We start from the raw sequence: 545,000 nt of genomic DNA, 5'->3' as shown, positions 1-545,000 counted from the left end.
GAAACTGCGGGTGCTACCCCCATCTAATACTAATAGGCACCTGTCTACTTGGCTTTGCGTTGGTTCAAGGTGCATCTATCCAAATGGTAGCTGTCTGCAGTAATACTGTACTATTGTCAGAGTTGCTTGCTACACTACTAACTGCATCTGCAACACTGTGGTGGTCAGCCTGTCTGTCGTTGCCGTGGTCGGCGCGTCTATCATATGCGCTGTATACATGAGTATTGACTGGCTGTTTGATTGCAAACTGTTTTGTGGTGTCTGCGCCCGCAGCCCGCACTCTTCACAGTGAATGCCCTGCGTTCTACAATTACGCGCGACATGCCTGCCTACCAGACATAGACAGCAACAAAACAGCACCTGCCCAATTGTTTCCTCGGTAGTGTTTCTCTTCTTAGAGCGCTCTCTTGATTCTCTCTCTAGGGGGTCATGCGTTCCTTGCGTAAGATTGGCCGTTCTCTCACGGCTCTCCACTTCTTTTTGTACAAATGAGGTTTCTTACACTGAACGTATATTGTTCTTTCCATCACCATCCTCATCACCGCCAGTTTGACGAGTGAACCCTAATGTGATTTCCTCCGGTATCATTTTCATGAGAATTGGGCACAATACGTTTCCATACGTGTCGGATACAACTCCCATTGAATCTAGGCTTCTTGTCTAGTGCAGGCATGGTTCCCAAACGTTTTGAAATCACATTGCATTTTCATTTTCAAATTGTATACATACGCCAATTCCAAAATGAAAATGCATTGTGATTTGCTTTTGCTTCAACTCCAAGTGTGCTCATTCTATGACCAAAGGAAAAACCAAAGGCAAATCACATTGCATTTTCATTTTCAAAGCTACACATGCCAATTTGAAAATGAAAAAAAGGTTGAAGGTTAAAAAGCATATCACTTATTTCATTTGAATTTTCGAAATTGCATTTTCATTTTAACAATGTCCACTAATTAGTGGGGCATTTTTGAAAATCAATTGATCTTTTATTAATAATTTTAATTGTGTCATAGAATGAGCACATCTGTATTTTAATGTAAATGCTATTGCATTTTAGATTTATTTTTGTCTCAAGAAATGCGTTAATGATTTGTAAATGAAAAGGAATTTCTCTTATTTCAATTAACTTTTCGTATTTGCCATATCATTTGAATTTTGGCAGCTTTATGCTTCCATAGTGGATCTGCTACTTTATGAAAAAACACAAAAAGTTGGAGATAAGAGGTTTCTGCCCGACAATAACAATTAGTTGGCTTACTGGTTCAGTTGACCACATACACACAGTAGTGTGTTCTTATCAGCTAGACCTTCAAAGCAACATGTGACAGTTCACAGAATGTAAGTCACAGTATTACACCCTGTTTCGCTTTATATACCATGAAATAATTGCTATTTATGTATGCCCTATATTAGCAGTGGTTAAAAGTAACTATAAGTACTGTACTTTACTTGAGTATTTCCAATTTCCAATACTTTTACTTCTACTTGATCTACTCCACTACGAATTCATGATCTCAGTGGCAAATATTGTACATTTACTCCACAAATTTATTTGAAACTATAGTTACTAACTTACAATTAGATAGTTATTACAAAACCACTGTCTGTCTGTCTGTCTGTCTGTCTGTCTGTCTGTCTGTCTGTCTGTCTGTCTGTCTGGCTGTCTGCCTGCCTGCCTGCCTGCCTGCCTGCCTGCCTGCCTGCCTGCCTGCCTGCCTGTGCAGTATATGGACAGTGGATAATCACATAACCCCCACGTCAGCCCTCTCTGTGGGTCCTCTGTCTCTTTTAACTTTGATTTGAATCACAAGTTCTGCCGTTAACTCTCATGACTTCTTTATTGAGTTAAACTGTTGCTGGCTCAGAGCCACTACTCCATGGGACTCTGTTCAACAAAGATCTGACTACCTTTCAACAGCTACAGTAGAAGTCATCATGAAATATGAAACCATTGTCTGGATGCTGCTGGCTGGCTTTGCCATCGCCTGTAAGTTAATTCAATCAACTTGTCAGTTCCCGTTTTCGTCTTAGTCTTTGTAGATTTTAGCAGTTCATAGTACAGTAACTTTTTTTAAACATTTGTTTTGGGGCTTTATTGATAGGCCAGTAGACTGACAGGAAATGGGGAGAGAGAAGGGGAGTGACGCGCAGCAAAGGTCGTTGGGATCAGGATTTGAATCCGCAACACGCTGTCAGACGTCAGGCAGGCAAGTCTGGCATTGCTGCCTGGGGTGCCCGGACCCCCAGGCCGGTGGCCTGGCCTTGTAGTACAGTAACTTGATTATGGAGTTACACTGTTACAGTATGTTTTTCTTTCTTATCAGACAAAATATTTTTCTAATAATTTCGAGACGTCAAGAGTAGACTTTTCCTGTAGAGTTTTGATGAGTGTGAATTCCACATTTCATCATATGATCATGTTTTTGCTGTTAGATTGGAGAGGGTTTGTGTAACTGTATTGTGCTGCTTTGTGGTTTCATGTTGTGTTCATCCTGTTCACTCGTCCACATTTCCCTTTCACCGTGTGGCCCAATATGTTAGATCTACAACTTCAACAGTATTGTTTTTCCAATTATTTTCAAAAAGGTTCAAAATCTTTCACATTTCTTCAAACGTTTTCTTTTTTTTCCAGAATGTTTTCACAATAGCAGACCAGACCTATACAAGCTTGTATGCCATTACATATAATAGCCAAAGTATAAAATAGGGCTTCATAAGAAATATTTAGCCAATACACACACAAAGGGCCAGTACAGTACAATACATCCCTTTTTAAAGTGCACTGTTGCACACTGATTTGTTGTTTTCAAATCAGTGTGTTCCTGTTTGTGTTCTGTAATCTGTATAGGCTCCTCTTCAGGCTCCTCCAGCCTGCACTTGCCGTAGCACTTGCCAACCTTGCAGGCTGATGCAAAGGCTAACATGTCATTTCGATAGCATGTGATAGAGTCATCTGTCTATCAAATAGACAGGTGAATAGTTAATTTGCTGACCTAACATCCTATGGTTTATAGAGTTTCAATGTACTGATTTTCTTTTTTTTAGTGGTGCAACCACTCCAAGGAACAGCAATGTCCATGCACGTTCACCTATGTATGTGACGTTCACCTATCATGTATCATGTTCATGTATCTATGAGCACCAGTATAATGAGTACCAGTAGGGGCGCTGTTTGCCAGAAACAGAGATAGGGATAGTGCTGCCTGATAGTGCTGCCTGCTAATGAGAGAGAGAGAGAGAGGTGTTTTTATGTATTTCTATGCATTTCTTGTATTACCATGTGTTTATAAATCACTCTGGATTAAGAGCATCTGCTAAATGCCTAAATTGTAGTTGCAAATTGTGTGCAGGTGATGTGGGCATGGCGGCTGACCTCACACCGTTTCCATGGGGATGTGTCAACTACAACAACGGTATATGTCGAGACATATGCCTCCCCCTTGAGCTTCAGTTCGGACCCTTTGGCTGCCTCAAATCATATGTGTATGTTTATATAATTTATTCTGTTTTCATTTCAAGGACCCCCAGTTTGATATACAATAGGCAGGCCACAGGTTTTATCACAGGAACCCCAATCTACTCTCAGAGTTACAGACCCAAAAGCCAAAAGGGTCCCCTGGGGTCCCTAGACACAATGTTGAGAAGCAGTGCTTCATACCAGTTGATTAGCTCAATGTGCAACATTGTTTTCTCACTCAACAGTAAAGAAACCAACATGCGAATTTCTAAAGATACGACTTAAGCACTTTTAACTTGTTTTAAAATATTGCAATACCGCTAAAATACTAAATAAAATAAAAAGTCAAAAGTAATGAACAATCTATACTATAAAAACATTGGCCAAATTGTCGAATATTAACTAAGAATGAGGCAAGAATTGTGAAAATACTGCTCACAATGCCTAACAACACAATATTCTTCTGTGGAACCGTGAGTCAAACTATGTAATGCCTACAATTTCAAGTGCTTGTAAGTGCTTGTACTGGTGTCTCCAGTTCAAATATGATTATTTTGGGAGGTCAGGGCCTGAAAAGTTTGAGAATCAATGCTTTATACCACAGCATAATATCAAATATAATGTGATGTAGGCCTAAGTGCTCACATGAAAGCTGGTTTGACCGTAGGGGTAGGGTGAGATGGGAGAGATTATCTTTGTTATTGTTGACCGCATTTTGTTCACTGCTGTTTGCACATATTTTTTTTTACATATTTAGGCCTGTTGGAAATTGTATATTTTCTTTTGTACTTTTTGATCAAAGTAGATACAGTAGCTAATGGAAATCAAGACACATATATGAGTTGTACTTTTGTTTGACTATATTTATTGTGAACAGTAACAATATAATAATAACAACAAGAACAACAACAACAACAACTTGTATTTGTATTGTGACAAGTCACACATCATCAGCAAATAATATTTTAACCCATGCAGTTGATTTTCTCAGTTAATATTCTATAAATGTTTTATCTCTCCTGCAGATGCTGTGTCCCTCACAAACTGTGAGACTGTGTCCTCAAGTTGATCCACCTCTGCCTCTCTAATCAGTCTGCGCACTGTTATTTTGAAGAAAAACTGATACACAATAAACAGCTGTTGCAACTGATGTGTTGTTCTGTGTTAACAGACAGACAGACAGACAGACAGACAGACAGACAGACAGACAGACAGACAGACAGACAGACAGACAGACAGACAGACGGTGTCACACAAAAATAGCTAATCTATAAGCACACCGAGTATGGTTTTTGAGTGATGCAACCACTCCAGACAGCTATGTGTCCCTGGGTCTGTCTGTCTGTCCAAGCACGAAAATAGTACAGTACAGTACAGTACAGTACAGTACAGTACAGTACAGTACAGTACAGTACAGTACAGTACAGTACAGTACAGTACAGTACAGTACAGTACAGTACAGCTATCCTTACACCTGGGAAAAACTGAATCCATCCTCTTCGGATCAAATAGTAATCTCAGCAAGGCAGATGGCTTCTTGGTTAGAGTGGGTGACACACGAAAAGATCAAATTACCTACCTGGGTTCCATCCTGGAGGCCAATCTTTCCGGTGATAAAATGGCCACCAACGTAATCAAAAAAGTCAATCAAAGAACAAGATTCCTTTACAGGATCTCCTCACTGGTCAGCAAAAACACCTTGAAGACCTTAACAGGAGCCCTCGTACAAGGTTTCTTTGACTATGCATCCACCTCTTGGTACCACAGCACCTCAAAGGCCCTTAAAACAAGGCTCCAGACCTCCCAAAACAAACTGGTCAGGCTCCTACTTGGCCTCACCCCCCGAACCCACCTCACCCCTGCCCACTTTGACAGGCTGGGATGGCTTAGGGTCGACGACAGAGTACAGCATCTTGCAATGGGTCTGGTCCACAAGATTCGATACACCACCAAGATACCCATGTACCTAAGTCTAAATACTTCCTTAATGTAAACGAAGTCCACACCCACAACACCAGAGGGAGTGCAACAAACCATGTACAACCCAGATTCGGCACAAACAAGGGACTAAATTCTTTTCGCTCCTATGCCACCAAAATGTGGAACGCCCTACCAACAGTCATTAAGACATGTGAATCCCTTGACTCCTTCAAAACCGCTCTCAAAGGGCACCTACGGATGGCTGCAATTCGAAACTGGCCTCTGTAAAATCTGAATCCCCCACCCCCATTTCCCCTCACTGTATAATGTATCTTTTCCCTTTTTTGCTTCCTATATGATGAATTCCTGTTCTGTTCTTTAGCTACATAGAAATGTCTATTTGTATGTCTCTAAATGTTTGTATGTCTCTAAATGTTTTGATGAATTGAACAATGTGGACCCTGTTGTAAACAAGTGTAATGCTTAATTGGGTCGTCCACTCACAGTTAACAGTCTTTGTATTGAGTTTGTGCTTAAAATGTACTGTTAATAAATATTTCAATCAATCAATCAATCAATCAAAACAGTACAGTACAGTACAGTACAGTACAGTACAGTACAGTACAGTACAGTACAGTACAGTACAGTACAGTACAGTACAGTACAGTACAGTACAGTACAGTACCACTCACTTCAGACAGGTCTGATTTTGAAAAGTTTTGAAATGTATATTTACACAATATGCAAACAAAACAATAGTGAATTTATTTATTTTGTGCCATTTTGTGATTTATGTTAAAAAACAAAACTAATTCATTTTGATATGCAAAGAAATTCTACAAGATCACAGCTTGTAGATCTGCTATTTGTGAATATATATATATAATATATATATATATATATATATATATATATATATATATATATATATATATATATATATATATTTTTTTTTAAACCAATATATAAAAATACACGTCTTACACAAGACAAAAGTAGCAGATCTACTAAATGTCGACTTTTTTTATTACGTTGGTGGCCATTTTATCACGGAAAGATTTGCCTCCAGGATGGGACCTAGGTAGGTAATTTCATCTTTTCATGTGATAATATTGTCACCCACTCTAACAAAGAAGCCATCTGCCTTGCTGAGATTATTATTTGATCCAAAGAGAATGGATTCAGTTTTTCCCAGGTGTAAAGATAGTTTGTTATCAGCGAGCCAGGTGCAGATTCTACCGAGTTCAGAGCTGAGGGCCCTTTTCAACATGCTTGTTTGTTCCTGTCCGAGACCAGCAGTGCCGAGTCATCTGCGAACAGGAACAATTTGCAGTCACGAGCTGATGTCATGTCGTTTACATTAGGAACAGTAAAGGCCCTAGTATGCTTGTGGAAGTTACACCACAGCTCACTGGTACATATGATGTTTCCAATTCCACTACTCATAATATACTTACAATCTTTTTGATTGATTGATTGATTGATTGATTAACAGTTTGCAGAATTACAGTACAAGTACAACTCAATACAAAAACTGTTAACTTTGATATAAATTCATTACAAATTAATAGCATATTCAACTCATGATGCACATATCAGTCACTATCAGTCACATAACTATCTTTACACCTAGGAAAAACAGAATCCATTCTATTTGGATCAAATATAATCTCAGCAAGGCAGATGGCTTCTTGGTTAGAGTGGGTGACAATATTATCACACGAAAAGATGAAATTACCATAGGTTCCATCCTGGAGGCAAATCTTTCCGGTGATAAAATGGCCACCAACGTTATCAAAAAGGTCAACCGAAGAACAAGATTCCTATACAGGATCACCTCACTGGTCAACAAAAACACCTTGAAGACCCTAACAGGAGCCCTCGTACAAGGTTTCTTCGACTACACTTGCACCTCCTGGTACCACAGCACCTCTAAGGCCCTTAAAACAAGGCTCCCGAGGGGGCACGCACAGTTGGTAGTGCTGTCGCCTCACAGCTAGAAGGTCCTGGGTTCGATTCCCACTCGGGACACTGTGGGTGCTGGCGGCGTGTTTCCTCCTCCGCGTCATCAGTGCCCACACCCGAAGGCGGGGTTGGCGAAAGGGCCTTTCTGTGTGGAGTTTGCATGTTCTCCCCGTGTCCCCTAGGGTAGGTAGTGGTACCCTCACAAAAAACATGCAGTAATCCTGGTCACTAAACTGCCTCCCCCTGGCCAGCCGGGGCGCCTGATGGAGGGGAAAGGAACTGGTTGGAATAACGTGTTCCCTCCACGTGCTACGTCCAACCAGAGAAACTCTCCCCCTGTCAGGTGTAAAGGAGCAACTTGGACACTCAGGCATGAAGGAAGCATGAGTTCAAGTCCGTTGCTCTCCCCTTGTCCCCCATATATGGGGACTAGGTTGGTGGAGGGTGTGTAGAGCCCAGGATCACATTAGATGATAGACACAGGGGTGAAAAATGGGTTACAAAATCCTGGGATAAAAAATATATAAAAAAAAAAAACAAGGCTCCAGACTTCCCAAAAAAAAACTGGTCAGGCTACTACTTGGCCTCACTCCCTGAACGCAACTCACCCCTGCCCACTTTGACAGGCTGGAATGGCTTAGGGTTGACCGAGGTTCCTGGCTGTTTGGACAGACGTTAACTATCTCCGTAGACAACGCCCTGGTAACGTCTGTCCAAACAGCCAGGAACCTCGGTGTTGTCCTGGACAGTCAGCTCTCGTTCAAAGCTCACATCACAGCTGTCACTCGATCCTGTAGGTTCACACTCTATAATATACGACGAATTAGACCGTTCCTCACCCAGGAATCAGCCCAGCTCCTAATCCAGACAACAGTCTTGTCAAAACTCGACTATTGTAACTCCCTCCTTACTGGCCTACCAGCATGTGCACTTAAGCCTCTCCAGCTGATCCAAAATGCCGCAGCTCGCTTGGTCTTCAACCAGCCAAAATTCTCACATGTCTCCCCCCTGCTCCGCTCCCTCCACTGGCTCCCGGTCGCTGCCCGCACAGAATACAAAACTCTGATGCTGGCATTCAAGGCAACCAAAGGTATGGCTCCCCCATATCTTGCAAGTATATGATTGAACCCTACAAACCCTCCCGCGCACTCAGATCAGCCAACGCAGGGAAGCTGGAAGTACCCTCACTAAAAACGCCGGGACAACGCTCCACACGTCCCAAACTCTTCTCCCTTCTGGCTCCAAAACTGTGGAATGCACTTCCCATTGCAGTCAGAACTGCAGCATCACTCCCAATCTTCCGCCGTAGTCTGAAAACCCACCTTTTTAGACTCCATCATGGCCCATAGCACTTACCCTACCCCCTTAGATAGCATTTCTATAGACTTAGATAGCATCTGATACAGACTTATAGCATGTTATGTAGACGGCATTATAATTGCATTGTATAATAGTCATAGCACGCCATAGTACATATGTACTGTATAGCATAGTAGTATATATATATAGCTTATATGTATAGTCTCATAATATAGATATTCCACTGTTACTTTCTTAGCTTACGCATGTTTTATGATAAATGCTTTTGTGATGTATTCCCATGCTTTTGTTCCTGATTATTGTAAGTCGCTCTGGATTAAGAGCGTCTGCTAAATGCCTAAATTGTAAATTGTAAATTGTAAATTGTTGACGACAGCGTACAGCACTGCAGGTCCAACACTGCAGGTTAAACAATATATTTATTGCATTTTTCCTTTTTTAACAAACAGACAATACAACAAAACAATACATAATACATCAGACAATACAATACAATTACTTAAAAATGAAAAACAAACAAAAAACAAAACAAGAACATACAGTACATACATATATAAATACAGTATAATAAAATAAGGGCACTTAGAAGACTAAATTAATTTTGCTCCTATGCCACAAAAATGTGGAACGCCCTACCAACAGTCATTAAGACATGCACATCTCTTGACTCCTTCAAAACTGCTCTTAAAGGGCACCTACGGACAGCTGCAATTCGAAACTGGCCCCCGTAAAATCTGAATCCCCCACCCACCCCTGTTCCCCCTCACTGTTTATGTTTCTTTTCCCTATGATTTCCTTTTGACTATAGTTGTGTAGCCTATATTCGTAGTCTCTAAATGTTTTGATGAATTGAAAATGGTGGGCTCTATTGTAAACAAGTGTAGGTGTCGTCCACTCACTGTCTTTGTATTGAGTTGTACTTGAAATGTACTGTAATTCTGCAAAATGTTAATAAATCAATCAATCAATCAAGTCATATGCCTACCTACTTTTACTCACAAATGTATATAATTATAAACACATAGTATACAGCTATCTTGATTGTATGTGCAGGCAGTCTGGCAGTGCACTGCAGCCAAATAGCCAGAACTGACGGGTATTGGAATAATTGTTTGATACAGAGCTATAATAAACTAAGGTTTAATCATCATGTTATTGAACCATAAAGTATTTCGTAGCGGTAGCGTGCAGCACCGCCCAGTCCAGATGTGAGCTTCTTCAACCGAGCGCACCTCATCACTTGTTTCCAAAGAATGGTCGACGAGGTGCGCTGGTTTCAAATCCACCGGGCCTGCCGACACCACGCAGCGGGGCGGCGATGGAAGCCGCTGCAGTGACCGGGCGGGGCTTGATGTTTTCAAATTCAGAGAGTATAGAAAAAAGATGGCGACTGGCGGCGGGTTCATCTGACTGATAAACAGAGACCCAAACACAGCAACGCCATGTCCGCTCCCGAGCCGCTCAGACCCGGCTCTACCCCGCGCTCGCAGCCGGTGTCTCCGCCGGAGGAGGACCGGAGGAGGAGAACCAGGGCCCCTGCGGCCTGCTCGGAGGAACCTCCAGCAGAGGATCGGAGCGCAGGGTCCGGTGGTGGCAGTTGCGACCGCTGCTCCTCTTCCTGTCCGCGGTGTCTCCAGCGGGCGGGCCCCGGCGGGGCCCCGCCGGACAGCGCCGGGCCCCGGTGTTGTTGTTGTTGCTGTTGTCCCTTGTCCCTGTCCCGGCTCCGGGGCTCGGCATCGGGCTGGGCTCCCCTCCTCAGACGAGGAGGAGAGGCCCCGGGTCCGGCCGGCGGGGACACCGAGCGGCGGAGGAGAAGCTGCCCAGAGCGGAGAGAGGCAGACACCGGTAGAGGTTTGCTTTGATTTCCGTTTGTGCGCTTTGTGGATGTTTACAACGGCGGAAAATAAATAAATAACAATATTTTTTTTATTTCAATAGAGAAATGAATGAAATGTTATTAATATAGATATTGTACTTTTATTTGTTTACAAACTGACTTCAAGTCTTGAAATAAACAGGCCTGTTTAGACTATAGTTCTAGACTGTTCATAGCCATGGTTCAACTTCACATGACGCTCATGTTCCAGGGCTAATGAGTTACAAAACCTGCTTTAGAATCCGAGGTGGAAAGCCTGTTTATCTTTCGAACAGTTCTGGTGTGTGTGTTGTTTTTAAATGGTGGAACGGGGGTCCACAATTAAACTCCAGGTCTACGCTTAGGTTAACTTTGTGCCACTAGGTGGCGCTCTGGCCCCACAATATTGTCACTTGTTGACATCGCACGTTACTACTATTTTCTAGTTTAGACCTGACATGTTCAGACATGTTCTCTCTCGCTCTCTCTAATTCTGTATGTGTGTTGGGCGGGGTAATCATTACTGAGGAAGTGAGTGATTGAGATAATATACATAAGGATATTGCAGTAAGGGGTGAGTAGATGTTGAGATGAATGGATCCAGCTGTGCTGATGACACAGGACAGCTGTGAATGTCATTTTGAATGTCATAATAAAGTAAGGATTAGTAAAGGTCTCACATTTGAAACAGTTGTATCTGACAGACAGTGTTTATCCCTGTAAGACAGAGACAGGGTTGTGTTTCTGTAGGACAGACTGGCAGATGGACAGACAGACAGCTTTAGTGGTCTCTGTACGTGATTCTTATATTAGTACTAACTAGGTATTCTAAGTCTAAGAGCATAGTAGCTGTATAGATCAGACAGACAGATTGTGTAACATTAGTCTTGTGTTTTGCTCAGACATGTTCCTATGGCCGTCTCAGATCTCCAAGCCCACTGAGCTTCAGTGTGAACAACACAAGGTGAGAATCACTCTGTCTTAACACGCATGAAGGTTCTTCATCCCACATCCCATCTGCAACAAACCACTTCATACAGGACATGTCATACAACAACATCCTTAACCAATAAAGACCTGTACAGTACAGTATTTGGCCACGGACCCTGATCTGAAAATGTTTTGTTCCAGGGACCCCCTAGAAGAGATTTGTGTTAAAAAATTGTTTATTTATGAGTTAATAAACAAGCTATTCAACAATGTTTTTTACTATTGTCAGACTTGCAACTTAAAAAGTGTGTGTGTGTGTGTGTGTGTGTGTGTGTGTGTGTGTGTGTGTGTGTGTGTGTGTGTGTGTGTGTGTGTGTGTGTGTGTGTGTGTGTGTGTGTGTGTGTGTGTGTGTGTGTGTGTGTGTGTGGCAGAGTGGTGGTGTGTTGTCAGATTCTGAAAACGAAGAGCCTGTTGGGAAGAAGACAAGGATGGTTTCTGCCTTCATCAGAAGAAACGCCAAATCCGCCAAAGAGTATGTCTCCTCTCCTGTGTGATCCCTTTTCAGGGTTCCCACAGCCATGAAATTCCTGGAATTATTTTGAAAATAGGGGGGGAAATAAAGAAATATCCAGCCCTGGAAAATATTTGGATGTGCATTGTTTTGGGCTATTGATTTGATTACAGCCTAATGTGTACCGGACATGACAAAATGAACAGATCTACAAGCCCACAACGTGCTTGCTGCAGCGTGATCCTATGTCCTAAGATAGGTGTCGGTGTAGCAAAAACTTTGGCACAAAGTTTGGAATGGAATTATACCATACTATAGTCTATGCTTTATTTTTGCAACACTGCCTGTCTTTGGGCATAGGAGTAAGAGACTCATTGTGCTGAATGATTGTTATATACCGGTAGTTAACGCCACCGACTGTGGCGTTTTCTTTAACGTGGCAGATGTTACTAACAAACTGGTCTGGTTGTCTGTCTGTGAGAATGCTCAGTAATGTTACAAAGTAATCTAAATTTAACTCTACGAGGATACAGATGGAACCAAATGGACCTGTATTTGTACCACCCGCTCATATTGATCACAATTCCTAAGTTTGGTAAATCATTTATGAACAGCAAATCAGTTTGTGTGCCTCAGCCTCTGCAAGGAAGGGCTTGTGTGTGTTGTCGTTGCTGCTTGTTCTTGGTCAGTGTTGGAGGTGGATCTGTGTGTGTATGAGTTGTCAAGTGGCCGTCCTCTTCGTGTTGGTTGCGTCGACCAACATTTTAATTGTGTAGATTTTCATTTGTTTTGACCATTTTTGATAAATAAAAAAAATCTTGCTTTCTTGGTTGTCAATGCAAATGTGCGACCTCAACAACACCTTCCCTGGGGCTCGCGACCCATAGATTGAGAACCACTGCTGTAGAGTGATAGGTTCTTGGTTTACCTTAAATTACCTATGACCCTAGATTACTATGTCTATGCATTTGACGTATCGCCTTGTGTTTATCTTGTCACTGTCAGCCGCTATGGATTAAGAGCATCTGCTAAATGCCAACATTGTACATTGTAATGGATAATAAAGTCTTCTCTATCTTTATCTGTGACCTTTGGTTTGTGGTGTGTTTGTTTTCCTCCTCAGTGTGTCCCAGAGGACAGTCCAGAGGAGCCAGAGCTGTACAGACTCGGTAGAAGGAAAAGGGAAAGTGCGTCTCGTCTCTCATCCGTCCAGCTTGGATAAGGTAAGAAATTACACGTTCCATTCTGCTTGTTTATAAAGCCTTAATATGCCAGTAATATTGTTAGCTTCTCAATGTAAGCGGCCCTGACACACACACACACAGACTCTCTCCCCATGCGTGTGTGTCTCTGTATGCCACTTATTGACTTGAAATACAACACTACTCATCACACAAGCTAAGCAAATTAGTAACCACAAAGTAACGGTAAACAACAATGAATCTACAAGTGTGTGTGTGTGTGTGTGTGTGCAGATATGCGTCAGTCACAGCGACACGGCCGGCATCCTGCTGTCATCTGAGAACAGCCTGGGTCTTCGCTCTCTCTCCGCGCCCGTCGCCGCCGACAGAAGACCCGTTGCCTGGAGCACACTGATGACGTCACCGCCCTCGTTGTGCCCCGCCACGTCCTCCCAGCAGCCCCGGGTTTCGAGTAGGCCTGTCACAATTATTACATAATCGTCTAATCGCAATTATTTGACATAATCGAAATTATTCTTGCATAATCGTCAATTGTTACCATGTTGAAAAATGTCCATACGTTTCAAATTGTTTTTCCAAAAATAGCAGAAATGTGATTACAAAGCCTAAAAGTCTAACAGAATTTTTTTATTCTATTCAGAATGTTCCAATGTTAGATGCAAAAAGAAAACACAATTACATCGTTAATCGCAATTATTCATGTGACAATTAATCGTCATCTTAAATTTGTAATGGTGACAGCCCTATGTTGGAGCGCCACGCTGCAGCCCCAGCAGCAGCAGCGCGAGCGCTCGGCCAGTCCAGAGAGCAGCAGCGACAGTATCTCGGAGGAGCTCAACCACTTCAAGCCCATTGTGTCGTCTCCGTGCACGCCCCCCAAGCGCCTGGCTGACGGCCGCCTGCTGCAGCCCTCCATCGTCAAGTCCACGCCCCGGAACCTGACCCACGGCCTCCAGAGTGCCAACACGGCCACCAGCTATGAGGTAACGTACAGTAGCACAGAAGTTCTCACTCAGTCTCACTCACTTCTCACTCAGACTACAAGCTACAGTAGGCCTGATAGAATTAACCAAAAAACTAGAAGAAGTGCTCCTCGGAGCACAGGTCGTGGAGGTTATTGAGGCCTCCTTGTGGCACTATAATAGACCTGTTTCTTCCTCAATAATTGACATCCCTTGACGTGGTCTAACAAAAGTTTTCAGCTGTGATATTTTGTTTTTGCTTTCATCCCTGGAGGTGGGACCAGCCCTGCTGCAGAAGTGGCGACAGATCGAGTTGGACCGTAACCGTAACCGAGACCCATCCTTTGTGGTGGCCTCCAAGGCGACCCTGACCAGCCCCGCCGTGGACAGAGAAGCCACGGTTTGGCCCACGGACGACGCAGGCGCAGAGCAGGGTGGCTGCGGGACTGTGGATGAGGTCAAAGGGCGCATCAGGGTCGACGCCATGAAGGGGTCGGGAGACAGAGACACCATTTTCACCATCCACAGGAGGGCGCTCTTCCAGCAGACGGAGGAGACAGACACAGCCAGCCGGCAGAAACAGCTGGTACGGGTTTTTGTCCCGGCGCGTCGTCTCAGTGGCAGTCTGGACCCCCACCAGACAGGGTCAGCAGCACCTAGCTCGCGTACAGAAACTCCGCTATGTAAAAAACAGACGTTTTCACCGCCGAGCGACAGGAACTCCCGCTCGGTCCGGTCCGGTAAAACGGAATCGCTGAAAGACTCACACAGGAAGGTATCTTCGGACGGTGGTGGTCGCTCCTCCAGGAGAGGCCGGAAGAGGAGCCACAAGAGCAGACACTTGGAGGAGGGAGCGCCGGGGTCGGAGGTCAGGCGAGGAAGTCAGGAGATCGTGGTGGAGGAGGAGGAGGAAGAGGAGCACTGTGACGAAGAGGAGCGCTGCCTCCAAGACGGAGCGCTGGCTCTGAGGCTCCAGAGACACTTTGATCTGGAGCGGGATGACCCCGTCCCCGACAAGTACTTCCTGAGGTCGTGGTCGTCCAAGCAGAACCGGAGGAGGTCGAGACGAATTGCCAAACAACATTCATGAGGAGAGAGACAGTTGTTAAAAGGTGTTAAAAGGAGAATTCCGCCAAATAAACAGTTTTACATTTATGTTGCAAATATAGACAACCCAGTGAAAACTTAACCTGCTTCACTGAGGCATACTGCTGGAAAATGTAGGTTTATAATCATTAAAGGGGGTGGCATTAATATATTTCTGTTAAAACAAAAGGTTTTTGTTAAAAAGTTAAAGCTCTATTTCAATAGTAATCATTGCTTATTTGCTAGGGTGTTTGTTTCGTAGCAGGGGTGTCCCTGTCTCCAGTTCTTCAATAAGAAACAACAAACATTTTCAGGCCCAAAGAATATCATCCGTCAGCTTTACTTGTCTGTGAACCTTTTTGTGTCATTACTTCCTATTTATCTTGTTGTAGCCTGTGTGAGTTCTCTCTCCTGATTGGATGAAATTGGTATCCCAATCCCAAAGTTTACTAAAGATCTGGAGAGACAAAGGGGACCCCTGCTATGGAAACAAACTCAGAATATAGAGCTATTTAACCTATCCTTTTTTACACCTTTAATATTGTTGTTAAGAGTGATTTCAAATCAAACCAAAAATGGACAATGGACTATCCTACTTCTATTAGTGCTTAGATCATGAACATGTAACAAACAGACCGTTCCACTGAAGGCTGGGAGGGGAAAGAATGATGGATCATGTTTCATTTAATTTGTATTGCTCTAATTCATAATAATGAATAAGCACATACTGTATGCACTGATGAGAGTTTTTGGACATTATTGTCAAACCACTTAAACCCTCTAAAACAGTGGTTCCCAAAGTTTGTGAGCTTGTAGATCAGCTAATGTGGATACTGAGATTTAAGTGGTTAACGTCATCCAACCTCACATCCCTATTTATAGGTGTGTAATTGTAAGTGAAAATGCTCAAACAATCAATCATTTTCAGAAACTGTGAAAATTGCTGATCTAATTCATTAGATCAACTGTCGTGCGGCTATTTTGGCTGTGGCCGCCGTGACCTGTACGAAAGATATATAGTGATTAATTGGTTCAATAATTACTCCTATATTTAAGACTTAAGTGTAACATGATCACATCCTTTTATTTCCCCTAGAAATAACTATAGATTTCACATTCATCACATTCAAAACAAACAAATTTAAATATATTTGAAAATATATTTTTGGACACTGGAGCCTGGAGGTACATTTGAACCATCAAAATTGATTTGATGGTTCATATAATTGTGGCCATATAACTTATGGCCACTTATAATATTAAAAGTTCATATTGGTTTTGGTTGATCAAAAACGGTTTTAAGTGGTCAAAATCTATCGGAAATATATTTCATTGTCAACAGTATATTTTCTCATATATTTTGGTCAATTTTTGTATATTTATATTAAAACATGTTGAATATATATGAAATGTATTTTTTAAAAGGCATTCTGTTCAATTCAAAGGAGTCCTGTGGATGTGATGTCATTCTTGTTGTCCTTTATGCAGGGGTTTTCAACCTGTGGCTCGGGACCCCCAGGAGGGTCCCCGCCAGGACCAGCAAGCCGGAACCACACTTTTTTTGCTTTTTCGTATCCGTGGCCCGCCTAGACCGGGTTCATACGGGCCAGTTTGGAACGAATACCAGGCTTTCCTCCGAGGTGGTAACTTTGGTGACACTATTTAAAAAATGCTGTATAGTGGGAATAGACAATCAAACTGAATCACTACCTGCCCCTTATACAGACCACCCTCGGAGGTAGCCTCTTCGACCTGGGACCAGAGACACAACACAGAGTTGGACCTCTGTTGACGTTACACGAAAGAAGAGCTGAGTTTGTAGATCGGTTATTTCCACTTGAAAATATATGAAGAATTTTCAACGTGGACATGATTATGACAATGATGCAATAATAATTGCAATTATCTCAAATAATTCAGATTCAGTGATTATGTAATATTTGTGACAGTCCTATGGAAGCAGATCAATGCTCAAGGTCGTTGCTGCTTTTTCACCCTCTGTACAATTGCAATTGGATAATATCAAAAGTTAAATTATGGTATACAATCAACAAAAGTAGAACTTTCATGATTTGTCACTACTTTTAGAATAATGTGTGTAGTGACCTTTTGTCCTTGTGGTGGTTGATTGAGAGTACCTTTTTCCACTGACTGGCTTTGTGCAGCAAACATGACCAAAAAAGGGAAATGAGGAATGTCCAGACCGAAAGTTAAAGTTGAACTCAAAAAGTGTTTATTCCATCCATGTTGAAAACAAAAAAAGATTTTTAGTATAGAAATTGTAACTTAGAATAGAAGGAGGTATAGAGGCAACAAAAAAATAGACAGAAATCTGTGAATCTCCAATCAACTACACCTGCCCTCTTATGTCCTCTCTTCCATGTCTGTAGACTAGGGTGACAAAGTACACTGACAGGGATATTAGACATGGCACATACATGATATGATGGCCTATTGTAAATCGGCTCCTACAATGTGGCTTTCAAGTAGTTCAGAATATTGTTACATTTCAGTAGCACATCAAGATAAAAGGGCACAACAGGTGCATTTTGACTTTTGAGTGCATTTCATCCATCATATGGCATTCACTTTTGAATGGCTGTGGTCCATACACCAAAGAAAGAATTCTCCTGTACTGGGACACTGGCTGGGGAGACCAGCCAGTGTCCCCTCAGCCAGCCAGTGTATCCCCAGTGTCCCCCCAGCCAGTGACCCCCAGTGTCCCCCCTCTCATGTTATGCCTGACCGTAACCTTTACTTACTAACAAATAAACGTGATTGCTTTAAGTCTGAATAATAATAATGATAATAATAATAATAAACTTTATTTATATAGCACCTTTCAAAAGCAAGTGGGCACGAGGTCGGAAATATATATATATATAAAGGTCATTCCATTATAATTCCAAATTAAAATCTGTTCAAAAAGCCACAGGTAGCCAATGGAGTGAGGCCAGAACCGGGTTAATATGGTTGTCTTTTCTGGTTCTCATAAGAACCCTAGCTGCAGTATTTTGGACAAGTTGGAGATGAATTATTGCGGTTTGAGGAAGGCCTGAAAATAGGGAATTGCAATAATTGCAGTGATTGCATGTTGTTACATTATCATATGCATAATATATACTGATTAACCACAATAAACATGCTAGAATCTTACACTGCAAAATTAGTTTACATTAAATACACAGGTCAAGCATCTAAGATAGCCCACAGTAAAAAGAAAAATGGGTACAATGTTTAGTTTATTCTCCAATCAGTTTAGCTTTTCAATTAAACACATTTTAATATTAGTTTATAAAAATGAATCTGATGCACATGCAAGTTAATATTGCACAAAGTATTGCACATTACCAATACATTTAAAGAATGACCTCGTTTGCATAATTTATCTTCTAATCTCACCGTAAACCCTTATTTCACATACATATATATTATATCTGCTTTGATGTATTGTTCATCAAAAGAACAATTCATGCATTACCAATACATTTAAAGAATGACCTCGTTTGCATAATTGATCTTCTAATCTCACCTTAAAACCTTATTTAATTGAAACCCAGATACTCTTTTTTGAACTCCCTGGATTTACCAGTCCTTACTGATCCACAAAATGTAAATTTGATAAAACCAATCACAAGCAAAGAAGTGGACTCAGCCATTTCCAGGCTAAAAGCAGGGAAGTCTCCGGGTTCAGATGGTTTTAACACTGAGTGGTATAAAATGTTGAGAGCGGAGTTGTCACCATTGCTGCTCAATACTTTCAATGGGATCCTGCGGGGAGGCGATGCCTCGCCCTCGTGGAAGGAGGCCATTATCTCAGTCATTCCAAAAGAGGGGGAAAAAAACTAGAATGTGACAATTATCGACCGATAAGTGTTTTAAATTTAGACTATAAACTTTTCACCTCTATTATGGCCCGGAGGCTGGAGGACACTTTGTCCTCCATCATAAGTTTGGACCAAGCAGGGTTTTTGTGCGGCCGGCAAACCTCAGACAATATTAGGAGGTCACTACACATCTTAAGTCAAACTACTGAGGACAAATCCAAAGCAATCCTAGTAGCCCTGGATTCCCGCAAAGCCTTCGATTCTGTAAGGTGGACCTTCCTTTACAAAGTAATTGCAAAATTTGGTTTTCATGAAAAATTTATAAAGGTTATCCAGGCCCTATACGACAAACCTACAGCTCGTATTAAGATTAATGGAGATTTATCTGATGCTTTCGTTTTGAAACGTGGTTCGAGGCAGGGGTGCGCAATCTCACCTCTCCTCTTCGATTTATTTATTGAGCCCCTAGGCCAATTAATAAGACAGAGTGAAGCCGTCAAAGGCATAAGTATGGGGGGTATTGAACACATGTTCGCAGATGATGTCCTTGTGTACTTAGGTGGGGACCCTGAGAGGTCATTTAACGAACTGATGTCACTACTATCAGGTTATGGTGAACTATCCGGTTATAAGCTCAATACCTCTAAAACACAGGTCATGGCTCTAAACTTTAATGCCCCAAGGGGACTGAGGGACAAATATGATTTGAAATGGGACAATGAAGAAATCAAATATTTGGGAATAAATGTGACGAAAGATCCTTCAAAGTTAAGGCAAGCTAATTATGGTCTCATATCGATGAAAATAAAATCTGATTCACATAGATGGAACCTAATCCCCTTCCTAAACCTAAACTCAAGAATAAGTTCAGTCAAGATGAACATTCTTCCCCGTTTACTTTACATCTTTAGAAATCTCCCAGTAGAAGTGGACGATAAATAATTCAGAGAATGTGATAAATGGATTTCTAGGTTCATATGGCAAGGGAAGAAACCAATAATTAAATATAGCACCCTACAATTGAGAAAGGACAAAGGGGGCATGGCTCTTCCCTGTTTAAGAAACTACTATTATGCAGCGCAGATAACTCCTCTGCTATACTGGAGTAACAGGGGGTATAAAGCGAGATGGAAGGAGTTGGAGCTTGGTCTCGTTGCTGACTTCCCTCTGCAGGCTGTAATAGGTGACAAGGGTTTGGCGGACCGATTAGAGAGGATCAATAATCCATGGATAAACCATACGTTAACTGTGGCAAAAGGTTGTGAGATCATGTGGTTTAAAGAAAATGTTGAAACTGATGGTGTGCCTTCGATACAGATTTTGCCCCAAATAGAGGTGACATTAGATTTAAGTCATGGATAGAGAAAGGTGTCACAACTTATATGTCATTTATACAAAGAAGTGAAGTCGATAGTTTCAGATCAATACAAGTCAAACATGGTTTCGAACAGGCTGACTTTTACAGATATCTCCAGGTGCGGCACTATATCAATCAAGAATGTAAACTCAAAGAGTTTTCTGCAGTTGAATCAGAGTTCTTTTCCATATTGAAGTCAGCTCTCACAGTGGAGCCAAGTAAATCCATCTCTGAGTTATATGGCGCCATTTCAGATGCTAAAAATGAAAGCACGTTGTACATCAAAGAGAGATGGGAGAGGGATGCAGGAATTGAACTCTGAAGTGTGGGAAGGGATCTGGGAGTTCCAGTCTACCTCAACTTGTTCTATGGACTGGAGAGAGCACTGTTGGAAAAATATTATTAGATATTTTAAGACCCCGTATCAGGAAAAATACAAAGGGGATGATAGGCCGTACTGGAGGCAGTGTGGGGCAAAGAAAGCCAACCACTTCCACATTTTCTGGGGGTGCCCCAAGTTGGGGGTGTTTTGGAACAATATTCACAAATCACTGTGCTCAGTATTTAATACTCCAATACCTTTTAACTTCACAACCTTGTACCTGGGCCACATTGAATGTCTTAACCAGTCGAGATACACAAAGCTACTGCAGGTGCTCTTGGCAGCCAGCAAAAAGTCAATAACAAGAAGATGGCTAACCCCAATCACACCCACAATGGACGATTGGCATGGAATAGTCATGGATATTTTCAAAATGGAAAAATGAACATACATGCTAAGAACTAGATTAGACAATTTCTACCAAATTTGGAACAACTGGATAGTGCACATTGCCCCTCTGAGAGCGGACTTTGTGTGATCTCACTGGTCCATTGCCTGCTTTACGATTGTAGAAAATGTTTAAGACACCTTTCCTTCTCTCATGGTCGAAGACCAAAGCTGTATTGTTTTCCCTCAGCAATGATTTATATACTTTCGTTTTGTTGTTGTTGTTATTGTTGTTGTTTTTTGTCTGTCTTTTTCTGCCCAATCTTTTCTTTTTGTCCTCCTGAAATGTACAATCCGAAGTGATATTGCCCTGTTTGTCCCTGTTTAAGTGTGGACTTGATGTCATATGTAGCTCTTCTAAAAGAAAAATAACTATACAGAGACATTGGAGTTGGAGCCACATGGAGGGGGGATGAGGGAAAAAAAATCTTGGGAATTGCTCTTGTGTCATATGTGAAAATGCTATCTGGAATGTATTGCTTTTTCCAAATAAAACAAATATTATACAAAAATAAAAATAAAACTTATTTCACATAAATGTGAATATTGTGTGCCCTAAAGATATTACTATGTCAACCTATTGCCATATTATACATACATACATGTATTTATTAAATCTTTATTTCAGCTAATATGCAAATTATCATTATCATTAACTATACACGATACAAAAATGTCCCAAGCAGAATTAGATTCTACGTAAAAAATCATATTAGAAACAACTGAGAAAAGTTTGGCACACCCGTCATCCGGTAATCAGGTTGTTATAGCCTTTGCCCTGTCTATATTATGTGCAATGCATTTCATTCACACACCAACAACAGAGGAAACAACATCTGGCACCAACTTCCTCACCAGGAGCAGTTAGAGGTTAGAGGTCAACACTAACCCAAGGAGCAGCCGGGGATCCAACGGGGAACCTTCCAATTAAGCCACTCTACTTCCAGAGACACTGCCGCCCCAATTAGCCAACATCTACTCCATATCATCCATAAACATTTCATTTTAATCCACCAGCTTTCATAATAAATGATGAAGTTTAGTGTGTGTGTGTGTGTGTGTGTGTGTGTGTGTGTGTGTGTGTGTGTGTGTGTAGACAGCACTATAATTGTATTGTATGTAGTCATAGCACGCCATAGTACATATGTATAGCATAGTAGTAAATATGTATAGTTTATATGTATAGTGTATGTATAGTTTCATTATATAGATATTCCACTGTTACTTCTTAGCTTACGCATGTTTCATGATAAATACTTTTATGTGATGTATTCCCATGCTTTTGTTCTTGCTTAAATGTAAGTCGCTCTGGATTAAGAGCGTCTGCTAAATGCCTAAATTGTAAATTGTGTGTGTGTGTGTGTGTGTGTGTATGCGTGTGCGTGTGTGTTTGAAATATCCCTTTAAAGCCTACCGGTATTCTGTTTAATAATCATTGCTTTTGCTATAGCATGTTTGGAGAAAATCACCAACATGGTGGTGAGTAATGCCTGGAAAAGCCACTAGCCTACAATGAGTAACTGACGATGAGATAAGAAACAGAGAATTTAAACTAGAAAAAGTGCCCCTCAGGGCACAGGTCTCCACCAGGGCAGATCAGGTTGTGGCCTCCTGGTGGCGCTATAATAGGCCAATGTGATTTGTGAACTTGCCTTGGATGTGAACTTGCCTTGGATGGCAATTGCATGATTTGAGGCATTTTGTTCCAAAAATGTGTTTTGCAAAATTCCACCTGTTGGTGGCGCTATAACAGGCCAATGTGAAAAGGGTGGGATATATTCCTCAGCCTAGTAGGAACGTCTGTGAAAGATTTCACGTAAATTGCACCCTGCCTTCATGATTTGAGGCTTTTTGTTCAAAACGGGCCAATCCTGCAAATTTTGAAAGCCAATAGAGCACCGAAGTCCTGACGTAACTCGCTCATCCCGACCATTCCCCTGGTTCGCGGAAGTGATTTCTCTATGGAGAATAACATGGGGTGATCTTAATATCGTCTACTATAAGCGTTGTGGTCCAAACATAAACAAGCTGTCTCGGCGTTATTGTCAGGGAGGTGTCTCTGTATCGTTTGCAACAGTCAGTCACTCATATATGATACAGTCTGCTTCTAGCGAAAATGTAACTAATTCAGTAGCAGTAACATTAGCGTTTTCTCTCAGTCAGTTGATTCTTCATATCCATATGAGTGAAGCGGCCGGGGTGACATGTTTATTTTTCAAACACAGTTGTTATATGAGGCGATGTCAAATCGCCTCAATGGGGATTACAATGCAACTAAACAAATACATGAACCTGGGGACTGACGCCCTCTACTGAAAGTGACGTCAGACTTCGGTGCTCTATGTTAGCCAATCAGGATGGAATATGAATTATCGGACAGATCTGTCTTGAGCACATGACTATACTGTGTAACGATTTGCAGGATTTTTGGACAAAATATGGAGGAGTAATACAAAATGTGTTTTACAAAAGTCGGCCTCCTGGTGGCGCTATAAGTTAGTTCTGGAAAATTTGGGGCAGAGGTTCATTGTTGGCATCTAGGGATTGTGTGTGCAAAGTTTGGCATTGACCGGATTAAAGGCTCATACATAGTCTGGATTTTCGGTGGTTAGGCGACCACCGAACTACAACATGACGTCACGAGCCGCTGTGAAGAGCAAACCACCGCCACCGCTCCAGCCCTTCTCTCTGTTTTTACTCACCACCGCTCAACGTTATTTCAGCTCCGGTGGTCAGCCGGAGCGGTGGTCACCTCACCACCAAAAATCCAGTCTATGAATAGGCCTTAACGGTGCCGGAGATTAGCTGTTGGACGCCGGACGGACCGGGACACACACACACACACACACACACACACACACACACACACACACACACAACGTACCCGCAGTCTACCTTTTATTGTGATGTTCAGGAAGTGTTGACATGCTGGCCCTTTAATTTGACATGGGTCTAGTTAAGAATAATTGGTGATTGGAACCCAGGTAGCTCAGCTGTGGAGGTGGGGACTGTCCTCCATGGTTAAGCCTCAGAGACACAAGGGAAAACTTTGGCTGAGTAGCCTATAAGGTTGGAAAGAATGGCCAAGGGAAAGGCGATGGAATGTACAAACAAAGGAGAAGTGAGTTATCTTATGATAGTTCTAATAGTTAATTGTAAAAATGCAGATCTACAAAGCATTCGGTGTAATATGCTCTAATCATAATGTATATTTCAGTTGGAACAAACCGGCATGGACACACTGACTCAACAATTAGCACCCAGCTGGAAAGGGGATAAGGTGAAAATATTTGTATTGGTTATGGTCCGATGGTCTTGTGTTACATTCTTTGAGGTTTATTGTTTTCATATTGTATTTGATATCTGCACTGTATGGATTTTATTGGTTATGTAAATATGGTTTAAGTGAACAGCTTGTACTTATATATGTTGTGTTCATTGATTGTTTGATTTATGATGCATATTATGTTTTTTCTTTATTTTAGTTCTACGTTGATTCACTAATAAAGCAACTTAAAATCATCAGTCAGTCTTCAACCTTATTGGCCAAAAAGAGAGCTGGAATAAGAAATGGTAAAGTTGAACAAAAATATAAACAAGAAGCAAGAGAAGAAATACATTATTGCCAGTGCCACGTACTCCTAGTATAGATTGGTTTCTGTTATCATCACTGGTGGAGCTGCAGCGGGTGCAGCAGTTGGACTTGTGTTCGGCCCACTTGGTACCTATTCGGGTTTAGCAGTAGTCAACAACCATGGTAGTACAGCGGCTAACAGCCATATTGTGAGAGAACCTTTCACTTGGTGATACAAGCGTGAAATTTGGCATGAACATGCCTCTGGGTCACCTCTTTAACTTTTTTAACCGAGCCAGCGAAAAATCCAATATGGCGGTCATTTTTCAAGATGGCCGCCAAATAAAAAAGGCCTTTTGTTGCGGTTCTGGACAACCATGGGTGCGGCCGACTCGAGACCGGGCACTGCACTCCCTGTAGGTGTGTCGAATTTGAAGTCGGTGGGGCGAACGGTTCTCGGGGTATGTGGATTACAGATGTACACACGCACACAACATTCGTGCAATATAGCAGATCATTGGAACGGTTGTTTGCTTGGTGATACAAGCAAACAACTCTGGGTCACCTCTTTAACTTTTTTAACCGAGCCATCCAAGAATCCAATATGGCGGTGCTATTTCAAGATGGCCGCCACATCTAAATGTTAGCCTATGTCTACATTTCTTACAAATTTTAGGAAAAAATTCACTATTATAGATTTTTTAATTTAATTTAATTTATATATTTTTTTTATTCTTTATAGGCCTATTTATTTTTATTTTTAGTTTTCATACTGAAAATGGTAGCATGCTAATGCTAACTTAATGCTAACATGGTAGCATGCTAATGCTAACATAATAATGCTAACATGGTAATATGCTAGCATGCTAACATAGCATGCTAACATGATAATGCTAACATGCTAGTGCTAACATGCTAGTGCTAACATGCTAGTGCTAACATGTTAACATGATAATGCCAACATGCATCATGCTAACATGGCTCGGTTAAAAAAGTTAAAGAGGTGACCCAGAGGCATGTTCATGCCAAATTTCACGCTTGTATCACCAAGTGAAAGATCGTTCCTATTATCTGCTGTACTATGTGGGGAGTCGTAAAATAACTGGAGACGGCAAAGAAAACCAAAGAACGCCTAAACAGCAGATCTACAAGCTAACAGCGGGTCGTGTCCGCGATGCGCTGTGAGCTTGTAGATCTGCTGTTGTCAGGCTCTTCCGCAAGTGCGTAACGTTCACGTTGCTCTTAGAGTATATATGAAGACGTTGCTACGTCCCGCACGGCGTGCAAGCCAGTTGGATCGTTAAAAACGGGGCGCCGACCAATCTCAGCGCGCCATGTCATATTGGGGCACTAACGGTTTCCGCCTTCCGGAAGCCGAGGAAAGGGAAAAATGGCAGCGAGAAACGGAAAGAGTGGACTTCTGGAGAAAGTAAGAATAAAAACCTTACCGTTTCGGATTGAATAACAATGTTGCGGTTATTTGTTTTTATTATTTTAACTGTTTTTCCATCTGTGAGCGTCAGTTATTTGACGTGTAACGTCAGAAGAACGACTCAATGCACACTCAGTAGCTTGAAGCTAAAGCTAAACTGAAATAGCCCTTTCATTGAGTTGCAACGTATAGGAAATAAGATGGATGCAGGTAAAACTAAAAAAGGGCTCCCCAGTGTTTTACATTTATTTTAGATATATATAAAAAATATGTCTATTTTGTTAGATAAAGTTACTACGCTATTTTTACACTAATAACTATACTATTGTCTTTGCAAAGTTTTGCCCACTACTGTATGGAACATATGGTAACCTATATGAAATTAGCATACCCGGTAAAGCACAATACAATACAGCATTAATCTAGTATCTGATAACTTGCATTTTAATTTTATTATTTTAACTCGTTGGTTTTCTGTCACATGTTGATAAATATGTACGTTTTGTTTGGAGTAAGTAAGATGTTTCTGCAGAACAATACAACTTTATGTGGAAGTGTTTTTTTCTTCTTTTTTTGCAAGCTGGAGAGTTTTGCACATCTGCTTTTGCTTCCTATGTCAAACCGGAAGTGTTTTCTAATTTCCTTTTTCCTTATTTATCAAATGTTGATTGTTTATTTAATATTTTTGTCTTTTATTGACTACTTTTAAGTTAAGTTTTAATACTATTTTATGAGGAAGTCTGGAGTGACCCATGTTAGAGCGGTGCAGGGCATGTGGGAGACTTCAAAGATAGTGGGCCTGGGAGCTGTGCTATGGGCGTGACAGGAGTTCAAGGTGGAAGTGGGTCTTCAATTCTTCAGCACTAAAGCCCAGGCTACATATACTCAATCTTTAATAAAACGGATATTTTCGTACTCCGTTGTCGTATGGGCCCCTGCCCATACGACAAAGATATGTGTCCACACATACAACCCAAAACGATCATTTTTTTACTCCAACAAGCATCCCAGGCTAGTAGGTGGCGATAAGAAATATGTAACGCAATAGAAAAATGTTCTGAGCATGCGCGGTGAGCTGGTTTCCCAATAAATCCCCCCACGTAACCCGGTAGTACTAAAAACAAAACAAACAAGGCGTGCAGACAGGGCTCCGTCTAGTGAGCAAATTTAGAACTCACCTTCTAATATAAACACAAACCCCATTCTTTCAGCTGCCTTGCTAGCCTAGTGGACTAATACGCCGACTTGTAATATATGCTTTGTTGGTTCGCGCCTCACTGCCGCAACTTATTTTTTACACAGAAACACAATGTGTGTCTGATAGCATCATTTAAATGCTTAATTTGTAGTTTTAATGTGCAAATGAAAATCTAACCTAAACATAACCGCAAGCAGGGGAGCAACGCATCCTTCACCAACCTTAATCCAGTCTTTTTAATGCAACCTTAATCCAAAAACTATTAAAAAGTCTGCGGTTGTCAGTGGGGCGCGAACCAGCGAAGCATATCATTATAAGTCAGCGTAGTAGCCCACTAGGCTAGCGAGGCAGTTGAAAGAATGGGGTTGGTGTTTATCTTAGAAGGTGAGGTTCCACCCCCGCGGGTGGCTCTAGCTGCCATCGTGTTTGTTGTCGTTTCTATGGTAACCTCGCTTTCACCTCGGAAGTTGTTCGTTTTTCAATCAATGAACTGATGCGCATGCTCAGTGTTAAAAGCAACAACGAACATGCGCGACTAGGGAGGTGACGTCATCCTTCCTCAAAAACTCCGTTTTGCAAGACTACACAGCTCCACCATCCGGATTTTTTCGAAAATCTCCACTTATTTATCCGTTTCATTAAACCTCCGTTTGAGTGTCCGAAAACGCCGTTTGCATGTGGCGGAAAGGCCCAAACGCACATAGAAATGTGCGTTTGAATAAAAACCTAGAGACGTGTAGCCTACGCCTAAGACCCTGACCTTCTTGTTCGCTATGGTGATGGACAGCCTGACAGATGAGGTTAGACAGGAATCCCCCAGGACCATGATGTTTGCAGATAACATTGTGATCTGTAAGTGAGAGCAGTGAGCTGGTACAGGAAAATCTAGTGGGTGGAGATTAGCTCTGGTCCATAGCCTTCTACTGCTTCTACGATTCTGCCCTGCGCAGTAAGGCTATGGGACTTTCAGTTTTAAATCTCAAATCGAATCAGACCAGCCTCTCCTCTTTGGCGTAAATAAAAATAACGTTTTTGCTACTCGCCAAAACAAAGGCTGGTTGTGTTTTTAGAAAGCCTACTTTCCTTAGTGGACGCACTCTGAGCCCCCCACCACACGTATAAACGGTACTTTTTGGCAAGCAAGGGAAGGGATTTTTTTTCACCGGAGGAAAAATATTCTCTATGAGGCAGTTCTCTGGGAAATATCAGTAGAGGGCACAGCGGAGTAACTAAAAATATTTTCCGGTGGAAACAAAATCCCCTTTTGGTCAAAAAGTACAGTTAACGCCGGGCCTCCACCGGGCGCGTCGTGTCACGCGTGCGTGCGTCAAAAAACGAACCGGGGCAATTGTAATGGTGACAGACGCGACGCAACGCGGGCAGTGGAGTCACCCTTCATTGATTAAAAAGGGAACATTCTGTGACGGTGACGCGCCCGGTGGAGCCCTGGCGTTATACGTGTGGTGGGGGGCTCAAGAGTGCGTCCACTAAGGAAAGTAATGACACAACTCGCCTTTGTTTTGGTGAGTAGCAAAAACATTCTTTTTATTTACGCCAAAGAGTAGAGGCTGGTCTGCGTTCATGCGAGCGGCGGAAGTTGATAGTAACATAGCTCTAAATGAAACGCATTAGAGCTATAGACCAGAGCTAGGTGGAGATATGCCCGGGAAAGGAGAGGAATGATGGTTAGCCGCAGCAAGAGGGAGTAGAGGTAATGATGGTGGAGGGTGGACTTAGGATCAACATTCCAGAGCAATGGCGAGTGTCTGAAAGAGGTGAAGAAGCAAGTGCAAGAAGGTTGGAACGGGTGGAGAGACCACCCGTGTCGGGTGTGAAAGACCTAGTGAAATTTTAGGTTTTGGAGTTAAAGCCAGAGAGGCCAGACTGAGATAGTTTGGACATCGCAGAGGAGGGATCGTGAGTATATAGGTAGATTGCTGATGTTAGGCAGGAGGCCTCTTTGGTTTTTGGATGTAGTGAAAGATGAGAGGACATGAAGATAGTTGGTATGAAAGAAGAGGATGGGTGAGATGCAGGCAGATGATTTGCTGTGGCGAACCCTGAAGGGAACAGAAAGGAAAATAAGTTATTAATTACCTAGCTTTGTTAATTTCCAAGAGTTTTTATGTATTTTGCAAGGGTGTTTTTCATAAGCGCTATTATTAGCGTGGTGATTGATCATGGTGGATATGCTTTATGTTTCCAGTGGAGAATCGACGAGAAGCCAGTGAAGATTGATAAATGGGACGGAGCCGCTGTTAAGAACTCACTCGACGATGCTGCTAAGAAGGTTACTGAATACTACTTTAATCCAGGGGTCTTCAACGTTTCACAGGCTAAGGACCCCTTAACTGAGAGAGAGATGAAGCAGGGATCCCCCACTTCATATTGTATAAAATTGTATTGCAGATGAAACTTTTTGTATACCGGTAGCTTTCATACATGGCTTCATAGACTTGTTTGACATCACTATTGGAATGTGTATTTTAGACATTTAATCACATAAATTATCAATATACGTATATATACCGGTAAATCTTTTCCCCTCTACAACGAACCTCTTTGCCGAACATAGTTGATCTAAATTTTAGATCAACTATGTTCGGCAAAGAACAATATTTGCAGTGCGAGGCGTTGTGACCTTTTAGATTCTAAAAGGTCACATTCGCACTGCAAATATTGCTGATATATAAAGTTCTCCTCAGAATAGCGATGCTAGAGTTCAAGTGGTTGATGTAGAGTAGTAACTCTTAGGACCCTCTAGGGGTTTCAGACCACTGCTTTAATATATTATTATTCTGTTACTGAACACTTTAATATTGATCTTTTATAATTGTTTTATGTTATTTGTTCCTTACCTTTTTCTTTGCTTTCTACTTTTTATGACTTCTCTCCTCTCCTGCAGGTCTTGTTGGAGAAGTATTGCTATTTGGAGAACTTCAATCTAGTAGACGGTCGTCTGTTGATCTGCACAGTGTCATGTGTGTTTGCCATGGTGGCTCTGGTCTGGGACTTCCTGCATCCCTTCCCAGAGTCCAAACCTGTCCTGGCATGCTGCGTTATCTCATATCCTTACACATCAAGAGGGGGGGGGGGCGACAATATCCCACACACACTAAAGGCTCATACATAGTCTGTGGTGGGGTGACCACCGAACTACAACATGACGTCACGAGCCGCGGTGAAGAGCAAACCACCGCCACCGCTCCAGCCCTTCTCTCTGTTTTTACTCACCACCGCTCAATGTTATTTCAGCTCCGGTGGTCAGCTCACCACCGGAGCGGTGGTCACCTCATCACCGAAAATCCAGACTATGAATAGGCCTTTAAACATTGTGCTATTGATTGTGCTCTGCACTGACCTAGTTGTTCTTCCTTAACCGCTCTGTACTTATTTCATAATGATGGGCATCCTGACTCTGTACACATCATACAAAGAGAAGAGCATCTTCCTGGTGGCAGTGCAGAAAGACCCTGCAGGCATGGACCCTGACCATGAGTGGCAGCTCTCCTCCAGTCTGAAAAGGTGACATTTAGATGCTGCATATATACAATGCACCATTTAGCATTATGTATTTCAGTTTAAATTCAGTCTAGATACTGTATGTATGTTTCTCCAACATTCAACAATTTGCAATGTACACCCATTCACACACGGATGATGGAGGAGAAAACTATGCCCACCAAGGACACTTCGATAAGCAGCCAGGAAAAGGCACGGATCGAGCCTTCCTCCTGAGCCCTGAGGGTGTAGATTTGACATAATTTAAACTCTTGTGTGTATGTTTGTTTACCATAGGTTTGACGACCAGTACACACTCAGGGTGTGTTTCACGGACGGTAAAACCAACTCGTACCGGGAGGACGACTTCACCAAGTCTGTGGCCTATTTCTTCGACGACAGCGGTACGCTGGTGATGGACCAGTTTGAGAAGTGCATCTCCAAACTCCACGACACGCTGGCCACAGAGAAGAAGACCAAATAAAAAAAATGACAATCCTAATGTTTTCATCAGGTTTTTGATAGTATATGTTTCCATGCCAGCAAGAACAGATGGTCCTGAACAGTGCTGGACGTGGCGTTTAATCACTTAAACCAACTGTTTCTCAACGTTTGGTCGGGCAACCATCAGGCCAAAATGGAGGCTTACAGGTCTGTAACTATGAGAGTTCACAAATGGAATTTGTACATCTGCGATTACACATGGATTAAAGTTCTCACGACTGATTTGGGGCATTTCAATTTCTATAGAATCAGAAATGGGCGATCTACAAGCACTCAATTGTAGATTGGCTATTTTCGGATATTTTAAGATTAGAACATTGGTCAACCTAGCAATATGTTAAGAAGCATCTTTCCTTACACCCTAATGTCTGAAATATTTCATAAAATCAAAGGTTAAAGCCTAAATCTGTGATTTATTCACCTGGTTAGCAGATTTTTTACTTATTGTGCTAATGATTTAGGAAAGGGCACTCTACTTTAGGGTCACCTTTCATGCTGTTTCACAAATCGCACATTAGAACTCGTACTGATTTATTTTGCTTCAATCCATGAGTACGTTGTACACAGTTACAGACCAATAAGGGGGGTTCCATTTGGACCATCTGGTTTGACCTGACGTTGAGTAACGGTGACCATCTATTCTGGGGGGTGGGTGGGGACGCAAAAATAACAACTCTATAAGATCGCAACGCATTGTCAGCTTGTAGAGTGGCTGTTTTGGATTTGGTGTAGAGCAAAGGTTCTGAAATGCTTCAGGCTGCTTCCCCCCCCCAAAAAATAATCATATTTGAACAACCCACACACACGCACCATAACAAGCACTTGGTGTGTGTTTAGTTTGACTCGGTTCCATGGATAATATTGTGAAAATAGGCAAAGTATATAGGCAATGCCTGTTATGAGCTTGTAGTTCAGCTATTTTGTTTGCCACCTCCTAATATTTGGCCAATTTGGTATTAAAAGTAATTAAATTGTACCCCCCCCCCCCCCCCCCACACACACACACACAATAATTTGTGGCCTCCCTGCGGGTCCCAACTCCCAGTTGGTGCACGACTGGTGTAGAAGGGGTAAAAAAAAAAGAGCAGACCTTTTATAGACCCCGCTCAATCCCATGTTTAGACCCCATATCCATCCATTGTTCTTTTCAGCTGGTCTTATATTTCGAAAAAGAAAAAAAAAACACTTACAAAACTATACTTTTCATCTGTTAACATCATTTCTAGGGTTTAGTTTTCATATGAATAAATAATTCTTGCCATAAATGTTACAATGATACAACTGTACTTTCGGTATAAAAGTATGTTTTAAGTGGAAGGGGAGACAGTGTTCGTCTCAGTGTTAAAGAGGGTTTGTTTGTAATGACGCATAAAATCTGCACTCAGAAATCCTTGTGTCGTTACTTATTAACCCACTCCCACTTTATATTATAATGCAATTTCATTTGCCCACGTTTTGTACTTTTGAAGAAGACTTGAGTTGAAATCATAAGTGAGAGACTGCTGCTTTTTCTTTTTTGGGAGAAATAAAACATCAATATTGCAAACAAAAGTGGATGAGAACGAAGTTACTTAAATTTGACACGCATTGTGTTATTGGATAATGGTTTTGTTCTGGTCATCTCCCTGTGGCCGACAATAAAACAAACCAAAGAAATTGTTGTACTGGTCAGCTCCCAGTGACCAATAATTGTACTGTAGGATGTCTGCTCAGCATCAACTCCACAAGTGACCAATAGTATACTGTAATTGTACTGGTCAGCTCCTGGCTTGTCGTTGGTCAAGTTGATGCCAAAGTTTACACCGACTATATAAAATAGGCTACAATGGTGACTGAAAAATATAGTTATTAAAGTTAGGCCTATTATAGGGCTCAGTGTGAATGGCAAATTTATCATCGTGTTACCTTGTAGGCTTAAATGTTCTTTCTTTTTGGCAAGCGTTTAAGACGTTCTGTAGCTGAAAGATGCGTTGGTTTAGTTATGATAGAAACAAAACAGACACATGCACAGTTTAGTGTTGGTTAGCCAGGGGCGCCCTCTATTGTCCAACAATAAGATTGTACAGTGTATCGGCTAATTAGTGTGGTTGCCCGAATGGGCAACCAGACTCTTGTAACTGTGACACTTTATTATTTCACTGGAGTAGTCTTTATTTTGACGCTTTATACCTCCCACACTGTACGCTGTACGCACTTGAGCCATATGTCAAATTGACCTGTATTTTGTTAAGAGAAATGTTGTATAGTTTAATTGATATGAATTTATTAGTGAATTAAATTTCCCCATTGACATGAATGGGAAAAGGCAAAAATTCACATTCAAGTATTTGTTCCTCGGAGACTGTAATCACTATAGTTACAAAACTTTTAGGGATAATTCCACATTATCCCTAAAATTATTTAACCTTAAAATTTTATCGGTCGGCCTCATGGTGGCGCTATAACAGCCCACTTTACCTTTTGGCTTATAACTCTTAAGTCCTACATAATATATACACTTAGTCGCACAACAATGTTCAATTGTAAAAATGGCTGATCTACAAACTCACAACACAGCATTGTGAGGCTGTTTTTGAACATTTGTAAAGGATAATTTCACATGTTTCAAGTGATTAAAGGATGGATGGCTTTGCTGGCATTTAATGTGAATCACCACCAGCCCAGGTGAAATGTATGCATAGTTCTTGTGAGGCTGGAATCTATTTTACAGTATGGCTCTAGATGCGGAACATAGAAATGTTATGTCAGATTTTCACATTCAGAACCGTGTTAATCAGACCAGTGTGTGTCCATGTGGAAACCTCGTATGAATCTGATCTCAGGTCAGAATGGGTTAATCAGACCAGTGTGTGTCCATGTGGAAACCTCGTATGAATCTGATCTCAGGTCAGAATGGGTTAAATAGCCTACTACTGAAGTTTCACTTGTAAGTTTGGGTAAGAAACTGTTTTTTTTTTTTGCAGAGACTTTTTGTCTAATCACGTGGTCTGGTTCTTTATTTTCTTTACTTTATACGATAAAGCGTCCAGTACAGGAGTTATGTACAATTTGTCAATTTGCAGGTATTTAGAACAAAATTATAGACTCAAACTCTATACATGCTGCAAGTGCTCCGTCTTCCAATAAATAAGGTTTAAGTAGAAATACATGTTTGGTTATGGTGACATACATTTTGTGCGTTGTACATTTACATGACATTGGCAGTTATAAATAAAATTGATATAAATTAACATGTTTTGAGTAGCCTACTGAGTTATTTCACCGAGCTGGTCAGTTCAGGTGAAGAAGTTTAAATGGTTTAATGTTTGAAATTATGTTAATTAATTTATTATTAGCCAAATTTGTTTGATACATATCAAGTAGTGTCTAATGGGGGTCTAATGGGGGCTCAACAAATGTGGATTTGGGAACAACTGCAGACTGCAGTACAGTATTACGTTATTAACAGATCCCTGATTGATCTAAAACGAATCCACAAATCACCAACAACACAGCAATAAGGCATTAAAACGTTTCCTTTGGAAAGTCAGAAAGTGACGTGCAAAATAAAAAATAAAATCTGCCAATTTATACACACTATGTTACACGTATACCGACGGTAGGATACCGTGTCTTTTAGGGGCGTTTCTGTGGTCAAGATAGGGCTTTTTTTTTGTACTGTAGCCTACCTGTCAGTTCTGCTGCTGGAGTCGGGTCTTCATGTAGGCTATAGCCTATGTGGTCTTCAATGTATAGCCTATGTGGCGTGAACACTAAATCCAGGCTAAAATCGCGAGATAGTCAGCAAGTCATTAATTACAGAAGTATTTCACACACCTTTGATTCGCTGTAATAAAGGAACTAAAAGGTGATCATGAAGCAGAGGGAAACACAAAAGTCAGTTGGCAGCGCCACAGCCCAGCGACACCCACGTTGTGGCCAGAAATGTCACTCCGTTTGTAAGCTAAAGGATCCCACATAATGTAGGTTTGTAATAATGTTGTTTTTTGATGAATTGAACAATGTGGACTTTTGATGAATTGAACAATGTGGACCCTCTAAAACAAGTGTAATGCTTAATTGGGTCGTCCACTCACAGTTAAAAGTCTTTGTATTGAGTTTGTGCTTGAAATGTACTGTAATTCTACAAACTATTAATAAAATATTTAAATCAATCAATCAAACCAGAGCTAGACTACACCATGATATATTATTAGGAGTAGGATAACTTTGCATTGTGAATAAAAAGGTATAGCCACAGTGGGGTTGCAGTGTAATGTAATGCTGAAGGTTTAATCACAGGGCTGTCTGCTTTATGTACTATGATTAAACGTGCATTCTGGTATTGTGAATCAATGATTGAGAAAAACATCAGAGGGGTTTGAACCCGTGAAGTTATATAAAGTTTAATTCAAAGTCGGGTGTCTAAACCGCTAGACCACTGAGGACGCTGCCAGGAAGGGGACTCATGTCTGTATTGACTATTTATAAGCCGTGACGTAACCCGCTTCCGGGTCTTACTCAAGAAAGCTCCACGTCCTCGCGGGCGTGGCCTCACGTCATACCCGGAAGGAAGTGCCGCCCCCCCTCAAATCAAGAAAGCTCCACGTCCTCGCGGGCGTGGCCTCACGTCATACCCGGAAAGAAGTGCCGCCCCCCTTCAAATCAAGAAAGCTCCACGTCCTCGCGGGCGTGGCCTCACGTCATACCCGGAAGGAAGTGCCGCCCCCCCTCAAATCAAGAAAGCTCCACGTCCTCGCGGGCGTGGCCTCACGTCATACCCGGAAGGAAGTGCCGCCCCCCCTCAAATCAAGAAAGCTCCACGTCCTCGCGGGCGTGGCCTCACGTCATACCCGGAAGGAAGTGCCGCCCCCCCTCAAATACGGAAGAGACGCGTGGAGGGGGTTTTGCTCAGTGTTGTTTTGCCACGTCACCATGTCGGTCGTCGTCGTGTCCGCAGCAAGCAGGTACGTTCAATGTTATTTAATACTTAACGTTGTTGTTGTTCAAACATCTGTGATCACTTTATATGTTAACTTGTTGTGATGTTTATATATTATGTTCGTGCCACTCTGTAAAACCGTGTTCCAGTAGCCCAATCGTTACTCTCGGCGCCTAGTAGACAACAGGGCCCGGGTTCGAGTCCCCATCGAGGACTGAGAGTTAGCTTCATTCTTACCAAACTAGCACAATTGTTTTAGCTTTTCTCGTCGAGGTCCATTATTCATTCAGTATTTGAGCCTAAAAATGGTGGTCCCGTGGCTCAGATACGGAATGAATAAAGGACATCGACTTGATGCAAACAAACAGTGTTGTGTTTGTTAAGAAGAAAATAAACTCGGTCATCGACTGGGAAGTGAACCCGGGCCCGGATGTTCACATACCATCGGCTTAACCCTTCGGCTACTGGATCATGGTTTTATAAAGTAGTAGTAGTAACATATATGAACACAACACAGTAGGAACAAAGCATTCTGGGATGCACGCTAGTTCGTTAGCTAGCTAGCGTGCTGCCGTCGTGAACGTGCACAATGATAGTCAACGGACCAGCGCGTTCATGTGTTTGGGGCCAGGCTGCAATACCTTCATTCGGCCACTATGTCCATTTCGCCTCAGGGTTTCCTCTGGGTGCCTTCTCTATTCATTATACTCTATGCTCACAATGGTGGTCCGTGGCTGAATAAATAATCGACTAGAGGTGAACAGAGTAGTGTTTAGATGGTTCTGTTATGACTGCATGCTGTAGTGTTTAGATGGTTCTGTTATGACTGAATGTTGTAGTATTTAGATGGTTCTGTTATGACTTCCCCTCTGCATGTTGTAGTGTTTAGATGGTTCTGTTATGACTTCTCCTCTGCATGCTGTAGTGTTTAGATGGTTCTGTTATGACTGCATGTCGTAGTATTACTATTTAGATGGTTCTGTTATGACTTCCCCTCTGCATGTTGTAGTATTTAGATGGTTCTGTTATGACTTCTCCTCTGCATGCTGTAGTATTTAGATGGTTCTGTTATGACTTCTCCTCTGCATGCTGTAGTATTTAGATGGTTCTGTTATGACTGCATGCTGTAGTGTTTAGATGGTTCTGGTATGACTGAATGTTGTAGTATTTAGATGGTTCTGTTATGACTTCCCCTCTGCATGTTGTAGTGTTTAGATGGTTCTGTTATGACTTCTCCTCTGCATGCTGTAGTGTTTAGATGGTTCTGTTATGACTGCATGTCGTAGTATTTAGATGGTTCTGTTATGACTTCCCCTCTGCATGTTGTAGTGTTTAGATGGTTCTGTTATGACTTCTCCTCTGCATGCTGTAGTATTTAGATGGTTCTGTTATGACTTCTCCTCTGCATGCTGTAGTATTTAGATGGTTCTGTTATGACTTCCCCTCTGCATGCTGTAGTGTTTAGATGGTTCTGTTATGACTTCTCCTCTGCATGCTGTAGTATTTAGATGGTTCTGCTATGACTTCTCCTCTGCATGTTGTAGTGTTTAGATGGTTCTGTTATGACTTCTCCTCTGCATGCTGTAGTGTTTAGATGGTTCTGTTATGACTTCTCCTCTGCATGCTGTAGTGTTTAGATGGTTCTGTTATGACTTCTCCTCTGCATGTTGTAGTGTTTAGATGGTTCTGTTATGACTTCTCCTCTGCATGTTGTAGTGTTTAGATGGTTCTGTTATGACTTCTCCTCTGCATGCTGTAGTGTTTAGATGGTTCTGTTATGACTTCTCCTCTGCATGTTGTAGTGTTTAGAATGGGGGTGGGCAACTTTGACGATAGAGACTATATTTCCACAGTCCACTATATTTCCACTCTCACTCCAGAGGGCCACGTTGCATATTACTGTTGTAGCAAAAATAGCCGATGTACAAGCTCAAAACGCGTCGCAGTGCAACGCGTTTGGGGCTTATTGATCAGCTATTTTTTCCCCAAGACGGTGGATTGTGGCCCATGCCTTCCTGCTGTTATTTGTCATGTTGGTGTTCTCTATATCTTTTCGTCCTGGGCATGACGTTAAACTGTTCCGTTCGAGAGGACCGGCGACCCTCGAATGTAAACAGCCACGAAAGGAAACTATGTGTGTGTGAGGTGTTCTCTATCATTTCATTCCAGTACTACTACTTTGGGTAGTGGCTGGACGTTTGTGTAGATATTGAAAAGGAGGGGGCGAGCAGGCTACCTTGTGGTAGGCCGTTCTTTTGGGCTTTCCATTTACTCCTCTGGTCATTTAACTGGACATAGAAGCGCCTGTTGTTGAGGAGGCTTTTCCTGACCATTGTGCGGTGTTGGACAGTGTCGTAGGCAGCAGAGAGATCTCTGAATGCTGCTCCAGTTATTTGTTTTCCCTCAAACCCATCCTCAATGTGTTGGTTGAGGTTGAGCTCTGTCCAGCACAGGAGCGGCCAGGACGGAAACCACCTTGGTCTTTAGTCAGCTTGGTGTCTATGAGTGGCAAGAGGCGTTGGAGTAGCAGCCTCTCTTCTAGGTGATGCAGAGGAGGGAAATGGGTCGGTAGCTCTTTGTGGATAATGGGTCTTTGCCAGGTTTAAGGATTGCAACCACTTTGGCCTTTTCCCAGACAGAAGGGATGGTTTTCTGTGCTATGCATGTGTTCAGCATCCCCACAAGCCAGGTCTTTGCGTTGGGTCCCAGGTGCTGTAACATTTCTGCCAGTAGGTCATCAATCCCTGCTGCTTTTCCGGGTTTCAACTTTCCCATTGCAGTTTCAAGTTCTTCTAGGTCGAAGGGTTTGGTTTGAGGGCTGGCTGATTGTGCTTGGTCTGATACCACTGCGCAATGGTATTCTCCTGTGGGTCGGTGGCGGTCTTGGTCACAACTGGTGGCCAACAGTTGTAACCAACACCGCCACCGACTCACATAGAATACCATCGCACAGTGGTATCAGACCAACCACAATCAGCCAGCCCTCAAACCAAACCCTTCGACTTAGAAGAACGTGAAACTGCAATGGGAAAGTTGAAACCCGGAAAAGCAGCAGGGATTGATGGCATACTGGCAGAAATGATACAGCACCTGGGACCTAACGCAAGGACCTGGCTTGTGGGGATGCTGAACACATGCATAGCACAGAAAACCATCCCTTCTGTTTGGAAAAAGGCCGAAGTGGTTGCAATCCCTAAACCTGGCAAAGACCCATTATCCCCGAAGAGCTACCGACCCATTTCCCTCCTGCATCACCTACAAGCTCTATGAGAGGCACTAACATTTCTGAACAGACTATATTTACATCAATATGTCTGGGTCCCCACCTACTCACTCAGGGTTGACGTGTCACACCTGCAGTGATGGGAGGGGTACCAAAATGTGGTGTTTTGATTGGTTGATGGGGGCACTCCCTTAGTATAAAAGTGTATGTTTTGTGTACACATGACCTGATGAAGATCAAATAGATCGAAACGTTGTCAGTATTTCAATACAGAACGTTTTTTTTATACCTGTGAAGTGCGGGCTCCATCCAATACCTACACCAGTTGTGATGCAACAGAGTTTGCTGTGACCGTTGTGAATTATGGGTGGTGTGGTTTTTGCCAAGACGGTGGATTGTGGCTCATGCCTTCCTGCTGTTATTTGTCATGTTGGTGTTCTCTATATCTTTTCGTCCTGGGCATGACGTTAAACTGTTCCGTTCGAGAGTACCAGCGACCCTCGAATGTAAACGTCCACGAAAGGAAATTATGTGTGTGTGAGGTGTTCTCTATGGGTTGGGTTTCAGGTGGTTGTATTGTAGTAGCTTGACATTTCTTGGAGGGCACTTTCAAGGACAGACTCAATCTTCTGGAAGTCTGCTTGTTGGGTCGTAATGCAGAGGTTGTCGGCGTAGATGAAATGCTGGCATTAGGCATTGGGTAGTGGCTGGTCGTTTGTGTAGATATTGAAAAGGAGGGGGGCGAGCACACTACCTTGTGGGAGGCCGTTCTTTTGGGCTTTCCATTTACTCCTCTGGTCATTTAACTGGACATAGAAGCGCCTGTTGTTGAGGAGGCTTTTCCTGACCATTGTGCGGTGTTGGACAGTGTCGTAGGCAGCAGAGAGATCTCTGAATGCTGCTCCAGTTATTTGTTTCCCCTCAAACCCATCCTCAATGTGTTGGGTGAGGTTGAGCTCTGTCCAGCACAGGAGCGGCTGGGACGGAAACCAGCTTGGTCTTTAGTCAGCTTGGTATCTATGAGTGGCAACGAGGCGTTGGAGTAGCAGCTTCTCATATAGCCTTGTAGGTGATGCAGAGGGAAATGGGTCGGTAGCTCTTTGTGGATAATGGGTCTTTGCCAGGTTTAAGGATTGCAACCACTTTGGCCTTTTCCCAGACAGAAGGGATGGTTTTCTGTGCTATGCATGTGTTCAGCATCCCCACAAGCCAGGTCTTTGTGTTGGGTCCCAGGTGCTGTAACATTTCTGCCAGTAGGTCATCAATCTCTGCTGCTTTTCCGGGTTTCAACTTTCCCATTGCAGTTTCAAGTTCTTCTAGGTCGAAGGGTTTGGTTTGAGGGCTGGCTGATTGTGCTTGGTCTGATACCACTGTGCAATGGTATTCTCCTGTGGGTCGGTGGCGGTCTTGGTCACAACTGGTGGCCAACAGTTGTAACCAACACCGCCACCGACTCACATAGAATACCATCGCACAGTGGTATCAGACCAACCACAATCAGCCAGCCCTCAAACCAAACCCTTCGACTTAGAAGAACGTGAAACTGCAATGGGAAAGTTGAAACCCGGAAAAGCAGCAGGGATTGATGGCATACTGGCAGAAATGATACAGCACCTGGGACCTAACGCAAGGACCTGGCTTGTGGGGATGCTGAACACATGCATAGCACAGAAAACCATCCCTTCTGTTTGGAAAAAGGCTGAAGTGGTTGCAATCCCTAAACCTGGCAAAGACCCATTATCCCCGAAGAGCTACCGACCCATTTCCCTCCTGCATCACCTACAAGCTCTATGAGAGGCACTAACATTTCTGAACAGACTATATTTACATCAATATGTCTGGGTCCCCACCTACTCACTCAGGGTTGACGTGTCACACCTGCAGTGATGGGAGGGGCACCAAAATGTGGTGTTTTGATTGGTTGATGGGGGCACTCCCTTAGTATAAAAGTGTATGTTTTGTGTACACATGACCTGATGAAGATCAAATAGATCGAAACGTTGTCAGTATTTCAATACAGAACGTTTTTTTTTTATACCTGTGAAGTGCGGTCTCCATCCAATACCTACACCAGTTGTGATGCAACAGAGTTTGCTGTGACCGTTGTGAATTATGGGTGGTGTGGTTTTTGCCAAGACGGTGGATTGGGGCTCATGCCTTCCTGCTGTTATTTGTCATGTTGGTGTTCTCTATATCTTTTCGTCCTGGGCATGACGTTAAACTGTTCCGTTCGAGAGTACCAGCGACCCTCGAATGTAAACAGCCACGAAAGGAAATTATGTGTGTGTGAGGTGTTCTCTATGGGTTGGGTTTCAGGTGGTTGTATTGTAGTAGCTTGACATTTCTTGGAGGGCACTTTCAAGGACAGACTCAATCTTCTGGAAGTCTGCTTGTTGGGTCGTAATGCAGAGGTTGTCGGCGTAGATGAAATGCTGGCATTAGGCATTGGGTAGTGGCTGGTTGTTTGTGTAGATATTGAAAAGGAGGGGGGCGAGCACGCTACCTTGTGGGAGGCCGTTCTTTTGGGCTTTCCATTTACTCCTCTGGTCATTTAACTGGACATAGAAGCGCCTGTTGTTGAGGAGGCTTTTCCTGACCATTGTGCGGTGTTGGACAGTGTCGTAGGCAGCAGAGAGATCTCTGAATGCTGCTCCAGTTATTTGTTTCCCCTCAAACCCATCCTCAATGTGTTGGGTGAGGTTGAGCTCTGTCCAGCACAGGAGCGGCTGGGACGGAAACCAGCTTGGTCTTTAGTCAGCTTGGTATCTATGAGTGGCAACGAGGCGTTGGAGTAGCAGCTTCTCATATAGCCTTGTAGGTGATGCAGAGGGAAATGGGTCGGTAGCTCTTTGTGGATAATGGGTCTTTGCCAGGTTTAAGGATTGCAACCACTTTGGCCTTTTCCCAGACAGAAGGGATGGTTTTCTGTGCTATGCATGTGTTCAGCATCCCCACAAGCCAGGTCTTTGTGTTGGGTCCCAGGTGCTGTAACATTTCTGCCAGTAGGTCATCAATCTCTGCTGCTTTTCCGGGTTTCAACTTTCCCATTGCAGTTTCAAGTTCTTCTAGGTCGAAGGGTTTGGTTTGAGGGCTGGCTGATTGTGCTTGGTCTGATACCACTGTGCAATGGTATTCTCCTGTGGGTCGGTGGCGGTCTTGGTCACAACTGGTGGCCAACAGTTGTAACCAACACCGCCACCGACTCACATAGAATACCATCGCACAGTGGTATCAGACCAACCACAATCAGCCAGCCCTCAAACCAAACCCTTCGACTTAGAAGAACGTGAAACTGCAATGGGAAAGTTGAAACCCGGAAAAGCAGCAGGGATTGATGGCATACTGGCAGAAATGATACAGCACCTGGGACCTAACGCAAGGACCTGGCTTGTGGGGATACTGAACACATGCATAGCACAGAAAACCATCCCTTCTGTTTGGAAAAAGGCCGAAGTGGTTGCAATCCCTAAACCTGGCAAAGACCCATTATCCCCGAAGAGCTACCGACCCATTTCCCTCCTGCATCACCTACAAGCTCTATGAGAGGCACTAACATTTCTGAACAGACTATATTTACATCAATATGTCTGGGTCCCCACCTACTCACTCAGGGTTGACGTGTCACACCTGCAGTGATGGGAGGGGCACCAAAATGTGGTGTTTTGATTGGTTGATGGGGGCACTCCCTTAGTATAAAAGTGTATGTTTTGTGTACACATGACCTGATGAAGATCAAATAGATCGAAACGTTGTCAGTATTTCAATACAGAACGTTTTTTTTTATACCTGTGATGTGCGGGCTCCATCCAATACCTACACCAGTTGTGATGCAACAGAGTTTGCTGTGACCGTTGTGAATTATGGGTGGTGTGGTCTTTGCCAAGACGGTGGATTGTGGCTCATGCCTTCCTGCTGTTATTTGTCATGTTGGTGTTCTCTATATCTTTTCGTCCTGGACATGACGTTAAACTGTTCCGTTCGAGAGGACCGGCGACCCTCGAATGTAAACAGGAGTAGCAGCCTCTCTTGTAGGTGATGCAGAGGAGGGAAATGGGTCGGTAGCTCTTTGAGGATGATGGGTCTTTGCCAGGTTTGGGGATTGCAACCACTTTGGCCTTTCTCCAGACAGAAGGGATGGTTTTCTGTGCCATGCATGTATTCAGCATCCTCACGAGCCAGGTCTTTGCGTTAGGTTCCAGGTGCTGTATAATTTCTGCCAGTATGTCATCAATCTCTGCTGCTTTTCCGGGTTTCAACTTTCCCATTGCAGTTTCGAGTTCTTCTAGGTCGAAGGGTTTGGTTTGAGGGCTGGCTGATTGTGGTTGGTCTGATACCACTGTGCGATGGTATTCTCCTGTGGGTCGGCGGCGGTGTTGGTTACGACTGTTGGCCACCAGTTGTGATGCAACAGAGTTCGCTGTGACCGTTGTGAATTATGGGTGGCTCCCTGAGGTCCTTGATCGCCATTGGGTCCAACAGTGGTCATTGAAGCGTGCGCACACATGCACCTACACACGCACAGGCGCACATGCGTATGCACACCTGGACCTTTAAATGAACAACAACACAAAAACTAAGGCACTGGTGTCGGACTTCTGGTTTACCGGAACGGGGTTCAACTCCCTGCAGTGCCCTGCTCAATGTGTTGTATTTCATTCATTGGTCCATGGTCTCAGAGGTCATTGAGCGGCGCGCTATAGTGCGCGATTCTTCATCATTGTTGAGGATTTAAAAAAAAGGTGAAAATCAAGGAAAAGCAAAAGGCTATAGTCCATGGTCACGGACCACATACTGGTCAAGGTCATTTATACTGGTGAAGATCATTTACTAGTCTTATGAAGGTCATTTATACTGGTCAAGGTCATTTACTAGTCTCATGAAGGTAATTTATAATGCCTTCCTGCTGTTATTTGTCATGTTGGTGTTCTCTATATCTTTTCGTCCTGGGCATGACGTTAAACTGTTCCGTTCGAGAGGACCGGCGACCCTCGAATGTAAACAGCCACGAAAGGAAACTATGTGTGTGTGAGGTGTTCTCTATCATTTCATTCCAGTACTACTACTTTGGGTAGTGGCTGGACGTTTGTGTAGATATTGAAAAGGAGGGGGCGAGCAGGCTACCTTGTGGTAGGCCGTTCTTTTGGGCTTTCCATTTACTCCTCTGGTCATTTAACTGGACATAGAAGCGCCTGTTGTTGAGGAGGCTTTTCCTGACCATTGTGCGGTGTTGGACAGTGTCGTAGGCAGCAGAGAGATCTCTGAATGCTGCTCCAGTTATTTGTTTTCCCTCAAACCCATCCTCAATGTGTTGGGTGAGGTTGAGCTCTGTCCAGCACAGGAGCGGCCAGGACGGAAACCAGCTTGGTCTTTAGTCAGCTTGGTGTCTATGAGTGGCAACGAGGCGTTGGAGTAGCAGCTTCTCATATAGCCTTGTAGGTGATGCAGAGGGAAATGGGTTGGTAGCTCTTTGTGGATAATGGGTCTTTGCCAGGTTTAAGGATTGCAACCACTTTGGCCTTTTCCCAGACAGAAGGGATGGTTTTCTGTGCTATGCATGTGTTCAGCATCCCCACAAGCCAGGTCTTTGCGTTGGGTCCCAGGTGCTGTAACATTTCTGCCAGTAGGTCATCAATCCCTGCTGCTTTTCCGGGTTTCAACTTTCCCATTGCAGTTTCAAGTTCTTCTAGGTCGAAGGGTTTGGTTTGAGGGCTGGCTGATTGTGGTTGGTCTGATACCACTGTGCGATGGTATTCTCCTGTGGGTCGGTGGCGGTCTTGGTCACAACTGGTAGCCACAAAAGGAAACTATGTGTGTGTGAGGTGTTCTCTATCATTTAATTCCAGACTTTCCTTCGTTCATTCCCAACTTCACTGTCTATCTCCTGTGTTCTCCATTCATCTTGAGTGATACACAGTCGTCTGATGTGCGGGGGGAGGTGCCGGCTAGCGCATAAAGGCACGGGACAGGTGTTGTCTTGACGCATCCCGTGTTGATGCGACAGGTGTCATTTAGGGCTGTGTCGACCAATTTGGTGTGACGTGATCGGCTCCAGCTTGAGCAGGCATACTCTGCTGTAGAGAAAGACAGGGCCATGGCAGTTGCACAGATTGTTTGTGGGTCTGCGCCCCTCTTGGATTTCACTAGTTTTCACAGGATGTTATTGTGGGTGTTGACCGTGGCTTTTGTGTTCTCCAGGTGTTTTTTGAAGAAGAGTGTCCTGTCCAGTGTAACTCCAAGATACATGGGGTGGGTATGGTTGGAGAGTTTGTGACCATCCCAAGTGACGCTCAGTTCTTTTTTCGCGTCTCGGTTCCTCAGGTGGAAGCTGCATAGTTGGGTTTGTGTGTCTTTCTTTTTCTGTCTTTCTTTCTTAGGACGGAGATCAAGGTAGACGCCGTTGGAAGGCTCAACACAAGCCGGTGCCCCTAGAGATCCATCCCAAAGCTTCCCTCAGGGAGCCCAGCATGCCAGCTAGCCAGCAAGCCTGCCCAGTCAGCGAACGCAGCCAGTCAGCTCCGCCAGTCAGCCAGTGTAGATAGTCAGGCTGCCAAGCCAGAGCATATCAGCCCTTGCAGTCAGCCACTGCAGCCATGCCAGCCTTGCTCAGTCAGCTCAGCCAGGCCTCTCTCGAGGCCTGGCTCTCTGTCTGCCTGGCCCGGTCTGCCCCGCCCTGCCTTGCAGCAACAGAACCAGCCTTTCTGGCAAGCCAGCCAGCTCAGAATGCGAGCTGAGCAAGCCAGTGCAGCAACAAGCCCAGACTAGGTTACTGCAGCCTTACTGTGCAGCCACAGCCACTCAGCGGAGATCAGCAGGAGCTGGCCAGGCTCCAACCCTTGCAGCGCAGCCTTAGGCCGGATAGTCCCCCTGCCTGCACTTTGTTGCCTTCCTGGCCTGTCTGCCTGCCTAGGCGCCTCGGTCTTCCTGTCTGTCTGCCTTGGCCTGCCTGTCTGAAACTGGTTAAGACTAACTGCGTGCTTGCCAGCTGCGCTGGCTTGCTGAGCTCGTATTCTGAGCTGGCTGGCTTGCTAGCAAGGCTGGTTCTGTTGCTGCAAGGCAGGGCAGGGCAGACCGGGCCAGGCAGACAGAGAGCCAGGCCTCGAGAGAGGCCTGGCTGAGCTGACTGAGCAAGGCTGGTATGGCTGCAATGGCGGACTGCAAGGGCTGATATGCTCTGGCTTGTCAGCCTGACTTTCTACACTGGCTGACTGGCGGAGCTGGCTGGCTGCGTTGGCTGACTGGGCGGGCTTGCTGGCTAGCTGGCTTGCTGGACTCCCTGAGGGAAGCTTTGGGATGGATCTCTAGGGGCATCGGCTTGTGTTGAGCCTTCCAACGGCGTCTACCTTGATCTTCATCCTAAGAAAGACAGACAGAAAAAGAAAGACACACACAAAGTCAACTATGCAGCTTCCACATGAGGAAGGCAGGCAGGAAGGCAGGCACGCAGGCACAAGCTGCCTGCGTGCTTGCTTCGCCCTCCAGTTGCTGCTCCAGTTATTTGTTTTCTCTCAAACCCATCCTCAATGTGTTGGGTGAGGTTGAGCTCTGTCCAGCACAGGAGCGGCCTGGACGGAAACCACCTTGGTCTTTAGTCAGCTTGGTGTCTATGAGTGGTATGAGGCGTTGGAGTAGCAGCCTCTCTTGTAGGTGATGCAGAGGAGGGAAATGGGTCGGTAGCTCTTTGAGGATGATGGGTCTTTGCCAGGTTTGGGGATTGCAACCACTTTGGCCTTTCTCCAGACAGAAGGGATGGTTTTCTGTGCCATGCATGTGTTCAGCATCCCCACGAGCCAGGTCTTTGCGTTAGGTTCCAGGTGCTGTATCATTTCTGCCAGTATGTCATCAATCCCTGCTGCTTTTCCGGGTTTCAACTTTCCCATTGCAGTTTCGAGTTCTTCTAGGTCGAAGGGTTTGGTTTGAGAGCTGGCTGATTGTGGTTGGTCTGATACCACTGTGCGATTGTATTCTCCTTTGGGTCGGCGGCGGTGTTGGTTACGACTGTTGGCCACCAGTTGTGATGCAACAGAGTTCGCTGTGACCGTTGTGAATTATGGGTGGCTCCCTGAGGTCCTTGATCCCCATGGGGTCCAACAGTGGTGAAGCGTGCACACACACATGCACACATGCACCTACACACGCACAGGCGCACATGCGTATGCACACCTGGACCTTTAAATGAACAACAACACAAAAACTAAGGCACTGGTGTCGGACTTCTGGTTTACCGGAACGGGGTTCAACTCCCTGCAGTGCCCTGCTCAAATGTGTTGTATTTCATTCATTGGTCCATGGTCTCAGGTCATTGAGCGGCGCGCTATTGTGCGCGATTCTTCATCATTGTTGAGGATTTTTTAAAGGTGAAAATCAAGGAAAAGCAAAAGGCTATAGTCCATGGTCACGGACCGCATACTGGTCAAGGTCATTTGTACTGGGGAAGATCATTTACTAGTCTTGTAAAGGTCATTTACACTGGTCAAGGTCATTTACTAGTCTCATGAAGGTAATTTATACTGGTCACAGTCATATACTGGTCACGGTCATTTCTACTGGTGAAGGTCATTTATACTGGTCAAGGTCATTTGTACTTGTCAAGGTCATTTATACTGGTCAAGGTCATTTACTAGCCTTATTGAAGGTAATTTATACTGCTCAAGGTCATTGATATTGGTCAAGGTCATTAAGTGGCACGCTATAGTGCGCGATTCTTCATCATTGTTGAGGATTTGAAAAAAGGTTAAATCGCAGAAAAGCGAAAGGCTAAAGTCCATGGTCACGGAGGGCATACTATAGTATGTTGTTTTTCATTTTTTGGTGGTGTGCGGGCTCCATCCAATAACTACACCAGTTGTGATGCAATAGAGTTTGCTGTGACCGTTGTGAATTATGGGTGGTGTGGTCTTTGCCAAGACGGTGGATTGTGGCCCATGCCTTCCTGCTGTTATTTGTCATGTTGGTGTTCTCTATATCTTTTCGTCCTGGGCATGACGTTAAACTGTTCCGTTCGAGAGGACCGGCGACCCTCGAATGTAAACAGCCACAAAAGGAAACTATGTGTGTGTGAGGTGTTCTCTATCATTTCATTCCAGACTTTCCTTCGTTCATTCCCAACTTCACTGTCTATCTCCTGTGTTCTCCATTCATCTTGAGCGATACACAGTCGTCTGATGTGCGGGGGGAGGTGCCGGCTAGCGCATAAAGGCACGGGACAGGTGTTGTCTTGACGCATCCCGTGTTGATGCGACAGGTGTCATTTAGGGCTGTGTCGACCAATTTGGTGTGACGTGATCGGCTCCAGCTTGAGCAGGCATACTCTGCTGTAGAGAAAGACAGGGCCATGGCAGTTGCACAGATTGTTTGTGGGTCTGCGCCCCTCTTGGAGTTCACTAGTTTTCACAGGATGTTATTGTGGGTGTTGACCGTGGCTTTTGTGTTCTCCAGGTGTTTTTTGAAGAAGAGTGTCCTGTCCAGTGTAACTCCAAGATACATGGGGTGGGTATGGTTGGAGAGTTTGTGACCATCCCAAGTGACGCTCAGTTCTTTTTTCGCGTCTCGGTTCCTCAGGTGGAAGCTGCATAGTTGGGTTTGTGTGTGTCTTTCTTTTTCTGTCTTTCTTTCTTAGGACGGAGATCAAGGTAGACGCCGTTGGAAGGCTCAACACAAGCCGATGCCCCTAGAGATCCATCCCAAAGCTTCCCTCAGGGAGCCCAGCAAGCCAGCTAGCCAGCAAGCCTGCCCAGTCAGCGAACGCAGCCAGTCAGCTCCGCCAGTCAGCCAGTGTAGAAAGTCAGGCTGCCAAGCCAGAGCATATCAGCCCTTGCAGTCAGCCACTGCAGCCATGCCAGCCTTGCTCAGTCAGCTCAGCCAGGCCTCTCTCGAGGCCTGGCTCTCTGTCTGCCTGGCCCGGTCTGCCCCGCCCTGCCTTGCAGCAACAGAACCAGCCTTTCTGGCAAGCCAGCCAGCTCAGAATGCGAGCTGAGCAAGCCAGTGCAGCAACAAGCCCAGACTAGGTTACTGCAGCCTTACTGTGCAGCCACAGCCACTCAGCGGAGATCAGCAGGAGCTGGCCAGGCTCCAACCCTTGCAGCGCAGCCTTAGGCCGGATAGTCCCCCTGCCTGCACTTTGTTGCCTTCCTGGCCTGTCTGCCTGCCTAGGCGCCTCGGTCTTCCTGTCTGTCTGCCTTGGCCTGCCTGTCTGAAACTGGTTAAGACTAACTGCGTGCTTGCCAGCTGCGCTGGCTTGCTGAGCTCGTATTCTGAGCTGGCTGGCTTGCTAGCAAGGCTGGTTCTGTTGCTGCAAGGCAGGGCAGGGCAGACCGGGCCAGGCAGACAGAGAGCCAGGCCTCGAGAGAGGCCTGGCTGAGCTGACTGAGCAAGGCTGGTATGGCTGCAATGGCGGACTGCAAGGGCTGATATGCTCTGGCTTGTCAGCCTGACTTTCTACACTGGCTGACTGGCTGACTGGCGGAGCTGGCTGGCTGCGTTGGCTGACTGGGCGGGCTTGCTGGCTAGCTGGCTTGCTGGACTCCCTGAGGGAAGCTTTGGGATGGATCTCTAGGGGCATCGGCTTGTGTTGAGCCTTCCAACGGCGTCTACCTTGATCTTCATCCTAAGAAAGACAGACAGAAAAAGAAAGACACACACAAAGTCAACTATGCAGCTTCCACATGAGGCACGCAGGCACAAGCTGCCTGCGTGCTTGCTTCGCCCTCCAGTTGCTGCTCCAGTTATTTGTTTTCCCTCAAACCCATCCTCAATGTGTTGGGTGAGGTTGAGCTCTGTCCAGCACAGGACGGGACGGAAACCACCTTGGTCTTTAGTCAGCTTGGTGTCTATGAGTGGTATGAGGCGTTGGAGTAGCAGCCTCTCTTGTAGGTGATGCAGAGGAGGGAAATGGGTCGGTAGCTCTTTGAGGATGATGGGTCTTTGCCAGGTTTGGGGATTGCAACCACTTTGACCTTTCTCCAGACAGAAGGGATGGTTTTCTGTGCCATGCATGTGTTCAGCATCCCCACGAGCCAGGTCTTTGCGTTAGGTTCCAGGTGCTGTATAATTTTTGCCAGTATGTCATCAATCCCTGCTGCTTTTCCGGGTTTCGAGTTCTTCTAGGTCGAATGGTTTGGTTTGAGGGCTGGCTGATTGTGGTTGGTCTGATACCACTGTGCGATGGTATTCTCCTGTGGGTCGGCGGCGGTGTTGGTTACGACTGTTGGCCACCAGTTGTGATGCAACAGAGTTTGCTGTGACCGTTGTGAATTATGGGTGGCTCCCTGAGGTCCTTGATCGCCATTGGGTCCAACAGTGGTCATTGAAGCGTGCACACACACATGCACACATGCACCTACACACGCACAGGCGCACATGCGTATGCACACCTGGACCTTTAAATGAACAACAACACAAAAACTAAGGCACTGGTGTCGGACTTCTGGTTTACCGGAACGGGGTTCAACTCCCTGCAGTGCCCTGCTCAATGTGTTGTATTTCATTCATTGGTCCATGGTCTCAGGTCATTGATCGGCGCGCTATAGTGCGCGATTCTTCATCATTGTTGAGGATTTTTTAAAGGTGAAAATCAAGGAAAAGCAAAAGGCTATAGTCCATGGTCACGGACCGCATACTGGTCAAGGTAATTTATACTGGTGAAGATCATTTACTAGTCTTATAAAGGTCATTTATACTGGTCAAGGTCATTTACTAGTCTCATGAAGGTCATGTATACTGGTCACAGTCATATACTGGTCACGGTAATTTCTACTGGTGAAGGTCATTTATACTGGTCAAGGTCATTTGTACTTGTCAAGGTCATTTATACTGGTCAAGGTCATTTACTAGTCTTATTGAAGGTAATTTATACTGCTCAAGGTCATTGATATTGGTCAAGGTCATTAAGTGGCACGCTATAGTGCACGATTCTTCATCATTGTTGAGGATTTGAAAAAAGGTTAAATCGCAGAAAAGCGAAAGGCTAAAGTCCATGGTCACGGAGGGCATACTATAGTATGTTGTTTTTCTTTTTTTGGTGGTGTGCGGGCTCCATCCAATAACTACACCAGTTGTGATGCAATAGAGTTTGCTGTGACCGTTGTGAATTATGGGTGGTGTGGTCTTTGCCAAGACGGTGGATTGTGGCCCATGCCTTCCTGCTGTTATTAGTGTGGTTGCCCGAATGGGCAACCAGACTCTAGTAATTGTAACACTTTATTATTAGTGTGGTTGCCTGAAGGCAACCATACTATTGTTTTAGTGACCTTTTATTCTTTTTATAGATAAACTTTATTTTGTCGCGTTATACCTCCCACGAGCCATATGTCAAAACGACGGGCTACATCGGGAATCGTGTGCGTGTATTTTGCTAAGACATTTGTTGAATAGTTTAATTGATATGAATTAATTCGTGCATTAAATTGCCCCATAGACATGAATGGGAAAATGCAAAGACTCACTTTCAAGTATTTTTTCCTCTGAGACCGTAAGGGCTATACTTACAAGACTTGGAGGAGAGATTCATAATAATTACTAAAATTAATTACCTTAGAAGTATATCGGTCGGCCTCATGGTGGCGCTATAACAGCCAACTTTACCTTTTGGGGTATAACTCTTGAACCGTAGGTCGTAAAATAAAAAATATTTTTTCCCTGGATTCCTTGGGTCATGACACATCTCCCCATACAGGCCACGCCCATTTGCGTCTAGATAGATTTCCCGCCATTTTGAATTTTGTTCAAAACACACTTTTTGCTCCTCCTCCTACATATTTTGACCAAATCTCACACAAATCAGTACACATGATCTCGGGACCTATCCCATTAAAACAGCACAGACAGAATTTAGATCTTCTGTATCGTTCGGCCGTAATCGTCTTCCAAAGTTAGTGGGAGGGGCCTATTTTACAAAAAACGCCACAATTCACGCACAGAATGTCCGATCCATCCCAAATTTGAATCACAGGTCGAGGGTGGTTTCATCAACGCAGAGACAAAAGCGATTCCATTTTCGACGGGTGCGATGTGGGCAACCACACTTTGCAATTTCCCAGAATTGCCTCTTTCTAGTTCAAGTCATGATAATGGTTTTGTATACAAAACCATCACCGGCATCACGTTTGTCACATAATAGTTTCCAATGTAAAATAAATCGTATAGGCTTTAGGCCTAATCCCAAAGTAAAGTTAAACTCATTTAGGCACCGCCTAGCTAAAATGGTATTTAAAACATCCTATTTCCGTTTGTCATGTGGACAGTACGTGGATTACATTTTTGAAGTAGAATTTCTACAAAATAATTATAAATAAAATATTGTGTTTCCATTGCAGACACACACAGACTAGGTATAGTGAGTGGATTTCTGAACAAAACGCACGCACCACTTCGCACCCACGGCGCGCGCATCACCGCACGCACCGCGCGAGCCAGGGAAGGAAGAACAGAACGGAGCGCGAGAAGGCTAATGTGCGCCGCCGCCGCGTGCTTTGTATTTTTATTTGATTCTAAATAATTATTACTAATATCATCATTATTTCTTCAAAAGAAACAAGCCAAAGTGACTCCGTCCAAAAAGGAGAGGTTGCGTGCAGGGATGTCTGCCCTGATGGCAGCCTGTTCCCTCAACAACGCCCAGGTCACTAACTCCATCATTATGGTGAGTCAATCTGCGGGGGGTCCGCGGCCAAATATGGCCATATAGCGGATATTGATAGGCTATAGTATAGCCTATCAATTTGGGCGCCTTGGACACAAAAAGTTTGAGAACTATATATGGTTTAGACTTAGATTTGTAGGCTATCCTTAGACCTCAGGTCTTTGGTTACACGGTGCTAATTAAATTAACCAAAAATTGTCCCAATTGGACTTTATGGTAACGCGTTTATTTATAAACGTCTAGAATTCTGTTTTTCTAATAGAATTAGGTTGGCTTCGGTCGTCTGGGATATACGTGTTTTTGTTCCCATGGAACGTTTGTTTTCTAGTATTACTACCTTTTTAAAATTCAGAGGAACGTTAATTGTCTTATAAAAATGTTTTAATTGCCTGTTTTTTTTAGAAGTTTGATTGGTTGATTGATTGATTGAATACTTTATTAGTCAGAAATGTAAACAGCACGTGCAGTCACAGTGACATGCAGGCTAAAAGGATCACACAAATACAGTCCATGGAGACTTGTTTCAATTGTGGTCATATGTATTCAATTCGTCAACATACAAAAATGTATGTCAAAATGTCTGTAAAAAAAGAAAATCCTGCAGTCATATTAAAATCAACGTGCTTGTAGGCTACATGGTTTAGAAGGACTGGCAGTGATGTGATCTGCAGGCAGGCAGACAGACAGAAATGCAGACAGGTGTCTGGGTGGCTATAGACATTTATTTTAAATGTTGGTCGAAAAAACACATTATGGTTAGCCTACTTTCAGTCTGACTGTTCTGGGGTCAGGAGGTGAGGCTGGCTGTTTTTCATTCTGACCATATAAGCTGTTGACCGACAGTTACCTCCCCACCGTCCCGGTATAGAAACGGATTAACGAGCTGCTTCTTACCGGCATGGCCAGCCCAGAGCCGTCAGACTGCACTGCCACATGCAGTCACACGTACTGTACAGTGCTAGGCTACCGCACGTTTTATAATGTCAACACGCTCCATATGGATGCCATGCATGCACAGCACAGGAACAGGCAGGCTAGGCCTATATCAGTGGTTAAAAGTTGCCCGGCCAAAGGCCGGTCGAACTCTAGTGGTGCCATGCCACGCCATCCAGTCGGCCAGTTGTCTCTAGTGGTGCCATGCCATGCCAGTTGTCTCTAGTGGTGCCATGCCATGCCAGTTGTCTCTAGTGGTGCCATTCCATGCCAGTTGTCTCTAGTGGTGCCATGCCACACCATCCAGTCGGCCAGTTGTCTCTAGTGGTGCCATGCCATGCCAGTTGTCTCTAGTGGTGCCATGCCACGCCATCCAGTCGGCCAGTTGTCTCTAGTGGTGCCATGCCATGCCAGTTGTCTCTAGTGGTGCAATGCCACACCATCCAGTCGGCCAGTTGTCTCTAGTGGTGCCATGCCATGCCAGTTGTCTCTAGTGGTGCCATGCCATGCCAGTTGTCTCTAGTGGTGCCATGCCATACCAGTTGTCTCTAGTGGTGCCATGCCATGCCAGTTGTCTCTAGTGGTGCCATGCCATGCCAGTTGTCTCTAGTGGTGCCATGCCATGCCAGTTGTCTCTAGTGGTGCCATGCCACGCCATCCAGTCGGCCAGTTGTCCGGTGTGCCGTACTCTAATAGAAGAGTTGCGATAGAGGGGGCAGAAAACAGCCTGGTCACATGGTTCAGAATCATACTCACTCAAGCCCATAGACTCCAATGCATTCCGTAAACTTCCGGTTGTCCCTATGTGGAGCCTTCAATTAGGGACAAACCAATAGAAGTCTATGTACTGTAGAAGAGCCGCCATTGGACTGGCCCCATGAAGTGAACAGAGTTTGCGTAACTCGGTCTATACTCTATGGCTCTGGCCGTACTGTAGTGTACCGTACTGTAGTGTACTGTACCATATACTGTACTGTACCGTATTGTACCATACGTTACTTTACCATACTGTACCGTACTGTACCGTACTGTACTTTACTGTGCTGTACTGTACTGTACTGTACTGTACTGTACTGTGCTGTACTGTGCTGTACTGTACTGTACTGTACTGTGTACTATGTAAACTCTCAATTTTATAAATTGTGTTTATAAATGTTCTGATTTCTAAATGGAGAGCTTGTTGTAGGCTAGTAAGGCTACTACCAAATTAATTTGAACTTGGAGTTGAATTCTCAAATTTAATGTAAGCTTTCCACTGAAATCCACTGAGTTTAGCCACTGAAACCATCTTCTGTATATGTTTGCATATTAAAGGAATAGTTCACCGAAGAAATGTCATATTTTCTGTCAATTACACACCCCATGAAACCTTGAATTTGTGGATTATTTTGTGCATGCCTAAGCAAAAATAATTTGATGGCCAGGTCATAAGAAGGCTCAGTATGAGAGAATCAGAATCTATATGATTGTCACATCACTGGTGTAAAGAAGTGGATAGCAAAAGTAGCAGATCTCGAGCTCTGTGTTTCAAGCTTGTGGATCTGTTACTTTTTATGGTTTTGTGTGACGTAGTATTATATGATCATGTCGTATAGGGCATTAGTTTACGAGAAAAAGTTAACACAACAAGTTAGAAGGTTTCTGACCGACCACAACGATATGAAGGGTCAAATCAGATGAATATGTGGCTGGGGAGATGTGTGAGAGCAGCTTGTGTTTGTTCTACAGGTGTTTAGTTACAGCAGTAAGTGGAAGGTGTTTAAATCCCTTTCACTTGTATAACGTTACACAAAAGCATTCTACTGCACTGCTTGATCCTTATTCCATCATTGTACATCTAAACTAAAACATGCTGAACTCCCTAACCTAACGAAGACCTGACCCTAAACCAAACCAAGCCAGGCCAAACCAAATCGAAACAAACCGAACTGAACCAAACCAAACCGAAATCAACTAATCTAAAGGCTCTTATCGACTACAAGACCTAAGCAAACCGTGCAGGTTCTGGATTTGTTTCCATTTGCTACGGCTTGGTTTCACATAAGGGTTTCAAAATCTAATTTAGGCCCTGCTCAGGAGTTTCTACTACTAAAGTTGTACTAACTTGGAGTTCTGGGAACCTATAGATCTCAGAAATTATACTTTAACCAGCATCCATGTTATGGGGAAAGCTTTCGCAGAAAATAGCAAATCGACAAGCTCACAACGCGACGGCAATTTTCAGCTAAAGCTTTAACCCACAATAACAGAAAAGATACTACTATAGAGCCTTGAGGGACTCCGGCCAACTATATAGGGCAGTGTTTTAATATCAAGGTCCATTAGTTTATGGGCATTTGAGGCATGGACCACCATTTGATGAGATTTAGCTTTTCAGACCCAAAACTGGGTCGTAGGATAAGATTGTTCCAAGCTGCATTGATGTGGATAGATAATGACATTGTGATAACATAACATTATCTAATTGTGTAGACTTCTTGTTAATTAAGTAATGCAGATGTTTAACAATCATTTAACTCTTGAGAGCGTAAAATGAAGCCAAATGTACCTGTAATGGTCCATTTGGTTTCATTTTACGCTCTCAAGAGTTAGATATATAAGGGTCCATTTGGTTACCAACTCTCCATCATTTAGCTGGGGACCACCTGGAACCCCCTCAAGGATCACTGGTGGTCCCCGGACCACAGGTTGAAAACCACTGATATAGGGTTTAAGTGGTTAATTCTTTTCTTTCTAAAGTTGAGAAAATAGCCGAGCTATGTGAGCATGTAGTTGGTTATTTTAATGTATTTTCTTTATAATACCTCCCCTTTCAGATGAGATTCTGGTTATAATGGAAACCTGAACAAAGCTAGAGATGGATCCAGACATTACTGATCTACAAATGTCTCTCTCCTCCAACCACCCAGAACTCCAACGGCCCACCGGACCTGATGCTGGACCCCCGGTCGGTGTGTGTGAGCATTGATGAGGAGGTGATGTCATCGCGTGCAGGGGGTGGAGGTGCTGCTGCTGGAGGTGTTGGTGGCGACGGGGGGGTGCAGCAGACCACCCCGCTCCTCCTGCACCACTACCCCCCCGCCCCCCCAACTCTGAAGAAGGTGGACAACACCCTGACGGAGGCGCAGCGCTTCTCCTCGTTGCCGCGCCGGCCGGCGGTGAACTTGGAGTTCCGCGACGTGTCGTTCTCCATCCCTGAGGGACCGTGGTGGAGGAAGAGAGGTCTGTGTTCTCCATTAAATCTACTTAAAGAACATGAAATATCGTTTCCCCCTCAGCCACTTGCAGTGCAACATAAACCATCTAAAAGACCAATAACAAACACACACACAAAAAACAACATATGTTTGAATGATGTGCCAACATCATTGTTTTGAAAATAGCAGATCTACAACCTCACAATGTTGCGCAAATAGCCTATGTATAATAGGGTTAAAGTGGTTGAACTGATTCTGATGCTACCTAATAGTTGTGAAACAAACTCGTTGCCCCCACCCTAGGGACTTACGGTAAAAAAAAAAACATGCTTAAGACCCACCTTTTCACTGTAGAGGACTCCTAGGTGCACTTGTTGTTTTGTGGGTTGTGTTTGTGTATTTAGTTTCTACTCCCTCCTGTTATGACCGACTAACAGTGTGACTGAGTTCTTGTTGTCCTAGTCTAGTCTTGTTTTTCTCTTTTCCTTGTTCTCTCTTTTTCCGGACTGTGCTTCCGGGCCAAAGTAATAACTTGGTGAGGGGCACACAGAGCCAACGCTAGCCGGGTGGATGCACATCAACAGCATGTGTGATCTTTTTTTTTTATATTATTTATTTTACCAATAGCAGCAGTCTGTCTATCATTCCCTCCTGATACACACCACTGACCACTTTCTTAAAGTATGTTAATACAATATAACAATTGGGGTGATTTTGTCTCCCTGCTCTTCTATTGAGAAAATGTGATCGTGTCAAACGTCATGTCTCTGGTGTGTCAATGGCCTAGCCATAGTGGTTAAGGTGCAGCCAGGGAGGCACAGGCCCAAAATTGGACAGGACCTGTGATGTCATGCCGTACTTTTTATTTGTGTTTTTTCTATTCATTTGGTCATTAAGGTCCACAGAATGAGAGGCCTGCTCTGCCGGAAAGTGTTTTTCGTGCAAAACAAATGCTTGGAATGGATTCAGAATCATGAAAACCCCCTAGTTTGACATGTCACAATTGTCACATGCTACTTAATTAAAGCATGATGAAATTTGGGAAATCTTGCCTTATATTAGTTGTCTATGGTGTGGTATACAAAATTGGCCATAACTTTCTTTTGCAATGTTTTCGGCAGAGCAGGCCTCTCATTCTGTGGACCTTAACACAATCGGTGCCGGGATGCCTTCAAAATAGGAGCTCTGCTTTGGTCCTTGTGGATAGGGGGAGGGCTGTCTTACTGAGACAACATGTAGTCCATATAGCCCACATAAAAACCCCAGGAAAGTGTTTCTTGTCTCCCAAACATCCATTAAAATAAGATCTGGTTGCAAAAGAGGTGAAGTGGCCCTTTAAGCGGTGCCTATGGTTCATGTAGATGCAGGTAGGATGATGGTCTCCTTTGGTCATGGAGATCCTGATCCAGCGCTCGTCCTTGTCCCTGATGGCCGTCCATGACGTAGCGGATCTCATCATCCAGGTGGAGGTGCTCCTCAAAGAACACATTCAGCTAGGGAGAAATAAATACTGTATACATACAGGGAAGAGCCAGTGAGTCAATGGCGTTTGCGAGTGCAAGCGTTTAGGGCAGGCGTCTTCAGCGTCTTTCAGTCCAAGGACCCCTTATCTGAGAGAGATGACAGCACTATTATCAGTATATAATTGTGTAAAATAGTGTTGTTTAACCACTTAAACCTTCAATACTTACTAAACTTGACATTTTGGCTCTATACTTGATCTGATCTTTTGTCCTACACCAAACCTCTTTGACGAAAAAGCTCTTCAACGGCTCACAGCATAAGGAGTTGTGAGATTGTAGATATGCCATTTCCGGCTATAATGTTCCCCTCAGAATTAGGGCTGAAAAAAGTTCATATCGCACAAAGATTTGGCGTACACATTTATAGTTAGATAAGATAGATGGCATGACATACTGTATAAGGCATAGCCTACTGTATGTGTTGGCCTGGAGGCATAACCCAGGCAACACAATAGCATTGACAAGATCAATAAAAGCTGCAATTGTGACAGGTGGCTGACTCAGTCACAATAAACTATTAAATAAAGTGCACAGTTTGAAAGTGCGGGTGCATATTCACTGTGAACTCAATAAACATTGTAGCCAACTACGCCACCCTTTGATTAAAACAACAGAGTAAAGGGAACTCTGACACTCGTCATTCAAGGTCAACACAGGTTCGAGTTTAAAACCAGGTAAAAGAGCATAAAATAGCTAAAACACAGGGAAGGACTGAATACTGAAACAGGATGTTGGGGGGTTACAAAAAGGATAAGGAACTTTATTGCGCCAATACAGGGGGCACATAGAATAATACAGTTATGCTAAAAACGCCCTAAGCCTAAAATCCCTATAAAATCCTAAATAACTAACTAAACAAAATTATAAAAATAAACACTTTAAAATATGGTTTCTCACAATGTGCAAATCTGCAATTGTGCAACAAAAGCAAGGAGCAGCGGGGACAGTCAAAGGTCTGTTTCTTCTACTCTTCTGGTCACTGAAACACAAGAGCACTGGGCCCAGTTCATCCGTTTCACAATGTCCTAATGATGGAAGTACAGGTCGGTCTACACGTCGGCAACACTACAAATCGGGTACTTACAGACAAGCCCAGGTGTTAACCTGAGCCCTTCTGATTATGGCATGGTAGTGCTGCGGCCCATCTGCTGCCTTCCATATCTCGTCTCTGGGCAGCCCCTCCACGGCAAGGGCGCACACTGGGGGTCATGGTCGTGGCATTTATAGTGTAGAGGACATGGCTACCACTGGCCCCCGGCTGCGTCCTGGCTCCCAGCCGTGGTGGCTGCCCCTTGTCTGTCTCTCCACTTCTTCTCCCAAACACTCTGCTCAGTCTTTCTCTTTTTTGTGCCAGCCCAAATATATAGGCCTCTTGATTATCGGCCCCACCCACGCCCAGGTGCAGGTCATTAGTCACTCGGTCCTTGATGCACTCAGTGGGTTAGGGAGTCAGTGGAAAGATAAGTTTACAAAATCATGAAACCCTCAAACACAAATAAATAAGCAAAACAATAAAGTAAAAATAACTCAACAATAATCTCACTCTACAGCATGCAAAATTATAAAACACAGCAAAGCTCACACAATCAACTGGCTTTATGTACTCTCTCGACGGAGAGGTGATTGCAACTGTAAACTAAGGACCCCGAGATTAATATGCATTCGTCCGCAGACCCTCATCTGAAATTATGCTGTGCTAGGAATCGAAAATTATTATTATTATTATTATTATTATTGAATGGTTTAGGTCAGTAATGTATAGTGTCTCTCACCGCAGCACTGGGCCATGAGAGCAGCTGATGGCTCTGAGCTGACAATCCAATTAAAGCAGTCTCCGCGGCAACAAACAAGCTTATGGTTATGTCAGCATGGTTAGATAAATAATGGAGAGGTTACTTCAGGTCAGGAGCAGCTCCATCTCAGATCTCTCTCCTCCTGGTGTCACTAGTTTAGTTTAGACCATTCTCAACCTTTTTCATTTCAACCTGTCATTCTCAAGTCAACCTGTTTTAATTTGGGCCAGTCATTCTCAACCTGTTTCATTTCAACCTGTCATTCTCAAGTCAACCTGTTTTAATCTGGGCCAGTCATTCTCAACCTGTTTCATTTCAACCTGTCATTCTCAAATCAACCTGTTTTAATCTGGGCCAGTCATTCTCAACCTGTTTCATTTCAACCTGTCATTCTCAAGTCAACCTGTTTTAATCTGGGCCAGTCATTCTCAACCTGTTTCATTTCAACCTGTCATTCTCAAGTCAACCTGTTTTAATCTGGGCCAGTCATTCTCAACCTGTTTCATTTCAACCTGTCATTCTCAAATCAACCTGTTTTAATCTGGGCCAGACAACAACAAAACAAAAAACAGCAACTGGTCACTTGACGTACAGGGCAAATGCCCAGTGGGCTGCCCAATGAATGACCTGAGAGCCTCCTCGTCTTGCATTTTGTTCTCGCCCTAGATCAGGAGTGCAGAGTCTTCCACAAACAAGAACATTTGCAGTCACAGGCAGCTTTCATGTCGTTAATCTAAAGGAGAACAGTCCAAGTATGCTTCCTTGGGGAACCCCACAGTTCACTGGGAGGGACGAGGACATGGTTCCATTGATGTCAACCACTTGTTCTCTTCCCTCTAGGTAGGATTTCATCCAGTTTATTGATGTGCTATCAAAACCGATCGCCTTCAGTTTGTTTAGTAGTATTTACATTACAGTCTACCTTACGTTTGATGTAGTCGTTCAAATACAGTAGGCATGTGTGAGTGGAGTGAGATGTTCTGAAGCCAGATTGGAATTCAAACAGCAGCTTTTGCTCGGCGAGGTAGCTGTTGATTTGTTCTTGAATTAATCTCTCAATAACCTTTGAGATGGAACAAATGATGGATCAGGGCGGTAGTTGCCAGGTTCTTATATAGAGGGATTACTCGAGCCAATTTGAAGTCTTGTGGGACGTGACACTGACTGATGGATACATTTGTAATGTGGGTTACTATGGGACCAATAGAGACAGCTGTGTCTGAGGAATCTGGTGGGGATGTTGTCATGGCCTGTGGCCTTGTTTGGCTGAAGGGCGATGAGATTTTTCAGCACATCTTCTGTTTTAACATGTTTGAAATGAGAATGCATCTTTTTAAGCACCTAGTTTCTCATAGTGAGTTTGGATGTGGTCAGAGCCGCATGTGGGGGAAGTTTGCTGACAGCAATGGAGGGATGGTGGTGAAAAAACTGTTAAAACTGTTCGTCACAACCAGCTTGTCACTTTTGTCAGTGGTGAGCGTCGCGAGCCATCTGAAATGACACTGAAACTTGTAGATTTGGTCTGAATGTTTTGCTACTGCCTAATTGATTAATTGCCTCCCAGAGTTTAGTTCAACTATAATCTACATTGACACGTTGTGAGCTTGTAGATTGGCTATTTGAACTATTTTAGTTTTTTTTTAATAGTAAAAAATGGTAAATAAGTTTAGGGATAAGGGTTAAGGGGTGGTGCAAGATATAGCCCTTAAGTCTAAAGACCATTTTTAACCATAAAAACATAAATTTCTCTTATGAGGACAGGTCCTCACAATGGTCCTGATTCTTCAACGCGTTTACGTTGATATAATGACGTGACGCTAGCGGAAAGGCATTTACGTGGATTTCCCACATTAATTTGGAATTCATGGAAATGGCCGTGAACTTGACGCTCACGTGGGTTGGTCGGAAACTCCGTCAAATCCTACGGGACGTCTTTAGGTGGCGGAGAAATTTGCGGAAGCATACACTTGCGTATAGATTTATTCAGAAGGCTTTAGTCTTCATGCTGAATCAATAAATAGTTCCCAAATCTCAGATAAAATATGTAGGCATGTGTCCCTATAACATTGTTCAGCACATAAAAAAATGATAGCATATAAAAGCCGAGTGCACTTGTATGCCTAAATGCATGCATTCTAGAGGCAAGTTAGCCTATAGAGTCCCATAAGGAAACTGCCCCTGCAAGCCCCGACACCTTTTTATTTATTTATTAGGATATTTCTATAGCATGCCATGCGCGATTGCGCTGCTCACTTGACAGCCTTCTCTAGGCTACTCGCAGTGCAACGCGTTGTGAGCTTGTAGATCGGCTCTCGCGGACTGCATGTTAAAAAACAAACTCACAATTATAATAAGAACATAGGCCTACACTTATCTGCATTTTGCACTGTACTGTTAGTGTGTGTTACAGTGTTAGTGTATTGTTTAGTGAGTCAGTTCTCTTGACTGTCGGTGTGTGTGTGTGTGTGTGTGGGGGGGGGGGGAATTAAAAAACTTCAGTGCACTGTGCACAATGCAAGGAATAAATGCATGAATCGCCATGTATCCGAAGGAAGTCTGATCCAATCATTTTTAGATTTCTCCAGTTTAATCCTGAGTTTAAGTTTTGTTGTGTTCAAGATCTGATTTTAGGCATGTTTAAGCCTCCAGGAAAATCCGTGTTGAGGTTCTTAATCCACTGTTTTTCATTAAAACGTCTTTGTCCTACTGTCCAGTTGGGATTGTGTTGAAGTCCAGCGCATTTTAGAGCTTCAATGCCGTGAGCCATGAAATGTTGCACAAACCTTGTGGTTGTCTTTTTTCCATTGTTAATATTGTATCTGTGTTGTCCCAGCCTTGTACCTATTGTTTTACCCGTTTCTCCGACATATTGTAAACCACATTTTTCACATGTGATTAAGTAAATGCAGTTGCTGGTTCTGGTTGTTATTTGTTGTTTAATCTCTAACACGCGTTTTGTAGTTCTATTTTTTACTAATTGTTTGGCTTTGAAGTATTCTGGTCCCTGGCGTGCTGGTGTGTTGATTTCTTTTAGCTTGCTGTGTACTAGATAATCTTTAAGGTTTTTGTTTTTTCTGTGGGCCGATAGCAAGCAAACAGCGCGAGTTATATGTATATAATTATAAACGAAACTTGCCAACTTGGAACGCATTGCTTCACTCCTTGTTGTCAGAACGTTAATAAGTTAACTGATGTTATAGTTACTTTCACATAATGAGAAAGAAGTTAATTTGTACTGTTCACCACACGACCAAATGCTATATTACAACTCGGTAATGATAAAAGCCCTTACTGATGAATGCACTGCAGGGTTATAAAAAAAAGAAAGGCACACTCGCCTGCAGAAGTAAAGAGATATCCGACTTTTTTTTAATCAGAGCTGCATTGATTCATTCGGGGAGTAGATTAATATCATCTCACTGTCATCTGTCTGAATGCATATGTGGAGAATGGATTTGTTCTGAGCATGGACATGTAGGCATAGCTATTTAGAATTTCAACCATATACAGCGAGTAGCCTATATCCTCTTTGTCAGATGTAAGTGCATGGTTCATTTCATGATGTCGTCATATTAAAATGATTTGCGGGAGTCGGGACACTTGGCAAACTTGATTGATCTCATGATGAGATCAATGTAGTAGCCTACAGCCTACACAGCTACAACGTTGCCCATATTATAATTAATTAAGGTGAGCTGGCTTAAAACTGACTGGCCAAATTGCACACGCTGATGCCATAATGTGGATTTATAGGGCTAATTAGCCCTCGTGACTGCTGTCTGTCTGTCAGACCGGCAAGTCCACCATATAGAATGCCAGTCGGGCCGGGCCGTGTTCTGTCCTGGCCGGGCTCACCGCGCCGTTATATTAATTTGCAAAATTAAAAAAATGCTACGGAGCCCCTTAGGGGACATTGCTAGGTAGATTATTTAAGAGCTGGTGGTTTATGTTTTCTGGTATGGAAAAACATTTTAGATGTTGGCAGAAAAAAAGAAGGCTATAACATTTTTCACATATAAGAGAAATGACAGAGTTAACATTTGGGGGTCCCTGGGGGTCCCCGAACCTTGAGACCCCCAAAGACGCCCCCAGCGGGGCGACACGATTCAAATGAGCCCACCCCCGTCCAAAACGGTAGAGGAATGACAGAGTTACCATTTGGGGGTCCCTGGGGGTCCCTGAACCTTGAGACCCCCAAAGACGCCCCCAGGGGGGCGACACGATTCAAATGAGCCCACCCCCGTCCAAAACGGTAGAGGAATGACAGAGTTACCATTTGGGGGTCCCTGGGGGTCCCCGAACCTTGAGACCCCCAAAGACGCCCCCAGGGGGGCGACACGATTCAAATGAGCCCACCCCTGTCCAAAACGGTAGAGGAATGACAGAGTTACCATTTGGGGGTCCCTGGGGGTCCCTGAACCTTGAGACCTCCAAAGACCTCCAAAGACACGATTCAAATGAGCCCACCCCCGTCCAAAACTTTAGAGAAGTGACAGAGTTACCATTTGGGGGTCCCTGGGGGTCCCTGGTGGTCCCCAAACCTTGAGACCCCCAAAGACGCCCCCAGGGGGGCGACACGATTCAAATGAGCCCACCCCCGTCCAAAACGGTAGAGGAATGACAGAGTTACCATTTGGGGGTCCCTGGGGGTCCCGAACCTTGAGACCCCCAAAGACCCCCCAGGGGGGCGACACGATTCAAATGAGCCCACCCTCGTCCAAAACGGTAGAGAAATGACAGAGTTACCATTTGGGGGTCCCTGGGGGTCCCCAAACCTTGAGACCCCCAAAGACACCCCCCAGGCGGGCGACACGATTCAAATGAGCCCACCCCCGTCCAAAACGGTAGAGGAATGACAGAGTTACCATTTGGGGGTCCCTGGGGGTCCCCGAACCTTGAGACCCCCAAAGACGCCCCCAGGGGGGGCGACACGATTCAAATGAGCCCACCCCTGTCCAAAAAGGTAGAGGAATAACAGAGTTACCATTTGGGGGTCCCTGGGGGTCCCCGAACCTTGAGACCCCCAAAGACGCCCCCCAGGGGGGCGACACGATTCAAATGAGCCCACCCCCGTCCAAAACGGTAGAGGAATGACAGAGTTACCATTTGGGGTTCCCTGGGGGTCCCCGAACCTTGAAACCCCCAAAGACGCCCCCAGGGGGGCGACACGATTCAAATGAGCCCACCCCCGTCCAAAACGGTAGAGGAATGACAGAGTTACCATTTGGGGGTCCCTGGTTACGCATGACAAGTAGCCATGTGCTTTTGTTTGGTTCACACACACACACACACACACACACACACACACACACACACACACATGCAGTGTTTGGGTGTGATTGTGATGTCATCATATTCCAGGTAGAAGATTTCAAACAAAACAAAAACACACAACTTTTAACCTGCTCTGTTTCAGGTTACAAGACGCTGCTAAAAGGGATTTCTGGGAAATTCGCCAGTGGAGAACTAGTCGCCATCATGGGACCGTCTGGAGCTGGCAAATCAACACTGATGAATATACTGGCTGGATACAGGTACTGGCTCTTAATATTATTGTTATGTCAGCTAATTCTCATCAGGGTCGCCACAGCAGATCATCTGTCTCCATCTGCTCCTGTTCTTTGCATCTTCCTCTGTCACTCCAACCAACTGCATGTCATCTCTCATCACATCCTCTTTGGCCTTCCTCTTCTCCTCTTACCTGCCAGTTCCATCTTAAGCATCCTTCTCCCAGTGTACCCCTCATCTCTCCTCAGCACATTTCGTACTGTAAATTGCTCTGGATTAAGAGTGTTTCAATCATATGGATATGAAGAATCAACTGACTGAGAGAAAACGCCAATGTCACTGCTGCTGAATTAGTTAAATTTTCGCTAGAAACAGACTATATCAAATTTGAGTGACTGACTGTCTTAAACTATACAGAATGATGATGATGATGATGATGATGATGATGATGACTGTGTGTTGCCAGGGAGACGGGGATGAAGGGTGAGATCATCATTAATGGACAGCCCAGAGACCTGCGCTCCTTCAGGAAGGTGTCATGTTACATCATGCAGGACGACATGCTTCTCCCACATCTGACTGTACAGGAAGCCATGATGGTAACACAGGCCACGGCCACACTTACTAGTGCGGTTGCCCGAAAGCACAACACACTATAGTATTTGAGTGACTTTATTTATTTAATCCGTGTAGATAAACTTTATTTTGCCACGCTACTCCTCCACTGTTTGTGCGGCATTGCGGCACACACAGAACTTTAAGTCCTCTACCTTCTTTATGTCCCGCAACTTCCAAGGTGTCAGCCACACTGAAGCTGCAGGAGAAAGCAGACGGTTGCAGAGAGATGGTGAGTTGGAGATGCTAACACGTTCAGCTATTGTGTACATAGGCCTACTGTATACCAGTATACTAAACGTATGTATGAGAAGAACTAAGATAAGATAAGAAGAACTAAATAAGATATCGAAATAACATTCTGTGTTTGAAACTATAGGATACCAGGTCAACAATATCAGGTCAACAATGAACCTAGCGTTCATTGGCATCTAAATAACTGAGAATGAGTGACCAATGTGTGTGTGTGTGTGTGTGTGTGTGTGTGTGTGTGTGTGTGTGTGTGTGTGTGTGTGTGTGTGTGCGTGTGTGCGTGCGTGCGTGCATGCGTGCGTGCGTGTAGGTCAGGGAGATCCTCACAGCTCTGGGTCTATCAGAGTGCCTTAAAACCAGGACGTTGCATCTGTCAGGAGGCCAGAGGAAACGGCTGGCCATCGCCCAGGAGCTCGTTAACAACCCGCCCGTTATGTTCTTTGATGAACCCACCAGGTAGCACGTGGGCACGCACACACACACACACACACATGCACGCACGCACACTCGCTCGCTCACTCACTCACTCACTCACTCACTCACTAACTGACAGTACATACCGTCTCATCTGTTCAATTAATTTATGAAAACACAAAAGACAAAAAGTTAGGATATGGAGATAAGAGGTTTTAGTTTACAAAAAGGACATGAAACAGTGAAAGTAATCAAGACACTATGACAACAATTCACAATGACAAAGAAAAACACTGTAAGGAGATAAGAGATTCTGCCTGACAAATGACAATATTTTTGTCGTATCACTTCAGATCCCAGTAGATCAGCCTATCTCTCTCTCTCTCTCTCTCTCTCTCTCTGTGTGTGTGTGTGTGTGTGTGCGTGCGTGCGTGCGTGCGTGCGTGCGTGCGTGCGTGCGTGCGTGCGTGTGTTCAGTGGTTTGGACAGCTCGTCATGTTTTCAGGTGGTGTCGTTATTAAAAGCTCTGGCTCAAGGAGGAAGAACTGTGATCTGCACCATCCACCAACCCAGTGCCAAGCTCTTTGAACTGTTTGACAAGGTCCCACACGCACACACACACACACACACACACACACACACACACACACGCACGCACGCACGCACGCATGCACGCATGCACGCTATCTCTCTCTCTCTCTCTCTGTGTGTGTGTGTGTGTGTGTGCGTGCGTGCGTGCGTGCGTGCGTGCGTGCGTGCGCGTGTGTGTGTGTGTGTGTGTGTTTGCGTGCGTGCGTGTGTCTGTGTGTATGAGAATGGGTAAATGGGTATTTACCCTAAGCAAACATTTTGTATTGATTTGTTTTGGTGTGTGTGTGTGCGTGTGTGTGCATGTGTGTGTGCGTGCGTGCGTGTAGTTGTATGTGTTGAGCCAGGGTCAGTGTGTCTACAAAGGAAAAGTATCCAACCTTGTCCCTTACCTCAGAGAGCTGGACCTCAACTGTCCCACCTACCACAACCCTGCTGACTTTGGTATCTATCTGTCTGTCTGTCTGTCTGTCTGTCTGTCTATTGCTGATTATTTCATTCACCTTGCATCAAGCACATGATAATTTAATTTTGACTTAATTGGTTAGATTGTGAACTATTTTAAAAGTGAGTGAATCAGGAGACCTGTTCATTGAATACAGATGTATATGTGCATGTGTGCACGTGGGATGTGTCCATGTGGTGTGTGTGTGTGTGTGTGTGTGTGTGTGTGTGTGTGTGTGTGTGTGTGTGTGTGTGTGTGTGTGTGTGTGTGTGTGTGTGTGTGTGTGTGTGTGTGTGTGTGTGTGTGTGTGTGTGTGTCTGTGTGTATCCAGTAATGGAGGTGGCCTCGGGGGAGTACGGGGAGCAGACGGAGAGACTGGTGAAGGCTGTGCATGAGAATAAGTTTGAGAAAGACAACGGCACGGTGGTCAACGGAGACACACACCACCACAACCCTCTCATCTGGCAACGCACCGGGGACGTAGGAAACAACTATGTTTTTCTGCCCAATTAATTCCTCCCCATACACATTTCTGTGCTGTCACTGTTGTTGTATCCTACTGACTCACCTGCCAGTGAGGAGCCCCCACACTGAGGCATATAGAGCCTTGACAAATACTTTGTCGGGGTAGATATTATCGCTGGTGACCCACGGGTCAACGCCTGTTGACTACCACTGCCGTATAATTACATGCAGTGACAGCCTCCCCCCGGCTTCCCTCCCCCGAACATGGACCAATTGTGTTCATATAGACACTTGACAAACCAGATGCAGTGCAGTGGATTCACACCCACAACCTGTGACAGTGGTGGGCAGATACTTTGATCCATGATCCAGGAGCCAGGATATTATTAGAGCAAAGTACAGTTTGTAGAGTAGATTGATGTTAAAGGGACTTTTCACCACTGGAAGAAACTCCAGTCACTCGACTCACTCAATGTTAATAGTATTTGTAGTAACAGTAGCACAATTTGAAATTTGCAACTCTATATGGCCCGAAAAAATTATGTAGTCTGTGTGTTTTTTTGTAGGCTTTGTGTACAGGCCTACACCATTTTGCCTCTAGTGGCACCAATGAAGTTCGCCCATCTTTATAAATAAATAATCTTTGCCAGTGTCTGTGACATCACAGACTATTTGAACTACACACATATCTAAAAACACTATATTACCCAGATAAAAACCCCCAGGACAGTGTTTCTTGTCTCCCAAACATCATTAAAATAAGATCTGTTTGCAAAAGGGGTGATGTGAAGTATATTGACAATGAATATACAATTTTACGTCATAGTGTCTGAGCAAATCGACTTGTTACGTCATGATGGTGTACGATGATTAGAGCACCCCTCAGCCCTCCATCACTTCACACAGGTGTGATTTTTTTGTCTGTCTGTCTCTTTCTTCCCTCTCTCTCAGGGGCTGACTACATCAGAAAGTTGTCATAGTTTCTCAGCCAGCTGTATGACACAGTTCTTCATCTTGTTCAAGAGAACATTGCTGTCCATCATCAGAGACACAGTAAGCGGAGACACACTGACCCCTCCTGGACGACCTATGTACTGCACATACAAGCACATTTGCTTGTCACCTTTGTCACATAAATCACAATCATTACATTCAACCAATAGTAAGGTGTACAAGCAGTGCACATTTATTTAAACAGAATCATTTGAAAATAGAATACCCTAAATTTAAATATGTCTGAAGTGGTTAATGTATGATTTGTAACACAAATCTAATTGTACAAATAATGGTCAAATAATTAAGTAAAAGTGCATTATTTGCCTCTGAGATGTAGTGGAGTAGAACTAGAATTATTCAAAATTGGAAATACTCCAGTAAATATAAGTACCTAACTAAGTCTTTGGTCAGGATCCAGGCTACCTATAGGCTAAGTACAGTACTTGAGAACATGTACTTAGTTACTTTTCACCACTGCAATCAACCAAACGCAAGACGTTCAAGGATCAGTTGTTTGTGTCCAGGTGTTGACTCACTTGAGGATCTCGTCGCACATTGGGATCGGCGTTCTGATTGGCTTGCTCTACCTGGGCATTGGGAACGAGGCCAAGAAGGTGCTCAGTAACTCTGGCTTCCTGTTCTTCTCCATGTTGTTCCTCATGTTCGCTGCTCTGATGCCAACCGTCCTCACATGTAAGTAACTTTATTCTTTATTATTATTAACTCAACTTTATTTGTTATATTTAACCTGTTCTCTCTATCTCTCTCCCTTTGCTCTCTCTGTACCTCCATCCTCTCTCTTCTCACAGGATACTACAAAATAAGTGTGCACAGGAAAAAATAATAAAAAGGAATTTACCCTACTGCATTACACCTAAAAACAATAATAAAAAGGGAAATTCAAAACAATAACCTTGAATCAGAACCAGTTCAGCTGCGACCGTACTATACATTATTTCAGAGCTCTGTACTTTACACAATAACATTTATGTTATTGTCCGGGTTGATACAAACACCAAACACCCTCCCCTGTCCGGGTTGATACAAACACCAAACACCCTCCCCTGTCCGGGTTGATACAAACAACAAACACCCTCCCCTGTCCGGGTTGATACAAACACCAAACAACCAGCTAAACCTAAAAGTGGCAACACAATTAAAGTACATATCTATCCATCAATAAAAAATGAAAAACATAACAAGTTTATCCATAAGACTTTGAGAATCCATAAGGCACCAACTGCCGGTATCAGAGTATTTTAGTCTATGTTACAAAGTATAATATATCCAACATTATAAAAATTTCTTCAAAAACAGAAGACTTGCAGTGCTGCACATTGTGAGCTTTATCTGCTATTTTTGAATAGCCAACATTTTAAATATGGATAAAGCGGTTAAAATGATTGCTAAGGACCCTCTGGAACACCACAAGGACCCCTGGGGGTCCCCGGACCCCACTTTGAGAACCACTATCCATCTATCCATTATCCTTCTGAAGGTCAAAGCAGCAAAATATATACGTATAAACTAAGGATGCACTGATATAATGGCTGTATTGGCCAATATTTGCCTCGTTGACTGCCATTTGCATATCTTCCAAAAAGTTGACATTCATTGATGGCAGTGGCCGATTGTGATGCATCAATTTTGTGCTGGCTCTGTTGGTGTGTTCAGTGGCCTTGTGTGGACTTGTACGTCAACTGCCTCACGCTCCTGCCCTATGGGCCGCAAGGCACTTACTTACTTATGTTAGTATGTTGGTTAAATGCAGCGTGTCAAAATGCAGATTTGGGGCCCAGGCCGTAGCGTAACGGTCTGGGCACCGGACTGGTAATCCAGTCGCAGTGTGCCGCGGGTTCGACTCCCGGACCCGACACGGCCTTTACTGCATGTCATCCCCCCATCTCTCTCCCGTTTCCTGTCAGCCTACTGTCTGTCCCTTCAAAAATCAATAAAAGGCGTAAGCCGCAAAAAAAATATCTTAAAAAAAAAAAAAAGAAAAAATGCAGATTTGGAACAGTTATGTTTTATAATGAAGATATTGTTTCCCTAGGCTGGCACAAAGGGGGGTTATAAATAACAAACAATGCGGCCCAGAATGTCCACATCGGTGCATCCCTTGAATAATCATTGAGTCTGTGTCATTTTGTTTAGTTCCCCTGGAGATGGGCGTGTTTCTACGAGAGCATCTGAACTACTGGTACAGCGTGAAGGCGTACTACCTGGCCAAGACCATGGCTGACATCCCATTCCAGGTCTCTGAACATGGATGGATGGATGGATGGATGTTTTGTGGTGTTTACTGCAGGTCATCCTCCCGGTGGTGTACTGTAGTATTGTTTACTGGATGTGTTGTTGTTGTTTACTGCAGGTCATCTTCCCGGTGGTGTACTGTAGTATTGTTTACTGGATGTGTTGTTGTTGTTTACTGCAGGTCATCTTCCCGGTGGTGTACTGTAGTATTGTTTACTGGATGACGGCTCAGCCACCAGATGCCGCACGCTTCTTCCTCTTCCTGGCTCTGGGGGTCATGACCTCCCTGGTGGCCCAATCACTGGGCCTGCTGATAGGAGCTGCCTCCACCTCCCTGCAGGTCAGCCCTGACACGACACGACACGACACGACACGACACGACACGACATGACATGAAATGGCATGACACAACATGAAACGACACGACACGACACGACGCGACACCTGCCACAACACAACGTAATGGGGGCTTCCAGATGACAGTGAAGTGACAACTTTGAAGGCCTTAAACTATACTACCAACAAACTATACAAAATTATATGAACTGACCCATACATTGACCAAATTGGTCGATATAAGATAAATAATATAAGAAATAATATATATTTTTATAGCTGATCTACAAGCTCACAACGCCTAGCAATGTAAAATCAGCTTTTCACAATGTTTGGAAGCGAGTCAAACTAAATTGTATGCCTCAACTCCTACGTTCCAGGTTCAAATATGATTATTTTGGTGGGTCACGCCCATAGACTGTAAAGAATATGGACAAAGCGTTCCCCGGGTCTAACATGAACGTGAAATGAAGCCTGTCAGTCCTTGAATTGTAAATCGCCATCTTTCTAGATCCGTTTTGGCCCAGCTGGCCATTGGCTGGCCCAGACAACGAGGCGGGACTTCCCCCCTTCTTCTTAGTTGGTTTTTATTTTGACTCGAGTCGGTGGGGAATCCCGATCATAGACTGTAACGGTAGCCACGCCCCTCAGAACATACGCGACTTTATGGTCATTTTTTAAATAAATGGGACCATAATTTTCCAAAAAGAATATTATGACATTAGAAATGAGACTTTAAACTAGTGACTGGAAGCAGAAAGTATTCATGACCATGTTTATTAACTGTCTGACTGCCCCCCTGGTCACGCCTGAAAAGGTTGAGAATGTCTGCATTCCCACAGGCCCCATTGGGTGACTGTTGTGTTTCTCTGTTTTCCCTCTAGGTGGCGACATTCGCTGGGCCAGTGACAGCCATCCCTGTGCTGCTGTTCTCTGGGTTCTTTGTGAGCTTCGACACTATTCCGTGGTACCTGCAGTGGCTCTCCTACTTATCCTATGTCAGGTACAGACTCCTATGTATGTGCGTACGTAATACGTGTATATATATATATATATATATATATATATATAATCCGATGTCAGGTACAGACTTGAGGTTGATTCTAAAAATGCCGTCTAAATCAGTAGTTCTCATAAAAAATAGCAGATATACAAGCTTGTCCATCTGCTATTTTTGAGAACCACTGTTCTAAACAACTGTATGTTCCTATGACACAGATGCTTTCTCGGTTTTAATGTGGTTGTTCTCATAACCAGCCAACCAGCTAATGCTCACTGGTAGGCTATATCGATCAGTTCTGATTGATCTATTGTTATAACCTTGCTAAATGCATTCTCTTATTTTATTAATGCAAATTATTAATAGGGATGCACCGATCCGGCTTTTTGGCATTCGATACCGATTTCGATACATGGGGGTCCAGTATCTGCCGATACAGAGTACCGATCCGATACCCCCCACAAAGAAACGTAATAACCTATTAAGCTGTATGCCTCACTGTGTGGAGTCTGGAATCATTATTTTGTGTAAGGCAACATCAAGGCTTGACTTAAACATTACTTTCCCAACTTTGTAAAACAAAATGTAACAAACAGATATAAATGCACTGAATTATTTATTAAATAACTGTGCAACAATTAGACCAGGTTAATGTGTGCGCAGGCTAGCCTGGCTGCATTCCACATGTTATACTGTCAATACTACACTGCTGTGTCACAGAGGAGGTAGAGTTGTTTTCATACTGTAATTACACATAATTATTGGATCGGATCGGATAATGGATCGGCCACCGATCCGATACCCGATCTAGAATTTTAGCCTGGATCGGCGCCGATCTCCGATACGAGTATCGGATCGGTGCATCCCTAATTATTAATGCAAATTAATTCTCCTCTCCTCTCCTCTCCTCTCCTCTCCTCTCCTCTCCTCTCCTCTCCTCTCCTCTCCTCTCCTCTCCTCTCCTCTCCTCTCCTCTCCTCTCCTCTCCTCTCCTCTCCTCTCCTCTCCTCTCCTCTCCTCTCCTCTCCTCTCCTCTCCTCTCCTCTCCTCTCCTCTCCTCTCCTCTCCTCTCCTCCATTCTCCTGTCCTGTAGGTATGGTTTTGAAGGGGTCATCCTCTCCATCTATGGTTTGGACCGAGAGGACCTGTACTGTGAGCCAAATGACACGTGTCACTTCCAGAAGTCGTCAGCCATCTTGAAGGAGCTGGACATGACGGACGCCAAACTGTACATGGACTTCATCATCCTCGGAATCTTCTTCTTTTCCCTACGCATCCTTGCTTACTTCGTCCTGCGCTACAAGATCAACGCTGAGAGGTAGACAGGAAGGCTAGAAGAGGAGGATGAGAACAGGGCAAAGATAAGAAGAGATTAGAGCGACGCGAGTTGAAGGAGAATAAGGACATATTGGCAGAGCTTCAGGACTCTGAGGTACAGGAGATTCTGGGTTCTGGAACTGGAAAAAACAACAAAGAACCTTAGGTGAAAGATCAGCGAGTAGCTGTAAGGTCTACTACAAATGATGAATGATCATGAAGAATATAAAATATATACACAAGATGAAGACAGGTTGACTTCTAACATTTAGCTTGGAGTTGAAGCTGAAGACTCGTGAGCTTGAGTAGATTAGCTTGCTGTTGTGTCTTCTCCCGGTAGAGATAGACCAGATGAAGCTGCAGGTCAGAGCTGGTCTCCTGGGTCCTGTTTTATTCTCCAGTGTCGCACTGGCACACAGACACACAGTAAGGTAAATGGTGCATTTGTATAGCGCCTTTATCCAAGGCGCTTTACACACACACACACACACACACACACACACACACACACATTCATACACCGATGGGCGATGGCGGCGAAAACCATGCAAGGCCAGGGATCAATTAGGGGTTCAGTATCTTGTTCAAGGACACTTCGACACTAACTCTGGGGGAGCCTGGGTTCGAACTGGCAACCTTGTGGTTACTATCCAGCCACTCTACCCCTGAGCCACCACCGTCCCACTGTCACACAGACACATTGTCACACAGACACACTGTCACACAGACACACTGTCACAGACACACTGTCACACAGACACACTGTCACACAGACACACTGTCACAGTCACAGACACACTGGCACAGTCACAGAACACTGTCACACAGACACACTGTCACACAGACACACTGGCACAGTCACAGACACACTGTCACACAGACACACTGTCACAGTCACACTGTCACAGTCACAGACACACTGTCACACAGACACACTGTCACAGTCACAGACACACTGGCACAGACACACTGGCACAGTCACAGACACACTGTCACACAGACACACTGTCACACAGACACACTGACACATTGTCACACAGACATACTGTCACACAGACACACTGTCACACAGACATACTGTCACACAGACACACTGTCACACAGACATACTGTCACACAGACACACTGTCACACAGACACACTGTCACAGACACACTGTCACAGACACACTGTCACAAACACACTGTCACAAACACACTGGCAGACACACTGGCACAAACACACTGGCAGACACACTGGCACACTTTGGACCAAACCAATTTTTGTCATCTTCTAAAGAGACTATGGATCAAAACACATTTCAGTCTAATGCAAAGGGCTGTAAACGGACTAACTCTAATATAGATTCTTGTTTTTGTTTCATTTATTACACAGCCCTGCATTTGTTTGTTGAGGTGGTTTGTGCTGCGTTCTGAAGTTACAATGAAAAGGGTATCAACAAAAAAACACATTGCTATCTTTAATTAGTTTAGCCTCTGTGATGTCACCACAATCAGACGTGCACAACGCATGCACAATACGTGTCACATGACAGGAGGATCATCCACACATGGTTGTTATACTAGAATATTATTTCTACATATTTTACATACTGTATCAGTGCTGTCGATCAGAAACCTCCTACCTCTATATTTCAAATTAGTCTTTGTTTGTTTGTTTTTTTGTTTGTTTGTTTTTTCGTATACCTACAAAAGTTTTGAAGTCTATTTTTGCTATTTTTGAATATATATATTTTTACGTTAAGGTCATTTTAACACCCCAGTAAGTTTTTAAGTTGCTTGATTCAGTATTTAGATATTTGATATAAATTGTATCAGACTTCCACTAGAAACCCACTGTAACCCCAAACTACATTTTAACTTTAAAACGTTTTCATTCATCGAAAACACAAAGCCTGAGTAGATGTTGAAATGACCCCAAACATGTTTGAAAGTGAAATATTCCTTTAAGTCTGTACTCTCGCAGGTTTTAAAAACATTTATTAACCAATAAAACGTATTAACAAGACAAGAGCTTGTGGCTGGATCAATTTGGATTTCTTTCCTCCTTTTCCTCAAAAGTAGCCTATAACAGTTTTGGACAAAGGCTACAAGGTTTCCACCGACAGAGACGATATACTTTTTTCTTTAAACGAAGAAATTGATACCTATAGCAAGTTGTTCAGACTCAGATATATAATTTTGTATATACTGTATATACTGTACAGTATGTTCCATGTTTCAAATGTTCATCACAATAATTGAAGAAAAACAACAGTATGACTGTGGCTCTTTTTAACTGGGTTTCTTTATTTTTTGACAATGACCGTAAACTTCTTGAGATTGGAGCGGTAGTGGGTCATCAGAAGGTCACTGGTTCGCCACTGGTCACTGGTCACTGGTTCGCCTTAATCCTAATAGCTCCCCCAAGCACTCATCAACCATCTGAGCATCCATCAGCTACATAAAGTTGAAAAGGTAATTCCCCAATAGGATGGATGGATGGATGGATAAAATAAATAAATTAATAAATGGACCATACTGGAAACTGAAAAGTAGACAAAATATGTTTTTTTATAATGTCTTTTTTTACACATTTCCACTGCAGACTGACAGAGAACATTGTGCAAGACATCTTAAGAAAATGAGTACAAACTATATATCCTCTCAACGTCATATGTACAAATATTTTACTTTTCAATTTCAAAAGTAGCTGATCTAAAAACTGAAAATGTGTCACTCGCTTCACGCCATATTTCAAGGTTGTGGATCTGCTACTTTGGATGTTTTCATGTGATGTTAGTTGTAGTATTATCAGGTATGGGCATTGCAAAACGTTAGAATAAGGAGATAAGATGTTTCTGGCCCACAGCGATAATATGTTATTAGTATGTTATTATTACTACTACTCACATCTGCTCAGTTGTTATTCTATTTTAACTTTTCTTTTTGGTACATTGGTTCTGTGACTCTGTCACAGTATTTACATCATGTTGTGTTCAATACATCTGTATGTTAAACTATTCCTATTAAATTACATAACAGATGGACTGTTTGTCATTTATTTGACATTTGTGGCTCCCAACTTCCTGCTGCCTATAAAACCAATCTGACTAGGGGAACATATAGAAAAATCCCCATTGATGCCCATGTTAAACAGTGGTTTAAACATGTTTACTTGTCAAATGTCCATTTTCCACACAAAAGGTTCAGAACAGTCCACAATCAACCAGAAACTGTGTTGGATGCAGTACAGATACAGAGCTTGTGGGGCAAAATAATAATAATAAAATCTTAACCCTTAGTGCCATTTCTGTATATGATGTTTACAGTATGGCAATGCACTCGGTTTTTATGTTCATAACCTACTGATCAGTGTTCTGATCAGTTTTAGCACAGGTTCATGACGGGTGGGAGCTTTTGGCCCTTAAATGGTCTGTGACTGAGAAGTTTAAGGACTATTTGAGAGGGGCTAAAGTCACTATACGGATAATGGCTATAATAGGTGCTGTGGAACGGCGGTGGGCTGCCCAACTGGCATCTTTCATGTTTTACATAATGTATCGACCAGGCAAGAATAATGTGAATGCTGATGGCAATAGAACTCGTGCCGGAGATGCAAGGAGCGAATGGCAAGAATATCCAGGTAGTAATGTGGTGCGTACTGAGCAGGCAATATCCCACGTTGGAGGAGAGGAGGAGCTGGTCTTGGGAAGCTCAACAAATGATACGGCAGTGGTCGAGGTTGCAAGTAAAAGACAATGTATTGTACCAGAGTGTGACTGGCCAACACATACACAGGAGGAGTATCTACAGGTATGTGTCCGAAGGCCCGATGAGAGGAAGCATGGAGAGGGATCCATCTGTCTACAGGCCATACGGAACCAGAGAGGACGCTGACCCAGCTACGCCGCCGGTTCTATTGGCCTGGCATGGAGGAGGAGGCCAAGCTTACCTGACCCGTTTGTTTTGGGATGTCTGGAATGGAGCCTTGTTTTTAAGGCCTAAATTTAATTACTGTGGTAACCTCAATATCATGTTGCTTAGAAGTCTGAATGGAAGTCCTAAACACATGTATTGTCAATGTGAGTGTGTACTCGTGCTACTGCTGTTTGCCTGCACTGTGTGTGTAGTATTAGTGTTACTACTATGTAGTAGGAATATTGGCATGTAAAACACAGAGGTGGTGATGAATGATGATGATCAGCATGGATGTTGTGATGAGTCAGGCACACACTGGACAGCTAAACTGAGAGCACAAGGTACTTTTATACCTTAAAAGCTATTTGCATAACAGCATTTCCTGTTATACAAATAATAGTTAGTATCCAATACATGCAGATGCATGGTTTATCGCAAACATATGAAATTATCATTGTTATATCATATCATTATTATTGTTATGATGATGATGATGATGATGATGATGATGATGATGATGCTGCTGCTGCAGTGCTGCTGCTGCTGATGATGATTAGTATTATTCACAATAATAGTGATATAATACATGTTGCAACACCCAATGTTAAATAAATAAATATAGTGCTTCCAAGGTTGTAAGGTACGACTGACGACACCCCTCCAAGTTTAAACTGCTGATGCCATCAGTACGGGGACTGAGGGGAGATGCCTGTCAAATATAATTCAAGGTAAAAGTGTCCCCGCTGCAGCGTGTGGACAGCAGCACATCGTGTGGAACATGGCGGACTACGACAACTACGATGACCGGGACCGGGCTTATGGCAGCTTCGGTGGGGGAAGAGGGTGAGTGGAGCACGGCACAGCACACAACCGGAGGAAAACGCGTCCGTGCGGGTATAACCGCAAAAAACCGTTCGTGCAGCGGGTTTGGGCGTCGCAGGGCCCGGCCGGCTCTCACCGGGCAGAGCCTGGGTGCCGCGGCCCGGCCGAGGTGAATGGGAGGGCGGCCGGGGAGCGCTGGGAAACACCGTGGACCTGGCGCCGCACTAGCCGGGGCCTGCTAACCTAGCATCATATACAACGCTGCTGCACACTCCAGTATGCCAAACCCCATGAGGTTTAACACAACACCATTTAGCTTTTATTTAAAAACACATCGCTAAAAAAGGGTTTCCGTCCACCGCCTCCTGGGTTTGCTGAGGATCTGGTCCGCGGACCACCACGGTCTGGACCAGGTCTGCAGCAGGAGGAGGACCCCTTGGGAGAGCTGAAGTGCAAACCACATGGTTTGACTGGTGTCAGACTGGACGGTCACGGTGTGTGGAATGGCGGACCTGCTGCAGTTCGCTGGCCGCTGCCTGCGTCTGCACTCTGCACAGGTGAATCCACCTGTCAGTATGTGGGGTACACAGGGGGGTTGGGGGGGTACTCTGTGAAGCAGGCTGCATGCATGTGGAAAAACATCGTTAAGAAGCATGTTTACAACCATGAAGGGGGCTAACATGCTAACTGCAGCACCCTGCAGGTCGGGCCTCTCGGCCGTCCCTCCATTAAACATCCCTGCTGGGACTGTTTGGGGTGGTGGTGGAGCGTGGTCGTGGGGGCGTCCCCCAGGAATATAGGTTGTCCGACACATCATGGCAGGCTGGTTATGATATGGTATCCGATTATTGATTATGATGTCATAACTGGTTATTGTTTACTTAAGTTTACCGAGTAATGCATGGCCCAAGGCGCCTAGGGGTGTGCACCACCAACCAACCTTAGTTTGACACAAAACAGGTTTACAGGTATGAATTGTGAAAGAGTGAGGGAAATGTCTTCTTTGTCACAAGTTCCTGTCATTTGTAGTTAAATGTGTAAAGAATGTAGAAAGAAAGAAACAAGTCAGACATGTCACATAATTGACTCATATTATGATTACTGTAGATGTCATAATACAAGCAATGTCATTATATACGTGCTCAAAATCTGCAAATGAGAAGCAATGTTATAATAATGCACACACATAAGAGCAACTACGTGTGTGTGTGTGTGTGTGTGTGTTGGGGGGGGGGGGATGTGGGCATTTTCATAACTCCTGTGCTGGTGGTTATACTCTAAAAGTCTTGTTGCCTGGCTGGTTAAAATAATAATAATTGAAATGTGGGGGTTAAAATTATCATTGTAGTCCTTGTGCATTCAGACGGTTTCTGCATTGTTTCCGCGGCCACCCTTGGAGGAACGCCAAAGATCATAAGGGAAGGGGGGCATGGGAGTCAGACTTGGGGACCTTAAAAATATGTAGCACAAAAATCATCGCTTGCTTTCATCCACTGTCTGCCTCCCTGTATGTTTGTAATGTGATGTTAATACAACTTGTCATACAGTCTCTTATTATCCTGCAACTTTAACTTCAACATAGCTAACTCCTTTTAGTGCAGTAATAACATTGAAAAAAAAGAGAGAAAAGTAACCCTAACTCCTTTAAACCTGGCATTTGGGGTATGTCATATTTTGAAAATGTGTGGGGATTCTGGGAAAGAGTGAACATTGCACATCTGCAAACATACACAACATGTCACATTCCGACATGTTGTGAATTTGTAGATCTGCTATTTTGATGTAAATAATGATGTGATGTATGGTAAGCGACACAACTGCAGGCAGCTAATACGACTAATAATGTAGATTTGTCAATGTGCATTGATCGTTGACTCTTATTTTTTTTTATACCAAAGTGGTCTTGCGGTTAGAGTGTCTGGCCTGTGGTTACTTGGGATGTCAGGGGTTCAATTCCCAGCAAAGTCATAAGCAGAGACTATAAAAATGGTACCCGATGCTCGGCACTCGGCATCAAGGGTCCGATTGGTATGTCCCTGCGACATGCTAGCCATGTCCAGGGGGTGTACTTGTACATCATGCTAAAGAACAGGAGATATGCAATTATGCACCACATAAGGCTCCTTACTTTTTACTTGGTAACTATGTTGGCAAGTTGGCACACCTATGGGTGCACCCAATTCTAACACAGCCAGTATTGTGTTGCTTACTGACCTGCTTTTTATCTGCTTTATGAAAACGAGCATTATTAAACCAGCCTAGGCTTCATGCCACTTTAAAGACCAGCTGCAAATCCTGCAATGGCTTTTCTCAACCAATATTGTGGAGTATTTCCTGGTTAAACAGGAAGCTGTGCTTCTCAGCCAATCACAGCGATGGTGGGATTGTGTCATTCACTGATGTAATCACTCAGTCGAGCTGAACACATTCAGCTGATGGTCCCATCCCCTCAGGCAATGGGATTTAAAAACTTTGCTCGCACACTGCGGCACTGCCACAGATATTGCTGAATAGAGTTTAGCTTACTGACCGTCAGGCAAGTACAGGTCATGTTCTACTTGCCCAAATGTCATGCCCACTTGCCCGAAAAGTAAATTGTCCATTATAAAATTCTAGGTAGAATTTGAATAGCTGTGCAATAAAACAATGTCACACCTCAATGTTTATGCAAAATACCTCCTATGAATATGGGTTCACACTTGTTATTATATTTGTGTGGCAACAGTGAAAACGGCACATTATAGGTCTGGCCACGTTCAGGTGTTTAGACAGATATCTTGTGTTGTTTATAGACTGTTACCCCTCTGAAACGAGGGGTAACAGTCCACTGATAAATGTTTGCATCATTCTTACATAATATTTGACAATTTGGTGTTATGAAGGTCTTAAGTCATACAATTTTAACTTAAAATGTGCAGATACCCAAAAGAATACATAAATAAATAATAATAATAATTTGGGGACCCACAGTTGGGAACCAAATTTTTTTCTTACATTTTTATCCCACGATTTTGCAACCCATTTTATTCACCCAGTGTCATGTAATCCTGGGCGCTACACTTCCTCTGCCAACCTGGGGGGGACTGACCTCATGCTTCCTTCTGTGCATGAGGAGTCCAAACTGCTTCTTTTCACCTGACAGGGGAGAGTTTCCCCGGTAGGACATAGCGCGTGGAAGGAACACCAGTTCCTTTCCCCTCCATCAGGCGCCCCGGCTGGCCAGGGGGAGGCAGTTTAGAGACCAGGATTACTGCATGTTTTTTGTGAGGGTACCCACCACTGGCCTATTTAATGTTGATTGTTGTTGATGCCTTGCTCTAGGAGCACACAATACCATATGGTACCAACAACAAGTTGGTTGAATTTGAAACAATTAAGCCCTAATCAGCTGATCAGATTCTGAAGGACCTTTGGGAGTTAGTTACCGGTTTAAACTTGTATACCTTGTCTTAGTTAAATGGCTAAAATAGCTGATCTGCAAGGCATTGTGAGCTGTGTGGAGCTAATATTTTCAGCAATTGGTTGCCAATTATATTATGTCATGCCCATAATAGTGAATATTAGTGATGCTGGGGTTGAAGTGCTTTGCTCTAAAGCATTTCGACAGTAGTTGATGGAGAGAAGGGTTAATAATAATAATAGCAATAATACATACATTTTAATTTATACATCACTTTTCTTGGGAGTTTACTCAAAGTTGACTGGGAAAGCATCTGTTATTTTAGATTCAGATTTGTGCCGTGCTGTGAACTTGTACATCCTGAATGTGTTTAAAAAAATGGGTCCGCGGTCAAATACATATCAATGTGTAGGTCCTTGGCACGAAAAATAAAACTAGTGATTTAGATGGCATTTGCAGAATCGGCCTCAGGTCTTAACTGGCTAGATGCCGTGCCAGAGATGACGTAATAAACTTACCTTTGCAGAGGTAGCCATGCCGGCAAGAGCGACATTTGATAAATTGTGGTTTAATCCAGTTGGAGAAAAGAATATATAGCTTTTTTTAGCTAACGACCATTCTTGGCATGTTTTCGTGTGTTAGGCCCCGTGGAGGTGGGGGTCCTGGCGCCCCCAGGAAGCAGAAGGAGCTTCCTGAAGATCCACCATTCACAGCGTACGTGGGCAACCTGCCCTTCAACACTGTCCAGGGGGACATCGACGCAATCTTCAAAGACCTCAACGTTCGTAGTGTCCGCCTGGTCCGAGACAAAGAGACGGACAAGTTCAAAGGTCAGGAAGGATGCATGGAGTTCATGATGTGTCGCAATTATTAACGTTTTGCCTTTAATAACAATGAATACATACAGTAGACCTCAACAAAAACATACAGTGTTTGATGTTTGTTGCTTTCTTTAACTGATGAAGTTTCTTTGTTTTCCAGGCTTCTGTTATGTAGAATTTGATGAGCTGGAGTCTTTAAAAGAAGCTCTGACATATGACGGCGCTGTGAGTACTTTGTGTGTGTGTGTATAATCAGTGCAGTCAGGCCTAAATCTCCATATTTCGTCCCTTTATGATGGTACAATAAATAAATTACCTAGGTAATTCATTTATTGTACGAACATAAATGGACTGATATGTCTAAATGCGTGAGGGGGCCGTTACCTTTTCCTTATAAATAACATTTAGAAGACCCAAAGACAAACAATTCTTTGTTCTGTCATATGGCTTAGTTTGAAATAGGTCCTTTTTCAAAGTCCCTAGAACCAGGCACATGTGTTTTCATTGATTCTAACAGAATTAACATGTTGAATGGTCTTATATAGGATGTGGGCGTATATCAAATATCTACCTATTGAATTTAGTCACTAGATAAATCCTGAGTCGGGGACAATCCATTTGGCATTGTAAACTAAACTAAATAATGGCAGACTGCTTAATTTAAATTACAAAAATCTTTGTCCATACAGTTCTAAGCACAATGCTAAATGGTATCAAAGAGCTATGTTGCACATCCAGTAGTCGCTGGTGCAAGGCAAAAATAAATAATAAGGGAAAAGACTGAAATGTTGTGTACCTGATAATTGCACTGTCAACTTTTTATCAGAGCTAAGCTTTTGGTGGATGTCTCTATTTACCGCAGAAGTACTTCAGCCAGCATGAGATAATTTACCACTCAACTAATTCTGCAGACGTTCAGAGTTTAACACAGTTCAAACTCAGTTGAAGTGAACAACTCAAATTGTTTAAAGGACAACTTCAGTTCTTTTCAACCAAGGTTCATGTTTTAGGCTGTTATTAGAGAAAGTAAAAGGTGAGTAATTTGTTTTTAATTTGCTGCTTTCGTTCGTTTTAGGGATTTTAGCTGGGCATTTGAGCATGGGGCTAAATATGTATTTCTTTACACAATTTTATAGTGATTTTATTTTTTATTTTTTTACTATAGTCCTAGACTGTGTCAAACTGACATTGAGCCTATGACACACAGTGTGGCTTCCCCCCAGTAGGCTACCTTCACATTCAGTAGATCCTGTGATCTTTTGTGGCCAGATGTAATTTCTTGGGGTCTAGTAGGACTATAGTAAATAATAAATACAAAAATCACTAAGATTTTGTAAAAGAAATACATATTTAGCCCCACGCTCGAATGCCCCCGCCCCCTGTCGAAAAAATAATTAACACTCATCCTTTACTCTAATAACGACCTAAAACGTGAACCGTGGTTGAAAAAAACTAAAGTTGTCCTTTAAGTTACAGGAGCATCGTTTTCATGTCATAAATATGAATTTTAGCCTAAATCTTTAATCCACATCAGTTTGTACTTGCATCTGAACAGCGTTATAGTAGCTTGGCTGCAAGTTGCAACAGAATAATTATTTCCTCTCAAAACGGCGGATTTCAAAATAAGAACCTCATAATATGATCAGTCAACTGGTTTTATTAAGTCTACTTTCAGGAAGTAGTCGATATAGTAAATTAAAAGTACATGACGCACCCAAGCTAGTAACTGACACTATAAAAGGCAGAATTGACCAGGAAAAACACAGAAGGCTCGTATCAAATAATTTGCGTCGACTGAGGGTGTCTTCAACTGATTATTGAATTGTTGACTTTCAGGGAACAGGCCTACAGTAGTGTGCACACTACTGAGTAGACTTTAAAATGACAACAGAATTATTTTAAACTGAAATACACCTTCAAGGCTAGGGCTATTCTGACCGATCTGTATGGTAGAGTACGTTCAACTATTAACACAACTGCAGTGGTTGGTCTCCCTGCTCTTTTATTTAGACCTTTAGATCCAGTGGTCGGGTGAGATCACTACTGGTTGACAAGTGGTATTGCGGCAAGTTAAAAAGGGTAATATCTCACCTTCCCAAACAGGCTTTCTGTTATAGCTCATTAAATGCAGTCTTGCACGGTCGGGTACCGGGGTTCAAATTTGTATAGGACTTGAATCTTTAGGACTGGAGCTTTAAAACACTGGGCAATAGTGGTTCATTGAATTATATTCCTGTCTATTGGCCATAATAAAGTTAACATGAACTTTGTTGACCTCTGACCACCAGTTGCTAGGCGAGCGATCTCTCAGGGTGGACATCGCCGAAGGACGAAGACAGGAGCGAGGAGCAGGAGGCTTTGGATTCCGCAAGGATGGAGGGGGTGACAACACGGGTAATATATGAACTCTTACATCTAAATTCACTTTAAAAAGGCTATGGTTTACACCTAAATGATTTACTATAAAAAATAGCTATGATTTACTCACGCTATTAAGTTTGTAATTGGAAATTCTGTAACAAATTGAAATGCCTTAGATATTTTCTTTTACTTTTTAAATCTTTTTATTAATGTTATCTGTTTTTCTTTTCTTTTTTTTCTTTTACTTTGAACAATGATGGAGCTGGGCTGTGGCATAGCCTGTTCCGGTTTAGCCTGGCATGAATCTGTGTGAACCCTGCATTTCCACAGTAGGGCAAATTAAATAAATGCCTCTGGTGAGAAACCCACCACATATTTGCATACGTTACTGGCTGGGCAGTGGGCACTGATTGGTGCCCCAGGGAAAGGGAAATCAGATTTGTCTGATTTCTGTTCCAGTTCAGTTTCCCACAAGTTTGCTTGATTGGCACGACAGCAGGTTAGAACTGGAAATGCATTAGCGCGTGTTTTCCAATCAAATAATGCTATGGGAAACTGAACTGGAACAGGAAACGTGTCTGCCACTTCCTGGGACTCCAGGCATGCTCAGAGCTTACTCCTGACCCGTTTTCTCAGCAGCATGCCAAACAAAAACAGCAATTTATAAAATTCTAAATGACTGTTCAGTCTAATGTAATGTTACTGTGTTCATTCTAATATAACTTCTAATATAACGTTAACTGTGTTCAGTCTAATATAACTTAACTGTTACGTGACGTCTAATATAACAACTGTGTTCAGTCTAATATAACGTTAACTGTGTTCAGTCTAATATAAAGTTAACTGTGTTCAGTCTAATATAACTTCTAATATAACGTTAACTGTGTTCAGTCTAATATAAAGTTAACTGTGTTCAGTCTAATATAACTTCTAATATAACGTTAACTGTGTTCAGTCTAATATAACTTAACTGTGTTAAGTCTAATATATCTTCTAATATAACACAACTGTGTTCAGTCTAATATAACACAACTGTGTTCAGTCTAATATAACACAACTGTGTTCAGTCTAATATAACATCAACTGTGTTCATTCTAATATAACATCAACTGTGTTCAGTCTAATATAACACAACTATGTTCAGTCTAATATAACATCAACTGTGTTCAGTCTAATATAACACAACTGTGTTCAGTCTAATATAACATCAACTGTGTTCATTCTAATATAACATCAACTGTGTTCAGTCTAATATAACACAACTATGTTCAGTCTAATATAACATCAACTGTGTTCAGTCTAATATAACACAACTGTGTTCAGTCTAATATAACATCAACTGTGTTCAGTCTAATATAACACAACTGTGTTCAGTCTAATATAACATCAACTGTGTTCAGTCTAATATAACATCAACTGTGTTCAGTCTAATATAACATTGAGTGTTCAGGCTAATATAACATAACTGTGCTCAGTCTAGGGCTGGGACTGCATGGATTTGTTCTCACCGTGGTGAACAAGCAATGTGTCCAGACAGTCGGTGATGATAAACAAACAATGATTATTGTGTTTATGGTGTGCTCACATTTCATATCACACACTATGTGCACTCCTACAACACCACCGGCAACACCACCACCTAAACAAAAAAAAACTCAGGAAAAACAAACCCAGCCCTAGTTAAGTCTAATAGAACGTGTTCCTGTAACCCGAATGTTTACTCTCTCCTCCGAGTCACTTTATGACGTCACCGTGGTGTGAAAAAAAGCAGAAAAACATCTGATTTGCTTAAGAGCAACACAAAGTACATTGACATTCTCCATCAGGATCGGTTGCTACTCACAGATATGGGGTCTTGTGAATCCCTTTTATTCATGTTTTTCTTTTTTTTCTTCACTTTGAACCCCTTGACTCCTCGGTGCTGGCCAAGCACTTGGCCCCTGTGCCATACAGGCATCTCTGTGAACACATTATATACCTTATAAACATCCATTAATTTGTCGCATCCAGTCATTGTTTTTTTTTTTTTAGGTTATAATTATAATGTATTACAAAGCTGGTCTTTTATGGTGTGGTGGAAATCTTAGAGGAAGGAAGGACATAACCTGAGCTTCTTCATCACAGACTTCAGCACCGACTTGGAGGAGAGTCGCTTATCCTAACCTGCATACATTTCTCCCTGTCTCTGCACTGCAGTGGTTCTCAAAGTGGGATTGGACTAAGTAGTCCCTAAGGGTAGCGCACTTTTAGCCTTGTAGATCTGCAATTTTCAACAAAAATACAGATCTTCTATGGGGTGGGACTCCCTGGCACAAAATCTTTTTCAGATGGGGGTCCCCAGCCAAATACAAACGCATAATTTGGAGCCCCTTGACGTGAAACAGTTTGAGAACCATTGTTGTAGTGAGAGCAATATTACTAATCCTGATCCCTCTCTACAGCCTGTCTGCTTGGCATCAGATGATCGGACACTAACAGCTTTGCTTCCTATTTCTCTTCAGGTTCTGTCCCTTCCTCCTCCTAATTCTCTCCTCCTCTATTGGTTGATTTTACTTTTTAGTCTAGCTGTTCTAGGATTGGAACATTATTCTACTGTTTCACTAAACCTTGGTAATGTAGCTTTGTGTTGTCAATTATTATCATAACAATTCCATAATAACCTCCATGTTTTCAGTGTTTGCTTGTTGGAATTAGTCGCTAAAAGTTTAATCTTAATCACGCAAATGTACTGCTTGATTACATGATATTTTAAGGTTAGGGTCAGGCATAGTTTTGTGAGGTGGTTAGATTTAGGTATATAATCACGCCCATCGGGTAGAAGGGTCCGGGAAAGAGGTAGTCCTGTAATTACATAAGCAAGCCCGTATGAATAATTATTAATCATGATTTAATTCATAATTTCACATTCCTCCACTTACACCTGATTTTCCTGACACTCTTGAACTGCTACGTTCTTTATCCAACTCAAAACATTTGAGGTGAGAAATAGGCAATGCAGTAACATAAAGGTCCCTCACTGCTATTCTCTCTCTCTCCCTGCACAACAAGACACAAACCACTGCGTCTGTAGTTCCCATCGATGCCAAAGCCAAGGGTGCAGGACAGTCGGCTGAGACTGATTGAGTTTGGAATGAGAAATTCTCAATTTGACCGTGTTAATAGAGTACAGAAGTCCGGACGTCAGTCATTCATCCCCTGGCTCATTTGTTTATTTTTGTTATATGACGCAATATTAAACGTCTATTGGAAATCAAAATTTGGGGGAGGGGTGACCCAGGTAATAATAATACATAATAATTTTGACATAGAACCTTTTTAAGACTTGTTTCAGTCTGTGACGAATTCAGTCCATTCATGTGCCGAGGAAAGGAAAAAAATAGGGCTTAACCGGATGTTTGCTCATGTATAAGCAATCTTAGTATCTATCTAGTATGTACATGTCGCTATAGGCCTTATTTTGTGAACAACTGCTTTCAATAGCCTACTGACAAACTACATGGGATCAATGTGTATTTGTTTTCCTCCTAAAAGTAGACATTTAGGGCTTTCATTCAGTGTGTAGTATGTATATCAGGGGTAACCAACCAGGGGTTCGCGAGCTACCAGTAGCTCGCGGGAACCTTTCAAGTCAATCCCGAAGTGTCAGACTGACGGGCAGCCAATACACTGCCAATACACAGCAGAATGTCGTTCGCAAAAAAGAGCAGATCTACAAGCTAACAACGTGTAGAGGCTCGATGCATTTTAGCTTGAAGATCTGTTCCCCTTGCTTCCACCGCACCGCCCTCGGCCCTCCCCCTTTTAGCACTCTGTGCTCATGTGCTGTGTCCTGTGTGTCACTGTCTGTTGTTCCCGGCTCGCAGGCAGCACACTAGCACAGAGCGTCAGAGTGAACGCAGCATGATAGCGTCCACGACACGTTGAATACTAAACTTATTTGTGAAGTTCGAACGCCAACTTTTAACTTAACCAAACGTGGGAGAAACACTGTGCACGACTGCACGCACAAATAAAGAGTGCACTCGGCACTCGCGCACGCACATGACGGATTATTATCGATCAAAACAATCCTTAGCGTCGCTTACAAAAGCATGTGTTGCACAGCATGAATGATAAGTAATCACCGACCTGGCTGGATAAATATCACTATGACAAAGTGTCAAAATGTTTAGTGCCGCTGTCAAAACATGACAGTGAGAGTTGAAGATTCTAACTATTGGAACAAGAAAGCCACAGTTTTGAAGGAAGTGGGTCCTAGACAGGGCTTGACGCTTAGCTCATGGATGCATGGATGATAGACAGACTATCCGTTTTTATCCTGCTGTTCTATCATGGGATATTCGATGCAGGGCAAGATGCTCGATTGTGAATTAAATTGTAACATTCTCCTTGGCTTTGACTACTTCAGACAGAACATCTGACACACAGCTACAGTAGACTATTAATTTACTATTAGCTTTTAACTTACTCGGCTGCCTACCGTTGCTCGTTAAGGTCACACAATGGATATGGACCACTGATATTTATCCAGCCAGGTCGGTGATTGCGAACGCAGTGAGCCACTTACTATGAGACCCTGCTGATCATGTCTGTGTGTGTGTCTGTCTGTCCCGCTGTGACACCACCCACCCGCCACCAGAGGGTGCAGCTGTAGCACACACACACACACACACAGGGCGCAGCTGTAGCACACACACACACACACACACAACCACACACACACGAGCTGCGTTCGCTTCCCGCGTTTGCGCGTCTTACTTGTTACTTATCATTCATGCTGTGCAACACATGCTTTTGTAAGCGACGCTAAGGATTGTTTTGATCGATAATAGTCCGTCATGTGCGTGCGCGAGTGCACTCTTTATTTGTGCGTGCAGCCGTGCACAGTGTTTCTCCCACGTTTGGTTAAAAGTTGGCGTTCGTCACAGCAGTCTCATTAAAGGTGGGCTGACCCTGAGAGTATGTCACCATATCTGTGCAAATATATATGGTCATGTTATGCCTATGTCATTTGAACATCTGCCAATGTGAATATTCATTGAAATAAGAAACAAAATATTGTGCAATTCATGTCCTTTGCATTTTGTTTTATTTAAAAAAAACTCAACAAAGAAGTTTTTGTATTTTTGTCCTAATATTTTTTATTTCTAATACATTTGTCTTAATTTTATTTGACATTGATAATATAACTTACTATAAGTTTTTATTCTAATTTAAGCTTTAGTCTTTGTGTGGATGTGTGCACATGCATTGAGCCTGTCAGAAATAGCAAAAAAACAAGTGTTTTTTCTAACACGTTTTAGTGGTAGATCTTGGCTTACAATTGGGAATAAAATGGGCTCTTGGGCTTGAAAAGGTTGGTTACCACTGATGTATATGATAATAATTTATTTATGTTTATTTTTATATCTGCCTGTCAATCTCTGTGACTTTAAACCTTTATAACTCGCTATGATGATAACTTCCATGATGATGATGATTATGCGCACATATCTGATCATTGTCTCAATCGCAGTAACAGCTGGGGGCAACAAAAGTCTTGATCAGTGTAGGCTACCTTCCACCGATCGTTTCAGAACGATAGTATAACGGTGAGACGCGTTACTGGATCGGTGAGTTTAGTGGTTGACATGTTTGGGCAAAGAAGCATATAGGAGCGATCAGTGATGGAAAAGAGCTTCATCCACGGTATCGAGGGAGACGCTAAGGCCGGCTGTGATATCGAGAAAATGACAACTCTGGCTTCCGCAGTTTAGGATGAGACCTGTGTATTCGTTATACATTACAAACGGGTCGATGACGTCCTAGACGCCTTCATTACTTCAATCTTATCGCGGGAGGGTCACGGACCACCCGATTCATGAATTAATTTACTGCGACTAGCGATGCGTCACTGGCCGTCTATAAAGCTTGTTTTGATTCGAATCGGAATCTGGAATTAGATTCAGAGATAAAAGGGTGGGAAGATTTCGGCTAATGTTGCTTAACTATTTAAAATCAAACAATCATAATCACCAAGAACAATTACAGCAATGTAAATGACTTCAGACTTCGGTGCGCTATTGTCTGTAGAAGACTAGTTAATGTTTGTCTCGGTAGGACAGACAGAGTACTCAGACTATACTTTACTTTCTACAGGATGTCCCTCCTCTTCCTCTCTTTGTCCTCCAGGAGAGGTCCTCTTCTTCCTCTCCTGTGCACCTCTGGTGTTAACCTGACATTGTTACCTGCAGGTAGAGGTTCACGTGGAATGGGTGGCCGCGGAGGTCGAGAATCCAGAGATGACTTCTACGACAACTCAGGAGGTGTGATCATGATGATGCTGATAGTATAACAGCCAATCACATGCGCTCTCAATCGGTCATTGGTTTGTTGGACTGTACAGAGTTAAAAGACAACTGAACACAACAGAATTAAAAGACAACTGAACACAACAGTTAAAAGACAACTGAACACAACAGTTAAAAGACAACTGAACACAACATAGTTAAAAGACAACTGAACACAACAGAGTTAAAAGACAACTGAACACAACAGAGTTAAAAGACAACTGAACACAACAGTTAAAAGACAACTGAACACAACAGAGTTAAAAGACAACTGAACACAACAGAGTTAAAAGACAACTGAACACAACAGAGTTAAAAGACAACTGAACACAACAGAGTTTTAAATGACAACTGAACACAACAGTGTTTTATGACAATGGGTTGTTACATGACAACTGAACATAACGGGGCACTAAATGACAACAGCAGGGGAGCAACTGTAATTATCTGATCTGTGAGTCTCTGTTAAAATTGTGTTTATTCTGGGTGCCTGCCATGCAATGGCAGAAACACAGCAATTAATGTACACTGTGTGCAATGTGCAATGTGCGGCAGTCAGTCAGAGTCACAGGCAGAAACACGTGTGGCTCGGCCGGGAATGGTGTGCTTGTGCTTTTCTTTCCGTTTCGGGTTACCGTGCCGACGTAATTCGCAATAAACGACGCGAAAAATGCCCCATGCAAAGTCAACGGGGAAACACGGGTAAAAACAGAAAACGACACATTACTTTGGAGCCACATTGCTCTGGCATACTGTTACGTAGAAACACGATTTAAACCTCAAACAGCACACGAGGCCATCGACTTTGTTGTGGTTCAGACGGAATTCGAATACGTTGCACGGTTTGCCCGCTATCGCAGTTCAAAGTGTGTGTGGTCTGAGCAAAAATCTCGACTCAGTGTCGCACGCCCAGAGAGAGCGGGTCAGAGGGAGAAGCCAATGTGAAGACTGTAGCGAAATTCTCTGAACAAATCGTCCTCACGGCCAAAATATTAACTTTACACTCATGGGTTTCGGTAATTTTGTAGCCACACTCGTCCTCTTTCACCCAATGTCACAACCACAGCCCAGATTCATACGGTACGTGAACTACAGCCCTGAAAGTGACAGGTATACCATCATAATGTGTCATCAAACTTCATGTTAACTGCCTGAATGAGTCAGCAATTTTTTCATCACAAACACAATTTCTTAACTCGCTCTCATAACTACGTTTTTTATCGTACCAATACCACGATCGCACACGGCGTACCTCATTGTCTCGTGTCACTCACGGCGAAAACAAAAATCGCATTCGACTTTTACTTTTTGCGCTAGAGCAATTTGTTCGGACATACGTTCTCTCACTGAGTCAGTATGCTTTTAACTTTCAATAGTGGTTGCATTTGCATAGAATAGCCCAGGTGAAATTGATACTTTGTTAATGATTCAAGGTGAAGTTGACCACCTCTCACACATGCGCACACACGAACGCACATGCACGCACATGCACAAATGTGCACGCACCCACACACATTGAAAGTCAATGGAGAAAATCGGGGAAACACGTAACTCTGTCATTTCTCAACCGTTTCAGACGCGGGGCGGCTCGCCGGAACCGGGCCGCCCTCCTGAATGAAACCAAATGGACCCTTACAGCTCAGACATCTTAGCATTAGCATGTTAGCATTAGCATGTTAGCATATTAGCATGTTAGCATATTAGCATGTTAGCATTAGCATGTTAGCATATTAGCATGTTAGCGTTAGCATGTTAGCATTAGCATGATAGCGTTAGCATGTTAGCATTAGCATGATAGCATTAGCATGTTAGCATTAGCATGTTAGCAGCATGTTAGCATTTTAGCATGTTAGCATTAACATGTTAGCATTAGCATGTTAGCATTAAAATGTTAGCATGTTAGTATTAGCATGTTAGCATTAGAATGTTGGCAACGTAATAAACGCAATAAACTAAGACAAAATACCCCATTGAAAGTCAATGGGGAGACCTGGCTCACATGTAACCAAATGGACCCTTCTGAGAGGCTAAATGTCATCAAATGGTGGTCCGTGGCTCAAACGCTGCACAGACTTGGCGAGCTTCAGGCACCCAGAAAAACTTCTTGAAATTTTGTTTCTAGTGTTGGTTATTATGTACTAACGTCAATTTCTGCTTTGAGCGACAAGTGTCTCAGTCACAACATGTCCCGCTGCGTGTCTCACCACGTTATGGTTTTTGAGCGATCATGCTCTTTGACTCGCTGACAGTGACTGTCACCACTACAAAATGTAAACAAAGTGACTAGTCTTGTGCATCTTTTGTTTTTCCAGGCATAGGAAGTAGTGCAAAGGTTGTCCACGAAGAAAATGACATTTTTATGACACTTTTCGTTGTTCTACATGCATAAATTGACCTCAACCGTAGCATGGTAACCATAGCGGCATAATGACTACAGAGCCTCCAATGAAGCCAGTGAAGGTCTGCCTGTGGTCTCCCATAATGCATTTCATCTTTCATTAATGACCCAGTTCCAGGTGGATCATCTCTAGTCTAAGCTCCCTGTTCTCACTCTGTGTTCTCTTGACCTCTAACCTCAACTTGTCTCTAACCACTGCGGCCTCTGTTTCATGTCCGTCTGTCAGGGGGCTCAGGAGGGGGTTTTAGAGGAGGTGATGACTACGGGCGAGGTCGAGGTGGCAGTCGCTCAGATGACAGGAGGGGAGGAGGAGGCGCTCCAATGGGGGGTCGCTATAGAGACGGCGGACCCCCACCTCGCGGAGGAGGAGAGGAGGACTTCCGAGAACCTTCTGCTGGTGACAACTTCTTACAAATAATAATACTGTACATCTGTATCAGTGATCATATATTTGGGGGTCCTACATGCCAAGGACCACCAAATTGTGTGTATTTTGCTGCGGACCTTTATTAATTTATTTTTTTGTGGTCTCTCTGCCTTTATTTGATAGTACTGTGGATATTGACATGACATGACATGATTAGACTAAGTAGTTAAATATATTTTTAAATATATATATATATATATATATACAGGTCCATCCCAACGAATTAGAATACCGTAATCTGAAAAGGTTCATTATTTGCCTTTTATTGTTTTACTATTGATGATTATGGAGTACAGCTCATGAAAATCTAAAAATCCCATCTCAATGAATTAGAATATTTTACGAGACCACTAAAAAAATGATTTTCTAAAGGAGAAATGTCGACCTTCTGAAAAGTATATTAATGTATGCAGTTAATACTTGGTCTGGGCTACTTTTGAACAAATTATTTCATCAATTGGGCATGGCATGGAGGTGATCAGCCTGTGGCACTGTTGAGGTGTTATGGAAGCCCAGGTTTGCTTTGATAACAGTCGTAAATTAATTTGTATTGTTCAGTCTTATGTCTCACACCTTCCTCTTGACAATACAACCAAGATTCTCTGTGGGGTGCAGGTCAGGCCAGTTGGCTGGTCAGTTAAGCACAGTAATATCATGGTCAGTACACCAGTTACTAGTAGTTTTGGCTCTGTGGGCAGGTGCCAAATCAAGCTGGAAAGGAAAATTAGCATCTCCATGAAGCTTGTCAACATACTGAAGCACTAATGTACTCTAAAAATATGACATTTTCACTGTCACTGGTGCAACACCAGCAGATAACATGGCCTAAACTAAATCATCACAGTGTTTTGTCATGTCCAGACTCCAGAGTCTCAACACAACCATCTATTATGTTATTTTACAGCACTGTGTGCCTCCGTACATTGACGAGCTTGATGTTGAATGCTGATCTTCCTTTTCCAGCAGCGTCTGGACATGACAAAACAGTGATGATTTAGTAGGGTTTAGGCCATGTTATCTCCTATGGTGTTGATCCACTGACAGTTGAAACTTAACAATGGTTTCAACACAGCCATCTTTTTAGAGTACATTGTGCTTCATGGAGATGCTAATTTTCCTTTCCAGCTCGATTTAGCACCTGCCCACAGAGCCAAAACTACTAGTAACTGGTGTACTTACCATGGTATTACTGTGCGTAACTGACCAGCCAACTGGCCTGACCTGAACCCCACAGAGTATCTAGGTTGTATTGTCAAGAGGAAGGTGTGAGACATAAGACTGAACAATACGAATTCATTTACGACTGTTATCAAAGCAAACCTTGGCTTCCATAACACCAACAGTGCCACAGTCTGATCACCTCCATGCCACGCCCCATTGATGAAATAATTTGTTCAAAAGTAGCCCAGACCAAGTACATTAATATACTTTTTGTGGTCTCATAAAATATTCTAATTAATTGAGATAGTATTTTAGAATTTTCACGAGCTGTACACCATAATCATCAATATTAAAACAATAAAAGGCTTGAATTATTTCAGTTGTGTACTGAATCTAAAATATATGAAAGTTTATTTATTTTTATTACATTATGGCAAATAATGAACTTTTTCAGATTATTCTAATTCATACATTTGTATGGGGGGGTGTGTATATATATATATATATATATATACATACATGTTGGGATTAATAAAGTGACCATTATCCAAATTAATTCCTTATTATATATATATATATATATATTTTTTTAAATACATTTTGGAGAAAAAAAATTGCTCATATGCAATGTGAAATGCCACCTAAATCTTAATCCTTTTCCTTATTATGGGCCAACTTGTGAAAGCTGCATGCTTTTATTGTGAAGGGTCTCAGTTCTCACAGCCTGCATATTTCCACGTGCTAAACATAGCTGATCGACAAGCTCACAACGCGTTGCGTCCGCAACGCGTTGTGAGCTTGTCGATCAGCCATTTTCAGCATGCAAGCATAACATGTGTACGACGAAGAATAAATCAGGCATCACTGCGCTTCTGTGGAGGGAGGGAGATATATTTTGTTGGCCGAACGAGGCGATCATGTTTTGACATCTATGGACAGCTATTTTTCGTGGCAGCTATTTTTCGTGGCACATTATGTTTAATCACAACAACGTCACGTTTACTTTAGCTCCTCAGTGTTTGGGTCGGGACATGTATGTGTCTGCTGTCTACGTGCATATGCGCTCTGCGAATGCATCAAGCATTAACATTTCAATGGCCGAGGGTCGTTAGAGTCTATTGTTCCGTGTTGTTGTTATCGCACGTCTAATGGTTAGACGTGTGACAACAACGACGCAACAATAGGAAGCCTGCAGCCCAGTAGCTATAATGTTGCTTTCGGGGGAGGGATAGTGTTACGTTAGGTAAAATCAGGCGGAACACTTGGACACGTCAAACGGAGCACCAAAGCTCCGCGACACACAGGTTGGGAAACACTGCTCTATAGGGGAACCTTTTCTAATAGACATGCCTTTGTCTGCTGTTTCAACGACCTCAGATTGGTTGTCGGTTTGACACTGGTTTCGAGGTCATTCCACTGCGTGTACTCCTATGTATGTAAAATGTTAGTTCCTGTAAAATATTGAATCTTAACGCATTTATACCTGGAAAGCCTATACCATGTTATACCTTTCAATCCAGGAAAACATATATCGTCACTGTCGGGCAGTAAATGAAATCCCTACTTTATCATACAAGTATGATAAATGATTTTCCATCCATCCATCTTCAACCGCTTATCCGTAGTCGGGTCGCGGGGGCAACAGCTCCACCAGAGTGTTCCAGACTTCCCTCTCTAGAGCAACATTAGTGACTTCCTCCTGGGGGATCCCGAGACGTTCCAAGGCCAGTGAGTCGATGTGTTTCCTCCAACTGCACCTTGGTCTGCCACGGGGTCTCCTCCCAGTGGGACCTGCCTCGAGGACCTTGTTGCACAAAACTGAAAATAGCAGATCTCAATACCTCGCGTTGGAACGTTATTCTTTCTTTTCTTTAAAAAAAGATCTCCCTCGGGTCTAAATGGTTAATATATGAATGTAATGTTCTGTTGTTGTGTTGCAGAGGAACGTGCTCAGAGGCCGCGGCTGCAGCTCAAACCCCGCACGGTAGGGGCTCCGCTCAACCAGGTGGCCAATCCCAACTCCGCCATATTCGGGGGCGCCAAGCCCCGGGAGGATAAGGAGAAGGAGGAGAAGAAAGAATAGAGACTTGCTTGACCCTTCCTGCTGGGGCGGCAGGGTAGTGGGGGGAGGTGGAGTGGGTGGTGGCAGTGATGATGATGATGAGGAGGAGGGGGGGACTGGTTCATGTGTGTTGGATTATAGATAGAGGACTTAAAAAAAGAAGAGAAAAAAAAACACAAAACAATTAAAAATAAAATGATGCCAACGGGAAGGAAGGCATTGGCTCCGCCTCCTTCTAAACCGCTGATTAGATGACACAACAACTCTCCTTGTTCTTCTACTACTAATACAAATACCACTTCCTGTTTTTTGTTTTTTCTTTTTAGTTTGAGCAAAAATATTTATTCTTAAGAAGGAATAGAAACAAAACAATCACACACATACAAACACGTACATAATACAGTACACACATACAGTTACATACAAACGTAAACACACACACATATATATATATATAGATTACACACAAACACACATGCATGTCCAAACTGTACCTGGGTTATGTGTGTGTGCAAGCGTGTGTGTGTGTGTATATGCGCGTGTGCGTGCATGATGCCTCTAGTTTGTGCCAGACTAGACCTAATGTCTCCATCTGTTGAGGTTTGTTCGGTCCGGTGTGGTTGATGTGGTGAGGCACGGTACACAGATGAACAGGGCTTCCGTTCAGCCTCCACCAGGTGGCGCTCTTATTTTGGTTGGTAAACTGGTAGAAGCGGTGGCTAGTTCCGTTTCAGTGTGGCTGAATAGTTTGTGTATAGAGACATTCACAACACCACCTCTTAGCTCTTAACCAATCCTAGCGTCCCTATTCTTGGGATTCGTAAAAAGAAAGACAAAGGCAGATCTACAGTTCAAGCTCATTGGCTATTTCGGGCTGAGATAATTTAGCGTAGAACGAAAACAGGAGGGGGCCTAGTATAGAGCCCTGGGGGACTCCGGTCAACTAAGTATTGGGTTTAAGTTTATCGAGGAAGGATTGTCTTTAAATGTCACTGCATGTCAGATTTTTTTCTTCATTTTATATATATATCTACCTGAATCACCATATGGGTGGAGCTGATCCATTCAGGTCCACTGAGATTGTGGCAGACCGTTATTAACTTGGAATATAGCGGCCGTATATCTATACCGGTTGATATTTGCCTCATTGACTCAACTGTCTATATTCAGAAGATCGACAATAAGTTGGCTATCATGGTACCGATGGCTGTTGTGGATGTTTATCTGTTGACGCATACATTTTTCACTGGCTCTTTTGGTGTGTTTGATATCTACAGCTTACCAAGCTTCAGATTCAAAACAGATTCACCACTTTTATAATGAAGATTTATTTGATTCCCTGGCACAAATGGGGATTAAATGACAATATAAACATCGGTATCAGCTATTGGCCACATTGTTATTTTTGAAACGTCGATATGGGTATTGGCCTGGGATTTCCATATCTGTGCATCCCTATTAACCACTTGAACCATAGCATCCCTATGCAAACATTAGGCCGAAATGGATGGCACAAATTGATGGTTGACCAAAAGTGGGTGAACATTCGGCAAACATGCATTGACAGCAAATGTAGGCAGTGCAGATGGCAGATATACAAGCTCTCAGCATGTCACAAGCTTGTAGATAAGCCATTTTCATAATTCGTCATAATACGAATGGACGGTTCAAGTAGTTAAGTATAGAACAGTATATTGAAATACCTTTTAGATTGCTCAACGGTCGTTTTTTCTGTCACTCATCCTGGCCTGTGTGGTTGGCTCCTCCCACCTCAAAACAATCCATTACAAGAAGGATCTGAAAGTAGGGCTGGGCGAAAAATCAGTATCACCATTATTTCCAACTACTGCCATCGGTTAATGATTAATATATTTTTAATCGTGAAAATAGCAGATCTTCAAGCTCACTATGTGACTTTTAGATGGGCTTTTTCCACTATTTTTGCACATCACCATTGCACAACTAAGTATGATTCAGGTTGAAGTAGTTAAATCAGACTAATCGATTTAGTCAATCATTTAAATAAATCTAGTCGGTTCTTTCATGTAGGCTTACTAGGGTATAAGACTTGCTTCTGAAATTATTCGATTAAAGGGATAGTTCAGCCAAAAAAATGTTTTTCTTCTATTTATTACACACCCCATGGAGACTTGAATTCAAGGATATTTTTTGGTTTTTGTCGCTTTTCTAAAATTATAATTTGATTACCAGCAGTGGTTTCGTATGGAGACACAAATCAAATTATTGGCTTAGGAATGTGACACAAACACAACAATCTTTAGGGGGTGAGTAATCGATAGAAAGTCATTTTGGGGGCTTTAACCTACATGAGTAATATTGTCGGTTGTTGGTTCTAAATATCGGTTTCAATATATTTTCTATGAATTGCCCAGCCCTATTTGAAGGTTTGGTTTGATCCGGTCTATATGTTGGCCTGTATGGTGTAAGAGTACACATCTTTGTTTATCTTGAATATTCTTAACAAGACTTTGGTCTTTGATCATTTACTTTTATTCGACCAGAGATGTGGGGGAGGGACTTATGCAAATGTATCACATTTGCTCCTCCCCTTGGATGCATTCACTTTGAGTAAGCATGCTAGCTGTGTTGGCTACATGCTAGTTGTGATGGTTACATGCTAGTAGTTGTGTTGGCTGTATCATGCTAGCCGTGTTCGCTACATGCTAGCAATGTTAGCCACATCCTAGCTTGTGTTGGTGTTTGCTAAATTGACGCTCTTGATTTATCTGTGAAACACTGATAATGTCCACTGTTTTCTGATTCTGGAACCCAGTTTATTTGATTTTATATGTTTTTATTGGAAAGAATTTGATCTTTCTGTAATACGAATGAATCGGAAAATGAAAAATAAACACAAGGCTCTGTTGTACTACACTCCTGTGACATCCTGTCTCCTAGCTAGCTCACACATGATGAAGCCCCATTATGCTTAATTCACATGACGGCGTCACACCAAATATTGCATATCTACAACTTAAGCCCACAATGCGTCATGGATGAGACGTTGCAGGCTTGTAGATCTGTTGTCGATGCATGACATTGTGCGATGGAGCATAATATTAAGCACGAATCTACACACCACACAACTGAACCATGTGTCCCTGTTGTTGGCTTCAAGGCTCATTCATGCTTCATCTTATGACATTCAGTTGAAAATACATACCGGTAGTTCTTTTTTTTTTTTTGGCCAAGGGTCATAGGATGAAGTATAAATTAAGCCTTATTACTCTCTGCAGCCAGTCTCTCCAGAGAGCTTTTTTGTTTGTTTTGTTTCATTTTAGTTTTTTTCTGCAGCAAAACCATTTTTTTTATCTGGCTTTTTACTGGATATGAAATTGAGAATGTGGAAAGAAAAAACAGAAAAAAGAAAAAAAAACGGAAAAAAAACCTTGACTGTACGATTGAAAGACCACCTGTTTTTACTCTCTTTTTTTTTGTTTTTGTTCATAAGTTTCCTACACTGTTTATGGCAATAATAAAAAATGTATCATCTTACATGATAAAATATTGTGTTTAAATGGTGGGAGGGAGGGGATGGGCTGAGTTGAGTTTTTTCTTTTTTTTTCAATCAGTTGAAACAGAATAAAATAAAGTTTGCTCTGTACATCGGCCACATGTAACAGTGAGTCTGTTACTCTGTTAAGATAGATTTGACAATTGTTTATTTGTGTTATTGCACTCCCGCACTTGACCCCCACCTTTAATACCAAGCAATCATTTATTATGTTTTATACTTATTTCAATTGCATTATATTCATCTCAACTGAAATGCACGCACATTTTGGGGCAATTGATCCCTCTCTTGGCTCTTTAAAGAATACATTTTTAGTTTAGGAAAATACATTTTCTGACCAAAGATCAAACCATCTTTTATTCGATGCAGTTTTTGAACATATTCTTTTTAGTCCGGCAGCCGACAGGCTTCTTTTGTTTAAAGTGGGACATTTTGTATTCCTTTGTTTTATTTTATTGGCCTAAGATATTGTCTATATAGTTTTTAGATTTATGAATCCACTTGCTGACCAGCTGTCAGTATTGAGCAATTTCTTTTTAATAGGGGTTTCTTGTGACCCTACCATTAACATCCAATGGCAGGCAGAATTGTACTAACTAGGGCGGTTTCATGATTCTGAATCTATTCCAAACTGTTTTGCACAAAAAACACTCCTTGGGCTAAAAACGGCCATATAGACTTCATGACACGTTTTGAATTGAGTGTATGGGAACCGAAAGTCTTTCTTCTGTGCTATCCTTTTGGTCCATTTGTGCTTGACTGTACCCCTGTACTGTAATCAATTATCAATCAATCAAAAGACAAATGTGATGAGGTCAGCACATTTTGGGCTAGTGGCTATGGCTGTTTTTAGCTCAAGGAGAGTATTTTGTGCAGAACTAATGCTTGGAATGGATTCAGAATCATGAAAACCCCCTAGTTTGACATGTCACATTACATACTACTTAAAGCAAAATGAAAGTAGGACATTTTTGTCTGCCATAGGATGTTAATGGTAAGGGTCATAAGAAACCCCTATAAAACATTGCTCAATACTGACAGCTTATGTATATCGGCAATATTTTAGGCCAATAAAAAGACTACCACATACCAAATTTCCCACCCATTCACCTCGGCTGCCGGACTATTTGTGTTGCACGAACAAACATCTCAGGATCCAGCCTGGCCAGGTCTCTGCTGGGGAGAAACGTGTGTGTTGGTGTACACACAGTATAGGCCAGGGGTCTGCAACCCAAGATGTTGAAATGTATGATGTATCTGGAGCCGCAAAGAAAATTACGCATTATAATGCAGCTTGCCAAGCTTTATCTCCCGGGTGGGTTGCAACGAAACTAGCAGAATTTAGCATGCTTTCCCTGGAAATGTCGTTCAACATTACTTTTTTTGTTGTTTGATAGCTTCTCACTGCAGATTAAACATACAGGCAGTCAATCTGCATTGGCTGTGAAGGCAAAAGCCTCTGTCCACGAACTGTTAAATCCTGTGTTTTTCGTCGGCTATCTTAAAGGTATATTCAGTGATTTCACTTAATTCAAATATCACTTATTTTTTTGTTTTGTTGTGATAATCCTCCCTACTATAGAGTGTGCTGGCCATATAAGGAGTTCCTCCCTGTCCCCAGTTAACCCCTGGGGGTCAAAAAACCTTAGGTTTCGTTTTTGACTCTCTATCCTGATTGGACGAAAGGCTGGGTCCCACAGCCAAAAACGAAACCTAAGGTTTTTTGAGTGAAATCACTGAATATACCTTTAATTTCTCTCCCTGTAGAAGCCATAGCGTAGCAGGCAGCAGCCTCACACACCCATCGGTTTGTTTATAATAGACACCTGGCTGGCACGGCACTGAGTGTGTCGCATGCTATGACGCAAATTTTAGTTTAGTTAAGTTTTCCAATTTTGTAAAAATGTGTAGAATAAATATTAAGAATGCTTGTCACGTTTGGCCTCCTACAGAAACCATAAATGAAAAATAATTTATTGCTACTTTTAATGCTACAGGGAGCCACTAGGGGTGTGCTCTAGAGCCGCCTGTTGCAGACCCCTGGTATAGGCTATAGCGCATTTATTCAACTTCAAGGCGCTTTTGTGCATTCCATTCACACACACGTTCATACACCGATGCCGGAGGAAACCATAGGCAAGGTACCAACCTGCACATCGGGATCAATTAGGGATTCAGTGTCTTGCTCAAGGACACTTCGACACTATTAAACTCTGGGGGAGCCTGGGTTCGAACTGGCAACCATCCAGCCACTCTACCCCTGATCCGTGTGTGTGTGTGAGAAACTGGCCCCTGTAATAAAAATCCCATCCTTTCTCCCCCCCATACTGTACATGTTTTTCCCTTTTTTACTTTCTTTATATGATGATTTCCTGTTTTTGAGGGGTGCTAGCCTCTCCTATACACAGGTTTAATGTTTGTCTTACTTCAATGTTTTTTGTAAACGCCATTGACAATGAAGGGAAAATGTACGTCATAGGCCTATTGTCTCTTTATTGTTAATGGCGTTTAATGACAACTTTGCACCGTTTGTTTACATCACCTAATCAACATGAGTTAGCGCCCCTCACTTCACATGGGTGTGATCTTTTTTCATATAGGCCCGCCTAAGTGTATATTTGTACATATTTTTATTTTTGTTATGATGAATTGAAACTGGTGGACCAGTCTTGTGCTTTGGTTTCGTCCACAAAGTTGCAGTTTTTGTATTGACTTGTGCTTTCGTTTGAAATGTACCCATTCTACATACTGTCTGTGAAATAAAAATGTCAATCAATAACTCAAAACAGTAGGAGGCAGCAATACGCTGAAGGGCATCCATAGTTGGCCGGAAGCTCGTCGGGAGAAGAAGACGAAGACCTGTGTGCGTGCGTGTAAGCCTGGTGACGCGAGGTTAGCGTGCGTGTGTGGAGTAACATGATTCTACATGTCACCAATACCCGTGTGACACCTGTTCCGCAGGGCACCCTCAACTCTTCCTGGTTTGTTTTGTTTATCCAAGTTAGCTAACACAGCCCCAGAGGCTCAACAACAAAGTCTACTATCCTTCTGTTCAAAGTTGACCCGACGATGAATTACGGACATTTAAACCCGTAACCCATGACAAACTACACGGAAAGTATCACTACGGATACAAAGAGCAGTTAAACTGGTCTTACTGGTCGGAGTTTGGGTCGAAGAAGGAACCAGACAGATAGAGGTAAGATAAGTTTAGAAAATAAATAAATATTTGACTTGTATTACTTGTTTTTGTAACGTTTCCCATTCAGACTGTTTCAACGTGTGTGTAGATGTGTGTGTGTATGTAATATTGACACGATGTGAGAAATGTTAAACTGTATAACTGTTACAAGTTTATTTATTTTTTTACAACTTCAGCAACTGTGCTAACACTGTTAGCATAACCTGTTGTTAGCATGTGTGATCAAGTTGGTGCAGCTATAGTTCATTAATCCGTGTTTGTTGTGGTTAAATAATATTATTAATGATACTATTCCCAGTCAAAGCTCTCTGATAGTAGAGGAGAGGTTTGTACAGTTAATGTGTAGATATTTCCTGAAGTAAGTAAATAAGTGAGTTAAAGGTACCTGTTGTAACTTAAAATCAATTAAAGTTGTATTTTAAAAATATAAACTAAAGTTACCTGTGGTATAGTTTAATATGATTAATTAAAGTAACCTTTGTAATTCAACAAGATAAATTAAAATGATCAAGTTAGTCTCACACACCAGTATTCTGTCTGGACAATAATAATTTAATAAATAATAATCACCCTTTTAAAGTTGAATTTACAGTGTTTATTTTGTAAAGTTAGCCTGTGTTTTAAATCTTGTGCTAATATAATGTTTTAACCCCTCAAGTATCTGGTTGTCAATATTATGCAAAAACAATTGAGGTGGGAGACCACTGTACAATGCAAAATAATAGTTTTAATGCCTTCTTCAAACAGCTATTTTTGCAGCTTTTGTTTAGGCTTCAAAGCTATCAGACTACTCAAAGGCTTTGCTGAGTAGTCTGTAAGATATTAAGACAATTTGAAGGCATTCAGTTTGCCTCCTTGGGAACCCTGGGACTCTTCCACTATTTGTGTGTGGCCACTGGCTAGTGCATATTATCAATATTAACCACATGAACCCAAAGTGTCCTAAATTCCGAGCATGACTGTCATAATAGCCCATTTAGACCTGAGGCTGATTCTACAAATGCCTTCTATTAGTTCACACTTTCAAGATTTTTCAAAAGATGTACAAGCTTGATCAGGCAACCCTGATCAACTGGGTATATAGGGCTTAACTTTATAAGTTGTTAATAACTTGTGATTGTGTATAAGGGGGGAAGCAAATTGACTAAACAAATACCAGCTGTTCCCAATGTAGCACGGCAGTCCTGACCTGCACACAAATGGAAATGGATACAATGGATTACTGTACTCGGACTGGTTCTCAAACGTTTGAGGTAGAACCCCCAAATTAAATGACCACGTCACCCATTTTTACCCAATCTTCACGTAATTGGTCCTCATTATAACACGGCACCATTTCTATCTATTCTGTCTGTGTCTCAGAGGAGGGCTAGTGGACAATACAGAAACCCGCCTACCAATGACATCATCGGTAGGCAGGTTTGGTACTCTCTAGCATATTATTAATGGCAGAACAATGGCTACTGTTTCTGTTTCTCAACTGTCCATAGACCACCAATGAGACGCAAAGGGAGTGCTTATTACAAATATTTAGTGACGACTAATTACAGTATATGAGCAATTTATTGAACATGCAGTTTAAAAGTGCCCTTTAATATTTATTTGGCCATGGACCCCCATCTGAATACCAAGATATTTGAATGTCAAATAAAAATATCTGAATGCCAAATATTTTCCACATACCTGATGCTGAATCTGCACTTGATTTTTATATCACTTCTTTTAACTCTTTGGCTGATAAACATGCCTCATTAAAAAAAATTAGAGTAAAAGACAGGTCGGATGAACTATCTTCATTACTTCAGTCACGAAATAGTTGACCCCTCTCACTGGCTGGCTTTTAGGCAGCTACGAAACAAATGTACTGCGCTGGTGACTAAAGCCAAATCAAACTATGTACATCTACTTGGAAATAATTCTACTCACCCTAACCCCAAAAAGTTTTGGAATATAATAAGTTCCACTAGAAAACAAAATACAAAAAAATGTTTTGTTGCAAGGAGTTGCATTGTTGCGGAAGGGCGGACACTCTTAACCACAAGGCCACTTAGCCGGTATTCGCCTGAGTGACATAATGAGCCTTAATGTCGCCAGCTCCGTTTTTGCTCTTGAGATAATTCTGTAGAAAACATCCACTGAAAATCCATTAAGCTCAGCACGACAGCAGTTGGAATGCGGACCAAACGTTGAACTTTGAATGAACATGAATGCTTTGAAGCTAGGCTACTGTGAGGCTACTGTAGGAAATAATATGAGGCACAATAAGAATAGCAGCAATAAATATAATTTCTGGCAAATGTAACTGGCCCTTTTAAATTATTAAAATATTTTTTTCAATATCTGTGAAAGAAAATCTGTGAGTCATTGACTAAATATGTTTTTTCCCCCCCCTTTTGAATACTTCAAGGTATATTCAGTGATTTCACTTAATTTAAATATCACTTCTTTTTTTTGTTTTGTTGTGATAATCCTCCCTACAATAGACGAATCCAGGAACGGGTCTCATGGTCGCAGCTTACGTATTTCCTGTAGGTGGACTCGACGTAGCTGCGGGGTTTAAACCCTCACCAGGCACACCTCTTCTACTATAGTGAACGGCAGAGTAACTGATGTTAGTCTGCCTCAAACGTTACTCTTTTACCTGCTTTTTTTTCCTGTTTTATGAACACAAGGCTGCTGTACTTTATACCTCATACTTTAAATGCTTAGTATGAGGTATAAAATACAGCAGCAATTGTGTTCATAAAACACTGAAAGATTGGGTATTGGGTAAGACTGACGTTATGTATCTTTCAGGACCTTTCACTGCTTCGTCTTAACCATTACTCAATGGCTCTGGTCTCAGCCACCGCGGTGGATATTTTGACATTCCGTTTATATTTTGTGTAATGTTGCCACTACTGTTGGAGCAGCCATAAACTACACAGGTTCATCCCGATGTTCTGGGCATCTTTGTAATGTTAGTGTTTAGTAAAAAGCAGGTAAAAGAGTAACGTTTGAGGCAGATACTCTCAGTTACTCTGCCGTTCACTATAGTAGAAGAGGTGCGCCTGGTGAGGGTTTAAACCCTGCAGCTATGTCGAGTCCGCCTACAGGAAATACGTAAGCTGTGACCATGAGACCCGCTCCTGGATTCGTCTATAGAGTGAGCTGACCATAAGGAGTTCCTCCCAGTCCCCAGTTAACCCCTGGGGGCCAAAAAACCATAGGTTTCGTTTTTGGCTAGGTGGCCCAGCCTTCATCCAATCGGGATAGAGAGGGGCCTTCCGGCAATCATGATCGAGCGGGGGCGGGCCGTGGTGTGTGTGCTGTTGGCCTGTCTCGTGTCCCACTGTAGTGCGTGCATGTGCACAACACTGCACATCTTGGACCGGGGTTTTTTCCAAATCACCCAAATCACTGAATGCTCCATTCAGCATTCCAAAGCTGCATCTAAAAATATGAAAGAGAAACATATTATACAAAATAAATAAATATTGCTTAGTGGCACGTGAGCCCTCCTGGTGAAGCTAAACATTAGGTGCCTCCGCTCCCGTTCAAAACAAAACGAACATAACAATAATATCGATACATTCTTGTTGCTGTGTAGCTTTCTCAGTTAAATAAAAGTTGTTCAAGTGATATAATCTTTCTGTGTTCACCGAAAGATTATATCACTTGAATCTATGGCTGGATATCTAGTATCTACACAAATCACAAACGGTAAAATAAATTGTCCAGCATAGCTATTTGGAACCACTGAGTGCGGATTTTATTGTCTTATACGTTTTCTGTGAATCTACACCTAGCACAAGCCTGAAAAGACTGTCTGAGTTGAGAGTGCCTTTCCCCTGAAGTGAACTGAAGTGAATAATAGCTACCGCTCCAATGCCACACTGCCCAATGCCACACTGCCCCTTTTGGTTGTGGTGATGTCATGACGATTTTATTTATAAACCATTGTGAAACCTCTCTAAACAATATTAAAAACATATTTTATGTGTGAATGTCAGCCTCCCCTATCCGACAACATAAGGGTGCAGAGTTTGAGTGTCTGGAGTATAACACTAAATAAAACATACCTGTGTGTGTGTGTGTGTGTGTGTGTGTGTGTGTGTGTGTGTGTGTGTGTGTGTGTGTGTGTGTGTGTGTGTGTGTGTGTGTGTGTGTGTGTGTGTGTGTGTCCTAGCTGTGTGTATTATGTTGTCATCGTGCTGTTCGTGGTTCTGCCTGGACGCCTCTACTGTGGTCGAACACGAAGCAAACAGCACCAACGCTCCCCAACCCCCCCAGCAGGGGGCCTACGTCAACTCTGGCTACAGCCCCTCCCCCCCACAACCTGAGCACTCCTGTAAGGCCTGTGGCGGGCGTTTTGACACCCCCGCCAGGAAGGTAACCCCCGCCCCCATTTCTCATTTTGTATGTTTTAGCAGTGGTTCTGAAACGTTTTAATTTCAAGGACCCCCATTACTCAATGGAAAGAAATGGACCCCTTAAGTTAGGGTAGGGTTCTTCAATGTTTCTTCAATGTTTTTCGCACCAAGGACCCCTTAGTTGAGAGAGAGAAGCAGGGACCCCCCCACTACATAATGTTGACAAATTGTGTTGCAGATTAAACGTTTTCATAGATTTCATAGATTTGTTTGACAACACTATCATTGTGTAGTGTTGTGTTCGATTCATGTTAATGTGTATTTTCAGACTGTTAGTGTTAACCACTTTATCCCCCCCCCCCCACACACACACCTGAAAATAGCAGATCTACAAGCTCACAACGCTGCATAGTGACCTTGTAGATCTGCTATTTTCAGCTAATGTTCCCCTCAGAATAGAGCGCCGCAGTCCCTCCCCCTTTCAGAAAAACGAGTGGCCCAGGAAATGAAAACCCAATCCCATCGGCACTTCTTATTTAATTTATTTAAAGACGGTTACGCCAGTTAAGCCGACAAAGCCAACTCGGATCGTGACAATGAACACAATGTTTTGGGCCGATCAAATAATTTATAAGACGAAACAAAACAAAGTGTTGTCTCCTGACTTTTCTTCTTTCTAATGATTTGATCGGCCCAAAACATTGTGTTCATTGTCATGATTTGTCACGATCCGAGTTGGCTTTGTCCGCGGCGTAACCGTCTTTAAATAAATTAAATAAGAAGTGCCGATGGGAGAATGCATTGGGTTTTCATTTCCTGGGCCACTCGTTTTTCTAAAAGGGGGAGGGACTGCGGCGCTCTTATTGGGATGCTATAGAGCGTAACAGTCCCGCCCCCTTTCATGACGACGCCAGGCCCAGGAAATAGTTCCCAATGCATTTTTCCCATAGACATTTCGAAACGTAGACCTTTTAAGCGTCGTACAAAGCCAACTCTTGTCGTGACAAATCATGACAACAAACACAATATTTTGGACCAAACAAATAATTACAAAGAAGAAAAACAACAAAAAAAGTGTTTTAACTTTTAACCTGCCGTTTTTATTTACTTTCTAATTCTTTGTTTGGCCCAAAACATTGTGTTTATTGTCATTTGTCACGACAACAGTTGGCTTTGTTGGCGTAAACGTTTTTAAATAAATACTTTCCGAAAAGTCTATGAGGAAAATGAACGGGGATTTCTTTTCCGGGTCTCTCGAGGGGGCGGGACTGCGACGTTCTATAGGGGGAGGGCATAGTGACGCGTTTGGTAGGATTTTGGCTTATTTGGGCACCATCTTGCCTACATGTAGGCTAGTAGGTTGCCAGGCTACTTGGCTGCCAGTCTGTAGTTTGAAAGTTTGCTTGTCAGTGACGCTGGTGTGTATACTGTCACTGCAGTACACCATCTTCCATCTCTCTACTATCTTTGACTTGTCACAACTCTTCTACTCCATGGCTCTGGGTTGACGGTGGTAATAGGTATTATTATTATTCGTTGTTAGAAAATCTTCGGGTGTTCTGATCTGATAGCCGCCTCCCCTCCCCTCACGTCAAAACTGTTCTTAATCAATTCTGGGCGGGAACCCCTATTGGTATCTTACCCCCTCAGGCCAGGAACCCATATTTGGGTTCTGTACAGTATGTACAGTATTCAAAAATGTAATTTTATCATAACCTTCAGCAACATTCCCAAACACATGCATGCTCTTCTCTCTACCTGTCCTCAAAAGAGCATGACAGTGTATTTGTAATCAAAATCATAATGGTCAGATCGCATACAGACACATTATTTATTTACTGCGGAGAGAACACTCATTGACTGATCACTCTCGTGGTGTTTTTCCCCTCTCCCTGGTTCCATAAGGATATGTCCACATGTCCTCTCAAGTAATGATGTAAACATTAAGAACTGTTTTGACGTGAGGGGAGGCAGCTATCAGATCACCGAACATTTTCTAATGACGAATAATAATAATACCACCATCGATCCAGAGCCATAGAGTAGAAGAGTTGTGACAAGTCAAAGATAGTAGAGAGATGGAAGATGGTGTACTGCAGTGACAGTATACACACCAGCGTCACAGCCTAGCATCCTACTAGCCTACATGTAGGCAGGAAGATGGCACCCAAATAAGCCAAAATCCTACCAAACGCATCACTACGCTCTCCCCCTATAGGCTTCAAGTGGTTAATGAATCCTATCACACAAAGATTTGGTGGCCCCACTGTAGTAGCCCTGTGAGGACCGGACCCCCTGTTGAAGACCCCTGCTTTAGAGGTCCATTTGGTTCCATTTGTACAGCTCACCTCTTCAGACCCCACCTTAGCCTGTAGCACTTGACCTAGTTATTAACTTTCCACCAAAGAAACGCTTTTCCAACTCCAACAGAGTGCAACAGACTAGCATGGATGGAACACTGTTTTTGTGCATGCAGCGCTGGTCTGCAGTGTTGCCAGGCCTGTCTATTATGCGACTGAGCGACTTTACAGGAAAAGCGACTTTGGGCTTTTCCTGTAAAGTTTCTTAAATGTTCATAGTTGTGGGTTGTTTTTTTGGGTCCATTAACTAGCTGGTCCAGTGAACAGCCCGTGCTTGTGTCTCCACCCTGCTTTGCTATGACAGACTGGTTGCATGGCATTGTGGCAAAAATAGACGTGTCACAATGTATTCACTTTTAGCAGGTCTTAGAGGGCTGTTGCCATCATGAGTCATGGCATTTTAGCAGATGGTTAATTGTCATACAAATAATTGTGATTATGTCGATTATGTAATAATTGTGACAGGCCTACTTGGTCTCTACAGCTAAATACCGTATTAACTGTCTGTCTTTGTGTGTGTGTCTCTTCAGCTGAAAACCTCTGTCTCTACAGTTGAACATCTGTCTTTTTGTTTCTACAGCCTAACACCTGTCTCTCTCTATATGTCTGTTTCTCTACAGCATGTGTGTGTGGACTGTAAAAAGAACTACTGCGGACATTGTTCCGCCCAGCTGGAGCCGAGGCCCCGCCTCTGCCACACCTGTCAGCGTTTCTACGGCAACCTGATTGAGAGGCCGGAGCTTATGAAGCTGAAGGTGAAGGACCTGCGGGACTACCTCCACCTGCACGAGGTCCCCACCCAGATGTGTCGCGAAAAGGTACTGAGCTGCGCTACTGAATCTATCTGTCCTGTTAAGGCCAGCGGATTCGTCCGTTATCACTGTATTAAATATACTAAATCAACTGTACGTTGGAATGTGGCCAATATGGCATACTGGCATACTAGACATTGTGGTGTTTGGCTGTGTTCACCCATACTGCACGCATGCATGGTGGTGCAGACATAGCCTGGTCAAGGACTCCCCCTGCTGAACGTGTCATTTCCAACTCTATTGTCGGGGCATGGAAACTAGGGGATACTAATATTTACTCTGCCTATCGGGCGAAGGCCACCAGACCCGAGTCTGGTGGCCTTCGCAACGCTCTGCTCGGTGGTGCCTCGATTGGCGGTGCCTCACGTGGCTCAAGGCCACCAGACACGCTGCGCTTCCGCCATTGACACAAAAAGCAAACGCTCCCATAGTTTCCGTTCCGGATTTCCCAGTGTGTTGATTATTACATACTGGGGGTATTTCTAAGGTGCCGATTACGAACATTATTTTGATTATCGTGTGATAATATCCGAAACGGGTGCAGCGGCAGCTCCAGACAGCGCAGACGGTCAGCTGTTGGCCAGTTTGAAAGCGCCGGGAGCTTGTCGGCAGGAGACTTCTCACGACAAGCTGCCGTCGATATCAGCTTCCCGACACGTCAGAACCCGTTGATGAAGAACCGAGCATGTTCAGTCGGTTGCCGACCTCTGGAGCCGACGCTATCCGTGTTGTAGTGATGAAGGGGTAAATACTCCACCGTAGAGTGGACATCTAGTCTGCTCGTCATGTTTCAGGGCTGACTACTGGTGTAGTGTGAACTAGATACCATATTCTCAATCTCAACTCCAAAGCAAAGCTAGCGAAAAAATACTGTGTTTAGGTGCAGATGCATAAGCTCCGGTGTTACCAGATTCTGTGAGTGAAACAAGCGACCAGGTCTATGAAAACAAAACCAAAAGAATAATAATAATAATCTTTATTGTCCCGAAGGATATTCATCTTCACAGGTCTGTTCAACACCAACAACAAAAGCAGCACATAGTACAGAAAAACATTACACCAAGACAATATACAAAAACATTCTGTACACAGTTCCCCACTGTGTACAGAAACCCTCCTATCGGTGGGGCAGTTTGTTTAATGCCGCGATGGCTGAGGGGACAACTCCTACTGAAACGAACCTTTTTCCAGGGTAAGGTTCTGTATCTTTGTCCTGATGGCATGAGGTTGAAGGCTGAAGGCAACCAGTTTTCTTCACTTGAGCCCTATTACATCAGCTATGTTCAAAAAGAATCGTGAAAGCAATCCCAAATAAGCAACTATACGAGCCCAAACTAAAGCAACGCGCAACTATGACTAATTTCACTATTACGCTATTTTACAGGAAAACTAGCCCAAAGTCGCTTATAATAAGCAGAACTGTCAACACTGCAAATGAATGTTTCATCGGTGTTGTGCTGATTAAAAATGCTAGTCTTGCAGTTTTAAGTAGTCTTTGACTAGTCTGAACAAGACTGTTTGGTGTGGAGTCACCTTTATCCACATTCTATTGGGTGGTAGTCTCAGCCTGGCTCCAGCCTCTGAATCGCTAGCAGATCACTAGCCTCACATTCAGGGTCTGATGAAGCTGTAGAAGCCGGGGTTTTCTCGGTTGAGAAAAGAGGGCATTCAGATTGAATAATGGAGTGAAACGAAATGAAATTTCAGGCTGTGTCACTGTCTGGCAAATTGGGTGGCGCCCCCAGAAGCAAATTCAAGGAAACAAACAGCAGAGGGCTCTCTTTTCTTTTTTGTAGAAGGGTTCCCAGATTTGGGATTAAGTGGTTAATAGCTGTTCATTGCTGTTTTTCTCTCGGTAGACTTAACTTCTTCTTCTTGGTTTTGTTTTAGGAGGAGTTGGTAGACCTGGTTCTGGGTCAGCAGACTCCGTCGTCGGACAGCTACGACCCCCCCTCAGACCCCCCCTCCTCCCAGAGCCTTCCAGACGACCCCCCCGTCCCCACAGTGACCCACCAGTCCACAGACTCCATAAACATCACCAGCATCACCACCAATGTCAGCACAGATCCGCCCGACACCACCGCGTCATCCACCCCACCCTCCACCTCCACCTCTACAGAGTCTGTACCCCCACCCAGCACACAGGATGACAGCCAGGTAATGCACACTACACCACTGGTTCCCAAACAGTGGGTTGGGACTTGGGACCCTTTCTGTGGTATTTTACTCAAGTAAAAATCTAATTTTCTTTTCCTACATTTAAAGATTAAATTAAATTATTTCAACATGTTTTTGTTTTGTTTTTTAAATACAAAAATAACAATTTTATACATTTTAAATCTAACATCTAAGAAATACCATGAATAAAAATAATTAAGTAGTTAAAATAGCTGGTCTACAAGCTCGCAACTTGACACGAAGCGATGCGTTGTGCTCTTGTAGATCTGCTATTTTCACTAGTTTGGGTCCTGGCCAAATGTCTAATCTTTGTTCTGGGTCTCTAACTGAAATGTTTGGGATCCACTGTACTACACTATGCACCTCAAGCAGACTGTAACAACCAAACTCAACTATTTAATTAAATGGTTGCTTCTGGTCTTATTCCATTTCAAGTGTGCATTCGTTTCAAGTGTGCAGTTGTGCGTTCCACTAATACAAGCCATGTACGTAGTATGCTCTGTGCAAATAAAAAAATAAAAAAAGTGGAAGTGGAACGTCTGCTAACCATCCCAGCTAGTGTTTCTGTACACGCAGGAGGGAAGCTAGATTCACTTAAATGTTCTGTTAGAACTAGGGATGGGTCCGATTAATCGATTAATCGATTATCGTTGATAGGACCCGAAATCGATTATGAAAATTAATAATCGATAATCGTTGTTTTTTGTTGTTTTTTTTGTTTTTTTTGTTTTTTTTTAAAATGAAAATCTGTTGGAAAGGCAATATTGTCATCCAAACAGGACAGGGCTATAGGCCTACCAAAGTGTGCCTGGGATGTGTCTGTGTAGCTGCATGAGAGGAGTGTGAGTGGAGATTGATTCCAATCAATATACAGGTTTGGAGGATTTAGCAGGTGTTGGGAATTTACCTAATCAGGCCTAGGCTGGGGTTGCTATGGTGATCAATTGGATCAACAGTGGTCCAGGGACCACCAGTGGTCCCATTTAAAAGATGGAGTTAGTAACCAAATGGACCCTTATTAACTCTCAAGAGTTACAATTATTGTTAATCAACTACATCAGGGGCTCCCAAACTTTTTTGACTTAGGTACCCCTTGGGGGGAAGATTTTTTTTATTTGTAGGGTTCATTAAAAAAAAAAAAAAAAAAAAAAAGTAAACCCCCCCCCCCCCCCAAAACGATTAATCGATTAATCGTTAATATTGAATTATACAAATCGATTTTCATTTTGGACACATTTACACATCCCTAGTTAGAACGTCACCGTAACGCATTGTAAGAGGACTCATTCAGTCATAAACACCTTCTATGTTCTGTATACGACGGAATAAGAAGCCATTAACACCTGTCTAACTCCACTCTCAACAAGAGAACTAATGTAACATGATACATTACCCCAGTCTAACAATGTGCACTGCATGCAGACTTTGTTTGTTTTAGGATTAATGCATTCCGTATGATGACAGTGCGCCATCAGTATGCCAAGCCTGTTAGAGCGTTGCAGTTCCGCCCTAGCCTGGTTAATAAACCAGACCGAATCAGCCGTTGGTAACCAGGCTAGTTCCGCCCCCCTTTCAGAACGACGAGGACCCATTAATTTTCCCCATAGATGTTTCAAAAAGTATTTATTTAAAGACGTTTACGCCGCGGACAAAGCCAACTCTTGTTGTGACAAAACATGACAAACACAATGTTTTGGTGGAGTGTTGTACCCTGCCTTTTTTTCTTCTCTCATTATTTGATCTGCCCAAATCATTGTTTATTGTCATGATTTATCACAAGAATAGTTGGCTTTGTCCGCGGCGTAAACGTGTTAGGTCTAATTATTATTGTTATAGTTTGTTGTATAGAAAGTTAATATATTTATTTATATTGTGAGTTAATAATAATTATTATTATTATTACTGTGCGTGGTAATCAGTGTACCCTGTGAAAAAAGCAGCCTACACCACTGCAAGGTGTGCATGTTATTCTTCTTTGAGCACTACCTGGAGCAGTGGTGTGAGAGACGGTGTAACAGAGTGTCAGCAGCACACAATTATAAGCAATTTTACTGTAACATTCTATTCAAACCCTCTGAACACTGTATTGTGTGATGCTCCATCTTCAGTTCAGCCTAGCCTCTCTCGGAACCCCCTGGGTCAGCTCATTCTATCGTGGACCCATGGGGTCCCTGTTCACAAGTTTGTTTCCTTATGCAAATGATGGAACGCAGACATAAATACCGTTGTCAACGTCATTGCTGCGGTTTCCTCGTGCGGGTCCGATGGCCCAAAAGAAGCATATAAGAGCTATAGGATACAACGGAAACCGCTGCAAAATTTCCTTTGCCGCAGAAGCCGTTAAATATTTTTAATCTGTGTTTGACCGATTGGTAGCTCTGATTCATCTCTTCCTTCCTTGTTTATTGACATCCCATTGTACCGCCTCCAGCTGCGGGGTTGGCTAGCTGCCTCTGCCTCTGATCTGCTCTGTCTTAGCTATAGCCACTAGCTAGCCAGCTAGGCGGTACAATGGGATGTCAATAAAGGAAGGAAGAGAGCATTTCAGAGCTGGCAATCGGTCAAACACAGATTAAAAATACTTAACGGCTTCTGCGGCAAAGGAAAATTCGCAGCGGTTTCCGTTGTATCCTATATATATATGCTTCTTCCGCACGAGGAAACCGCAGCAATGACGTTGACAACGGTATGTTCGTCTGTCTACCAATTATACGCTATATAGCTGGGACCGGACCCTATGGGTAAAGTTATCCAAATGTCCGAAACTTTACGTACCATTGGGTTCTTGCTCGCGGGGCTATAAGTTCAGCCTAGCGTGAGCCGTGTTGTAACAGTTGCGACAATAACAATTGAAGAACCAATTATAGCAAAATGAGGGAGGTGGTGGGTAAGTTTAGAATAAAAATCACTAAGAGAATCAGTAATATGTTTAACTGCAATTTAATAAATCAAAAGCAAAATTATGTTTAATGACAAAATGTTTACTTAATCGGATCAACAAAAAAAAAGTTTACTGTAAATCCCAACTATCCCTGGCACTGTCCAAAAACTACACTCAAGTGTCTCAAAATAAATCCTAATCCAACATTCAATGCTGTGAGTAGTGGTAGGCTACTCCTCTTACCGCCATTTAAAGTCCGTCCTTGGAAATCCAACGCTCCAGGAAATAATCCACGAAAGGAAATAAAGGTCTCTATATCCAATAAGATCCAAATAGAATAATATAGCAAGACTTGGGAAATATTCCTCTTGCTTCCCAGCAGACTGACTCTCTCTCCCTGTTCACCTCCACTCTGGACTGACTCAAACTCTCCAGGTGGCCCAAACATACTGATTGCCCATCACTCAATCAGGCTAGGTGAGCCTTGGGTGGGGCTTCCCATGTGTTGCCATAGCAACACATGCATCTCACTGGCTTCTTGTAGCATATAGTCCAGCAGATAAATAGACAAATCCCATAGACCAGCAGATTGGTAGAAAATAATATAGTACATCATAATTGAAACATTGCAAACAAAAAATACATAAACAATGTGACTCTGGGCACAGAGGTTAGTGTGATATGTCATATAGTCTAGACTCTACACTGCTTCAATTCATACAATTCAGTAATTTTATAAATGACTAAATACCACCACCTAGTGGCGGCATAACATCAACAAGCCTAGTTCAGCTACTTTTTGTTGTTGTTGGACATTTTGACTATGAATATATCATTAGTAAATATATCAGTCTCATATCTGCCCAGTGCAATTGTTGTTTACATAGCCAAAAAGCCAATCAAGAAATGTAATTTTTATTTATACTATATTCCAACTTTCAATCTGGAAAATAAACACTAAAATCATCTATCATCAATTTGTATGTCAATTTATCCTTGCGTAAAATCATCATGATGGTGACATACAGCCCTAATTGGCTTCTATGTTTCCCTGCAGGTATCGGATCCTGAGGAGCTTGTGGTCACAGGGAGGAGAGCCTCCATGTCAGACATCTCCTGCCTGGAGGACATTGAGTCTCTGAGCGTCCGGCAGCTCAAGGAGATCCTGGCCAGGAACTTTGTGGACTATAAAGGCTGCTGTGAAAAGTGGGAGTTGATGGAGAGGGTTACCAGACTGTACCACGACCACCAAGACCGAAATAATATAGGTGATGTCTTAAGAACCCAGAATCTAATGTCTGAATATGAGTTAGCCGCAATTTTCAACTCGTTGCAATACCCTCCATTGACTCCCCATTCATCCAATTTGCTTTTGCGATCTGCTTGTATTAAACGACGTTAAACTCACCAACATTGCAGCTCTAGGCCAAGCTTGAATTGTCCTCTGCAAAGCTTTTGTTTCATAAAAATCCACCGTAGACATGTTATGAGCTACTTTGTCAAGAAATTCTGTGCAGGTGATTCTTTTTCTAAGTGTTGGAGTTTGGAAGCACTTGTCGAAGAAACTGAACGGCCCTGCAGGTACCACCTGTTTCAAAATGTCACATAATGGAGGCAGCAGCACAACCCGTTAATAAAAACGAGTGCTTCCAAACTCCAAACACAACAAAAATATCACAGAATGGAATTTCTTGACATACTGTAAAGTAGGTTATAACAAAATGTAGGTTATGAAACAAAAGCTTAGCAGATTGAAAGAGGATAATTCAAGCTTAGCCTATACAGCTTCAATGTTGTTAGTTTAACGTTGTTTAATACAAGCAGATCGCAAAAGAAAATTGGATAAATGGGGAGTCAATGGAGGGTATTGCAACTCTAAATTCATCATTATAAAACAAATAGGTAGTAGTTGTGGTTAAATTGACGGGATAATAAATGGATAGATCATAGACTTGACAGGACGTGATGTAATTATCTTTATGCTAAAATGTTTCCTGTGTTTTCATTCCAGCAAACGTCACTGCAGACGATACAGGTGACTGCTCTTCCTTTATGTCTACTTTATTTGTCATTTAGTTGTTTTTACACTTTACATTATGAAAAAAACAAAACCTACTGAATACTGATACCAGAGAGATCACTTGATAAAAATTAAAACCAATGAATATTTCTATGACTATTAGTTATACAAATATTAATTGGTTTTAGTTTTTATCAAGTTTCATTGTGGTCCTATATATTCAATTACTCAACATAGCATAATTAATTAACACAATAATACATGTCATCAACAAATACAAAACTATATGTGCAAAGGATAGAGGAAAATGGCGGTGGTCTCTTGATTTTTCAGACCAATTTTAAAAGAAACCAGTGATTTACATCTTTTAATGGATTGTGTCAGGGCATTCCACATTTTGTGGCAGAGTAGTAGGATGAATTGTGTTCTGAATAACTATACCGGTATCATCAAATGAATAATAGCTGATATATCGGCCAAAGCAAGTGTTTTAGAACTCAATCCCTGGTGGTGTTCTCTCTGTGCTCCAGACCCGACAGCCACCGTGGGAGGCCTCCAGGAGGACAGCCTGTGTCGTATCTGCATGGACTCTCCTATTGACTGTGTCTTGCTGGAGTGTGGCCACATGGTCACCTGCTCCCGCTGTGGCAAGAGGATGAACGAGTGTCCCATCTGTAGGCAGTATGTGGTCCGGGCTGTACACGTGTTCCGCTCATAAGAGGTACGGTAGAGGGTGGATGAGTGTATAACGGTTGCAACAATATTTACTGTACAGCCAATTATAGCAAATTATAGAGGGAGGTGTTGGATCAGTTTAGAATACAAATCACTAAAATAATCAGTAAATAAGTTTGACTGCAGTTTCAAAATAACAAAATATTCACTTAATATTCACTTAATAGCTTGCTGGGGCAAGCTTTTCCGGGAATCTGGCCGACATGGCAATCTACCGCGTGGGTGGAGCTTCATTTCCATCCATCAGCCGTCTAAAAAAACGGAAATGACGTAAAACACAGCTTCTTCTGTCCGTGCATAGAATCTAAAGTGTGATCAGACCCATTGCGTGACACTGTTGTGCGACATAGCATAAAATGACACTTAACACCCTTTTGGTGTTAGCATCATGTTATGCTTTAGCTATTGAAAAATAGCAGATCTACAAGCTCAGATCTACGAGCTTGTAGGTCTGCTATTTTTTAAAGATCGATGAACGACTGACAGCTTTTTCAGAAAACTGTCAGGATGTAGAAGACATTTTTAGAATCTGATCTCGGGTCAGTGGTTAATCAATTTGTGATATGTAAAAACATTGACAATTTAAAATACTTTTGAAAACGTGCTTGATTATGCAAAAGCGTAATTGATAGCATAATCGCTATGCAAATAATGGCTAGTTGCAACCGTAATAACAACTACATGCAGACAGAAGACGGGAACAGTGGAAAGTAACTCACTGTTGTTTTGTGTGTTGTCAGGAACCAATGTCTCCTCCAGAGACATTACCAGAAGGAACAGAACTCCCAGCAGCAGTTAAGGGGCCATTCACACTGAGACACAGCTGTCTCCTCTGTGTGTCCTGTCTCTTCTGTGTGTCTCACAGCTCGCAATGCATTTCCAATGGGAGTCACGTGGTTTGATGACACAACCTTGTTTCCCATTGGAAATGCATTGCGAGCTGTGCGACACACAGAAGAGACAGGACACACCGAGGAGACAGCTGTGTCTCAGGTGTGAATGGCCCCTAACAACACTGTAAGAAGACCTCACCAAAGGACCAGCAGTGCCGTTCTGGTCAGGAGATTCCAAACTTCTCAGGTTCTTCACACAAAGCCTTCCACCACCCTGAAGCCTTAGCAGCAGATCCCCCAAAACCACCGCAAACCTTCCAACCTCAAGTCTATAAGCTTACCTCAGTTCTGTTTTAATTTAGGAGAAATTGGGAGAAGAGCATGTTAGAAGATAACCATATTTTATGGATATACCAGATGGTGTGCATAGTAGATGTTATGCATACTAGATACCAGATGTAATTTATAGAAGATGTTATGGGTACCAGGTGTTGTGCAAACTACAGGCTACAGTATGGATACCAGCTGTTTTCATTTAGAATTACAATAAACTTCAGATCAGGACCAATCAGGGTTTTAAGGGTGAAGCTAATCTCTGAAATGAACAAGTCAGATTGTGATGAAGTAGTTAAATTTGGACTGACCTCAACATCCCAGACTAAAATGGACCTTAATGCATGAAACCCACCAGGCGGCGCAAGCACAAGTGCTTTTCTTCCGCTCCATGTTATTGAATGCAACCGTTCTCACTACTGGCCGCTCAGACACTGGATTCCACTCACGTACATGAAGTTTTTGTTTCCAAAATAACTTTGTGTGCGCACATTCTCATTGAAATGCATTGTATATGACCAGAAGTCCCGCTGTGGCCATGTTTGACGAGAACAGTTGCACAACAAAGCGCCGTGTGCAACGTTTTTGGTGGGTTCGGTGCAACAGTTTGTTGTGTGGCGTCAAATCCCACAAGCACCTTCCCTCCTGCGTCCAGTTCTAGCTGTCCTAGTCTACTGACTGTCTCTCTACACCGTCTCCCTCTAGGCTGTCCTACTGTCTGTCTCTGCTCCATTTTTGTCCCAGCTTTATTAGCGCCTATCTCTCATACACTGTCAGACATAGATTATCTGCTCTGTATGTCATGGCCACGCCTTAAACCCGGGGTCTTCAACAGGGAGTGGGAGAATATGTAGTGGGGGTCCCTGCTTCCCCTCAGCTAAGGGTCGTTGGCTAGAAAAACGTTGAAGACCCCTGCCTTAAACTATCCCTTTATATGAAAACCAGCTGTAGTAGAGGCCCTGATAGGATAGAAGACCAGTAGTACTAGAGGTCCTGGTAGAATAGAAAACCAGCAGTACTAAAAGTCCTGGTAGGATAGTGTACCAGATTGCTGACCACTGCTGTAGAAAAGGCTTTGAGATGACCAATAGGAAACTGTACAAGCTTAGCTTTTCTCTAACCATCTATGATTGGTCCTACAAACTGTGAGTCATCTAAGCTGGAAAAGTAAATCACAACTCCCCACTGTAGATTGTACAAAACAAATAAACAATAACTGTATTTTCTACAGTACAGTTAATTTGATCCATTATCTTCCACCATAACGGTTACTAGATGCTAATCTTCCTGGATGTGATTTTGTTATTAAACAAAATGTTTATTTTTCTTTGAGACAAACTGATATTTTGTTGTCACATTCCTTCACTGGGAGCATAATAGAAGAAGCTGGTGTTTTACAGATGATCAGATCAAATCCAACCTGGAAGAAAGACACTCCTCTGTGACATTTAAATATTTTTGTGTTCACTTTGTTATGGTTTTGAAACTGCCAACTGAATGAAGTGTTCTGGGTTAAGATGTAGTAAACATTGTTAAATGGACCCCGATCATGGGTCTCCAATGGCTGTTTTCATCTACGTACAAAGGTAACCTAGAATCATACAGAACCTGAAACCTTAATGTTTTTTCCCTTTCCATTATAACCAGAGTTTATCAGTTTGATTGTGGCTGAAGATTGTATGTACTTTAACATTAACCCTGGCATCTCTATTTTGGGCATGCCCTTTCAGATAATTCTCAAGACATTTTCTATTTTTGAAAGTATAAAATAAAAGTTAGAAATGGTGGTGGTGTTGTCTACGTCTGGTCCCAGCTTGACCAGTCCAGAGCAACAGCACCTGCTCGCTCCCTCCCCATGGGTTCCCCAGAACTCAGGGTTCCTGAGACGGGCCCAATTTAGGTTCTGAGAACCTTTAATTGAAAATGAGCTGTAGCGCATATGGAACCAAACCATGAACCTGTGAAATACATTAAGCCTTAATCTATTGCTTCATCGCCGAGAACGGACGACAAAGTACAAACCGGGCTTCCCACAGCACGGGGCACAGTTTGTTGGCTTAGTTTTTGCGGTCGGAAAGAGCAACAACAAACGGGCAGTTGGGAGACCACAGAGCGTTACTCTGAACTGTAACCTGCTGACGTGCGTTTGAAGCTGCATGTACAATCTCTAGTTTTCTACTTGTGTTGTTGTGTGTTGTAACAATGTGTTGATTGCACTACCCTCCTGTGAAGAAGAAATGGGGGCTTTTTATTATTATGCTTTTATCCATCTTAGCATTTGATTGTTTTCATTTTCCTTTAGGACAAAGTAAAGAAAACAACCTTATTTTCTTACAACAAAGAAGACGTTTTATCTATTTTACTTTTAATGTTTATTTTTCTTGGACCGGTTTTCTCAAAGATTAAATAATTTGATTTTGTGAAATGGCTGGATTGAGTGTTGTTACTGCAGGAACATGTTGGCTTTCTATTTCTAACAGTCACTGCTAGCAGTAGCCTATGCAACGGTTCCCAAACCTGCATGTAGGCATTACATTTCGTTTGACTCTGTTCCACAGATAAATATTGTGAAAATAGCAGAACAAGATCTGATGTTTTCACAATGTTTGCCTCTTATGTAATGTTTTAGAATTTGGTATTAAAATGGGTTAAGTCATTCAATTGTAACTTTAGAAATGTGCATATACAATAAATGCACTTAACTGTATGTAGGTTTGTTTAATGTTGAGAGAAAATAAACTTGCACAAACTTGGAACCCAGGGCCTAGATGTTGCTGGACAGTTCATATGATAGGTCAGGGATTCTAAACCCTTTTCATGTAATTGTCTGTTTGATATAGGCCATACAGACCCATTTTTAAGAACATTTTCTTTATATCTGACACTGCAAATCTTCAATCTCCATTGAGACCTAAGACCAGATTCTACAAACATCTTCTAAATCATGACCGTTTTCTGAAAAACCTGTTTCTATATCAGTGGTTCTCAAACTATTTCATGTCAAGGACCCCCAGAATTGTATTTGGCCACAGACCCATCTGAAAATGTTGTTCCAGGGACCCCCCAGAAGCTAATATTTGAGTTAAAAACGTTTGCTGGGAAAGGATATTTATTAAAAGAATTGCACACATTTATGATTTTTCAAAAATGGCTACAAGTTATACAAGAGTGTGACGATCTGCTATTTTTCAACAGCTAAAAGTGGTTAAAAACTAAGGTGAAACAGATGCGTCCTCAGGTATGGGTTAAAAGACCATCAGTTACGCAAACCCAATGTTAAAAAACAGCACTGCAAAAAGGTTATTTTATATAAGAACATTTGATTTTTAATGAAAATGTACAAATATGAATGATTGCATTGAACATTCTGAAAACAAACTCAATAAAACGAATACAAGATAAAGTCAAGAAATATATTTACATGTATGCCTTAATTTAAGGGTTAGTAAAACAAATATGACAATCTGTACTTTGTGTAGTACATTTAAGAGCACATTGAACATACATAGCCTACAAATATTAATGATTGCATTGAACATACTGAAAACTCAGTAAAATGAATACAAGATAAAGTCAAGAAATATATTTACATGTAGTACCCCTTAATTTAAGGGTTAGTAAAACAATTATGACAATCTGTACTTTGTGTAGTACATTTAAGAGCACATAAAGTCTTAAGATGTTTTAGGCACATCTTACCACTGTGCCACCGAGCGTAGTGGCATAATATATTTGACGTTGACGTCCTCCCAGCCCGGAGGCCATGCTGCTCCTGGACATCAGAAGCTGCTGGTAGTATCTGGATCTCTCCAAAGTGCTGTAGCGGTTGTCAGCATGGGTGTTGGGGACCATGTCCTTCCGTGATGCTGGCTTGTGCACTGAGCTTACAGTGGGAGCAGGAACAGGCATGGTGTAGGGGACCTCCTTCCGCTGGATGGGTGCCATGCGACGTACAGCAGGACTGTCAGACTCGTAACCCTGACCGTGATGGCCGAGCCCAGGGGAAATGCTGCTCCTCCTGGCGTGGTAGCGGTTGTTGTCAGTAGGTGGAACATGCGGATTGAACATGCTGCTCCTCCTGAGTATGTCGTAGAGTTTATATTCAGCACGAGTGGTGCTGTAGGCTAACGGGGGCTCAGGCTTTGACGCTAGCTGCATGGGTACAAAGTCTTTGTCGTTGTTGGTGGTGTCGTCGCTGGAGGGGACCACATCCATCCGCTGGATAGGTGCCGAAAGTACGGTAGTAGGAGGAATGGGAGGCGAGCACACTCTACTATTCAAGGTTCCATCGGCTCTGTCAATAGTGCCATAACCCTCGTCCATAGAGTGGTGGTGCAGGTCGTCTACTGATGCCCGTTGGATGGTGGCTACTGATGCCCGTTGGATGGTGGCTTCAAACCCAGCGTCCTGGCTGAGCGCCGCTGCTGTAGACAGCTTGGTTTGGGTGGAGCGGTGGGGTCTGGGTGGGGGCACGGGTCGTCGTTGTGAGCCGTTGCTCTTCTTGGCAGGCTCTATGCAGGGCTGTGCCGTCTTGAAGGCCCCATAGGTCATCACCACGACGGGCTCCGTTGAACAGTCAGCGACTGCTCCTCCAGCACCAGCCAATGAATGCTGCTGAGGAGGGACCTTTACAAGGCTTGGAGGAGGCACCAGAGCCTTGACAGGATCAACCTGAACAAAGGGCAGTGGGGCTTCTCCGGTCCTCTGGATGAGCTGTGGATCAGGACGTCTTCCATAACACTGACCCATGGTGACAGTTAACTGGCTTGTAGTGCTAACTAACTGCTAACTCACTGACTGCTACACTCTTGTCTGGTTTCAGTGGTTTGGGAAACAAGGCTGGATCTGCAGCAGTAGATAGCTTGGTTCAGTTGGTTGGTTGTTCTAGTAGTAAACGGTTAGTGATGATCACAGGAAGGTGAACTCTCCGTTGGATCGACTCTTCTATTCCGTTAAGAATATCAGAATGAAGCTCAACGGCTCGCCCCGGCCTTTTTATTCGAACGATGCCACGTCACACCACGACGCTTAAGCCAATCCGCGGCGTCGAGACGTTATGTGTCGGGCCAATCAGAATCGGTCTCGTCACTTGATGACTTTTCAAATGTCGCGCAGCGGTTGCCATGGTAATCAATAAACCTGGATGCGACTTTTTTTTAAGTCGCGCTGCACGGTAACTAACCATAATTATATAACCATGGTTGGTCCACGGTTGATTTATCAACAAACAACCTGACGTTGACTTTTTTTTAAGTCGACGCTACGGTAACCATGGTAATCAAAAACCTGGATGACTGCGAAAAGGTGGCGGGGGAGTTTACTTTAATTTTACAGGAGGGATAATACATTGAAGATTTGTGTTTAGTTGTTTTAAGGGTTGGGCGACTTCCAGGCATATTTGGGAATTGGGGTTATGCCTACATAGAATGTGTTCATCATATTCTTATAACGTGTTTAAATTGAAAGGTCGCAAAACGGTGTGAAGCCAAATTCATGTTCCGTTGTATGGTGGTGTTGGGGCGAAAATATCAGATTTACAGCTGTGTCTGCTACCCTCGGCTACTCTGCTGTGATCTTGTAAATCTGTTATTTTCGGCTTTGCTGACCCCGGAAGAGGAGGAATGTGGCGGTTACCTTGCCCAGGAAGTGAAAGTTTTGTTGTGTTTACAGAAATCCGGTCAGTCAGAGGGGAGAATAACGTGCATACATTGTTTACATACTAACTGCTGTTTTATGCTCTATTACTTTGTTTATTGTTTACTCGTGGTCGTCATGGCGACGGGAGGCGGCGCGGCTCAAATGCATGTGGGTGATGTAGAAGAGGACACTTCACAGCTACTGTTTCCTAAAAGTAACGTTACGTTACTTGAATGTTTTCCTAGTCTATAGTTTAGCCATGGTTCATGACTCGTATTTCATGCCATAATCATGATGGCAGTCATGTTTCAGGGCTAAGTCTAGTTATACCTTACATCCATGGACTATTTTGAGATGATTACAATTCCAAATTGTATTCTTATAATATTCGAATTGTACAAGAGAATTATTACAGACAGACACAGTTGGTAAAACTGTTCAGAAGCAATCTCTTACCTAATGTTCTCGGGTAATACATAAAAGCAAAGAAGGTTGGCCGTTAAAGCCTCTAATATGCTGTATGTGTGGAGATATGCATAGGAACCACAGCCTGTGTATGTAGATTGTAGAACACCAAGTTGCTGTCTAGAAAACATAGAAAGACACAGTTGATCGCGGTCATTGAGGTGTGAGAGGCAATCTCCAGCAGCAAATACACAATCGGAACGGCTAGACCAGGCCAATCATCGAATAATACCCCCCCCCCCCGATCATACTTAACCATCATTCTACTTATTGTTTAGGAAACATCACTAGTTGTGTTTCACAAATATAATATTGAGACAGCCTAACAAAAATGTTAATGTTATAGTTTCCCAAAGCTGTGATTCATAACCTCTTTTAATCTCAATAACCACCTGCTTTTTTTTAAATCACCTGTTGTAAAATCCAGTCACAGGCTGGTACTGTATTAAATAGTGTTTTGTTTCAAAATACAATCATTGCACACACATATCAACATAGCATATCAATCGGTACTTTCACCTAAATAAATGAATACGGCCCTTATATTATAGTTGTAACAGCTTATTTTCACAATGTAGCATTCCTACTTAAGTTAAACAACTTGAGTTCTTCTTCCACCGCTGTTGTTGATCATGTTTCCTGTGCCATTAGTTCTCAAAGTGGGGTCCTGACTAGAGACCCTCAGGGGTCCTCGAGGGGTTTCCAGGGGGTCCTTAGCAAAATGTGTTATAGCATCACAATCATTTGTGATGGGGTCCGTGACTCTGTGGCCAATTTGGGGGTCTTTGACATGAAAAGGTTTGAGAACCAGTGTTTCTCAACCTTTTCAGACCGTGACCCCGCAGAATAATCATATTTGAACTGGGGTGACAAGCACTTCTTGTAATGTAGTTAAATACATTTTTGTTTGACTCCACACCGTCTTATATTTTTTGATAATTTGGCCAATGTTTGACTGTTACACTGTCATCTGGGGACCCCCCAAAAATAATTTGAGAACCAGTGTCCTGACCTATACAACTGATGGCCGCCCACCCTAGAGCCTGGGACGTTTCTTCCAGTTAAAGCTGCCACTCAGACTGTAGCAAAAATAGCTTATTTAGCAAATAATATGTGGCACTCTAATAAAATGCAATTGAATTGCGTTGCAGAGTTTGAGAGAGTGCAGAGACGCTGCTGAACTCAGAGGTTTACATGCCGCTGGAAGATCGTAAACAGCAGAACGAGAGCGCCGAGGATGAACAGGAGCTGTCTGAAGCTGCTTCAAGAACAGAGAGACCATCGCTAGTGTCCGCAGGTGAGACACACAAACACACTGTCACATTATATTAATCATAACCGAATTCAAACGTTTGTTTGTATTTTAGGAGAGCAACACATTGCCATTTTGACAGTAACTTGTGTGACTGAACTGCGTGAAGCATAAATCTGTTTGTTAATTTTAAACCCTTGCCTTTAATGAATGCATTCTACTTCTCACTATTTTTGGAGTGAACAGAATGGTGTGAGTGATACAAAGACTGAATGCCACCACACTCTGTTTAGCACATATTTGGCCATTCACACCTGTGTTAATGGCATCCAGTCGGAACCATTGGAAGATTTTAAATAACAAAAGGCAGCTAAAAACAGCTAAATGAGCTAATGACTGTTGCCCCATTCTGTCGTAGCTGCATTTACAGTACAAAGATAGGAGAGTCATTCATTACTTTCCCTGGACAGCCTTTAACATCGAGCCCTGGGTGCTCATATCAGTGGGTGCCATTTGGCTTACTATTGTGACTGTGTGTGTGTGTGTGTGTGTGTGTGTGTGTGTGTGTGTGTGTGTGTGTGTGTGTGTGTGTGTGTGTGTGTGTGTGTGTGTGTGTGTGTGTGTGTGTGCATGCGTGCTGTACAGACAGATAGCAGTGTGTGATAGCAGGTATACATTGTACATACATAGTTAGAACATTGGCATCATATCGTCTGTCGGGTGGAAACCTCATATGTACAAAACTTTTACTTTTCAGGATTCAAATTTAAAAAATAACTAAAGTAGGAGATCAACCAGGTCAAAACGCATTTGTGATACTGTGCTATGATGAAGTAGGACATTCATTTATGGGGGAAAGATGAAATGACAAATGAGGTTTCTGCTCAACAGAAACACATTGTTGCTGTCGGGTTACGGTATACTTTTCTTTCTTCCCACAAGCAAAAATCTTGTTGATCTGCTGCTTTTGCTATTTTTGAATTTGAATCCTGAAAAGTACAAGTCTTGGACATATGGGGTTTCCACCTGATTGGGGTTTTCTCGGTTTATAAAAGATGGCATTCAGATTGAATAATGGCGTGAAACGAAATGAAATTTCAGGCTGTGTCACTGTCAGGCAAATTGGGTGGCGCCCCCAGAGGCAAATTCAAGGAAACAAACAGCAGAGGGCTCTCTTTTCTTTTTTGTAGAAGGGTTCCCAGATTTGGGATTAAGTGGTTAATAGCTGTTCATTGCTGTTTTTCTCTCGGTAGACTTAACTTCTTCTTGGTTTTGTTTTAGGAGGAGTTGGTAGACCTGGTTCTGGGTCAGCAGACTCCGTCATAGGACAGCTACGACCCCCCCCTCAGACCCCCCCTCCTCCCAGAGCCTTCCAGACGACCCCCCCGGCCCCACAGTGACCTACCAGTCCACAGACTCCATCAACGTCACCAGCATCACCAATCTCCAATCAAATAATTAGTAAGAAGAAAAGCAAAACAAAGTCTTGTACACTGCCTTTTTTTTCTTCTCATTATTTGATCTGCACAAAACATTGTGTTTATTGTCATGATTTATCACAACAAGAGTTGGCTTTGTCCGCAGAGTAAACGTCTTAGGTCTAATTATTATTGTTATAGTTTGTTGTATAGAGAATTAAAATGTATGTATTTATATTGTGAGTTAATAATTATTAGAGGTACAGGTTATTTCATTCAACGAAAGCGAGTGTACATGTGAGACTGAGGTCGCATTCATACCAGAGAGCTTTGCTGCGATTAAAACGAATCCTGCTGCGCATTGTCAGAAAGTGCGCTTCGTTTGGCAGGTGTGAAGGCTCATTCGAATCCTAATGCGCAGCAAATAACCGCATTTTACTCCGCCAAAAAACGTGGGTTTCGCTTCGCTTCGAATCGCACTTGACTACGATTCGGTGCAGGTGTGAATGCAATCCGCAGTAAATAAAGGAAATGAAGCAAACATAATGTGGCGGGTGAGGAGCTGAACACAGTTGGAGACGGTTAAGGCATATTTTACGCAGCGCAAAGATGTCCCGTTACTGTGGATAGACGTGGTCGAATAAGGAGACTGAAGCCCTGATCGAAATGAGGACGTGTAGGCTACATTAATCAATTGCTTAAGAAAACACATAAAAACACTGCAGTGTATTATAGCCTACATAATATTCTGTCTGTCTGTGCGTGCCGTAAACATGGAGTGCTGTCACTGTGTGCCGTGGGACTGGGGAGTTATATCAGTGCGCTCATGCAGCGCTGTGCCTCCATGCCCAAAAGAACAGTGTGTGGCGGCTGCGTGCGTAGAGAGAGAGAGAGAGAGAGAGAGGGGTGGGGGGGTCCCAGACGGCACGACACATGCACGTTATGAGTGTAATTTTATCACCATAGATTTCACTGTGTAGGCTATAGTTTATGAACGGAACACATTGATAAAGGTCCCCCCTGCTGCGTTTCCAATTGCTGCGAATGACAGTGTGAAGGCAAACCGCAGCCAATTAAATATGCAATAATTCCCTTTCCCCGCCCATACGGATCTGAGTCTACCGAAGTATTAGGTGAGAATGTGACCTGAGGCCCAATCCCAATTGCCTCCCTCAAGCCCTGAGCCCTGAACCCTCATTGACTTTAGTGACGTCAGCTGTAAGTGCTTGAGGGTGAGAGGCTGCAAGGGCTTCAAATTGTTGTGAAAGAAATGGGACAGCACTTTGAAGATGAGTCCGCCATTCATGACACTTGCATCACTTATACAAACTGTCCTCATTCACAGCCAGTGCCTACCTACATGCTTAGCCTATTTATACATGTCTATCATGTCTATTTTAGTATTTAAGATGATCGTTTTATTATTAGTTTAATAAATACACTTTCCTGTGTGATATGAGTTGTAATATTCATATATAATAATGTGTATTATACATTTCATTTCCATATTATTTTACTTTGCTCATTAGTCATTTCTCATCATGTTTCCCTTAATATTATTATTGTTATTAAATATATAGCCTATATCCTGCACTCCGTCTCCTTTTGAGAACAGTAAGAAAGCACTATTGTGTTTGTTGACATTCTAATCGCGATACATAACTAATTTGCATACCTAAATTATTGACGTTCGGAGGATCCCCCTCATTCCACTGGTAACGCTATGAACTGTGGGTAATTTATTTGCCAAAGTCAGCCTAAAGTCAGCATCAACGCTGACTTTGGCAAAGGGCACATAAAGGGGCGGGGCTGAGCCCTCACTGACTTACCGATTTCAAATGGGACATCCCTCAAGCCCTCGCAGACTTCACATGAACGCGCAGCTAAGTCAGTGAGGGCTCATTGAGTCAGCAAGGGAGTGGATTGGGATTGGGCCTGAGTGTTCGTGTGTGGTAATAATCAGTGTACCCTGTGAAAAAAGCAGCCTACACCACTGCAAGGTGTGCATGTTATTCTTCTTTGAGCACTACCTGGAGCAGTGGTGTGAGAGACAGTGTAACAGAGTGTCAGCAGCACACAATTATAAGCAATTTTACTGTAACATTCTATTCAAACCCTCTGAACACTGTATTGTGTGATGCTCCATCTTCAGTTCAGCCTAGCGTGAGCCGTGTTATAACGGTTGCGACAATAACAATTGAAGAACCAATTATAGCAAAATGAGGGAGGTGGTGGGTAAGTTTAGAATAACATTCACTAAGAGAATCAGTAATACGTTTAACCGCAATTTAATAAATCAAAAGCAAAATAAAGTTTAATGACAAAATGTTTACTTAATCAGATCAAAATAAATTAAAAAAAAAGCCTCAAAAGGCATACTGTAAATCCCAACTGTCCCTGGCACTGTCCAAAATCTACACTCAAGTGTCTCACATTAAATCCAAATCCAACAGTCAATGCTGTGAGTAGTGGTAGGCCTCCTCTTACCACCATTTAAACTCGCAACGCAAAGTCCGTCCTTGGAAACCCAACGCTCCAGGAAATAATCCACGAAATATCCAATAAGATCCAAATAGAATAATATAGTAAGACTTGTGAAATATTACTCTTGCTTCCCAGCAGACTGACTCTCTCTCCCTGTTCACCTCCACTCTGACTCAAAGGCCCAATCCCAATCCACTCCCTTGCTGACTCTCACTGAGCCCTCACTGACTTAGCTGCGCGTTCATGTGAAGTCTGCGAGGGCTTGAGGGCTATATATTTAATAACAATAATAATAATAAGGGAAACATGATGAGAAATGACTAATGAGCAAAGTAAAATAATATGGAAATGAAATGTATAATGAATATTATTATATATGAATATTACAACTCATATCACACAGGAAAGTGTATTTATTAAACTAATAATAAAACGATCAGCTTAAATACTAAAATAGACATGATAGACATGTATAAATAGGCCAAGCATGTAGGTAGGCACTGGCTGTGAATAAGGACAGTTTGTATAAAATGATGCAAAGCGTCATGAATGGCGGACTCATCTTCAAAGTGCTGTCCCATTTCTTTCACAACAATTTGGAGCCCTTGCAGCCTCTCACCCTCAAGCACTTACAGCTGACGTCATTAAAGTCAACGAGGGTCCAGGGCTCAGGGCTTGAGGGAGGCAATTGGGATTGGGCCAAACTCTCCAGGTGGCCCAAACATACTGATTGCCCATCACTCAATCAGGCTAAGTGAGCCTAGGGTGGGGCATCTCACTGGCTTCTTGTATCATATAGTCCAGCAGATAAATAGACAAATCCCATAGACCAGCACATTGGTAGAAAATATTAAAGTACATCATAATTGAAACATTGCAAACAAAAAATACATAAACAATGTGACTCTGGGCACAGAGGTTAGTAGGTTACAGTGTGATATGTCATATAGTCTACACTGCTTCAATTCTTACAATTCAGTAATTTTATAAATGACTAAATACCACCACCTAGTGGCGGCATCACATAATAAAGCCAATAATTGAAAGCCTAGTTCAGCTACTTTTTGTTGTTGGACATTTTGACTGAATATATATGAATATATCATTAGTAAATATATCAGTCTCATATCTGCCAAGTGCAATTCTTGTTTACATAGCCAAAAAGCCAATCAAGAAATGTAAATTTTATTGATACTATATTCTAACGTTCAATCTGGAAAAAAAACACTAAAATCATTAATCGCATATTATTTGTATGACAATTTATCCTTGCGTAAAATCATCATGATGGTGACACACAGCCCTAATTGGCTTCTATGTTTCCCTGCAGGTATCGGATCCTGAGGAGCTTGTGGTCACAGGGAGGAGAGCCTCCATGTCAGACATCTCCTGCCTGGAGGACATTGAGTCTCTGAGCGTCCGGCAGCTCAAGGAGATCCTGGCCAGGAACTTTGTGGACTATAAAGGCTGCTGTGAAAAGTGGGAGTTGATGGAGAGGGTTACCAGACTGTACCACGACCACCAAGACCGAAATAATATAGGTGATGTCTTAAGAACCCAGAATCTAGTGTCTGAATATGAGTTAGCCGCAATTTGCAACTCTAGATTATTTTTTTAATGGGATGAATCTAGAGTTGCAATACCCCATTCATCCAATTGCTTTTGCGATCTGCTTGTATTAAACAACGTTAAACTCGCCAACATTGCAGCTCTAGGCCAAGCTTGAATTGTCCTCTGCAAAGCTTTTGTTTCATAAAAATCCACGTAGACATGTTATGAGCTACTTTGTCAAGAAATTCTGTGCAGGTGATTATTTTTCTAAGTGTTGGAGTTTGGAAGCGCTTGTCGAAGAAACAACGGCCCTGCAGGTACCACCTGTTCACATAATGGAGGAGGCAGCAGCACAACCCGTTAATAAAAACGAGTGCTTCCAAACTCTTAGAAAAAATATCACATTTGATTGTTTTAATTTTCCTTTAGGACAAAGTAAAGAAAACATGTTTATTTTTCTTGGACCTGTTGTTTTCTCAAGACATTTTCTATTTTTGAAAGTATAAAATAAAAGTTAGAAATGGTGGTGGTGTTGTCTACGTCTGGTCCCAGCTTGACCAGTCCAGAGCAACAGCACCTGCTCGCTCCCTCCCCATGGGTTCCCCAGAACTCAGGGTTCCTGAGACGGGCCCAATTTAGGTTCTGAGAACCTTTAATTGAAAATGAGCTGTAGCGCATATGGAACCAAACCATGAACCTGTGAAATACATTAAGCCTTAATCTATTGCTTCATCGCCGAGAACGGACGACAAAGTACAAACCGGGCTTCCCACAGCACGGGGCACAGTTTGTTGGCTTAGTTTTTGCGGTCGGAAAGAGCAACAACAAACGGGCAGTTGGGAGACCACAGAGCGTTACTCTGAACTGTAACCTGCTGACGTGCGTTTGAAGCTGCATGTACAATCTCTAGTTTTCTACTTGTGTTGTTGTGTGTTGTAACAATGTGTTGATTGCACTACCCTCCTGTGAAGAAGAAATGGGGGCTTTTTATTATTATGCTTTTATCCATCTTAGCATTTGATTGTTTTCATTTTCCTTTAGGACAAAGTAAAGAAAACAACCTTATTTTCTTACAACAAAGAAGACGTTTTATCTATTTTACTTTTAATGTTTATTTTTCTTGGACCGGTTTTCTCAAAGATTAAATAATTTGATTTTGTGAAATGGCTGGATTGAGTGTTGTTACTGCAGGAATTATTCAACAGTCACTGCTAGCAGTAGCTTATGCAACGGTTCCCAAACCTGACATGCACTTAGTATTGTAGGCATTACATTTCGTTCGACTAAATATTGTGAAAATAGCCGAACAAGATTGGATGTTTTCACAATGTTTGCCTCTTTCTTATGTAATGTTTTAGAATTTGGTATTACAATGGGTTAAGTCATTCAATTGTAACTTTAGAAATGGGCATATACAATAAATACACTTAACTGTATGTAGGTTTGTTTACTGTTGAGAGAGAAAATAAACTTGCACATAAACTTGGAGCCCAGGGCCTAGATGTTGCTGGACAGTTCATAATGATATAGGTCAGGGATTCTAAACCCTTTTCATGTAATTCTGTTTGATATAGTCCATACAGACCCCCATTTTTATTATTACACTGTAAATCTTCAATCTCCATTGAGACAGACCTAAGACCAGATTCTACAAACATCTTCTAAATCATGACAGTTTTCTGAAAAACCTGTTTCTATATCAGTGGTTCTCAAACTATTTAAGGACCCCCAGAATTATCTGTATTTGGCCACAGACCCCAATCTGAAAATGTTGTTCCAGGGACCCCCAGAAGCTAAAAGTGGTTAAAAACTAACTAACTAAGAGTCCTCAGGTATGGGTTAAAAGACCATCGGTTACACAAATAACCCAATGTTTAAAAACAGCACTGCAAAAAGGTTATTTTATATAAGAACATTTGATTTTATTGAAAATTTACAAATGGTACTTTGTGTAGTACATTTTAAGACTAAGAGCACATTGAACATTGCATTGAACATACAAATATTAATGATTGCATTGAACATACTGAAAACAAACTCAATAAAATGAATACAAGATAAAGTCAAGAAATATATTTACATGTATCACCCCTTAATTTAAGGGTTAGTAAAAGAATAATGAAAATCTGTACTTTGTGTAGTACATTTAAGAGCACAAAGTCTTAAGATGTTTTAGGCACATTTACCACTGTGCCACCGAGCGCCTCCCTAGTGGGTTGATTGTAGATGTTGGCTGCCACCCGTATTGGGAACTGCAGCTCAAGTGTCCATTCTGAAAGTAAGGCTCCAGCTGGGAGGCCTGGTGGAGGCCTCTTTGTGAGAACTGCCGTGCCATGAACATGTCGCTGTCATACGGGACGTCCTTCCGCCGGTTCATTTTTACCATGCGTCCAGTAGGAGGAACATTCACTGTGCCATATTCTGGTATAGCAGCCATGGACTGGACTCTGGTCGTAGTGCCATAATACATTTGACCTTGATGTCCTCCTAGCCCGGAGGCCATGCTGCTCCTGGACCTGGACATCAGAAGCTGCTGGTAGGATCTGGATCTCTCCAAAGTGCGGTAGCGGTTGTCAGCATGGGTGTTGGGGACCATGTCCTTCCGTGATGCTGGGTTGTGCACTGAGCTTACAGTGAGAACAGGCATGGTGTAGGGGACCTCCTTCCGCTGGATGGGTGCCGTGCGACGTACAGCAGGACTGTCAGACTCGTAACCCTGACGTTGATGTCCTCCTAGCCCGGAGGCAATGCTGCTCCTGGACCTGGACATCAGAAGCTGCTGGTAGGATCTGGATCTCTCCAAAGTGCGGTAGCGGTTGTCAGCATGGGTGTTGGGGACCATGTCCTTCCGCGATGCTGGGTTGTGCACTGAGCTTACAGTGGGAGCAGGCATGGTGTAGGGGACCTCCTTCCGCTGGATGGGTGCCGTGCGACGTACAGCAGGACTGTCAGACTCGTAACCCTGACCCCGATGGCCGAGCCCAGGGGAAATGCTGCTCCCGCTGAGTTTGTCGTAGAGTATATATTCAGCACGAGTGGTGCTGTAGGCTAACGGGGGCTCAGGCTTTAACCCAGAGGACACTGCGCTGTTGTAGGCTATCTGAGGCTTTGACACAACTGTCCTGTAGGCTATCTGGGACTCGGGCTTTGCCACTAGCTGCATGGGTACAAAGTATTTGTCCTTGTTGGTGGTGTCGTCGCTGGAGGGGACCACATCCATCCGCTGGATAGGTGCTGATCGTACGGTAGGAGGAATGGAAGGTGAGCACACTCTACTATTCAAGGTTCCATCGGCTCTGTCAATAGTGCCATAACCCTCGTCCATAGAGTGGTGGTGCAGGTTGTCTACTGATGCCTGGTGGATGGTGGCTTCAACCCCAGCGTCCTGGCTGAGCGCCGCTGCTGTAGACAGCTTGGTTTGGGTGGAGCGGTGGGGTTTGGGTGGGGGCACGGGTCGTCGTTGTGAGCCGTTGCTCTTCTTGGCAGGCTCTATGCAGGGCTGTGCCGTCTTGAAGGCCCCATAGGTCATCACCACGACGGGCTCCGTTGAACAGCCAGCGACTGCTCCTCCAGCACCAGCCAATGAATGCTGCTGAGGAGGGACCTTTACAAGGCTTGGAGGAGGCAACAGAGCCTTGACAGGATCAACCTGAACAAAGGGCAGTGGGGCTTCTCCGGTCCTCTGGATGAGCTGTGGATCAGGTTTTCCATAACACTGACCCATGGTGACAGTTAACTGGCTTCTAGTGTTAACTAACTGTGCTAACTCACTGACTGCTACACTCTTCTCTGGGTTGAGAAACAAGGCTGGATCTGCAGCAGTAGATAGCTTGGTTCAGTTGGTTGGTTGTTCTAGTAGTGAACGGTTGGTTGATGATCACAGCAAGGTGAATTCTCCGTTGGATCGACTCTGCTACTCCGTGAAGAATATCAGAATGAAGCTCAACGGCTCGCCCCGGCCTTTTTATTCGAACGATGCCACGTCACACCACGACGCTTAAGCCAATCCGCGGCGTCGAGACGTTGTGTGTCGGGCCAATCAGAATCGGGCACGCGTGACGTCACTTGATGACTTTTCAAATGTCGCGCAGCGGTTATCATCAGTGTTGCCAACTTAGCGGATTTGTCGCCATATTTAGCTTATTTCCAGACCCCCCTAGCGACTTAATTAGTGAAAAGCTTCTGGCGAGAAATTTAGCTACTTTTTCTGGTGAATTGGGGATAAATCGTGTTGACAGTCGCCAGAGATAAAAACCCTCATTTTTATTAATTTTCCTTCTCAGCCTAAAAAAAAAGAAAAAAAAACTCGGCGCGTCTGGCTCAGTGGTTTCCTCGTCTCGGCTCGGTTATGTGCACATAGAGCCGAGTCGAGGAAGCCACTGAGCTCTGCTGTGACAGCAGAGTAATCTAGTAAGAGAGAGTAATGACACTCCCGTAGTCCCGTTGACTCACATTGTAACAATGGAATGAATGCGATCATCATCATCATGGTGTGCTTACACCCAGAGCAAGAAAGGAGGAAGCAAAGCACTGGCAGTGGCAGCTCACTTTAGTCTGCTAGTAAAAATAAAATACACACGCAAATGCATAAAGTATTAACCTTCTAACTCCTGTATGGATCAGAACAAAATAGCGTTCTAAACGTTAGTTGAATTGAGGTATGTTTTTTTTTAATTACAATGCGTTTAAACGAGCAGCAAATTTTCCGAGTTCAGACAGCACAGAGGGCTCTGACTGAAACTAAACTAACGCTGTCGCTGGCGTGTCGAAAAACCCCTACTAACCCTTAACAAAATACAAATTTTGTTTTGATGTCAGTTTGATGTGAAGTTTCATGGTGATATCCAACTTTGTCACGTCACGTATCAGCAAGAGATGATACAAAGTGCACATAAATGACAAATGTTTTTCTGGGCTGGCTACATATTTTCGTTGCTAGGGTCGTCTAAAAGTCGCTAGGGACGCTAAAAAGTCGCTAGGGGCGGCGCGCGCTACGCGCGCGCAAGGGCGCGCGCTGCGCGCGCGCATATCCCACCTCTAGCTACTTTTAGCTACTTTTCGAGGAGCCACTAGCTATTTCCGTTACTGGGGAGTTGGCAACACTGTTATCATGGTAATACATAAAACCTGGATGCTACTTTTTTTTAAAGTCGCGCTGCGGACGGTAACTAACCATAATTATATAACCATGGTTGGTCCACATTATCATTATCAACAACAACCTGAGTTAACGTTTTTTCAAAGTCGCCGCTACGGTAACCATGGTAATCAACTAACCTGGATGGACTGCGAAAAAGTGGCGGAGGGGAGGGTGTTTACTTTAATTTTACAGGAGGGATAATAATCATAAATTGAAAAAGTGTGTTTAGTTGTTTTAAGGGTTGGGGTCGACTTCAAGGCATATTTGGGAATTGGGGTTATGCCTACATAGAATTGGTTCATCGTATTCTATGACCGTTTTATAACGTGTTTAAATTGAAAGGTCTGTCACCCTAAAGACGGTGTGAAGCCAAATTCATGTTCCGTTGTATGGTGGTGTAACTTGCGATGAAAATATCAGATTTACACAGCTGTGTCTGCTACTCTGCTGTGAGCTTGTAAATCTGCTATTTTCGGCTTTAGTTTGCTGACCCCGGAAGAGGAGGAATGTGGCGGACTGGCGGTTACCTTGCCCCGGAAGTGAAAGTTTTGTTGTGTTTACAGAAATCCGATCAGTCAGATGGGAGAAGTCGAGAAGAGCCTGCATACATTGTTGATTTATTAGTGTTTACATACTAACTGCTTCTGTGTTTTATGCTCTATTACTTTGTTTATTGTTTTAAGTGTTTATTGTTTACTCGTGGTCGTCATGGCGACGGGAGGCGGCGCGGCTCAAACGCATGTGGGTGATGTAGAAGAGGACGCTTCACAGCTACTGTTTCCTAAAGGTATCGTTACGTTACTTGAATGTTTTCCTAGTCTAGTCTACTATACCTTACTTCATGGACTATTTTGAGATGATTACAATTCCCAATTGTTTTCTTATAATATTTGAATTGTATAAGAGAATTATTACAGACAGACACAGTTGGTCAAGAAACAGAAGCAATCTCTAAGGTTTGGCCGTTAAAGCCTCAAATATGCTATAATTCTCCAACTAGTTGGCTCTATGTACTAGATTGTAGAACACCAAGTTGATCAGCGATCGTGTTGCTGTATATTGTGTATTAGCTTGTCTGGCACAGTTGATCGCTGTAGCCAGTAAACATAACGGTCATTGAGGTGTGAGAGGCAATCTCCAGCATCAAATACACAATCGGCTAGACCAGGCCAATCACCCACCCTTCCCTCCCGCCTCCAAGATCATAGAACCATCATTCTACTTATTGTTTAGGAAACAGCACTAGTTGTGTTTCACAAATCTAAGATTGAGACAGCCTAACAAAAATGTTAATGTTACAGTTTCCCAAAGCTGTGATTCATAACCTATTTTAATCTCAATAACCACCTGCTTTTTTCAAATCTCTGGGACCCCTGACTCAACGCTGTAAAATCCAGTCATTGATCATTTAAAGGCTGGGACTGTAATAGTTTTGTTTCAAAATACAATCATTGCACACACATATTAACATTGATAATCATAATAACAATGATTGTATTTAATCATATTAATTGTATTCAATCAATCAGTACTTTCACAGAAATAAATGAATACGGCCCTTATATTATAGTTGTAACATCTTATTTTCATAATGTAGCATTCCTACTTAAGTTAAACATCTTGAGTTCTTCTTCCACCGCTGTTGTTGATCATGTTTCCTGTGCCATTATTCTCAAAGTGGGGTCCTGACTAGAGCCCCTCAGGGGCCCTCGAGGGGTTTCCAGGGGGTCCCTAGCAAAATGTGTTAAATAAAATGTAGTTTGACTCCACACCGTCTTATATTTGTTCATAATTTGGCCAATGTTTGACTGTTACACTGTCATCTGGGGACCCCCCACAAATAATTTGAGAACCAGTGTCCTGACCTATACAACTGATGGCCGCCCATCGACGTTTCTTCCAGTTAAAGCTGCCACTCAGACTGTAGCAAAAATACTAAATAGCTTATTCAGGGTGGGACAATGTGGCTGCTGGCTGGGGTCTCTGCTCTTGAGTCAACTTGTTCTGTTGTGATGTGGCACTCTAATAAAATGTAATTGAATTGTGTTGCAGAGTTTGAGAGTGCAGAGACGCTGCTGAACTCAGAGGTTCACATGCTGCTGGAACATCGGAAACAGCAGAACGAGAGCGCTGAGGATGAACAGGAGCTGTCCGAAGTGTTCATGAAAACACTCAACTACACCGGACGCTTTAGCCGCTTCAAGAACAGAGAGACCATCGCTAGTGTCCGCAGGTGAGACACACAAACACACTGTCACATTATATTAATCATAATCGAATTCAAACGTTTGAAATCATCACAATATCGCCCAGCGCTTCTCTGTGCATAATGTGTAGTCTCAGGTCTCCCGATGGTGACAGGGCTTGACATGAACATTTTGAGACACTTTGATCTGAATCCAAATTCTAGCTATTCGTTGATATGGTTTGACGACTGGAGCAATTACTTAGTAATAGTTAACACACACGATGACACGCAAGCCGCGTCATCATCATACTTTACTCACGTCCTCATTTGGATATACTGGGTTCCAGTTGCGATTGTTGGAATACACTCCAGTGAGTCAGAATGGGTTAATTTTAAACCCTTGCCTTTAATGAATGCATTCTACTTCTCACTATTTTTGGATTGAACAGAATGGTGTGAGTGATACAAAGACTGAATGCACTGTCACCACACTCTGTTTAGCACATATTTGTCCATTCACACCTGTGTTAATGGCATCGAGTCGGAACCATTGGAAGATTTTAAATAACAAAAGGAAAGGACAGCTAAATGAGCCAATGACTGCCACCTACCCCCATTCTGTCGTAGCTGCATTTACAGCACAAAGAGCGTCATTCATTACATTCCCTGGACAGCCCTTAATATCGAGCGCTGGGTGGCACATCCGTTTTCCTGTTCTGGTTCAGGAAAACAGTACATACAGTAACAAAGGTGTAATATGTATGTGTCTCTACTCTCTGGTTCAAATCTGCTGCCAAGACAATCAAATGAAGCCATGGTAAAAAATGAAATGGATCATTCTACCGGGTTTCCTTCTGTAAAGTTGAAACCTGGGACTACAAGTTATGCACAGATCTTATGCTGTCATAAATAGAGCCTGACTAAAATCGGTTTAGCGTGTGTGTGCGTGCATGCGTGTAACATGTGCTGTACTGTTGTCTCTTCCAGTCTTCTACTACAAAAGAAGCTTCATAAGTTTGAGCTGGCTAGTCTGGCCAACCTGTGTCCTGAGGCAGCCGAGGAGGGCAAGGCTCTCATCCCCAGGTTTGTTTGTGTGTGTGTGTGTGTGTGTGTGTGTGTGTGTGTGTGTGTGTGTGTGTGTGTGTGTGTGTGTGTGTGTGTGTGTGTGTGTGTGTGTGTGTGTGTGTGTGTGTGTGTGTGTGTGTGTGTGTGTGTGTGTGTGTGACCTCATATGTACAAAACAGTTACTTTTCAGGATTAAAATAAAAAAAAGTAGGAGATCAACAAGGCCAAAACACATTTGTGATACTGTGCTATGATGAAGTAGGACATTCATTTATGGGAGAAAGATGAAATGACAAATGAGGTTTCTGCTCAAAAGAAACAGATCGTTGCTGTCGGGTTACGGTAGACATTTTTCTTCCCACAAGCAAAAATCTTGTTGATCTGCTGCTTTTGCCATTTTTTAATTTGAATCCTGAAAAGTACAAGTCTTGGACATATGGGGTTTCCACCTGATGGACGAAATGCAGGTGAGGTGTGTACTGTGTACACTATGTTATTAAAGTGCTCCTCCTCCTCATCCCTACCAGTGAGTAATCCAGTATTCTTCATGTGCTCCTCAGTTTAGAGGGACGCTTCGAGGACGAGGAACTGCAGCAGATCCTGGATGACATCCAGACCAAGAGAAGTTTCCAGTATTGATGACCTTCGATACCTGAGGTCCTCCTTCTGAACCCCTGCCGTCTTCATTCCAACCCATAACCGACACAATTACAACTACTTCCTCTCTAGTTGTAACGAAAAGGTTAACGCACCTGGAGAAACTAAACGCGTGTGTTGCACTGTGTTCATGAGTGTGCGTGCGATGTGAAAAACTAATCTTTACACAAATATACAACTTCAACAGTTTTCCTTTTTTTGTGTTTTGCAAATAAATGAGACATTTTTGTAGTTGTTGCTGTTTTATTCAAACAGATGTCTTGCCTTGGCTTCGCTATTAACAGCACATGCTGAAAATAGCGGACCTGAAAGCTCATTTTTGAGCTATTTTTGATCACACAACCACTTTTCATCCTTATTTTGGGTGTGCCATTATTGTGATTAAGATGTCGTACAATTTTTGAAATTCTTTCAAAAATAGCTGATCTACAAGCTCACAATGTGTTGCGTTTTGAGCTTGGCGATGTTTGGTACTTCTGTATGACACTGTAATAGTGTCATGACAGGTTGTGTAAGTGATATTGTTTGTGTTAAATAGCTCTATATTCTGACCAGTAATTGAGTATCATTGTAAAATCAAGTATGGTATACAATCTTCAGTGTATAGATGTGGTTCAAATCTGATTCACAAAAATCACTTTTTTTGGTTTTCTTTTTCTGCTGTTCACACTTGGGATTCAACCAATCTGATTCCAATCTGAATAGCCAAAAATCTGGTTTGGGCTGCCAGTCTGAAACTACCTGAGAGGCTGAGATTGATACATTGTGGAGCATCATAAGAATGAGAATGCCCTTTTATTGTCATTGTATGCAAGTATTCAATTGCATTTCAACATAAACACAAGAGTGACAAGACAGATACACCATTAAAACTATAGTATAGACTAGAGTCCATAGAAGACCATGGTCTATACTATTATATAGGCCATGGTCTTCTGGAAGAGGCAGCTCAGACGGTGCCACCTAATGTCAAACGAAAGAAAATGAGGTAAACATCTTGTGTTACAGTATTTCATCCACAGTAATGCTACTGTGAAGGTAAATGCAAGACTGAAAATCACAATGTACTACAACCTGTGCATGAAGAAAATAGTAATACAGTAAGACTTTCATGTCATGAAAGCAGGGAATCGGCTTCAAAATTACATTTGTTCAGTTTTTAGAGATTTGGCTTATAGAGTAATGTATTGCAGAAATCAGCGAGTTGAGAAAACGGTTCACTTCTGTGGACTAATATTACACCTAACATGTTTAAGCATGTATTACATATTGACATGTCAATTTCAGCTCTGACATTTATTTAAGACATGCTCTAGTATGTGAAGAGTTATAATAAGTGCTATTAACTCATTTTGGATAAAAAGAAAAAACAGTTTTCTCTACTGAACAGTTAGTCTTGGCACCATGACTGTATAAAAAAAGAGTCACATATGTGTAACATGACATGATGCATGTTCATTCTACATGTCATCCAGGACTACACAATATCAGCAGCAGTATTCAGCTATCAGCGAGAACAAGACATTTGTGACCTGCCCAAAGCCAACAATTCATTCCATCAGGTAGCATTTAGTCAGACAGTATATGTGTTGATGTCAGGTGTTCAGACAGTATGCATCAGTGTCTGGGTTGTGGTGTTGAACCTCTGGTAGGACTCCAGAGGGTGTCTTCACCATCCTGACAGTGTTCCTACCAAACAGTTTGATCTCATAGTCTATTAGCTGTCTCCAGAAGCCGGCATTGGGACGCACAAAGGGACGCTTGTCTATCATCACGTCACACGCCTGACACAGCCTCATGTTCTCATACCTGCCAGTCAAACAGAGAGGGGAGAGGCAGGAACGAAGGACATTAAAGTCAAAGTATTTTAGTTTAGTTTATTTGAAAAGTAGTACTGTCTCGCAAGCACGGAAGCTCTGAAAATGATCAGGATAAAGCAGATATGACAGTGACACCACCTCCCCGCTTCCGTTTTGTCAAAAAATTGTCAAAATAATCAGAGCATAATAGCTTGCTGCTTATCAGAAATGGAAATTCTAAAATAAAATGTAAAGATATTTTGAAATGCGGCCTGCAAGAAAATCATCTTGCAGGCCGCATTGGACCTCTCCCTGGGCCAAATGCAGCCCACGGATCACACAGTTTAACACCCCTCACCACCACACACTATCTCAGATAGTTAGCAGTAGTTGTAGTAGCTGTAGTAGTAGTAGTGTAGTAAACAGCTGTAATAGAAGTAGTATTGCATTACTTCATCAGGTAGGCCATGACCAGTGCAGGAGATCGACTGCGTCCCTGCGTACAGTGAACCAACGTGCTACCCGATTGGTTGCTGTGGATCTTGTCAGCCACGGTGTCAAGGTACGGAGCCAGTGGTTGGTGGGGTCGATCCTCAATGGGCACATGGAGGATCTCTACATTTCCTGGGTGTGGGTAGGATACCTAAACAAATACACCCAATAACAGAACACAACTTAACTTAATATCTGGACATTAAAATATACACTTTCAGGGGCAACTCCTGGTTTTGACTTAGTCATAAAATGTCGTCTTTTCCCGATACCAACTGATACATAGTACCGATCCAATACCAGTGTGCAGGAATAATAATAAGGAATCCAAAGTGCAGCTACAAGTAAAATAATAATGTAAATAGTTCAGTAAGACTATAATACGGTTGTGCAACATCGGCGGATTAAAAATATTACTACAAATGAAATATGTGATAAATTACGTGGTATCAGATTGTCATAGCACACTCACCGATACCAGCATTTTAGGCAGTATCGGCAGCCTTTTCTGATGCTGGAATGGGAACAACTCTACTAGGAACTAGTAGAGTTAATGTGGTCAATACTCACCTGTAGGTCGCTGGCGTTGATGATGAGAGTAATGTTCCTGTTGGAGATCAACATCTGGTTGAGGGCTGCGTCCAGGCCGCTCACATACAAACAGGAAGTGATCTGTGATGCAGTCATGTTGTCTCCATCTGAAACGCAGAATAGGAATTTACAAGTTTAGTGTTTTGACCAGGCCTTGGGTTTGACAAATTTGTAATACAATGTTATAGGATGATGTAAGACTGGACACTAATTATCTGGCTGATCCTCCTCGTATACCAAACCCCATGATTACCGTACAATACATCAAACTCCAAGATTACATTTTCAGTAAATACAATTATGGTTCAAGAAAAATGCTACAGTAAAAAAGACTAAAACTCTGGTTTATATCTTGAAATGTTAGAATGTTGGGTTTTTGAGACTTACATTCTGACCAGGTAGGACCACAGCAAATGAACAGAAACAGCAATAATATTGAACACCACTTTACCATAAAACAAACAAAAATATTTGTTGTCCATATAATTCCCATTCGCTTGAAAATGATTAAACAACGCCATCTATTGGCATTAAGTCTCGTTTGGACTGTTTTCATGAAAAAAGATTTCCACTGTCCTATCCAGTCCAGTATAGTCTTATGTTCAATAATAATATAATATAATAATAATACATAAAAACAAAACATTATTCTTGTATTTCCAATTCTTGTTTTTGTTTTTGTGTACAATAGGCTATGTAGATCAGGTGGTCAGGGACTCGGGTTAACGTGACGTGTTTGTCATCTGACATGCAGTGTTGACTCATGTTATTTGTAATGATTCATTTTCTGTTTCCATTTCTCCAACAGAACAGCTCACTGTACCATTACACACACAGAGAGGCCGGGGATTGAAGCAGCTACAGCAGGTAAAATCCAACAAATAACAAACTATATTCTCTCGCACAGGATTGATTAATAGCCTATATCAAATAAATACTAAACACTGTCCAGTGACAGACTGCTAACAACAAGTCAAGAACGCATCGTCATAGTTTATAGATAGCCTACTGTTCTTGTCGGTACGATAGAGTATAATAATTCAATTGAACCAAAACAGATTAAGTTTTGTTGGGAAGACATCACGACCTCCATGTGTCCGACTCATATGAATCTATTTAAAACTAGATTTAAAAACGCGGTGCAGTCTCACCTGTATCTAATCCATAGTAATGAATTAATATTAAATATAGTCTCTCGATCCTTCCTTGACCAAAACACGGAAAACGTCGCGTCCCAGGCGTTACGCTGAATGTGGTGACCTATCGAATTCTGGCTCGACTGACCGTCTCGTTTTATTAATAGATTAAAAGGTCACCATGTGACCAGATAATAGATAGGTCACCACTTAAGTTTCGAACTACTGTCGTGACTCGTGTGTTGTGTAAATGTATACATTTATCGATTGAAAATGTCAGAATAGATCAATATATAGCCTACCACGAGAGTTTAAATTTGAGGTTAGTCGACGTGCCACTGATGTACCGGGATGTCTGTGTCCCCCCAGTGTATTTTGCCCTCTCAGAAATAGGCCTCATCTGTGCATTCCTTCTTAGAGTATATACTCTATGGTGCATTCCAGTCAACAATACATGAGCCTGACATACTAGTATTCTATTCATGGTCCACAACCACAAGCTATCCTCCACTTAATTGTCCCGCACCTGTTTGAATGTGTCTTCTAAATCAGTGGTTCTCAAACTCTGTAGTGTCTTTTTTACTTTCTTTATTACATTAATTTTAAATGTTCTGATTTATTGAAAATGGTTGACCCTGATGTGAACAAGTCCTGTGCTTTTCATGGTTTCGTCCACAAAGTAACAGACAGTTTTTGTATTGACTTGTGCTTTTGTTTGAAATGTACCCACTCTACATACTGATTTCAATCAATCAATCTATCAATCAATCAATCAATCAGTCAAGGACTCCCAAAATATGTGTGTGTGTGTGTGTGTGTGTGTGTGTGTGTGTGTGTGTGTGTGTGTGTGTGTGTGTGTGTGTGTGTGCAGGTATGTATGACTTGTTGTACTCAAAATCTGGGGGGCCCACCTGCAATTCTCTTGTGGCCCACATGTTGGGAATTGCTTATATTACATTGATTAGATGATATATATATTATTTTATTTTTGCTAAATCTGTTAATGCATGGTTTGCTTAAATTGAATACTTCATTAGCAGTTTGCAAAAAAAAGCACAGGAAAATACAGTTCAATTCAAAGTCTGCTAAGAGGATTTTAAACCCAAGAAAGAAGCCTATGGCTTGTTTCCATTGGGGTCCTGTAGTCACTCAGAAGGACACACAGTAATAACCTGACATTCTGTCTTTCATTGTCAGGTATTCCAGCATGCCAGTGGCAGTAGAGAACAATGGACCTGACAGGAAGTCAACACACAATTCTGCTCCCAGTAGAGTCCCTGTGACGACAAGAGGTGGAGCCAAGCAGAACCTGGTACCTGCTAACATTTGGTACCACCCCAGCATCACCTTACAGACAGGATCCAAGCAGAACCTGGTACCTGCTAACATTTTGTGCCACCCCAGCATCTCCTCACAGGCAGGATCCAAGCAGAACCTGGTGCCTGCTAACATTTGGTACCACCCCAGCATCACCTCACAGACAGGCGCTGCTGCTGCCCCATACCAGCCACAAACTGGGACAAAAACCACACACAGAGGACGTCAAGGAAAGAACATATCTGACACGGAGAAGACCACACCACCTAATGTTGCACTGATTCCAAATCAGAGGAGTCACAGCTCTGACAGAAAGAAGAACACAACACCTAATGTTACACTAAGCTCTGACAGGTAGGCTGAGAGGCCTGTAACAATTATTACATAATCGCCTGATCGCAATTAGATGAGCTATTAATCAGATTATTTGAGCTAATAATTTTATCTGCATGAAAACATCTGGTTGAAATTAACAGAAATGTCAAACCCTAAATCGTTATTTCCAGCTCATTGTCCATGCCCTTTTAACCGATTTCAACCTGTCCTTATTTGGGGCATTTAGGGACAGAATTTTCAAAGAATTTGAATTAAATTAAAGTATAACATCATTAGTCATAGTACATCATTTATTTGATTTATTTATTTGTATATTGAAGTTATTTGTCATATCGGCCCTGTGCAGTTTTTCTTCACAAAGCCTTGGGTAAGAGACCCTTACACTGTCTTTGTTTGCTCTATAAAGAAACACATTTTATTTTACTTGCAACGTGTCGGTCAAAGACCTCCCTCAGGCATCTGAGGAACATGTCTATTTTACATATCTGTTTGCCTAAAAGCCAAAAAGACATGTCATCTTTATTTATACATGTACTGTATGTTCCAATGATCATTGTCAAAAAACCCAATTAAATCACTAATCGCATTTCGTTGCTGTCGGGCAGAAACCTCTAATCTGCATATTTGGTTGCTTTTTAGTTGTTGTTTTTATAAATTTGAATGTCCTACTTGATCATACAACAGCATCACACAAAAGCATCAAAAGTAGCAGATCCCCAAGCTCAAAACTTGGCATGTTTGAGCTTGTAGATCTGCTACCTTTGATGCTTTTCAATTTGAATCTAGAAAAGTAACAGTTTTGGACATGAGGTTTCTTTCTGACGGAGACAATTAATAGCAGTCTATGATTAGTAGTCAACTTACATGTCCTGAATGTTGGCAGCCCTACCATCAGGAGGAGGTGTAACGACAGAGATGCTGCTCCTCCCAGCCCAGAGGAGGTGCCAGTGGGTGTGGGGGTGCAGGTGGAGTGCAGGGTGGTGAAACAGGTGGAGGCTCTGACCCGCGGCCAGAGGGAGAACCCCGCCTGGTTCTCCTGGAGGAAGAACCGCATCACGGCCTCCGTCGCTCACCGCATCGCCCACTGTCGCTTCGTCCAAGACCCCGCCCGCCACAACCCCCCCGCCTCCTACCTCAACTCTATCACAGGTACACAAACTGTTTGACAAACTGTTTCACCCCAAAGCTGTCTATCTAGCTGTCTTAATAATGTCTTAATAACGACACGTTATGGGTTAAACCCATAACGTGTTGTGGATGTAACGTGTTGTGGGCTTGTATCATCATGACACAATTAAAAATTGAGTCTGATGAGGTGAAGTCTGAAGAGGTGAGTGCTAGGGGGTGAGGTGGAGTCTGAACAGGTGAGTGCTAGGGGGTGACCCGGGTGAGGTGGAGTCTGAAGAGGTGAGTGCTAGGCGGTGAGGTGGAGTCTGAAGAGGTGAGTGCTAGGGGGTGAGGTGTCTGAAGTCTAAAGAGGTGAGTCTTCAGATTATATAGGGCAGACAATTTGGAGTGAGTCTGAAGTTCTGACTGCAATGGGGATTTTGTTAGCCAAGAGAGAGATGAGTCTACTCGGCGGGCATGTGAAGCGTTCTTCTGGGTGTAATAAACTCATGTACAATAAACGCTTAATGACATAATCTTCTGCAGTGTTCCTATATTTCATTTTCAGCTGCATGTTCAGACCATATTTTCAGCTACAACGACTATAATGTGTTAGTGAAGCTGTGAGAGGAAGCAGTGTTCTGTGCGTTCTTGTTTTCATGTCATGTTTCACCCCGTCAGGGGAGGGACCACATGTTCAGACCCGAGCCATGAGGTGGGGAGTAGAGAGGGAGAAAGTGGCTGTTCGCAAGTATCAGGTAATGTCTTGTTGGATTTGTGGGGGTGATGGGTAGGAAATCATCTTGCAATAAATAAAATAATTTCATATGCAGCATATGTTTGTTTCCAGGGTCTAAAGAGCAGGGCTCTTGGTCGAGATGTGACTGTGCAGGAGTGCGGCTTATTCATCGACCCTCAGCGCTCCTGGTTGGCTGCCAGCCCTGACGGCATTGTGACGGACAGACAAACCGGCCAATGGCTGCTGTGTCTGGAGGTGAAGTGTCCGTACAAGCACAGAGAGAGGACGGTGGAGGAGGCCTGTGTGCAGGACACAGGCTTCTGTCTGAAGATGGACCACAGAGACGCACAGAGACCCATGAAGGTAGCGCTCCTCTGACAACACTAGGACAGTATTGTCTGTTTAAACACCCACTCTAAATAGAAGATGTACGCTCACTGAAAACTGGTTTGACTCACGGCACACTAACGCCACGTTTACACACCAAATCAGTCAATCAGCAACGTGGGACAGACACAGACCAGGTGTTTAATTGTAATAGCTGAGATTCAAACCTCAGTCTCCCGCATGGAAATCCAACATTTTATCCACTAAAATGGAGCCTAAAGGAGAATTCCCCAATGCGATGTAAATCAAAATTTATATTAAACTTTTTTGTAATCTTGAAAAGTTTAGAAAAAGTTTAAATAGCAAACATTGTAGCACATCACCGCTTATGAGAGTCCCTGGCACAAAATCTTTCCAAATGGTGGTCTGCGGCCAAAACCTTGAAACATTTGTTTGAGTGCCACTGCCTTAACAACTTAATCCCCTAGCCTTGTTGGGCAGGGGTTTGTACTGGTCTCACTGCGACGCCCTGTAGGCTTCTAGATCTGCTATTATTATTATCCCTCAGAATATGAACGCTGGTGTGTAAGTGAGTAACTAATGTTTCCGTTCCGTTCCGTGTTGCCCATGCAGCCTCCGGTCTACCATGTGAAGGAGGAGCACAGCTACTACAGTCAGATTCAGGTGCAGCTGGCTGTGACGGGGCTGACCCAGGCCGACCTGGTGGTCTACACCCTCAGAGAGACCGCCATCGTCCCCGTCACCTTTGACCCCGAGTGGTGGGTGGAGACCGTGTCCAAACTGGAGACCTTCTACCAAGACGCACTGCTGCCCCACCTGTGGAACAAACACCTGGCGACAACTGTAGAGGAATGATGATGATAATAATACAATTATTAATTTGTATAGCAACTGGAAGTGTCTGCAACTACACCTACCAAGTTCAAATAGACACAGGCACATTTTCTGACTGTCTATGTGTTTGTGTAAAACTATAGTTTTTTGTATTTTGACAAAGACATCTCAAAGACATCTCCACACTGGTCTGGAGAGAGCCTCTGTCATGACAGCATCTACATGTGCTTTGGCTTGTATCATCTGGCACTCTCTCTATAATAATGTGGTTCCACCCATCTACTTGCTCTGAGTCCCTGGTGGTTGCAGGAGGTAGAGCGGCCGCTTGGGAACCAGAAGTTTCCTAGTTCAATCCTGGGGCCCCCCAGAGTTGGTGTCGAAGTGTCCCTGAGCAAGACACTGAACCCCTAATTGCTCCTTGCATGGTTTGCTCCACCGTCGGTGTATGAATATATGTGTGGGCTGACTGCTTCACCAAACCATGTAAGATGGTCAAATTGGTATCACTGGTAGTGGTAACATTTTGCTGTGCCAACTTGGAGAAATCTCACTTCACAATCACCTACACTCTGCCAGAGGAGGGTGCTGTTGTCTCACAAGATGTTTGCTAGGAAAATATAAACATTATTTGTTTAAACAGTAAATTCACACATGCATGCATATGCGTGCACCCACACCCACACACCAGGCAGTGGTGTCACACACAACTCTCCATAAATCTGACATCATTCTGACATCGGGCATAAAAGGGACACAGACATTATCTGGGTGGGGCATGCATTTCCAACTTGCATCATTCCATGTAGGCCAGTGCCCAACGGGCACCTCCGTAGAGGCCCCACGGTGTGAATAAATCAAAATGTCTGATTCACGCTAGATGTAGATTGGTTAACTACCCACTGAATTTAAACTGCCCTAAAAATAAGTGTTTTTATTGCCTTATTGTGCCCAGAATGGGGAAAACTTCCTCAAGTCTGAGGTAGTTCATTTAAAGGGATATTTCACTTTTGCTGTCATTTTCTACTTTATACTTTGGCTTGTGTGTGTACCCGAGACAGTTTGTTTTTGTTTTTCATCAACACCATCAGTAGTTCAATACAATAAAAGCATAAGACACATTACAGTCAGACAGTTTTTAAGTTGCTTGATTCAGCGTCAGATATTTGATGTTAATTGTTAATCAGACACGTATTGTAACTCAAACTCCATTTGAAGTAGTTCTTGTAGTTTCACTATCTTTGAAACCTTTATAATAACATTCTTAAGCAGCCTTCTTAAAGTCCCTAAGTGGACTATATGGTCCCTATTTCCTCCGAGGAAAAATGAAAAAGGAAGGGATGTCCGCACACTGAATTGTAGCTCCCAGGAAAATTCTTTATTTGTTACAACATTTCGACCACTGTGGGTCTTCGTCAGGTATGTGTCCACATAGCAAAGAAGGGATATTATTACGCAAACACAGCAGAGTTTTTCCAGTCCGAGTGCACCAGGAAACCAGTGAAAGTGCTGTCTGTCTTACTGCTGGAGTAGAAGCCGGCGTACTCGCCCATAGCCATCTGCACCCACACCTGGTCCCCGGGGATCAGGTGGAGCAGCGAGCCGCCGGACAGCGAGGCCGGCTTGGGCCAGTTGCCGTAGAACTGGAAGTAGGAGGCCACCACATTTCCATTCTTCATGATGTCAAACTGCAGACTGGAGCGGTAGACCGTGGCGTGGACGGCAAAGTAGTACGTCCCGGGCACCCTGCAGGTGAAGCGTCCCGTCTCCGCGTTGTAGTCGCCCTGTTCGTTCAGCGAGATGCCGTCGAAGCGGACCGCGTCGCTGGTGCTGGCCACAGGCACGGGCATGGTGCGGGCCTCCGACAGCTTGGCACTGAAGGCCGATTTGGGGGCGACGGCGCACTCGCCCGCCACCCCCTTGTCGCCCTTGTGTCCCGCGTCACCGTGGTCTCCTGTGAGGCCTCGGTCTCCTGTCTCGCCTGCAACACAGTACAATCCATAGTGTTAACAATCCCCACCGGGATTAATTAATTATTTTAAAGCCTATTGCCAAGGTTTTCCCCCTTGCAACCCTTATTTTGAAGAGCCAAATATCCGTAACGGGATGTTACGATGACATAATGGTGTGTGTGTTGACTCGACCGGATGTTGATCTCTCACTGGGCGCAGAAAAAAACCTGACCACGAAAATCACAGTGCCGGCTATCGGCCGTTGAATAACACTTGTTACACAGAAACGCCATTCATGGTACCGATTTGGAGATAAAAGCCATTGAAAGCAGCACACAATGCACGTAGATGCGCGCGCAAATTAAGATTGTGTGGTCCAGTGTCACACTAGCATGCTAACGGGACTCGGCTGTCGACTCTTAAACATCGATTTATGTGATAGAATGTATTTACGTTGTTGGCGGGTGGCCAGACTAAAGCTAATTTACGTGGTTTACAGTTTTGGTAAGGCTTTCCAGTGTTAATTAAATATTTTATTTGTTTTTACATAAATCTTCTCTTCTGAGGATCCCTAGCACAAGACATTTTCAGTTTGGGGGTCCTTGAGTTGAAAAGGTTTGAGAACCACTGATTTTGACCCCTGACCCTAACGTTGAGATTCAGTGGCCAATCATATCTGGCAAACACACAGATACTGTAACATGAATCACCTCTCTCTCCTCTGTCGCCCATGTCTCCTTTCTCCCCAGGGGCAGCATCCCGCCCGTCGCGCCCGTCTCTACCTGGCTGACCAGGACTGCCGTGGACCCCCGGGGAGCCCGGGATGCCAGGATGCCCCGTGCACAGGCTGGGAGGGATCTTGTTGTCGTCTAATTGGTTGGAAAAGTCGACGCGTAGAATGAGGAGGAAGTAGTGGAACAGAGGCAGGAGTCTGAGGGAAATCATGGCAACAGCGCTGTTGATGGAGATACACACATGATAGGATGGGCTTGGAATAGTTTTTTTTTTAATGGAAATATTAATGTTTACAACTGTAAACTGTAAACATTAATACTGGACTAATGGATTTGGATGTAATTTTATTAGTCAACTACTACGACACAATTATAGTTTCTGAAAAACACAGATCACAGGTAGGCCTACATATAACAGTTGACAGTTTAGGCATTTAGCAGACGATCTTATCCAGAGCGACTTACAAGATTGAAATAAGACATTGAAATAAGCAGAGTAAGCATGGACTCTGGTCAATAAACAACACGGTAAATAGTCACAGAAGTATCCAAGTCCAGCACCCACTTTATAAAACTGGCTGCCCAGTTCACCTCTATGCTATTTGATTAGTAAAATGCATTTTACTGAACCTTTACAGAACCTTCCTATGGAAACATTTTGTGGGGAGATTTCAGAATATCTGTGTTGATGTTAGTACAGGTGCAGAGTTTCATTCAGCTCCAAGCATGTGACTCACTTTCCTGTAGCAGTGATTTTCAAAGTGGGACGGGTCTTTCAGATTTTTCATATTCCATCCTAATTGTCTAAGATTGTCTTCCAACCCACAATGACCTGTATGTGACATGGTGGAGACCTGTGCTCTGAGGAGCACTTTTTCGAGTATTGCATGTAACAGTGTGCAGGATTTTATTGTTGAACTTCGTCCCTCTCCTATACAGTCTACTCCTGACAGAACAAATATATGTGTTAAGGGTTTTGTTTGTTCAGACGTGTTTCAGCAACACAAAGAAGAGACAAACAGGAGGTATCATGGGTTTTCTATAAACACAGTGGTAAATAAATATAGTTATGCGAGAGACTAACGGAGCATAAAAGTGCTTCAGTTAATCCTTTTGATTCAGCCTGCATGCAGCACAAAATGCATGTACTCTCATGAATGCTTCTAAACACATAAAGACCATTGTAAGTTTATAAATGTACAATACTTTCATAAAATCATCTTTGCCTATAGAAGAGGAAGACTCCATTCTTCATTGTTGTAGCATATACTGCCAACATTTCCAAAAAGAGAGAATATTCAACACAGGATGGACAGAAGGAGTGTGACAGACAGACAGACAGACAGACAGACAGACAGACAGACAGACAGAAATGCTGTGTGTGTCAGCAGTATAAGCAGAAGAGGAGTGCAGACAGGACAAACACTGCAGAGACTAAAGCCAGATTTACATTTAGTTGTCCATCAGTGTCACACACCAAAAAAGCCAATCCACACGCTCACAACGCTGATCATAAACAGGCATGTTTCCAGTGTGAATGTTTATGGAACACATGCCTTTCTGAGCTACCATGTGTAGCTTGTACTAGCTACCTCCACATATCTGACACACGTTGACCTGTGACACTGTGGAGGAATTATGGTACGATTATTACAACTTATATGTTGTTCACCTTTGTCCTTCCTTACAGTAGATGTTTTGCCCTCTGAATAAGTCAAGATGTGAGGATGTTATTTTGTCCTTCACCTTGCAAAATGTCCAAGTCTGCATAATTCCAACACACTATTGTCTTCTGGCTTGATATCGTATTTATAACTTTATATATTATGTATTTATAACTAAGTGTCTCCAACTCCGTTCTGCCTCAACAACAGTGATTGATACAGTAGGAATAGTTCCTCGACACAGACATATAACTTCTTGTATTTGTTTTGGAAGGAGTAATATGTCCAGCAAGTATGATGACCAGCAGGGGTTTTCCTTGTAAAGCTATCCATACCACATTTGTCTTATTTCTCCCAAATCGAATGCTGCCTCTGTATTCTTTTTTTATTTGTCCATTTTGAATTGCACACCAAAGCAATTAAGCAGGGTGCATTTCAATCAGCTCTGATTTTAGCAGTATGCATGTCAGTCACATTTGACTTCACAAGTTACCCATCCAGTTATGTTTCCATGCAAAGTCCTGTAAATTCAGATTTGGATAAAAGACATAAATAATAACAACAACAATAACAATGAGTATACTGCACTTCTTCATACGACAACTATGATCCAAAATAAGGATGCCAGGATCCATACTTAAATATATAATTAAATTGTTAAATTGTGATATTAAAAAACATAAATATTAAACATACCAGACAGTCTATTTCCCAAAAGTATATACAGTATTCATTCCAGAAATAAAATCTGAAATTACTCATCCCGTCCTGTAAACACAGGTACTGTAGCATATCTCTTTGCATATTCATACTCAGACAGGTAGCATCCCTTAGATATGACACCTGATAGTTTGTATAGGCAGTTTAAAGAAACACTCCAGAAGTAACTCACCAGATGTTGTCCTGACGCACCTCTGGAGCAGCAGTTTGCTTTCTGTGTTGAAAAAGCAGTGAAAGTCCTTCCTCCCCAGACCAGAGACAGTCTGGCTGCTGGGGAAAAACTGAGGAGCCCAACTATTCTGAGGAAACGGTAATGAGAACCAATTAGAAAGCAGGGAGGGTGGGACTGAGGGGGAGAGAGAGGGGGGGGGGATGACAGAAAAGAGGAGGAATAAGGGAAAGACATTTTTGATGTTCTTCCAGCATAAATAACAGATAAAAGCACCTCAAGCACACTGGGACAGGGAGTGAAAATAAAGGGAAATTAGACAAATACCAGAGGTAATGAATGGTGAAAACTATGTAGAGAGTTACATAAGTTCGACTCCAGAGGATTTCTCCAAATCATTCTCCTCAGAGTAGAGATCAGAGGGGTTGTGGTCAGGAATGATGTCACCACCACTAATGCACCATGGGTACAGGGCTGCCTCACTGTTCTGAATATTCACATAAGAGACTGTGCACAGACAGACAGACAGACAGACAGACAGACAGACAGACAGACAGACGAAAAAGAGCATAATACACAAGACAAAGACAAAATACTATTTTGATTTACATTGTTTTGTTTAGACTTTCTCTGTGATCTTATAGTTTACAGTTGCTCTGAGTGTCTACTAAATGCCTAAATTGTAAATTTTACACGCACGCACACAGAGTCAGAGAGACAGACAGACAGATAGACACACACACTGCGCACACACACACACACACACACACACACACACACACACACACACACACACACACACACACACACACACACACACACACACACACACACACACAGTCACACCACTCAAAGCGAGTCGAGTCAACTATACATATAAAGTACATGTATACAATACCAGTAAGACGCCTGAGGGAGAAGCGCCCTTGCGTGCACGCATCCACCTGGGTGACAGCAGACTGCTGGGTGAGCGCTGCTAGCGCTTTGGAATAGGGGGTCAGATCAACATATCCGCCTGGGTGACAGCAGACTGCTAAGCGAGCGCTGGTGGTTTGGCATGGGGGGTCAGATCAACATATCTGCCTGGGTGACACAGCAGAATGCTGGGAAAGCACTGGCGCTTTGGCATGGGAGGTCAGATCAACATATGGAATGAATTCTGTACTGGTCATATATGGAGCATGTCTTGAGTGTACAGGGTTTGATGAGGTCAGTCAGATCAACATGGAATGTCAGAACAGGTCAGCTCCATATATGGAGATCTAAGGGTGGCAGCGGGGGCAGTGTCGAGTGTCCAGGGTTTGATGATGGCCCAGGTAGGACCGGGCCTTAATTTTCGGGCCTGTTGATAACTAGTGTTCACTGGCTGCCGGTCACCGGTCAAAAGGGAGACATCCAAGAGGAAGGATGGATGGGGAAGGATCAACATATGGAATGTCAGAACAGGTCAGCTCCATATATGGAGATCTAATGCTGCATTCACATGGAATCAGGCAAGCAGTAGACGGCAAACCGGAAAACTTAATTTTAGTAGACGGGAACAGGACGGTAAACGGAACAGGACGGCACGGCAGCCCGGCAGCCAGAACAGTAGTACAGAACGGTAGTAGTAACGTCAGACGGCATCAATGTTAAAATATTTAATCTTTTTACCGTCCTGTGCCGTCCAGCAGGTTTTGCCGCTTGCCATCTACCTGCCTGTTTCCATGTGAATGCAACATAAGGGTTTGAGGTTTGAGGTGAGATGTGCAGGCTTAGAGTTGCTGGCCAATATTGATGACATCAGGGATCTCCATATGGGCTTAATATTGATGACGTCATAACATGATGATGGGGTGACCAACCAACCAAACAACTGACGGGAAATGCACAATTTCAAGTTCTGTGACCTGCAGTCGTAACAACACAATGTATACACTATACATTGGAGGAAAACTCAATAGCAGGGCTATATTTACACAGAAAAGGAGTAGTGGTAGTGGTGAAGGGGCCTATCGTGCAAATTATGATGCTGTTATTTGTTTGGCCTGTTCTATTGTCAACACCACAGACACAGTGTCCCTTAGGGGTCCATTTGGTTTCATTTTGGTTTCATACACTCTTGAGTTACAGACCTCTAGGGAACCCAGAGAGGGTCCCTGGCTGGACCCCACTTTAAGTTTGAGAACCACTGCCATAGAACCAGGCTGTGTAGTTCAGTTCAAGTTTAAAAACATGACCTTGGCTTATTGTACACCATGATGTAAGATAACACAGCTGCAGTTAATGAAATTAATAATTGGTGTGTTAGATATGTATATGCCAACAATGTAGACTAAACATAAACTCACACCTGTCTAGTCTACTGAGGCTCAGGATGTGCCGCATGTGTTCCTAGATTTTGATTGATTGAGTACCAGTTTGCACCACAGGAAAGCTACAGTGCAATAAGGTCTAATAAGACGATTTAACCCAAGAAAGGAAGCCTAGCTATTGGCTTGTTTAAGCTATTTCCATTGGTGTCCTTCATACTCTATTCATTGCTCTACAGCAAACCTCATCTAACGCACCCATTATTGCTCTGCGGTGCCTATATCGAACACACAGTGCCACACTCCTCCCGACCCATAGGGGCGCGTAGTTGAAAGCCAATGGCCGAAAAACAGCTTGCATAGAAATGCTTTTTATTAAACAACGCGGGATGCAGCAATGCTAATCGCTGTCCCAGCAAATTATCGAGGCACATGTGGCGAGTACTTTATATTTGGAATCTGAATGTTTATGTACACGTTTACAATGTAAATGTAGCCATCGCGTAAAACAGGCGGAAGTTCATGAGCGTCATGTGAACCATGGCTACACCTAACATAACAAGAATTATCACACTTCACACACAACTCTTCGAACAGAAGTTTATTTTTATTTTTTTAATTTTTTTACAGGTCTGTACTGTAGGCTACATTTTATCAGTCCGTTTTCTATTACGCTTAAGCAGTGCTGCACATACTATTGCACAACGTTGCAACGTATTTCACAATTTTAAATCAGCCAGGCCCAATCAGTACCAGCTGTGATTGGCAACTTTGGCAAGGCAACGAACAATGTCATGAGAGAGAGAGCATGGTGCTACAGTAGGTGTATTTTATAATTATACTTATTTATACAGTTTAAATAGTTTACTGTTTCAGTGCACTATCACTTTGTACTAATGTAGTTGCAGTGCATTGTTAAACTGTACAATGTCTTGCGTCAAATTAAAGTCAATTGTGTATTTATGCTTTCTCGGACAACAAACTGGAAGTGTTGATTTATTTCACTGTTTTCAAAAAACATTCTTGAGAGCAATCAAAATGACATTGTGTTTGTAAACTTCATGGCTGCCATGTTGGATATGGCAAAACTCAAGCAGTCGCCAGTCAGAGGCTGCAGATTATCCGTTTGCAGTCTTTGTTTAGATAAGGGTCTGTCATTGAGTTCATTCAGAAATATGATTGACTAATCATAATCAAGCACTCAACCATCCATCCATCCATCTTCAACCGCTTATCCGTAGCCGGGTCGCGGGGGCAACAGCTCCACCAGAGTGCTCCAGACTTCCCTCTCCAGAGCAACATAAGTAAATTAGGACCTCCCTAAGGAGGCGTCCGACAGGGATCCTAACCAGATGCCCGAGCCACCTCAGCTTGCTCCTTTCCAGGCGAAGGAGCAGCGGTTCTACTCAGAGTCTCTCTCGTGTGACTGAACTTCTCACCCTTTCTAAGGGAGATGCCAGCCACCCGTCGAAGAAAACTCATTTCGGCCGTTTATATTCGCGACCTTATTCACACTCAACCAAGCTGTGTAATAATGCAGGGTAGGATTATTATTACATTACATATCATTATGCTACCAGTAATATATACCGGTAGACAAATATTCTAGCATGTTAACCACTTTCCACCTGGCACCCCCATTTTGGGCATGTCATCTTGGGCTTAAAGGTAGGTAGGTAGGCTATAGCCTACAGTACGTAAGTAATATGGGTAAAAAAGTGTTTATTTTCTTTTTTTTAATTTATTGTTAAAACGTCAAAGCATTAGATGTCTTTATTATCCACAAGGGACATTTGTTTTGTATGTAGCAATGATTCTGATGTAATCATTGCTACATAGGCCTACTGTAGAACAAGTGAGTTCTCAACTGAAAATTGGTTCATTATTCAATCGAATAATCTGAATCAATCTGAATCGCCAGAACATATTTTCTTAATGGGTGTGGCTAGTGATTCAGGGCTGGAGTCAGGCTAAAAGAAATGGTATCCCGACCTGAAAATGTGTTTTCTCACTTTTCTGTTCACCAAAAAGCTGGAGAGACATGGACTCCTGTTAACACTATTGCAACAAGTACTACTATCAGAGCTATTTCTATCACTTATTACCCTATGGTCCTACCTTTCAAATTTCTTAAATATTTAAACATTTCTTTAAAGATAGCTGATCAACCTGATCAATTCAATAGTGGTTAAAACAAATACATTGACAACCAGAAACCGGACAGCTTACATATCAGGCAACTACTAACTTCGAGAGACCAAATTTGGCATGATTTTAAGAGGTTAAGGTTGGGAATAAGTTTAGTGTTGGACATCAATGTACATCAAAGCATGCAGGAGGTGAAACCTTCACAATTGTACACATGACATGAGTCTGCTTAATAGCGTTTTAACACTAAAACCCTGTTTTTATGGGTAACGTGAAAGTACAGGGGGCCTCTTTGAAACTAGACTCTTTGACTTTACTTTCCATTTGAGTCGCTCAGCCATGAGGGACTTCATAAGACTCCTGTTGAGGCAATGGACTATAACTGAAACTTGCTGAAGCAGTGCCGACATGGTTCCAATTAGGATCACAATGTGAATCAGCACTTTCCGGGTCTGGTGCAATAAACAGCCTGTTGTAATTGAAAAGCCACTGCTTAAGAATTTACGGTAAATGTGGACCATTTGACAAACTGCGTGCTGTGGGGACTACAGCTGGGCTCAATAATCCTGGTGTGTGACTAATAGGAAGTGTTGGCGTTAGTGGTTGAGTGATTCTCAACATGTTGGTCAAGGACCTCAAATTGATATACAGTATTTGGCCACAAACCCCCATCTGAAAATGTTTTGTGCCAGTGAGCCCTGGGCCGGAAGAGAAGATTTGTGTTAAAAACATTCTAAATTATTCAAAAGTTTCAAACATAGCAGATGTGCAAGCATAGCTGCCTGGTAGATATGCTATTTTTGAATAGCCTACATATAAATGGATGAATTGGTTACAATGATTCTGATGCTACATTAACTACTTTTTCTGGGGACCCCCTGGAACCCTTCCAAGGACCCCACGGTGTTCCCAGACCCCACTGTGAGAACCAATGGTTAAGCCATATGTTTTCAAAGTGGGGGGTGCAAGGGAGCGCCAGTTGAAAAGAAAAGAGAAAAAAAAAAATCTAATGGTGATAATAATTAATAATATAGAACATACACACCATTCAAAGTAATATGGGTGACATGCGGCCTGCGTCCATTGAGTTCAATGGAGATGTGGCACCATGCCACCATGTTATATTCGGTTCCACTTACTATGTAGAATTTAAATTCTATTCATTCATAATTAAATTCAAACTTTATTCCAGACACACAGGTGGTCTGGAATAAACATATACAAATCATCAATATCACATAAGACTAATAATGATATAATCATAAGACTAATGTACCAGTTTAACCCCTTTCAAACTGGCATTCATATTTTAGGCATATAGTCAGACATTTTCCAAAATAGTCAGTGGCTGTCTATTTGGGGTCCTTTGGAACGCATTTGGAACCCCTGGGGTTTTTATAGACAAGACAGACAAGGCATAACATAATCATTTTCTTTGTGCAAAATGCTTAAATTCACTTTAGGCTTCTTCTACAGATTGAATACTTGTCCAGCTCAAAAAACTGGTCACTGGCCTTTTTCTGGCCTGTTCCCGTCCATAATGTACTTTGTGTGCAAAATGTATTGTACCTGGTTATTGTTAGTGTACCATTTTGGAGTATTGTTGTATATATTGTATAGGTTTCTGGAGGTATTGTCATTGATTTATTATTGATTACACTTTAAAGTGTAATTATGCATCTGCCGCTTGGCCAGTTCCCACTTGAAAAAGAGACGCAGTCTCAATGTGTTTTACTGGTTAAATAAAGGTTAAAAGAAATGAAAATCACCAGGCTATAATGCATAATGAGTAACAGACCTATCATGATATTAGAATAAATACAAACATTGAAAATACAGTTTCAGGCATTACCAACCCCTGTTTCAGGCATTATATCATTCAATGAATTGGTCAAATTAAAAACATAGGTATAATGTTGTACAGTTAATACTGAAACAGAAACTATAACATATATTTTTGAGTGGTGCAAACCACTCCTACAACCAGCTTGCAATGTCCTTGTACTTGTTTGTTTGTTTGTGTGTGTGTCTGTCTGTCTGTGTGAGCATGAGTATGTGACTTAATAATAGCAGTAGGGGGCGCCAGAAACAGTGAGAGGGGTAGTGACTCTAATGAGAGAGAGTGAGAGAGGGAGAGAGAGAGAGAGAGAGAGAGGGGGGGGGGGGGGGGAATTGCACCACTCAGTTCACACGTGTGTGATTTTTAACATATCAGCAGCTGCACACAATTGAGTTGGCGAGAGTGACTGGACAGACTGAAGAGGACATGATGGATGCCTTCATAGAGCAGACATCAGAGGAGTTGGAGAAATGCCAACAGAAGCTTCTGGCCTCCGAGGACGCCTTGAGAGAGACAGAGGAGAAACTGAAGAGTCGTGAGGAAGAGTTGAGAGCATCTGAGGAGGTTCATGGCGACATGAAGGTACCGATGAAACACCAGTGAGGTTTAGCATACTATTCGTCTTCAACGTTTCTCAGGCTGAGGACCCCATTCACACTGATTAAACCTTTTCATAAACTTCAGACTTGTTTGACAGCACTGTCATCAGTGTCTAATTGCTCCCGATGTGCAGGTTGGTGACTTGCATGGTTTCCTCCACCATTGGTATGTGAATTTTGGTGGATGTAATGCAAATCTATGTAAAGTGCTTTGGATAAAAGCTCTAAATAAATGCACCAATTATCATTCTATTTATTTAGTGTTGTGTAAACTTGTTTGTTTACACTATCTTTTCTATTAATATGTTGGGTACATTTTAATGTGTATTCTCAGATGTTTAACTACTTAAACCATGAATGTGTACATTTTACCTTTGTCTCTGTACTACATTTTTAGCTAAATGTATCCCCCAGAATAGGGATGCTATGGTTAGCCAATGAATAAACGGATAAAGTGGTTAAAACGATTGTGATACTATGTTAACTACTGTTGCTGTAGGACCCCACTTTGAGAACCAATGCGGTTAGGCTGTGAAAATAGCCTACATGCTTTCATGTTCTGAAATATGAGGAATATCACATACATTTTGTATTCTCTCAGGACACATTGAGGGAGAGCGAGGAGGAGCTGAGATCCTCCCAGGAGGCATTGGGTGACATGAAGGTGCAGATGAGGGAGACCAGTGAGGCCCTGGAGGAGACCCTGACCACAGTGAGCCACCTGGAGACGGAGCTGACCAGACTGAGAGGTGTGCTGAGGTCAACCTGGCAGGAAGGGGACCAGATTGCGGCCCATCTCGCAGAGAGACGCCTGCGATCTGAAGACGACACAAGCCGGACGCAGCAGAAGACGGAGCTCAGCTCTTTTAAGGTGTCGTAGAATTCTGGATCAATCAGTAATTGATGAAGAAATAGGAGTCTGAGACAATATTCTATGTGGTGATGGCTATGCTTTATGTACATGATATCATAGGACGAAGTACAATCACACTCAGGTTGGTGGTAGTTCTGCCAACAACCACAGGGATCAGACAATAGTTATACTAGCTGCTACAAGGACATGCTGAACCATACCAGATGGGCTGTAACAAACGATAGCTATAAGCAGGCCTTAAAGTTCTCAATCCTGGGGACTGATTTCAGTCCTGAGGATTTCATAGGGGTCATTTAATGGCATCAGTGTAGATTTGCAAAAAAACATTTTCAGTCTTGGGATTCTTTTTGGCTTTAATCCCTGTATAAGGCCTAGCTTGGCTGCTACAGGCAGCTATAAGTGATGGTAAAATATAAAGGTTAGTTATAAACAACCATGCTAACGATTTAGTATAATGTTAAATTCTTCTACAATTTCCTCCTTGAAGGAGTTTGCCAGAAAACTCCAGCAGGATCACGCCACCCTAGCAGAGGAGCTGAAGGAGGAACGGGCCGTCGTGTGCTCCCTGTCGGCGCTGCTGCAGCAGGGGAAGTCTGAGTCCGCCGAGCGCATGAGGGACTTTGAGGACGAGATGGAGGAGGTGCTGGGGGAGCTGGCGGCCATGCAGGGGCAGGAGCAGAGGTGGCGAGACACACTGGCGGAGCACCATGCGGCGCTGCTGAGCCTCGGGCGCGACCACGCACAGATGGAGACGGAGTTGAAAGAAACCAGGGCCCTGCTTGACTGTAAGAGAAGATGTGAGATGAACCACCACTCGATGGCCTTGGAGAGCCTTCAGGAGGAGCACACTTAACTCGCAGCACGTGAGAGGAATGCACCAAGCAAGCTGTGGGACCAGCAGAGGACAGGAGGACCACAGCACTAGAGGACATGCTAAAGATCCTTACACACCATGAGGGAGTGTTTATTTCATGTGATTAATTAGTTTTAACTGCTGCTTGAGTCGTGAGTACAGTACATCCATCTACATCCATCTATATAGAATGAGTATTACGTGGCTATACAGTATAGTGAATTATTTATTTTTCAAAACAAGGTAAATTTAACAGTTAGCGGTTTGATATTAAATATCTTCTGGTGCATTTCCATGTTGTTTATTCTTCACGCTCCTGGTGTGTGTAAGGAGTCTAAGGACCTTAAGGGATGAAACTTCATCTCGAAGGCGAGGTTGTCCGCCCGCTGAGTCTCCTCAGACAACTTAATGTGGAGCTCCAGGATCCGTCTCTAGCTGTGGCGTTGGCCTTGCTCAGCTCCTCCTCCCAGTTGGCCGTGTTGTGCATGTAGGTCATGTTCCCCTCTTCCAGGAGCTTCACCTGCATTCTCAGGTTGCCCAAATCCTCCAGGTTTCATATGTATATTTCCACCGAAGTTTCCAGTTTCACCGCCCGGTCTGTACAGCTCTGCCAGGCTGGTGAGTTTGTCATTTTTTTAATCCTTTATTTACCCAGGGTAGTAGCTGAGCACAAGTGCTCATTTTCAGCAACACCCTGCACATTGAGACACACACACACACACATTAAAGGGACTTCTACTGTTGGCCACTACTGGAGCAGTTGGGGGTTCAGTGCCTTGCTCAAGGGCGCTTCAGCGTTGTTGGGTGATGACAATCACTTCCTTACCCAGATTTCTCCTGCCCGTCCGGGGAATCGTACCGGCAATAAGGGCGCTCCTCTAACCCTTAGGCCACCGCTGCCCCAAATTGCGTCATTGCGGTGCTGAACCTCGATCAACTCCTCTATCGCTTCACAATGGATGTGTAGTCATCCTTAGCAGGTTATCTTCCTGCACTCCCTCCAGTTGTAGCTGTTGGCTGTTTCCTTCCTCAGGGCGTGCTTGGGTCATCGAATGAGTCCAGCTGATTGGCGTGGCCTGTTAAAACATTGTTCCTCTTGGACACTCAGGACAGTGACCTGAACATCTAGCTCCTGACAGTGCTGTAGCAGCAATTCCTTTTCTGATCAAAATTCATGTCTGTAAGTTCCTCTAGTGCCTTTTTCAGCTGCAGCTCCACCCCAAACTGGGCCATGCTCTCGTTACTCATGAGCACTTGAATGGCCGTTATGACAACATGCTGCACTGACTCCTTCAGGGTCATAATGATCTGGATGTATTCTTGTTTGCATTCACATCTCACGGCACAGCCCAGTATGAGCTGTAGCAGTCTGCCCAGCTCCACCGGGAGTGCTCTGCCACCTTGGCCAAGTCTTGCATGCATACGTCTGTGGTCTGCTTTGCAAGGACCTCATTATAATCGAAAATCATCTGCAGGATCTTCTTCAGGTCGTTCATCTTCAGTCTCCAATTGTCCCCTGTATCTGCTTTGATAGGGCTCGGCCATGCGTCACTGAACCATGCATGCTGGGTCTATCTGATGCAGTGCCTGTGACATTGCTGCTCCAGTGATCAGTTGCTCTGCTGCTGTTCAGGGTCTTGGACTCTGGAGCTATATCCTAAGCACCTTGTGACCATGTCTAGAAATGTGCTATATCATATTACAAGACTGTCACACAGGCATAGGAAGGTGGAAAAGGCCTATTTAATATTATCCATCCATTCATAGTCTTATAGCACCCCCTGCCTGTGTGACACCCCATCCCATTGAGTTGTAATTATCATCCAACTTCCCTCAAACCTACACTTGTAAAATAACAATTCATGGTAGATGTTGCAGTAATGAATGTTCTTGTCATTATCACTTTCTACAATAAAATGTCATGTTAATTACAACCAAAGGAGGATTGAGGTGGTCGGGGAGCCATGAGAGCATCCAAAATAAAACATTTGGAGTGTCTAGTGGTCAGACTTTCACAAGCACATCAGTACAATTACATTCTTAAAGATATTTCACTTTCAAATAAATAAACATTTATTTTTTAAAGTAATGGAAGAATTACGGCCCCTCATGCATTAATTAGGACATTCTAATGCTTCATTTACTTTTTTGTTTATTTTATTTGAGAGTAAAATATCCCTTTAATGTACATTGAATGTTTTTCCCTGTCCATTTCAGTCACAACCTTGATGTAAGTTTGATTATCAATTAACTATCACAATTCACAATATAGAGCTTTTTAACGCTTATTTTGACCAAAGCCAACTTACCCTTACTCTACAATGAAGATTTACTGTGTAGAAATGATCATACAGTAGTTGGTTTGACTTTTTCTTAATTCATGGTGTACTTTTATGTGACAGTCATTCTACAGTGTCACACAAGAGCAGAACATTTTGACCCCAGACTGTTATTTGAACATATGAGGTTTCCACCAGACGGCAACGATGCCATGTATGTGCGTAGATGTTCCTTATTACAAGTGGTTTAGAGTAGTACTTCATTTTTAGAGTAGTTCCCCTGAACACACAGTTTGTCCAAATATGAGACCTCATGGATGCTGTAGGGTGTGAAGGGTGTTACGACCATGAGTGTAATGGTGATGCCATTTGGTGTCCGACAGTGCTCCATTTAGCATGTGTGCAGTTTTTTTAGTGATCTAATGTACATTGTGTAGCTCACACAAGCTTCTCTTTCTTGACAAATGATAATGACTGAGTTCAACGATGTAATATCCCCAATAAACATCCCCAGGTTTTTTGCAAGAGGTGGGCACTCTTCAAAATAGTTAATGAAAGAATGTCACCCAGTTAAGGTCTAACATTAAAACATTGGCCCGGGCAGATGGCGTAGCTGTCAGGGCACCTTGGCTGGTAATCCAGTCTCTCAGTGTGCCTTTACTGCGTGTCACCCCCCATCTCTCCCCATTTCCTGTCAGCCTACTTTCATCTATCCTATCAATAAAATAAATCACACTTGTGTGAAGTGAGGGGTGCCCACTGTGTGGCTGCCACATTCATTGCAGATTCACTGCCACTACAGTATATACGTTACGAGACATGAATGCAGTGTGTTATTGACATTGTATAATAAAACAAAATCTGTCACAAGATTGGCCACATGACGTCTCATGTATATTTAACTCCTACTTTTTTTTATTGGCCTAAAATATTGTCTATATACATACATTCATGAATCCACTTGCTGACAGGCTGTCGGTATTGGGACATTTATTTTATAGGCGTTTCTTGTGACCCTACCATTAACATCTAATGGCTTTAGATAAAACTTTCCTTTTGCTTTAAGTAGCATGCGACTGACATGTCAAACTTTTCATGATTCTGAATCCATTCCAAGCATTAGTTTTGCACAAAATACACTCCTTTGGCTAAAAGCCATAGCTGTCATGACAAAATGTGATGGTCAGCACATTTTGGGCAAGTGGCTATGGCTGTTTTTAGCCCAAGGAGTGTTTTTTGTGAAAAACTAATGCTTGGAATGAATTTAGAATCATGAAAACCCCCTAGTTTGACATGTCGCATGCTACAAAAGAAAAGTTTGACATTTTTGCCTGCCATAGGATGTTAACGGGAGGGTCACAAGAAACGAGAACAAATTGCCCAATATTAACAGCCGGGCAGCAAGTGGATTCATGAATATATGTATATAGACAATATTTTAGGCCAATAAAAGACTATATACCAAATTTCCCACTTTAAACAAAAGCATGTCAGCTGCTGGACTATAAACAAACATTAAGATCTTTTGAAAATGGCATATACAAGCACAAAGCCCATAATCACTTCACATCTGTGTGAAGTGAGGGGCGCTCTTATCATTATACATCATCATGAATCCCTGTCTACAATACATATGACATACATTTTCCCTTCATTGTCAATGGCATTTAATGTTTGTTACCACAAATGTAACACAAAGTGTATGGTTTAACTAAGTGTAAGTTATTAACAGTGACATCACTTGTAGGCTGTCATGCCAGTAGGCAAGTTTAATTGTTTTTTTCTTCTTTTGTCCAGCAGATGTCACTCATGTTACTTTACTGATAGGGGCATAAGATGCAACAGCCAAAATGTAGATTGTATGTAAAAGCACTTAAGCTCTTTTCTGTATGTGCGACGTGTTGTGAGCTCTCAGCTTGTAGAATGTAGATCAACTTCTACTTTCCCCATTTAGTTTTTTAAATGTTCACTTATAATGACCTGCTCAACAATCAACATACCATTGCCATGCCAGGTTGAAGGTGGTTCAATTTATGGGTGCATAGAGTATGTTAAATCTAATCTGCATCTCTAATGCTTGTATCGTACAGTACTTTGTAGCTTTGTGATACGAAGTTTTAGCAAATATTAGTAGCCTTGCTGAGCCATGTGGAGCCTATCTCCTGTCTCTGTAGTGTGAGGCAGCTTGATGTGCAAGTACTGTACACCCTGTGGACATGACAAAATTATTAAAAATAACAATTACAGTGCAAAAGAGAAAACATATTTTCTTTTTGAGGGTGTCCAGCTTTGAGTGTTTGTGTAAACACAAGCATTGAAGACAAAAGTGTGTAAACACAAACATTGAAGACAAAGGTGAGGGGACGCAAATTTTTACACAAAGAGTGTCACTTCACATCGGTGTGATTTTTTTGTTTCGTTTTTTAAGAGTGGCAACAGATGTTCCAGACAAGTGGTGCATAAAAACTAAATGAGGCTTCCCCACGTTTGGTTTTTGGGACAGAAAGCAGACCTTTCCCAGATGACCTGAGAGATATGGATGGTTCATGATATATCACACAAGATCAGAATTTTATTTTGGTCAAATTTGGCCTAGAGTAGCAGAGCATTCAAAGCTTTATAGACCAAGAGTCTTCTTCTTTTGGATGTGCCCTTCAGGGGTCGCCACGGAAAATCATTGTTTTTCTAGACCAAGAGTCGTATTTTGAAATAAATTGTTTGTACACGGAGCCAGTGTACGGATTTAAGAACTGGAGTGTAGATTGATGCTGTTGTGTCATGGGGCAGTCCGTGCCCTATACACGGATTTAAGAACTGGAGTGTAGATTGATGCTGTTGTGTCATGGGGCAGTCCGTGCCCTATATACTGATTTAAGAACTGGTGTGTAGATTGATGCTGTTGTGTCATGGGGCAGTCCGTGCCCTATATACTGATTTAAGAACTGGTGTGTAGATTGATGCTGTTGTGTCATGGGGCAGTCCGTGCCCTATATACTGATTTAAGAACTGGTGTGTAGATTGATGCTGTTGTGTCATGGGGCAGTCCGTGCCCTATATACTGATTTAAGAACTGGTGTGTAGATTGATGCTGTTGTGTCATGGGGCAGTCCGTGCCCTATATACTGATTTAAGAACTGGTGTGTAGATTGATGCTGTTGTGTCATGGGGCAGTCCGTGCCCTATATACTGATTTAAGAACTGGTGTGTAGATTGATGCTGTTGTGTCATGGGGCAGTCCGTGCCCTATACACTGATTTAAGAACTGGTGTGTAGATTGATGCTGTTGTGTCATGGGGCAGTCCGTGCCCTATACACTGATTTAAGAACTGGTGTGTAGATTGATGCTGTTCTGTCATGGGGCAGTCTGTGCCCTATATACTGATTTAAGAACTGGAGTGTAGATTGATGCTGTTGTGTCATGGGGCACTCCGTGCCCTATACACTGATTTAAGAACTGGAATGTAGATTGATGCTGTTGTGTCATGGGGCAGTCCGTGCCCTATATACTGGACGATGTACACAGCAGCTTCAATTTGACTACATCTGCGTATTTCCCAATGCATTTTAATGTGTGATGGTGTTCTGTTTATTCTATTGATTGGTCACCTCACCTCATCAATGCCTCTCTAAATTGGAGGTTGCCAAATATTGTAGAGGAGGAGGGAGGGGTGTGTTGTCTGTCTGTACTTAAGAGCAATATTTTAGTAGTCTGTTGAATGTAATGTTGAGTGAGTAATGTAACTTATATTATGTTGTACAACCTTTAAAGGTGAGATTAGTCATAGGCTATGAGAATGTATAGCTGGGTTAATGCAGGGGCATTCAGTTAGTTAGGCTTGGAGGAGCACCCAGGGGAGAGCTGCCAGGGCCCTTGTCTTGTAAGGGTGTCACCTGTTTAACAGTATCTTAAGTTCCTAGGTTGTTGTCTCCACCAGGCCGAAGGCATGTGGGGAGAGTATGTTTTGCACTCCGTCCGTCCGTGTGTCCGTGTGTGTGTCCGTGAACAGCTAATCTCGGCCACCGTTAACCCGGTCGATGCCATATTTTGCACACACACTCCCTGGATGCCAACGATGAACCTCTGCCCCAAACTTTCCAGAACGGCCTGTTATAGCGCCACCAGGAGGCCGCTTTGTGCAAAACGGCCACCGTTAACCCGGTCGATGCCATATTTTGCACACACACTCCCTGGATGCCAACGATGAACCTCTGCCCCAAACTTTCCAGAACGGCCTGTTATAGCGCCACCAGGAGGCCGCTTTGTGCAAAACAAGTTTTTGCACAGTACACCTACAGATTTTGTCCAAACATCACGCAAATTGGTACACAGTCTCTCTAGAGCCATTCAACGAAACGGGTCTTTCACATTTATCAGACTCCATCCTGATTGGTTAAGATTGGCTTCCAAAGTTCACAGGAGTGCTCAGTTTCAAACAAAATGCTGCAAATCATGAACACATCGCGTGATTTCCGTGAAATTGTGCACCCACATTCCCACTAGGCCCAGGACAAAATGCCACATGAACAATTTCAACTCAGCCTCAAGGTGGCGCTATAACTGGCCGAAAAGTGTTTTTACCTCTAACTGCACGGATCTGTGGATAACCTGGTGGAGACCTGTGCCCGGAAGGGCACTTTTTCTAGTTTTCTTTAGTTTAGTTTGCTGTCAAGTATTAGTTTCATTTTTGGGAAAGTCTTAATTAGATTTGTTATTTAAGGCCTTCACTATTTATACTGCACTGTAATTGTTGTTGAAGGATTCGTTTGGGAGAAAATAAAACACCCCAAACTTTGCATATCTGGACATATTTTTGAAACCTTGACCAATCGGCCAACTTCACATGTTTATGACATTATGTGTAACTTTCTTAACATCCCATCACTTTTTCGAAACGTGACAGTGGAAACAATGGACAACAAAGGCTCACATTCTTCTGGTTTCCAAACGGTAAAATCCCCAGTGTGACAGTGTCATTAACTATAAACAAACCCATCTTTAACTCTGAGATTGATTTAATGAATAGTACTATTAACAGTTTGCAAAATGTACAGTTATACAAAACTGCTAAAGTCCACAAAAAGCCATGAGGGCTTATTTCCATTGTGGGACTCCTGACTCAATTCATCAAGACAGAGGGAAAAGATGGACGCATGTTTACTGTCTCAGAGGTAGATCAACAGCTGATGGTTGTACTGTGTACTGGCATATGTAGGCAGACGCCATGGAAACAATGCCCCCCCACACCACCACCATGCGTCAGGATGCTGCGTCTTTTATTCACTGCATTGCCCCCCTGCTCCCTGCGATGACCTCTGACCTCTGTGTTAGCCTACACAAAAGGAGTCAGACAACTCCCTCATTCAAACCTGCATGCGTGCACGGCTGGCTGGCTGCACAGTGCACACGCTCACACACGCACATGCATATACTTTGTGTGCTCTGAATATGCAGGGTACACTAGACAGACACAATGTAAGAGAGGGGATGGGAGTCAGAGAGAGGGGGGCGGTCAGACAGAGAGAGTTACTGTAGTGTACAGAGAGAGAGAGAGAGAGAGCAGGTGCTGGAACAGAGGGAGAGATGACTATAGGTATAGTAGGCTACAGCTAGCTGGGCATGCTGAGATAAATGTATTGTTAGTGAGAGAGATTAGTTTACTTTTAACAACAATGGTTTAATTCTAGCCTGTAATTATTGTAATACACTGTAGCCTACACTAAATGGAGCCCAATTGTTGTGCACAGGTGTCAATCAGTAGTTACCAGGCAGCGGAACAAAGCAACCCTCTGGGGAGTTTTTTTTTTAAGTCAGCCTCTCTCCCTGGCAGTCCCTGCAAGCATATGAGTCAGTCACCAGGTCACCTGCAACTGCGACAATAAAGGACCAACCTACTTTCACTCACATGCTAGACAGGTTCATTCTAACTCCACTCATCAGCTGTGTGCGACAGACAGGACAGGTGGCATAGTTTATTACAGCTCCAGTTTTATTATGGGTCACTTGTAAGATTTTTTCTTTATACTATTTTAAAATAAGTATTCAGTATTCAAAGGGGGTTTTGTTTGAAGTTATAATAATGGATCGACTGGACGAATGGGGTTTTAAATCGAAGAAGATGGAGCTCGAGGAAGACTTCTACTTGGATTTCGGTGCGGAGGAAATAGCGGATTATCACCGCCGGGACCCCGACGAACTTTTAGCTGCCTTCAAACAAAAGGAGGAAGAGGTGCTTCTGGCGGCGCAGCTGGGGAACGCGTTGCTCCTGGAGAACCGCCAGCTGAAGGAACAATGCGACAAGCTCCATGAACAGTACCAAGACAAGCTGGAGGTAAGAAAGAAAGTTGATTATTTGCGCGTAAAATACGCACGAAAAAGCCTAACTGATATTAAATGTATAAAATCTAAAATGTCACCTGCACGTAAGGGTCCGTTTGGTACATTTATACATTCTCAGAGTCACAAATGTATACAATTTCTAGGATTTTTAAATGCGTACAGTTGAGTTTCCGAGATTCCGACAGATTGCCTATGATTATGTAGCCCCTAAACGTCTTATTTTATGATAAAAGTATGTCATAGGCCTACATGTAGGAAAGGCTACTGTTCCATAATGTTACTATACCACTGTCGCCGACTGTGAAGTGAAGTGACATTCGATCCGTTAGGCTACAATGCTGGCTCATCATTATGGTTAATTCCATATTCCTTATAAGAATGTAGGTAGGCTATGATGTCATTTACACTAATGATGCAGACAGATAGCTTAAAGTATAGACCTTTGTAATGTGCTATCTGATGTGCTCATGTTATCAGTAGCTGGGTTAATGTCCACAGAGTTGTACCTATGTAGCCTACAAGTTATCAAATATTGATATCGTCTGTGTATTTTATGATAACAATTTGAATACCGGTACTTTTGAAGATACCAAATGAGTTGACCTATTAACTAATTATTTTAAAGTCATGGCTTTGGTAGCTTAATATTATTATGACAAATACTGCCATCAGTGGTTCTCAAAGTGGGGTCCAGGGCCAGGCACACTCTGGGTTGCTTGAGCCGTTGAGCGGGTTCCAAAATGGACAGGTCAGTAACTTTGAGAGTGTAACAAAAGTTTGAGAGCTACTGCCATATAGGCTACCTTATTTTTCAGTGTGCATTGCATATAGGGATCCCTTGTGCACAGCAATATGTTTTGTATTGTCACAACAATGACAAATAACCATAACCATGAAAATGGGGCACCCTGCTGTTGAGGGGGTACGATATGCAACATGCAAATGAGATAAACCTGTTTTTACACAGGTTTCACCACAACCAGGTCAGCCTGGGTGGGTACCCACTCATTGGTTCCAGACAGTGACCCCAGTATCATCCCCCCCTCCCCCCAAAATATCTATCTATCTCTTTCCAACTTTCCAGCTGTATGAAGAAAAAAAAAGTTTCACCCACTGTGATAATAAAGTTTAATTGAAATGTATACTATAGTGAATACTGAATAGTGATAGAAGTTTACGTTAGTATATTGAGTTCTGAATCCTTGACACAGGTATTGATGATGGGTTGTCTGTCTGGTCGTATGATGCATTTCTATTCCAATGCCTATATCCAAGCCGAGATGCACTAAATTGCAAATTAATAAAACATTTATTAAACCCAAAATGAGCAGGCTACACCACACTTAACTTTTTTTTAAAAGAATGGCTATTTTGCATATCCCGTCTAAAAGATGAGCAGTAGGTCTATTATTTTGTATTTTCCTATACACATACATACACGTTTATTGCTACTAATGTTGATGATGTCTGTATATTATTGTATATGCCTCTTGATGAATTGAATATAGAATTTGCTATTTTTATTTTTCAAAAATCTTGAGAGTAGGCATTTAGGCATCCCAACCTCCCTTTGCTTACATTTCTTTTATAGTTCTTAACCTTTTTAACTTGTTTTAAAGGTAGTGTAATGTAGTGTAATTAGTGTTATAAATCTTATGAATCCTTTTTTGCGTCCCCCCCGTACCCCAACCCCACAGGAGCTGGAGCAGGGCCGGCATGAACTGCGTGTGAAGCTGGAGGGCCGGCAGTCCCAGTGGGAGAGCCAGGTGGGAGACCTGGAGCAGGACGTGAGGGAGCTGAGCTCCCAGGTGGAGCTTCTCACCCAGGCCCTGAGTGATGCCCAGAGGGACAAGAGACGCGCTCAGCAGGAGCACAGTGAACACAGCCAGCATCTCCGAGAGCAGATCAGCACCGTGAGTCCTCCTCATATCTGGAAAAATAAATGTGAAAAAATGCCAGGCAGGGTGAATGGACAGCAGTTGGTATTTTGACCTAATATTAAAGGCTACTAATTACTATAGGGCCATATCTCAAGGTGTGGCACCTTATTCCTCATCCCTAATCTTCTTAGGCATTTTTGATACTTTGAAAGACATTTTAAAATAGTGAAAATAGCTGATCTACATCTGCACATTGTGAGCTTGTAGAAAGGTTACTTTCACATTTTGTTTTGTTTGTGCAAAAAATGCCTAATATACCTAGATTTTTTAATGGTTTCCTATAATGACATGCCCAAAATAGTTTACTTGTAGTATATCAGAAGTAATCACCCCTGCAAAATAGGTTTATAAAATTACTTTCAGCTTTGTTTGGCATTTGGCTTTCCACTACAACACTAGTTGAAGAATGCAGTGCAATAATGGACATCAGGATGCAAAGCCAGGTAAACTCAGTCTTGGTACAAACAAACACTAGTTCAGGCTCCAGCACTGGTTCCCGAGCCAAGCCTGATAAGACGGGAGGTGTTATCCAATCCACATGCTGAGACTCTGTGTACTTTCCCAGGTATCAGTCTGTCACAGTCTCTAATCTTCTCCAGAGCGAGGCCAAAACACATGCTGTAGCCAGGCTGTGGGCAAAACCCAGAGCAAGGCCATGATGCATCGTTTACAAATGGAAGCAATGGAACTTAGATAAGCATTCCTCTTAGATTAAGACGCCACCACCTGTGCAAGAGAGAATGGGGTGGAGCCGGTCACTGTTACATAAATAAATCATTGGAGTTGACGATGGCCTCTGGGGAAATGACCAGGTCCTAAACTGGGAGAAAATGAAACCACACATCAATAAATAAGCTGAGCTCTGATGTCATTCCAGTTTAGATACTGGATACTAGAATAGCATACATTGTTTTCACTTCATAGACAGAATGTCATTTGATTTCATATAGCACATTTGTACTAAATGTAGTACTTTTAGTACACCTTTCCGATCCAGCAGGCTTTTGAATTAGCCTTCTCTAAAAGACAGTTGAGGTTTCTCTCATTTCCAATGTTCCCAGGCATTTTAAGACAAGAAAAAGAACACAATCAGTTCAGTAAAAAAGGTTACAACTTGACAAGCAGTGGCTTGAAATCAAAGGCATGAACTCTGCCAGAGAGTGAGGAACCATAACCATATACTGTATATTATACTTTGTTGACCAGAGTCCCTCATATGGGCTCTTTGTAGGCCCACTCCTTCTCTCCCATTACACCAAATCTCTTGTCAGAAATAGCCAATACAAATCTACAAGCTCACAACGAGCCGTGATTTGTTGTGCTCAAGTGCTGGAGAAAATGAGCTAGAGGCGTATAGAAGAAATGACGAATGCAAGCTCTGACTGGGACTGTAAGAACTAGGCAGTCAACAAGGTTGTATTGTAACTCGGATTTACATGGCTTGTTGCTTTCCTTTACAAAATAAGTGCATTTGTTGCAAAGTGATTGTGAATTGAGATGCTTGAGTCTCCAGTGACAGGAAGTGGAGAAGCAGATGACTCAATCTGTTCCATTCAAGGTGTTCTGCGACTCAGCTGTTCCTGACCTTTTGATCTCTGATTATCGTCATGTCTTATCAGTTAAAGCTACAGTCCATAACTTTCAAGTAGGCTATGTTGATTGTGGAGAGAGGGAATAGCAATGATGTATTCACTTGGAATGATTAATTGACTGACTGACAACAATGCATACACATGCACTGTCATGTCTGTATAAAACACAAAAAAGTGTGAGAGCTGACAGTATTTCCATTGTGGTTTTGTATAGCTACAATATAGATCATGACTCACCTAGTGTTTATTGTATTAACATACTCTACCATACAGATTTACTACCGGTAGTTATATTGTATTAACATACTTTACAGTAGTTATATCTAACTATAAATGCACCAAGTCTCTGTACGTACATACGTCTGTAATCCACGTAACTCTAGAACCGTTCACCCCACCGACTTCAAATTCGACACACACGTTCCACAACCTCGCATGGAGTGCAGTGTCCGGTGTCGAGTCGGTCGGACTCACAGTTGTCCAGAACCGCCACAAAAGGCCTCTGCCTGGCCTCTGGACAGGGCCCCTGGGCATACACGGGAACACAGACATAATATCTGGGTGGGGCATGCATTTCCAACTTGCATCATTCCAAGTAGGCCAGTGCACTGTGACCTTATCTCCATTGTGTATTATGGGGTGGTTGGTGGTGTAGGTGGAAGAGGGTGAGCAAGCTATTTGTGTATATGTATTTGTTTGTATCTGTGTACTGTATGTTTTGTGTATTTGTGTACAGTATGCTTTTCTGTATTTTGTTTGTTTATGGGTCCCTCTTGTAAATGAGATGCTGCATCTCAAGGGGCTGTCCCTTCAATACAAATCTGAAAGAAATCTGCTCAACAGTGATGCGCCATCCTGTGAGAGGGTTATCTAATAGTCCAATAATCAGGCTGTACACTTAAAATGATGGATTCACAAGATCTGGCATTTATTGATTGCCCACAATTATTCCAAATAGAATGGTCATGTGATATACATATGAACAGCAAAGACATATATGAAAGCAAATACGACCTGTTACATCACAAATTCAGATTCGATCATATCAGTCCGCAGATCGGTGGGGCCCCCTCGAAGCGCAGGCCAGAGGGTTAGTCTGTCCTGGAGAATTCTGACGTGTCACTCTTTTTACCAGCCACTATATAGAAATAAAGGGTCTACTTTCCCCCATCACAGGCAATGCTGTAGAGGCAACAACAGGCACCGATCTATAGTTACCTACTCTATATGTACTAGTTAAATAGTTATATTGTATTAACATACTCTACCACAGAGATGTACTAGTTACACTGTATTAACATACTCTACCATGTACTTGTTATATTTATTTTTAACCTACTCTACCAGTACTAGTTCTACTGTATTGACGTACTCTACCAACCATACAGACAGTATTAGTTATTGTATTAAAGCTGTAACTTTCCTCTTCTACCCCGGATTTGAACCTGGTTTCCTGCACAAGTGCTGAAACCTTTACCATTGAGCTAATAGAGCCTGCCTGCTTGTGCAGGGGATAAATTGAATCTTGACCGTCAGGTGAAAATCTGTGTTAGATCCTGTGTCTAGGTCTGATACATGACCTTTGACATGATCGTATGTTATATTGTATATGAATTAACATACTAAATAATTACATTTTATGAATAAAAACAAGTACCATAGTGCGACTTTGACTTTACCATATACTGTAGATGTACTAGTTATAAAATGTACAAAGGTAATCAGTAATGTAGTGTCGTGTGTGTGTATATATGTATGCATTGTGATGTGGAGGATGCAAAAACACAGCAAAACAATCAAATAAAATGCAGGTGGCCATGCGGCTGCATGGTGGCTGTGGAAACTAAACTCTGCCAGAGCAGCCCCTTTAGCTTTAAACCGGTGGAGCCGATTGTAAGCATGTCGGTAGCTGGCTAGAGGAGCGCATTGTTCTGCTAATGATTATACTGTAGTCACGATGTTGCATAACGAACGCGACCTCCAGTAGCTTCAGTGCCCTGTGTTGTTGTTAACAGTGGAATGAAATGAATAGATAACCCACGCCTTGCAGATATAAAAAATGAAGCCAAAAAAATATACACGCCTCCTTTTGACTCTCAAGGTCCTCCTCAGAATTGAGGAAATGTGAATGTTATTCCAACCCTGAGGCCAGACTAAAATAGTACTGAGCAGTGCACAGCTACTGTAGTTACAATACAGTACACACGTGACGTTACAGTCTTGTCAGAGGTGCAGGAAAATGTCAATTTAGAAGATCAAAGGGGTAGAAAATTGCCTCTTTGACGAAGGGAGCAGCGGAAACATTGGTTTGTTTGTCTGGCTTCTCTCTGGTGGACGGCCCTGGCCTCTGGCCCTGTACATGGAATGGCTGGAACAACGGTGTGAACAGCAGGGCAGGCAGCCTCTCTCTCTGGCTTCCTCGTGAATAGTAGCGCTACTCCTGGTAGCGTGCTGTGGTGTGGTCAGGTGTGCTCCACTGCCTGGCACGGTGAGTGTGAGTGTGTGTGTGGATTTGTATATGTTAGATTGTCTTCATGAGCTAGAGCTGTGCTCTTTATCTTGTATATCGTTGGTGTCGGGCAGAAACCTCTTATTTCCAAATTATTTTTGTGCATATTAACGCCCGTCGCCCTACTTGATCGATACTACAGCATTACACACACAAAAGTAGCAAATCCATCTGCTACTTTTTCTACTTTTGAATTTGAAAAGTAACAGTTTTGGACATATGAGTTTATTATGATTCTGTACCAGGCTTTTACCACTAAAACCCTATATACTAAGTTGACTGTGGTCCCATATTCAACAAGTCTGTTACCAGTACAAAAAATGAACTGAAATGTAACTCAGCGTTACAGACATTAAAGTAAAAAGAATACTAAGTATAATCATATACAAACAAATGGGTATAGTTCCATCAGTACTTCTATTATCATCTAGCTGAATAATACACTTCACACAATGGAAGGCAAAATCCAAATTTAAGTTAGAAATTTTCATCTGCAAATCAAACTACTAATACTACTAATATAAATATGTAAGATTATGTTATATTATGGTAAAATTACTATATGTTAAAAAACAAATCACACCCGTGTGAACTGTGAAGTGAGGGGCGCTCTTTTCATCATACATCATCTCATTTCAGCCAATCACAATTTGCGTCCTTACCTTCGTCTGTGTTTACACAATGTTTATGTTTACACAAACACTCAAAACTGACCATTCATTGTCAATGGCATTCAATGTTTGTGTTACACAATGTTTGTGTGCACAAAAGCTCAAAGCTTGACATACGAGTGAGAAATCCAGTTTTGGTCTTTAACAGTGCCGGAGATTAGCTGGTAACAGACGGACGGAATGGATGGACGGACGGACGGACGGACGGACGGACGCACACACACATACGGACAGAGTGCAAAACATACTCTCTCCCCATGCCTTCGGCCTGGTGAAGACAAATAATAAATGTATGGTTTAGCCGTCCCAACATGTTCATTGACAGTGAGACCAGTGGTTTAACGTAATTAAGTACTGTACTTAAGTACAGTTTTCAGTATTTACAATTTTCAATACTTTTACTTCTACTCCACTACATCTCAGAGGCAAATATGTTTTTATTCATTTTTTTACTCCACTACAATTATTTTAAAACTATGTTTTATACATTTGAAATCTTGTGAAATGATGGTGACACCTGTCTCACGCTGATCGTCCTGTAAACGGAGACGCCCGGTGAGACAAGCCCTTTGTGACCTTTGCCCTCTTAGAAGAGCATCATGTAGCTCTCAAGCACAAGAGAAAGGACAGATATATGAACCATGCACATTATAAATCTTTCATTTGAATCCTTTGAAGTTTCCCTCACGCCCCAAACACAGCAAACATCCCTGGGGGAACAACTGTGCTTTGTCCCATTCTCTGATCGCTCCCCAGAGGACTGTCCCGTGGCTTGGGGAGTCAGCTGTTCCACAGCGTTCCCGCTTTATAGGGAAAGCCCATGCAAGGGTGAGTGTGTGGGGGTGGGGGAGGGGGCTGCCGCTCCACAGTAAAATCCTGAGTGTTAATTAAACTTGAGGTTGGAACTGGAGGCCAAAGAGGAGATGTAGTGAAAGAGGACATGAAGTTAGCTGGTGTGAGAGAAGAGGAGGCAGAGGACAGGGTCTGATGATTCACTATGGCGACGTCTGAAGGGTACAGACGAAAGGAAAAGCAGACTCTTTGTTGTATTACAAATGTGATGTGATGTGAAACGTTTTGATGTCTAATTTGACTAAGAGTTAAATTAACGGGATTTTGTGTGGGGTGGGATGATATATCATTTTTGGTTTAGTGCCCCTACACTATAGAATTCCGTTGAGGGGTCAATTTGTACACTTTCAGTGTTTCTCTGTTGTGGATGAGAGGGTTTATTTATGTTGACAAGTCGGAGGCGGAGAGCTGTAGGGCTGGATGGGACTCCAGTGTCTCTAAACAAAACACTACACACCCACACACACACACGCACACGCACACGCACGCGCACACACACACACACACACACACACACACACACACACACACACACACACACACACACACACACGTTGTTGTACCCCCTGCTGCTACTGTGTTGTTGTCAAACGTAGCGGGATGATGATGTCACTGCCAAGTCCAAGAGGTCCTCTCTGCTCCGTCTGTTGGAGAGGGGGGCGGGGGGGTCTTTCATCTTGTATTGTGTGGCTCTGATGTGAGCTGACAGGGGACCGCCAAACTGCTGAGTAAGGGGAACCAATGGTCCTCCTGGCTGGGGGGAACCGGGATGGGATGGTCCACTATAGGTTCAGAACTCAAACCAATGGTCCTCCTGGCTGGGGGGAACCGGGATGGGATGGTCCACTATAGGTACAGAACTCAAACCAATGGTCCTCCTGGCTGGGGGGAACCGGGATGGGATGGTCCACTATAGGTTCAGAACTCAAACCAATGGTCCTCCTGGCTGGGGGGAACCGGGATGGGATGGTCCACTATAGGTACAGAACTCCTGACCCAGTCATGTCAAGGACCCCTAGTGCCAGGGACTCCCAGAAGCAATACGATTTGTGTTCATATTAAAACAATTGCAAACATGTTGCAAACAACACTGATGAGTCATGTTAATTAACTCATGGTACACAGAGCATGGTTGTTATTGCAAAAGAAGGTGGCAGTTCTGTTAACTATGGGATCGTGCATTTCCTCTCAGTGTGTTGGTCGGGCACCATCAGTGTGTTGGGCACCAAATATGGTGCCCAGGTCTCGTGACATCATGTGACATCATCAGGGATGTGGAGACCCTGATGTCATAGTAAATGCGACCTGCTGTCGCAGTTAAGCCCATTATGGAGATCCCTGATGTCATCAATATTGGCCAGCAACTCTACATCTGACCTCAAACCTCAAATCCTTAGATCTCCATATATGGATATATGCCAGAACCTGTTCTGACATTGTGTGTGTGTGTGTGTGTGTGTGTGTGTGCGCTGCTACCTCGGCAGGCTATGGAGGTTCAAAGGGCCATGTCCGCTGAGCTGCAGACCCTTAAAGAGGAGCTGCGACAGAGAGGCAACCACAGCAGACCCCAGGACGAGGAGCTCATCAGTGCCATGAGGGAGCAGGTACTGAAAATGTTTTGAGCGTCTGTAATTCAACTAGAACCTGCCGCAGGCACGTCTTGTTTGTGTTTGTGTCGCAGTGCGATATGAGTGAGACACACACACACATTGCCCACTGACTGTGGGTTTTCCGTCAGGTTTTGTTGTTGTTCCGTGTTGTTTCTCTGTGAATAGCATGTGTACGCTGCCGTGTTTTTTTCCCATCCTGGGCAGGTAGTGTTGTTGTTGTTGTTCTCCGTAAATGTTGTGTGTCCGATGTCCGTGTAGATTCTCTGGCCATCGCATCACAGAAAGGGAAACCGTTTTCACCACAGTTGTGAGAAAAGCCCCGCAGTGTGCGGGGTGACGCGTTGTTATGGAGGACACTTTCACTTTCAACACGGAGTGGCAGCACACCTACCCAGCTGGGTTGAAGACGCAGAGATAACGTTAATATCACGGCCAGAAAGCACAGGCGTGAACGGCACTTCTGCAAACTCTGCATATGTCACGGTCTATGACTTGGTCACCGGAACTGGCGCACAGTTCCGCTGCGCTTTTGGGGGCGTGGAATTTCAATCAAATTTCAATATGTTTTATTTGAATGAAAGATACAAGATTTTGGCGATTAGACTCCATTAACATTTAATGTATAAGATTAGCCTTTCAATAGGGAGAACATGGATTCCATAGGGATTGCATAGAGTCTAGAGGCTTTGAGACATGGTGAAGTTTGCTTGCTGCATGCTGAAAAGTGAAAAGTGTCAGAGGCAGTGATATTGAAAGGCGGAGTCCAATCACTTGATTGGCTGAAGTGCTCACCTCTCAAACTGACAATGAGATCTTCCTTATTGAATTCACACTGAGAGCTACATTTGAGTTGTTATTGCCAATGTATTCCTCCCCACACACATTTCTGTGTGTTGTCAGTTGTCACTGCTGTTTTTTTATTGATTGATATACTTTATTAGTCCAATGTAAACAGCACATGGTACATGTACAGTAAGGCCAAGAGGATAACACAAAAGGGCCTGGGAACTTTTCCATTGTGGTCCTATGTATTCAATTCATCAGCATACAAAATGAACACAATAATACATGTCATCAACAAATACAAACACTATTTTGTAGTTTCCTACCCTTGTGGTTCTACTGGCTCACCTGCCAGTGAGGAGCCCCCACTGGGACGACATAGAGACTCCTCCCACCCAACACTCTCTGCTGACAGGTGCCACCCCCCAGCCTGTAAGATTACATGCAGTAATCAATTATCACCCTCCTCCCAAGTCCCCGCCCAGCTTCAGTCTCCCAAACACGGGCCAATTATGTTTATATAGACACAGGACAAAGCCGGATGCACCGCGGGGGATTCGAACCCCCAGCCTACGAAGTGTCCCTGCTACTGGGGTTCCTCGTTTTATTCAGAAAAAGCACCACATGTGGAGTTCTTAAAGCCCCCCTTTTGGCCACACTCCTACAATATACAAATTATTGAAATTTGTGAATGAATGACACAAAACTGAGTACTGTACACTGTACTTACGGTAAATGTTTTGAGCCGTTATACCAATTTAGTCGTTATACCAATTCATTCTTCTAGCCAGATGCACCGCGGTGTATTCAAACCACCGGCATACGCAGTGTCCACCACTGCTACTGGGGTTCCGGTTCCCATGGAGTAGTCATGACAACGGCATTTCATATAGGATTTTTTTATTTTAAATAAAGCCCTAATGGGGCTGGGGCAGCTTAGCGGTCCAGGCACCTTGGCTGGTAAGCCAGCATGACAGTGTGTCACGGGTTCGAGTCCCGATCCAGACGAACTTTACTGTGTGTCTTCCCCTCACCACTCTCCCCGTATCCTGTCTACTATATATCTATCAATGAAAGCAAAAAAGCCTCAAAAATATCTTTGAAATGAAAGCCTTAAATTTAACCCATTGTGTGTGTGTGTGTGTGTGTGTGTGTGTGTGTGTGTGTGTGTGTGTGTGTGTGTGTGTGCGTGTGTGTGTGTGTGTGTGTGTGTGTGTGTGTGTGTGTGTGTGTGTGTGTGTGTGTGTGTGCAGGTGGTGCGTCTCACCCAGAAGGAGCAGGTGTTGGAGGAGAGGCTACAGACTGTGAGTCAGGAGAACATGGAGCTGAGGGAGAGCCTGACCGCCCTGCACAGCACTCTGGATCTGACCACCCACAGCAGCCAGAAGCACAGCACACAGGTACACACATGTCCCAAGCACTGCGTCCACTATGACGGTTTAACCCACAACTTTCCAAAACCTCTAACTTTCCTGAAACCACCTTACCTTTCCATTATAACTACAACTGAGGAGGTACCTTATAAAATCAAATAAAAACTGACTGCCCCCCAAAACATTATGTGAGATTGGAGAGCTGTTATTTTTATATTATTTGCGAGTACGGTATTACATATTTCCCCCTGGAACAACTGGAAGATTTTATCTCAAACAGAACAGCCGGCAGCCACTATTTTATTTTCTCGTTTATACAGGGATCTCCTTGTGGAGCAACATGCTTATTAAACAGAGCAAACCATTTTTTGTCAGTGCTGAGAGGCAGTTTGGTTGAATCATGGAAGTGGGTGTTGCAAATGGGTTTACTTTGTGATTGAATTGTTTTCATCTGATACTGCTTTTAAATTAGTCATAAAATCAAAACATGCGCACGCACGCAGCCCCTCCCCCCCACCCACACACACACACACACACACACACACACGCACTCCATCACCCTCTCTAGATAAGATGTTTCCCTCCTCTCCCTATCTCTCTCTTTCCCTCCATAATGGCTTCAGTCACATTTTATTGGAAAAGCACTGCTCTCAGAAACGTGTGTATTGCAGTAGTAACCAAACTGAATGGTCTAGCTGTAGTAATGAACTGCAGTAGTAACCAAACTGCATGGTCTAGCTGTAGTAATGAACTGCAGTAGTAACCAAACTGAATGGTGTAGTAGCTGCAGGAATGAATGAGCTTCGACAACAGAGAGCTTTTCCACTCCCAGTCTGGCTGACTGGGTTTCGGTGGGATTTTGCAGAACATTGCTAAATAATCACCTCATCCACTGTCTTTGTGCATTGTGAATGCCACACGTTCTGCCGGGGGACTTTGATGTTTTGCTGCTAGCTGGAATCCAGCATGTCAGGATTATTTAGCGGTCACTGAATGTTACCGAGGTGTTGTCCCACGAGTTGACATTAGTTGCTTAGTGGTGGAACAAGTACTCAGATCTTAGAAGTAGAAATGTATGATGAATTGAGTATGAAGGACCCCAAATCAAACAAGCCATAGGCTTTGTTGGGTTTACATCTTCTTAGCATTGTATTGAACTGTACTTTCCTGTGCTTTTTTATACACTCTATTTATAGCAACAATGTATTTTGTGAGGGTAGCTACCCTAGGGGACACGGGGAGAACATGCAAACTCCACACAGAAAGGCCCTTTCGCCAACCCCACCTCAGGTATGGGCACTGATGACGCAGAGGAGAGAACATGCCCCCAGCGCACACAGCTACCGAATGTGCCACCGTGCCCCCCCTTCCTTATGATTCTTAATGACTATTTTTTAGATGGGACGAGTGACACCCTCCTAGCCCTGGTCCAGAGTGTTAGTGAGTTCTCTCTAACGCCCTGCAGGGCGCTCCTCTGCTGCACATGGGCCGTGCATGGGCTCCATGCTTACTTTAGTAAAAGTAAACAAAACTACTCCACTACTCACTTTTTCGTGTTGTGCTCAAAGGCTGTTTTGTGTTGTTGAAAGTCTATTCTCCAGGGTGGGGATCCTCTCAAGATCCCAACTTCTATAGTACAGTATAATAGGCTTTTTGGGTTAAGGTTAGGTTTAACATGGTTTTACTGAGGTCAGGGTTAGGGTTGAGGTTAGGTTTAGGTATAGTTTTACTGAGGTTAATTTATGATTTTAAATGCTCATTTGTTAATTGTATGGTCTTCTTTCTTTCAACTTATTCAACGTGTTCTATATGTGTCTATGGCTTATTGTGTGTATTGCATATAATTATTTTCTATTGCTTGGCCCCTGTTATCGCTGCTTGCAGCTATACTTTTTATTGTGATACGGTACCAATAAATAGGATTTAATATCCAATTTATTTGTAAACAGCTACTAATAGAGTTTATTATATGAATGTCTGTGGAATGTTCTTTACAATGGAGACACACTGAAATGGAATGAACCAGTAATCGCATATCTTGAATGTACTTTTATTATGGAGACCATTAGTACAAGTCAGCAGGTTGAATGAGACTATCCCCTCATTTTGCAGACAGAAGGAAGACTGTTAAGAGAACAGAGAACGTCAGCCCATTTATTTCCTGCACTTATAACATTGCCGTTGTTGTCAACCTGACAGTTTGTACACACACAGTTATGATGGTTATTGATATTTGGGTGCCCGTAAGCCCACGCTGTGAGGTTCACTTTGGAGCCATCGGACCACATCCACCATTCCTCCAAGTCAAAGTCATGCAGTCCAATCCATATGGCTCTCTGCTCTGGGTCAGAGCTCTTGATGAGAGCTGTGACGAAGTTTTGCTCATCAGCGCTGTGGATGGACACCAGATTAGCATCTTCAGACACACAGTTCCGCTCCGCTCTGACCCAGGTCATAGGTGAAGAGATGTACTTGCAGTGACCATTGAAGCCGTTCCAGGACAGTGGACAGGATAAATCCCCCCCCCCCTGGCCCTGTTCATCCTAGCCGAGGGATTCAGGGTGATCAGATCAGCATTCAGCGAGGGATCAGCATTCAACATACATTTACCCCTGTGACTCTGTACCTAGTGCCAGGCCCAGCAAGCATAGGAGTTGAGGAACCAGCAGCAGCATCATCATGTCAGCCTGAGGTGGTCTCTGTGTCAGTGGAGCTTGGATTGTGGAGCAGATCTTTTTATCTTCGTCTTAATAGCTGCCATCATTTTGATTGGTCAATGGCCACCCACACACACAGTCACACATATTTGCCTGATGAAATTACCCCCCCCCCCCCCCCCCCAACACACACATGTTCTCCCTTCCTAGAAATGTAGTGACTCAAAAGTACAGTGTCATGCAATATTTGAATTTGAAATGCAGTGGTCAAGTGAAAGTCACAATTATCCAAAAATACAAATACTCAAATAAAGTAATTTGTGTGTGTTGAATATATGACTCTGTTGATTTCACCAAGCCCACTCCAGTCTATCTTTGTGTGTGTGTGTGTGTGTGTGTGTGTGTGTGTGTGTGTGTGTGTGTTAAGGCTGTACCCTAGCCCTGTTTTTAGGACTCGAACTTCGGCAGGAATCTTTGAGCGAACATCCAGACCATTTGTTTCTATGGGCATTTGTTTCATCATTGAGCAGTGCAGTGAATGGCAACGACAGCTGTACATAAACTTCATTGACCTTCAGAAGGCTTTTGACAGCATTGTGATAGTCTCTGGAAGATCATGAGAAGCTATGACCTATAAGTCAAAAGGGAGACATCGAAGTGGAAGGATGGATGGGGAAGGATCAACATAATGGAATGTCAGAAAAGGTTCTGACATATATCCATGTGTGTGTGTGTGTGTGTGTGTGTGTGTGTGTGTGTGTGTTTTGGTGCGCTCGTGTCGTGTGCGTGTATCCAGCTAGCGGAGGCGTGGCAGGAGGTGGAGGCTGCACGTGAACACTCCCGGCAGCTGCAGCAGCAGGTGGAGGAGCTGCAGGAGGAGGCGGCCAGGAGCCACGCAGACACCTCCCTGCTGTCAGAGCTGGAGAGCAGCCTGGATGGAAACTCTCTGACCCACAGCTCACCGCAGGTACACATTGACCCATTAAGACCTGAGACCCAATCCATTCTACAGTCTAACAGTTTCCTGAAAAACGCATGTTGCTATGAATCAGTGATTTTCAAACGTTTTCATGTTCAATGAAAAACGTTTTACATTTGAAGCGGCAGCTATCTTGACAAATGGCCGCCATCTTGGATTTTCAGGTGGCTAACAGGTGTTTCTGAAAAAGTAGGTCCACTGCGGTTTTGCGAATCCGAACGTAAGCCTGTCACCAACACCCTACTAAACCCCACTAGACAGCTGCTGGAAAACAGATAATCTAACATAAAAGGGTTGATTTGAGGTTGATTAATTATTTTGTATTTTTTACGTCCAGCAAAATTTCCTCTGATATTCGGCCCGGGAATAAACGCACCATAAGTGTTATAAAGTGCTGTGACACGTAGAGCCCGTAACTCTGATGTTTTCTGTCTGTGAATTCAATAGCTTGTTGAGTAACAGGAATTAGTGGCATCAAAATGCTTTTTCGTCACATTCATTGACGATAGTATGCATCAGAGAGTTAAAAGATTGATGATCTAAAAATTGTTGCCAAAACAAAGTCACAGTCATTATATCAGATGTGTAAAATTGGTGTAATCCAAAACAAATCTTCCTACTCCTGGGAGTACCCAAATTGTACTCAAACAATACAGCACGCCTCATATCAAGTACACTGTTCTTAGATTATGAGGCCATGTGACGATATGAAGATGACCAGGACAAACAAAAACACTAGACGACCTGTTTCAAACACATGATCTTGGTACTGTGTTTCACACATTCTTCTTCTTATTTAGGCTTGTTTTTTCTTGATAACAAAGAGATTAAAACAGAATGCAAAACGACACCCACTGTCCCTTTCCACACTCAATCGGGCAAAATAAAGAAAACCTCCCAATAAAAATAAAAAACCCTAACTTCCATGATAGTTTGAGTAGTGGAACACAACACACTACTACTCATAAGTAAATGAGTATGAATGAGTGTGAATGTTCAGCTTTTGTAGTGAAGAACCCGAGGAACATTATTCGTCACAGCCAATTCTGTGGGCTGCTGTGAAAAAGAAATCAAAGAACAACATTTTTTTCGGCTGTCTGTTAAAGCGCCAGTTACACTTCGGGAGCATAGGGCACCAGTGCCGCACACCGGAAATAGTCGATCTACAAGCCCACACCGTGTCTGTCCTGCGACTTGGTGTGGGCTTGTAGATTTGCCATTTCTGGTTGTGCGATTCTGTTGGTGTTCCAGGCAGGAAGGTGTGATGTATTAACTGCACTCATGAGTCATTCAATACATTTCCTGTTTGTCTTATCCCACATTGTTAGAATATTTCCTCGTTGTGCCTGTTGTTGCTGCTGTCGGTATGCTTGATTTTATTTTTCACGTGAATTGCTGTCGCTTGTTGAGGGAGAGAACAGCACACAGCTGGTGAAATCATTTGGGACACATTAAATGCACTCTGTTTAAATCCCTTTGTTCTCTGATCATAAGATCAGTAGTGTTGATGGGGTATATATGTATATTTGACTACAGGAAGTTAAATAAAGTGCAGTCTGTACGCACAACACAAACCTATCTAATGTCATTCTGGAACCGGGTGGAAGAAGTTCTCAGATTTTTATTTTTATATAACAATAAGTTTAGCAATAGGGCAGAGCAGTGGCATGGTTTTCTGGTTCCACTAAAAGAATCGCCTATTAATTTTTCCCATAGAGATTTACAAAAATATTTAGCCCTCCATCATCGCTTCCAGTCATCCCGGTTCTCTATGTTCATCTGGCCAGCTTGTTGGTGCTTTGTGCTCCTGCGCCGTTCTTGAATACATCCACATTTGTTAATGTCGGACGTCCTCGTGACCAGTGCCCGCGTGTCGGTTCCCACAGCACTAGTTTGCTGGCTGGCAGCTCTTGGTGTCTTTGGTAGTCCTTGCTAGTCTCATTTTCCTGGCTGCTATTTTCTGGCTCACCCTTGGCATTCCATCATACAGATTCTTGTGACATGGGTTAGGGTTAGGGTTAACATGTGTACTCTTGCTGATGTTAAGTACTGCACGCAACATTCTGGCATAGCACCCATCTAGAGACTTCTGCAGGGTTGGCTTCAGGGTCCAGCATTCACTGCCGTATAGGAGAATTGCTCCAGTAAAAGTCCTACATAAAAGGTTGTACATTAGGAAAAGTACAAAAGAAAAAAATATATAATTTATATTTATATATATTAACTTATTAACTTGAACTTCTACACCTGCTATTTTAGAATAGCTGAAGAATGAAATTATTTGATTTGATTAAAATAATAACTAAAGTTTTCAAATTTTATCCGAGTAAAAAGTACAATCTTTGCCTCTGAGATGTAGTGGAGTACAAGTATCGGAAAACGTGAACAGCCAAGTAAAGTAATGCTGCGTATCCACATACAGTAGCAGCATCGCACTGCACCGTATGGCCTCACACAGCCTCGCACTCCAGCTATCGGTACGAACCAAATGTAGTGTAAGAACCAAAATAGATGTTTATTAAAAACAAATGCAAACAAATCACAGTACATTGAGTACATTGAAAAGTGTTGTCCTTGCTTACTGTAAATCGCTCTAGATTAAGTTATTGTAATTGTAATTTGTAAAGAACAGAAAATCCAGTGAAAAATATATTATACAAATAAAAACAAATACCGCAGCAAACTAGATACATGTTCTTAAATACAGTCCTCACTTTTGTCTGACTGAAACATCATGACCGATGGCCCATCAGTAGCAAGCAGCGCTACACGTCATTGGTTTGGCCCCGTTCGGCCTGCCTCAGGGAGTAGGGCCACAATCGGCCCCGTTGAGGCGAGCCCACTCTGGCCCGGGTCCTTGTATATGGATAGGACGACACAAGCAGCCTGTGCAGGGAGAGTAAATGTACTTCCAATACTTTCCACCACTGTTCGTGAAGTGTTGAGTTTCCAGAGAAAGTGTTGTAAGTTGAGAGGGGAAGGGGACTGACTGTCCTCCTGACCCATTTCCTCAGGAATGGTTTGAAAAGCTTGGCGAGAAGAGAGTGAAACTCTAGCTGTCACAAACATCTTGTGTGTGCACTGTGTACTGAAGTGTATTCAGTACATTGAGTACAACATGGTGCATTATTGTGCACAGCCAGAATGTATGTCATCGCTGTTGGGCTGAAACCTTGTACAGTACAGTATATCGTTGTTGTCGGGCAGAAACTTCTTATCTCCATATTTTTGCATTTTATTTTTACAAATGAACGCCCTACTTGATCATACTACTCAGTAGCATCAGCAGCACGGATGTCCCAGAATGTAATGTTGGTTCGTGCCTTGATACGTCTAAGCCAGGTTGAAAACCTAGCTCTACACTGAGTATTTTTTGTAACCCTTCTATAGGTTATTGTACATACCGGTACTCAAATGCTGTTATTAGTTTTTTCAAACTGTTTTTGATTTTGAATTGTTGTCTGTTGTTTTTAACCTTGCTCTGTTCAGCATTTTGGAATCTTGTTTATAAAGGTGCTATATAAATAAAATGAATTATCATTATCAGCAGGTGTACTGTATTTACAGCTGCAGGGGTGGGGGCCGGTGGCAGCTAGAGGATGCTAGTACCATAGTGTTAAAGGAGTTTAATGTAGCTCACTTGTATTTTGAGGTCACCCAATAATAATAAGCGTTGGATATGCTCTCCTCTATTACTTTAGATGACAGAAGACGTGCGCTGCGTCCTCCAGTTGCTCCGTCCCCTGGCCCAGGAGGAAGCCAGCGGCCCCGAGGGTTCAGAGGTGGTGGACCAACAGGGAGACCTGGCGACTGAACATGAAGACCTGGCAGCCATGGTGCAGCGGCTAAAGGGAGTGGCTCAACACCTGGCCCAGGCACGCTGCTGTCCTGCTCAGGTGAGAGTTTGGCACAGAAACCCAATCGAAGTAGGTGAGAAGCAAATGCTTTCACAACATTCTGACCTAGTTTATATAGAAATGGTCTGTATTGTGTGGCTGTCTTTGCCGCAGGCTTGCCGTTTTGACTCATAGCGTGCGTGGGTGTGCGCACATGTCTGTGTCCGTGTCAAACCATGACGTGTCCCTGGATTCAGTGTCTTTCTCAAGGACACTGCGACACGAACTCTGGGGAGCCCTGGCTCGACCTACATAGGAACTAGGAACCCCCTGGAGTGGTTCCCACTTCCCAAGTGGCCACTCTACCTCCTGAGCCACTACAGCCCAGTTTACCAACTGCAGGAGCAGGTTCAGGCATCATTTTATCTCTCCTCTCATTTTATCTCTACTTGTTACTCTCCTCCATCATTTTATCATTTTATCTTGCCAATTTCTATCTATCAAAATTCAAAATGTTATTTGTATTTATTTTGCTTATAAGTTAAAATATTTTCAAATAGTAACTTTAATCAAACTGTGCGCTTTTTGGCACAATATCAGTCAAAAACATTGGTAACTAATCGGTGGTCTGACTATGACTCTCCAAAATCGGGATGGGACCCAAAACTCTGCCACCGTTTCAGGCTCTATAGAACAAACAACTTTCTACATATTTCTGATACACAGACAATGCTGTTGTGCTAAGATTTCCTGCATAGAAATGCATGCCTCCTGGCTTATACCAGGCCATGAGTGAGCATAGACAAATGGGAATTGTCTGACGGTGGCTTGTGGCATTTACAGTCCATTTAGATTTAGCAACCCGAGTTTATCAATGTAACTAAACCCGCTCATGTATGCCTCTCCTCCCCCACCAAGCCCCATTCAAACAGGCCACAACAACACAGAAGCTCTTCATTTGGTGTAAATCTCTGTGGTACGCAGGGCTGACACCCGATCATCCTGCTAACGTCTGTATCCTAGGAGCTGAATCGGGGCCTTTGTTGACAGGGGGGGTGAGCTGTGTGGGAATGTGCATGGTACAGAAGTGTAGAGATCAGGTAGCCCAGTAATGACAGGCTCCACTGCGGTATCAAAGTCCAAACATCTTGCTTCCACATTTACCCAGAATCATTGTGCATCCTAAATGCTTCGCTGGTTGCTTAGAGTACTTGACCACATGCACTTTAATTTGTCACCACATGAATCCGAGTGTGCCTATGTCACATTTGTAAAGCACTTTACAATTGTCACAAATCTCAGTGATTTAAAAACATTGGCATAAAACAACAACGGCATAAAAAACAGCATAAGACCCAAATATTTATATTAGATATAAATATAAGCCTTGGAAGTCTTGGAAGAACACGGAGTAGGCAGAGCAGAAGGCCATCATGACACCCATAGAAAACCTCTTGTAGCCTGTTGCTTTGTAGTGTGACATGATGAGAATGAGATCGGTATCAGCTTGGTTCGCACCCTTTCTTCTGTACTCGTTAATTGAGTCGGTTGTGCTGCTTGGTGGTTACACAAAGAGTGTTCCTGTGACATGACAAAATAAAAGAGTAGTGCCTGCAAAGTCGTTGCCAAGGCCACTCATGACGCATCTATCCAAGTCCCACTGAGTTACTTTAAAACTGAACTATGTAACCTTCCTTTTCTACCCCGAATTTGAACCCAGTTTCCTGCAGAAGTGCCGAAATTGTTATCATTGAGCTAATAGAGCCGGCCTGCTTGCTCAGGGGATAAATTGAATCTTGACCATCTGGTCATATCCCATGTAAATCTATGAGTTATATTATTATTAACATACTATCTAGCATACGGATTTGACAAAATTACAAAACAAGATGAGTCTTATAATGGCGTGTCTTCAACCTGGATACTGGACACCATGTGGCCAGTCTATGATGTCAGTCATCTAAATGATGTCAGTACTGTGACATCAGCCATCTCCATAATATTGGCCATATTTTGGTCAGCTAATCAAAACTGTTTGCAACTTCCCTTGAGAACTACATGCAGACGGTTTGCCTGCTGCGTAGCGCAGGTAATCTGAGTCGACTAAATGCCAATGGAACAGACTTCCAAGCAACAGCACTGTCGTAGACAAAACAGTTTAAACATTTAGATCGGATCTTATTCTCATCATATGAACAGTTATTCAACCGTCCCCCAGGCAGAACTGGTGTCTAGGAGCAGTCAGGGGGGGTTCATTAACTATGGCCCGTGTAAGTGTGCTAGCACTGAGACTACTGGTCACATGCATACTGCTGATACTGCTGAGAACAACACAGCTTACAGTCACTGCGCACAGCCACCCCCACGGCCTCAACCATGTTCACGATGAAAAGGGTGGTGGCGATGGAAGCTCTGACGGGTCTCAGGTGCAGATGCACCATTGGCCCAGCAAATGGAGCGCTGAGGCCCACCTGCCCCCATTCGAGAAGAAGCACGCTCATCACGAGGACGTTTTGCGCGTGCACAAGGAGGAGACTGATCACGGACACTCCCATGAAGGGCAGAGGACGAAGAGAGAAGCAGAGGGAGAGAAGAGAACCCTGCTGGAGCTCTGGGTGCAGGCTTTAGGGGCCACCCTTCTGATCAGCGCCGTTCCCTTCCTCATCCTCTTCCTCATCCCGGTCCAGTCCAACTCGCACCGGCACCAGAAAAACCTCCTCAAAGTGCTGCTGAGCTTTGCGTCCGGAGGCCTCCTGGGAGACGCCTTCCTCCACCTGATCCCCCACGCCCTGGTGTCCCACCCGCACCACGCCGGTTCACCTGGCCATGAACACTCCCACGGCATGGCCCACCACCACCACGTGATGTCAGTGGGCTTGTGGGTTCTGGGTGGGATCGTGGCTTTCCTGGCCTTGGAGAAGTTTGTTCGCCTGCTGAAAGGCGACCACGGACACTCCCACTCCCATTCACACACCGTTCTCAAGGCCAAAGACAGCGACACAGAAGAAGAGAAGGGGGAGAAAGAAGAGAAGAGGAGCACAGACTTCAAGGTGTCGGGTTACCTGAACCTGGCGGCTGATTTCACACACAACTTCACGGACGGTCTGGCCATCGGAGCGTCGTTCCTGGTGGGGCCATCGGTGGGCGCCGTCACCACCCTTACCATCCTGCTGCATGAGGTTCCTCACGAGATTGGAGACTTTGCCATCCTGGTGCAGTCGGGATGCACCAAGAGAAAGGCCATGGGTCTACAGCTGCTGACCGCTCTGGGGGCTTTGGCCGGCACGACTTGCTCCCTATTGGCCGGGGAGAGCCTGGGAGCCGTGGCAAACACATGGATTCTGCCGTTCACGGCCGGCGGGTTTGTCTACATTGCCATGGTAACCGTGCTTCCAGAAGTGCTGGCGGGACGCTCCAGCTTTGGCCAATCGCTGATGGAGATGCTGGCCCTACTGTTGGGTGTGGGCATGATGGTGCTGATCACCAGGTTGGAGCACAAGTGAGATGGCAGGAAGCGAGAGGAATTGATGCTAGGGAGGAAGGGTAGAAGGAAAAGGGGAGAGAGGATAAATGGTGCATTTATATAACACTTTCATCCAAAGCGCTTTACATTGTGCATTACATTTGACACTAACTCTGGGGGAGCCTGGGATTGAACTGGGAACCTCACGGTTCACATCCAGCTGTTCCATCAGAGACTCTACCCCTGAGCCACTACAGATGAGATGGATATGGTTCTGACTAATAAAGTATTCATTCAATTGATTAAAACTGTTGGTCCTTGAAAGGGATACTAAACCATGGTGTGTAACCTTCATCTCATGTTCCTTCACCCATCCACAAGGCCCATGTCCTGGAGCAGAATGCCCAGCTCAGACAGCAGTTGAAGGAGGTGACACAGGGCCAGACTGAAGTGACCCAACAGGCCATCAAAGACAGAGATGAGGCCATTGCAAAGTGAGGTTATTTTTTATTTGTCTTTCATGCATACACAGCATAACTGATATTATTCATGTGCCAATTTAGTTATATCAAAAGACAATTCAAGTCGTATGTATGTGGTGGAACGGTGGACCCCTGCCCGGTGATTGCTGTTTTTGGGGTGTCTCCAATCGAGGAACGGCTCACGGGTCTTCAGGCAAACGCTGTGGCATTCACAACGCTTTTGGCTCGTAGATTGATACTTCGACAATGGAAGTCGGGGAAACCTCCCTCGTTCAAACAGTGGGTCAAAGAGGTTCTCTCCATGATTCCCCTAGAGAAACTAAGGTACAACCGTAGTGGTTCTAAAGATAGATACATTATGACTTGGACCCCTTTCATAGAGTTTGTAGAAAGTATACCTTTCACTTAAACCCATATTCCCTTGTACAATCTGATACCTCACACTAAACCTGACATTGGGCGACCTCTGGTTGGAGGCCCTCAGTAAGTAGACAGTTGGATATAGAGCAATTTACTATCTAAACTGAAAGATGGATACAATGTATGTAACCTAGATACCATACCCTGATGGAAAATGCTGTTTATTATTTTTTTTCTTCTTACTATGTTCATTAGTACTTTCAAAACTAGTTTACTAATTACTTTTACTGTCTTGTACTGTCTGTCTTTGTTTTATTTGTCTTGTTCTGACCTTGATTGGGGGGGGAGGGGGGGATATTTACATGTCGGATACAACAAAATGTACACTTATGTTTTTTCATTTATTCATCAATAAAAATAAAAATAAAGTGTAAAAAAAAGAAAAAGACAATTCAAAACAATAAGTGCTTTATGAATCAGAATCCAACTATTGTCACATACAGTGTTTTTGTGAAAGTTCCATCTGGGAAATTAAGGTTCTCAACTTTCACACTGGCTTTTCATAGATATAAAGTATCACTACTTTTGTATGTGTGTGTGCGTGCGTGCGTGCGTGCAGAGTGGTGCTGTATTGTGCTTGAACAACTTGTCATTGTCATCCCCATGACAGGAAGAACCTGATGGAAGCGGAGTTGGTGCGCAGTAAAAACGACATGATGTGTCTGAACAACCAGCTGCTGGAGGCCATCCAACGCAAACTGGAGCTGTCCCAGGAGCTGGAAGCCTGGCAGGTGAGTTGTTGTTATTCTCGGTTCAGTCCATCCTGCCCTCCTCGCGATAGGAATCATATATTCCACTCTTTGTTTGTCCCTCGTACACTCTTGTATTGTGTCTGTTATTCAATGCAGTTCAAAAAGGCAGTGAGGAGATAAAGGGGGAAGTTAGACACTAGTTTGACAGGCACAAAAAATAATTAACCCTAACCAAAAATGTTATAAAGTCCACTCCAATGACCTTGCGCTTGACCGTTTATTCTTCACAACACGTTAAAGTTCCCAGCTGTTCCCAGCCAACTTTTATAACTGTCTCTGTCGGGTGGAAAGCTGATATGTCCAAAACAGGTAGTTCAGGTAGTTCATTTACGAACAAAAAAACATACAAATTTTGAATATGGAAATAAGAGGTTACGGCATCACCAGACTTTCCATATAAGAGGGCTCCTGCACTCCTGTACTCCATTGTCTACTCTACAAGCTCATACTGCATTATGATGCCGTTCCTTGTGAGCTTGTACATCTTTGCTATTCTTTGTACAATGACATGTAGCCTATGTTTTTGGATCGTGTTAAAACTACACTATTGATTGACACAACGCTCTCTCTCTCTCTCTCTCTCTCTCAAAACATTAATAATAATAATAAAACAATAAAATAAGAAAGCATAAACAGTCATGGCTCATGCCATGATTATTGTATTATCAATCAAACTTGTTATATATCATACTATTTGTATGGCACATATTTCAGTCATGAATATGTCCTCAGTCAGACAGACACTACTTCAGTCTCAAGGCCATTTGCTTGGACACCACTGACCTCTAGTGGTTGGATATAGACAATGACTATGCAATATGTTTGCATTATGTTTATAAAGTTGGTCTGGTTTCACAAATCAGATTCTCTGATGTAATCTTTCACAGATTATTTAAATAATAATAATAATAATAATAATAATAGTGTACCCTTTTGTGGCATTTGGGGTATTTGCCAAGGGTGTTTTTGCTGACGGTTTGCCTATTATGTCTGTTTGCCTATTTTTTCTAAAGTTCATGCCTAGAACAGGGTTATGGTGGTTAATTTTATTTATTTGTTTGAGAACACTGCATATTTATAAACAATACATATCAATGTAATGCAAATACACTGGATTTAGCAAAGATGCTAATTCACATTTGCAGTCCCCACAAAAACAAACATAAAAACAAGCAGTCAATAGAATAGCCTACAGTACAAAAGTTGCAAAATACAGTATATCTATTTAAGTGGTTTATGATTCATGTTAAAAAAGAACATGTTATTTCACCCAGGATGACATCCAGATCATCCTCAACCAGCAGCTGAGGTCCCAGCAGCAGTCAGAGCAGCTCCAGAGGAAGGCCACCTCCTCATCCTCCTCCAGTGCCATCTCCTTCTTCCGCAGGCCCAGCGCCGTCCCGTCTGCCTGGACCCACCAGCACGCCACCCTGACCCCCTGTGCCTCGGACGCAGACAAGGACAAAGCCCAGTCCCCCTGGAGGGAATGGCTCCGACGGGGCAAGGGGGCACAGCAGGGCAAATAATAATGTAGACATGTCAGTGGAGCTGTAGAACTTGGTCATGCTCCTGCTGCTCTCTTGCCAGCTGGCTGTGGAAGGATGAGACAGGCAGACAGACTTAAACCCAGCGTTCGTAGATGCCAGGAGAACAGCCTTGAGAGGAAGTGTTGGTGGTGTGTAGAGAGTTCACATTCTGTTCAGTGGTGAAGGGAGGAGAACAGAATAAATAGACGGCAACACACCAGCACCAGCACCACGCCACTAGCTTTGGGTGCAGATTACACTCTGAGAATCTGCTCCAATTTCAGAGCACTTTTAATTTTACCACCTTTTCTCCCCAATTCAGTCATTTGCCAATTGATTCCTCCCCATTTTTGTGTGCATCCTACTGGCTCACCTGCCCCACCGGGAGGACGGTAGCTTCTCCGTACCTTCTCCTCCCACCCAACACTCCCTTCTAAAAGGTGCCACCTGTCAGCAACAGATCTATACTGGGGTCCCTGGCACAACACATTTTCAGATCGGGGTCCACAGCAAAATGCATATCATTTTGGGGGTCCACATGAAAAGTTTGAGAACCCCTGGTTTAGAGTTCAAAACAATAACTTTCTCCTCCGTTGTTCTGACGTTCGGGACAACCCCGCTTTTCACTCTGAGCTGTGTGTCACTCTAGTCTAACCGCTCTTAAGCACGGATTCCAAGAATCCGATTTTCTAAGTTTTCTTTGGAAACGAGTACAGAGCCATAACGGTCAAACATTAACAGTCACTCATTCGCTGATATTTCACCAAGAGGCTGAGCCCTCTAAAATCACTACTGTAACAAGCACCATAGCACTTCCTCTGAATTAGGACAGGTATGCTTCAGACTGTAACGTTCCCACTTTTTTATTAATTGTATTATTGTTGAAGCCCTTTTAAATCTCAGGCTCAGAATGTACAGTATAATAGTAGAATCACTGTGTTTGTATAAACAAAGTATTTGTTAAAATTGTTTATTTTAACCACTTAATCCTAATTCACACTTTGGCTATTCAAAAATAGCAAAGTAAAGCTCACAATGTTTTTTTTATAACAAAAGCATTGTCACAAGACACTGTGAAAGTTGTCACCTTCGAAGTTCCAAGGACCCGTTTTTTTTTTTTAATGGATGGAGAGGAACTTAATCAAAATAATGTCTCATCTTTGGTAATGGTGCTGAGTTTTTTTTTTATTATTATTATTTTAAGGAAACATCTGCATTACATACAAATGTGAAAATTATGTTTGTATTAAACATCAAAATATTACATATATACATACATACATACATACATACATACATTGTGAATAAAATAAAATATGGCTACTGTTTCTAGTAGGCATTTAACATTACATTTTAATGTTTATATGTTGTGCTAAGCAAACAAACCAGTTTGTATCTTGTATGTGGGACAAAGTACTGTGGAATAATTTCTACTGTTCAAAAAGTGGTTGGCATATTATGCACCACTAAAACCCGAAGAATGGTCTTTAATTTTCAACTCACTATGTGTACAGTACTTTTGAAAGTATGCATTGTTGTCATGATGTACAGTACATGAAGTAAATCATTTGTTCACTTGTTTTTCCACATGTTCATTTCAAATGAGACAGATGATTATAAGATGGAATGTTGACAGAAGCTTTTACACTTACACCGGTAGCTATATTCCAGGCTAGGTCTGACAGGCAAATTGCTAAATGTGTGGAACAGAAGGACTTAACTGTTCACTCATTTGATGTTTTGTTTTTCACATAATGCATGGATAATATGCAAATTAGCCATGGATTTGTTGTTCTTCTCATATTGTCAAATAAGTATATTAAACTCATAATTCAACTCAGTAAACTTTATTCTCTTAGAAGCATGTATGACCAGTTAATGAGGTTAGAACTATTATAATATAATACATGATAATATTAACATACAGGAGTTTTGTGTTGGTTAGAAAGAATTGTGTGTGTGTGTGTGTGTGTTAGGGTGACCAGATGTCCCCCTTTGCGTGGGACAGTCCCTCATTGCCAGGACTTTTCAGGCGTCCCACAAATTGAGACCATGTCCCACATTGTGACTAGCAGTGTTCAAATGCCCTATAGTCCCCTAATAGTTGGCTCTCTGTTGTAAAGCTCTCATTGCCTCTTTCCTGCAAAATGTAGACTACTATTAGTCTGTTAAAATAACATGAGAAATATCCCCTAGGCTACGGTACCAAGTCAGCCATACTACCCATGACCAAAATTTGCATTTAAAACCAAATGTGAGATCAGAGGGGTTTAATAATAAAATGATAGGCATTATTAGGCCTATGGCCATATCACATATCAACGCATTTGAGTATTGCTAATGCCGCCCCGTCCCCTGGTTCCACACAAATACTTCTGTTCCTCAAATTAACAGTTTGGATTTGATTCTGGTCATCCTAAAAGGGCATCAGAAGCTACAGAACAACAACAGGTAAGTGCTTGTCTATGAAGTCTATGTAATAGTGGCTCTGTGGCTCTGCAGTGCAGGGTGACCTTTGAACTGCATTGCCAGGAGCTTGAAACAGAACTTGTATTATCAGTTGAGATTCTGGTTAGTCAGTAGTCAGGCTGCATTCAGGTGTTAATGGAAATACCAAAATAAGTGGGAAGTCCATGAGCCAGCTTCAAACTTGGGCTCCACTGAGCATTATATGAAAATATGCCAGAATTAGCATATTTTCCAGAATCAAAATTGGAAGAGGTAACCAGCTTCCTATTTAATTTTGTTTACATGTTAGAATCAAAGGTTTTAAGTAATAAATTGCTACCCCGCCCCCGTCCCGTCCCACACAATTTGATTGATTGAAATATTTATTAACAGTTTGCAGAATTACAGTAGGCCTACATTTCAAGCACAAACTCATACAAAGACTGTGAGTGGACGACCCAATTAAGCATTACACTTGACTTGTGACATAATTGTTTAAAAGAGGGTCCAACCGTCCAAGCTTGTTCAATTCATCAAAACATTTAGAGACTACAAATAGACACTTCTATATAGTCAAAGAACAGAACAGGAATTCATCATAAAGGATATCAAAAAGGGAAAAGAAACGTACACAGTGATACTTCTGTCCCTCAAATGAACACTTTGGATATAGTCACCCAGTGTGTGTGTGTGTGTGTGTGTGTGTGTGTGAGTGAGAGAGAGAATAGTGGGCGCGCGCGCGTGTTTGATTGAATTTTGTATTTACGGTAGTTTATTTGACATACAAAATAATATAACCTACAAATCTAGCTCGACTTCTATGCAACAAAAAATCATATAAGCCTACGTATACGTATACAGATCTATACAGCTTGAACAGCTGTTCTCTTTAATGGTAAAGCGGGGGGACATGTCAATCATAGATTGGGTGTTGGGGACAAAGCGGGGGGACATGTCAATCATAGATTGGGTGTTGGGGACAAAGCGGGGGGACATGTCAACAGTCAATCATAGAGTTGGGTGTTGCTTTGGGGACAATCGGGACAATCCGCCTTAGAGGATAAGCAATCCGCCTCTCTGCAATTCGCACGCGGGTGTTTCCCCGTCGCACGTCGATGACGACGGTATCTGATAACGACGTAATATTTACTCAGTGGAGCTGCCATAGCTTCCAATCCGCAGGAGGAGAGCTAGCAGTGAATCATCTGTCAAAACAACACATTTCCAGCCTTCACACAGGTATGACAGCACCACACCACGTTACGTGTAGACGTTGTACATTCACAGCACTGACTAATAATAAACGTGTCCTTGTATATAGCAGCTTGGAGAACAGTAGGGTTGTAGAAAATACATGACAGCTTGACCCCACGATGACAGCTTTTAGCTTGTTTTAGCTCTTAGCCCAGCCAGGCTAGCTTAAAGTAATCGTATATGTGAAGTGAAACACTATTACACCATCATGGACATTGATTGTGTTGACGTGTTGCACGCCTGTACAGCTCCTCTGCTCAAAACACCTACTTTGGTACTGACATCTGTTATAACACAACCAATGATCAGGTTATAGCAACAACACCCGTTTATACCGTTGCTTTAATTGTGCTTTGATTGATGGCTGTCCTGTCAGTAGACTGTAAATACATACTGTACCGGTACATGATTATTACATAAAATGGGATATGCCTTTGCAGATGATAATAATAGCTGACCGTGTACGAAGAAGGGAGCTGCAGGGATCTCATGATGAGGGCAATGTTGTTTATATATTGTATGCACAGCCTTGCAGTGTTGACTTTAATCTGCCATGGTTCACAGAATCACATGGGTTCTATGATATACTTGCTTAGCTGGGGAGGAATGTGTAGAGAAAATCCTGATTGGCGACTACAATACGGATATGCTTCGTAAGGAAGCACCTGTGTTTAAGTCATTTAGTCGGTTTTGTGATCTGCATGGTGTCAGTCAGCTAATTACCCAACCCACAAGAGTGTGTGATTCTACTCAAACTGTCATTGATCTCATTCTGACCTCGGACAAATCCAGAATCTCCAAGAAAGGGGTTATTGTATGTGGGCTCAGTGATCATTTTATAATTTTCTGTACCCGCAAAATACAAAAACTAAAGTTTGACTGTCACAAAACAGTCATATCTAGGGACCTCAAAACCTACTCTAGTGAGGCCTTTAACCTTGAACTGGAGAGTCTGGATTGGTCCGATGTGCTCAGGAGCTCACTAGTCGAAGAAGCATGGCTTGGCTTTAAAACCAAATTTACATCAGTACTAAACATCATGGCTCCTTTGAGAACCGTCAGGGTCAAAACCCGCTCGGAGCCATGGATGAATTCGGACATACTGACTGCAATGAAAGCCAGAGACAACAAATGCTCTGAACTTCTTAAATGCAAGTCCAAGCTAGCCAAGCGCTTCGACAGTAATCTCCAAACCAAACTGTGAAACCTAAAAACCCAGTGTAACAAGCTAAGAAACGGTGTAATTGCCATGACCAAATCTGCCAAATGTAACTTTATCAATGATAAAGCCGAGGAAACCAAAAACAATCCTCGGGAGCTCTGGAAGTTACTAAACAACCAACTAGGCTGTGGTCAGAAACTAAAAACCAGGTTTACTAACATAAACATCAAATCGAATAACACCCTCATCACTGACAAGCTTGATGTAGCCAACCACCTGAACATCTTCTTTACAAACATTGCAACAAAGCTGGTTAGCAAACTGCCCTCCCACTCTGGGCGTTTTGGTGTAGAGCACATCAAAGCCTTCTACAAAAACCTTGGTGTTTGTAAAGATGATTTCAAAATGGCAATGGTAACAACCTCCAACCCCACAAGGCCACTGGCCATGACAATATCCCCTCCAAATTTCTCAGAGACTCAGCCTTTTCCATAGCTCCAGTCATCACCCACATAGTTAACCTCTCCATCAAACAGGGACAGGTCCCCCAAGATTTTAAACTGGCCAAAGTAACCCCCTTGTACAAAAAAGGGAGTAAATTAGAACCCGGCAACTACCGCCCTATTTCTATTCTAAGCTCCATCTCGAAAGTGATGGGAAAAATAGTCTATGAACAGGTTGAAAAGTATCTTGCCACTAATAAATTGCTGTACGAGTTCCAATCTGGTTTCAGAACATCCCACTCCACTGACACATGCCTCCTCTATTTGAGCGACCACATCAAACACGAGGTGGACGCTGGAAAATACTGCGGCATGGTCATGCTGGACCTCCAAAAGGCTTTTGACACCGTGAACCACTCCATACTGGTTAACAAGCTTAAAGCTATTGGTTTTGATAGCACATCAGTGAGCTGGATGCAATCCTACCTGGAGGGGAGAGAACAGATGGTGGAGGTGAACGGAACACTGTCCCCTCCCCTCCCCTCCCAGTGAGCTGTGGCGTCCCACAAGGAAGCATACTAGGGCCCTTACTGTTCCTAATATATGTTAACGACATGACTTCAGCTTGTGACTGCAACTTGTTCCTGTTCGCAGATGACTCAGCACTGCTGGTCTCGGACAGGAACAAACTGCAGGTTGAAAAGACCCTCAGCTCTGAACTCGGTAGAATCTGCACCTGGCTCGCTGATAACAAACTATCCTTACACCTGGGAAAAACTGAATCCATCCTCTTCGGATCAAATAGTAATCTCAGCAAGGCAGATGGCTTCTTGGTTAGAGTGGGTGACAATATTATCACACGAAAAGATCAAATTACCTACCTAGGTTCCATCCTGGAGGCCAATCCTTCCGGTGATAAAATGGCCACCAACGTAATCAAAAAAGTCAATCAAAGAACAAGATTCCTTTACAGGATCTCCTCACTGGTCAGCAAAAACACCTTGAAGACCTTAACAGGAGCCTTCGTACAAGGTTTCTTTGACTATGCATCCACCTCTTGGTACCACAGCACCTCAAAGGCCCTTAAAACAAGGCTCCAGACCTCCCAAAACAAACTGGTCAGGCTCCTACTTGGCCTCACCCCCCGAACCCACCTCACCCCTGCCCACTTTGACAGGCTGGGATGGCTTAGGGTCGACGACAGAGTACAGCATCTTTCAATGGGTCTGGTCCACAAGATTCGATACACCACCAAGATACCCATGTACCTGTCTAAATACTTCCTTAATGTAAACGAAGTCCACACCCACAACACCAGAGGGAGTGCAACAAACCATGTACAACCCAGATTCGGCACAAACAAGGGACTAAATTCTTTTCGCTCCTATGCCACCAAAATGTGGAACGCCCTACCAACAGTCATTAAGACATGTGAATCCCTTGACTCCTTCAAAACCGCTCTCAAAGGGCACCTACGGATGGCTGCAATTCGAAACTGGCCTCTGTAAAATCTGAATCCCCCCCACCCCCGCCCCATTTCCCCTCACTGTATATGTCTCTTTTCCCTTTTGCTTCCTATATGATGAATTCCTGTTCTGTTCTTTAGCTACATAGAAGTGTCTATTTGTATGTCTCTAAATGTTTTGATGAATTGAACAATGTGGACCCTGTTGTAAACAAGTGTAATGCTTAATTGGATCCCCATTAGCTACTACCACAGGCGTTGACACTAATGGTTGCCCACCTGTCCTGCGGGTAAATAAAACCTCCGGGCAGGTGGAGTTTGCTAATTTGCTTTCAGGTTGTCAGACCGGTCAAGTGCTCGTTTTTAAAATCTGATTTACTTTACTTAAAATCTGATTGCCCGTTTGAGTTGTGATGGAAGACCATTCAGCTCTCTGAATGCGTTACCCTATACATTACTGACACTGTGTTTTCATTTGGGGAAACGTAAAGAGGCCTTGTGATGAATAACGTGTCACTCTCCCCACCAGCCAGGGCCACTCTCTTGGCCTGCTTGCAGAAGGTCACAGCCCTAGTGAGATGACTGACCAGGGCAACAACAACCAGAACATCTCATGCAACCCCTTCGCTGCCCTCTTCAGCTCGCTGGCGGACGCCAAGCAGTTCGCATCAGGCCAGAAACCCCAGGAGCTGTGTGCTGAAGCGCCGTGTGAGTGTGTGAGAGTAATGTGACGTCATCATCACTCACAAGCCTGTACTTACTGTCACAGCCTAGTGCTTATATTACAGTGTCTGGTTCAGAGGTTACGTAGATGCATGCATGTGCCATCTCTACGGATATACAAGTGTCAACAAAAACTACAGTAATTACTGCTGGGGTGAAACCTTGTAAGTCCAAAGCTGTCTTTCTTTGGATCTTAATTTTCAACCAAACGTAAAAAGTTGAAATATAGAGATACAAGGTTTTACTGAAATTAAGATATTCCGGGTTTTTTTAAATGCCGGATTTAACTACTGGTCGGAACTACCTGCTGCATAATTGTACATCATGTTCAGGGGGGTGTACTTGTACATCAAGCCACCTCACACTGCAGAAACGGGAGATAGGCACTTCTGTATGGGCCACATGGCTCACTAAGGCTTACTTAATACAGTGGGTTAGTGCATGAAATTAAAGCACTTTACTGCAATCCGGCCTTTAAAACAACACATAATAATGCCATATCACGATATTACGATATAAGAAATCCCAGATGATACATATGATATACGTCTGATATCACAATATGGATAATATAATATCCTTATCGTCGTCTCTGTCGGGTGGAAACCTATACATGATCTGTCCAAAACTGTTACTTTTCAGGATTCAAATTCAAAAGTAGCAGGTCTACAAACTCGAACGCATCGCTTGTATATCCGTTACTTTTTATACTTTTGAGTGACGCTGTAGTATGATCAAGTAGGGCTTAAATTACAGGGGTAAACCCCCCCCCCCAAAAGAAAACCCCACAAAAAGTTAAAATATGGAGATGAGAGGTTTCTGCCCGACAGCAAAGATATATTGTCCCAGCAGCCCGACTTGTAATCAAACCATCATGGCTCAATAAGAATACTCAGTGTGTCCTGCGTTGTGCTGCAGTGGAGGACTCGGGGGAGAGCCAGTCGGAGTCGGAGAACTCTGTGTCTGACAGCATCGAGGACAATGACGACTCGGTGGCAGAGATCAGCCGTTCCTTCCGCTCTCGCCAGGAGCTGTGTGAACAGCTCAACGTCAACCACATGATCCAGAGGATCTACCTCATCACACTGGACAACAGTGAGTTCAACAACACTTAAATAAGCCCGGTCGTCCACTAAAGCAGTGGTTCTCAAACCTTTTCATGTCAAAGGACCCCCAAACTGAGTGGGTGACCTAAAACATTTTTGTGCCAGGGACCCCCAGAAGAGAAGATTTGATGTTAACAAAGTGCTACGGGCTAAGATGGAGTCTGAAGAGGTGGGTTTTCAGACTACGGCGGAATATTGGGAGTGAGTCTGCAGCTCTGATTGCAATGGGATTTGCATTCTTTAGTTTTGGAGCCAGAAGGGTGAAGAGTTTGGGACGTGTGGAGCGTTGTCCCGGTGTTTTTAGCAAAGGTACTTCCAGCTGATCTGAGCGAGTGGGAGGGTTTGTAGGGTCCGATCAGACTTGCAAGATATGGGGGACGGGGGTTCCTTCCTTTGGTTGCTTTGAAGGCTAGCATCATCAGAGACGTGAGAATTTTGGCTGGTTGAAGACCAAGCGATCAAATGGATCAATTGGAGAGGTCCATGCCGGTAGGCCAGTAAGAAGGAAGTTAAACCTATTAAAACCGGGAAAGCATCTGTGTCATTTTAGATTTGTGCTGAAAAGCATTATTTTACTCTATACTATAAAAAAAATAGCAGCTATACAAGCTCATAGAAAATCTTAGTTTCAATATATATATTCTTTTAAAGCGAAAATGTTTAACTCAAATCTTTGCTTCTGGAGCTCCCTGGAACAAAATATGTTGGGATGAGGGTCGGTGGCCAAATTCATTCCTTATTACAGGTCCTTGACATCAATAGTTTGAGCACATTTTTCAGAAAACATTTGTAGAATCAGCCTCAGGTCTTAATTGGTTATTCCAAGTTTTTAGCCAAAACAGTTATTGCCGATATAACCACGAAAACTATTGTGACTCACTCACTCTACTGTAACACAACAGCCACTGAACTCTGTCTTAAGCAAGTTCCCCTCTCTCCAGTAGAGGTCACCATTGGCCACACTCTGTTTCTAGAAGTTGAATTAATTTACTGCATAGAGGTTGACAGAATCTTAATCTTGAATCTTAAATAAAGAGTTTTAAGCCTGGAATCAAGCCAACCAACTATGACATTTTATTCTATTCTATTCTATTATTGTCTCCACCCAGGCCGAAGGCATGGGGGGAGAGTATGTTTTGCACTCCGTCCGTCCGTGTGTCCGTCCGTCCGTCCGTGTGTGTGTCCGTCCGTGTGTCCGTGAGCAGCTAATCTCGGCCACCGTTAACCCGGTCGATGCCAAATTTTGCACACACACTCCCTGGATGCCAACGATGAACCTCTGCCCCAAACTTTCCAGAACGGCCTGTTATAGCGCCACCAGGAGGCCGCTTTGTGCAAAATAAGTTTTTGCACAGTACACCTACAGATTTTGTCCAAACATCACGCAAATTGGTACACAGTCTCTCTAGAGCCATTCAACGAAACCGGTCTTTCAGATTTCTCAGACTCCATCCTGATTGGTTAAGATTGGCTTCCAAAGTTCACAGGAGTGCTCAGTTTCAAACAAAATGCTGCAAATCATGAACACATCGCGTGATTTCCTTGAAATTGTGCACCCACATTCCCACTAGGCCGAGGACGAAATGCCACATGAACAATTTCAACTCAGCCTCAAGGTGGCGCTATAACTGGCCGAAAAGTGTTTTTACCTCTAACTGCACAGATCTGTGGATAACTTTGTATGCCAACTCCCTATAGGCCAAGGAAAAACCTTTGCCTGGAATTTTTCACATCTGCTCTTTATAGCGCCACCAGGAGGCCGACATATGTAAAACACATTTTCTATTATTACTCCTTCAGATTTTATCCAAATTTCACGCAAATCGGTACACATGATCTCCATAGTCATGTGATCAAGACATGTTTGTTTGATTTATCATATTCCATCCTGATTGGCCACGATTGGCTCCTACAATTTTGCAGGAGTAGCCCGCTTTGTACAAATCGCCACAACTCCTCAACGCAGCGTCCGATTGCGATGAAACTGCACGCATATTCCCACTAGGCTGAGGAAGAAATCCTGGTGGAGACCTGTGCCCAGAAGGGCACTTTTTCTAGTTATTATTATTATTATTATTTTAATAAAATAAAGTATAAACCATTTATGAAAAAGGTAATTGAAAAAACACATCCCCCTCATGCATTAAAGACAATAATATCAGTCACCAGAATAAGGAGGACATGTTTTGAATGAATGTAACATGGAGTTTGAAGTAAGTTACAGCAAGGGAGAGTGACTGTGAGTGTCTGATAAAGACATTATGCTTTGAAAATGCTTGTGTATTGGCTGTCGTGTTAAGTGGTCAGATTTAGTGGTCAGATGGGTGGGCCGCGAACAACACTTTTGAGATTTTCAAGTTGGCCCCGATCCAGAGAAGGTTGAGAACCATTGGTGTAGCTGTAAGTATCTCTGTTGGTCTTTAGTTCAGAAGAGATAGAATCTCTCTCCTGCTGCTCTGTGGTGTGTGCATCTGCTACCCCTCATAAAGTATTTATGAGTCCCTCGTAAAGTCATTCCAATAAGTCACAAATGACTCACCTCCCTTTTAGACCATGTTGACGGCTCGCAGACACTGAGCTGTCTGTATCTGTCCACCCTTGGGACGACTTAAAGATGAGTCATAATGATCTGGAAATGGAGAGTGAAAACCCCTTTCTGTGTTCAGTCCTCTGTTCAATACCCTGATGCTGTCAGGCTATCTGAGATAAACCTCTGTACAATACCCTGAAAGGAGATGTAGTTTTCACACCGGTCTTGAGCTCCACATTTTTATTTCATGGTGAACGATACAACGTTTCGACCCCTTCGGGTTTTCATCAGGAATGATGATGAATTGAAATTGAATCTGAAATAAACCCTTAGCTAAGTACATAAATGGTGCTGGTAATTTGCCTTTTACATAACCCCTGACTTATACTTAATAAGTCACCGGTAATGTGCCGGTGGGGTTCAATTCCCCTGACCAAAGACTATAAACATGAGACTCAATGCCTCACTGCTTGGCATTCAGCATCAAGGGCTGGATTGGGGACAAGTCTCTGCGACGTACTAGCGTCATGTCCAGGGGGTGTACTTGTACATCATGTGACATACCGCCGGTACTATTGTCATGCCCAGGGCTGTACTGTACTTGTACATCATATAAATCTGTTATTCTTATCAAGACAATTTGGGTAAAAATGATGAACAAAATGTAATGGTAATGTCTTTTTTCATTGTTCTGTCCAGGTGACCCCAGTCTGAGAGGTGGAAATGGGATCCCTCCTCGCTGTGTCTACCTGGAGGAAATGGCAGCAGACCTGGACGGACAGGACTGGCTGGACATGGACAACATTGAACAGGTACAATGTTAAATCCATCATAATGCCATGTCCCTTTCCCTCTGTCTCTGCTTTGCTTTTGTCTGTAAGAGAACAACTGATGTCAAGGTTTTGTCTGGTGGTGACCTTGTCATTAGTGAGTTTGGTGAGTGGCGCATACTAAGCAGTTTTATTTTTCCTAAGTGGGGGGGGGGGATGTTCTTAATTTCCAAAAGTACTTTGTGATTTCGTACTTTTGAATTCTTATGTATTCCTTCTCCACCACTGCCCATTTTATGGACGTCTTATACTTCAATTGGAATTGTGTTTGTCTGTCTTTCAGGCTCTGTTCAACCGCCTGCTGGTTCCGGAGCCAGGAAACCACCTCATTTCCATGACGTCCTGCAGTGCCATCAACCTGTCGGCTGACCGCGATGCGGGAGAGAAGCGCTGCATCCCCTACCTGTACGCATGCTACCAGAGGTCCAAGGAGGAGGTAGGACACCTGCAACGTTCAAAGCGATTATCAACCATTGCTGTGCTCAATTGTCCTGATCTATGTTATTACTATTAGCACAAATAGCGTAGGAATAAAAATAAATGCCAAAGTGCAGCTACAAGTTACAAAAATAATAAAATAATTATGTAAATAGTACGGTAATAGTATAAAGCAGCATTCAAAATGTACAAAATAATTGATTGCTGTAAATGATCATGTTATAAATTACGTGGTATCGGAATGGCATAGACTGGCATACTCGTCGATACCAGTGGTATCGGCAGCTTTTTCAATACTCTTATTGGAACAACAAATGCTGGGTGCGGGCACTGAGAAGAGGAGCTGTCTTTACCATAGAAATACACGAAAGACTGACTTTACCATAGAAATACATTGGAAGACTGTCTTTACCATAGAAATACATTGGAAGACTGTCTTTACCATAGAAATACATTGGAAGACTGTCTTTACCATAGAAATACATGGAAGACTGTCTTTACCATAGAAATACATTGGAAGACTGTCTTTACCATAGAAATACATGGAAGACTGTCTTTACCATAGAAATACAGTACATGGAAGACTGGTGCTGCCAACTCAAGGTGTTCTCTGTGGGACTGCCCCTTACTGACTATCTCTTCTCACAATAATATATAGAGTGAGTGAGTGCTGTATACTTGAGGTCAGCACCCCTGGGTTTAGAAAACAGTATTCTGCTTTTGAGGAGTGCCATCTTGCATGAATAAATTGATGCACTTGTTAATCTGTATGCCAGGTGACAAAAGTCCCAGAGAAGCTGTTGTCCTTTGCTGTGCGCTGTAAGAACCTGACGGTGGCCAACACCCGCACGGTGCTGCTCACCCCAGAGATCTACATCAGCCAGAACGTCTACGAACAGCTTCTGGATCTGCTGTTGGACGGAGTCAATGGAACACGTACGTTCTGGATGGATGGGGCAAGACTTTGCTTTGACTTTTCAGGCTTTTGTGCCTTTTAGTGGAGAGTGACATGAAACAGTTAGAGACTTAGAGAGACGGGGAAGTGGCACGCAGAAAATGTAGTCGGGCATGTGTGGTATGTGCCTTAAAGGACAACTTTAGTTTTTTTCAACCAGGGTTCATGTTTTAGGTTGTTATTAGAGAAACTAAAAGGTGAGTGTTAATTTTCTTTCATTTGCTGCTTTCTTTTGTTTTGGGGATTTTAGCAGTTTTTGACAGGGGGGCGGGGGCATTCGAGCATGGGGCTAAATATGTAATTTTTTACAAAATATTATGGCGATTTATTTTTTTATTATTTACTATAGTCCTAATAAACCCCAAGAAATTACATCTGGCCAGAAAAGATCACAGGATCTATTGAATGTGACAAACTGACATATTGAGCCTATACACACAGTATAAGCCTTCCCCCAGTAGGCTACCTTCACATTCAGTAGATCCTGTGATCTTCTGTGGCCAGATGTAATTTCCTGGGGTTTATTAGGACTATAGTAAATAATAAATAAATAAATCACCATCAAATTTGGTAAAAGAATACGTATTTAGCCCCATGCTCGAATGCCCCCGCCCCCTGTCAAAAAGAGCTAAAATCCCTAAAACGAAAGAAAGCAGCAAATGAAAGAAAATGAACACTCACCTTTTAGTTTCTCTAATAACAACCTAAAACATGAACCTTGGTTGAAAAAAACTAAAGTTGTCCTTTAACCACTAGGGTAGGCCAATGGCCACCACAGCCAAATATCACCCTCCCTGCCCGGCTTCCATCCCCCCGAACACGGGCCAATTGTGTTCATTTAGACCAGGGGTGCCCACACCTTTTTGACTTGAGAGCTACAAGATCTACCCACCAAAAAAAGATATCCCATTGCTTAAAATAGCTAACATATTGTGGTGCATCCACAAGCGTCTATATTATAGACGCTTGGCAAAACCGGATGCACCACGGTGGATTGGGCAGTGGTGGGCAGCTACTTTACCACTGTGCCACCTGGGGGCTGTTATTATACTTATGCTTGATTTATTATATACCTGTACTTGGTAGTGCGTCTGTGTCGCATACTGAATTAGCCAATCTACAAGCTCACAACGATCGATGTGATACTGAGTGTGTAGTTTGGTTATAAAAATGATTTATGTCCACTATTATTCAGTGTGAGACACAATGTGCAATCAAGACAAGTATCGGGCATTAATTCCTTGTGCCCCTCCTGTCTACTTTATTGTGTCTCGTTTTCTTCTACAGTATATATTGTACCTACTACTAGCCTGTTTGATTTATATAAAGTTGTAATTCCCTTCCCTCTCGTTTCAGAACCAGAGGAGCTGGTGGAGTTTTTAGAGGAGGTCATCGCTGGCCTGCTCGCGGACCAGGAAGTGCGTACGTTTTCAGAGGTTATTGTACCCGTGCTGGACATCTTCCATGGGCGCGTCAAAGACTTGGACCTGTGCCAGCCTCTCCTCTATTCATATCTAGATGTCCTCCTCTTCTTCAGCCACCAGAAAGACATCGCTAAGGTCAGGACACTGACACAGATATATTTCCATTATCTTTTATTACACTACAAACAAACAAAAAGGTTAGGCAGCTTTCTTAAAAAATGAATTCTGTACCATACAAAAGATATTAGATTTTTGACATTTGTGAATCGATTTAAGATATTTCTTTGTAGCAGAATATTGAATCTGTACTGGCCTGACCGTAGTACTATCAATCATTGGTACTAGCAAACCGACTGTACTTCTCCATGCGTATAATATGTTTAAGTTTATAATAAGATGACCAGCCCTTCTGGGTGCCTACTGGCAAGTGGGAACGAACCCAGAGTTCCCGGCATGGAATTGTTTGATACATCATTTGAAGTTTGATTAATTTATTTGACAGCCCTTATTATCCTCCACTCCTCCTAAAAGGTGTTGGTGGAGCACACCCAGCCCAAAGACCCAGCTAATGGCCTGCAGTACCAGAAGACCCTGCTGGGGGCGGTGCTGAGTATCTCGTGCCTGCTGAAGACTCCAGGGGTGGTGGAGGGTCACGGTTACTTCCTGAACCCTTCTCGCTCCAGTACCCAGGAGACAAAGGTCCAGGAGGCCAACATACACCAGGTTAGGAACCTATCTTCAGTCTGTTGTCCTGGTCCAGTACCCAGGAGACAAAGGTCCAGGAGGCCAACATACACCAGGTTAGGAACCTATCTTCAGTCTGTTGTCTGATGGTCCAGCAGTGACAGCTTTGCATTCGGTGACCCTGAAATTATATGGATTTTGCCGTGGACCCCCATCTCAAAAATATTTTGTACCAGGGACCCCCTGAAGCAAAGATTTTAGTTAAAAATGTTTGTTTTAAAATACATATATTCAAAGATTTGCAAAAATTATGATTGTTAAACAATTGCAGATCTACATTCTACAAGCTCTTTGTTCCACGCTATGAGCTTGTATATCTGCTATTTGAATTTGAATAGCCAAAGTATCAAATAATGGTTCAAGTGGTTAAAATGATTGTGATCATACTATATTAACAAAGATTACACAGATACTTTCCCAGTTTGAATGGGTTGAATACAAAACCAGAGTCTGCACACTGGATCATGCTCCCATAGTCATTCAATGAATCAAGAATCAAGAGGCCACTCATTTCATCACGCATATCTCTAGCATCTCGTTCAAATCTAATTGTATTACCTACCCATACAAACAGACCTTTCCCTCTGCCTGTGGTCCATTCCTTGGGCCAGTTCCATGACCTTTCGCTCTGTGCCTGTGGTTCAGTTCATGGGTCAGTTCCACGACAAGCTGCACCAGCTCCTGAAGAACCTGCTGCAGCGCTCCAACGAGACGCGCCACCTGCTCCTCTCCTGGCTGGGCGGCTGTCTACAGGCCAACTCCGGACGCACCAAGATCTGGGCCAATCAGATGCCGGAGATGTACGTGCTGATGTACGCCTCGGACGCCTTCTTCCTGAACCTGGGCGCCGCCCTGCTGAAGCTGTGCCAGCCGTTCTGCCGGCCACGCTCGCCCAAGTTGCTGACCTTCAACCCCTCCTACTGCGCCCTCAAGGAGCTCAGCGAGGAGGAGAGGCGCAGTCGCAATGTGCACGCTAGAGGTCAGTGTGGAGTCATCTTTCGCCAAGATTCGGCATTTCGAATCAGAAAGAAATCGCCTACTTGATTCCTGCAGATCTGATTATTTTTGGTGAGAGAACTACTCAAAGAAAATCGGGAGCAGTTAGGCCTTAGGGTCTCAGTGTCTTGCTCAAGGACACTTAGATAGTAAACACAGGGCGAGCCCGGGATGGAACTGGGAACCTTCCGATTCCCAAACATCGTGCACAGTGAAGCAGATGCAGCTAGAGCCGGTCGTAATGGCACAGACTGGAGGGGGAAATTGGGGTTAAAGGGACAAGAGCGTACGTTTGCATTCTCTGCCACAAAGAAATAATCTATGCAAAGAAGAGCAGCCTTGTGTTGCTGGCTCACTGCAACAGCTGACATGTATGATCTCATAATGAGTCATTGTGTAGTCAGCAGACTTCTAGCCAGACTGATGCATCCTTCCTGCCTTCACTTAAACCAGTTTTGTCCAAACCTTTTTCAAAGGGGGAAATTAGAAAACATGTAAACACTCTGTTGAGTTTCACAGCTGTCTTAGCGTGTTGTACCAGAAATATAAAGTGAAGAAATATAGACGGAGGAAATAAATAAGACAAGTAGGCAGCAGTGTCAGTTCTCATCATCCACTCGTCAGCTTCATGTTGACACACAACATAACACACTGACGAGAGGCGTTTATTTAGCCAATATATACACTCATGTTAATGAGCACTTCCGGGTAGCACTCCGGGCACTTCAGAATAAAAGGTTATACACACAATATAGATCATATTCCAACACACCCAACTACGTCTCCTACCTATCATAATGTACTTTCGGACCAAATTAAAGTCACATACAAATGCATTTCAACAATTTTATTTCATCAATATCAAATATCAATGGTCTTTTGTCAGGTGTGCTGTGAACAATACACAAATAAATCATCAAATGTAATCAGATGTGCAAGGTCTGTCAGTTTATCTACATTGATGATTGATACAGTATAGTTACAGTACTACAGTAGCTACAGTACATCTCTCTATCATTTTCATTACAATGACAGTCATTTATGACTGGCCTGCGGGCCAGACTTTGGACACCCCTGACTTAAACCCTCTAGCCTTTCAACCACTTTTCCACCATGACAATAAATAGCCGACAACATTAAGCTTGCACTGCATCGCCTTGTGAGCTTTTAGATTGGATATTTTTGGCTAACCTCCAAGTGGTTAACCTGCTAACCACAGTTTGCATGTCTGTAAATCAATGTCTCTAAGTAGGGCTGCAACCATCCATTATCTTCTTCTCCATTATTCTGTAAATAGATTAGTACGATGAACGAGCTCACAATGTGACTTGTTAGCTTGTATATCTGCTGTTTCTGAAAATGTGTTATTGATTGATGATTAATGATTTGTATACTGTGTGTGTGTGTGTGTGTGTGTGTGTGTGTGTGTGTGTGTGTGTGTGTGTGTGTGTGTGTCAAGCTTTCAAGCTTGACACACACAGTTTCAAGCTTGTGGATCTGCTACTGTTGATGCTCTTGTATGATCAAGTAGGGCCTTAACGAAAAAACACAAAAAGTTATAAGCTGTGTCCTATGCACCACAAGGTCTGGATAAGGAGACGTGTCTGATCCCTCCATCCCCTCATCAACCTGTGGAGTACGCCCAGTCTTACAGCCTGCTGACCGAAAACCTCATCCTTGCACAACTCACCCTGCACCTGGGCTTCCACAGGTACACACACACACACACACACACACACACACACTCGCCCACATACAGTAGACCTGTCAAAATTATTACATAATCGCAATTAGTTCAATTAATTCAGACATTTCCAAACATTTTCCAAAGATAGCGGAAATGGCGAGCTCTACACGCTCACAATGCAGCACTATGTGACCTAACGTCTAAACGTCTGACCCTAACCCAGTCGTTTCAGATGGGAAGCGAGTGACACAGGCGTTCTTGTCTGGACCAGCGACGCGTCTGCACATGAGGGCCGCGGGCCGCGTAGCGTGAGAAACAAAGTTGACCACAATCCAGCTCACAAAATGAGCATGCGCGTGACAATTTCACAGGACTGCGCCCACTTTCCTCAACTACTCCACGGGAGTCCACGCACAAAATAATCACCCGCCTCTCATTGAAAATGAATTACCAAGGCGCATCAGTTGCTTCCCATCTGAAACGACCTTAACTCCACAGATAATTTTCAGCCATAGAAACTACAATTTTTCTGATGTATACTACTCAAAATTCTACTATAACTGTGATTGATCTTTGGCCTGCAATTTAAAATATAGTCGAACACTGATATGTTTTGGTCATATGTTAGTATTTATTTATGTTTGCCGCTTTCTCGTGTGTGTGTGTGTGTGTGTGTGTGTGTATGTGTTCTCTCGTTCGCGTGCGCAATCCACGATCCACGGTAGACTCCACGAGCAGATGGTGAAGATGAACCAGTCTCTCCACCGGCTCCAGGGCACGTGGCAGGACGCCCAGCGCTCGGGCAGCCCCATGTCGGAGCAGCTCCTGGAGCAGTTTGAGCGTCTGATGATCGTCTACCTTTCCACCAAGGCGGCGGCCACGCAGCCCGTCATGCTGCAGTGCTACCTCAACCTGCAGGCCTCCTCCGCCGCCCTGCTGGTGCAGATGGGCCTGGGCAACCAGGGCCCCGAACACTTACCTCTCTGCCTGCCACTGCTGCCCCTGCAGAACAGCATGCTCTGCTATGTGCCAGGTAGGTAGGCAGGTTATAGGCCTTTCATTTCTGTCTCTGTGGACAGTCGGTCCTATCGAGATCAGATTGGCCAAACGGTGGAAATGGTTAAACCAGTGGTTCTCAAATGTTTTCATGTTTTCGGAACTTTAATATTTCACCAAAACCAGAGCAGAACTCCCACCACGGAACTCAGGCAATCAATTCATACAGTTGCCACTTGCAAGCACTATATTATTGGCAACTATTTCATACAGCTTAAAGGACAACTTTAGTTTTTTTCAACCAAGGTTCATGTTTTAGGTTGTTATTAGAGAAACTAAAAGGTGAGAGTTAATTTTCTTTCATTTGCTGCTTTCTTTCGTTTTAGGGATTTTAGCAGTTTTTGACAGGGGGGCGGGGGCATTCGAGCATGGGGCTAAATATGTATTTTTTAACACAATTTTATGGTGATTTATTTTTTTATGGTTTACTATAGTCCTAATAAACCCCAGGAAATTACATCTGGCCACAAAAGATCACGGGATCTATTGAATGTGACAAACTGACATATTGAGCCTATGACACACAGTATAAGCCTTCCCCCAGTAGGCTACCTTCACATTCAGTAGATCCTGTGATCTTTTGTGGCCAGATGTAATTTCCTGGGGTTTATTAGGACTATAGTAAACCATAAAAAAATAAATTACCATAAAATTGTGTTAAAAAATGCATATTTAGCCCCATGCTCGAATGCCCCCGCCCCCCTGTCAAAAACAGCTGAAATCCCTAAAACGAAAGAAAGCAGCAAATGAAAAAAAAAGAACACCCCTCTTTTACTTTCTCTAATAACAACCTAAAACATGAACCTTGGTTGAAAAAAACTAAAGTTGTCCTTTAAGTAAAAAATAATCTGAACTATCTCTTTAATGTTAAAAAATTATTAAAATTACCGTTATTATACATTCCCCAGACCCCACTTTGAAACCAATGAGATAGGCCACCTCAGCACACAGGACTTTATTCATTTATTTCAAGATAGATAGAGCTGCACAGTGCGTGCGTGCATGCATGCTTGCCCATACATAACTCAAAGTCTTCAAATAGCTTCAATCAATTGAAAATCCTTGAAAATGTTTGATATACGGTAATTCGTTTTTTTCTGTATTTTCAGAGTTCTTTGCGGAGAACATTGGAGATTTCATCATCTTCCTTCGTCGGTTTGCTGATGATGTTCTGGAGTCTTCTGCTGAAAGCATAGAACAGATCCTCAACTTCGTCACTGTCTTCATGGGCAACGTGGACAGGTACCAGACACACATTATGCTAGGATGTAAGGACATTATCACATAGGATCCAGAGTGGACAGGTACCAGACACACATTATGCTAGGATGTAAGGACATTATCACATAGGATCCAGAGTGGACAGGTACCAGACACACAAATGTTCACGGACCGGCGGGGGGGATAGGCTAAATAGGCTACCCGCTGCTATAGGCCTATTATTGTTATATGTCATTGACCTAAATGGCGTTATATCATTATCAACAATGATAGTATGATTTTTTTTAAGGGTTAGGCTTATGTCTTTTTCATAAATTGCTTTGGACATGTGGAAAACTTAGTTAAACATGCAGAGTGACACATTAGGCATTAGGCCACTACTTTACCTGGATAACATCATCTTTTCGTTTTGACATGAAATAATCCTGTACAGTCACCGTGTAGCGTTTGGTTTCATTAGCGCGATCTTGACAAAATAGCCTACAGCTGCTGCTGCCCGCAGAGCATACATGAACGGTAAAGATACCAAGGATTGGACAGTGCTACGCAACATGGAAGTAACACTGACTCGAAGCCGTTTATAAATCACAGTCAGTGAACGGACAAGTCAACTTTTTACCGCCGTTTGGTGTGTCGTCGTCCCCGTCGTCCGTCTGCCCCCCGCCACCCCCGCGCAATCAGAAGCGTTTTCAAAGAGACGAGTAGGATACAAAGGAAGCCTGAAAGGCAAGCATTTGCATTCCAATGGGTGATTGAGCGTCGTGCTCTACGCGCAACGGCCATCAGGTCTGGTGTTTGTCCTCTCTCTTTTCTCAGTGTTTTCAAATAGATTTTTATACGACGGGAAAACTTGAAATTCCCCCCTCGCGTACCAGTGGCAGGTGTCCCGCGGACCGGCACCGGGAACCTCTGTTCTAAACAATTAACACAATAATGTAAAATGACAATGTTTTCTCAAAATGTTGCCAAGAGAAAGAGCTGCTGGACTGGTCGTGGTGACTGAGAACTTTGATCCATGAGACCATTTATGTCTAATATAATGCACACTGCAGGATGAAGAACCCTCATTTGCGGGCAAAGCTGGCGGAAGTTCTGGAGGCGGTGATGCCTCACATGGAACCTGTGGCTCCCGGCGCTGTTCAGCCAATCATGTTCCAGCGAGAGAGAGTCTTCTGCTCCTACCGCCATGCTGCCTCCCTGGCCGAGGCCCTCATCTCTGTGTTTGTAGACATCGAGTTCACTGGTGAGGCTCACTGTCGTGTGTGTGTGTCTGTGTGTGTGTGTGGAGCTGGGAATCGATTGATTGATTGTTTGTTTGATTGATTAACACAGGGGCTCGCGACCCCTCTGGGTTTTTTTGTGCAACTTCAGTTTGTATTGGGGGTGGGGAGTCACGAGACATGGCCAAAGCATTTCCGGGGGTCCCCAGCCAAAAACGCTGAGAACCCCTGGATTAACTGTACACACATGCATGGACGATTTTGAGATTTTTAAGACATTTATCTTTGCTCAGGAAGCTCTTAGAAGGTTCCACTTCCATGACTTTTCCAGAGTGATTATTCAATCCAAATAATCAAGTTTTTGTCACATTAATGAATATTCATCGTATTATTGGTTGTATTTCGTCTGAGCAATGTGTCTGTGTGCTGCTGCAAACAGCTCCGCCTGCATTGCATGCCTCAAAATGAAGCACAGTGCGTACAGGCATATACTTTCAACACATTGCTGTCAATTTGTAAACTTTGTGCGGGCAACAAATTTCATCCAACCGCAATGTATTCAACTCTCTCTCTCTCTCTCTCTCTCTCTCTCTCTCTCTCTCTCTCTCACACACACTGCATGCAGTAAAATCCTTAGTGTTGTATCCAAGTAATAAATAGTCTGATGTATGCGGTAGCCTCTTAAACCTGTGTAGGCTATAGGTCTATTTGTGGTGACGACTATGGTTTAGGAACCTGTGTAGTTTAATTCCAGCCAGGGCTCGAAATAGCGACCATTTTGGTCGCAAATGCGCCTGCATCTTTGAATGAGAGAGAGAGGGAGGGAGAGAGAATAGCAGACTTGTAAGTGTTTCTACATAGCATAGCAGCAGTATTGATACTTTTACTTAAGTAAAACATTAGAGTAATTTTTCCACCACTGATTAGAAGTATAGGCATATAGCTATAAATACCATGTTTTACATCTAAATTATTTTATATTATAAATTCTAATTATATGATCTAAATGGGCTATGAAGGTGAAAAACACAAAACAAAGAAAAAGAAAACAGGTGATGTGACTTGCCGGAATCAGTGTAGACTAGAGGGTTCTCATCTGGAGATGTTTGATGCCTCAGTCTCTTTGAAGAGATGGATGGAAGAGGGACAGAAAGTCTGGACACTACATTTTAAATTCTGGCATGCATTTTTATACTTTAGTCATTTTATGTTATTTGTAAACCACACGTTCTAATGTTTTTATGAATGTAAAAAATCAATTACATATTGGTGCTCCTTAGATTTTGGTGGGTGCTCCTAATTTTTTTCTGGTGCTCCTTCATTTTGAAATTGGTAGCACAAGCGCTACCAAGTAAAAAAGTTAATTTCGAGCCCTGCCAGCTCCAAGCTACATCGATCACATTGTTTCATAAGTTTTTGTCATCGGATGTCTTTAGTTACAATTCCCAATGGAGCACACTTTCCCTTTATTATGTTATCTATAGGTGAACCAATAGGGAGCCAGCATCGGTTTCCAGTGCTTGTTAGAATCCGCAACTTATAGTCCTTGGAAAGGGCTGCGCAGACGAAAATGAAATTCTGGGTATCGAGGCTAATTAACCTGTAACCTAACCAGTAAGACGCCTGAGGGCATGCACGATTGCACGCATCTGCCTGGTGGACGGCAGACTGCTGGGCGAGTGCTGGCGCGTAACCTAATCAGTGCCCCAAATCAAATTCACTGTACAGTGAATCACTACCTAATGAAATAGTGACTGGTTTAAGACACAATCAATGGCATCATTACATCTGGCATGCTGGCAATGCATGCAAAACATATTAAAGGCTGTTTAACAAGATAATAAACAAGAAAATAATTGAACTGCTATCAAGCTGACAATGTCTTGCAAATTCGCAATGTGATTCATTGTGAGTTTATAGATCGACAATTTTTGCCTCATTTTGTCTGTTCGTCTTTTGTAAGTTAGCCTATTATGACATGCCCAGAATAGGGATGCGAGTCATGTGGTTAACATGTTAGATGTTATTTATGTACATGCACCTGTAAATACTATTCCCTTGATAGACCCCACACACTCCAAACCCCTGTGCTTGTGCATGACTGCACGTGTCTAATTAACATAAAGAAATGCCCCAAATGTATCACATGCAATGACAAATTTCCCACCTTTTTTCCTCTTTTTCTGATGAACTGTTTAGCTGATACAGAAATGTAACTTTTGTTTTTTGAGGTCTATGCACACCACCAACATACATGTTGACAACGCTACCTTTGTAGATTAATTAACAAGCTGGAAATTATTGTCTGGTAGCAAGTAGGACATTTCATAAAAGAAACATTTTGACCTGACAACATTGATAAAGATACCTAGCAGGGGAGGGGAGGGTTCTCTCTGTTCTAAAATTAAGCAATAGGTCAAGCCACAAGAGTCCATGGTTTACCTTGGATTTTAGAACGCATGGATTAAAGATCTCAGTCGCCACAACTGATTTTAGTCATTTGGATGAAATCAACACTTTTAGCTCACAATGTTAGAAGAAAAAAGTCCTTATGCACACCTACAAGGGCAGGTGTGTCGGATAAATGAACTGGAATAGTATGAAAAATACTGGAATAACCCCTTGAGATGAACCATCACGTTTTCAAGGGGGTCCACATATGACAAGATACAGAATTAATACATTCAGACAAAATATTTAACAGACAGTTCAATCAACCAAACAAAGAAGACATACATAAAAACAACAAGAATACACAGAGCACGTAAATTAATAATTGCTTAATAGATTTATTATCGTCTCTGTCAGTTATTTTTGATACTTTTGTGTGATCCTGTACTTTGATCAAGTAGGGCATTGATTTACGAAAAGAAGTTGAAATATGGAGATAAGAGGTTTCTGCCCAACGGCAACGTTATAATGATGATTTAGTCAAAACATCAACAGGTAATCTCAAGATGAGAGGACAGCGCCGTTTTAAACGGCTGAAAAGATGACCAAATATGAACAGGTAGATTATGTAGCTGTAACAATACTTAAATTAGCAAACTATTAATTAACCTTTTGTCCTTTGTTTTCACGAAAAGCAAGGACATAATAGCAATATAAATCTTTAATAATGTCACAAACATATTTCTACAAGACCGTAGTGCCTGTGATTGCCTGTACAAACACGGAAGTTACTGAACACTACACGTCACGGTATCTTTAAAGTGATGTGTAATAGCAACAATCTGTTTTAGAACAGCAGATTGACAAACATTGGCTTGGTTTAATATAGATCAGTGCGCATGTTGATGATGGTGACATGGGTTTGATTTTCCTTCTCCACTCAGGTGACCCCCACCAGTTTGAGCAAAAGTTTAACTACAGAAGGCCCATGTATCCTATACTCAAATACATGTGGGGGAAAGACAGCTACAGAGAGAGCATCAAGGTAAACAAGACCTGTTATGCTTACTCTATCTTCACAAGGAATGCAATGGCATAAACATTTAGCTCTGTCTTCCCGCTTGTTGGTAAGACTAGCCCTTACCCGTTGTGAGATATTTCCCCCCCCCCCTTGTGGCCGTGGGGGGTACTGCGCCCGGGTGCGTTTGTAATTGACTAATCAATTCATTAATAATCATTAATGTGTCAAATCGAAAAAAAGGGCTTCGTTACGTGTGATAAGTGGGAGTGATTGGTGCAGGCAGTAAGGAGTTACGGCAGTGTTTCTGACAGACACACACACACACACACACACAGACACACACTCAGACATTGTTAGAATTATAGTATGATGATGATTATAGGAAGGAAGGAAGGAAATATCGTTAAGACTTTATATTAATGTCTGGTCTATAATGCATTATAACCACACTTATAATTGTAATGCACTTACAAGGCACTTATGAATGTTTATAATATATATAACTTATAATAATATAATTCATAAGTGCTGGTCCTAATGTGTCAGCACATTATACTAGGTTAGACATACAAACAGTCATTAGTCAGACAAACCCATGCTGCGGGTTAGAAATCACCCGTGCTGCGGGTTAACATTCACTGACCTTTAAGTAGAGTGTTAACAAAATATCTCTAAATGTGAGGGTGTTAAATGGTCTTGTTTTCAGCATCTGGCTGACTATGCCTCTGTGAACCTGGAGGCCATGAATCCACCTCTATTCCTGAGGTACCTCAACCTGCTGATGAATGACGCCATCTTCCTCCTGGATGAGGCCATTCAGGTGAGACAGACTGAGCCTCCCTCTGATCGGCTATTTGTTTGGTTTTGGTGAATGGGTTCAGTTTATTTTCCAGTTAATGGGAGGCGTTTGCCCACTGATACATTAAGTGACATCTAGCAGCCCTTCATGTTGTAGTCTCAGAAGCCAGAACATCTCTCTTCCATGGTATTCGAATGTTACACATTCTGAAATTCTGGCATGTAAAAGTTGAGAACAGGAAGCATGTGTCATTTGCTCTTCGGTAGGGTATTCAACCAATCACAATGTGGAGTTCACAAACATAACGTCTCTTTTGGATGGAAACCTCATATGTCCAAACTGTTACTTTTCAGGATTCAAATTCAATTATAGCAAAACTAGCAGATCTACAACTAGCAGATCGAGCTTGCAGATCTGCGAGTTTTTATGTTTTTGAGTGACGCTGTAGTATGATCAAGTAGGGTGTTAATTTACATAAAAAACACAAAGTTAGAAACTGGAGATAAGAGGTTTCTGCTCAACAGCAACAATATATTCTATTCTAAAAGATCTTATATCTTATATATTATTTTTCGATTTCTATTTCTGCTGAATAGCTAGCTACTGTACCTAGCAAGGCTTCAACTCATTTGGTTTCCATATTCTCTACCCATTTTCTGAAATATGAAATAATAATAATAGTGTGAACCCACAGTCATATTCCTAGCTATATAGGTGTTTAGCATAACAATTGAGATATGACATTTCTTTATCGCACCGCCCCAGAAAGTAACAAAATTAATGTTAAATTGAACAGTAATTACAATTTTACCTATCATTTTATAAGAGACTATTTACTTTTCGGGCAAGTGGACATGACCTGTACGTAAGTGCCCCTGAGACCTTATAGTGTCAAGTGTCAACCCCTGTAGCTCAGCATTGAATGTTGACGTCAAGGTGTATTGGTCCGGGGAGATCTCAGATCTGCTGGCTACGAAAGACAATTCAATGATAGTGATTTTTCCCTCTTTTCTCTTTATGAACTCCCCCGTCCTCCTGTAGTACTTGAGTAAGATCAAGCTCCTGCAACTGGAGCGTGATCGAGGGGAGTGGGAGGGCCTGGCCCCCGACACACGCAGAGAGAAGGAGTCCAGCCTGCAGATGTTCGGACAGCTGGGACGCTTCCACAACATCATGTCCAACGAGACCATCGGCACACTGGCCTTCCTTACCTCAGGTCAGGCAGGAGCAGGGGTCATCAACATGCTGGCTTGTGATGGACAACTACATTTTTGCCACAGAGATACAAAATGAGTGGTCAATAATATTACCATAAATACTAATATACTAGTCCAGTAGACACCATGGACGTGGTGTTTTTTAAAGAGGGAGGGTGGTTAGTCCTCATCCTTTGTAATTTATTTTATTTTATTAAAAGTGTCATTATATAATTACATTCCAAAGATATTTCTCATCAAAATATTTTAAAGATAAGTACAACAATACATGGGAATTTGAGGTACCCTTCTTTATTATTTCTACAAAAATTACAAAAACAGATATCACGGTGGCACAAAATTGGTGAAAGATGTGGGTATTGTTTTACTAATATATTAAAAAAATAAAAATGAATAAATAATGGAGCTGGGCATTTCTCCTTGGGTCCACCCATTCCTGGGACCATGTGAGAATGGTCCAGTGCCTGCATCATTCATGAACTGTTGTGCTCAGACTAAATGGTTATTGTTGTTAACAAGATTTGGAAAAAGAAACCCTGCCTAACGATGATGTCACTGGTAGGCAGGTTTCTGAACTGTCCACAGCCCTCCTATGAGTGAACCATTTTATCATGAGCTTTAGTGAGGACTGAACTGTCCACAACTATCTCACAACTCAAGTCCTTCTACTTTAACACTGTCCCTCCTTGACCTTGCCGCTGCCTGCCTGTGTCATTGTAGAAATCAAAGGCATTTTTGTGCACCCGTTCTTGGCTGAGAGGATCATCTCCATGCTCAACTACTTCCTGCAGCACCTGGTGGGACCTAAGATGGGTGCCCTGAAAGTCAAGGACTTCACTGAGTTTGACTTTAAGCCCCAGCAGCTGGTGTCTGACATCTGCACCATCTACCTGAACCTGGGGTACGTTCAGAAGACCTCCACTGTCTAGCAAACTGAACAAGATACAAGGCTGTAAAAAATAATGGCCCGTTTGCCCTGGTACTTTTACTTTCAAAAAAGTTTCGCAAAAATTGAATTTGTTTCATAGATCATATATTGAAGTTTCTTCTAATTGTCGTCTGTAATTGTAACTGTTATGTATGCTTGACACGCTATGTTTGTTTCCCATTTAATCTGGTTTATTATGTTGTAATTTCTTCATTATCGTGTAACTTATTTTTTTTACATTGTTTCATGGGTGCAGCAGTCAACCACATGAACCCTGGCATCCCTTTTCTGAGCATGTCATAGCAAAAAACAAGCAAACATTCGCTGAAAAAGGCTGTAGATCAGCTATTTTCGACAAAGAGATTTGTTGTAGAGGGAAAGAAAGAAAGTGACCAAGTACAGACCCCTGGGGATTCCTGGTCAACAAAGTATGTGTAGGGTTTACGCAGTTAATCAAACTGATTTAATCAATTATAATTTTGATTATAATTTATTGTAAATTAAAACGAATTTTTAATTAACCAACCAGGTTAAATAAAGGCAAAAAAAACCATTATATTTTATTTTTTGAAGATCACCGTGCTGGTTGCCTGGATGTTAAATTATGCATCTTTGTCTTGGGCAGTGATGAGGAGAATTTTTGTGCCACGGTGCCCAAAGATGGACGCTCCTACTCCCCCACCCTGTTCTCCCAGACGGTCCGCGTCCTCAAGAAGATCAACAAGCCTGGAGACATGATTGTGGGCTTTGGGCTGATTGCTGACAAAATCAAGGTGGGATTGAAACTTTTATCATCTTCTAATGTGTAAACTTTATACAGTGTGTATGATGGAACGCCTAATCAAACGCCTAATCAAAACATAAAAATCAGCTGTGCTGAGTCTCGCTGCTCTCCCAGAGCGGGTTGCTAGGCTAGCGATTTCTAGGGACATCTTTGGTCGTAGTGGCTACATCTGTCATTAAAAAATGGACGGACAGAGGTTTTCTTACATTTATTGTTTATTCAAAGGAAAACACATATTTTCTCTTATTATTGCCAATGGGTTGCCAGATTGAAATGATTGTGATGCTGTAGTGTATTAATACATTTTGCTCGGGAACCCGCCGCCCCCAAGGTTAAAGCATTTCCGGATTAACCATTTTCTTACCTTAATCTGATGTTATTATATCCAATAACGAGTGGTACAGGTGAACAATTACATAACTTCATCCAGAGCACACTGCAGCTTTGATGTGCTGGGTCATACGGTATAGATTGCGTGGCTTAATATGATCGCTTGAGAATTATATTTTTTTTCTACACATGCACACTGTTTTGTCCCAAAAGGCTTTTTTTTTCTTTTTGCTTCTACCACTGGTTGTTGGATATAATGACATCAGATTGCGGTAAGAAAATCGCTGGTCCGGAATGATCCTACAAAGACACACGCGTAGTTCTATCTGCTCCCCCTGTGTGTCCCATATACTGCAGTCCCACACTGACCTACGTGTGTGTCTGTGTCCTATGTGTGTCCCATATAGTCCCATGCTGACCGGCAGCTGCAGGACGAGGAGACCTACTCGGACGCCCCAGATGAGTTCCTGGACCCCATCATGTCCACCCTGATGCTAGACCCAGTGCTGCTGCCCTCCTCCAATGTCACAGTGGACCGCTCAACCATAGCACGGCATCTACTCAGGTCAGTACACCTTATCAGTGGTGGAAGAAGTACTCACATGTTTTTACTTGAGTAAAAGTATCAATACCACAATGTAGAAATAGTAATTACATGTACAGTACAAGTAAATGTTTGGTATTTAAAGTTTACTCAAGGCGTCAAGGTATGCTTAAAGTACCCAAAGTGAACGTACTCATTATGCAGAATGTCCCATTTCACAAGTTTCCAAATATAATATACTAGAACTTTGCCGCCCTTCGGGTGGCTCACTTCTAGTGGCACGCGTTGCGAATGGGAAGAAGGGATTTCACAGCCTCCACTTCCTGTTTCAGCTTTGTTTTAAAACCCTTTATTCTGCCCTTCACATTAGCGGATGGCCGCACATGGTAGACACACGCACACCCAGGGTAATAGTATGTTGTTTACTATACTGTAGTTTATGTAACAGGGTATCTGTATGTTTAGGCAAGTCAGATGTATCTGAGTTCCCAGTGCCACCATACTCGTTCACTTTAAGAGTCTGAGTTTGACCGCCCCCCACACACACTCACTACACACACTTTAGTATCATTGGCACAAGCACATTGTTTACCTTTCGTCAGAAGCGTTTACATGGCGGGAGCGACACAGTACACAAGGCACAAATTAAATCCAAATTTTGAATGGCTGAAGATCCACCAAGGACAGCTCTCCTGGATTCCGACTTATGGAGGTTTGAGGTTTCGCTAGCATCCTTTAGTTGCGTGTCTGTATATACAGTATACGGACTTAGCAGAAAAATAATTAATAGTGTGAGCTTGTATATCTGTGGAAGCCGCAGGTAGTGTTGGCAAGTGTGGTCATTCTAAAGTGTTTTTAGGAACTTTTGATTTTGGACTTGTTTGCTTGTAGACTGGTGGTTACTTTAGTTATTTTAACGAAAGGGGTATGATGTGTGCAATTGATTTAACCCATTCTGAACGGGCACCCATTTTGGTGTTGGCATCATGTTGTGCTTTAGCTATTGAAAAATAGCAGATCTACAAGCTCATATCGCGCCACCGAGTGGCGCGATACAAGCTTGTAGGTCTGCTATTTTTGAAAAATCGAAGACACTTTTAGAATCTGATCTCAGGTCAGAATGGGTTAATAATGAAACTGTCAGGATGTAATAGACATTTTTAGAATCTGATCTCAGGTCAGAATGGGTTAAAGGTGACCAGTGGTCAAACCATGAACTGATTGCATGGATTCAAGTTCTCAGTCGCCACGACTGATTTCAGTCATGCTTCCATAGAAGCCAGCATGTCTTATTGTCTTCTATGGAAGCATGTTGTGCACCAAAAATGGTTACACACCGCCATTCAGAAACACCGCCATTCAGAAACACCGCCATTCAGAACCCTAACCCTAACCCTAAACCTAACCCTAACCCTAACCCTAACCGGGTTTCTGAATGGCGGTGTTTCTGAATGGCGGTGTTTCGGAATGGGGGTCTGTCACCACCAAAAGGCGAATCTTCAAGCTCACAACATGTCACACTGTGACGTTTTGTGAGCTTGTAGATCATCTATTTCCGGTTATTAAGATTACATTTAAATTAAATTAAATTAAGGTGGTCAAACTAGCAATTGAACGAGGAGTGTTTGAAGTGGTCAAAGTAGCAGAATAGAATACATGTTCAGAAGCATCGCGGATATTTCATAAAAGCAAAGGTTAAAGCCTCGCGTCTGATTTTTAACTGATTTATGTAGAACAGAAAGAACATAGGCTTACGATAATACCTAAACATAATTCTAATAAACATAATGTTTATTAGAGCTTTGAGCTTTTATTTAGCTTTCTGTGTTATTGCCTTTCCCTTTTTAGTGACCAGACGGATCCGTTCAACCGCAGTCCTCTCACCATGGACCAGATCAGGCCAAACGAGGAGCTCAAGCAGCAGATCTTACAGTTCCTGGACAAGCACAAGCAGGAGAGGTTGCAGATGGGACCTAGCGGCTAACCTTTAGTTACCTCCTCTGTGATGAACAATTAAAATGCTTCCTATCCTTTTTCATTGCTACTTTTTCCCGCTAATCCATGATGCGCTTTAACCTCCGTGGATTTCCTCAGACTCTTCCACGTTGTCACCAGCCGTTCGTTCACGCAGCTTTCATGTCCAATGGAAACGTCCCTGGTCGTGACAGCAGGCCAGGGCAAAGCCGTGACACCACAAGAGTAATCATGACCGATCTACTAGCCTGAACACGGCCCCATCCGTCAGGACTTTGACCATTGTACTCTGTTCACTCTCACCTCCGTTCTGCCAAAAGAAGATTTTCTACTGAAGAGTAAGTATTTTTGAGAACTCAAGAGATGGCAGAACATGAAATCTTGTCTGATTTGGATTTGGAGTAGGCAGTACTCCTCTAGGAACTCACACACTTACCAGATCAATTCATTTAACCTAGTTATAGGATTTTAAAGAGAATTGATTTATGTGATGCAAGCATAACATCTTTGCCCGTGTACACTTATACACTTGTGGGCAAACAGTTCTTAGTTTGGTGGAATCTGTGCCTAAAACCAAGAGCCTTGCAGTAATGTCAATGAATGAAGATCTTAGGCTTATTTCATACTGTAAGACAAGTTATTAACTAATGCTTTGAGGCATATGGGACACTATGGGGTGAATATAGTTGGTTAGTCAAGTCAGATGGCTAAAAACATTTGTAAAAAAAGGAGAAAAAGAAGTGCTGTTTTGTGTTATTTGAGTAACATTTTGGATTCAAGATTTTAAAATGCAAGAAAGTCATGTGATTGTTGTATAAACAAATGTTGAGGGAGAGTATGTATTTGTTGGCATGCATTCATACAGTATGTTGAATATCTACCAATCGAATGATTACTTGGGGTAAATTATAATAATTTGCAATATTTTTATGTTTTATTTGTCATGATTTTTTGGATGTACAGTATGAACAAGAAATAAAAAAAGCTATTGCGTGTTATATAACAAATGTTACGGTGTTATTCAGTAATCACAAGCCTTTAAAAAAAAGTCTTTTTCTGCCTTTATTGATAGTATTGAATGTAGATGGGGAGTGACACTCCCAAAGGTCGTCGGGAACAGGATTCGAACCCGTGACTTGCTGTCAGGCTGCATTGCAGTCTGGGTGTATGCCGGACCGCTATGCCAGCAGCCCAGGCCAGTAATCACAAACCTGTTACTCAAAGGGGCACTGCACTGGCATACTAGAATGTGTGCCTAAAACCAAGACTCCTCTGTCACCTACTGGGTTCTCAACCCGTGGGTCTGTCACCTACTGCAGGGGTTCTCAACCCGTGGGTCTGTCACCTACTGCAGGGGTTCTCAACCCGTGGGTCTGTCACCTACTGCAGGGGTTCTCAACCCGTGGGTTGCCAAATTATTTTGGGGGGGTCCCCAGATTATCCCCCCAGATTATCTTTTTTTAACTGGAAAATGCAAATTAAGAGTTTACGTAGTACATGCATAAGCTTTCCTTAATGATTATATCTGGTTTCAGAATTTATTTATGATGTATTTTCTCTGTTATTGGTTATTGTAGCGGTCCATTTGTATTGGGGGTGGGGAGGGGGTGTGGGGCGGGGGTCGCGAGACATGGCCAAAGCATTTCCAGGCCAAAAACGTTGAGAACCCCTGACCTACTGTATGTACGCTCAAATGTGTAATTACCAGTGATGGAAAAAGTACTTGCATATTTTACTTAAAGTACAAACTTATCTGCATCAAAATATACTTATCGTACCAAAAGTAAAAGTAGGCCTATACTTAAAGTCCCATTTCACAGGTTCAAAATCTTCAAAACATCTTTTCAAAATAGCCGATCTGACATATTGGGAGCTTGTAGATCTGCTCATTTCAGCAGGACAGCTGAGAGGAAAGCAGTAGCTCAAGTGGCCGGTTCCCAGTTCAATCCCGGACTCTACCTGTGTTGGTGTCGAAGGAAGACGATCCCCTAATTGCTCCAGATGGACAGGTTGGTTTGCCTTGCATGGTTTCCTCCGACATGTGTGAATGTGAAAGAACATCTCAGTATACCATTTCAGCCTCCTGGTCCAGGCCTCACATGTCCTAACTGTGGTATATGGATATGTGGTTCCAGAATCGGCTTCATAGTCATCTACAGTGGCATTGTCGACAGCAAAGATAACCGCTGACAAACTTTTTTTTTGTATTTTGTTGGTATCCAAACAGACCTACCACCAATCCTCTCCCGATGATTTCTCTGTCTGTATGTATGTCACTAATGCTGCATTCACATGGGATCAGGCAAGCGGTAAACGGCAAACTAGAAGTCATTTTAGTGGACGGGAGCAGGATGGTAAACGGAACAGGACGGCACGGCAGCCAGAACCGGCGACGGTAACGGCAGATGGCAGACAGCATCAATGTTAAAATATGTAATATTTTTACCATTCTGTGCCGTCCAGCAGGTTTTGCCGTTTGCCGTCTACCGTCTACCGCTTGCCTGATTCCATGTGAATGCAGTATAACTGCTATAGACACCATATCACAGGACTGGCCTCTACCCACACTCTTCCAAACAGAACCGGTTCCCAGTCGTCAGATCGTTCTGTGTTTCTCTTCTGTTTCTCTTTCACACGTGTCACCTCTCTGTTGCTCTCAGACAGAGCGAGGTTTGTGTGTGCTGTGTTTGGGTCCAGTGTGAGTTCGCACACATCTGAAGAGGGCGACTGGTCTGTCCACTTGTTCTCTTCTTGAACATCTGCCATCTTCTCTTGACAGGTTGTCTCAAAACAGTGCTTTTCAACCAGGGGGCGCCATGCAGGCCAATTGGAATATTTTCAATCAATTTAAAACTGTAGGAGAAACTTTCACACACTTTGGATAGGATACACTAGGCCAGTGGACATCAAAGAAAGCAATAGGATACACCCGCACACTGTGGATTTGGATAGGATACACTAGGCCAGTGGACATCAATGAAAGCAATAGAATACACCCGCACACTGTATTTGCTCGGTACATCAGTATTTTTTAATGTCCCTTTTTAATGTCCCTCCGGACCTTCCTCAGGCATCAATTTAAAAGAAATGTTGAAAAGATAGCAGATCTACAACCTCTGAATACATCAGATCATGACACATCATGACCCATTTCGCAATGGGGCAGAGTCAGAGGCTATTTGAGGGTCCTTCGCATGGAAAATATTAGGTACCACAACTCATTTGGAATTCGAATTAAAAGTTTTAGTCTAATTACAATCTGAAGCCATCTATTTTGATGATACATTTTGGAATCCTTTTTAGCAGTTTTCAGGGATGAATGCATTTTTTAGAAATAATTCAAAGTATCTCTCTTAAAGATGGAGTGCCCCCGCCTAAAACGATTTTTCTTTATTTTTTAAGTGTACAGAAAGTATACCTGGTTTTCACCTTAGCACCACCCACCTGAACTTGGTACCCCGCTGGTACCTGGTAGAATGCCTAGTAGATACAGAACCAACTGGAACCCCTGGGAATTGCATTTATCAGGAGGGTTGATATAGGTCCCCAACTCCAACAGAGGTTGACACTATAAAGGTCTCAGAGGCACTTGCCCATCGGGCAAGTACAGGTCATGTTCTACTTGCCCTCAGGTCATGGCCACTTGCCCCTCAAAAATATAAATAACTCATTTTAACTTGTATATATAAAAAAAAAACAAAAAAAAACACTAATATAACACTATATATATAGTGTTTCTCTTTTTTATGAATAAAAACAGCACTACCGGTATAACATGAAAGTAGCCTTACAAATGCATGGTAGGGAAACTTTTTCATGGCAAGGACCCCAACATGTACACGTATTAGCCCACAGACCCCCATTTGAAAAGATATGATCATTTCAACGACCCCCAGTTTGACATGCACCACAGAGATTATGGACAGTCGCTCCCAAATATATCTTTTAAATAGCACAGATTACATTTCAGTTGCATTTGCGACCAAATTGATCGCAATTTTGAGCCCTGGCTTGAGAAAACACATGGCTTTTGCAACATGGCTGCCACTCTGTTTGTTTAAAGACCTTGGCTGCCACTCTGTTTGTTTAACATAAAAAAAAAAGTCATATAGCCATATGACATACTGGTAATTTCCAAAGCCAGACGTTGGAGGAGCTAGCGCCCCTCAAAAAGGGGAAAATGGATGTATTGTATGCATGATGCATGTCACATTCTCAAAGGGCTGATTCTATAATCCCCAGCTGCTAATGATAGGGAGCTTCTGATGCAGTTGTGGACAGCAACCTGGTGCTGAAAGTCATTGGGAATTCAAATCTGGTGGAGTGTTGCTGGTGCTGAATATAAGTAAACAGCAATGGGTGCTGAAAACAATTAAGCTCATATACTCATGCATGATTATTGTTCTCAATCTCAGAGGGGTCCAGGAACCCCAGGGATCCTCAAATGTGTTAATATAGCGTCAAAATCAGTTTAACCACTTTAACCCTATCGGCTACCGTATATACCGTATATGAAAATAGCAGATCTACAAGCTCACAATGTGTTGTGATGCAACATGTTGATAAATGTTAAAAGTATAACAATGTACAAAGTAATAACAATGATGCCTAATTTAATATAATGTGGCGGAACTGATTTAACTAACAATGTGTCACATTTGTATAAATTAGTAAGAATTATATTAATAATGATGATATAATAATAATTATTATTATATTATAATAATTATATTATAATTAGTATTATTATTATTAATAAGTATTATTATAATTACAAATAAATAAACGGAGTATTACTGTAATTATTAATAAATTAAGTAATTCAAGGGTGTATAAATTAACATAACAGTCTCTGCCCTGACCCTTTACACATTTCAACCATGCAGCTCTTTCCCGGGCTAAAGCCCCTGAACGTGTGTAGGGCTCGGGCCGTACAGGAGCCTGCATGGGAGCTGTCAACCTCAATGCATTGTCGGGGCTGCTCCGTCTCCATCCCCGGAACGTGCATAACGCCACATCCGCCGCTGCTCCGGCGGAGCTTGTTTATGTGTAGTGCTGGTTTTGGGGGTTCCGCCCACACCGAGGAGGGAGGAGGGAGGGACGGAGGAGGAACAGCACGCACAGACAGACGACAGACAGAAAGACAGACAGACAGGCAGAGTGTTAAAATGGCGCACAGCTGTCGGTGGCGGTTCCCCGCTCGGCCCGGAGGGAGCAGCAACTCCGGTACCGGGAGGAGAGCGGGCCGGATCAGGGTCACCGCCTCTCTCCGGAGCGGTGGTGGAGGAGGAAGCCACCCCAGTAATAATAATAATAATAGTACTACTACTAACGGCAGCGCGACCACCGGAGGTACCACCAGCAGCAGCAACGGCAGCGGTCTCGGACCCGGGTTCGACGCTGCACTACAGGTCTCCTCCGCCATCAGTTGCAACCTGCGGAGATTCCGGGATGTTTTGGGGGCATCGAGTGACTCGAGCAGCGGGGAGGTAAGAGAGCTCAGGTCGGACCCCGCCAGGGATGATAATGATGAGGAAGGAAGGAAGGATGATGGTTGGTGAGGTGGTGATGAGGGTGGTGATGATGTTGTGCCGGAGGTCCGGAGCAGGCAGCAGCACCGGACCGGAGGACGAGATGGAGGAGTGGATTTCAAAGTCCGGGACCCCCGGTTCTCTTTTTGATCCGCTCTCGGACCCGTGACCGGGACTAGGCAGAAGTGTTGGGAGTGTGTAAAACTTGTCATTGACGAGATGCTCGGTGGAACTTTTAAGCTTCGTTCTTTTTTGGGTGGCTCTTGATTCTTGAACCCCCCCTCTCACAACAGCCTCCCCCAAAAAGTACAGATCTACAGCTAACAACGCGTTGTTAGTTTGTAAATCTGTACTTTTTTGGGGGGTGAGTGGGTATAGCAAGTACTATACTACTAACTACTACTACGGTCCGGAGTACGTAAAGTATCTATAGTTTCCTCCCAGCCCCCTGGCCTTCCTTCCTAACTGGACCTCAAAGCACATAGAAGCATTCAAATCAACGCCCGTATTCTTTTGGGGATTTAGTGGACATCATGAGTTCAGTTATCTTAAAACGGGAGTAATTAATATACCGTAGTCATAGTGTTCAGCTTTTGAGGGGGCTCAAGATCATGATGATAGCAGCACCTCTCGTCTAGTCTGTCTAGACCAGTCCCAGTCTGGTGGTGGTTACCTTTCTGGCCACTTCGTAATAAAGCAGGAATAACAATGTATTAAGGCTTATTGTATTCAATAACGTAGTCACGACTGTTGTTGTTGTTGTTTTTGTCATGGCTACAACAATTACAAATACGACATACTGTCCAAACCAGAAGGGTAGTGTAACGACTAAGTTTATAAATGCAGCATTGGTGTATTTAGTTGCTGTTTTGTATAATTAGTGTAATTAGTATCGATATTAAATGGGAGTTGGTGTTCTGACCAGTCAGACAGAACTGTAATATTGTGGTTCTTCTGAACGTTGAAGCTATCGTTAGCCATGATTGAGTAGTGCATGCAGACACTGTTATGTTAGTTTGTGTTCTTCTTTCAACTCATAAACACACATATTACACACTGTCCTTTTATACGATGGTATTATTGGATCACAGTTGATCAGATTTGGTGTGTAAATAACCGTACCAGAAGACACAGGAGCGTATTGCTTCCCCGACGTGTTTGAAAACAAACCATGTCAACTTGAAGGGGACAAGACGTCATTGTGTGTTCTAGTCTCATTGCAAACAGCGAACTGTCACATTAAACCCTGGATAACATTAACCCGGGACAACATTAACTCGCGTCGTCAGCTAACGGGCTAATTAAACATTTATTTCATATTCTGTTCCGCCTCCGACGATCGGTGTCAACCCTTGAGCTAGCTAACCCCCAAGCTAGCATGCTACATATGTAACTACGATGCTATAGCTGTGTACTGAGAGTCCCAGTCAGTCAGCCAGCCAGCAGGGCTTTATTTTTGCCACAAAGTGGACCGTTCTGCTTCGGATGGTTGCTGTGTTTACACCCGGGCCTTGGCTGTGGGACCAGAATCATTTTCCAGTTTGTTTTAGCTAAAGGATGCTAACCATTGCTAACGCACTACGCACCACGCTAGCCACACTGATGCTAATGCTGATGCATAGGAAAATGGGAGGACATGTTTTCACCCCTCTCTAGTACACATACATACGCGGTGCGTAGCTAGGAGGACCAAAATATTGTAGCTGTTGGTGGCTAATGCTAAAAAGAATTTATGTAATCCCTATGTGAATATCGGGAATCGAGTTGGGTTGAGCTCTTATGTTTATATAGCAGTAGTCAGTAGATGCTAGTATGTTATTGTATATTATGTACACGGTGACCCACTCGATGCTACAATAACAAGCCATGGCTTCTGCTAGTTCTCATGGACCTTATGTGATGTGATGTTGGGGGTGTGTTCCCTGAACTACCATCTTCCTCCTTCATGATGAGCAGCAGCATGCTGCCGCACATTGCAGTGGGAGGAGAGGAGAGACTATGGTGGATTACTGGATATTTATCACCAGCAGTAGTAGTCCAGTTTTAAACATAGTATTGTATGCTGTAGTATAGTGGCTATATTTACCACTAACTATGCTCCTCCTCCAGTTTTAAATAATAGTATAGTGGTTCTCAACCTATTCAGCCCCCCCCCCCCCCCCCCCCCCAATAATCATATTTTAACTGGGGACCCCCACCATGACAGGCATTACATTTACTTTGATTCAGTTCCCACAAAATAGTAGCTCTTGTGAGCTTATAATATAATAATATAGTATACTGTAACTGTAGTTTAGTAGCTATTTATTTTCCACTAGTTGTGCTGCTCCAGTTTGTATATGGTAAGGTAATATAGTGACTATTTCTTATTTACCACTAGTTCTGCTACTGGTCAACTCCAGTTTGAAATATAGGATTGTTGTTTTTGCAACATAAGTGCAACATTTTCTAATCAAAAAAATGTAAACTTATATCTTTATAATGTTTATATTTGAGAACATTTACATTTTTTTTTTTTTTTTTTTTTAGATATTTTTTTGCGGCTTACGCCTTTATTGATTTTTTAAGGGATAGAAAGTAGGCTGACAGGAAACGAGATGGGGGGATGACATGCGGTAAAGGCTGTGTCGGGTCCGGGAGTCGAACCCGCGGCACACCGCGACTGGATCACCAGTCCGGTGCCCAGACCGTTACGCTACGGCCTGGGCCAACATTTACATTTTTGACACAAACATTTATTCACAAATTTAACTTTATTCTGTTTAACCACTATCTATGGACACAATCTGTCTACTGAAATGTTATATTGAAATATGAAATAATGAACTAGTACTAGTGCAAGTTGTAGAAAATACTTTGTGGGCCTACAATTTCTGTATTGTTGAAGGGACTATAGATGCACCCCCCCCCCCCCCCCCCCCTCAGCCCCAGCCAAAAGGAGACACAAAGGGTGAACATTTAGCAGTATCTGGGATGCGAAGAGACAGACGGCATCATTAAATAAATCCCTATGGATGTTGCGGACACAGCATGGTGATTCCATTGATAAAAGGATGTAGTAGTGCCCGCCTGGCCAGACCGGGGCAGGATTGTTCTGGCTCACTGCAGCCTGCTGAGCCCACAGGGCAGTCCCAATGAACAGCGTGCCAGCTTGGACACTCGGACACCCCTCCTCAGACAGGGCAGGCATACCCAAATCCACTTCAACACACAGGATTCCGTCTGAGAGAGCAGAGCAACTTTTCTTCTGACAGCTGCCACTTTGGAATAGATTACTATAAGCCTATTGGTCTGGTCTCAAAGAGAGGCTTGTAGCCTGTTGTTGCCCAAATAGAGGCATTTGTTAGCTTTTGTGTGAGTACGTTGAAAATTGATTTTCCTCCGTCCCACAAGTTGCAACAAATTTGGGATTGATTGTTTTAATGCTAAGCAGTGTCAGTGTTGACGTTTTTTGGGGGATAGGTGTGACCATCCAAACTCTGTGAAGCACTTACGCCCTTTTTATATTTTATCTTTATTTATTGCATTTTAGTTTTTTTGATTATTACATTTATTTACTAATTTTTTTACATATGCCATGCGTCATGTGCTTATAGATCTGCTAGTTTCTAAGATTTTTTTATTTTTAAATGTTTCACCAATAATAATAATAATTATTATTATAATAATAATGACATGCCCAAAATAGGGACACCAAGTTGGAAAATGTTTAATCAGACTTTGTATCACCCCTCCCCCCTTTATTTTATCTGTCAAATTATACCATGTCTGGTGGAGGTGCTGTGCTCTGTATCCATGATCCCACTTGTAGATTAAGACCAAATGTTTAATCACTCGTACAAAAAGTGCAGCTGAGCAGACATTGACAAACCAAACGTCTCCTTCTTGGCCCACTGGTTCTACAGAACTGGTGTGTTTGAGTGGAAGGCAGACATTTCAGTCCAGCAGGTGTTTGCCCTATTTAAATGGCAGAAGCCCCCCTCATGTCTCCCCCCCCACACACAGACACACACACATCCAGAGACAGCGTGTGGATTGGAGCAGGAAGCTTTGTGTCTGCTTGCTTTTATTCTAGCCCTCACAAAGTGCACGGCGGGCTGAAAAAGCCCAGGCAGGGATATCAAAGGGTGTGGGGCGACCCCCTCCTCCACACGGGACGACACTGGGAGGAGAATTAGTCACAGACCCTCCCATCCATGGCTTTATTCTGCTGCAGCAGGCGGCCGAGGGGCTTTCACCTCTACTTTAGGAGTTGCCCTGACTGAGAGAAAGGGTGTGTGTGTGTGTGTGTGTGTGTGTGTGTGTGTGTGTGTGTGTGTGTGTGTGTGTGCAACTTTATGTGCCATATTGCACTTTGTGGGTGGGGTGTAGCCTATTCGGTCATTGTTTTGATTAGAGCTCCAATTCACGCCGCTGCTGCCTGCCTGCCTGCTGGCAACATGTGTTTGTCAGTTTGTTTGTTTGTTTTTGCGCCTGCCTGCCTGTGTTCCTGATCCTGACGATCCCAGGCTCTGACACATGATCTTACACATTTCCCGAAAGGCGTTTGTTCAGTGTCTATTCTTCATCAATAGCAAATTGGACGGAGAGAAACGAATACCAACCTTTTGTTGTAGTACTGGTGAGTGAACTTACAAAGCCTGTGTGTAAGCCAAGTAGAGATCAACATGCACACTCTCACAAATGGTTGTTGTGGCGGGGAGTAAATCCCCTTAGGTAAGCACTTTTAACCACTTAAACCCACCATATACACTTAGTCGGTCGGAGTCCCCAGACCCCCGGGGGTCTACACACTCTAAGGCTAAAATAGACAATCTACAATCTCACAACGTTTGTTTGTATTTTTTGCAGAATGTTAGCCCCAGATGCTAGGAGGGTTCATGTGGTTAAAATAAATAAATAATAATAATCCGGCATGCTCCAGTCTCCGGTGTCCCACGCACACTTTCCTCTGCTTTATTTGTCTACGTTTTTGGTCAGACAATGACCTTCATTAGGACATTTGAAGTTAAATGAGTATATAATAGAGTATATTTTACACCTAAACCAATTAACTGTCTTTTTCTGCTCAAGATTCAAAACGGTGATTTTAATCAGATAGGGACGTTGAACTTTTATCACCTCTAGTGCTGTGTCCTCCTCGGCAAGCTGTACATGTCTTGTCATTGACCACCACCAGAGTAATTCCTGGAATTCTTCTGTGGCCTCTTGGAAGGAATGTGTCATTCAGTAGGGCATATAGTAAGCACATGAGCTCATTGCCAATTGAAATTCCAGGAAGGGATGAGGCACTGTGTCCATATAGTAAATCATGAGAGGAGGGCTTCCTAGAATGTGTCTAGGAAGTGTTTGTCTAGGCAGGGGGGAGGAATGGCTGCTTACATGAGTGGATAACTACTCCTGGTTGGTGTTTTGTTATATCCACTTTCTTATTGAGTGCTTGAATGATCCCCCTCGTGCTTTTTAACCACATGAACCCCAATCTGAGAATCCCATCGGCAAATAAAGGAAAAACAGAGACTACCAGTACATGAACCCTACTGTCCCTACTCCTTACTATGGACATGTCTTAGTAGGCGAACATTCACCGAAATGTGGTGAACATTTGACGAAAACAGCAAATGAACAAGCTCAAGCGGGAAGAGAAAATGCTGCTTTGCACGTCTTTTCTCACAGAACGTAGCCACTTGATAAACTTATCTCCAAATCAATGTTCATTTTCTTCTCCTCACCTGTCAAAAAGCCATTGAATAAAAGTTGTCAAGCTTAGTGGCTGGTTCACTCACACAGGATCCACTGGATACGGTCCTTAGAAATGAAGTAGTTGTAAGAAAGTAAATTGTGTTTTTGAGAAAGAGATTTTCAGAAAGAGAGAAGAAAAGAATGGGGGGACATGCATGTCCCATATGGGACAGGGGGAGTAAAGAGAAACATCTTGGAAGCAATATGGTCTATGACTATGAAGTATATAGGGTTGGTTAATATCAAAAACATGGCTACATCGATAAAGTTCTCTCTGCAGCAGGTTTATTTCAGGAAGAGTGGAGGATTACGTCAGAGCTGTCTGAGCGTTGTGTCTCTATTTGTAATTACAGGGAACGCTGAGTCTCTCTAGACATATGGATTCACTGGATGTTTGAAATGAATTAAGTCCTCTTCTACAGTATCAACTATCCCAGGGGCTCGGAGTTAATGATCAGTTACTCCACTTGAAGTGGTAGAGAACTGTGTGGGGCTGCGCGTGTGTGCGTGCGTGCGTGAGGCACGTGTGTGAATGCATTTACCGTAGACTTTTTTTGTAGGTCTGTGTCTTCGTTCAATGCTTGAGTGTGTGTGGGAGGTATTGGCAAGTATAGCTATAGGTGGAGTTGATTTAGCTGATTCCTTCCCCACTGTTTTGGACTGAGTGATGGTTAGCAAGGAAGTCCCCTTTGAGGTCTGCAGCCTGTGTGTCTGTCACGTTAGTGTTGTAATGCCACCCACGCTTCTTCACAGTGATGCAGAACTCAAACCAATTCTGCATCCTTTTGATGCTAGCTTGGGACAGGCCCCACACAGCAGCAGATATTATACTGTCGTTTCCACAATGACTCAGATTGGTCTCACTTGCTCAGGTTTTCGGCACGTCTCATGCACCGATCAACTGGGCAAAGCTTCAGTTTTACTTAGTTATTTGCCGGTGTTGTGCTTTCTAAATGAACAGCAGATCTAGCTGCTACTTAAGGCATGCAACACCAGCGTACAAGCAAGTAAATCAGGGTTCTAAGTAAGTCACAGTGCCGTAGCAGAAAGGAACAACAATAGATGCTCATACAGTATGAGCATCTATTGTTGTTCCTTTCTACTGCGGCACAAATTGTGTCATACTATACACAATTTGACTGGTCTCTGCAATTAATATCCTGATTTTTAACCACTTTCAACCTGACGCCCTATTTTGGGCATGACATTAACCATTATTATACAACAGGTAGTTTTGAGGAAGCAATCCGATTGGTTGAAACAACTTTTAGCCGTTGAAATAATCACGCTCGTGGCTAGGCTAGCTAGTTTCTTGGGACATTTGTGGTCGTAGTGACTACATCTGTCGTTGAAGAATTATACATTTTCAGCGATTCTCTTAGTTTTAAGTGTAACTGTTTTTTTTGCAATATTTCACTCGAGGGTGTTCTTTAACGTCATTAATGCACGCCTGCAGGGCGAGTTCCGAAAGGTATTGCAGAAGTGAAGAACACCCTCTCGTGTAATATTGCTTAATTAGGCAAAACAAGTTTTCAAAAGTAGCCTGCCAGTCTACCTGCACAAGCTTGCGATGGGTTAATTGTGAGCATGCATATCAGCTATTTCTCTTGAACTTTCTTTTCTATCCAAAAGTTATTTTATTTTTGTATTTCTTTCCCTTTTCCTACGTCAAATAGAAAGTTTAATCAAATCAGCATTTGTCAAATTGATTTGAAAAGTTTGCACTTGATATCGGTCTAAAGTAACATCGGTGGTCTCTAGGCCCACATCACCGATGTGACCTATAGTCCTAGAGTAGACTAGGACTCTTCAAAATCAGCTCTAGGAACAACACCCAGGCTTAGGTACAGTTTGATCCCATATGTCATGTGGCGGGCACACAACGGTTAACATCCTCCAGGTCTACTACAACTACACCAGCGTTTGTTTACTTCTTGCAGTTGCTTACCCAGCAGCCTGCTGCCTGCCTGGCCTACTATTGAGCTCATAGTGAGCTTCGTGTTTCACACGCTCCGTGCTCGGCAGCCAGTGGGCGGGGAGGGAAGGATTGCGTGTGTTTCAGCGCATGGCTACATTAGGAGTGTGTGGGAGGCCTGTTTAGATGGGGATTTAGCTACTGTAGCTTCTGTGCGAGCGTGTTCAAACCCAAGCCTCCTTTCATCCTTAGTGCTCCCAGGGGATGCTATAGTAGCTCCAGCTCCCTCTGTTGCTGATGCGAGCATGTGGTCAAGATGCTACTTGCTCCTCTCTCTCTCCCTCTCTCTCTCCTGTCCTCCTCACCCCTCCTCCTCCTGCTGCTGCTCTCTTCCTTCGCACACAATCTCTTGCTATAGCGAGCCCCTCCCCCACATTCTGCTGTATGTTTGCTTGTTTACATCTTTCGCTGTGCAGTTTCACGCACAGGGGGTGTGTTTGTGTGTCACACTAGAAAAGGGTGTGTGTGTGTGTGTGTGCGTAGCTGACGCAGAAAGGGGGAGGTGCGTCTGTCTCTGCATGTACTGTATGTGCCTGCCTCGGGCGTGTTGGTATGACTCCAATGCGTGACTGCGTGCACGCTCGTGTGTGTGTGTGTGTGTGTGTGTGTGCGTGTGCGCGTGTGCGTTCATGCGTGCGTGTCATGATGTCATTGAGCACTGCGAGTCATAAGTGTCCATTGGCACTCCACAACAACACCTAGCAGCAGAACTGGTGGAGAGGAGAGGAACAGAGCAGAGGACAGGAGGAGAGCATAGAAACGGGGGAGAGAAATGGAGGAGAGGATGCTGTGAGAGGGAGAGGGAGGGAGAGAGAGAGAGGTCAACTTTACACTGCAGTGAAGTATTCTTGAGAAACATTTTAACCTGGCATCCCTATTTCTTCGTCTACTCAGTCTCAGACTTTTGGGAGCACCGCAGAGTCGCAGACTGCTCGATTCAGTATTTTAGATATTTGATCAGACACCCCCCTCACTATACAAACCTATTGTAACTTCAGTTCAAACTCTAGTATAACCATGTTAGATTCATCGAAAACTCCCGTCCTTGGTTCTGCTGACTCATACTGCCCTCCTAGTCCTAATTTTCTTTTTCGATTACTTTTTTCATTTTCTTTTTGCATTTCTTTTTAAAATCTTCCCCGCAAAATATTAGAAATTAATGGAAAAGGTCATTGGAAAAAACTAGGAGGATAGTGTGTTTCCTATGAATCTATCATGGTTAGAATGGAGATTCTGATAAAATGAAGTAAATACTGAATTAAGCAACTTAAAAACTGTGCAGAGGTGTTCCTGAGTAGATGATAAAAAAAATAATTAAGTGTTTTTTATTTAAGTGGTTAACTTTTGCCTAATTTAGCATAGTAGAGAGACTGGGAAACTCAAAGCTGAGAGACACAGGGATGGACATGCAACGCATCATGTCATTGAACCTGGGACGTTTTGACTATGTGGTCTAGGGACACTGACTGTACGCCCGGGCACCTTCCGGGCAAGCCCCCACATTTACATTTTACACAGCGGCAAAGTTAACCCCAGTTTATCACAGGATGACATTTCATAATCCCCTTAACACTCCGGGAGGTTGCCATCAGTTGTGTGTGAGAGAGTGTAATGTACACACACAGTATACACACTTGTATGTGCACGTGTTTGTCTATAATATGTATATGTGTGTGCGTGCACGTGTGCATTTGTGTGTGTGTGCGCCATGCATGCGGTCGCACTTGTGTGAAAGAGCTCTTGGATAGCAGCTGCTCTATAAACTGGGCCGAAGAAGACATCTCGACTGCAGCGCCACATACTGCTATAAATACACATGATGAAAGACATAGGCCACCTCCTCTCTCAAACACATGCACAATACATATAGTACATGCGTGTGCGGTGCGCACACACACTCACACACGTGCGCTATGCTCGACTGACACAAAAGATTGGCAGAGGATCTTTGACATTGTCTCTGTCGGGTGGAAAACTTGATTCAAATAAAAAAAAGCAAAAGTAGCAGATCTACAAGACTGTTGTCATGTCTTACTCTATATAACTATTCCGAAGCTCCCTCAGGTAAATTTCTTTTTAAACAAATTTCAGCAATGGGATCATACATTTATTTTGGTGGGTAGATCTCTTTGAGCTGGTCATTTTGACAGTGGCTCTCAAGTCAAAAAAGTGTGGGCACCCCTGCTACAGTATATTACAATAATAATATTGTGTGGGTGTCACAAAATCCCAAGTCGAATTTGGGAACCACTGACGGTGTGTGTGTGTTTGATGACGAGACGGCGGCTCTCCCTCACTCACTTGTCTCACTCTTAGGTTGTAAGTAGGGTTGGGAATCATCCTATCCTTTGGGATTGTAACGATTCCTACATAACTAATTTAATTTAACGGTTCCCATTAACATTATAGGAGAGTATAGGGGGTTCCAAATGAGTGTGTAAAATAAATTAAGGGTCCTTTAACTCCATTTGGTTCGATTTGTACACTCGTAGTTATGATGATCCTTGAAATGTAAAAGTTAATAACTACCGGTATTGTAATTGTATAGCAGACGTGAGTGAGGTCTACATACCAGCTCTGACAGTGTGATAAAACCGGGTTACAGAAACGGTTCCAAATGTGATGGAACCGATCCCGGCGGTTCCTCAATGTTTCCTCCGATTCCGGATCCCAACCCTAGTTGTAATCTAGTTGATACAGCAGTCCTGCCCCAGCCCAGCAGCCTGGGCTCATTCAGGTTGACGTTGACTATGTGCACACGGTGATTACTGGAGCTAACAAACAAAACAAGATTAAATCTGATCTCATCTAGGCCGAACTGTCAAAAGGTTTTTTTCTATTGAAGTGCTGCTGCTCAGTCCTGGATAGTTTAGTGTTAATCAGGGATTTGTTGATCAAGGATTAATTTTAATTCGAGTTGTGTTGCACCACTTAATTTTAAGCATTGCTTAACAGATCTGTGATTAAATCCTTAACCTGTGATTAAAATCCATTAAACTGTGATTAAAACTTTAAACTGTGATTAATTCATGGATTAAACTTTGTTGTGTGTCCGCCATCTTGGTTTTGCGCTTGGTGCAAACGACCCTAAATCTTTGTTTGGTTAAGCTGCTTCAAGCGAGTGAGAAAGCAAAATGGACAGTGTCAGTCTTCCTTCTTATCCCTGTAGAAGTTCAGACAGCAGCAGCCCCATCATAGTCCTCTGCACCTGCCTCTCTGCCAGTCAGCACTCAGCAGCACATGGTGGCCTGAGTGGATAAAGATCTGGGCTGTTTTGTCATATAGCGCGTCTCTCTTTGCTGCCATGACTACCTGACTGTGTGGCAACTAATAGTTTCACACTGGTGTTGTGCACAGAAAGGCTCACGTGTCACAGTGTGCGGCTCAACCAAGTATAACTCATGCTTTAGAGCAGTGTTCTCAAACGTTTGGCACATTATTCTGCAAGTCTAGTCTCTGTGTTTGATTTACTAGAAATTGTTCATGCACAGTTCTTCTAGTTCTTCTAGTTCTTTGCAGTTTTTGTACATGTACTAAGGACTAAGTACAAAAGTACTTTCCTGGGTGCCTTGCATAGACCAGATGCTCCTATAGTGAGCCTGGCGAGGACCTGTGTTCGATTCCGACCTGTAGTTGTCTCTTGGTTATCTGTCTCTCTATGACTGACATATATCTGAAATACAGCATAGAAATGCCAAAAATGTATACTTTAAAAGAACAACAAAATCATTAAGTTATATTGTCCTCCCCATGGAGAAATCATTGCCTTGGGTACAGAAGTATGTATCTCTAACATGCATATCTTTAGGTGTGAGCCCACATGAACACATGAACACGGTGAAAACTCCTCACAGAGTTAGAACCCAGGACCTTAATGCTCTGCTAACCACTGATTATGAACAACCACATTAGCATATCATCAACCGGGGTTTTTGTACCAATTCCTTGTGTGAGTTTCATAATGAAAATGACTGTTGTAACGGTCGCAACGGCCTCATTCCCGAAAGCAAGAGAAGCATAGAGTCCCTACAGTGGATCAGCAAAGCAAATGTCAGATGAAGTGCATCATTATTGTCAAGAAGCTGTGGTCCTCATCTGAGTCATTCGATTTGCTAGCTCTGTTTGGAACCTCACTCTACAGTCTTAGCTCTGAGAAGAGGTTCTGTGTCAGGATATTATTGCACGGACGTCCAAAAACAGTGGCGAAAACCCTTTTCGTAGTATCGTTTCCAAAAAGTAAAGGTATTTCTGCCTAGCTACAGATAAACTTAGGACATCGACAGGCACGTAATCGACCGTGGGTGAAACAACCGCAATACAAAGCTTATGAAGTCAGCCAGTACCATGTTTTCCCAATGCAATCTTACGGAAGCAGTACTGCGTATGCGGACAGGGGTTGACTGGCCACAGGCTGACTAAATATGCAATTTAAGCCTGATTTAAGCAGTTGTTTCGCCCCTGTCTAAAAAAGTTATGTTCCTGTCCTAAGTTTATCATCTGTAGCTAGTAGCCAGAAATATCTTTTTGGAAACAATACTGCGAAAATGGTTATTCACCACTGTTTTTGGACGGCTCAACTCCCGTTATACCGATGCAGGGATATCCTGAGCTAAGTGCATAGAGTCACTAGAGTGAGGTTCCAAACGGAGCTATCAATTTGCAAGAGATGACAAAAGTTGTAACGATTTGTGTTGTGAGTGACTCACAGTTGTAACGATTTGTGTTGTGACTCACAGTTGTAACGAGTTGTGTTGTGACTCACAGTTGTAACGAGTTGTGTTGTGACTCACAGTTGTAACGAGTTGTGTTGTGACTCACAGTTGTAACGAGTTGTGTTGTGACTCACAGTTGTAACGAGTTGTGTTGTGACTCACAGTTGTAACGAGTTGTGTTGTGACTCACAGTTGTAACGAGTTGTGTTGTGACTCACAGTTGTAACGAGTTGTGTTGTGACTCACAGTTGTAACGAGTTGTGTTGTGACTCACAGTGAGGGGTGCCAGCTAGTTTTCATTTGACAAAAATGTACTAAAGTCAAATGCCACATACTGTAAATAAGTAAGTAATTAAGCCTTGCAGAGCCATGTGTCTCTCCTGTTTCTGTAGTATGAGGCAGCTTTATGTACAAACTACACCACCTGGACATGACACTAGATTTATCACAGGGACCCAAATCCAACCCTTGATGCTGAGTGCCAAGCAGGGAGGCTTTGGGACGGGTCCCATTTTGTTATAGTCTTGACTAGTCTAGGAATATATGAATTATATTCCTAATTCTAGGTCCCACTCCCACATCATGTTCTCCACAAGGTACACATACTATAACCAGGGCTGGACTGTTACAAAAATCCATTTCATTCATTAAATTCAATTCATGTAATACCTTGAACAACAACAGCCCACTTATGATGTGGAAAAGTGGCTCACCTAACGTTATTTTCATTCCCAGTGCTCATCACATTTCATTTCAGCATCAGTTAATTCATTAACAAGCTTAACAGACTCTCAACGAAGCCTCTCTTTACACAGCTGATATAGTCCAAGGTTATCACAGCTTGCCTGTCAAATCCTGTCAAAAAAGTAGTTGCAAAGTAGCAAGTACTTGCTTAAAAAAAAGGGAAAAAAATGGCCTTGACAGCCCATATACATACAAACAGACAAGTCCTATCTAATTTAAATTATGTTAAATAACGTTAAACTCACTTTGGCACTCACTTTGCCACTCAATTAGCCACTCGATTTGACACTCACTTTATGCATACCCTTATAAATTGACACTCCGGTGAATAGAAGACAGTTATTTCCTTGTTGCAGACAGGCAGACCAACACTGCACCAGGACCCAATGAAACAACAATTCATAATTGGAGGCTGTGAAAGTGCAATGCTATGCTAATCGTCACAATGTTAGCTCTTTGTTTATCTTTTTATGGTTTTGTTATAGAGTTAAAACTCGTCAGGACTTTGGCGCTCTATTATTAATGTATTATAATTGACTATGCTGCTGAATTGTTTGAAGGAAGCCGAACAAATACGTTTACTCTGTTGTACCTGTCTTGAACACAGGATGTAACAATAGATTCTGAGTCTGCACACTGGTGATGCTGAAAAAGATCCTCTGAAGTTTTATTGCTCGTCAACGTTTCAATCTTATTCGATCTTCAGCTTTTTCAGCATCACCAGTGTGCATACTCCATTAATCTTTTTTGATATCTATGCTTGTCTTGCACCTAGGCCACGGATGTGCGTGCACTACCTTCTTCAAAACCATTTTCAGACCCTTTTCTCTTTTCTGTACTTTGCAGGATGAAGTATTTACAGGATTTGGACCAATCACTGAGCACAAAAGAATACAGAGCCCGACAAGGACCTCTGCAGGTGAACTTTCTTATACATCTCACTTGTCACACTAATCACAGAAGGAAAACCTTTACTATCTTTTTGTTTCCAATGCAGAGGTGAGACTGATAGTAGCTTGCAACATTAAGGCTGTCTGGAAAATGCAAGGCATTGTCACTGCAGCAATAATGAAAAAGTTAAAACTAAATTCCACAAACCAGGATGGTGTGTATTTTTTATATCGGACTCTGGTCTAAATGGGCTAAATAAGTACAAAAGCAATACCATTCCCAAATTATAGTCATGAAAGCAATGATGTTAATGTTTGAAAACGTGCATGACATGCAGTATTAGTGTTAGCAGCTTTGGTTTGATTTCAACCAGTATTTTACCTTTTCATTAAATATTTTGACAGAACTTGACTGTGTTGTGTGTGTGGTTCCGGTCAGGTCCCCACATACAGGAGAAGAAGCCCCGTGGCCGCCCCCCACGTACCCTGACTGCCCAGAAAGCCACTGCAGGTGTCCTTCCTCCCTCCTCCCCCGCCTCCCCCTCCCAGGGGAACCTAGAGGTCGCCGAGCGGCCGGCCGAAAAAGTCAAACGACTGCCTGGGAGACCGCCCGGCTCCGGCGAGAAGAGGAGAGGTCGCCCCCCGGCCTCGAGCAGCCAGAGGGCCTGGCAAGTGGGTAACCATGCGGCGGGGGAGGACAGCAGGCAGCCGGCGCCTGAGAGCGGCATGGACACCGAGGAGGAGAGGGACAGGAAGGGCGCCAAGAGGACGTCGTCGGGCTCCGCTCAGCAGCAGGACGCTGAGGCCAAGCCTGCCAAAGGCGGGCGGGGGGATTCCAAAGTTACCAAGTTGAAACGGCTGAGGGAAGTCAAACTCAGCCCGCTCAAGTCACGCCTCAAAGCCTTGCCCGGTGTGCCCCGACGCAGACGCGGCCGACCGCCGTCTGCCGAACGGCTCAAAGCGGAGGCGGCCGCTATGGCGGCCGCTGCCCAGCTGTCCGCCTCTTGTGAGTCTGGGGATGGGAAACACAAGGCCTTCAGGGTCAGAGGAGACAGAGACACAGACCCACATGCTTCCCAGCAACCCAAGCTTAGGGACATGGACGGCTCTGACCTCCAGGACTCGTCCAGTCCGCCCGCCTCCCCGTCCCCTTCCAAGCTAAACAGGCCACTGGGTCTGCGGCAGAGCCCCCGCCACGTAAAACCTGCCAGGATGGTTCCCCCTGCCAAACGCACTGACGCCGCCATCGCTAAGCAGCTGCTACAGCGTGCAAAGAAGGGAGCCCAGAAGAAGAAGCTCCTGGAGAAGGAAGCGGTGGCCATCGGGGGTCCAGGCGGGGCAGGAGGCATAGAGGTGGGCAACAGGAGGAGGAGGCGGACCCAGCTGAAGAGCATCAGGCAGTTCATCATGCCTGTGGTCAGCACCGTCTCCCTGCGCATCATCAAAACCCCCAAGCGCTTCATCGAAGACGAGGGGAGCTTCGGGGTCCCGCCGCCCCACATGAAGATGGCTCGCATAGAGTCTGCACCTTCATCTATCCCCGTGCCAGCCCAGTCCGCCTCCTCCGCCTCTCCCTCACCTGCCCTGGCATCCTCCACAGCCTCCACTACCACCATAGGGGCCGCTGCTCCTGTGGACTCCAATCCTCCTCCTAAGCCCCCGGCTCCCAGCCCCAGCGCACCCTCTGCACCGGCTGCCAGCCTGCTCAACAACAGCACCAATAACGCTGCCAACAACGCCACCAATGGGCGATTCAGCAGCAGCGCGGCCTCCTGCGGTTCCAGTGCCCTCTCGCAGCACTCCTCGCAGCTCTCATCCGCCGAGTCCTCCAGATCCAGCAGCCCGAGCCTGGACGACTCCTCGTGCGACTCCCAGGCGTCGGAGGGCACCCAGGCCCTGTCGGAGCCGGAGGACCACTCGCCTTCCTCCCCGGGAGAGAGAGAGGCTAATCTGTTGCACGACTCGCGTCCGCCCTCTCCTCCGTCGGAGCCCGAACCGGAGCACGTGGTGTTGGTGGAGAGGGGCAGACGGGGGCGGAGAGGCCAGAGTGTGGCGAGGGGAAGTCTGGGCCAGAGAGGACGAGGCGCGCTGACCACGGCGTCCAAGAAGCCCATCATCAGCCCGGCCACGGGGGTGCTGATGTCCTCCTCCGCCCTCGGTGGCACTCAGCAAGCGTCTTCCACGGCCTCGTCCTCTTCCTCTCCCCCGCCTCCCCCTCTCCTCAGCCCTCCACAACCCCCCCAGTCGGCTTCCACCAGCGCAGCTCCGATCAGCGAGCACCACTCGCAGTCGCCTTGGATTATGCCTCACCCCATCACCCCCTTCCTCTCCGGGCCCTCCGTGCATTCCAGCTTGCAGGACAAGAGGAGCCGTTCCATCCTGAGGGAGCCCACCTTCCGCTGGACGTCTCTGTCCCGCGCCGAGCATCAGTGCTTTTCCAACGCTAAATATGCCAAGGAAGGCCTTATTCGCAAGCCTATATTTGACAACTTCCGTCCTCCCCCCCTCACAGCTGAAGACGTGGGGTTGATGCCCCAAGGTGCCAGCGGGGCGGGGGGAGCCGCTCCCGGTGCGTTCCCAGCTCCAGGCAGTGGAGCAGGGTCAGGCGCCCGCCTGTTCTCCCCTCTGCACCACCACCACCACCAGCACCCCGCCTCGTCACGATTCGAGTCGCCGATACAGAAGCGCAGCCCACTGCTGCGTGCCCCGCGCTTCACGCCCAGCGAGGCCCACTCCCGGATCTTCGAGTCCGTCACCCTGCATTCGTCGTCCGGGAGCAGCCCCGGCTCACTTTCCCCTCTCCAGTCGTCCTCCGGCTCTGGCAGGGCATCCTCCCGGTACGGGAAGGGGGGGCGGTCCATGGGCACCCATGGGCGCCATCCGCGGTCGCCCTCGCACTCCATGACGAGGCGCAGTAGCCAACCGGGAAGCCAGATGTCTGTGGGGAAAGGCTCCTCTGAACTGTCCGTGTTGACGGCCTCCGTCTCGAGCAGCAACTCCAGCACCTTACCCGGGGTGTCAGCCAGTCCGCTCGCCACTAGTGCCTTAATCCCTGCATCTTTCAGCACCTTCTCTACTGGCCCGCCGGACCTGGCCTCACACGGGACTCCTGACAGCAGGAGAGCAGCAGCCAGCAACACGGCGTCTCCTTCCACATCCACATCCTCCTCCACCTCCCAGCTCTTTCCCCTCTTCCCCTCCGGCTCCCAGGAGACGGGGCGGGGCGCCGGGAAAGGCGGCAGGGAGAGAGGTGTGTCCGCCGCCGCCCAGGAATCTGCACCCAAGGAGAAGGAGAGGGACTCTGAGAAAAGCCGAGAGAGGGAGAAAGAGAATAAGAGAGAAGGGAGGAAGGAGTGGGAGAAGAGGGGGAAGGCTTCCACGCCGGACACCTCTCCCAACGCAGCCTCCGGCCTCTTTGCCGTGGATGGAAGGGATGCGGACGACCATCCGGTGCCCCTCGCTCCCCCGAAAAAGACTCCTGGGAGAAAGAAGCAGACGCCGGTCGACTCCATTTCTGAAGCTCCTCCTCCCCCTCCTCCTCCCCCCGCCGACAGGGGCGGGCCGCACTCCGCCGTTCCCCTCTCTTTCGCCAAGGGCCGCCTGCAGAAGAAGTGCAGACCCTCGGAAAAGGGAGCGGAGGCGGAGGACGGAGAGAAGGAGAGAGAGAAACCAAGTGCCCCCCAGCAGAGCCAGCAGCAGCAGGGCCTTCCTGCCGGGCAGCCCTGCAGGCAGCAGCCCCCCGCCCACTCTCTGGGCTCCATGCTGGCCCATGCCGAGAAGCAGCCGGTGACAGACAAGCGCGTCGTGGGCCTGCTGAAGAAGGCCAAAGCCCAGCTGTTCAAGATAGAGAAGAGCAAGTCGCTGAAGTCTCCGGACCAGCCTAAAGTCCAGGTTCACTTCTGTTTTACAATATATTATTAAAACTATGTTCCGGTCCTTAGACCTTCATGAGGACAAACATGATTATCCTGAATTAAGGTCTAGGGACCGAAGTCCTAGACAGTGGGCATCTGTCCTTTTTTCAATGTCGAACATATTATGAAAAATCTCTAATGTAATGATTCTCAAAGTGGGATCCAGGGACCCCCAGGGGTCCTTGAGGGGGTTCCTGGGCATCCCCAGCCAAATGTGTTAAAACCCATTAAAATGATTTGGCCAACGTTTGACCAGTTTTTATAGTATTACTACTCTTACTTTGTTGATTACTTTTGATACACTAATAATTAAAAAACGTATTAAAAAGGCATTGAAAGTCTTTAAATTGTCACTTCACTGTCATCTGGGACCCCCAAAATAATCACCCACAGTTTGAGAACCACTGGTCTAATACACCTGTTGACCTTGTTGTTTATGTGAGCAGGGTCAGGAGAGTGACTCATCAGAGACATCGGTTCGTGGGCCACGCATCAAGCATGTGTGTCGGCGCGCCGCTGTGGCCCTGGGCCGCAACCGGGCAGTGTTCCCCGATGACATGCCCACACTCAGTGCCTTGCCCTGGGAGGAGAGAGAGAAGATCCTGTCTTCCATGGGGAACGATGGTGAGTAGTTCTCCAGTCTTACACCCACCAGGTTTGACCGTTATTGTGTCATCTTTCCTTTGTAAAAGCAAAAAAATGCAACAATAAGGCTGCAGGCTTCTGATCAGTACAGGCTGTTGTTGTGACTATATCGATGTACACATCACAATTTGTTATGAGATGAGTTCTTCTGCTTCCTTTTGCAGACAAATCATCAGTGGCGGGTTCTGAGGAGGCGGAGCCCCAGTCCCCTCCCCTAAAGCCCCGGGAGACACGGAATAAGACCCTCCAGGAAGTCCCTCCCAAGAAGGGCCGCCGCTCGCGGCGCTGCGGCCAGTGTTCAGGTTGCCAGGTTCCAGAGGACTGCGGGGTCTGCACCAACTGTCTGGACAAGCCCAAGTTTGGGGGACGTAACATCAAGAAGCAGTGCTGCAAGTCAGTACTTCCTTCAGAGCTTTATTTGCACTGTATAGCACTCTTCCTTCAGAGCTTTATTTGCACTGTATAGCACTCTTCCTTCAGAGCTTTATTTGCACTGTATAGCACTCTTCCTTCAGAGCTTTATTTGCACTGTATAGCACTCTTCCTTCACAGCTTTTTTGCAGCTTATAGCACTTTGTAACACAGTTACAAAGCACTTCACACGGCATGAAGATAAAAACATTAAAGTGTTTTAGATATAAAAGAGAATAAAAGCATACAAGTGTGATAAAGAAAAATAATCAATTATTATTGTAGTGTGTACCTTAAACAATAAAAGAGCATACATCCAACCTGAGGCTAGTTTCCCCAGTTTTGAGCTTCAGCTTTTCGACATAAGTTTGTCTTCTCCAGATCTATGTGCACTGGCTTATCGCCCGCCAAAATACAATTAGCACTTTATCAATGATTTTGGAGGCTTTCTATCAGGAATCATGGAAAATGCTGTCATATGGCATAACTGTCTCGTTAAATGTTGTTTTCCCCCATCCCCATCATATACATTACTACCTCAATTCCCTGTCATGTAAATACATTTGGTCCTCTCTTTCGCTCCCTGAGCCGTGGTTAAACCACTCAACCTGTGCTCTCAGGCGCACTGAGAGGAAATGGCAAAGAGCCGGCTTGAAATCCCCCTGGACATTCTACGTTCCAGTCTTTGTATTGACAAACATGTTTTATCGAAAATGTTGACTATCTCAGGTCAATACAGAATTATACTGTCCCAGATCCAGCCACATCCAACCGCCCTGTATATTTCTCCCAGTTTTAACCCATATCTCTCTCCTCACTCTACACTTGCGACCCACAAATTGCCCCTCAGACAACATCCCCTCCCGGCTCCTTTTTTAGGTTTTTGGTGTGGTCGGTTTTACTACTGATTAATACATGTCTCACCTCAGGATGTCCCTGCTGCATTCAAACACACAGTTGTACACCCACTACTGTGCTGCCCCTATGCTCTGGAACAGTCTGCCCTTCCATATTAGATCTGCCCACTGCCCAGTCCATCAATGTTTTTAAGTCTCTGCTGAAGACTGATATATTTTTCTTTTAATCTCATCTGTGCTCATCCAATGTTTGTTCTCTATAAATAAAGTTTGATTTGAATTGATAAAAAGAGAACACAAAAACATACAGATAGTAAAAGAACTTAAGAAGTGTGTATATAGAAGTTATTTTAAAGAACACAGAACCGGACTTGAGGAGGTCATTCCAAAGCCTTTAATCTTCAGTCTAGTTTTAAGAACGGCCAAAAGGGCTCTGTCTGAGGATTTCAGTCTCCTGCTTATAGGTCTGTGATGTAGGAAGTGTCTAATTATAGTTTTACTGAATGATTTTGTATGACATTTAACATGTTTGTTTGATTTTCAGGGTCCGCAAGTGTCAGAACCTTCAGTGGATGCCCTCTAAGATGATCCTTCAGAAGCAGGGCAAAGGCAAGAAGGACAAGAAGAAGAACAAGGTGTCTGAGAAGAAGGAGGGCCTTCATCTGGTCAAGATCCCTGGCTCAGAGCCCGCCGTGAAATCTGCCCCTGCGGTTCTAGTGAAGGAGGAGGCTCCCCGCAAGAAGAGCGAAACACCCCCTCCCCCAAAGCTCGGAGAGGAGAAGTCGAGATCATCTCAGCAGTCCTCTCCGGCCCTTACGCCCTCCCTTTCCCCAAAAGATGACCTTACACAGACCCACAGTGTAGTGCCAGTCCAGGCCCAGTCTTCAGCCTCGACACCGGACCCCAAACAGCCCTCTGCCCTTAGTGGTGTGAGCAGGAAGGGACACAAGCCCCAGCAGCCTGTACCTCCTGCGTCCTCTTCCTCCTCCTCTTCTTCCTCTTCATCCTCTTCGGGCTCCTCGTCTTCTGCGTCCTCCTCTTCCTCCAACTCCTCTTCGGCCCAGAACTCCCCTGCCCCAGCTACACAGACTCAGCAGCCTCCGCAGCAGCATCAGCAACAGACGCCGCCGGCTGGTCAGCCACCTCCCAAAAGAGACGCCATTCCACCATGTGACCCCAAAAAGAAGCCTCAGCCACAACTGTCGCAACAGCAGGGTCAGGTCACAGGTACGTGCATCTGTTCTGATTACAGGCTAATAATGCCTAACTTATACTCTGTGACTGTCACACCGTGGTGTCGCTTTTTTTTGGCAAGCGACACTGTCCTTTGACGCGAGTAAGTGAATTGAGCCGTATTTAACCACATGAACCCTAGCGTCCTTATTCTGAAGCGAGCATCTAACGTTTAAGTGGGTTTAAGTGGTTAAGTGGCCATGCGTGTATTATTTACACACGTATGGTCATTGCAAGTTATACTGTATCTTTATGTATCCCTTTTGATTTCCCAGCACTTGAATTGAAACAGCAGAAGAAGCTTACTCCACGCTCTCTTCCACCAACTCCTAAACAGAGACCAAAAGACAAGGTAAGAACTCTTTTAACTCACGATGATTACTGTCTGTTGACATGATAGTAATTTTTTTTTTTTTTTCACTGTTTTGTTTATTCAAGACTCAGGGTATACAGTAAATCAAACAAAATGTCAGTATATGTGACACACCCATACGGAACATATCAAAGAAATAACATGTACATATATAAATGTTGTGAGCACCATACACAAAATATTGTGGCAGCATCAAATAAAATAAAATAAAAAGTTGCATAGTCCTATGCTAACATGGAAGCGACATTGATAACCACATAACCTGAACCAAGTTTTAAAACAAAAACAAGACAAACATACGACAAGACAAGACAAGACAACATGGCATGGTCATTGGTCACCCTTTCAAAACACAATGGACGTGGCAGTGCATCCACACATGGCTCCTAATAATAAATATACTGAACAACCCAGCTTCGTTGGGAATCTAGCATGCTCAAATCCAGGATTAAACTCATTCAATCTGGAATATCTTGAAACTGCAAGTCATTTACTAGTGCGAGGAAGGGGCCCCATGTGTCCTCAAATTTGGATACCGAGCCTCTCAGGGTACATCTAATTTTTTCTAATTTAATAAAGTGGAGTACGTCTCTAATCCAGTGGAGATGGGTTGGGGGAGCAGAGGACTTCCATTTCATCAGAATTAGACGCCTAGCTAAGAGAGTGGTAAAGGCCACCAAGTGAGCTTCGTATTTTGACAGGAACAGATCAGGGGAAGAGATTCCGAAAATAGCTGTCATTACATTTGGTTCAAATGGTACCCCAACACTACTCGACATAGTGTCAAAGATCTTAGTCCAATACCTACGTAAAGAAGGGCATGACCAAAACATGTATATACGTGGCAGGGGCCGAACGACACCTATCACACAGGGGATCAATATCACCATATATTTTGGATAACCTAACTTTAGTGAAATGCACACGATGGATGATTTTGCATTGGATTAGCCCATGCCTCGCACAAATGGAAGAAGAGTGGACAAGACGTAAAATATCTTCCCAATCACCATCTGAGATTTCTTCTCCGAAATCCTCTTCCCATCTGTTCTTAATATTTTCTATTGAAGTAGGCCGCAAAGAGAAAATACAATTGTACATACCGATATTAGGCCCTTTGTGCTCGACAATGGAGTTAAGAAGGAATCAACCACAGTGGCCTCTAGAAGGTTTGGAAATACAGGGTTAAGGCTACGCACAAAACTGCGAATCTGAAGATATCGAAAGAAGTGTTGATTTGAAAGGGAATATTTCCCAGACAGCTGTTGAAAGGAGGCAAATACCTTGTCAATATACAGATCACTGAGCTTTGTAATACCAAGTGATGACCATAAAGAGAAGGTATTATCACTCAAAGATGGATGGAATAAAGGGTTTGCTGTTATACATGATAGTAAATTTTGTAAAGTTCAAAGCCTTGGGTGGGAACCAACGCTTCTCGAGCCATGGGGCCCAGAGGGCAGGAGCCTATCTCCTATTTCCGTAGCGTGAGGCAGCTTGATGTACAAGTACACCCCCTGGACATGATGTACAAGTACACCCCCTGGACATGATGTACAAGTACTCCCTGGACATGATGTACAAGTACACCCTCCGGATATGACGCTAGTAATGTCACAGGGACTTACCCCAAATCCAACTCTGGATGCTGAGTGCCACACAGAGTGTACCAGGGGGGAACTCTAGACACAGACCACTGAACTGGTGTTGACATGTAGACACTAGACAGAGCCATTATCATTTATGATAGCTGGTTATTTATGACCCAGATAACCCTTACCTACATGGTGACATGCTGAAACATGCCTGACAAATAATAAGACGCCTTTTAAAAACATTTATATGACCGGGCGGGAGCCGTCCGATTCACAAGCGGCCTCTCTGACCTCCTGAGCCACTGCCGCCCCATCAATATAGTGCAGTGGTTCTCAAACGTTTTGGTGCCAAGGACCCCCAAATTTATATATATATTTGGCTGCGACCACCATCTGAAAATGTTTTGTGCCAGGGACCCTCAGAAGAGAAGATTTTTAACGTATAAACGGATAAAGTGGTAAATAATATTGTGATGCTGTATTAACACATTTGTTGGAGGTCCTCCTGAACATAAAACAGCATTGTCCACAATGCACAAACAAACTCCCTGGTGTTCTTCCAGTCCGTCATGTTGGATGTTCACGCTGCGTTCAAACTGTGACTCATCTCTTTGCATTTCCTCTCCTTCCATCTGTCCACTTTTTTTAAGCAGGAGAAGCCGCTGGCCACTAAAACCCCTGGCAGCAGTACTTTAAACTGGCTGAGCACTCCCTCGACTGGGGGCCAGCAGGCCAAGCCCAGAGCGCCCTGCGACGGAGTGCATCGTATCCGAGTGGATTTCAAGAGGGACCATGACGTGGAGAAGGTGTGGGAAGCAGGCGGCCTCAGCCTGCTCACATCCGTGCCTGTCACACCCAGGGTGCTGTGCTTCCTGTGTGCCAGCAGCGGAAACGTGGAGGTGAGAACAACAACAAGCACACAGAATCAGAGGAAGAGTAGCAAGGCCACACAAGTCATTCCTTGTTCTCTGTTCTCTTTCTGTCAATCGACATGAACAATGAGAATAGATTTGTATAATGTACTAAATTGATTAGCCACTTTAAAGGTAAGGTAAGTGATATTTATTTGTTAAAGGGATTGTGACCTACATACATTTTCTGAGCTTAATTGCACCCAAAACATATATATTTTTAAACATATCGAAAAATAATGACACTATTAACTGTCTATTTATCCTACTGCATTCAAAATAGTTAAATTCTTTTTTCATAAGAATCGATTATGTTTTATAATTGACTAGTTCGATTAACTGTTGCAACCCTAGTGGTGATTTTTCTGTGGCGTTGGTTTTGTACACACTCACTGTGAGCTTTTGTCCTTTCTCTTCCTCTCAATTTATAGAATACTATAAAGTGAGGAATGAATATTAAGTGAAGCCTGGGTAAACAAACTGCCCATCTGCATTGACACTAAATGCTTTCAAGCCACGTGCTAACCCCTCAAGTTCCCATTTAACCAGACAATTAGCGTTAAGCACTCCAGAGATCTATGGTAATGTAGTTATGTGTACACTGAGCTCTCGTAAAAAAAACAACAACAACCTAATTGTCTCTTTTTCCCCCCTCCTTCTTCCTCTGTCTTCTCTAGTTTGTCTTCTGCCAGGTGTGCTGCGAGCCATTCCATCTCTTCTGCTTGGGGGAGACTGAGCGCCCCCTTCGGGAACAGTGGGAGAACTGGTGCTGCCGACGATGCCGCTTCTGCCAGGCATGCGGGCGCCAGCACCAGAAAACTAAAGTAAGTACCACCACTGCTTCGTACTTAAAGGACCATTTTCAACCTTGTCTTCATGTAATTGGTCCTTGCTCATTATAATATGGCACAGTTTTATTTGTCTACTGGACCCTTTTCCACCTAAAAAACTTTGAACCAGTGCCGTTCAAGATTCTTGGAACCACGGTGCTTTCTAGTGAATCGGACGTGAACCGGCCTGTGTTTCCAACAGATGTAACCTGAGCTATTTTGCTCCGGTTCAGTTGGTGGGGCTAATGTAGCTAAACACCAAAAGTTGAAAAGAAGAATGATACGTCATACACACGAGTGTCACAGATCATATCATATCATATGGCTCTGTGGTGTTCATCGTTAAGCATTGAACTTCCAATACCAGTACCTTGGTAGTTGGTAACACTGTGGGATCGAATGCCCCTCCCCCTTTTTTAATCTAAAATGCGTTGCAAATTATTTCGTTAGGTTTAGGGATAGTTTTTGTCAACCCCCAGCGAGGCGGACCACTCGGCCCACTTGGTGAGAACAGGAAGTAGTGACAGCTCCCAGTTTACACAATGGTTTTGGTTGGATCATTTCATTTTTGCTTTGGCAATGTAAATGTATGGTTTTTCATGCTTATAGTTATAAAGCTATTTGGGTTTAATTAAGATGGCGGATCGTTTGGATTACCAATGAGCGTTCATGCTGTTATTGCACATGTCATTGTTTGTTTTGGGAGAATGTTCCCCCAGAATAGTTATGCTGCGTTATAAAGTATAAAGTCATTTTCAATCTGTGCTAAAGGTAATCGGATATTCTCTCAAACTTTCCTTGTGACATTCTGTATCTTAAGGGGGAAAGATTTACATATTTACGTACAGACGTTATGAACTTATGACATAATAATAATAATATTTATTGTCCCGAATGATATTCATCTCCACAGTCTGTTCAATCAATCACTCACATGAGGTCCCCAGTGTATACAGAACCATCCTATCGGCGGGGCAGTTTGTTTAATGCCACGATGGCTGAGGGAACAAAACACCTACTGAAACAGACCTATTTCCATGGCAATTGGTTCTGTATCTTTGTCCAGGCAAGAGGTTAAAAAAGCGATACAGGGGATGATCAGTGTCACTTGATATTGAAAGTGCTAGCCATATGATGGCCTTGTTGTTCTTATCAGAAAGTGTGGGTGTAGGAAGTCTGAGAAGCCGAGAATCTTAGAAGCAATGCGGGTAATACTGAAAAGTTCGTTTCTGTTGGGCATGGACAGTATGGTAAAATGAAGTTGCTGTAAATTCGCAAGTTCGACTCACTTACAAGATGTGGAGCCATAAAGACTTGCTTTATTTCTCATGTGGCTTTCATTTGAGTTTAACTGTTAACATAAAATGTAAGGACGGATCGTTAGTGGCAAAGACTACTGGGTTGTCTTCATAGATCATAACTTCTATTGATTTGTTCCCACTCTCTGGAACACGCACTCCACTCAAATCTGTAAAACAAAATCCTTACTTTCACACATTCAGTGGACAGGAAATGATGATTAATTTCCTAACACATACTTGAGAGAAGTCTAGCATGAACCGCGTTTGAACTGCTTATTCGTAGCTCTAGTCTCTTTTATGACAAAGTATAAAATAGGGCATTCATTTATGGAAACCACACCGTGTGAACTGAGCAGTGCAGGCTGCTCAACAATACCGCTGCTTGGCAGCAGTTATAGTTCAGTGCTCAGTGTGAATGGCCCTTTAGGCTGCTCAACAGTGCCACTTGAAGGTACTGTAGGTCACCCAGTGGTATTGCATCTGTTGAGGCTGTACTACAAACTTACACATAGAGAGAGAGAGGGGGGGGGTGGCTTAAAGCAGACATTTTAAGTCCATAGACGTCATGCTCAAAAAGGGTGAATAAGACAAACATAAAAAGTCCATTGCCTTGGCTGCCACATGACGTCATGTCTGAAAGCCAGACATAAAAATATGAAATATGGAGATACCCTACAACCCCTCCCACTCCCTCAGATCAGCTAACACGGGGAAGCTGTCAGAACCTTCCCTAAACATCTGGGACAACGAGGACAGCATCTATGTGAACTAATGTGACTTTTTAAATGATCTTAACCTTTAACCTCACACCTTAATTGTCTCTTCCCTGTAGCAGCAGCTGCTAGAGTGTGATAAGTGCCGTAACAGCTATCATCCAGAGTGCCTGGGTCCCAACCATCCCACCAGACCCACCAAGAAGAAGAGAGTCTGGGTATGGATGCCTCCTCCTCTGTTCCACAACCTTCTTCCATTCACCACACATAGTTCTCACAGGACGCTAGCCTAAAGCAATGGTTCTCAGACGGTTTCATGTCAAGGACCCCCAAAATTATATGTATTTTATGCCAGGGGCCTCCAGAAGCAACGATTGTTGTTAGAAATGTTCGTTTTAAATCTGGTAGCATCATCACACTACAGGATACTCTTATGATATTATCTCATCAGATTATTTTAAACATGCACAGACTACACCATTTTAAAACAATGAGACACACTACAGGATTCTATTCAGATTCTCTGTGTTGACCGAATGCAGCACCATGTCATCACATACGGAAGCTGCAGCAGTAGCTCACTGGCAGATGGTAAACAATGAATGGAGCCGGTTTATTTGCAGTGGTGACAAACGGTTGTTATAAATTATGTCTGAGAAGACACGTTTATAGACTGTGTTCTTCCCACGTATCTACAAGCCTCAGCTGTCCCAACACACCACAGGTTGTTTGGAGCGGTCTCCCTGTCTACAGTTCAGTCATTCACTTCACGTCTGTGTGCTTGTAGTCTGTCGCGACTTGTCAGGGTGGGGGTCCCCTGTTCAAAAAAATTAGATTAATTTGGGGGGGGGGGGGGGCTCTCTGTCAGTTTGAGAACCCTTGTTATAGATTGTCACCTTCACACCAGTGTCACTTTGTACATACAGCTGTCTGCAAAGTGTCACAGTTGCTGACATTTATTTTGTCTGCTGTGTTCTTACACACTGCCCAGGTCTGCACCAAGTGTGTGCGATGTAAGAGTTGCGGAGCCACCAAACCAGGGAAGTCCTGGGACGCCCAGTGGTCACATGACTTCTCCATGTGTCATGACTGTGCCAAACTCTTTGCTAAAGGTGAGCGCTCAACATCTGTCATGACTGTGCATTGATTGATTGATTGAAGTATGTATTAACAGTTTGCATAATTACAGAAGGTGTACTCTGCAGGCCAAAGAGTACACCTTCATGATGTCACTGATCACATGACCTCCATGTCTAGCTAAACAGAACGGGGGGACTTTTTATTATTTCCACACAACAACTCTAAGGTATATTAATGACACAGTTCAATGTTGAAAATGAGTGGTATTCCCCTTTAGCTTGGAAAAGGATCAGCATACTTAACGGAAAAGGATCTGCATACTTGCACTTGTAAGCAGCACCCACTACTAGCTGTAGCGCTATGCACACCTCGTTGTGAAAAGTACTTTGCAAATACAATTATCATCAGTAGTTGTTGTTGAAATGTTCATTGTTAATCTGAAAACTCACCTCTTCAGATTCCACCTTAGTCTGTAGCACTGTTGCCCTAGCCTTGACGACCATGCAGTCTTATGCAAAGGTTAAATGTTAATTAGACAGATGCCAAGTTAATTTGTTGAACTATAGTTTGTATAGTTTCAATTATACAGATTATGTTTAGAACATTTGATATTATACTGCTTAGACTAATGATAGATTCTTTGTTTTACGTACAGTATGATCCTAGATTACTATGTCTAATTGTCTATGCATTTGATGCATTACCTCGTGTTTACCTGCTTACTGTAAATCGCTCTGGAATAAGATCGCCTGCCAAATGCCTAAATTGTTGATAGTAATGCCGGTGGTCTAAGTTTGTCAATGTTGAATCTCTCAGGGAACTTCTGCCCACTGTGTGATAAGTGCTACGATGACGACGACTACGATAGCAAGATGATGCAGTGTGGTCGCTGTGACCACTGGGTCCACGCCAGGTGTGAGAACCTCACAGGTCAGTAGCAGCGTCCATCCATCCTCCACATGATTTATGACACATCCTATAATACTAAGGGGACCATCACTACTACTAAGAGTCGCTAGAAACCCTTTGCCAGCAGAAAAAAACATTGTACTGTAGTACAGTACAGTACTGTAGGTCGCAGTGACTTATTGTCTGTATCGGCCGAGAACATGGATGTCTAACCCCTTTTCAATGTGCTGTACCCCTTGGGAGATGGATTGCTGAGGTGGAATGCAACACCTACCAACTCCCTACACTTAGTGCACGTCTTAGTTACTCAAGCCATGGTACCAACTGAGCTAGTACCCCGTGCTAGTACAGTAGCATTGTTTGATAAGTACATTTACAGGTATTTCGCTTATTTAGTATGATTTCTGTTTTCACCAGTGAGGGGACAAATGATTAAATAGTGACAGGCCATCTTATGCGTGCTCTCTGTGGGTGAGACATTGAAGGATGTTGGACCTGACAGCGGGTTTGTGACTTGTCCTTCCTAGATGAGATGTATGAGCTGCTGTCCAAGCTGCCAGAGAGCGTGGCCTACACCTGCACCAACTGTACGGAGCAGCAGCCGGCCGAGTGGAGGACGGCCCTGGAGAAGGAGCTGAAGGGCTGCGTCCGACACATCCTCACTGCACTACTCAACTCACGCACCTCCACACACCTGCTGCGCTACAGACAGGTGACACAACAACGCACAGCAGCATTTTTGTTTGGTCCCCCACCACTGAAAAACTAAGCTTCAGACTTCCCACAACTAGAAGCTCGACCAAAAAGAAGGATGTGACACAGAAACCTGTGGCCTGTAGAATGATGTCACCATAGGTGTGCGTCTCTGTTTGATGACGTTGCGTAGAGTGGTCCTAATGGGCAAAAGAGGTGGCTGAAATGTGCTTGAGTTTTAAATTAACTGTACACTATGTGAAGACCTTGAGGGCGGAATAATAATAATAATAATAAGCAGAGTACTTAGCAGAATAGAAAGTGTGGAGGCAAGTGGAGTGCTGGTAAGCTCGGCCCTAGCAAAAACTACCCCAAATGGACAACACCCCTCCACATTCTGTTGTTGACAATAGTGATTATATCATCTGTAATGTATTACAAATACAAATTGTTAATGCAACCATCCTTTGACATTGTTCCTCCTGGCAATTGAGTATTCGAACGATGCAGTTTCAGCCATAAGTTGGGTCCAGTCTGTGAGCTCTGGTGTTACTGTAGCTGGGCTCTTCCAATTTCTCAGTATCGCACGCGCGCGCACACACACACACACACACACACACACACACACACACACACACACACACACACACACACACACACACACACACACACACACACGTCTGAATGCCATGCCAGCATGCACCACCAATCCACATGCAACCCATTGCACTTGAGGGTAAAATGTGCTATTGTGTCAGGCGGTGAAGCCTCCAGAGCTGAACCCAGAGACGGAGGAGAGTCTGCCATCCCGTCGCTCTCCAGAAGGACCCGATCCTCCCGTCCTGACCGAGGTCACCCCCCCGGCCCCCAGCGACGCCCCTCCTGACCTGGAGTCTGTAGAGAAGAAGATGGATCTGGGCCACTATAAATCAGTGGTGAGTTTGTTTCCTTTTTTCTGCAGCCTTTGACTCACACAAGGACTCATATGTAACCACTTTAACCCTGGTGTAGCAGTAGTGGCACATAATTAGTGCAATTTCAAAATAAATTTGATTTCTTGTGCCGTTCGGTGTTAAAGCTCCACTCTGAAACTTTTTCTTTGTTAATTAAAATGTTAATGACCAATATGTAGGGCGGAGTATGTTAATACAATATAACTAACACAACTGCGGTGGTTGTATTTGGCAGCCCTGCTGACATTTCGATCATGTGGTAGAACGTGTATGACTAATGCTGGTTCACAGGTGGTATCGCATGAAGGTTAAATTGTATTTGTCCCCTGGCTGAGCAAGCAGTGGTGCATGATCTATTGCCTCAGTGGTGAACATTTCAGCATTTGACACTTGAAACTAAAAGACTATACTGGCGTCCTATTTGTAATTGTTTTTCCTCATTAATGTCTTGTCTCGCAGTACTCGAAGGAGAACTCACCTGAGTAATTGTGTCCATTTGGGCCACAGACAGTGTAAAGGTCATTTCAAGCGGGCAGCGATTAACGTGCCTAGTAATTAATTTTCGATGAGACCTGTGTTTTTTTTTTTTTTGTACATGCGGAGAAGTCGAGGGCCGACAACGCAAGCGTATTTACGTGAGCCTGTGAAATTGTCGCGTGCATGCTCATGGCACGAAGGTGCACACGCCCGCGACTGACTAGACCTGGATTCTATTGAGCTTTTTTTACGCTTGCGTTGTCATGCACGTCATGACCAGACATGGAGAAGACCTGTCGTTGATCCAGGCGACAACACCTGCGTTAATCGATGCCCGTCTGAAAGGGGCTTTAGACTTTAGACAATATGCATGTTAAAAGGCAATGATAACATAACTATAATATACATAACATAACTAATTATTTGAGTGTTTTCTCAGGGGACATGTCAAATCTCTTCCAAGTTGGTTTGGTTTAATTTCGTACTGAAATTAACCGAATGCATTTTCAAAAACAAACCACAGTACCGCATGTTCTAAGAAAGCTTCAGGCCTGCTGGTTCAGCACCATGGACAGGGTCAGCAGTCAGTGAACTTCAGCACAGCTATGGAGCAATGTGCATACCTCAGCAAGATAAAAAGGCATTCTGTCTGTTCTACTAAGACTTGCAATTTATAATTTAGGCATTTTTAGCAGACACTCTTATCCCAGAGTTACTTACATTAAGCAAGGTAAACGCATAAATCAAATGCAGAGAGACAGTTTAGTGCAGGGGTATTCAACTAGATTTGGCAGGGGGCCACAAGTGTAAGATTACTTAAAGTTGGGGGCCACAAGACAACAAAAACAAAGGTAACAATTTACTGTTTTACCGGAAACAAAAGTTGCATACTTTTTCAACATAAAAGAGCATAACATGAGTTTAGAGTGCATTTCGTCCATCACATGCCATCTCCCTCCATTTGTAGTTACCTATTTCTTATTTTTAGGGGATTTTTTCCATCACACAAAATAAACAATTCTCCATCTGATCCATTAACTTTTACACACACCAAACACTTCAACATGTCAGCCTGCCCCAATACTCTTCACACCAAGACCAAGACACCAAGACACTGGGGCACAAACAAAGTCTAAATGACTGATGTTGCAATGAGACATTGTGCGTGTCAGAATGTCAATATCCGGCATGTTGTGCTTTCAAGATAACAAGCACTTAGATGCATCACATTTGTCTTCAGATTCCAAGTCTAATACCAGTTTTAAAAAAAAGAATTGTAGTTGTTGATCATTTCTTGATATTGTCTCTGTCGGGTGCAAACCTCATATCTCCAAAACTGTAAAAACGGAAAAACTAGCATATCGTGCTTGTAGATCTGCTACATTTTTATGCTTTTGTGTGACGCTGTAGCATGATCAAGTAGGACGTTAATTTGCGGAAAAAAACACAAAATGTCTGAATATGGAAATAAGAGGTTTCAGCGATGTATTCCATTGTGGTGTCCTTAACAGCGTTTCGTCAGTATTGCCTCCGTATTGCATGATCAAGGGTGTAGATTTTCAAACACCTGGGCAGAGACATGCCTGCCTGGGGACAGACTGAGTACTTACCATAAAAGTTCAGCAGAAGTTCACTTTAGCAGAATGGCAGAAGAGAGGGGCTGAGAAAGCATGCTGAAGACAGAGACACAAGGGCTTTTCGACACAGGTTCGCGAGGTAGATTTCTCCCTGTGAATAAAAGCAGTATGAATTGAAGTATTTTGTTTCTGTCAGACATATACTATTCGATCTCCATATTTTTGCTCAATGAATGCCCTACCTGATCATACTACAGCGTCACACAAAAGTAGCAGATCCACAAGCTCGAAATGCGGCTCGAAACACAGTTTGACCTTGTAGATCTGCCACTTTTGAATTTGAATCCTGAAAAGTTTTGGACATAATGAGGCTTCTACCCGACAGACGATAACCAAATTCATATGGTGGCAATTCCGGTGGAAGATGTAAGGACGCCACAATGGAATATATATATCTCAACTTACTGCATCATCAACTTATGTATTAGTACAACGTGTTTCGCCGTGAGCTTCGTCAGGTGCTATGTTGTCCGTCTTTGTTCCCTGGAGTGTGCAGTCCCTTCGTTTATCTCTATAATAATAATAATAATAATAATAATAATAATAATAAATATATATATATATATATATATATAACTATTCCTTATTTATTTTACTTGACTTGGAATCTGAAGACAAAGACAATGCCGATGTAGATATGTTAATGCTTGTTATCTTGATAGTCCATTGGGCTGTACTGTACATTGACACTCGTATGCGCAATAACCGAATCGCAACATCTGAAAGGGTGCTTTGTTTATACTTGGTTGCGGGCCGGTGTCGTGCACCGAACATGGCAGATCTACAAGCATAAAATAGCATATGATTGTTTTGTTTATTTATTTTCGTGTCATGCACACCTTGTGCCCAACCCTCATGGGTTTATAAGACACCATTTCACATTTGCAATTACAGCATGTTTTACATTACATAATTTATGCATTTTACAGCATGTTTACATTACATAATTCATTATATTACACCTCAGATGTATACAGAGTACTCTGTCTTCTTTCCCAAGCTTGACAAATAAAATCTGCTACAACGAAAGTCCCTTTGGCAAAACATATCTCCATTTTTACATAGTCATTTAAATCTAGGAAATCCCCACATATAGAAGACATCTTATCAACCAAAATATCCTCATCTATATTAACAAGTGAGAAGTTGTCACGTGGCGCAAAAGATGTTCTGTCACGTGGCGCAAAAGATGTGGCACTAGCCAATGAAAAGATGTGCCCATAGCCAATGAAAAGATGTGCCCCCCATACCAACATCTGCGCAGCCGTCACTAGCCGTCACTTTCGGAACGTGCCCTGCGGGCGAGTTCCCACGGTACCGCAGGCGTGCATTGATGACATAAAGAACACCCTCTCATGTAATATTGCTTAAGTATACTATAGTTAGTAACACAAACCGTGTGTGTGTCTTTGTGTCTGTGTAGCTGGAGTTCAGTGATGACATCGTGCGGATCGTCCAGACGGCTATGAACAGTGATGGAGGGCAGCCGGAGAGCCGCAAGGCCAACAGCATGGTCAAGTCCTTCTTCATCCGGGTGAGAGAGAGAGAGAGAGCGACCACGTGCTAATACTGGAACCTTTATATCAGTGGTTCTCAAAGTGGGAGTGGATCCCCAGGGGTCCTTGAAGGGGTTCCATGGGGTCCCCAAAGAAATTAGGAACAGATAATTCCACTATTATTTCACTGGCTAAAAGTGAACCCAATGAAAGAAAGGATAACAATGACTATTCAGATGATAGGTTTCACCCCACTCACAGTATATACAGTTGACTACTAGACAGTTATAGAATTCTGCACTAAATTTAATCCAACAACTAAAATATGAGGGGTTTCTGGCACATCTTTCAAATGGGGGTCCACTGCTTATCCATACTTCCATTTGGGGGTACTTTACATGACATGTTTCAGAACCACTATTTTATATATTTTATAACAAACTTCACAATGACTCACATATTGCCACAATCACAGTAATAAACCAGACTTCAGTCCCATGTGCAGCATATGAGTCAATTAGCATGGGATTCACATAGGTTACTCATGCCATATGATATTGCTGCTGTCGGGAAGCAACCCTATATAACCATATTTCACTTTTTTATGTTGTTTCAGAAATAAATGTCCTAGTACAGTAGTTAATTTTGTTGTGTGACAGCGCAAAGGTAGAGAAAATTGCAAATCACGCTGCATTGTAGATTGGCACTTTGAAAAGTAGGTAGTGAGTGTGTCTGTGGGGTTTATCAACAATGAAAAGCATTAACAAGAATTTGTGACTAATTAATAACTACATTGGATCCACTAGAGCACAGGTTTTGCATTAGAAAAAAACACAAAGTTAAAATATGGAGATAAGAGGTTTCTTCCGGACAGCAACGATATACATACTAGCATTATGTTTGTATGATAATGTCGCTCATGTGGTCGTTTGTGTTTTCCCAGCAAATGGAGCGGCTCTTCCCATGGTTCAAAGTCAAAGAGTCCAGGTTCTGGGAAGCACAGAAAGTCTCTGCCAAGTAAGCATCAACACTAACAGTCACACAGTTATTACCAAGTGGTCGTACCAGGTGCACAATGAAGCTGCTATTCACAAAGTGTACGGGAGCCAACTATTGTGTAATGCTAGGAATCTGTTTTAATGCAAGTGTAGTCTACAGGATCCCTGCAGTAACTTAACCCCATGATTATTCTAGTGTTTTTTTCAACCTGTAGGCCGGGGTCCACTGTGAGGATACTGCAAGTGGGCCCCCAAATAATTGGGATTTTATTAAATGAATGTAAAAAGAAACAAAATCATGGGTATTTGTGATACCGATAAATAATTAAGAACTTAAAGTATGTTTAGTTCCATTGATCCAAGCCGGAACACAATCGATTGATTGATCATTATAATAAACATGCCTAGTGGTCAGATGGGTGGGCCGTGAGCACTTTTATGATTTAAAATGCCTAGTGGTCAGATGGGTGGGCTGTGAGCACTTTTATGATTTTCAAGTGGGCCCTGATCCAGAAAAGCTTGAGAAGCACTGCGTTAAAGCAACTCCATGCAGTAACTTAGTCTGTTGTTTGTGCAACGATTATTCTGATTTTGGGTCCCTGGCTGGGTCCGTCCGAGCACGGAAATAGCGTTTTTTCACCACCAAGTGTCACTGTTGCGCAGCCTAACACACACACACACACACACACACACACACACACACACGTACAGTACAGGTACAGTGCAAGAATTGTACAGCACCACTCAGTTCAGGCGGGTCTGATTCTTTTTAGCTGTTTACTTTTCATTATGACAGTTGAATAACTTACATAACTTCTATCATAACACATAATAATATAATAAGACATCACATCGCTTAAAAAAAGAAGACTGGAACATACACAAGAAAAGTTCCTTACTATGAAATATTACACACACACACACACACACACACACAGTAGAGAGAAAGAGAGATGTTATTTTAATAATTGTACTAATAACGTACAATACATATTGGTGGTATTAGTATGTGTATCTCATAGTTTGCTGCGTCCCCGTAATGGAAAAGGTGTCTCCACCAGACTTCCACAATGAACAGGTCAGCTCTGCATTTGGAAGACAAGAGCAGCCCCATGTGTCCCAATAACCCTGGTCACCAACAGCATTTAAAAGGCCTCATTAACATCAAAGGAAAAAGGCTTGTCAGCTTGGAGTAAAATCCCTGTCCCTATGCACAGGACCTCAATTAAGCACTGGGGTTTTTGACACCGACACCCTGGGGATCTGGTCAGAAATTATGACCACAGCTTAATGCATACCGGTAGGCTTTAAAGGCCAGTCCACACTAATGCAACTCATTGTAACATGCAACTACTTGCAACCATTCTCCCCAATGGCAGTTGAAAGGAGTTGCATTGGTGTGGGCTGGCCTTAAAACTGTTTTGTTGCAAGGAGTTGCGACGAGTTGCATTGGTGAGGTCTGGCCTTAGAGCAATTTTAAAAGCGTAACTTTTATACTCCATGAGCTAATTTACACCATTAATTAACGCCTTACTTGGTCATACTACTGTAGTCTCTGTAGCTAAGACCATGGCTTATAGATTATAGAGAACTATGAAAACTACATTGGGCACACATGCTCAGCTAACTCTCATTGAAGTTGCATTCGGCTATCAGCTTTCCTAGGCCATGTATTGGCCCTACCTTCTGGCACCGAGAGAGGATCACATTGCACTTCTGAGCTCTGTGGAAAACGTCTGTGGTTGAATTGTGGGAGACTCACTCATCTACTAATTTAATTGAAATATTTAGTCACCCCCCCCCCCTCCCCTCCCCTCCCCTCCCCTCCCCTCTTCTCAGTCTTCTCCAATGATGTGGTAACTTGTACACCAGGTTGTTATTCATCTGGGCCATACAAACATGATTAGCTTAAAATGTTTGTTGGCAATTAAACTTTACTTTTGAGTAGAGCCTCGACCACAGATTTTTCCAATGTTTCGACTGATATTTTGTTTTATATATATATACAGTACTATATATATATATATATATATATATACCGGTGTGTGTGTGTATATATATATATACAATAGATTTTATTAAAGTTTTCTCTTTGTCTCCAGCAGTGGTCTGCTCCCCAACGCGGTGCTGCCCCCATCGTTGGACCACAACTACGCCCAGTGGCAGGAGAGGGAGGAGCAGTCCCGCTCTGAACAGCCTCACCTCATGAAGAAGATCATCCCGGCGCCGCGGCCCAAGACCCCCGGAGAACCAGACTCCCCGACGTCGTCCCCAGCACCGCCCCAGCTCCCTCCGTCTCTCCCCCCGCCGCCCCCACTGCTGCCCGGTAATGATCATCAGCGCGACCCATTTTGAGCTTGCAGATCTTCTATGTTCGACGAGTGTTTCCCTCCCAGAGGAGGCGTGCTGAGGTTCAAGTGGTTCAATCTCTTGGCCATAGTTGCTCTGTTCCTAACTAAGCCCCTAACTGTTCTTCTAACGTTTTTCTCAGATCGTGAAGACAGTCCAGAGCTTCCCCCACCGCCTGGTGTGAGTGACAACAGACAGTGTGTTCTGTGTCTGAAGTACGGAGACGAGAACACAAACGTAAGTCGTGTGTCGACGGTCACTTCCACATTTACAATGCTGAATCCTGAAGCCATTCTGTTCTAAGCTCTAAAGTACAATAGCAGTGGGTTTAATCGGCAACACACTTTAGCCTCAATTATTAAATATGAAATGCCCTTTTCTGATATCAAAATACCTTTTAATCTTCTGTCAAAATACCTCTTAAAGGAAATGGCAGCAACTTCTCATAAACATATGTATATTGTATATATTATTATGTTTGGATAAACATCATGAATTAGTTACAGTCTGTTTGTAGGTGTACAACTCCTAAGTGTGTGTGTGTGTGTGTGTGTGTGTGTGTGTGCGTGTGCGTGTGCGTGTGTGCGTGTGCGTGTTACAGGAGGGTGGCAGGCTTCTCTACATCGGTCAGAACGAGTGGACCCATGTGAACTGTGCCCTGTGGTCAGCTGAGGTGTTTGAGGATGATGACGGAGCTCTGAAGAATGTCCACATGGCTGTTCAGAGAGGGAAACGCCTGGTAGGATGTGACTCTTCTTTATACACCGCTGTGGAATTCTGGATCAATCAGTAATTGATGAGGCAAAAGATTATTATGCTTTAAATGTACATGATATCATGGGGAGAAGTACATTCTGATCGGTGGTGGTACGGTAGTTCTGCCAACAAGCACAGGGATCAGGCAATAGTTGCTACAAGGACATGCTGAACCATAACAGATGGGCTGTAACATAAACAGCTATAAGGCCTAGCTGAGACATCTTGGCTGCTACAGGCTGCCAAATAATACGATATAAATCTGTATTTTTACGTTTTTACGTCGTGTAGCCACACACACACACACACACAGATACATATACCGGTAGATAGATTTTGAACGTTTTCAGAGAACCTTCGTTTAGGTTTTAGAAGGCGTTTTTAGAATCGGCCTCAGGTCTAAATGGGATATACATAAGTACTATAAGTGATGGTACATTATGGTTGGACATAAACAACCACAGTAGCATAACATAATTTCTTCCTCACATACACATGGAATGCTTCCTGTACACAGTTAAAGTGTGTTTATGAAATCCATGCGTTTATGCCTCTCTCTCTCTCCCACTCAGCGCTGTGAGAAGTGCCAACGGCTCGGAGCCACGGTGGGCTGCTGCCTGACCTCTTGCACCAGTAACTACCACTTCATGTGTGCCCGCCAGTGCCACTGCGTCTTCCTCGAGGACAAGAAGGTCTACTGTCCCAGGCACAGGGACCTCATCAAGGGAGAAGTGAGAGTCTTCAACTCAACCACAACCGCGTTCATTTAGCAGCGTCACCGGCTGTAGAACATAAAGAGCAATTCTTCCTCAAGGAACCCTGTAGAATATCAAACATAATGCAACACAACAACATACGAGTAATACACAATAAGAAATTAAAACAGGTAATAATACAGGATGCCATAGAAATAAGGTAGAGACTGGCAGAACGGCAGTATGATAAACCTCAACACTTTGAGGGCTTTATATTAATAATATATGACATATACCGAGGCTGCCGGGATTGTTTAATTACCTTTGGAGCATACGCCGAAGTATTTGCGCCTTTGATCCAAGAAAATCCGCTTGAAAACACTCCAATGATTTCTTATTGAGCCGACAAAAAAGCCACTTCCGTGATCCGGGTCATAGGCAAAGAGAGCTACAACCTCGTTCACGTTGAATTGGACTCAGTTTCCCAGAAGCCCTTGCAAGCCAGCGGTTGGTTGATTTCCCGTTACGTCATCATAACGTGTCCGCCTCGTCACCAGGTCCGCGACAAATCCGCTATTTCTTTCAAATTATTACAAAACGGTGAATTAAACACATAAAACAAATAGCGGGTTTAGCATATTACGGAGGGGGAGAACATGGATTAAATAGCGTGGTACACGGGTTATGCAGTTAAACTGTTGAGACAGGTACACTATCTTTTAGCAAGAGTTTCAATATACTTTGTCCTCATAATGCTATGTTGTATGTCAAGTAGTCGGAAATAACCAATGCTGCATGTTTACCTACTGTTATGGCATGCCCAAAAGCTAAAATGTGGTTCATGTGGTTGGCAAGTGAAGTCATTTCTGTAGAGTCCAAGGCTAACGTGTTTTCTGTGTGTGTTGTAGGTGGTGTCTGGGTTCGAGGTGACACGCAGGATTCTGGTGGACCTGGAGGGGATCAGTCTGAAGAGGAAGTGGCTGATTGGACTGGAGGCTGAGAATGTCCACATGAAGATAGGTAGGTCTGAAGATGTCCATTTGAAGATATGAAGGTCTGATGTGCTGAAATGGTTAGATTGTCTTGTTTTATTGAGATAACATAGGAACAAAGGTTTTTATGTAAACAGTCAATAAATAGTGTCATGTTTCGAGACACATTTCTTAACCCTCCAAGAATAGATTTCAACCTTACTACTACTTTCTACTACTAGGACTAAGACTAAAAAATATGTTAAAACTTAAAAAAGTTTGATGAAAGATTTATAATAATTATATAATAATGATATAATATAATAAATTAATAATTTACATTTGGGGGATATCTTTCACAATAATGAATAAAACATGTTCTAGACATTCTAATGATCACAAAAAAACATATATTACAATTATTGTACCTACTTTTATTAGGGTAAAGGTCAAAAGTCTTAGGTTAAAAAATGTTCAAAATAGCACAGAGTCCAGACATTTTTAATTTGTGTGAATTTCAGCCTCTGTGGGGCGTATTTATATGCAAATATCATGACCAATGGCATTGAAATGGCATTGCAATGAACATCACTGATGACGTTTAGGTGAAAAAATAACAGAAAAAAATAAAATAGTAATTAATTAAAATAAAATTGTTGCTAAAAAGCAACGCTGGGTCTTAGAGGGTTAAGGGTGCCACGGTCGATTGAATTAATAGATTTAATCCGTTATAAATAATATGCAATATCAATATATCAATAAGATGTGTCGACGACGACACATCTTGCCTGCCCAAAATTGTATTCCTGGAAACTGTTTCACGACCTTCACAACGATCACTAGTTTCACTAGATGACTGACTCCACAGACTGGCCTCATGAAGTCCCAGAACCACATTGGAGGGTTCATTCCCATGTGGATCCACATGATACATGTTTGAAATGTACATCCTGTGATGTCCAAGTAACGTTGACTTGCCTTGAGGATTTAAACACACACACACACACTGTTATTTCAGGCTCCATGTCTATCGACTGTTTGGGCATACTGACGGAGCTGTCGGACTGCAATCGCAAACTCTTCCCCATTGGTTACCAGTGAGTATCACTTCATGCTATTGTTTTTAGCACGTTGCTGTTGTGGATCTTTACATTTCCAACACATTGACCTTCAGGAGATAGAGATAGTGATTCATAAAGATGATAATTAATAAACTGCATTTGTGTTGTTTCTCTCTCTCTCTCTCCAGGTGTTCTAGGGTGTACTGGAGTACCCTTGATGCTCGTAAGCGCTGTGTGTACACGTGCAGGATCCTTGTTTGTCGCCCCCCAGTGGTGGAGTCTGACCTGAAGAGCATGATGGCCCCTGAGGAGAATCGCACCATTGCACACAGCCCCCCTCCTGTAACAGGTACAACTTTGAACTGAATAGACACTGTTTCTGTTCCGTTTTACATATAGTTGGCATGAGAGCGAAACTTGTGATGTTTATCTAATGTTTATCTAAATTCCAAACCCTTTTGTTTTTCTAGATAAAGACTTTCCAGATCCATTCGACTCGCCGAGGCGTTCTGATGCCCTTTCCCCTGCCAACACCCCCAAGCTGAGGGTCTATACGAGGAATCGGCATCCCAGCTACCCCCCTTGTTCACCAGGCCCCAGACCCATGCCTTCTCCAGGTACAAACACATGCACGCACATATTTAACATCTTAATTATTTTGTTTTAATACAATAAGCTATTTAATTACACAATTATACATTTCAATTCAAAGCAAAGATCTCAAAGTACATTCACAGTAGACTAGACAAACTTAAATTGACTGACCTGATCTTGTCTTTCCAGGAGGCTCCGCCCTGCCCCAAAGCCACGAAATAGTGACTGTGGGAGACCCCCTGCTGAACCCGGGCATGAGGAGCATCGGTGCACGCCGCCACAGCACTCCGTCTCTCTCCTCTCCTCCCCATCAGACCAACAGACAGAGAGGCATGACCTCCCCGCCTCACGCCCCGCCGTCACGACCGCTCACCTCGCCCCCGCCCCTCATCCCCTCGCCCGCCAGGGACCCGGAGAAAGCTCGGCACTCAGGCCGAGACACGGGCCAGAGGGAGGGCGAGAGGGGTCGACTAGCCTCGTCGGACAGGGGGAGGGCACCGCCGTCCAGGGACCAGGGCCTTAGGGACACAGACAAGGGAAGAACATCCAACAGAGACCAAGCATTGAAGGACTCGGAGAAGAACAGAACGCCAAGAGAGGTTGATCAGAAGGACTTGGACAAGGGGAGGATGCCTTCCAAAGAGCCAGAAAAGGACAGACCACTGAGTAGAGACTCAGGGCTGAAAGAGACTGAGAGGGGAAGACCATCCAGTAGAGAGTCCACCTTTAGGAATTCAGAGAAGGGGAGACAGGCAAGCAGGGACAAGCTGTCCTCTAGAGAGCCAAACTACAAGGACCCTGAGAAAGGGAGGCCGCCCAGTAGAGATGCAGGGATCAGAGAGTCTGATAAGCATAGACAGTACAGCAAGGATGCGGACAGAGGGAAAGACGCAGGTCCAGACAAAGGCAGGCCTTCTAGCAGGGAGTCGGACAGGGTCAGACCGCCTTCCAGAGACTCTGGCTTCAGAAACGCAGAGAGGAACAGAGACTCTGGCTTGGGGAAAGACGGCAGCGCCGTCTCCTCCAAACAGGCCGGAGGAGAGAGCAAGAGCTCCAGACTGGCGCCTGCAGGCTCGGGACAGTCCTCCCCTCTCATGGGCACCGCCGTCCTCACCGGGCACCAGCGAGGCGGCAGCTCCAAGGCTAGCGACAAGCAGGGTGGAAAACAGGGTGGCAGAGATGTGGACGCCTCGGCCGCGCTCACTCTGTTGCCTCGCCACCGATCCAGCTCTACTTCCAACACCACGCACCCTAAGGACAAAGCCAACCCAGGGAAGGAGAGTGGAGGCGGGGCTGGGACTTCCATTCCAACCCCTCTCCATAAGGACTCTGTCGTAGGGAAAACTGGCTCCCCTCAGCCGTTATTCCAGAGGGCCGGTACAAGGAAGTCACATGACTACTCGTCGGGGCCCGCCCCTGCCGCTGCCATGAAACCACTCTGGTCATCATCTAGGGCCCAGGCTGAAGATGACATGGTCAAACGAGGCTCCGCCCACCAGGCCTCCCCGGCTGTTGCCCCAGCTCCCAAAGACAAGCACTCCAAAGTCAAAACAGCAGGCAGCAGAGATGTGTCCAAAGACAGAGGGAAGACCATCCACAACAGCAGCAACAAGACCCCCCTGCTCAACAATAACACTAAAGCTACCGGTGGGTCCAATGCGTATGCCCACATCTCCTCCTCTGCACACAACAGCAGCAACAGCAAAGCTCCCACACTGGGGAACAGCACCAAAGTCCACACAAAGTCTGAGGTGGACAAGCCGGAGAACCAGGCAGGCGACAAGTCCTCCTCCAAAGCCAGGGAGAGTTTCTCCCCCGGCCCTGACAGGAAGAACAGCTCCAGTCTGGAGAACGTAGCAGCACCCGAACGGGGTGTGAAGACCTCCCAGTCTCACACTACTAAACCAACGCCCAACCAGCTCCCACCATCCAGGGACAAAAAGAGACCCATCAAACCGCCTCCTTTGACTCAGATCAAGACGGAATTCAAAACGGACCCCAACGGGACCAGCACTCAGAGCACTGTCAGCAGTTCCTCGCCGTGCTCCTCCAGCACCACCAACGCCACCTCCACAGTTTCTCCCGCGGGCCACCAAGGGACTCGCCGCTCCGCCCTCTTCTCCTCCCCGTCCGCCAGCAGCAGTGACAGCTCAGAGTCCGACACCCAGGCGGCCCGCCCCAAGGGAGGCGGCGCAGAGCGCCTCCGCTGCGACCACCACTCCGGCACCGGCCTCCTCCTTACACACTCCACCGAGGACGAGGGGGACGGCCCCGAAGACGACGACCGCGACCGGGGCATCATGGACGACAAGCACCACCAGGAGGACGACAGCGACGGCTCGGGCTCGGCCAAGCGACGCTACCCGCGGCGCAGCGCCCGCGCACGCTCCAACATGTTCTTCGGCCTCACGCCGTTCTACGGCGTGCGATCGTACGGCGAGGAGGACCTGCCGTTCTACGGGAGCGGGGACGCGGCCGGAGGAGGTGGAGGGGTGACCAAAAAGAGGGCCAGCGGAGGCAGCAGGAGGTCGGCCGAGGGCCAGGTGGACGGAGCGGACGACATGAGCACCTCGTCGTCCTCCGGGGACAGCGGCGAGGACGAGGAGGGCGGTATGATGAAGCACAGGGACAAAGACCCGTACTACTACAACTTCACCCGGACCATCATCAACCCCGGCGGGGGGCTGCCCTCCATCGAGGGCATCGACCAATGTCTGGGGAGGGGCTCCCAGCTGCAGCGCTTCCTCAAAGACGAAGAGGAGCAGCAGCAGCAGGCGCAAGTGACTGATGGAGATGACCTCCTGACTAACATGTAAGTCAAATTACACATTCATTCATCACTGAAAATGGAATGTGTAATTCTGCCCGACAGTAACAATGCTGTCCGGCAGAAACAAACCTCTGCTCTCCATATTTTTACTTTTCGTAAAATAATTTCATTAATCATACATACTAGTCACACAAAAGCATAAAAATAGCACATTTACAAACGATCTGCTACTTTTTCTGTTTTTGAATTTGAATCGTGAAAAGTAACAGTTTTGGACATGAGATTTCCAACCGACAGAGACGATATGCTCATAGTACCTTAATAACAGTATTCATAGGGATTAGAATAGATTGTCCAAAGTAGTTATTTTTTAGTAATTCTTCACATTATGTTTTATTAATTTTTTGTAATGGAAGTTACTCAAGTTAGTCGGATCGGGCTGAAAAATATACGTTATAGATAATGTCATAGACTGCACGGCCAGTCTGGTGTAGATACAAGAAGTTGAATGTTATTTTAGACATTGATTCATGTCTTTAGGGACACATTTATTTGTGTCCTGTTACTCTCAATTCCTGATGAAGATCAAAATGTTGGAATAGCAATAAACGTGGAGCTGAGTGAGAACCGGTGTTGCGGACTATATTATTTTTCTACAGTTGATTGTTTGTCCAGCACCTGGGTGAAAGATTTCCTTTGCTATTGCTTTCAACACTCAACCCTTAGCAAAACCATACATTTGCTTAACTGTAACATTCTCTGGTAGTATGACATTGTCAATTCACATTTTGTAAACATTTGACAGGAACTTGGTCAAGCAACAGATCGGCCAGTTAGATGGAGTCGACGACGGCTCAGAGAGCGATGCCAGCGCCTGCACCACCAGTACCACCACCACCACCACGGCCACCTCCTCCTCCACCGCCTCCTCCCACAAGAACACCGGCAAGCGGCGGGCCAGAGAGAGGCACACCGCCGACAAACTGGAGTCTTCTGGGAAGGAGGCTGACGGCGCCGGCGCAGGAGGAGCCGCGGGCACCGGCGGAACGAGCAGCAACAGCAACAGAGAGAGCAGGAAGAATCAGAAAGATAACTGCCTCCCTCTCTCCGGGGGAGGAGGCAGCGGGAGAGAGGGAGGCAGCGGGGGAGCTAAGTCTCAGTCTCAGGGGTCTCAGGACCCTCTCGCTCAGCTGTCTCTGAGCACGGACCTGCTCAAGTCCGACTCGGACAACAACAACAGCGACGACTGTGGCAACATCCTCCCGTCGGACATCATGGAGTTCGTCCTCAACACCCCGTCCATGCAGGGAATGTCGGGACAGCAGCCCGAGCCATCCTCCTCAGAGCTCCTGCTGGACGAGGGCTACGTCGGGGTGGACGTGAACCGGCGCAAGGACATCCTATTTGAGGACTTCCCACAGCCGCTGGCCAGCACAGAAAACTCGGGGGTCGGGGAGAGCGGCGTGAGCAGCACCATAGAGCAGCCGTATGGTCTTCCTTTGGAGCTGCCCTCTGACCTCTCTGTGCTGACAACACGCAGCCCCTCTGTCAGCAGCAGTCAGAACCAGAACCACACCGCCGGAAGTCTCATCTCTGACACCTCTGAGCGCACAATGCTGGGTTTAACCACGGATCCCGAAACCATCGGCGGGGAGAAAGCTGGAGACCAGAAGAGGACAGGGCCCGGAGTGTCGCCGTCTGAGAGCCAGCACGAGGGCACAGCTGGTTCAGAAGGTCACATGACTCCTGAACAGTTCATCCCCAGCCCTGCGGTCGGACAGGGGGTGGAACCTGCGGTCAACCAGGATGTAACACAGAATTCTGGGACACCTGGCCTGCCCAGCTCCCCCTCTCTGCCCCATCAGGGCCAGAAGTACCTCCCAGCCTCGGCTGCAGCTTCAGGCAGCCCTGGCCCAGGTGCAGGTCCTGGGCCGCCCCAGGCTCAGGTCGCCAGCCCTGCGGTCATCAAAACTGGCCCTGAGAAGCTTATCGTGGTCAACCAGCAGTTCCAGCCCCTCTACGTCCTCCAGACCCTCCCCAATGGAGTGACCCAGAAGATCAGTGCCACAGGAGTGATGGACACCAGTTCTCCGGCGGTGTTGAGCTCTATGACTCTCACCACGGGCCTTACTAGTGCTCTTTCCACAGCACAGCCCATCTTCCCCGCCGGAGGCAAGGTCCTGGGCACCATGTCCCACCACCCTCAGATCCACACGTTCACAGGAACCACCCAGACGGGCTTCCAGACTGGCATCCCCAGCACCTCCTCGGGGCTCCTCATCGGAGTGCCCCACGACCAGTCTCAGATTCTTGTCTCAGAGGCCGGTCGGCCGCATAGCGTGGCCATCGTTTCCAGCCCCTCCACCATGGGCTCCTCGCCGGCCGTGCTGGCCTCCGCTCACGGCAAGAAGAGGCCCATTTCTCGCCTCCAGCCGAGGAAGACCAAAAAGCTAGCCCGCTCTCGTAGCCAGCCCACTCTGGCCCCTTCTGAGGTGGGACCGCCTCCCAACATGACCCTCATCAACCTGTCGTCACCTCAGATCACCACCGGCATCCCCGGTCAGACAGGCACCCTCACCACCTCCCAACGCAAGGTCCCAAACATCATCAAGAGACCTAAATCAGGTGGCGTGATGTACTTTGAGCCGGTACTCCAGCAGAGGATGGCCATGCCTGCCGCTGGCCAGCCGGGCATCCTGAGCCACGACTCCTCGACTCACCTTCTCCCCTGCACGGTCTCCGGCCTCAACCCCAACCAGTCGGTGTTGAGCGTGGTCTCCATGGCCCCTAGCGGTGCTGCGGGCCTTCTCGCTCCGGGGTCCGTCTCCCTGTCCACGCCCGTCCTCAGCTCCGCCGAGATCACCGGGCCGATCAGCAACCTCCTCTTCAAGGCCAGCGGTCCTATGATGTCCCAGCTCGGCTCCCCTGTCCAGACGTCCATCGCCGGCGGCATCTGTGTCCTGCCCTCCCAGCAGACCATCAGCATTGCCGTCAGCCAACAAGGGGACACGGAAGGCACCAGCGTCCATCTCCAGTCCGTTAGCAGAGCTCACAGCCTGGACTCCAGCGGTCCAAACGCAGCGTCTTGTGTGACGTTAGCTCCCGGTCCAGCCGTGACACTGAGCTCCGCCAAGGCACACGTTGTCGGGGTCTTCACCCAAACCCAGAGCTGCAGGACCACCCCTTTGTCCCGGTCCTCAGCGGAACACAAGCAGTCCAGCTCCTCCTCCGCCACAGGAAGCGTGTCAGGGACGGAAAAGGGCAAGCAAAAAGCCAAGAGGAACCGGCAGAGTCTGGACAAGACCAACAGCAAGAAGCTGAAGGCCTGGCAGGGAGAGGAGCCTCACAGAGGAAGAGTCTTCTCTTCAAACCCTGGGTGAGCTTCATACACATGCTACCATTGATCCTTTTTAATTTGAATCCTGAAAAGTAACAGTCTTTTGGACATATGAAAAGCTTTTTGAGATTAACTGTAATGTCTATTCAAGTAGGTGTATTAATCTCAACAAGTAAATTAGAGATTAGAAGAGAACGAGAATTGATTGGTCCACACAGGACAGGAAATTAGCATTCACCCAGCAGATGGCTGCTCAGACGGATCAGAGGAGCTGTTACTAGTGGTTAAGTGGCTCTACCAACGCGTATATAGTGAACCCTCTTGATTTCCAGATGGCCTCACTACCCACTCAGCTACGGCCGTCCCTTCATAGTTATAATTCTATTTTATTTTATTTGTTTGTGTCCATGGACATAACTAGAAAACAGACATACATGTAAAAGAAAAGACTAGCTCATTACATACATACAAACCAAACACACATAAACCAAGTACACATCAGAGATATAATAATAATAATAATAATGAATTTTATTTATATTGCACTTTTCATTCACAAGGAATCTCAGAGTGCTACAAGGTTAAAAACATATGATCTATCATAAAAGGTTAAAAACAGGGTTAACAAAACAGTGCAAAACAGTGCAAAGTGACAGTTCATGGAGTAGTAGTTTGTTTGCAGATCTGAGGGTGTGGGTGGAGGATGTTTTTGGAGGGGTGATTAGTTCCTGTAGGTAAGGTGGGGCATGTCCGTTTATGCAGTTGAATGTTATCAGCAGAACCTTGTAATCGATCCTGGCTGTAACGGGGAGCCAGTGTAGTGTGAAGAGGATGGGTGTGTCTCTCTATTTTTTTTAATCTTGTGTGTTTTTGTGTGCAGGTCAGAGCCGATGGACACTGGCAGACCCACCGACAAAGGAACCAACAAGAGGTGGGCTTCTCATCAAACATCTCTGTACCAACGTACCGAATGCGATTTTATTTTGCTATAATCTATTATTTAATTCTGATACTTACGTATGTCTTTCTATTTTCCAGTGTCTTTGGCACCAAGGCTACTGAGTCACCCATTCCAACGGGGAAAGTGGTCTTGGAGAAGGCCATGGACTGTAGTGGGCCAGCGGGGGACCACCCCACCGGGTCTCTCCTTGTAGCCTCTCCCCCAGACCAGGAGGGCGGCGGTAGGGACTTGGCCCTGGATGCTAAGCCCAAGAAGGGCCTGATCTTTGAAATCTGCAGCGAGGATGGTTTCCATATCCGCTGTGAGAGCATTGAAGGTGAGGGAAAAGAGACAATTGACAACAATTGTCAAGTATTGTTCCATGTGTGTTATAACATCACACATTCAGACATATGTGCTGCGATGCTCCAAAGGCAGCTTGAGGTTCTGGTGGACTGATATGCGCATGCTGTTATCAAATCTATTTTTGGAAATTAGAATAGCTTGGATTTTATTGACGAGGTTCCAAAAGACAACAGCAGTGAGAGCCAAACATCACCACACTGTTGAATTGACTCTTCATTTCCTTCTTCTAGGCTTATTATAATATCCATTGCTATAGAAAAGAAGAAAAAAAATACATATATTGTTTTGGTGTGAACTATTTTAAAGCCTCTTATCATGGACAGGGATGTATAGGATACGTGTGTGAAGTACTCACCCTGTCTTCTTGTTCTTGTACAGAGGCTTGGAAATCTTTGACGGATAAGGTGCAGGAGGCTCGTTCCAACGCTAGGCTCAAAGAGCTCTCCTTTGAAGGTGAGGGAACACATTCAGATCATTGTAAATGTTATTGTTATCCATTTTTAATCCAAATGATTTTGAATCCAAGTGGATTTTTAATCCAAAGGATAAAAAATTGGAGAATGTAACATTTAACCCAAGTTAGTATCTTCTTGGGCAGTGGTTCTCAAACGTAGTAATTTCAAGGACCCCCCCATGATTCTGAGAGTTAGAGACATGTACAGGTCCATTTGGATACCCACTCAAAGAACCCCCTGAGGGTCCCTCCCTGGACCGCACTCGTCCCCGTTTTTACTACCCTGTTTCGCACTAGTGAGGGGAGGGAGGGGCTAGCCCACACCGTGCCGGCCGCAGTCGGCGCACACAGTGGTCAAGGCAGACGGCTGTGGAAGGTGATGCACAACGGACCTGCGCTTATGACTGAAACAACACAATACACAAATAAAAACATAAGCCCAACACGAGGATAAAGGAAACATTCAGTCCAAATGTCCAGTTTGCTAATTCACAACTACTACTACTAGGCCTACTACTTTTGTGTTGAAACTTCAAATTTCTCTAACTATTATAAACTTTCACGACAGTAGCCTACAAATAAAATGTATGCAACGGCTATACCAAATTATATTAATTGGTCAGTATAAGTAAAATAATATAGCCTTTCCATAGGAGTATCGTTTTATATTTTTCCAAGAAGAATACAGTCAGTAACATATTAAGTAAAACATTATAGTGGCTATAGGCTATTATGGGAAATGTACACCAACTCATTTACCTCAGAGAATGTTTTCATCCTGGATAAAACCATAAAATGGTCTAATCTCATGGAATAAATGGATGACGATAACTAACTGTAACTAGGGCCGTCGCCTTGCCCCCCGCCCCTCCCTCCTCTTACTAATGCGAAACGGGGTACTTTTAGAACCACTGTCCTAGGGAAGGGGGGAGGGACAGAATGGACACCTACCAATTCTCAGGCGGTCTCTCTACGCGCTCTGCTACGGCCGTACCATGTATGCATGGATTAAAGATGTTAGTCACCATGACTGATTTTAGTCATTTGGATTCCAAAGAAACTAACAAGACTTCTATGGATGCATGTTGCACCTGAAAATAGCATATCTACTGTATAAGCCGTGAGCTATGAGCATATAGATGGGCTATTTGCGGTTATTACGATAGTTATTTTAAGTTTAGCCTATTTTAAGTGGAATTTGAAGCATCATCCATTAAACTCTAATGGTCTTGGATATTTCATAAAAGCAAAGGTTAAAGCCTTTCTCAATGTACGGTATGTATGTAGAACAGCAGGAACACTATTACCAAAATATCATAACTACATAGGGCGGGTGGAGGGGGGGGGGTGTACAGACAGATGTAAGGATTCTGCATACTGAGATTTGGAAGCCTGGGCCATGTACATGGCTGTAGGTAATTTGTGGATTCAAATAAGGAATTAAAATGTGTGTGCTCCCTCCAGGTGTGAACGCACTGAGGATGCTGGGCGTGGTCCATGAGGCTGTGGTGTTCCTGCTGGAGCAGCTGTATGGCTCCAGACACTGTCGGAGCTACCGTTTCTGTTTCCACAAGCCTGAGGAGACAGACCAACTTCCCATCAACCCCCATGGCTCAGCCCGCGCTGAGATGCACCAAAGGTACTGGAGGCAGTTATATCTCCTATTCTATAAAGCTGCGCTGTCGGGCAGAAACCTCGTACAGGTATATATTGTTGTTTTGGTAAAATGAAATCTTGATCAATACTTTAGGGCTTTCACTTCTAGTGATGTTTACTAGTTGACTGGTTGCCTAGTTTACCAGTCGACTAGTTGTTTAACTACCTATTAACACCGCACAGGACGGAGTTCCCCGCCCTATCAATTAGTAACACTCAGTGCTCAAGACAGAGATCGATCAAAAGGACGGAGATTATTGATATCAAAACAGCTCCACAGGCTGGGAGCGTCTGTTGTGCAACACTCAATGTTATTTTCCGGTGGGACGTCATCGAAAATGTTCACCCCCATTTTAGCCGATGAGATCGAAAATCTTAAAACGTTAATAACTCTTGATCTAAATCATTTCTGAGTTGTGTTCTGGTCTTTTTATGTGGCTTCTTTCAGGAGGTCTGCGTTTGACATGTTCAACTTCCTGGCGTCCAAACATCGTCAGCCTCCTGAGTACAGGCCTCAGGAGGAGGGCGAGGACGAAGGGCAGATCAGGACCGCCAGGTCAGACATTGATTGATTAATTGAATACTTTATTTGTTTGCAAAACGTACAGTACAGGTACAGTTACAAATATTGACATACAGTACAATACTACACAAGACATCATTAATACTAGGAGCAGTAAACGTATATTTACAGAAAAACAGTTAATTAACAGGTAATTTCTCTTGACTTGCAAATTGCAAAGGTGCTCCTTTATGGCCGTTTTGAAGGAGGGTGGGGAGTCACACTATTTGATGGCTGGTGGCATAATAGTAGAATTAGTTCATCCCCATGTTTGTGCCGTTTAATTGTGGAGCCAGGATGTCGTTGTAAGCACGTGGCGTAACATTTCTCATCTGTGTTACTGTTTCAGGCGTGCCTCCATGGAGCTTCCGTTGGCTGTGAGATTCAAACAGCTGAAAAGTACCTCAAAGGAGACCGTAGGAGTCTACAGGTTAGCGAGGACCAGAGTGTAGAGTAGGAGAGTAGTGATACGCTTTGATCTCGCCGCAAAGTGGGTGCCTGTGGGCTATAGTTCCAAACATTGCTCCATGGCTGGAACTATCCCATTGAGATAGAATGAGCACTTCCGCATTCCATTGTTACAATGGGAGTCAACGCTAGTGTCGCCACTCTCTTACTAGATTACTCTGGTGATGTCTGGGATTGTACTGCATAGACACTTCTATCATGAAAATGTACTTGGACCAGAATTGTAGTTGTAGCCATCATGAAATCTGACACTTTGCATCTCTTTGCTTTGACTATCGTGTGTAAGTAGACTATATTCCTCACTTGGTAAGGGAAATGAAACTCTACTGAGCTGTAACAACCATGTCCTGCTGCATCAGAGTGTGAGGAGAGTAATCCACAACAACTCAACTAGTAGTTGAATAGACTGTTAACGAGCCCATCAGTGACAACATTCCGCACCTGGGCGGAGACAAAGCCGTCTACAGCAGGGCCATTAGCGGGCCACCTCTCCCTGGGCCACATGCGGCCCACGGATCACCAGTTTGACACCCCTGCTCTATTGTATACTATGATCAGGTAGGGCATTCATTTAAAAAGATATATAAGTTTAAAATATGGAGATAAGAGGTTTGTGCCCAACATCACACGCCTGAACACGTTTGTAGATCAGGTATTACATTTTTGGCAAGCGACATTTGTCTTTACTTTATTAGGACTAATGTCTATCCCCCTGCAGGTCTCCCATCCACGGTCGAGGCTTGTTCTGCAAGAGAGCCATGGACGCGGGGGAGATGGTGATCGAGTATTCTGGCAATGTCATTCGCTCTGTGCTCACTGACAAACGGGAGAAGTATTACGATGGCAAGGTGAGTGCACTGTACATGAGGCCTGGTTTTCATAGCAATTCAAAGCAAAAGTTTGTAACCACTTAAACCCCATATGGTTGAGCGGAGTCCCTCAAGGCTCTATGCTAGTATCTTATCTGTTTTCTGTTATAGTGGGGCAATGTGGCTAATGCCAATGTGCCAATGTTTTAATTATGCTATGTCACAAAATCTACCAGCTGGATTGCCATGGACTGTTCTGTGCACCTTCACTTAACCCAGACAATGGCACCTACTACTGATCTTGGGGACACCATGGCCTGCTTTGCTCTAGTACCACCCTCAGGCTAAACTTTCCACTTTGAATGGCTACATTTCCATGAAACTTGCGGAGTGCGTTCATACACCCTGGACCATATTACAATTTGAGCAACACCATGTCCTGCTGTATCTTCTAGCTCCACCGTTACATCACCTGCTGATTCAGTCTGTATGTCACTAACTGCCTTCGGATGCAGTGAGGACTTTTATTTTGAAGACCCCAAAATTAACCGGAAGCAAAATCGCCTAAAGCAAAAAAATATTTCATCAAACGCCTCAATCTGAGCTTCAATTCTGAGAAAAAGGGCCGGCACTCTGACGGGAAAAAAACAAATTGGAAAAATAAATCTTAACAGCGTTCCCATTCTCTTCTTCTCTCCCAACAAAGGGGATCGGATGTTACATGTTCCGCATCGACGACTATGAGGTGGTGGACGCCACTGTGCACGGCAACGCGGCACGCTTCATCAACCACTCCTGTGAGCCCAACTGTCACTCGCGCGTCCTCACCGTGGACGGCCAAAAGCACATCGTCATCTTTGCGTCGCGCCGCATCTACTGCGGCGAGGAGCTCACCTACGACTACAAGTTCCCCATGGAGGACGCCAGCAACAAGCTGCCCTGCAACTGCAGCGCCAAAAAGTGTCGCAAGTTCCTCAACTAAAAAAAGCCAGACCATTATCGACTGATGAATATGTGTTTGTTCTTTTGTTGGGGGACGTTCTGTATTGCTCTGTCACAGGGGCTGTGTGACTATTATCTCTTTGCCTCTTGCCTATATAGGGCCACAAGTGCAGTGGGATGCTAGCCGTTAGAGCCTGACTGACGTCTGTGTCCGATCAATCTCCTTCCCGAATCTTCCTAAAACCACCGATTCCCGATATAAAAAACAAACAAATTTAAATACTTTTTAGATCATTTAACTTAATGAGCAAAGAAATACATGCAAATATAATTTTAACTGATGCAAAATAAACATAAGCGCTATTTTATTTGCCTTAAACTCTATTGAACATGTTCTGAAAACTATTGAAGATGTTCACCTACGTATAATATTGATATGCACAAATATAGTCGCCGATTCGGATCTCGTCAAAAAAAGAGATTCAAGTGAGCGATATACATCGGCCAGGCGAATAGCTCAGTCGGGCTCTATCTCAGTGGTTCTCAAAGTGGGGTTCAGGAACTCTCAGGGTCCCTTTAGGGGGCTTCTAAATTGACCCTTAAAAGTCTGTAACTCTGACAGTAAACAAATGGAACCAAATGGACCCATTTATACACTGTCAGAGTAATGGGGGGGGGGGGGGGGTCCTTGAAATTTAAAAGTTTGAGAACCACTGCTCTATAACTGGCAGCAATTCTGGCTCTGCTGCTAAGGCGTGCAGAATGCTGCGCAGACAGAGGACACGTGCAGACCAGTAGTGGGTTATACTGTATATGCAGGTCTTCTTCTCTCCGGAGGGGCCATTTTCAGAAAGAAAAATATTGTGCCTCCTTTAGTTTTGTTTACCTTTTTGGGTGGATAGTTTCTGCTTCAGATGGGATGAGCTATGGAAGGGTTTGAAAGAACTTTTTAGCAGAATTTGAATTTTACCTATATTTGGATGATTATTATTATTAATAGTTCCATGAATATTTACATTGGCCAACCCTTCATTTTCTTACGATTTGTCATTCCTTTGAATATATTATGATACACCATCGTTGTTCAGAGGTAACAGAAGAGAGAAGTTAAAAGAAGACAAAAAACAGAACTTGTAGAGAAGTTCAATTTTACACCAAAGTGCAATTTGCTGAAGGGACTAATTTTAGAGTAATTTTAGCAAGAAAGCCAGAAAATGAGACACCTCACTCATGATCAGAGAACCTGGATTACACAAGTAAATTCAGGTTTTTCCACACTTTTGAGTGTTCTGATAATACAAGATACCCTTCCCCCTAGGCAGAAAGAGTTCTGATAGTACCAGAACCCTTCACCCTAGGCAGGAAGACCCTGTATATAGGAGGTAGTCTCGGATTCCAGTCCAGAGCAGCCACATTGGAGCTGTACAGGTGGCAAACACTACGGAGAGCTGTGGCCACAGAAAGGAAGAGAACGCAAGGTTCAAGTAAAGAAAATGTAGATTTGTTTAAATGATGACATGTTTGTTTGTTTTTGTTAAGGGTGATAACTTTTAGCCCGACAGCGAGGTAGATAAATATTAGATGTTAACAAGTTTCTGGCCTTGAGGATGCAAAGGCAGCTTGAGGTTCTGGTGGACTGACAGCCAAGGGACTGGATAACTTTAACTTTTGTGCTTTACTATTAGTCACATTGTTTTATCATTGGTTATCTTTGTGTAAAGGGTTATTGATCACAAAAGAGCCATTGATTCTTTCTTTTATTTTGTTTTTGTGCTGTAGGAAACATACAGACAATACTGTAGGTTTGTGCATGCTCAAACCTATTTTTGGGAAATTAGAATTGCTTGTATTTCTTTTTGACCATGTTCCAAAAGACAACAGCAGTGAGAACCAAACATCACGACAACCTTGAATTCACTTTCCAGAGAGTTAATCTTCTTATTGGCTTATTATAATATCCATTGCTATAGAAAACAAAAAAGATTATGTTTTTGTTTTGTTAAGTTTTTTATTTGTGTGGTATCAACTATTTTAAAGTGTTTGTCTTTTATCTGTCTCTTCTTATCATGGACAGGGAATTATGCTTGCTTTTAAAAAGAACTGTAAATAATATTGTATATTTTTTTACACAAAAGACTAAAAAAGCACTCACTAGTGAATAGCACTTAATGATGGTATTTATATTTTTAAGAAAATCGTATTTATTTTATTGGCATTTTTGTAGGAAATAGAGAGGTTTACAAACACTAATGCTCGGTCTCTATGTTTCTTTTTTTTAAATTCTGCTGCCTTTTCAACATTGTGTTGTTTGTATTTGTCTTTTTTTATTTTCATTGTAGCCTGAATGTTTTCTTTGATTCCAAAGATAGACGCTGGGTCTGTGTCTTGGTCCCCACTGAGTTCAGTCCACCAGTAGCTCTGTAATCCTAGAGGTCAAGACTGATGGCTTTTCAATGTTCCACTTCTAGCTTAGCAGCAGCATGGGGGTTGTAATTCATTTGAATTATTATTATTATGCACTCAAAAGAGAGTTTAGCTGAATAATTAGCATCAATTCCCTCTCTGCCGCCTTAATGTCAATACGTCATCTTAACTGAGAGTCAAGTCTATACTTAAAGCTGCAATCGGTAACTTTTCATGTCCTGAGATGTCCGGGATTTGATCATCTGAACCCAGCTCAAGCGTTGCAGTTTCTGCTGCCGAGTTACTTATTGGAAGCCTGTTTGGGCTGCAGAGAATGATCTGCAGCCCAATCTATGAATCTATGATTAGGCATAGAGTAATAAAAGGATAGAGGTCGAAGGAGGGGCTTAAGGCAGTGGTTCTCAAACTTCCATGTCTCATGTCTCATTTCAGGTCTGCGGACACCCGTCTGAAAATATTTTGTGCCAGGGACCCTCAGAAGATAAGATTTATGAAAGAAAAAGAAAAGAAAATTATTCAAATTGTGGTAAAAAAAAGCTCGCTAGCTAGTACAAGCTTGCTGCGCGAGATGATCGCAATTATCTTGAATTGTCTTTACAATCGTAAAAACAAAAATGTTTTCAAACATTTTCCAAAAATAGCTATACAAACTATTTAAACGTTTTGAAAGTAAAAAAAGAAAGAAGAATATGTCAGTATATATGTCAGTCTTTGTATATTTCAGTTATTTGTAATTTCTGACCTGTGTAACTTGATTAAGAAGCCTAAAAGGCAAACAGGAATTACATTTTTTTAATTCATATTATGTTATTCCAATGTTCAATACCGGCAAAAACACAATTAAATTGTTAATCGCAATTATTTGTATGACAATTAATCAACTTATATTTAGTATTTGTGACAGCCCTATTTCAAATGTGCCCTGATCCAGAACTACTGGTTTAGAGCTTCATGCAAGACAACCAGCATTGCTCCCACCTGCCCACAGGATCTACATTTCTCAGTAGAAGAGCAGGTAGATTGTATTAGCTGAACGTGGGCTGAATCAGTGGTCCTTGCCAACACAGGCCTGTAGACTCTCAGATTTAAATTGAAAGAATATTGAGAATCACTGCTACCTCCATACAGTTTGGTTAAAAAATTGTATTATTGTATTCACTTAAAAATTAACATTTTATAGATTGCAGCTTTAAGGATTGTTCATGTCACTGACAAGTGGATGGTTCAATGGACTAAAAGGTCAACTCAGCAGCTTTTCCCACATCAGTTCTTAGTGTTCCGAATGGATTGTTGTCTCCAGGCTACAGGCTTGGTCTATATAATGAAGAGGTGCCTTCATCTTAATGCTACAAAGAGCATTCATCAGTTCTCCATTCAGATAATCTGTAGACGATGTTTCGTTTTGAATCGAGGACACGTTAACGTGTGAGATTGGCTTCTCTTAAAGAGACTTTTGTAACCAATGCTCACAAGACCGCCTGCAAATAATCTGCTTTTGTTCGTTTTCCTTTAGTGTTTTCTTAGTTATAATTCAGCACAAATCTTATATTTTTGCTAGTTAGTATTTATCCTGGTGTTAGTAGGAAATACACCGTCTGACTCAACAGACAGCTTCATCAAGCAGAGGCCAATTAAGTATTAGTTGCTCTTATCTGTATTGTATAATTTTTTGTTGATCATGATGTCACCTAAAGGCCATTAGTTGTTGCTCCCACCCGGCCCCTTATTGCCACTTCGACTGTGACACAGGCACTGATTAACACGCATAGGAAACCAACCAGCTTAGCTTCATCTAATTCTAATTATTTGGAAACTTCAAGCACAGTTATTTATTCAGAGGACATGTAGTTTGTTTTGCCAAGCAAGCAGCAGGTCTCATGCATGCAATGCACAGAGACCTCTGTTTTAAATCTAGGATTTAGTCTTGATGACCCATGAAGGTGGCATCATTGAGGCCCTAGTAAAAAGTGCGCTTGACTTTTTTGAGCTAACTGCGAAAGTAGAGACCACTACGGTCCTTCCTCCTCGTGCAGTGCTTAACAGCTTTGGGTTTTTGTTGATCTACTTTGGACCTCAGTCCAGTTTGAGTTTGGTCAGGTAGAAGCTCAGGTCAGGTAGACTGTGCTCCTCTTCCATGCTGACTGACAGGCAGGCCAGTCCTGATTGTGATGCTGTATCTACATTATCGGGCTTGCTGGGTTCTGCTGCTAAGGTCTATACAATGAATGTATCATTCTTCTACACAAACACCTGAATTGTGATGTTGTTGACGATATTTCAATGCTCTGTCAGCTACATTTAGTTTTTTATTGTTTGTTAAGTTATGTATACAACAAATGATGGACAGGGATGACGCTTAGAAATATATGACCTCATATAGGAAGACACACAAGTTGTTTTTTGTTTTTTGGTTCATTTTAATTTCAGCACCGGTGAACAGACCCAAGTTGAACAAAGACAGCATTTCAGGCTATATGGTGAAACAAACAGGTCACATCTAGTTAATTGAACTATTCATGTTGCTAAGATGATGCCAAGGGCTCTGTCTGGACGGTCTCTTCTTTACGTCTACACTTTGCAGTTTCTGTGTGGGAGGTTTTAGTAGCCGGTGAACAAGCACTAGCATTTGTTGGATTTGTTGGATGGTGGATATACAGTGAATAGCCTCTTGTTTGGGGGCTTTTGGGACTCAATTGAACCACACCACATCAGTGGCCCTTCTCCATACTCATCTGTAATTATCCTATATATACATAAACAATATTATACGGAAAACATGCATAGTAGTTTCTTGTACTTAGATATCTATACAATATACGGAATGGACAAACAAACTTAGTTACAGTAGCAACTCAGCAGATTTATAATGGTTAATAACAATCTTTCAATGTACTCTATAATGGTTTTGTGTTACAGTACTACTATCGGCTTAAATAGAAAACTAACGTGCATCATTCTTTTTTGTATATTGATATCCAGTACCAATTTTTCTGTGCCTGTGATTGTTCCTTTGACACAAATGGGGCTTTGCGGTTGCTTTTTTCTTTCTTTCTTTTTTTTTTTTTTACTTTCTGGAAAGGAACAGTATTTATGTAATTGAAAAATGTAATTGTATTAATGTGGTTGTGAACTTCTTGAAGTCAGCCATTGTTTTGTTTTTGTTTCCTGATTGTTTTGTTGTTTGTAAATTTTTAACAGGGACTTTTAGACTGCTTACTTGATGTGGTATAAATTGAGTCTGGTTTGTGGAGACTGACCAGGAAATATGTGATCCCACCAAAATGTGGTTTTAATTTTGGATGCTCTCATGTCTCCCTGACCACCTCTCCTTCGAAGCTTTTGTTGTACTGTTTTTTTTGTTTGTTTTTTGTAGAAAGTGATAATGATAATGATGATGACAAGAACATTTAATTTATTTATTACGTTTTACCAACCTTGACTTTTTACAAGTCAAGGTTTCGGGCGAAGTTGGATGAGTACTTAACATATATTTTTATTTTCTAACTTCTTGTGTATAGAACTCTATATCAGCCTACTGTAAGATGAGATGTGGTGTCAAACAGGCAGGGGGAGCTATAGGTCTCTGAATGGAGATGCGGGTGATGATGATGGATGATATGAAACAGGCTTTTTTTTCTTATGCCTTGAATAAACCTTTGTCTTATCATCTTCCTCCTGCTCTTCATAATAACAGTACTCATGATCGTGATGGTCGTATTATTCTCCTGTTTATCAGTGTTTTCTCGATACACACATCAGATAAATGAAGGACACCACAAACAGTAACAAAAACAAAACAAACCACAAACTGCTTAAGGTTGAATGTATAATTAGGAAACAAAGTTGTACATAGATGTAAAAAGAAAAGTTTCTAATCATGTTTATTTTCTATGCACTTTTTTTATTTAAGTGATAGTTTCAATAATAAACATGTCTCCTTTACTCTTTACTATGACTTGTGTAGGATTATTTATTTTTATTTTACTCCTTCAATTCACTTTCATCTTTATATCTAGGCAAGTGTCAAAGTTAGACAACCAGTACATTAGCTTGGAAGTACAAAACAAAAGTTTTTGGTTTTTGTTTTTTTTGGCAGGGGGGTCTTCTGTTTTCTGTATGGTCAGTAGCACTATTGTTATCAGTGTAGTATTATTTATGTTATTTGACTCCCTCAATTCACTTTCACCTTTATATCTAGCAAGTGTCAAAGTTAGAGGGTACAAACGCAACGAGTATATTAGCTTAGAAGTAGATTTCATTTTTATTTATTTATTTTTTGGGGGGTCTCCTGTTTTCTATAATGTCAGTAGCACTATTTTTATCAGTTATAGAGGGTATGCGCATGCAATGCATAAAGTGAATGGCAGATCGAGTGGCAAATCGAGTGGCAAAGTGAGTGACAAAGTGAATTTAATGTTGTTTAAAGTCATTTAATGCAATTAAATAGGACTTTTCTGTTTGGATGTACTGTATGGGCTGTCAAGGCCAGAAAGTAGTTTTTTGCCACTCAGTAGGCGTTCCCGCATAACTTCCAGCCTCCAGGTATGATGATGATGTCACGTGCATACCCTCTATTGCTTAAGTCCATGGGCTGGACTGAGGTGGTCATACTTAAGAAGCTTGTAAATGAACTGTGTTCTTACTTGATCAAGTGCTTGACCTTGTATTTGTAGACTTTGATTGATTTGATTGATTGAATACTTTATTAACAGTTTCAGTTTGCAGAAAAAAGCACAGGAAAGTACAGTTCAATTAAGAGGATTTAAACCCAAAACATTTAATGACATACAAATAGACAGTATAATTATGCAAAAACATCATATAAACTGTTAGAAATACTTTTTTCCCCCTGTAGTCTGGGGCCAGTTTCGTATTGCAGCCACCTGTAAGTGCTCTTTTAAAGTGGTTTTGAAGGAGAGTAACGACGTTGGCATTTAGGAAGTAATTTGACAGGTACATGGGTGTCTTTGTGGTGTAGCGTATCTTGTAGACCAGGCCCACTGCAAGTTGTTGTACCTTGAGCCATCCCAACCTATCAAAATGAGTAGGGGTAAGGTAAAGTGAATTGTAGGAGTAAGGCCAATTAGTAGCCTGACCAGTTTGTTTTGGGATGTCTGGAGCCTTGTTTTTAGGACCTATATGGTGCTGTGGTACCACGAGGTGCGTGTGTGACCGGTGTCAAAAACAGGTTTCTCTTTTTGTTTTTTCTTATTTGTTTTTTGCATTAATACCCTGTATTATATATCCGATCAGTGACTTATTATTATTATTATTATTATTATTATTATTATTATTATTATTATTATTATTATTATTATTATTATTATTATTATTATTATTATTATAAATACGTAACGCTGTTGATTGGATGTATGATCCTGGATGTGCAGTGAGTTCCGTTTCCGCTGGACTTTGGTGTGACGTCAGAGTCAGGCGTGGGAGCGGAAGAGGTGGAATTCTCTATTATGAACATGACTTTTGCCAGTATAAAGAGGCAGAGAGGACGTATAGGGCCTTAGTCCTACTCCTCCTCCCAGCCCAAATCACACCTTGGAAAGCATGAGTGTCTATTTCAAACAAAGTGTTTTTTGACTGGGGGGTCATATTTTGACAGCAGGAATTGCCTGTCATAATTTGACCCCCCGTATCAGGATGTATGATATTCATTCATCAGCCAACACTCCCCACTCACAGGTAGTAACTGAAGCTAAAAATAAGAATGACAAAAGAGTTTCCGTTGCTCTTTATTTAATCAACGGATGGCGTAGTCCCAGGGCTGTCTACTTTATCAGGGTTTACAACATTGATAACTCCCGCACTTTAAACAATGCAACTAAAATAATTAATGGTTGTATGTCTTCTAAAGTAATAACGATAAAGAATATTCTAGTGCCAAAGTACTGCGTGACTGATTCGGCCTTGGTCACATAGTCGAAGAAAACTTAAGAGTGCTCCTGTTAGAGTCCTCAATGTATTCTCACTGACCAGTGAGGAGATCCTGTACAACAATCTTGTTCTTTGGTTGCCATTTTATCACTGGAAAGACTTGTCTCTATGATGGAACCCAGGTAGGTAATTTCATCTTTTCTTGTGATAACATTGTCACCCACTTTAACTGTGAAGCCTTCGGCCTTGATGAGGTTTCTATTTGAAAAGAGAATGGATTCAGGTTTACCCAGTTTTACCCAGGTGTAATGATAGTTTGTTATCAGCGAGCCAGGTGTAGATTCTACCAAGTTCAGACTAGACTATAGAAGTGTAAAACTCTCTCTCTCTCTCTCTCTCTCTCTCTCTCTCTCTCTCTCTCTCTCTCTCTCTCTCTCTCTCTCTCTATTCAGCAAGACTTTACTGTGAGGGAAACATTGGCAAGTGTGAAATAAAAACATTTGTAAATGTAATCTATATAGGTAAAAGAAATGTGTATAAAGACCTGCAGTGTAACATTGCAACTTTAAGTAGTACAAAACTTGAACAGTAAACACAAATTTAAAAGTTTAGATTTTTCTATTGGGGAAAAATTACTAAAGATAGATAGATAGATAGATAGATAGATAGATAGATAGATAGATAGATAGATAGATAGATAGATAGATAGATAGATAGATAGATAGATAGATAGATAGATAGATAAAATATATAGGTAAACACTTCAGCAGACAGTAGGCAATAGTGCAGAAAAGAGCAAGCAATATACACATAAGCTAAATAGATACAGCCATACAGTATGTATATGTACATTAGTCAAAGTAACAGTGTGAGCACAAGGGGATATTTACAGATAGAATGTTTTTGTTTTGTTGCTTTTCGGGTTGCTATTGAAAATAAAGTGAGGGCAGAAAAGTGAGGACACAAATTGTGATTGGCCAGAGTGAGATGATATATGAGGATGGATGATGATAAGAGTGCCCCTCACTTCACACAGGTGTGATTTTTTATTAGTGTGGTTGCAGTAGGCAAACAGAGGCAGACTATTGCCTGATCAAGTTTATTTATTCTGTATACACTTTATCTAAACCTGTGACATGTGGGTAATACATCATCATCATCCTATAGCGAGCAGCTTGAGGGAAAAGTATTTCCCATAATTGTGAATATTCTAGTTTTCATTGTATTGTATTATCCTAAGCTTTGTGACACCTCAGACGTTGTCCGTTGGTTACAAACAATCGATTACAGGGGTGGTGCATGTTCTTCAGAATCCCTCTTGCCCTCCTTGCTCAAGCACCTGCTATTGGAAGTAGTGTCCTGCAGACTCAGAGATGGTAGGGTGCGGCCCGTGGCGTGTTTGGCTGACCGCACATCCTTCCTTAGGGCTCATTTGGGGTGCTTGTCGTAAACTTGCTACAGGTAGTTAGAAAGTGCAGCTTAGTCTCTCTGTTCTTTCATCAGTCGCTTCGTGCCTCATGCATTATTGTCTTGTCTAGGTCTTGTATATTGTTTGTTTCCTGGTTTAGTTCTATGCTCCTGTCTTTCCCCCGGCTGTATCTTCTGATTTGTAATTACCCCTCCTCCATATATCAGCCTTGTTCGTCGGTCAGTAGGCAGAAGAGGCAGAAGACTGGTGTAAATTATGCCATCAGTGACTCTGATGACATCACTGAAACTCACCTGACCATATGTCATGTCATCACAGGTGAGGTGTCAGTCTAGCCCCGCCCAGAAAAACTGCTTTATATGATACACTAACAATTATCTTTTCAACAAAAAAGTGGCTGATCATAACAACAAAAAAGTAAGAATGTGATGCAGGTTGGTAAGGTTTGCTCAAACGGTGTACATGTTCTTGGTGTTGGATCCATTCTTGCTGGAGGTGTCGTCATGTGACTGGTAGCCAAGCAAGGCTTTGCCAGAGAGGCTCAGACGCTCTTTGTAATGTTGCCCTATTGTCATGATGGCTTCCCTGTTTTGGCAGTTGCTGGTCCAGATGGCGATTTTATCAGCTTTGTGTCGAACGTTAACCACAGCTCCGCACACGTCATCGCTCGCCTCGTCAAACGACTCTCCGACCAAACACAGCAGTGTCTCCATCCAGTAGCGGTCGAGGTCGTTTATTCTCTGCTGTTTGCCGAGGGTCATCAGCCATCGACCTCCCAGCTTGTTCCTGTCGTCCTCCCACATGGGTTTGATCCCGTCCTTAAATAAGCAATAGTCGCAGCCAAATCCCAGTTTGCTGGGGCCCTGAATGTGGTTGTACAATGCCCAGAAGTCCTCAACTGTGTCAAACTCGGAGATGAGACGCAGGTTCTCTGTCCAGCCTTTAGCCTTGTCATTCTTGAAGTACCACAGGGCCCATTTGTTTTGCAAAGGGTGTTTGACATACTGCTCGGAGCCTTGGGCCACCACCACACAGGTTTCCACTTGGGGTTCCTCAATGTTGGCTGCTTTAGTCTCCAATGTCGCCATCTTGACAGCCAAAAAGTCTTTGTGATCTCACTGACTTATAGGAATTTGGGAAAACCGTTTCTCAGTATCAATAAATTGAAGGATGTAAGACTTGGAACCTTTTGCTGTAGTTACCTCACGTGTTAATACATGTGTCTGGGGATGAGAATCGACGCCACGTGCATATCTCTATCCCGGAATCTCTGACATCATTGATATGACAGCATTAAATCCAAATATGGAGCAAATTATTCCATATTTGGGCAAGACTATAATGCCCATGACTTCGGATGACATCACATCTCTCTGTATTACATGCCTCTATGTATTACTTATATACGGTAGCTCATTGTGTTTATTGTGTATACCTTTTTTGAGGGGCGTGTTAGCCCCTCCTAGATTTAAGTCCTAACACAAACATTAATATTCCCATTGACAATGAATGGAGAATTTACATCACGTGTCCGAACAGATCGGTATTGTCTAACACAAACAATGAAATGCCATTGACAATTAATGGAGAATTTACGTCATATATGTTAACAAGCAAATTGGTATTTTGTTAAATTTCCATTGACATTTTGGATCAATTGGAGAGGCTTAAATGCCGGTAGACCAGTAATGGTGAGTTCACACGGGCAGACGAAACGATGCAAAGATGTACTGTGAGTTGATTTGGAGCAGCTACATGCATCATTCCGTCTTTGCCACGTCATGTCGCTGGCTTCCATTGACAATGAATGGTAGACTTAGACTGCATCGTTTAATCTGTGAACGCAACATAAGGAGGGAGTTACAATAGTCAAGTTTTGACATGGGCTGACTCCTGGATGAGGAAGGGTCTAATTTGTCGAATGTTATAGAATGTAAACCTAAACCTACAGGATCGATTCTGTTATATACAGAGCAACAAACTTTAATTCAATTACATTTTGAAATGAAATACTACTGTCAACTTTCAAAAGTAGCCTATAAAGCTAACTATAAATCAAGAAATATAGTAGGCTACAGCTACAGGTACGACGGCTCGCGGCTCGCCCCAAGCCGTGGATATACACGGCTTGAGATATACACAGCGTGGATATCTCGCCCCAAAGCACGGATATCTCGCCCCATGTTTATTTCATGTTTATTTTACCTTATTTCTCATATTAGAACATTTAGAATAAATGTTGTTTGTCAAAGGAGAACATTTAGAACCAGTTTTATATGGATGTATAACTAACATTTCTGTTGAACTCTGTAATTTCACAGAGTTCAACAGAAATGTTTAAAAGTATTTTCTTGTGATTTTACATTGAAAGAAAAAGGATGGTTGTGATATGTGCTATGATTTATAACAGCCACTAGATGGCAATGATGATGACTGCACCCTGACCCACGTGCCCTCCCAATAAGTGCTAAAACTTCCGGGTGGACTGTGCATTTTGTAAACATGGTTGTTGGTTGGCAATGGCTGGTGCAACCTAGTGCAACAAACTGAACTACTGGAATCGACTGGGATACTTAGATAATACTACCTTATGTCTATGGATGCAACAAGTAACAGCAGCACACCAGAAGTGAAGAAGAAACGAACGTCTCTGCTGCCAGAATGAAGAGAGGTTTAAGGACCATTCGTGCACTGAAGTCTCTAGGGTGGGTGATGTTTGTCAGTGCTGTTTCAGTCATTGTTGTTACAGGGGTAGCCCTAACCCTCCAAGCAGGACCCAATGCTACTGAAGTTTCTGACTTTTTGACGACACAGAGCATGGGGTCCTGTTCCAGCAGTACCATGCTACCTGGTACGCAGACATAAAACATAAACAACGTGTTTATGGCCTGTCTGCTCTCTTTGACGAATTTTTTTCGTGTGAGGGTTTCTGAATATGTGAAGTATAAGTACCCATACATACCGCTGCGAATATCTCCTGTGGCGCGGAAGCCGTTAAGTATTTTTAATCTATGTTTGACCGATTTGGAAGCTTGGATTATTCTCTTCCTTCCTTGTTTATTGACACCTCATTGTACCGCCTATCTGGCTAGCTAGTGGCGCTATAGCTATGACAGAGCAGATCAGAGGCAGGGACGTAGCCGCACAAGCCAACCGCACACCGGGAGGCGGTACAATAAACGGTAAACAAACAAGAAGAATAAAAGCGACCAAATAGGTCAAACATAGATTAAAAAATACTTAACGGCTTCCGCGCCACAGGAGATATTCGCAGCGGGATGTATAGGTACTTAAAGTTCACGAATTCAGAATAACTCAAACAAAAAAAGGCCGTCAAACGCCGCAGATACTATCTTAGAGAGAATATTTATTGTCCGCGTTCCAGAATTCCCATACGAAAATATAGTTATGAGCAGGGACCCTACATAAAACTCATCCAAATTTCAGAAAAGCTTTATGGAGGGTCCCGAAAGGGGCTAGGGTAGCCCTACAAGCAGAACCCAATGCTACTGAAGTTTCTGACATTTTTGAGACCCAGAGCATGGGGTCCTAATCCACCTCACCCTGCCACGGGTACGCAGTACGCACACATAAATAAACGTAAATACCTTCGGATACGTCCTTCTGCGCTCTTTGACGGATTTTCTTTTTCGTTTGAGGGCTTCTGAATGTGTGAACTTTAAGTACCTATAAATACCGCTTTGTTTGACCGATTTGGTTGCTTTGATTCTTCTTTTCCTTCCTTGTTTATTGACACCTCATTGTACCGCCTATCTGGCTAGCTAGTGGCGCTATAGCTATGACAGAGCAGATCAGAGGCAGGAACGTAGCCGGGTACAATAAACGGTAAATAAACAAGAAGAATCCAAGCTTCCAAATTGGTCAAACAAAGAAAAAAATACTTAACGGCTTCCGCGACACAAGAGAATTCGCAGCGGTATGTATAGGTACTTATAGTTCACAAATTCAGAATAACTCAAACTAAAAGAAGCCGTCAAACGGCGCAGACATGACGTTAACGACGATATTTATGTCCGCGTTCTATCATTTCAATACGAAAATATAGATACGCACAGGGACCCTACGCAAAGTGACATCCAAATTTCAGAAAAGCTTTGAGAGGGGCTATCACAGGGGTAGCTCAAAATGCCTTCAACAGCAACAAATGGCATTTCTATGGACCAGAGCTATAGCAGAAGAGTCTGTTTTGGTTGTGGTATTAAATCTCTAACCAATATTTGGTCCTCTTTTATAAATCCTTAAAATGTTGGATCAGAGTAGCCAAACATTTAGACTCTCGTAGAGTTTTTCGTTAGAATCGAAAAAAACTAAACGAGAGTCTAAATGTTGGGCTAGGATGAGAGCTGGATCTGATCTGATTTAATCTTCCATAAACATTAGTACATGACTGGTCTGGTCTCACCGTCTCAGAATTTAGAAATGTCATAAAAGCAAACTGTTAAAGCCTCAATCTATGATTTCTTCAACTGGTTGGCTGTAGAGTAGACACAACAGCAGCAACATAGGTTTAGAATTAGCCCTTGGCTTAGATCAAGACTCGTAGATTTTTTATCGATATTGACATTTGTACATAAACACAATAAAATAATATGATCTAACTTCTAAGGCTAATTTAGAATGATAAGCTATGTTTTTTGTGGGGTGTTTTTTTATTATAAACTGAACACTTATTTTTGTCTTGCTTTTGTATACAGTATAATAATGTATTATTGTTTTCTTCAGGTACCAGAATAGTGCTTGTGTCAGAGAATGCAACTGTGATGAGCTGCCCTGTCCACTGCTCACCTGGTTGGTGACAGAGCTGTGGGCTGCCTGTCCTGAACTACAAGGTGAGACAAGCGGTGACATTTCATTCATTATTTATATACATGTACAACATAGGCTACATTATTCTACATGGTCCCTGCATAGCTTAAGTTAAAAGCCTTTCATCTCCACTACACTACCAGCAACCTATAAACTCACTCACTCACTCACTCACTCACTCACTCACTCACTCACTCAAATTATTTAATAGGTGTCAAAACACAAAATATTTGCATTATGTAGAGAGAATATGGGTAAATTATATATAATTTGTAAATGTATAATTTGTGTTTTTGTGTTTTGTAAATGTAATCCCGTAAATACAAGTATCAAAATATTACATAGACTACATAACTACTGTAAAAAGTTATACTAGGTCATCTAACTGTCGCAAATGTGTCGTTTTTTCACCTTGGGTAAATGTTTGCTATTGTACATAATTTGCTGTGACTCTCCTGGGGTGTGTCTTTAGGCAGGAGAGGTGACGTTGTGCTGATGGGAGAGCTGAGGGATTCGTTAGAGAAGCTGTTCTGTCCTGTCACTCTGCTGAGCGCAGACGTCCCGGGGCCTGTCCTTTTCAACCAAGTATCTGGTGAGTAAGCAGTACTGGCAGTAAAACGTTGTCCCATAGTACAACATTGTTCAATGCTATTACTGTTTATTTGATTTTATTATTTTTATGTAGTTTTATGGGGGGAAAAAAACTATTCTGGCACAGTTTAGGCCATGTTTTGAGAACAGTTTAACAGGGGTTTAGTACAACATTTTAAAAGATTGGCCTTGGCAAAACAAAATTAAAAAAATACCGGTTTAGGACCGGAACGGTATTAAAAACCTGATCGATACCATCCCTACTACTGCAAGACATTCTTTTTTCTTTTTTGAATTTAAAAAATGATGTAGTATAAATAAATAGTACAAAAAAGGTCATGGGACGTACGGTACCAATAACAGAAACATGTTTACAGGATTAACGGTTGGCCTCTCTATCGTCTGTCGTTCAGGAAATGGATCCAATTCATACTTAAAAATATTTAAAAAATATATGAATTCTGGAGATACACGGTATCTATATTGCTTTGATAACACAATATAAATGAAATATAGCATAGTTTCCTGAAATAATTGCATTATTATATATATTTATTTTAGAGTTCCTTGTATCTGAGTTGCAAGCAGCACACATACTCAGATATAAGGCGCTAAACCCCGAGGATCAGACCGTTAAAGGAGAGGCTAAAAAAGATCAAAGGGTGCAGGAGCCTTATGATGACCGCACTGAGGAAGAGGATGGTGATGATGAAGACACATCTTCTACAAGGAAGGAGCAGACTCAGGCAGAAGTAACAATGTTGATTGAAGACCTGCACCTGGACACTGCTTCTCAGTTCACAGATATCATCCATGAGGTGAGGTTTAATTTAGTTCGGTCACAGTGTTCAACCCTTATTCATCCAAAACACTGCGACCGGAATCGGATGTTGACTGAATGCTGTGTGTTGTCGCATTAGGTGTTGATCTCTCACTAGCTGATGAGAAGTACAGGCTGGCGCCATTACAGCGACCGCTATGCTCTGTTCAATAAGCGTGGTTTTGACAAGAAATGGGACGGGGAATTGGAGATATAAGCGATGGTTAGCTACAAATGCTAAAGAAATCTTTCTTTTTACGCTGGATTAACGCCAATTAATCAAATCTCGTTCCTTTGGGCATGGCTACCTGTGCAAAGGTAAATTTATCTCGTTCTCGGTGCCCCCTGCACATTACATAGGCGTAGGGGGATTGTATCCCCTCCACATAATATAAAGAACAGTAACTAATATAACTTATAAGAGAGTGGTAATTCATATAAATAATACATTTATGTACTATAAAGTTGCAAAATTATAGCATGAAATTGAGAAACTAATGTAGCCACATTGGAAAACAGGTGGAATCCAAGCTGAGTCTTTTACCGTGTGGGGATATGGCAGAGCCCCTTCTGCAAAGCAATCTCAACTCAACGCAGTGGGTATGTATGTTGTTGTCAGGAAACACAGCGTTTGGTTCATCATGTGCATTTCTAAATCGATTTCTTATCCCTTTCTTTAGAGGCAGATTAAGAAATTAAACCAAGCTCTGTTAGAGGATTATCAGTGTCGGCGGCAGATGATGATCAAACGTTTTGAAGTTACACTGCATTCCTTTGCATGGGGAGAGAATCAGAAGGTAGGCATCTCACTCTGTTTCGAATTAAGACTGAACAGCTAACCTTAAAGAGATGATTTGTTTCAGGCGCTCTGGTGGCGCAATGATGAAGTGCCTGCCCGCCACCATGGAGGTCTATAAGAAAAACACAATCAGAATCGCCCTGTGTTCGGGAAGCCGGGCAGGGGAGAGTGATAATTGTCACTGCATGTAATCCTATGGGCTGGGGCGGCACCTGTCAACAGGGAGTGTCCGGTGGGAGGAGTAGGACAAAGGATAAAGACTCTATTGCCCATTTTCCACCCAAATAATTATTGGAACCACATGGTGCTTTCCAGTTTCGAGCGAACCGTCCACGAACCGATGTTTTCAACAGATTTAACTGGAGATATTGTGCTCCGGTTCAGTTGTCAGTGCTCCTGTTGTCCGGTAATAAATCTATCTGGACAAGTGCATTAAACCTTTCTTCGTCCGTTGGACAAGTGACTCTTGGTTTCACTTTCCTAGCAGCCAACAATATTGTCTGGCATTATTGTCTACTAATAATCACCTCCCCATATATTGTTAATAGCTCTAGAACAGTGGGTTTCAACCCTATTCATATCGGGGCCCATTATTTATTCAGCATTTGAGCCACGGACCACCATTTGATGACATTTAGACCCTAAGAGCCAAGACTTTGTTGTTGTTGGATACATTTTGGTCCACAATTCGATGCTGTATTGATGTGGTACCATTAGGAGAGACAACAGGCCACAAATGTTCACAAAAATAACAATTCTTCAATATACACTCTCTATAGTTGTTTAATTTCAAGGACCCCCAGTTTGACATGCATTAGGCTACGGACCCCCATTTTTTTTGATCAAAGTTTTTTTATTAATGTTCACACGAAAATATTATACAACATTTTTCGAACTTTTTTTCCCCCTTTTTTCCCTCCCCTCCCCCCAGAGTTCCCCCTCTGAAAGAGCCACAACCCCGGTATCTTGTACCATATGAAATAAAAGGCACATACAAATATACATAGACATACTAGAAGACTAATAGAAGTATGCAAACAAATAATAATAATAATAACAAGTAAGACGCGCAAACGCGGGAAGCGAACGCAGCTCGTAAATTGCAATAACAACAATTAGAATAAATTACGTACTTTTTTTTTCTTTTTAGTTAGTAATTTTTTTAAGTTTTCTACTGTGTGTGTGTGTGTGTGGTTGTTTGTGTGTGTGTGTGTGTGTGTGTGCTACAGCTGCGCCCTCTGGTGGCGGGCGGGTGGTGTCACAGCGGGACAGACAGACAGACACACAGACAGACACGATCTGCAGGGTCTCATAGTTAGTGCTCAGTGCGTTCGCAATCACTGCGTTCGCAATAAATTATATGTATAAAAAATAAATTAAAAAAAAGACAATAATAATAATTACGGACCCCCATTTAATGGAATTTCTATCTCTGGGACCCCAATTTATATTGTAAAATCAATGTTAATGTAACTCTGAGAGTGTACAAATAGTTACAGACCCAGGGTCCATAATTGGTTCCTAACTATCATTTAGCTGGGGACCCCCTGGAACTCCCTCAAGGTCTTTGGGAACCACTGGTGTAGACTTTGTGTAAAATAAGTAATTCAGATGGTTAACAATAATTTAAATCTTAAGAGCGTAAAATAAAACCAAATGGACCTGTACAGGTCCATTTGGTTTCATTTTACACTCAAGAGTTAAAGATAAGCGTCCATTTGGTTACCAACTCGCCATCATTTAGCTGGGGACCACCTGGTGTGTGTGTGTGTGTGTGTGTGTGTGTGTGTGTGTGTGTGTGTGTGTGTGTGTGTGTGTGTGTGTGTGTGTGTGTGTGTGTGTGTGTGTGTGTGTGTGTGTGTGTGTGTGTGTGTGTGTGTGTGTGTGTGTGTGTGTGTGTGTGTGTGTGTGTGTGTGTCATTTTGCTGGTATACATGGAATCCCCAAAAGATAGCCAAGTTGTAATGTAAATGGCATATTTGGTGGTATGTTTAGCACACATTGTCATTCATCCATAGGAACGCAGTGACGCACTTGCATCAGTGCCTCCCATCACATCCCTGTGTCTCTCCTCACGAGTCTCCCTGCCTCTCCTCCTGGCAGCCAGAGAGGACCAGTCTTGTATTCTGCCAGTGAAGGCTGGACCAAGCACTGCAGTCCACAAGGTATAGTCCTTAAAACACACATGCACACAAAAAAAAATGTTTTTCAAAAGTCGGCCTCCTGATGGCGCAGGCCGTTCTGGACACTTTGGGGCAGAGGTTCATCGTTGGCATCCAAGGAGTGTGTGTGCAAAATTCGACCGGGTTAACGGTGCCGGAGATTAGTACACAGACGGATGGAGTGCAAAACATACCTTACTCTCTCCCCATGCCTTTGGCCTGGTGGAGACAAAAATGCATGAGCACAAAAAACACGGAGTGACCGTCTCAGTCCAAAACTAGCCAGGTGAGCCGCCCCCCTTCCTACGCATTTTTATATTTTGTTGGCTCCATGGATTCAGTCTGTGACAAATTGAGAGCTTGTAGATTGTCTAGTAACTAAAATAAATGAATAAATTAACTAGTATAATAAATTAACTCTAGTTAATTTATTCATATATTTTTATGATTAGAGCAATTTAAGTGCTCAAACTAGCACTATACAAGCATTGTCCATAAACCCCCAATGGCCTTGGATATTTCATGAAAGCAAACGTTAACACGTCATTCTGTGATTTCTTCACCTGTTGGCAGTATGTAGAACGGTTACTAAAACATCATAAATATTACTATTGTTTAGAAAACAGCTCTAGTGTGGGGGAATTCCTCCCCACGTTTCACAAATTTCATAATAAGTAGGCTTGGCCATACACATTTTTCGTCGTGGGGTTTTATTTTGGAACCCTGTGTGCAGGTGTTGATGGGCAGTGTCCCAGACAGGGGGGGACGTCCTGGGGAGATGGAGCCACCCATGCCAGTCTGGGAAGGTCGCAGAAAAGGAACACAATCAGCAAGAGGAGGCGGACGGAATCAGCAACAACAAAGAAAGAAAGAGAGAACGAGGAAAGGCAGAAGAGAGTCTAAATCTCCAGAGTGATTACACAAAAATGTAGAATTCTAATTGGGGTGTATAGTCTTTAGTTAATATACAATATGTTATACATGCCAATTTGTTTTGTTTTTTATTGAATTCAATTAACATTTCAAAATAAATTGTTCTATTCTAAAAATCTATTTTAGACTGGCCAAAACTATATCAGAATACTGAGTGTTGTTATTTTTGTGGAATTTATGGGAAAATGTAATTATGAAAGCTTTACGAATATTATTACATTTAGAAAATGTTGACTATCAGGTTGAAAGTGGTATATAATTAATTTTCTTTTTCGGGTATATAATTTGCCTCTGTATTTGGGAAATGAGTAGGCACTAAGTAATGATATAGTACATTAAAAAAAAATTACATTACTGTTTGTATTATTATATAAATTATTTTGTTGTGATGAATTACCCCACACCAATCACAACATACATGTTAGTTCATTTCAGTGCCCCATATGTTTGTGCCCTGTGCACCCGTCCGTCCGTCCATCCGTCCGTGTGTAGCTTGTGGAGATATTTTACTATTAAAACACATTTTCTGCCAGAACTATGAAACTATAGGACAATATCGGACTCCCAAGTTGCAGGAATTCATTATTAGGTTACTTTAAAGGCTACTTTAAACGCCGCCCAGGTCAGTCTGCTACCCTGGCTGGATAAGAGCTATCAATGGCTGTGTATTTGGAATTCTTGAAATATAAATGTAATATCACAGCCATTCCAGGGCTGTGAAATCATTAGAAATCTGGCGAAGGAACGAATCTTCTGGGGGTTTAGGACTACAAACGGGAGGACTACAAACTGCCGTACCGGAAGTTGTCCATGAAACTAATGACGCAACGCGCAGAATGTTCCGGATTAAGCGAAGGTCGTAACCAAACGCAGGTTGGTGTGAGGAGTAGGACTGTCAGAAGACAGTAAATATTGATCATTTCTCTATAACTTTACATTAATAAACTATCTAAAAGATGCCCAGAGGAAGCAGAAGCCGCTCTTCCAGAATGCCCCCTCCGGCAGCTATGAGGTAACATTGCTAATACTGTCCTCTTACTTTACTTACTGAATATAATGTGTGTGGCTAGCATTGGCGCTATAGCTAACTAGCACGTACGTTACTTTATGAACTCAATTAAATTATGTAACGTCATGGGTTGCCTTTTTAGAAGATATATAGTAACAACACGAAGGACTATAAACGTATCAGTGTGCCTCCCTGAAATGTAGTTGAATAATCATTGAAGTTAGTGAATGTTACTTATTGCAACCATAGAGTATAAAGAAGGAGGTTGCAACACATTAGAGCTATGGATCAGAGCTATCTGCTGATGAAACAACAGATCACGATCTGACATGAGTCCATCAGTCCAAGTGAGATAATTAATACAAGCTGTTATGAAATCTGCCTGAATAGAAAGTAACTGTATAGCATTCAAAGATAACCTACACCAAGTAACTATACAAATCTAGCCATGGTTCACATGACGGTCATTTTTCAGGGCTACTACAAATCCTAGGTGGACCAACTAGCTCTGGTCTAAGCTCCTTCTAATGAAGGCATTATAGGCCAGGCAATCTAGCCCATTTTAGACCCAAAAGTCAGACTAATTAAAAGAGAATTTTTTTCAACAGATATAATTTCTATGAGGTGTCTAGAATAACATACTAAAAGTCCTAAGAAATCCTAGATGCGGAAATATGTTTAATTCTCATCAATTCAAGATGTGTGCTAATACCTCGAGAAAACTAAACACCCTAATAGGCTTTTTTTTTTCTTTTGTCCTATCACAATGAAACTTTCCACAATGAATCTTAACATGAAAACTAAACTTTTTTGTATTACAAGTTTCTCTGAAACTTAATTTGAATATGCAAATTAGCTTAATATATATTGAATATGCCCACATTTGCATATCACGAAAATTACTTTTCCCCAAAATGTATAATATTTACATTGTTGTTTGTTAATGATATCAAACACACTGATCAGTATTTCATGAACCATTTCATCTAAATATTGTGACTTCATAGAATAACATCAAAAACACCATTCATATGTATGACAAATGCATAAATCCGTCAAATCTTCCTTCCACCATCCTACTGCTAATGGTTGATGGCAATGCTGCTTTTGGACTGGCCTCTAACCTGAAACCTGCCGGGCTTGGTTGTACCTACCGGGGGCATAACCCCCACCGGTATAGTCCTCAGGGTCACAGAGGCACACAGGCCTCACCACCACGACAAGGTAGCAACAACAGGGGAGGTTCCCCTGCTAACGTGGCCCAGGAAAGAGAAGTCTGGAACTCTCTGCAACCCGACTTCGGATGAGCGGATGAAGATGAATGGATGGATGAATTTGCAAAACATTAAAGGGATTGTGTCATTGTGACATTAAAAATAAATGAATTAATGTCACATGTGAAACCTTTAAGGAGTAGGAAACACACAACATAATTGTAGCGACAGAGCTGTGTGATGGAGTCTACCTGGAGGTGACAGAGCTGTGTGATGGAGTCTACCTGGAGGTGGGAGAGCTGTGTGATGGAGTCTACCTGGAGGTGACAGAGCTGTGTGATGGAGTCTACCTGGAGGAGACAGAGCTGTGTGATGGAGTCTACCTGGAGGAGACAGAGCTGTGTGATGGAGTCTACCTGGAGGTGACAGAGCTGTGTGATGGAGTCTACCTGGAGGAGACAGAGCTGTGTGGTGGAGTCTACCTGGAGGTGGGAGAGCTGTGTGATGGAGTCTACCTGGAGGAGACAGAGCTGTGTGATGGAGTCTACCTGGAGGTGACAGAGCTGTGTGATGGAGTCTACCTGGAGGTGACAGAGCTGTGTGATGGAGTCTACCTGGAGGTGACAGAGCTGTGTGATGGAGTCTACCTGGAGGAGACAGAGCTGTGTGATGGAGTCTACCTGGAGGTGGGAGATGTGTGATGGAGTCTACCTGGAGGAGACAGCTGTGTGATGGAGTCTACCTGGAGGTGGGAGATGTGTGATGGAGTCTACCTGGAGGAGACAGAGCTGTGTGATGGAGTCTACCTGGAGGAGACAGAGCTGTGTGATGGAGTCTACCTGGAGGTGGGAGATGTGTGATGGAGTCTACCTGGAGGAGACAGAGCTGTGTGATGGAGTCTACCTGGAGGTGGGAGATGTGTGATGGAGTCTACCTGGAGGAGACAGAGCTGTGTGATGGAGTCTACCTGGAGGAGACAGAGCTGTGTGATGGAGTCTACCTGGAGGGGACAGAGCTGTGTGATGGAGTCTACCTGGAGGTGGGAGAGCTGTGTGATGGGGTCTACCTGGAGGAGACAGAGCTGTGTGATGGAGTCTACCTGGAGGAGACAGAGCTGTGTGATGGAGTCTACCTGGAGGTGACAGAGCTGTGTGATGGAGTCTACCTGGAGGTGACAGAGCTGTGTGATGGAGTCTACCTGGAGGTGACAGAGCTGTGTGATGGAGTCTACCTGGAGGTGGGAGATGTGTGATGGAGTCTACCTGGAGGAGACAGCTGTGTGATGGAGTCTACCTGGAGGTGGGAGATGTGTGATGGAGTCTACCTGGAGGAGACAGAGCTGTGTGATGGAGTCTACCTGGAGGAGACAGAGCTGTGTGATGGAGTCTACCTGGAGGTGGGAGATGTGTGATGGAGTCTACCTGGAGGAGACAGAGCTGTGTGATGGAGTCTACCTGGAGGAGACAGAGCTGTGTGATGGAGTCTACCTGGAGGGGACAGAGCTGTGTGATGGAGTCTACCTGGAGGTGGGAGAGCTGTGTGATGGGGTCTACCTGGAGGAGACAGAGCTGTGTGATGGAGTCTACCTGGAGGAGACAGAGCTGTGTGATGGAGTCTACCTGGAGGTGACAGAGCTGTGTGATGGAGTCTACCTGGAGGTGACAGAGCTGTGTGATGGAGTCAACCTGGAGGGGACAGAGCTGTGTGATGGAGTCTACCTGGAGGTGGGAGAGCTGTGTGATGGGGTCTACCTGGAGGAGACAGAGCTGTGTGATGGAGTCTACCTGGAGGAGACAGAGCTGTGTGATGGAGTCTACCTGGAGGTGACAGAGCTGTGTGATGGAGTCTACCTGGAGGTGACAGAGCTGTGTGATGGAGTCTACCTGGAGGTGACAGAGCTGTGTGATGGAGTCTACCTGGAGGTGGGAGATGTGTGATGGAGTCTACCTGGAGGAGACAGCTGTGTGATGGAGTCTACCTGGAGGTGGGAGATGTGTGATGGAGTCTACCTGGAGGAGACAGAGCTGTGTGATGGAGTCTACCTGGAGGAGACAGAGCTGTGTGATGGAGTCTACCTGGAGGTGGGAGATGTGTGATGGAGTCTACCTGGAGGAGACAGAGCTGTGTGATGGAGTCTACCTGGAGGAGACAGAGCTGTGTGATGGAGTCTACCTGGAGGGGACAGAGCTGTGTGATGGAGTCTACCTGGAGGAGACAGAGCTGTGTGATGGGGTCTACCTGGAGGAGACAGAGCTGTGTGGTGGAGTCTACCTGGAGGAGACAGAGCTGTGTGATGGAGTCTACCTGGAGGTGACAGAGCGGTGTGATGGAGTCTACCTGGAGGTGACAGAGCTGTGTGATGGAGTCTACCTGGAGGTGACAGAGCTGTGTGATGGAGTCTACCTGGAGGAGACAGAGCTGTGTGATGGAGTCTACCTGGAGGTGACAGAGCTGTGTGATGGAGTCTACCTGGAGGTGGGAGATGTGTGATGGAGTCTACCTGGAGGAGACAGAGCTGTGTGATGGAGTCTACCTGGAGGTGGGAGATGTGTGATGGAGTCTACCTGGAGGTGGGAGATGGCCTGCAACAGCTTCAGGCGTGTCTGCAGAGTACAGGAACAAGAAGACTGGGATGGACTGAGACACTGCTGGTGGGGGTTATGCCCCCGGTAGGTACAACCAAGCCCGGCAGGTTTCAGGTTAGAGGCCAGTCCAAAAGCAGCATTGCCATCAACCATTAGCAGTAGGATGGTTGGAGGAAGATTTGACGGATTTATGCATTTGTCATACATATGAATGGTGTTTTTTTTATTCTATGAAGTCACAATATTTCGATGAAATGGTTCATGAAAGTCTGATCAGTGTGTTTGATATCATTAACAAACAACAATGTAAATATTATACATTTTGGGGAAAAGTAATTTTCGTGATATGCAAATGTGGGCATATTCAATATATATTAAGCTAATTTGCATATTCAAATTAAGTTTCAGAGAAACTTGTAATACAAAAAAGTTTAGTTTTCATGTTAAGATTCATTGTGGAAAGTTTCACTGTTATAGGACAAAAGAAAAAAAAATGACCATTAGGATGTTTAGTTTTCTCGAGGTATTAGCACACATCTTGAATTGATGAGAATTAAACATATTTCCGCATCTAGGATTTCTTAGGACTTTTAGTATGTTATTCTAGACACCTCATAGAAATGATATTTGTTGAAAAAAATTCTCTTTTAATTAGTCTGTCTGGAAATGCTATTTTGCCTGGACTATTAGAGCTGTTTACTTATTTGTCTCAAAGGTCAAAGCAGGCTTCTTGATTTGGGGGGTAAACAATCACCACGAATATAATGTTATTCCACTATCACTCATATTAGTCATTACCGACAACCCAGGTGTTTTAGACTGATTGTTAGCCAGGGACCACCATCCTTAGAAGACAGGAGGGACGGGTATGAGTTGCACATGAGTATCTGGAGAACTCGCAGCGATTTTGTGCATTTTAGTTTTAATTCATGTAATAGGATTTTGAAGATGAGAATACTATCCACCTGTTGGTTGTCTGTCAGATGAACTATTCTTACTTAAGACCCATGTTTGACCATGTTCACTGACCACACCTCCAATGTATTCTCTGCTCTGTCAGACTGTCACTGTGTATAAGAGAGAGAAATGTAAAGGGCTCAGGAGGCTTGCATACGTGCTCCTCCCTGGGCTCGGTACAGACCAGTCTTTGTAATAAAAGTGAAGTGAAGTCCACTCTCTACCTTGATTATTTTCTAGAGACTCTGATGTGAGTTCTAAATAATCCACTACATTCACCTTCATTTAAATTGCATTGAATGGAGAGAGAGAGGATAGTTGTTTAGAGTTAACACTACAGAAAGTAGGAATGCTAAAAGTTTAAACACCAAAGTACCGAAACAATGTAATTCATTAGTAAACAATTCCTGAAATGGTAGGCCTACTTATCATTGGCATTCACAAACTCACCCTTTTATCATCTAGCTGACCATTTAATTGCACAAACTAATTTGATCACTTTAGGAATGAACTATAACATCTGTGAGTTTGACATACTACACTGATGAAGACGGCATGTTAGCATAACGATGAAGACATTGATAAAGAAATGTCGCTGTGGCGACTTGGTAAACTGGTGGTTGGTGGTTGGAGGACAGTCATAAATCACGTTTTGTATCCACTCTATCCCTGTATTTACTCATCACGTAATATGCCACCACTGGAAAAAACACTCTTGAATGTAGTAGCACAATTTATAATTTTGGCCTTCAGCAGGCTACACTCTTAATTCAGAGAGATTAACACAATGCATAGAAATGGGGGTCATGCACGAGGTGAAATTAATGGATAATCAGTTAAATGTGTGATCTTATTCTGGTGAATCACAATTTGCATACTCACTTATGTAATATTTGTGTTTACACAAACACAGCCTTTCATTATCAATGGCATTCAATGTTTGTGTTAGGACAATGTTTGTGTTTACACACACCCTCAAAGCTGGATATAGGAGGGGCTAGAGCCCCTAATAATATATAATTAGAACTGTACTCTGTCGAGTGCCTACTTGCGCGTTGCACACAAGTGGGCCTTAATGGCCTACTAGTGTGCAAGCAGAGCGTGCAAGTACTGTCGACCGCTACAAACTTTCAGTTCAAGTTCAAGTACTGCTACTGTATTACAACTGCTGTTCTAAATCCTTAGACCCGTCAACAGTCAATAAGTGATCACCATTCTTACCCCGACATACACGCATGCATACATATACCTAGCCAATCACCAAACGTGCCTTAGTTACGTCATCAATTAAGGTGGCCCCTGATTGGCCAACGGACAACACCGACATACCCAACCGATTACAGTAGCATGCTCTGCTTGCGCAAGTAATAATAATCATCAGACTAATTCATTTGCTCAATTGTCTTGACAACTCATCCTAACTGGCTGGACATATATTATATATATATTTCATATAGTCTTTTTAATCGATTTCTTTATGTTCTTTGCTTTGTTGGGCAATATAGTTATCAAGGATTATTCACTTTGACTAGGTCCGTTTCTACAGTAGCACCAAAATGAGGAACAGTTTGACTTTGATTTCAATATTTCACACACTAGAAGTTAGAAGTGTGAGTATTCAGATCACAGGCTTCACACTCTACTGTTATCTCCTTACCTACAGTATAGTAGACAGTTGTAGAATTATTTTAGTTTTTTTATGTTACTCCATATTCACTATTCAGTAAGTTAATGAAACGTGCCATATATATAGAGAGAAAGGGCTAAACATTGTGAAGGTTCACAATGTAGGAAGACAGAAAAAGACAGAAAGCTAATGAAAAATTAGCAAAAACAGAGAAATTGAAAATTGGGTAGTACTAGTACCCACCCACATTTGTAAAATTCTATAAATCTAATCCAACAAAAATCCTTTTATGGGAGTCCCTGGCACTAAATATTTTCAAATGGGGGCCAGTGCCAGTGGTATGAATTCGGAGGTCCTTGCCATGAAAATGTTTGAGAACCATGGACATAGTTACACCCAGTGTATTGCGTGTAGTGTTGTGTAGCACATGCTTACAGATACAGTATATGTGGTATTAGATTAAATCAAATAAAAACTCTTCTATAACTTTTCTTCATTGTAGCCGGCCACCACCTCCACCCATGGCCAGGGCAGCACCCCCTCCATCTTATGCCCCTGCTCCAGCCCATGCCCCTCCATCAGCCATGGCTGCCCCGGCTGCAGCTCCCAGGCAGCCAGGTATGTTTGCCCAGATGGCGGCTACAGCCGGTGGCGTGGCAATAGGCTCTGCTGTGGGGCACACCATTGGCCATGCCATGACTGGGGGATTCGGCGGAGGAGGGGGGAATTCTGAGGCTGCCAAGCCTGACGTCACCTACCAGGTAAATTAAGGCACTTAGTTTGTTTTGGAATGGCTTCGTATACATGCAGACTCACTCCCAATTCTAAACCGTAATCTGAAGACTCACCTCTTGTGTGTGTGTGTGTCTGTGTCTGTCTGTCTAGTCACTCTAGTGTTATTTTTTTTACGGAAAAACACACAAGCTGTTTCTGCCCGACAGCAACATTATTTGTAGGTTGATGTGAATCATTCTAACATCCTGTGTTCTGTCTGTCAGGAGAACGCCCAGCCACAGTATCAGCAGCAACCCCAGTACCAGCCCCAGTACCAGCAGCAGTACCAGCAGCCCCAGTCCATGTACCAGCAGGAGCCAGCCCCCCAGCAGGGGGCGTGCTCCTACGAGCTGAAGCAGTTCATTGAGTGTGCCCAGACACAAAGTGACTACAAACTGTGTGAGGGCTTCAGTGAGGTGCTCAAACAGTGCAAGTTTTCAAATGGTAAGTCAGGGTGCCCTCTGGTGGTTCACTCAATAGAGTGCATAGTATACCCCTAATGCCATGACTCCCCCCACCCCCATAAAACATGATAATCAGGTATTTTGATTATACTTTGATTAAAAAAGCGTTATTTTCATTGTTGCTTTCATTACTTTTTGTGTGTGGTATAAAGTGGAATAACTCTTCTGTTAATTGTATTCTCCACAGGAATGTCATGACGTGGAGGCCAAGACATGGGCAATGCTGAACGCACACTGAATCTGCAACATAACAAAACATAAAGAATAATACAATTCCAATTCACAAAAAGTTCAATAAATTGCTTTATTGGAACAGTTAACGTTATAGTGTTAATCATCAACAACAACAGTACACACATTTCTTAGAATGCTGCAGAACCTGTAATAATAGTCTTATATATAATGTTTATAATCTTGAGGGCACTCAAAGGATGGTGATGATAATGTTTGTATATTTTAGTTTGTTTGTTTGGAATTACTTGCTTCAGTGTATTTGATCAGCTTGAGTATAGTTTAGCTTGATGCATGTTTATTTTTTATCAAATGATCCCCCAGTTTGAAATGCATTAGACCACAGACCACCATTTGTCTATCTCTGGGAGCGCAATCTATATTATAAAATATTAACTCTTGAGAGTGTACAAATGCATTGGTTCCATTTGTACACTTTTTACAGTCTCATAACTCCTCAAGGATCAATTTGTACACTCAGAGTTACAGTCCCATAACTCCTCAAGGATCCCAGTTTGAGAACCACTGATCTGCTGTATCCCTGCATGGTCGCAAAACCACAATTCACTTGTAACAAGTATATGGTTCAAATAAAGCACTTGGATTGTTCAAACAAACTCTGGGCTTCTTTCATGTCTGACACCAGCCATTGTCTGCAGAGGTGAAAATTACGTACGCTACATTATTTTTACCTCTTCTGTAAGTACAATTTTAAGGTAGTTTAGTTTAGTTTATTTGCACAATAAAAACAGTACAAAAAGGTAACATCAATAGAAGTGTGAAGTGTGTGCAGGTGAGAAAATAAACCCAGGGAGGGCTTATATGTGGTTCTCACCAAAGTTAATATACAATTTAACAAATAGTAAGACAAAGTAATCAAACATAGGTATGGAAAATAACAAAAACAACAAGAAATACATTATTTACACTACTACTATACTACTACTACAGGTACTATAGTTGGTCAGTCTTTTTATGGTCAGTCTTTTTATACTTAATACTTTTTTTTAGCCACTTTTGACTCTACTATAATTTTTTGAAATGTTATCTACAAGCTCAATACATCTGGACACATGGTGAGCTAGATCTGCTATTTCTTTAAAGGTTCGTCAAATGTTGGTATTGTACACTTATGGAGGGAATTCATTCATTCAATGAGTTCTGATGCCAATGCTTTTGCTATACTTTTGCTCGAGTGAAATTTTGATTAGATTACTTTTACTTGTAGCCTACCACACAATTATTTGTATTTACCACAATTAATTGTACTAGTCTTCACTTGGGTAAACATTTTGTATTTCCTCCATGACTGGACAAAGTGGACATGATGTCCGCTTTCCTGGAAAGATCAGCCGTCGAACAACCTAAGAATCTCTATTTTTAGACTACCATGCGTACAGTACGTACAAACAGTAAACTAACACCTGTTCTATATCGCTCTATTTTGTCGGTGCAACGGCAGCAACGCACATTATTTAATAAAAGGTTTCATGTGAAAGATTAAATGTAGGAAACTAGGAACACACCGTGCCGTGGTGGTGGGCTGGGCTGGTAGCAGATGTAGGAACACGAGCTCCAGGGTGTTCTTACTGGATTATGACTATGAACAGTATGAAGATTATGTACACGGTGAATACTGATGGTCTGGTTATTTTTGGCGTCTGACATTTATACTCACCCTGCGCAATGGCAGCGGCCGGAGCTATGTTGACAGCACGTAGCCAAGCCTACCATACACCGGACCGGATGGTCTGATTCCAGCGTTGTAGGCTTGTAGCTGCTTTATGACGGGGTTTTAATTATAATAATGGACTTGGAGTACATCTTAAATAATCGGGACTATTAATCACACATTCATACGGTGAGTGTTTCCTTGTTATTGTGCGTTTGCGTGATCGGTTCGTCATAAACACCAGTAGGCTATGCAGAAAGGTCGCATAATGAGTATGTAGGCTACTGTAATATAAAGTTATTTATTTTCATTACTCCATCTGCAACATGATCTAACATTTCGTGGTCTGAAGCAATGAAAATAATTGAAGATGGATATCGTTTGAGGATGCTCTATGAATTCACGGCCAAATAGCCCTAGCCTGTTGAACATATAGCCTACTTATTGTAACAATTAAATAATGGTAGGCATGTTTGCAATATATATGCGAATTGAGCCTTTATTACGTTGGTTATCAATGTGTTTGCTAGTCCAAGACTGACTGTCTGTGCCAATCGTGTCTATTTTGTTTATTGTCTGATTATGTGCTTTGAAATGTCACCATGCAGGGCTGTCATGAATTTGAACACCCTGTGCCACATACTGTATCTATATGCCATCCATCTCTGTCTCTCACAGTCTCTGTCTCATGTCTGCCTTTGGAGTTAAACTTAAACCATTATAGGGCAGCCCACAGTAGCACTGCAGGCCTACTGTGACTTGTCATTTATAGGAGCATTTCACCTATTTTCAATGTATCTTCATATAATGGTCCTCACTAATTTACACTATTTGCACTAATTTAACGAATTTGCATTTACTATTTTATCTACTTAACCTGTGTCCAATTAGTGGGCCATGCATGCAGTTCAGAGACCTGGCTGCAATCCTTTACATCAGTGGTTCCCAAAGTGAGATCAAGGGACCCCCAGGGGTCCTTGAGGGAGTTCCAGAGTTAAATTAAAGGTTTTTTGACATTAATTTTCATTTTCTTTTCTTTTTTCTTTTAGGTTTTATGACCTCAATTACACCCAAAAAACCTGAACTTTGAACATTCATTGGATTTTCTGTGGTCTGAAGTTTTCTTTGGGGTTTTTTGGGCCTTTTGAGCTACAATGAAAACAGGCAACACAGTGAAACAGTGACATCTGCTGGCAAATTCCATTGACATATATGGGATTTGCAGTAAGTGATGTCACTTACTGCCGGCAAATCAGAGCACCTGTTTGAGCCAGAAAACCCCAGATCACAGAAAATCTACTGAATGTTAAAAGTTCATGTTTTTGGGGTGCAATTGAGATTAGAAAACCTAAAAAAACAAGAACAATTCCAAAACCTTTTTTTTAATGTCACAATCCCTTTAACATTTTTACCATAGGCCTATAAACTGGGGGTTCCCCAGATAGAATGCCATTAAATGGGAGTCCGTAGACTAATGTATGTCATGGGGGTCCTTTAAATTAAACGGGTTGAGAATCTCTGCTAGAGCTGTACAAATCTTCTCTTATATGGATGGGTCCCTGGCATATATTTTCTAATGGGGGTCCACAGACTAATTAGTGTCAATTTGGAGGTCCTTGACATGAAAACCTGGGAACCACTGCTTTACATTATTCATTCACTCATTCATAGGGATTTTAAGATAATAGAAACTACAGCCTTTCTTGTCCTGGAAAATGATCATGCTCAAATAGTAACTATTTGCATTAGACTTAAAAACAAAAATAATTTAAATGAAATCTTGTTTGAATTTACCAAACCTGACAGTGCCTATACCGATGATGTCACTGGTTGGCATGTTCCTGAACTGTCCACAGCCGTGACAGCCCTATCTACTTACATACTGTAGATAAAAATACAAATGAGCATTAGTGTGGTCCAAAGGCTCTGGTGAGGAGTATAAGATAAGTTGAAAATGGGTGAAGTCACAAGTGGTCCTTTAACTCTGTGTTTCTCAAAGTGGGATCAGGGGACCCCCAAGGGGTCCTTGAGGGGGCTCCAGGGGTTCCCCTGAAAACATTTGTAAATGTTGCATCAAAATCAAGCAATTTTAAACCTATCGGCTATTTATATCTGAATATTGTTTAAACTTTTCAACAACACATCTTGTATGGGTATCCTTGGCACAACGTGTTTTCAGATGGGGGTCCATGGCCAAATTGATATTTGGAGAAACTTGACACACGAAAAGGACAACTTTAATTGTCAAACTGGCAAAGAATTGTGCACAATATACTGCAGTCCCTTTTCCCAACATGATGTACAAGTTACAATATGTGTTTTGTCTCCAGCCTTCTGACCGCTGTGGAGTAGATCTGTTGCCGTGGTGACCCTCTCAACAGCCTCAACATCATGACCAAAGAGGAAGACATCCCTGACTGGGTGGGAGCCCAGGACTCCCAGGAGTTCTACGATAAATACGAACCAAAGGAAGTCCTGGGAAGGTGCGTTTGCAAATCCAAACACCACAGGACACACGTGGCGACTGGAGACCCCCAGGGTTCCAGGAGGTCCCCAGCTAAATGTGTTAATATACCATCAAAATCCATTCCTGCACTATTCGAAAATAGCCAACCTACAAGCTCACAATGCATTTTTTCGTTTTTGAAAAAACAATAGATTTAAAAACAATTGCACATAAATCTTCTCTTAGGGGTCCTTAATTGATGTAAAAATGTTTGAGAACCACTGGTCTAAAAGTACAGACCCAACAACACATACAGTGTACAATACAGTGTCTACAGTAGCAATATAGTCAGATTCATGGGGATTCTTTTTTACTCACTCATATACAAGCAGTGAAATGTTGGTGTGATAATGTTACTTCCAACTAACACGGGACAACAATTATGATGTAATACTAATAGATGTCATTGAAGTAAAAAATAATAATTTGAATGCAATATTACAGGTAAAAACACTTTTACAACACTTAGTTGGGGCGAGAATGCTCGGTCGGTGCAAAACTGCACACACACAAAAAAATGAATTGGAAAGTTTGCAGTGGGTCCAGAAAACTACTGCTATGCTCTATTAAGTAGCACATTTATCTAGTTGTTTATGAGTTGTTGTTTTTTTGTCTGTTGGCCTGAATAACAGTATTATTAACAGTTTGCAGAATTACAGTGGAATGACACCATAACGCATTACACTTGTTTACAATAGGGTCCACTATTTTCAATCCATCAGAACATTTAGAGTCGTACAAATATACACTTCTATATAGCCAAAAACAGGAAATCATCATAAAAGGGGGAAAAAACATATACAGTGAGGGGGAAATAGTACAGGCAATCTAGGGTTTAACCTCAAACAAATTGCAACACAAACTCTTTCAACTTTTTTTGTTTCATAAATATATCACTAATAACATCCAAGTAGGGGGAACATATTGGGGAACATATTGAAAAATGCCAAAATAGGTTTTCCCCATTGACGCCCATGTTAAACAGTGGTTTAAACATGTCCACAATCAACCAGAAACTGTGTTGGATGCAACTGTGTTGGATGCAACTTTTTGGATGCGTCATTTTTGTAGGCTATATTATGCTATGTTTACAGTATGCACTGGGTATTTAATGTTCATTCCATATGCATTATTATGTGAAGTACTGTTTTTTGTTGATGGAAAGCACTGCATTTTCTATATATCGGTATATATACCTATCAGTATATTATGTAGATGTTAAACAGATCATTGGGGAGAGATGGGAACAGACCCTTATGGGACACCATTCTGCAGACTTCTGAGACTGCTGTGCTGGCCATCACTGGTCTGTAGAGTGAAGCTGCAGTTTAACAGCATCTCCATGATGAAGATCAGCATAATTCAGATCAGGGACTTCAATTCCACGTGTCATAGTCCAACATCAACTTTTTTTTTTAACAATATATTTATTGAATTTTCTTTTTTTTTATAAACAATACAACAAAACAATACATAATACAGACAATACAATACAATTACTTAAAATGAAAAACAAACAAAAAACAAAACAATAACATACTTACAGTATAATAAAATAATGGCACTTAGAATGGTAACAACAACAACAGAGACCTTATGACCACAAGACCAAACAGCTGCAGAGAATACAATTAGACAATTTCCACCATTAAATAAGATAAATCATTAACCGTAATATATTGGATAAACCTTCCCCATATCTTATCAAACATCTTCTGTTTATTCTTCAAAGTATAAGTGATTCTTTCCAGAGGAAGACACAATGATAACTCCCTAAACCACTGAGCAATACTGGGTTTGCCTATCTTTTTCCACGATAAGGCTATAGCCCTTTTGGCTTGTAGTAAACATAAATCCAGGAATCTTTGTTCGCTACTCTGAATCTTATGGCCAGGTGGGTAAAGACCTAATAGAAACAGTTTTGGGTCAAGCTCAATATCTATCGACAATCCAACATCAACTTGAATGAGGTCCACAATATCTTTTTTTACTTGCCAGTTAATGAATAATTTGTGTTGGTCAAATTAAGCTACATGTAACCAAGCTACGTAGCTGAGCTACATTCTTGCTGTAACTTATATACCTTTTGGGTCTTTTTTGTAGCTTGTAGCTACAAAACAAGCTACTTATTATTATTATTTTATTATTATTAATATAATTTTAAGATATTTTTGGGGCTTTTTTCCCGTTATTGATCAATCACAGTATAGGTAGACAGAAAACCGAGATGGGGGGGGGGGAAGACACACAGCAAAGTTCATCGGGCACGGACTCGAACCCGCGAGCCTGCGACACACTTTCTTTTTTTTAATATATATTTTTTATCCCACAATTTTGTAACCCATTTTTCACCCCTGTGTCAATCATCTAATGTGATCCTGGGCTCTACACACCCTCCGCCAACCTGGGGAGAGCAACGGACTTAACTCATGCTTCCTTCATGCTTGAGTGTCCAAGTTGCTCCTTTACACCTGACAGGGGGGAGTTTCCCTGGTTGGACGTAGCGCATGGAAGGAACACGTTATTCCAACCAGTTCCTTTCCCCTCCATCAGGCGCCCCGGCTGGCCAGGGGGAGGCAGTTTAGAGACCAGGATTACTGCATGTTTTTGTGAGGGTATCTACCCTAGGGGACACGGGGAGAACATGCAAACTCCACACAGAAAGGCCCTTTCGCCAACCCCGCCTTCGGGTATGGGCACTGATGACGCGGAGGAGGAAACACGCCGCCAGCACCCACAGCGCCCCGAGCGGGAATCGAACCCAGGACCTTCTAGCTGTGAGGCGACAGCACTACCAACTGTGCCACCGTGCCCCCTCTGCGACACACTTTCATGCTGGATTACCAGCCAAGCTAAGGGAGAAAATGTTTTATTTTTTCCTTTTCGTTTTATTTTGTCTGGGAGGGCAATGGGTTGCTCAGCAGAATAGCCTTCATTATTCGCATGCCCTGAGATTTTGTCATTGAAACATCTTCAATAAAGTCATTTTGAAAATAATAATCATAATCATTTATAATCATAATAATCATAATATTACAATTATTATATATTTCCCTTTCATACAGAAAATCCAGCATAAAGTGCTTCACATAATGAAATTAATATGAAAACGGAGTGCATAAACATGCATAATATACAGAAATAGCACTGAAGGGTTCCACATTTTGTGGCATTAATTTAGTCCCTTGTTAGTGCCGAATCTGGGGTGCACATGTTTGTTTAACTCCCTCTGGTGTTGTGGGTGTGGACTTTAAGGGATGTATTTAGACGGGTACATGGGTATCTTGGTGGTGTACAAGATGCTGTACCCCTGTCAGTCACCCCTAAGCCATTCAAACCGTGTCCTTGTTCAGTGCTTGGATAGACTGAGGCACATAATCTCTTGTTGAGCCTTGAGCCCCATGTGCTTCGAGACACCTCAGGCGCTCAGCCTGTCCATATACAAGATAACCATTCAAACATACTTCAAATAGAAGTGTCCTGGCTATTCGCTCCAAGCAGCTGTAAAGGCTGCTCATTGTAATTCTCCACCATTGGCCTGCAGAGGGCGGTGCTGTTATGTAAATCAAAGAGGCCAGCAGTCAGCGTGAGTAAGCCTAGTTTGGGACAAAAGGTTTAGTGTGGAGGGCTGTCCCTGATTGGCCAGCCTGTTGATGTATTATGTAATTTCACACACAAGTTCCCACACTGAGGTCAAGAGGCCACTGGATGAGGCCATTTTGTTCCCCTGCTATTGGGTTCCTCAATGGGATCCCTGGGGCCCACACAACCCCACTGAAACCCCCACTGACCAACGAATAAAACACCCTGTTCATTGGTCCAGGGTCCTTCACACATATTACGTGAAAACCATAATGTATCTCCTTGTATTACTGCCCTATTTTATACTTTATCATATCACGGTGGCGCGCAAAAGTAGCGAGAATATCCTGCTATTTTCGTTCTTTTTTAAACATTCAGAATTATTTAACTTTCACCTATAAATAATGACATGACCAAATGCTACTTTTGATATTTTTTTATTTGAATCCTGAAAAGCAACAGTGAGGTTTCCACCCGACGGAGACGATATGTCATTTTCTTTGTTGTCTCCTAGAGGTTGTTATCATAGTCATTAATGTGCAGTAGCACTGCTATGATACAGTATTTCCCATATAACAAGAATAATTTATAAACTGGCTCTTGATATTAACCTCTGAGTTTATACCAAGTTTGAAGTTCAAATTTTTATCACTACAAACATTGAATCCAGCTACTAATATGAACAGATATTGGCTTTGGTATGTACAATTCTTGGGAGTGAAACATGCACACAGCTTTCCTTTGGTTTCCAGCTGTTCCGCTTCTGAGGTAAGCCAACTAACAAGTGTGAAATGATAGGACTGATGATTAAGACGTTTTGTGTCCTGTGATGTCAGGGGAGTGAGCAGCGTGGTGCGTCGCTGTGTAGACAAACGGAGCTCACAGGAGTATGCGGTGAAGGTCATCGACATCACCCCGTCAGACAAGATCACCAGCCAGGAGATGGAGGAGATCAGGGCGGCTACGGTGAAGGAGATCGACATCCTCAAGAAAGTCTGTGGACAGGAAAACATCAGTAAGCACAACACACACTAGGGAATGGTGTGGCTCCAGTGTGGTAGGACTTCATGTGTTCAGCCTTTGGTGTCACTCATCCATGATGTCAATTATTCAAAAATAAGAAATTAGCCATATAATTACTCAAACTAGTGAAAATAGCAGATCCACCAGTTCAAAAAGTGGCACGAAAATACAATTATTTATGGAAATTATAAAAAATGTTTATGAAAAACTTTAAATGTAGGAAATGAAAAAGAAGGGGGATATTTACTAGTGACCCATGTTTAGCAAACAGTGATCTATGTCTATGACATCCATAAAGTATCTATGAGGTATGACTCCAGATTTGGGCAAGATTTCATCATTACCTGATTCCAATTTACAGGTAGTTTGATTATGAAATGAAATTTGCTGAAATAAATAAATAACAATAAAACATGAAAGAAATGCATGGCAGTATACTTCTTTGGCTTACTGGCAGTGAGGCACAAGACATTTAGGTGCTGACCAGTCCAGTGGTTTGTGAGATTAGCTCTAGACAAACACAGAGCCATGCCTATAATTTCACAAACCACTGGACTGGTCAGCGTAGAATTTCTTGTACTCGCTGTCAGAAGTACAAGGAAGTAAATTTCTTAATTTAATATCTAATTTTGTATATACCCTATATATTAATTAAATGGAGATCTGATCGTGATCGGAGTTGACTGACTTGAGTTGATAGTCATGATTTCATAGTGCTGACACCATAGACTGACTGGCCTCAGTGGCCTCATGGGAAGCCATACTGTTATTAAAGTCTTCTTATAAAAGGAGACTACAGTATGATTTCATAGTGCTGACACCATAGACTGACTGGCCTCAGGGAAGCCAAAGCCTACTGTTATTAAAGGCTTCTTATAAAAAATGAAGGTGGATTGATTGACATAATGTCCCGCTATTCTGCTGATGAGGTTAGTTAGTTGTGTATACCACAAGTTTTAACATACTTTACATACAGCACTGTACAGTAGTTATTGAGTTGCTTATCTAATCACATGCCTTGCATTGTGTCTCCAGTACAGCTCAAAGACTGCTATGAGTCCAAAGCCTTCTTCTTCCTGATTTTTGACCTGTAAGTTTAAACGTTTGAATTAGATATAGAGATATCTAGAGCAAACGGTGTGGCCGGGACACCTTTTGGAGAGCGTTCTAAACGTGTGACACTATTTCTCTGGCAGGATGAAGCGGGGAGAGCTTTTCGACTACCTCACTGAGAAAGTTACCCTGAGCGAGAAAGAAACCAGGTCAGCATTTTCTTCATCTTGTTATGACTGTGACAAACGTGAGTTGAGATCACTTACAGGAATATTATCTAACCGTCAGTTTAACCACTTAAAAAGGTATTTCACTTTAAAGCACTTCTGGGATCTACTCTGACTTTTGTAGGCACCCCAATAAATGATTCGATATTTAGGTTTGATATGCATTTGAGGTCTGATATGCATTTGATCAGACACGCCCCACTCCTAACACGCCCATGGAACCAAGCCCTTGAGCTTTGATGTGTTTTCATCCATGCTGATGCTATACTTTCGAAGTGCTCTGTTTATGTGATGTCACCAAATAAAATCATTCAATCAATCATGTTAACCACGTTTAATAGGACAATATCAGTCATCAGAACCAGAGAGACGTGTTCAATGGAATTTGACATTTAATGGGCTTATAGGAGAGACTGAGTCTGAGCTTATGAATATCAAGTCAAACTCAAAACTAGCAAACCCGCTTTAAAAATTAAACTAAAACTAATGAAAAATGTTAAAAGTTAATAATGGTTTTGCAGGAACATCATCCAAGCTCTAAAATGAACAAAAATAAAAGTTCTAATAACCATGTTTCAGGAACATCATGCGAGCTCTTCTGGAGGTGGTGAAGTTCCTCCACTCCCAGAACATCGTCCACAGAGACCTGAAGCCTGAGAACATTCTGCTGGACGACCACATGAACATCAAACTCACAGACTTCGGCTTCTCCGTCCAGATCCAACCGGAACAGAAGCTCAACGGTCAGTGGTAGAGCACACATTGAAAATCCCACATTGTTGAAAGTACTTGTTCTGTGTTCCTGTGGCTTATTCTCTTTTCATGATGACACACAGACACAGCATTGTTTGAGTTTGGTATTTGTATAGTCTATAGTGTCTTTTCAGAGTTCAAGGACACATACAAAAAAAGCAAACATCATCACTGGCTCTTTGATACATTTCTATTGTGACTTAAAGTGTGTTGCATGATTGCGCATGCGTTTTAAACAATGGAGTCAGTCAGACCCAGGGCCTACCAGGGTCTACCACCAGTAGAATCTAGCTAAAACATACAGTAAGTACTGTTAACCAGTAAGACGCTCTGAGGGCGAGGAGCATGCACGCATCCGCTTAGGTGACGGCAGACTGCTGGGCGAGTGCTGGTACTTTGGCATGGGGGGTCAGATAAACATATGGAATGAATTTTGTACTGGCCATATATGGAGCATGTCTCTGTACAGGGTTTGATGAGGTCAGATCAACATAACGGAATGTCAGAACAGGAAGAACGGGTGGGGGGGATCAACATATGAAATGTCAGAACAGGTCAGCTCCATATACAGTATGGAGATATACTGTAATGGTTTATAAAACAAATGAACAGCATGCAACACACATTGTTGTATGAGAGGAGACAGTGTAATCTCCAGCTATCAGGCTGTGTCAAGGAGACCATCTCTCCTCATGTATAATATCACAAATAATTGACAAAGATTCAATAAGACCTAAGGACAGCTATTTACAAAATGTAAATAATAACAGTGCCAATACAGGCCCACAAGAAGATACTCTTTCTAATAGACTGCATTGAACAGTGAACCCACACATACTGTACAAAATTCAAATACTTTATTTGTCACATATTCAGGAACATGTATGTGCAGTGAAATGTTGGTGGGGCAGACTCTGATATAAGTAATGCCCAACATATAATATACAAAATATACTGTAATACAAGCCGGTATTAAAAGGTACGAAATAAAACAATATAATACAGGTACAGGTCTACTACTAGTAAAGGCTCATTCATAGTCTGGATATTCGGTGGTGGGGTGACCACCGCTCTGGTGGTGAGGTGGCCACCGGAGCTGAAATAACGTTGAGCGGTGGTGAGTAAAAACAGAGAGAAGGGCTGGGGCGGTGGCGGTGGTTTGCTCTTCACCGCGGCTTGTGACACCATGTTGTAGTTCGGTGGTCACCTCACCACCGAAAATCCAGACTACTGTATGAATGAGCCTTAAGAAGGTTCAAATAGATAGGATCAAATAGATACAATTTAGAATTACACCTTCCCTGAGTTAGCTAGGAATAGGATAAAATATACAGAACGTAGACTATACAGAAAATAATGGATGAATTGCGAATAACCAAAGTTATCCAGAATATATGTAGCAAAATAATGAAAATGATAGCAGTACTGTATACAGTATAATATACTGTAGCTGACAGTATACAGCGAATAGCTGTGGAGGCCGGCTTGTTACACAACCATCTTTCTTCTCTGTGATCCTCTCTGACAAATGTTAAGATGCAACTGGACACTGTCAGAGCTACGTTGACATTTTAGACTGGGCACCTCCTTTTTATAGGAGGTAATGTGCCAGAAGAGCATTGAGACCTGGCTGCAGGAATTTAATGTAGAAATGTCTCTTCAATAAAGTTTGATCTGTGGAACATCGACAGCATTCCTAGCGTTTTATACTTTTTTATAAAGCAAAAGCGTATGAAACCAGCTTACTGTTTAGCCATCTAATTTCCATGTGTGTGGTTCATATTGAATGCAGAGGTATGTGGGACCCCTGGCTACCTGGCTCCTGAGATCATTGAGTGTTCCATGGACGCCAACCATGCAGGATACGACACTGCTGTTGATATGTGAGTGTTTCTCAACAGACCACATTCATCTAAACGCCAAACATCTAGATCAGGGGTTCTCAACGTTTTTGTCTAGGGAGCCCTGGAAATGCTTTGGCCATTTCTTGCGTGTCTCTCGCATATCTCTGCCTGCTTCAAGTAACTGTATTGTTTTCACTCACTGTTTCCAAACTGTTTACTGTGTTTACAGACAGTGGTGTAACTACCGGTAATTACAGTTACACAAATACTGTACTTAAAGGGATATTTCATTTTCAATAAACCTTTGGTCATTTTATCATCTTATGCTTATGTGGGCTTATGTTGCTTGATTGCAACCCCGCCCCCTTCCTATACAAATATCAAACTCCATTTTAACCATGACAGATTCATCAAAACACTAGACCTTTTTTCTGGTGACTGATATTGTCCTTCTAATAATAGCAAACAGTGCTAATATTTTTTTTTAAGAATGAGGAGGAATCAAAAATAATTATTAGAAATAAATGAAAATTGTAAATGAAAAAACACGGCCCCTCACGTTACGTATTAGGACAATATCAGTCAATAGAAAAAAGGACGGGTGTTTTCGATGAATCTAACTGGTTACAATTTACAATTTAGGCATTTAGCAGACGCTCTTAATCCAGAGCGATTTACATTAAGCAAGAACAAAAAGCATGGGAATTGGGAATACATCACATAAAAGCATTTATCATGAAACATGCGTAAGCTAAGAAAGTAACAGTGGAATATCTATATAATGAAACTATACATATAAACTATACATATAGCTTTACATAGGAAAGGGGCGTGTATGATAAAATGAATATCAGATATCTAAATAGAACTGAGAGCAACTTAAAAAACTGTCTGGGGTATTCACATAAGCCTGAGTAATGATAAAATGACCACATTTTCTTTTTTTTAAGTGAAATATCCCTTTAAGTAATTTTGTGTTTTTACTTTCCAATTTTCCAGTTTTCTGTACTTTTACTTCTACTCCACTACATCAATCAACTCCAATTACAATTATTTGACAACTTTAATTACTTATTATTTTTTATTACAAAACATATTATTACCCACTTTAGCCCTATATACATTTCGGCCATCTGAAAATAACCGATCTACAAGCCCACAATGTGTCGCAAATCTGCTATTTTTAAATATTTGTATACATTTTATACATTTGAAAACTTCTGACAGTCTGCATTTCTACTTATAGTACATTTTCATACAATACCTTTATACTTTTACTCAAGGAGGTAATGTGCCTGAACAGAAGTGCACATTGCGTATTTCTACATCGCAGTATTGATACTTTTACTTCTGTGAAAAATTTGAGTACTTTTTCCACCACTGGTGTTTCCAGGTGGAGTTCAGGGGTCATCATGTACACCCTGCTGGCAGGCTCCCCTCCGTTCTGGCACAGGAAACAGATGCTGATGCTGAGAATGATTCTGGCGGGAAAATATGACTTCTCCTCTCCAGAGTGGGAGGACCGCTCAGATACTGTTAAAGACTTGGTATGGTGTTACAGTATATAACTAAATTACTATTAACTACTACTATTAATTACTATAACTAATTACTACTTAGCCCCCCCCCCCCCATTTGATTGTAGGCATGAGTCCTGACAATGTATAATATGTATTTTATTAAAAAATGAATACAACGTACGTCATATGTACAGTACATATATTGTTTTAAAGGACCATACCAGTCTAATTCTCACTTCTCAGCCTACATTTTAAAACATCATTCACTGCTGTTCATGTTGAAACTTCACAGGAAGAAAAGTAGACAATTCACCCTTTTGAAAGTCACCACACTGTTTTATCTCAAATTCACATCAATATGCCTGGAAGATTTTAAGTTAAATGCAAGTGCTGTTTTAAGGTGCGCTAGCACCCTCCTATATTTAGCTATTAGTGTAGATTTATGTCTTAAACAAACAATTCCCATTGACAATGAATAGATAATTTTACGTCAGTGTCTGAGCAAATAGGCATAGTGTCTATTTTATGTCATGATGATGTACGATGATGAGAGCGCCCCTCACTTCACACAGGTGTGATTTTTTAAAATTGTATCTCTATAAGGAGGCTTTTAACGATACAGTGAGTGTTGGAGAGGATCTGACCATGGAACAATGGGCTGTCTGAGATCCCCATACTAGGAGCAGCCTAGGACAGTGTGACATCAGTAGTGTGACACGGCTTCTTTTGAAGATAGAATAAGACCCGTCAGCAGGTGTAGGAGTTCAGTTCAATCATCTTTACCCAGGTCCTAAAAACACTGCAAACAGACAGTGCAGAGAGCGAACAGGCAGATTGGATAACGTGTCGTTGGCTACGGAAGGCTATAGGTTGATCGGATAGGCACATGAACATAAGCAAATACTCAATTGGCTGGAGGCGACTAGCAACAACACAATACCCTAATCTGGTCCGTAACTAATATTACCTGCAGTGGACCGCCTGCAGACGTAGGACAGCAGGTGCAGTCTTTTTTCAGTGAGTTTTAGATTTTAGCTCACATTGTATTGTGTAATAATAATGTCTTTTGAATAAAGCCCGAATTGAAACAACCCCGAAAAGCAGAAGGTGAGGGGCAGTATTTACATCACCCCGATGACGTCTTACGTTATAATTTACTACCCTAAACAAACAAGGACTTTGTTGGCAAAAAATTACCCTAAACAAACATTAAAAGTCCATGCATAGACTTGGCTGCCACATGACGTAATTTTGAAAAGCCATGCACCTCCAAAATCTCATATGTCCAAAACTGTTACTTTTCAGGATTCAAATTCAAAGATAGCAAAAGTAGCAGATCTACAAGCTTGTTCATCTGCAACGTTTTAGTTGTTACTTTGTTGTATCTTAGTTGTACTTAGATTTTGATTATTATTACAAAACGTACATTAAACACTTCAGCCCTATATACTGTACATTTCGGCCATCTGAAAATGCTTTTGTGTGACGCTGTAGTATGATCAAGTAGGGCTTCTCTCAACGAGATAAGATAAGAAGTTTCTCTCAACGATCTGAGATATACTGTACAGTAACAGTAATTTCTGAGGCATGATTTAATGAAAGTGTTGAGATGCTAGGTTTGCTGTGGGTCAGATAACTAGGATGTTGATGTTTTTTATATTTAAGTGAAAGTGTTGAGATGAGATGCTGTGATTTTCTGTGGTTCAGATATCCAGGATGTTGGTGGTGGATCCTAAGCAGAGATGCACGGCCATCGATGCTCTCAACCACCCCTTCTTCTCTCAGTATGTGGTGAATGAAAAACGACAGTTCAGCCCCTACAGGAAGTTCAAGGTAAGATGCAACACAGTAGTTATTATTTAATGCTATTTAATATATGTTATGCTCATAAGCATAGAATAAGTCAATAATTTAATAATAAAACAAAGTCAACAAGTCAATAATTTTAACATAATGGTTCAAGCTGTGAGTGTGAGTAGACAGTGACATTCTCATTTGTTGTGTAACCAGGTCATCTGCATGACGGTACTCGCCGTCATGCGCATTTACTGTAACTACCGCCGGGCCAAGCCAGTCACCAAGGAGGTGATGAAGAGCGACCCGTACGCCGTCAAGCCCATCCGCAAGATGATCGACGCCTGCGCCTTCAAGATCTACGGCCACTGGGTGAAGAAGGGACAGACCCAGAACAGAGCAGCACTTTTCGAGAACACTCCCAAGGCCATCCTGCTGTCCATAGCTGCCGAGTCAGACGAGACACCCCTCCACACGTGGTAGTAATACTGTCAAACCAAATCCAGAATGGTAATTTCAATGTCACAGTATTTCCCTGTGTTTTTCTGGGGATACAGCACTTAACTGTTTGCTCTAACCCAAGTAAAGCTTAATTTATTCTCTGTAGTATGACAGAGCTAGCAATACGGCACATTTCGAGGTGTTGTTAGCTTGTAGATCTCTCCTTTTAGCAAGTAATTAATTAATTACATTAAACGGAAAGAGCTGGTGAAAAAGGGAGGGATGTAGAATTGAGATAGAGTTCTGTTTCTTTCTTTTAGGGCAAAGTAAAGTCTTTTCCAGGGCTACTACCCACTACCAGCCCAACAGAATGGTTAAAGTCCAAGGCTGTGTTAACGTGACTAAAGCTAAGAGGACATTACTGTAGGTCGAGAATAGAAGATCTTCAATGTCGCATCATGTATGTGTGTCTTGTCTAGCATGGGAATTTACTGTCTGTACTGTATGAAATACTTAATTCACTAGCAAAAAGCCAAGAATGTTTGTTAATTGATGAAGTTTTGTTTGGAAAAACAAACAAATCTATGCATTGATTTAAAGTTAAGAGAGTCCCAAGTTCACTGCATGTCATCTAAGACTTTGTTAGTGTCCACAAAGAACAAATATAGATTTCGGGTCATGGGTGATAAACGGTCATCGCACAAATATTGTGCAACTAAGTGTTGAATAATAAAAAAATATATATAAAGCCTAATGTCATGCATTAGTGCAATGTAGATCGAATGTAAAGGTCATTGTTTTGAAATGATTGCATGATGGAACCAAGTAGGAAAGAAATCATTTTCATAACTCTTACAACATAATGGTAAGCATTTATCTGAACTGTGAAGCATTGGCTTAGTTATCGAAGTACCGTAATACTGTACCTATGATACACTGTGAATAAATATTATAGCCATGACAACAGGCAGTTAACTATAAAAGAGCCATAAACCATACAGTATTTAGATTATTTTATTTTCATGACTTCTCAGATAAGCATAATGTAATGAACATATTACTTTAATGGTATTGCTCCGAATTGCAATGTACCACATACTTGAAATGGAATGGAGTTAAAGTTGTAGGCTGTGTGGTTACTGTATGTTGTGGACTTATACATTATCATGGACTAAGTTACACACTACTGTAACACCTCAAAAGGGAGTGAATGTTGTAAAACTGCAGTCTGTGATTTTCATGTCCCAAGATGAACAATTTCTACCATTCTTCTAAGACAAAATCCCCGCTTGGCCATGGGGGCTATTGCACTTATGAGATTTTTCAGGCAGTACTACTTGAAACCAGGGTCTAATGTATCAATGGAAGAGTAGAGAGACCACCTCCAACCACTGCACATGTACAGTAGTTATATCGTATTAACATACTCTAATAATTCAAATAACCCTTTATTCATTACAATAAATTCCGGATTGTAGCTTTAGGATGAGTGTTTGGTTTAAACATGTTATGTGTGTTTCAACTGCCAAGGTACTTGTGTATTTTATTTATTTATTAAAAAATACAATTGTGTTCAAAGAGTCAAGTCACTTACTTTATAATTATATAGTATTTAGTTGTATACTTTTCATGTTAAATTAAACAGAACCATAGAGTACAAATCCTTTGTGGTCATTTAACTGTTGAAATGGAACCAAATGGACCCTTATGGTTCACTTCGGAGTTCAATTTTACTGTGTATCCGGAAACCAGTTAGAGAAATATTTACACACAAAAGAGTGGCACAACCTTTGTTTCATCCATAACAACAACATTCACATTGTAAACAGTCATTACATGTGGGGAGAGAGGGAGAGAGAGAGAGAGTTGGGAGTATCCAGGCAGAAAATGAGGCCTGCTGACAATGAATGTGTACATAATTAATGTTGACGTAAATAATCAATGATTTACTTTGTCCTTTGCTCTGCTGGTCTCATGTCATGCTTCCCCAGTTTCTAGGATTAAGTACTGTTGTTATCTGGTAGTCGTGGCAACATTCGCCCACCAACTGCTCTCCTCTTCATTCACCCTTCATTGATGACACGCGTCTGTCTGTCCTGGAGGTTGAAACCGTTGAATACTATAGTGTAGTAGCTGAAACTGAAACCCAAAAACTAAACTACTGTAAACAAAAACACAGAATGAAAACTAAACTGTACAATGCAAAACTAACTAAAATAAAAGTTAAAACAAAAGAGTAGCATATAAAATCATCTGGGTTTGACTTTTTCCACCATCATATCTTTTTGTCATTAATTCTTTCATCCTTTTTTTAGCTTGTGGGTTCCAGACCCACAGGAACGCCGGCCCGGTTTCTGGCGAGCCGCCCCGCGTCCAAAACGGTAGAGAAATGACAGAGTTACCGTGTGGCGGTCCCTAGTCTACTGTACTGTACTGTCACTGTACTATACTGGCACACCCGAAAGCATCATATATACAGTTAATACGTGCATGTGTGTTTGTGTGTGTGTGTTAGGTTGCGGACAGGTGGTGAAAAACAACCATGCTCATACCCACCCAGCCACCCACCCACACACATAGCTCTGTAAGGGAGTGATTGCACCACTCAAAATAAATAAATAAAATCAAACACCATACTGAAACCAAACTAAAAAACGAAATGAAAACCAAAACCTAAAGATTTATTCAAAACTATAACACATCACCTCCTCCACCAATGGGATGACACATCTAGAAGTCCATCATCTCATCCACCAATGGGATGGCACGTCTGTCCTGCACACATCACCTGGTCCACCTTAAAGGGATGTTGCGTTCTGTTAGTGGGAAGGATGAATAGTAAGAAGAACATCTGAATCATTGTTGTTCAACAAACTCTAAAATAAATGTCTCAACGTATTGTTCAGTGAAAGGAGACGCTGCATTGGTGCAGATCTATGGTCATGTACAGACAGTGGTCATCAATATGTCCGTATACGGACAAAATGTGTGGCAAATGTTAGATCTTGTTTTTACACACCATTATAATGTTGATGTTTATATAATTATTTTGATATAAGACACAATTACTGAATGTCAAGTCTCCAGATTTTCAACAGAATATGTATGACACTGATTTACACATTAGGTAATAGGTATGACCCTGGACCTGAATGGAAACAAGACCGCAAGGACCTTTTTTCTGTGATTCCTTTGGACGTGTTTGACCGATTACATTTCTGTTTGACTGTACCCTGTACTGATTACATTTCTGCCAATAAAGTATTCAATCAATCAATCAATCAATCAATCAATCAATGGCACATTAGGAGTCCACGGTAGGCTACTAGTGGTTCTCAAACTTTTAATTTTCAATGACTCCCATAACTCAGAGTGCATATGGAATCAAATGGACATGTAAGGATCCATGTGGTTCTATTTGTACACTCTCAGAGTTACATGGGTAGCCCTTTAAGCGTTTCTGGTAATATTTTTGTCCACTCAGTCTGTGGCAAAAATTGAATTTTGACAAAAATGTCCACCACAAGCCAGCATGGCAATGAACCCGCTGTGTGCAGAGCATGGTCTCTAGAGTGAGTACTAAACACTACGGAATGGAACATTCTTCTAATCTATAGAGTGAGTTCATTTTTACAGATTGTGGCTGAAAGGTTCCTGGTTTGATTCCCTGGGCCGTCAGGAAAATCCCTCTCTACTCCCAACACCCCTTGAGCAAGGCACTGATTCTGAACCCCAATACTGTTCTAGTACTCTAGTAGAGCCAACAATGTAAGACTGTGGTTGTACTGAGGTCAGTTTCCATGTTTTAGTGTGTGTGTGTGTGTGTGTGTGTGTGTGTGTGTGTGTGTGTGTGTGTGTGTGTGTGTGTGTGTGTGTGTGTGTGTGTGTGTGTGTGTGTGTGTGTGTGTGTGTGTGTGTGTGTGTGTGTGTGTGTGTGTGTGTGTGTGTGTGTGTGTGTGTGTGTGTGTGTGTGTGTGTGTGTGTGTGTGTGTGTGAAGCAGGGCGTGGCTGAAAAAGAGCACTTGTGCTCATAGCCAACCTCCCCATGGTAAATAAATGTAAAGCAACAATTATAAAAACGTGCACCTAGTAGAGGCAAATAATGATTCTAGCATCAAAGCATAAGAGAACATACCTGTTCAATATTATTTTCACCAAATATATTGAAGATTACAGTTCATAATTAAATGCATAATATTTTATGCACACTCATTTGTACTCATTTCCACAAACGATAGATCAGGCACAGTCACAAGAACAGCACAGATCCAGTCACGAGTGGAATTGAGAGCTTTTTCTCTAGCATGGTGTCTGACTGTAACTACCACAAACAAGGTAGCACAGAATTCGGCCATGCACTGTCTGACATTAAAATGAACCCATAATTCAAAGATCTAATCTTGTGGCTCTAGGATCCAAAACGAATTTCACCCACTGTTTTACACCTGTAAACCTGCATGGGATGTGACAATGTTGATTCTGAAAAATAATAATGCACATGGCATGCTCAACTGTGGGTCCATGTTTTGAAAAGGTTTAAATTGAGAATCATGGTCTAAAGCCTATTATACGACCTACCTGCCGATAATCTACCGCATCCCTGGCAGCTGTTGGACGGGAGGAGGATGATGGTGAGTTGGAAGAAGGGAGGAGGATGATGGTGATGGAGCCTCATTGTTCCTTTGAGTCGTCCCTGCAGGTTGCGTCTGTGGTGTGATCTCCTCCTCAAGAACACACACCGTGCGGTGTGCAGTAGCTAATATCGGCCTACAAACAGCCCGGTTCTGAATGCATTCCAGTGCATGCGATGCATTATTTTATCGCTCATCATCGCAGGGATTATTATTGCCATTTAAAATGATGACGTTTTGGCGTACAAGGCTCAGCTGCATCTCTGCGTCATGGAACGCTCCCCCGTGTGGCGGGGCGGGTCCAGCGCACTGTGCTGCAAGGCATATTGGACGATGGGGGTGTGTGCCCTGCTCTGATTGGCTCTGCCCGTTGGCGATGTTCCAAAGCTGCGCTGCGCTCTCGCTAATGATGCCATCAATATTGCACTTTTTTTCCCTTCATGGCTGATGAAGTGATGATATTAGTGATGTCATGTAATCATGAAATATATACGTGCTCATTTATATCAACAATAATATGTGTAGTGTAGCATTGATACAATGCTTTTCTTCTTCTTTTTTAATACACAAATATTGACATTACAAATAAACTGCATGTCTGCCGTCTGGCCAAAAATATTGACACAACACACAACATTGCTGTCTCTGACTGTCAGAGACAGCATACAGCATTTAATTAAATGAGATGAATTTAGGCTGCATAAAATATGTTGGTGAAGCAAAAAACCCACAATACTACTACTACATAATATATTACTAATAAACAAGGCACAGCCTGGGCAATAACTTTATTATGTTATTATTATATATGTAATTATTATGACAAAAGGAGATCTTCAATATTTTTCCAGTCCTTTTATATCTTCAGGTATACACGTGTCCTATCATACCGCTATTTATTATAGTGAACTAAGGTGTTCTGTTCCTTTTGTGAAAGCATTCTGGAACGCGCCCTGTGACATGGGGGGCGGGTCCACACACCGGCTTGACGGTGATTGGCTGTGCGGGATGCTCGTCACCTGGCTCCCCCTCCTCGGTTGCCAGTGAACCGTATGCATGCAGCAGCACATCAGATCAGAGGAGCTGTGTTAAATGTTTAATGCTGAGACGCTGCTTATCAATCACATATCAGTAAGTTACCAACTGTTTATTTACCTTTATACACATGCTCAGACATGTTGGTTCAGTTGTGCAGCGCAGTAGGACTGTAAGAGCCACTACAAGGACAGTGTGTCTTATAATACATGCAGGCAGGGAACAACTTGCATCTCACTCTCACTCTCTACTCTCTGAACTGAAGCCTTGTTGTACTTGTAACATCAGTTTATAGTTGTTTGTTTAAATTCCATCATCCTTACATTGAAGTAGTGTTGTTATTGATCTTAATGAGTAGAAACCATGTAGCTACTATTGGTAGACACACGGGTCGCTGAAGCAGAACCAACATGGCATCGACTTTGTCTTTTCTTTTGGGTTGGCTTGGTTTGTTCCGTGTGTGTGTGTGAGCGTGTGTGTGTGTGTGACGTGTGTGCGGTCAGTGCATGGCTGCATGCATGGCATGGGGTGACGCAACGCCTGCAGATTCTGTCCATACAGTGAGCAGATGGATGGATGCACCTCATTCTATAATAGCAGGGGTCTATTTGTCATCCTATAATAGCAGGGGTCTTCGACGTTTTTATTTAGTTAGTTGGTTACCTTAGTTAGTTGGTTACCCCCCCGCCCCCACAGCAGATTGACTTGTTTGACAGCACCATTATTATTAGCACATTAGTGTTGGATTCATGTTAATGTGTGTTTTCAGACATTTAACCATCAATATTTAGTACATTTGATCATTCAATGTACTTGGTCTGCAGGGAGAGGCACTGTGAGCTTGTAGATGGACTGTTTTGGTTCTCTAGGAATAGGGATGCTGGATTTCAAGAAAGAAGGGAAGACAAAAAATCCTATCACCGATTTGGCGGCCTGTAGTGACTGAAGACCCCCTTGGGATCCCGGACCCCTGTTGAAGACCCCTGTCCTATAGGATTAGGATCCAGTGTGTTCAGTAAATATCCTGTATGATGATTGATGATCCAATATTCGGTTATGAGATCCATATGATCCGATGTTCTGTAATGTACTCAACCCTATAGTAACAAAATATTCTTTAGTTTTGGATCTGTGAGGCTGAGGAGGGCTTGCAGGGCTGAGTAGAATAGACAAAAGAGATCCACTCCGCACACAGACTGTGTTGCTCTGTCAAGTGCACATTTATTGGCACATGCTGCAACCAAGGACCAGGGCTGAGGAGGAACCCGGAATGTCAGAACCTCTTTTCATGAGTTTATAGTACAGTTTGTTTACCCTATAGGTTCTCAACGTTGGGCCCGGGGACCCCCAGGGGTCCTTTGGTGGGTACCGCTAGGGTACCGCCTGGACCGCTAGGCCGGCACAAGCAGGCACAAAACATTTTCAGATGAGGGGGTCTGTGGCCAAATATATATCAGTTTTGGGGCACATACAAGTTAACTGGTTTCCCTAATGTGTGTTTTTTCAATTAACTTTTTCATTTATTAAAATAAAAATCACACCCGTGTGAACTGAGTGGTGCAACTCCCCTCTCCCCCCTCTCATCTCTCCCTCCCCCCCCCCCCCTCTCTCTCTCTCTCTCTCTCTCTCATTAGCAGGCAACAGTGCGTGCACTCGTGCAGCACTAATACTATCTCTCTCTCTGTGTTTCTGGCAACAGCGCCCCTACTGGTACTCATTATACTGGCTCATTAACGTCACATAGGTAGGTTAACCACACATAGGTGAACCACACATAGGTAGGTGAACACGGACATTGCTGTTCCTTGGAGTGGTTGCAGTGGTTCAGTGGTGCAACTCCCCTAACCCCCCCCCCCCCCCCCCCTCCCTCTCTCTCTCTCTCTCTCTCTCTCTATCTCTCTCTCTCATTAGCAGCAACAGTGCAGCACTATCTCTCTCTCTCTCTCTGTTTCTGGCACAACAGCGCCCCTGCTGTTCCTTGGAGTGGTTGCACCACTCAAAAAGAAGGAAAATGAGCATCAGCAGCCTGAGAAAGCCTGGAAAGATATGATTAAAACAAAATATAAAATATGAAAAAATTAATTAAAAAGTAATAAAGAGTTCCAGACCGTTACCGTGTGCCGGTCCCTCTACTGTACCATCTACTGTACTGTACTGGCACACCCGAAATCATCATATATACAGTTAATATGTACGTGTGTGTTTGTGTGTGTGTGTGTGTTAGGTTGCGCACAGGTGGTGAAAAACAACCATGCTGTTTTCGTGCTCATACCTAGCCAGCCAGGCAGGCAGCCAGCCAGCCTCAGCCACCCACACACATAACTCCGTAAGGGAGTGGTTGCACCACTCAAAAAACAAGAAATATTAAATAGTCAAGTCATATTTGTCAGGTGAAACAAACGCTGTCTCCATTGTGCATCTTTCCTGCTCTCCAGTTAGCACAGTGTTATCAGGTGTATCAGTGTGTGCTGTGCATATGGGTGTTGGGTGAAATCAGCCCTGCCGTGGTGTGTGTGTCATAGCTTAGGAGGGAGGCAATCATGACTAGGTCGCTACTAACAGATTGGCTTGCAGCGTTTCTGGTGGCGTTGCAGTGTATGGACAGACTCCATTTGGCTTAGGCGGCATGGGGTGGGACTCCCATTGATGACTAGGTCGCTTCATTGATGACTAGGTCGCTTACATTTCATGAGCTTTCATTAAGGTGTCACCTGACAAAAATACCTAACTACTGTAAGTTCACATTGTTTTCCTGTGGTACTAGTGTTTTGTAATGATTGCTGGCCCAGTACAAGCCCAGAGGACCAGTGTCAAAATTCCCATAATGTCTTCCCCTGTATCAGTGGTTTACTTCTTTGCATTTTGTACCATTGGACATACAGTTTATAATGACTAGTATGAGTCAATCAGTACATGTACTGTCTTAAAGATATATCATAATTCCCACATAACAACCCATTAACATGGGCTCAGGTGAAGTGCTGGAGAAGCTTCACAAAGAGGCTAGGTATAGCTGGCTTCTTTGCTGCAGGCTTATAATTTAGAAGGCCATAATTATGTGTATGAATGACACAATTCAAATAGCCACACTGCAGTGCACAAGTTCGGCACCACAGATTACACCGCACATAGAGCAAAGTAAAAGAATAAGACACAAATAGGAGAAACCATTTAATTTCATATAAAAAACTGGTGCATCATGAGAACAAGATTTTCAAGGTGCATTCATCTGACCCATGTGTTACTGTACCGTGTACCCCAACAAAATGAGAATGAAACTAGAAACAGTGCCCCTCAAGGCACAGGTCTCCACCAGGCCAGGTCAGGTTGTGGCCTCCTGGTGGCGCTATAATAGGCCAATGTGAAAAGGGTGACATTTCTTCTAATGCCTTTGATGGCAATTGGATGATTTGAGGCATTTTGTTCCAAAAATGTGTTTTGCAAATCCACCTGTTGGTGGCGCTATAACCGGCCAAGTAGGAAGGAAAGTGTTAAGTGTGCGAAAGATTGCACATAAATTGCACGCTGCGTTCATGATTTAAGCCAAGGCTTTTTGTTCAAAACGGGCCAATCCTGCACACTTTGGCTGGTGGAGACAATGACAGACTGCACGTTACCACATATCCTCTGCTTGTGACCTAAACTTGTGTCAGCTGAGGTTTAATGAACAGGATTAGATCTGGTCCTCAGACACGGTCATAGTCAGTTCAGTGGCATACTGCTTGCCTGTTGATGTTAAAACCACATGAACCCTAGTACCCTATTTTGGGCATGTTATGTTGTTAGATCTACTGTTTTCAAGTTTGCTTCATTTCACATTTCACAGATGTTTTGCCTATGTTGTGAGTGTTGGAAAATGTAATCAAGTAATTTGGTGTAGATGAGGGGAAAAAAATCACATTCGTGTGAAGTGAGGGGCATGATGGTAATTTCGGAAAGTCGTGCATTGGAGGGGCTAGCGCCCCTCAAAAAGGAGGAGCAAAGTACAGAGTTGGTCCATGATCTGTTCAGGTTTAAGTGGTTAAAAGCTTTGCAGGCATCACCGTAACATCATCATCATCAGGTCTCTTGCTCGGCGGCGGAGGCGTCGGCATGCGTAGAGCCAATCAGTTTCACCAATCTTCTCCATTTGGGTGGGTCCAGTGCTAGGGGCTCAGATTCAGTCAGTGACAAGCCCAGTTGGTCCCTGGTGACGGCATCAATCCATCGGGTGCAGGGAGCTCCGCAGGGGAGTTTCCAGCCCGCAGATTTTGGATCAAAGTGGAGGATAGTGTGAGTGTGGTGTTCAGGGGGGAGTCTTTTGGCATGGCCATACCAGCGCATCCGTTGCTGTGCTGGCAGTTGGGACGCAGGGGGCTGTTGGGTGCGTTCCCGCAGTGTGCTGTTGGACCCTGTCTTGCCATTTTATCCCCTCTATTGTTCGCAAAGCTCTACTGTCAAAGCCATCAATTCTGGCAGCCAGTAACGGATACAGTTAAATTATGTAACGGATACAGTTAAATTTCAGAACATCAATAATACTCATTCTGTTTCTACCACGTCTTTCTTTCTTTCTTCCAGCAATATGACATCTTTATCACAGACGAAGGAGATATTCCGGAGAGCGGAAGCGGTTTGCTTCGATGTGGACAGCACAGTCATCAAAGAAGAGGGAATAGATGAACTCGCCAAATTCTGTGGTGTAGGAGATGCAGTCACTGAGATGTATGTATGTGTATATGTACAGTATACTATACAGTATGTAGTTGTACCGCTGTTGCCTCTCTGTTAGAGGTGCAACAGTTAATTGAACTAATCAATTTAATCGATAAAACAAAATAATAATAATAAAAATCGATTACTGATCAATCTTGGGCATTTCATTTTGAGGGTGTGAAATAGTGACATTAGCCACTCATTAGCCGTTATTTTCACTATTTTAGCATGACACAGTTGTGTGAAGTATAATTCTTCCTAATGAATTTATGAATAGAATGTAATTTTGTCCAAACTGTATGGTAGCGTACGGTATGTTACAACTTATACAATTGGGGTGGTTGTATTTTGTCTCCCTGCTCTACTATTTAGATCTTCACATTTAGATCTAGACCTAGACACAGATTTCTGACTGATTTTGTCCTAATGGTCAAGATTATTATCCCCTGAGCAGGCTTTAATAGCTCAATGGTAAAAAGTTCAGCACTTGTGCAAATCTTGTTCAAACTTCTTGGTCAAATCTTGGGTAGAAGTCGAAGATGATTGATACTTGCAGCCCTAGTACATAAATCATACTCACATCACGCTTAGTCGCTTACATTGCCGTGTGTGACTAGGGTTGGGATTTCTAAGGATTTTAACGATTAGTACGGTTCCTTACCGATTCCCTCTTTAACGGCCCGATTCCTTAGCGGTTCCCTTTAACGATTCCAAATGGATCATTACAGGTCTGTAACTCAGAGAGTGCACAAGTGAATGTTCGATGTGTACACTCACAGAGTTATGGTGGTCCTTGAAATTAAAATGCACCAACGATATTGTAATTGTACTAGAGGTTCTGGCCGCTTTGCAGCCCTCACATCTTGCTTAAATAAATAATAATAATACAAATACTATAAGACAGCAGTTGTGAAGTCCACATACTCTTGACAATGTATTGAAACCGATTCCGGTTCAATCACTGTTGGATCCGTTTCCACTTCCTCCAGTTCCGGATCCCAACCTTACGCGTGATGGAAGTACAGATGAGGTTTATTGGGAAAACTTTTTGTAGTGTGTTATTGGCATTCCTCTCCATTGTAGAGCAACCAAAATGTAAATATGCTTTTCTTCTCATTGCTACATGTCAGGACGCGTAAGGCCATGGGGGGCTCTGTGACGTTCAAAACGGCTCTGACAGAGCGTCTGTCCATCATCCGATGCTCCAGAGAACAGGTTAACAAGCTGATCACTGACCACCCGCCACAGCTGACTCCAGGTATTAAGTAAGTGTGTGCAGAACTATTCCTGTCTAAACCATTAAGACCTGAATTCAATTTAAAAAATGCCTTCTAAACGGTTTTCTGAAAAACCTATGTTGCTATAATATTGTTGCTCTCGGGCAGAAACCTTATCCCCATATTTTAACTTTCCTTTTTGGTAAATGAATTCCCTACATGATCATTATATGGCGGCTGTGGCTCAGGAGGTAGAGCAGGTCGTCCAATGATCCCTGGGTCGGCGATTTGAATCCCAGCTCCTCCTGTCTACATGTCGAAGTGTCCTTGGGCAAGACACTGAACCCTACATTGCCTCCAATGAGTTGGTTGGTGTGAGCTTGCCACCATTGGCATGAATGTATGAATGAATGAACCATTGTAAAGCGCTTTGAGCACTTGGAAAAGCGCTATAAAAATGCAATTCATTATTATTATTACATGACTACAGCGTCACACAAAAGCATCAAAAGTAGCTTGAAACGCGGCGCGAAGCAACACGTTTTGAGCTGTTGATGTTTTGCTGTTTTGGAATTTGATTCCTCAGACAAGTGACTTAATGTTTACTTAATGCTGTACCCCCTCCAACTGTATATACTTTCCCCATTTTCAGTATTTATTGTATTTTGACACTTGCTTTGGCAATGTAAACATATGTTTTCTCATGCCAATAAAGCTCCTTTGAATTTAATTGACAGTTTTGGACATACTTGTGCTGGTGTTTCAGCTCCTCTTTGAAGGGGGAAAAGCGATGACCGTGATGTTTGACTTTACAAGGTGGCTCAAGGTTAACACTTACGTATGTTGCCAATTGGAAGACCAATGTGACTTCCTGTTTGGTGATTATAGTGAAACTGTCAGGACTTTTGAGTGCATCATTTTGATGTGGTCTCTTGTTGTGCATGTCCAGGGAGCTGGTGGATGACCTGCACCAGCGCAACGTGAAGGTGTTCCTCATCTCTGGGGGCTTCCGTTGCATCGTGGAGCACGTGGCGTCTCAGCTCAACATTCCTCTACACCATGTGTACGCCAACCGCCTCAAGTTCTACTTCAATGGTGAGTCTGTGAGCAAACAACTCTACCATACGACAAAGCATAACTTAGGTTTAAGAGTTGTGGAATAGATCATAGATCATGTGTCTAGGTTTGGATACGACCTTAGACACAATCCTGTCTCTGGTTTGACAATTTCTAAAATTCACATTCTACGATGTTCTCTCCTTTTCATTTTAAACTAGATAAAGTGCCCCTCGGGGCACAGGTCTTTACCAGGGCAGGTCAGGTTGTGGCCTCCTGGTCAATGTGTCAATATGTCAATACGTCAATGTGAAAAGGGTGCCAGTTCTTCTTACGCCTTGGATGGCAATTGGATGATTTGGGGCATTTTGTTCCAAAAATATGTTTTGCAAAAATCCACCTGTTTGTGGCACTGTAACAGGCCAATGTGAAAAGGGTGGGATATATTCCTCAGCCTAGTAGGAAAGTCTGTGAAATATTTCACGTAAATTGCACGCTGCGTTCATGATGTGAGGCATTTTGTTCCAAAAATGTGTTTTGCAAAAATCCACCTGTTGGTGGCACTATTACAGGCCAATGTGAAAAGGGTGGGATATATTTCTCAGCCTAGTAGGAAAGTCCGTGAAAGATTTCACGTAAATTGCACGTAAAAGATTTGAGGCTTTTTGTTCAAAACGGGCCAATCCTGCAAATTTTGAAAGCCAATGTCCAGCTTGAACACATGACTATATAGATAGTGTGTAGCGATTAGCGGGATTTTTGGACAAAAGTAATATAAAAACACACAGACACGGACGGAGTGCAAAACATACTCTCTCCGCATGCCTTCGGCCTGGTGGAGACAATTAGGACTGACTGTCAAAGTTGGAAACAAAACGCTGTCCAAAGCTAATCTTTCCTCTCTCCTTACAACAACTTGGTTTGCGTACTCGTTTCAGCTACCGTTTTAGTTCCTCGTCCACATAAATAGGCCTCTCCTTGTGTACAACGTGTCCACCTGTTCAGGCGAGTATGCTGGTTTTGACGAGACTCAGCCCACAGCAGAGAGCGGTGGCAAAGGCAGGGTCATCAGCATGCTGAAGGAGCAGCACGGCTTCAAGACCGTCGTCATGATCGGAGACGGAGCCACGGACCTAGAAGCCTTTCCTCCTGCTGTAAGGAATCTCTGCATACATCTTTATTTTCCTAAGCAGTTCTATTCTACTATTAATTTGGATATAAGAGAGAGTTTAGAGCTCTATATGTTTTGTTTTTCCTAACGTTTCAGGTGGAAGTTTGTTTAAATGTGTTATGATGCACAGATCACACAAGCATTGAGAAAGCAACAAGCTACATACTTTTACTTAGATTCTGTAACTTTTACAATTGGGGTGGTTATCTACATACTACATACAGGCTACAGACTTTTTTTTTTAAGAATAATATACTATTGTTTCACCATTTTCAGTCCCCCTATCTATCCCCACAATTCCTTCTCTCGTGTGAAGTGACGGGCGATATTATCATCCATCGTACATCATCCCATTCCGGTCAATCAGAATTTGCGTCCTCACCTTCGTCTTCAATGTTTTTGTTATGCTATGTTTGTGTTCACACGAACACTCATTGAACATTCATTGTCAATGGGATTTAATGTTTGTGTAGGACAAAGATTGTGTTGGCACGTACACCAAAAGCTGGACATAGGAGGGGCTATTGCCTCTCAAAAAAATCACACCCCTGTGAAGTGAGAGGTGCACTTATCATCATACATAATCTCATTCCAGCCAATCACAATTTGCGTCCTGGCGTCCTCACCTTCGTCATCAGTGTTTGTGTTACGCAATGTTTGTTTACGCACAAATTCTCCATTCATTGTCAATGGCATTTAATGTTTGTGTTGGGACAAAAACTCGGTTACTGTACACCAAAAGCTGGACATAGGAGGGGCCCCTCAAAAAATGTCTTTAAATAACCTGTGTTATGTAATCCTCGCCTTGGCATCTGATTTACACAGTGTGGCGTGAGCAACACTGAAATGGCAACTCAACAGCAGTGGAGCTGGCCATGTGTTCTGTCGTCTTGCATCTTTTGTCTGCGGTGCAGTGGTGTCATGGTGGTTTTTTACTGGTAGTAAACCTAGACCACTCGGTACATGGTGCCTGGTGGTTGATTATTAGGTGTTGAATCTAGGGGGGACGCGTTCTAGCGTGCACGCACATGCACCCTGCGCGTGCACATAAAAAAACTACTGGTACCACGGTGTGGTACTGCGTTCTACGAGCATGACACCACTGGTCGCCGCTAGAGTGAACACGGCATGAGAGACGCAACTACTGTTATGTTGTGATGCTGGGTGATTATATTGTATCAATCTATGTTTCAGAACGCTTTCATTGGATTCGGTGGAAACGTCACCAGGTCCCAGGTAAAGGAGAGGAGTTCATGGTACGTCACTAGTTTTGGAGAGCTGTTAAAAGAGCTGGAGAAGATCTAACATGACTAATGTTTACACCTTCTGGTGGAGTGGAGCTGTGCCTTCCATGCATTTATCAGCTACTGTTCTTAGACCCAGCCGGTCAGTAGGATTTTATAATGAATGAAAAGAGTTTACACTACAATAGTGAGTCGATTGTTTTTTACCTCTTTTGACCAATTTTTACCATGGCTTTGTCGCCCACTTGATTTTTATACGGTTACTGTAGAGTACTAAAAAACAAAGAGAGTAAAAAGTATAACAAATATTGTCTTAATAGAGGCATATCTTTGCACTTTTATCATGACATTGACATTGCTTTTAGTGAAGTTAGTACAACTTGTGTACGCGCAACGAAGACGCGTTGTATTGAAATGTATAGAAATGTTTAACATTCTGCCATGGTACAGTATTGAAATGTATAGAAATGTTTTACATTTTGCCATGGTACAGTATATGGACAACTAATTACTATAAAAGTGTGTCTTTGATTTCAATCATTTTTGGCACATTAAAACAGAAAGACACATACTGTTTTGGAGTTTGTTTATTTGAGTTGTTGGCAATGTTTTGCCAACTCTGTGGTGACTTGTTCCCTGTGAGCTGACCAACAAAAGATAAGCATGCTTTGTTTGGTAACACTTAATCTCAAACCAGATTTGGAGATATAGATGCATGTAGGGCTGTCACGATTAGAACATTTTACTTGAAGATTAATTGTCGCTCAAATAATTGCAATTAACGGGTTTAATTGCGCTTCTGTCATTGAACATTGTGAATAAAATGTACATTTCTGTTGGCTTTGTAAAACAAAAGATGTTGACAAAGATATGACAAATGGGCGGCGGTGGCTCAGGGGTAGAGTGCCTGGATGGTAACCGTAAGGTTGCCAGTTCGAACCCGGGCTCCCCCAGAGTTACTGTCGAAGTGTCCTTGAGCAAGACACTGAACCCCTAATTGCTCCCGATGTGCTAGTTGGTGGCGGTGCCTTGCATGGTTTCCGCTGCCATCGGTGTATGAATGTGTGTGTGAATGGGTGAATGTAATGCACAATCTCTGTAAAGCGCCTTGGATAAAGGCGCTATATGAATGCACCATTTACCATTTACAAATAACTTGAATAATTATTTCCACTTTTTGAAAATATTATGAAAAATGTTCAACACAAGATTATGACGATAATGGAAAAAATGAATTGGGATTATCTCAAATAATTGCGGTCAGGCGATTATGTAATAATTGTGACAGGCCTAGATGCACCAGAGATGGTAGAGACCAGTGTAATCAAGAGTCACAATGGTTCATGTTTTTAATGCACTGCTGTATACTAAAACATGTTAAAACATGCTGATCATTTCATCTTTTCAAGAAAGGAAAATGTCACTAGCACAGTACAAGATAAAAACATCCAAGTGCTTTGCATATCAAGATGGGGGGGGGGGCGACCTTACTGTAAACAAAGAAACGGCCACAAGACGCAATGGGAAATACATAAAATACATCTCAACAATAATCTGAGGCTTTGACTTGTATCACCCATGTCAAATCTGTTTAATATGTTCCATTCATAGAATATAGTGTCCAGTGAAGAATACTAATAAATAATAAGAATATAATGTCCGGTTAATCCATTTTCTAATGGCTTTCTCTTGAGCACTTGACTTGCAAAGGCTTTGATGTCACATTTCAAAGTGCACTTTGCATTATTCCTATCATAAATTATGTTATAAACATGAAATATTTACATGAAATAAATAAATAGCCTTGATTTTGTATATTTGAGTACAGATAGTAACTCATGTCTGTCCATAAGGTAGATGCCCCTATATATTAATTAAATTGACCCATTATTGCATTTGCACACAGGTATTATATGCTACTGTACATAAGCTCTCCCTTCCAATGCCTTTATTGATACTTAATTGCACGCCGCTATCCGCACACCGAAAATAGCTGGACTATAGAACACATTGCGCTGTGCTGCGTTGTGCACTTACAGATCGGCTATTTTCGGTGCACGACACCCACCCGCAACTAAGTCTTAATTCAGGCTCAAGAAGTCCTTTGGCTCTCTGTACTTACTGACCAATGTGTCATCAGACCTTGACCCAATATCTGTCAAGTTTAGTTTATACTTCATAGTACGACGTTGATGCATTTTTAGCTTTTTGTTTCGTTATTTTTTTGCCAAGCGACACCCTCACACGATGTAGTATAAACTAGGCTTCCTTAAGGTTTGAATAGTCGTCTCAGATCTCTCATCCTTCCACAGAACAATAAAACACTTGTGCACTCGCAATGGCAATGAGTTTCCCAGAGGTTTTTTTTAAACAACAGATAAAATGGACTGTGTTTCATTGCCTCCTGTGTCTCGGCGATAATTCTGGACATCCTATTACCGGGTTTTTTCAAAATGATACATACAGCAGATCAAATGACAGAACAAAGAGAGCGATAGGAAGAGGGAGGGCTGGTTGGAAACAGGATAATATGTTGTTGAGGCCCACGGCAGTGACATTCTGAATGGATGTAACAATTCAAATGGGTGCCATCTGATTTCAGCTTGTATTGGCTTTACTGTAGTGGGGAGGCCTTCGTTGGGATCATGATCCTGGAATCCATGTGTTGAATGAGAGGAACTGGAGAAAAGAGGGGGGGGGGGGGGGGGTTCAAATAGCGTGTCCACACAGTTCAAAGTCTGGTGTATTATGATTATGAACGGTGATAATCATGATAAAGGTAAAAGCTCAATACTCTGATACTAAAGCAGTGGTTCTCAATCTTTTCAGGCCGCAACACCCCAAAATAATCACTCGGTTCCCCAGATAAATATTGTGAAAATAGCCCATCTACAATTTCACAACGCCTCATGTTTGACCACTTTTATAGTATAGTTTGTTGATTGCTTGTCTTAAAGGTCCTTAAATTGCCTCTTTAAAAATGTGTAGATGCTCTATATGCACTTATGATGTAGGTTTATTTACTGTTGAGTGAGAAATCAATGTTGCACATTAAGCTAATCATCACAGGCTGAGAACCACTGTGTTAAAGGACCATCAATCCAAAGCTTCAGTCGTGGCTATTTTTCCGTTAAAGGCGGCAATGATTGCATTGCTATCCACCCCTGGTATGAATAGGCCTTAACTCATCCACCGCTAAATGGCAGTAGCAATAGTTCAGCACAGGCCACCATAGATTTGTTCTGTTTTTTTAGAACGAGAGTTGTAAGATTTGAATTAAATCATGATTATAATGTTATCAATGTAAGCCCCTTTAAAAATAATAATAAACGTCTTTGGCCTGGAGTCAATATATTACTCACCTGTGTAATACACTGCCTCATCCCAGCCCTCCTGCTGCCACGCTGCGCTCCTCGTGTTTTCTCTGGACTGGAGATCTTTGTAAGCTGAAATGAAAGACCGATCACACTGTATGACACTGCAAAGATGTGTATAGAACCTCATATGTCCCAAACTGTTACTCTTCCGGATTTCAATTCAAAAACAGCAATAGTGGCAGATCTACAAGCTCAAAACACGTTGCGTTGCTTTTGTGTGAGGCTGTAGTATGATCAAGCAGGGTGTTAAATGAAGAAAAAAAAGTTTCTGCTCGACTGCAACGACACATTCTTAACTTGGAAAATATGTTCTTACCCCAGAGGTGGTGAACCATGTAGAGGTTCCCTATCTGGGAGAAAAAGCCTCCCACTGCCTCACTGTTCTGCTGTCGGAAGCTGATGGCTCTGGCCCTGTGGAGCACAACAACACTCAATGTCACCACACTGGAAAACCAACTCAATGTCACCACACTGGACAACCAAACCAACTCAATGTCACCACACTGGACAACCAAACCAACTCAATGTCACCACACTGGACAACCAAACCAACTCAATGTCACCACACTGGACAACCAAACCAACCCAATTATCAAAGGACCACTTTTCAACCTAACTTCATATAATTGGTCCTTACTAACACCGTTTTGTTCTCTTTTTTTGTCTCATAGGAGAGCTGTGGGCAGTTCAGAAACCCGTCCACCAGTGACATCGTTAGTCAGATTTATTTTTAAACAAGATTGTTTTTAAACAATATTTTTATTTTTATTATGGCTTCCATTTTCGCATTGCAACTTTTCAGGAATAGAAAGCCTGCAGTTTCTATTAGTTTGGATTCCCCATCAATGATGTCACTGGTGGACAGGGTTCTGAACTCCCTACAGCCCTCCTATGAGACACAGAGTAGGAAAAAAATGTGTCATGAACATTAGTGAGGACCAATTATATGAAGATAGGCTGAAAAGTGAAGTGGTCCTTTAAGAACTGAGGCTGTCGCGCCTGCTGGCCTAGTGGTCCAGGCGCATGCCGCATATAGGCTCTGGCCTGACATCGCGTTGCGTGTTCGAGTCCCGTTCAAAGACTGACTTTATGTATCTTTCAGGACCTTTCATTGCTTCGTCTCAACCATAACGTTTGAGCAGACTAACATCAGTCACTCTACCATTGAATGTAGTAGAAGACCTGCGAGTTTACACCGCAGATATGTCATCTCCGCCTACAGGAAATACATTCGCTGCGACCAGGGGAACCCGTTTCTGAATCGGTCTATAGGACAAAACCCAGCCCTAATGGTCATTATTTGGAATTAACATATATATACATTATATATATCAATATATATATAGTATCGTGGCCTCTGTATCGTGATACATATCTATCGTGAGGTTGCAGGCACCACTACTTGATTCTTGGCTTAAAATAATTGATTTAAATATATTTGTAAATCTATGGGAAAAAATTGTCAGATTTTTAGACAACCACACCCACTGCTATGCTCAGTAACGTTGACTGTATGGAGTTTCTCACAATGAAACCTATTCACAATATACAAAAATGCGTTTAACAAAATATGCGTTTAACAACATTTATGGTTAGACATAATGTAATGTGAATAATATTGAAGGTACGGTACAGTAGATTGTCAAGGTTCAGTGGTAACCTATGACACTACAATATGAAAATAGATCCTCTCTGTGGAATATGTCTTATTAATGATGTCTGTAACCACAGGCGTGTGATGTGTTCACTTCAAACCTTACCAGTAATTACCCCACTCGATCATGGTTCCAGGCTGCAAAATGTCAAACAGAACAAAAGAGGTATTAAAATATGATACAAAGCAGTGGTTCATATCAAGGACCCCCTAATACGTATTTGACCACGGACCCCCATCTGAAAATATGTAAATATGTTGTGACAGGGACCCCCCCCCCCCCCCCCCCATACCAGATTTGCGGTGTTGTGACTAATACGTTTTCAAGATTTTTTTAATATAGCAGATCTAAAAACTCACACGCATCACATCTCAGCTTGTAGAATGGCTATTTTCAAATAGCAGATGCATGTATGCACGTACTACAATTTATATGAAATATACCGTATCGGGTTGTAAATAGTAGCCTTGTCCCAAATAGTTTTACCGCATTCTGTGAATTTAATGCCAGAGTGGAGGGCTTGTTGTTCCAGTCGCTGCGTAACATGGGTGAACTGGACAGTGGTGAGTGACATTGTTTTTACGCTCAGGTCAGTATATAGAATCCCATGTGCATCGCTGCAGTGCGCATCTCTGTCATCCCTTGTTGATGCCATGTTGCCCTTTTGACCTCTTGTTTTGGTATCTTGTTGGTTTGCACTATGTACAGTACAGTATATACTGATATGTTTACAGTACCTTTTGCCATTTAAAGTAATTTTGCATTAAAAAATATGCTGGACTGGAATTGTAACCAAATAATGGCCTGGTAGAGGTTGGTGCAAAATAGAACGCCTAAACTTTTAAACATATTTTGCTGGGGACCCCCTGGAACCCCCTCAAGGACCCTTGCGGGTCCCTGTACCACACTTTGAGAACCACTAATATAAAGTAGCCTACCAGTATATAAATCAGCTCTCCAACCAATGTGTGTCATTCTTTCTCTTTCCAGAGTAAACTATTTAATATAAATAACCACAAAGATCCATAGTATAATCCTCTCGTTGTCTAGCTCCAGAATGTATTGATTGATTGGATACTTTATTAGTCAACATGTGGTACAGCATGTGGTACAGTAAGACATTAAAGCTGAAAATAATTATAACTCGAAAAAGTCCTGTGGACCTGTTTCAATTGTGGTCCTATACAATGTCATCAACACATACAACACGACATGTACACATGAGATGGGAAAATTACATTTATCTCCCATCCTGATAGAGGCCAATTTTGAAAGAAAAAAATGTCCTTTAATCATTTAATGGATGGGGTCTCAATTTTCCCATGTTTGTACTAAATGTGGGTGGTACCAGATCATGGCCGCTCCCTCTAGTGTTGTGGCTGTCACTCACTTTGCTTTGGAGAAGTAGATAGACAGGTGTGTGTGTGTGTGTGTGTGTGTGTGTGTGTGTGTGTGTGAGAGAACTACTGCTATAGCACATTGAGTTAACTGTGTGTTAAATGTGTAAAACAAATAAATGTAACTTGACTGGACTTGCAGTGTAAAGGTATGAGGACAAGGCTTTGATAATGTGCTGCCTAACTTCACCCTATAAGCCTGTCGCAATCCTGCTCTGATGCTTAGAACAACACAGAGCTGCTCTGGGGATGAATTAATTCTACTATTATGCCACCCAAAAATGTGGAATGCCCTACCAACATCCATGGAAAAGTGACTCCCCACCCTCCTTCAAAAATGTCTCTTCTAGCTTGACAAAATAAATGACCCTTCTCTTCTAGCTTGACAGAAGAAATGACCCTTCTCTTCTAGCTTGACAGAAGAAATGACCCTTCTCTTCTAGCTTGACAAAATAAATGACCCTTCTCTTCTAGCTTGACAAAATAAATGACCCTCCAGTTTTTGAGGGGCGATAGCCCCTATGTCCAGCTTTTAGTGTGTGTAAACACAAACTTTGTTCTAACACAAACATTAAATTCCATTGATAATGAATGGCCATTTTTACGTGATAGTGTAAACACAAACATTAAAAGCTGGACATGATGTATGATGATAAAAGCGCCCCTCACTTAAGACTTTTCTGTAAATATGCTATACTGTTCCTAGTATTGATGAATTCTTGTATAGTATTTTATGTCTTTGTCTTGATTAATTGAATACATAGGACCACAATGGAAACAAGCCCTCGTGCCCGTGTTATGCTTTTAGTATTATTAACTATGTCAACTAATTACACTTTTTGCAAACTTTTAATAAAGCATTCAATCTCCAGTCTGTGAGGAGAGAGAGCAGCCCACATTCATCACATCTCACAGTGGGAGAACTGATCAGATTGCAGAATATTAACCATATTAAACCCTAGCATCCCTTTTCTTTTTCATAATATGCAAAAAAAACCCATAACCCATAAAGCAAATACATAATTCTACAACTGTCCACCTAAAATGTAGGTGGACAGATAATAGTGGAGATAGTGAAACCTAAGATGTGAATATGTCATTCTCTAATTAGGCTCACTTCTAGTGAAATTAAACTGTTCCTCCTCATTTTTGCTGCTGACCCCCTGAAACACCAAGGAAGGACCCATGGGTGTCCCAGAACCACACATTGGGAACCACTGACCTATAGAGAGCTAACCTTGTGTTTTGGATCATACTGGATATAAAGGAATAAAGGATCTTATAAAACAGAGGTGTGATTTAATGCCAGAGCTTGATATAACCAACCCAACCCAGGTCAGGTCACAATCTGAAGCGTTTATCATATTTGTAGCCAGTTTGCATGTTTATTTTTGTCTGTGGATAGCTATAAATAGACAGGAAAGGAAGGGGACACCACTTTTACTGTAGCTCAAACTCCTTTCACCGTAGTAAGGATATAGGCTGCTGAAAATGTCACCAGCACAGCCATAAGCTGCATGGAATGCTATTCGGGGAAAATCTAAAAACGTGCTTGTTTAGTTTTATCGTGTAGTTAAGTAGGGGATTATGATGTTATTGTCCAAAACTAAGTTGTAGTTGGATCTGGGTGTGGGGAAAGGAAAAACTGCATTGTCGAAGCATTGGTGTGGAGTGGGTTTGGACTGGGATTTCATGTTGAACCCAGTGAAAGATCTGTCCTATGGCAGCGCGTCTAATGCCTCTTATGCTTGTTTTTCTTGACCACAATATATATATTTTTAATTGTATTTAGATGGCATGTTGTTTAGACAGATGCTAGGTTCATTGTTTACCTGGTATCCTATATATAGTTTAAATGTAAATACTTTTATTTTGATAACGTACTGTTTAACCTGGTGCTATGTTCTTGGTTTTACCAAGGCACTACACTGTCTCCCTGCATGTGTGTTTACTGTTTACATTGTTTATTATATGGGTCACTATGTTAAATGAACAGTGAGGACTTCAGATTGTGTGGTTCCAGTGCTCAAAGAAAAGTGTGATACATTTTAATATTTTTGAGCACTATATAAATGTGCGTGTGCTTTTCCATTTTGTTGCTGTTGGACAGAAACCTCCAAAATCTCCATATTTTAACTTTTTGTGTTTCTTTGGTAAATCAACCCCCTACTTGATCATACTACAGCGCCACACAAAAGTATCAAAAGTAGCAGATTCACAAGCTTGAACACAGTGTGAAGAGACACGTTTTGAGCTTGTAGATCTGCTACTTTTGCAATTTTGTAAGATTTTTTTGGTTTCCCCCAGACAGTAACGATATGTTTATGGGTTCCAGAACTCACCCTCAGCTGGTAGGTGCGGAGCTCGTAGATATTGGGTCCCTCCCTGGGAATGGGCTCGTTCCAGAAGCTGAACTCCAGCAGAAGCTGGTTCTTACGAGACAACAGCATCTTCCCCCGTTCCTTCCTGTACGCCGTGAACTCCTATCAACGTGTGCGTGCGCACACACACAACACACACACACACACACACACACACACACACACACACACACACACACACACACACACACTACTGTTACACTGAGAATGGACAGGTAATGCCATTAAATCAGTTACACTATGATCTCAAGTTTGAGGGAGGTAACAATGTTTAATGTTTATTCCTCTGAAGTTTAATATGACATTAGAATCAGGACAGCTAATGGACTAAAGGAGCTGGTTGTAATGAAAAAGAGAGAAGCCACCACAAGAACACTGGTATTTATCAAATTTTGTTTTATTTTCTGTCCACTTGTCCAGTCTACATAGTTCTCCAAATAAAGCACTAGATGGATATTGTTTTCTGCTTAGATGTCTGTCATTGGTCAAACTTCCACATTGTCAAGAACATTGCTGACATCATGGACGCCACAGTGGCAGTTTTACGATTACAATACTTGGTAATCTCGTCAGCAACATTTTCTTAGTGCCAGCATGGAACTCAGAGAGTAGAACACCGTACTGGGTACTTATGCATGCCAGTGTGCCAGTTTACCAGGACTCCACCTTAGCCTGTAGTACTTGCCCTTGCCTTGACGACCTTGCAGTCTTATGCAAAGGTAAACGTGTACATTTGATAGCCAGTTATGTAGACTAGCCAGATTAATTTGTTGACCTGGCATCCTATGGTTTGTATAGTTTCAATGTACAGATGTTTGATATTATACTGTTCAGGCTTATTAAGGATTCTTGGTTTACCTATGATCCTAGATGACTATGTCTATGCATTTGATGTATTACCTCGTATTTACATGCTTACTGTAGTGTAAATCGTGATGGATTAAGTGCGTCTGCTAAATGCCTAAATTGTAAATTGTAGAATCCAGTCGTCTTTACCGGGTTCTGCCTGAGCTTGTTCATCACTTCAGTGAGAGCTGGGTAGCCACCTCTGTACCGCCACAAATGGACTGGAGAAAAAAATAAAAATAAATCATTACTGGAGATGCAGCATAGAGCAAACTGTACACATCATATAAATCATTGTCCTCCAATACAATGGTTCTCAACCTGTGGATCACAAAAGACCATTACTGCATCAAAAGTAAACACCAAAAGAACTGGTCAAACATAGGCCAAATTGTCAGATAATATAAGAAAGCGCAAAAATTGTGAAAATATCTACAAGCACACAATGCCTCGCAACTTGAGGTATTGTGAGCTTGTAGATCGGCTATTTTCACAATATTTATCTGTGGAACCGAGTCAAACTAAATGTAATATTCAACTCTTACAATTCCATGGACCCCCACCCTGCTAGTCCCCTGTTCACGCGTGCGTGCGTGTGTGTGTGTGTTGATGCTAGGGCTCCTACCAGCCTGGTCTTGGTCTCCATACCAGGTGTTCCAAGTCCCCACCAGCTCACAGGGGTAGAACTTATCAGCATGGATGGATGGTAAAACCTCCTCACTGTGATGGACCACAAACGCTTTAAATTAGGTCAGTCCCAACACAGTGAAAGCATGTCATATATCGTTGCTGTCGGACAGAAACCTCTCATGTTTTTGTGTTTTCGTAAATTAACACCCTACTGGGCATCACACAAAAGCATCAAAAGTAGCAGATGTACAAGCTCGAAACGCGGCGTGAAGCGACACTTTTGAGCTTGTAGATCTACTTTTGAATTTGAATCCTGAAAAGTACGTTTTGGACAAACAGTATGACATTTCCACCCGACAGAGACGATGTGTCATATATTTGTTCTGTAATTAATTGTATTTATTTATTTATTTAATTTGTATAGCCGCTGTGATTCTTCAATTTGAGGGGAGATCTTTCATTTAATTTCTTTTGGAATGATAACTTCTCCAGCCCATAGGGCTACGTCGTCGTGCAGTGACAACACCCTCCTCCCCCATCTGGCATCCTATGCCCTGAAGGAGATGCTTGGCCAAGCCAGTAAATGTAAATTTAAATAATATAACATCACAACATATGGAAATGTAAGTTTGGTGTTGTTGCTAAATATAGGCAGAATGCCAGCAAGTGAGGGGGTGGTATTCTACGATGTACTATACCATGCTGTTATGTCAGACATCTGACAGGAATAGACCTGTAGACATCAGTGTTGCTAAGTTGCTCAGTATTTACCGCAACCTTTGGCTTGTTATTTTCCAGAGTTGCAGGAAAGAATTACGACTAGCGGGTTGTGGTTTTTTGGGCTTGATATAGAAACGCTGTGGCTTCTTTGCAAATCTAATAAGCCAACATTTATTTAATGTACAGTACTATAATTCCCCATAATCGGTCTGGTGTCATGAGCCATGGCTCAAGTATGTATGTGTAAAATGTTATAATAAATGACCAAAACGAATCTAATATTTGTTTATTAGGAATATATGACAATATTATTGGGCTTGTTTTGGCTTGTTTTTCTGCGTGAGATTTGGCTTATTTCTCTCACAAGATTTGGCTTGTTTTTGGAGATTAGTTGGCTTATTTCTCTTATGAGAGTTGGCAACACTGGTACAGTGCTGCCAACAGTTTGTTACACACCTCAACATCTGTGCCTGCGACACTGCAAGGAGATTGGTTAATATAACAAATAACACTTACACTTACTTAAGTTTGTTGTATGCCTCCAAGCACTCTGGTTTGACATTATGGACTGCACAGAAAATAAAGTTGATTAAAAACGACATATCATTGATTTAAGAAAGATAGTTTTTTATGATTTTGAAGAGGTACTGTAGGGATGAATTGAATGTGTGTAAAGCTTACACTGGATTTTATACAGGTTGCTCTCCTCGTTCTTAGTCAGCAGGGTAGCGTGTGCATCTTTCCTGGGATCAACCTTCCTCACAAACAGTGACTTGAACCAGTTGTCCTCTCTGTGTCTGACGCTCGACACTGCCAGACCCCTGCAAGTAATACTAACAATACATAAAGATAAAGATAAATAAAATCTCACCACTGGAAAAAGTCAACTCCACTGGTCATGTGCTTTTATGAAATATGCAAGACTATTCAGATTTTGTGGAAGATGCTTCTGAACATATTACTAGTTTGACCACTTCAAATGTTCTAATCTTAAAATAACAACCGAAACTAGCCAGTATACGAGCTCTCAATGCGTCTGCTATGCATTGAGAGCTGGTATATACTGTAGATGTTTCCATAGAAGACACACTGGCTAATCCAAATGACTGAAATCAGTCGTGGCGACTGAGAACTTTAATCTGCATGATAATAACATTCACCTCAGGCCAGGGATATATACTGTACTCCATTACAATTATTAGAAAGCCTGAGTTAATACTAGTTAATTTGTAGATTTATTGTTATTATTATAAAACATACGTTTAACACTTGGTATACTTCGGCTATTTGAAAAATCCTATTCTATAATATCTACAAGCTCACAATGTGTTGTGATGCAACGCCTTGTGAGCTTGTAGACATCAGCTATTTATGGCAAAGAGGCTTGGTGTCAAATTATTGAGGATTTGAATGGTTAAATGTCTAAAAATACACATTAAAACAGAAAAGGCAATGATAGTGCTGTCAAACAAATCTATGAAAAGGTTTCTGCAACACAATTTTCTCTCTCTCTCCCTCTCTCTCTCTCTGCTAAGGGGTCATATTGGCCTGAAAATACCCTTGCACTAGAGCAGTGGGGTCTAGTGGGAGCAGTAGGGTTGGGACTCGGCCCTGAATTATTTTGGGGGTCCCCAGATGTCTTGCAACATTGTTTTCTCACTTCAACAGTAAACAAACAAACAAACATACAGTATAAGTGTACAGGATATCTGCATATTTCTAAAGTTACAATTTAATTACTATTAAGACCTTTTTAATATCAAATTGGCCAAATTGTCAAATATTACGTAAGAAAGACAAAGAGGCGGACATTGTGGAAAATAGAACAAGCTATGGCGTTGTGAGCTTGTAGTTCGGCTATTTTGTGTTAAACGGAGTCAAACTGAATGTAATGCCAGGGTGGGGGGTCCCTATGCAGTTCCCCAGAGACTACTGAAACATTGTCCCTTATTATGTATCATGTATGTATTTTTGTATTAATCTTGAATCCATCCATATCTCAGTTACATGCACCAATCTTATCTAAGAAAGATAGCCATGCACGTTTCACTTATAACAGTGAAGTAAATACAATATTTCAGCTAATAAAGTAGATAGACAATGGTGTATCCACATAGCAGGGTAATAAATAAATAAACAGAAGCATCAGACATGACAGTCCATGGAGTATGTTCAACTTTCAACCTCCTCTGCACATCAAAACTAAATAAGTTAAATACAGTACGTGTTTCTTTCCACAACATTAAAATTACATCCCAGAGAAAAATAACAAATCATGACCTTGAGCATGAATAATGGTGTAAAAATAAAAACAATGAATAATTCCAGCCCTAACAGCTGTGGTTATGTTATGATCATGCTATAAGCATACCGTCGAAACAATCGACCATATATTATTCAATAATAGGACCACAAAAATGTTGTAGTATTCTGAAGCGTTTAACTTTGTGGGACAGTCCAGTCACAGCAGTGGCTACTTGAGATGCTAAAGCCCAGTCCCATCCATTTCCACTGCAGAACAACACAGCTTTAAGCTAACACAAGCTGCACAAAAACCATTAAACCATCAACTGTCAAAGGTCTCTCAAACTTGAACAATGAACTAATAATGTGAATGAGGATCAGACCTGTTCAAAACGACGACGTGTCCTGACCACTGGGCCCTGGTTCTGACCAGAGCAGGTCCATTGATCATCTTCTGAAGGACTCGGGTCGCCATCTTCACGGTCTTTAAATGACCCAGGAAGGCAGCCACAAGAGCCTTGTTGTTGTTGTTATATCTGGCCACCAGGTGGCGGTAGAATACCATCATTCATGTTTCACACTCATGTTGGGATGATATCCACCTATTATAGCGCATGCACGCGCGCACGCACGCACACAGACACACACACACACACACACACACACACACACACACACACACACACACACACACACACGCACACACGCACACACACACACACACACACACGCACACACACGCACACACTTCCAATCCAATCCCGTAGGCCGACAGTTTGCAGCTGCGACAAGACGGCGCAGGTGCAGGTGCGCCATGAGGTGCGCAGTTGCGCACACCTGGGACCTGTTTTCAGTGAATGATGGTCTGATGGTGGAGTCTTAATTAATGAATTAATGAACTAGTCTTTATCCCGCTGCTTGCCTTGTAGGGCAGGCTACAGGTGCAGTACCAGTGTTTAGCCTACTAAACAGTAATTAGCATTAGCATATTATTTAGCCGATGTTTTTCCCCTCCTGTGTGTACCAAAAACAGTCCTAAACAAACGAGTCACAATCAAGTTCGAACAGGTAAGTTCTTCTATTAATAAGTAGGCTAGCTACTTGACAAGCATTGTTCATTGTACTCTGGGCTATATCTTGCCACCCAAAAGGCTACCCCTTTGACCTTATCCCTGAACTTATTTGCCATTTTTTACTATTTGTTCGACTAACCATGGACTGAACCATGGAAGATGTAAACAAACTGTAAACAAACCAACATATAGGCTACAGGAACATAAGTGTAATGCCTACAATTCCATGTGCTTGTCGGGTCTAAATTACGAGTGGACAAATTTAAGTGTGATCAACTATGGTAAATGCATTTACTTGAATATTGTACATAAGTACAAGGTAGCCTACTTTTACTTTACTGTAGTATAGGCTTTACTAGGCAAATATTGTACTTTTACTACACTTTAATGATTTGAAAACTTTAGTTACTTTTGATTATTATTACAAAACATGCATTAAACACTTTAGCCTGTGGCTATTCGAAAATAGCTGAGCATCGTGATCTTGTAGATTTATATTTTCCAAAGATTTGAAATTGGCTTTTCTACATAATGAGTATACTTTGACTTTTGGTAATTGAAGCCAAGATACTTTTGTACTTTTCCTCAAGTCAATATGAAATACCGAACTTTCTTTTCCTCTTTTTACTGAGTATTGATACATGTACTTTTACTGAAGTAAAACAAATATGAGTACTTCTCTTCCAACACTGGGATTTATTGATTCATTTGCAACAGGAAGGAACTGACAAGATACAGGTTTTATTACGTTTTTATTAAATTTTATACACAATGTGCTCTGAATAAATGAAAGAAAGACAGACACTCATTACCTCAAGGCAAGTGGCATATAGAAATAATTAAGAAAAAAATAATTTAGACTTGTGCATGATGGAAAATTCATCTAACAGAGAGAATATTTTCCCAGCGTTCTTGACTCTAGAAAAATGCTTACCACCCCTGGAATTCTGAGATTTTTTGCGCTCAATCCAAAGCCATTAATCATAGCAAGGAGTGTTTCAAAGGCATATGTTTTGGCTTGGAATATTAATAGGCAATATATGACCCATGTCTGGGAATTCAAAAGAAGATTGCATTATTTGCAGTTCTGGCCTTTCAGTTACAGTTGGCTGCTTTGTGGCCCTGGCCTACTGTATGCCTAACTGTATGTTGCTACATATGAAATATTCACTTAGTTGTACTACTTAGTTTAAAATGGTGCCATAACATTTGGGGGCTTGGTGGTCTCGCATGGACAGACTGTTCCTCTCGTAATTACTTGCGCAAGCAGAGCGCACAAGTAATCATTTCGCCCGGTCCCAGCCAACCCGCCACTTTTGATGCGTATGCAAATAAAACAGCAAATTTGTGCCTGATTTGCTGGGACCAGATTACATAAATGACCATATTTCTTACGTCATCATTGAGAGCTAGTCATACATATAATATATATATATAATCTGTAAAATAAAAGAGCAAATTGTGCCTGATTTGCTGGGACCAGAGTACATGGTGTGTATATGTATGACTAGCTCTCAATGATGACATAAGAAATATGGTCATTTATGTAATCTGGTCCCAGCAAACCAGGCACAAATCTGCTGTTTTATTTGCATACGCATCAAGTGGCGGGTTGGCTGGCACGGTTTTTGGCGCAAAGTAACCACAGTATACCGCTAATCAACTTACAACTACATACTCTATATAGTATATGTATATGTATACCCTAGATTTAGTATTAATATCACTATAGTCCAAGATGGAATACATTTAAAACAATTGACAATTTACAATAAATAATAAAAGAATTATACTGTAACATATTTTAATTCAGTTTATATACCTTTTTTTTCATCACATATCAATGATTTATTTTTCTTTGAAAAACTAAAAAGGGATCTAGAATATTTCTAAATTGATAAAAGTGTATTTCTTATATAGATAGAAACTTGAACCATACTTAATAATACTAGGTGTTTACATGCATAAAGTAGATGGGTAGCAAATAGTTACACCTAATAATTAGACATTTCAAACGTTCCTTCACAGAGATACTGAGATTCCACAGTTTACAGCGGTCGAAAATACTTGCGTGCTCTGCTAGCAAGCAAGTATGCACTCGACAGAGTGCAGTTCTAGTTTTCAAATGTTTTCGTCATACAGTCTGGAGCACATCCGTCTGATCATGAATCATGATCAAGCGATCTTCCTCTTCAAAATAAGAGCTATACTTGTAATGATTAGTCAACACTAGTTTTATTTCTTAAGTGAACTTACAGGATGTCTAGCGCCCTGAGAGATAATGCTTTGAATGGGTATCGATCGTTCGACCATCTGACAGCCCCCTGGAGTCACGGGCCGGGGGGGAAACGACACCCCCTTCCCCCCCGGCAGTTCCACGCCTGCGCCTCACAGCTAGAAGGTCCCAGGTTCGATTCCTACTGGGGATGCTGTTTGCGTTGGGGTTGTGCTCTCATCAGCGCCCAGTGTTGGCGAAAGTGTCCTGTGTGGAGTTGCATGTTCTCCCCGTGTCCCCTAGGGTAGTTAGCTACCCTCACAGAAAAATGCATTAACCTGGTCTCTATATGGCCTCCCCCTGGTCAGCTTGATGGGGGGGGGGGGGGGGGGGGGGGGGAGGAACTGGTTGGAATAGCGTGTTCCATCCACACGCTACGTCCTACCGACAAAACTCCCCCCTGTCAGGTGATAAAAAGTGGCCTGCTCACTCCTCATGCATTGAAGCTCAGTTCAGGACTCTCCAGGTTGGCAGTGGGAGAGTAGCGCACAGGATTACAGTTTAGGCAATTGAGGGTATGCGCGTGACATCATCATCAAACCAGGAAGTTATGCAGGAATGCCTACTGAGTGGAAAAAGACTACTTTCTGGCCTTGACAGCCCATACATCCAAACAGAAAAGTCCTATCTGATTGCATTAAACAATGTTAAACTCACTTTGCATGTTGCTTTTCCACTCGATTTGCCACTCGATGTGCCATTCACTTTAAGCATGCGCATACCCTCTATTGTCACCGGGTGAAAAATGGGTTACAAAATCGTGGGATAAATAATGTTATTGCACTTTTAGAAATGCCTTTATGTCGGCTTGGTATTTTCAATGCCCTAACTATTGAACAGTCCCTCAATGAATGAGTTAATACAATAAATTCCCCTAGGTCAAGTTTCTGAGAGCAACAGCTGTGAAAGCAACTGATATAAACTCCAGTACTCTACACGAGAGACCATTCTAGAATGCCAACTATCATGTACTGTAGATTAGAACAGATCTTTGTTTTTCTTTGTTCGCGTTTTATGAAAGCCCCACATATGCCATGTTCCCCACCCCCTGGGGTGGATCTGTGACAAATTGGAGAACTAAAGCCCACTCCATATACGTATGTGACGGTCTTTGTTTCTCACTTTCCCTCGCTCCCTATTTTGTGTTGTCTTTGGCACTGATGTGCACATGCTTTCTGTTAAACAGCTGTCCAAGAAACCGCTGTCAGACATTGTGAGAAAACGTTTGGGACGTTATCAGTTAGAGACAGTCTTTTTATTTTATTTTATTCTTTATTGTGTGGATAAAATGCTAACTGTTACTGTAGATGTTGTGTCTGTCGCAAACAGTAACTGTAATGAAGGTAACGTTTGTCCTGTCTGAAGTGAGTAGATCAACCACTAAACCCGATATACTAAGTTGACGAGGGTCCCTCTGGGGTCTTTACTTGGGACTTCTCCTTTTTTGGTTCTGAAAGTGTGGTCCAGGGACTCTTATATTACCGGTCTGTAACTCTGTGAACAAAATCTATTTGTACACTTTCAGATTTATGGGGGTCCTTGAAATAAAAAATAAGCTTGAGAACCACTGCTCTACTGTGTGTGTGTGTGTGTGTGTGTGTGTGTGTGATTCCTCACTCCTAGTAAATGGTTAGAAAAATAGTCGAGTATCAAGTATATATCGGGCTTTATGAGACCATAGTCCAACCAACAGTTACAACTGTGGCTTTGTAACAAAACTCCTATAATCTTTACTGGGTCCGTATTTTTTCTCCCATCTACAGATTGCCCTGCTTCAGTCACTGAGAATATATACAATAGAACAAGAATCTGGCAAATGGAGGAATCCTGAGTAACTCGGCTGTGGAATTTCATGCTGTCCACGCTCTGTATCCTCCCGGCTGCCCAGGCATTGCACGCTTTCTCCTTCATTCCCCACCATCAGGTCAGAGGTGTGAATGAAAAATTAAGTGGCCAGCATTCTTTGCCAAAAATAAGATTTTGTAAGGACAGCAACCGACCTCCCCCACGCCTCAAATGTTTGCCTGGGAACAATTTAAGCCTTTACATCACGTCTCATGTCAGACTCAGGCAGTAAGGTATCCACAGATAATAGCGGTTTGCGTTTCTCTCGGCCAAGCATCACAAGCCACCAAGGAGGCAGATCTCAGTTGGTTGTAATTCCTTAATGACATGGAAGACAAACGGCTTGGGCTAAATCTGGCTCTTGTCCCTACTGTTCCAGAGCAGGTATTTTCATAGTGACCACGCTGTTGATATTTGACTGATGAATAAGTTTTGACATGGTAAGTTGAGAGAAAATAGTGTTCACATGATTTTTCTCTGGAGAAATCTTTATTTAATTCAATTAATCACTTAAACTTTATATAAGCTAGTCTATTAAACGCTATATAGTCTCTGTCGGGTGGAAACCTCATATGTCCAGAACTGTTACTTTTCAGGATTCAAATAAAAAAATGCAAAAGTAGCAGATCTACAAGCTCAGAACATGTTGCTTCACGCTGCGTTTTGAGCTTGTGACAGTACAGTGATACTGTATAATCAAGTAGGGCGTTAATTTACGAAAAAACACAATGTCAGAATATGGAGATAGGAGGTTTCTGCCGAATGATAGTGATGTGATGTGACGCATTGCGAGCTTGTACTGTAGATCGGCTATGTTCGTTGAATGTTTGCCTCTTACGACATTGCCAAATGCTACACTAGGGTTTATGTCATTAAAGGGGAATACCACTCATTTTCAACATTGAACTACAGGTATGTCATTAATATACCTTAGAGTTATTGTATGGAAATAATAATAATAAGGTCCCCTCCTTCTGTGTTGCCTAGAACTGGAGGTCTAGAACTTGGGGTCATGTGATCAATGACATCATGTCTGTCTATAAGCCAAAGAGTACAACGACAATGTTGAAAATAAATGGTATTCCCCTTTAATCAAAATGTATTTCCTGTTTTGTAAATTAATGACCATATTTTATAGGTACAGTAACGGACAGTGTTATGATATTTTCTGTCTTTCAATGACACATAACCACTAAGGCTGCAACAACGAATCGATTAAATCGATAAAAATCGATAATTAAATTCGTTGCCAACAAATTATCTTATTGATTTTTATCGCGGGTGTTTTCCAACATTAAAATGTAACGTAAAGCTGCTTTCTTTTTACCGTTCAGTAACGGCACTAGGCTGAACGAACAATATGCAACGGGTCGGTATAAACACAACACAAGATTGTCTTGAACGTGACCAGAGCGCTCCGCTACGCATCTACCCCTCTCTCTCCCAACTTCAGTCCCCCCCCCCCCCCCCCCCCCACACACACACACACACACACACACACACACACAGAGGGAGAGCCTCAGCCAAGTGGCTCTGTGGCTGCGATGATCTGCTGATCTGCAAACTCATCAACCGGTTGCAAAATGCCCCAAACGGGTCCCAAAACATGGCATTTGTGAGCACGGCCACTGTCCATATTTGTTTGTCTTATGACAAAAAATGCTCCACAATGTCTGAATCTGAGAGCTTGCAGGCTGGCTACGAGCACTTGCAGTGTAGCTTGCTAACGATCGTTAGCTCCTCATTTGTTCCACCTGTGTAATCACAGCAGCGCATTGAAGTGGGCACAGGGCAAAAATCTCCGTGAACGTTTTTGCTTAACAATGGTTTATTCAGTGCTGTTTAACTTTGGCAATATGTGATACTAGAGCCTAGACCCTAGAGAACATGCCAATATGGCTGCTAAATAAGAACGGTTTCCCCTATCAGCTAGCATGCTACTTGTAACTTGTGTGCATACTGCACACTGTGTGTGTGTGTGTGTGTGTGTGTGTGTGTGTGTGTGTGTGAGACTGTGTGTGCGTGCGTGCGTGCGTGTCCACACAGACTGTGTAGGACAGTGGTTCTCATAGTGGGAGTTCCAGCTACATTATAGATAGTTAGGAAGTAAACCAAGTGGACCCTAAAGGGTCTGTAACAGAGAGTGCAAAAATGGAACCAAATGGACTCTCAAAATTGATTTTACCATAGAAATAAAAAAATAAAAAATTGGGGTCCCAGAGATAGAAATGGAAAGAGACAGTCAGCTATACACGGTCAACATTACAGATTACAGTATCATTACAAGTAGGAATGGCAATGAAATCAAATTGGATAAAAAAGGGGGTAAAATATTAATTTTGAATGAGTATTCATTTTTATTGTTAGTTACAACATGCCTAAAATAATTTGAAGCTAATTTGTTTAAGTAATTGCAAAAGGTGCCATAATCCGATTCATCGTTTAAATAATCGGCCGATGAATCAATTATGAAATTAATCGTTAGTTGCAGCCTTAATAACCACACCAGAAAGTAATACTAAAGTTTTATGTCCTCCTTGTTTGAAGAATTACCGTATAATGCAATACCATATTTAAATCGATAGCAGATATATCACAAGGAGCTGACCCTAAACAATGTGGTGCAGTTATCATGCACTAAATTACAATAACAGGCAAGGGGAGCTTTGTGCTGACTGACAGTCCAGTCATGTTTGACCTTGTTTTCAGTGTTCTCTTGGGCAATGCCTTCACAGACCAGATCAGAACCCTATATTTCAAGGGAATTGTTTCAGTATTTCCTGTCCAGGAGAATCCAAAAGCCATGATCCCTCCTGTGGAGGTTTTAGCCGTTGCTCTGTTGGTCATTTGAGCCTGCACGATACCTCACTTTTCCGTATACCGGCATGGTACTGTGTAGACTAGTGGTTCTCAAACATTTTCATGTCAAGGACCCCCAAATAGGTTGCCACATATTTGGAGTTGAACAACATCCTTTATAATTGAATTTAGTTTAAATGTCAAGTCCAAAGTTGAATATAGTGATCAAAGGAATTAGATTAAAAAAAGTGTTATAGTTGGGCTTATCATACTGTTATGTTTAATCAATGTATTAAAGTATGCTAATTGCTAACTAAATTAAATTCAAGGTGCTATAGTGAAAAGTGACAAATATGTGTAGGGGTTGCCCTGAGCCTAAGTTTGAGAACCACAGGGGAGGGAATACCACCTATTATTGTCTCATTGGACTAACTTGTAGCTGGTGAAATGGTAGTGAAATAATTCATCATTTTTGAAAAACGTACATCTTCTCTTCTGGGGGTCCCTGGCAAATAAAATCTAATCGGGGTCCGCAGCCTAAAGACCTTTCCATATGGGGAGTGACTGACGCGTCTCATTTTCAATGACTGACGCGTCTCATTTTCAATGAGAGGCGTGCATTTATTTTCGATTTTCACAGGCGCGGTCCAATGGAATTGTTGCGCACGTGCTTGTTTCGTACACACGCCCGCTGGCGACTAGACTTGGATTGTGTGGTGACCTTTTTTTTTTCAAACGGGTGGTACGAAGTACCGTTGAGTGGTTTCCAACGAGCGCTTCCAAACTCCAATGCTCCATGCTGTTCAATGTTTTTCCACTCAGTCTAGATCAGGGGGGAGTGTCCCGGTGGAAATGTCATGCATGTGCATACTCTATATACCAATATGGGGGCCATTGGCACAAACAGGTTTGAGAACTGCTTATGTAGACCATAAATGATCAGCTACATCTCATTATTATGTAGGCCATAAATGATCAGCTACATCTCATTATTATGTAGACCATAAATGATCAGCTACATCTCATTATTATGTAGACCATAAATGATCAGCTACATCTCATTATGTAGGCCATAAATGATCAGCTACATCTCATTATTATGTAGACCATAAATGATCAGCTACATCTCATTATTATGTAGACCATAAATGATCAGCTACATCTCATTATTATGTAGACCATAAATGATCAGCTACATCTCATTATGTAGGCCATAAATGATCAGCTACATCTCATTATTATGTAGGCCATAAATGATCAGCTACATCTCATTATTATGTAGACCATAAATGATCAGCTACATCTCATTATTATGTAGACCATAAATGATCAGCTACATCTCATTATTATGTAGGCCATAAATGATCAGCTACATCTCATTATTATGTAGGCCATAAATGATCAGCTACATCTCATTATTATGTAGGCCATAAATGATCAGCTACATCTCATTATTATGTAGGCCATAAATGATCAGCTACATCTCATTATTATGTAGGCCATAAATGATCAGCTACATCTCATTATTATGTAGGCCATAAATGATCAGCTACATCTCATTATTATGTAGGCCATAAATGATCAGCTACATCTCATTATTATGTAGGCCATAAATGATCAGCTACATCTCATTATTATGTAGGCCATAAATGATCAGCTACATCTCATTATTATGTAGGCCATAAATGATCAGCTACATCTCATTATTATGTAGACCATAAATGATCAGCTACATCTCATTATTATGTAGACCATAAATGATCAGCTACATCTCATTATTATGTAGACCATAAATGATCAGCTACATCTCATTATTATGTAGGCCATAAATGATCAGCTACATCTCATTATTATGTAGGCCATAAATGATCAGCTACATCTCATTATTATGTAGGCCATAAATGATCAGCTACATCTCATTATTATGTAGGCCATAAATGATCAGCTACATCTCATTTCACCTGTAAAGAAAATGTATACTATGGTACTCTGTCACCGGATGGATTTAGTAACCTGTGTGGGTGGATGTGTCATCCCTAAGTGACGTGCCAGTCATATTTCAGTTTTTTCCATCATGCGTCATCTCAAAGTCAACTCTTGGTCATCTCTTCGGTCATTATAACTGCTGCTCCCTCCGCTGAACACATATCTATGTCCTTAGCTTCAGAGCAACCAAAACAAACACAACATTGATGTCATTGTTGATCAGAGGAAATGGACTCAATTTGGTAATACATTTCTTAATGGGGTAACCAGGAGTTAAATAAAAAAAAGTAGGCTAAATCGTTTATTAATGTGTCTCAATGAGCAATAATAGTGTATTAATGTGCTTAAATGAGCAATGTTTATCCAAACTTCACACAGTCAAAGTCAGAAATTGACCGGGCATGAAAGTTAAACTTTACACTAATGTGGGATTTCACTTTCTAATGTGTGTACTCTTAACCACATGAACCATTTTGGGGAAAATAGTTGATCTACAAGCTGTAGATCTGTCATAGATATGTCATAGACCAGGGGGCTTTTATGTTGTTAAGGCCAAGGACTTAACCCATTTAGACCTGAGGCTGATTTTAACAATGCCTTCTAAATCCTAACCTAAGTTTTCAGATTTCTTTTTTGAATGCCACTAAATGTGACATGCTGACAGTGCCGAGGCAGCAAAGTGGGGACCGCATCTTTTTTTTCCTTTTTTCGTCATATGGAAAATCACGGGGTGCCAACTTAATTCACGGACCTCCACCACTACAGCCTACCACCAGTACCACATAAGGTTTAGCCTGCGAGGCATTCAGTCTAATATACAGTAATGTCATAAACGTGCATGCAGGTCACGACAGTGACAGAGACAGACAGAACAGGAGCGGAGGAGGAGATGCAGCTATTTGCAAAACAGCATTCGTCACGGGCTGTGCATGTCCAAACTCATTCCAATGACGTGAGCAATGTTATTTAATTAATGCTTCACATAATCACAGGTTCAGGTTTTCGTTCACTAATCTTGTTGTATATTAAACGAATAAACATTTTAATAATTGTATATACAACTAACAACACACAGTGACTGTTGCTTGCAAGTTGCGTGTGCATGCGTGCGTGCGTCTGTGTGTGTATGAGAGGGGAGGTGAGGTGGGCAGCAAGGCAATTAAGGCAAGGCTTGACTTTTTTCGTCATGTAACTATGGTTTCCAAGGTCGTACTGCAGTTGTTCATGTCGCAAAAACGAGGGCGAGGCTTGATTTCATAGGGCGTGCCAGATAGATTTCAGCCCTCGCATTTTTTTTTTTTTTTTTTTTAAGATATTTTTGCGGCTTACGCCTTTTATTGATTTTTGAAGGGACAGACAGTAGGCTGACAGGAAACGGGAGAGAGATGGGGGGATGACATGCAGTAAAGGCCGTGTCGGGTCCGGGAGTCGAACCCGCGGCACACTGCGACTGGATTACCAGTCCGGTGCCCAGACCGTTACGCTACGGCCTGGGCCGCCCTCGCATTTATTAACGTTGGAACGAAATTAAGGAAGGATCAGCTGTTTGCGATCACTTTATAAATGCCGTGGCGACGTGGGTGTACTACGAAACCTACACTCAAATTTGGGGCAGATTTTACACTCAATTGATAAATGAGGGCCTCTATCTTTACTAACGACGCCTGAGGGCAAGAGGTTGCATGCACTGGCCATATATGGAGCGTGTCTTGAGTGTACAGCGTGTGGTGAGGTCAGATCATAATATGGAATGTCAGAACAAGTCAGCTATGGAGATCTAAGGGGGGCAGTGTCTTGAGTGTACAGGGTTTGATGAGGGCCCTGGGATCAACTTTGACCAAGAAATGTACAATGGGAAAAACGGGTATGGACAAGGGTTCATGGCCATACAGTATATACCGTGTCTTGGAGATGTGACTAGACGTGATATCACAATGCGTGACTTTATATGGGGACATTCCCGTATATGGGCTTAATATCCCTGATGATGTCATAGTGATGTCACATCACCTGGGCACAATATATGGGGGCTTTCCCCATGTATGGGGATGATGACATCATAGTGATGTCACAAGACCTGGGCACAATATGAGGGCTTTACGCTGCATGTATGGGGATTTTGAGTGACGAAAAACGCACAATTCCATAGTTAACTGCGACCTTCGGTCGCAATAATGGATTCCCGTACCGTATTTTGACGTTCAAATATAAAACAGTTCCTATCACACTTCCTGGAGTAGACCCATGTTTTAGTGACGAGTCAGTAATTCATAAACATGCACAGTTGTAGTGCAAGCAAAACTGTCAATATCAGCTGAGTTTCATCCTTTTCCATAAGACAAAACAAAACAAAAAAGGAAAGAAAGACATAACATGACATTATGCACTTGTATTGGCCTTGCATTAAGTTTGTATAAATGTATCATTCATGAGCGGTTCACATTCTCATGCCATATGTGGCCGTCAGGGACAATAACAAAATAATGGCTCATACAGTAGGTTGATTACAATTACTCATTTGAAACACTTGTCTAATGCTGTTAAATGTTAAACATCTGCTGTGAATAATTTAAAAGAAAGCCCCACAGGCAATTGACAACAAAATGACAATACTACACATCTGCACATTTCCCGTGATGTTTACCATTATGTGCAATATGGTAATCTTCAATACGCGAGTGCGTGCGAGCGTGGCTGCAAGCAATTAACAGTCTGTTAATTATTTATTCTAATCTGCGATTAATTGAGACCATAACATTGTAAGTTGAGCCGAACCCAAACATATTGAAATTGCTTAATTTGTTTAGCTAACTGTCAAAGTCAATTTTCATGTCATAGCTTGCACACTATAGTTATCTCAGTCTAGTGGGAGGATTCCTACGAAACGTTCTAAATGTATTCATGTTCCCAGCAGGATGAACCTGATGATGTCGTCAAACAATAACGATGTTGTCAAAAAAGTCACATAATGACCGATATATCGACCAGAGCGATATAACGATGGGTTGGATCAACACTGTCAAACAACTCTATAAAGCTATAATATAATAATCATTTGGTCCCCACTTCTTCGTGTGTTTTTGAAATTTGACATCTGCTGCTCTGATCATAGCTATTATTTTATCACAGATATTCTGGCAAGTGATGAAGATGAAATTTCATCATGATTATTGTCATCACGGTCATTATTGGCAAGCAAACACAAGTCGGGTCAATCACTGCTTTTGTAAATTGTTCTTTTGTTTTCTGCTTTGATTTTTTAATAGTTGCCTGATTGGCTCTGGAGTCCCTGATGAAGCCTGTTGCTTGCTACCATTATAAACTATTATAGTGACACGTTTGGTAAATGTTCAGGACAGAACAGGACAGATTAATTGATTGATGACAACATCACCCAGGAAGCATGCTTAAAGATGGAGTGCCATGATCCCCCCTAAAGCATGATCATCAAGTGTTAATATTATGTTTTTATGTGGCCACACCCACCAGTTCATTAAGTATACCGGTACCTGGTTTTCACGTTGGCACCACCCACCTGAACTTAAGCCTCGCCCACACCTTGGGCCTTTTGACTGAAAGGCTTTCAGGAAGAAACCAAAAATACACAGGGAAGACCAATTTGAATATTATAACCACACCTGGGGGTCTACAAACATCATGGCACTCCATCTCTAAACATCGGAAATTTCAGTGTAAATGTTAAGCCAGATCTACAAGCTCACAATGGTATATAAAGGAATTAGTCCTGTGTGTATATACAAAATGTCTTCACTACACTGATTTTGCGTTCTCTTTCTCTCTGATGATCTGACCTCAGGCCTCCAGTTCCAGAGGATGAGCCCTTCATCTCACAAAGAGAAAAGCTAGGAAGCGTCTATACCTGTAGAGCGGGTCTTCTGTTGTACAGGTAGGCAACAGACAGTTTTCATGCCCTGAGAATGATTTGCTTAGACACTTTTCAGCATCAGTTCTTAACTTCTTGTCCAGCGTAGACGAACCCTAACCATCTGGGTAACTACGACGTGACCTTTTCTCAAGCATGACACTGGCCAAAATGTATAACTTTCCACACATATAGGTTATCAAATAGCTAATCTAATACAATGGTTCCCAAACCTTTCAACTCAAGACACCAAAAGACACGTTTGGTGTCTCCCTGAAGCCCACAGGCACACATATACATTACATAATCAATTAAAGAATGTAACGTTTTTAACTTTTTATGAATACATCTGTATGGTAGAATTTGTTCATACAACATCCTGTTTCTGGTTTGATACAAATATTGACCTGAATGTGAAGATTCAATGCATCAGGCTATATTAGCTCAATGGTAAGAAAATCAGCACTTAATCAGGGTATCCTGTTTCAAATCCGTGGTAGAAGAGGAAAGTTACAGCTTTAACTACTTAAGCCCTATTCAATTGTTATGATATATTATTCCTATTTCAAAATCTGTGAAATATACAAGTGAATATTCTGTGAATATACAATGTTTTAACAGAAATATAAATTTCTATTAAAACATTACTATTTATAGAATAGGAACAGAGAATACATGGGAGGTCCTCTCAAGCAATGTGAACGCTCCAAGAGCACAGAACTATGTTAAGTTCACTTAGTTCTTGCTCTCAACTAAAGTTGTTGAAAGCTTTCCTCACATCTCTGGCTGCTCAGGGCTGAGCCAGATACCAGCATCACACCTGGCTATGAGCTATAAATCTTTGGGGAGACGGTGCTGGCTTTCTTCTGCAGACAGGAGGAGAACAGGTGTTTGTTCTCAAAAGTGGCATTTACATTATCACACTGCTCTCACTTTTAGAACTCAAAAGGACGGCGGTTGAATTAATAATGAAACGTTTGCATTCATAAATGTATGCTGAGCGCTTTCTCATATTCCACTTCCAGACGGTAGTAGAAGTACCGTAGTACTCAAATGTTTCTGCTTAATGTTTTTTAAATAAAAACAAAAGTAGCAGTTCCACATTGTAGAAATACTGTTACAAGTAAAAGTCCTGTATTCAGCTGCAATGTTGGTGAGTTTGACGTTTAAATACAATTAGGAATTTTGTGTTTGGATGAATGGGCTGTCAATGGGAAGTTGCACCTAGTTAGCACCTTGCTGGCAAGATGGTCGCGGTCTGAATATCGTCAATAGGGAGGGATGACGGTTTTAAAGTGGTTAAGTGTGTCTGTGCTTTTTATCAATATTCAACCAAGTATTAAGAGCTTGCATAATTACTACTACTTTGGATCCATTGGAACACAGGTTATTCTTTTTTTCTTCCCGTGGGCATTTAGGGTCAATGAACAGTTACAGCTACAGCTCTTTGTATAGAGGCCATGAACTTAGTTTGCTCTCATGGGCATTTGGCCACAATGTCCACTTGCTGAAAATATTTGGGGTTCATCATTTAACTTTTTTTTTAACAGTGACAAAAACACGATTTTTAGTGTCCTGATAGAACTAGGTTATTAATGCCACAATCACATACAAGTCCTTTCCAGTGACTATATGCACTATACTGCTGTTCAAAAACGTATACTGAAATTATTATACTGTTGGAAACATACATCTGTGTTAATGCACTGCATCTGGAAATACTGTATTCACTTTAATTCACTTTGAAAAGGTGAGTGGAAATCTGCAGGGAAGGGATAACTTTAAATATCAAATAGAAACCGATTAGCAGCGTATTTGAGAGCTTCAGATGTAAATGAAAACCATCATGCGAGCCTAACACTCAGTCTGAATTTTCATTTCGTTTCACTTCAGAATCGCCAGGACATATTTTTTTAATGGTAGCGATTCAGGGCTGGAGCCAGGCTATATCATCATGCAGGAGAATTAGGGGAATAAATTAGGATGTCACACAGTCACTTAGTTTTTGCACCGGCCATTTAAGGTTGCCGTGTGAGATCACCCACAAAGGAATGTTGTTTTCAAAGGATGCGTCAGAATTCCGTCAGGGGGAAGCTGGCTTCGATGCAAGAGTGCAAAGCACCGATGGATCTGAACCAAAGATGTGTTCAAAGTCCACTCATTGTAGATGGTAACAACAGATGGCTTCACTTTGCAAGGGGGAAATCCTTGAAAGCTTGTTTTCCTATTGCTTTTGCTAATATTCTCATGGCCTGCCATTGTTTATTATGTACAAACCAACAGCCCAGGTTATGGGAAGTCTCTCTTTATGCCAAATGTATGCTTATTTGCCTATATCGTACGATGGTGCCGCACACCCCAAATTAGCCGATTTATAAACTCAAAACATGATGCGGACACGCCGCATTGTGAATTAATTGGTCATTTCCGCTGTGCACCACTGTCACATGGCAAAGTATAAGTCTGCCTTCTAATGGATGGTTGTGTCACTGGATGTGGCGCAGTGCACTACCTCCATATGTGAGCAATTTGCTGCTTGTTTAAAGTCAACAATGTCAGGCAGAAAAAATGCGCCGAAAAGTCAATGAAGCTGCTTTTGTATATTCCACACACATTATGTCAAATCACGGCCCGTGTTTAGTTGTTTTTCACACCAGTGACAGAGAAACAAAGACTCTCTCACAGGGGGAAGTAATGCAAATCGATGTTAAGTTGATTATGAGGTCGCTATGTTTGTTATCAAGGTCAAGTAAAGAGAAAGGGAGTTGAGAAAGAGTTGTAACATGTTGTGGGGGCTAGAAAACAGACGACAGAACATTGATTATAAATACAGAAACCAAATGATTGAGGGGAGGGGATCGTTCTGCTGTTCATTGCTCATTAAATCTCATGGGATATGCATGAGAAACGCACCGAGTGACTACATTGTTTGGAAATGTTTTTAGCAGTGTGCATGCTTACATTTTTACCTCATTGTTACCACTAACTAATCGACAAAACGTGACGTGAAGACATATCCAAAAAACCCCATCTCCTGTTGCAGCAGAAGTTTTTCACTATAGCGTTCAAGTAGGCCTAAATGAACCATGCATCAATGACTGTGCTGCACTATTGCCCCGCGGTGAAAAAATATATGGCACCGATCGCTTTCATCTGCTTGTTTTCATTCCGGCTGATTTAAATCGACGTTCATCATCGCTTTTGATTTAAGAGCACACCAAATTCTTCATCTGCTGTTGCATGAGAATAGGCCATATGAGGAGAGAGGTTCTCACACACTCCTGATGTTTTCCTGTCATAACCAAACATCCACCTGCATGGTATCGTTGGTCCCCGTTGCACTTAGGTGTGTTTCCATGACCCACAATGTTAAGAACGCAATTTAGATCAGTGGCTCTCTCAGTGGACCCCCAAATTGATACATATTTGGCTGCGGACCCCCATCTGAAAATGTTTTGTGCCAGGGTCCGCCAAAAGAGATTTGTATTTAAAAACTTTAAATTATTAAAAACAATACACGGCTCGAATTGTTAGCTTGTATATCTGCTATTTTTAAATGGCCAATCTAACACATTTTGCTGGTGAGTGGTGACCCCCTGGAACCCCTCCCTTGGGGGTCCCGGGCCCAGACCCCACTTATGGTAAGTCACTCTGTACAAGAGTGTCTGTTAAATGCCTACAGTATATTGTAATTTTAAAGCTGCTATAAGCAATAATATGTCAAAATTGTAATGATTTTTTTTTCTTCTTTTTTGGTATTTAGACAGCCAGCAATGGGTAAAACGCTCCCCCCCCAAAAAAAAAATAGTCTCTGTGACACATCTAGGGCAATCTGCATTCAATTTTTTTTCTAGAAGCTTTAATTGTCATTGGTCGATTTACCTGTCTACTTCCTGATTGGTTAGTCATTGCGACCGTTTCTTTTTTTCGGCCAATGACAAAGCTTCTAGGAACATCTTTGAAACAGATTCTGGTCCCTATATGTGTCACAGAGACTACATTTTTTTGGGAGCGTTTTACTCATTGCTGGCTGTCTGAAAAAAACAAAACGGGTCATTCAAATTATCACATATTATTGCTTATAGCTAGTAGCTACTTATATTGTCGTATGACGTAAGTCATAAGTATTACCCATTGGATGCGTTGTGAGATTATAGGTTTGCTATTATGGGTGTGATAAATTGTGTGTGACAAGGAAGACCATATCAGCAATGGAGCATAAATGTATATAATTCACTTATTCTCATTTTGCTAAACCGATATAGGCCTGGTTTTATTATAGTGTCTCTGTCAAGAATAGCAAAAGTAGCAGATCTACAAGCTCAAATAATCTTGAGCTTGCAGCTCTGCTACTTTTGATACTTTTGTGTGACGTTGTAGTTTGATCAACGAAAAAAACCCACAAGTTAGAATATGGAGTTAAGAGGTTTCTGGACAGCAACAATGTGCTACAAAAATGAATTCTGAGAAAAACTGGGAGACCTGTAATGACATTTAGCATGAGGCAATGATAGCTGTACCATATTTGGTCTGTCCTATAAATCAGCTGGACTAATACTTGGAAATGTCCTACTGCCGGGAGTGAGGTTTCCTCCCTCTGTCCCCTAGCTGCTAATTGCAATAGCATTGTGGGTTTACTTGAGTACAAGTGTCAATACCACAATCTAGAAATACGGTACTCAGTTGTGGTTAAGGTTTCAGCCCGATCCAAACCCCATTGACTTCCAAATTAAATATAAAAAAACCCCATAACATTCCAGAGTTTATCTACAAGCTACTTCATTACAAAGCTATTTTATTGTTTTTGGGCAAAAACCTTGTATCTCCATATTTCAACTTTTTATGGTTTAGTTGTCTCTGCGTTATTGTCAGGGAGGTGTCTCTGTATCGTTTGTGACAGTCAGTCACTCATATATGATACAGTCTGTTTCTAGCGAAAATGTAACTAATTCTTTAGCAGTAACAATAGCATTTTCTCTCAGTCAGTTGATTCTTCATATCCATATGAGTGAATCAGCCTGGGTGATTCGTTTTTTTTTTTCAAACACAGTTCTTACGTATATGAGGCGATCTAAAATCCCCCTATGGGGATTACAATGCAAATACAAAGTACATGAACCCGCGGATCTGCGCCCTCTACCGATATTGACGTCAGACTTCGGTGCTCTATTAGTGATTCGCGGGCCGGCCCGTTGCCCGCAGGTCCCCTGGGTTGTCCCGCGGGGCGGGTGGACGGGTCAAAGTTTTCAGTGCAATTATCGCGCAGCGGGCGGGGCGGGTCACCCCCCACTTTCCCCCAAAAAGTAGAAAAAAAGCATTCTGGTACCTGCTCTCCTACTCCTCCTGCTGAAATCATCAGCTTGTTCTGTTGTTCATCTTGTGCTTATGAAAGGGGGCTTGGCTCCTGCCTTTTTGACCGTTGGAGAAAAGTGTCCTCTCCGTCCTGAACTCCATGTTAAAACAATTCCCCTCTCGGCTCTCACCCCTCTGAGTCTGAACCTGGCCGGCGTCATCAGCGCAATGAGTGCATCTGCATTCAATCTTTCTTAATTTAATGCGTGACCGTGCAGGCATGCACAGTGCGCATACACAGAATTGTAGGATCTGCTAGCTCACAATTCGTCGCAGGCGACGTGTTGTGAGCTTGTAGAGCGGCTATTATTTTGAGTGTGCGGTACCGCCGGCACGCAACGAAGTTGAAGTATAGGGCAGGCACAATCGAAACCAAAATGAGAACATGCAGAGATTCATTCATTTCGAGTGGAGAGCTACACTGCATGCTGCAGTGCGCGCACAACCCAAATGAGTGAAGTGAACCGTTCTGAAACAGATACTGTAGGCGGCGGCCTATATGGTGGCCTATATGTCATGTCACGTATGTGTATAAGTGTTGGGCTTAAGTTTTATATTTCATCTGAGGGAACGTCACAGCGTCACCTCTCTCTCGGTCTCAGTCAGTCACTTCTAGGCAAATGCGATTATGCATGCGATGCGAATGATGCGATACTTAATATTAATAGCGTTTTTTTTTTTTTTTTGCGTGCTGCGGGGCGGGCGGGTTGTTAATTAATATATTAATATATAATATATATAATATATTTGCGGGGCAGGTTGGTGCAGGCTGGCTCCTATGGCGGGGCGGGACGGGCGGGTTATGCAAAAAGCCGGCCCGCGTTTTGTTGAGTGGTGCCAACCGCCTCCATTAAGTGACTTTGTGTGTATGCCTGTATCTGTAGGCTACAGCATGTACTGTATGAGCACCACCCATTGACATTAAGTGAGCCAATGTGTAGGTCTGTATGTATGTATGAGCATGACCCATTCACCCCTGCTGATTGGGGACCTCTACTACGACCTATTGACCCTGCTGTTTCTCTCTCGCACACGCACACAGTAACACAAGTATAGTAGTGTAGTGTAGTCACAGTTTGCACGGGTGAAACTTTTAAGTTGCTATTGAATAACATTAGTATTTGTGTGTTGTTTTGCTACACTGCATGGTGGACTGTTCGAAGCACACAGACCAAATTCAGTCTGTCTAATAGGGGCTATGCTCCTCCGTCTGACTTCTGGCTCTGAATCTCTTTTCTTAGCCGGTCGGACCTTTAGATAGAAAGAAGAAAATGTGAGAAATGGTGTTCTGTTATGCAAATGTAACACAAGAAAGATCCATTAATCCTCGCTCGAATTCCTCGCCTCGAACATTGTTGTTGAACGTCTTCCGACGTGTGTGTGTGTGTGTGTGTGTGTGTGTGTGTGTGTGTGTGTGTGTGTGTGTGTGTGTGCGTGTGCGCGCGCAGTCGAGACTGCTGCTTGAAAACCAGCATCAACAAACTCACGTCAGCCAGGTTATGTTGTATGGAACAGCCAGACAGCTCGTAATCCATACACGCAATTCAACATTCCGATATCCCTTGATCATTGCAGTCCATTGTTGAATTGATGTAGTGCATGAGATGTGTCAATGTTGTAGGCCTACTCTTGTGGGAGCTTAATAATCAGAGGTTTGCAGACAATCATTGTGCACAAATGCCATCATAAGAGCAGTGCTGCAAGGCTGGTTTGTCAACACATACCTCTCTCTCTCTTCTGGAAATCCTGTTGCTGATTTGTCCGTGCCTCTGCCAGCTGTATTCTGATGTATCCAATGCAATCTGAACATCTGAGAGAGGCAAACGCATTCAAATGTAATCATTTGGAAGACTTTGTGCCAACATGGACTTGAAATGAAAGAGAAGTTGATTCATTCTCTTGAGTTATGATGTTACCCAGTCCCAGCTGCGTATCATTTTCTTGTTAACAATGACATCGTGTTTGCCTGATAACTCTGTTTGACGTGCTAGTGTTCGTTTGGCCATAAACATGAATTGGTCTTAATTTTCCTGAAGGGGGGGGTGGGGGGGTGTGATCATTATGATTAGATCAGCGTTTCCCAAACATAGGCTTGCGCCCCATTTTGGTTCACAGACCGTTTTTATGGGTTACGAGTAACATTTTATTTTCAAACATTTTTCTGAAATGCTGAAACGGTTTGGGGAAAAGCCTAGATTAGATGAAGCTGTACCATTTGTTCCACATATACTATTCTCCACGTTGTCCACCAACCACATTTCGCCTTCGCTGAACCGAAGAGATTTTTGCCTTCGGCCTTTTGCAAATTTTTCATTCGTTTTATCGAGCGTTTCTCGTGTGGACATAATCCACATTTGTGTTTGTGTCTTGGTTGAGTTGTAGTCAAAAGCATGGTGTAGTTGGTATGGTATGTCTGCCGCAGTGAACTGAAGATTGATCACTGCTTCATACTTTCTACATTGCACACACACCAGGTCCTGCTCTGCCAACCCACAAGACATCAATACACTCTGACACCTTGTTCTTATTCTGGATTATATGAACTTCATCTGTCAACCAAAATACTAATAAGCAGTCCCTTTAAATCAGCGGTTCATGTCAAGGATTGGGGCTGTCACAATTAAAACAATTCATATACAAATTATTGCGATTAACAATAAAATTATGTTTTTGGCATTGGAGATTGAAACATATGAATCAATATTATTGATTCATTTATTCTTTCATTTATTTTTCGGTTTTCTTTTCGGTTTTATGACCTCAATTACACCCAAACAACCTGAACTTTGAACATTCAGTGGATTTTCGGTTGTATGTGGTTTTATCGGAGTGCTCTGAACCCTTTTGAGCTGCAATGAAAACGGGCAAACACAGGCACAGTCACAACAGTGACATCTCCCAGCAAATCCCTATGTCGTATATGGGATTTGTGGAGTCTCACCTCACAGTCCACAGGCAAATCAGAGCACTTGTTTGAGCCAGAAAACCCCAGACCACAGAAATCTAATGAATGTTAAAGGTTCATGTTTTTTGGATGCAATTGAGCTCAGAAAACCTAAAAGAAATGTATAGTTTCCAAAAACTGTAAAAATGGCAGAAATGGCTGAACCACAAGCATTGTAAGTGTGGCAAAATAGCTGATGATTTGTGTAATTGAAACGTACACTTTCCATTTATCACAGGAGCCCAGCTCTCCATAACGTTTCCCCCATAATATCGCAGCTGAACCAACAACCAGAGGCCACTCAAGAACATCGTTTGGTCGGATCATTTATCCATCAGCACAAATACAATGACATCTTTGCTGTATACACAGCATCATTTCTCTAAAGTCATTTTCCTGGGCACTTCTGCTTTATTAACCTCTTGAAATGCATGGCTGATTGGCTGGGGGTAACATTCGTCAAGTAATAGCCAAATTGCCATGTGCTTGTAGATTTTGGATCCTGAAAAGTAACAGTTTTGTACATACAGTTTTGTACTCCACCCGGCAGAGACGAAATAGAACATTTTGATGGGGAAAACACAGCTGAAGGTAATAATAACATTCATTGTGGGTGCGTTTTCAGGTGTTACCGTGTGCCAGCGTGGACAGCTGCTGTACATTTAACCACATGTTGGCACACAGGAACCACCCAAATGAAACACATCCTCCATGGACCTTTTTAAGGGCTGTACTAGGCAGTGGTTTCTCAAAGTGGGTGCTGTGATGCAAGTTCAGGGTGCTTTGTGCGTTATTGTTCTATCTACATTACACCACATCTCTCCCCCCCCAAAAAAAACCCAATAGCAGATCTACAAGCTCATTGTGACCTGTGTGTAAGATTTTTTTGCGAATATTCCTCCACAGATTAGGGATGCTGGGGTAGATATTGCTAGTACCGTAGATAAAACATGAAGTATGAATTAGGTTATTTTCAACCCGTGGACATTCTCTCAAGTTTTCCTTGTGACAGCTGTATCTTATGGGGGGGGAGGGGGGGGGGGGGGGGGGATGTGCATATTTATTATTTACATACCGCACTATGACATAAATGTAAGGTGCTGTAAATTAACAATATAATTCAGGGATGCCCTGGATGAAACGGTTATTTACAAGCCAAAACAGTTACTGTAGATCGCCACTGAGGAGCACTCCCTAACCCCTAACTACTCCACAACCACCCCTAGGTGGCAGTTTACTGCTGCTAATAGTTAGGAACTATTAGCTATTAATAGTTGAACTACTATTAAACTTATTATTATTTAACTACTATTATTATTTAACTACTATTAACTACTCCACAACCACCCCTAGGTGGCAGTTTACTGCTGCTAATAGTTAGGAACTATTGGCTATTAATAGTTGAACTACTATTAAACTTATTATTTTTGCGAACGCAGTGATTGCGAATGCAATGAGCACTAACTATGAGACCCTGCAGATCGTGCCTGTCTGTGTGTCTGTCTGTCCCGCTGTGACACCACCCGCCCACCACCAGAGGGCGCAGCTGTAGCACACACACACACACACGAGCTGCGTTCGCTTCCCGCGTTTGCGCGTCTTACTTGTTTAACTATTATTTAACTATTAATTACTCCACAACCACCCCTAGGTGGCAGTTTACTGCTGCTAATAGTTAGGAACTATTAGAAACCAGATCATCCCAACACAAGAAAGGAGACCTCTCATTAGCCAATAATTATTAAGGAGGAATCTCCTTAATGCCAATTGCTGCAAAACTTTACAACAAACTCATCCTTAATCGTCTTATCCCCTACCAGCCCTAGTTCCAGTTTTGGTGGACTAGTGGTGGACTGCCTTTAACTTTTACAGTACAGTGTGTATTTAGACATTTGACTGGAGTGACATAATCCTCCAGAGGTACATGAAAGCGGAGGTCAGCACTGGCAGGTGGAGCTGGCTAAATAAAGCAGCAACATTCTCTTTACAAACTGACCAGCAGCAGGGAGCAGTTTCAGGCCACGTTCACACGTACAGTGCACATCAGAAAATCTCTACCGCAGTGTCAAAATGGCTGAACACCCCATTTCTGAACACTTTCGACACTGTTGAATAGGGCATGAATGAACACTGCTTTCTGCTTTTGTGTATCATCCTCAAATGTCCAACTCGTCATGCTTCCATGTGGCCCTCGTCTCTTGTCCCACTTGGGAGAGGCTGGCCTCCCAAGGTGATTTGCGCAGGGGACAGGTGGTGATCATGTGTTAGGAGTTTGCTCAGGCCTGCCACACTCACATGCTCCGCTGTCTTAATCAGCCGATTGAGTACATGTATTGCTTGACATTAGGGTTTGATTGGCTTTCTTTTTGATGCTATCATGTTGTACAATCGCATTACATGTAGGCTAAGTGTGTTTTGTGAAAAGGTTCAGTAGTAGTCGGTATATTGTGATATAAATCATTGCTATAGTGTTTGTTCAGTAACAGAGGTCTCCCCATCTCTCCAGCTGACAAAATACAAAAAGATAAAATACATTTTCAGGTGGGTTGCCAATTACAGCCAATCAGGAAAGATGACTAATTTCTCAGCTTCATTTTATGGTGTTCCAGTTCCAATTTTGTCTGCTCATTTATTTGTGTCTCTTGGATAAGTTTGGTATCTTGAACGCCACGAGCAGGGCCGCTCTACCCTGCACTCCAACCCTACAATGGTTCACTCCACATGGAAATAATAGGCTATATTTGCTTTGTGGCCTGAATTCTATAAATATCCAATTGATTACTGCGGAGCGAGGTTTGTTTACATGCAATATTAAGAATGCATCATTCAATTCTGAGTTGTGTTCCGAAATATTGCACTCAAAGTCTCAAATGAAGCATCGCCGGAAAATGTCAACAATGAATATACAATAAGCGCTCTGTGTAAAACGTTTATCAACATTACAGTTATTCTGACACACAAACACCACTTTTGTTTAATGTTCAACACTCACTTCCAGCTTTTGGCCACGGCATGTGGAAATATTACCTCGCACAGCTTCCTCCAATTTTGTGTGTGTGTGCCATCTACGTTGTCACTATGCACTGTAAAATCATCTGTGTTCATTAACCTCAGAGTGTAATCTGTGTACAAATAATTGAATTCATGAACAAATGGAACCAAATAACCCTAACGAGTTTGCAAGTGTACAAATGGCGCCAGATGGACCCTTATTAGTCTATGACACAAATAAATGGAACCTGGTCACAACAGGTCTGTTTCTTCAAGACTGTACAAATGGGAGTCCATTTGGTTCTATTTGTACTCAGGGTTCTTCCAGTGAGGTGTCTCAGGTTTTGTGTTAAGTTCACAGCCCAGGCCCTGGCCTGTGAGAGGCTCCAAGCCAACATGAAACGTTCCTGTGAGGTTTCCATCGGATGATGTATGCGCACAGACAGAAAACAGGTGGCAAAGTGGTACAGCTTGTTTCCCCTTCCTTTACCATGTTCTCTGTGTTGAAAGAACGTTGACAGACTAGGGTCCCGGGCCGCATGGTTTCTGTCATCTGGATGTAGACAACCTGTTTACTAGAATCAAACACTTTCCCCCTCGGCGGTGACGCTGGTCCTGTAATGTTGTGTGGGATGTTTTTACTGGCGTGGGGTTCAGGTCCTGAAATCTCCCAAGTTCTCTGAGGTCACTGCTAATCGCTACTAGCAAATGTTTTAAGGTCCCTCTTAAATTAAAAGATGATGGAGAATGATTTGTCCCCACATCTGTACAGCGGCCCCCACCCCAAAATGAGTTCCACATCCCTGCTCTAATGCATACGTTGTTATACAACCAACTGTGAAATTAGCCAATCTAAAAGTGTCTAAACACTTTGTGAGCTTGTAGATCTACTGCATAGAGCCATTTTCACTTTCTGAAAAAACAAAAACAAAAACAAAGACAAATTTGACCTAGGATGACATGGCCAAAATCGGAATGCTAAGGTGAAAGTCATTAGGAATCAAGAACACCTTTTATTGTCACATCACAGATCAACAGGCATAGGAAAAAAAATTGCATTTAGAAAAATCGAACAGTGAAAATGTTATTTATTTATCTTTTTGCATTTCTGCTCTTTTACTATTAGTTTCATCCTCAGAATAGTAGGCAAACTGTAGGCCTAATCATTCATTAGGCCCTAATGAATGCATGAAGGCATCCCGTGTGAGCTTCATGACCAGGTGAAAAATGGTGCGTTCAGTCAGGAAACACTTTAGGCGGCAGCCAACCGCATGGTCTGCCTCAGCTCCACAGTTCTATTCTGGGGATTTTGCATTGGTCATTTTTTGCTTGTTTGCACATTTGCCTCACGCTGCTGTTGCTGCTGCCCTTCTAGGAAATGCTGCTCACCCTCCACCACCCCAGCTACTGTGTCACCTGCTGTTTTGGAACCGATTTATTGACCAAATTAATGTGTTGCTCGTTTTACCGTATATTAACCCATTAAAGGGGATTACCACTCATTGCACTCTGCAGGCCAAAGAGTACACAGACGTGATGTCACTGATCACACGACACCACAAAGTTCTAGACCTCCAGTTTGAAGGACAACTTTAGTTGTTTTTTTTTCAACCAACCAAGGTTCATGTTTAGGTTATTAGAGAAAGTAAAAGATTATTTTATTTTCATTTTCTGCTTTCTTTCATTTTAGCAATTTTAGCAATTTTTGACAGGGGGCAGGGGCATTCAAACATGGGGCTAAATATGTATTTCTTACAAAATGTTATAGCAATTTATTTTTTCCATTATTTACTATAGTCCTACTAAACCCCAAGAAATTACATTTGGCCACAAAAGTTCACTCTACTGAATGTGATGGGTGAGGTGACAAACTGACATGTTGAGCCATACAACACAGTATGGCATCCTCCTATAGGACCCCCCTACACATTCAGTAGATCCTGTGATCTTTTGTGGCCAGTTGTAATTTCCTGCAGTCTAGTAGGACTATAGTAAATGGTAAAAAATGTTGTAAAAATACATAGGCCTATTTAGCCCTGTTCGAATGCCTGTCAAAAATAGCTACAAATAAAAAATATATAACACATCTTTTACTTTCTCTAATGACAACCTAAAACATGAACCTTGGTTGAAAAAAACTAAAGTTGTCCTTTAAACAGTTGTCCTTTATTATAACTCTAAGGTATATGACACTGTTCAATGTTGAAAATGAGGCAGATTCTACAAATGCCTTCCAAATTCCAGCCAGGGACAGTCAGTCGGTCAGTTCAGGTCAGCCTCTTCCTGCCTGTGTGAACAAGACAAAGATGTGTGACGATCATCTTTCTTACACCATCTTTTTTTGAAAAGGCCTGTTCCTCCCTCAGGGAGAGCTAACATTCACATCAATCCTGTAGCATTCAGCAAACAATAGTGGCTTGGCTGCGTTGCATCCGGTACAGTCTTCTAAACCTGTTCCACTTTAGTTTTTTCTTCTTTTTTATGAATCCCATCAGAGCACATGAAACAATGACAGTCCATCACAATGTTAGGGTGTTTTTAAAAATGGCTTGGTCAATGACCCGGTATTTAGTAAACTCTTGTCTCAAATGAAATATGATAGATAATTGCGATCGCTGCGCGGTGCACCCTGAAATTCACATCTTGGAAACTGATCTGGGGATGCCATACTCTGAAGGGATAACGGCAGCAGACGTGAATGGAATTTCATCTACAGTATGTTAGAGCTCTTTCTGTTGGTTTTGCGCCACAAAGTCATAACGTCCTTCAGCACAGCGTTTTCTTCTCAATAGATTTTCCAGATAATGAAATGGAGTACCTTTCCCTTGACTGTTGTTTAAGTTTCTCTGCATCCCCAGAGCGAGTCTTCTCTTTCACTCATGCATTTCTCTGGGAGATATCGTTTATTTACTCTGAGGGAATTTTGGTTCTTGGATAGTACATGGACAATGTTGCCAGCCTGTTGACAGACAGGACACACTCCACTGTGGTTGAATGCTGGGCAGGCAATGTTGCTGCCTTCAGCTTCCATGGGAAGCCTTAAACACTTAAACCCCTATATCATTGCTGTTGGGCAGAAACCTCTTATCTCCATGTTCTATTTGTGTTTTTCGTAAATGAATGCACTACTTGATCATAGTACAGCATCACACAAAAGCAGATTCACAAGCTCGAATCGTGGCAAAAAGCAACATGTTTTGAGTTTGTACTATGCTATGCTGAATTCGAATCCTGAAAAATAACAGCTTTTGGACAGAGACGATGTACTTTTTTGACCAGGGTTCCCAGGGATCTATACCAGGGTTCTTCAACGTTTTTCAGGCCAAGGACCCCTTAGCTGATAGAGAGAGATGTGAAGCAGTAATCCACCACTACATATTGTAAAAAATAATGTTGCACATTAAACTTTTTCATATATTTCATAGAGAGCTTCATAGACTTGTTTGACAGCACTATCATGTGTGTTGTGTAAATTAATGTTTTATTTTGTTTGTTGGCAACCTCTTTTTCTATTAATATGTTCATGTGCATTTTCAGACATTTAACCACTTAAATGCTCAATACTTGACCTTTGGCTCTGTACTCCATCTGCTCTTTTTCCCCCTCTTCGACGAAAATAGCCGATCAACAAACTCACAATGCCTCAGCGAATGTTCCCCAAAGAATCGGGATATAGAGTTCAAGTGGTTAATGCAAAAAGAAAAAATCCTATCACTCAAAGATTCGGCGGCCTCCCTGTAGAAACTCTGAGGACCCCCTAGGTGTCCCGCATCAAGATGCATGCCCTACACCTACAGGGTTCCCAGGGCTCTATACTAGGTCTGCTCCTTTTCTACATGCATCTTTCCAGAATCTCTTCGACGAAAATGGCTTTTCTACAAGCTCACAACATGTTGCAACGTGACATGTTTTGACCTTGTAGATTGTCTATTTTCGCCGAATGTTCACCCCAGAATGGGAATGCAAGAAAGCCAATTCCAGGCCTCGCCCATAGTATAACATCATGGTACACACTTCCGCTATCCTAAATGGGCACGGTCACTCCATGTGAACATCAGATCTCATGAGAGAGTTTTGCTGACACAGACAGGTCTCAAACAAAGGTAATTTCCTCCTGATTTGTCTATTTAAATCAGAATGTGCAGAGCATTGTGGCTTTGTGAAGAATCAGTCATTATCTATGACCATCAGAATTGAGACCTGTCTTTATACTTGTCTCCTAAATCCATGTGACACAAATACAGGCAATCAATCGGAGTTAGAGGGTCTTTGCATTATATTCACACAACACAACACAGCTTGTGTACTGTAGTTCCAACTATGGATGAACATTCTAATACAAATGTTGTAAATCCATGTCATTGTGCCGTTGGATAGTGGTCTCTGGCTGCCAATACTTGAGCCATTCCAGAAATCGTATTGAATTGGAAAACAGTGTGAACTAAATATTTATTATCCTTTTATTTTTTTTACCTATTCCCATGTTACATGAACCAGACCGTTATTAAATATGATTTGCTAACAATACTAAACTGATAACTTGGACAATGCCACAGCTTTAAGCATTTATGGATTGGTAGTAGTGGTAGTGGTGGTAGGTAGTAGGTAGTTAGTAGTAGTAGTCATTTTCATTAACTGGAATAGGAAAATAATGCCGTTTTCAAAATAGTTGCAAGACAATATACCTTGACAAAGACATCACATGCATTTAATGCTATAAATTCAAAACCTAAATTAACATTTCAAAACATGAACTCTTGCATACCTCTCTTAATATATTTTGTATTAAGTATAGCTCAAAGCATATAGTTCCCTTTTTATAGCCATATTTTGGCCAGTAGCCTATGTTTTATTTCAGTCAAATGGATAGTTTATAACACAGTTGTGAAAGCAACTCTGAGGCAGTGTTGCCAAGTCTGCTTATTATAAGCAACTTTGGGCTTGTTTTTTATGTAAACTTTATGTATCGTGTAAATTATATTGTTGGTTGCACGTCTCAAAAAGGTTTGGTATTCTCCTTTTATTTTTCCACTGTTCTCTTTATTTCATAGATATAGTTAAGATGTGTTCCAGATGCAGAGTATATGATCCTTCAGAAATGTTAGTACGGCTTCAAGTTTAAAAACTGGACAGAACCTTGATAATGTTCCTTGAACCATTACTGTCTCAGACAATGCAAGACATCCAGGAGTACACTGCATTAGTTCAGGTCTATTGGAGAACTGAAATCCAGCTACAAATCAGGCTTTTTGTAGTTCCAGTTCACCCGTAGTGATGAATTCTGTAATATATTTCAAGCAATACTTGAATGGAACTACAATACTTGAATCCTTCAATATCTCTTTAGTGTAGTTAACCCTGTAAGCCCTATTTTATACTTTGACATACAACGGTGTCAGATGAAAATAGCTGATCTGCAAGCTCACAACACGTCACTATTCCACACGTGAGCTTGTAGATTGGTAATTCCTGATATAAATTATTTTGTACAGTAATGTCATGCCTAAAGTAGTTTTTTTTTTTTTTTCTCATGTACTGTATGTCACCAGCAAATGTTAGGTTGTTGTCCTGAAAGTGAAGTTTTTTTTATATTAAGACAAAGAACAGCATTCCCTGATGAACCATGGCTGGAATGTTAACTTCTCCCCCCAAAAAGGAATTAGCTGGTGATTTATTTTTCTTTCATTATTTGTCTTGGTTCCTGAAGTTAGAATAATCTTGGTCTTGAGAACTCTTTTTAAATGAACACATCCATTCATTGTTATCTTTGAAAGCAGGCGCACACACACACACACACACACACACATTATTTGATTTTGCCGGGCTTGAGTTTCAATTTTAAATCAAAAGTCTAGTGGTTGCTATGAAAGCATGACATTGAAAACAATCCCTGTCTGGTCTAACAGTATGACGGCATCGTGCACTCACGTGCTGTCATGCAGCACTGCATCACACTGTTGACGTGTTCATGTTTGGCTAAATCTATTTTCTCTTACCATTTACTCTGTTGAATTTTATGGCCCTCTAATGGGTGTCTGACATCGCCTTCCAGAAGAAGGCGAAAAAAAGACTGTTCTGTTCTGTTTTATTTATTTATTTGTATTTATTTTCTTTTTTTCTCATGGTGTTTCTGGATCATGAGCCAAATGGTAATGAATTAAGTGTCATGACATTATTTACACGCACGCACGCACATTTTTTGATTGGTGGCAACTGGTGTTAGTACCTGAAGGGAATGACAGAAAAGGACATGCAGTATTTTGTGAGACTGGGGACATCATACATGTTGTGAGACTGGCGGATATCATATGTGACCAGATTTGACTGAGAGCCTGCCATCGCGCAAATTCCAGCTTTTCACCAGAGGAGAACTCAAAATGAGTTAATAGCACAGGCACTTCACATACTAGAGCATGTCTGAAATAAGTGAAAATCGACATGTAAATGCTTAAACATGTAACTAGGTGTTTTTGATTGATTGATTGAAATATTTATTAACAGTTTGTTGAATTTACAGTACATTTTAAGCACAAACTCAATACAAAGACTGTTAACTGTGAGTGGACGACCCAATTAAGCATTACACTTGTTTACAACAGGGTCCACATTGTTCAATTCATCAAAACATTTAGAGACATACAAATAGACACTTCTATGTAGCTAAAGAACAGAAAAGGAATTCATCATATAGGAAGCAAAAAGGGAAAAGATACATATACAGTGAGGGGAAATGGGGCGGTGTAATGTTAGAGACCACAGAAGTGAACCTTTCAAGCCTGTTTTCTCAACTCGCTGTTTTCTGCAAGACATTACTCTATAAGCCATATCTCCAGAACTGGTGGGTCAAACTGAACCAGTCAATTTGAAGCTATGATTCCCTGCTTTCATATGACATGAAAAAACAAATTAAAAAAAATCCAATGGCAGTCCCTCAGTCAAATTTGGTCACATATGTTGTGAGACTTAATATCACTATTAAATAGCTCGAACCAGTGCTGGTTATTTAGTTAGGACCCGCTACAGTGGGGTTCTATACAAACTTAACCGGGATGTAGAAACCTCTACTTCAATGCTCTACGAGTTGCTTTAGCCATTAGCCAGATATTCTGTCTCATCTAGACGACCCGTGCCAAAGGTAATAGAAGCTATTCAGGGTATCTGGGTTTTAAAGCCAGACATCTTGGTTCGTATGTGTTGAAGTGTTCTTGATCTTGGATCTTGTGTCTTGCTTGGGTCTTGCAGATTCTGAGGATTTGACATCGTTGGAGATACCGCGTGCGTGGCTTGGTATCTCGGTTGAAGCTGGGAGCCGCCTTTTATGCTATGCGAATCTAGTGTCACGATGATGTCACCACTGTGTATGATCCATCTTTGGGGTTTCTACACTAATCCGATGTCGGCGCTGGATATCGCCGCTGTCTCCATATATGGGACTATAGGTTCTTTCCAGGAGCTCTAAAGTAAAAGCCTTCGCAACAATCACGCTTCGTTATGATTATGATGTTGCTAAATTATTTTATTATATTTTATTTTTTGCCATGCTTTTAATCTTGTGAGATTCGTGAGAATGTAAAGCGCTTTATAAATAAAATGCATCATCATCATCATTAATTGCGACAGCCGTTCACATTTACTATGATATCAGCGATCTCCATCCCTGATGATGTCACGTGATGTCACGAGACCTGGGCACCATATATGGGGGCATTCCCATTTATGGGGATTTTGAGTGACTGGCTAACGGCAAATGTACGATTTCATAGTAAATGCTAATATAATACATTTCATTTGTAAAGCACTTCCATTTACCTTACTTTACCATCTCAAAGTGCCAAAAGAAAAAGTGGTGTTCTCGACCTCAAGGGGCTGGGGGTGGCTGCCCCCTCAGCAGCCCTACAGTACTTCCCTTTAAAAGGACATATAGTTTGAGGATGGTATAACCTGGTGAAAAAGGACCTATAGTATTGTGTGTAGTAAACTGTTGCACCAGTACAGTGTTCTCAGTTACATGTATTCACAAATCTTCCATGGGTGTCCTGATGGTGGGTGTGTTAGCAATATTCTGTTCTGACAATGTGTAAGTTTGCTAATGGTGGCCAGCTCTAACTTAATACAATATTTGGAGAACCATGTAGGCTGGGTAGTGTGCACAGACACCATAAAATGTCGATATAAAATAAAATCAATAAAAGTCTTAAAAGTCTTCTCATTAGGAGGCGGAACACATTTTAGTGCGTTACAGTCAGCTGTAACCGGCGCCACAGCTGTGAGTCTAACTAACAAAGTCATCAATTGTGCTGCCGATAAACATGAATGTTTCAACTTTGTCACATCACAATCTTGCAGGTGTTGGTGTGCACAAACTGCAGTTTACACACACACACACACTCGTGCACATGCGCACGCACACAATATCAAACATTAAAACAGACCAGTATCAAATAAACATGTGTTTGTTCTCAGACAAAATAATGGCACAGTACCTCACTCTTGTGCAAGTGAAGACGCCACGTACTGTAGCAGCAGATATGGTTCAAGTATACATATACAGTATACACAAGGCTGTATACTTTCAGTGTATACAGAGCTAATGCAATGGAATCTTATACGTATATGTGATTGACATGAAGATAACATTCAGCACCTGTTAAGCAGCTTTGAAGGTCTGGCTGTGGAATCCGTTTCTTAAAACCATTAAGACCTGAGCCCAATTCTACTTATGCCTTCTAAACCAGTAGTTCTCAAACCTTTCCGTGCCAAGGACCCCCAAAATGTATTTGGCTGTGCGGATACTCATCTGAAAATGGTTTGTGCCAGGGACACACAGAAGACTTGTGGTAAAGAATTCAAAACACTTGAATGGTGCATTTGGTGCATTTATATAGCGCCTTTATCCAAGGCGCTTTACATAGATTGTGCATTACATTCACCCATTCACACGCACATTCATACACTGATGGTGGCAGAAACCATGCAAGGCACCAACCAGCACATCAGGAGCATTTAGGGGTTCAGTGTCTTGCTCAAGGACACTTGGACACTAACTCTGGGGGAGCCCGGTTTCGAACTGGCAACCGTCATCCGGCCGACTCTACCCCTGAGCCAAAATGTTCAAAAATAGCAGATGTACAAGTTCAGTGTGTCACTTCGTGCCACGTTGCAAGCTTGTATATCTGAGATTTTTTAGAACCACTGTTCTAAGTCCTTAGTTTTCTGAAAAACCTATGTTGCTACAGTATATAAAATATCAAATGACAGATGCTTTTAATGGGTTAACCTTCGTATGTGCATTTGATATTTTATACTACGGTAATCCCCTGTTTCAGATTGTCCATTGTGGGAGCCTAATTTGTATGTTGAAATTCACCATGTTGAAAGCAAGCTGACTTTGATAATAGTATAATTGTGCAGCCAAATGTGACGTCTCTATCGTGCACCATGCTCACAGGAAATTGCATTTGTTAGGAGAATAGGTTATAAAACCAGCACTGGCTGTTTTTGCTGTATTTTATTAAATGCAGCTTTATTACTATATAAATTACATTTTAGTTTTGTAACTGATCTGAACTAACTGAATATAGTTTCCTCATAAACCTTTGTAGATTGATTAGTCAGTAAACGCATCGTCTCTGTCGGGTGGGAACCTCATTATGTTAATGAGGTTTCAGGAAATGGGGAAAAAAATAACATAATGCATATGGATTCAATGTACAGTAGTTATTATTTAGTCACAAGCTCTTGTTGATACTTTTCATTGGTTAAATCTTTACTCACTTAACCATTTCACTTTCACTTTCAAAGCTTTTCCAACATAGCAAAAATTGCTGAGAGCAAGCTGTTGTAGTTCGGCAATTCTTTGTGAGCTTGTAGGTCAGTTATTCTTTTTATTATTTATACTTATTGTACGTCAGTTATTTTTTTTATTATTTATACTTTTGTGAGACGCTGCAGTATGATGAAGTAATAATAATACACTTTATTTACATAGCACCTTTTATACATAAATGCAACTCAAAGTGCTTTACAGAGCAGAACAGAAAGAAGTAGGCCATTAATGTACGAAAAGAAGAATATGGAGATACAAAATTTCTGGCCAACAGCAATTGGTTTAAAATATTCGCTTTAGAAAGTCTGGCTAAAATCGGTTTCACGCATTTTCTTTTGAACACTGGCTCCTTCCTAATTAACATCTCACCTGAATATTGCCCGATTTATACCTCGTCCTACGACAGATTCGTGACCTGAAAGACAAAGTACTGATCTCCAAGCTCCCAATGTGGTGAGGTGCTTTGTGAGCTTGTAGATTATTTTTGGCGCATGACTCCGTATAAAGTATAAATCAGGCTATTATATTATCTTGGAGCAAAAACCTGAACGTACTCCATCAATCTGACAGCCATAAATTTGGTATACAGACCAGCACAGCTACATTTGTTAGTATTGGGTTCCAGTAACATTTCATATTAAGACGGTGCTTAAACACTCAGACACTTAAATTAGTATGACTCTTTACTTTGGCATAATGGATGTCTCCGGAGTTATAATGCAAATGCTGATAATATAACAATCAGTGATTAATGTTATATTATCAGCATTTGCATTATAACCCCGGAGATTAATAATCACCACCATTTCCACGGTTGATATCTTCATGATTTTCTCTTGCCATTCTCTACAATAAAACCCACACGCAGCTGAATGTAGGTCAAAGTAACGTTATTTATAGTTTTTTATTTTAATTTAGGAAACGCAGTGCACACGATTTGAACTTGTATATCTGCTGTTTGGATGGATGGAAATGGATAAAATGGTTAAAATGATTTTGATGCTGTATTAACTACTTTTGCTGGGGAACCCCTGGTAAATAAAATCAACTCTCCCCCAGAAGTACCCACCCATTATCCCATGGCCATGCCCTTGACAAGATGGATAGATCCATGGACAGTTATTGATCCCATAGGGGAAATTCAGTGTTGCAACACCGTTGTGCGTCTACAACTATGTAGTAAGTAATGCTGTACCTTGGCTCGGCTCCCACAGTGTCCGTTCTCTGTCTGTTGCTTGCCATCCGTGCCATGGATGCCACGCAGTGCCCAGCCAGCCTCATCGTTGCCTTGTCCGTGACCTTCACACCAAGTGTCTTCATAGCATTCTTGTGTACACACGATCCAGGGCCTTTCCCTGCTGTACAGTGGGCGTCCCTGCCCATGCCTCATATAGCAGCACTGAACAGCTACCGTAGGAGAGCTAATCTCTCAAGATATTTTATTTTCACCAGATGGCTAACCAGATACCCAGCTATCCACCCCACCCCCAATTCCACTCTGGGAGGCACCTGCCATGCATCACCTGCCAGGTTGCCACCCACGTCGTGCAGGCCCACATTGAGCCAGTTCGACCAGAAAGAATAAGCTTGTGACAGAGGTGCGCCATCCAAAGCGGACTTGAGCCACAAGAGGTACCGCCGAGCGAGCAGTCAGGGGAGCGAGTTGCCTTGCAGAATCATAACCCTAATCAAATCCATCCCAAATCATTAGCCATCACCCGTTTGCCGTCTTAGGAGTGAGAATGCGTGGTGGGCAGATGAAATTTATTTTCTTTCTTTAAAAAAAATAAAATAGGCCTCTATAATATTTATTATAAAGTAAAATAGAAAGGGGGGAAAGAGAAATAAAGAAAGATTACTGTGACCATACAGGCTGATCGTTGTCAACTACCAAATTAGCATCCAATTCCTCAACAGGCTAATGCATTCTGAAAAGGGTTGCCAAGTGTTGAACTTGGGTATAGGGAGCCCTAAAGTGTGTTTATGCATCCCTTCCAATACGTAAAAGATTTATCTTCTTGCCAGTAGGGTTAAAAACGTAGCCGTTGTTGACGATTCACTATAATGGGTGCTGAGGTGCAAAATTCCCTGAGATCGTTCAAAAGTCGTACAGTAAAATACATCTAGCTTAATTGCAATTGACAGGAGTGAGTTTCTTGGGTGGTAAAAAAGTTATTGCGTTATTCATACAGTACTAGTATCTATGTTTTGGACGATTTATTGAACTAAGAAACCTTGTATATCCATATTTTGTTTTTATGTTTGTTCATAAATTAATGCTATTGGTCACAACTGATTAGACTGTCTGACTGTCGAGTGGGCACAACTGATTAGATACATGTTTAGAACATACTTGAACAATCAAATAGGTTAAGGCTAAGGTTAAGTAGGTTGAACAACAATTAGGTTAAGGCCTAATATTTCTACAATTGCTAAGAATTTGGGGCATAAACAAGAAGTCCATATGTCAGTGTCTCTCAGCAGAAGTACCGGAAATAGCTCACAACATAGTTTTGAAAACCTTTGTCATATAATGACACCAAGTTGAAAGTCTGTCTGTGGTGTTAATAAATATTTAACCAATGCCGGTATTAACGATATATAATTACCACGATCCATTGGTCCTTTTTTCAAAAAGTGTTTCCGCCCGACACTAAGCAGTAGACGCCATTGGGACTGAACATGAATGTGTATTTCTTTAACCCACTGGCCGATTCTACAAATGTCTTCTAAATAAAAAAAACAGTTTTCTGAAAAACTTATGTTGCTAATTGCTATATCAGTGGTTGGTTCTAAAACGTCTTCATCTCAAGGACCCCCAAAATGATGTATGCATTTGTCCTCAGACCCATCTCCAGAGACTATACCCAGGACCCATCATAAGCCAATATTTGAGTTAAAAATGTTCATTTAAAAATATATATAGTTTTTCACTGTTTTTGAAAAATCGTGACACATGCTCACACGTATACGATGCGTATATACCTGTATGTACAGGGCCGCTTTTAGGGTAGATCGAACTGTGCCGTCGCACAGGGCCTCGCGCATGCGAGGCCTCGCGCTAGGCAGCTTATTATTATTTTTTTTTAGAAACACTTTCCATCTTAGAGTCAGAGCTAAAATAGGCAGGGGGCGGTTATTAGCGCTACGCACGGCGGCTAGGGGCCCCGAGAGTTCTCCCTGAAAAGTTTCGCATCGCAGATCGCAGCCCGTTCCGTCGCAGTTGATTTTTCACCTATTTAAGCTGCGGTCGGTTTGGGACCCCTGTTGTCCCCCGCTGCGCTGCGCTGTGCCGTGCTGGCTTGCGCTGGCTTGCGCTGCAGAATTAGAGCAGATCTACAAGCTCACAATGCGTTGCAGCGCGACGCGTTGTGAGCTTGCAGTCGAATTATACACACAATGGAAACGAAACAAAAACAAGTTTAACACATGTAGGCTAGTTGAGTGCACAACGGCTCCGCTCGCAAACAAAACGACTCGTCACTCGAGTGAAGTGAAAAGGTATGCTGTCATGTCATGTAGGACTGTGTGTGGACAAAAAGGTTTTATTTCAAATAATTTGTCACGCATGGACCGACGACCTCTCAGTCTCTCTCTCTCTCTCTCTCTCTCTTTCAGTCTCTGTCAGTCCAGACTGTCCAGTCAGTCAGTGTCATGATTTCACAATTTTCTAATAAAATTTTGAATTTTGATCGATCACAAACTGTCTGCAGGCAATCAAGCAAATGTGATACTTAATATTTATAACAAATAACAGCAACACAAGCAGCTGTTCATTTTACTTTTATAACCAGTAATTTGAGCTGCACTGCAGGGCAGACTGGTTGGGTGGTGGTTTTATATCAGTTATGATCAGGGCAACAGGTTTGTGTTCCATTGGTATTCGTTGTAGAGTAATACATAGACAAGTTAAATTGCTCATATAGATCATCAGACAGTGTCAGCCCCAGAGACCCCTCCTGTGACAGCTTGCTTGACATGACTCATGTCATGTTAACTATAGCTTCCTTACAACAAATAAAATAACAATGTGGAGGAGTCGGACCACAATCTCTGCATTCACACTGTTAAGCTGCGAAATTGAGCAGTGCATGTCAATTTCTTACTCATTGGAGATGAGAACCTGGCATAATATTTGTAGGAAAGTGAAGCCAAAAGTAAGTATTAATTAATTAAAAAGAATTGCGCGAGCGATCTCGCACAGGGCCTCGCATTTCTCCCAGACGCCTCTGTGTATGTACTGTATATATAGCTAAAATCTAAAATGAGACAGACGCTTTCCTGGGCTTTAAAGGGTTAAAGGGCCTGTTTGGGGTGTCTCTCTGTGAGGTTTGGGAGTGGGAGTTGTGCCCATAAAGCATTACACTTGAATACATTTTCCAACAGAGGTCAACAGTCATACAGAAAATACCTCTGTTCCAAAATAGTGTCATGGGAAAATAATGGGGAATTTTATGCGGTGATATTGAAAACCAATACCAACATACAGTATCGGATATAAATCATGATCCCATCACTGGCTGGCCGGTTAAGGTGTTGGACTAAAAATCGACCCGTCTAACGGCAATAAATCAAACCTTTTCACACTTATATTGTCTACTGGCTCAATAGTGTGTATTCTTACAAATCCCTGCGAGACATCGTTGACTTCATCACACTGATAATCTTACATAGTCTTCATAAAAGTTCATTATTTTTGCTCACTTATTGATATTAATGTGACGATAATGTTTAACAGCGGCACTTATTTAATTTTCAGAATGCAATTTGGCAGCGACAAACACACACACGCACACACACACACCCTTATCTGCAAATCGGTCAATACATTTTCAACTTCATACAATTTTCTATTCCATATATATATATTCCATCAAAGTATAACATTTTGCTGCTGGTTTCTCATCCTCTTACACCCTCCTGTACCAGCTCTGTCTGCATTTAGATCGATACTAATAATAAGTATTATCATTCTTTTAACCGTTATGACCTGAGGCCGATTCTACATGCCTTCGACAGCTAGCTTATTTGAATTTAACCATTTTTTTTTAAAGGTAAAAAAAAACTGGCATAAGGGCTAAGCCCATAGACTTATTATTTCCACCGTGGTGGAATAAAAGTGATAGTTTTAGTGATACTTTTATTCCATCACATAAAAAAACAGACGCACAGCAGACGCACACTCAAAACACAGAGCAGATATCAGAGCTTAATGCAAGCTTTGCGTCGTGTGACCTCCTTCAGGCCATACCTTAATTAATTATAATATAAGCCATGCCGTGCTGACATTCCTCGGGCAGACAATGCCTGAGGAAGGTCACACGACCGAAAGCGTGCATTAATAAGCTCTGATATCTGCACAGTGTTTTGCGACTGTGGCTGCTGTTTGTTCCGTTTTGTGCTGTTTTTGTTCAGCTCCAGGGCCTCATAGGCTTTTTGGTTGGCCGGCCCGGCGGTGGTTTATTTCACTGTTCTATTCCACACATTTTTTAACGCTCCGTGTATGTACTATTTTCTGTACAATACCAGTTAGTTCCTCTGTACAAGTTAACATTCATCTCAGTGTGTTCTCATGACCTGCAGGGGTGACAGACACACGGGGACAAACATGACAAATGAGAAGCTAAATACCACTGGTACATTCCCAGTTTTCCCACCCAAAACTACATATTATTAGACCGTCGATTAATCAAATCTAAACACCCCTGGGTGTATTTTTAGAATGGCGGAATGTCAGCCACGTCAACTTGTGCATATTTGGTTGTTTGCCCTTTTTAACAAACTATACAGTTGTGAAGGACTTAATGCATTGTCTGTGTACTGTTTGCAGTTCTTTTAGATTGTTAGATTAGACTTTATTGTCCCTGAGGGGGGTTTGTTTTCATAGTCCTTTCAACACAGCAGCAGATATAAACACATACAGCAACATAGAGATGAAGACAATATGTGGCATCTCCATAAATACAGTACATCCATCCATATACAATACATCCTAAAGAAGTGTCTCTCAAACTTTCATGTCAGAAGATGGATTTTCTTTTGTGTCAGGCCACCTGACTAATGAAAGCTCATGAAAACTAGACGACCTGTTCTAGCCCTAGTCATACTGACGGCCTAGCCGTCAATTATTTTAGCACGAAGTGACACGATGTGAGCTTGTAGCTCTGCTAGTTTTGAATAATCAGCAACATAATGGATAAAGTGGTTAAAATTATTGATGTTAACTACTTTTGGACCCCTCCAATGCTGAATAAATTATGGACATTGATATGAAAACCAGTGGTGTAGAGGGAAAAGGGGAGAGGGTCAAGGTAAAGTATTACAGACCCCAAGGGGGACTCAGGTCAATGCAGTATATAGGGTTTAAGTCCTGTATCTCTTCCAGATGGCTGTAATGTGAAGTGACCGGGTGATGATGGGTGTCATTTACTAGACTAGGCTCTGTCGTTCTTGTCTAAGGGTTCGGGGTGTGGGAAGGCCAATGTTTTTTAGAGGCAGCTTGTGTGATGCTGGTGAGTTTGTTTTCATTGGGAGAAGGTCAGGATGTTATAGAGAAGAATATGGAACAGTACAACAGGATGGGTTGAATTATGCACTCTGCATTTCATTCAGTTCTCATGTGTAAAATTGTCTTGATTGACTTTGCGTTATACCATAATAGTCTCTCTAAGGGGGCTAGCAGTGAGATTTTTTTCTTTTTACGCTGTTCTCTAGTCTATATGAGGCTCTGTTGTGATATGTTGTGAATTTAGTGCTCATACCCGGTGTGGTTTGTCTGCTTGGATGTGGGAGACAGAGTGGATCTGTTACCCTCCGCATAATCCCTAAGAAAACAAGTCCATTCATCTCATATTTCAATACTCTACACGGTTCTTTAAGAATCTAATGTGAGAATCTTTGAGTGTGCGCGTGCGTGTGTGCGCAAAAGTGAAGTATGTTCCAAAATAAATAGTTCTCCTTTATTCCACAGAGGGTGTCTTAATGGTAGATTCAATGCAGGAATGAATTAAGCGTTGGATGGTGTCCAATGCATTATGTCCATACAGCTGACAGATTCCTGGTAATTACATCATTGTTTTTATATTCATTCATTGTGAATTGAAGTGCAAACTGTGCATGTGTTGGTGGTGTTTGGAGAAAAGAGTGTACTCTGGTTACAAACTGGACGAGTCGAATATTAACCGTTTTAGCGCTAGCATTTATTGAAAAATTAGGATCTAATTCACGCCAGCATTTCTTCCAGTCGAGCTCTTATATTGAAAAGCCACAGTTCCAGTCGTAGTCGAAGTAGATTATCCTAGGACGCTTAACGGAGCCGAGAGTAGGCCTTGTTTACAATGTGAATCCAAACCGGGGCTCTGGAGAGCTCCACATGGCTGCCTCTGTGCCGTCAAAGAAACGCTGTTTTGACCAAAATGCCATCTGGGACAAGGAATAGGAGATACAGGCGATTGAAAGAAACGGATAGAATGGATTATTATGGTGAAGACGATCTAAGAAGGACGATCCAGTGCTGTGCTAACAACATAGCTAGCTAACCGGCTAACGTAAGTAGCATTATGGCTCGATCGATCAAATGCACTATAAAAGCGCAATTGCCTTTAATCAACGGACAATGGCGTTAAGCGTTAGTATCAAAATTAGGTTTCAATTGGCATTAATCAACGGCAATGGCGCTGAAAGTAGTCTAAGTAGTAATAAGTAGTCAGTCTACTTATTTTATTAATCAGGTTGAATTCTCTTCAAAAAGTTATGTTATATGCAGCAACATTTCTGAAAAGTGCAAATCTGGAACTGTACAAAACTCTTGTGTTTTTAATAAACCTTCTACGCCTATAAGAAAGCCGATTTATGATTATTTACGATTTGGAGGGTTAATGCTGTGATTACATTGGTGTCGGAAGTGGAATGACAAGACATGGAAGAGTTCCAGGAGACCCTCCAGTACAGGGTTGTTGTTGTTGTGGATGACTGTTGACCCTCGGTGGTCAACAGGTACCAGCTTACACTGCAGATGACACTCTTGAAAAGGAGCCTCATCTTGCAACTGTCAAAGCTGCCAGTGGGAGCACTATACCACCATATTTATTTGCTTATTAGAGCTGGACAATATTATACATAATCGTAAACGCAGCATCTGGACAGGACACTGAACCCCCAGCTGGCCAGATGGCGCCAATGGGCCCCAAGGTGGCCATATGGCGGCGATGCTGCGTTGGTCCACTCACTGCTAACCCAGGGTTGCACTTCATCCACTGACCATGTCTTATTTAATTGTCGGCCAGCGATGAAAGAAGTATTCCTCAACACTGGAGGTCAGGTCATTGGCATTCAACAGGCCCCACTGTTAAGCTTCACCTATAGCTATTACAGCATTAAAAGATTGTATTCCTTCACAGAAGGAGCGAATATCAGTGCTTCCACTGCGGCTGGCAGTCACCAGGCACCACCATTAAGCTTTACCGGTGACGTGCCTCTGGAAACGGTTGACGTATTAACCGCGCTCGGAAGCTGCCAGCAAGCGCAGCCGCTGGACATCAACGCCGCCTGCAATGGACTATCCACTGTGCCTTCCGTCGACACTTAACGACACCACAGGAGAGGCAGAATTGGCAGGGCCATGGCGACCTACGGCCAACAAGGCTCCGAGCACTCACGTCAGAGTGAGACGGGGCAGAGTGGGTGGAAGACTGAGGAAGAGAAGAAGAGAACCAGGTGGAGATGGACAGACGGGACGTCATCACACTGGGGCATCAGAGCATCTCTGGCCTCTGGGGAAGAGCGGGATGTGATGGACATTATGTTGGGTGGGTGGGTTACATGGCGACAGTAGAATCCCTGAGGTGTGCAACGTTCCCAGGACATTGATTTTTTTTTTTAATTATTTCTATTGTGATTAAAGTAATTGATTTATATTCGTTTCATAATTTATGCCTCTATTTGGGGAGAATAGTGTGCGTGTGCGGTAGTCTGAGGAAGCAGCCCATCCCCATCTGTGTTCAACTTTTGAGTCAGTTGGAGATTTCTGTGTACAAAATTAAAAGTAAAACAATATTCAATAAAATGTTCCTCATCAACATGTGTCATTCCTTATTGAACCCACGCTCCATTATAATTGTAACTCCTTACATATGACCTCCCTCTAAAATCACATGGCAGATCAGCAGTCAGACATGCTATAGGATTCTAAGCCTAAAAGACTTGGGGTTGCCAAAGCCCATCAAATCCCTCTATTGTTTGCCAGCAGATTGATCTAAGATGTCTGTGCACAAAGGGTACATTAAATAGACATTGTAGCACCAAAACCATTTTTTTCCTGGCTGAGTCTATGGAACAAGTATACTTTTTTTCTCTAACAAAGTTTGTCCCTCCTGTTAAAGCTCTTCACAATTGATTGAACAAATGACTCTTTACTACATATATTTTGTCGTATTAATGTTTCACAAAGGAAATTGTGCATGTGCACATCTTGTGCCTGTACATAGTCCAGGTGTTGGACATCAAGGCAAACATCTGCACGCTGGTTTAAAGCTCCAACGTATTTTCTTTAATGGCGCAATGTTTCGACCTTATAGGTCTTCATCGGTCATCTTAATGACATAACATAATAATTATAAATATAGCTGCAAGCAACGATAAGACAGGGTCAAGTCCTAACGGTAATAAAGAAATAAAGACAAAAGCTATTTGCAATGCCTGTCTTCTAATTAATAGCAAAATACTACTTGATACTTGATACAATGATAACTACAATGACTGCATTAGGACCAACAAGTAATATAGAGAGGAGTAATGTCATTCTCTTCCAAATTAGCAATTAGGTTGGAGACTGGAGATGACCCCTACGAATCAACCATGCATTAGCATGCATGTGTTCCGGGTTAGTGTTGTTCACTGATTGGAGACTGGTGATGTCTTCAGGTTTTTTGTTACGCTGATTGGCTGAAAGGGTTGTCTGTCAATGCTGTATTCCCGCAACCAACCATGCATTAGCAGGGTCCAGACTCCTGCACACAAATGAATGGAAATACAATTTCAAGGGGGAGTGGTTAACCAGGCTACGAATTCCTTGACATTGCTTTTTTATTGTCGCCAAGAGTAGATTGAGCAAATCATATAATTGACTCATTGGGAGACCTAAAGGTCAGAGGTCCTTTGACGAATGACTGTGAGCTTCAGTTCTTGAGAGATTCTCACGACCCTCTACCATATTGCCAAATCTCATAGAAAACGACAACACTAAACTGCCAAAACTGCAAAAAATGGCGGTACCCGAATGAAAACAATAAGGTGTCTTCGCCCCTTCGGTGTTGACCCATAATGATAATAATAATAATAAAACTTTATTTGTATAGCAGCTTTCATATCATGAAATGCAGCTCAAAGTGCTTTACAGAGCAATGAAGTAAAGAGAAAAACAAGAGCATAAAACATTAAAATAATAGCAAAAAAGGCAGTGAAAGATGTAGGCTATCTACCCGTACTTTAATTTCTATAGCAGTGTTAGGGCCGATTCATGCTCCTATTTTACCGCTGTTTCGGCGCTGTAGTGCCGAAATGATTTCGGCTCGTCAGAAAATTTCAGTAGCACCGAAGAGCCGACTTTAGAATGGTACCCGCCCCCCCCGAACCTCAAATGACGTCACATTGAAGGCTCTACAGCGCCGAACCGACTTTTATTCGGCTCTAAAATAGGAGTATGAATCGGCCCTTACAGTATGACACAGCACAGATACAGGTAAGAGAAGAGCAATACAACTATGATGAATTAAACAAAAAGTGAGGATTAATATAATGTAAGATGTAAAGTCTGATCTAGTCATCTGCACTTGGACTGACTGGGGTTAGAGTAATGTACTTTATAAACTTAATATACACGTATAGTTGTGTATTCCTTATCAGTTAATCTGATTAATATATTTTGTACCAAAGAGCCCCCTTGTGGCTGTGATGGAGAACAGCTTAGAATGCTTGTTCTGTCATGTGTGTGTGCATTGATCTGTGTGACTACTGTAACATAGATGGGTAGTTATAGTTATAGTTGTCGGCAGCAAATGTGTGCTGATGTCACTTGAAGTTTGGGCGGCCCAGTAAATAAACAATAACATAATATTGTGCTTTTTTTTACTGACCCAAATTTGTAGCCCTTACAAAAGGGCTACAAATGATCAAATTAGCATGACATTTGTGCATCCAATGCCCACCATGTTTTATCCATTTACTTTTTGCTGGAGGTACAGCAGTGCAGTTAATAGAGCCAGCAAGCACTGTGGTGCTCTGATGGTTTAAGCTCTGACTATGAGCCATGTGCAGTAGTGGTGGAAAAAAGTATTCACATTTGTAGTAGTATCAATACTGTATCAATACTGCAATATAGAACTACTCCGTTACAAGTAAAAGTCCGGAATTCAAATGTACTTGAGTAAAAGGTACAAAAGTATTCGCATAAAAATGTACTTGTAAGTGCCAAAAGTAGTAGAGTAGAGTAGTCTACTCATTATGCAGAATGTTCCATCCATTCCATGTTACATGTATACAAATATGTTATAAATAGCAGATCTATAAGCTTGCAATGCGTGAAGCTTCTAGATCTGCTATTTTCAACTGGCCAAAATGTATTATGGCTGAAGTGGGTAATGTATGTTTTGTAATAACAATAAAATCTACAATATTTGGATCCGAGATGTAGTGGAGTAGAAATAAAAGTAATGGGAATTGTAATTACTCAAGTAAAGTACAAATACCGCAAAATTGTACCTAGGCCTACAGCACTTACTAGTAAATGTACTTAGTTACTTTCCACTACTGGTCTCCTGTTAAGACCCGTCTCTGTGTGGAACTGGTACGATAATTAGTGCTTCGCATATGGAACCGCTACTCCCTCCCAGAGCTACACTGTTGGCTCACATCACACGATAGAGGCTGGGGGGGGGGGGGGACTGATTAGTACAGACGAAACGCAGCCATCCCGCACCATGGATAACTGTCTGAGTAAGAGAGAAGGCATGACATGCTCACCACACTGCCAAGCCAGAGGAGTCATGTTAATAATGACATGCTCACCACACTGCCAAGCCAGAGGAGTCATGTTAATAACATGACATGCTCACCACACTGCCAAGCCAGAGGAGTCATGTTAATAACATGACATGCTCACCACACTGCCAAGCCAGAGGAGTCATGTTAATAACATGACATGCTCACCACACTGCCAAGCCAGAGGAGTCATGTTAATAATGACATGCTCACCACACTGCCAAGCCAGAGGAGTCATGTTAATAATGACATGCTCACCACACTGCCAAGCCAGAGGAGTCATGTTAATAACATGACATGCTCACCACACTGCCAAGCCAGAGGAGTCATGTTAATAACATGACATGCTCACCACACTGCCAAGCCAGAGGAGTCATGTTAATAACATGACATGCTCACCACACTGCCAAGCCAGAGGAGTCATGTTAATAATGACATGCTCACCACACTGCCAAGCCAGAGGAGTCATGTTAATAATGACATGCTCACCACACTGCCAAGCCAGAGGAGTCATGTTAATAATGACATGCTCACCACACTGCCAAGCCAGAGGAATCATGTTAATGACATGCTCACCACACTGCCAAGCCAGAGGAGTCATGTTATTATGTTAATAATGACATGCTCACCACACTGCCAAGCCAGAGGAATCATGTTAATGACATGCTCACCACACTGCCAAGCCAGAGGAGTCATGTTATTATGTTAATAATGACATGCTCACCACACTGCCAAGCCAGAGGAGTCATGTTAATAAGCCAGACAATGTGGACCTCAGCGATGGATGGAAGGACAGCTCGTACAAGAGGGTTCACTATCAGAGGTGACCCATACGCAAATGTCTCTCAGCTATGTTAACTTAATAAAAAGCACACGCGCGTGAAGTGAGAGACGACGCAGCAAGGGCATGTATATCAGCCCGATGACGTCTTAGGTTGTCATTACCCTCAACAAACATTAAAGTCCATCGACTTGGCCGGCATAAATTCGATTTTTGAGGGGCTATATACAGGTTTAATGTTTGTTTTTAGTTCAATGTTTGTTTTAAAAACGCCATTGACGATGAAGAGAAATCAATGTTTGTTTTGTCCCTAACACAAACATTAAATCCCATTAACAATAAACAGAATTTAATTTGTTTTGACACCGTTTGTTTATATCATCATTACATCACCTAATCATAACATGATAAGAGCACCCCTCACTTCACACGGTTGTGATTTTTTTAATACCCTTGGAAATTTGTAATTAGGCTCTCGGCCAGCCAAAGTCCGTAGACTTGGCTGGCCTATGAAAGCCATGCATTGGAGGTGGTAGCGGTCCTCAAAAAACTAAAAAACTAAACGCTGTTATGTTTACCAACCCATTTTCCGAATGGGTTCCCAGATTGGCCACTCGGAGACAAATAAACAAACTCTTGATCTTGGTGGGTGATTAACACAATTCACAATCGATATAATCGCCAGGGCTCATGAAGTTTTTTCTTATTGTTCTTTCTCTTATTGTTGTGTTTTGTCTGTAACATTTTATCATGTTTCTTTCATGGATGAACATTTATTGTCATTGTGTTAAAACAAAAATATATATATTTTTATTTTGGAATGTGTGTACAGAAGCGTTAACGGTCTTTTGGGCCTTTTTAAAGATATGTCATAATTTCCTGTAGGAAATATGAATGTAAACAGCTGTACCACACTTGCGTTTTGGATGGATGGAGTGTTTGAAGAAATCATTTGCTTTTTTACAAGATTCTCTCTTTCGCCAAACATAACCTCCTTAATGGCTAAAAAGAATAATAGGGAACACCCTATTGCCAGGAATTCTTCTTTCTGGTGGAATGGCTTACGTTTGGAGACGAGCAGTTTCTGCATTTCCAATTTAATTGATTTTCTCTATTACCATATGCAAAATACGATAAGGGCCCACCTTTGCAGGTACTCGCTCCTGCGCCATCTGTGGGCCAGTGGCATCGCTCTCTCCGTCTCTCCTTCCCTCAAGGCACCGACGGGACTCTGCATGGCAGGGGCGTCCTCCCTTAGCCAAGACTAGGCTTGACCGCATACCTCAAATAGACAGGAGTTGGGTGGCTTCAGCAGGTTATCAAATGGGCACCCCCGCTGAACACCACCCAACTCTATGTCTTTAGTCCTTCAGTAGGCCGGCTCTGCCACCTCTCTTTGTATCCAGATCCACTGTGATGCTTCCTCTGTTATTTTCACAGTGAGGGAGAGAGACAGATAATTTCCCTTCTAGCTGTGAGGTGACAGCACTACCAACTTGTGCCACCAATTTTGAGCAGTTTGAAAAATGCTTATACCTTATTTTCTGCATGGATCTTTTAGAGATTTGCGTGAAACGTTCTACACACAATCTATGGACCATTAACTGAAATCCCAGTTGAAGAGACGTTTGTATGTGAAAACATGAACAGCGAACACATGGATTGTGACATGCCCAAAACAAGGACATACATAATTGTTACCAAAAAACACTGAATTATGTTATTGTTTAGAATGAGACAACTGACTGTGTCTGCATAGCTCAGTTGGGAGAGCTCTTGCCTTTGAAGTACAAGTACATGGGTTCAAATCCGACATATCATGAGTCTTATTTGTGCATATTGTTCTTATTGCGTATTGTCTTCTTTCTTGGTCCCGCCTTATCGCTGCTTGCAGCTATATTATTTTTTGTTTAGTTTTTTAGTTTTTTTTGGGGGGGGGAGACGTTTCGGCTTTTTATTGGATAGTACAGTAGAAGTTTGACAGGAAACGGGCAGATAGCAAAGGTTGTCAGGCTCAGGAATCAAACCTGCGACTTGCTGTCAGGCTGTCTGATATGTGTTAAATGAATGCCTGATGCCTTCCACATTTCTTCTGGGAGTTGTTGACCCTTATTTGCTTCCCATTATCTTCTGGATCTGACCACCATTTGTAACAATTACAGGGCAATTTTTAAAAACAATTATTAAAACGGAATGTCTCATTAAAATATCTGGCAGCCCCGAAAGACGATTATTTGAAAACTTTCAGTTGAGGTTTCAACATCACCACAGCACTGTGTGCAATCTACACAGTGGGGTAGGAAAATTGGTATATAGTCTTTTTTTATTTGTCCTAATGAATCCACTTGCTGACCGGCTGTCAACATTGAGCAATTTATTATAGGGGTTTATAATATGTGATCCTACCATTAACATCCTAAGACAAAAATTAAAATTTTCATTATGCTTTAAGTAGCATTAGTTTTGCACAACAAACCCTCCTTGGGTTAAAACGGCCATAGCCGTCATCACAAATGTGATGAAATGTGATAAGGTCAGCACATTTGGGCAAGTGGCTATATATGTAACGCCCGGGATTCAGACTCAGTTCTCCTGCGTGAAAGTCCAATATCTTAACCACTAGACCAGAGGGATATCCCTTTGGTCTTGTGGTTAAGATATATTATAATATAAGATATATTATATTTATTTTAACTGTTTTTTATTTTATTTAATCTTCTGTAAGGCGCTTTGTTTTATTATTATTATTATTAGAGCAGTTTTAATGTACCACTTCTACTTTGTTGACCGGTGTTCCCCCAGGGGACTGTACTTATACTTGGTCCCCTCCCCTCTCTTTTTCCTATACTCTAAGGTCAAAATAGCCGATGTACAAGCATATAACGCGTTGTGAGCTTGTAGATCGGCTATTTTCACAGAATATTTGCCTATGACATGTGCCCAGAATAGGGGCTGATAAATGAATGCATCATAATCCGTTATTTTTGTTTTTAAAACAACTTTATTAAGTTCAGTTCATCTCCTGATATTTAAACTAGTAATAGGAATCCATAATGCGCCTCATGCTCATGAACCTCATGCTGCTGCCCATGCCCATGTTCTGGAAGTTCCTGTACTCGCCAGGCCTCATGTACATCTGCCTGCCTCTGTATTGGGCCTGCTCGTACATCAGCCAGTGGCCGTCCATCACGTTGCAGGACATGCAGTTGTTCATCTGGTAACGGTCCATGATGTTGTCACAGTCGTCCATCATCTCGTGCATCTGTCCGCCGAAGTTCTCCCTCTCGTAGATCCTCATCCTGTAGTTGCCCCTGTGCATGGGGATCATACGGCAGGACTTGATGTGGTCCCTCATGCCCATCATGCTCATGTGGTCGGCGTACTCGCCCCTCCTCATGAAGTACTGGTTGCCCATGTAGTTGTTGCGGTCGTACACCATGAAGCAACCCCTCTCCACCCTGCAGGAGTGGCACCTGTTCATGTAGGAGGACATGTCAGAGCAGTCGTTCATGCACTCATAGGAGCGGCCCTGGAAGTTCTTCTCCTCGTAGAAGATGATCTTGCTCATCATGTTGCCGGAAGAAGTCATCTTTGTGTGAGAGTTGTTTCAGCTGCTGTTGCTGCTGCTGCTACTGTTGCTGTGGCTGTGGGTGAACTGAATTCCTAACTGGCCGAAGCCTTCTTTTTATACAGTACCTGGCCAGCAGAGGCTGCTTTGTGTCCCATGGAGCTCCCCGACACAGCAACATTCCATAGAAGAGCATAGAGCTGAGGTTGTTCAGTGTTTCCACCTCTAAAAACCTTGGAAAGGCTGTTTCTCTGACGGCACAAAGCCTGTACCATTACGACTATACACAGAAGAGACTGAAAGGGTTAACAATAACTAGGGGCTCAACAATGCCTGGTAACGTCAAAGGACCTATGTACCGTGGGCCGGAGGGACGTTTCTGCTTTTTATTGGATAGTACTGTAGAAGTTTGACAGGAAACGGGCAGAAAGATAGCAAAGGTTGTCAGGCTCAGGAATCAAACCTGCGACTTGCTGTCAGTTAGAGCGTATTGTATGTGTCTTCGTACCCGAAGTATAATATTAAAACTGTAAAACAGCTCCACTCATGATTGAGGATCTCGTTAACACCTACCTCATGTAGCCTACATGTTCCTCACGTAATCCAACGAAGATGTGACAAATGCTCTGATTGATGTGTTGAGATATTTTAAAAACTGTACTGTAAATACAAACAAGTTGTTGCTGCAAAACATTCTGTCCTTGATTGAGAACAGAAGGAGCTCATTAACACCTACCTCATCGTGTACTGTATTGTGCCTCACGTAAATCAATTTAAATGTGATGACTGCTGTCTCATTGCCTACCAAGTATGGAGTTTCCTGTCATAGGCCTTTTCTTTCAAGCCTTTTTTATGTTTATCCCCAAGTTGTAATCGGTTTACTCTGCCTAATGCATTAATTGAGTCATGGCCCTAGTAAATATTGCTCCAGCTTCGTCTTGGCTCTAATTCGGAGCAATGAGGATTTGATGAAGTTTTTTCTGGAGCACTGCTGAGAACTAATATCTATTTATACAAGAAACAAATGTAGATATACGTACTGTACACACACGTGCCAAAATATCTGTAATGGTAATCTGCGTACCATGTCCCCTGAGGAAATCCAAGAGGGATTTGATCTTATGTTTTGGTCGATATTTAGTTGGAACCCGTTATGGTCGGTCTCCTATATTCACTGATTGTACCTTTTCCTCTGTATCCCATCAGGAGGATGACCCCTAGCCATGACCACATCATCACGCACCACACTGTACCATCTACACAGGAAAAGGCAGATTGCATGATGAATCCAAACGGACCCTTGCAGGTTCGTAACTCCAAGGTACAGGTTATTTTGGTTCTGTTTACTTTGTACACTCTACACATTTTACAGTGTAGATTTGGGGTTCCAGAGATCAAAATGGTATCAAATGGGTGGCCGCACTAAAGTGCAGTGTAACAAACCGAGGGTCTTTGAAATGAAAAAGGTTGAGAATCACTGCTATACACTATATTATTATTCTTCACTAAATACATTATAAATTCCCCACCCTACTGTATTTTAAACTCATACAGTTTAGGTATTTGATTTATGATCCCTTTATGCTTATCTCTGTCAGACACTGAAAACATCGTCTAGCCCCAGTAATGCCTTCCAAATTTGTTCTGGGAGTTGTTGACCCTTATTTGCTTCCCATTTGTTTCTGTATCTGACCATCACCATTTGTAACAATTACAGTGCAATTTTTTAAAACAATCATTAAAACGGACTGTCTCGTTAAAATGTCTGGCAGCCACGAAAGACGATTATTTGAAAAGTTTCAGTTGAGATTTCAACATCACCACACCACAGAACTGTGTATAGATTGCACTTGCACAAAATTATGTTTTAATGAATGTTGACTCGGGTGGTGACTTCCATACTTGGACTTGAGTGCAGCATTGATTTAACACCATTGATCACTATGTACAGTACTTATCAGTAGAACAGCAGTGGGTTTGCCTTGCAGTGGCTTACACCATATTTGACTAATTTAAGTGTGTGTGTGTGTGTGTGTGTGTGTGTGTGTGTGTGTGTGTGTGTGTGTGTGTGTGTGTGTGTGTGTGTGTGTGTGTGTGTGTGCGTGTGTGTGCGTGTGCGTGTGCGTGCGCGTGTGCGTGCGTGTGTGCGTGCGAATAGTTTATTTCGATCTTTCTCCTTTTTCAGAGAGACATTACCAATTAAACAGTACTTTTAAGGTGATCATTACAAAAGAAACCAGGACTAAAAAGAAACATTTACAACATAAAAACAGAAAACAAAACATTAAAAACAGACAACGAAAAACAAGGAGAAAGAAAAAGAAACGAAGACAAAAACTAAAATGTACTACTTCAATCCAACACTACATTCCAGGTTATATTATGTGTCCAATAATTCCTGTTTGAGCCTCTTTTTGAATTGCTTTAGGTTAAAGCTTTGCTTTATATGCTCGGGCAAGCTGTCCCACAGCTTAACTTAATCATGAACAGAAACGCACATGCTCTTCAAGGTAGTTCCAACACCTATTTGTTTAAAATGTTATTCCCCTCTCAACTCATACCTCCCATCCCTATCCCTAAACCTTTTTTGAATATTGCCAGGAAGCAGTTCATGTCTTGCTTTATATAATATTTGTGCTGTTTTAAAATCAACTAAATCAAAACATTTGAATGTATGTGAATTCAGAAACAGTGAATTTGTGTGTTCTTACCTTATTGACTATTATTGCTTTTTTCTGCAGTAAGTTTATTGGCTGAAGGTTGCTTTTGTAGGTGTTACCCCACACAGTAGGTGAGATATGGTGTTATAAGGGTGCAATAGAGAGTGTACAGTGAGTTCGAGTCAAGGACATGTCTTGTTTTGCCCATGACACCAATATTTCTCGCTAATTTAGACCGGATGTAATTAATGTGGGATTTCCAAGAGAACTTATGCTCTATAATTACTCCTAAAAACATATTATCAAAAACTCTTTCTAGTATTATATTATCAATCTTTATCTCAATATGTGTGTTCATCAGTGTTTTTTGTTTGCCAAAGACAATATTTCTTTTTTTCAGATTAAGTGATAATTTATTTACAGTAGGTCAAACCATATCTTTAATTTATCCAATTCAGTTTTGGCCACCTCTAGCAGCTGCTGTATATTCTTTCCAGAGCTAAATATATCATTAATATATAATATGAATAATTTCGGTCCTAGTATTGAACCCTGCGGCACCCCACACGTGATATGTGAACAGTTTGATTTATACTCACCCATCTGTACATATTGTTGTCTATTTGTGATGTAACTTTTTAGCAAGTTTAAACCTACCCCTCTAACACCATGGGCTCCAATTTCGTCGCAGACTTTACCCGCGACGCGCCCCGCAATTCGCCCGCTGCCCGAAAATTACGAATATAGGAGCTTCCTCTTTCCCTTAACGGTATTTTGGTCCAGTGTCACCCGCTATCCTTTTTGCCGACACCGGTATTTGCGCCTAGAGGTGTGGTCATGGGCGTGCTGGCACGCTTTCCCCTAAATTGCTATTTTGGTCACACATTTGGGAAAGCGATAGTGGAGTTTCAAAGCACCCGTAATGCCAAATTAGTTTGGTAAAGAGCGGCGCACACGGGGCACCGCGCACCTGCATGGATGTCCGCCAGTGCAGGCTGCGTCATCTCTCCTTATTCTCCTATGCATCTCTTTGTAATTTTCCTATAATCAGCAGAAGCGAGTGCCTGCCACTTACTTTCCTTGTGTCCATTTTGTTTATATAATTGTATAGTCAAAGAAGTTATCGCCCGGTGTAGCCTGGCCGTCAGTTCATCAGCAGCAAATTGGGTTTAAAACGATGTATTTACCGAACTTTGCTTTCCGCTTCATACCATTCCGTAGAGAAGGCCTACACGCACAATCTATATACAAATGAAAGCCCTAATTTCGTAGTTTACACAGAACTTTTAAAACGGAAATAAAAAAAAATGAGTGAGATTTGAGCGAGTTGTGACTCAATGAAAAGACGAGTGTTCTTGTCTCTGTGGGGTGGGAGGAAAAAAATGAGCGGCACGAGGGGGTGCAGCACAAAGAAGCCTCTCGGCTGCCGGACTATAGTGTCTATTTTACGTCATGATGATGTATGATGATAAGAGCGCACCTCACTTCACACAGGTGTGATTGTTTGTTTCCTTTCAAATTATTCACATATATATATATATATATATATATATATATATATATATATATATATATATAACGCCCGGGATTCAGACTCAGGTCTCCCGCGTGAAAGTCCAATATCTTAACCACTGTGGTTAAGATATATTATAAGATATTATAAGATAAGATATATTATATTTATTTGTAAGGCGCTTTGTTTTATTATTATTAGTGTGGTTGCCCAATGGGCCAAAGGGCAACCAGACTACCAGACTGGCAACCAGACTATTGTTATTGTGACATTTATTTTTCCTCCGGAGTAATCGAATAATTGAACTTCCGCTGTGATTGGCCCAGCTTTGCATAACGTTTGTAGCAGCTAATTGGCTGTTTTTGGTTACGTAATCAATCTATGTTTTACAATCGTTTATAACTATAGTCTGGTTGCCCTTTGGGCAAACAGACTATTCCGGAGTAATCTAACTTCCGCTGTGATTGGCCGAGCTTTGCATAACGTTTGTAGTAGCTAATTGGCTGTTGTTGGTTACGTAACGAATTTTGTTCTACAATCGTTTATAGAGACATAAAAAGACAAATGTATAGAATCTCATGTTTCTCGTGTTTGGTACACTTCATGTGGTAAAGCTCTAAACACTTGATATCTCATGAATGACACAGAATTTACCCTGTGGGATAAATAAAGGTTTACATTACGTAGTAAATGCGTCAGCTTGGAGTTGTTATTGGTGACTCCTGTAGGACTACACCATACAATCAGTGGTTTAGGATTAATAACCTATGAAAAGGTGTTAAATACACCTGTCCAAAATGTAATTTTAATGGCCCTTTTGTCCATAACAAAACGTGACATTGTAATTGCCTGACAATATTAGTGGGAGGGGTCTATTTAAGCGACTGCGGCAACTACACTTTGCAATTTTTCAAAATTGCGACCTTTCTAATTATTATTATTATTATTATTAAAGCAATTTTAATGAACCACTTAAACCTTATACTTTGTTGACCGGTGTTCCCCCAGGGGACTGTACTTATACTTGGTCCCCCTCCCCTCTCTTGTTCCTATACTCTAAGGTCAAAATAGCCGATGTACAGTACAAGCATATGACGCGTTGTGAGCTTTTAGATCGGCTATTTTCACAGAATATTTAAATATGTGCCCAGAATAGGGGCTGATAAATGATGTCACAGAAATAAATGCATCATAATCCGTTCTTTGTTTTCCCCATTAAAACAACTTTATTAAGTTCAGTTCATCTCCTGATATTTAAACTAGTAATAGGAATCCATGATGCGCCTCATGCTCATGAACCTCATGCTGCTGCCCATGCCCATGTTCTGGAAGTTCCTGTACTCGCCGGGCCTCATGTACATCTGCCTGCCTCTGTATTGGGCCTGCTCGTACATCAGCCAGTGGCCGTCCATCACGTTGCAGGACATGCAGTTGTTCATCTGGTAACGGTCCATGATGTTGTCACAGTCGTCCATCATCTCGTGCATCTGTCCGCCGAAGTTCTCCCTCTCGTAGATCCTCATCCTGTAGTTGCCCCTGTGCATGGGGATCATACGGCAGGACTTGATGTGGTCCCTCATGCCCATCATGCTCATGTGGTCGGCGTACTCGCCCCTCCTCATGAAGTACTGGTTGCCCATGTAGTTGTTGCGGTCGTACACCATGAAGCAACCCCTCTCCACCCTGCAGGAGTGGCACCTGTTCATGTAGGAGGACATGTCAGAGCAGTCGTTCATGCACTCATAGGAGCGGCCCTGGAAGTTCTTCTCCTCGTAGAAGATGATCTTGCTCATCATGTTGCCAGAAGAAGTCATCTTTGTGTGAGAGTTGTTTCAGCTGCTGTTGCTGCTGCTGCTACTGTTGCTGTGGCTGTGGGTGAACTGAATTCCTAACTGGCCGAAGCCTTCTTTTTATACAGTACCTGGCCAGCAGAGGCTGCTTTGTGTCCCATGGAGCTCCCCGACACAGCAACATTCCATAGAAGAGCATAGAGCTGAGGTTGTTCAGTGTTTCCACCTCTAAAAACCTTGGAAAGGGTGTTTCTCTGACGGCACAAAGCCTGTACCATTACGACTATACACAGAAGAGACTGAAAGGGTTAACAATAACTAGGGGGTCAGCTATGACTGGTAACGTCAAAGGATCTATGTACCGTGGGCCTATACAATGACTGTGTTATTGTAGAAACGCATATTGTATTCCATAGGACCACAATGGAAACGGGTCCCCTGGAAGTTTTTGTGTTATCCTTTTAGCCCAAATGTCTGTTTCTCGTGCTTTTTACATTTCTGTCTAATAAAGTGTTCAATCGATCAATTGCACTGTAGATTGCAATTATTAGGGTAACAAAATGTTTAATGAATGATTTCTATCCACCATTGATCACAATGTACTTATCAGTAGATTTGCTTTGCAGTGGCTCATATTTGACTAATTGTAGTTGTTTTTGTGTCAATGGGTGACTCTTTATACCCCTATAACTTTGGGGGCGCCCAGAGTTAAATTTGGGGTGTTTTCTTTGTATGCTTCTCCTTGGCATCATTATACGATGTACTGTAGACATGACACTTCCTTTCATTGTTATACAATAATTATACAGGTGATACAATTATCTTCTGATGAATCCCCAACAACCTTAAAAAACTGATCTTGTTTTACTAAACTGTCTAGTTGGCAGTAATCTATGTCAAGTCAATTGAACTCTGTTTGCCAAGATCACTTGCATTCAGTTTATTTATCCAACAATGTCAAGTCCGTTGCTAAGATCCTAGCTATCTCATATGATCCCAACCTGAACTGTGAAAAACAATTTGGTAAACTTGCTTAGACACATTTTTTTCATCACCTCAGGAATGTATCCAGTATTAGATAGATATGGAGTTTTAAAGACAATGAACTCATCATACTTTTACGCCTTGACTATTATAATTTATTGCAATGGCGTTGTCTTAACACTCAATAGTCTCCAAATTTTACTGAACATACTCTGTATCACCCTGCCTAGTACTTTTTAGTACTACTTATGCTCTTCGCCCCCTATGGGGCATTAGGGATCGATAATGTTTCTCTCACAATCTTTGGCAACCAGTTGTGTTTTTCCAACAAGAGACCCATCTCCACTAACTCAGCCTCTACAGTTCTGCGCCAGGTGATCTTAGGTCGGCCTTGTTTCCTTCTCCCCGGTGGTGTCCATCTGGGGGCCACTTTGGGTGTGTTCCTATTAGGTGTCCAGACCATTATTGATGACGGTGTAACATTTCTGTGACTACGTCTTCATGCGAGTACCTTGTTTGATATTTTATTGGGCAGATCCTCCTCATGCAGCCATTTTGGAAAGAGATGATTTTATGTCACACTTCTTCCGCCATTCCGAGAAATGAAACTCACAACCATTGGCCAAAGGGTGACGCTATTGGAAAAAACTAATTTGAACAGGCATATCTCATGAACTGTTACACTTACAGTTAAATTATATCTCCTGGGATTTTTGAGCAATCTGGACGAAACTTTCTACACATGGACTTTATACCAATATATACAAACCATGTTGGTTAAAAGCTTGTACATCAAATAATGAATCCTTCAGAGACCAATGCATTTAGCAATTTTTTGAAAATTATTCTCCTGCCCCCAACTACATGACAAAACTTTGCAGTATGGTAGAGGGTCATGCCAAAAAGTGCTGAAACATACCTCACTCCAATGGACCTTACGTTAAGCGCCACCCCGCTCGCGCACCTTCCCTGCCCCACCCCCGATACTGTTGCTATGTAGGACAAGCATGTCCTACTACCTGCTACTCCACTGAGGACCGTGTTATGTCGGCGTTTTTCTGAAGAGGAATAGAAGTATTCATATCAACAACATCCGTACTATAATAACGCCATGGTGAAACGTTGCTGTTGGGTGTCCTGCAACAGTGCTTCATAGGTACCCAGAATGTTTGGGGCATTTTCTTTTTTATTCCTTTTCCATTCGGGTGCGCACATGCACATGTCAATGTTTACAATATGGAGGTGGAGGAGGCAGTGGCGGTCACTCATTCACCCTCCCTGCTACTAAATCATACTATTAACGTCAACTTTTACTAAACAATGGTTAAATCAATTGTCTAATAAACAACAAACAAATTACCTTGGAGCAAATAGTGTGCTTTGTAACTTTCTCCACGTTCAGTTGCTTGTGTGGATGGCCACATAACTGCACCCACAGGCTCCAGTCACGGCTCCAGTCACGTCTATCCCCCTCCCACTGCGGTTCAGAAAAAAAGAACGCTGCTTACCCTTTTCTGCACATTGTATCCAAAAAGTGAAGGTCCGCTAATGGTCTAAACTAATTTGAATTTTGGAACGGCAAAGAAAATCCAAGTTTAAACGATTAAACGAGCGTTTATATCATGCTTCCATTTAAGTTGAAATGCTTTAGCACCTCCCCTGGTCGAATGTGTAATTCGATTTTCCAACTGACTCCAGTTCAGTCGACATGCACATGCACAAGCACAACTTCCTTGAAAAACATGGAAGCGGCAATTTAAATGCTTTGCCGTTCCTAAATTCAAATTAGTTTAGACCATTACTTCACTTTTTGGATACAATGTGCAGAAAAGGGTAAGCAGCGTTCTTTTTTTCTAAACCGCAGTGGGAGGGGGATATATACGTGACTGGAGCCTGTGGGTGAAGTTATGTGGCCGTCCACACAAGCAACTGAACGTGGAGAAAGTTACAAAGCACACCAATTGCTCCAAGGTAAGTTGTTTGTTGTTTATTAGACGATTGATTTAACCATTGTTTAGTAAAAGTTTACGTTAATAGTATGATTTAGTAGCAGGGAGGTTGAATGAGTGACCGCCACCGGCGCCTCCTCCACCTCCATATTGTAAATGTGACATGTGCATGTGCGCACCCACGGAAAAAGGAATAAAAAGAAAATGCCCCAAATGTTCTGGGTACAGCAACGTTTCACCATGGCGTTATTATAGTATGGATCTTGTTGATTTGAATTAGGGATGCCACTGATTATTTGATTTTTTGATTAATCTTGATTCGTGGGAGTCTCCAAAATTCCCTCTCTCTCACACACAAATGTTTTCGATGACGTCCCAGGCTGTGGAGCGATGCGATCAGTTTTGATATCAATAACCACCGTTATTTCTGACGAGCCGAAATCATTTCGGGTAAAAATGAGTAGGCCTATGAATCGGCCCTTAGGTAGCCTTGATCCAGCTCCTGAATCGCAAGCAATTTCCTTGCGCTTCAGGGTCTGGTGAGCCGGTTGAAAACATGATCAAAAGTACCGGTAAACAATGGCTGCCCCCACTGCGATTGTATCGATCTGGCTAATAAATCGCCCTATGACAAATAGTTTCTCTTTTAGAAACAAAATAATCAGAGAAATTGTATCGTGTTTATTTACATGCTAGTAGCGCTCGTTGACCATGTTTGTTTGGTTATCAACCGGGTTAGCCACATTGACAAAAATGTCATCTGCTTTGCTACTATTTTGATTGGGCCTTAGAAGCAGAATGTTGCTTCACTGTTTTTTTATATGCTATCGTAGGCACTCAAGCAGGTCAGCACTACAAGACTTGAGGGGGCGGTTTGGAACATATCTAGCCAGGCAGTCATATACTATGTGCCGCATTTTGAACAGACAGAGTTGTAGTCTGTCAGATTTCTTTGGCAAGCCAGAAAAAAGTGCTTTGCAGTAATCAAGCTGAGAGAAAACAAAGGTGTTGTGGATCAACGTTTTTGCAGCGACAGATTTCTAAGATGAAAGAAGGAGATCATGGTAACATGATTTCCAATGTGTGTATTAATATTCAATTCAGAATCAATACTAACCTCTGTAGTGTTACTTTCTACAGTCACGTTTCGCACTCATATTATTGATTCCCTCTCACTAGAACCAATTATGAGAAATTCTGTCTTATCCTCATTTAGCTTGAGAATTAAGTTCTCACTCATGTGGTTTTTGAAGTGTGATAAATGTTGTCACAGAAATAAATACATCATCATCCGTTCTTTGTTTTCCCCATTAAAACAACTTTATTAAGATCAGTTCATCTCCTGATATTTAAACTAGTAATAGGAATCCATGATGCGCCTCATGCTCATGAACCTCATGCTGCTGCTGTCCATGCCCATGTTCTGGAAGTTCCTGTACTCGCCGGGCCTCATGTACATCTGCCTGCCTCTGTATTGGGCCTGCTCGTACATCAGCCAGTGGCCGTCCATCACGTTGCAGGACATGCAGTTGTTCATCTGGTAACGGTCCATGATGTTGTCACAGTCGTCCATCATCTCGTGCATCTGTCCGCCGAAGTTCTCCCTCTCGTAGATCCTCATCCTGTAGTTGCCCCTGTGCATGGGGATCATACGGCAGGACTTGATGTGGTCCCTCATGCCCATCATGCTCATGTGGTCGGGGTACTCGCCCCTCCTCATGAAGTACTGGTTGCCCATGTAGTTGTTGCGGTCGTACACCATGAAGCAACCCCTCTCCACCCTGCAGGAGTGGCACCTGTTCATGTAGGAGGACATGTCAGAGCAGTCGTTCATGCACTCATAGGAGCGGCCCTGGAAGTTCTTCTCCTCGTAGAAGATGATCTTGCTCATGTTCATGCCGGAAGAAGTCATCTTTGTGTTAGTTGTTTCAGCTGCTGTTGCTGCTGCTACTGTTGCTGTGGCTGTGGGTGAACTGAATTCCTAACTGGCTGAAGCCATCCTTTTATACAGTACCTGACCAGCAGAGGCTGCGTTGTGTCCCAGCCCAGGCAGCTGCCCTGACACAGCAATAGAAGAGCATGGAGCTTAGCTGAGGTTGTTCAGTGTTTCCACCTCAAAAAACCTCGGAAAGGCCGTTTCTCTGACAGCACAAAGCCTGTACCATTACGACATACACAAAAAACAAAAGGCTGAAAGGGTTAACAATGACTAGTAACGTCAAAGGATCTATGTACAGTACTGTGGCCAACACAATGGCTGTGTCATTGTATACATTCATACAATGCTTTCACCACTGTTAAAATGTTAAGTAAAGTCTAATCTATACTTTATCAGGCAACTGTCTTTGATTGATTGAATAATTTATTAGTCAACTATTAGATCAGTCATTAGCATGTTGCAAATCCCCTATTATCAGATTTCTTGCTTAATAACTCATTTATCTTTAAAAAAAAATCCTTTATTCCTTTGCTTTTATATGAAATATTCGAGTCTTTTAAAATGTTAGGTGAGCTTATGAATTGTCTATTTTCACTGCGCAAAATGCTCTATAGAATACATGCTGACTTCTATAGAATCCATCGAACTTCATTCATCTATCTTCAACCGCTTATCCGTAGTCGGGTAGCGGGGCAACATCTCCACCAGAGAGTTACAGACTTCCCTCTCTAGAGCAACATAAGCAATTCCATTCTCTGGGATCCCAAGTCGGTCCCGGCAGATATTGGCGATATAAACCCTCCAACTCATCCTTGGTCCGCCCCGGGGTCTTCTTCCAGCGGGACATGCATCGAAGATCTCCATAGGGAGATGCTCGAGAGGCATCCTAACCAGATGCCCGAACCACCTTAGCTGGCTCCTTTCCAAGCAAAGAAGCAGTGAAGGCTCATACATAGTCTGGATTTTCGGTTGTGAGGTGACCACCGAACTACAACATGACGTCACAAGCCGTGGTGAAGAGCCACCGCCCAAGCCCGTCTATGTTTTTACTCACCACCGCTCGACGTTATTTCAGCTCCAGTGGTCAGCTCACCATCGGAGCGATGGTCACTAAAGTTCTCAAACTCTGCCCGATCGGTACCGACCCGACGCTATCGGGCCGAGCCGGGCCCAAATGTAATGCTAATTAGTCGGGGCCGGGCCAAGCCTCGGGCTCGGTGATTTTCCGTGATTTTGTTATTTTTTGTTTCTGTTTTTTAAAGAGTGTTGTTATTATAAAAACTCGTTAACCCAGCTGGCTGTGATGAATAAAACCAAATTATTAATCAACATCACCAAACGATCCATGGTGATATATAACTTAAACGCTACACGTAACAAGCAACTTCACTTCAGAGGAAACTAAGGGAGGGAGCTGCAGCAGCTATTCGTGTTTACTCACCAGATACCACCACCACTGTATGGAATCCATTAGAATGGTTGGAAATGGAATATTAATAGCCTATTCTAACGTGAGTTACATACAACATCGTTTATTTCCTTTGATAAGTCCTTTGATCTCCGTTCTCACTTTCACACTGAAACACGGGGCCGCCATTTGGTGGCGTTATTATACATTTTTTTGGCTTTTGTCGGGCTTCAGGCTTAACATTACGGTAATTTTTTGGGTTGGGTCGAGCCTCGGGCCGACACAGTTAGGGTAGGGCCGGGACATAATTTTTTGACCCGTTGAGACCTTTAGTGGTCACCTCACCACCGAAAATCCAGACTATGAATGAGCCTTTACTCTACTCTCTCACACGTGACTAAACTTCTCACCCTATCTCTAAGGGAGATGCCAGCTACCCATGTGAGAAAACTCATTTTATTCTTTCGGTTATGTCCCAGACTTCATGACCATAGGTGAGAGTAGGAACGAAGATTGCTCGGTAGAGAGCATTCACTTCTGGCTCAGCTCTCTTTTCGTCACAAAAGTGCAGTACAGCCTATATCAAAAGAGCATGCAAGAGAAAAGTACAGTCTCTGTGGCTGCAGAGAGAGCCTTGTGATGCTCTGTGGACCTGGAGGGACAAATAATGCCTCTTGGACACTGATCACTACTGGTCACGTCGCCTGGGGGAGAGGGTCTCTGGTGTCAGGCTTATGCCTTAATGGGATTTATAACTGGTTACAATGTCCTTGCTAATTATTAACACTAGACCTGTACGTGCCCGTCGCTAATGATATACGTTTTCATAGCACCCGTTTTAACTGTCAGCCAGTGTCCCACATGGAGATCTGTGTATGTGCTTGTGTGTGTGAAGACTGCAAACTGAAAAGTGTACTTGGCAATCAATTCGGCCCACTGGCAGAGCCTGATTAGTTGAGCCTCAATTGGCTGAGGCAGAGGCTGGAAATTGCACAGGTGAAAGGAGTTGACCTCATTAGGCCCACTGGCAGAGCCTGGCCCTGGTCCCCGTGGGACCTGTCTGAGGTTCTGAGGGCCCTCTCTGAGACCCCGTTCGAACCACTGGAGACAGTGGGTCTGAAAGCCTTGTCCCTGAAGGTCATCCTATTGGTGGCCCTCACGACGGCTAAACGAGTCAGTGATTTACAGGCTCTCTCTGTAAGCCCAGACTGCACAGTGTTTAACAGGGACAAGACTAGGGTTCGGTTAAACCTAACCCAGCTTTTGTCCCTAAGAACTCTAATGCCACCATTGTGCCAGTGGACCTGAGGTCCTTTCACCCTCCTCCTTTTGCATCAGCTGAGGATGAGAACAGGAAGCCAGCTGTTCGTGGCATGGGGCACAAACGTCAAAGGGAAGCCAGTGACGGTCAGGCTGTACCAATGGATTGTGGAAGCCATTCAATTGGCTTACTCCAGCAGAGGTGTTCTGCCACCTGTGGTTTTGAGGGCTCACTCCACCCGCAGTGTGGTGGTAGGGCTGGGCGATATGACGATATATATCGTATTTTCGATAGAAAATGTCTATCACGAAAAAAAAAGCTATATCGCTTATATCGCCGTTTCGCTTTACGGCAGTATTTTACGTCACAGCGCTTATATACGGCATGCCCAGCAGCCCACCGCGCGCACTGAAAACAGTGAGCCAACACCTTTCGGATGTCTTCTCTATTATATACTCTAAGGCCAACACGACCACAACACAAGCCGAGGTGGTGCTTGCACCTAAAAGAGGGAGATGATGATGATGGCTGACGAGATTCAGAGCGGTGTAAGGGGCACGTTCGGAAATACCACACCGGAGCGAACTCATCTATCAGTTTGCATTGCACAGTGCGCCTAGTGCGCTATTTCCGAACGCGCCCTAAAGTAACCGGTCATTCACTGTTATAAATGCAGGTTTCATGTTGGGTCAAATTGATAAATTGCGTGAGCCACGCATGTTTTACACAGTTGAACAATAAGCTTGTCCGTCGTCGGGTGCACTGCAAACTTCTTCCAAGACGAAGACGTTCCTCTTACCTGTGCAGTCCTCCTGCTGCGTCTGTCTTGTTTTATTGTTCCAAATAAATTATTCCATTTGAAAAGTCCTTAATTCAGCAACAGCTTACAACAACAACACAAGACGCTGACTTTGTTGTGATCATCAAAAAAAAAGGAAAAGAAAAAGCCCCACTCGTCCTAGACTCCCATATACAGTACGCACAGCTGTGGGCATGGAGAGTTGACGACAAGATCGCGTTCTCTCTCACTCTATCGCCTGTAGTCAATTAAACATCGTTAAGCTGCCCAACGTCTTTAACAAACTAAACTATAACTACAACAGAACATGTTGATTCCCTATACAGAGCTTAAATGAACTGAAACAACTGTAGTGACAAACTGTGACATGAGATATTTATTTTTTCCTTAAGCCAATTTAATGCAGACACAGGCCTGTACTTCTGTGTCTGAAGGCAACGTCTTATTTCTTTCTTTTTTCTTTTTAATTGTCATAATAATAATAATTATTAATAATACTAATAAAACTTTATTTGTATAGCACCTTTCATGACATGAAATGCAGCTCTCAAAGTGCTTTACAGAGCAATGGAGAAAAAAAGAAAAGCAAGGCAACGACATTAAAAAACAAGCAGTGATGCAATACAGTGAGGACATGAATAACAAAAAATAAAAGATCAATTAAAAGCAATGTTGTAGAAGTGGGTCTTGAGCTGTGCTTTAAAAATGTCTACAGAGGCTGAACAATTGAGTTCAGCCTCTAATTATTATTATATACATTTTATTTTGTAATATTTTTGTACTTGCTTTGGGCCTGTCTGTGCATGGGAAGGGCATCAGTATTATATTCATATAAGTAGACTGGATAATGTGAATTTAATTGTTTTTTGAGTGGTGCAACCATTATAGACAGCTATGTGTGTCCCTGTCCCTGTATCCGAGCACGAAATAGCATAACTATTGTCACCACCAAGTGTCACTGTTGTGCAGCCTAACACAGACAGAGGCCAGGGAGGAGAGCTTGTACAGTACAGTACAGTACAGTACAGTACAGTACAGTACAGTACAGTACAGCCCAAGTACAGTAAAGTACTCGACCTGAACAAAAATCAATTCTTTTAGATAAAAAAATAGGTATCGTAAAAAATATGCTATATCGTGAGTATATCGTTATCGTGATAAAATAAATTCTATATCGTGATATGAGATTTTGTCATATCGCCCAGCCCTATGTGGTGGCATCCTGGCTACAAGGGTATTTCGGTGCAGGATGTCTGTTTGGTGGCGAATTGGTCGTCGCCTTTGACCTTTGCAAGGTTATATAACCTGGTCGTTACTGAGCCCTCGGTGGCTCATGCAGTCCTTCAAGTTGCTGAGGAGCATGGGAATCACCCTCAGGCCCCCTAGTTCTTTTCCCTGAGGGCCGGGTTACTTACGGGGGTTAGGCCAGGATGGTCGAGTCAGAGCTTATATGGCAACCTAGGTTGTCAGTAGGGTGGGTCCCGAACCTCGGTGTGTGTGTGTGTGTGTGTGTGATGTATATCACGGCGTAGGGTCCAGAGCAGGGGGGCAGTCAGCCAGATATTTCGTGAAGCCTCATTTGAAATCGGTAGTTCATATAATGGCCTGTTGTGGCGCTGGACCGGACCCAAAAAGCCCCATAGCTCCATAGAGGCCCATGTATTTTGGCCCAACTTCACCTAGACTGTATTACCTTAATAAACATGGTCATGAATACTTTCTTCTTCCAGTCACTAGTTTAAAGTCTCATTTCTAATGTCATAATATTCTTTTTGGAAAATTATGGTCCCATTAATTAAAAAAATGACCATAAAGAAAAAAAAACATCGCGTATGTTCTGAGGGGCGTGGCTACCATTACAGTCTATGATCGGGATTCCCCTCCCACTCGAGTCAAAATAAAAACCAACGGAGAAGAAGGGGGGAAGTCCCGCCTCGTTGTCTGGGCAGCCAATGACCAGCTGGTATACAAAACGGAGCCAGCCAATGGCCAGCTGGTACCAAAGATGGCGACTTACATCAGGAATTAGCATATTATTACAGGCTTCATTTTACGTTCATGTTAGACCCGGGGAACGCTTTGTCCATATTTTTTACAGTCTATGGTCCAGAGGCCCAGTCAGTTTAGAGCTTGCCCAGTCTAACTTCGAACAGAGGTGGCGAAAAAACAACAAAAGATAGCCTACTTTGGGCAGCTTGTGTGCATGCAAATTTCTGTTAGTAGCCAACCACAGCATGCAAGCCACCTTTGTTTTCAATGATTAGCATGTCGGAAAATCCGTTCTCACCTATCGGCCGGAGATGCGCTCAGTAGTTAGTAGTAAGAGAAGTAGCCTACAACTCTATTGCCCTGGGTAAATACAGAATAGATATATTATATTTAAAATATCACTATATCCACAAATGGCTCAAAAAAGGAGAGGATGTTACACTATTCATTATACATGTCTTAAATTGACATTGAGCTTTTTTCTTAAATAAACATTTGACCTCTTATTTAAGTTATTTTATACAATTTTGGAACCGAAATAGGGAACGGTTAAGAACCGGAATCGATAAGCAGAACCGGAATCGGTACCGGACTCACAAAAATCCTAACGATACCGATCCCTAGTTGTCAGCCTCAGTGGCATGTTGATAGTCCTCTGGGGGCATGGCCTAGGATTTGGTCTCTTGTGATAACGAAGGGATGGATACTCCTAATGTGTAATTATAAGCACTAGCCCTTACCCGTTGTGAGATATTTCTCCCCCCCCCCCCCTTGTGGCCGTGGGGGGTACTGCGCCCGGGTGCATTGGTAATTGACTAATCAATTCATTAATAATCATTAATGTGTCAAATCGAAAAAAGGGCTTCGTTACGCCCTCCATATTCATATGGTCAATGCCTGTGTGGGAGTGATTGGTGCAGGCAGTAAGGAGTTACGGCAGTGTTTCTGACACACACAGACACACACTCAGACATTGTTAGAATTATAGTATGATGATGATGATAATGTTCCTTAAAATAACTGGAGGTTATGCAATAACCGTGGTTGTTTAAGCAACATTTGTGAGTAATTACACCAGTTGCCCTTCTCGCTTGTGATATAGCAGAAGAAAAACTGAATGGCGCGTACAGGTGTGGCCACGCTATATACCCAGATGCATGGTGCATGCCACGTCATCACGCACAAAGCCATGAATAGGTCTTGTGAGTGTATGAAAGGTGTTTTCTGTCTTGAGCAGCATCAGAGATGCCTCTCCTAATGCGTAATTACTCTCAAATGTTGCTTAAATAACCACGGTTATTGCATAACCTCCAGTTTTTTTTTTAATTATGCTATTGTAAGGCACTTCGAGCAGGTCAGCACTAGCTGACCTGCGGTTTGGAACCTATCTAGCCAGGCAGTCATATAGCTAGGAAGGTGCCAGATTTTAAAATCGATCCTATAAACAACCAGCCAGGAGCTAAAACCGGAGTAATATCTTAGTTTTTATTTTTCTTTAAATTTTTATCCCACGATTTTGTAACCCAGTTTTCTTTTCACCCAGTGCCAATTGTCTAATGTAATCCTGGGCGCTACACTTCCTCTGCCAACCTGGGGGGGGCAGCAGACTGACCTCATGCCTCCTCCTATGCATGAGGAGTCCAAGCTGCTTTAATAATATCTTAGTTTTAGTTAAAAAAGTATAAGCGTGCATTGCAGTAATCAAGCCGAGAGAAAACAAAGGCGCGGATCAACGTTTTTGCGTCCAATGACAGATTTCTAAGATGAAAGAAGGAGCTCATGGTAACATTTCCAATGTGTGTATAAAATACAATTCAGTATCAATACTAACCCCTGTAGTGTTACTTTCTACAGTGAGGTTTCTGACTCTACATATCATTGATTCTCTCACTAGAACCAATTATGAGACCTCTATCTTATCCTCATTTAGCTTGAGAATTAAGTTCTCACTCATTAGTTTTTTGAAGTGTGATAAATGTTGTCACAGAAATAAATGCATCATAATCCGTTCTTTTTTTAAAACAATTAAAACAATTTTATTAAGGTCAGTTCATCTCCTGATATTTAAACTAGTAGCAGGAATCCATGATGCGCCTCATGCTCATGAACCTCATGCCGCTGTCCATGCCCATGTTCTGGAAGTTCCTGTACTCGCCGGGCCTCATGTACATCTGCCTGCCTCTGTAGTGGGCCTGCTCGTACATCAGCCAGTGGCCGTCCATCACGTTGCAGGACATGCAGTTGTTCATCTGGTAACGGTCCATGATGTTGTCACAGTCGTCCATCATCTCGTGCATCTGTCCGCCGAAGTTCTCCCTCTCGTAGATCTTCATCCTGTAGTTGCCCCTGTGCATGGGGATCATACGGCAGGACTTGATGTGGTCCCTCATGCCCATCATGCTCATGTAGTCGGCGTACTCGCCCCTCCTCATGAAGTACTGGTTGCCCATGTAGTTGTTGCGGTCGTACACCATGAAGCAACCCCTCTCCACCCTGCAGGAGTGGCACCTGTTCAGGTAGGAGGACATGTCAGCGCAGTCGTTCATGCACTCATAGGAGCGGCCCTGGAAGTTCTTGTCCTCGTAGAAGATGATCTTGTTCATCATGTTCATGCCGGAAGTCATCTTTGTGTGAGAGTTGTTTCAGCTGCTGCTGCTACTGTTGCTGTGGCTGTGGGTGAACTGAATTCCTAACTGGCTGAAGCCATCCTTTTATACAGTACCTGACCAGAAGAGGCTGCGTTGTGTCCCAGCCCAGGCAGCTGCCCTGACACAGCAATAGAAGAGCATGGAGCTCAGCTGAGGTTGTTCAGTGTTTCCACCTAAAAAAAACCTCGGAAAGGCCGTTTCTCTGACAGCACAAAGCCTGTACCATTACGACATACACAAAACAAAAGGCTGAAAGGGTTAACAATGACTAGTAACATCAAAGGATCTATGTACAGTACTGTGGCCTACACAATGGCTGTGTCATTGTAGACAATGTCTACAATGACAGACATTCATACAAAGCTTTCTGTTCTGTCACCCCTATGCACCCTGCACAGACTGGCAGGTAACTCCTCCTTGAATAATCACACTGTATGAAGTCTTCACTTTTAATGTTTAATGTAACATCCAAAGGTAGGGTAAAAACTGTAAAGAACATTAATTACAATGAGTCAAATGCACTTCAATACAATAAACACAATGTAAATTATGTAGAACCTAAATAATATACTATTGCATACAATATAGGTTATGTATCCATACAGGTAAGCATGCATGTAAAGTATTATGCTGGTTGGAGCTGTGTTCCTAACTTCCTCATTATACAAAACATACAAACTGGAGATCAGCGGATGAGCCTGTGTGTGCATAATTAAAATCTGCCCGTTATCCAACCGCAATTAATTAATTAATCCAATTTATTAATCCGCACCACCCGCAATCCGCTGCACAGGGAAGTGCCCAGCATATACAGTATAGCCATTAGCCAATCTACAAGCTCGCTGCGACGCGTTGTGAGCTTGTAGATTGGCTATTTATACATACTTGTACAAAGAATGTCACTCATCACTCTCTCGACAGTTCACCAATGTTTTGTAGTGGTTGTATATATCCATTTCCATGGTAACACGCACACCACGTTCTTTGCAATGTATTTTCATACAGCATATCCAGCGGTCTTAATCACTCCCAGTCCCACGCCAAACGTATATTCCTCCCTTCTGTTTTACTTAGTTTTAAGTTTCTCTCAGTCTCACTATCTGCCTGTTAGCAACTTTAGCGTACCTGCCTGTAGGCTGTAGGAGACCACTGTGTTGTTGTTGTTGTGCAACAGGACCCAACCGAAGAGTGCAACATGGAAAATACTACTAACGCACGCACGCCGAGATTTTGTGCGTTTTAAAAGCTATAATAAGCATATAGATAGATGCCATTAATTTATTTCCCGCATTATTTCACCTGCAGTTTATCCAATATTCATTTATAATATATTGAATTGACCCAAATCCACCCTAAACTGCGGTTCACCCGCAGCAACCGCAGCTAAATCCACCACCCGCTGGTCTCTAATACAAACAGTAATTTAATGTTAGAAAATGCAATGTACATTCTGCACACAAAATACACGACATCTAAGAACAATCAAACAAAACATAACAGAAATGCCTCCAAAAGGCCAAATAGGTCAAACTAGAAAAAGTGAAAAAGTGCTCGCATGGGCACAGGTCTCCACCAGGAGTGTGTGTGTGTGTGTGTGTGTGTGTGTGTGTGTGTGTGTGTGTGTGTGTGTGTGTGTGTGTGTGTGTGTGTGTGTGTGTGTGTGTGTGTGTGTGTGTGTGTGTGTGTGTGTGTGTGTGTGTGTGTGTGTGTGTGTGTGTGTGTGTGTGTGTGTGTGTGTGTTAGAGTTCTCATCGGGCCTGGCCCTAAAAAATACCATAATGTTAGGCCCGAAGCCCTATAAAGCCTGACAAAGAAAAAAAAAAACGCCACTTTAATGCATGGCCAGCGCTGCAGCATGCGCCGTCAGTGGTTCACTGACGGCGCATGCTGCTGCGCTGGCCATGCAATAAAGTGGCGTTTTTTTTGAGAACGGAGTTCAATGGACTTATCGCCGAAATAAAGGATTTATGTAGTTCACTGTTAATGTACCATTTCCATATCATTCTAATGGATTCCATTTCCAGTGGTGGTGACTGGTGAGTCGCTCCCCGTTTCCTCTGAAGTGAAGCTATGTCCAAGACCCCAAGTATCAAACATAGCCTACAAAGTTTACAAACCATCCACGCACCGCTCATGGCGTGTCTCAACAGCTTAGAGATATGTTATTTTAAATCGGGCACATATAACAAGGAGCGCCACTGCCGCACTGAGGGACGGCGGTTATAATACTAATCATTTTGTAAATCAAATAGCCTGTAGCCTGCAGTGGACTGTAACATTGCGTGGTCAGATCATACATACACTACAGAATTATATGGATCGGTTGGTGACTATATGACGTTGATTAGGCCTAATGATTAGCTTATTCATCGCAGCCAGCTGGGTTTAACGAGATGGCTCAGTGCCTCAGTGCAACTGTTTTTGTCATGTTGCAGGCTATCGTGTGATAATCCGATTGATTTATAAAACATTTAGCATTATGAACTGAAGCTCATTTGGTGCGCCGCAAAACAGAGGCCAGCCAGCGGTATAAACATTAAACAACCACCCCACCGTTCACTTCTCTCTGCCTGCAGTCAGTAATCCATTCCAAGCCCCCCGCCTCCACTCCTCCGTCTTCCTTAAGTGAATCGCCATAGCGCAGCCCTCTTCTTAATAAATACTTGTAGGCTATATAGCCTACACATTACACAATTAACAGAATTGCTATTTTTATTATAATATTTTTGAAAAAAGAAGAAAAATTAAAAATCACGGAAAATCACAGAGCCTGAGGCCCGGCCCTGGCCCGACTAATTAGCATACTTTTTGGGCCCGGCCCGGCCCTAAAATGTCGGGCCGGGCCGGGTCGGGTTCGGGCAGAAAATGAGAACTCTGGTGTGTGTGTGTGTGTGTGTGTGTGTGTGTGCGATGCGATGCGATGCGGCCTGTTGTAGCGCCACCATGACGCTGATTTGAAAACTGTCAAGTGGCATTTCTTCCTCAACCTAGTGGGAATATGCATGCACAGTTTCACCGCAATTGGACGCTGCATTGAGGAGTTGTGGCGATTTGTACAAAACGGGTACAAAGCGGGCTACTCCTGAAAACTTTAGAAGCCAATCAGGATGGATTTTGAGAAATCAAACAAACCCGTCTTGATCACATGAGAGCATGTGTACCGATTTGCGTGACATTTGGATAAATTATATTAGAAAATGTGTTTTACATACAGTATGTCGGCCTCCTGGTGGTGCTATAAAGAGAGCAGAAATTCCAGGCAAAGGTTTTTCCTTGGCCTCTAGGGAGTGTGCATACAAAGTTTTACACAGATCCGTGCAGTTATAGGTAAAACACTAATTGGCCAGTTATAGCGCCACCATGAGGCTGAGTTGAAAATGTTCTAGTTGCATTTCGGCCTAGTGGGAATGTGCATTCACAATTTCACGAAAATCATGTGTTCATGATTTGCGGGCATTTTGTTTGAAACCGTGCACTCCTGCGAACTTTGGTAGCCAATCTTAGCCAATCAGAATGGAGTGTGAAAAATCTGAAAGACCCGTTTTGTTGAATGGCTCTAGAGACTGTACCAATTTGCCTGATGTTTTGACAAAATCTATAGGTGTACTGTCCAAAAAAATGTTTTGCACAAAGCGGCCTCCTGGTGGTGCTATAAGAGGCCAATGTGAAAACCTTGGGGCAGAGGTTCAGCTGTGGCATTCAGGGAGTGTGTGTGCAGATGGCTGCGATCAAGTCAACGGTGCCGGAGATTAAGCTGTCCACAGACGGACGTACACACACACACACACACGGACGGACGGACGGACAGAGTACAAAACATACTCTCTGGCCATGCCTTCGGCCTGGTGGAGACAACAAACACTTTAGGAGAGAGGAGAAATGCACTGTCTGCTGCTTTCCAACTGAGAACTGACTCATTGACTAATTGAACTGATTAACACTAGCAGGCTTCAACCTGCTCAACACACCTGTATGCCCTCAACTAATTAACTAGATTAGTCTACACAGTTATATTAGGGATCATGGATTCCAGCATGGATGCATTTACACAATTGTTTACAACCAGTTTAGTGAATCAGCCTAATGAAATCATCCTACTTTTCACACCTTGACTATTGTTGCAATGATGTTGTCTTAATACTCAATAGTCTCCAAATTGTACTGAAATTATTCTGCATCACCCTACCTAAGGAGTAGGCTTTATACATTGTTTTTAATCACTTCAAACTTTACTTTATTGATAGACTTATTTGATTGCCTTAATGTTTTTATTCTCACTGTGCTTTATGTCATTGTGTTTTTTTTGTTGCAAATTTTATTAGATTTTTTCTTCTGTAAGGCCCTTTTTTTTATATTATTATTATTATTATTATTAGAGCAGTTTTAATGAACCACTTAAACCCTATATAGTTTGTTGACCAGTGTTCCCCCAGGGGCTTGTACTTGGTCCCCTCCCATTTCTCTCTACACAAATAGTTTTCGGTCAAAATAGCCGATTTACAGCTTGCGATATGTTGTGAGCTTTTAGATTGGCTATTTTCACAGAATTTGCCTATGACATGCCCAGAATAGGGGTGCTAGGGGTCATGTGTTTCTTGAAGTGTGATAAATGTTGTCAGAGAAATAAATGCATCATAATCCGTTCTTTGTTTTCCCCATTAAAACACATTTATTAAGGTCAGTTCATCTCCTGATTTTTAAACTAGTAGCAGGAATCCATGATGCGCCTCATGCTCATGAACCTCATGCTGCTGTCCATGCCCATGTTCTGGAAGTTCCTGTACTCGCCGGGCCTCATGTACATCTGCCTGCCTCTGTATTGGGCCTGCTCGTACATCAGCCAGTGGCCGTCCATCACGTTGCAGGACATGCAGTTGTTCATCTGGTAACGGTCCATGATGTTGTCACAGTCGTCCATCATCTCGTGCATCTGTCCGCCGAAGTTCTCCCTCTCGTAGATCTTCATCCTGTAGTTGCCCCTGTGCATGGGGATCATACGGCAGGACTTGATGTGGTCCCTCATGCCCATCATGCTCATGTGGTCGGGGTACTCGCCCCTCCTCATGAAGTACTGGTTGCCCATGTAGTTGTTGCGGTCGTATACCATGAAGCAACCCCTCTCCACCCTGCAGGAGTGGCACTTGTTCATGTAGGAGGACATGTCAGAGCAGTCGTTCATGCACTCATAGGAGCGGCCCTGGAAGTTCTTCTCCTCGTAGAAGATGATCTTACCCATCATGTTCATATCGGAAGTCATCTTTGTGTGAGAGTTGTTTCAGCTGCTTTTGCTGTGGCTTTGGGTGAACTGACTGACTTCCTACCTGCCTGAAGTCATCCTTTTATACAATACCACCAGCAGGTCAGTACAGTACTGTGTCCCAGCCCAGGCAGCTGCCCTGACACAGCAACATTCAATAAAAGAGCATAGAGCTCAGCTGAGGTTGTTCAGTGTTGCCACCTCAATTAACCTTGAGGTAGCAGTTTAGTGTGACTGCACCTTTAGGTAGAAATGGTCTTTGAATATAACAAGCATTCTGATTGGCCAGCTATTTTCAATTATCTTCATTTTATACGCTCTCAGGAATTAGATTATTAAACATCTGCATTACCATTACTTAAAGGTATATTCAGTGATTTCACTTAATTCAAATATCACTTATTTTTTTGTTTTGTTGTGATAATCCTCCCTACTATAGAGTGTGCTGGCCATATAATGAGTTCCTCCCTGTCCCCAGTTAACCCCTGGGGGTCAAAAAACCTTAGGTTTCGTTTTTGACTCTCTATCCTGATTGGACGAAAGGCTGGGTCCCACAGCCAAAAATGAAACCTAAGTGAAATCACTGAATATACCTTTAATTTACAAGAAGTCTACACAGTTAGAGAATGTAGAAGAATTGCTATTTTGATCATCGTTTGCCTGTTATCTCAACTATGTTACCACATCAATACAGCATGGAATTGTGGACAAAATCGTATCCAACATATTTAAAAAATATTTTGTTTTGGGTCTGTGAGGCTAAAACTCATCAAATGGTGGTCCGTGGCTCAAATGCAGAATAAACTAGAACTGCACTCTGTCGAGTGCATACTTGCTTGTTGCACACTAGTAGGCCATAAATGGCCTACTAGTGCGCAAGCAGAGTGTGCAAGTACTTTTGACCGCTACAAACTGTCAAATCTCAGTAATGACTACTTGTGCCTGATACGGCAGTGGTGCCAGATTACATACATGTATACATAGGAGCATTACCTTTAATCCTCCCAACACTAAAACATATCGTCATTACGTCACCATCGAAAACCAATTACACTCTGGCATTGGGTCCTTTAATCCACATCTTTATTACGTCATCATTGAGAGCTTGTTATACGGGTACATATACTATGTATATGTAATTTGTAAATTGATTAGCGGTATACTGTGGTTACTTTGCACCATCCAAGCCGTCCCGCCACTTTTGATGCGTATGCACCGTCCCAGCAAATTGTGCCTGATACGGCAGTGGTGCCAGATTACATACATGTGTACATAGGAGCATTGCCTTTAATCCTCCCAACACTAAAACATATCGTCATTACGTCACCATCGAAAACCAATTACACTCTGGCATTGGGTCCTTTAATCCACATCTTTATTACGTCATCATTGAGAGCTAGTTATACATATACTATGTATATGTAATTTGTAAGTTGATTAGCAGTATACTGTGGTTACTTTGCACCGTCCCGCCAATTTTGATGCGTATGCACCGTCCCAGCAAATTGTGCCTGATACGGCAGTGGTGCCAGATTACATACATGTATACATAGGAGCAGTTATACATATACTATGTATATGTAATTTGTAAGTTGATTAGCGGTATACTGTGGTTACTTTGCGCCGTACGCACCGTCCCAGCCGTCCCGCCACTTTTGATGTGTATGCACTGTCCCAGCAAATTGTGCCTGATACGGCAGTGGTGCCAGATTACATACATGTATACATAGGAGAAAAAATGTAATGACTTAAAGACTTAATGGAAGGAAGATAAATACACAATAATGCATATATCTGGCACTGTAGTTGGCATTCTAAAATTCCCATTACAGTCCACAGTTTTTTTGTTTTTGTAAATGAATAATCAAATATTAACTTACATGCCACAGGAGTTTTTTAGAATGACAAATGAATAAACATTAAAGCAAGTACATGTTGATACAGCTATCTATTACGATTTTATTTTTATATATCATCACATGGAATTTGCTAAATGGAATTGTCATCACTCGGGAAATTCTCTACATGGAAATATTTTATTTTATAGATACAGGTAGGTATCAAACATATCACATGAAACACATTGAAGAGACAGGAACTATTTGATTTACGTAGGCTCACTAGATTCGATTTTTTTCAGATCTCACCCAGAAGGTAAATAGTGCTGTCCTTTCTCTCAGTTTTCAGTTGACCCACAAGTCTATTTGGTTAATGTGTCTTCCAGCAATCTCCATTGGGCTAGTGGTTCCAGTGTTCAATGGCTCCCACATGAGTGTGTGCATGTGTATCTGTGGCTTGGTCTCCTGCTGTGGCAAAGTCTCTTGGTGACATTCATGGTGTCGATTTTGTCACCTCCGTTGGTACATGGTGACAGCATTGACCATGTTGGTGCTGCTGCTCTCATGGCTCCTCTGTCTGTAGGCACTTGAAGCTTGTAGGTTCTTGTGTCATGGTGTATAAGTAGCAGACATTGCTGGTGAAAAGCACATCTCTACTAATCGTCACTGGCTGTTGAAATTTGTCCTTGCAGTCATCACAGAATTATTGTCAATCTGGGAGGTTTCAATCTTGTAGAGTTGTAGACTTGCGGAGTTGATGATCAGTTCTTGTTGATTCTGCATAGCTTGCTTCTGTGGTCATCTTGTCTTTGTCCATCTCGAAAAATCCCTTCATCTTTGAGTTCTTTAAAATGAAGTGTTTGCTGTTGATTACAGCAAAGCATTCATCGCATCCTCGCCGCCATATGTTGTAGATTAAATAATCTTCCAAAGATGAAGGAATGACAAAGTTCTTCAGGGTGAAGTATTGAGAATTTATTAAGAAGATTCAGCAGAGAAACAATATACAGAGAGTGAGGAACAGGCCTCCTTGCCTGTTCCAGCAGCCCCTCCGGGCGCAAGCCTCCTCAACCCCATTCTCATACAGTCGTTATAGTCATGTAATGTCCATATACGGATCTGTGCTAAACATAAGGGCGACACACAAATAAGTATACCTTTGCTGACAGTGTGGAGGAGTCAAGTCAGCTGTTAGATTGACAGCTGCATGAATTAGACTGAGCACATTGTTGAGCAAAGAGACTTAATGGAAGGAAGATAAATACACAATAATGCATATATCTGGCACTGTAGTTGGCGTTCTAAAATGCCCATTACAGGGTCAAGCTGGAATGACCCCGAGTGACCGAGTGGGAGTGAGCGAGTGTCCGAGATTTTGGGTATTGGAATTTGGCTAAAGTCAAATAGATGACTTAGGTAGATAGTGATTTTTAATTTATTCTTTCCAGAAAACCATAAGGATATGAGTTAGGAAATCATGCTATGAGGCTAATGATTTGTCAACACGTATTAAAAAAACATATATATAAAAAAAGTCAAACGATCTATTGCTTGTAGGCATATTATAGACAGGATGCAAATTCAACAGCTATTTCTCCGGCTATCAGTTGCATTTGGAGCTGAATTAATAGGTCCCTCAGTGTGTTTGCCGGTGTCAGTGAAATGGTGAAAATAGACGCCCCAATTTGGTATTAATTTATAATACTCTACTGTATATTGATCAAATGAACGCTACACACAATAGCCTAATAAGTCTTACCATCTGATGAGGACACAGTATGAATTAAATCTAGCTGTGTCCAGAACAGATCCATTCCCCATTCCGACAGGATAGTGATGTATGAATCCAAAAGAAGAATTTCCCCTCAGTAATCAATATCCATCGGATAGCAGTGTTCCACTTCAAGTAGGCCTATGCCTTGGATTCCAGCATTGACGCATTTACACATTGTTTACAACCAGTTTAGTGAATCAGCCTAATGAAATCATCCTACTTTTCACACCTTGACTATTGTGGCAATGATGTTGACTTAATACTCAATAGTCTCCAAATTGTACTGAAATTATTCTGCATCACCCTACCTATAAGGAGTAGGATCTATACATTGTTTTAATCACTGCAACCTTAATTTTATTGATAGACTTATTTGATTGCCTTAATGTTTTTATTGTCACTGTGCTTTATGTCATTGTGTTTTTATCTGTTGCAAATTTTATTTAATTTTTTCTTCTGTAAGGCCCTTTGTTTTTATATTATTATTATTAGAGCAGTTTTAATGAACCACTTAAACCCTATATAGTTTGTTGACCGGTGTTCCCCCAGAGGCTTGTACTTGGTCCCCTCCCATTTCCCTCTACACCCCTCTACAATTGTTTTCGGTCAAAATAGCCTTTTACATGTGTGAGCTTGTAGATCGGTTATTTTCACAGAATGCTTGCCTATTGAATAGGGGTTCTAGGGGTCATGTGGTTTTTGAAGTGTGATAAATGTTGTCACAGAAATAAATGCATCATAATCCGTTCTTTGTTTTCCCCATTAAAATGACTTTATTAAGTTCAGTTCATCTCCTGATATTTAAACTAGTAATAGGAATCCATGATGCGCCTCATGCTCATGAACCTCATGCTGCTGTCCATGCCCATGTTCTGGAAGTTCCTGTACTCGCCGGGCCTCATGTACATCTGCCTGCCTCTGTATTGGGCCTGCTCGTACATCAGCCAGTGGCCGTCCATCACGTTGCAGGACATGCAGTTGTTCATCTGGTAACGGTCCATGATGTTGTCACAGTCGTCCATCATCTCGTGCATCTGTCCGCCGAAGTTCTCCCTCTCATAGATCTTCATCCTGTAGTTGCCCCTGTGCATGGGGATCATACGGCAGGACTTGATGTGGTCCCTCATGCCCATCATGCTCATGTGGTCGGCGTACTCGCCCCTCCTCATGAAGTACTGGTTGCCCATGTAGTTGTTGCGGTCGTACACCATGAAGCAACCCCTCTCCACCCTGCAGGAGTGGCACCTGTTCAGGTAGGAGGACATGTCAGAGCAGTCGTTCATGCACTCATAGGAGCGGCCCTGGAAGTTCTTCTCCTCGTAGAAGATGATCTTACTCATCATGTTCATACCGGAAGTCATCTTTGTGTGAGAGTTGTTTCAGCTGCTGTTGCTGTGGCTTTGGGTGAACTGACTGACTTTATACCTGCCTGAAGTCATCCTTTTATACAGTACCACCAGTCAGTACAGTACTGTGTCCCAGCCCAGGCAGCTGCCCTGACACAGCAACATTACATAAAAGAGCATAGAGCTCAAATGAGGTTGTTCAGTGTTTCAACCTCAAATAACCTTGAGGTAGCAGTTTAGTGTGACTGCACCTTTAGGTAGAAATGGTCTTTGAATGTAACAAGCATTCTGATTGGCCAGCGGTTTTCAATTATTTTCATTTTATACGCTCTCAGGAATTTGATTATTAAACATCTGCATTACTTAAAGGTATATTCAGTGATTTCACTCAAAAAACCTTAGGTTTCGTTTTTGGCTGTGGGACCCAGCCTTTCGTCCAATCAGGATAGAGAGTCAAAAACGAAACCTAAGGTTTTTTGACCCCCAGGGGTTAACTGGGGACAGGGAGGAACTCCTTATATGGCCAGCACACTCTATAGTAGGGAGGATTATCACAACAAAACAAAAAAATAAGTGATATTTGAATTAAGTGAAATCACTGAATATACCTTTAATTTACAAGAAGTGTACACAGTTAGAGAATGTAGAAGAATTTCTATTTTGATCATCGTTTGCCTGTTATCTTTCCTATGTTACCACATCAATACAGCATGGAATTGTGGACATAATCGTATCCAACATATATAAAACAATATCTTTTTGTTTTGAGTCTGTGATGCTAAATCTCATCAAATGGTGGTCCGTGGCTCAAATGCAGAATAAATAATGGTCCTTGATATGAAAAGGGTTGAAAACCACTGTGATAGGCTGAGGACATAGGTAACTAGAAAAAGTGCCCTTCTTGGCACATATTTTCACCAGGAGGATAGGAGTGTGTGGGATGTTTGGCCAAATGTTAAGGAGTAATATAAACGTGTGTGTGTGTGTGTGTGTGTGTGTGTGTGTGTGTGTGTGTGTGTGTGTGTGTGTGTGTGTGTGTGTGTGTGACGCAGCTTGGCCTGTTGTAGCGCCACCATGAGGCTGATTTGAAAACTGTCAAGTGGCATTTCTTCCTCAGCCTAGTGGGAATATGCATGAACAGTTTCGCTGCAATCGGACACTGCGTTGAGTAGTTGTGGTGATTTGTACAAAACTGGTACAAAGCGGGCTACTCCTGAAAGTTTTTGAAGCCAATCGTAGCTAATCAGGGTGGATTATGAGAAATCAAACAAACTAACATTTCTGTAACAAACTATTCATTTCAGTGGAAGTTAACTTAACTTTCACACTCGCTCACTCTCCTCGCGTCCTCCACTCGCTCCTTAGCCCCGTCCGAAGCGAGGAGGAGAGGATTCGATGCAAGGACAGAGCGGTGGAGTGGATTTGCCTCTAGAATCGGAATGTACTATGTTGTTATTTCAAAGCGACGGTACATTCCGCGATCACTTATGACGTGTATCAATTCAATTCAATTCCAAGGGCTTTATTGGCATGGGAAAACATGCGTTTACATTGCCAAAGTAGAACAATACAATGTGTCACACAGCTGGATCACTGGTAGTAGTACAGAATAGGCAATTCATCAATGTGTATAACGACTATGCCCACATGGTTACACTGTATATATTTAGGTAACATGTGCAACGCTATTTATTCCTGAAATAGTGAATAAGCGCCACAATGCGCAAAACTATATTATATGATTATGAAGGTAATTCCTGACCTGCCCCCTGTCCCTCCTCCGACAGTCTTTGCAAATAACACTATAACAGGAATTAGGTAGTCTCTATGACTTACATATTCAGTTCAGTCCACATATAAATAAATAGATTTTTGTCACCGTAATTCATAGCAGTCTGTGCATTTAGGCATGCACAGAGCAATCAACTAGCTTTTGAGGCAGATGAAGTGCGCACATTGCTGCACAATATAGCCTACTTTATTGTGCTTAAATATCACACAACGCAATAAAGCCAGTGGCTTGTTGTGGTCCTTTCACTTACACATATGTAGGCTACTTTATCATTCTGAAGCTCTATTAAGTGTTTAGTTTTGTGTGTGTGTGTGTGTGTGTGTGTGTGTGTGTGTGTGTGTGTGTGTGTGTGTGTGTGTGTGTGTGTGTGTGTGTGTGTGTGTGTGTGTGTGTGTGTGTGTGTGTGTGTGTGTGTGTGTGTGTGTGTGTGTGTGTGTGTGTGTGTGTGTGTGTGTGTGTGTGTGTGTGTGTGTGTGTGTGTGTGTGTGTGTGTGTGTGTGTGCGTGCGTGCGTGCGTGCGTGCGTGCCCGCATGTGTGTGTTGGGTCAGCTAGTGTATTGGTGTTTTCTGTGCCAGATGTGGAGGAGGAGGACTTACTCACTGGAGAAGGAACATTAAATGTGTACACGTGATGCGGAAATCAGCCACGAGGAGACAAAAAACCCCAAGCCTGCACCTGATGTACACTCGCTCTATGAGCTCTCGGAGAGCCCACTCGGCTCCTCCACTTGGATCCACTCGCCTCCTCGGTAAAGCACATTAACAATTGGAACGTTAACCATTTCCTGGTCAAGCTGGAATGACCCCGAGTGAGCGAGTGGGAGTGAGCGAGTGGCCGAGATTTTGGGTATTGGAATTTGGCTAAAGTCAAATAGATGACTTAGGTAGATAGTGATTTTTCATTTATTCTTTCCAGAAAACCATAAGGTTATGAGTTAGGAAATCATGCTATGAGGCTAATGATTTGTCAACACGTATTAAAAAAAACATATATATAAAAAAAGTCAAACGATCTATTGCTTATTTGCTTGTAGGCATAGTATAGACGGGATGCAAATTCAACAGCTATTTTTCCGGCTATCAGGCATTTAGAGCTGAATTAATAGGTTTGCCAGTGTCAGTGAAATGGTGAAAATAGACGCCCCAATTTGGTATTAATTTATAATACTATACTGTATATTGATCACATGAACGCTACATACAATAGCCTAATAAGTCTCACCATCCGATGAGGACACACCGTATTAATTAAATCTAGCTGTGTCCAGAACAGATCCATTCCCCATTCCGACAGGATAGTGATGTATGAATCCAAAAGAAGAATTTCCCCTCAGTAATCAACATCCATCGGATAGCAGCGTTCCACTAAGTTCAAGTAGGCCTATGCCTTGGATTCCAGCATTGACGCATTTACACATTGTTTACAACCAGTTTAGTGAATCAGCCTATGAAATCATCCTACTTTTCACACCTTGACTATTGTTGCGATGATGTTGACTTAATACTCAATAGTCTCCAAATTGTACTGAAATTATTCTGCATCACCCTACCTATAAGGAGTAGGATCTATACATTGTTTTTAATCACTGCAACCTTAATTTTATTGATAGACTTATTTGATTGCCTTAATGTTTTTATTCTCACTGTGCTTTATGTCATTGTGTTTTTTTCTGTTGCAGCTTTTATTTGATTTTTTCTTCTTTAAGGCCCTTTGTTTTTATATTATTATTATTAGAGCAGTTTTAATGAACCACTTAAACCCTATATAGTTTGTTGACCGGTGTTCCCCCAGAGGCTTGTACTTGCTCCCCTCCCATTTCCCTCTACACCCCTCTACAATTGTTTTCGGTCAAAATAGCCGATTTACATGTGTTGTGAGCTTGTAGATTTTTTCATTTTCATTTTCACAGAATGTTTGCCTATTGAATAGGGGTGCTAGGGGTCATGTGGTTTTTGAAGTGTGATAAATGTCACAGAAATAAATGCATCGTAATCCGTTCTTTGTTTTCCCCATTAAAACAACTTTATTAAGTTCAGTTCATCTCCTGATATTTAAACTAGTAATAGGAATCCATGATGCGCCTCATGCTCATGAACCTCATGCTGCTGCTGTCCATGCCCATGTTCTGGAAGTTCCTGTACTCGCCGGGCCTCATGTACATCTGCCTGCCTCTGTATTGGGCCTGCTCGTACATCAGCCAGTGGCCGTCCATCACGTTGCAGGACATGCAGTTGTTCATCTGGTAACGGTCCATGATGTTGTCACAGTCGTCCATCATCTCGTGCATCTGTCCGCCGAAGTTCTCCCTCTCGTAGATCCTCATCCTGTAGTTGCCCCTGTGCATTGGGATCATACGGCAGGACTTGATGTGGTCCCTCATGCCCATCATGCTCATGTGGTCGGGGTACTCGCCCCTCCTCATGAAGTACTGGTTGCCCATGTAGTTGTTGCGGTCGTACACCATGAAGCAACCCTTCTCCACCCTGCAGGAGTGGCACCTGTTCATGTAGGAGGACATGTCAGAGCAGTCGTTCATGCACTCATAGGAGCGGCCCTGGAAGTTCTTCTCCTCGTAGAAGATGATCTTACTCATCATGTTCATGCCGGAAGTCATCTTTGTGTGAGAGTTGTTTCAGCTGCTGTTGCTGTCGCTGTGGGTGAACTGACTGACTTCCTACCTGCCTGAAGCCATCCTTTTATACAGTACCACCAGCAGGTCAGTACAGTACTGTGTCCCAGCCCAGGCAGCTGCCCTGACACAGCAACATTCCATAAAAGAGCATAGAGCTCAGCTGAGGTTGTTCAGTGTTTCCACCTCAAATAACCTTGAAAAGGCTGTTTATTTGACGGCACAAAGCCTGCACCATTACGACAATGCAGACAACAAGGAGTGCCAGGCCGCGCAGTTCCGCCGGATGTACGTCCGGGGCGAGTTGGTAAAGGGGCGACTCGTTTGGTGTTCCTTCATTTTGCCTTATTGCCTATATGTACTCAGCCTATCAGAATGCTTGTTACATTCCAAAATCACTTTCTGACAATTCTGCGAATGGCAACAAACCGTTCCATTCCCATTGAAAACAATTGACAGAGTCTACCGCATAAGTTAGCAGTTTAGTGTGACTTTAGGTAGAAATGGTCTTTGAATGTAACAAGCATTCTGATTGGCCAGCGGTTTTCAATTTTCATTTTATTCGCTCTCAGGAATTAGATTATTAAACATCTGCATTACTTAATTTACAAGAAGTCTACACAGTTAGAGAATGTAGAAGAATTGCTATTTTGATCATCGTTTGCCTGTTATCTCTCCTACAGTATGTTACCACATCAATACAGCATGGAATTGTGGACAAAATCGTATCCAACATATATAAAACAAAAAAGATTTTTTTTGGGTCTGTGAGGCTAAATATCATCAAATGGTGGTCCGTGGCTCAAATTCTGAATAAATAATGGACCTTGATATGAAAATGGTTGAAAACCACTGTGATAGGCTGAGGCCATAGGTAACTAGAAAAAGTGCCCTTCTTGGAGGATATGAGTGTGTGGGATGTTTGGCCAAATGTTAAGGAGTAATATTGGGGGTTGAATTGGGGGTGGGAAGTGAGGACAATGTATGAATGAATGAACTATTGTAAGCGCTTTGAGTAGGCACGTAGTGCATAGAAAAGCGCCATAAAAATGCAATTCATTATTATTATTATAAACATATTTATGAGGGATTTCTTCCTCAGCCTAGTGGGAATATGCATGCACAGTTTCACTGCAATCGGACCCTGCGTTGAGTAGTTGTGGTGATTTGTACAAAACTGGTACAAAGCGGGCTACTCCTGAAAAATTTCAAAGCCAATCGTAGCCAATCGGGGTGCATTATGAGAAATCAAACAAACTGTAGGTTATAGGATAACCGTGGTTATTTAACCATAACATTTCAGATGATTAGCATGTGAGAACATCCCAATTGCTCCATTTTACAGAAAATGTATAAATACTAGGGGTGCACCGATGTGGAAATTATTGGCGGATACCGATGTTAAAAAAAACAATTTAGCCGATAGTGTCTCTTCATCAAACAGCAACACTGTTTAGTTTTTAGTTTAGTTGGTGTTTTCTGCAGTGATGGGCAGAAACGAGTTACTATTTACATATTACTGTAATATTATTACTTTTTCCAGTAACGAGTAATATAACGAATTACTCTGCAGAAATAGTAATATAGTAACTATTTACTCTGCCAAAACACGCTTCGTTACTCCTTACTTTCACTTACAAATGAGCGTCATTTGTTTTGGTTAATTCGTTCGGTTATGCACTCATAGTAGATGGTTGTTGCATGGCATGCAAAAATAGAACAGATCTACAAGCTATCAACGGGTAAAAACAGACATGCGTTGTAGCTTGTAGATCTGTTTTTGTTGGCCTGCACAGCCTGCGCACAGTTATGACGTAGCGTATGCGTCTGGGGTCTGAGACTCGCTTCACTTACAAAAAACAACAGAGACAGAGACCATGACAGAGAAATGTATCTGTATTATTTTGCATTCTTGTCTGTCAAAGATGCCAAGTATATTAATGTCCGTTGTAAACTTTGCGTGTGCAAAGAAACACTTTGTCTAAAAGTGTTGAAGCATCTGTTTAAAGACGCACGAGAAACACAGAGCTCCCCCCCCCCCCCCCTCCCCGTGCAGGTAAAACAGACTGGATTTTATCCGCCAGGACATTAAATGGAGACTATCTGAAGAATTGGCTGGTCGCTGGTTGTATTGTTATAGACGAGAGGTTAACCCGTCCCTCATGAACAGTTGACTCGGCCTCATAGATCCATCATGGTCCGGAGCGGTTGCGCAAAGACCCGCCTGCGGCAGCACTGTTTAATGCAATGTATTTGTGTGTGTTTAATATACGTTTTTTACTTTTTTTGTTGTTGAATTACTCATGACAAAGTTGTAAAAGTCAACAGTATGTATATCCATAAAATAAGCAAGCATCACGCTAGCAGACAATACTCTAGTTCTGTCTTTCAATAATTTTATTAATAGTATTGTTATTATTCAATTTTCACAATCTGATACACAGATACGCAGGCTACTTTCTGCTTGCTTATGTTATGGATATAGGCCTACATACTACTGACATTTACAACTTTGTCAACAAAAATACTTATACATCTAATGATGCACAAATAAATTGCATTAACCCCCTAATGGCTAGCGACGTAATTGACGTAATAAATCAATAAATCCCCTGTGGCTAGAGACGTAATAGACGTACTGACAGGGCAGTACGTCTTATTATAACAAAATGTAGCAACTTTTAGCTTTTTTGGCTAACGGCTGATGTACCAAAACCGGCCGAAATCCGCGCGTGCATGCGCGCCGTCTTTATGTGCATCGCTGCGTAAAATGCGATATTTTGGGATGTTTTGGGCTTGATTAGAGCTTAATTTGACTTAGTTATGAAAAAGACGATGGTAGCTTAGCATCCCGGACAGCTAAGCTAGTGACTCAGGGTCAAACTACTACCGGATGTTTCTGATCGTTGAACCGGAAGTGACTTCACCAGATTCGTCTATTTGGTCAAAATCGGCATAATGGTGCGTTCCCCCCATCTGGAGGCAATAATATATATTACACTAGCATTGCTATGTGAGAATGATCCATAGTGTGCATATCGCGGGTCTTTCTATTGGCATTAAAATGACTAATAAAAAAATGGGCCTTTGGCCAGCTTTGGCGACTTTTTGAATGGCAATAGAAAAATGTGCGATATGACCACAATGTCACAAAATATCTCATTTTAAAGCTGCAAGTCTCTACTTTACACCGAAAAAAGAATTATGTTTCTAGCATGTTCATCGTTTACTTATGAGCATTTTAGTACACCTTGTTTGCTTATTGCTTATTATGCTTATGCTTATTGCTTATTATGTTATTTATGTATACAATATATACTGTCCATTTTTAGATGCTGCAGCCATGTGTGTGCATTTCAGATTGTTGATGTTGAAATCCCAAATGTGGAATATGCAGCATAAAAAGGCTGATGAGAGACTGTTGACATTTTTTGTTTTATATCCTGCAATTATTCAGTTTGGCTGATTGGAGACTTCTTATTCCAATGAATTGTTCAATTGTAAAAGGAGCTGGCTAAACAGATTGTGTTCTTTTGTGGGTGGAAGGGGCCCGGTTGAAAAGTAATATAAAGTAATATGTAACAGTATTACTCTTGATTCCAAGTAATAAGTAATGTAATATTATTACTTTTTCTAAGGAGTAATGAGTAAAGTAAAGATATTACTCTACTAAGTAATATTGCCCAACACTGGTTTTCTGTGCCACATGTGGAGGAGGAGGACTTATGTCACTGGAGAAGGAACATTAAATGTGTTTACGTGATGCGGAAATCAGCCACGAGGAGACAAAAAACCCCAAGCCTGCACCTGATGTACACTCGCTCTATGAGCTCTCGGACAGCCCGCTCAGCTCCTCCACTTGGATCCACTCTTGTTGTTTTTTCTTCTGTAAGGCCCTTTGTTTTTATATTATTATTATTATTGGAGCAGTTTTAATGAACCACTTAAACCCAATATAGTTTGTTGACAGGTGTTCCCCCAGAGGCTTGTATACTTGGTCCCCTCCCATTTCCTCTACACCCCTCTACAATTGTTTTCGGTCAAAATAGCCGATTTACATGTGTTGTGAGCTTGTAGATCGGCTATTTTCACTGAATGTTTGCCTATTGAATAGGGGTGCTAGGGTTCATGTGGTTTTTGTAGTGTGATAATGTCACAGAAATAAATGCATCGTAATCCGTTCTTTGTTTTCCCCATTAAAACAACTTTATTAAGTTCAGTTCATCTCCGGATATTTAAACTAGTAATAGGAATCCATGATGCGCCTCATGCTCATGAACCTCATGCTGCTGCTGTCCATGCCCATGTTCTGGAAGTTCCTGTACTCGCCAGGCCTCATGTACATCTGCCTGCCTCTGTATTGGGCCTGCTCGTACATCAGCCAGTGGCCGTCCATCACGTTGCAGGACATGCAGTTGTTCATCTGGTAACGGTCCATGATGTTGTCACAGTCGTCCATCATCTCGTGCATCTGTCCGCCGAAGTTCTCCCTCTCGTAGATCCTCATCCTGTAGTTGCCCCTGTGCATGGGGATCATACGGCAGGACTTGATGTGGTCCCTCATGCCCATCATGCTCATGTGGTCGGGGTACTCGCCCCTCCTCATGAAGTACTGGTTGCCCATGTAGTTGTTGCGGTCGTACACCATGAAGCAACCCCTCTCCACCCTGCAGGAGTGGCACCTGTTCATGTAGGAGGACATGTCAGAGCAGTCGTTCATGCACTCATAGGAGCGGCCCTGGAAGTTCTTCTCCTCGTAGAAGATGATCTTACTCATCATGTTCATGCCGGAAGTCATCTTTGTGTGAGAGTTGTTTCAGCTGCTGTTGCTGCTGCTACTGTTGCTGTGGCTGTGGGTGAACTGACTGACTTCCTACCTGCCTGAAGTCATCCTTTTATACATTACCATCAGCAGGTCAGTACAGTACTGTGTCCACTCCCAGCCCACGCAGCTGCCCTGACACAGCAACATTACATAAAAGAGCATAGAGCTCAGCTGAGGTTGTTCAGTGTTTCCACCTCAAAAAACCTTGAAAAGGCTGTTTATCTGACAGCACAAAGCCTGCACCATTACGACAATGCAGACAACAAGGAGTGCCAGGCCGCGCAGTTCCGGCGGCTGTACGTCCGGGGCGAGTTGGTAAAGGGGCGACTCGTTTGGTATTCCTTCATTGTGCCTTATTGCCTATGTACTCAGCCTATCAGAATGCTTGTTACATTCCAAAATCACTTTCTGACAATGCTTCTCAATGGGAAGTCATCATTTTTCTCCCCCGGAATTCCGCGAGTGTCAACAAACCGTTCCATTCCCATTGAAAATAATTGACAGAGTCTACCGCATAAGTTAGCAGTTTAGTGTGAATTTAGGTAGAAATGTTCTTTGAATGTAAAGCATTCTGATAGGCCAGTGGTTTTCAATCAGTGGACCGGGGACCACCATTGGTCCCTCACGGGTCCATGTGGTTTAATCTTATACGCTCTCAGGAGTTAGATTATTAAACATTTGTAAACATTTCTTGTTAACATTTAATTTACAAGAAGTCTACACAGTAGAAGAATTGCTATTTTGATCATTGTTTGCTTGTTATCTCTCCTATGTTATCACATCAATTCAGCATGGAATTGTGGATAAAATTGTATCCAACGACAACAAAATATTTTTAGATTTTGGGGCTAAATCTCATGGTGGTCCGTGCTCCGTGGCTCAAATGCAGAATAAACAATGGACCTTGATATGAAAAGGGTTGAAACCCACTGTAATAGGACATAGGTAATAAGGCAGTGTTAAACAGCAGTGTTATGAGAGTACGGCTAGGCTTTAAGGCAGGTGCTTTACGAACGTAATCGACGCAAGAAGCACTAAGTAACGGAGGATGAGAGAAATGTCTCCCCTTGCGTCAGCTGAGCTCCCTTGCGTTGTCCCGACTTGTCCGCCGGTCTGGGTACGAACTCCAATCCAACACAAGCAAGAAGCGGTCCTCGACACAAGGAGAGTACCACTGGCATCCTTTGGCAGCAGAGTGCAAGGCTTTTCCTCCTCTACTCGACCCCTCTTTCTGTTTCTGAAAGAGGATGACACTTCCGCCGGCACTAGTTGTAAACGTAAACACCATCGGCATGGATAGATCACATTGAAAGTTAAACAGGACAACATGACATCCTCGTTCGAAGCTTTGCAAACTCGTCTGTGATTATCAGGCTTGGACTGGCTACTTAACGTTATGTCCTGCTTTAATGTTTTTCGGCCAAATGTCAGGGATGATTTTCTTTTACCCAGTCCAGCCCTGGAGTTCAGACAAGAACTCAGCGCAATTACAGCGGAGAACAGAGTGTGTACAAGCTCCAATAGTTGCTTCCATTTGGTGACAATTTGGACGGTGACAGACGCGACCAACAAACCGTGTTTTCTGTTGCAGATGATCATCCACTAGTAATGAACGTCATGTCTGGCTTCCTTTGACACTAAGGGCAGGGGTCAGGGTGCATCACAAGTGACACTTCCATGGGCTATAGACCGTAAGGCTATGAAGCAATATAGAACTGGGCATAACGGGCAACGGATATGGGATCTCTTAAAGGGTAGGACCACTTTTTGAGAGGTTTGGGTTGTTTTCTTATCTTATTATGGGCAAACTAGTCCATTCCATGAGTTATTTCGCTCATTTGTGTTGTTTATTAGAAATTTAGGAAATAAAAACAGTCGCTCATTGACTTCCATTGTAACGGAGAAACAGCTCTCAAAGTCACTCTTTTAGCACATAAACCAATGCAACAAAAGCTGATTCTGACAGTTTATGACATCAGGAAAACTCATGCGGTTTTATTTTTAATAAAAATGTCAATTTTGTCTTGTTTTGACTAATTTGTGTAGAAAGAAGATCCGGTAGGGCCTACACCGCCCGAATCACTGCTGTTCGCGTTGAGTAAAAAAACGATCTGATTGGACCAGAACTGTACACCTCTCCTGAAGCGTATTATAGGAATACCATTGAATTGAGCCACGACAGGGATGTAAACAAATGGATTTGAACATGTCCGCTTGTCACTAAAAACATACACAATGGACGTGTTTGAGGGAGACACTTAGAAGACACTTAGAAGAAGTGTCTGTGTCTGGGACTGCTCGTATGCGAGGCTGCAGCTGGGTGCATCTCAAACAGCGTGGAGACTTGTTTACAAACGAAACCTCGCAAGATGTCCCCGTGAGAGTTGGGAATTAATGCAGTAGTACTGCTTCAGTATATCTCAGACTAAAATAGTAACTTTATAAATCTAGACGAAAATAAAACCGCACAAGTTTTCCATAAACTGTCAGAATCAGCTTTTGTTGCGTTGGCTAAAAGAGTGACTTTGAGAGCTGTTACAATGGAAGTCAATTTCTTAAATTGCTAATAAACAACACAACGGATTAAAAGAACTCATGGAATGGAATAGTTTGCCCATAATAAGGTAAGAAAACAACCCAAACCTCTCAAAAAGTGGTCTTACCCTTTAAAGTCAATGGCACGTGCAGGATCGGTGATTGGTTTAATTATTGTAACGCCCAAACCACACCTATGCATAATATAACGGGTAACGGAGGTGTTTTATGGATTTAGACAGGTAACCAAAATACCACCCCTTCCCCACTGCTAAATCCCCAAACAGTGTATTTAGAAAGATCGAACGAAAATGGAGCCCTGTTGCTTTTCCATCAACAATTTTCGAAAATAGGAAGCGAGAAGTAAGTAATTAGAAAATAAATAAATAAATCATATTCAGGGCGTATGTACAGCAAGCTATATCAGGGGATAAATTGGTCGTTTACATATTGATTGCCATATCATTGCAGCTGGTACAGTGTACGTCTCTCATCAATGCAAACGGCAAAGCCGTTCGTTGTTTCATCACGGTTGCTTGCAATGCAAGGAATAGCCTATAGATATGGATTGGCCAGGCAACTTATACCAGTTTAAAAGCATCCTTATAATTGGCGGTGATACATTCTCTATGGACAATAGCGTATTTTAGTAGTCTCCCCTCGTCCGTTCCGAGGTGTTTTGGAGAATTATATTCATCTTCCATGATCGACACACTCACCGGTTGCAAGAGCCTGCAGACAGCAGAGGTTTCGAGACGAGTGCGTGTCGTGTTTTTTTTCCAACTGTTCAAAAGTGATATAATGCGAGTTCAATGCTTTCTAATTAGAAATAATTTCCGCAAGTGTTTCCATACCCCATTTGCGCATTTAACTTTTTCGATATAGAAAAAAAATCCACCCCCCTGGAAGTGCAAAAGTGTTTTTGCGAAAAATTGAGACTTATTTGCATTTTTAAGTGTTTCCATCCAGGAGTTTTTGCGCAAGAGCCTTAATGTGCAAAACCAGGGCTTTTTGGAAACGGAGCTAATGAAAGGTGGACTGCATCCTATGGAAGTTTACACAGCTGGTGCCAAATGATTAATTGATGACATCACTAGCAAAAGATGCAAAACTGAGTAAATTCAATTAGAATAAACCAGTTTCAAGCTTTCAAGGCGTTGCGTGTGAGCTTGTAGATTGGCCAGCACAGGCAGTGGTATATACTTCAGTTATGATATAGTGTAAAACTCACTATATACAGTTGAACATGTGTCAGTACAATCTAATCTGTCATAGCTGCCATCTAGTGGACGAATAGTTGATTGCACATTATAGTTATTATAGACCGACACGTAAGCCTACAATAGCGACGCAGGGACTATGTAAGGACTTAAAATAACCTTGCGTTTTTTATGTGCGTTTGACAGAGTAATAAAAGGATAGAGGCCGAACCGGAGCGACAGCCCCACCCTCCCGCTATTCATTTCAGTGGAAGTTGCTCAGTGGCATTTTGAAGCACCTGGAAGAACCATCTACTTCCGCATTTGCCAACCAAATTTTGGTTGGCAAATGCGGAAGTGCAACCGAGCGCTCAATGTTAAACCCCAGATGCACGTTTCCTCGTCATAAATCCACGGGTCCGCCTGCAGTTCACGCTCTAACCAGTAGGGCTTCAACGTTGGATTTAGGCATTTAGAAGACGCTCTTGATCCAGAGCGACTTACATTAAGCAAAAACAAAGCATGGCATACATCATGGCATACATCACATATATGTTGTATGTATAAACTAAGAACGTAACAGTGGAGTATCTATGTCAACTATACATACTATACTATATTATATATTATACAATATACATGTATACTATAAAGTGCTATGACTACATAAAATGCAATTCTAGTGCTGTCTACGTAAAAAGCTGTCTAAAATACTATCTAAGTCTACATGAAGTGCTATCTAAGGGGCTAGGCTAGGGCAAGTGCTACGGGCCATGGTGGAGTCTGAAGAGGTGGGTTTTCAGACTACGGCGGAAGATTGGGAGTGAGGCGGCAGTTCTGACTGTGATGGGAAGTGCATTCCATAGTTTTGGAGCCAGAAGGGAGAAGAGTTTGGGACATATGGAGTGTTGTCCCAGTGTTTTTAGTGAAGGTACCTCCAGCTTCCCTGCGTTGGCTGATCCTCCCAAACCTATGTCCCTATGTCACTATGTTTAGAGTACCAGTAGGGGCAAAAGTGGCACTGTTGTGCTAGAAACAGAGAGAGGGAGATATAGTGTTGCACTGTTGCCTGCTAATTACAGAGAGAGAGAGGAAGGGGGGGGGGGGGGAGAGGGAGGGAGAGAGAGAGGGAGAGGTGTCCGCTAATCCTCCACACAGTAACTCTGCCATTTCCCGACCGTTTTGGACGTGGGGCGGCTCGCCAGAACCGGGCTGGCAGCCTGGGCGCGTTCCTGTGTGTCAGGAAGTTCCGGGGACCCACTGGGGACCCCCACTCAACCACTGGTGTGATTTCTTTTCTCATGATTGCTAGTGCTATTTGTAAATCTAGCTGTGTCACATTGTTAAACATTGTTTACAACCAGCTTAGTGAATCAGCCTAATGAAATCATCCTACTTTTCACACCTTGACTATTGTTGCAATGATGTTGACTTAATACTCAATAGTCTCCAAATTGTACTGAAATTATTCTGCATCACTCTACCTAAGGAGTAGGCTCTATACATTGTTTTTAATCACTGCAACCTTAATTTTATTGATAGACTTATTTGATTGCCTTAATGTTTTTATTCTCACTGTGCTTTATGTCATCTTCTGTTGCAGATTTTATTAGATTGTTGAGGGGCGCTAGCCCCTCCTATATACAGGTTTAATGTTTGTTTTTAGTTCAATGTTTGTTTTAAAAACGCCATTGACAATGAAGGGAAAGTTTACGTCATATTGTGTAATTCACGTCATATTGTCTCTTTAGTGTTAGTAGCGTTTAATGTTTGTGTTGGCACCGTTTGTTTTACATCACTATTACATCACCTAATCAACATGAGTTAGACTTTAATATATTAGCACCCCTCACTTCACACGGGTGTGATTTCTATATTATTATTATTATTAGAGCAGTTTTAATGAACCACTTAAACCCTATATAGTTTGTTGACCAGTGTTCCCCCAGGGGCTTGTACTTGGTCCCCTCCCATTTCCCTATACGCCAATTGTTTTCGGTCATTGTAGATCGGCTATTTTCACAGAATGTTTGCCTATGACATGCCCAGAATAGGGGTGCTAGGGGTCATGTGGTTTTTGAAGTGTGATAAATGTTGTCACAGAAATAAATGCATCGTAATCCGTTCTTTGTTTTCCCCATTAAAACAACTTTATTAAGGTCAGTTCATCTCCTGATATTTTAACTAGTAGCAGGAATCCATGATGCGCCTCATGCTCATGAACCTCATGCTGCTGTCCATGCCCATGTTCTGGAAGTTCCTGTACTCGCCGGGCCTCATGTACATCTGCCTGCCTCTGTATTGGGCCTGCTCGTACATCAGCCAGTGGCCGTCCATCACGTTGCAGGACATGCAGTTGTTCATCTGGTAACGGTCCATGATGTTGTCACAGTCGTCCATCATCTCGTGCATCTGTCCGCCGAAGTTCTCCCTCTCGTAGATCTTCATCCTGTAGTTGCCCCTGTGCATGGGGATCATACGGCAGGACTTGATGTGGTCCCTCATGCCCATCATGCTCATGTGGTCGGCGTACTCGCCCCTCCTCATGAAGTACTGGTTGCCCATGTAGTTGTTGCGGTCGTACACCATGAAGCAACCCCTCTCCACCCTGCAGGAGTGGCACTTGTTCAGGTAGGAGGACATGTCAGAGCAGTCGTTCATGCACTCATAGGAGCGGCCCTGGAAGTTCTTCTCCTCGTAGAAGATGATCTTGCTCATCATGTTGCCGGAAGAAGTCATCTTTGTGTGAGAGTTGTTTCAGCTGCTTTTGCTGTGGCTGTGGGTGAACTGACTGACTTTATACCTGCCTGAAGTCATCCTTTTATACAGTACCACCAGCAGGTCAGTACAGTACTGTGTCCCAGCCCAGGCAGCTGCCCTGACACAGCAACATTCCATAGAAGAGCATAGAGCTCAGCTGAGGTTGTTCAGTGTTTCCACCTCAAAACCTTGTTTCTCTGACGGCACAAAGCCTGCACCATTACGACAATGCAGACAACAAGAGGCTGAAAGGGTTAACAATGACTAGGGGGTAGACAATGAATAGTAAAATCGATGGATCTATGTACAATGCCGTGGGCCTACACAATGGTTGTGGTATTGTAGACACTCTGTATATGAGTGTGCTTTCACCACTGTTGAAATGTTGTACTCTCTGTCACAAAAGTCAGATTTATACTTAATCACAGTCAAGTCTTTGATTGATTGAATAACTTTACCAGTCAAAAAAAATGTAAACAGGACAGAATTGCCAAAAGTTTTCAGTTTGTTTTCACAACAATAAATTAGCCATTATCATAATTGAAAATCTTCTCATTCTAATTTTCAGATATCTTGCTTAACTGTATTGTTAAAAAAAGAAAAGAAAGAAAGAAAGAAAAATCCCTGTTACCAACCTGCATGAAAGCGTGTCTAACATAGTTGTAGGGGCCTATGGTAGTTGAAAACTACACAGATATTTTCCTTTGTCTTTATTCTTTCATAAATAAAACATCAAACCCCAAGGACACGTCCAAACTCGAAGCAGAAATTACTTTGTCATATCTGACAAACAAATGCTCAACGAATAGCCATTAATCCTTCACCAACAGCTTAAAGTAAGTGACAGTTATTATGTGTAAAGAAAAATGCAAGGATTTTAGATGATTGATTGAAAGCGGCGCCGGAGACAGCAGCCCAGCCCAGCTCGCAAACAGTGTTGTACTGCTCGTAGCTGTTGAACTCAGTGAGTACATGACACAACTGTTTTTTTTTGTAGAAACATGTTTTCAGCAAAATGTCATAAACTTTGCCAAATATGTTATGTTATGACCATGCCCAGCATAGAGATGCTATTAATAGACAGTGACAAAGCTATCTAAACCTGATTAAAGGGTGTACCAAACTTTTCTCAACATGATTTTTGACGTAGAATCTAATTCTGCTTGGGACATTTTTGTATCACGCATAGTTAATGAGATAATTTGCATATTTGAATAAATGAGCAGACATAAGAAATAGAGGTCACCCAATTTGTGTTTTGTTGGTTTTCTGCTAAGTGAATGAATATCTTATCTCATTCATGTGTAATGATGTTTGCAATGTAGCCATGGGTATGTTTATAGTGTTTAATTAGCATAAATTATGCATATATAATGACTCAACACAAAGACATGGCCATTGTATTGATGTTCCAAGTACTTTGCTTTTACAAATTGCATTATTCCTGTGCATCTAACCATTGCTGTAAATATCACAATAAACAGTTATGTGTCCACTTAATAAGCTAATATGTAATTAAAATACTTTTTATATCATTTATTAAAATATATACAACTTATTTTAATGGCATATTAGCTTATTAGGTGGACACATAACTGTTTATTGTGTTTACTGCCTCTGCAATGGTTAGATGCACAGGAATACTATTTGTAAAAGCAAAGTACTTGGAGTTGGAACATCAATAAAATGAAAATGGCCATGTATTTGCATTGAGTCATTATTAGAGCCCTGCACGGGCCTAAAATATAGGCCCTGGCCCGGCCCGGCCCCATGGAACTAAGGCCCGGCCCCATGGAGCTAAGGCCCGGCCCCATGGAGTTAAGGCCCGGCCCCATGGAGTTAAGGCCCGGCCCCATGGAGTTAAGGCCCGGACCGGCCCTAAGCCCGTTGGTAAAGTCCAGAAACGGCCCGGCCCCATGGAGTTAAGGCCCGGCCCTAAGCCCGTTGGTAAAGTCCAGAAACGGCCCGGCCCCATGGAGTTAAGGCCCGGCCCTAAGCCCGTTGGTAAAGTCCAGAAACGGCCCGGCCCCATTTAGTTAAGGCCCGGCCCTAACCCCGTTGGTAAAGTCCAGAAACGGCCCGGCCCCATGGAGTTAAGGCCCGGCCCTAAGCCCGTTGGTAAAGTTCAGAAACGGCCCGGCCCGAAGCCAGACATATATATATTTTTTTTCCTAGCATGTGCGCTGCCGCGGTCGCTTTATTGGTGCACGGGACGCAGCAGCAGAACAAGAAACCCACATTAAGACCAAGAAGTCAATAACATACACATTAATTGTAGTTTTATAACTGCTGCACGTGCACTGTCAATCAGCGCAACGTGTTGTGAGCTTGTAGATCGGCTATCACGGACTCACGCTGCATTATAAAACCCAGACCCACAATAATAAGAACACTTACGTTATGTATCTGCAGTTTCTGCACTGTACAAATCCAACTTTGTTTAGTGTGGTAATAGTGCTCCCACAGTATTAAAATTGTTTTTATTGTGGACTGTGGAGCTCCTGAGACTGAGTTCTGTCAGAGGAGAGCCTAGAACGGTACTCTGTGTGTTTGTGTGTGTGTGTGTGTGTGTGTGTGTGTGTGTGTGTGTGTGTGTGTGTGTGTGCGCGCACAGAGAGAGAGAGGACGAGAGTATGGTGCGGCGGTGCGCGCGGAAGACAGAGAGATAGAATTTAAAACACGTTGTTTCAAAGTCTTTATAATTTTTACCAGATTTTAGTGTGCGTGTGTGTGTGTGTGTGTGGGGGGGGGGGGGGGGTAATTGTCACGTCACTATGGAGCAAGTCCAGTCTGGGTGAAATTCACATCGGAAAATTAATATAACGGCGCATGAGTCCGGGGCCCGTTAGTCAGGGACAGAGACGGGCCTGGCCCGTCGGGACCCGACGGGCTTGCAGGTCTCTAGTCATTATATACCAGTATGCATAATTTATGCTAATGAAACACTATAAACATACCCAATGGTTACATTGCAAACATCCTTACATCTAAATGTGATAAAATATTCATTCACTTAGCAGAAGACCAACAAAACACAAGTTGGGTGACCTCCATTTCTTATTTCTGCTCATTTAATCAAATATGCTAATTATCTCATTAACTATGCGCAATACAAAAATGTCCCAAGCAGAATTGGATTCTACGTAAAAAATCATGTTAGGAACAACTGAAAAAAGTTTGGTAGGTTTGTATGTCTTTATGCCTGTCTATAAGGTGCATGTGGTTAAAATAGAGCATTGCTATGTTTTCGTCTCTGTCGTGTGGAAAACTATGTCCAAAACTCGCAGCAAAAGTAGCTGAATGACAAGCTCAAAATGAGCTTGTGCTTCTTTTTATGATTTTGTGTGACTGTAGGATGATCAAGTAGGGCATTCATTAATTTACGAAAGAATATGCAGATAAGAGGTTTCTGCCCGACAGTGACAGCAACGGTGAAGGCAGAGCTGTCATGTTAACACCATGAATACAGACGTTTGGGGCTGAGCAGTTCTCCAGCCAGGCCACCCAGCAGACTCATTAGCTGATAAGATAAAGAGAACAGGAGTAGCAGTCGACCTTATAGCCTGCCAACTGGCTTTGCTATGAGTCGAGAAATTTATGCTAAATATCATGGACCCTCTGATAATGGATGATTGCAAACCTGGTGTTCATTGACGCTGAATTGATCTTAACTGTCTCGACTTGAAGGGTGATTTATACTTGGTTGTGTGCCGATGTCATGCACCAAAAGTAGCTCACCTACAAGCCAAAAATGTGCTGTGCTGCGATGCATTTTGAGCTTGGAGATCTGCAAGTTTCGGTGCTCTCCCAAGTATATAAACCAGGCGTTAGTCCAGAAAAGACCTTGGTGATGTCAACGAGGAACACTAGCCACTTATCAAACATTGCAGACTGAAGTACAATCCAGCTGGAAATAACGCGTTGTACAACGATGACAAGAATAATCATGTCTTCAGTCAAAAACCAATCCATCTGCATTCCTGGATAGGGTTTTGAGAATGACTTAATATTGCGTGACGCCGTTATATTTAGCAAAGGTTCCTCATTCTTTGTGTCTGAGTACACCCCTCTACTCTGATCTGACTCATTTACAAAGACTATTTGCATTTAGTTAGTTGTACGAATGATCTAATCAAGGTGAGGCTGGTTGATTGTAAATTCCGTCTTCTGGAAGTTTATCATTATTAGGGTTAATGTGGCAGTTGCTTGCATAGAGTTGAAAGGATGTAGATTTTCTTTCTGTAGTAGATCTTAACATTTTGAGTTGGCAATCACACGAGAAGTATCACTACAGAGGCAACTGCTTCAATAATGCCTTTTAGGCAGCTATGAAAACGGGTCAAAATAGCTCAGAGTAGTGCTTTTAATAAACATTGGTCACTTTGTTAGCATCAAACGTGATCAAGGCACAAAGGAAGTATGCCTTTTGCTTGATTTAATTGACTGACTGGCCCTAATTGTGACTGAGAAGATTTTCACTTGGGTAGAGGTACTTGCTTGGATCTGCAGCATTGCACTGTGCTAGGCTCATGTGAATAGGTGCTTTTCTATGTGTCACACAGAAGAAAGCGACAGACAAGCAAATAACCACATCAGTTTCAAGAGTGTGCCCGATTGTTTCTCTGCCAGTCAGATCACCCACGCCTTCCCTACTTGAATTATCTGATCTCATTGAAAATGAATACTAGGCAGATCAGTCACTTCCCGTGTGAAAAGACCTGAGAACATTTAAAGTTTGACTCGTACCAGACCCACAGGAAAACAACAGATTTTTCCAGGCATCACATTTCTCATTGTCAAGAGAGAATTTGGATTACGCCAGTCCCAACTTCTCTCAAGATATGTCCACGTCACACTAACCTCAAAGGTGTATTGCTTTTGATGAGAAATGGAAGACGGAAACAAACAAAGTGTAAATAGATTTACTTAGGCCAGAGAATTAACTTGACCTTTGAGTACAGTAAAGTGTGTCCCGTGGCTGGAGCAGCCAAATCCATTCCTGACTAATACCTCTACAAGGAGCCCTGAAGTGATGGGCCTCACTTGTGATATTTAAAAAGGAAGGCTGCTGCCCAGAAACCTGCTGCCGCTGGTATTCCTGAGAGGGCCTGAACCGGCTTTAACAAATTACCTTTTAATAAAAAGAAGGTTGGCGAAGCTGAAAATAAATAGAAAACCAAATGGTGCTCTTCTCTTTTGGCTCCGAACAAACGGACTGGAAGTCCACACAAACCCTTGAGCAAAAGTGGAAAAAATGTGAGATTACAGATATGTCCCTGATACTGCCAAGAAAGTCACCTGCCCCCTACAACTAAGGCTGTAACTCCTTGTACATGTTGGCACTATGCTAGACCCTGCGGTGCCAACAAACATTCTCTTCACGGGGCAAGATGTGGGGCTGAAGAGAGAACAGCAAACACTTGTCACGGACCAGCTGCACCTTGGCAACAAGAGAGATAGTAAAAGAACGTTTTCATACAGAGACCGGTATAAAGTTAGTGAACATTTGGGTCATTCTACCGTGAATTACAGCAGTACTGTTCCACAAGCCGAATTAAGTGAGCATATCGACTTACATGTAGTTAAATCTCCCTGTAGAGTTTTGATGTCATTTTGTATCTATGAGCAGAAACATTCCAGTAATCATTTCTAATCGCAGGGAAATAATGCACGTTAGTACATAGTACTAAATACTAGTTTTATCCACTTTGCGAATTGTAAAGAATATACCTGACGATGTGTTGAGGTGGGTGAATACATGTCCAGTTCGTGTGCATGTTAGAGAAGGGTCAGGCACTTATGAGTTGGACGAGAATGTAGTGCATAGCGATTATCAGATCACATGAGCAGACTGGTCCATCTTGATTTTTAATGCGGCTATCGATGATAAAATGTTTTTAATATTTCCCATCTGCTGTGTCAGTCAGTATCAGGCTCAGGGAACATGACAGCAGACAGCCAGGGATCAGAAGAAGACTGTGAAACAGAGCTCCTGGCATATCCCGGGCATCGTTTTGACTTCACATTTTCCCCTCGTCATCCCCTCCCTCTCTCAAATGGGCCCAGCTGCCGCGGTGACGCTCCGGGAGAACTGGAGGAGTCCGCATGCATGAACTTTCTTCTGAAGCAAGCTGGCTGGCTGGCAGCACTTAGATCATTAGCTCCCATACAAAACAATAATTCCAAGCCCCCCTTCCTTCCCTGAGCGTGTTGTGTGGACATAGAACAGACATTACGCACTGGGATTTTCCTCATTAAACATCCACGCTTTCATGCCAACAACCACATCTAGTAATTAACAATCTACCTAATCCTGAACATGGTCCGTTTATAATGTTATACTGTAGCTGTATGACTGTGTGGGGGAGTCATACACTAAGGTTATGTGTCTTTCTCAGATGGCAGAATATCATCTCTCATAATGAAATGTCCGTTCTTAAACCAATGTTTTCTCTTCCGTCTGCCTGACAACCCTGCTGGACAAAACGCATGTTTGGCAGGAAGGCCTGCTTACTGTACAGTGTTAAAAACAAGCTTTGAAACGAAAAAAACTGATGAAAAATCGTGTATAGATCTCAGGATCCAATGTGGATCTGGGCCATCTATGACATCAGTCAGCTATAACGTATATGGCGTATAGTATGACACCAACGGCAGCACAATCCATGCCCTTTTGACTTCCATTATAAAATATAGTTACACAATTTAAACAAAGTGTGAAACATTTAAAACCTTTTAAAAATGGCACTTTGTATACAAAGATTGCCATTGAATGGTCCAACCGTTTGCAAGGGTAGCTCAGGACACACACACACACACACACACACACACACACACACACACACACACACACACACTCACACACACACATACAGTACACCTCCTATAGACAACTAGCCTCCTGTAGAGCCATGCCGTAAAAATCGGCAAATGTACTACATTTCCACAGCTGGCAGAAACCAGGAACAATATGTTGTGAGGCTGCGAGTTTCTTAAAAAGCTGCCCAGAATTTGCAACAATGATGAAAAGTTGTTATTATTCTTACATTTTGTACAGTTACCAGAATGCATGCAGCTACAGTAAAGGTGCCCATATTGGTTTCAATGCAGAATATTAACAATAAAAATAATCCACATGGGGTCAAAACCTTTGGCCACTCCAACATCTCTCCATTCGTCCGAATGATTTATTGATTCGTTTTTTTTTAAGATTAATGTTTGGCATTTCTGCAGATGGTGACAGTGAGAGAGATGGGATGGCATGCAGTAAAGAGACTCTCAGGCTGGATTAGAACCCTGGCCTGGGCTGCAGGACGGACTGGAGCCTTATTCATGGAGGTACAGTATGTGATGTGTACCTTACAAGGTGAGCCACCTGGGTGACACCGGGTGAAGTTGCTTAAATGTTCTTTTCAGGCCAAGAACTCCGGCCACTCTAGCCCTGAGCCACTGCTGCCTGTTGGATTCATGTTCATGTGGATTTTCAGACCTTTAACCCCCTAAACCGTCAATACTGGGTAAACTTGACCTTTCACTCTGTACATAGTCTGCTCTTTTTTCCCTCCAAACCAACCTCTTTGCCGAAAATAGCCGATTGTGAGGCATTGTGAGTTTGTAGATCTGCTATTTTTTGCTAAAGTTCTCCTCAGAATAGGGATGCTATAGTGGTTCAAGTGGTTAATGTAAAAATAAATATCCAATCACACACCGGCAGCCCTGTAGTAACTATAGGGGTCCTGTTGATATTTGTGTTGATCTGCTGCAGCTTATTCACATGCACAAGTGTCCTTGGCGCGTTCTTTGCTCGTGCATGAGCCAGTTTAGCCTAGAAGTGTTTTAGTGTTTTAATTTTCGTCGTCATTAGTGATATTTTGGTAACGTTTCTCAGCATGATAATATGAGTTGGTTGGGTAGAGTGGCACTTATTAAAATGAACATACTGCCAAGGTTATTATATCCACTACAAAATGATTCCTATTTTCCTCTCAAGTAAGGTGGTTAAGATTTTTGAAGGCTGCCGCTGCATGGCTGAGCTTGTTTATTTGGAGCAAGAGAAGGCCCAGGTTGAAACAACACAATTACAACTGTCTGGCTCTGAAGGTGGGCTAGACCTCCCCAATATAAAAATGGTATCAATACTACAGGTAGCGGCACAATTAGGATTTGTAGCGGCATGGTTAAAGGCAGAGCAGCTTTCAATCTGGCAGTATGAACCTCAACTGTGTTCCTTTCTCAAATGTTGCCCAAATTTGGAGTCATACGTCATTGATGACTGATGTCAAAGCATGGCTTAAAGTTCTCAGTCCTGGGGACGGATTTCAGTCCTGAGGATTTCATAGGGGTTATTTAATGAGATCAGTGCAGATTTGCAAAAAGTAATTTTCAGTCTTGGGATTCTTTTTGGCTTTAAGCCCTGTGTCAAAGGCTGGTCACATAAAGTCCGAGATCAGCATTGGATCCATGTCCGAGCTCCAGATTGGAGCAACGTCGTTCTCATGTGGTCTCAAGGTCCACATGATTCGATTTTTTTTCTGTGAGGAAAATCCTCACATTAAATTCAAAATGTCAAGCCTTTCCTTTGAGTTGTACAACAAATGAGAGAGTACAATTCATCTGGCATTGATGCATACATCAAATGCCATTGCATCTACAGGTGAAAACATGTCTGTAATTTAGTACCGAATTATTCTCAATCAGTGTCTGAAAATATGCATTAGTATATTCCCACGCTGATGTTCTAATTAAGCACTCAAATATCAATATTTATTGCCTTGGTATGACCATAAAGACAACAGTTATTCCGGAAAATGCAGAGCTCTTGTGTTGACGTTTCAATTAAAACCCAATTAGTGGGATTTATAATGCTCTCTTGAGCTTTGTGCAAGGATTACTGAATAACTGTGGTTTCAGCTGGTCATGTTTAAGCCCCTATTTATTCTTCATCGTCTAACGACGTCGCAGAGATCCGAAGACTCGTTTGGGCAAAGGATAAATTGCAGTTTGAGTATCATGCAATAACGGCTGTGAATTAGTGGTAGTCCTACCTGTCCACAATCGGTATCTAAATGTCTTGATAGAAGAGCAGGGAGACCAAATACATACAGACTGGTCAAAATAACATTGTATTGACCAAAACAAAAGTTATGGATTCAGCTGGCCTGTTCTGACATCAGACGTCTGCATAGACCATAGACTGGCATAGACTCCCTATTTGGGCATGCCTGACAAAGAACTCCATATATGGGGCATAAAAGGGACACAGACACAATATCTGGGTGGGGCATTCATTTCCAACTTGCAACGTTCCAAGTAGGCCAGTCAGTGCCTAGTGTCAACAATATCTGATCTACAACTTGATGTTAGCTTGTAGATGTGTTTCTTGTCACCAATCATTTACCACAGGGAATAAATTAGGCTTTAACCTCCTCGGCATGTGTAAATAGGACAGTGCCGCACAGCGACGTGTCGGATCAGGGTTATAATTAACAACAGGAATGGAGAATTGAGTGTTGGCCTGTACATGTTTGTAGCACATTGGAAATGGTACAAGAAGGGCTTCAGAGCTGGAATGAAATTTGTGGCGCCTTCGAGGCTTAAGGCCGCTGATCAAACATTAAGCTCTTTCCCCAATTTGACCGTTCTCCATGACTGGAGAAGTTGAAATGATAAATCGTCGGAATGATAAATCGTATAATCCAGTGATTCCCAAACCTTTAAGCTCGAAACCCCAAAAGAGAAATTTGACCCGGGACACAAACTAGTGAAAATAGCAGATATGCAATGTTACAACAATGTTGTTGTAGATCTGCTCTTTTCATGGCTTCTTAAGTCTTTTCCCTCCCTAATTTATGGATTTATTTTTCTTTAATGGGATTCGTTAACAAGAGCTCACTTACAGAGAAATAATTTAGACATAATGATGAGACGTGGATCTGCTCTCTCCTTGCAAATGCGCTGGGAACTCTTTCTTTTTGGCTACAAAATAGGGGTAAAGTTACTGTCCACCACCGCAGAGTCCCGGGGATTGGAATCCACTTGCGGTGCATGCGGATTTTGGCAGAGCATCCATCTATAGTTGACACATTTGGCCGCTTTCGGCAGAGGGAAGCCAGGGGGGCGATCTCAAGGACTCCTAAGGGCTGGGGGCAGCACCTGTCAGGCTCTACAGTGCATCCTTCTCCTGGTGAGAGCTCTTCACTGGCAGGTGAGCTATACACTGATACATCAGTGACAACACAGAAATGTGTTGTGTGTCTATAAATACAATATATAAGGACTATATATTGCGCGTGACTGATAGATCTGTGATCAAATCAATTATATATTGATTAGTTATGGATAGTTATTACATCCTTCAAGTTCACAGACAGTGTCATGTTTTTCATCCCTTAGGCTCCTTCTGGTATGTAAACAATATGAGATAGCACTGTTGACCTTGGAAGAAGTTTACCGTATATGCCTTTAGAGTTGCCTGCTAAAGGTTGACGTGATGATGCTTAACGCAACCAGACGTACCATAATATGTACTGTATATAACACTGTATCAATGTTTAACACGTGAAGAACATATCTGGAACTATGCCTTTCCCAACACAACGAGAAGTTTCCTCTCTGTCATTGATTTGGGCCGAAGGTCACAGTTGTATTTTTTTGTCCGTCAGTCACTCAAAACCCCCATACATGGGGAAAGCCCCCATATATTGTGACCCGGTCTCGTGACATCACTATAACATCATCAAGGATGATAGTAAATCAGGGATCATAGTAAATGCGTCGTGCTGTCGCAATTAAGCCCATATATGGAGATCCCTGATGTTATCAATTTCAAAAAAGTGCACGCGCGTGCGTGCGTGCATGCACTTTTTTGACATGGCTGAAACCAAATAATATTAATGGTGTAAGGGCTGAAACCATGCCCAAATTTGGAGTCATACATCGAGAAACTGATGTCATATATCAGCTATTCGCAACTTGTGCGCCGTGAGGTGTATTTTGTTTAAAACAAATTCATGAAACTAAAATATATATTCCATCCATTCTTGAGTTGTCCTGACTGAACATTGGAAGGTTGTGCGTTTTAAGGGAGGGGTGCGTCGGAGCCATAATAAACCTTTCAAAAGAGCAGGTGACTTTTTTGTTGAGAGGCAAATAACAGCTTGTCCTATAAGTGGTGGATACCAAGGATATGTATATTTGGTGGTGGTGATTTTTCTTTGGCGCTGGGCGGCTAAAATCGGTTTACAGGCAAAAGCCCTGGTTTCTGTTACTGAAGAAAATGTACGAGCCATTTACAGTACCTATTGGAATGTTCAGCTGGTGATACAGCTGAATCCTCAAGAGCAAGACGCAGAAGCAACGCAGGTCCTCTAACAATTTATAAATGACGTCTGGAAGAAGAAAACCTGCAGATGCTGTGATGACGCATCTGTAGAACAATGCTGGCTTTTCTTTGTTGTTATGGTGTGAGAGTGTACACATTACATTAATTTAATTAGCGAATAATTTGGAAGCGTGCTGAGGAACCAGCATTCTAAATATTTGGATAAATGGTTGATGCTGTACAGGACAATTAAATAATGTAAAAAAAATGCCCCTCGAATCCATTTGTTTTCTTGTTTTAGGAGGATCTTGTCTGGACAAAACAGGTGTGTGGAAGTAATGGGGATACTGTTGATGAAGATGGGCCGCAAGGGAGCCCATAGGGGCTTAGCTGCCGACAGAAGGGACATGCATTTTACCTTACACATCAAATCTGGGGCACTCATTATCCAATTTAATTGTACAATATTATACAGCTACAACTGTATACAACTATACATACAACATTACATGTAAAGTGCTGACATTTTTAACATTGTTCTACAGATGCGTCATCACAGCATCTGCAGGTTTTCTTCTTCCAGACGTCATTTATAAATTGTTAGAGGACCTGCGTAGCTTCTGCTTCTTGCTCTGGAGGATTCAGCTGTATCACCAGCTGAACATTCCAATAGGTAAATGGCTCGTACATTTTCTTCAGTAACAGAAACCAGGGGTTTTGCCTGAAAACAGATTTTAGCCGCCCAGGGCCAAGGAAAAATCACCAGCACCAAATATACATATCCTTGGTATCAACCACTCCAAGTAGGACAAGCTGTTATTTGTCTATCAACAAATCAGTCACCTGTCGTTTTCAAAGGTTTATTATGGCCTCCCACACCCTCATCTCCCTTAAAACGCACAACCTTCCAATGTTCTAATACAGTAGAATATATTTGTACAGTATTTTACACTTTTAATGATTTAATAACATGGAACTTGATCTACAGAGTGGTTCCAATGTGGAGACATCAGTCAACCTTTTTTAGATCAGTGCCCATTATTGAAAATCTTGAAAATGATGAGTCAAATGATTCATCATTGATCAATCACAATGAATATACTTTTGGATAAAACAGTATATTCATAAAAACACTTTAGATTATTTTTAAGAGCCTGCCTGCTTGCTCAGGGGATCTATTGAATCTTGACCATCAGGGCCCTATTTTGGACGTCTTAACGGTTAGCTGGTAACAGACGGACGCTTAATGGTACACCTCAGGTATGGCTGCGCCCAGAGCACCCCTCCATGCATTTGTTTATACCCATGGGATCTATGCTGACGGCTACACAGACCATGATCTCTGTAACTGTTTTACACTGACGGCTGCGGTTTGGAAGGGTACCGTGGTTAGCCCCGGGGCTAGTTTGACAGCTAGCATACCTGGTGCCGGCTGACTGCTAGCCTGACAGCTATCCAGCTTCGCGGAAAACCCACACCCGGCACCGAGAGGAGAGCATCAAACCAGACGCAGTTTCAACGCAATAGGCCCAGTTCTCTGGGCCTTTGCCGTTGAGTGTCGTTCCAGTTGGGACCTGCTGCGCTTATCGCTGTGGGCTACGTTAAGTAGCCCTCGCGGGTACGTTTTCCTATTTGAGCTGTACTGCTGCCCGGCTGGCCACCTCTCACCCTGCCTGTAAACAACACCTGCCCATTACCATTACTCTTTTACCGGCCATAGATTTCTTTCTTCCCCAGCACCACCACCACCATGCCGCCTCTTACCTCCAACTGCGACGGATGCCTCCTGCTGTCCCGGCGTATAGCTGAGCTGGAGGGAAGAATAACCACTCTACAACTAATAAAAGATGACAAGCTGATGCTCGACTCCTTATGTCCCGACCCCGTCCTCCCAGCCCTGGAAATAGACTTCCGCTGTCCCGATGTCGGTGGTGTTGCTCACAAGCCCCGCCGCCCCAACCAAGATCAGGCGAGACCTGGACGACACTGTCCCCATGGAGCCGCTCGACCAGTGGGCCTTAAGGGGAGCCAAGCCAAAAACCCGACCCCAGTCAAGCTCTACCCCCGGCCCCCAGGTGGTCTCTCGGAAAAACAGAAACATAGGAAAAAAGTCCCAGTCCCACGCCAATAATCCTCGTCCTGCTCCGTTGAACTCCTTCAGAAACCATAGCTCCACTCTCGACGAGCGGGAGTTCCCCATGCTCCCTGGTCACAATTTCCCCCCCGTGCCCTCGAACCCAGGAGGCGCGTCTCCCACGGCCACTTTGTCCGCTCCGGTCACTGATCGCTTACAGGGGTTAGCTCCGTCCACCCAGCTTGCAGCTGCCGATGGGTCGGGCGAAAGCCTACATCTGCCCGACACCAGATGCTACCGTCGCCCTGTGGATCACTCCATTCAGCCGCCCTCTCCCCCCTGCTCCAGCACAGAGGCCCCAGTAAAATCCACTCAGCCCCCCAGCACAGAGGCCCCAGTAAAATCCACTCAGCCCCCCAGCACAGAGGCCCAGTCAAATCCACTCAGCCCCCCCGGCCACTTTTCAACCCAACCTCACTTTTAATTGGAGATAGTATTATAAAACGGGTCCGCTATTTTAACTGCACCACTGTTTGCCTCCCCGGTGCCACGATAATTTCAGTTTCCAAAGCCCTCCAAGATCTGCTCCCGACCCTCCCATCCTCCATTAAGCGTATCATAGTCCACGTTGGGACCAACGATACAGCTCATCGCACATCCGAGCAACTAAGAGACAATTTTTTACATTTAATAGATCTCGTACGCAGCCACGGAATACCACACCTCCTCTCCGGTCCTATCCCCACATTTGGTCGGAGTGATGAACAGTTTAGTAGACTCCTTAGTAGTCTCAACGCCTGGCTCCATCGCGTCTGTCGCTCTTTCAACCTAGACTACGTTGACAACTTTAACCTGTTCTGGGACCGTCCGTCCTTCTTTTATAAAGATGGATTACACCCGAGCAGACGGGGAAGTGATGCTCTGGCATCCAACATAGCCGTCAGCCTCCACTACCTCGCTCCATGCTTGGAGCGAAGTATCATAACATTGTCCAGCCCGGATACGTCCCTCATTGTTTGACGTCCCCCCGGTCCCAGCCTATATAGTGCCGCCTCCTTTCCCAATTCCAGTCCAGTTTCCATCGGGCCACCTATAACCACATCACTCACAGCCCCTATTACTAACATAACTAATTTATTTAGCTGTGTTGGTAATAGTTGTGTTCATTCTGTTCTTTCAACCCAGACCGCTCCTCCCTCCCATATTCCAGTTTTAAGCAGACCACGCAACTACCCGCCGTCTATCAGACGTGGTGTTGGTCATGCCTACCTATGCCCTCTGAAACGCGCCATTCCACCTGCATCAACCAGCCTTGCCTCGGACACCAACTTTCGGATGGCCCTCTTTAATACTAGATCCATAGGCCCACCACACAAAGCACCATGGCTGAAAGATTTCGCCACCACCCACAACCTCGATTTCTTTTTTCGAACTGAAACATGGGCTACTCCTGGTGATCTCACATCATTCACTGATCTCCTCCCCCCCCACTGCTCTTTCTTCAACTCCCCTAGGACCTCCAGCACTGGCGGGGGCCTAGCCCTAGTGTACAAATCTAATATTCAATGCCGACAAATCCAACCTGAGGTTAGCTTCTCCAGCTTTGAACTCCAGCTGTTCGAAATAAGCCTGTCCTCTCCAGTCCTGTGCGCATTGGTTTATCACCCCCCGAAATACAACAAGCACTTTATAAACGACTTTGCAGGTTTGGTTAAATGACACCACACGCTCTCTCAGGCGCACGTGTAGGCGCGCAGAGAGAAAATGGTGCAAAGACCGGCTCCATGTTTCCTTGGACATTTGACGCAATAGACTGTCTGACTATCTGAGAGCAGTAAAAACAGCAAAAATACAATATATCTCCGACCTAGTTAATAAAAACAGAAATAAACCCCAGGTGCTCTTTAATATTTTCAATTCCCTTACGAACCCCCGTGATGCACCCGCTATTACCCCTTCTTTAAACCTTTGTATAGATTTTCAAACCTTTTTCATTTCAAAAGTTGACGACCTCAGATCACTACATATTTACACTGTTTCTGACCCAGCCGTATCGACTTGCCCTGCTTATTTCTCCCATTTCAAACCCATATCACTCATCACTCGCAGAGGTAGTTACACATCTACGACCCACAAATAGCCCTTCTGACAGCATCCCCTCCCGGCTCCTTACTGAGGTTTTTGATGCAGTCGGCCCAACAATTGTATTATTAATTAACACCTGTCTTGCCTCAGGATGTGTTCCCACTGCTTTCAAACACGCTGTTGTAACTCCCCTGCTTAAAAAGAATAATCTTGACCCCTCAATTCTCTCAAATTTCAGGCCCATTTCCCAATTACCGTTTCTATCAAAAGCTCTGGAAAAAATAGTATACAATCAATTACAGTCCTTTCTTACCCTAAATAACATCCATAAATAAAGTTTGATTCGATTTGATTTGATGGGTACATCCATCCACCATAAAGGATGGTTGCCAATCAGCATCTGTCTTGACGGCTGCAGGTGCTTCATTGGCTTCATGCTGGCCAATTGAAACAGTCATCACTACAGCAACAGCTGTAACGGGCAACCTAATTAACTCGCAACCCAATATCCCCATGGGGCGTGTGTATGTGTGAGAAATGTATAACAGTATTGAATCAATGACATCATGTGGGGGTTGTATTTTTTTTTAATTGGCAAGTGCCTGCAACTTGTTTCGGCAGTGTTGCGAATGTTTGGATTATAAAACAACATTGTGGGAATTGATCTCGGGGCAAGACACCTGCTGAAAACTAGCTTAAAGAGTTAGTTCAGATGTTTTACTTAAAACTGTATATGTCTGCCTGAGTCCCATGGTGGGAGTTCTGGTCTGATTTTGGTGAATTCTAAGGGCCGATTCATACTCCTATTTTAGAGCCGAATAAAAGTCGGTTCGGCGCTGTAGAGCCTACAATTTGACGTCATTTGAGGTTCGGTGGGGGCGGGTACCGTCCTAAAGTCGGCTCTTCGGTGCTACTGAACATTTCTGACGAGCCGAAATCATTTCGGCACTACAGCGTCGAAACAGCGGTAAAATAGGAGTATGAATCGGCCCTAAGTAGTTGCAGTCATTTGGTGGGGGGGCTGGGGGGCATTTAATTGGTTCCACTCATTAAAAATAAATTAATCCACAAAACTTTGTATTTGTATTGTTTACCTATTTCTATCATATAGCGCAACTTTTGTTGCACTATATGATATGAAATATGATCTACAAATCTACGACCAGAACTACTTAATATTCACCAAAACCAGACCAGAACTCCCACCATGGGACTCAGGCAATACATTTTTTCAGAGGGTCCCCAACTACAAAGGTAGTTAACATAGCATCACAATCATTTTAACTACTTTATCCAATTATATGTTGGCAATTCAAAAATATCAAGTTAACAGCGCATCACTGCGAGTTTGTACTGTTTTTTTTTTATATATATATATATAATTTAGATTTTTCTAACAAATCTTCTCTTCTGAGGGCACGGTGGCACAGTTGGTAGTGCTGTCGCCTCACAGCTAGAAGGTCCTGGGTTCGATTCCCGCTGAGGACGCTGTGGGTGCTGGGGGCGTGTTCCCTCCTCCGTGTCATCAGTGCCCATACCCGGGGCGGGGTTGGCGAAAGGGCCTTTCTGTGTGGAGTTTGCATGACATGCAAAACAGACATGCAGACACAGAGAGAACATTGTTCTCCCTGTGTCTCTTCTGAGTGTCCCTGGCACAAAACATTTTCAGCTGGGGGTCCGCGGCCAAATACATAGGCCTACAGTCCTTTGGGAACCACTGCTCTAGAGTCAGACCACCCGATGTGGTTAAAATGTAGGAGGTATGTCTACCGTGTCTTCCCTGTGTGTTTTGGATTTCTCATTGCAAGCTGACAATGACAAACGGGTGAATAGAAACAGACTTGACTCCTCTGTACCATGTAAAAGCTGTTGTGCCTGTGCACCTGTACAGCGAAAATGTACAGCGAAGAGAATGGGGAACTTCTTGTAATATATTATTAGATATAATGTATTTTATACTTAAAATGTATTTTGTATCGCCCGTTTTCAAGACCCATAAAATATGGAAAACTTTTCTCACCATTCTAATACGAATGCCAAAGTTGCACAACTGTTTGAGCAAAGTTCTGGCCCTCAAAATTTGGATTTAAAAAAAGGCATAGTAGAAAAACAACTCCTTGTATTTCATTAGGGCTTCCGCACTGGTCCAGTCCTCGGGCCCTAACTAATGAAAAATTCTAAACTATAATAAAGCTTGGTTCACAGAATGGCTGCATATCAGCCAGAGTGAGGCCTGCCAACGGCACCTGTCTTGTTCTCAGCCAACTGCAGATTCTAAGGCTATTGGTATGTGATAAACAAATTATCCATCCCGGAATTCGCCGGTGCCTTCGTTATCCTATACTCGTCTCGGTGCACGGCTGCATCATTAGCCCCCGCATGCTGGTCAGGCTGACACTTCGGAGCCCTAAACCGCATGGTCAGGTACAGTATGTCCACAGCCAAATTATATCAATGTGGGGCTTCTTGGCACGATAAGATTTGCAACTATAAAAACGGTTCAGGATTTGTAAAGTCTTAATGGGTTAAGATTGTTCCCAAAGGTCAGCACCTCAACTAACCTGTTTGTTGTTGGTGTGTGTTACTGTTCCTCCTACAGCGTAAGTGAATGTATCAGAGTTGTAGGCTCAATGAGACCTCTGCTGGTGGTATACTGTATAGTGGGGGCCAGGGAGGGGCAATTGGAAGACAACAAATGTAATTTTAATTCAAATAACTTTCATGACATTATTGTGGCACTTTTCAAAACACATTTCGAAACAGCTAACCTAATGCATACATACAGTAGGGGAGAGCCGCCAAGGATGTAACATTTTGCACGTTTAATTTTTTTACTCCGAGATCCGTTTATCTACACATGCAACGGACTTACACATGTCTGCTACCATAAACCACTTCAAGTTATTTTTTTGATAAAACAGATCGGGAGTTATTAAACCGAACGTGGACGCTGTTTCAGTGTTACATTTGCTGCGCATATCGGATTAATTGTAACGGCATGCATGCTAAATGTAACAACGCTAAAAAACACCATTAAACATATCGTTTTCAGCTTAAAGCAATTATATTTCATTAAAGCAACTCCTTAGCATTGTTTTCATACCATGGATGTGATAAGAAAATGTATCAAACATAAGGGAAATATTAAATAGTATCGGGTGTACCAGTTTGGGCTTCTTTTTTTTTTTGGTCAGTTCAATGGGGAAATACCGTACATTGATTAAACAAATGTTTGATTGATTGAGTTGTACAATGTTATACAACCCTAAACTAATTTTAGAATACACTACACAATACAAATTTAGAACATATAATATTGGCCAATATGTCAAATATGTAAATATTACATATAATGGTATTTAATGGAAAGCGGACCATTTGTAACATGTTACAAATGGCCCACTTTTGCAAGTTTTCTTTGCCGTTGCTTACAGACCGGAATGAACGTGAATTCCGTCTAAACACGATGCAAACTAATGAAGAACATAAGCATGAAGACATCCATGTGGATTTTTATTCACCAACACCAAAGAAAAAAATTGTAGCACACATATACTCCAGGTGTAAAATTATACGCCTTTTGAAAAAAGTCAGTTTTTCACAATAACTCCGCGTAGGATAAAGGTAAACACTTCAAACTTCCTGGGCACGTAGAGTTCGTTGCTGTACACATACTGACGCGATGGCGTCATGGTGGCGTTGACCAATAAAGAGATAACGTCCATGTTACAACCGTGAAGCGTTACAATCGTGGCGGCTCTCCCCTACATAGTTATTATACTGTACCACCAAATTGAGTGTAATCTGGTTAAAGCACTCATGAGCGTGACCTGTTTTAGAGAGATATGAAAGAGAGTTGGATTCACGTGGCAGAGCATTTGATTCTGGGGTGGAAGGCCTGTGGAGTGGAGAGGTTGGAGTGAACCTGAGGTTCATTTGGAAACATCACAAAGCAAGACAGGAACCGCTGAGAGGGACCATAGGCTCATTGATTTGGGTTTGTGGAATTCACGTTGAAGTCTTCCGGAGGAGAGAATCTAAATTTAAAGGGGCTTTTTGCTGTACAGTACATCCTCAAAGAGACCCTGACACTCAACACCGTAGCACAGGGAGGAACATTGTTTTATCTGATGTGATCTCAGTCTAGACAAACATCCGACCTGGCAGAGTGTGACTTTTAGCAGCTGCCCAGGGAATGTTCTGGCCCAGCCCAGAGAACACACCGTGTGTGGACTGGACACCAGGCAAGCAGGCAGGCCTGTGTCCTTACTGATGGTGGTTTGTCTCTAAATGGACAAAACGTTAGATCAGTGATTCTCAACGTGGGCCTTAGAGTATATATATGAATAGAGAAGGCACCCAGAGGAAATCTTGAGGCGAAATGGACATAGTGGCCGAATGAAGGTATTGCAGCCTGGCCCCAAACACATGAACGCGCTGTCCGTTGACTAACATTGTACACGTTCACGACGGACGACGCTCGTGCGCGTTCAACGGCAGCGCGTTCATGTGTTTGGGGCCACTCACCATTGCAATCCGTCCCAGAATGCACTCTGTTCCTACCAGGAAGGAGGAGTGAATCCGCCTCATGCGCTTTTGAGCAACTTAATGCAAGTGGATGGGAGGAGAACTCGGGTGTCTTCTCTATGTATATATAACTCTATGACGTGGGCGTATGCAGCATATGAGGGGGTTCCATGGGGTCCCCAGCAAAAAATTGTGAGAATCTAAATCACTTTAGATTCTAACATATTTTGCTATTTGACAATAGCTGATCTATTAGCTCAGGACGTGTCGCAATGTGACATGATATGAATGTGTAGATATGCTATTTTAACAAACAAAAATCTGATGGAGGTCAGGCTCAGCAGCTAATTACATATTAATTTGGTGGTCCTCCACATGAGAGCCACTGCGCTAGATATTGTGGAGCTGAAAGGTTGAAAATGAGGCAACAAAAGTTAATTCAGCCACAATATTCAACAGGGATATTGCATTTGCACCTCTCTAATGCACCTTCACACGTAGTATACAGGACAATCATTCATCCAGTTTAAACACATAATTTTTTTTTGCTAATTCTGAACAGTTTTATGTATAATTACATTATTACATTATGTATAATGCCATGGCGAAAATATGGATGACATTGTTTGATGGTGATTTAAAAAGCCAACAGTAAATCTGCCAACCTCTGCCGACATCTCCCATAATATAAAGATACAGGTTAGGTTAGGTCACTTCCTCTCTCGCTCCACTCTGGCTTCTGTGATTTGTTGTTATAAGACACAACTGAACGCCCAACATTCTCAAAAGATTATGTCTTAGATTCTCAGTCTGCAGTCCAGGTTTTGTGTGAATATCAACTTTACTTTGATGCTGAGCTACCCATGAAATCCCAGTTTTATAACTGAAGCGTCACCTTCCTCCCTTCATTTTTTTGGGGGGGGGGGTTACGGTTATGATGATACTCTTGCAGGGATCCTGGAGAAGGCCTGGGAGTATGCATATCCAGTCTACACCCGACAGATAAGAAGATATTACAGTTAAATAAGTACTGGGGTCTCTATACTTATAATTAAGTTGCTGCTAATTCTGTTAAAATGGCATATCAGGATGAATGTACAGTATCTTCCAGTGAGGCAGAAGGCCAGCATATGAGCCTGGCAGCCTGCCCCTCGCTGCCGGGAATGTACAGATGATGAAAAAGAAAAACGTTTTTACTGCTGCATGACAATCTCCCTAAATGTGGAGATGATGGTGTCCTGCATCTGAGCACAGACATCTGTTACAGTATATGTAATTAATGATAACAGGATGCTGATTATAAACATAACATGCACAGCCAAGACGGCATGTCCACCAGTGTGGTCAAAATGCAAAACTTCCATGTGCATTAGCAAATGTCCTATTCTAAATCTTTTGAGTAGAGAGTCATTCTTTAAACTCTTCCTTTTTTCCTTCTGTTTTAACATTCATTTGGCTTCCAGCTAATCCCTTAGCTTACATTATTGCTGCCTGTAGGAAACCAAAGACAGGGTCATGACCTGCTCTCACATTTTGTACATGTTTGATAATTACACACTAGGCCTACATAGTTCTTGGTTCACAGTCATCAGTGTGATGAAAGCCATTTACCCAGTTAAGTGAAATCATACCGTATTTCTTTTGCTGCCGCGTTTCCAGAAAGTCTTCATTTTCCAATGAAGGGAGAGTTTTAACCTAGACCTTACTTCCTTGACCAGGGTCTCGCAGGGGTCTATACTTATCTATACTATCCTTTAAGACCCTCTAGTCTACAGTCTACACCATGGGTCTATACTTACAGGGGTACAGGGGTCTATACTTATCTATACTATCCTTTAAGACCCTCTAGTCTACAGTCTACACCATGGGTCTATACTTACAGGGGTACAGGGGTCTATACTTATCTATACTATCCTTTAAGACCTTCTAGTCTACAGTCTACAGTACACCATGGGTCTAAACTTACAGGGGTACAGGGGTCTATACTTATCTATACTATCCTTTAAGACCCTCTAGTCTACAGTCTACACCATGGGTCTATACTTACAGGGGTACAGGGGTCTATACTTATCTATACTATCCTTTAAGACCCTCTAGTCTACAGTCTACACCATGGGTCTATACTTACAGGGGTACAGGGGTCTATACTTATCTATACTATCCTTTAAGACCCTCTAGTCTAATGGGTCTTTAACAACTACTACTAAAATGACTTGAATCACTTGATGTGAATGCTCTGATGAAGGCTCATAGCCCAAACGTGTTTCTTTTTGGTGTGTGCCAATAAAGAAATGGAAATGTGAGTTCCTTTTCCGCCATTTATTTATTATATATGAGCCATTGAAAATCCTACTTTGACTGGAGGTAAATTGGGGCCGTTTCATATATGGTGTAAAGGGGGGCGGGGGGGGGGGGGGGTGTTCGGGGGGTAAGAAATATATGTATGTAGCTGGCAGATAATGTCCCATGGGACTTTTTTTTTCTGACCTCAATTGCAGAACATTCAGTGGATTTTCTTTGCTCTTTGATTTTTAGGTTTTATGACCTCAATTACACCCAAACAACCTGAACTTTGAACATTCAGTTCAGACAGTGACATCACAGTCCACAGGCAGGTTTTTTATTTGCTGAATAAAACAAATGCTCTGATCTGCCTGTGGACTGTGATGTCACTGTCTGAACTGAATGTTCAAAGTTCAGGTTGTTTGGGTGTAATTGAGGTCATAAAACCTAAAAATCAATTAAAATTAAAAAGGTCACAAAACCTGCTTCATCTCTCTATCAGCTAATGAGTCCTTGGCCTACACTAACTCTCTGCTGAATGTTCCATTATTTTTGTTTGTAGGTATGTAATGTATATAATCTTTATTTAACCAGGATAAATCACATCCAGTTTCGAGACCTCATTTTCAAGTGAGACACGGCCGCGGCAAGGCCAAAGCAGTACAACACAATACAACAAGGGACAAGACAAAACATTACACAACCCCATGAAATACAAAAAGTAGACTATCATAATGATCATCCCAAAAATAATATGCATATAGTCAAAGAACAACAATGAGAATCAGTACAAGATGTGTTTGATTTAGTCTACCTTGCATATGGCACTTGCACTTGTTTGCCTTTTATTATATTTTATAAAACATATCCAGAATAGGGACGCTAGGGTTGATGTGGTTAATGGTAGGAAATGCTGACTTTTCTGCGAACCTCTCTCAGGCTCTTGCAGAACGTGCATGTTCTCTTTTCTTTTTCTGAGATGAGGAGAATTTGATTAAGATGTTTACATGCGTGATAAAAAAAGAGAATTTTCCATTTGTTATTCTTCTTTACACGCACCCTTGTGCATTCCAATTATTGATTGAATACATCAGCAGCATGCTTCCCTCAAGGTTACAGTTTCCTCATTTCTAGGTATTTCATGTTGCTGCCATCGTCTCCGCAAATGAACCTTTTGGTGTTGAGGCTGAATGTACTTATAGCTGTACTATGTAATTTTCCTCTTCTACCCTAGATTTGGACCCGATTGTGTGTGCTAATATTTGACCATTGAGTTAGTAGAGCCTGCCTGGTTGCTCAGGGGATGAATTGAATCTTGTCCGATCCTGTGTATAGGTGAAACATGACCTTTGACACATCTAAATGTCTCAATAGAGAGCAGGAAGATAAAAGTAAAATGTATTCATTAAAAAAAGTTACATAGTGCCTCTTTAAAGTGACTACTGTACATAATAAACGTTTTTGTGATAAAGATTTACAAACAAATATAAAACAATGTGGATTATGCTATGTAGTGTATACTGTATACTATAGTATACATTTATTTAGTATTGTTATTTCATTTATTGACATAATTAGATGGAGACGTTTAAATCAGGGGTTCTCAACCTTTTTGGCTGGGGACCCCCGGGAATTCTTTGGCCATGCCTCGTTGTCTGCACGACAACAGCATTATAATAAGTCAAACTGGCTCTGGTAAAGCTGTTCTCATGTGGATATCCAGATCCAGATGATTCGAGTTTTTATTAGAACATTGTCATCTTCTCTATTTCACTGTGTGTGTGTTTGTGTGGGGGGGGGGGGGGGGGGGGGGGGGTGTTTAGCTGCTGATGTTAAATATATGGGATATATTCATCCATCACTCATCCCCCTCATAATATCGAATTATTGGCATGAAACCATGGAAGAGAGAGAAGCTTTTATTAGGTTATAGTTTAAATGACTAGTTATTGCAGCAGTAACTTTTAATCTGCCCAAGGCCTTTATGACAGTTTATATGGTGCTCTCCTGTCTAGCAGAGTGATGCTTGGGTCAGTATTTATAGGTTCTGATTTGGATTGGATGTTTGGAGCCGAGACAAAGACCCAGACAGGCTTCCTTCGCTATGGCCGCCACCACCACCACTCGCTGTTTGTCAGGTCTCATCAGGTTCAGGGAGACGAACAGCATAATCATGTTCAGTGTGTTTTCTACGTCATTGTTTAAAAAGAAACAACTATATATTATGTTGACTGCGGGGTCCCCCAGGGCTCCATTGTGATTGATTGAATACTTCATTAACAGTTTGCAAAAAGTACAGCGGCACAATTATACAATGCTGAAAGGATAACACAAAAAGCCCTGAGGGCTTCTGATCCAGCTATTTTATGCTGAATGTTTGAGTGGTGGTTAACCCACTTTCAACCTGGAGTCCCTATTTCCGTCCCATTCTATAGGTGAACAATAAAAAAAATATATATAGGCATATATATTTAGTGCATTTTCAAAAACAGAGAAAATAGTCACTCTATAAGCTAACAAACGCGCATTGTGAATTTGTGAACTTGTAGATTTTCACCGAATGTTGTTCATCCCAAAGTAGGCATGCTATAGGGTTCACGTGGTTTAGTATCCTGAGGACAACTTTATTTGGGAGTGTCTGTAAGCAGTTAGAAACTCTGACCCTGATGATGACTTGGGGGCCTTCTTCGATATATATAAAGTGTCATGTGCGATCGTTTTCGATAATCATGCATCTGAAGCTTATGTAAACGGAGCACACGCGAGAGTCCTCCTGCTTATTCAAGTGCTCAAATGAAGAAATTCAAGAACCCGTAAACACCAGATGACAAGCCGAACCCTGCAAAGTCCATTCGTTCTGCATCCGCCTAATTAGTCAAGGTTTGATTAGCATTTCATCATAACCATCGAAGACCTCCAACGCAGCCGGATGAAATTCACTGTAACACTGAAATGAATATGGTATTGGGGAAACCAGGCAATGTTTTGACGGACAATGAACGCTGCTTACGCCAAAGAATTTTGCTACACGGCTCACTTAATGTTCATAAGCTGGTCATATCAACAAAAAGCTGTTGTTGACTTGATGTCGATTTAGAAAGCGTTTAATCCTTCTCAAAACATGATTTATCTTCCAGCATCTGTAAATGTGTTGCTATCAATATCGATAACTCCGGTTTTATGACCATCATTTACTTGATGTTGATGCTGGAATCCAGCCGGCGTTATTCTAGGTTCTGTTATCTGTAATTGCATGGCATTAAAATTGAATTATCTACCTCTTGTGTGCTATAGCAGGGTCTCTCAAATGTTTCTGGGTGAGGACCCCCAAATAGCCATAGTCTCTGGCTACGGCACCTCTATTGCTGGCTGAAAATAGCCAATCTGCAAGTTTACAATACTGCCCTACAAGTACAAAGCCAAAGTGCAGTAACTACTAAATACAGGTTGAAAGTGATTAAACTGTCACAATGTTTTCCTTTCGGCTGTTCCCTTCAGGGGTCGCCACAGCGAATCATCTGCCTCCATCTGGCCCTGTCCTCTGCCTCCTCTTATCTCACAGTAACTAACTTCATGTCCTCTTTCACTACATCCATAAATCTTCTCTTTGATCATCCTCTAGGCCTCCTGCCTGACAGTTCCAACCTCTGCATCCTTCGACCCTTCTACCGATATATTCACTATGCCTCCTCTGTATATGTTCAAACCCCTCTGGCGTTATCTCCAAAACATCTAACATCCCTCGGATCATGTACTGATTCCGGATCCTATCAGTGCGACTGTCTGTAAACCATTGAACATACAGTAGCTGGTCTCACCACCGCCTTGTACACATTCCCTTTGATTCTTGCTGATAGTTTCCTATCAGACAACACACCTGACCTGACACTTTTCTCCACCTGTTCCAACCTTGACCCTCTAAGTAGGCCTACACCAGCTTTACCTCTACTCCCTGTAACCTCATTGGGTGCCTCTCATTCACACACATGTGTTCAGTCTTGCTGCAGTTAACCTTCAATCCTCTCCTTTCCAGGGCATATCTCTACCTCTCTAGATTGTACTCTACCTGCTCACTGCTCTAACTAATTGTATGAATTGAATTAAAATTAAATAAATATTTTTCCTCTCCTTTCCAAAAAGTGGGTTCCAGGTACCCTGTGGGGGTTCTAAATGTAATTCTGAGAGTATACACACAGAACACGGGTCAATTTGCTTCCATTTGTACACTCTCAGAGTTATGGGGGTCCTTGAAATGAAAAGGTTTGAAACCCACTGTGTTATGGTATAGTGCTACTGTAGCTAATGAACAAGTCAACCTAATGGAAAATAAATATGTGACCTGTCCACTGAACAGTTGAGCTTATTCTATTAGATTTTTAAAACACCATGAAATTGTCCATTTACTTGACTTGGCGTGAAAGTAATGACAGTCCCTGGTGAGATCTGACAGTTAATAATAATAATAAACTTTATTTATATAGCACCTTTCATACATAAATGTAGCTCAAAGTGCTTTACAGAGCAGAAAAGATAATAAAAACAAAAGCAAAACAAAACAGCATTAAAACAGGCATGCAGTTAAAACAATAGGACAATAACGCAGTGTCAAATCAGGAGAAGGCAGTGGTACAAAGATAAGAACAGATAAAATAAGGCAACGACTGTGGAGGGTGTCAGGTCTCGCCACAGTGGGAGGGGCGCGTTCCTATGGCAACCAGACAAGCACCGACGCGGCACGCCCACGGCCGTGTCATAGACGCCATCTACTATCCCAGAGCAATCCTAAACCAGCTGCGTCTAATCCAGCCACCGCCCGTGTTAGCAATTAACGGCAGACGCAACCTGTCAGCCTCACCCTTTATAAACGACCCTCACACCTAGCAGTATCACTCGCTGCTACACACCAAGACGCGCAGGCAGCATATGCCGTCCACTTGGCGTTGGATGGTAAGTCCACACTGCTCTCGCTTATGGATCCAGCCATATGACCTAAACACATTGTTTGATCGCTTGTACCACCAATCAATGTACTCTTGTATTCCCACCTCATCAGGCTTGTCGGAGTGGGGCTGGAAGCACACACGGGAGTGTGTACCCCCCATAAAACAAGTGTCGACTGGAGAGCCGCACACATACTTGGAGACCCACCTGACTCGGATCGGGGATGAGTAGCAGAAGACTCTCGTTAAGGTCGCAGTAAGACAAACGTTCTCTCTCTATCACCCGTGTTATTAAGAAGAGGCACTCGCAGACGCTTGAGTAGCTAAGGATAATAACGAAGATTGTGAATGAAGGAAGTCACCCTGTTGATGCTTAATGAAGACTGAATGAAGAAAGTCACCATGTTGATGCGTACTGAAGACTGTGAATGAAGATAACCATGACAGGCCATGTTATGTGTAGCTCACCCTTTGAAGAGACTTTAAGTTGGCGAGAGCCCGCCTTGCACCGGTGAAAGAAGACTAGAGTGCTCAGGTTCTGTTAACCCCCTGACTGCCGTTGTCGTATCGAGACGGTCCCCAGTAGATAGAGAGAAATCAGAGTATAAATGCTTGTGTACCTACCTGTTGGCCGAGCCTAAGGGGCCCTAGCTACCATACTCTCCCGGTCCCTTACCAAGTACTTTTACTCTGATTACTCACCTTTATGTATTCGAGTACTTCTACTCAAAAGTACTCTTCTGTACCCTGTGGATAGAGAAAGTTACCTACCTTTATACCTACCTCCGGGGGAGCCTCCTGGCGCCTCTGGAACCTGGAAAAGAAGAAGGAAAGTTATAGAAAAGTCTAGTTGGTAGATTGCCTAGACCGGAGTCTCAGGCCCCAACCCTGTACTTACCTTGTACTCTGACCGTATGCTAACCACCCCTCTCATCATCTGCAGTGACGGCTCCCCCCTAGGAGCCTGGACTTCATGAAAAGAATATTGTCTGTTTGAGTTCTGATGTGAAACTGACTTTTGTTTGAACCTCTTTGAGAAATAAAACAAGGGGCGCCACCGTGTGTCTAACCCCTGATACTGCATTCTGAGTACTGTTTCCCACCCGACCTCCCACAGACATTAAAACACAAGCAGTAAAACAATATTTTTTAGTTGCCATTTTTTTAGGCAAAGCGAGCAGGCCAGCAGTGGAAGACCTTAGGGGCCGGTTTGGGACATATTTAGGCAGGCAGTCATGTAGGTAGGAAGGTGCGAGACCATTTAGAGCTTTATAGACAAGTAAAATAATTTTAAAATCAATCCTAATAACAACAGGAAGCCAGTGCAGTGATGCCAAAACTGGAGTAATATGTTCTCTCATCTTAGTTCTATAGTTACAACTCTAGCTGCTGCAAGTTTGGACAATTAAATAACAAAGGCGTGGATTAGTGTTTTTGCATCGTCCAAGGACAAATAGGCTCTGATTCGTGCAATATTTCTAAGGTGAAAAAAGGCAATCTTGGTAACATGATTAATGTGTGAATTAAAATTCAATTCAGAATCAATAATAACCCCCCGGGTTCTTTACTGTACTGTTACTTTCTACAGTCAGGTTGCCAAGCCTGCTTATTATTGATTCTTTCTGCTCGCTAGAACCGATTATGAGAACTTCTGTCTTATCCTCATTTAGCTTGAGAAAGTTCTCACTCATCCAACATTTGATGCTAGACAGACAGGTCAGCAGTGGGTCTAAGGCACAGGGATCATCTGGGGCCACAGAAATATATAGTTGGGTATCATCAGCATAGAAATGAAAATTGACTCCGTGATTGGTAATGAGTTCGCCCAATGGCAGTATGTACAAAGTATTCCCAGTTGAGGCCTGGGAATTTGATGTCAGTCTTGTCTTTATTAAGCTATCAAACAAATGGCTTCATTCCCATATAGTTTGAAATACCAAGTGTGTTGTTACACTAATTTGCCATGTACAACAGCGGCTTGATTAGTTTGCTGTGTTACAGATTGTGGGTATATTATTATTGTCCTTCCAAGAAAAAGGAAAATAACCGGGCAGAAACCTCTTATGTCTACATGTTTGTATTTGTGAGTGGTGCTAGCCACTCCTATGTGTGTAACTGTGTGTGTATGTCTGTCTGTGTCTATGTATGTATAAAGCAGGAATTACCATGGCAATACCTCTAGATGGCACTGTTGAGCAACGTCACATGCACGCACGGCGCACGCACACTCGCACGCCAGGGCGGAGGGTGAGCAGTAGGCCTATGGGTTAGCGCCGGACAGCCTGTGTCCTCCGTGAGGAGGAAGCCCAAAAACCCTCGGTGAGGCCTTTAACACATTGTATGCTAGAGTTTTCTATTTGCTCAGGCTTGCTGGTGCTAAGCGATTAACATTGGACTTTTGAACTTTTTAGGGGCCCACAGCGAGGGGCCTCTTATAGCTAGAATCACATCGCATAAATAAAAAGTAGGCCAAACATGTCCACTTCAATTTTAAAAAAAAATTATGATTCTACCATCTTCCATTCTGGAGATATTGACCTTTTTCTAAAACCTGCTTTTGAAGGCACGCTGCTCGCTTGAAAAAACAGCAGAGATATGGAAGGTTGAAGTTGACAGACATTGACAGACAGATATAAAAATGAACACAAATAATATCATATACATACTACACACTGAATGAAAGCCCTGAATGTCTACTTTTAGGAGGAAAACAAATACACATGGTCCCATGTATAGTTTGTCAGTAATTGGCTATTGAATGCAGCTTGCGCCCACCAGAGAGGATTTCAGAAAATGCATGGACCAGAAGAACTATTATTCACAAAATAAGGCCTATAGCGAAATGTACATACTATATACCGTATGAAACAGAAGACTCTCTGCTTTCATAAGAAAAATACTTCTACTGTAATAATAATGAAAATCACACCCCTGTGAAGTGAGCAGTGCAATGTTGCGCAACATTGCACTGCTCACTTCACAGGGGTGTGATTTTCATTATTATTACAGTAGAAGTATTTTTCTTATGAAAGCAGAGAGTCTTCTGTTTCATACGGTATATAGTATGTACATTTCGCTATAGGCCTTATTTTGTGAATAATAGTTCTTCTGGTCCATGCATTTTCTGAAATCCTCTCTGGTGGGCGCAAGCTGCATTCAATAGCCAATTACTGACAAACTATATTTGTATATATTTGTATATTTGTTTTCCTCCTAAAAGTAGACATTCAGGGCTTTCATTCAGTGTGTAGTATGTATATGATAATAATTTATTTATGTTTATATCTGCCTGTCAATCTCTGTGACTTTAAACCTTTATAACTCGCTATGATAACTTCATGAGGAAATGCTCACTTCACAGGGGTGTGATTTTTATTATTATTACAGTATTAGTTTTTTTCTTATGAAAGCAGAGGGTCTTCTGTTTCATACGGTATATAATATGTACATGTCGCTATAGGCCTTATTTTGTGAATAATAGTTGGACCTGAACAACTGCATTCAATATCCTACTGACAAACTGTACATGGGATCAATATTATGTATTTGTTTTCCTCCTAAAAGTAGACAATTAGGGCTTTCATTCAGTGTGTAGTATGTATATGACAATAATTTATTTATGTTTATTTTTATATCTGCCTTCAGAACGATAGTATAACGGTGAGATGCGTTACTGGATCGGTGAGTTTAGTGGTTGAGGTTGACATGTCTGGACATGTTTGAGGAAAGAAGCACAGGAGAGAGAGATGATCAAATAACTGGCTGCTTTGTTGGACAACGCTATCTTCACTTTGTTTGGGCAAAGAAGCAGAGATCAGCGATGGAAAAGAGTTTTATCCACGGCAGATAAGTAATGACGTATTATCGAGGGACCGCCATGATCAACTAACTGCCTGGGACCGAGGCTACGTTGTCACCAGCCAATGCAGCCATCGCTATCCGTTGTGTGATTGTAGCCTTTTTATTCATTATAATTGCAGTGATAAGACCTATATCACAGCCGGGCGTCTCTCTCGATACCGTGGATATAGCCTACAGCCACAATCACACAACGGATAGCGATGATGGCTGCATTGGCTGACGAAGACGTAGGCAGTAAGTTGATCATGGCGGTCCTTCGATAATACGTCATTACTTATCTGCCGTGGATATAAAGCTCTTTTCCATCGCTGATCGTGCTTCTTGCCCAAACAAACAAAGTGAAGACGCGATGGCGATCCACACAACGGATAGCGATGGCTGGTGAAGACTGAAGACGTAGCCAGGCAGTTAGTTGATCATGGCGTGTGCCGTGTGCGTGTTGAAAACGTTATGAAATGGCGATCGTTGAAGATTATTCTTGGTTTATATACTGGCAGAGGGCAAATCGACACGACTGCGTTATATCTTTTTCCGAGAATGAGAGCGCGGTGCAAGGCGATTACAAGGCGCAGTGTGGCCTGGGGCCAGGGAACTCAAACTGCAATGCGATCCGGGCAGAAGAGACTCAGACTCCCCCCACAAAGATTCCTCGGGAGAAACCATGTAGAAACAGGAGGGGAGGGGGAATCGAGTGTATTCACAGACACTAGACTAATACTAGAGTATGGGTAACTCCATTTTAGATGCCCTGACATCTGCGTTGGTCTATGCCGTTGCCGTGCAGACCCATACGTGTAATGGAGGCATTGGAGGAGGGAGCGTCTTCGCCACAGACAGACCTCTTTTCAGGAGGGAGGGGCTTTTTACTCCCGGATCACATATTGGAGCTTCCTGGAGACGATCGCTGTTATTTTCCTCGGTGTCCTGGAGCATAGGACGTTGATGTACAGTAAGCAATAAAAAAACGTATAAAACGTATACATACGCTTCGCGCGTACGGCGTTCGATATTAATAAAGCGTATGGATACGTTTCCAGCATTTTTTGTGTTAAGAGGGCCATTATAATCCACCACTCCTGAATGAAGTGCCTGGTGCTGGGAGTGGACCTGGTGAGACGTAGGAGGGGCCCGGACAGGAGTCAACCCACAGAGCCTAGTCCTTCCAAGCGCCAGAATGTGGTTCTCCCAGTCCTGGCAGAGTAGTTCCGGAGCAAAGGATTTTGTGGCCTTGGTCTTTCCCTAATGGGATTGTTCGAGGGTAGCTACTGGGACGCAATGCGGGACTTGATCACCCCGGCTGGGTCATCTGAGTGAGGGGTATGATGTTCGACAGACACGAAACCCAGATGACCTTGGGATACATCACTGAGGATACGTCCGGGGTTTTTTTGTTATGAGATTTGTTGTCAATGTTTGAATGAGGAAAAGTCAGATTTTAGTTTTCCTTTCTGGTGCGAAACAATAAAATCAGTGACAATGGTTAATCATGCCTTTTGCAGTTGTTAAAACTGTACCTTTATGCTCGTTTTCCTGTGTCACGTTCTGTGAGAATAAAGGTTCGGCATAACTGGAGGAGTATTGATACATACCTGTCAGCCCATCGTATGATGGATATAAATAACTGATGTACAAGCTCACAAAGTATTGAAAGCTTGCAGCTCGGATATTTCCGACATGCAGCTCTGCCGTACGACCGACTTTAAACGGGGCCTAAAAAGTCTACCTAAAGTGCGCAGCAATTAATGGGACACTGACAGACTGCAGCAATTTCTGAGGCAATGACTGACATCAAAGATTAATGTCCTCCATTAAAAATGATGGGTTGCAATAATATTTACTTTATTGCCAAGTTTCTAAGGGGGGAATCTTTTTCAGCTTTTGTCATTACTGTAAGTGAAACGACTTGGCGTACAGTGTACTGCAGCTCAGGGACTCACATCTCTGTCACTGTTGTCACATTGGAGCCCCACCCTATCAAACCAGAATATTTACGCTCAAACCAAGACCACAACATGGGAGATAGATACTGTAGTAGATAGATAGATAGATGGATTGATAGAGAGACAGACAGACAGGGGGAGAGAGAAGATTTGTGTAACATACAGTATGAGTACAGTATATACTCGGTCGGGCAGAAACCTCTTTTATGTCCATATTTTATTTATTTATTTATTTTAAATTGAAGCCCTACCTTGTCACAGTACAGTGTCACACAAGTAGCAAATAGCTACATGAGCTCAAATCGGGTCGCATTGCAATGTGCTTTGAGCCTGTAGATCTGCTATTTTAGTAAATGTTTTATATGAATCCTGAAAAGTAACTGTTTTGGACATTTTCCACCCGACAATCAACGATGATATTGTTGCTGACAGAAACCTTGTGCCTAGTCGACTCCCTACACACAATTCTCCATTTCTATGTTTCATTGTGTTTTATTTCATACTTTTAGTTGTGCAAAATAAAAAAAATTGATCCATTGGAAGTAACGGTTTTGGACTTTTCCGCAAAGATATTTGTTTCAGGGGTCATATTTGACAGCCCATTTGATGTTGATTGATCAGGTCTTTAAATGTTTCCCAAGGTGGAAGTGACAGTTCCTCTCCATTGTTTCCAGCAGTCAGATTGTGTCAGGTCCAGCGGGCGTTGACCTTGCCGTCTATTGCAGTGTGAGAACACGCCAGCTTATCTAAGGATACGGTCAGTTTGTCACATTCTTTCCTTTCATGGGGATTCTTGAAAAAAGAATTACGCCATTTTTTTGGCAGTCACACTTGAGAGCATGCTCGCTAAGTAAAATAAAGCACTCACCACCAGAGGTGGGTAGTAATTAGTTACATTTATTCAATTACATTTACTTAAAGCTTGTGTGTTATTTTTGGCTTTTTATATTTTTAGGCTTTTCTGAAGAGTGACAATAGAGGGGAGAGAGACAGCAGGAATGACACGCAGTAAAGATAAAGGTCGCTGGGCTTGAGAGTCGAACCTGCGACTAGCTGTCAGGCTGCAATAGAGCCTAGGCCGTCAGCATCCCAATAAAATATTGTGTCCAATCTGTGTTGGTAGACTAATAAGCAGGCTGACAGGCTTTATTAGGTCAGTGGTGAAACTGACGTCAGTAGGCTACTAGTGCAGGAGACCTGGAAGCATCACTGACGTGACTCAGTACTAGTGCAGGAGACCTGGAAGCATCACTGAATCTGTCTGATCAGCACAGTGATTTTTTTTTGGGGGTGGGGGTATTAAATCCACATTGATTCATTTAGAGATGTCAGGCAAATGTTGTTCATTTTGGACGAGAACTTATATTTCAGACATTTCAATTACATTCTGATTGTTTAAAAAAAAATCAGATCGAATGAAGAAAAGTAATTAATTGGCTGACTATTTCTTTCTTCAAAATTTTATTTTAAAGTAACAATACAATACAATAAACATTTTTTTGGTTTTCCTTACAGTAAGTATAGTTTTAGGCTACTCTAGCCACCTCTGGTACTGGCACAAGGCGATAAAGTGGCCTCTATTGGGCAGGGATCTGACTCCAGCAGATCCGTTATGAGGGACATAAGGAAGTTATAACAATGTACAGGAAGTGTGTTAGTGGGACTATATCAGAAATGTAAGGTTAAGTGTCAGTCCACTTACTGTAATGGAGCTCTGAGAAATGGCCTCGAGCCCAAAACATGAATGGAATTTTAGAGCTGGATGTAGGGTACTGTAACTTTCATCAAGTGCACTTTCAAACATGTCTTTCTTTTGTTGTTGTTGATGTTGTTTTCGAAAAGATCACAATGAAATACATGGGGGGATGTTGACCGTTATCAAGTGTGCATGCTTTTATTTACTACTTAGTTTTTTGCTTTGAACTTGCTGTTAATGTCTTAATGGCTGTGCAGCCTCTCCTTTCAGACACTGAAAGGAAGTTTCAACAGCATCTTGGATTGCCTGAGAACATGGTTGCGTGGTGTATTCTCTCTCTCTCTCTCTCTCTCTCTCTCTCTCTCTCTCTCTCTCTCTCTTCTCTTTTTGATGGCATATTGCCGGCACAGCATGCCTCTCTGTTTTTGAGATGGCCTGAGAAAAGTGCTGATAAGGCCAAGATGAAAAATTCTCAAAAACATTTGTATATAATGTAATGTTTTCGCATCCAATGTCATTCCTTTAACTCTGCCAACATTGGGTATGTGTGTTTTTGGTCAGAATAGAGGGTTTGGATCTTTTTTTCTGGGTGGCACATGAGTTTCATTGGGGAGTTTTTAAATCTTATAACTGATTTTGACATTGGCTTACATCATACACATAAGGATAATATTAGAATGTTCTGTTCTCTCTAACCTCTAACCTGCACACATTACTGTGCAACATTTAATAGCACATCACACACTACTTATACAGGATTGAGCAATGCAGCACCTCATGTGATCTCATCTCACGTGATCACATGCGGAAGCAGATGTAAAATGGAGCCGGTTAAAGTTGTTGTGCAGACAAAAGGTTGTGATATATGTATAATTAAGTCCTGAGTCCCCTTCGGGTTAGAATGTGGTTATTTCAGGGAAATTCAGGCAGAACACACAAAAAATGTGGTCAACATTAATGTCCTCGTTTTGCAGCTGGCTGGCCTGCCATGTTGAATCCTGTGACGTCCTAGAGTGCCCCAGCTAGCTATAGATGATGCCATAGTTGTAACCTAGAACTTGAGCAACATCAAGCCTATTGGATTCCCACACATTACAAACCCTCACTCTATAGGGGGCTTAATGATGATTACTCAATCAGAATCAACTTTAAACTTTAAAGAAGCAGCTTGGACTCATCATGCATAGAAGGGAGCATGAGGTCAGTGTGCTGTGTGCTATAAAAAACACACACAGTCTCTCACACACACACACACACACACACACACACACACACACACACACACACACAGACACAGACATTTATATGTTTTTCTAGTGTTTGCGACCCTTCAAATCATTTTACAATGTACTGCACAGTCACCCATTCACTCAGTGGAGGAAAGCATGCTAGGGGTTCAGTGTCTTGCTCAAGGAAACTCAACATGTAGCCAGGAGGAGCCGAGGATCGAACCTGGAACCTTTATTCCAATAGGGAGGGATAGCTCTACTTTTAGGGGCCTTAACCACTACATTTTAGTGGTTATGTTTTAGTGACTAAAACCTCACATGTTTTTGAGCCGAGTCCCTCAGGCGCTAGTGTTTTTTCTGCTTTCGCTCTATAGCAGATCGACAAGAACGGCTATTTTCAGCAGATGTTTTCCCAGAATATAGATGGGGTTAAAGTGGTTAATCCACACCAAGTGGCCATCCACACCAAAAACGTACGAAGATAAGTATAACATTGATGATGAGAGCATCTGTATGTTGAATGTGAGTGATGTGTTGGACCTGTAAATTGCAATGGATTTTTTATTGGCTGTCAGTGTTTCTATCGTTCAACAATTCACTCACAATTATCGTTAACCGCTGTCGTTTTCACTATAGTGGTATATCATCTACTTGAGTTAGAACAGTTTTTTTTAAAGATATTTATAGTTATTGTTCTATTTATTGTAGGCCTACTTGGTCTTTAGTTCCTCTACTACTATAATGTAACTGTGCTGGTCTGCATAAATGGCATTTTGAGAGTATCTAACTTCCATATCGTGATGTAATATATTTGCGTGAAGCAGGATAGGAAGGCAGGACATAATGTTGGGAGGAAGGGAAGGAAAAAAAGAAGGAATCACAAGAGACAACAAGGTATCTACATTACACACAATGAAGCACAGCCTTAGTTTTACAGGGACACATGAGTTGCATGCCTTACTTTGTAATCAGCTGTCAGTCAGTTTCTATTCTCATTCACATATCAGCTGATCATTACGTAACTCATTCATACTCCAATCAGAGCTCACGTTCTTAGCAGAGCAGCTTTCTGCTTCACTACTACAGCTGCTTCTTGACCACAGGCACTGCTGCCGCACAGCTGAATGTATGTTAAAATCTCCAAAGTGACTAAAGTTTTCAAATAATTGCAGTGGATTAAAAGCAAAAAATTTGGCTCTGAGATGTAGTGGCGTCAACCCTAAGCCATTCCAGTCTGTCAAATTGGGCAGGGGTGAGGTGGGTTCGAGGAGTGAGGCCAAGTAGTAACCTGACCAGTTTGTTTTGAGAAGTCTGGAGCCTTGTCTTAAGGGCCTTTATGCATGCACCTCTTGGTACCACAGCACCTCAGTCATAGAAACCTTGTTGCGAACGCAGTGATTGCGAACGCAGTGATTGCGAATGCAGTGAGCACTAACTATGACAGCAAGGGCTGAATGTCTGTGTGTGTGTCCCGCTGTTACACCACCCGCCCGCCACCAGAGGGCGCAGCTGTATCACACAAAACACACACACGCACGCACTCACACACACACACACACACACACACACACACACAACTTAACTTTAAAAAAAACTTAACTTAAAAAAAACTTAACTTAAAATGAAAAAGAAAAAACTTAACTTAAAAAAAACTTTAAAAACACTTAACTTCAAAAAACTTAACTTCAAAATAAAATCTTAAAAACTTAAAACACAAAAAAAACTTAACTTCAAAAAAAAACTTTAAAAACACTTAAACTTCAAAAAACTTAACTTCAAAATAAAATCTTAAAAAAACACAAAAAAGTGAAGTTTAAAAAGAAAACCTTAAAAAAGTATGTAATTTATTCTAATTGTTATTGCCATTTACGAGCTGCGTTCGCTTCCCGCGTTTGCGTGTCTTACTTGTACTAGGGCTCCTGTTAGGTGTCTTGGTTGGCCAGTGAGGAGATCCTGTATAGAAATCTTGTTCTTTGGTTGACTTTTTTGATTACGTTACGGCTCCAAGTAATCTAGAATTCAATATTGAAAAAAATGTTGATGTAGCTCTAATCTGATTAATATAGCTTTAACGTTAATTAAAATGCATTCAAGTTGTATGCTTCAAGTTGCATGATTCAAGTTAATCTCATTAACTGTCTTGATATGTGCTGGTCTTGGGTTTTGCTAATGCTCTCAGATTTTTGCTTAGCATGCTGCTTCGACAAAACCCAGAGAATATCTCCCAGAGCGTGGAGCCTTTAACGGCAAGTTTAACTGTATAGCATTGCAATAAATGGTGAATCTACTTTCTATATTCAGCTATATTCAGCTTTTTAAATGTTGTATTGTTTTTGTATTATTATTATTAAACTGTTTTCAGTTTAATATACGTTAATAAGTTGAGTATACGTTGAGTATATGTTGTTTCAGTTTAATATATGTTTTTGTTCGTTGTTCGATCAATAATGTATAATTCAGACGCAGTATTTGCTAAATATAGTCGAAACAACGCAAGTGAACAAATGATCAATGCTTGAAATAATGTAAATCTCCCAAAGGATGTTGAAAAGATGTTTTGACAAATCTTAATGTTTATATGTAATCATAATTGTTAACATTTTACGTTGATACACTAATTATTTATCTACCACGCTTCCATCAAATAGATGGAAGATAAATGGAATTATGAGGGTCACAATTACAAGGTTTTCATTGTAAATATATATACGTTAGTGGCACACAGTATACAATAATTAACACAAAATCCCCAATGGGGGCCTTGGTTCCACTGTTGAGGCGAAGTAATGGACAACGAGCTGTAGTCATCCAGAGGTTGACGGTCATTCATTACACCCTCTCTCTCAGAGACAAATGAAATCCCAGAATGTTCTTGTGCACACAGATAGAGACGAGCATAGTGAACTGTGTGAGCCATGCTTTCTTTTCAAAGTGTCAAAGTCTTACACACTTCTCTCCGTCCAAACGTTGACTCATCCCATGCTGCATTGGTCTGGGTCTGAACAGAACAGAACTCATCACTTCTCCCCTGGAGAAGGACCGGGAACTTGGATGTTCCGTTCCGTACAGGCTGGACTCTGCCTTTTGCAAACACAGAGTAATGTCACCACAGAGAACCCACATCTGGCCTGCGGTCTGGATGTCTGTAATGCACCTTGGAGCCCGGCCATGTCTGCTCCCTGCCGTGTTGTGGTGGTTGACAGTAGAATCCAGTAAGAGCCAATGGGAAAACAGAGAAAAGGGAGAGGGGGAGAAATGCGTGGCATCATTGTGTGACTACTTTCTACTCTGCTTGGGTCCGGAGCAGTGTTGCCAGATTTTGCAAGAGAAATGAGGTCTATGAAAACAAGCCCAAAAGAAGCGACTACAGGCCACACGAGCACTTTCAGAATCAGAATCATCTTTATTGTCACATCGCAGTTTTAAAAAAGTGGGTGAAATTCGTTTTTGTGCATATAGTTCATGCAAAACCAATGCTTGGAATCGGTTCAGAATCATGAATCACCCTTAGTTTGACATGCTACTTAAAGCATAATTCAAATTTGAAAGTTTTGCCTATAGGTTTTCAATGGTACCCCAACGTTCAATCGCTGAATTTACCATGATCCAAAATGCATATAATAATGGATGGAGTAGTGGTCAGAGCTTTGTATTTATCTTGAAAAGGTGTTATAGCAGTGGTGAAGAATGTTGTCACAGCGGGTGCTGCAGATGGCGTGCTGGTGGAATTTAGGAAAGACCAATTTTAGATAATTCCGGTTGAAGTCACCTAAACATAATGGTGGCACCATCTGGGTGACAATTCTCTTGTGCGCTGATACTGTTGTAATTGTCTCATAGCTGTGTCCTTGTTAGCCCCTGGTTGTATGTAAACAGCGGCTACAATCACCACACTGAATTAACGTAGATAATGAGGACGGCAGGCAATCATTAAAAGTTCTACTGTAGGTCTGGTGAGCAGTGGCTGTCCAGGATTTTAACATATTTGAACCAGTCATTGTTTATCAAGGCGCATATCACCCCCCACCCCCACCGCCATTTTTTTACAACTTTGTCCGCCGTCACTGTCCTTTCTATACAAGCACAATGTCTCTTATCATAAGCGGACATGGCAACATTGGTCCGGAGGAGGAGGAGAACCATGGTGGGAGCGTCAGACCTGAGCCAGCTCGTCGTCATGTCACCAGGAACAATTCAAACTGAACATTTTGCGGTCGAGGCTGCCAGATTGGTTTTGTAGTACACAAAGTCTCATAAATCCTTCTTTGCCTGGGCAACCTCACCTAACAGATAATAATAATGAAGGCTCAAGCTTAAATTTGATTTAAAAATAATTATAAGTAAATTAAAGCGAGACATTACACTGTAGCATTTCAGCATAGCACAGCAGCAGCGCCACACCGGTACCACCCTAAGGGACTAGCTGGCCAACTTCAATCTGTGGTTATTGGACGATAACTATCTGAGAGCTGAGCCAGCGCAGCCACCCTACAGCAGAGATGTAAACACTTATCAACGGAACAAAGGATCATTGTACCAGTCTGTGGCCACAGGATTCAGCAGTAATTTCCCCCTCCTCGCCCCTGTGAAAAGGAAAATAACACCATCTGCACTGCCGGCTTTATCTTTCCCAACATGCAGTCATCCCACACTTAACCATTAAGTGGGCTGACTGCGTCAACGGTTTAAGTCAGGGTTCCCCAATACATTTTCCTCAAGGGCCATATTTTGACTAGGGTACCAGGCTGGGGGCCGAGTCGGCACGCGCGAGGTCTTGCCCTTGCCCTGAAAATGAATTTTCAGGGCAAGACCCCATTTTATTGCTGAGTGGGTAATTCTGATTCCGGTTTGGGGGTTCCGGCCTGACTACTACTTCCATGATTGACTTATTGGCCCTACACCCACTGTCATGGTGCGTGTATACATGTAGGTATGCTCTACAAACCAGACTACAACATGATGTAAGTTTTCATTAGCTCCCAACCGGATCATAAACCTGAAAAGTGCTGCACACGCAGATTAGACACACCAACGAACCGACATGCGGAAATAACGGTCGGACATGCGCTGCTCGTGGTTAGGGTTAGGTTAGGGTTTGAGGTAGGTTGTCGGTCTAATGACAGTTGGACCAATAGTATGTTTAGCTTTCTAAACTAAAGCCTGTACCCACCCGAAAATGGTTGGTATATGCATCCCAGGCTAAGCAGGGAGACATTGTTGGGTACCATTATAGTCACAAGGCCACTGAGCTGAGTTCTGTTCTACTCTTGCATTTAGTGCCGTCACTGTTCTGAGCACATCATCCAATGAGGCCTGAAAATGAACACCATCTTTCCACCATCACTCTCTCATGTTAAGTCTGACTTGCTCCAGATTTGGAAAGCAAACAGAGGATCAGAACCCATTGGGTGTCCATTATGATGTCCAGATCATCAGGATTAGCAGGGGACTTGAAGAAATGACTCAGTCATGTTTTTAGATATATCAGAAAATTTGCCAAAGAAAACCAGCCATAGACCAAGGACATTATTTTTCCTACAGAGCCAGGCAAATGGAGCAGCTGTTGTTTCTGGGTTTTGCACGTTTTGAGAACGTTGTGGTATAATGCATGCATGGCATTAACAGGATCTAGTTCAAACTAAGCAGTGTCCATGACCTGTCAACGTGCAATGCTTTGATCCAACATGGTGACGGTGACCGAGACGGTGGTTCTCGTTTTAGCGTTTTAGACCCAAAAGAGAAATTTGACCAAACTAGTTTTCACTGATTCCTAAGCATTTGTTTTCTCATTTATGGAATTTCTTTGATTTGTTGTTATTAAACAAAAAAAGGCAGATTTTACACTTGCTTGCTTGAAATCGCAAAGAATTGCGGTAAAAACATAATCCACGGACACAATCATTTTACATGGCCGCATCTGACCTCATCCTATGTTAAATAAACAATAAAATCCATCCAGACACGTGATTTGGGATCCCACCGCAGCTCCAGGAAGCTCCAGGAAAAACCTGCTGTGATTGGCCGGTTGTCGTTGTGATTGACAGTTCTCGTTTTTGCAACTATGCCTAAACCTAACCCCAACCCTAAACCTAACCCTAAACTTAACCTCAGTAAAAGTATACCTAAATATATATTATAGGGGAATTAAAATATAATATATTATAGGGGAATTAAAATACCCAGACACCTAACCTCAGTAAAACTATGCCTGCCCGGGAGCCAATCAGAAACACGGTAAGGCGGATCCCATGAATGAACTGAACGGAGGTCAAACCAAAGATTATCACTTCTTTGAGCATACAGTGAGTGCAACACAGTGGAACAGTGGACACGAGTAGACCTGATTGAGTCTGAGTCACAGTACTCCATGGGGACCCCCGCACAGAACTCCGGGGACCCCCACGGGTCACAACGGGGACCCCCCCCCCCCCCCCCCCCCCCCCCCGCCGAAAAGTGTTTTTCTGAGCTTGTAGATCTGCACATTTTGGCTAAAAACGGTCATTGAACATGACAAATGAGAGACTTCAATTGAGCTGCACCATAAACTTTTTAAACTTATTTAATTACTAAGGACCCATTACATTAAAAACTATCTACATAACTGCTTAGCGCTTAAGTAGTCAATAAAAATGTATGAAAAATATTTGTCGGCTACATTATATTATATTTGGCTGCTACATTACAGGTCTTCTCTCAACGCAATATCTCAGCGCAGCTTTCCAAAAGTAGCAAAGGATCCTAAATTTATGATGACACTTTAGTATGTCTGTGATCCATGTCTGTCCTCCTCCGTTTTGTGTACGAGTCATCTTCAACCTTTTTGGCAAAAACACCGAAAATGAAGGAAACGCACGAGACATGAGCTAAAATAGACATTCGCATAACCTGGAGGAAAAAACTCCTTCTAGAAACGTCCTTCTAGAACAGATACGCATCAATATTGTGCTTCCCAAACAGTATACACAGCTGAGAGCATCCATCTTATATTAAAACGTGGGAGGAGAGTTAAACAGCACTTAGGATGCAGCATTAGGTCAGTGTCTCTCCCAGAAGCCCTGGGTGGTTACCTAATGATTTACTGTAATCTCAAAGAGATGACAGCCTCTGGAGATGTTCCGCTGCATGCTGGGTGACTCTTAATAGCTTTTTTGGAACTTATTTAAGCGTTTCGGATGAGTTCACTATAAAAACAAAACAAGACACAAAGCGAACAGATGTATCCCCTGTCTGCGTGGTCACTGGCAAAACAACACAGAGCATGTTTCATGGATTTGTTCACTGCCTTCTGGTGCTGGTGTGGGCCCGGCACTCTGGCATAGCGAGGCACGCTGGCCCTATAGCGAGGCACGCTGGCGGTGCCTGTAAGTGATATGACGTGGTGTCATGGATACCCTGGAAAGATTCATGTCAAACATGCATTTTTAGATAAACATGTCATCTACTTGCTGAGGCTTATTGTCAAACGTGATGCTTTAATAGTTACTGCAGTTTGGTTCAAAGCCCAAGGCAGCTCATATTGCATGTGCTGGTTTCAATGTATAAAAGAAAGAAGTTAGACAGTTATAGCCGATCTACGCTGTGCACAGCGTATATCACAGCACAAAGTGTTGTGTGCTTGTAGCTTGGCTATTTTCAGTAAAAAGATGTGGTGTAGGGGTGAAAAAGGAGGGCGCCAATTATAGACCCCTGAGGGATCCCGATCAACAAGCCAGACCGATAGTTCCACGTAACCTTCCTTATAAGGGCTTGCAAATGAAGCATGCTGTGCTGTGTAGGCCACCTTGGGGGGCCTGACCTATCAATACAATAATGCTGACAATTAACTACCTTTAAGCCAGTTGTATTTGTCAACTGACTGCACATAACTTTGCTTTATTCCCTTTTTTCATGATCTAGCTATATCATTATTACTCACAGGGATTCAGGGACCGCGGTGGATTTGAACCCACAACCTCCGTGGTGGACTTCTATGTAACTTTTTTAAACTATTAAAATGTAATTTTGAGCAATGCAGTATACTTAACAAAACTGGACCATACAATACTAACTGGCTAAACTTAACTGTAATGAAATAATTGCACGTACTGTAACAGGCTGGGGTGCGGGCAGCGCCTGTCAATGGAGGGTGTTGGAACAGGTGGATTAGGACGGAGGCTCTACGTCCTCCTGGTGGGGGCTCCTCAATTGCTGTAGCAGATGAGCCGGGGTACAATGCAGTGGCAAGCAGTGGAAGGAGTTAATTGGCATAGTGACTAAATTGGCTTCATTATGGTTTGGGTTTTTGTCAGACGAAACCTGACTAATGAAAGCTCATGAAATGTAAACAACCTAGTCGGGACCTAGTCATACTGACGTTTGACATACAACCGTTTTGGGCACGGGAACCGGCCTTCTGGGCACGTTCCTGGGGGTCTGGATGTTCTGGGGACCCCCCGGGGACCCCCACACGGAGTTGCACGACTCAGTTCACACAGGTGTGTATTTTTCTAATAATCAGTGGCTCTCCAAAATGGAGAAAAACTAAACATAGTGGAGGGAAGGCCGGGGCCCACACTCTGAATCCAGTCATCAAGTAATTTGACAACCGAGACATTTTATATGCCGTCATATGAAAACTAACTAATAATCTCCTGAATTCAGTCTGTTCTATTTGGGAGTTTGTGTTTGTGTCTCCAAGGAAGCTCTCTTTAGAGCAGAACTGATTTTTGCATAACTGTGAAAAATCTATTTGACGTATGATTGACCAACAGAGACATTGTTTACAAATGGACGGGTAAAATTGTACGACTTCCCTGTGAGCGGACTTGACATTATGAGCGTTAATGGTGTATGTCGCCACCATGAAGGATACTGTGTGTCTTGGACTACACATTTTGCCTGCGTGCAACAGCCTTGTCTGTCAGCCTTGTGTCTGGGAGAGTAATGACCTTGGCCGTGGTGCCTGCCAGATAAAAGTAACTCCGGCAGAACCCCACTCGATTTGAAATAACAAAAATGTGTCCCATGACACAATGGTAAGATGGACAATGACAGCCCTGTCAGCGCTGAGGTGTTTTCTAAGAAGTAATGAAGTGCACTTGTCCTGCCAAGATGAAGCAGGTGTTTGGAGAGGATGTGTTCTGTCGTTGATAGATGTCCAGTGCAATGCCTCCATTTGACACTATATGGCTCTCAGTCATACCGATATGGCACACCAATGGTTGAAAAACAAACATTTGAAGGGGGTGTAAATCATAACGGTGACTGCCCCATTGTTCCACCTCCCGTTAATTCGACCGGATTAAGGTTGGCGAACATGGGCCCAGGCGGTTAGCTCAACCGTCTGGGCACCTAGGCTGCCAAGCCAGCCTGACGGCGTGCCGCTGGTTCGACTCCCGATCCCAATGGCCTTTGCCGCGTGTCTTCCCCATCTCTCTCCCCATTTCCTGTCAGTTAACTTTAACCTATCAATAAAGGCAGAAAAAGCCAAAAAAAATATATATAAAAAAAAGGTTGGCGTTTTTTTTTTTTTTTTTCACTGTTATGTTTATTCAAGATTCAGGGTATACAGTAACTCAAACAAAATGACAGTATATGTGACACACCCATACGGAACATATCAAAGAAATAACATGTACATATATAACTGTTGTGAGCACTATACACAAAATATTGTAGCAGTATCAAATAAAATAAAATAAATAAATAAAAAGTTGCATAGTCCTATGCTAACATGGAAAATGTGCGTTAAGGTTGACGACTGGATTATGGTTGGCGAATGTGCGTTAAGGTTGGCGACTGTGCGTTAAGGTTGACAACTGGATTAAAGGGGAATACCAGTCATTTTCAACGTTTTACTATGTCATTAATATACCTGCTGTTGTGTAGGAAATAATATTTAAAAAGTCCCCAATTCTGTGTTTCCTAGAACTGGAGGTATGAAAAAATCATTAACATTGTGAATTACATCTTGATGACATCATCAAGATGTGATTCACCATGTTAGCAGCAAGCGAGGCAGGGAGACAGCAGCAGCGGCGCACTTCTGCACAGCAGGCGAGAAGCCGGGAATGAGCAGGTAGGCAGGTACGTTTAAATAGCTGCTCTGATCAGGTAAAGAGTGCATGGGACTAGTCACCTGATCAGGTAAAGAGTGCATGGGACTAGTCACCTGATCAGGTAAAGAGTGCATGGGACTATAGTCACCTGATCAGGTAAAGAGTGCATGGGAGTGCATGGGACTATAGTCACCTGATCAGGTAAAGAGTGCATTGGACTATAGTCACCTGATCAGGTAAACCCCCTTTCTGAAACCAGCTCCTCGCCACTCGCCCTACACACTTGCCCTCGATATGCGCGTTCACGCGAGGCTGCGCCATATTAAGTGTCGTCCGAAACCAAGCAGCCTTGAGTGGAAGTGGCTTATAAAGCCCTCAAGAGCGAGTCTGTGCCGATCTAGACTCGATTGCCTTGTGCAGCCCTGCTTTCTGTCCGCATGGAAACCGCGACCTACAAATGGAAGTACCACTACAAATAAATGATAAATAAACTCCTCCTAAACAATCTTCATCTGATGCAGAATAGACAACGCTCCAACTGATGTTCACAAGGGCTCTTTATTTACCCCACCGTGAAAAACTATAAATGAAACCACACAAACAAAACAACTTTTAACACAATGATTTATAAACACCATGGATGTATATGTCATTTTTGACAGTCATGCTGTATTTCCTTTTTCCATATTAATGAAATCCACATGTCACACAAACATACACGATGCAATGCAACATAACTGTACAAACAAAATAACAGGTAACACAATTGCATGATGGTAACCATGGCAACGAATGGTGTCTGTTTCCTGTTTCTTCACAAGGAGGGTGAGTGTATCTCCAAACAGTTTTTTATACCCAGCACCCTAATCAAGGGAACTTGATTCAGCTGGAGGGGCACTTTCTGACGAGGGAACCTCCCGAGAGCACTTCAAGTCAAGGGACTGGTTTCAGAAAGGGTCAAAGAGTGCATGGGACTATAGTCACCTGATCAGGTAAAGAGTGCATTGGACTAGTCACCTGATCAGGTAAAGAGTGCATGGGACTATAGTCACCTGATCAGGTAGGCACGCTCACGAGTTGTCTGCCTGAACTAGCTACACAAGCTTCGCATCATACAGGTATACTGTATGTGTATGTAAGTGATATAAGATTTTCTCCATATCGCCCCCAACTTTGAAGACACATTTAGACAGCTTGCCTTCAGCTAGTCACATCATTTCTCTACTCTTAACCTTGATACATTATATGGCGGCTGATAAAATGCCATAGTACTTTGGCAAAAATATTTATTATAAAAGGGAGAAGATAATTCTATTCCCCTTTGCTCCACTCTAGCAGCCGTGTATTGTTGATCTCTCGAGACACCAATGACTTCACTTCACTTCTTTTTTATCAGAAGAGAGGAGCAGATTTGTCTCTTAATGTCTGTACAATATGCTAAGCTCTTGACTTTTGGAAAATCTCATAAAAGAGGAATTCCGGGAGGTCGGGGGTCAGGCACTTCAAATCTCTCTCCTGCTTGCCAGAGAGCAGCACGACTGCACTCGCAGCTAACCATTGATGTCACAATTGATGAATCTATCCATTTTCTGTGGGGGGGCTATGCTGAATCTAGCAAACCGCTGGACTGATCTGATCTGAACTTTCTATGCTTGCAGCCAGTAGGCTACAGAAGTACCTCCTCCACTGTTTTTCACATAATTTGTGAAATATTTATATACTTACATTTTTATAATAGAAGTCAATGGGGCTCTGCTTGCAGCCTTTCCCCCCAAAAAATGTCATTCGTCATTTATGTCTTAGAATCTAAGATTAGATCATTAGATTATATAGAATTACAAGCTAACCACTGACAACCCCCTGTGTACATACATCTACTGATGCCTAGTCTGGACACATCTTCAGTGATGTTCCTGGAATCTTAGGGAGTTTCAGGTTTTACAACATCATCATCTGATCACGGCTGATCAGACCCTAGCCGCAATTTGCAACTCTAGATTTTTTTACAATCTGTTGAATCTAGAGTTGCAATACCCTCCATCCACTTCCTATTCATGATTTTCGGTTTCTGATCTGCTGGTCTTAAATGACGTTAAACTCACCAACATTGCAGCTGTAGTCCAAGCTTGAATTATCCTCTTTCAATCTGCCGAGCTTGTTTTTCATAAAAATCCCCCGTAGACATGTTATGAGTTACTTTCTGTCCAAAATATTCCAAGAGTGACATTTCCGAGCCGCCATTTGTATTTTTGCAACGTGCCGTAAAACAAGATGTGAGGGGGAGCGCTTGTTTAATAGAATCTTACCTGCGCAGGTTAGACACCCAAAGAAGAGGCAGACACAGTGCGACGCCCCATCACACACAGCCTTCTATTAAACAAGCGCTCCCCCTCACATCTTGTTTTACGGCACGTTGCAAAAATACAAATGGTGGCTCGGAAATGTCACTCTTGGAATATTTTGGACAGAAAGTAACTCATAACATGTCTACGGGGGATTTTTATGAAAAACAAGCTCGGCAGATTGAAAGAGGATAATTCAAGCTTGGACTACAGCTGCAATGTTGGTGAGTTTAACGTCATTTAAGACCAGCAGATCAGAAACCGAAAATCATGAATAGGAAGTGGATGGAGGGTATTGCAACTCTAGATTCAACAGATTGTAAAAAAATCTAGAGTTGCAAATTGCGGCTAATCAGACCCCTGCTTGTGTCCAGACGGCTAGCTAGCTATCATGACTCCATGGCTCCCCTCTTTTGAGCCACAGCCATCTTGAAGCTCTGTGGTAGTGTGGATGGCTCTCTTTCTCTCTCCCTCGATGCCTAAACTACTGAAGTACAATGTATACTTCACCTGTACTTTGACCCTATATTTTCCTTCTACACCAAATCTCTTGAAAATGTCAAAGGTCAAGGTCACATTCATGGTCACACTAAAAACCAGATACAGATACAGTATAGGCCCATGTTTATGAATCTTGGTGGGAATATGGCTGTTCCTAAGAGAGAAATTGGTTCTGTACTTGGTCTGTTCTTGTTTCCTTCCACACCAAATGTCTTCACCAAAGCCTGCATGTGCTTGGTAGACAGACCAATGTTTCTTTTTGAAACCTCAGCCACAGACCAACAAAACAGACACATGTTTCTTTGGCTGTTTGCTCTCACGTCATGTCATTCATGTGTGTGATGGTGACAGGTTTCTCACTGTTCTGCTATAGCACTGCTGCTGCTGCTTCTCCCATGGGCTTTTCACGCATGAACCTGTGCCAGCTGCAGGGCGGGCCAGCTGCAGGCAGGGCAGGGCAGGCAGGCAGGCAGGCAGGCAGGCAGCACCCACAGGACTCCCTTTTTCTTTGGAGTGTTGCCTAAACCCTAACCTTTAACCTCACAAACACTATGCCTGAACCTAACCTTAAAAATGGAATGCCTGGCCTGGGCCTTGGCTCAGCGGTCAAGGCACCTTGGCTGGTACTCCAGTCTGGCAGTGTGCCACGGGCTCGACTCCCGATCCCGACGGCTTTCATCACAGATCTTGTGACGTCACTAACGTGGTGTATTTCGGCCTTTTGACTCAAAGGCTTTCAGCTTCCAGGAAGAAACCAAAAATACACAGGGAAGACATTATTTCAATATTCTAACCACACCTGGGGGTCTAGAGTAATGTTAACTCCATAGACACATCCAAAACAGAAAAAGTACAAAAATCACAGCACTCCATCTTTAACCCTGACCTCACAGAAACGATGGTATGCCTAACCTAACTTAAACCTTGACCTCATAACATTATGCCTAAACCTAACCTAACCATAAACCTAACCTCAAAACCACGTCCACGTCCACGTGGGCCAAACACTGGGAAAGGAGTTTGCATTGGCTATGCATCTGTCTAAAGGTCTAATTGTTCTGCTTTTTTGTTGCTAATCTTTTGCAGATTGTATATTTCCCATCCCCTGGATGATCAACCTAATAGAAAGACGATGAGGAGGTGGTGTGTTTGCTGAACTACTGGGCAGCTGATGAATCAGGGAGACCTGTGGAAAACAACAGGTGATTATTGGGGTATTTTGGTTAGTGCTGCTCTTCCCTCTGTCTCTGTCTCCACTCTAAAAGATAAGTCCTCTCCAGATCCATGCAAATGTCTGGCACACACTGCAATTCCTTCTGGGTGAGAGGGAGGGGGGGGGGGGTGTGTGTGTGTGTGTGTGTGTGTGTGTGTGTGTGTGTGTGTGTGTGTGTGTGTGTGTGTGTGTGTGTGTGTGTGTGTGTGTGTGTGTGTGTGTGTGACTGTGTGTGTGAGACTGTGTGTGTGTGTGTGTGTGTGTGTGTGTGTGTGTGTGAGACTGTGTGTGTGTGTGTGTGTGTGTGTGTGTGTGTGTGTGTGAGACTGTGTGTGTGTGTGTGTCTCTCTCTCTCTCTCTCTCTCTCTCTCTCTCTCTCTCTCTCTCTCTCTGCTGGCAGTAGAGTATGCAGTGTTGGCAGCAGTGACCAGAATAAAAACAGCAACACCAGACACACAGACAGAGAAAGAGAAACAGAGAGACAGAGTGAGAGGAGGGGCAAAAATAAGCAAAATGATCCATTGAACCTGTCTGTGCCCTCTCTCTTAATTACACCCTGTCTTGTAAATTTTTCCTTTTTTTGCAACATTTAAGCTCCCCCCCCCACCCCACCCTCTTCTGCACACTTTTAAGACTGTGAGCTCGTAGTGACAATTAGCCAGAGGAGAATAAAAAGCAGACGTTCAGGAGAGGGGTGGTGCATTCTGGAACGAGATGGCTAACAGAGAGGTCCTGTCGCTCTTCCGCGGAATCTTCCTTGCAGCGCTGATACACCGCTCGCTTCAAGGAGGTAAGTGGTGTGTGTGTGTGTATGTGTGTATGTGTGTATGTGTGTGTGTGTGTGTGTGTGTGTGTGTGTGTGTGTGTGTGTGTGTGTGTGTGTGTGTGTGTGTGTGTGTGTGTGTGTGCACACGTGTGTGCGCGTGCATGCACCCTCGGTGAAGTGAGCCTCGACCCATCATCAATCAGAGGTTTAGAACAGGTGCAGGTCTTTGTATAAACATTCTGCTTGCTGCTCAACCACATTAAGTGACAGTTTTATTTAAGTAAAGTGTCTTTTAGTGATCAACTATGAGAATGGCTACTTGTGTCAGGTCAGGTTGCTGTGACTTTGAACTTAAATCTTCACATGAGGTAAACTCTATTCAATTGGTTTATTGCATCTGTAACTCATACATGTGTATTTACACAAAATGCACAGCCCATGCTTTACGTGGTACCATAGCTGAGAGGTCGCTTTCTGTTGTTGCTTAGTGTAGCTGAATCCAAGGTATTAATACTTAAAACAGAAAAAAGCCAAGCAACAAATTAATGTACGTCAAGTTTTGTGATTTGAATGTGTCGGTGCATTAGTATAATATTGTCAGGCTGCACTTCAGATGATTAACGTTTGTTTAGTCTACTTTAACCTCTGCACAAGTGTTCGTACTATAAATTTCCATTTGACTCTAAAGCCAAGATAACACTCTGTTCCATTGCATTACAGATGAACATCTACAGTATCTGTCTCTTGACATAATTAGAAACACAATTGCAATTTGTCTCAATGTTGTCCAGGTTTTGAGTAGATAGTTATGCATGCAGGGTTTAGACCAGTGATTCTCAACCTTTTTAATTTGAACGACCCCAGTTTGATATGCATACTGTAGATAAATAGTCCATGGGCCCCAGTTGATAACTTTATTTTTTAATCCCTGGGACAACTCTGTGTTAATGAATGGTCCCGTAAGGGTCATTCTTCATACAGACCCCCGGAGGTCCCCAGATCCCACATTGAGAAGCAGTGGTTTAGATGGTTGTGGTCAAAGTATTGGTAGAGCAGATTTGTTGTCCAGGTAACAGAATACCTTTTTATTGGCTTTGCCATAACAAATTGGACCTTGCTCTGGCTTGCTCTTCTCTTTCAAGAACTGTAAATTATTGTTTATTGAGGATGCACAAAAAATATTTTTACATTTTAGATGCATACACTTTGATATTACTGCCATAATGATCTCATTCTACTGAAGCTCAAATGTATTTGTTGATAAAACGCCACAAAACGGTTTTGAAACACCTTTAGTAAGGATTTTATATTGCACAACATACATTTTTATAGGGGCTTCTAGAATGTGTTTATTGTCTCCACCAGCCGAAGGCATTGGGGAGAGTATGTTTTGCACTCCGTCCGTGTGTCCGTCCGTGTGTCCGTCCGTCCGTCCGTCCGTCCGTCCGTCCGTCTGTCCATCTGTCTGTCCGTCCGTCCATCCGTCTGCGTACAGCTAATCTCCAGCACCGTTGGCCTGGTTGATGCCAAACTGTGCACACACACTCCCTGGATGCCAATGACGAACCTCTGCCCCAAGTTCTCCACATCTGCCGGTTATAGCGCCACCATGGGGCAGATTTGGGCAAAACACATTTCTGTACAACACTCCTACACATTTTGTCCAAACATCACAAATGCTATTATTCTGGTAGAGACCTGTGCCCAGATGGGCACTTTTTCTAGTTATGGTTAATGTTTCTTCAGCTGAAGGTTACAATGTGGCTGTTGCTCATTAGTGAGGAGGAACTATAAAGTGTTTTAAAGTCATTAGTCTCTCATACAATATAAAGTGACAAACCGCCATATCTCTAAATGACGTATGTTTCTCAGAAAGGGAGCAGGCAGAGTTGTGAGTTTGTCACTGAGGATTACAGTCTGCAGACAGTGGCAGATCGAGGCTCTGTGTAATGTCACGTAAAACTCTATGCCCTGTTTAACTTTTACAGCTCATCACGGGGGACATGAGACTCCAAGCTGCTCTCTCTTTTTCCCCCTCGGTTACACCACACACAACACAAGATGTCCCACAATGAACTCCCAGTAGTACAGCTACAATGTGATCTGTAGATCTGAGACTAGATGTACAGTAAATGTCAACTTGGACGGTTTTGACCAGTGCTTCTCCTGAGGTCACAGGACTGAGGTGAGGTCCACTCAGACCCCCACACCTGGCACCCCATGAGACAAAGGCATGCATTTACATTCCTATGGGTGAGGGTCGCGCTACGCGGAAAGGGCAAGGAGCCAATCCACTGTCCACTAATAGTTCTGGTTTTGATGGTTTTTTTAAACCAGAACTATTAGTTTTATATTAGTTTTTCTCTTTTTCGTGTTTTTCAAATGGAGTTAGGGAGGCAGCTGCCTGCCTTATTGCCTCTGATAAATGGTGTTGACCATGAGTTATAGGACTCTGGTTTTGACCAGGTTACAGGACTATGGTTTTGTCCAGGTTATAGGACTCTGGTTTTGACCAGGATGTAGGACTATGGTTTTGACCGGTGCTTCTCCTAAGTCTATACTTGGTTCATTTTGGCCAGAGAGCTCATTGCAAGGTTACACAGGACTCTGGGTGTTTGGGTAGAGCTCTGGTTTCTTTTGGCCAGAGCCTCTTGTGAGCTAGTTACAGGCCTCTTGCGTGTGAAGATCTAAAGAGTTCACTACAAGCAGAGCTTGCGGTTGCAGCTTATCTGTTTCAGGGGAGAGAGAATGAGGCGGTGAGCATGTCTTTCCTTCCACTCGTGTTCAGACTGTGAGTTTCCACTCTCTCTGTCTCTCTCTCTCTCTCTCCCTGCAACACTGCTTTGATTTTGATTTTCCTCTTGCTCTGTACCTTGGCTGAGAGTGTCTGGGTTGTTTAGCCCTCTGTTGGAAAGCATGCTTAAATGTCTGGGGCTGGGGCTGTTCAACAAAAGCCAAGTCCTTTAGTTCTATTTATTTGTTCGAAACTAATTTGTCCTTGGCTCTTTTGATGTGTCTGTTCTTCATCTACCAGTCTCCAGACAATCTCTAAAAATGTCAGATGGAGTTAGTTCATTTTAGATTCAGCAAATGAATACTTTGCCCATATATAGTCTTTTTTAATATTTCATTTTGTTTAACCCTCTGTAAGATTCTGAGATGATGATGATGATGATGATGATCATGATGATGAAACAAGGATAACATTTGGAATATTTGGGAGGTACAGTACTGTATAAACCCCAGGAGGGGGATTATGATGACATAAGCGTAAGCTTTAAATACTTAAATCCAATAGTTCCCCAGGGGTCTATACATACCTCCCCCCTTCCTTTTTTCCCTCTACACCAAGATCGCCGAACTATCAGCGGAAATCAGGGTCGTCCGTCCCACCGTGTTGACCAAAAACAAACACGGCTCACTGGAACTTTCAAGATGGGGCTCAGGCAGAATTTACAGCGCACACTGGACGAGCCAGCGAATATCAATATTGGCGTCGGAGCAAAACTTTGATCTCTAAAAGTGAACATTAAATCCATCCATATCAAAACTCTTCAGAGGTGCTCAAAACCAGCTCCATCTGTGTGCAGCACGCTGCCGCGTAGAGAAAGACCTTCTTTGAGCCACCGCCAAGGAAGTGTCAATTATCTAACAAGTAACATGAAGCTCATTAACGCCCACTTATGGTGTTTCTGTGCACAGAAAACACACACCCATGCTGGGGGGAAGGAAGGTCACCCAGGGGAGTTTGCAAACGCTTCCCTGAATGTTTTCCATCGGCAGTGTGAGAGAGTTCTGGCTGAGCACTAGGGGCCATCTGGGAAGGAGTTTGTTAATAAATATGCTCCGTGTCATGATACCCTGAAAGCACTGAGGTATACGTTTAACTACATTTACCATAGGTGAATATTTTAACATTAAAAAAAAATCTATTATGCCTAAAAAAACATATTAAGTCAGTGGTTTTCAATCCTTTTTCATATCAAGGTCCAGTATTCATTGGACCTTGTATTCACGGACCACCATTTGATCATGAGATTTAGCCTCTCAGACCCAAAAATATTTTGTTATCGTTGGACAAGATTTGGTTCACAATTCCATGGTGTATTGATGTGGTGCCATAGAAGAGATAACAGGCAAACGTTTGATCAAAATAACAATTCTTCTACATTCTCTAATTTGTGTAGGGTCCATTTGGTTACCAACTCTCCATCATTTAGCTCCGGGGACCGCCAGTGGTCCTTGAGGGGGTTCAACTTCCAGGTGGTCCCCGGACCACTGGTTGAAAACCCCAGGGTTAAGTGGTTATAACTCTGTTTTAGCAGTTCTTTAGCAGTTCCCTCCCATAGCTGAATTTCTTGCGCTGTTAGTGGTTGTGGGTTCACCTTCCCTCCTTGAAGCATGTCCATCTGTCCTACAGTCTGCAAACAAACAACATCTGTCAGACAGCTAGAGAGGGGGATGGATGTTATTCTGATCAAAATAAATCTGTGTTGAAATAACTTGGGCTCATAGTCCAGTCTTGTTTGGGGAGCTAAATTACATCCCTGAACCAAACCCAATATCTACGACCATCTGCCTCTTCAGTTTTTTTCCCGTGGAAAGGGACCTTTGCAGGGAATTCCCTTATCCCCAAGTTCAGATTTGACTTTTTTTTATTGTAGTTTATTTTCGTATTACATGTCATCAAGGTGAACCCTTTACTGCCCAGTGGCAGTGACACACACAAGACACACATTATATGTGGTTAAACGTGGATCTTTTTCATGTCAAGGTCGTCTCCCAGCTTGATATGGACCCCATCTGAAATTGTTTTGTGTGAGGTACCCACAGAAGTAGTCTACTGGAAATTCCATGAACCCAGAAATGGTGATTAATGTAAACTTTTATGATAGAAATGTTATCTATAGGCCTAATGGATGAAATTCAGCTTGGTTGCTAAAAGTTGCACTTTGAGCAATTTGAGTAATTGCTAGCATAATATGTGACCATACCAAATCACAACGAGTGTTTTTTGTGCAAAACTAACCTCAAACCCTTAGATCTACATATATGGATATATGTTATGACATTCCATATGTTGATCTTTCCCCATCCATCCTTCCTCTTTGATGTCTCCTTTTTGACTTATGCCTGTCCATTCAAATTTCAAACTCTAGACCCTAAAGTTATTAGCGCACCCGACAGCCGGCAAAAACTAGAGTTCTCAACAGGCCCACCTGTCCATTCAAGCTGTAGACGGGGCTGCCCCAAAGTTATTAGTGCAGCCGCACTAATAACAAGTAATAAAGTTTACATTAAACAACATTTCTGGGTCTAACATGGGCTTCCAGTAGACTAAAGAGAAGATTTGTGTGTTTAAAAAAAGAAATCTCAATTATTCTCAAGATTTTTCAAAAAAAGGAGAAATAGTTCCTTCCCCAAAGACGGACCAACTTCCTGTCTATCTCCTAAACACGGAGACGCTCAGACACTGATAGACAGTAGTATAGAAAGATAGACAGTAGTATAGAGTATAGACAGATAGACAGTAGTATAGACAGATACACAGTAGTATAGACAGATAGACAGTAGCATCAGTCTGCTCAGTACAGTCTATAAGCTTTATTCCAGTGTTTTAAATAAAATACTTACTGATTACCTGGAGCATAGTAACATGTTGGTGGATGAACAAAACGGCTTCAGAAAAAACAGGGCTTGTATTGACCATATTTTTGTTATATCATCTATAGTAAGAGCTAGATTAGAGGAGGGTAAAACACATTTGTCTGTTTTATTGACTTTAAAAAAGCCTTTGATTGGATCAACAGAGACCTGTTAGAAATATAAGTTACTTTGCTCTGGTATTAGTGGTACATTTTATAATGCCATCAAAGCTTTATACAAAGCCGCAGTCGCTTGCCTCCAGTTAAATGACCTCAGAACTGGTTGGTTCCCCACACCATTTGGTGTGAAGCATGGTAATGTGCTCTCCCCCACTTTGTTTGCCCTTTTTGTAAACGATTTAGCCCAGGAAATCAAGCAGGCCAATTTGGGTATAACAATGGAAAACATTAATTTGAGTATTCTTTTATATGCTGATGATATTGCTCTGATGGCTGAAAATGAGTCAAATTTACAAAAAATGCTGAATATTGCATGTCTATGGTGCAGTAAATGGAGACTTTCGATTAACAGAGAGAAAACTCAGATTATACACTTCAGAAGGAAGGCTGTTAGGTTTTGCTACATTTACCAAGCTCTATGACGCCATGGTCTCTTCCATTCTGTTTTATGCAGCAGGTGTGTGGGGCTTTGAGGAGACTATGTATGTAAAAACATTCAGAGTAGAGCGTTGAGGTGTTTTCTCGGGGTGCATAAGTATACCACTAAGTTGGCCATTGAAGGTGACACAGGTTGGGAAAGCTGCCTGACAAGGCAGAGATGTGAGATGATCAGGTTATGGAATCGCCTTACCCAACTGCCAGAAGAGAGGCTTACAAAAATTATATTTAATTGGAATAAAAGATGTAATCATCCGTGGATAAGAGAGGTCTCCTCAATTTTCTCAATTTCTGACATAAACACATATTTTTTAAATAACCTTCATTGTAACATTAATACAGTCAAATATAAACTGTCAATGTTACATTAGCAGAAATGGAGGGTGGACATTGTGAAAAAGGCGAAATTAAGAAGTTATATCCAATTCAAAGAGGACTACATGACTGAACCTTATGTTGCATTTAATTTAAAAAGAGGACAGAGGTCCTTTTCCCTTTTTTGCTTCCTATATGATAAATTCCTGTTCTGTTCTTTAGCTACATAGAAATGTCTATTTGTATGTCTCTAAATGTTTGTATGTCTTTAAATGTTTTGATGAATTGAACAATGTGGACCCTGTTGTAAACAAGTGTAATGCTTAATTGGGTCGTCCACTCACAGTTGACAGTCTTTGTATTGAGTTTGTGCTTAAAATGTACTGTAAATTCTACAAACTGTTAATAAATATTTCAATCAATCAATCAAAAAGTCCCTCTGTGCCCAGTTAAGATCTGGTGCTTTACCTCTGGCAGTTGAGGTTGGCAGATATACTGGCGTTCTGAGGAGCAGCGACTGTGTGCTCTTTGTGACCTGGGAGTTGTAGAGCAGGGATTTTCAACTGATTATGAACCAGGGACCACCACCCTGACTGAGAATCAACCTGGGGACCACTGTTGTGTTCCCCTTAACAGCCATGATGTATTATTATATTGGTTATATTGGCACATTTCCTAATAATGGTGACTCAACCAGTCAATCCCGTACAGTGTGTGGGGCATACACTTTCCCGTACAAGTCAACTGAGGAAGTTCTTGACAGCCAACTTTCCAGTAAATTACAACATTGACGTGTCAGTTACAGTCACCTATTTGTGAAAATAAAGGCACTTGTCACAGCATCGGAGCCCACAGTGTGCGAGCGTCTCCGAGCGTATACTACTCGCCGCTCGGCACCTGCCCAAGTTTGGGTTGGATGTGCATGTTTTTGTACTTTTTTCACGTATGATTGACGTGTCATCATACGTCACCAGGTGCACTCTGTTTCGCAACTTTGCATGGTCAGGGACCACATAAAATACCTTCATGGACCACCAGTGGTCCACGGACCACCTGTTGAAAACCTCTGTTGTAGAGGATGAGTTTCATTTTGTTTTCTATTGTCCACTATACCATGATTTAAGAAACGTTTTATTTGAAAAAAATCAGGATAAGTGTTTTATGTTAAACTGGTTGTTCAGTAATTAAGTTTTTGTTTTTGGAAAATTCATAGAGAAGGCATGGCAGTTACGTTGGAGAACGATGTATCCATGAGTAACTGTCTATTTGTGTATATGTATTATTTATTATATATGTAGAATTTTGTGAGTGTCTTGTAAGCCTGTGCGGGCTGGGCATCTTATGATGTAGGACACTTAGACAGTAGTATAGACAGATAGACAGTAGTATTGCGCAATCTCAAACTGAATTAATATAAAACATCAAAAGACTGAGATCTCCGTCCATGGCAGTCGGTTAGGTCAGCTTAACAGATCAAAAATGATTATTTCACAATTATAATATGTTTGGGGGTGGGGTGTGTGAGGTGTAAGTAGGCTAATACTTTTATTACAAACATTTATTTATAGCTCTGTGGATTTATTATTTTTTAGTGGTGCAACCACTCCTATAGACAGCTATGTGTGTGTGTGTGTGTGTGTGTGTGCGTCCCTGTGTCCGAGCACGGAAGTAGCATTTGTGTCACTACATATAGTACAGTACAGTACAGCACCACTCACTTCAGACGGGTCTGATTTTTCTTTTGTTTTTAAAATAATTTGTCTACCTTAAAACAAAGTTTTTAATACCACCAATGGACTACTCAATTCAGTGTTGTGCCCTCTGGAATCAGCATTGCTCCTCTGCTCTCTGTGTGCGAGTGTGCGTGTGCGTGTGTGCGTGTGTGTGTGTGTGTGTGTGTGTGTGTGTGTGTGTGTGTGTGTGTGTGTGTGTGTGTGTGTGTGTGTGTGTGTGTGTGTGTGTGTGTGTGTGTGTGTGTGTGTGTGTGTGTGTGTGTGTGTGTGTGTGTGTGATCGTAAGCACGTGTGTGTGTGTGTGAATGTGTGCGACGTGGATCCTTGCATTTCAGATGCGTGCGTTTGTGCGTTCGTTCATTCATCTACCAGACAGCCACAATGACACACTGGCAAAATTTATTCCAGAGTTATTAGTTTTTATGATGGACAGAGCATAATGACAGCAGACATACATACCGAGAAAGCACGGCCCAATGCGGCCCAGATGAAAAGGGGGGAAAATACATAGCCTCTCTGTTCCGACAGTCACATAAGAATTAAGGAAAGCGGGTGATTTAATGCTGAAAGGTGATAGCTTGCCTCATTTGGCGTTGGTCAGGAGGGGCTCAGTCAGTCAGTCAGTCCCTCAGAAGTTCAGAGGAATTTAATACATTAATTTTCCCCATCAATGACATGCCACTGGCTGCAGTTGAAGGTGAGTGAAATCACTGCGGATCAGATGGCACACCTTGGCCCATCGAGTGCTGCATGGTGATGAATTGCTCTTTGGCACTCTGACGGTAGGTTGGTAGATTCCCAATGTGATTATTGTTGAATCTCCCACCAAGTCGAGTGCCGCGCTCTGCGAGCCTTTATCCCTTTAAGACCTATGTCCGATTCTATAAATGCCTTCTAAATAGCATTCCTGAAGAAGATCCTAAGGGATCGAAACGTTGAGTCAAATAAACCAGAGCTGAGTTTTTCATACCAGTGTTGCGGACTCTATTTTTTCCTCTTGTACTGCCTTTTGTCCAGCACCTGGGCTAGAGTGGAGGTGCATGCTCTATTTCCTTCTAAATAGCTCTCAAACTTTTTGGTGGCAATTAAGGACCCCTAAAAGTATATGTATTTTGGCTGCAGAGCCCCCATCTGAAAATGTTTTGTTCCAGGGACCCCCCCCCCCCCCCCCAGAAGAGAAGATTATTATTATTTTTTAAATAATATTCAATGTTATTTATTTTAACACTTTAAAAATTAAACTAAATACATAAATAAAGCACACTTATAAGCTTGTATATCAAGCTTGTATTATATCATATCTGCTATTTCTTTTATTTATTTTTATATATAAACATATGTTGCTATAGCAAAAATGACACTGATGCTTCCCCTAAAATGACACTGATGCATCCCCGGTTTTAATGGGTTATTGAAGGAGTGTGTTGTATTATAAACACCTCTCTGGCCCCTCATCCCAACCCTGGCAACAGCCATCCCTCCACAGCCAAACTGCCTTAACGTGACACCTGGGGCGCGTCCTGTGGCTAGTCAGCACCACACTGCCAACCCCCATGCCATAGACGTCTTTTAGAGTTCTGCCAGAGGGCGGCACGGTTAGTTCTGTAATTGGATCACGTTCTTTGAATGCAGGGAAACCAAGAAGGACTTAATAGGCCCTGAAACATACACTGAAACCTTACTGTATGCCCACAACCATTACTTTTCAGGAAGTGGTGCGGGGGAAAACAAGCTCTTGTTCACACTTTTCTTGGGTTGAATATTGTTAAAATTCCACGGACACACACCATATTTATGTCATTATTGGCGGAAATGTTTAGAAACCGTGCACCCCATTTATTTGGCTTATTTTGCGTGACTGAAGTATAGGACATTAATTTATGGAGAGAAAAAAAATATTTAGAGATACAATATTTCTGCCCGACTGTGTTGAGACTATAGACGATTATTACATAATTGTCTAATCGCAATTATATTTTTTATAATAATAAGCATTCCATGTTGAAAACATTTTCATATATTTCCAAACATTTTCGAAAATAGTGGAAATCGCATTAGCTTGATGAGCTTGTAGATCGGCTATTTCCATTATTGTCTCCACCAGGCCGAAGGCATGGGGGGAGAGTATGTTTTGCACTCCGTCCGTCCGTGTGTGTGTCCGTGAGCAGCTAATCTCGGCCACCGTTAACCCGGTCGATGCCAGATTTTGCACACACACTCCCTGGATGCCAACGATGAACCTCTGCCCCAAACTTTCCAGAACGGCCTGTTATAGCGCCACCAGGAGGCCGCTTTGTGCAAGACAAGTTTTTGCACAGTACACCTACAGATTTTGTCCAAACATCGCGCAAATTGGTACACAGTCTCTCTAGAGCCATTCAACGAAACCGGTCTTTCAGATTTCTCAGACTCCATCCTGATTGGTTAAGATTGGCTTCCAAAGTTCACAGGAGTGCTCAGTTTCAAACAAAATGCTGCAAATCATGAACACATCGCGTGATTTCCGTGAAATTGTGCACGCACATTCCCACTATAGGCCGAGGACGAAATGCCACATGAACAATTCCAACTCAGCCTCAAGGTGGCGCTATAACTGGCCGAAAAGTGTTTTTACCTCTAACTGCACGGATCTGTGGATAATTTACTTTTGTTGCCCTTTTATCCAACCACCAGATGAAGGCAAGCTGCAATGTCCTACATTCCTATCCTGGTGGAGACCTGTGCCCAGAAGGGCACTTTTTCTAGTTTATTATGTTTGTTTTTATAATGTGAACTGAAATTATTTAATTATGTAAGTCGTCAAGTCATATCTGCCCTGTCCGTGCACCTTTTGTTCACAAAGCCTAACACTAACAGCCAAACAGAAATGTAACTTTTATTGATAATGTTCAACGACAGAACATTGAATCGTTATTTGAAAATTTTGGAGTGACAATCGTCACGTAAAATGTCATAATCGTGACAGCCCTAGTTGAGACTTTAACGCCCTCTGTGCTGTGAGTGAATGTTAGCACATGGTAGGACCAGGAAAGCCACGTCATCCACGTCACGTGTCATCATCATCAGCTTCCTGCTGACCATATGGCGAACAAATTGTTTGGATCACTCGAGTATTTTGAGTTTCCAGTTTCCAGGGCAGAGCCAGGTTCAGAACACACAGGTCGCATCGCAGCGCACCATGAGACTACTTCACCACATTTGAAAAGTCCTTGCTTTCATAACGGCTTGCTGGGAGAATGCTAACAATCTGGACATTCAATTAATCTTTTGCAGTTTTTACATCGAAATTAGTTTCTCCTCCTCCACTGCACAAAGTGAGGCATTTCAGAACAGGGGTTGTAGTGTATTGTGGCTGGGAAATCACTTACTCCAACTTTGTTGTAAGAAGTCGGCAGTCATTAAGGACATGTTGGCTACGAAGAGCTCAGATCACACATTTTTACTGTATCTACTGTTATGAGGCTAGGGTTATGCGAACTGGACCATGACCTGTTTTTAATGGACGCATAATTCAAACGCCAGTGCGCTGGAAATATCTCAAGTGGAACTGCACATCATATTTTACTACGTTGTGTACTGGATTTATGCAAAACAGATGGAGAGTTTAATGCATCACACTTCCCTCACAAATAGTTGCCCCGGTTTGGTGCTTGACCATGTTTATGTGACAGCTACACACTACACGCTTCTAATAAAAACACAACTTGTGGACAAGCGTCTGCGTCTCGTCACTGTCAGCCGGAAACCTTGTATGTTACCATATAGCGTATACTGTAGTCACAAAGTCGTTGTTAATACTTTTCATTGGTTCAATATTGAAACCCACAGACACTTGTCTGTCCCTATTTTGGGCATGTCACAGAGAAGATTGTGTGCACATCTTTAGCCCGTATTTAGGCCAGGTGCTGGATGTCAAGGCATCAAAGAAAACATCAAGGAGGAAGGAACATCCGCACACTTGTTTCTAGAGCTCCATACACTTACTTCATTTATTTGGCAAATACATTCCTTCCTTCTCCAGAAGGTCCCACATTCGATTCCAGGCCTTAGCAAAGTGTCCCTGAGCAAGAGCACTTATTAACCCCTAACTTCTCCACACCTCTCCACTTTATGGGCAGCACTCAGCTGGGTGAAGCTGAAAAAAAGTTCCCCTGCGGGATGAAATAGGTATATAAATAGTAATAATATAAATAGTAATAATTGCAACATGCTGTGAGCTTGACAAACAGCTATCGCTGCTTCTTTTGCAAGAACGCACTGTGATGAAATGTAGAGATACAACGTTTCTGCCCGACAGCAATGATATGTGCATGTCGTTGCTGTCGGGCAGAAACCTCTTATCTCCATATTCTAACTTTTTGTGAGTTTTTCTTTTCTTTTGTTGTAAATGAATGCCGGCACTACTTCATCATACTAGAGTGTCACACAAAAGCATCAAACGTCGCTGCTCGAAATGTGTCGCGAAGCCACACGCTTTGAGCATGTAGATCTGCTACTTTTAAATTTGAATCCTGAAAAGTAACAGTTGTAAAACAGTTGAAAAGTAAAACATGTGAGATTTCCACCCGACAGAGACGATATTGTATGTGAACTCTGAAGTACAGGCTTCATTTTTTACTTGACAAGCCAACAACGCCATTACTGTAGCTTGTATCAGTTCCAGTTGGCAGGTGTCTGCGACTCTGTGTCCTGCGTGACAGATGATAAATTATAGACATAACTGTTGTTCAATCAACACCTAGAGGAGCCTCGCTGGCCAGTGACACGGAGCAAAGTATTGTTTCATAGTATGTTTTGGCCAACAGTTTAGGGTACCAGGTAAATATCAGCCCTAGCGTTGTCTGTCTCCTGGCTAGGTGTTTGGTCTATGAACGTGCAGTGCCAAGTCTTCAACAAAGAGCCACATTAAGATGAGAATGATGATTCATCCCAGCCTGAGAGCTGAGCTGAGGCCTCGCCAGTCACCACACTGTGTGAGCTGCCTGGTGGTAGCCAGTGTTGCCAGAGTTTGTCAAGAAGAAACAAGCCCAGGCCACGTCTACGAAAACAAACACAAAATAGTGACTTGGGCAGTTCAGTTAAATGTTTATGGATAATATTGGTTTAGATCAGTGGTTCTCAAACATGTTAATGTTCAAGGACCCCCCCACACACACACACACACACACACACACACACACACACATATATATATACACACACACACACGCACACCCCATCTCAAAATATTTTGTACCAGTGACCCCCGCATACAAGATTTGTAAAATGTTTCAAGGATTTCTTGAAAATAGCATACAGCATCTACAATTAAGCTCATTGTGAGCTTGTACTGTGGCTATTATCAAATGGGGTTAAAGTGATTAAACTGAAGCAAGGCCAAATAAGCAACTACACTTTAGAAACAAGCCGTAGCTCCCCTCCAAAAATAACTACCAATATTTACAAGTAACGTTACTGAGAAACAAGCCCAAAGTCGCTTGTAAAATGTAGACATGGCAACAGGACAGGCTCCTGTGAGGAATGTGTTCAGTTTGTTGAAGGTCCTTGGATGCAGTCTGCTTGTCCGTTACACCCAAGCTCCACTCGTCTGCTTTGAACCAATATTTTGGTGATGTTTGAAGCAGACTGTGAATTCCTATTTTTATGACAAGCATGGAGAGTTGTAAATGTATTGCATCTCATCCTTTTTACTGGGGACGTTTTGATAGCACTTTCTTTTTAATATTTGTCCTGTGCATGCAGGCTGCCCTGTTTTATATGACATGATTAAAGGGAACATTAGGAAAGAGTAGATTCCATAACTCTGAAGGATATAAGCACTTATAGTAAGTAGGCTGCTTCACTGTCAGGTGTGAGGCAGGAATAAATGACAGGATAATTGTCTCCACCAGCCGAAGGCATGGGGAGAGTATGTTTTGCACTCCGTCCGTCCGTCCGTGTGTCCGTCCGTCCGTGACCAGCTAATCTCAGCCACCGTTAACCCGGTCGATGCCAAATTTTGCACACACACTCCCTGGATGCCAACCATGAACCTCTGCCCCAAACTTTCCAGAACGGCCTGTTATAGCGCCACCAGGAGGCCGCTTTGTGCAAAACAGGTTTTTGCACAGCACACCTACAGATTTTGGCCAAACATCACGCAAATTGGTACACAGTCTCTCTAGAGCCATTCAACCAAACCGGTCTTTCATATTTCTCACACTCCATCCTGATTGGTTAAGATTGGCTTCCAAAGTTCACAGGAGTGCTCAGTTTCAAACAAAATGCTGCAAATCATGAACACATCGCGTGATTTCCGTGAAATTGTGCACCCACATTCCCACTAGGCCGAGGACAAAATGCCACATGAACAATTTCAACTCAGCCTCAAGGTGGCGATATAACTGGCCGAAAAGTGTTTTTACCTCTAACTGCACGGATCTGTGGATAACCTGGTGGAGACCTGTGCCCAGAAGGGCACTTTTTCTAGTTTATATATATTTTGAGCAGTGGTTCTAAACGTTGGTACCCATATGGGTCGTAAAATGTCTGAATGGTTTAACCACTTTAAACCTATATACATTGGCTATTTGAAAATAGATGATCGGCTATTTTCAAAAAGTATTGAATTTTAATATTTTTTAATCATTTTAAGAAACACAAATATTGTATGGTGGCGAGTGGTGAGTGGTGACTGACCCCAATCATGGCCCTGTCCCAAAATATTTTCAGATTGGGGTCCGCAGCCATCCATCCATCCATCTTCAACCGCTTATCCGTAGTCGGGTCACGGGGGCAACAGCTCCACCAGAGAGCTCCAGACTTCCCTCTCCAGAGCAACATTAGTGACGTCCTCCTGGGGGATCCCTAGACGTTCCAAGGCCATGTGTTTCCTCCCACTGCGCCTTGTTCTGCCCCCGGGGGTCTCCTCCCATGCAGTGGGACATGCCTCGGGGACCTCCCTAGGGAGCCGCCCGAGAGGCATCCTAAACAGATGCCCGAACCACCTAAGCTGGCTCCTTTCCAGGTGAAGAAGCAGCGACTCTACTCCGAGTCTCTCTCGCGTGCCAGCCACCCGTCGAAGAAAACTAATTTCGGCCACTTGTATTCGCAACCTTATTCTTTGGATCATGACCCACACTTCATGACCATAGGTGAGAGTAGGAACGAAGATTGCTCGGTAGTCAAATACTAAAATTGAGAACCAGTGATTTAGGAGTACATTGAAGCTGTTGGGACCCTATTGTTTCTTATTCTGTCCTAAAGGTATGTGGGTGTCGGAAACAAGCCACTTGGCTCACTGTGTGAAAATCTAACCCGCTAACATAATAACTGGGTTATTGTTTTGCAACATACAGAAGTCACTCAAAACATTTTGTGTGGATTATATGGGTCCAGACAAAGGTATACATATATATTGAGCCTATACTTTCTGCCATTAAAATATTTGTCCAAATCAGCTTTTAGGATTCCATACGGTTTTGAAATTAAGCTTTAAGTTTTATGTTTAGTTCAGTCAGACAACTCACGAATAGATTAAACAATATTTATTGAAGAATGAGTAATGAGTGTGCATATGATATTTGACTTGGCGTTCGGCTCTGCTGGATTTCTCCCTGCTCGGCATGATTAAGCAACATCCTAAAACATAAGAGCAGGGAGATAGATATACAATAACCCCCCCCATGGGGAGCATAGATAGCAGAGCCCACCGGTGGTGCTGGGGTGGTGGTGGGAGAAAACATCACAACAACCGGGGAACCATGAGCAGAGGAAGGCAGGAAGAGCATGGAGTCTAGTGAGCTTAAGTAGCCTGCCCACTTAGTCAGCTGACTGCCGCATCAGCGAATGACGTGAGAGACTTGCACACACGTATACTCCCACATAGTAATGCAGCATGTTAACCCCTTGAGCATAGTATGGGCCTTTGAGCAAGCAAGAACTTCCCTTGAGGTTGACTGACTGAACTGACTCCGCCGCTCCGCGTGCTGCGTTTGATTTCAGTCAGACAACTCACGAATAGATTAAACAATATTTATTGAAGAATGAGTAATGAGTGTGCATATGATATTTGACTTGGCGTTCGGCTCTGCTGGATTTCTCCCTGCTCGGCATGATTAAGCAACATCCTAAAACATAAGAGCAGGGAGATAGATATACAATAACCCCCCAACACACATACCTTTCGGTGAACTCTCACCGTTGATCCGGGCAGGTGACCCACTATGAATGCACAGTGACGAAATGCGAATATGCATTTCTGGAGCCTGCACGGATTGCTAACCCCCCCAACAAAGCAGAACCGAGAACGCCCTACGGGCACACCCGGGCAGATGTCCCACGCATCCGGGCAGATATCCCACACGATAGTGACGAAATGCAACGGCTATGCATTTTCTGGATCTTGCGCGGATATTTTAACTTATGTGAGCTATGTGTAGCCATGACTGCGAGCCGTGAGGCTTATCTCTGAGAAAGTAATGTGTGGGGTGAAAGCCGGACTCAAAACCCGTTGGTTTGGAGTACAAGCCTATACTAACCTTAAGCTTAAGCTGAAAAAGGCCTGCATGGCTACGCTTGCCGATAGGCCATTCCTCTATGCCACCATAGAGGAATATTCTACGCTGCTTTCGCAGGGCTTACGTGTAGTGCAACGCCAACGTTCCTCTACTGCCAGTATGAGGACACACCATTGGCCCAATTACGCCGACGTTCCTTATGAGGAAACGCCATCAGCCTACGGGAATTCTCAACCGATACACATCCGGGCAGATGTCCCACTCGATAGTGGCTCGAGAGTGGGATCTTGCACGGATACACGTGAGCTGCGTGTAACTATGGCGCATGCCATAGCCGTGAGGCTTACCTGAACTATTTCACAGATCTTACATGTAGTTCAACCATTTATGATACCCCGACGTTCCTCTAACGCCAGAGTGAGGAACCACAATTACACTGATGTTCCTTAAATGCCACTGTAGAGGAACCATTATTAACATTAGCTTGTGACATGCCACCAATTGAACTACCCCCAGCGACCACCGTATATGAAGGTAATAAGATTACCATTCCTGATTGAATACAGCACTTGCACTCATAACATCCTGAATAAACAACTGAAAGCTCTTCCGATTAGAAGCACATGATGATGATTCATGGGCAGCTGGGGACCATTGGCCGAGTTTCAGGTGGCGACTGGTGCATCAGCGTGGCAGTAGAATCGGGAGTAGCCAGGGAATGTGCTGAGGAGACCGATAGCCGATGAAGCAGGGCTTACGCCACCTTACGGAATCCGGAACGCAGCCAGAGCAGGTTGCCCAATGCAGAACTAAAAGACACGAGCAGAGACAGAGTTACTTATACTTCATCCTGACTGAATGAATTAGAGAGTGAATAGGGGATCCTAAGCACGGCGAGACTTCCCACCCCACGAGCCGAGATACCAATACTTAAAGTGAAGCCTTAGATCTTAATCCTAAGCTATTTAAACACCCAAGTGATAATAATAATAAACTTTATTTGTATAGCACCTTTCATGCATAAATGCAGCTCAAAGTGCTTCACAGGGCGGGACACGAAAATATAATACAATAAAACACAAGTAGTTAAAATGATAGAACAATGGCAAAGAACAAAATTGAATATAAGAACATAAAATAAATAACAAATAAAACCACATGCAGCAAATCAGTCAGGGCAGGAACGTGCATAGTAAAACTCAACTAAGCAAGAGTGAAGAGGTGAGTCTTGAGTTGAGATTAAAAATGTCTACAGAGGGTGCGTGTCTGAGCTCGAATGGAAGTTTATTCCAAGCTGTTGGGCCGTAGAAGCAAAAACTGCCTCTTTTTGTGCACATCCTTTTAGGCACTTCAAGTAGGCCAGCATTGGAGGACCTGATAGAGACCCTTTATGAATTAACTTACATGAGCGGCATATGCTCTCAAGCGGCCTTTGAGCAATTGATTCTGAGCTCTAAAGAAGTTAAGCTTCATGTCATGCAGACCCGAGAACTGTTCGATACCACTCTCGTCCAGAACTAAGATGAGATGACCCATGCAAGCAATCTATAATGGTGCAGGGTCGACAGCGCTACAGCCTGCACATGGGTGATGGTGATGGACTTACTTCTTTGCTAGATACTAGAACCATCACTTTCGATAAACCCCAACCGGACCACACCGGCTGAAGAAGCATTGGTGAATCTCCTGACTGAGCGACCCGGGACATCTGTGATTGAGCTGAAAGAAAGCTTAGGACCAAAAGATCATCTGGGGGTCATGACCTGATGAACGAATGAGCCACAGATAACAGATAAAACATGATATCCTTTGAGAGAAAGCATGCCTATATATGTGCCTGTCCTGAATAGCCACTTTTTGTATTAAATATTAGTTATTATTAATAATTAATATTATTAATTAATTTAACACGACACTAAACGGCTTCTATGAAGAAGCAATGACAAAGGCTACGGTTGATTGACAACATCTATGCAATTAACTATGAATTGATTACTGTCATCCAATGCCATTAGTTGCAATAACTGAGATGAGCAGAAAACAGCCTTGCCGAGTCATGAGGCCCGAGGGCAGGAGCCTAACTCTTGTTTCAGTAGAGTGAGCAGATTGATGTACACGTACAGCCCCTGGACGTGACGCTAGTATGACGCAGGGACTTACTCCATTCCTACCATTGGTGCCGAGTGCAGAGGATCGAAGGAGGCACTGGGTCCCATTTTTTGAGCCGGTGATCGAGCAGCAACCTCCCAGTCCGGGGGCGGACACGTCTAACCACGAGGCCCAGAAAAAGTAGGCTTACAGTAGGATTCCACCTGATAAAGTAGCTACCAAGCAGCCACAAGAAAATCTGCCCCATCCCTACTAACTGCGACGTTGAATAGGTTAACAAGATATACTGGCCATCTTGCACGACTATAGACTACTTAACATAGACGTTTAATGAGCACCATGAGCCAAACATTTGTATCCGTCGTCCTGATGACACGCTGCATGAGGTCACACAACTAGCCAGGGGCAGCCTTGGGAATCTGGAGGCTCGTTTCGAGACCAGATATGAGGCCTCCATGTATACCTATGACATAATTATCCTGTTGGGTTAAGGTTAGGGTTAGGGTTACACTTGGATACATTTTGGTTACATTTTCCTAATGCTGTTACTCAATACTATAGTGGCACTGAGCGACATCAAATCAATTACTGATCTGAATACAACTGGCAGAGTACATTCCCCAGACTGCACCGGGGAAACCACAACCGATCGCACAAGCACTGCGACACGGAAGCCAAGCTTGCTGCGAACATAGACATAGTCTATGGCTGCCTTCCTTCAACCCGGATCCTCTCACGGATAAGTGGTGAATTATTGCTTAGGAGTTTCAATTTAGAGCTCCTGGCAGTGGATGTTAGCTGTGCAGAAATGAAGCAACGCAGCGAGCTGCTAACCTACCACCTTCTGAAACATCTTCAGTCCCACGAAGCACTGCCATTACCTAATCCTACTCAAGGACTGATCAACAGAACATACAATATGAATCTGAGACATTAAAAGTGACAAATGGGCAATGGGACGCACGGTGACGAGACGCTATATATGTAACGTATATATTGATCTGAAATTCTGACCTCAAAGAGAGTGAGGAGGGTATACACTAGAGAGACTAGACCGACGCTAGATAGGCTTGAGGGGCGGACGGAGGCAGCAGTTTGTTAAGGCTTTGAGCTCTTCTCCAAGACAGCTCAACCCGTATAGAGAAGCGGAGACATGATACCACGACGAAGGAAGCACTAATTAAATGCCCATTAAGAAATACATCCAAAATAAACAGCTAGAAACAAATCTTACAGAAGTAAATACACTAGACAGAAGGCTATGACACTTGACATGAGATTACTGCAAATGCAATTTGCAATCTTAACCTACTTTAATATGACACTGCACATAACTGAATCGATTGAGATTAATTAACAATAACTTAGGTTATGATACTGTCCTGAATGGAAACATGGAAAACTTTAAGAATAATAACTATGCCACATATAAATTCAAAACTGAAACATAATAAATCACAGGGAGAAAAGGTGCTAGCTTTAGCATTAGTTTAGCATGAACAAACCCTCATGGCAATGAGGAAACCTCAACAACCACATGGCTACAAAGCAGTAAAGCACCAAATCTATAGAGATTGCCATTAAGGTAGTTAACTCGCGGCAATACTTTCAAAGCACATATAAAAAGTGTTAAGTAATACTAGAGTATAAGCAGAGTGTGACTGAAGTCTTGCTTCAAAAATGAATGAAACTGGAGACAAACAGGCAGCAGAGTTGCCAGATCTTGAGAAAGAAAGCAACTAGGTGTAGAACCATCCCATACCTAGGACTCACCACGTGAGAACTTAGTTTACAATATATATACCCCAATGACTACAATGACTTGAACAATACATTTCATGGACAAGGTCGTTTGGATCTATGACAGAACCCCACAACAACGATTTACTACAGAAAACAAGCCCAAAGTTGCTTATAAAAGCGCATGTGGCAACCACTGCACATGAGTTGAGGACCCATAGCTGGAGGGGACAAACACTGCACCTGAGCTGACTTGGCAAAACATCAGCAAAATGAAAGCGTGGCTTTGACTGTCGACACTAGACACGTACCACATTACAAAAGAAGCTGCAGCACTGTCTGTGCATCTGGCTTAATTACCAGAACAGGCTATTATGAAGCTTGTTGAAGCCACATAATCGAGCTCAGCAGCATTAGCAGAATCATATCAAACTTAATATTTTGCATACAACCTTCAGGCCCTAATCACAGCATGGACAGAAGCTGAGAAGCATAATTTAAGCAGCAGTAGCTGCACACGCGGACAGCGAAGGCAGCAGCAATAACCACGAGGAACAGAAAACATCACAACAACCGGGGAACCATGAGCAGAGGAAGGCAGGAAGAGCATGGAGTCTAGTGAGCTTAAGTAGCCTGCCCACTTAGTCAGCTGACTGCCGCATCAGCGAATGACGTGAGAGACTTGCACACACGTATACTCCCACATAGTAATGCAGCATGTTAACCCCTTGAGCATAGTATGGGCCTTTGAGCAAGCAAGAACTTCCCTTGAGGTTGACTGACTGAACTGACTCCGCCGCTCCGCGTGCTGCGTTTGATTTTTGCATAAACACACTTAAATCAAAATTGGCAGATGCTATTGATACCATACTTGTTGCAGATGTTCGGAATAGAGTTTTATTACGATCATAAAGACGTTGTAAAGGTATTGCATCTATTCCATTTAACCGGGGACATTTTGATTTACCAGTATATTTTTTCCTGTGCCCTGGGCTGCCCTGTTTTATATGAATGACATGATTAACAGGAGCATTCAGTCCTTCCATTATTCTGGAAGAACTGAACAACAGCACACAAACGCAAATATGTTATGGCATAATATATCCTTAACACTGCCAAGCCATGGTTGTAGCCATAACTAAACCATGTTAGAAACCCAATGATAAGTTGGGAAATTCCAATTAAATGCATTACGTCAATTCAATGAAAGTCCTGGCAGGGAGAAAGACGGCACACCGTTTCGTATAAGTTTCAATATGCATGTAACAGATGGTCTCTCAGTAAACATGACTTATTGGATGTTTGGCGTCGCCCAGTATGGGTCCAAACCCTCGCTCAGTGTACGTCCAAACCAAACAATTAAACCTGCGAGTTCCTGTAAACGTTACATTTATTTTGTTAACACCCAGGTAATAGATTCAAGTAACCTTTGGACCGTGTCAAATTCAGTTATATACAATCTACACTGGAAACCGATCAAAGTTACAGGATAAAGATTTGTGTGACCTTGCATGTATTGCATTTAATGATGTTGTACATAACATGCATTGTACTTGGGCTTGCCAGAGTATAAGAGTATACATGGAAATGGCTCTATCTGGTTCATAAAGGTGATTCATGTGCCATAAACGTTTTGCATGCCTAGGGACTGCTATTGGTAATAAACAGACTCTGGAACAACTTATTTATGTTATCATAGGTAATAAATAATAAGTGGCACATTGCTTGCGTTCGCCGTGGAACTTGGTGTGTGATATAGATCAGTGCCTTTAGAGGAAGGGAAGACAATAAATGGAACTGGAATGGAAGCTATACACAGTATACAGTGACAATGACTATATCAGTGGTCTTCAATGTTTTCCAGGCCAAGCTGAGAGGAAGATGAAGCAGTATAAAATTGTGTTACAGATTACAATTTTAATAGATTTCATAGATCGCTTCATAGATTTGTTTGACAGCACTATCATTGTGTAGAGTTGGTTGAATTCATGTTAATGTATATTTTCAGACAGTTAACCACTTAAATCCTCAATACTTGTACATGGTCTGCTCTTTTTGGTGTAGAGGGACCACCAACAGCTGGTCCGTGGACCACTGGTGGTCCCTGGAAGTATTGCATGTTCATATATATTCATTCATTTAGTAATGTAGGATTTGTTGAGTTTTAAAAATGTCATTCCACTAGTTGAGAAACAGTAAACTGAATGACCCGGTGACCTATGATGACCGTCCATGTAGTAATTTACTGACAAATTGTAGGTCAAGAAATTCTACAGAAAAAGGGGGTAAGAATCTCAAGAGGGGGGACGTGCAGCAGATTGTCTGGTTGAGTCATTATTATTAGGAAATTAGTGGTCTCCAGGTTGATTCAGGGTGGTGGTCCCCATGCAGTTCACAATCAGTTGAAACCCCCTGCTCTAGTCTACACCAAACCTCTTTGCCTACTTTTGGCCAATGTTCCCCTCAGAATTGGGACGGTGGGGCTCAAGTGTTTAATGGAAAAAGAAACATCCAATCACACATGCAAAGATTTGGTGGCCCTCCTGTTGTAACTCTGAGGACTTCCTAGGGGTCCCCGACCCCCTGTTGAAGACCCTTGCACTATATTATTCAGGCTTTGGTTTATCATGTGCTCCTTTCAGGCTATACTGTAAGTAGCTAACACTAAGAACTCTCATTGTAATAGAGTAGCTTTTGGGGGGGGGGTGGGGGGGTGGACTATTTATTTGATAGTCACAGTGGGCCGAGACAGGAATCATGGAGAGGTTCTAAAATCACTCATTCTCCTTTCACATAAACAAATGAACCCTATAGCATCCGGATTCATGACACAAGGTGAATATTGTGGAAAATTAGGTGAACTATTGGCAATAATTGCAGATCTGATTCATGACACAAGGTGAATATTGTGGAAAATTAGGTGAACTATTGGCAATAATTGCAGATCTACAATATTTTCACAGCACGATGACATGTGATGTGGTGTGAGCTTGTAGATCAGCTATTTTCATTGTTTTTACATACTCTTATGACAGTAATGACACAATTTTAGTTTGCACTTATCCTATTTCCCCTCATAGGGCAACCTTTGGCAGTGGCATGCACATAGACACTAGGGGGTGCTAGAGCACCCCCTGCCCTTTTGGCAATGTGCCTTTTGGGGGATTTTTTATTTATTTATTTCTTATTTTGGACCATGGTGACATTGATCAATTCTTGATAAAAAGCTTCTAATATATTATTTAGGCCCCAAAATCTATAAATCTCACACTATGAAGCCAACCGGCCTGTTCCACGTGCTGCACAAGGTGCCCTTTTTTCACTTGAGCACCTGCGCCTCTAAATGTCTGTGCACGCCACTGATGTTCTCCTCTAAAGAACAGATTCCAACCACTGTGGAGAGCGTTGGACAAAGACTGGTTGGCAGGACACATTCATACTGAAATGATTACACAAGAAATCACGGCATAGCTTAGTGGGTAGATCAAGGCTGCCTGGTGGTAATCCCGTGTTCAGTGCTTTTCCTCCCGGCCTGCCGTGTCAAAGTGTCCTTGAACAAGACACTTGACCCCTAACAGCCCCCACCCTCACGGGCACTCATCACCACTAGGGTTGGTATTTCAGCTGGGTGAAGCTGAAAATGACCTCCCCCATCCGCGCATAATTAACAATGGTCTCACCCTCTACTTGAGCAATATTTAAATCAACTTCCACTTCTTCAGTGATATTCTATAGTCTAGTAGTCCCCTTTAGGATTGTCCATTCCCTGCTGTCTTTTGGGTCATCTTTTTGTCTCTCTCAACAGAGCATGTACAGTACTGTACTACTGTATGATCTGATTTAATAAGCCCTTTTTTCTGAGAGCATGCCAAAGTATGCACACGCTGTCTATTCAGCCTAGCTTGTAGTGATTTCAGATGGTTGATGGTTATCAGAGACCGTAACTTTTGCTCTTGTCATGCTTGATACCAAAATCTTAAATACTTATAGCAGAGGAATCCACAGCTGTTACAAATCCCTTTTTTTCAAAGGCATTTTATTCTTAATCCTACTGTCAGACTCCAATGAGAATGTCTCAGCCAAGATACCACAGAGCTATAGCGATGCGAGCATTGACCACGTTTTTAACCCGTTAAACCTGGGAAAGCATCCGTGTCATTTTAGATTTTAGCATAAACAAACATACTTTTTTCAGAAAGCTGATAGGGTTTAGAACTCAAAAATAGCAGCTGTACAAGCTCACAGTGCACACTTTGTGCCGCTGCTGCCGCAGTACGAGCATTTTGTAACACAAATCTTGAGGTCCCTGCATGGCACAAATCATTTCAGGTCCACGGCTAAATACATATCACTTTGGGGGTCCTTGGCATGAAAGTGTTGAGAGCTTGAGAACTATTTAAAGGGCATTTGTAGAATCGGCCTCAGGTCTTAAGGTCCTTGCAAACTGGACACGTTTTTTCAGAAAAAATCTGAAAAACGCAGCAGTGTGCAGGGACCTTTTATGATGTTTTGCGAATTTGTGTCGAACGTGAGCAAGGCTTTAGGCTATTCCCTCTCTCCTTTTCGAATCAATATTTTTTGATTGATTGATTGTTTATTTATTTCAGTGTCCTGCACACAATGTGCCCAACCCTTATGGGTTTATAAGACACCATTTCACAATTGCATTTACAGCATGTTTACATTACATAATTCACGCATTTCCAGCATGTTTACATTACATAATTAATTATATTACAACTCAGATTTATACAGTCTTCTTTCCCAAGCTTGACAAATAAAATCTGCCACAACAAAAGTCCCTTTGGCAAAACATATCTCCATTTTTACATAGTCATTTAAATCTAGGAAATCCCCACAGATATAAGACATCTTATTAACCAAAATATCCCTTAAGTCGTCATATTTAGAGCAGTAAAACAAAAAGTGAACTTCGTTTTCAATTTCATCAAGATCACAGAACAGGCAAGATCTCTCTTCTTCAGGAGTGGCATTAAACCTGCCAGTATCCAGTGCTAATGGTAATGTTCCTGACCTTATTTGTGCACAGAGACATCGTTGTCTTTTGTTTAAATTATACTTCACATAAGGTTCTACGGTATAATGTCCATAGGTCCCTGACTCCCTACACCAGTTTTCTTTATATCTGGAGAACATTGTATTTCAATACAGCTGTCTGCGTGTAGAGTTTATTTGACTTTGCATACCTCACAGTGATGCTCTGCTACACAGATGTGTCAGTTATAGCGAGGCCAATCTGGGAACCCATCGGCAAAAAAGGAAAAACAGCCTCTGGGGATAGATAGACAGGCCCAAATAGAATGTGGATAACGGGATGTTGGCCCGTTTGGTCCACCCGACGCCCTCCTCTTCATGTTTTAATTTCCACTAACTACAATGTACACATGTTCCTGAATGGCCCTGCTGACAGATTCAGTAGTGCAGCTTGGAATCTGTTCTTGAGTGATTACAGCGAGGCTGATCGAGGTTCAGGCTGCGCTCTGAGGGCCTCCCAAGCCTCGACCAGTTGTGTAAAGTAACTAAGTACATGTACTCAAGTACTGTAGGCTTACTTAGAACACTAAACCCAACTTTTGTCAAACCATCAATAAGTACAATTTTTACCCGATGTAATATATTCCACAAAACATATTTCTCATCAAACTTGATTAAAGTACAACAATACATGACAATTTGATGTAGGCCTACTCTTTTTCACAAAAAAACATAAAATAGATATCATGGTGTATCAGTGAAAAATGTGGGTATTATATATATATATATATATATATATATATATATATATATATATATATATATATATATTTAGGTTTTAGGTTTATTTATTTAGCATGTAGTACAAAAAATAGACAATGACATATCAAAGAACAAAAATACAATGCAAGGAAGGGAAGAAGCCAGAAGGCTTATTTTGAATCCTTTCCTGTAGGAAGAGGTCATTGGTTTAAAAGATTAAAAGTTCATAAAGAACAGTACATAAGTCTACAAGTTGGCAAAGGGGGGCAGCTGTGCAGTAAAGAAATAAAAACACTGCACAAAAAACAGAAATAAATTATATATATATATATATATATATATATATATATATATATATATATATATATATATATATATATATATATATATATATAATATATATAAAAAAGGCCCATTGTGGGTATTTTTTCACTGGTCCCAATTTCAATAAACCCGGGTGAAATTCACCCGAGCACCTGCCTGTAGAAAAACAAGAACAAAACAACAAACACCTGTGTGAAGTGTATCATCATACATCACCATACATCATCTCATTGCGACCAATCACAAGTTGCGTCCTCACTTTTGTCTTCAATGTTTGTGTTAAGCAATGTTTGTGACAAGAAAACACAAAATTGTCCATTCATTGTCAATGTATGTGTGTATGTAATGTTTGTGTAGGACACAGTTTGTGCACACACCAAAGGGTTGTGCCTATTAGTGACTATGTGATTTAAGTGGTGTGTTTGTGGGACTCTGTGTCGGATTATAGTTTTTTTTAAATAGTTTTTATAGTTCTACGCCATCATTGCGCTGCTGTTCTGCCTGGGGTTCCTGTATGTTTTATGTTTTCGTTCCTGCCCTGTGTGGCCTGTGTTCTAATAATTTCCTAAGTTAAGTAAAGTAATTTTTTATCCAGTCATTCTTGTGTTCGCTCTCCTGCTTGGTTCCACACACACATTCCGTGTCGGCAGTGTGACACTAGTCATTGGTTAGACATGGGTTAAGGTTAGGTTTAGGTGAGCTCTCCCGTGGGAGGACTAATAGTAATAGGATTATAGGACTAATGACTGGTCTAACCAAATTACTTGTCTAAACTAAGTACTGTCTAAACGAAGTACTGCACCCGCTTCCACATGCTTAATATGTGAGTGTATGCCAAGGAGGGCCCCCAAATTGATATGTATTTGGCCACGGACCCCCATCTGAAAATGTTTTGTGCCGGTCACAAGGCACCCCCAGAAAAGAAGATTTTGTGTTAAAATCACACACAAGAAAAATCTAAATTTTTCCAAAGTGAAATGAAAGTGGTAGAGAATCACTGCTTATGGATATACTGTACAGTAAGCTAAAAAAGTCTCAAAGCAGGTGTCATGAATGGCAATGTCTGTGTCATTAATGATGGTGAGGCGTGTGCGTGCATGCGTGTACGCGGTTCATGAGTGTATGTGTTCCATGCAACTATTTATTTCCATGGTCCCTCAGCCAATTCATTCAGTAAAAGAGACCAATTATTTGACACCCACAGAGCACAGTCATAAAAATATCTCACCAGTTTGTTGTAACTGACGTGAAGTCTTTTAAGTAACAAATTACAATTGTAAAGAAAACGTGTCGTGAACACGGGAGTTATTAGACGGAAAAAATCCATCATTGAACTTTATTGAGATTAATTTGATACATCATAATCTTTCTAATTTGTCCTGCATCCAGTCATTAAATTACCCTTACAAAGTTACAAGTGACAATAAAATATATATGCCTTCATTTGTTCCTAGATTCTATAGTGCTTTGTTTACACTGGCTGTATCTCTGCTATTGATATTGTTCTCAGGCAGAATCAAATAAAAACTCTTGCCTGCCTTAACGGTCGATAAACATTCCACTTGTCAAGCTCAATAAAGGTTGATATATTGTACCACTAAACTAAATAATGGACATGGTACAGTATAGTTGGATATACTCTTCCCACCTTCCTGTTCAGTGTTTGACATTTAAAACAATGTCAGATAAGAGATGAGACAAGAGTGTCTGCTAAATTGAAAAATCAATGCTGTGTGGGGATTAACCACATTTTAAAATGTCTAGCTTGCCAACAGATAGTACCACCCCATATTGTACAATGTACAGTATGTTAAAAAAAAGGCATCGAGGTCTTTTGTGTTATCCTTTTAGCATTGCTTGCGTAATGCAAACTGTAATTAAGTAGGCCTATTCAATCAATCAATCAATCAATCAATCAATCAATCAATCAATCATCCCTATTCTGACCATGTCATAATAGGCAAACATTCAGTGAGATATCATATACTCCATATGCCTCACAAATGTGACGTTTGGTTGTGATATGTGAATTCATGGATGGAAATCAGATCTGACTGACTGCCCCTTGAGCCTGTTTGGGTTTGGTGATAAAATGAATGGGCAGCTAGCAAACTATACTCAAGTCATACTGGGCAGATGGGTGTTATGCAGGCACAATCTCGACATTTTGTACTCAATCCAATACTTTCTCATGGGGCCAACAAGTTGAGTGCAGTCACAAGAATGCAAGCACTATATTTAATGACGATGAGGATAATTATGATCAATCATCAAGAATTCTACAAAATGTAGAATAGGCCAGGCCAGGTCACTTGGCAGAGGTCAGAATATGCCTTTTTTGGCCTGGCTGTCTGTGAACCCAGTGTCTGCTCCAGGACATGTTTTACAGTACTACAACGGGATGCTGACCAAAGGAAAAAGTGGAGCGGCCACTTTTTGCCTCTCTCTCTCTCTCTCTCTCTCTCTCTCTCTCTCTCTCTCTCTCTCTAGCTCTCTCCGAGACAGGAAATCCTCCCTTTGATTGTGAAAGGCATGTAGCAATAGAAGAACAACCACTACTCCACCCTGGTACCACCACCCAGTGCCAGGGTGGCACAGAGGTGGCTGCTCCACCATGAAGCCAGTGGTACAGAGATAGATCAGTGTGGTCCAGTGTGGTAGGGTTGGACAATATGGTCCTGTCAGCCTCAGGCCCATGGTGGGCCGTGGGCCCAAAGGTCGGGGAGGCCCTCTAGAAACCTTGGCCAACTCAGACCCACTGTTCCAGAGTACAACCTTATACGAGCTCAACCGTTACCAAAAGATTTCGCCCCTATAAGTGATTAAGCAAACTCACATCATTTTACCAATGATCATATGATCGTAGCCTGTCTGGAAGGTGTACTGTATAGTGTATAGCTCTCTCTTACTGTAGGCTATAACCTACTTTTATAGCCTTTGGTTCGGGGGGCTATAGTGAGTGGAAGGGAAAGGAAGACACAGTTTCAGCTTCACCCAGGGCCACTGTGTGCCCTACGCATAATATATTTGACAAATAGAGCATGCAAATAGCTTCACCCATCCTGCCCATGGTTAGAAATTCCGCCTGGGCAGCGGATGGTCTCTGGTTTGTGACCTGGTCAGCATGTATTGAAGTGTCCCTGAGCAGGACACTTGCGTTGCGTATAACCCCTAATTAAATACCCCAAAGGAGTGGGGACCAAATTATTATTATTATTATTATTATTGCTCAGATGGTCAGCGCTCAGGTGGTTCAGTGTCTTGCTCAGCCACACGTAGACATGGACAGGCTGCATCGGAGGCAAACCGGTGACCCTCTATTTACCAGACGTAGATATTTACTGCAGGTGACCCTCTATCTACGACTGCAGATTGCGGTTTTACATATTATTGCAGCTTTCCGTTGTTAAGGCTGGCAGGTGCCAAAAAGTGATCGCCTGCCAAAAAGTCTAGATATCCAGATAAAAGCAGCTGTAGACATTCATAAACCGGGCAATCAGTTTTTGGCAGACGACAGCTTTTTGGCTAAGACACAACACAAACAAGACAACAACACAAATCAAGTCAACCAAAGAAAAAAGGAAATATTAAAGGAGAACTAAAAGAAAAAGGGAACAAAACAAAACAAAAACAAAAAAACAAGTGTAAGGTGGTCAACATGCGACAGAAAAGGCTGCCATACTTTACCGATTTTTTTTATTCTTTATTTTTCTAAAGTAGTATAGCCTATCAGATATCCAACGGGAATGTGAGGGAGGGTATGTTTTTTCCTGTGGATAAGAATAAGACATCTTGCCAGAAGAGTCACAAAAGCGACAAGGTCTGATTGATATTTAGGCAGGGGGATAGTTTCAGGAAGGACGCCAATTAGGGAAATAATAGGGATGGATCTATGTGCAACTGTAACACATCCAAAACATCAAATATAGCTGACCAATAAGACTGTAGGGCAGGACAAGTGGCAAGTGCCTGGTGGCATCTATCATGTAAGCTTGATTCAGCTACGGAAGCTGTAATGTATGTGAGATGTAAAACAGAATGGCTGGGAGTCTATGATGCTAAAATGCTATATTGGTTGTTGCAAAGAGTATGAAGGGGGGGGGGGGGGTGATTCATATTCGTATTTGTCTTTTTCCTGGCTTGTTTGTTCTAAGCCTGATTGCTCAGGGGAAGTAGAAATACATGTATACTGCCCTAGGTTGTGTGGCGTCGGAACATCTTGTCACTCTGAAAACAGTCCATAGTTTTGATGCCAAGGTTCTGTGATGAGCCTGCGGAACTTGTCTGACAAAACAAACATCTATGGTCTAGCCTAAATTCACTGATGCGCTGGCGGTCTGCACAAACATCTGCCAGTGTTGGCAGATTTTGCAAGAGAAATAAGCAACCTGGTCTATGAAAACAAGCCCAAAACTAGAAAAAGTGACCTTCTGGGCACAGGTCTCCACCAGGAGGATAGGAGAGTGTGTGATGTTTGGCAAAATATAAACATGTTTTTTTTGTTTTTTGCAACAATTTTCTTCATTTTGTTGAGGAAATACAGAGCCAGCTAGATCACTCATAGCATCTCTGAGGATAGAATTCTGGATGAGCAGGACATGTGAAGCATTTTGTACAAAACAGGCCTGTAAACTTTGGAAGGCAATTTTAGCCAATCAGTGTATAATCTGAGAAATCCAACACATTTGGATGAAATCTGTGCGACTAATATAAAGAATGTGTTTTGCAGAAATCGGCCTCATGGTGGCGCTATATCTGGCAGATGTGGAGGGATGCAGGGGAAATATTTTTCCATGGCCTCTAGGGAGTGCGCATACAAAGTTGTACACAGATCGATGCAGTTATAGGTAAAAACAGGAATTGTCCTGTTATAGCACCACCGTGAGGCTCATTTGGGAAAAAAATATTGGCATGTCGTCCCTAGTGGAAATGTGCGTGTATAATTTAACGGAAATTGCACACTGTGTTTGTGATTTGTGGCATTTTGTTCGAAACGGACCAATCATGTGAGCTTTGGAAGCCAATCGTAGCCAATCAGGATGGAAGATGGGAAATGGTGCAGATCCGTGTTGATCACATGACTATGGAGATAGTGTATACCGAATTGTGTGATGTATGGATAAAATGTGTATGAGTAATCTACATAAATGTGTTTTGCCTAAATCGGCCTCATGGTGGCGCTATAACAGGCCGTTGTGGAATATTTGGTTGCAGAGGTTTGTCGTTGGCATCCAGGGAGTGTGTGTGCACAGTTTGGCATGGATCGGGCCAACGGTGCCGGAGATTAGCTGGTAACAGACGGACAGAAGGAAGGAAGGACGGATGGACGGCCACACACACACACACACACACACACACACACACACACACACACACGGACCGAGTGCAAATTTTCAACAACAAAAAAGCCCAAGAAACCTCAACCTGAATCTACCAATATTTACAAGCGATTATAATAAGTATAAGTGCAACCCTGCCCTCTGCATGGCTTTGCGGTTGAGTTCAGTGCAGTTCCCATAGCAGGCAGTGATGCAGCCACTATAGTTCATGTTCTTTTGACTCAGAACGGAGCATTGTGCTTAAGGCCAAACTTGAGGAAACCAGATCGTGTCTCGCCTCATTGAGCATCCTGACCGTCCCGATTATAGGAACCGGTTGGAGAGCATCCTCTCACCCGTCCGTCCGCGGGTTCCTACAGTACATGAGATAATTGGTTATCCCAAAGACATGGCTGCCATACCCTTTCAAATAACGTGTCACTCATAACAGTAAGCACCCACCCTATTTACACTCCCACACTTTGTGTTATAAGAGTCAGAGGGTCAAAAGAAAACATTATACAGTCACACGGCACACAAACGTCAGGTCACACGGCACACAAACCGTATAAATCTGTGTTGGCACACTTACTGTTGGTGGAGAGAAGGCTTTGTGATATTCAACAGACAGGCAGACCAAATATTGTTGCCTCATTTTATAATCAGATTTGGTGTGGAATATCAGGGGGTATCTGTGTAGCAATGACGACGTTGTCCTTTGCTAACCTCAAAACACGAGAGAGAGATTTACGTCACTACTTCTACATTTCTCCGGCACAGGCCTTCGTTTGCAGTTTACGTTTGCCTTCCAACCAAAATGACTTAGTGAGCTTATTGGTGTTCCCTGTTCCATTTCATCCAAAGGCTTTACTGTACTTAAAGTCTCCGTCTCGTTCTCATTTCTTGTTAGTTTTGTCTTCTCTGATCTTAACGACATCATCTCTCCTTCCCACCCCGAGAGTTTAATGTTTTAAACCTGAGTTGCTTACACTTGTGTGTGGGTGTCATCACGCACTGAACATAACATTGTGGTCAAAAGACCACAGTGGAAATAAGCTCTCAAGCTTTCTTGTGTTTGTCTTTTTGACAGATGTGTATATATAGATACATGTTGAGTTAATAAAAACAGCTTAGGTCTGTATTGTTAGCTTGTAGATCTGCCATTTTTGCCCTGCAATGCAAAGTATAAATCAGCACACAGCCAAATATAAACTAGGCATTAT

General features: G+C 42.5%; 29 protein-coding genes and 1 long non-coding RNA gene across 62 annotated transcripts in view; 17 read left to right on the top strand and 13 right to left on the bottom strand.

Annotated features, from left to right (window-relative positions):
* Positions 1-9,900: 9,900 nt before the first annotated feature.
* Positions 9,901-15,618, top strand: rnf169 (ring finger protein 169). Of its 2 annotated transcripts, none has more exons than XM_083772940.1 (7): positions 9,901-10,507; positions 11,420-11,481; positions 11,880-11,980; positions 13,083-13,182; positions 13,435-13,612; positions 13,903-14,144; positions 14,398-15,618. In XM_083772940.1, exons 1-7 carry the CDS (start codon positions 10,105-10,107, stop codon positions 15,211-15,213), a joined length of 1,902 nt encoding a protein of 633 aa, XP_083629066.1. In that variant the 5' UTR covers positions 9,901-10,104; the 3' UTR covers positions 15,214-15,618. The 2 variants fall into 2 exon arrangements, with proteins under 2 accessions (XP_083629066.1, XP_083629065.1); XM_083772939.1 differs by having other exon boundaries at positions 9,901-10,513.
* A 10,488-nt stretch (positions 15,619-26,106) lies between these two features.
* Positions 26,107-31,369, top strand: spcs2 (signal peptidase complex subunit 2). Its single transcript, XM_083772976.1, has 5 exons — positions 26,107-26,165; positions 29,573-29,656; positions 30,272-30,432; positions 30,757-30,891; positions 31,165-31,369. Exons 1-5 carry the CDS (start codon positions 26,127-26,129, stop codon positions 31,349-31,351), a joined length of 606 nt encoding a protein of 201 aa, XP_083629102.1. The 5' UTR covers positions 26,107-26,126; the 3' UTR covers positions 31,352-31,369.
* A 21,719-nt stretch (positions 31,370-53,088) lies between these two features.
* On the top strand, positions 53,089-74,791 carry abcg1 (ATP-binding cassette, sub-family G (WHITE), member 1; the record flags this gene model as incomplete). The annotated part of the gene is made up of 15 exons (XM_083772551.1): positions 53,089-53,151; positions 56,994-57,306; positions 66,014-66,131; positions 66,572-66,704; positions 66,902-66,952; positions 67,283-67,428; positions 67,864-67,987; positions 68,304-68,418; positions 68,751-68,899; positions 69,836-69,937; positions 70,405-70,573; positions 72,035-72,135; positions 72,315-72,473; positions 73,354-73,472; positions 74,563-74,791. 15 exons carry the CDS (start codon positions 53,089-53,091, stop codon positions 74,789-74,791), a joined length of 2,091 nt encoding a protein of 696 aa, XP_083628677.1.
* Positions 74,792-79,424: 4,633 nt separating this feature from the next.
* On the top strand, positions 79,425-101,982 carry eif4h (eukaryotic translation initiation factor 4h). 2 transcript variants are annotated; one of them, XM_083773732.1, is made up of 7 exons: positions 79,425-79,528; positions 83,550-83,737; positions 83,889-83,953; positions 86,017-86,122; positions 92,323-92,394; positions 95,043-95,213; positions 98,345-101,982. In XM_083773732.1, exons 1-7 carry the CDS (start codon positions 79,464-79,466, stop codon positions 98,485-98,487), a joined length of 810 nt encoding a protein of 269 aa, XP_083629858.1. In that variant the 5' UTR covers positions 79,425-79,463; the 3' UTR covers positions 98,488-101,982. The 2 variants fall into 2 exon arrangements, with proteins under 2 accessions (XP_083629858.1, XP_083629859.1); XM_083773733.1 differs by lacking the exon at positions 92,323-92,394.
* A 2,931-nt stretch (positions 101,983-104,913) lies between these two features.
* On the top strand, positions 104,914-121,410 carry rffl (ring finger and FYVE-like domain containing E3 ubiquitin protein ligase). Its single transcript, XM_083772926.1, has 8 exons — positions 104,914-105,200; positions 109,372-109,574; positions 112,536-112,733; positions 114,618-114,884; positions 118,844-119,054; positions 119,798-119,821; positions 120,337-120,527; positions 121,282-121,410. The coding sequence occupies exons 2-7, from the start codon at positions 109,383-109,385 to the stop codon at positions 120,522-120,524; spliced, it is 1,080 nt and encodes a 359-aa protein (XP_083629052.1). The 5' UTR covers positions 104,914-105,200; positions 109,372-109,382; the 3' UTR covers positions 120,525-120,527; positions 121,282-121,410.
* A 7,552-nt stretch (positions 121,411-128,962) lies between these two features.
* LOC310864080 lies at positions 128,963-134,750 on the top strand. The gene is made up of 3 exons (XR_014569707.1): positions 128,963-129,106; positions 130,343-130,522; positions 134,294-134,750. It is a non-coding gene; the product is annotated as an uncharacterized lncRNA (long non-coding RNA).
* A 5,466-nt stretch (positions 134,751-140,216) lies between these two features.
* Positions 140,217-143,795, top strand: polr2d (RNA polymerase II subunit D). The gene is made up of 4 exons (XM_083773620.1): positions 140,217-140,441; positions 141,707-141,887; positions 142,830-142,925; positions 143,468-143,795. Exons 1-4 carry the CDS (start codon positions 140,363-140,365, stop codon positions 143,544-143,546), a joined length of 435 nt encoding a protein of 144 aa, XP_083629746.1. The 5' UTR covers positions 140,217-140,362; the 3' UTR covers positions 143,547-143,795.
* Positions 143,796-143,829: 34 nt separating this feature from the next.
* LOC310864123 (dual specificity protein phosphatase 14-like) lies at positions 143,830-147,912 on the bottom strand. 2 transcript variants are annotated; one of them, XM_083772696.1, is made up of 4 exons: positions 147,885-147,912; positions 146,426-146,553; positions 145,816-146,006; positions 143,830-145,373 (listed from the first exon to the last, which is right to left on the bottom strand). In XM_083772696.1, exons 2-4 carry the CDS (start codon positions 146,540-146,542, stop codon positions 145,160-145,162), a joined length of 522 nt encoding a protein of 173 aa, XP_083628822.1. In that variant the 5' UTR covers positions 146,543-146,553; positions 147,885-147,912; the 3' UTR covers positions 143,830-145,159. The 2 variants fall into 2 exon arrangements, with proteins under 2 accessions (XP_083628822.1, XP_083628821.1); XM_083772695.1 differs by lacking the exon at positions 147,885-147,912 and adding an exon at positions 147,598-147,715.
* Positions 147,243-153,329, top strand: LOC310864122 (uncharacterized protein). Its single transcript, XM_083772694.1, has 6 exons — positions 147,243-147,313; positions 148,780-149,253; positions 150,119-150,384; positions 151,024-151,100; positions 151,193-151,444; positions 152,042-153,329. The coding sequence occupies exons 2-6, from the start codon at positions 148,790-148,792 to the stop codon at positions 152,282-152,284; spliced, it is 1,302 nt and encodes a 433-aa protein (XP_083628820.1). The 5' UTR covers positions 147,243-147,313; positions 148,780-148,789; the 3' UTR covers positions 152,285-153,329.
* Positions 153,330-153,599: 270 nt separating this feature from the next.
* On the bottom strand, positions 153,600-157,587 carry c1qtnf5 (C1q and TNF related 5). Its single transcript, XM_083773619.1, has 3 exons — positions 157,503-157,587; positions 154,923-155,167; positions 153,600-154,241 (listed from the first exon to the last, which is right to left on the bottom strand). Exons 2-3 carry the CDS (start codon positions 155,155-155,157, stop codon positions 153,712-153,714), a joined length of 765 nt encoding a protein of 254 aa, XP_083629745.1. The 5' UTR covers positions 155,158-155,167; positions 157,503-157,587; the 3' UTR covers positions 153,600-153,711.
* Positions 157,588-174,460: 16,873 nt separating this feature from the next.
* LOC310864995 (BICD family-like cargo adapter 1) lies at positions 174,461-201,887 on the top strand (the record flags this gene model as incomplete). Of its 2 annotated transcripts, none has more annotated exons than XM_083773920.1 (9): positions 174,461-174,712; positions 176,418-176,633; positions 183,769-183,888; positions 185,931-186,077; positions 189,504-189,674; positions 193,388-193,582; positions 197,382-197,479; positions 198,498-198,618; positions 199,914-201,887. In XM_083773920.1, 9 exons carry the CDS (start codon positions 174,461-174,463, stop codon positions 200,163-200,165), a joined length of 1,572 nt encoding a protein of 523 aa, XP_083630046.1. In that variant the 3' UTR covers positions 200,166-201,887. The 2 variants fall into 2 exon arrangements, with proteins under 2 accessions (XP_083630046.1, XP_083630045.1); XM_083773919.1 differs by having other exon boundaries at positions 197,367-197,479.
* Positions 195,784-197,043, top strand: LOC310863915 (zinc transporter Slc39a7-like; the record flags this gene model as incomplete). The annotated part of the gene is made up of 1 exon (XM_083772443.1): positions 195,784-197,043. The coding sequence occupies one exon, from the start codon at positions 195,784-195,786 to the stop codon at positions 197,023-197,025; it is 1,242 nt and encodes a 413-aa protein (XP_083628569.1). The 3' UTR covers positions 197,026-197,043.
* Positions 201,888-203,760: 1,873 nt separating the features above from the next.
* On the top strand, positions 203,761-232,853 carry ube4a (ubiquitination factor E4A). The gene is made up of 20 exons (XM_083773718.1): positions 203,761-203,852; positions 207,467-207,645; positions 208,579-208,755; positions 211,996-212,108; positions 212,410-212,562; positions 213,341-213,500; positions 214,876-215,078; positions 215,475-215,666; positions 216,333-216,666; positions 218,268-218,394; positions 219,096-219,403; positions 220,536-220,668; positions 221,700-221,890; positions 225,203-225,303; positions 225,986-226,099; positions 227,120-227,294; positions 228,016-228,196; positions 228,849-228,996; positions 229,745-229,902; positions 231,730-232,853. Exons 2-20 carry the CDS (start codon positions 207,516-207,518, stop codon positions 231,863-231,865), a joined length of 3,234 nt encoding a protein of 1,077 aa, XP_083629844.1. The 5' UTR covers positions 203,761-203,852; positions 207,467-207,515; the 3' UTR covers positions 231,866-232,853.
* Positions 232,854-237,023: 4,170 nt separating this feature from the next.
* On the top strand, positions 237,024-297,298 carry kmt2a (lysine (K)-specific methyltransferase 2A; the record flags this gene model as incomplete). 3 transcript variants are annotated; one of them, XM_083773716.1, is made up of 34 exons in its annotated part: positions 237,024-237,344; positions 251,406-251,478; positions 251,889-255,340; positions 255,810-255,987; positions 256,173-256,401; positions 257,821-258,503; positions 258,785-258,861; positions 261,131-261,376; positions 262,066-262,212; positions 264,352-264,450; positions 265,224-265,344; positions 266,129-266,242; positions 266,749-266,933; positions 267,673-267,849; positions 271,405-271,515; positions 272,421-272,494; positions 274,578-274,801; positions 274,967-275,061; positions 275,426-275,563; positions 276,153-276,311; positions 277,184-277,295; positions 278,265-278,343; positions 278,496-278,656; positions 278,778-278,924; positions 279,091-281,713; positions 282,477-285,047; positions 285,889-285,939; positions 286,047-286,285; positions 286,693-286,767; positions 288,233-288,407; positions 288,873-288,980; positions 289,336-289,416; positions 290,173-290,302; positions 290,970-297,298. In XM_083773716.1, the coding sequence occupies 34 exons, from the start codon at positions 237,024-237,026 to the stop codon at positions 291,243-291,245; spliced, it is 13,731 nt and encodes a 4,576-aa protein (XP_083629842.1). In that variant the 3' UTR covers positions 291,246-297,298. The 3 variants fall into 3 exon arrangements, with proteins under 3 accessions (XP_083629842.1, XP_083629843.1, XP_083629841.1); XM_083773717.1 differs by having other exon boundaries at positions 261,128-261,376; positions 274,581-274,801; XM_083773715.1 differs by having other exon boundaries at positions 261,128-261,376.
* Positions 297,299-301,393: 4,095 nt separating this feature from the next.
* On the bottom strand, positions 301,394-302,032 carry LOC310864527 (eukaryotic translation initiation factor 4E-like; the record flags this gene model as incomplete). Its single annotated transcript, XM_083773215.1, has 1 exon — positions 301,394-302,032. The coding sequence occupies one exon, from the start codon at positions 302,030-302,032 to the stop codon at positions 301,394-301,396; it is 639 nt and encodes a 212-aa protein (XP_083629341.1).
* Positions 302,033-303,442: 1,410 nt separating this feature from the next.
* On the top strand, positions 303,443-311,343 carry LOC310864217 (uncharacterized protein). Its single transcript, XM_083772811.1, has 8 exons — positions 303,443-303,649; positions 305,688-305,794; positions 306,244-306,363; positions 306,924-307,180; positions 307,702-307,782; positions 307,863-307,979; positions 310,000-310,146; positions 310,877-311,343. The coding sequence occupies exons 1-8, from the start codon at positions 303,606-303,608 to the stop codon at positions 311,057-311,059; spliced, it is 1,056 nt and encodes a 351-aa protein (XP_083628937.1). The 5' UTR covers positions 303,443-303,605; the 3' UTR covers positions 311,060-311,343.
* A 577-nt stretch (positions 311,344-311,920) lies between these two features.
* On the top strand, positions 311,921-320,554 carry chchd2 (coiled-coil-helix-coiled-coil-helix domain containing 2). Of its 2 annotated transcripts, XR_014569794.1 has the most exons (5): positions 311,921-312,088; positions 318,971-319,229; positions 319,467-319,686; positions 319,894-320,358; positions 320,400-320,554. XR_014569794.1 is itself a non-coding variant. In XM_083774048.1 (4 exons), exons 1-4 carry the CDS (start codon positions 312,033-312,035, stop codon positions 319,902-319,904), a joined length of 546 nt encoding a protein of 181 aa, XP_083630174.1. In that variant the 5' UTR covers positions 311,921-312,032; the 3' UTR covers positions 319,905-320,554. The 2 variants fall into 2 exon arrangements, 1 of the variants encoding a protein (XP_083630174.1); XM_083774048.1 differs by having other exon boundaries at positions 319,894-320,554.
* An 839-nt stretch (positions 320,555-321,393) lies between these two features.
* Positions 321,394-337,924, top strand: LOC310864385 (phosphorylase b kinase gamma catalytic chain, skeletal muscle/heart isoform-like). Its single transcript, XM_083773071.1, has 10 exons — positions 321,394-321,798; positions 323,940-324,092; positions 328,534-328,712; positions 329,756-329,810; positions 329,917-329,982; positions 330,580-330,743; positions 332,546-332,636; positions 333,991-334,144; positions 335,825-335,950; positions 336,128-337,924. Exons 2-10 carry the CDS (start codon positions 324,001-324,003, stop codon positions 336,392-336,394), a joined length of 1,194 nt encoding a protein of 397 aa, XP_083629197.1. The 5' UTR covers positions 321,394-321,798; positions 323,940-324,000; the 3' UTR covers positions 336,395-337,924.
* A 4,106-nt stretch (positions 337,925-342,030) lies between these two features.
* psph (phosphoserine phosphatase) lies at positions 342,031-353,451 on the top strand. Of its 2 annotated transcripts, none has more exons than XM_083773576.1 (6): positions 342,031-342,114; positions 346,579-346,722; positions 347,844-347,978; positions 348,880-349,025; positions 349,992-350,140; positions 351,352-353,451. In XM_083773576.1, the coding sequence occupies exons 1-6, from the start codon at positions 342,083-342,085 to the stop codon at positions 351,460-351,462; spliced, it is 717 nt and encodes a 238-aa protein (XP_083629702.1). In that variant the 5' UTR covers positions 342,031-342,082; the 3' UTR covers positions 351,463-353,451. The 2 variants fall into 2 exon arrangements, with proteins under 2 accessions (XP_083629702.1, XP_083629703.1); XM_083773577.1 differs by having other exon boundaries at positions 342,033-342,118.
* LOC310864793 (protein NipSnap homolog 2-like) lies at positions 352,733-365,152 on the bottom strand. The gene is made up of 10 exons (XM_083773574.1): positions 365,035-365,152; positions 363,089-363,240; positions 362,930-362,975; positions 361,683-361,777; positions 361,208-361,278; positions 360,173-360,313; positions 356,539-356,570; positions 355,095-355,189; positions 354,764-354,847; positions 352,733-354,080 (listed from the first exon to the last, which is right to left on the bottom strand). The coding sequence occupies exons 1-10, from the start codon at positions 365,124-365,126 to the stop codon at positions 354,016-354,018; spliced, it is 873 nt and encodes a 290-aa protein (XP_083629700.1). The 5' UTR covers positions 365,127-365,152; the 3' UTR covers positions 352,733-354,015.
* Positions 365,153-415,476: 50,324 nt separating this feature from the next.
* Positions 415,477-416,031, bottom strand: LOC310865068 (gamma-crystallin M2-like; the record flags this gene model as incomplete). Its single annotated transcript, XM_083774049.1, has 1 exon — positions 415,477-416,031. The coding sequence occupies one exon, from the start codon at positions 416,029-416,031 to the stop codon at positions 415,477-415,479; it is 555 nt and encodes a 184-aa protein (XP_083630175.1).
* A 5,411-nt stretch (positions 416,032-421,442) lies between these two features.
* On the bottom strand, positions 421,443-421,997 carry LOC310863881 (gamma-crystallin M2-like; the record flags this gene model as incomplete). Its single annotated transcript, XM_083772396.1, has 1 exon — positions 421,443-421,997. One exon carries the CDS (start codon positions 421,995-421,997, stop codon positions 421,443-421,445), a length of 555 nt encoding a protein of 184 aa, XP_083628522.1.
* A 4,263-nt stretch (positions 421,998-426,260) lies between these two features.
* LOC310864976 (gamma-crystallin M2-like) lies at positions 426,261-426,818 on the bottom strand (the record flags this gene model as incomplete). Its single annotated transcript, XM_083773889.1, has 1 exon — positions 426,261-426,818. The coding sequence occupies one exon, from the start codon at positions 426,816-426,818 to the stop codon at positions 426,261-426,263; it is 558 nt and encodes a 185-aa protein (XP_083630015.1).
* A 7,553-nt stretch (positions 426,819-434,371) lies between these two features.
* On the bottom strand, positions 434,372-434,926 carry LOC310864222 (gamma-crystallin M2-like; the record flags this gene model as incomplete). The annotated part of the gene is made up of 1 exon (XM_083772823.1): positions 434,372-434,926. The coding sequence occupies one exon, from the start codon at positions 434,924-434,926 to the stop codon at positions 434,372-434,374; it is 555 nt and encodes a 184-aa protein (XP_083628949.1).
* A 4,726-nt stretch (positions 434,927-439,652) lies between these two features.
* Positions 439,653-440,207, bottom strand: LOC310864223 (gamma-crystallin M2-like; the record flags this gene model as incomplete). The annotated part of the gene is made up of 1 exon (XM_083772824.1): positions 439,653-440,207. One exon carries the CDS (start codon positions 440,205-440,207, stop codon positions 439,653-439,655), a length of 555 nt encoding a protein of 184 aa, XP_083628950.1.
* Positions 440,208-444,625: 4,418 nt separating this feature from the next.
* Positions 444,626-445,180, bottom strand: LOC310864884 (gamma-crystallin M2-like; the record flags this gene model as incomplete). Its single annotated transcript, XM_083773706.1, has 1 exon — positions 444,626-445,180. One exon carries the CDS (start codon positions 445,178-445,180, stop codon positions 444,626-444,628), a length of 555 nt encoding a protein of 184 aa, XP_083629832.1.
* Positions 445,181-449,014: 3,834 nt separating this feature from the next.
* Positions 449,015-449,572, bottom strand: LOC310863970 (gamma-crystallin M2-like; the record flags this gene model as incomplete). Its single annotated transcript, XM_083772503.1, has 1 exon — positions 449,015-449,572. One exon carries the CDS (start codon positions 449,570-449,572, stop codon positions 449,015-449,017), a length of 558 nt encoding a protein of 185 aa, XP_083628629.1.
* Positions 449,573-453,827: 4,255 nt separating this feature from the next.
* On the bottom strand, positions 453,828-454,385 carry LOC310864744 (gamma-crystallin M2-like; the record flags this gene model as incomplete). The annotated part of the gene is made up of 1 exon (XM_083773478.1): positions 453,828-454,385. The coding sequence occupies one exon, from the start codon at positions 454,383-454,385 to the stop codon at positions 453,828-453,830; it is 558 nt and encodes a 185-aa protein (XP_083629604.1).
* A 5,945-nt stretch (positions 454,386-460,330) lies between these two features.
* On the bottom strand, positions 460,331-460,885 carry LOC310864918 (gamma-crystallin M2-like; the record flags this gene model as incomplete). Its single annotated transcript, XM_083773761.1, has 1 exon — positions 460,331-460,885. The coding sequence occupies one exon, from the start codon at positions 460,883-460,885 to the stop codon at positions 460,331-460,333; it is 555 nt and encodes a 184-aa protein (XP_083629887.1).
* Positions 460,886-511,413: 50,528 nt separating this feature from the next.
* The window catches only part of elna (elastin a), a 121,266-nt gene continuing 87,679 nt past the window's right edge, over positions 511,414-545,000 (top strand). For 18 of the 25 annotated variants that reach the window (XM_083774024.1, XM_083774026.1, XM_083774043.1 and 15 more), the window contains exon 1: positions 511,415-511,744. In XM_083774024.1, the coding sequence (XP_083630150.1) occupies positions 511,669-511,744 (76 nt within the window). In that variant the 5' untranslated portion in view covers positions 511,415-511,668. Of the gene's footprint in view, positions 511,745-545,000 lie in introns of all 25 variants that reach the window. The other 7 variants (XM_083774036.1, XM_083774021.1, XM_083774035.1 and 4 more) reach the window with 3 other exon arrangements.

The sequence above is a fragment of the Protomyctophum parallelum genome (genome assembly GCF_964188405.1).
Source record: "Protomyctophum parallelum genome assembly, chromosome: 9".
NCBI lineage: Eukaryota > Metazoa > Chordata > Actinopteri > Myctophiformes > Myctophidae > Protomyctophum > Protomyctophum parallelum.
The sequence above is the reverse complement of the archived record's forward strand: the minus strand, read 5'-3'. Positions and strand labels throughout refer to the sequence as shown.

Bases quoted from the DNA above. Each gene is read 5' to 3' on its own strand.
- rnf169 (XM_083772939.1), top strand. From the start codon at position 10,105: ATGTCCGCTCCCGAGCCGCTCAGACCCGGCTCTACCCCGCGCTCGCAG. The intron at 10,514-11,419 runs GTTTGCTTTGAT...TGTTTTGCTCAG, and splicing joins AGAGGCAGACACCGGTAGAG to ACATGTTCCTATGGCCGTCT. The intron at 11,482-11,879 runs GTGAGAATCACT...TGTGTGTGGCAG, and splicing joins TTCAGTGTGAACAACACAAG to AGTGGTGGTGTGTTGTCAGA.
- spcs2 (XM_083772976.1), top strand. From the start codon at position 26,127: ATGGCAGCGAGAAACGGAAAGAGTGGACTTCTGGAGAAA. The intron at 29,657-30,271 runs GTTACTGAATAC...CCTCTCCTGCAG, and splicing joins TCGACGATGCTGCTAAGAAG to GTCTTGTTGGAGAAGTATTG. The intron at 30,892-31,164 runs GTGACATTTAGA...TGTTTACCATAG, and splicing joins CTCTCCTCCAGTCTGAAAAG to GTTTGACGACCAGTACACAC.
- eif4h (XM_083773732.1), top strand. From the start codon at position 79,464: ATGGCGGACTACGACAACTACGATGACCGGGACCGGGCTTATGGCAGC. The intron at 83,738-83,888 runs GTCAGGAAGGAT...TTTGTTTTCCAG, and splicing joins AGAGACGGACAAGTTCAAAG to GCTTCTGTTATGTAGAATTT. The intron at 95,214-98,344 runs GTGACAACTTCT...GTTGTGTTGCAG, and splicing joins CTTCCGAGAACCTTCTGCTG to AGGAACGTGCTCAGAGGCCG.
- rffl (XM_083772926.1), top strand. From the start codon at position 109,383: ATGTTGTCATCGTGCTGTTCGTGGTTCTGCCTGGACGCCTCTACTGTG. The intron at 114,885-118,843 runs GTAATGCACACT...GTTTCCCTGCAG, and splicing joins GCACACAGGATGACAGCCAG to GTATCGGATCCTGAGGAGCT. The intron at 119,822-120,336 runs GTGACTGCTCTT...TCTGTGCTCCAG, and splicing joins CGTCACTGCAGACGATACAG to ACCCGACAGCCACCGTGGGA.
- polr2d (XM_083773620.1), top strand. From the start codon at position 140,363: ATGGCGACGGGAGGCGGCGCGGCTCAAACGCATGTGGGTGATGTAGAA. The intron at 141,888-142,829 runs GTGAGACACACA...TGTCTCTTCCAG, and splicing joins ACCATCGCTAGTGTCCGCAG to TCTTCTACTACAAAAGAAGC. The intron at 142,926-143,467 runs GTTTGTTTGTGT...TGTGCTCCTCAG, and splicing joins GGCAAGGCTCTCATCCCCAG to TTTAGAGGGACGCTTCGAGG.
- LOC310864123 (XM_083772696.1), bottom strand. From the start codon at position 146,542: ATGACTGCATCACAGATCACTTCCTGTTTGTATGTGAGCGGCCTGGAC. The intron at 146,007-146,425 runs GTGAGTATTGAC...GTATTTGTTTAG, and splicing joins TCAACGCCAGCGACCTACAG to GTATCCTACCCACACCCAGG. The intron at 145,374-145,815 runs GTAATGCAATAC...TTTGACTGGCAG, and splicing joins GTCATGGCCTACCTGATGAA to GTATGAGAACATGAGGCTGT.
- LOC310864122 (XM_083772694.1), top strand. From the start codon at position 148,790: ATGCCAGTGGCAGTAGAGAACAATGGACCTGACAGGAAGTCAACACAC. The intron at 150,385-151,023 runs GTACACAAACTG...TCACCCCGTCAG, and splicing joins CTACCTCAACTCTATCACAG to GGGAGGGACCACATGTTCAG. The intron at 151,101-151,192 runs GTAATGTCTTGT...GTTTGTTTCCAG, and splicing joins TGGCTGTTCGCAAGTATCAG to GGTCTAAAGAGCAGGGCTCT.
- c1qtnf5 (XM_083773619.1), bottom strand. From the start codon at position 155,157: ATGATTTCCCTCAGACTCCTGCCTCTGTTCCACTACTTCCTCCTCATT. The intron at 154,242-154,922 runs GTGATTCATGTT...ACTGTGTTGCAG, and splicing joins GGGCGACAGAGGAGAGAGAG to GCGAGACAGGAGACCGAGGC.
- ube4a (XM_083773718.1), top strand. From the start codon at position 207,516: ATGACTGACCAGGGCAACAACAACCAGAACATCTCATGCAACCCCTTC. The intron at 212,109-212,409 runs GTACAATGTTAA...TCTGTCTTTCAG, and splicing joins ACATGGACAACATTGAACAG to GCTCTGTTCAACCGCCTGCT. The intron at 228,997-229,744 runs GTGGGATTGAAA...TGTCCCATATAG, and splicing joins TGATTGCTGACAAAATCAAG to TCCCATGCTGACCGGCAGCT.
- LOC310864217 (XM_083772811.1), top strand. From the start codon at position 303,606: ATGAAGAGAGGTTTAAGGACCATTCGTGCACTGAAGTCTCTAGG. The intron at 306,364-306,923 runs GTGAGTAAGCAG...TATTTATTTTAG, and splicing joins CCTTTTCAACCAAGTATCTG to AGTTCCTTGTATCTGAGTTG. The intron at 307,181-307,701 runs GTGAGGTTTAAT...ATTGGAAAACAG, and splicing joins TCACAGATATCATCCATGAG to GTGGAATCCAAGCTGAGTCT.
- chchd2 (XM_083774048.1), top strand. From the start codon at position 312,033: ATGCCCAGAGGAAGCAGAAGCCGCTCTTCCAGAATGCCCCCTCCGGCA. The intron at 312,089-318,970 runs GTAACATTGCTA...TCTTCATTGTAG, and splicing joins CCCCCTCCGGCAGCTATGAG to CCGGCCACCACCTCCACCCA. The intron at 319,230-319,466 runs GTAAATTAAGGC...TCTGTCTGTCAG, and splicing joins AGCCTGACGTCACCTACCAG to GAGAACGCCCAGCCACAGTA.
- LOC310864385 (XM_083773071.1), top strand. From the start codon at position 324,001: ATGACCAAAGAGGAAGACATCCCTGACTGGGTGGGAGCCCAGGACTCC. The intron at 324,093-328,533 runs GTGCGTTTGCAA...CTGTGATGTCAG, and splicing joins CCAAAGGAAGTCCTGGGAAG to GGGAGTGAGCAGCGTGGTGC. The intron at 335,951-336,127 runs GTAAGATGCAAC...TTGTGTAACCAG, and splicing joins GCCCCTACAGGAAGTTCAAG to GTCATCTGCATGACGGTACT.
- psph (XM_083773576.1), top strand. From the start codon at position 342,083: ATGCTGAGACGCTGCTTATCAATCACATATCA. The intron at 346,723-347,843 runs GTATGTATGTGT...GCTACATGTCAG, and splicing joins GGAGATGCAGTCACTGAGAT to GACGCGTAAGGCCATGGGGG. The intron at 347,979-348,879 runs GTAAGTGTGTGC...GTGCATGTCCAG, and splicing joins CAGCTGACTCCAGGTATTAA to GGAGCTGGTGGATGACCTGC.
- LOC310864793 (XM_083773574.1), bottom strand. From the start codon at position 365,126: ATGGCGACCCGAGTCCTTCAGAAGATGATCAATGGACCTGCTCTGGTC. The intron at 354,848-355,094 runs GTAAGAACATAT...CTTTCATTTCAG, and splicing joins CATGGTTCACCACCTCTGGG to CTTACAAAGATCTCCAGTCC. The intron at 354,081-354,763 runs GTGAGTAATATA...TCTTTTCTCCAG, and splicing joins TGAGGCAGTGTATTACACAG to TTCCTCTCATTCAACACATG.